This window comes from Aptenodytes patagonicus, chromosome 3 (genome assembly GCF_965638725.1).
Source record: "Aptenodytes patagonicus chromosome 3, bAptPat1.pri.cur, whole genome shotgun sequence".
Lineage (NCBI taxonomy): Eukaryota > Metazoa > Chordata > Aves > Sphenisciformes > Spheniscidae > Aptenodytes > Aptenodytes patagonicus.
Genome location: NC_134951.1, coordinates 83,419,295 through 83,996,010, shown reverse-complemented (window position 1 = coordinate 83,996,010; position 576,716 = coordinate 83,419,295). Strand labels below are relative to the sequence as shown.

General features: G+C 41.9%; 6 protein-coding genes across 12 annotated transcripts; 4 read left to right on the top strand and 2 right to left on the bottom strand.

The window, feature by feature from the left end:
• Nucleotides 1-229,273: 229,273 nt before the first annotated feature.
• ERMARD (ER membrane associated RNA degradation) lies at nucleotides 229,274-247,816 on the bottom strand. 2 transcript variants are annotated; one of them, XM_076334036.1, is made up of 18 exons: nucleotides 247,794-247,816; nucleotides 246,320-246,488; nucleotides 245,075-245,214; nucleotides 244,448-244,549; nucleotides 242,560-242,649; nucleotides 241,368-241,465; nucleotides 240,639-240,775; nucleotides 240,187-240,301; nucleotides 239,497-239,599; nucleotides 239,022-239,051; nucleotides 237,890-237,958; nucleotides 236,901-237,071; nucleotides 235,911-235,994; nucleotides 234,999-235,078; nucleotides 234,069-234,197; nucleotides 232,372-232,581; nucleotides 231,315-231,428; nucleotides 229,274-230,644 (listed from the first exon to the last, which is right to left on the bottom strand). In XM_076334036.1, exons 2-18 carry the CDS (start codon nucleotides 246,486-246,488, stop codon nucleotides 230,485-230,487), a joined length of 2,001 nt encoding a protein of 666 aa, XP_076190151.1. In that variant the 5' UTR covers nucleotides 247,794-247,816; the 3' UTR covers nucleotides 229,274-230,484. The 2 variants fall into 2 exon arrangements, with proteins under 2 accessions (XP_076190151.1, XP_076190150.1); XM_076334035.1 differs by lacking the exon at nucleotides 247,794-247,816 and adding an exon at nucleotides 247,422-247,587.
• Nucleotides 247,817-247,943: 127 nt separating this feature from the next.
• On the top strand, nucleotides 247,944-253,667 carry DYNLT2 (dynein light chain Tctex-type 2). The gene is made up of 4 exons (XM_076334044.1): nucleotides 247,944-248,107; nucleotides 250,821-251,027; nucleotides 251,873-252,031; nucleotides 253,381-253,667. The coding sequence occupies exons 1-4, from the start codon at nucleotides 248,021-248,023 to the stop codon at nucleotides 253,489-253,491; spliced, it is 564 nt and encodes a 187-aa protein (XP_076190159.1). The 5' UTR covers nucleotides 247,944-248,020; the 3' UTR covers nucleotides 253,492-253,667.
• A 1,191-nt stretch (nucleotides 253,668-254,858) lies between these two features.
• Nucleotides 254,859-273,525, top strand: PHF10 (PHD finger protein 10). Of its 5 annotated transcripts, none has more exons than XM_076334041.1 (12): nucleotides 255,360-255,464; nucleotides 258,277-258,383; nucleotides 258,954-259,084; nucleotides 259,898-259,975; nucleotides 260,546-260,679; nucleotides 260,794-260,943; nucleotides 262,151-262,260; nucleotides 263,802-263,955; nucleotides 266,400-266,555; nucleotides 271,352-271,460; nucleotides 271,743-271,931; nucleotides 273,440-273,525. In XM_076334041.1, the coding sequence occupies exons 1-12, from the start codon at nucleotides 255,396-255,398 to the stop codon at nucleotides 273,523-273,525; spliced, it is 1,473 nt and encodes a 490-aa protein (XP_076190156.1). In that variant the 5' UTR covers nucleotides 255,360-255,395. The 5 variants fall into 5 exon arrangements, with proteins under 5 accessions (XP_076190152.1, XP_076190156.1, XP_076190155.1 ...); XM_076334040.1 differs by having other exon boundaries at nucleotides 259,892-259,975; XM_076334037.1 differs by lacking the exon at nucleotides 266,400-266,555 and having other exon boundaries at nucleotides 254,859-255,464; nucleotides 259,892-259,975.
• On the bottom strand, nucleotides 272,107-277,279 carry C3H6orf120 (chromosome 3 C6orf120 homolog). Of its 2 annotated transcripts, none has more exons than XM_076334042.1 (2): nucleotides 277,181-277,279; nucleotides 272,107-275,444 (listed from the first exon to the last, which is right to left on the bottom strand). In XM_076334042.1, exon 2 carries the CDS (start codon nucleotides 275,398-275,400, stop codon nucleotides 274,843-274,845), a length of 558 nt encoding a protein of 185 aa, XP_076190157.1. In that variant the 5' UTR covers nucleotides 275,401-275,444; nucleotides 277,181-277,279; the 3' UTR covers nucleotides 272,107-274,842. The 2 variants fall into 2 exon arrangements, with proteins under 2 accessions (XP_076190157.1, XP_076190158.1); XM_076334043.1 differs by lacking the exon at nucleotides 277,181-277,279 and adding an exon at nucleotides 276,891-276,992.
• A 5,225-nt stretch (nucleotides 277,280-282,504) lies between these two features.
• On the top strand, nucleotides 282,505-504,086 carry WDR27 (WD repeat domain 27). Its single transcript, XM_076335328.1, has 24 exons — nucleotides 282,505-282,687; nucleotides 283,604-283,745; nucleotides 286,261-286,385; nucleotides 286,859-286,972; nucleotides 288,984-289,035; nucleotides 290,176-290,249; nucleotides 291,144-291,258; nucleotides 292,601-292,733; nucleotides 295,757-295,860; nucleotides 296,298-296,365; nucleotides 297,321-297,454; nucleotides 298,882-298,958; nucleotides 300,585-300,663; nucleotides 301,191-301,262; nucleotides 302,490-302,593; nucleotides 305,497-305,586; nucleotides 311,574-311,695; nucleotides 312,290-312,423; nucleotides 320,535-320,632; nucleotides 320,937-321,058; nucleotides 331,113-331,210; nucleotides 343,379-343,481; nucleotides 357,751-357,849; nucleotides 504,030-504,086. The coding sequence occupies exons 1-24, from the start codon at nucleotides 282,505-282,507 to the stop codon at nucleotides 504,084-504,086; spliced, it is 2,499 nt and encodes an 832-aa protein (XP_076191443.1).
• A 16,094-nt stretch (nucleotides 504,087-520,180) lies between these two features.
• Nucleotides 520,181-555,008, top strand: THBS2 (thrombospondin 2). Its single transcript, XM_076334034.1, has 22 exons — nucleotides 520,181-520,260; nucleotides 521,501-521,575; nucleotides 522,523-523,079; nucleotides 524,636-524,720; nucleotides 529,107-529,303; nucleotides 530,110-530,250; nucleotides 530,486-530,582; nucleotides 531,765-531,935; nucleotides 532,795-532,971; nucleotides 534,322-534,495; nucleotides 534,933-535,060; nucleotides 535,167-535,319; nucleotides 536,385-536,603; nucleotides 540,197-540,304; nucleotides 542,056-542,215; nucleotides 543,687-543,805; nucleotides 544,431-544,665; nucleotides 547,806-548,033; nucleotides 548,554-548,825; nucleotides 549,790-549,887; nucleotides 552,191-552,330; nucleotides 553,037-555,008. Exons 1-22 carry the CDS (start codon nucleotides 520,254-520,256, stop codon nucleotides 553,042-553,044), a joined length of 3,549 nt encoding a protein of 1,182 aa, XP_076190149.1. The 5' UTR covers nucleotides 520,181-520,253; the 3' UTR covers nucleotides 553,045-555,008.
• Nucleotides 555,009-576,716: the final 21,708 nt, after the last annotated feature.

The following is a 576,716-nucleotide window of genomic DNA, read 5'->3' as shown; positions in this document are numbered from 1 at the left end:
CTGTTCTAATTATTCAGAGGAAACACACAAGAAACATGCCCTATCAGTACATCCATGCAGCCAAAGACTTTTATGCTCAGCAGGTAGCTAATGGACTGTAAAGCCCTTTCCCCAGCCCCATTAAGAGTGCTTGTTTATGTCTGGCCTTGTGCAAGAATCAAGTATCGCTTTGCTCTCTGGCCGTACTTTTGTGGTGGAGTACTTGACACTTATTGGAAGGAAATTCCATCACTGTCATTGCTATTTACTGACACCTTTTTAGTGGCTCTCAGTAGAGCAGCTGAGGCCTGAGGAGATAGCAAAGGAGCTGTGTCTGCCTCTTTGGCCATCTCTCCTGAGAAGTGGGAAGTGGAGAGATGTCCCCTCGGTGCCTGCCTTGGTGCCAGAGAGCTTTGCAGCCTGCAGACTTGTCGCTCCATTATCCCTCAAATTGCAAATTCACTCACAAGCGCTCATCAGGCTGTGATATCCTTTTCTGCTGTTGCTCTAGTAATTTGTGACACTTTTGGCTGAGGCAAGCAACACCACAGATGTATGCTGTTTTAATAGCACTTTACAGGACCTATTTATAGCCTATACCTACAGCCTACCTATTCATTACAGCCCGGCATTATGCAGTGGGACACTGCCACACCGCAAAGGCTTGCTTTTTCTTCCCCGAGGGAAATGTGTGTTCCCCACTCCTGCCATTTCCATGTGTTGCAAGAGGCTGGTGTTGCACAGGCACCTTCCTCTTCATTTGACCTCAGCCCAGGTGCGTGGAGGCAGGGGGGTACCCGAAAAGGGAAGGCTTACGTGGCTCTCTAGGGAAGCCGAGCAGCACCAGGAGTACATGAGTGCGGCTGCCAACAGCTGTCGGAAGCCTCAGAAGTGCACTCTATATTGCTTTATTATTTCTTCTTTGCTAATTATTTCCTAAGATGGAGGGGGGGTGGTAAGGAAAGCAAGAAAGTGCGAGGGCAGCAGCTGAGCGTGCTTGCTGGCAAGGCACAGCAAAGGCACTTGAACTGGCTCTAGCACACGCAGAGCAGCAGGAGGTCTGTGAGATGGAGCCGGACTGTTTCTGCTCTGACAAAAGAAGCCAGCATCGGCATAAATGTGTTTTTATTGAGCCTGTTCAAAGTGTTCTGCGAAGCAGCCCGCACAGAAATTGCTGCATGCATGTGCTAGAAAATACACGGGATGAGCACTGTGCAGGTTGTAAAGGAAAAGTACCCACAAGCTGAGAAGAGCCAAAGCAGAGGGGGCCTGTACCGACAAAATTCAGCCCCTGTTGCTTGTGTATCCTGAATGACGTGCATGAATGACGTGCTCATATGTGGGCTTGCTCACTGCCCTGGTACCGCTGACAGGGCTAGCTGGTCCCCCCCCCCCCCCCGTCTTAGGAAGAGGGGCAATGGTCTGTTTGCCAGAGGCATGTGGGGTGGGAGGCAGGAGAGTAGTAAGAAGCAGCTGCTGCTTTTGGTGGGATGTCAGCATGGGGATGTTTGTGCCTGTTCCTAACATCAGTGAAGGGTTTAACTGGAAAAGCTACTTTTTTGCCATCCATTCTTGAAACCAGCCAAGATGATCTCCCTCGATCTCCTGCCCCCTAACCGGAGCTGTGCCCCAGCTGCGGGGGCACATGGAAAGCGGCTGCTAGCTGCTGTGTGAGCCCATGTGGGAGAAGTTATCAGCTGAGGTGCTATGCTCTTTGCCTGCTTTCTTTCTTGTAAGAAGCCTGTGGTAGCCTGACATAATTATTAGTGTTTCTTATTTTTCACTTGCTCTTGGAAAAACTGCTCTAAGGAGCTGTTGACTATCTGTAATTGATTGCTCACGCTCTGACGGAGGATGGGTTGCAGCATGAATGTCAGCGGTAGCTGGGAGGCAGTCTGGGGAGATGCCACCTTATTACTGTGAGGAATGCTCTCCTAAAGACAACAGGCACACGAAAGCAAAGCAGGAATAAAACAGCTTGGATAAAATCAGAAACAACACCCTTGCATCTGCCCATCCCTAACCCGAGAGCAAAACAAACTTGTATTGAACCCTTTCTGAGGCGTGAAAGAAGGTAATTTTTGTGGCTCTCATGATTGTGTTTCTCGGAAGAAAAGGCTGATGTAGCTGAGTAAACACGTGAAAATTGGCCTGTGAGATTTCTGACCCAACACTGGAGACTAAGGGGTGTGGAAGTCCCTGAGTTGTGTGTGCTTGTCCAAACGGTACTGATCCTCCTTGGCTCCAGCGGTACGGGGACTAGTTTGTGCTTAATGAAGAGTGTTATCCCACCCAACACCAAAGCGGTAGCTATCCCCACCTGAAATAGCCTCCCTTGCCGATAGAGATTTTAGCTTCAGTTCCTCCCTGGAGCACCCCCAGCAGCTCCAGTAGTGTTGCAGTGGAGATCATCCCCACCTTCTTCCCACAACATAGGTTGACTGTTCACCTTACCTGCTCCTCTTACTCCTCCATAAAAACTGCTTCAGAATCAACATCCCCAGATTTGCTTATTCATTTTTACCTCATTTTCAGTGGAGCACAAGCAAAAGGGTATTGAAAGTGTTGAGAAGGAACTTCCCCATCTGGAAACTCTCACTGTCCTCAGACCTCAAAATGGTAACTGGACCCTTGAAACCATCTCTTGAATGGTGATTCACCAGGTTTCAGATGTGTGTGGCTCTTTCCTGCACACAAAAACTGCCCTTAAAATCCCAGTGGTGGAAATAAGTAGGGAGTCAAACCTTTGAGAGATCTTTACTTCAGTAGAGTCCTTTTGGAATCAGTGGCTATTTGTTTACTAGGGAGATTTAAATTTCCTGGCATGGAGTACTTCCAAATATTTCTGGAGACTACTGCATTTAAGAAAGAGAGTGTAGCACTAATTGATTCAAGGCAGCAGCAAGGGCAATGGCAAAGGCTTGTTCCTAAAATGACTTCAGGACTCCTCAAAGATGTGTCCCTCCTTGCTGAAGCTCCACCCACGGGGTTGACTGCAAAGCCTAAACAGTTTGCAATTCAAACACACACAACCAGAGTTTCTCCGGTCTATCTAACAGAAAATACATGGTGTGTGTTGTGAATAACACACCTTTCTCTAGGGTTTCTTTCCCCCCTTCTCTTCTTATATAAGCTGGGACCAACCTCCAGGGTAAGAGGCAAGGAAAACACTGGGTGCTCTATTAAGGTGCTACACAATCTTGGCAGTCTTTTTATGAACTCATAGTCCTTCAGGTGTATGAAGGCTGGGAGAGCATGTTTAGACTGGTAGCTCTCAAGTGCAGGAAAAGCCTAGCAGAAACACGAGGGAGAGCCTCACTGTTTTCTTTTTTTTTTTTTTTTAATTTTTTTCGTTATTATTATTCACTTATTTTACCTCAAAAGGAATGACAGGCAGGAATTTCTGTGAAGAGCTGTGCTGCTTATTTCGCCTTGCTGTCATGTTTGTATATGTTTGTGTCTGTATTTGTGTGAGCCTCGTGCAGTCTAAATTGTCTGACTCTTCTCCATATATATCAAGATCCTGTTTATGAGGAGGGTACCGGTATTTGAGCCTTTTCATCTCAAGGAAGCAGTTTGCTGTCTGGTACTAAAATAACCGCTGCAGGAATCAGTCTGTATTTTTAGGTTACAGGATGAATCAAGGACTGGCCTTACGCATTCCTATGGCTTCTAAGCTTCCTATTGCACCACAAAGCCTTGCTAAGGTGCTGGGACAAAACACATTTAAAGCTAAACACCACACGAAGTGCTGCAAGGAGGCTGAGTGTCTGCTCCATCCGAACAGCCTTTTGTTTCCTTGTAGAGCAGTAGCCGTCACCAAGAATTAACGCAGTATTTGGCAGAGCTCACCGGCTGGCTGTGCATACGCTATGGCAATCTATCAAGTCTTTGCAAAGACCGCCTTGCTCCGGGGGCCAGGTAGAGGAGCCTGTCCTGGTCAGCTCTTAGTCACAGGAATACTCTTCTGTGTCCTGCTGACATCATACTGACATCAGCTTGCTGATGTAAAAGCCCTGCAGCCTGCCCCGGGTGAAGGAGAAGAAGGAAAAAGATGCCACACATACCATAATGTTCAAGCTCAAGCAAACTGGGTTTCAGAGTGGCATTCAGAAACAAAGTCGAGTTCGGCCCAGGTGCTTTTCAGTACCGCCAGGACCTGCTGAATGGGACTAGGCTAGCTGTGGGGCTGAAGCCAGCCCCGTTCATGAGGCTTCCCACGCCGGCTGGACTGGGGCTGAGCAAGACCATCTGGTCTCGTGGTCCTTGGGCTCTTTCATTTCCAGAACTGGCTGCGGTGAGAAAAGCAGAAGGAGATAAGAGTGAAAGCAGAGGGAAAGGAAACCCGGCAAAAGAGCTCGCTGTCCACAGTTTCTAGAAGCCTGGCTCTTCTTCCAAATAAGGGCTAAATGCTCAAGCTTAGATATGTGTTCAAGCAGCTGAGAAGATCTTGCTGGTTGAAAGCAGGTATGGAACAGCGTCTGGCTTGACCAACAGAACATGCCTACTCAGAAAAGCATTACAGCACTGGTTTAGTGCCTAAATTGTTGTTGAAATCCACAGAGGTTAAGGACATGCTGCTTTGCTGAACTGAGCCTAGAGGTAGGGAGGAAGAGAAATAAACTAATAAGCAATAGCAGGAGCAGAACCCAGGTATCCTGAACCAGCATCAGCACCTTGCTCCACCAGGAGCTCCTCAGGGCAACTACCTGTTACAGATTAGAAAAGTGCTTATTGTGGTGGGGCCCTGGACTCTATGCTGTCTCCCAATGTGGGTCATACATTGAAACAAGTAGATGAAGCTGCTGTCATGGCTGTCTGTTCCTGGACCATCACTTCTTGACACAATTTTTTTACAGAAGGGTTCAGAAGCCTGTTTAGCCTGTCAGTCCGCTGCTGTGTCAACAAGAGAAAGTTAAGCAATTTCTCTTTTGAGTGATTTAGCATTCATTTCCCAGCAAGAAAGGGAAAGGCTGAAATTCCTATATGCTAATGATGTGAAGTGTTGGGTTGGATGGGCAGGTTTCTCATATTCAACTGTTTCTAAGGTGTCAAGGACATTTGTTAACCTAATTGTCTCACTAGGTATGTAAGTCATACATCAAAGACAGGTGCTTCTGCTGTACACGTGGTACTGCTAATGTCTCTCTAACAGTAGGACACTTTCGGAAAAAATCTACTTAGTAATTAGATGAGGACACAATTACCTTCCCCTGCTTTCCACGTACTACTTCTTGCAAACGTTTTCTAGGAAAACATGAAAGGAAGAACATACCTTTCTAGAGCACCACTTAATAAGGCTTTTAATTGAACATCATCCAGACAACAGTGAAGCACAGGAGTTCAGTGAAGACATTTTATTTGTAAAGGGTTCACACGTGGTAGCATCAAATGTCCTAGTTATTTAGTCACAGCAAGTTTTAAATGTGGTGCCACGGAGTTCCAGGGACTGCATGGGACTGGGTGGACTTGTAAGAACAATACTTTGTCCTGGTTACATCCCTTTAGTAAAATACAAATAAGTAAAATGACTTTGACCAGGTATTCTTCAGTATTGAGCACTCTCGAGCGTGAAGCCTTTTTCAAAACACTACGATGGTTTGAAAAGCAGCTTTGCCAAGGCAGCATTGCAGGCTCCTGCCTTGATTGTCTCTTAATAATTTCCATATAAAGCATGTGCAGTTTACAAGAAAAGAACCCAAGCAGCCTGGTCTTTTTCTATCTGCCAGCCTTGCAAAAGTAACCCCAACTTTCTCCTTTCCCGGTACTGTCACCAGCAATAAAGGCTCTGCAGGCCACATGGCTACTTGATATTAATAAATCAAGCAGTGCCGGGGAACGATGCCAGGCTCTGGCACTCGCATGTCTCCGCTGTTAATTGTTCGAACGGTCCCTGGCATGGCCGAGCCCGGTACCAGCTAACGCTCTCCCAAACAATTCCTGGCACGGCGCTGGAGCCAGCGCCAGCCAGGGCCGGTTCCCAGGAGGTGGGTTGGATGTGGCCCTGCTGTTCTGGAGACGAGGAGAGTTCAATAGCATGGAGGTAGGCTTTTCTGTGCCAGTTGGCCTTGGGGCCACCGCACAGTCCTGGACACATTTAGCTTATTAGTACAGATATAGCCATTATGTCTTCAGGAACACCCCTGCAATTCTGAGGCTCACTTAAAAAAACCAAACAACAAAAAAATACACACAACAAAAACCCACATGTGATTTAACGTCAATAGTATTTTACCCTTGTTAAAACTGACTGCAGTCAGAAAAGCATGTATGCAAACATGGCAACTCTATACAACGCATCTCCCCGTGGGTCTTCTGAGTTACATCTCTTTGCTTTGTTCATTAAAATGAATGTTTATTACACTTTGGTCCCGTTAACAATGCATAGACATTACATCATATCCTAAGTCACTATGAAAGGATTCCACTGTTTAAAGACTTAAAGGGGTACGTACAGGCTCAGTTACACTTGTCAGGGTAAAAAAGAAAGGATATTAATTGTAAAAAAACCTTTACACTTGCATAGGAGGTTTCAACCAAGAATCTTGAAGCATTTCTCAAAGGAAGATAAATATTAGCTATCTTCACAGAGAGGCTGGGAACGGACAAGCAAAACGCCTAAGTGACTTGGCTAAGGAATCGGTAGCACATCAGAAGTCAACAGCAAGGCTCAAGGCCTCCCCTGGCCTCTCTGCTGATGGCCTGACAGCAATGTGACAGCTCTTGCAGAAGCAGCTAAGAATGGATGAACCTGTTGGAATAAAACAAGAACAAAACTTTTGCCTCGGGCTCGAGCAGAACAGAAACTTTTTCGAGACTTAAAAACCATTATTAAACTTTTTTTTTTTGGCTTTTTATAAAATTTTCTCACGCTTCTGCACTTCCTGATTTAGGGTTGGACAGGAACCAGAAAATAAATACTGAAATACCATGAGAAAGGTTATTCTTGTGGTATTTTCACCCAGACTGAAAGTGTGGCACGCTCATGAGAAAGCATGTCCTAGAAAAATTTCCACAGTAGAGGTTCACATCAATTCAAGCAAGTACCAGACGGTCTGTGAACTTCTGACTCCCTGTAGGTTCCTACATGCTTTTATATTTAAGGGAAAAAGAGACAGAGATCTCAATATTGCCAGCACTGAATCTGGGCTAATCTCCTGGGAAGGGGCAATGCCTCTGGGCAGGTGCAATGCAGGAGTAGTGCTCTCGGTCGCGTGGTACAGCTGAAACCCCACCGACCTCCCCTGCCCACTCCCTGTCCATTCCTGTGGGGCAGAGCGTGGGTGTTTGGGGGTGTTTTCAGCCAACCATTCCTCGTGGCGCCTGGAAAGAGCCATGCTCAGAGCATCGCCAAAAGAGCCAGCCGTGGGGGGAGGAGGCTTTGGGAGGACAAAGGGCCCTGGGAATCTGGCATAATTTTTAATATACTTGGTACCAGGCCTTGTAAAATGTTTATATAGCAGAATAATGCAGGTGCAACAGCTATACTTGCCTCTGACTATTACTACCCTCTCATGCTGTGTTTATTGGTTGGAGCTTTTCACAATCTTGTAACATTGATTTGACTCTGCTTGCACCGGAATTACTATCTTGAATTTGTCTAGTGCTGATTCCACTAAAAATGCCACTTCAGATGTTTAAAGATCCCCCTGCACCCCAAAAATAAAAACCTCAAGTGTGACTGGCTGATGTTCTGTGAACACATTTGTCTTTTTTCCTCCAGAAATACTTGGCCAGGGAATTGGAGTGACCGTGTGCACACCCAGGTGTGTCAATGCAGCAGCAGACTGGAGGGCGCAAGCGTAGGGTGGTTCGCCGTGATGCTGCATGTGCATGTCAGCGTTCCCACTCCCATGTAAGCCGGACCTTTCCCTTAGCCTTTCCAGGACAGATGGGTTTCATGCTGCCAAAGGTAATTGTGTTGCAAAATATTAACACCAAGCACCAAAGCTCGCCATCTCCACACCTGGGTTTCTGCTACCTTTGCTGTTAAAAGAGGCTGTTATCATGCTTAGGAGCACGACAGACACCTAAACGCCAGGAAGCCTGACCTCCAGAGTGGAGTTGTGTCCCTGAGATATAAACCAGGGGAAATCAGTGTTTGAGTATGTTCTTCAAATTCCCTCTGCTAGTCCGTGCCACAAATGTGCATGGATGGATGTGTGCACATGATCGAGAGGGTTGGTTTTGGATGGGTCAATCTTTTTTTGGACAAGAGTCGTCTCTACAGAAGCTCTGTAAGGAGACTACCTGGTGGGCTCAGGTTAGATTTCTGTGTCTTGCATAGCTAAAATGTGACCTGAGAGGGACATTTGTGTCCCTCAGATGAGCTTGAGAGGGAATGTGATGGAAGGCAGGGATAAAACTCAGCCTTCTAAGTCCACATCCATCCCCTAAGCCAGAGAAATGGAGCTAGGGAGGAATCTGAACCCTGTGGCAAAGCCAACATCAGCTAAGGACAAAGAAGAGAGAAGTTCATGGGGAAGTAAGACAGTAACAAAGAAGTAAGCCTGCTTGGCAGAGCAAGCATTATTCAGGCTGGGAACTTAAAGCGTCAGAGGTTTTATCAATGTCGGACTAATAAATGCGCCCACTAGTGTCCCTCAGTGACTGGGGTCCTCTTCTGTGCCTCTCTCACCCTGATGCTAGTGTTTATTTAATCCAATTAGGCTGTCCCATGACAAATTCCCTGCCAGCCTGGCAGAGGTGTTTGCGAGGCCAGGAGCCGACCCTCCCTACTCCTGGAGGGCAACGCCTTGATCCCCATGCCCTCCCAGCGCAGGAAATGGAGCTGCTCCTGACATAAGCTACTGCTCAGCAGGGAAACATGGCCTCTTAACATTAATTATCGTGTACCAGACTGTTCTTAAATAAAACATCCGCTGGCAGGAGCAGCCCTTTTAAATCAACGGAAAGGGTTTCTGAAGGCAAGATTTGTAGCTCAGCCTGAATATCCAAGCAAAGGAGAAATGTGGGGCAAGAGTCTTTCTTGCTCTTCTGACTGATCTTCAGTTCAGTTGTGTGGGTGAAACTGGTCTCTCTTCCCATGCAAAGCAGGAGAGGGAATGGGCAATGAAGGGCATAATGCTGGCAGAGCTTAGTTGGAGTACAGGCAGGAATACCCTCACCTCTGACTGGAATAGCTCAGCTATGGATATTAGTCAGCAAGGCACTCTATGTAAAGTAAGTGTCCATCTTGGGGGAAGAGTCTCAGAAGAGGCAGTAGAAGTCAGCAGCATGTTAAAATGCCCCCAGGGCTGGTATGGATTGGAGAACTAATGTACCTGCACCCTGCAGATCCCAAATGTCATCCTCTGCAGCCTGAGCAAAGTACACAGCCCTCAAAGATTCATTCCTGACATTTATCCCCTTCTCCCCTGCCTCTTTGAGTCACAGCCTCCCACCACAGCTCCATGGAGAGGGCCAGGTCCTTGGCCAGCTTGAACTGGTGTCGATCGATCTGTCACACTGATTTAGACCCCGATCAGAGCTGCATCAGTGTGCGCACAGTATGCTCAGGCAGGCACACAGCTCCAAGGTGTGGCAGCTCTGCCATCTGTCTCCCTTCTCCCTGGAAAAAAAGAAATAAATCACAGCTCTTCTTCGCTCCCTTGTTTCACGGCCGGATCTCATCAGTGGTTCTCTGGGGGCAATGAAAGAGTCGGCAGAAGAGACGCTTCAATTTCCTGAAAGGTCAGATAACTGGGGACCCCCTTCTTCTCTAATGGACTGCAAGCCATGCGGTAGGAGCAGCAGGCTTTAAACTCTCCATAACTTTGCAGCTCAAGGGATTAGAAATTATGTCTATTTACTTTCAAGTCATGAAAAGCAGCTCCTTTAAAAGAACCCCTGAGGTCCTGGGAACCTGGAAAGGAGTTTCCAGGCGCGTGGTAACTCTCCCTGCAGAGCCCGGCAAGGCCAGCACAGCCCAGGGCTGGACGGGGTTGATGAAATGGGATGGGGGAGAGCTTGCAACAGAAGAGGGAGGAGGGGAAGAGAAAACTGGCATTTCAGATCACTGAGACCTGGCCTGTTATTAAAACTGTTCTTGCCCTGGGATGACAATTTCCATGACTGTTTTGTCCCAGAGCTCAAAGGAAACCTCATGCTGCTCCCCCTTGCTGATGGAAAACAGGAATGAATATTTAACTGGCAATGATGACAAATGAAGATTTCGCATTAGAGAGGGGTCCCTGGGAGAATCACGTCCTCATGGAAGTGACTTGCCTCCTCGCCCTGCTGTGTTACTCTCTCGGTGCATCGCCATCAGAGGAGGGCATACGACAAAGTCTGAGCAACCTTATGTGCCTGAAAAGGCAGCATTTTTTCACTCTGGAGCAAGCACATGAATGCAATGGCACCTGGTTGTTTGCATGCCTGAATGTAGGATAGCTGACCAGCAAGGATCTTCATCTCCTCTTCACTGCGCTATAAATTCTGGCGCCACCGTGGTAGGCAGGGAGGGGTGTATGGGAAAAGGTTGGGCTGGCAGAGGAAAAATTAGGGAGTGGGAGCAGGGTTGCCTCTGCTTTCACTTTAGATATCTTAATTGAGGAAATACCAGACTCAATTCACTGACATGTCCTCAAGAGGGAGGGCGTCAGTGAGTGGAAAATATTTGAGAAAATGCAGTTTGACTTCCTGGAGGATAAAAAAGAAAGCAAGTTTGATCATTTGATCAATTGATCAATTTATCTATCTATGTCTCTGTCTATCTGTCTGTCTGTCTATCTATCCTGAAATAACAGCTTACAACTTACTGTTTTGAAATACAAAACGATACCAAAGAAGTTATGGCACTTGCACAAAGGGGTTTATATTTTGAAATAGATGCATGCCACATCTACTTCTGCTTTCAATTACATTTATACAGAACTAGCAATTTTAATAGCTGTGTATTAGTAAACTGAAGCAGAGCTGGACTTGTTTCTCTACACCTCACACACATATCCAGACAACCCATAGGTATACAAACACTACACATTATATATGTGAAAGCAATATTGATAAGATAAATTGCATTTACGATGCACCTTTGACCACCTCAGCTGCACTCTGCCTGCTAATCCATTCCTAATGGGTCTGCTTCTAGCAATCAAAAAGTCTGATCATTTTCAAACAGCCACCATTATTTTTTGCAAATCAACCTGTCAGAATAGATGCTTCTGTCCTTCTTTCCACATATAGCAGTTTTTCATTCTGAATTGTAGGATGCATGAAAATCATTCCTGGATTAGCCATAGGATTAAGGTCTGAAACCACTGAGACCTTTAAGTAATAGGGCCATTCCTATATCAATGTTTTAGGTCAAGGGAATTTTTAAACCACATTTTCAGGTGTTCTGCACGTGCTACAAAATTAACAGAAAAATAATCATGTGAGAACGCCTTGGAAAGTTTGCTTTTATTTGAAATCAACATATTGTAGTCATTTTTTATTTCCTCCTGTTTATGAAGTTAGACAACTTAGATACCACAAATGCAATTTTCTAGAGCTCAGGAAGAGCCATTAAAACCTTTTAAAATGATACAAAGTTAACTTTGTGAATAAAATATGGTCTGAAAAGTTGTTTTCTCAAAACCATCTCATGCTTCTTTGTCTGTATACAGCTACCATCAAGGGTCTGCGAATGAACTAAATTCTCATTTTGTCTATGTTCATCATTAGAAAATCACCCCAGCTAAGCAACTGCTTTTTTTATCCTTCCCATATGTGGTCATTTCATTCTGTCTCTGAGTACTTGAGAAATGAAAACCTGTGGCCTTCATTAAAATTTAAGGAATGTCCTCCACAGATTTAGAGGAAACTGGTTTGGGAAAAGTTCAAACGTGGTTGTTTGGAGTGCAGATTTCAGCGCGGGTCAGAGGTGAGTTTTGATTAGCCACCATAGCACTAAACTGTGGTTGGCTCCATCATTTTCCTTGGTGTCATGTCCTGGGAGCCCCCTTTAGGACAGCAGCTGCTTTCTGGGTTGTCCTCACCATTGGCTGGTGTTGGCTCATTCGCCAGGAGGAACTACCAGAGCGCTTAAGGTTCAAAAATGGCACTTTGCAGTGAGCTGTAAGAGCACCGTATCCAAAACGCATTTCCTCTACTTTCAGCTGAGCATCTTGCACACAAATTAGAAGGCGGATTAATTTATCAGCAGTTGTGATTAATGATGCCAGCGATATGAGCCCTAAGTATTCATAAATCATGGCTCAACTTCCCTCCCTCCCACCCCGGCTAGTGCAGCTGCCTTAAAAATCATAATGTGCAATAACAAAACATTAAAGCATTGGGATTCCTCTTACTTGCTTCTGGTTCTTGAGCCTTACTGGCTGTACTTGATTGGCTGGTATAGCTATTTCACTGAGGTACATGGAGAGTTTGAGCTCTGTCCTCCACCACAAAGGCTAAATGCCTCTTTCTTCCCTGCCTGAATTCAGATAATATTCCTTAATCACATCGATCCAGGTGCTCTGGATTCCAGAAAAGCACCAAATATTGCTGGCATTGTGTGTGTGTGTGTGGGGAAGAAGAACGGGCAACTTTGCAGCTCCCAAATTAAGAGAAAGCAAGAGAAGAAACTGAATACAGTAGGAAAAAACAGGAGGAAATAAGCGGAAAAATGTTGCACTGAATAACTTTTTCCCTTTTAGTTTAAATGGGATTTTCTTTTTAGCCTCTTCTAAGGACTTCTTCTGGGTATAATTCTCTCCAATAGCCCTACTAGTGATGTTGTGTTTTTACCGTAATTTGTTAGTCAAGCATGAACCAGGATCTCTGTGGGTTCCCATTCCCAGCCTTTTTGAAGGCTAAATAGTTCCATTCTCTGCCCTCATCTGCTGCCACAGGAGAAGAAAAGAAAAAATGTAGGAAATTTGGATCCGTCTAAGCCTGGCTTGGAAATCTTGCCTTGGGTGATGAAGCCGGACTGTGTCATTCCAGCTGACATTTGCATTTAGCAGAGTTAGAGTTAAATGCCAATACCTGGCATTTGTACACTGCAATTAGCAGTATCATTTGTTCTCAGTCTGAGGGTTGTTTTGTTTTGTTTTTGTGAATGACATGTTGGGATGGATTTCTACTGCAAATTTTATAGAAAAAAATCTATTTTTATAATGAAAATGCTTTTTTTGGTTGTTGTTGTTCTGATAGCTATAAGCCATAGTGCATAAAAGGCGGATGCTTCTACCAATGCTGTGAAGTTCCCTAAGGGCAACTCTGCTTGCCTATTTTTCCAAAATGCTTGCAATGTAAGTTAGTAACTTCAGGTCTCACTTAGGCACTTGTAAATAAGAGCCAAAGTCTTGGTCTTGCTCTGAGCACAGTGCAGGCAGCCTTGGGAAGTCAGGAGAGCTCTGAGTAGATGCTGTCTGCCTGCCTGGAGCTCACTGCAGGATCCAGTCTAAATTTGTCTCAGTCGCCAGCCTTGTTCTTGCTTTTGTTGTTCAGCTACTCAGAGCTAGAACTAGGGCAGAAATAAAGCACTGGGCACCATGTTGCTTTGACCCCGCTTTGAAGCCTCTGCTGTCGAGCCCCACGCAAAAGCCAAGTGCTGAAAAATCACCAAACGGCAGGCAGAAAATGATTCCTGAGGTTGTTTCAGCTCAGCAGGCTGGCGCAGTTTCAGAAAGTCTGCTCTGAATGGTTTTTCTGCTTTTTGCATTTTGGGGCCTTGGGCATTGTACCTGTCCTGAGAGCTTTGTATTTGTGAAATGTTTTGAGTCCTCTGGAGGGTGGATGCAGGCTAAGGTGCAATGGGTATTTTTGGAGGTGCAGAACATACCCCGGGTGGCTTGTAGACAGACCTGCCTCTGAAGACACTGGGAGCATTTGCACACAAAAACCGACAGCAGCCAGGACCAACATGAAATAGCCACGGGAGGACTTTGAAAAAGCTTTAAGTGGGAGACATGGAGGGCTGTTAACACTCAGGGCCAGCTCCTGACCCTCCCACTGGGCAGGCGTGCCACCCAGCCAGAGCTGTGTCGCCTGGCGGGGCTCCATACCAAGGAACAATGATCGCGTCCAAGGATGGCTGGCCTGCCTGGGTGGCGGCGCGGGCATCCCGGGCTCTGCAGACAGCGCACAGCAGAGAGGTCACCAAGGTTTCGAGGCTGTTGGCTGTGGGGCGGGCACAGGCTGATGCATGGCTTCAAAGGAGATATGGGGGTGTCTGGTGGGGCACACGGAGGCAGAAGGATCCTGCCTGCCCGGGCTGCGGCTCGGGTGGGTTTGGGACACAAGCGCCGAACATGGGGCAGCCCGGTGCTGAGCTGGCCTGGGGCCGTACAGGGAGCGGATCCATCCCTGGTACATCCCGACAGCCCTGGCGGTAGGGACTGGTCATCCATGCATCCCTCTCCTGACCTTCAAGAGGAGCAGGGGAGGCTTGGCCCATCCTAGGGGATCTGAACCCCCCGGACCCTGCCCGTACAACCCGCAGCCCCCCGTGAGCATGCCCGATGGGACAGAACCCCAGGAGAATGTTACAGCCCAGACTGCTGTGTTCACCACTGGCTACTTCTCTAATCACCCGGCCCTTGCTGAAACACACGGCCCCTTCCCCTCGCTCCCTTCTTCCCTCTGCTCATGCACCTCGGGCAGGGGAGCCATGGCCGGGACCCCCTGACGTACCTCCCCAACAAGGGTTTCTCTTCCTCCCCTCCGCTCATGCCCACCCCAGCTTCTCACACACACACTCCCTTGCGTAAGAAACACAAACCTAAAATGCAATACATGAATTAAGGTAATTATCCAATTAATTGTAGCTACAACACATCTGCTATTGTTTCATGGGCTCTTCTCAAAATTTAAAACACATTTCAGGAAAAAAAAGGCAAAAACAAAATACAAAAAAAGATCTCTTTGCCAGGCAAATCCTCAGCATGCTATGAACAAATAAGACATCTGTTTAAAGTAAATTGGGGCTGGGGAGGATGGACTGAAGACAATAACAAGAGCAAGAAAGAATAATGACAAGGCGAAACCCCAAAGAATTACACTCCCACTTTGAGCCAGGGGCAGCTCTCTTGTTGCTGTGCAGGGCTCTTTAATAGAAGCTGTGAGCAAGTTAGCTGATCTCCTGAAAGTTAAATTATAGTAAAAACATCAGAAAAGCCATCAAGCCCTGTCTCTTCGTGGTGTTTGTGATCAGAGGTGGTCGGGATGTAGGGGGGTGGAGTGAGAGGAATTAAATCTATGACTAAACATTTTTCACGGCAACAAAAGGACGGCGATTAAGAGATAAATTAATGCTCTGGCAACGCTTCCTGTTTTGAAGGATGCAGCAGTGGGTAATGAATGGCTGTGTTTGGAGCGAGCCTGAAGAGCCTCTTGCAGAGCTCTCCGCTCAGGCCAAACTGCAATAAACTGGCCCTCCTCGTCTCCAGCTCCTGCAGGAAATAGACTTAAAAAATCTTTGGCAACCTCTGCGCCCCCTTTTTCCCCAGGGTTGTCGTTGATCGTTTGATCTCTCCCTCTCTCCCTCTCTCCCCCGCTCCTAACCTTTTCCCATTCCCCCTCCCTTGGAGTCTGAAGTCTATTTTCAGTGCTCTGCTGTTGAAAGGCTTTGAAAGTTTTGTTTTCAGCAAAATATTTCCTTGAGAGCTCCCGCCCTGTTCCCTGCTCCACGCTGCAGGCTTGCAGGTTACATTTAACCCCCCTGGAGTGAGGCTCCTCAGCAGCCCGGTCCAGACCACAAGTGACAATAAATGCCCCAGCTGATTTCCAGGAGAAACTCTGAGAGGTGGCTGCGCCTTCAGGCTTGCACAGGACAGCAGTGATGTCTCTGGGTTAGTACCAGGAGCGTGGCCAAGCCACCTCCGTGCAGGAGCAAGGACAGGGTGGCGGGGGAAGAAGGGATGGGAGCCGGCACGTCCGACTGGGGCGGAGGAGTGGTTTGTACAAAGGGTAGAGCCGGCTTCCCTCTGGGCAGGTCCCCCTTTTTCCTCCTGGCTTCCGTGTGTGCAGCAGTGCCACTGGGAGACGCTTGGAGAGGAGAAGGGCTGGCCGGGACACTGCTTTGGTTACCCCTCATGCTGAAACTCGGTCAGGGCGAGCAGCACCGCTTGCCACTGCGGAGCCCAAGGGGGCTGCTTGTCCTGGGGGGAGGTTGCCCACCACAGTGTGAGCAACCAGGCACGAGAGCCCGGGACCCACGTGGCTGTGGCTGTGTTGGTGCACTGCTGCAGGAGCAGGAGTCTGCAGCAGCGGGAAAGGGCCATCCGGCTGGTACCACCGCCCCCCCCAACAGCTCAGGAACACAAAACAATTTCCTTGGGATCAGTGCCCGTTTCCTCCCCGAATAAGCTGTGAACAAGGGCTTCCTTGCTGCCACAGCGTCCCACCCATATCCTCCCAAGCCCACCCTTCCAACCTTACTCACAGCACAAACTCCTCGGGGAAATGCTGAACCAGAAGTTCAGCTGGGGAGGCTCAGCAGGGCTGGCTTGGCCATGGCCGGAGCAGAGGGGGAATGGTAACCTCCCCGCAAAACAAAGCAGACCTTCAGATGGGCAAGAAGACAGAGCTCACTTTGACATCACTGTTTCTTGAATGCCAAAGTTTACCATGCTGCCGGGGAGGGTCCTGGGTGTCTGGTACTGACATGGTGTGCATGGACTGAGGGGGTCCTTAGCTTAGTGAAAGAGCTGCTTAAGCTTTAATTCTGTCTGGTGGAGCTTGGCTTCCCAGTGCAATGATCTCTGTGTTTTTTTGCACCAAAACTAGCTCGTAATTGAGGGTGCTTTTTTGTTTGAAGCCCGCAGAGGAAGCGGGTGTTGTTCTTGCACATTGGGTGTAATGGGTTGTGTCACACAACAGAGTTTGCTGTCGCTCCCTATTGCTGCTGCAGCTCAGAGCTTCTGTAGGGTTTCATCAGACACAGATGAGGGCTGAGCCCCGATCCCTGGCCTGTGGCCTCAATTCTGCTCTGCAGTACGGCGTAGCTGATCAGCAAGCCGATTTAACCTGCTGCTTGAGGATTTGTCCAGGTACAGAAAAGGCATCCCTGGGTAGCAGATTCCCCAGTGAAACAGGTATCGGCCATTCTTCGCTGCTGGATGCAGCCTAGATGTGCGCTGACGCTGTTCTGCTCTGTGCCTTAGGAGAGGGATTAAAAGCAAGGTGCTGACAGCCCCACACAGGGCTGCTCGCACTCACACCCGCACCCACACAGCCTGTGGAGCTGTGCTGCACCCCAGCTGTCTCACGGGGACCAACCAATCCAGTGGCAACAAAGAGATGTGCAGATGTCCCTCACTCCAGGCTGTGGAGAGCAGGGAAGAAGAGGCAGGGGAATTTGGGAAAACACAGGCTGATGTTGTCCTCAGGCTGCAGAGCTTGGAGGCAGGGCTGCCGGCCTGCCAGCTCCTTTCTGAAGCCACCCGGATGCCTGGCTGAGCTTAGGTATCTCCTACCAAAGCAGTTTTCATGAGCAAGGACTGTAAAAACGGGCCCAAACCCAGAGCCCTGAATTCCCCTAGTGAACTGAGTCCCAGCAGGGGGGAGCTGAATTACTCCTTCCCTCCCACCCTCTGACGGGGCACCCTTTGGTCGCAGCTGGCAAGTGCAGTGAAACCGAGGAACTCGGAGGAAATGGCTTATTTTTTTCTCCCTCCTTTCTTTGTTTTTTCAGCTGTGGTAAGCTGGGCACCCCTTTCCTCTTCTGAAAGGTGTCGCAGAAGCTATATTAAACCTTCAAAACCATCCCCCATGAGCACCACCTTCCTGACGACAGGGTGTGGTGGGGGCTTGTTTGCATGGCCCCGCAGGAAGGGGTGCAGGGGTACCCCACCGATATCCCTGCGCCAGCATGCCAGCCAGGAATGGGCCAGCTCCCACGGGGTCGGGCTGTGCCCAGGGCAACTTGCTTGGCATTAAGAGAGAAGAAATGCTGCCCCCCCTACCTGGCTGCAGAATTGGGACATAAGGCAAAAAATACATTCACCCCTTCAGAGACCAGAGACGTTTCAAGAGCTTTGTGTTTTCAGTTCAAAGCGCAGATAAAGGGAGGTGGATATTTTAGGAAGCAAATGGCAATGATTAGAGTTTTAAGTCTTAGGTAGTCATTTTGTTATAAAAGACTGAATTTGTATGCTTCAGAAAAATAGTCTTTTCCTCTCAGTTGATGATAGGTTTCCTTCAATTGCCATAATTGTTCATCTTTTTATGAATGCATAACAGACAATGACATGTGATTAAATCTCCGCCCAGGGCTTCCTTTCTGAAGATAATAGAGATACATAGAAATCACTGTCTCCTCTCTGAAAGGTTGTTAACTCCTGTCCAAGGCTACTGTATATACACATCATTCAGCATATGCATGTATGCAGAATTCCATGACCTATAGGTGGTTATATACATGGCTATGAAAGTAATCAATTTTGATTCAGTCCCACTGATGCTGCAGCCTGTTATCTCAGAGAATATCATGTGCTATGCCACAAGTTACAGTCGAAGACTAACAGCTTTGGAGAAACTTTGTGATTGTCAAAAAAAAAGAAATTTAATGTTCTTATAAAGGAGCTGGGAAGAACTAATTTAATCATTTAGCTTGAAAATTATGGTTAGGAATTTGGGTAAAGTTGTTTGGTTTTCCTTGACAGGTAACAAAGCAAGAAATATACTGGGGGCAGGCAGATTTAATTTGAGGAATATTGTCTTGAGAGGATATAAAGGACACCTTTTATATGCTCTCAGCACAATGTTCCTCTCATTAATGGCTTAAAGTTCCTATGAACTGCTACTGCAACTTATTTTTTTAACTGTTACTGTAAGGCTATTACAGCTGACAGTGTTGCAGTGATGAATCGTTTTGTTGTCTCAAAAGAAGCGAAGAGTGAAAGAAGGAGAGAGACGTCTTCTCAGCAGAATGCTGAAATGAAAGAAAATTAAAAATTAATTTCAAATTGATGAAGCTGTACTGCACTTGGCATGGAGCTTTGCGTTATATACAGCAGCTCTGTTTTTCCCCTTTGATAGACACCCGGAGCTCTTCTCCCCACTAATGGCAGATTCATAGATGGACAAGGGAGGCAGGGAAGGAAAAAATATCCCACTTAATTGCTTTCCCCACCTCTAAGTCACAGTATTACATCCACAGAGTCCCACATCCATGTAGGTGATGCTCTTCACCATGACAGCTTTGCCAGCACTTTCCTGGGAATTTTGTATTTGTTTTATTTAGCAAATGGGGCACAACATCTAATGACAGTTGCCTCCATGTATTCTCTCTGGGGAGAAACCTGAAGCTTTCCTGCAAGGAGGCAGACTTTCAGCTGGTGTCAAACATAATAGCTTGCTTGACTTCATGGGCGTGGGGGGAAGTTACCCCAGGTGAGTGCTAGCTCTTAAGCCCTCAGCCAGTTCAAGCTAAAAGCTTTCTGGTTTGACATTAAAAAATAAAAGTGAAGTTTACCTCAGGGCTCAAGTCTGGTTTTTTTCCCCTCCTGTACTCATCACAGTATTTTAACACACATGTAAGAGAAAATCTATTGTTAACTATTTTTTGGTTTTTGTAATAGCACAGGAATAAATTCTATTCCTCACTCAGCATGGCACCAGAGAGTGGAACGTGCTGCAAGGAAGAACATTATGGGTCACTTTTAACTATTGTTTCTTTCCGCTGAGGTTTCTGTCTCAGCCCAAGCTCAGGATGAAGCTGCTGCGTGCAGTTGCTCTGAGTTGTGTCAGCTGGACACGCTCCTCACTGGGCTGGAAACTGGTTAGAGCCATAGCTTGAATACAGCCACATCTTGTCACACATTTTTGTAGGTGAGGAAAGCTAGTACAGAATCCATGACACCAGCACAGCATGAAATGCTGGAGGAAATTTTAACTGGAGGCTTTCCTGCCCGTACATGCTGCAGAGGCCAGCAGACACGGCTTTCCTGAGCTGCACAGTGCAGCAATGGGGCGCCTCGGCAGTGGTGCTTGGCTGGGGAGAGCATGTAGCTGGGACACACTGCAGGCTGCTGGAGAGACATGTAATTTTTGCTATGTTATAATAAAATAATAAATAAGGCCAGTCCTTTTTTATTATTATGGACCAGTTTAGGTCCATACTGAGGTACAAATACCCCGGTCTTCTGGTTCTGCAGGTCTCCTAGTTCTGCAGCTGGCATGAAGAGGTTTCCCTCAGTCAGCCCTGGGGTAGAAAGTGAATAGAGGACAAAAGCGGGTAGAGCAAAAGGGTATCTCATAGGTCCCTGCCAGTCTGTGCTTTTATTGCACCTCAGAGGAGCATGGATGCATTTCAATCATCTGAGGAGATGCTACTGAACCAGTAGCCGTTTGTGAAGACCTTGTGCACAGTCAAATGACGGCAGACACCGCTCCACCACACTGCTGGCAGTTTTTGGGAAGCCAGAAAGCAGCCCAGGCCTAGCAGGGCCAGTGGTGGGTCCATAATTCTGCCCCTCCCCAAGCATAACAATTGTCAATATGTGATCATTCGACATCAACAGGCTCCCTTCTCTCTGCCCTTCATCTTCCCCAGTATTGTAGAGCAAGTACCAGAATGTACAACTCCAGTTTGAGATTAAATGCCACCCTCATTGCAGATGAGAAAGATTAAATTTTTCATTGGAAATATCCAGAGAAAAGTACACTTGCTTGTTTTCTGTGCTTGCAAATGTTTTAGCAACCAATCCTTATTTCTGCTTTTTATTCATTATGAATTGTCCAACAAAAGCATAAAGGTTAGTGTATATGTCCTCCATCCTATTCATATATTCAGGTCTTTAGACCTGAAAAGACCAGAAAGATACAAGTTTGCCTTGTGCGTATCAGAGCGTTGCTAACAAGCTCTGCTGAAAGTCAAGGGCATGTTAGCTTTGCATAAGTTATTTCTTATCTGAGATATACCACCTGCGATCGGCTCAGAGTGTGGATAGGAAAAGACCCTTTCCTAAGGGTGTCTGCTTATCCCTGTTCTATGGAAGAGCTAAATAGGGGTCACCGTCTTCTTATAAAATACAAAGAATACTTCAGCCCTGCACAGTTGCTTTTCATACTACGGCCAGGCCGTTAGGTCTCTTGTTTAGGTGAAAGAACTGGATTCAATGCATTTCTAACTATTGGAGGGTTTAAAGTCACTAGTACAATTTGGTGGAAGTCAGAGGGAACTTCTCAGCATGAGTTTCTGAGTGAATGTAGCCATGACCTACTTGAGATCAATGTTTTGTGATGAATTTAATGCTATTTGAGAAAACTACTTGTCCTGAGAGCCTTTCCCCCTCGACCCTAGCTGAGATTCCCAAGCAAGTTGGTGGTGGTCTACCTGGAATCTGGCCCCCAGCTGGGCTTGGACGGAAACAAGCCCAGAGACCATTCAGATGGGGTGGCTTTGCTGTGTGTGAACAGAAAACTGCTGTGAGGACTGTGCGCAAGGAAATGTCATGTCAAACCAAGGAGTGCCTCGAGAGCTGGGTGTCAGATTAAGAGGATGGCTTTGGAGTCTAGCTTTGGAGGTCAGCATCTTAAGTCTGCCCAAGGCTTGTCTTAGGTACCAACATCTTCCATGTGATCTATCCTTGGAGCCTGAATATGTTTGGGCATTTGACCCTTAGAGCTCCTCAGTGACAACAATATGGTATTTTTAGCCTGTGACTGGCCAGCCAATCCATATGGCAACATTTCTGCTTCCTGGATGGAAGCCAAAGCTTGGTACATGTAGAAATGATGACTAAACCAGGACAGTGTCTCTGGGGCATGGCATAAGTCAAACAGCCCAGGGCCAAAACAGGAGAAAACTGGTAAGGCAAGATAGAGATATGACGAGGGATTGACAGAAAATGTGAGGTAATAGCTCAGAAAACTAAGGGATGGGAGCGAGAAGGGGAATTAGAAATGGCTAAGAAGAAAAAAACTTGTTCCCAAACCTTTGTTTACTTCCAGAACTGAATGTAACAAAGAAGTTTTTAAAGCTCTGAAAATGTCGGTGTGAGTAGTTGGTTTTCTTTGTTCCTGTTTTTTGCCAAGAGGAAACTCAGCGAGTCTAATCCACTCCTCCTTGGCATGCCCTTGAGTCATTATTTAAGAACAACCCTAATGAAATAATTGGGATCATACTAGTGAAAAATCGACTTGAGATAAGACTCAGACTCTTTGCCTTTTAATAGCCTGAGCAAACACACTGGCCTTCACGAACCGCAGAAGGGCTGGGAAGCCCGTCCTTGTGAGATTTCCAGGTTAGTTCTGGAGAGATCTGGACCTTTCCAGGATGCTTATTTGTATCAGACATGGACCTCCATCAAATCCTTAGTATGGAACCATGTGTGTTTGACTTTAAAGTCAATCAGCTGAAGTGCTGGTGTCAGTCTATGTCTAGAAGCATGCACAGTTGTGAATGCCAACATTTGACAGCTAGTGATGGAGACAGTTGGAGGGATCATCCGATCCCTATGTTGTAGCTCCATGAAAATCCATATGCAAGGGGGGAGAATTCTGGAGGGACAGACTGGAACAATTGTAAATATTTTGCTTTTAAAAAATGAAGATTGTCTTTTCCAAATGGAGACAGCTGGTGGGTACATGAGAGTTGTGCAGTGACAGCAGCATTTTCTTGGAGCATTCTCAATTGAATTACACAAGTCCCTCTGTTCACTCCAGGAGCATCACTACTGCAACTGTGTCCCAGAGCTCGCTGGGACCCACAGGGAAAGGTTCTTTGAAATCCTTGCAGTTTCATCTCATGGTAACTATAATGAGCCACTGGGTGCTGCTGGGTAATTTGCACATCAGTATGCAAAATCCCCGAAGGTTTCTGAACAAGCACTCACTGGTGGCTTGTCAGAATTGCTTTGTTAGCCAGATGTGACTTCATTGCACAATTTGCAGAGTTTTCAAATATTTTACTATTTAATTAACTAGATGCTCACTTAATTAAGTAGATGTAAAAATATCTGTGATCAATTACCTATCTATCTGTCCAACCTGCTATCAGCACTCTTCTACAAGATAAATCTCCATCGCAAATGCCACTCGGCTAAATATTTATGCAGAGATCAGGAGAGAGAGAGTCCAAATGATTTCCTGTGGGGCTCCACTCTTGCCTTCCCTTGTTGTTCCTGCCCTCATAGAACTCAATTATATTCCCCTCATTCAAAAAGGTAAATTATGATTTTAAATGGTTTTTAATGTTTCTGATAACATTTTTTGTTGTTGTTGTTTGAGGAATGGGAAGGGAGGGGGAAGGCTGGAACAGGAGCATGGAGGGAAGGGCTGGAGCTCTGCATGATTTATAAAAAGGAATCTGTTTGCCCGAGGAAGGACAAGGGATAGGAGCTGACGGACAGCCAAGGAGACTTTTGGAGGACATCTGTGTTACTGTGAGCCTGCAGTTCATTCAGTGCCTTTCAATATAAGTTCTTTGCACTCCTCAACAGCAAACTAGTGAAGCCAGTGTGGATGCACATAGCGTTAGTTGCAAAAGTTCAGTCTGCATATGCTTGCTCATCTGAGCTGAGAATCTGGACCCTGAAGCATAAATCCTATAATTTGCATTTATAAATGTGAACATGGCAGCTAAAAGATGTGCTCAACAGCAGTGATCAAGTCAGTGGCAAAGTGATGTAAGACCATGAACCTCTTGTCTATCGGAGTCAGATGCTTTTCTCTAGGCCGTGTTATCTCTCGTAATGCAAGCAGGCTGGATTAATTAGGGCTACGTTTTCTCTGTTGTGACTTCAGTGAGGTTGTAAAAAGGATGAATTTGTCCCTGAGGACAAGCCCAATTCGTAAATGTCCTTGCCTGTTTCATTGTGTCATGACTTTAGAGCTGGCTCAAGGTTTCTCAGCAGTGCAGGCAAAACTGAATTCTGCTGCTTCAAAAATGAGGGCAAACTGGCCCGAAAATTATGCATTTAGTTTGTGACTACAGCAAAGAATATTTCCAAGGAGGTGAGAGGGAGGAGAGCTAGGGTACAACAGTGAAGATTTTTGGCTACTTGGGTATGTTTTGGAGCCTTGGTTTGGGAAAAGCAAAGAGATGGGGAAATGAAATGGCTGGGAGGAGCCATGAGATGCTCAGGACAGCTGGAGGAGGAGGAGGAGAGCTGAGGGGGGTCAGTGAAAGATCTGGAGGAGGTGGTCAGGGGAGGCATTCAGCAGCTGTTGGCATTCAGCTCCCCTTCCCCTAGCCTGCCACCCTACTGACTCCTCCCTTCTCCTCAGTTCTACCTCTGCCTGTGCCTAAGGAGGGCTGCAAATGCCCCGGCTGGAGGTTATGGACGTGTTGTTCTGTGAGCAGCAGAGCTAATGAAGCCGATGGTTTCCTAGGGCACTAGCAGGGGCTTGCATTGGATTCTCTGGTGTCTATTAAGACGTAAGTGCTGATCTGTTTTTCCCTCTGTGGACATTCATAATATCTCTTTCCCAGGAGGATGTCCACTGTCTAATAAGGGTCACATTCACATTGCAGCCTTCACCTCCATGGGGGCAGTAATTGGGTCTTTCTCCTCTAACCAGCTGCCAATTTTCATAAAACGTGTTGGAATTTAATACCTTGGAGACCTCTTGTTGTCTGTCAAATTTCTTTGAAATTGGTCAACAGGTTCAAAAGTTACTGGTGAGGGAGGAGGACAGCTGAGTGCAGATACGCAGACAGGTGAACAGACACACACACACACACGCAGAGTGATACTGCACATACTACCTCCTTGGAAAACTAAACTAAAACAAATTGATAGGCTCTCTGGCCAATGCTGGTGTTCTCTGCTGTGTGACAATTGCAACCGTAATACACCAAAACATCAGCAGTATCAGTCTACATCCTTTTGCCATGCTGAGAAGTGCAATCTTTTCCTTGCAGCAAAACCAAAGAGCATTGTGCCCTGCCCGTCTGACTTAATGCCCTTTCAGCTTCAGATTTTGTGGGTGCCATCCTTCTCTGTGCAAAATTACTGATGCTGGTATACGATGACGTGTCCTGAGCAAAAGGATGGTCTTCAGGGTCCAACCAATCCTACTTGTGCCTTGCAAGGTGAGGATGTGAGACATTACACCCACACGCTTTCCCCAGTCCCTCTTGGCACCTGATGGACTGTAGTCCCAGCACAGGTTACTTCTCCTGGGTTTCCTCATGAGTATGAGGTACCCCACAAGCTGGGATGAGGTGGGATCACGTACCAGTCACTCTCCTCACCAGCAGGATTCGTGCGGCTGTGGGAGTAAATACGCAATTACTCAGCGGGGGATGTAATAGCAGGCATGCTCCTGCAAGCTGAGATGTTTATGAAGTTTTCTCAGTATCCCTGCCCCTTCCTGCATAGTGGCGACACCAAAGAGTAGGGCTGGGCAAGTAATTGGACTTTCTGTTTGTCTTCCCACATGTGCTCTCTGCAATGAGGACACCCCATCTGATAGAGAATAGCTGGAGGTGACTTTCCCACATGGAGCAGTCCCACTCTGCACAGCACATCCAAATGCTCCCCAGCAATGATACAAACAAGAAAGCCTTCCAGCTCAGAAGCGATGACGTACCTAGAGAGGAATATTTACATCCTAGTCCTGGACAGGTATTCAGAGCAAACAAGCAGAGTCAGCAGGGGGCTGAGAACACCTTTCCCCTTGAACCTGCTACAGCCTGGCAGTGCGTGCACTCTCCTAGCAGGGAAAAGATGTGGATTTGGAGTCTTTAAGGTGATGGAAGGATCCACACTGGTGTTACCCGTATTTGATCGAGTACTCAAACCTCACTGGGTAAAAAGGCATAATACCTACCTCTTCCTTTTTTTTTTTTTCTTTTCCTGAGTCTTCTCTGCCCTGTCTTCATCTTCTTCCTCTTCAGTTTTGGTCAATTCACTACTGAGCAACAACAGCAACAACAAAGTTTCTCCCTTAAAGCACTGGCTCTTCAGCTGGGGCAGGCTAGTCCCATAATTGGTCGGAGCTGTGCTTATATTGCAGTGGGTTATTTGGCTGTTCCTAATCTTGTCCCAAGAACCAGCTGCTTCCGTATGGGCCTGTCTTCAAGGATGTGTCAGTCAATGGGATTTCAGGATGGGTTTCCAATGAAACATGCACTTCAGTGGGTGCAGCTCTGACATCCTCAAGAAACATTTTTCAGGGATTCTTTTCACAGAGATTTCTGGGCTGCAGCCCGGTGTTATAATTATGACACAATCCTTATACATTTTTATCCCAGCTAGTGGCACTGGGGATATTTTAATGAATCATATAAATGTTTAATCCTTGTTAGAATCCTGCTAAGCTCTTTGCCTTAATAATTATCTTGTGGGTTAGCTCAGTCAGTACAAAACTATAAGACAAGAAAATCATCCCTGAGTCTATGCTGGAGTCAAATAACTCAGCAGTGCATTTGAATGCAATGGGAAGTGGAAGTTTAGGATCAGCCAGTTCAGATTAGCAGGCCAATGAACCCTCCCCAGTGGCCAGCGGGCTATGCAATTCGTGATGCTGCTCTACTCATGCTTTTGGTGGAGGTTATGAATCAGAAGCATTTTTGACAGCACAGTACAGTTTCTGTGTGCACAGGCCAGAAAGCCAAAGTGAGCGAGGTGGCAGCACAAAAATGAGTTTGTTTTCCAAAACCCTCCAGCTTCACTCAAAGCTTCTGAGTCACTCTTGAAATCTCACTGGAAAGAAATGAGACGCACACAAAACTCATCTGCAGGATGACTGGGAATGTTGATCTTAAAAATGTATCCTGTGTTTATTAGACAGGAACCTCAGGACTTGGCTCCTTGAGGGCAATGTTTATACTTTATTCAGAGTGAGACCAGTGTGCTGCTGTTACTGATTTTGGTAAGAGATGTGCAAACATCTCTTACGAGAGGCCTTTGGATTCAAAAGACCAACTGGAATGCAAGCTGGGCTGTTGAATGATTCAGAGGGAGTCGAGTACACTGAGAGATGAACTGTCCTTCCCAGCCTGCCCTCAGCAGTCTGAGCTTCCTTTCAGGGGTCAAAGCCAGTTGTTTGGTGGGGACAATCTTCCACATTTGCACACAGGTGGGCTGTTGCTCTCACTGCAGTGGAAAATACAAGTATTTCCAAAGTCATGAAAGGCTTTCAGTGCACGAGTGAATGGTACTGGGATTTTACTTCTACTGTTGAACCCAGCAGGAGTGCTTGCTTGGCCCCACTGCTGCTCTTGTTTACGGTCTGTGGGATGACTTCAGATGATAATGGGGTAGGGGTAGGGGGTCTCACCCTTAGGGTCTGATCCTGCTTTACTGCAGGCAGGGTCAGCTGAGATGGCACAGGAGTTACACTGAACTTTGCAGCACAGGCCCATGTTTGGTACCTGTTCAGAATCTGAAGCCCTGATGCATCACAGCCTTATGGATACCGCAGGCTGGTAGTTGGAGGGCTGGACTTCATATGAAATTCAGACAAACTGATGTCCCAGCTTCATTTATTCAAAAATTTCCCTTCTTGTTTTCTGTGTATCAGTGGTCCCTGGTGCCAGTGAGAGACTGTGGTATTTCTATCATATGAAACATGCAGGAAAAGCCTACTCGTGAATAGGTAGATCTAAGCCAATTTTTTTCAAGCCCTAGGCTGGGACTCTGGTGAGCAGTACACAGCTCTGTCAATATTCCATCCTAAGCAAGGCTGTTCTCTCTGCTCTGTGCAGTTTATCTGCCTATAAAATGGTGACGCTGCTGATCTCCTGCATAAAACCATTTTGAGAGCTACCAGTGAAAGACGCAATAGAAAAGCTGCCAAGAATTGCCCCCCGACAACTGGAGAAAGCACAGTGCTGCTGTTGGCATGGGTTTCATATGATTAAAAGCTAGTTTGTAAGAGTCTGTGCAATAAGCATCCCCCATGTTAGCGAACTTGTGAGGTTTTGCTTTCTGGGGGTACCTTAGCAAAGTAGGGCCTCCAGGGAGCACCAAGAGATGCACTACCACCTCTGCTTAATTTAAAAATACCACGGGCATGGAGCTTAGTTCTATTCTTCAGCCAGGCTTCCATTTCACAACTGTAGGCAGATGACTCGATCCACAGAAACTGTATGTTGGAGCATTATTTATGTTCTATGGGACACAAAGTAAGGGATAAATGTTCCTCACTGGGGTTAGGGGCAGGAATGAGACTCTGCAGTGATCTAAATAGCTACAAAACTGGCTTTATTTGAAGGGTCTCCATGGTTAGAAGAGAAAATTACAACAAATGCAACTTGCAACTTGGAGATTCACATCTGGACTAGCGACTGGTTACAATTTAAAGATTTGCTTCTGAAACATCTCAGCATATTACAAGGTGTTACATTCAATATCAGCCTATTACGGTCTGTGAGGTTAAGCAAATCCACTTGCAAAAGAAAATAGGATCCAGTCCAAAAGTTGATTTATGCAGGCTTGGACTTCATCCTATAGATTTTGCACTTGGGAAAGTCATACTATAGTCAGGGTGTTTCTTCACTGAAGAGACCTGCAAGATTGGACACTTGCATTGCTAAGATATGCCAAAGCCATGGATCTAAGCTTACTTGCATATGGTGTCATCGCTCACATCAGCAGAGGACGGAGTTTGCGCTCTATCCAGTGACTCTTCAGGTTTTTAATTTTCTCACTTCCTTGTGGGAAGGGCTTAGCATCAAAGACGACGTTAAATGTAGTTTTATCAGTAATAGCTCAGGCTGTTGCTGTAAGGTGGGCACTTTAAAAACTTATCTCCAAACATAGCAAGGGGAAACCCATAGTTAAGGGATTTCGCAAAACATCCTGCAGGTCTAGACTTCCAAGGGAAGTGACTTCCAGAGGAACAGACCCTCTGGCGAGGGTGTCCTGCCTCTGGACAGGCAACACCAAATTCTTTGCTAATGAGCTGTGCTCATTTATACCAGCTGCAAACCTAGCATGCCAGTGCAAATTTCCTGTTTTGGTGAAAATATTGCTTGTGAGCCTTGTTGCATTTACAGCACCCATATCCCTTCATCTAGAGCTTGATCTTGATTAGGCCTTGGGGACTTTGGATTTCCCTCCAGCCTCCAGAGCAACTCCGTTGAATTCGAGTACTTCCACTGAAAACTTCACTTCATTGCAATATAAAACCTGCCAGAGAGTAAAGTCACATCCCTGGAGAGTAATGAGAATATGGTGCCTGACACGGCTGTATTTTTCCAGCAATTTGTGGCTCAGCAGCAGTAGGCTGAATCTTCTCTTGAGGTACATCCATGTGGCTTCACAGAAGGACATTTTTTTCTCCAGCCATTTTTGATATAAGCTGTGTACTGACGGGCGGTAGAGGGGTGTCTGATGCCTGCACGTACAATGCGATGTGGAAGACCCCGCAGCTGAGCGGCTGCGAGAGGGAGCCTCCTGTTATCTATTGTGCGTGGAGCCTACCCTGTAGGTCCGTGTCGGCAGACACATATGGAGGGAGCCCTTTTCATCTGCTCCTTGCTGACTGCCGAGGGCTGCTCCCGCACGGCCGTGGAGAGCCGGGGGGCCCACGCTGTACAGTTGTGGTTGCAAATTCCTGGGTGGGGAGGGGAGCTGCAGGGCTGCATGGGGGAGGCTTGGCTGGGGCCGGGGCGGGATCTTTTCAATGGCAGCACAGAGGAGCTGGGGATCGGTTAATTAAAATGCTTGCAGATGGTTTAGGTTATGGGACACATGTGTGTGCCTGGCCGCATGACGCTCATCCGAGCCAATTAGCGGCCCAGGAGAGGGACGCCAACCTCGCGCGGGAGTGGGGTGCTGGTCGGGCTGCTTGTGGGGGACAGCAAGGTGAGGAGGGTCCTGGGGCTTCATGGTGGGCACTGGGGTTGCCCAGGACCCTGCAAGGTGGGCACCAGCTGGGGGTCTGTCTGCCGTCCCTGCTGCAGAAAGGGGACAACCTGCGGTTGCAGACTGAGCCTCGAGTGCTGCTGAAGAGCGGTACCCGCAGGGTCCAGCCCTGCTGGGTGAAGGCTGCCTGGGAAAAGGAGCAAGCACATTACCTTTGTGCCCTCTCTCCGGCGCTGGCTCACTCCACGGTGCCACCGTGCACCCAAGGGCCACGGGGAGCCGTAGGAGTGCTGCTGGGTGCACGGTATCCCGGGCGCTTTGCCTGCACCACGTGGTGAGGAGCGGTGCACGGCCACTGGTTTCGTTTGTGCTCTGCTCTCATTTTGCATTGGGAAACTGGGGAGAAGCACTGACTTTAGGTGATACAAGCACAGTCCAGCAATGAGTTTCTTAAAATAGCTTTTTTTTTTTTTTAAACTACAAAGAGATATTTTAAGAAATTTAGAACAATACAGCATGCAATTTATCCTGTCATTGAGCTCTGTGCAAACCACACAAATATCTTTGAAATATTAATAATTTAGTGAAATTATGTCATTGGCTCTAAGATTAACTGAGAAACAGAAGTATGACAGTAACAACTATTTAAAAACCAAATGACTGAAGACAGGAAAAAGAAAACCTGACCGGCTCCACCCTGTCAGATTAACAAATGAATAGTAAACCTTGATTATTGGCTAACATTTGCTGGGACATGAATTTGCAGATGTGCAGGAGCCTGAGCAGGTTAATGGTCAGGGAGCAGTGGCTTTCGGCTGCTTCGGTGCTGGTCCATGGCGTTACACGGCTCTGGGTTGGAGGCGGCCCAGCTCTCTCCCACCACACTGGTGTGTGTGGCTCATCGCGGCACCTGGCTTGGGTCCCCAAGCACTGCTATGTGTCTGTGCAACTTGCAATTTGCTTGAGCTAATTAACCCTTTCATTTCAAAGAGATTGCCTGTATTGCTAGACATTTGGAAATTTGCTCGGGATGCACAATGCTGTTTGGATTTGATTTGCAAAGCCAAATGCTTTAAATGCTCTAAAGGACTTCACCCACAGTCAAGCTGAAGACCTGTGTCAGAATAGGGAAGCAAACTTGCCTCCCAAATCCAGGGTGCCGGTGTAAATTCTGGGTCAAATATGATCATCTCTCAGCCACCGCTTGTCCAGTAAATGGTGGTTAGAATTGCCTGAGCCTTTACAACTTGGAAAGTGCCTTCTTTCCTCTGGTTGATAAAATTAAATTTTCTGCTGAAATTTGTTTATGGACCCTTTTCATCCTTGGGAATGAAACTATTTCAGTGTCAGAAATATCTAATTCTAAAAAAGTGCCTGGAGTGACAAAGACAAACCAATCAATATCAGTGAAGGGGAAAAAACTCTTTTAAACAAAAATAAAAATCAATACTGGAAAACAGTAATTGGAAACCAAGACTGAACTAGGATAATGAAAGAGAAGCTTCCATCAAAAATTAGAAGTTTGCTAAAACGAAAATGTTTTTGTGAAAAATTAGTCTTTTTGCTAAGAGGCTAAATGTTATTAACAGAAGCTCATATAACAGAGGAAGTGATAGAGATGTGCATCAATTATTTAAATTAACTCTGAAGGACACAGTGCAAACTAATCAGTGTCTCTTTGCCTTGACCTGTAGAGTGAAAACTAAGGGACGGCAAATTCGGTGTAACTGACTACAACGGAGGTAACTGAAGTGTTGAAAGACATTGTGTGCACTTTGCAAACTCTGCGAGACTTTGGAGCCTCGATCACAGCTTTGCAGTGTTGCAGACATCAGGGCTGGCTCTACAGGTGCTAGGCCCTGTGTGACAAGGCTGAGTAGCTGGGGTACAGCACCCTGTAGCAGTGTTTCTGCCGTGCTTTGAAGCCTCGACTGGCAGTGCTGCCCTGGGGATCGCCATGTTGCCCTGCTTTGCAAAGAGCAGCCATGCCCCAAGAGTCTCCACCTTGCAGTGATGTACAGGGTCTGCTGGGCACATCTCCGTGGCATTTTATGGGCTGGTGCCTGCGGCCTGAGTTGTCGGGGTGTGAAACAGCCCTCATCAAACTGGTGTGACTGTGTTAAGGAGCTGCAGAGCCTGCCTTAGACACCTGGGCTGGCTAACCTGGTTTAAGCCCAAGCTAATAAAGGCTTGCAGTTTTTGATCATCCTGACACACCCTGGTGCAAGCTATATGTGCCTACAAAAAGCGATGATGATGACCCTTAAATCCCATTGGAAAACAGGATCTCAGCTCCTGAGGCATTGAGGCACTTGAAGAAATGTCCCCGTTGCTGCTGTCAGCAGCAGTGGCAGTGACACTGGGTGTGTGGCACTGACACTGGGTGTGTGGCACTGCTGTTTCACCGGGTGCTGGTGCCTCTTCCAGCAGTGGGAGAGGAAGGGCCAGAGGAGGGAACTGTGATTATTAATCTGGCACTGACCTGGAGGAAATATCCTCGCTCCTGCTAGCAGCTCTTGTTTCTTCTCCCTTTTTGATTCTAAAAATGTCCGAAGTGAGATCAGTAAGGGGTATTGATCTGAGGAGCCAACAAAACAACAGCAACAAGAACTAAGCCAAAAAACTCCCCACAAAGTCAGCTCACGAGGAAATCATGTGGGTCTGTGAGTTCATTTTGGCTGGAATTCCCAGTCGTGCAGATTTTGCACTGTCACAGGATACTTCTGTTCAGAAGGTACTTCTGTAATTCAGCTATTTTTCTCACCATCTTAGGTTGGGAGTGGGACAGACAGAGGAGAAGTACATGTGTTATTCTGCTCTGCTAAGCCAAAACTAAGCACAGATGTACTGTGGCCAAGACTGTTTAGCTGAATTGACTGTTTGCCATAGCTGCTCTCAGAAAACACATAAAAACTTTGGCCTCCATCACATGAAGCAATTTGCTAGACGGGAGCCCTCTGTCTCGCCAGAGTCAGTGTTGCTTCACATGAGCAGAAGGGTACGGTAGTGCGGCTCCTTGCAGGGCTAGACATTGAGGTGATGTCTACAGCAGGGTGCAAGCTTACTTAATTGATTAGGCATTTGCATTGATTTTAAAATGTATGCAGGATAGTCTCCTGGTCCTATTAAAATATTTATGTTCTGTTTTTTTGCATGCTGAAACACAGAGTGATCCAGTGCCACAATACCTGTCTACCCACGGTGGCCTTGAGAGAAACGTGGGCTTTTGAGAATCTGGCCATTCTGTTTTCACGTAGAGAGCTGACGAGCTTGCTTGCAGGACTGACTGAGCTGACCATGGTCAGGAGATGATATTTGGGATTGATACTGAAAGGCACAGCTCCAGAGGGAAAGGGTACAGTGAAAATCCCATCTCCAGCCTAGAAAAAAGAAAGTTTGTACGTACAACTCCACATCCAGCTCTGCCAGTCTCAGTCAAGGAGGCAAATAAAAAGAAGTCCTTTGTAAAAAGGACCTATTTGTAAAAAATTTATGAAAGAAGTAATCAACCTTGTGTTTTTGGGGACAACTACCTCCAGATTTTAGAGTGGCTGGGCTGGCATCAGCATCCTAGAGCTAGAGCTTGGACCCAATTGTCTTCCCTCCCAGCCAGTGCTTGCACACCAGCTCAGCTCAGCCAGGCATTTTGGCGGGGGCTGGGATGGCAGAACACATCTGCTGTCCTCCTATGGCTCCACAGTTTGAGTTTCATCGTTGACCATGACCACTACCAAAGACTGCCGTCATCTGCCACTGCCCTGTCACGGGGCGGACCCACACGTATATCAGGAGTGGGGCACCTGGGCTGAGGAGGCAGGGACTCTGGATATGACGCTATGATACAGCTTTCATCCCTTCATGTGCCAGGAAGGGTCGTGCACCATGAACAGGCCTGCTGGACACTGGTATGCCTTTGACTTAACTGATGTGGCAAAATAAAGTAGCACTTTCAGTTACTTTTTATTGACATCAGCTGGTTTCAAAAAGGGGGTTGGACAGGTCTCGTAAGAGAAGTCTTCTCAGTCCAAATAAAGATGACAGTCTTTGCATACTCTCTGCCTTTCCACCCTTAAACGAGGAAAACAGATTAGGTTGCCACAGGGGCAAGTTAGGGGGTTTATCATTCTGTGGGTTCCTCCTTGAAAGGTCACTTTTTAGATCAAGAAATCTGAAGAAAACCAAGCCTCTGCAGGACGATGAGAAACTTAGCTTCTGCTAGGGAGGAATTAAGGGAAGTTGGCTGCAATTTACCTCATCAAAGTAGTGTCATGCTGAAATTGTTGAGTACCAGAGAGTTTATTATCACCATAGCCTCTGAAGGAAATGTGCCTGAAGCATCTCACTACCCTGTTCTGGGGATGTCTAGGTGCTTTCTGGAGTTGGCGGGCTGGCAGGAAGCATTAAAACATGCAAATTTTAGCTTTCACACAAAAATAAAGGAAGGGACTTTTGTTGGTTCTTTTTGTTTTCCAGTGATCCTCGGTTTAGTGCAGTCTGGCTCACTTTGCCAAGATGAACATGATGCATTGGCTCTGCTACTGACCACGGTGTTGGCTGAGGGTCAGGGAGTTTGCAGGACGTTTGCAGGAAGAAAACTACCCATCATGAGGCAGTTGGGCAGATGTCAGACACTTAACACCAGGTCAGGAATAGGTTCCACAATGAAACATTTTTACATGGACCAATTAACCAAAAGCATCCCAGGTAAAAAGAAATCCCTTTTATGATGATGCAGGAGGGGTAAAATCCGTTCCACGCTGAACTTAAAAGCAAAGTGTACAGAAATCAGCAAAGCTAGGATTTCACCCTTTATCTTTCTGTTGGATTTTGGAAAAGACTCCGGGTGTTTTTTAGGGACTTTTTTTTTAAATCTCCCTTTATTTTTCCTGTATTATCACCCTGAATTATCATCCAACATTATTGAAAAAAGAGGGGTCTGAGGCAGTGAATTGTTTCCTTGGTGGGTGTATGGGAGGTGGGTGTCTCTGGCCTGATGAGCTGCGTCCCCTGGCACTCACAGTCCCTGGGGACAGGTCTCCTCCCTCTCCCTCAGCAGCATTAGTGGCCCTGTGGTGGGGGCTCAGAAATTGGACTGTCATGAAGGAGAGGGAGAAAGAGAGGGTCCCCAGGCTGATGACACAGGTCATCAGCTGAGGTCCTGGGTTTTGCCTTTGTTTTACCCCTGCCGTGCCTGGGCTCAGCCCAGGTGCTGATGGACAGGGGGCTGCAGTGGAGAAGAGGCCGTGCGAGCTGGGGGCCACGGCAGCCTTGCTGGCAGAAGGCTGGAGCAGAGAGGAGGCTGGTGGTCCCCCCTGCCCGTGGAGCCAGGAGAGGGGCCCAGAGCCAGGGCTGTCCCAGGAGGGAAGGGCTGCAGCGTTCAAGCTGCCCTGCTGGGGCTGGGCATCAGCCCTAGCTTCCCTGGAAGCACACGGTCCTCTGCAAATCTTGGAGCCCTTTCCTCTTGTCTGTGCTCTGAGATGGCTTTAAATCCAGGATTTAATTTGGACTTTTTTTGGACAGACTGCAGAGGGTGGGGGGTTGTTGTCGCACCTTCCCCGGCTATTTATTTTTGCACTGTGCACACTCTCCACCATTGCCCAGAAAAAAATTCAGGAATTATCTGCAGAAAACTGTGCAAATCAGGTGAAGCCATTTGTTTATAGTTCAAAGTGAGGCATTAAAAACAATGGGCTGAGTAAAGCATGAAAGTAGATCAATCCCAACCCCTTTTTAACTTACTCTCCTTCAAGATCACTTTGAACCTACAGTAATTATGATTCTTTCTGCTAGCTTAAATCACCCTTGCCCTCATTAGAGCTGTGCAGAGTGACCATTTTCCATTTCATGAGTTGCCACGTGTAAAAGCTGCTGTGTTTGCAAGTATTCAGGCATACCTGGCTGCACTACACAAGTCATAAGTGATAACAGTCATAATTAATATCCATTATACACCTTCTGTGTACACTGACATCACTGATAACATCAAGTGCAATTTATGTGGTGCTATGAACAGCAAGCTTCAGTCTCTTCTGAGGTGTCCTAGACATGGGCTAGTTGGTCCTGCGGGGAAACAGGTCCCTTTCAGGCCCTCGCCCCGAATATTTTGAGGTGGCACAAATGACCTGAGGTCGTATCAAAAGTATACCATTTCTGTGGGCTTAGGATGACAGCCAAGATTTTCTAAGCAGTTTTAGACTTTAATGATCTTTTTTAAATTAAATGTTAAATTCTTGGGACACACTTATTGCTCCAACATGTTTCTCTGAAAGCTATGACCCTGTTTACAGCTGTCAGTCACTTTTCATACACTGAGAAGCCCCTTTTCACATATTAAGAAGATGATACTCTTTTTCTACAGTGATGTTTTAGAAAAAAAAAATGCTACCTAGATGCATTTGCATTAATATGTCCTTTTTCAGGGTGTGATCTCAAAGGTTTGCTGGTGACCTCTGTCAGGAAAGTAGAGCCTATCTCTTTCTCGTGCCTTTAAAACAGAGGTCTTTGGAGACCTCTAAATGGTATAGCTGATGTTAAGGCAAAAGTCTGCCTTTACAGCAGAGAAAAAGAAAGAAGCGGTATTCTTTAAATATCTTAATTGTCTCTCCTGATATCAGCGGTGTTACATCAGGGGTAATGTGGCCTCGGAATGAGTCCGAGTATCGCCGGGAGATGATAGTAAAAAAACCAGGAGTGCGAATAGCATCACCGAAAGGTCTAAATGGCTGCCCAGCGGCGTAAACTTTTGTACCCCTTTCATGCCCGAGGAGGTTAATCTCTCCACATCCCCCTCCTTTCATATGCATGAAGAAGAGGAGATTTAGGGGTTGGCGGGCGGTGGGGCGGGCACAGGGGGCGAGCGGCGGCGTGCGGCCAGGGGCAGCTGTGGGGCTGCCGGCGGGGAAGGGGCCGGCAGCGTGGCCGGGGACGGGCCCACTGAGCGGAAAGAACAAACTCTCCGGACCCGTCTGACACGCGGGTCAGGGGGTCACCCCGAGCTGGTGGAGGCGGCGCAGCAGATTGGAGGCTCGCGATGCCCCTCCGACATCATTTAGACAAACAAGCAGATGGCAGGTGTCAGCGGTGACAAAGAGCCATCTGTGCAGCGGGGACCATCCCCTCCATTCTCTCACAGGCTACTTCATTAAACCCTCACTTCAGAGTGACTGCGCCGTAGCCTTTAACCAACGGGGCCCCCAGTAGCACGGGGTGGGATCCCCCCCCTGTTTTTTTTTTTTTTATTATTTAAAGGCTGCTCGCATTCTGCTCGCGGCTACCTACGGGCAGCTTGTTTGTGCACCTTATTGCCTCCAAAGGGGCAGGAGGGGAGGAAAATAAAAACAGAAACACCCAACAAAACCCTCCTGCCAAGCTGAAGAAAAACGTGTTTGCGCAGAGCTGAACCTGTGACTGTAAACATGGCGGGGGGAGGTTAAAAATACCTTTGGGGACTGCTGGCTATCTGGTCTGAGGGGACACAGGGAAGCCGTGGGGTAGTCCAGGGGGTTTCATCGGGGGGAGTGGCAGAGAGGGGCTGTGTGGGACAAGCCGGGCGCCGTGCGGGGCGATGGTGTCCTCAGGCCCAGCCCTCCCACCTCTCCTCTCCTCTGGAAGCTGAGGCAGTGCCTCTGCTCCTCCAAAAATCCCGGGGCTCCCCCCAAAATGCCCTGTGGAGTGCAATCTCCCTCACCCCCGAGGATGAACACAACTGCCCGGCCACAGGGCAGGCCCCGGGAGCGGGCCTTGGTGGGGGGATTGGGATGGCTGGCAAAGATAAACAGAGGTGCAAAGCCGCTTACAGCCGGGCCGCCGCAGGTGGCACTGGTGGGGAGGGGTCGCGCCACTCTGCACGCCTCTGGTGGCAGCAGGCCCGAGCAGAAGTGACATCTTTCTCACCGGGCCCCGGGGGAGGAAGGGGCAGGGGGGCGGGTGTGCCCTGTAGTTTATTTATTTGCCTGGTTGGTCTGCGGTGGGGGATCTGGGAACTTTCTAGGCCAGTGCACCTCTGTGGCCAGTCGCGCTACTTTAGCCTCCCCTGCAGATCCCAGCGGAGAACGGCACCGGCGTTGCCTCCGCGGAGGCCCGGTTGTCCCGGGGAGTCTCAGGGGAGCTCTACGAGGGTCGCCTGGGTGACTCCCGGCCCCTTCCTGTGAACAGCAAACTGAGAAAGGAGAAACCCCTCCGTGAGTGGCAGCAGGGTGGGTGGGAAACATGCTGAGACACCTCTTCTCCCCCCTCCCCATCCCCCCCATCTCGGAGCATGTGCAGGCACCAGAAAGCAACGCTCATAAGTAACTCATTAGAGGATGAGTTTTTCTGTGTGATGGATTTCGGGGTTGGTTCAAACAAAGGAAAAGCTATTCCCAAGCTCCTGCCAAGTCCCTGATCAGGCTTGAACTGAACTTTTTAGGAGTGCTGGAACAGTTTATTTTTTGTTTGTTTGCTTGTTTAAATGGGTTTCTGCACTTTCTGGTTTCAGCTAGGGAAGCAGAGATGGGAGCACTGAAAAGCTAAATCAAAAGCTATCCTTGTGTCATCACTGATTTCTGCAGTACCAGATAGGACTGGAAATATCCTAGGAAAGTGCATTGCGCAAGACCTTTCAGACTGAGGATGTTCAGATACATGTAGAGGTGCAACACTTGGTCAGCTGAGCTGGTTGAAGTCATAGCTTTTCCCTTGCCAGGTAGCAACACTCACCTGGGTAGTTACCCCGTGCCTGATAACAATGCAAGGGTCATCATTTCTTCTTACAAGGCCTGCTTATAATCATGGCTTGTGATTTATGTGGACATGCCCTTACTCTTTCCTATGAAACTGTCCCAAATGGCGGTGTAAGGAGCATGGGCCAGGTCCTTCCCCGAACCCTTCTGGATGTCAAGGCTTGAAAAGTGAGAAGGGAGAGAAAAGGCTCCTTTTCCAGCGGCAGCTACATCTGGCTTTCAGACTGGCAGCATCAGATCCTTTATTAGTTTATAAACATTAGAGTCCTCCGGGGAGTTGTCCAGATCCACTTACAGCCTCTGAGTGACAGAGGCGACGCTTGGAATAAGGCAGCATCCGTGAAGGAAGTTTGGCTTCCCTCTTAACAGAAAAAGGCTCCTGGGACTGCAGCAAAAGACTGACCAGTTACACGTAGGAAACCCTTTAGTGCCAATAGTCACTCCCCTCGGCGGAGGGGAAATGGCTGGTTGGCTAAGAAGGGAAAGGGGCTAACATTTTCCATCCTATTAGCATGTTTACTTAGGGTAATTCCCAGTCAAATCATCTCGCTTAGGCTAGCTTGAGAATAAAACCTTGGCGACGTACCATCCACCTTACAGGCCTGGCTGGGCTTCAAGTAGCTTCATCACTAAAGGTCCACTCCCCAGTTAGATAATTCTCTGAAAAATAGCTGTATTTGCCAACAGCTTCCTGTTTCTCCTGATAATAAGGTGAAAATTTCTTATTCCTGACAGCTCATAAAACAACCCAAAAACAAACCTAATGAATTCCCACCCAATAAATGGAAAGGAGCAGCAGATGACCAGTGGGTGTATTTTCAGCCAGCCTCTAGGTGGAATTTGGAGCTGGGAGTGCCAGGTGTGTGTGTGAGCCCACACTCACATGCTTGTGAATGAAATGCAGTTTAATCTCTTAATTGGTAGGTTCCAATGGAAACATTGAGATATTTTTAATACAAACAGGTTTTACCAGTAAGCGGCAATAATTGCCATCTGCTTATCACAAGTCTTGGCTTTTAACTGTTTAATTTCTGCTGGCTGCAGTCTTTCCATCGTTAAAAGACGTGGGATTCCTACAGAACATTATGGTATGGTAATCTGATTTACATGGCTACAGGGATAATCACGAAGCCTCAGCTAAGAAGTCAGTATTTGAATGATGGCATTTCCTTCTGGAGGTGGGATGTTTTCCCCTGATGGTATATTCCCATCCCATGGGTTTCATCAGCTTCACTAAGCTACAGTATGTGAAGAAGAAATTTCATCGGGCAAAGGCTGAGGTAGGGTGCTGCGGTCCAGCTTCCCTGTCCCCTGGAAGAAAGAGTTTCAGGAAGAGGCTTTTAGGCAGCTCAATACCGACCAGGGTATAACGGCCTGAACACATCGTTGGTACAGCTCTGACATATTACTTTTAAGGAGGATCTATCTTGTCTGATCGATGCGAAAAGGGTCAGGGTAGCAGCTCAGTATCCTCCTTGTCTTCTTTGAACAAATTAGTATCCATAGGCACAATCAGGCCCTCAAATATTCACAGCTGTGGTTCAAATGAAGTCTCCTAATGAAATGCAAATTCAATAAGACAGTTACATGATCAGCATCAGCTCATTAAGGCCTGCCGAGCCTGTGTCTGTTCTTTGTTAGACCGGCATAAAGCTCCCCCCAACTTTGGTGGAGTTACCCTGGGCTGAAAGCTGCCGGGTTCCAGGCAAAGTTTGGCCCAGACGGCCAGCTGGGGGGAGGCGATGTGCCACAGTGCCCTGCCACTGGATCAGTGGCGCTGGGCTGATGAATGTCAGCTGAGGGTTGGGCTTGCTGTCTCTGAAGAAGGGGAGAGGGGTTGGGTTTGCTCTCTTCCATCCCGCCATGAAATCGGCAGGAGGCCCACCGAAGCTGCAAGGTGACACCGATGCTGCAAGGTGACACTGAGACAAACATCCCAAACCCCAACCCGAGGCAAGACCAAAATCAGGTTTGCGCTTGGGATTTTCCCTGGAGAGGCTCTCCTCTTGTATTTGCAAGGTTTTTGAAGATGCTGCTCTTTCCTTGGTCACGGGAGGCAGTTGAAAGGGTGTCAGGCAGCTGGCTTGCTACCTTCCTGACCCCGTTTCACAATGTCTGCGCTTCTGTGAAAGGGTTGCCCCAGACAAAGCACAAGGGATGCACAGCCCTCGTATCCAAGTACAGGGTGTTTTTTCTTTCTTTTTTTCTTTTTTTTTTTTTCCTAGCCCCAGCAAATGTGGTGATGTTTGACAGGTCTGACCTGCTCAGCCGTAATGAGCCGTTGGGAGAAAAGGGACAAATGCAGTTACCTCTCGCCACAAGTCTTGCTGCTGGGAGATGAACTTTGCTACTCTGCCTTGGCTTTAACAAATGCCCTTCAGTGTATCTCAGTGCAAATGTGTTTCCTTTTCATTTTCAAATAGGGACGAATCCAGTATGTTGGATTAGAAATTTCCCATCACTGACAAAAGTGGAGGGGAAAAAAAAGCCATGTAAAGTTCAAGAGGAGGGCAGAGGGAAGAATGAAAACAAAACAAATGAGCAAAAGCCAGTTTCTGCTTTTTTTGTAGGTAGAATTTTGCAATAATTTGTATTTTAAGATTTTTTTTTTATTGAGTTTTTCTTTGCAGGGGGGCAAACTCAGCATAAGGAAATCGGGGTTTTGTACAAAGCTTATTTATACATTAGATCTATGCATTCAATGCCAGTTGTCCACAATAAACAGAGGTGCAAAAATGCAAGCATACTTATTAAAAAGGAAAAAGAGCCCTTTTAAAAGCCAGACTTTAGGTGTGTAGGTTCTGCTATTTGACTTCCAGTGGTTTACATCTAAAAATTTATTTGGGTTCATTTATCACGCATAGGAATAACTGAGCAGTTGCTTAGGGGCATAGCAAATCCTGGAAAACAAAATTATAGAATCATAGAATCATTGAGGTTGGAAAAGACCTCTAAGATCATCGAGTCCAACCGTCAACCCAACACCACCATGCCCACTAAACCATGTCCCTAAGCGCCTCATCTACACGTCTTTTAAATACCTCCAGGGATGGGGACTCCACCACTAAAATGCATACAATAAATGCAATTTTATACATACAGTGCATTCAGGGCAGATTTACTGTAGCAGGTTGTAGCCTCTTCTCTCTCCATTAGCACCTTGTGCTGTGGCTGTTGTGATCTGGGTCATGGGAGGAGGGAACTGGTTTTGAAGAAGACAATGAGAAAGAAGATGAAACTGTGCTTTGAAAAAAATACATATCCAAACCGGAGGAAGTCCCTAGGAGAGCAGCAGGACTGATAAGAGGGTAGGCAAATACAACCTGTGAGGGCAGGTTGAAGGAATTGGAATTAGTTTGGAAAAGCCAAGCCTGAAGGGAGATCATGATAGCCGCCCTTAAATATGTAAGGTTAATAGAGAAGAGATATTGATTTATTGTGCATTAAGAGAGATGTAGGTTAGAAAAAGCTTGCTAACCATAGGTATGAGGAGCAATGATTCAGGGCAGTGGTGGGCCCCCACTCACTGGATGTTCAAAGCAGAGGGTGGACTGATGTTTTCTGGGATCGGGCTTGGGCTCTTCACCTGCCCTTGGCAGGGAGAGGAGCCAGTTTGTCTATTGGGGCTCCCTTGCCAAGCTGCGACGAAGACTGCTTGGTGAGGACATACAGAGGCAGTTGGTGGGGACAGGCAAGGTGAGGAGGAACATTTTGCAGTCCGGACTGCACAAGCACACGATGCACAGAAACTCCCAACATGAATGCGAGGACAGAAGATTGATTTCAAATCAGATTCTATGACAATTGCTCAATTTTTCAGGGTCTGCTTGGCTAATTCCTCTTAGCCTCACTGCTTGTTCTTACCCGCCTATCTTTGACCCACGTGCTCCCCCCGGACAGTTGCTAAAGTCATCTAGTCTGGGAACAATACAGTGTGGCTGTGGTAACCAACCTCCCCAGCAATTGCAGCAAACAAACAGTTTGTACATGCTCAGACTATAGTTTCCAGTCACGTATTGACCAGAATGTGCTTGGAGTGGTGACTGAATGACTTGGGTAGCAGACACAATCATAAAAGCCAAAGAATCCTCACCAACGATTTGTGAGTAGGAAAAGAAGTAAAACATGTTGACTATATGGCTTGCTAAAAATATCCATCTTGGCTCTAGCTGTCATCACGTCTCTCCTCTAATCCTGCAAGTAGCGTGTGAAGGGTTACCCTAATGCCCCTGCACTGATTCCTCACTCCGAGTGCACAGAGCTGTGCGCCTGAGGAGCCGCGAGCAGATTTCCAAGCAAAGCCAAATTTGCTCCCCAGGCTTTATGCAATCAGCTGCTGCTCCCGCCGTTTTGTCATCAAGTCAGCCACAGCCTTCCCCGTATTACTGAGGAACATGCTGGAGCAACCCAAAGTGTCACGCTTTCAGTGGAGGCTTTCACTAGTTACCAGCAGTTATGTTATACCACATTAGAGGTGCCCCGGGTGCCAAGCTCCCACTGAAGAAGAACTTAGGAAATCATAAAAATATCACGCCAAAAAGGTATTAGTGAGGCAGTAACATTTGTTATGCTTTGTAATGATGCCAAATTCCTATGCCAGAGCTACGCGGTGTGTGGGTTAGAAACTAAAATCTCATGTTTGCAGCATCTTGTCGAAGGAAGCAACACCAAAAAATGATATATGTACATTTTTCAAGTGCTTTACTGCTAACAGGACGTTCATCTGAGACATGTTGTTGACTACATCTGGGGAGGCAGCATGTGACTTTGGGACCAGGTTTTCCTGAAATACCTGTTTTCCTAGCACCATATTTCTTTTCATTATGAAGTCTTTTCAAAATGAAATATATCTTCTTAATACTATTTATATCTATTTGGCAAATGGATTCAAGGAACTCTTGTATGAATCTGACAGGCAGATCTGACAGCTTTATTGCAAAGATGGTTGGAAAATATTTGTTGTATAGAAAGTCTGTTCTTCCTTCAAGGGCATCAGAAGTAAGCCTGAACAAGACCTTCAGTAAGGTTCACTGGAGCTGCACACCTGCAAGATCTGGAAAATGAAAGAGAGTGGGTGCAGAGTGCTTTTTCTGTAGCTGCAGCAGGTTTTCCATCCAAAGAGATAAAAAGTTGGAAGCCACATCTTTAACAGTGGGATGCAGACAAATGAAAGCACAATTGAAATATAGCTTATTGCAGAACCAGTGCTCTCTCATCCATCCTTCCCTCCATATCTCTATCCCTTCCTCCCTTCTTCCCTTCTTCCTTTCCCCCTGACTCTCCTTCTTCCCTTCGTCCTTTCCCCATGTCTCTCCTTCCTTCCTTCCTTCCTTCCTTCCTTCCTTCCTTCCTTCTTATGTGCCAGAGTGGACACTGAAGTCCTCTTGTTCCTCTGAATAGACCACCTTAGGAAACACGAGTTGCGATGCTGCACCCGCCTCCGCTCAGACTCAGGCGCGGGAGGGAGCCCCACTTGGTCCCCTTGGCAAAGGAGTGGTCGAGGCATCCGTCCTGAATGGTGCTCCTAGTTCCTGGAGTACTCCACTGCCAAGTTATTTCACCCTTAGTGACCACCTACCTATCTGCTTGTACATGCACAGGCCTGCCAATGTCTGTGTCTCCACAGCCAATCTGCACCCCAGCGGTGTTTGCTCTTGTGGCAAATGTTTTCCACATATCTGAGACACTGCTAGCATCAATGACCGCCCACCTTTTGGAAACTGCAACAGACAGCAGAGAAAAAGCTGAAGTAAATGTTCCCTGAATACTGGAGGGACAAAACCCTGCCTTGGCATTTCAACAAAATAGCCTGTATTTCATACCACAAAACTGAGCTTTTAAGGGTCCAGTGGGAAATAAATGGGAAATGAGTATCCAGATGTTCTAGACATCTCCAGAAGGCTTGGCTGATATAGACCTCTTGGGAGCTAATGGGGAGAATCCTATTAAACCTGTTAAAATAAATATTGATTTAATATCTCATGTTAAAAACGTTCAATTTTTGACAGCTTTCCACTGTTTGTTTTTTTTTCCATATTGCTGCTGATGCTACCACTGGTAGTTCAAGGTTATTATAACAAGCTTCACTGCTGACTGGTTGTTTCATTCGTTCATTGTTTCATTCGTTCGAAGGAATGCCACTTTACAGTGATGCTGTATTTGTCACAGAGGTGCACATCCAGCTCCGGAGAGGAAGGCACTGTCAGTGCCAAAATCCTCCTGAACTCAGGCTTGTTCAACTCATTGGGAGTTGTGAAAGGCAACTTGAGAGTTGAACTCTTGGACATAGTCCTGGTAGCTCTGTTGCAGAGATCCGGCTCCCTTGTGGTCTTAGGCAGAGAGAAGCGGAAACACGGCTGCAATTCCCCTACACTGTGGTGGTCCTTTCCCTGCAACCCCCAGTGACTTTCTATACTTCAGTTGTCTGAAGCCATAGCCAGGAAAAATAAGTTTTTCAAGCCATTGTAGCCTCAGGGGTAGCAATCATAGCAACATCAGAGAGTTACAAAATCTATCTATCTGGTGTTTTAGATAAAGGATGAAACCAAAGGTAGGATCCAACCTCGGGTGGGACAGAAAGGAGAAAGAGGGTGGGGAGACAGAGGGAAGGGATTTGAACGTGAAAGGAAAGGAAGGGAGGAAAATGAGGTGCTGGGGAACCAAAGGAAAGGAAGCAGAGGAAATAGGAGATTAAAAGGGAAAGAGAGGCATTATAGAGCAGTTCCACAGAAAGAGAGAAGGAAGGGCACTGGCCCTTACTGAGTAATTAACTTACACATTTTAATGGTACCATTTCCCCTCTAATACTTCTCCTAATACTCTAAGCTCACCGGTCTTGGGATTTAAAGGGCCTTGTCTCGGCACTGACCTGCCAATGCCCTCTCTCCCCCATCCTGCCGCAGAGCTGGCAGCCCATGTGTGCTGAGTGATGACCTGCAGCCCATCTTCCCCATGCAAAGCAAGGGCCTGGGTCCAGCCCCCTGTGCTGTGCCAGAGCTCAGCACGTCTGTCTCTGAATCAAGCCCTGTGCTGCATGCTCCTGTGCCCACCAGCGGGAAGGGATGAGGCACTGCTAGTTAGTGATCGAGGGTGTGCGTAGGCATGGGTAGGGGAGAGGGACTGTGGGAGGTGGGTGCCTCCATCACAGGACTGATGTGGGGAGGGAGGGAGGGAGGATTTAGGGCTTGGCTGTCCTGGTCTCCGGTGCCAACTGCCAGCTCACTTTGTAATGGCACATTGTTTGCAGCTTGCTACCCCTCATCCTGCGTTGCCCTGTCAGTGCAGCCCTATCCCACCCGTTGGGAGGCATTGCACTTGGAGCCCTGTATCAGTGGGTATCACCTGCCACACGATGAGTGGCTCCAAACCAGCTAGTGCAGGGAGAAATGCTCTTCTCAGGGGCCTGGACTGACCTCTCCACCGTGTAGGGACTGGACTCTGGTGCCCGGTGTCCTACTTGAATCAATACCTCCCCTCCTCTGTGCAGGGAGGTGGAGGAGCTCAGGCTGAGATGTGGGCTTGAGGTCTTAAAAAGAAACCTAAAATGAGTTTAGGACCCACAGAAATTGGGCCTGTGTGCAAGGGATGTGTCCAGCAGGGCCATGCAGCCAATCTTTGCTGTCATCTTGTTTCCCAGGACACAGAGATGACAAAGGAGGAGCTGACACCACATTTACTTTTCTGAGTTCTGTCCCATGTTCTTGTTTTTATTGCTCTGCCTTTGTGTGCAGCCTCCGCTAGCACTGGGATCCCCCTCGCTCCCTGCCCTGGGGGAGAGAGGGGCATGTTTTCTTTAAACTTTCCGTCTCCTCTGTGACAGTTTCCATTAGTGGTTTGACACCCCTGTGCTTCTTCCATGAGGGCTCTGCCTTTACCCTGTCTTTAATCATGTTGTCATATGATAATAGGATCAAAAGAAGAACACTGAGTCTTGCCCTTCTGGAGTGCTTTACGCTCACCATAATAAACAGCTTGTGCTTGGGATTGTGCTGCAGCTGGCCTGCCCTCATCCCCATCCTTTCTACGCCATACTCACACTGAACTTTAACCATGGGGCTGTCTGGCCTCAGCAGCCGTCCCCAGCCCAACAGTCCTCTGCTGTAAAGGGCAGTCTGTGCTACAGTGGTGTAAGTTGGGTAAAATCATTACAGAGCAGGCAGCACACTGAAAAACGTGATGGATTTTGCCTGGATTGCCATCTCTAGAAAAATCCAGGTTCAGCAGAACTTGGTGAAATTGTTCAGCGTGTGCATGTGTGTGTATATATCCATGGGGAAAAGGGAGTTTGCACTCACTGCCACTTAGCACGGGACCTCCTGGAAGACCTGGCAAAGTCCTGAAGCACTGGAAATTGTTACCTGGCTGCTTTTGTGCTGTGCAAGACGTGCAGAAAACCAGCTTCCTCAGAAGTCACACTTCCGAGCCTGCACAATGACTGCTGGAACTGCAGGAGTGGGTTTTCCCATCTCTTCTGTGGTGTGAGTGAGTCAATGAATGGAAGGACTGATCAGTGTGTTGCTTCCACTTACATTACAGTAGCCTCGAGAGAGCTCATTCAGCCAAGGACCTCACTGAAGTATTTTCTGCACATAGTCAGAGATGGACCTGCCTAAAAGACCTTGCAGGCCAGTTGGAAAAACAGTCGGTACTCACACTATCACATTAAACAGGAAGAAGTGAGGCACCAACGGTGTTTGTGATTCATTCCCATGTGTAAAGTTCAACCTGTATCTTCTGACCTGCAGTCCAGTGCCTTGCCCACAGTTGTGATCTCTCTCTCAGCCCTTGGAAAAAATGTCCAGGTTTGATTAAAAAATGTCCGATGCAGAAACTCCGCCTCAGTTAGCACTGCTTGCAGTTGCACAGGTTCATACTGAAGCCACTGGATCCAAGATTAGGTCTAAGAGCTGGTTATTATCACTCTGGCTTTTCCTATTGCAAATACCTGTAACTGCTGCTAAAACACTTAAATCAATTGTCACTTCACTTCTGGTAAAATGACTAGTTTAAACAGTTAAATGACTCCTTAGTCCTCTACATTAAAACATGTTTCCCAAATTCCTAACTACTCACAGTTTTTGTGAAGCCTCTTCAGTTTATCTGTCTCTCTGAAATAAGGACATCAGAAGTGGACACAGTGCCAAATTTGTAGCACTTTCACCCTCTTCCTCTTAGATGTCTAAAAGCCTCCTTTGCTGTTCTTTCCCCAGTCCTGCAATGGGAACAGACGTTCAGTTGGTTATGGATCTCACTATTCGTCTTTTATGGAGTTATTTCTTCTCTGGATTGAGGGTCCCGTCTTTTAAACGTGAGTTTTAAGTGTTGTCTTTGTTTCTTCCCGATACCCTCAACTGTGATAGACTTAGTCTGCTTCCTTAATAATTTTCTGCCATTTCTAGCCTTTAACTTATATGTAGCTAGTTTACATACACATCTGTCTTCATCTGTATCTGCTTTCACTTCCCTGCTAAAACATTGTAATTTCTGAAGCAGTAGAGCCTTCTCTGTTGACTGCAGCTTCTGGAGCCAATATCCTCAAGCGGTTCCCGATTATTTTTAACAATTTTCTGTTTCAATTCTTTCTCCAAGCCAGCTGGGCTCATAACCATTTTCAATGTTGAGAAATGTTCCCTTTAAAGTATCAAGTATCTATATTGTTGTTTTGGACTTCATGTTGTTTGCATAAAACAAGGGTAACTAAATCATTGTTGCTTGTGTCTAAACAATCTTTCCAGTTCCCAGTTCTCCTCTATCTGTCAAGAGGAGCTCCAGCAAAGAATTTCCCCCTGTTAAATGAATCACTCTGAGTTAGAAAATTTTCCCTTAAAAATGCAAAGGCTGGTTTAGAATTGCTGTCCTGAGAACTTTGCTCTGTTGCATTCAGATTGTCCCGTATGTTCATGCCTTACAGATAGGTAATTACAAAGCTGATTTTCCTGTCCCCTGTCCAAACTGATGATCTGTCAGTCACCAAATAGCTCCCCTTGTGCTTTATCTCTTATCATTTAAGATCATTGGCTCATTGACGTGGAGAATGACATATTGTCAAATACAGGATACTTCTTTTCCCATTTCCTTTTGTCTATTCTAGCATTTCTAAAGAGGTTATAATACTTGATATTAACATTTCAAACATATGAGTCTTCCCATAAATTTTCAACACAAAACTATCTAGTTTTATGCCTAGAAATGATCAGTTTCAACTTGCCTTCTTACCTCAACTCCTGTCGTTAAAGTGTGGACAATCTCTAAAGCACCCATGTACTTTAAAGCGTGTATTTCGGCAAGGTTTTCATTCCAGTTCTGCACCCTCAGGAGACACTTGTATAGGGGCCAGCATGTCAGAATTCACCCACACATAACCTCCCAGCCTTTGGAGATTCATCCATCACGGCATTTACCATGAACGACACAGCAATGATCTCCTGTACTCACATCAGAACCAGAGATATATATACTGATTTCCAAGCTGCTTTCATGTGGTGAGCCCTTAGTGGCACACAGGGCTTTTGCTCAGCCTGGCTTTATATGTGTAGGCTTTTTGTGGTTCCTCAGATAACATCAAGCTGCCTTTCAATGCTGAAGACAAGGTCGTTTAGAATCATCCAGATAATAGAAATAATGTCTGGTGTGAGCCAGAGTGATTAGAGTTGGCAGCAGCTCACTGGTAAAGAAAGTAAAAGAATACTACAGATAGTCTTTGCTGAAATAAAACCAAGGGGATTAGAGTTAACAGAAAACCTTGCTTTGGTTTGAGACTATGTTATCTGCTAGGAGCATTCATTATCAACATGTTCTAAAATAAATAAATGGTTCTTCACTAACAAGACATTGGGTAGAGATAAAGCATGTGTGGCACTGTATCAAATCCACAGGCAAATAGTCGACTTCCCTGGTCCATTTTTTACTGCTCTTTGTTTGCTCCTTTCACTGCCTGGAAAGACTGTTTCTCCAGGGACACATCCTGCACTTGGGGTCGCTTCAATACAGAAGATGATGGTGCCATTATCTTTCCTATTCCCTTTCCCCTCTCCCTGTGTTGCTTTTCTTTTTTATTTTTTTAATTCGAACATGTAAAAGGAAACTCATCCTCCTAAATCAATGGCTGTCTTGGAAAGAGCTGAAACAGAAGGAATATCATTCAAAGTCCCCTGAGCCCCTGTGAGCTGCAGTCTGGCTGTCAGCATCCTGGCAGATTTATGAGGATGGCCGTGACCGGCTTGAAAGGGCAGAAGGGGGAGAAGAAGAGATCCCAACCCATTAGTAATTCCCTGCAGGAAAGTGACAGAGCTGATGACATGCATGGAGGACACATTGCAGGAGATGGGCTGTGTGAGACATTCCCATGCAAGAGCGATTTCAGGTCACTTCTGGCTCCAAGATTGGTTTCCACTAATGATCTATTTCTAGGCCTCCCATACTTTAGCTTATGATCTGTTTTGTCACAATTTGGGCCAGATCCTGTGCTTTTTTTTCCTCTAGAAGAAAAGAATCCCATGGAGATCAGTAAGTTTTGTGGACATGAGGGCTGCAGGTCACGGATGAATGAAGAGCAGAGCCCAGAATCAAAGAGAGTGCCCAGAGCCTGCAGCAGGATCACGGGTACCACAGTGGATCATCGAACCACCCTGTGATGCCATAGATGTCACCTTCACCACAGCAGCCAGCACAGCCACAGAAAGAAATGCAAGAAGAAGGGTAAGTGACCTGGGACAGAAAAAACAAATGCCAGCGTTTTCAAAGTGTCAAACATTTTGTTGCATTGTTTTCAAAAGAATGATTTGTTCTCTTTAATTTTTTCCCCTCTTTTTTTTTTTTTTGTTCTTAAGAGTCTTGGCTAGAACCAGAGATGAGAAGCATAATGTTTCCAAGCTAGGTTTGTATCTGATGTTTTTTCAGTATTTACTCAGATATCTAATATGATGACAATAATGAGGACTGTTCCCACTGAAAATGCAGATAGAATTGGCTAGAGTTTCCTGAATATATTGTCAGACTGTCAATGTAACACCCGCACTTGGAGCTGTTGTTTACAGGAGTAGTTGCCTTAACTACAAGGAGATGGAGATGTTTGGAAGTAACATGATCGTAAGGAGAAAAAAGAAGAAATAAAAATGGACACAAGCCAGTCAAGATGAGTGCAGGAAGCTGCGAAGGAGGAAAATGACCTCAATATGTTTATTGTATAAATAGCCAAAACTAGAAGAAAAATTATTTTTGTGGGATACTGAGGCCCATTTTCCAGACCTGTGATAATTAGAACAGTTTATGAAATAGAAGCCCCTTATTTCAAATGAGTCTCTGAACAGCTTTTGGTCAACACTGGACCACATTGTTTATTGTACACATATTTTTCTCTTGCTATTAAACTCAGTGCTTCTGCTTTGGTGATGTGACTCATTTCAATGATCCTGATTGAAATGCTTATCTGGCATTATCCATCAAGAGAGAGAAGCAGTAGATTACCCATCATCTCTAACAATCATGGGTTGAAAGTGCATAGATGTAATATTAGTAGACTCAAATGGTAACAAACCCTAGGTAGAAGAGCCTGTAACAAAGCCGGTGACAGGTAGAGAGGTCTTTGGAGGGATTTTCCTTTCTTTCCACCTAGAGAGGATAGAGGTGTTTCAATAGCCATCTAGACCACACTTCTCACTGACTGTGGTGATGTGGTGAGGTGAGGCCCCTGTCACATGCTGCTGTACAAACAGAGAACAAAAAGGACATCCCTGCGGAAATAGTTTTGGTAAAGCAAACAGAGCTCCTCCTGCCCTGAAGCAGTGGGAGAGAGAGGTGCCAGCTTCAAAAATGCTGGTCTATCTCCAAGTGCTCAAGGCAATATGAGCACCTACATAACCTGGGTACCTCTGGGCTGCATAGACACCCCTCCCTGAGCTCTGCATTAGTGCGGTTCGGATAGTTTGGCCTCTTTTAACATGTTCTCAGACATCACTACTTTGTTACGAGGTTTGAAGTTCTGGAGGATCTGCCTTGCGGCGGCAATGAGAAGAGCAAAAAAGGACTTTGGGGCCAAATTCTGTAGCCATTTTAACCAGGGAAAATCAGGGTTATTCAATTGGTTTTAGTGGAATTGCTTGGGGTTTGCACTTAGCGTTTGTAATTAGAGCAGGCCCTTTGTGATCTGGAGAGGACTAGTTATTATAACTATCTGCTTGAGTACGGTTGTCATTAGCACACTCATGGCTCCAAAGGGGAGTGCAGGACTGCATACGAACAGGACACTTGGGTTCACAGATTCTGCTAGTCATGATTTCGCTATGATTTCTTCTTCATAACACAATGGCAGAAGCCCCGAGTGAGTTGCACTAGCGGATGTTGTAATGCCAGATGCTGTGCCTGAGGGCATCGTGGATCCACAGCTAACTTTAAAACAGCAACCTTGCCAGGACAGTTTAGCCACGCCATGGAGATGTAAAACACCCACCAAATCACCATGCATTTCTTGCAAATAAATATGGATAGTGAAAGGAAGCAAGACATTGGCCAAAGGGGTGGCAGGGAGGAGCGAGGAAGCCCTGAAGTCTATTGAGAAGAAACGTGGTGTAGTAACATGATGATACCAAGGCTGGACGGTAGAGAGTTACTATTGTTTTCTCACTGGAGTGCCTACAAAACCCACCACTGCTATGTCTTCTGCCTGTCCTTTTGTCTTGTCCATTTAGTCTGTACATTTTCCAGGCTGAGAGAACTAAGACAATCAGCCTCATGAGCTCTGGGTGAGGGTAGGTGAGAGGGGCCAGCCCTGCCAGGGTGGGACGGCACTGTCTCCACGCAGCGGGAGCCTGCTCTGCCTTGGCTGGGGAAGTGCAGGACTGCTGCTGGCAGCGATGAGGGGTGGTGCTGGTGGGACGAGTCTCTCCTCTGCTCCGAAGGCTGGCAGGAAACTTAAAAAATATGCCAGGCATTTTTCCATCCAATTAATGAATAATGGAACCAGAAATGCCCTGTCAGTCCTGCTCTCCTGCATACCTCCTGGCTGGAAAGAGAAAACCAACCGTGTCCTGCGAGGCCGCAGCTTACCTGTGCGATTAGGATGCAGTTGCCAGGCTGTGAGGTCTGAGAAGTGCTGCATGCTTTTTTTAAGCCTGCAGGCAGTTCTGTTGACTGATGCTGCCTGAATGCTTTTCAGGAATGCTGACATATTTTCATGTTATCACTTTTCATGCAAACTTTTCCCCGAGAGCCTGCTTCTCATTGCTCGGCGTCGCATCAGGGGAGAAGGAAAGAGAGGAGAGCTGTCAAGGCACATCAGTGGTTGTCGTGTTTGTACTGGAAGGTATATGCATAATGAAGGATAATATTTTCTGGTTTCAGAAGGTTGCAATATCCCAGTGTGAGATGCCTGTGAGTGTATCTGGTATGGTCGTGACAAGAGGGGATTTGTCTTGGGATACAGAGCCTTTTTACATCTGGTCCCTTGTGCAAATCAGGACAAGTTTGGCAGGGATTGAAAGTCCATATCATCTGGTGACCCAAATGAATAGTTCCAGATGGACTGGGGCCCTCATCACAGTTGGTGCCCTTATTGACTAGAGAGCCAAAGCTGAATGAAAGGAGAGATTCACCATGGAGAAGGTCGGAGTACCTTGCTTCGCTCATGCCTTGTGGGTGGAGAATTTTAATTCCTCGGCTTTATCGATGTGCCACATTGCACAAACAATGGGCACTTCAACGCTGAAAAGAAAGGCAATAACATTTACCTAAGAGTGAACTTATTCCTGCCCTGGGACCCTTCCTACCTTGGCAGTCTTTGTCCAGCCCTGCTGCTTTGCAAGGCTACCAAAGGGCTGTGAGACCGCTGGGGGCATCTTTTCTCACAGGTAACACCTATGGCCCTTCCCCATGCACCTAACCTGCAAGAAAAGGCCATGCAGTCCTCCCCTGCCTCCCAAGGAAGGCAGAGCCTATGCCTGGAGATCCTGGGCATCCACGGCTCACCTTGGGTCAAGGGCCAGAAGAAAGACATTTTCCCTTTTGAGAGGCTTATCGGGACACCTGAGCTGGAAGTGAAACTTGGAAACGTCTGTCAGTGTATCCAGAATTTCCCTAGGAAGACACAAAGCAGCAGCCCTCCCTGATAGCCTGGCCTGCCTGAGTGGGGAATGTGTTTTTTTCCTCTGTCTCATCAACGGTCTTTGTTAACAGGTAAAAACCTATCCTAAGGACTGGGTCCTTGTTGAAAAATTCAGCTCAATTTAGAAAGAAAGCCTTGGGGAACCCCCAGCCCTTGGCAGTCCCTAACACATGTCCTAAAGGTCTGACCTTTTCCTCTGGGATCCCCCCTCCCCTTTCCTGACCTGAGGAGACGAGCAGCGCTGGGAGAAGAAACAGGGTGGAAAGCGTCTGAAGTCAGACATCCCAAGCACTGCAAAGTACTCTCGCAAGGCCTTGTTATAATCATTACTTGCTTCCCCCATATGTCTGGCCATCCGAAAGGTTTAAGGAGTAACTGATCTGATAGCCTGTATGTGCCATTGATTTGTTAAGCTGAAGGCTTTTTTTTTAAATCCTATTAACAATAGCGTTTGCAGAAGGAATGCAGATTAACCAGGTCTAATTGTATATCATTTGCATGAAGAATGAATTAAAAAGCAGCTTTGCAACACATTGACTCAGGATGTTATTGAGCCATTGAAGTCTTATGGCTGTGAGGGTTGGAGCTATTTAATTAGTGGGGGTGGGGTGTGTGGCTGAAGAGAAAATAGCGGAAAAGAGGTGTTTTAATCAACGAAGCAGAGAAATCACAACTGTTAGAAGATGCGAGATTATTCCTTTCAGGCAAATAACCCAACCAAATAAATCAAGGTCCAACTGTATGAGAACTTTGCTGAATGAAAACCTGGTATTTGAATTGAAGTGAGACAGTCATTTAGGAGAGTTCAATACCGGTGCTTTCCCAGGACCAGAGCTGTGGAGCCCTGCTCGGGGACTACCTTCAACCAGTGGCTCCAGCCGGATTGTTTTTTTTTTTTATATTCTTTCAGTTCATGCAGTCCAGACTGCATCCCAGAAGTAAGAGGGGATGCTGCTGCTGTCTCCCCTGGGACTTCGACAGATCCCGCAGCTGGGGTGAGGGTGCGAGGCCGCCTGCCTGTGGCAGCTCTGAGGCTCAGCAGAGCAAACCTGCCACAGGGTCTGCAGGGCAGGAGCACTGGGGCTCATCATCAGGCTTGTGTGGTTGCTCCCAGCTGCAGCACGGCAAAAATGGTGACAGAAGCATTTGAGTAAACGGGATGGGATCTCCTAACGCTGTCCTTACCCGGCCCCAAGGCTAGCAGGGTGACTAAGGCATGTTATTTTGCCCCTCTGAACTGTTGAAGTTTCAGCTGTAGAAGGACTGTAGGCAGAACAGAGAGGGCCTCTCTGTGTGGCTTCAGGCAGGACTCAAATCTGGAACATTTTCGTCACATAAATAGCTCTGCTTTTCACTCCAGTTCTGCCTGATCATCAGTAAACAGCGCAGGCTCTGGGTGCCCATTGCCTGCCGCACAGGGGGAGATCTGAGGTCAGGTAGCAGTGACGGTGATGGGCTCCTCCACTTCCTCTTCCTCCAAGAGATGCCACAGACACCACCCAAACCCCTCCTGATGTTTGTGGTTCAATTTCTGTACCCGGCATATGTTGGGTAACAGGTGCCTCATCTCAGTACTTTATTTCCCAAGGTAATATATGTTAATAATAATAAATGTAACAACAACAACTGCACATGGTTGAGGCAAAGCATAGGATTTTTTAAGGTCACAAGATCTTAGTTGCAGGGAAAGTAACTGAATTCTAATCCTGGGGGGAAACAGATAGGCCATTAAAAATGATGGATTAGTTATTCCCTTGACATATGCTTAAGATACATGTTAAATTAATTGCGTACCCACATACTAAGTTTCTTGAGTACATTCTTGAACCCAGCATCTCGCTTTGCTTTTTGGAAGGTCAGGTTGTTTTTTTTTTTAAAGCTAGTCCTCAGCTAAAACCTATTTAGAAGGCTGTGCTCTGAGATGCCAAACTGTCTTGTAGTATTTAACTAGAAGGGGGTAATTTGCTGGCAGACACCAAGGTATGTCAGTCCAAGCCCTCAAATATGACATACTGAAACTGAAGCAGACACACAATAACTGGACCACATGCATATTGTGGGTGGGCTGCAAACCTTTATTTGAACATTGGAAATCATACTGAAAGAGCAGGGTTGGACTGAGGGCTGTTCTGCCTCAGGACAATAAGAGACAATTCGTCAAATTCCATGAAAGTGACACTTGTGTAAATACTACTGGCAACTATTGTAGATGAATTGCTTTTTTATTCACTGCAATACTAATTGTGTAAGTTTAAACTACACCATCATCAGCCAATCCGCAATTCAGCTACCATAAAAAATAAAACACAACTTTTAAAGCAATAGGAAAATTGACACAGAATGAAAACTTCCTAGAGAAAACTTGTAGGTCTACAAACATGGACCATGGACTAAACCGTTTTGGCAATTATAAAGTTATGTTGAATAACATTATACTGAAACTTATCTTCAAGAAACAGTTCCTTTCTCTTTGCTTCAGACCGTGAGCTGTGAACCAGACAATGTTTTCTTAACTGGCAATGTCAGTGGAGAGAAGCTGCATGAATGTGGCTGATTTGTAGCATGGTCTTTACTGCTGACAAGGGATGGATTTGAAACCACTTAACCTACAGTATTTCATGTGGGTCTACAGGCGGAAATCAAGCTGAGAGGGAAAAGCTTAGATGGAAAGACAGCCAATATTTTTCCTTTATGAATCCTGCAGCTCTCTTAAATCTTACAGCATTTTATGACAGCAATGTGGTAGTAGCTGATTCTCAGTCTTACCTTTGTTTATACCTTACGTCTAGCTGGTTTGCACTGATGCAGCCACCAGTCTGCGTTTGTCCCTCTTGAAAAGGAGGTTTTGGGTTTGCTATCATGAAGTCAGGGAGCTGTGGGGAAGCAGGACTGGAATGACCCTGAGAAGTTGTGGAGTCCACCTTCCTGCTCTGGGTACGGTCCAAAGGAAAGTTGGTGTTGACAGGTGGTGATCTCTATTGTTTGAAAAAGACGCCAGTGCAGGAGATTAAAAACCCAAGTAGCCTGGTATACACTTATCACTCAAAAGTTTCCCTAAATATTAAGCCTGAGTCTAAGTTGCAAATTGAGCCAGCTTCTTCTTGTCCTGCCTCACTGGAGCAGGAGAACAACAGACCACTGTCTGCTGTAAACAACCTTCTGCCTATCAGAAGATGGTGATTTGGACAAAACAGACCAATTCTTTTGATACTCAGTAGGTTGTATTTGCTAAACTTTTACCTTCCTACCTCACTGTTCCCCTGGATTCCCTCCACTTTGTTTCCACCTTCTGCAAAGCGTTGTTCCTCCAGCTGTGGCCTCCTCTGTGCCAGGTGGTAGGTGATGATGATCATACACTGTGTCGTATACAGGATGCCCCCCCGAGCGAGACCCATCCTTCTTGTGGTACCACCCTTGTCTCAACTCACGCTTGGCATGTGGGCTGCCAGCTGCCCCCAGCCTCTTCCCAGCGCTGCTGCTGGGTGCATTGCGACTCCCTTCCCCTCAGGCGGCACTTGGCTTTGGCTTAGTACATTCAGTTGATGGATCCTTTCCTTTCTTTCCTTTCCTTTCTTTCCTTTCCTTTCCTTTCCTTTCCTTTTCCTTTCCTTTCCTTTCCTTTCCTTTCCTTTCCTTTCCTTTCTTTCCTTCCTTTCCTTTCTCTTTCCTTTCCTTTCCTTTCCTTTCCTTTCCTTTCCTTTCCTTTCCTTTCCTTTTCCTTTCCTTTCCTTTCCTTTCCTTTCCTTTCCTTTCCTTTCTTTCCTTCCTTTCCTTTCCTTTCCTTTCCTTTCTTTCCTTTCCTTTCCTTTCCTTTCCTTTCCTTTCCTTTCCTTTCCTTTCCTTTTCCTTTCCTTTCCTTTCCTTTCCTTTCCTTTCCTTTCCTTTCCTTTCCTTTCCTTTCCTTTCCTTTCCTTTCTTTCCTTTCCTTTCCTTTCCTTTCCTTTCCTTTCCTTTCCTTTCCTTTCCTTTCCTTTCCTTTCCTTTCCTTTCCTTTCCTTTCCTTTCCTTTCCTTTCCTTTCCTTTCCTTTCCTTTCCTTTCCTTTCCTTCCTTTCCTTTCCTTCCCTTTCCTTCCCTTTCCTTCCCTTTCCTTTCCTTCCCTTTCCTTCCCTTTCCTTTCCTTTCCTTCCTTCCCTTCCTTCCCTTCCCTTCCCTTCCCTTCCCTTCCCTTCCCTTCCCTTCCTTCCCTTCCCTTCCTTCCTTCCCTTCCCTTCCCTTCCCTTCCCTTCCCTTCCCTTCCCTTCCCTTCCCTTCCCTTCCCTTCCTTCCCTTCCTTCCCTTCCCTTCCCTTCCCTTCCCTTCCCTTCCCTTCCCTTCCCTTCCCTTCCCTTCCCCTTCCCTTCCCTTCCCCTTCCTTCCCCTTCCCTTCCCCTTCCCTTCCCCTTCCCTTCCCTCTTCTCTTCTCTTCTCTTCTCTTCTCTTCTCTTCTCTTCTCTTCTCTTCTCTTCTCTTCTCTTCTCTTCTCTTCTCTTCTCTTCTCTTCTCTTCTCTTCTCTTCTCTTCTCTTCTCTTCTCTTCTCTTCTCTTCTCTTCTCTTCTCTCTTCTCTTCTCTTCTCTTTCTCTAATTTTAATCCTGCAACATGTTGGAGATCGTCCCAAATCTCTGGTTATTGAAATTTTTAAAGTGTATTCCATATCTCACCGTTGAAGGAATTAACAGCGTCACAGAACAGCTCCTTGAATAGCAGCTTTCTTTTCTCCCTTGGTGTTCCCTTCTAATTTGACAAGGACTGTTGATAATAATTTTTCTGAGCAGTGAAGCACCCGGGGAAGTCAGGCACTCGATTCTGGAGAGCAGCGGTCTTTCCAGCTGCTCACAGTAATGCAAGTATAAACAGCTGGGCAAGCAGGACAGGCAGACATTTATGATAAATACCTGCCTCTCTCCCTCTGCAAACATCGTGGGGCATCCTAGTGACGTGTGCACGCAATCCAAAGTAAAAGGATCCAGTTCCTCTCTTATGGTAAACTAAACATGAAATATTAAATATAAACATTGGAGTCTCACCCTGATCTTTAAAAAAGAGTAAAATCCTTTGACATGTGAACCTAAATTAGAGGCTTACACCTAAATTACATAATATCTTGAAGAAAACCAAATTTAGGGCAGGAATAAATGGTGATTTTTGGCACCAGTCAGTATTTGTTTGCATCCCTAACAAAGAGATTTAAATGCTGATTTGTCTAAAATCTGAATGAAGCTTCGGCTACGCAGTTACTAAGGACACCTCCGTAGAATATTATTAAATGTCCTCCACATTAAATGAACACGCTAACACAGACATGCACACAGCTGTATGTATAAACTTCATCTTTTCTCTTGGGATAATCTGCTAAGAATGCTGTGGAATCTGTTACATCCTCTTTAATATTTGTAGTTGTTTTTGAACCATTTTTTCTGTTTGTTTGCTTATATCCTGCCTTGTAAAAAACATCCGTTATTTCTTAAATTTAGCCTTCCCTGTTAAAGAGGTGTATATTTTGCTAGCAGGCTGTGACTACCCTATCCTTCCTGCTAGCAAAATATACACCTCTCTGTGATGCGAAGCAAACAGAAGAGAATCTAAATTGAGACATGGGCATCTGAAAAGAAACAAACTAAGGAATTTTCAACAGATTTTTCTTTCAAAAGAATACTGAAAATGTATCTCACCTTCAATATTGTAAGAAATTTTTTTAGATGTTAGCTGCTATTAACAAATGCTCCTTTCACTTGGGCACGACACAAATAGAGAAACGAGGCTGAAGCGTGCAGTTAATTAAAGGCCAAGTGAAATGTTGAGAAATGGCTCAAGCAAACCTGAGAGGCTCCTGTGCGAGACAGGCTCTTAATGCTTGGGTCATGCTTTGTACACACCAATTGAGTCTGCATCAGGTATAACAAAAAATCCATACACCTATGTTATTTTTCATTTAGAGCTTATAACAGCAATAACGACCTTGGTACAGGACATTTTCTGGGGATTAATGACAAAGTGGGGTTAATGGTCCTTGACTGCACCTTGAGCCATCAATGCCTCTCAAATGGTTATTAATCCCCAGGGGTAAGACTGCACCTCCATAGTGAATCTTAGATATTATTTTAATCAATACAGGTTTACGCACACTGACAGCTGAACGTATCACTCATAAAATCTGCTATTTCCATGTAAATAATTTTAAATATTAAGTAGCAATGTTCTGATATATATTATGCGTCCACCTAAAGGCCCACTGGTCTCCATTACATTTGATTTCCATTTTTTAAAAACACTTTTCTCTTCCTCTCCCATGTACACAGAAGAAATGGTGTCATGAAACCTTATGTGCAGAGGTTATTCAAAGTCTGGCCACAAACACTGAGCTACAGACCTGCACGGGGTTTGCCATTCTGTCTTTCCTTTCCTGCTATACCCATTTGTTGCAGTGTATTATTTGATTTGATACGTGTAACCTTCTCTTTTTGAGAACTCTGTAATATTCAGGTATTGATACTGTGCATCTCTGAAGGAGAGCTGCGGACAACATGTATTTTTTCTGTAATGTCTTCTGCCTATCACTGCATCCATTTTTTCAATGGCACAAAGACCATCTCAAGATTTTAAACCCGCAATGGTTATTAAAATACTTTTTTGCTTTTTCTGACGTAGGGAAAAATGAAGACTACTGTTTGCTTTCTTTTCTGGAAAAATATGACAAAATCTTTGCAGGTGCTGAACAGAGGTCACTGGAAGCAGAGCAGAGGGAATGAGACCGGGCGCTGAATTTTAGACTCTGTTTTATTGCATGCATGGTAGTGGTGATGGGAAGCCAAGGGTCACTAGATTTGGAGCTGACCTCAGCAAAACACTTCAGCTCTTACTCCCTTACCTGCGTGTGCTTTGGTTTGTTCCGAGCCTGTAAGCATCCTTGGCTCTGGAGAGGTTGTGCTGGATCGCTCGTTACCAACAGGGAGCAGCCAGGCAGCTGGGGCACACCTCCTCCTGCCTTCAAAATTGAAGTGCCACAAAAGTAATCGATGCCACGGAGGAGTCCAGAGCTGTGTTCATATGAAGTAGCTCAGCTTCCTAAAACCCATGAGGGTCCCCAACATGGGCTCCCCTTTCACAAGAATGGGCTACCTCATGACAAGCATGTAAGATACATGCCTCAGATGTGTGAAAACTCTGCACTCACATCTACAGCAACAAGCAGGCAGCAATTTCTCTTCTGTCCAGCTGTTTATAGAGGACCAAATTCTCGCCTGATTTCAGTCAGCAGCTAAAATTTTCGTGAGTGGAAATTTGGTCCACAGCCTCTGATTTTCATGTTATGCAATTTTATGACTTTGAATTCAGTAAAACATGTCTGGCTGCTCCAAACTGCTTGTTGCAATAGCATAAACAGATTAAGAGAAAAAGCATTTCATAGTCCATTTCAGTACAAAAAGTATGGCTAGGATATTGATCAGTAATGTAATGTATAGCTGTCTTTGTGTTGCTTTTGTATTTGTGCAATGATAAATACTTGAGCTTTGTTGACAAATGCCTTCATTTTCCGGACTCAATTACCATCATTCAATTAATCAGTTTTTCTAGTTAGCACATTACATGGAGGATGCAGCCCCTGCATTCAGACACGCAAATGACTGAAAATAACTTCCTGGTTTGAGATCCATGTGTCAGTATCTGTCAAATTGTCAACTAATTTTAAATTTTAATTGGCTGCAATTTTTTTAAAGCTCTCAAGGCTTTCATTCCAGACAGAGCTCAGGCTTTCTCCAGCCTTGGGCTGCAGATTCCTTCTGTACCCTGTTTGCTCCAACACTACCCAGCTCGGTGTAACTGCGGCAGGATCTGAGCCATATGTCTCAGGAAATAGTAAAATGTATGGTGACCCAGGAAAACAGGAGGTGGAATTTTACCAGCAGAAAAACAGGAATCAGGGGAACATGCTGGCAGCACAGTGAGGAGACCTCTAACGGGAGAGTGTCCCATCAGATCCAACTGGGTTTCCCGATTCTGGACCGACAGCAGCCGTGGCTGAGCCATTGGGCATCCCCGTGTGCCTGACCTGGTGCCTGAGCTCCATTCTGCCAGGACAGCTGCCCTGAAGGTGTGCTCACCTCTGAGCGGCTCACCCGGCTGGGGACAACACAAAGCCCCCGTGACCCACCGGCTGGAGACTGAGAGGAGATGGAGATCAGTATAGCCAACGTGGCATCTCTGGGGGAAAACATCTCCAAAATGCTCTGCCACAGGTGTGAAACGTGCACCCATCCAGCGGCAAATTTTCAAGGGGAGACGTGGGTGTGTGTCATTGCCATGGTGTTCACAGACAACATCTTGTAAAGTTAAAATCTTAATCCTGGCTTTACCCCAGCAAAGAGTCTCTGACGTGCATTTTGTGTGTTAGCAAGCTCCCTCGCTATTAATCTGATTGAGTTTTAATAGCACCGGCTTTCATAACAATAGTGAGAGGGAAGTGACAACGGTGACCTTGAGGTAACAATAACCTTGCAAACACATAATGCCATTTATCACTGCATAGCTCCTTTCATTAGGAGATCTGAAGCTGCTTCACAAAGATAGGCGTTTGCAGCACTGACACAGTGAAGCCCTAATCCCTTACTGGGACACTGTGATCGTATCACAATGCAAATGATTACCACCACACACTCCCCATATTGGTACATTTTGATGTCTTTTGTTGAGGAAATTATCTAATTAATATTTTTCATAGTTTTCATCTTTAATCCCCACTATTATCTTTTGCTGATATCTATCCATCTGTTTTCCTAAGCATTTGCATTCTCTCTTTCATTATGTGTATAAAGAGTCCCCTTTCTAAAGAAGTAATGTGTATTGCTTTTTGATATTAATATCAAATTATTTTCTGCAGAAAAGCCAGGCAAAAGGCAGATTCTCATTTGGTGTATAAATAAATGAAGCTGTTTGTTAGATTCTGCCTTCAAGTAGTTTACAAATGAAACCTGCTAGTGGTCAATGCACATGCAACCCTGGGAACTACTGTGTAGTAACTCTGCATCATGGAAAGATTTGCCATGTCCAGATTTACACCAATTCAACTTACAGTGGGCCAAAAATGATTTAATTTATTTCTTTTCCAAATCCCATTGAATGCTTACGAAGGTCCATACAGCCATTCTGGAGACAGCTTTATTGCAAACCTGTGACCTTTAGAAAAGATAACCTATATTTTATTTCCCTTTATTTTACGGATACTAGACTCCCATTATTTTCTTTATTCAGCCCCATCATGCAGATCGCTCACCTGTATCCATCTCTGGCAGCAGCAACCTTGACACTCATGACAGCCAGAGGCCAAGGACTTCCTCAGATTAAATATATGAGTCCTTGTAGTGAACCCAAGGTGAATGTACGTTGTGTGTTGCGTATGTCGGCCGCAGCCCTGGCAGGCACTGCGCGCTGGCAGTGGGAGCAGGGTGGGAGCAGTGGTGCTCTGGCACTGCGAGGGTGCACTCAGTGCCCAATGGGTTGTGGTGCAGGGAGAGCATGTGGTTCAGCGTGCCTGGGAGTGAGGCACTCTCCTGCCGCAGCGGCCGCCCTTGGTTTACTCCGACTGGATCGTGATTAGCACCTCGATTCAGGCAGCATCTGAGTCTCAGGCAGGGGGCTGGGAGTGGGGATTGAAAAACATTTTATCCTTTTTTTCTTTTTCCTAACCGAGTCTGGGATGTTGAACTGTGTTACTGCAGAGCAGGTGAGCAAGCGGGTATGTGGCACGCATGCTCCGATATATCACTTCCAATTATCACTTTTAATTTACAGTTCCTGGCAACATTTATTTATTCTTGCTCAAGAATTTCTGCTAACACCTTGCCAATACAGAAGGCCTCCTTTTCAGAAAGGCAAACCTTTTCAGAGACAACTGAAAGGGATCTAATGGAAACTAGGCGTCCTGGTCCCTTCGGCAGCTTTGCACACCCAGCCTGGACATGCCCCTGGGTGCCCGCCGAAGTGCTCACTCCGCTGGTGCAGGGAGCGCAGAGTGGAGCAGTCATGGTGCAATTTGCATTCATGGGGCAGCGGCTGCCACACAAAACGTGATTCAGATGCTGCTGAAACATGCCACTGTATCTCCCGCATGCCTGATTCAGCCTGGCTCTCCAGCCCTTGCCGCGGGCCGTACCCAAGGCCTCCCAGGCTGGTGATGGATACGCTGCGGGGAGCAAGGGGGGCTGCATCTCCCTCCCCGCCTCTGCCCGCCAGCTGCACTGTGACTCAGCTCCATGAATCGAGGGGTTGTTCCAGCTGTGGAGCCCTCCCAGCTCTTCCCAGGGCTCCTCTCCATCATGGCACGGCATGAGCACTGGAGAGCACCGGCTTGTGTACCTGCACAGCCTCAGAAGACCTGTTTGAAAGGTGGCCTAGGCTGAGCTGCAGGTGCTGGATGCACGGTGCTATCAGAGAGTGGCTGTCCTTGCCCAGCCCTCGTTCCCCAGCAAACTGCCGTCCCATTTGTAATGTAATATCCATTACAATATTACCACTGGGCACACTCACAACAAGACGGAGTTTAATAGCTCCAGTCATTTGTCTTTCACAGCAAGCTGCACATCCGAAACAGGGTGATTAGAGCAGGGCCGAGCGTAACCGAGGGCCGGGGAAGGGTTGCCTTGTTTCAGAGGACGCCCACATAAAAGGGAGCTTTTACAATGCGAGTACAGTAACATTTGCACGGCCATGCTTAATCTGACAGTTATTTATTGCACTGGGTTAGATAAAAACCTCCATGCAGAAAGGAATCGAGGCTTGAACTCAATATGTGCCAAAATCCACAGATGGCCCTTTTCTCTGACATGCAGGCTTGAGAAGCACAAGGGAGACCTTCAGTGCCCGCGGGATTGCAAAGCCCATACCTGCTCCATACCTGCTCACCATGTCTGGCACCTGCAGCCTCACCCCGATGGGTAAATGGGACAGGGAACTGAAATGGTGGCAGAGAGGAGACCGGGATTTGCCCAGTCCACAGCAGCGGGATGAGCCTGGGAGCCCTCGGAGAGAGCCAGGGGGGTGGGATGCAAGAAGTAAATCATGGAGCTGGGGAGCGAACTACAGCAAAACACATGTGTATCTCCACCATGGTAATGCCACCTCCCTTAAACACATTCTCCAGTGTGGATTGCATAACCAAGAGCTGGAGGTGGCAAAAGACTTCAGATGACAGGAAAATAGCCGTGGAGGCAGTTGTGCTGGGAGGTGGGGTCTGGAGCCGTTACTGAACTTGAATTCAATTAATCTGCACATATTTTTTATAGAAGAAATTTTCCTGTGATCTTTTTGAAAGGAGACATTTGCATTTTCAGTTGGAAACAATGCTTTCCTTTAAGAGTTTCCATAACACTCAATGGGCTATCCCCATTGCCCATAGCCTAAAGACAGCTTTGTCTGTTTTCTTTAATTTTCTCAGAAAATGGAAACTTTTAATTTTTGTGCAGCACAAAATAATGATTTTTGAGCTAGTGAACTTGTGTCCCAATTACTTAGATAGCTGTCAAAGCCCAGCTGGGGCTGAGGTACAGTTTTGGAAAATGAGTGTCGGTCCTCATAGGGTTGCGGGAAGAGAGATTAATCCTTCTGCTAGAGGGAAAAAGAGGACAGTGGAACCTAAAATTGGCAGGAGACTTTAAAACACTCAAAGGATTTAATATATCTAATTTCATATACATGCTTCTCATCTACACAGGGGCTTATCGAAAGCCCATATCTGAAAAATAAACAGGGGCACTTCTCTTTGAAGAACAGCGGTGGAGAGAGTTTCCATGTTTTTTGACCAGAAACTGCCATCGCTTGGACTGAGGCATGCTCCAGTCAAGGGCTCTGCTTGCGCTGCAGAGAGAGGCACGGGCAACACCAAAGATAATGCTCACCCTGGAATCAGTGGCCTTGGCCCTCACTTGAGCCAACCAACTCGCCTCTGACTCTGCTGCTCTTCTAGGTGTGTGTGGGGGCCAAGGAAGCTGAAATTTCTGCATCTGGATAGCCAAACTAGTCAGATTAACACCTTTGTTAGCAGGATACGGTGTTTTGAGATGAATCCCTGAAAAACAAAATTTCTGTTCCAAAGAGGTTGGGAATTTAAACTTCTCTAAGAAACCAAGTCACAGGCAAGAGGACCTAAAGCTGCGAAACAGGTAACGAATGTGAAAGACATGACAATGTGAAAGGTAGAGGATAACCAGCAGGTGGAATTAGCCGTGAACATTTGGCTCTCTTCCTTCTCCACGGGCAATTGCATACACACAGTGACATTTGGCAAGCCCAAATGCTGATGCTAAATGACATACCAGATGTTCCTGGTTTGCTTCAGCCCTTACTGCCAACACAACAGGCGGTTCTCCTTGTGCGGTGTCCCAGGCAATGGTACCTAATCGACACGTTGAGAGGTTTCATGGCTTTTCATCCATAAAGACAAAGTTCTTCTCCTCCGATATCCCATGCCCAAAGTGTTATTCACCGATGTGTGTGATCATTCACTTTGCGGATCTCACTCTGCATTGTTCGTAAGTGAATCTCATGTTTAAACACAGACAATAAGCTTACCACATGGACAACTAAGCTTTGAATAAAATGTAGTTATTCTGCCAGTATCTGACATCAGATGAACTCAGTTTGTTTGATCCAGTTTTGTGTGAAAACCATACCAAACAGCCAGCTTTGCATGATATTTGCAAAACCAACATTAACAAGCCCGTGTTTGCCCCAAAGCTTCCGAGGCCTTTGGGATCACACGTACAATGTTTTGAGACAAGGAGTTACGCAATTGCGTAGCATGCAAGAAACTACCAGGAGGGAATGAGGGTCTCCAGGCTGTATTTCCACAACACAATTTCTTATTCATAACAATAACGTCTCCCTGATTCAGCATGTTGTTGCTCAAACACATGGTTTGCTTCTCTTGTTAGATGGAGCAAACCACATACAGTGTCATCTCAAAGCCACAGGAGAATAATATGGTTATCCTAGATTTATCTTAATAATATTGCATATTGCCTGAGTACTAAACGTGCAGGGGAGGACTGTATAACTGTATATTGCAACACATAGCCATACTGTGGACTTTATGTTATTTAATTAAAAAAAAATCTGTGAAACTCCATTTAGCCCAAAAGGGGGAAGAAGAAAAGAAAGAAAAAATGTTCAGTCTATTGTATTTTCAAAGCATTTACCCTTTCAAAACTGAATGTCATGAACAGGGAATGTTTCCAGCGATCAATACTGGGACGGGAGGAAGCTTTCCAGCACTGTTGAGTGGCTTTCATGGCAGCTGTGATCAAGATGGTTTGGAGGGTTTGTTGTTGTGTTTTTTCATTTTATTTCCTTGCTCTGTAATACTCGTTGATTTAAATATTAATATAGACCTGATGTTCGTCTTGTCTTTGTAATATTTTGCACAGAATGAGTTTTTCTCCCAATAAAATGAACAGTGCATGAGAATGCAGAAGGGGATGTCCTGACTGTTACTGGTTTCCTTATAATTAACAAAAAAGGTAAGGACAAGAAAGAGTTCGCCTGGGAACGTCTCTCAGCTCACTCATGCCAAAAGGACCATTTAGCATCCCGCACAATTTGGAAAAGGGGTTCAGATGGCGGATGAATAGAGGGTGCCTCCCAGGCGCCTGGGAAGGCGGCGCTGGGCCCCAAGGTGCCTGCTGCTGCTCAGCAGGGAGGGTCCAGCCCAGGGCTCGCGGGTGGCTGAAGCAGCAGCAGGGTCAGCTCAGGCCAAGCCTGTGAGAACTGCCGGAGGCCGCTGAGGCCCGTGGCATGACCTGGCCACCCCACATGAGGCCCAGCATCCCTTGGTGGTGGCTGGGGACACAGCCACCGCTGTGCTGTGCGCTTGGGCTGGCCTGGAGGTGCAGCCGATGCATTTCCCAACCGAGCTGCAGCGCCTAGGAGGTAGGTACCGTGAGTATAAATGTGCTCATTGGCAAGTCTTCTGGAAAGATACAGAGTGGCTTCCTGCTAGCTCCTCTTGATCTGACCATACTGCTGTTGTTCTGATGAGATTTCCACACTGATGCTTCGTTTATGCTGAATACAAACAGTGGCACACAATGTGTGGTCCAAGGAGATCTGAGCAAGTGAGCACTGAACCAAATCTGGGATGGATTAGTGCCTGTTATGGGATGTACATTGATGTTACATTTGTGTTGCAGTGCTGTAACATTTGAATCATGATGTCGTGATATGCAAGATAAAGGCTGGGGGGCCCCTTTATAGTAAGATCTTTATGGCTCTGGCACTGCACAGTGAAAAGCTGCAGAGATGAGAGGGAGCCGTGAGCGGGAAAGAAAAGCCATTAAATGACAGCCCTTAGACTGGTGTTTAACATGAAAGACTCATCAAATTGTGTCACGTATTTGTAAGGGAATTAGAGATGGGCTTGAACCACAACTCCCAGTTCCAAATACCTTCACTTGGAGCAATATGGAGCCAGATTTATTGCTTAAACACGGTTCTGCTCAGGCTGTTCCCTCCTTTTCCTCTGTTTTGGCCTTGTGGAAAGCCTACACTCTCCGAACAGCAGTGAGGGAATCGGGTCTTAGCACAAAGGGCTGCAAATTCCTTGTTGGGGCTGAGCAGAGGTTTGCTGAGGAGTGGCCTGTGGCCCTGAGGGCAACCAGAGAATGGCTCCCAGTGCTGCAGCGGGGGCAAACGGGAGTGAATTGAGGTTGTTCACTTCTTACTGCCAGACTCACCAGCTGCAGCCTTAGGTTTACACGCTTGCCGATTCCTGCTGTGCCACTGCCTGGACACAAAAGCTAGCACCACCTCGGGTGATCCAGAAGGATGTGGTCTCTACTTGAGCTGTCCTGGTGTGAGCTGACAGCAGATCCCTGTGTGTCACTGGACCCACCTTGGTACAAACTAGGTATAAAAAGCATGCAGCAAATCTGGGCTTAAAAGCCCAAATCCACAAATGTAATCATTTGCCAAAAATCAACAAATTGTGGTTTTCAATTTCTATTTTAGGAAAAACTACGAATGAGAAAGAGATAATTTGGAAAGTTTACTGTCCTGGACTGTAATTATTTTTGCTTTTAATTTCTAACAGCTGTTATTTTCCTTGGGTTTATTCTGCCACTTATTCCCATGGTGGGACTGAAATTGTGTGGGGTTGATGTTTTACGATGACCGTGCTGCAGTGACAGCGGCTGCATTGCAGCGCTGTACATTAGCACAGTAGCAGCAACACTGTAGTTATTGGCAATCCCTGCTTGGCACGCATTTGTTTTAAAGCAAAAGGGCAAAGTCCAGAAGACTTTCATGCATCCCTGAATGAACTGCTGATAACCAATCCAACAACGCTATTATTTGTACTTCAGCTGCATTTAGAGACCAAGTCAGGGGTCAGGTCAGAGTGTACTAATCAGGATACAGATATGGAACAAAGACAGCCCTTCCTCTCAGCAGTTTGCACTCCAGAGGCCACGTCCTGGGTGAGCTGGAATAGCTCCATAGGTCCACGGATTTCAGCAAAGCAGCGCTGATTTGCTGTGGCTGAAGGTCTGGCACCAGACACATCAGGTGGATAAAGCACACAGACACGCACGATGTGGCAGGCATGGGCTGGGAGGATGAGATAGCAGTGCTGAGCAGAATGGCACACCGTCCAGCTTGCTGCTCGCTTGGCCAACACCAAGTGGTGTTAAATGGGTCATTGCTTTTCCTGACTACATGAAATGCCCCTATCTCATGTGCAAGCACATCTGGAGGACTCTCATTCTGGGGAGACTCAGCTTTGGGAACCAGCAGGGATCTTCTAATCCTCCGTTGTGCACCCTCTGGGGTTGTCATCTGTGCCAGCTCAAAGTGTCTAAGTGGGATATACAAAAAATGCTACCAGTCCAAAGTGCTGTTTGAGTTTAGTAATGTTTGCTGCCCCTTTGAACAGGTGTAAATAACTGCGTAATGCACAGGGTAAAGGAGAGCTAGCTTCACATAGGGTGCCTGGACTTCTTTGCTGGATACAGTTCAGTTTCTCTGGCTTCTGATCCCCTTCTTTGACAGTGTCCATCAATGTCTGAAGTGGAATCACTACTTTTGAAAGCATTCAGAAAAAAATACACATCCTTGCTATGGGTAGTGCTCAGCCAACTCCCTACCAAGGAAGCTGCCTGATCCTTCACACCAGCCAACGGGCTGCCCTGCCTGCCTGCTGGCTGCCCTGCTACCCTGGCAAATGCTCATCTAACCAGCCCTGACTCACACTGTATCTGTGTTGAGTGCCTTCACCCTGTGCTTACAAAGACCTCACAGCATTTTATTACTGCTCTCCCACTGTCCTCCGTCACTCCATTGCAGCACCTCAACGCTTCCCACTGCATTTCCATTGCTCTCGGTTATTATCGCTGTGCAGGCTCTTCTGTTCTCTCTCTGGTTTAGTCAGTGTTTCTTTGCACTACTGCTTTTCTCTCTACCTTCCGCTCACTTTTGCCCTGCTTTCCTCCTCCCCCATCTTATATGAAACATTTCCTGATCCATTGCTTCGCGTTCCCTATTGTGCTCCATCCCGTGACTCACTGCACAGGAAAGCTCGGTTGTTTGCTCGGGATGTTCTGGAGGGCAGGGACTGAGGTCTGGGAGGGGTAGGAGAGGTTCCCAGAGGTTTTGAGGGAGACAAGATCCATGTTCACTTTCAAACCTTGCCAGCTGATGCTCCTGAAAGCAGCCTATTGCTCCTGCTAGTTTTCTATTCCTGGTCTTCTCCCAGGAGTGGGACGATCCTGCCCCCCACTCCTCTGGGAAGAGGCATCCAGCATGGCACAACTAACCAAGAAGGCTCAGGTTTAGCTTTCCCTTTTCAACCTCTTGTCTTTCCTCATCTGTAAAATACCTTCAGATGGGAATTTTCTCACCCCTGTAGCTATGCGATACTGTGACTGTAGTGGTGGCAGGGAGGAAGGGGGAGCCTCTCATTTCATTTGCTCATGGTCAGTTATGATGCTGACGGTGATAGTGGGAAGTCCAGGTATAAATCCCTGGTTTTTCCAGTCGGGAGTGGTCTAAGAGAAAAAACTTTGCCCCAGACCCAGCAGCACAGGAATTTAAATGTGGGTTTCCGCAGCTCTGACCAGACCCTTCCCTTTTCCTGCTCCTGCAGACACTTGGGAAAGATATTGCTCTTGTTCCAGGGCAGATGAAAGACAAATGTTTGAAGTTGGCATGAAACAGTTCACTCTAGCCATTAAAGAGCAGGGGCTTGACTGTACCTGGTAAAAGTAGCTTTTATACATGCTGGGAACAGCAGCCCTGCTGTAGAAAGGGCCATGAGCAGTGCCTGGGGGCTCAGTTCTCCGCTCTCTGCATCCTGCAGGAGAGGGGTGACTGACTTTCCTGAATTCAGCCTATTCTGGTGGCTTCAGGGTTGCAGAGTTCCCACACACCTTGCTATTTCTTGCCTGGAGAGGAAGGGGTGCCTTGGAAAGAGCAGGGAGAAAACGAAGGGCTTTAAAAATAAAAAGTTGTGACAACTCTATTCAGAAGCGTGGAGGGAGGGGAAGCGCGTTTCCACACGTTGCCCAACTTCCCGATTCAGGCAGTTCCTTTTGGCGAGCCCCGGGCGGATGGAAATTTGCAGTGCTTTGTGTGTCAGCAGCCCACGGCACCCTCCCCTCAGTGACCTCTTCCTCCTCTGTACCGTACGCTGAGCCACGGGGACAGCAGGAGCTGGAGACCAGACTGCCCTGGGACTTTTCCAATTCATAAAAATGCACTGCTGCTGCCTGGACAAAGGAGGGGAGGGAGGTCCAGGAAGGGAAGGGAATCCCCTAGACTCAGCAAGTTCCTACTCCTGCTCCCGTCATCCGTGGCAGCAGTCCTCTTGTCTTCAGCGGGAGTTAGATTAATTGCCTCATCCACAGCTCTGAGCCGCTCGCTGGGCACCGCAACACCAGACCTGAGATCCTGAATGCTCAGAGCGAAACTCTGTCCTCTTGCCCTGGTAGTGAAACCTCCATTATTTGTGTTGCGTTGCAGACAGCCATCCCGGGTGGCCCTGACCCCATGTTGCCCGATGCTGTGCAAAGAATAGGAGCTCGTTCCTGCCCCAAGGAGTTTATGGTGGAAACATCAGAGGTTACATTTTATGGAGAGGTGGGACTGAAAGGAGCAGAGAGAAAAGTAGTGACCTCCTTGCAGTCACATTTTGAGGTCAATTCCTCAGAAGTTGTCTTAACCTAGGAGGTGCCAGTGAAACAACAGTGTGTGGGAAGGCTGTGGGGTAAAGTCTGGGATACGGCTGTAAGAAGTGGAACTACAAAAGAAACTGACTTTCTTGCTTCAAGTGTGTCAAATGCAACTATCAAGGAAAAAACTGCAGGAGGCACCCCCACCTCCTCTCCCACTCCAAAAAAAAAAAAAAAAAAGGACAAAAAAATGACATTTGCCTGGTACAGGAGGAAAAAGTAACCTCCAGCTGGCACAGCAGGCTGAGTGTGCACCTAGGCTTTCTGCATCTACCAAATACCTCCACAGGTAGCTGCACGGTGTCCTACCAACAGCACCCACCACTGCCTTGAAGGCACTAGTTTTCACAGGTAGTGCTTCCTTGTAGTTTGAAAGGTGAATAATCATCTCTAACTGGAATTCGTGCATGTGCGAGGGTTGGTGGTAAGGCAAGGATGAAAAGCTGGGAAAGGCAAGGAATATTTTTCTGGGAAGAGAGCTGTGCCATATCCCATGGGTAGCCATTGCAAGCTACCATCAGCCTTGGCTAGAGCATGTTGATAGTAGGAGCTCTGATAGGTATATGTGTCTATTTTAAATGGACCATTTAGAAATGGACCATTCAGAGCCAACAACCACCTCAGAAAATGTCCCAGAGCCACCTTGGGACACGGAAGTATAAATACATCTGTTTTTTAGAAGTAGGAAACAGTGGTTTTCAGGGCGAGGTCATCAGTTTACTCTCCTGTGGAGCTGTGCCTTGTTCTGGGGAACATCCGTCTGACCCGTGTTGTGTCTATAGCACAGAGAAACTGGAGCCGGTACCACAGGGTGCAGGGAGTGCTAGAGCTGCATCCATGTGGCATAACCAGCCCTGCTGCTCCTGAACAGGACGCAGCCTCTCCGAAGCATTGCGTTGCACCGCAGTGGGGCACTGTCCCCGGCAGCCACAGAGCCCAACTGGAACATGTAAAATCACAAGGGAGGTCTCTGCAGAAGTGGGAATGAACCCAGTAGCTCTGAGGCAGGATCAAACAGCTAAATTTGCTCTCTTGCTGAGTAAAGAAGCACTGAGAGGAGCTGCACAGCTTTTTCTGCTGGTTGGGTAGTAGGACTGGGAAAGGAACAAAAAGTTTTCCTGGAGAAGTAAAACTGGATTGTCCCAAGCTGCCAATTATACTCTGAAATTTGGTACCATTTGATCCCTGCACTTGACTTAAACATCTACTCTTTGATCATATTCTGAATATTCTTCAGGCAAAGCAATGGTATTCATTTTAGGGTTTTATTTTTTTGTTTTAATCAATCTGTCAGACTCATGCAGATTAAATACAGATGCTTGCATGGTTTTCTGTGTGACTTTTAGAGCAGAAAGACTATTATATTTACAGCACTTTCTTCTTTTGAGAGAGTTGACACTCCCAGTCTATTTGAAATCCAAGGGTATGAGGCTCTTTGTGAGCACGCCTGGTGTTCAGAACAGGAGTGACTGCTAAATCGCCGCAGCCAGGCAGAAGCTGGGCACCGACAGACACTATTTCAGTCTCTCCGATGCACTCTGCCAAGCACTTAGCCTCCCTGCCACAGCAGTTCTGGGTCCGTCCTGAGCCGAGACCCACACTCGTGTCCATAAATACACAGCAATGTGCCTGTGCCTGACAAGTGCCTGCAGGAAGCTGTCGTCGCCAAGTCTCGGTTCCCAGTTCTCAGTAGTCTCAGCAAGCGCAGCCACGTTCTGGAGATGAAAGGCTGGTGCATGCTGTACTGCAAATGATGGGCCCTGCAAGCTGTGCTTTCCCAGCTGAAGCACACAAATGGGAAGGTAATGTGCCTTGGTGGGGAGGATGGGAAATCCATCTTCCAAACTGATCTGCTCTGTGACCCTGCACTCTTCGTGCCTTGGTTCCTACCACCTTAACTCAAGTTACCCCACGTGTCCTGTGATGTGGACTCCTGTGATGCTCTTGCACTGCTCGCCAGTCCGTTGGCCACCCCAGTGAGGGTGTCTGCAGGCAGAATCCCCAGGGATGAGAAGTTTCCTCACTTGGCATATTCTGCCCCAAGCTCTGCTCCATCACCAAGGAGGACCCGAACCTTGCTCTTCCATCACCAGTAAGAGCTGTGTGAGCTGCTTTGGGCTGTACAATGGGGAGTTGCAGCCCTGCTTATTCTGTGGCTGTTGCTACAAGCTGGTTCCCTCTGACTTCCTGCACTGCACCCTGATCCTGCAGGTCTCATGAGGCATTGCTAGTTATCTTGGACCCCTGGCTGACCCACTCTGCTTTGCACTGCAATGTAAATCTCCAGACAAGAAAAAGTTGATGTGTCCAAGGAAAACAGAGACAGCAACTTTTACGTGCTTTGAGCAGCTACAAATGTACTGGGCCATACGGAAGTTATCTTCATGAGAAGACCGACTTGGCTTTCCATCATCGCTTAGAGGTTCCCTCCAGGCCAATGTACCAAGCAGCCCCTGACGAACCACTCCAGTCTCGTGGTCTGTGTGCTGGAAGTGATCTCAACAGGGTACTTGCTGCTGCACAGCAGACCTTTCTCTAGACACTCTGCTGTGGTGTTTAATACCCACAGATTTCAATAGCTAGTTAGCTGGCTACATGGATCTAAGTTTGAGATCTTAATCTCAAACTAAGGGCACAGCCCAATCAGATACAGAAGATAATGGATCTCATAAAATGAGAAACAGCAATCCTGCTACAGTGGTAGGGAATTTTGAGCAGTCCGTCTCCTGTCCACAGATGGACCCCAGGTACTGTTTATGACTACAGGAGAATCCTGCCCACCAGATCTCACTCTTCCCCGGCATCCCCCGATTCCCAGATCTTCTGTGGGGTAACGAGCCACCCCCCTCCTTTTTAATCTCTTCAGCAAGAGTATCATTCATTGTGAAGGTGGTAAAACTGGGCTTAGCATGTACATGAAACCATGAGGGAGTCACCATTTCACAGAAGTTTAATCCCTACTCTATGACTGAGTATAGGGAAAAAAAGGTCTGGGTGGCAGATGCTTTTAAGGAGCAGCATCTGCCTTATAAATCTATAAAAGGCACCCAAATGTCCTTGGAAAATGTTCCCACTGCTCCTTAATCAGAACGTATTCTTTTTGAAGCCATCTGGGACAGGCATGTTGTCCATTTCAGCTCAGCCAAAGCAGAATTGTCATCACTGTGGTTCAGTACGTTCCCTCTTCAGTGGCTTGTTTTGTACGTGGTGATGAAGATGAATTAAAGAGTTGGTAAAAAATTTGGAGCAGTTCTGTCCAAATTCTGCAGAAGGAGATTATGTGGAAGAATAAAAACAAATGTCAAAATATCCTTGACATTTAAGTGATGCTGCTCTATTTATAGGATAGCATGTATTAACACCCTGTTCTACCCTTGCATGAGTTTTATCTTTGTGTCAATGCATTGATTATACTTGAGTTATTTTTTTTTTTACACTATGAGCAGAATTCTTCCACCCTAGATTAATCCACAAGTTTATAATATGCTGAACAATTATAATCAGAAGTAAGAGTAATGATATCTCTGCATAAACATTCAATTCTGTTCATGGAAAAAGTGTGATACTCAGTCACCAGGTCTTTGTGCTTTCTATTGTGTGGGACAGACTGGGCTTTGGCCTTGCTCAATAGTGCTCTCAGGGCTGCTTTAAGCTCTGATTTCTTTCCCTTTTTTTCTTCCAGACCTGGCTAACAGAGTAGCCCCAATGCATCAAGTTTGGGTCACGGCCCCTCCATAGCAACACTTGAACGGGAGAAGAAGTGGCCTATGGCTTCCATAGCAGACCTACACTGGCTGAGGTTGGTCCTTGCACAGGTCCTTGCAGGAGACACGTTATCTCCTTTATGGCCTTTGACCACCTTCAGAGACATGTGAAGAAGACCTAGTGCATTGGGTCCAACGTCATTAGAATAAGGTATTAGAATTGTCCAAACCCAGGAAATTTCTACTTAGTTTCATGCCAGGAACTGCTTGCCTAGTATCGCAGGGCTCTTCCCAAAGACCGAGAGGGGACTTTCCAGTTCACAAGCAGTTTCTTCAGTAATTCTAAAATCAATAAATCTGAGTGACATGTCTGGGTACAGCCTGGATGAACACTTAGGTATGTATCTCCCATGCACGCCCTAGCCTGCCTGGGTGGCCAACAAGCAATCCATGGCAGGGAGGGTCCAGGGAAGGATGTTGTCTCATATGGAATAACCAGAGACCCTCTGTTACAACCCCAGAAGTGGGAAAAAGTCAGCAAGATTTCACAAAATGGGACATTTCTTCAGAAAAGCAAAATCTGAGAAAAGCAAGCACAGTGGGAAGTTCTCATCCAGTTACACCATCAACCAAAGGGGAAAAACAACAGTGGAGTGAGAAAAATGCTGAAAGAGCATCTTCTAGTGCAGTCCTGTCTCCTCACCACAGCCCTGCTGTTCTTTCCATAGCACCCATCCACACCAATGTCTCACTGGGGGCAATCCTTCAAAAACATTTTGAAGCTTTCTTCCAGGATATCCCTGCATCCATCCCAAATTCCCATGAGCAGCCACAATCACCATTGCCCTTCCAAAACCAGGAATCGATTCCTTTTGTCAAACAGAAGTGAGCATAAGTGAACATGGTCTCCCAGGACCACATACTTTCCTTTCAGAGAGACTTCATTCTCATGTATCATTGGATTATTACTGTTGTGGAAGAACATCCAGAGGCAAGGAAGAGTGTGGCAGGTGTCAGGCAGATGTACACAGCGATAAGTTGTCTATCCTGGAGTATTTATAATTGAAGCAGACAAATAACACAAAAAGGGCAGAGGAAAATGTGAAGCAGGCAGTCTTGTACATAGACACATGTAGCTGTAGGATGCCTGGCCCAAAGACACGCTTCTTATGCCATGAGAGATCTCAAGATTTGGTGTTTCCTAACCAAGGTAAATGAAAACATGAAGCTGAACATTTGTGAGCAAGTAAAGATGGGAAAAAATAGCCAACTCCATTTAGGACCAATAGTTTCCTTACAGCATTTGGTAATATTTTATTTTAATCAGCCTTTTTCCTTTCTGTAAATTTACCAGAATCTTAAACTCCAGATCTTTCACTTAAAATATACTAATTTCAAAAAAAATTTCCCCTCAAAATTTTTGTTTTAGGATATTTGCCAGCAACTGTTTTATTCTGTGAACAGCTCTTGACAAACTGTGTTCTGGTAACAAATGTTTTGTCAAAAGACTACTAAGCAGCTCTGTTGTTTCCAAGGCTTTTCTTCTCTGCAAACATTAACTAAATGATGCTGCTTCTGAGAGCTGTAATACACATCCTGCGTAACCATCCCAGGAAGAGATTTGATGGAGCAAAAAGTTCAGTATAGATATCGGAGTCTGGTCCAGTGTGGAGCTTAAAAGAACAAATCTGACCTTTATCAGAAAGGGCAGATTGAAATCCAGTTCCTATTCCACCCCCTGTACCACCTGCCTTTTCTATGTCTTTCCTCCAAAACTGAAGGATGGTTGCCAATACTATGGGATCCTGCTCCACTACTGGGATATATGGGAATACCAGGTACTCCCATACCATGGTAGCAATGAAATGGTGATACTTTCAATATGAAGAGCTTCTTGTTTTGGAGGTAAAGAGCAGCCACCCATTTGAGAATTGGCCATTTCTTCTCCTGCAAGGAAGACCATCTTTTCCATTAATGATTCCAGATCAGCTATATGTGGTCACAGATCTGTCTGAGCTGTCTGTTTATTGCATTTTCAGCAGACTTGTGAGGGAACTTCCATGCCCAAGCTTGCAAAGGCCAGATTCTATATCTTTAGGATGCTGGTACCTTTGTTCTGCTCCAGAAGAGATATTTGGAGCAAATAGATTTTCTAAGCTTCATCAGACCTACTGCCAAGAGAAGTCTCCATATGAATGCTGTGATTTGAAAACTGACTTTTGTCTTTGGTTTGGTGGGATTTTGTCTGCCACACTGGATTCCATTAGCACATAACGACCCTGCATGATACAAGAAATTTTTCTAAGACCGGCTATGTCACGTCAGTCAGAATTCCTCACCTGCATTTACTTTTAGAAGAGTGTAGGTTTACTACTATGGCATTGTGCGATCTGGTCTAAAATTAGTTTATCTCAACCACAGAGAATTTGTCAAACTGCCTGCTACTGGGCAGTGCTGACTCTCTGAGTACAGGTAGTCTTGATTCAGTGAGCTTCTTACAGTCTGGGGTTTCATAGGTGTGATGTCAGGGAAGAAAATGTTTTCTGTGCGTCCACCACAGCCAACCATAGCAAATTAATTGTCAGAATAAGAGTCTAAATTTCCTTCATTAGTTTCCTCACCCTCCTAGCTTTCCATCTCATTTATCTAAAATATTTCTTTGATGTAGAGCTGCAAAAAACTGAGGGATCTTCAGCCAATGGTTTAGATGATGGCTAGTAAAGAAAATATAAAAAGTGTACTGTTACAAAAACTATTGATAGCATAAACTACAAGCTCCTTAGTCATTTTTCTTCAGGCAGTCTGGAATCCAGCCAGAGCTGCTGGTGAGACCTGGATGCCGATAAAATGTGTCTCTGAGGGGTGGCCCTGGGAAGGGGTGGGTGACTGGTCTAAGTGGCAGCTGGAGCAGGGCTTCCCGCCCTTCACCGAGCCCCACAGCCATACCCCACGGATGGGCGCTGCTTCCTGCCGCCTTCCACACTCCCTCCATGCCAGGCTCCAGCTCTGGTGGGTCCCTGGGAGACAGCCTGGAGAAATGCCACTCAAATGGAAATAAATCTACACTGCAAAAAATGCCTGTATTGTAAACTCAAAATAAAAACCATCAGTGTCAAAAAAAAAAAAAAAAGAAAAGAAAGAAAAAAAGACGAGAAACAACCCCCGTCCTACACAAATGCATTGCTGGATGCAAACAGCTGAATGTTAGTCAACCCTTGACTGCACAAAGAGAGACTGGTTGTAAACAAAACGGAGAGAGCTGAGACGGAGCCTTCTAACGAAGGCTATTGAAGTTTGTGCTCCCTGTAACTTGAAAGCCGCAAACGCTGAAAGAGCCATCTGTATTAAACCATGGCTGGGATCATGTTCATTAACTGGTTGGCTGTAAATATAGCCTCCCCCCAACACAAAAGGTAACGCATGTCAGCTCAAACCATCACCAGCAGGTTTGTGTAAATATTTACGGGGCTGTTCAGACTGCTGTAATTTGAGGCTGTTGATGTCTCACAAACAAGTTAGAAAATGAGCTGGCAAGTTCCCGAAAACAGTGTCAAAAGGCAGCTCCAGTACAGTAGAGGGAATGTGAGCTTTGTGCTGTTTTCTCTGAGGGCTGCAGGGCTTCCCAACTGCTCCAGCCTGGCTAGCTTTTGGCCTCCTTACAGTGAAAACTCAGATTTAAAGGTTTATAACCTTTTATGCATTATTTTTTCTTTAGACTCTAGGAGAATGTTTCTTGGGAGTTTTGGATGTTGGGACGAGGATGAGAATTTTGCTTAAGTTAATTAATTTTTTATTTCTTCTTTCATAAAAATACATCAGGGCATAAAGCCACCTGTAAGAGGGCTGCGGGATCACAGGTGGTCCACCCACCTGGGTGAAACTGCCAGCCCTATCCCGTGTGTATCATGGAGGGACATTGGGATAATCTCCATGTAGCTGAACAACCACTGCATTGCTCTTTTGGACTTAGGATGCCCGCACCAGGTATCCAGGTCTATTGGAGAGCTCAGAGTAAACTGCCTGAATATGGCGTGTGATGTCTCTGCTAGTCCCAAGGTTGGGAGAGCAGAAAGCCACAGCCTGTGCCTGCTCCGGCAGGCAGGGGCAGGGCACGGGTCGAAGCTCTGACTCCATGGCTGCCCACGCACTTTCCACCTGTGCAAGCTACCAATCTCCCAGGATGATATCTAACAGAGGCTGTTCCCAGGGGGTAGTTTGGATGTGGCCACCCATCCAAAGTGGGGGGTGGGGGAGCGGCCAGAAATTTCAGCGGTTCAGCCATGGAGATGTGCCTCGGGGCTAGAGAAGAGTCTCTGGTCTGTTTTACACTGTGGAGTGGACGTAGCTACAGCAATCACCTTTCCCCGGTCTCCTGGGGTGGAAGAAATCCCCTATTCACAAAAAAAGCCAAATTCAGCAAAGATCATCCTTCCTCTGCTCTCATGGTGTATGTGATGCCTGGGTGTAATTTTAAAGAGCTGCACAGGGAGAATTGTCTGAGTAGCCATTTTTGGGCACTTCCATTTTTAAAGCATGCTGGTCCCCAGAGTCCTTTTTTTTGTCCTCCCAGCGAAGACAGCAGGGAGAGTTTAGGGACCAGAGGTGGTCTGCGAGTCTAGGGAACAATACACAGAGAAATGCTCCTTAGGACCAAAGGGCTGGAAAAGTTGGTGCATTCAGCATGTGCTCTGTGTCCTTAGCCCTGCTCAGCGCCGGAGGCACTGGCTGGAAAATGCCATGTTTCTCTCTTGCATGGAGAGTGCCATTGCCCAAATGGGCTGCAGGCACGCTGACGAGGAGGGGGTTTTGCTAGCTGGGATCTGTTGTCCTCACTGCTGGAAATCAGCCCTATCAAAATGAACACTTGGCATCCGAATGGCATTTACTGCCTTTAAACTACCTGGTGATGGGAATCCCTGACTGGTGCAAAACTGTTGAGGCAGGTTTTACAGAAACACTGCTGCCCTCCTTGCAGGCACAGGTGTGTGCAGCAATGCAAGGGGGGGGTCTGGTGCATAGCGCACCCCCATCTCCTCCCTGGGACATGGCTGCGTACATGTGGCTACCACAGGGCACCCATGAGAGCTGCCTCCAGCCGGCTGGGCTGCTGCTGCGCATTGCCTTGCCTCCAGGAGCAGAGGAAAAGCATGGCTGGCTGAGAGCTGCTGCACCCCTCCTTCCCCAGCTGTGCCCAGCCCAGCTCAAGGGCCATCAGCACTGTTTCTGGGCATGTAGCAAGAAGCAACCGAGGAACAAAATGACTGCAGCTTCATAGCCAGGTGTATTATTGTTTTATACATCCTCCCCCCTGAACTATTATGTGCTGACTGCTGCAGGGCCATCATCTCAGCTCTTCAGATGGTGCAAGTCAGTGAGATTTCATTTCCATCAGTGGAGCGCCCCTGACTTACACAACCTCATGATTTAGTCTAGGAGACTTCACATGATAGACCTCAGGGTCTGATCCTGTGATCTCAGTGTCTTATAATGTGACTCATGCACTAAAAGCAGCCCTCTGAGAAACCAGCCGTGTAATGCCCAGATTGTGAGTCATTTCATTTGTTTGGTGACAGGGGACAAGTTTTGCAGTCTCCACACATAATTCAGTATTTCAGGTAATTTCCATCTGAGGTAGGGCTCTGTCACTCAGAAATCCCAGCTCTGCCAAACATGTAAACAGAAGGTGCCCACTCCCAGCCTTTGGTGATGGCTTTCCTGTTCAGTGAGGAAGGCACGCAAAATGTAACCCAGACTTTTGGTGCTCACAGTGTGGATTTGGGACGGGAAAACCTTTTTTAAAGTAGCAAACGCAGAGGTCTCAAGGTCCTCCTTATCAAAAATCTTCCTTCTCACAGAGTTAAATGAAGTGGCTAGATCCACCAGTCTCTGCTCTTTTGGCTACTTCAGGAAATGAATAATGCAGATATTATCAGGAGAAGAGACTAGAACTAGAACCCCATCTGCACTACGGCACTGTGTGGGTATGTTTTGCACCAATCTCCATCAGAGAGCATTTACGTAAATGGTAAGAACTAGTTCACCATGACAGGCTATATTGCGGGCACCCCTGGCAGCAAAGTCTGAACTGGCCTGAAGGCACAAGGAAATCCCTTTGCTTAAGGGGCTGTTTCGGATGGGCTGGACAGGAGCATGAATTCTGCTCTCTGGGTCAGCTGTCTCCATGGGTAAATCATAGAATCATAGAATCATGGAATCATTAAGGTTGGAAAAGACCTCTAAGATCATCAAGTCCAACTGTCAACTCAACACCACCATGCCCACTAAACCATGTCCCTAAGTGCCTCATCTACTCGTCTTTTAAATACTTCCAGGGATGGTGACTCAACCACTTCCCTGGGCAGCCTGTTCCAATGTTTCACCACTCTTTCAGTAAAGACATTTTTCCTTACATCCAATCTAAACCTCCCCTGCCGCAACTTGAGGCCATTTCCTCTCGTCCTATCACTTGTTACTTTGGAGAAAAGACCAACACCCACCTCGCTACAACCTCCTTTCAGGTAGTTGTAGAGAGCGATGAGGTCTCCCCTCAGCCTCCTTTTCTCCAGGCTAAACAGTCCCAGTTCCCTCAGCCGCATAAGCCTTGTTCTCCAGACCCCTCACCAGCCTCGTTGCCCTTCTCTGCACATGCTCCAGCACCTCAACGTCCTTCTTGTAGTGAGGGGCCCAAAACTGAACACAGTATTCGAGGTGCGGCCTCACCAGGGCCGAGTACAGGGGCACAATCACTTCTCTACTCCTGCTGGCCACACTATTTCTGATACAGGCCAGGATGCCATTGGCCTTCTTGGCCGCCTGGGCACACTGCCGGCTCATGTTCAGCCAGCTGTCAACCAGCACCCCCAGGTCCTTTTCTGCTGGGCAGCTTTCCAGCCACTCTTCCCCAAGCCTGTAGCGCTGCATGGGGTTGTTGTGGCCCAAGTGCAGGACCCGGCACTTGGCCTTGTTGAACCTCATCCAGTTGGCCTGGGCCCATCGATCCAGCCTGTCCAGGTCCCTCTGCAGAGCCTTCCTACCCTCGAGCAGATCAACACTCCTGCCCAACTTGGTGTCGTCTGCAAACTTACTGAGGGTGCACTCGATCCCCTCATTGATAGAGATATTGAACAAGACCGGCCCCAAAACTGAGCCCTGGGGAACACCGCTCATGACCGGCCGCCAACTGGATGTAACTCCATTCACCACAACTCTCTGGGCCTGGCCGTCCAGCCAGTTTTTGACCCAGCGCAGAGTACACCTGTCTAAGCTGTGAGCCACCAGCTTCTCTAGGAGAATGCTATGGGAGATGGTGTCAAAGGCCTTACTGAAGTCCAGGTAGACCACATCCACAGCCTTTCCCTCATCCACTAGGCGGGTCACCTGGTCATAGAAGGAGATCAGGTTGGTCAAGCAGGACCTGCCTTTCATGAACCCATGCTGGCTGGGCCTGATCCCCTGGTTGTCCCGCTCATGCCTTGTGAGCGCCCTCAAGATGAACCGCTCCATAATCTTCCCCGGCACCGAGGTCAGGCTGACAGGCCTGTAGTTCCCCGGATCCTCCTTCTGGCCCTTCTTGTAGATAGGTGTCACATTGGCAAGCCTCCAGTTGTCTGGGATCTCCCCCGTTAACCAGGACTGCTGATAAATGATGGAGAGTGGCTTCGCGAGCTCCTCCGCCAGCTCCCTCAGCACTCTTGGGTGGATCCCATCTGGCCCCATAGACTTGTGAGCATCCAGGTGGCGTAGCAGGTCGTTAACTGCTTCCTCTTGGATTATGGGGGGTTCATCCTGCTTGCCGTCCCTGTCTTCCAGCTCAGGGGGCTGAATACCCTGAGGATAACTGGTCTGACTATTAAAGACTGAGGCAAAGAAGGCATTAAGTACCTCAGCCTTTTCCTCATCCTCGGTGACAATGTTCCCCCCTGCATCCAATAAAGGATGGAGATTCTCCTTGGCTCTCTTTTTGTCATTAATATATTTGTAAAAACATGCAAAGTGGAGAAGCTTCCTCAGACAGCTCTGCTTTCCAAGACTGGGGAAATACAAATAGAAGTGAAGCAGGGGAGGAGGGGAAAAGAGGTGTCGATTAATTTTTAATAATGAATTCTCCAACTGCCATCACCCCATCACCTGAAATAACAGCTCAGAATAACAGGATGATACCATGTGGCTTATGGAGGCAACATATGGAAAAGATTTCTCTGGAGTGGATCATAATTACAGTCCTTGGATTTTGATGTGAATAGAATGCAAAGTATTCCACAGAAAAACATTATTTCCTCCATCTGGATTACACTGTTACACCCAAACCTGCAGCAAAGCTGTGTAGAGTCACCAGGATACCTATCTATACTGTACCTTAGTTGTCGGAGCAGAAAGCCTCTCCTGGAAAAGGATTCAGCTGTGGGTGCTTCATCCTTACAGAGCCAGAGACTGGAGTCCTCTCACTTGCATGATACAGAGTGATGATGTCTCTTTTCTTTTCTAGACTTTCAGTCTTTCCACAGCCTCTGAAATTTACTTCTGCTCCAGGATGCCAGGCCCAGCATGGTTGATTTGACTGGCATTTGATTTTTCAGTCATCCACCTCTGGCTGTACAGCTGCTTTTACAGGCACGACTTATCTGAAATATTCACTAGCATGCTGGTATCTACAGTCAACCAGCTACCATTCACTTTCATTCCTTAGGCCAAAAGAAAGTCCTGTTGCTTTGTGTTTTTCTTCAGGGGATTGGAGAGGTTGCCTATAGGCCTGATTTTTAGAGATGTTTTCTGTCCCACCCATCTCCAGCTCTTACATTCATCAGTGTGTCCCAAGGACAGAGTGTGAAGACACTGTTCTGTGGTACATGTCACATGGCAAAAAACTGGAACCACAGCATGAATACTGGTCTTTTCTGGCTCCTCCAAAGCAACTGCTGCTCTTTGTCAGCTGTTATGTTCCAGTTCAGAAACAAGAATGAGGAGGTGGATGCACAGGCATCTGGAGGAAAGACAAGTGCAGAGAGTGGCTTTTAAAAATGTTTAAGAAAACATGAAACAAATCAGAGATGGACCAAATGACTCATTTAGTCCATCTTGCTGCTCATGCAGGTTCAGTCCTTGATTGCATCTTCTCCAGTGTTATATTAAAACCATTTTTAAATGATACCAAGTACGGTTCTTCCACCACGCTTGCATTCCCACCTCCACCAGAAAGCAGAGACATGTGCGAGTAGAGCATCTTGGATGCTTCTGGATGCAGCCTCCCTGCTGATGGCTGCGGTTCCCCATCAAGGATCAGAGCAAGAAAATGTAGTGGTAGGTAAGGGCTGAAGGGAGGCAGGTTCATGGGCTCAGCCCATGAGGCAGGTGGTGCAACCGGGCAGCCACAAAGTTGCCAGCAAGCAGTGCAGGGAACAAGGCTCATGGTGCACATGGTGCCTGCTGGGTGGAGGGCCTTCCAAAGATGGAGATGTTTCACTGCTCTTCATGCCTGCTGAGGCCAGGGGTTGGGATTTGAAACTCTGAGCTTGTCTCTCTCCTGTGCTAACCCTCAGCTCCATAGTTTGCAAGGGATACTAGGCAGCAGGTGCCTTATACACAGATGACATGGAAAGCCAGATTTGCTTTGTGCAGGAAAGCATTTGTTTTACTCTTAGAAGGTAGGTTGCCATGTGATAACTCCTAATGTATTGGAAAATAAAACATCTCATGAAGATGTTTTATTTATGGAACAGGTTGCCCAGAGAGGTTGTAGATGACCCATCCCTGGAAACATTAAAGGTCAGGCTGGATGGGGCTCTGAGCAACCTAATCTAGTTGAAGATGTCCCTACTCATTGCAGGAGGTTTGGACTAGATGACCTTTAAAGGTCCCTTCCAACCCAAATCATTCTATGATTCTATGATTAATATCCAGACTAGGATACCATTACAGTGGGTCATAATAAACCACCTGCACTGAGGGCAGTGAAGTTCTGGGTTGATTTGGAGCACGGAGGGGGAAGGCTCCAGCCCCCGGCGAACCGCCGGTCCGGGGGAGGAGGAGGGAGGAGGAACAGTGGCTGTGCCTCCAGCTGGAAGTGGGGCTCAGCTGAAACAAGCCTTCCTCTTCATCCTTATCATAACCACCACCGTATGGGAATAAGGCTGAAGCTACCGAGAGGCTGGCTGGATGCCCCTGATAAGAAGTGACAAGTTCTGCCTTTTTCACTCACAGAGGCGATCAGCTCCGGTGCAGGCGCGTCCTGCAGCGGAGCGGCAGATCGCAGTGTACAGGGGGTTTTCCTGACCTGGGGAACCCACAGGGGAACGCAGAGACCCGCCGGGAGCCGGCAGCTCTCACCAGGGCGGCTGACGAGGCGTGGGCGGGGGCGTTACTGCTGAGTAACGGCTGCCACCCCTCACTCCCACTAAAGGCAGCCCCAGGGAGCGCTGCCACCAGGACGGGCAAACAGGGCGTGGCGCAGCACGTCAGCTAGGGCATGGCGCAGCGGTTTGCGCGGCAGTTCGCGAGGGAGGGTACGCAGGGAGGGTGCCTCTTTGAAGAAGAGGCATTCCACGGGCCGAGTGGGGCACTCGGCGTACACATAACCCAGCAACTGGGCACAGGTCAAGGGCACTCATCCTACCCGACCCTCAAGGCAGAATGGTGGGCACTCGTCTGAGGGTAAAGGCCGCGGCTCCAGCTGGGGGGTCTGCACCATCTACCCCAGCGGCGGCCGATGCCTCCACGCAGACGGAACTGCCGAAGGGAGAGGCTGCAGCGCAGACCTCAGGCTGCAGGGAGTGCCCAGGCCTCTCTGCTGGGGTAAGGACAGGCAGCAGAACTGGCTGCAAAAGGTGTGCCCAGGTGGAGGACCTCCTGCAGCAGGTGGCTGAGCTGCAGGAGGTGGTGAGAAGACCGTGTAACATCAGGGAGGCAGAGAAGGAGCTAGATAGCTGGTTCCAAGTGCAGTCTGCAGCGGACCCACTGCCCATGGCCAAACAGCCAAAAAATCCCCCACCGGCATATGCAGAAGGGAGCAGGGGGGCCAATAATGCAGAAGAATGGACGGTTGCGAAGGCAAGGACCAGCAGGAGGAAGAGACTTCCCCCGAAGCCTGAGGTGCCCTTGCAGAACCGCTTCACCGCTCTGCAGGCCAAAGAGGAAAGTCCTGTCACACCAGGAGAAGCGCTGGAGCTGAGTAATGCAGCCCGACCTGCCCCCCGTATAACAACCAGCGCCACTAAGAAAAGGCAATGGGTGATAGTAGTAGGTGACTCTCTTCTGAGAGGTACGGAGGCACCCATTTGCCGACCGGACGCACTCTCTAGAGAGGTGAGCTGCTTACTGGGGGCTCACATCAAGGATGTCACTGAGAGGCTACCAAGCCTTGTACAGTCCACTGACTATTATCCGCTGCTGCTGTTTCATGTGGGCACCAGTGACACAGCCAGGAGTAGTCTGAGGACTATCAAGAAGGACTACAGAGCCCTGGGAGCAGCGGTAAGGGACTCAAGAGTGCAGGTAGTTTTTTCATCAATCCTGTCGGTCAAAGGGAAGGGGTTTGAAAGGGCCAGTCGAATCTGGCGAGTCAACAAATGGTTATGGGACTGGTGCCACAGCCAGGGGTTCGGCTACTTAGACCATAGGACTCACTTTGAGAAACCTGGTCTACTGGGGGCTGACGGGGTCCATCTGTCAGAGAAGGGGAAGAGCATCTTTGGTCATAGGCTTGCCAAGCTGGTGAAGAGGGCTTTAAACTATAGATGCCGTGGGAGGGGAACCCCAATCCATCCCACTCCTACCAGTTTGATGCCAGGGCCAGCAATAGATGCCCAGAACCTGGAGAAGGAACACAGGTCAGCAGGAGAGCGCCTGAAGAGCAGCACAAAGGAACTCCAGCCAGTAAGACAGCTTCATCAGGGGCCCAACTTAAATGCCTCTGTGCAAACGCACTGTTGTGGTTTAACCTCAGCCGGCAACTAAGCCCCACACAGCCACTTGCTCACTCCCCCCCAGTGGGATGGGGGAGAGAATCGGAAGGGTAAAAGTGAGAAAACTCGTGGGCTGAGATAAAGACAGTTTAATAGGTAAAGCAAAAGCCATGCACGCAAGCAAAGCAAAACAAGGAATTCATTCACTACTTCCCATTGGCAGGCAGGTGTTCAGCCATCTCCAGGAAAGCAGGGCTCCATCACACGTAATGGTTACTTGGGAAGACAAACGCCATCACTTCAAATGTGCCCCCCCCCCTCCCTTCTTCTTCCCCCAGCTTTATATGCTGAGCATGATGTCACATGGTATGGAATATCCCTTTGGCCAGTTTGGGTCAGCTGTCATGGCTGTGCCCCCTCCCAGCTTCTTGTGCACCTCCAGCCTTCTCAGTCGGTAGAGCATGGGAAACTAAAAAGTCCTTGACTAGTGTAAGCATTACCTAGCAACAACTAAAACATCGGTGTGTTATCAACTTTGTTCTCATCCTAAATCCAAAACACAGCACTGTACCAGCTACTAAGAAGGAAATTAACTCTATCCCTGCTGAAACCAGGACACGCATGTAGCATGGGGAATAAACAAGAGGAGTTAGACACGTGCGCATGCCTGCAAGGCTACGACCTTATTGGCATCACAGAGACGTGGTGGGATGGCTCCTATTATTGGAGTGTTGGGATGGAGGGATACAGGCTCTTTAGGAAGGACAGGCAGGGGACACAAGGAGGGGGTGTCGCCCTCTATGTCAATGACCAGCTGGAGTGCATGGAGCTCTGCCTGGGAATGGATGAGGAGCCGACCGAGAGCTTATGGGTCAGAATTAAAGGCAAGGCAGGGACAGGTGACATTACGGTAGGGGTCTGCTACAGGCCACCTGACCAGGAAGACTGAGCAGATGAGGCCCTCTACAGACAGACAGGAGCAGCCTCATGCTTACAAGCCCTGGTCCTCATGGGGGACTTCAACCACCCTGACATCTGTTGGAGGGACAACACGGCAGGGCACAAGCAATCCGGGAGGTTCCTGGAATGTGTTGATGATAACTTCCTTCTCCAAGTGGTAGAGGAGCCAACGAGGAGAGGTGCTATGCTGGACCTTGTTCTCACCAACAAGGAGGGGCTGGTGGGGAATGTGAAGCTCAAGGGCAGCCTGGGCTGCAGTGACCATGAAATGGTGGAGTTCAAGATCCTTAAGGCACCGAGGAGGGTGCACAGCAAGCGCACTACCCTGGACTTCAGGAGAGCAGACTTTGGCCTCTTCAGGGATCTGCTTGGTAGAGTGCCATGGGACAAAGCCCTGGAGGGAAGAGGGGCCCAAGAAAGCTGGGTAATATTCAAGGATCACCTCCTTGAAGCTCAGGAGCGATGCATCCCAACAAAGAGGAAGTCAGGCAAAAATGCCAGGAGGCCTGCATGGATGAACAAGGAGCTCCTGGACAAACTCCAACACAAAAAGGAAGCCTACAGAGGGTGGAAGCAAGGACAGGTAGCCTGGGAAGAATACAGAGACATTGTCTGAGCAGCCAGGGATCAGGTTAAGAAAGCTAAAACCCTGGTAGAATTAAATCTGGCCAGGGATGTCAAGGGCAACAAGGAAAAGATTCTATAGGTACATCAGGGATAAAAGGAAGATGAGGGAAAATGTGGGCCCTCTCCGGAATGAAACGGGAGACCTGGTTACCCGGGACACGGAGAAGGCGGAGGTACTCAATGGCTTTTTTGCCTTGGTCTTCACCGGCAAGTGCTTGAGCTGCAGAAGGCAAAGGCAGGGACTGGGAGAATGAAGAGCCACCCACTGTGGGAAAACATCAGGTTCGAGACCATCTAAGGCACCTGAAGGTGCACAAGTCCATGGGGTCCGATGAGATCCACCTGCGAGTCCTGAAGGAACTGGCGGATGAAGTTGTTAAGCCACTATCCATTGTATTTGAGAAGTCGTGGCAGTCCGGAGAAGTTCCCACTGGCCGGAAAAGGGGAAACATAACCCTCATTTTGAAAAAGGGAAAAAAGGAAGACCCGGGGAACTACAGGCCAGTCAGTCTCACCTCTGGGAAGATCATGGAACAGATCCTCCTGGAAGCTGTGCTAAGGCACATGGAGGACAGGGAGGTGATTCGAGACAGCCAGCATGGCTTCACCAAGGGCAAGTCCTGCCTGACCAACCTAGTGGCCTTCTATGATGGAGTGACTACATCAGTGGACACGGGAAGGGCTACAGATGTCGTCTATCTGGACCTCTGTAAGGCCTTTGACACGGTCCCCCACAACATCCTTCTCTCTAAACTGGAGAGGTATGGATTTGATGGGTGGACTGTCTGGTGGGTGAGGAATTGGTTAGATGGTCGCATCCAGAGGGTGGTGGTCAATGGCTCAATGTCCAGATGGAGATCGGTGACGAGTGGTGCCCCGCAGGAGTCCGTATTGGGACGGGTACTGTTTAATATCTTCATCAATGACATAGACAGTGGGATCGAGTGCACCCTCAGCAAGTTTGCAGATGACACCAAGCTGAGTGGTGCGGTTGACACCAGAGGGAAGGGATGCCATCCAGAGGGACCTGGACAAGCTGGAGAAGTGGGCGCGTGTGAACCTCATGAGGTTCAACAAGGCCAAGCGCAAGGTCCTGCACCGGGGTTGGGGCAAGCCCTGGTATCAATACAGGCTGGGGGATGAAGGGATTGAGAGCAGCCCTGCCAAGAAGGTCTTGGGGGTACTGCTGGATGAAAAGCTGGACATGAGCCAGCAACGTGCGCTCGCAGCCCAGAAGGCCAATTGTATCCTGGGCTGCATCCAAGGAAGCGTGGCCAGCAGGTTGAGGGAGGTGATTCTGCCCCTCTGCTCTGCTCTGGTGAGACCCCACCCGGAGTACTGCGTCCAGCTCTGGAGCCCTCAGCATAAGAAAGACACGGACCTGTTGGAGCGGATCCAGAAGAGGGCCACGAAAATGATCAGGGAGATGGAACACCTCTCCTGTGAAGAAAGGCTGAGAGAGTTGGGGTTGTTCAGCCTAGAGAAGAGAAGGCTTCGGGGAGACCTTATTGCAGCCTATCAGTACTTAAAGGGGGCTTCTAAAAAAGATGGCGGCAGACTTTTGAGCAGGGCCTGTTGCGACAGGACAAGGAGGAATGGCTTTAAACTAAAGGGGGGTAGATTTAGACTAGATAGAAGGAAGACTTTTTTTACGCTGAGGGTGGTGAAGCACAGGAACAGGTTGCCCAGAGAGGTGGTGGATGCCCCATCCCTGGAAACATTCAAGGTCAGGTTGGCCAGGGCCCTGAGCAACGTGATCTAGTTGAAGGTGTCCCTGCCCACGGCATAGGGGTTGGACTAGATGACCTTTAGAGGTCCCTTCCAACCCAAACTATTCCATGATTCTATGATTTTATGATTCTATGATTCTATGATTTACCTAGCAGAGCAGAAATATTACTGCTTCATGCTCAAAAAAGCATTCTCCTCTGAGAAAAGACTCAATTAAAATAATATCCTGAGACTTTCTGGCTTGTGAATCTTACACAAACAGCAACCATGTGCTCTTAGTTTACAAGCTGAAGGAATGTACTTTTCCTTGCACAAGTAGTCCGCATTGTGTGGCTGTAGCTGAGGTAACAGAGATGGTAAAGAGCAGGTTACTAAAAGGATACTTTCTCTGCCCATAATCCCCCACCCCATGATGTGAAGCATAAGCTGGGATGCCTGCCTCCTCCAGAAGCGGGAGCCCTCACTGGCCGTGCTACCCATTCCTGCGTACCACAGCAGAGGCACCAGCAGCTCATGACCTCATGCTGCTGTTTCCAAGGGCATCGGCTGTGCTGCACCGGTGGGAGCACCACACCAGCTGTGGGGCTTCTGTTGTGAGCTGTAGATACAAGCAGAAGTCCTGGCCTGACTCACATGAGGTCTAGGAACTAGAAGAAAATGTAATTTTACTTCTCAGAAACACACAAACAATACACAGAGAACTAATGCAGAAAATACGGAAGGCCATCATGTCATTTTCAGAGTCAACCTTTCCTGACCCACACTTTCCCTGTAGCGGTAATTAACCTCTCTGCAAAGTGAGTGTCAGATGCTACCAAGCCAGAAGAGCGGTGCTCCCAAGTGTAGCTTATTCTCCTATACATTATTATACATGGTGCAGAATGCAAGTGCATCAAGCAGAAAAGATTTCAATTTCAAATAGGTAAACACTTTGCTGTTGTCAAGCTAACAGGAAGGCAAGCTGGAAACTACTAAATCATTTCTCTCACAGTGGTACTGAATAGGCCCCTCATGCTGACAGGGTCGTAAATAAAGTTGCTTTTCCAGCAAATTGGCACCTGGAGGATGCTTTCCCAGATAGCATCTCTGCCCATGTGTTGCGGAAGCAGATTGGGATGGTAGTAAGACACGTATGGTTTAGCCCTTAAATGCCAACGTTATGCTTATTTGCTCTAGATATTTTCTAGCACAGAAGAAGTGAGGAGATAAAAAGCAAGAAAGTATGGGAAAATGAGGGAAGAACAGTGGTAGTCTTTGAAAAATTTGAGTTGTACATCCACATTGCAAACTGATCAGGAAACCAATCCAAATGTAACCAGCACCCAGATGTGAGCTTTCAGTGCCCAGCGCTCTGGGTTGCTTGAGTTGAAAGCACCACTGCACCTAGACCACAGGTCAAAAACCAGAGTTTCATCTGGAGAAGTACCTTGTCCCATTACAGAACCGAAAGCAAAAGCACTGAAATTTCCTGTCAGTGCAAAATTCTAGGGAAAAAATAATGCAAAACAATTCTGATAACAACATTTAGAAAATTTAGAAACAAAACTCCACCTGGAAGCTCTATGAACGCCCTAGCCCCTCAGTCACCGGGGGTTTCCAGATGCCTTTGAACTAAGCAGAATGGACCAGGGGTCCCTGAGCTTAGTCCCTGGAGTATGACGCCAAGGGACTAAGACAGGTTGCTAGGCCTGTCAGGCCAGGCTCAAAAAGCTGTCTGCCTTCTGCAAGATGATTCCTCAAAATCTCCCTGTTCTATAGAGCATTTTGCTTTCAGGGAAGTGACATTTCCTGGCATCAAAGCATCCTCCCAAGAGACTTCCCAGCTAGCTCAAATGTGGACACCCAAGGAACAGGTGCTATCAGCTCCATGGTACAAAGATCAGATTTCAAATAAATTCAGAAATTCTCAGTCCATTTTGCAAGAGACACTCCTAGGAAAGGGAGGGGGCAGTGGGGTGATTATCTGAGCTCAGATCCTGGTGACAGGCAGCTTGTGTAGTTGTAAAAAGCATTGGCAGGCTCACCCTGCATGGGTGGATGACCAAACTCATCTCAGTTTCTGATAGATGTCACTCTACAAAACAAGATGGGGAAGTACTAGCAGGGCTGTTGTACCTCTCTCAGCATCTCCAATGTTTCTCCTGGTTATTACCACATTCAAATCACCCTTTAGCTTCCAGCACAATCTGTTTAACTCTTTTTTTCCCTCTGGTCTGTGCTCACAAAGGAAAATAAAAGCTGCCATGGCCTTTGTAAGCAAATAACTCACCTCTGCGCTGCACTGAATTGGTTGGATGGTCAGGGTGCCTCCAAAGCTGGGACTTTCCCCATTAAGCTTTCCTGGATGCTCGCTTGGCATTGCCACATGGGCACGGGTGCTGCGCTGCTCAGCACATTGGCGGCCGGGGTCATGCTTATGCTCCCAGACACTCTAGTCTCTACTGTGATGTCCAATGGAGCAGCATTGGCAAAGGCAAGGTTCAGAGGGACATATCATCAGATGGCCACCAGGTGTGGGCTTGGGGCTGCGGGGTTACGTGCTTACCTCTCCTGCCAGCTCCTCTGGCCGGCTCCCCTGCAGAGCATCCAAGCAGCAGGAGATGCTTTCCAGGAAGTGCTGAACTGTGCTAAATTCCCTGAGATCAACCCCATGCAGGGCAAACAGCTGGGAATTTCCCTTCCCAGGCTCATGTGGCACTCTGGGATATAACTATCCAGTAGCAGCCTCGCTTGGGAGTTTGTGCACTGGGTAGGTGGTGGTTGGGTGGCTTCCTGGGGTGACCCTGCTGTGCAGTTGGATGGAAGAACATCCCAGCTCCTGGACACTTTGCCAAGCTAATGCAGGCTTCACCTGTGCCCTACCAGCTAACATGCAGGAAGATGAAGGTGGTACATGCTGCTGGTTGGAGGTGGTACATACTACCTGTGTGCTCAAACTCAGCTTGGACATCAATGTGTACAGTTCTGTGGCAGGGTAATATGGTCCCCCCCATGACTGCGTTTCCAGGAAACCTTTTCTTTTTGTACTGGAGAGAGAGAGAGGTAGTTGAGCCACCCCGTTTTGACAGCCAGCTCCCTGGTGGGTGCACAGTGAGACATCTCTCAGCTTCAGTCCATCAGCTTTTGTTGACAGCACCCCTCACCTGGGTCATCCAAAGAGGAAAGATGAGGAGAGCAAAAGTATTGCCTGTCATAGCTGCATGCTGGCAGAGACCTCAGCGAGAAAAAAAACAAATTTCTTTTGTCCAGTTAAAAGCAAAGACTGAATCCAAGAGCTCTATGCCAAAAACATTTTGCACTCTCGGTTCCCCCAGCTCCTCACAACTTGTGCTGGTGGTGTCTCTACGCTACACCATCGTGTGGTGTATTTGACAAGCAGATTTAAACGGAGGCTACTTAACATACCCATTACATACATTCTCCTCTAGCATATAGGACCTGTTGGTCCTATATGTGTTAGCATAGGACCTGTTGGAGCGGGTCCAGAAGAGGGCCACGAAAATGATCAGGGGGATGGAACACCTCTCCTGTGAAGAAAGGCTGAGAGAGTCAGGGTTGTTCAGCCTAGAGAAGAGAAGGCTTCGGGGAGACCTTATTGCAGCCTATCAGTACTTAAAGGGGGCTTCTAAAAAAGATGGCGGCAGACTTTTGAGCAGGGCCTGTTGCGACAGGACAAGGAGGAATGGCTTTAAACTAAAGGAGGGTAGATTTAGACTAGATAGAAGGAAGACTTTTTTTACGCTGAGGGTGGTGAAGCACAGGAACAGGTTGCCCAGAGAGGTGGTGGATGCCCCATCCCTGGAAACATTCAAGGTCAGGTTGGCCAGGGCCCTGAGCAACGTGATCTAGTTGAAGGTGTCCCTGCCCACGGCATAGGGGTTGGACTAGATGACCTTTAGAGGTCCCTTCCAACCCAAACTATTCTATGATTCTATGATTCTATATGGGACATCCCAAAGGCCAAACTGTAGACCGCCAGCCTACAGGACAGGATATCATGCTAGCTACCATGTTATCAGTTATAGTAATAGTGGCAACTGTCAATCATTGTCTTTTATGACAATGGAAGAGGAAGAACGTTACCAGCAGGTCAAGGGAGGTGATCCTTCCCCTCTCCTCAGCACTGGTGATGCCACACCTGGAGTGCTGGGTTCAGGTCTGAGTTCTCCAGTACAAGAGAGACATGGACATACTGGAGTGACACCAGCGAAGTTCCAGTAAGATGGTTATGGATGTGGAGCATCTGACAGATGAGGAAAGGCTGAGAGAGCTGGGACTGTTCAGCTTGGAGAACAGAAGGCTCAGGGGGATCTCATCAATCTATATAAATATCTGAATGGGGTAGTAAAGACGATGGAGCCAGATCTTTCTCAGTGGTGCCCAGTGACAGGACCAGAGGCAATGGGCACAAACTAAATCGCAGGAGGTCCCGTCTGAACATCAGGAAAGATTTTTCTACTGTGAGGGTGACTGAGCACTGGCACAGGTTGCTCAGACAGGTTGTGGAGTCTCCAAGCTTAGAGATATTCAAAACCTGACTGGATACAGTCCTGGGAGACCTGCCCTAGCTGACACTACTTGAGCATGGGCGTTGGACCAGATGATCTCCAGAGGTCCCTTCCCACCTCAACCACTTTCAGGGAAGTGACATTTCCTGGCGTCAGAGCATCAATGCCAGTTTTAACTGAGGTCTCACATGGTTATAAAATCCAATGTTTGTGAGAAATTTTTTCCCATATATAGGAGAACAGGTGTCAGACTTACCAGAAAAAATAAGACATTTTTAATAGGCTCAGTATGATTGTCGTGCATAGTTAAACATCATTGTACTGAAGGAAGTGTCTGAAGTTTACCTCTTTGGTGGGGTTTATAGAGGTGTTACTGGGACACAGTTTTTCACCATGATGCATAAAAGACTTTGAGATAAGACTGACATCTTTTACCTCCATATGAAAATTTTTCATGCAGAAAATTTTATTGTTACACATTTTGATCTGAAATTAGCAAATATCAAGAAAGTTTATCGAAGATAACAGCTGTCATGTCCATAGTCAGTCTTGCATAACTTTAATTATAGCTGTATGTCTGTCTTGTTCTGCAGTACAGGAGAAATATGGAAGATCTTGTCCTTTGCTGCCAGCTGCTCTGAAACCACAGTATTGTGTATCCTCTTACTGGGAGAGCACACTGGAAAGCCTGGCTGTTAAAAAGTGAGTCGAGGTCTCTCAAGCCTGTTCTTGAATGAACACTAGAGTCACAGAGAAAAGAGGTTGTTCCGATGGATTTAAATACACATGCATATTTTTTTAATTGTCTAGAGTATCTTTTTGGTCAAATATTTAGGCAAACCTGCAAGAAAATGGCTTATGAGGAACAGAAGAGAAATAAAGGTAGGATCTTACAATTCATTGTGTAGAAATGAAAATTATAGCAGATTCCTTTGGAAGACTTGCAAGTGCAGTGATTTTCAGATGGTTCCTGGCTGCAGTAGGGAACTGTTTCCAGACTGTAGGTAGGCTGACGCATGCCAGGGATCACTGACTCCAGGTAGCCCTGGCTGCTGGCTCTTGTCCATCAGCTTCTGATCTGGCAGCATTTAACAGAGCCCTGGAGGGAGAGCTCCCAGCATGGGCCAAGGGGAGAGAGAAGGATTTCTCACTGTTTAGCAGTGGTACGCCCTACGCCCCAGGCAGTCAAGTTCAAGCCCTGAACAACCCAAGAGGAGTTTGGGAGCAGGTAGTAAGTATATCTGGGAAGACAAGGTCTCAGCCCATACTGGGCTGATGGAGAATGAAGCTTTATTTTCCCTTCCGCAGCATTAGTCTCTCACCCAGCCATGGCTCCTTGTCCCAACTAGTCTCTGCACCCTCTCTTTACCATCCTCTATCCATGCTAGTCTCCTCATCCCTTCCTACAGCCCTTGGTCCAATTTATACCCCCAGGTCTAATTTTTATCCTGTTTGACTACAAATTGGTCTTCTCCAGGCAGGCTGGGCCTAGCAGTTGAGTTGTTTGGAGCACAGATGGGAGAGGTTTTCTTCCTTCATTCTTATTTCAAATGCTCAAGCTGCAGCTGGTGCTGAGCTGCAGTGCTGGGAAAGGTCTTGCTTTGCCTCCAGCTGAGCTTCCTTGGCTTGAGCTGGTGCAGGCAGGGTCTTTGGGGAATGTAACTGCCAAGACTGCAGAAATCTCTGCTAGGAATTAAACTGCTGCTTTGCTAAGAGGCAACCAACTTCAGACAGTGCTTTTATGGGGATTACTGATGAACTACTTACCTCTCCATCCCCTGTCTCCAGATCTGAAGTCTCTTCCCCTAAGTAGGGGTAGTTAAGTTTTTCAAATGAAAGATTGTCTTTTTTTTTTCCCCTAACATGAACAAAACAATATTCCTAGGTTCCTCTCAGAAACTGGTGAGTTGGTCTAAAATGTTTTGAACAGAAAAGTAAATATTGTATTCAGGATAAGCTGGACATACAGAACACAAAAAAGTTTTAGCCCAGATTATTAAAGCTAGGTGAAGTTAATATCAGATGGAAGCAAGATTTGGTGTGGGATGTGGAGAGGAACCTTAACAGTAAATTGTGCTGTAAACAGAGAGAGTATGAGAGTAATGCATAGTTAGGCAAGAGTTAGGAATGCTAACTGCATCTTATACTATTAAGAGGTGCTTTTTTTCTGGGTATAAAATAACTAAGAAATGCCATAAACTCATTATTGCTTGTTCTTCAGCAAGTGCTGACACTAAGCTATGGAAACACATCAGATGAGCAGGAGGTCTAAGCCTCCAAAGCCATTGTACTTTCCCAAATACACTAACAGCCCAGCTCAGAGCTCTGCAAACCCAGGCAATGGCACAAGCTTGATATGGTAAGAGAATCTGGAAAGCATTGTAGCAGAAGCAACAGCATGTGCACTCTGTTTGGCAAGACGCTGTCTTTGATCATGGCATGCCGTCCTCAGGCCACAGGCCTGCTGCTGTAGAGACCTGGGCAGAAAATAACGTATTCTCTATGGCTGGAATCTGGTGCACCTTTCAAGTGCACCATGAGCAAGTAGGTCCCAGCCTACGTCCCCAGCCTGAGGATGTTGCTCTTCCACCAGCATGCTGGATATAGCTTGGGATTTAGTTGTAGCTGGAGCCATTCAGCACATTGGCACCACAGTGGGAAGAGTTTAGCAGCTCCATGTGAGGTCAATGGGACTAGCACGTGCTCAGGTCATCCCCAGTATGTATAATGTGTGTGGGATGATGAGAGAAAACAGCTGAAATGACTGTAGATATTGGTCCTATCACCAGCTGGGAAGCTGCAGCCACTGGGCTGTATGAAGGCTGAATGAAGCTCTTCATTCACTGTTTAAGGAAAAGGATCTCATCCACCTGAAATGTATCCAGAACTGCAAGGTAAAGCACTTCAAACCATATGATATTTTATCCTGGCTGCTTATTTACCAGCCAGCACAAAAGTTCACAGAGTGAATTATAAAAAATATTGCCTGCATGGAGTAAGGAAAGATAGGCAAGAAGAGATATGAAATATGCCCCGTGTTTGTTCCTTAATCACCCTAATGTGCAGGCAGTCAAAAAAGTTGGCTATGGTAACATGCTTGAGAGAATTATTTCAAACAAATGCCAACAAGAAAGTATCCCAGGAAACTTTTTTTGGGAAAAAAAAAAAAACAAAAAGAAAGGAAAGAAAGAAAAGATTCTTTCAGTGTTAATCTGTGGATTTACTGTTAATCTGTGGATTTTATACTTTGACAGTGTCTGGCCATCAGTTTCAAGCAAGAACGTAAACAGAATTGTGGATGTATGCAAAAGCCAACTTTTTTTTTCCTAAGCGCATGATTGCTTTTTTCTAGCCACGTGCTTTGTGTTTGTAGATGTGCTGTGGGCGATGGCTGTGCTTGCTAAGGAAGGCAGGGGCCGGAGGAAGTGGGAAGAAAGAAGTCAGAGCAGTCACGGCTGTAGCGAGGGCTATGTGTTGCTGGCAGGTTTGTGGAATGATCTAAGTCCACCAGCCAAAGAGCTGCCTAACTCTTAGCCAGATGACTCAGATGACATCTTGAAAGCCGAAGAGTTTTCCTACTCTTGTCACTCTTATAACTAGTCTGGTCTTATAAGCTCCATGGCCAAGATGTCCAGGACACTAGGCCTTGAGGGCATCATGGGGCATTCTCGGCTCCCATTAAGCACACATTGTCTGTGAGAAAACAGCTTTGCCGTTTTCCCTGCAAACTTGTTTCCCAGGGAGAGCTTACCAGGCTGCAAATAATAGGTGCAATGGGAAAGATGTAACACTTCCTCACGTAACAGCGGGGTACGGGGCAGGAACAAGCAGTGTGCATAGAGAGGAGCCTAAGGACAACAACAGGTAAATGAGATATTGCTAAGACACTGGCAGCAACAGTTAAAAAAATGGGATGAGAGTAGTACACCAGATCTTTTGAAGTAATGAGGAGCAGGCATGGTCTGTGGAGCAAGAGGGACCATAGCACAGAGCAGGCTGTGGAGAAAAGGGCTGGAATGCCTTGGTGTGAGGAAAAGCAGCAGGCACTTCTCCATAGCTGACCATCCCCAGATGCCAGAAATTTTCATTTCAATCCCTTTTATGATTACAGGTGCCCTGGATTTGCTTTTAAAGCTACACTGGGTTTTGACATGTTGAAACATGGTGGAGTTTCCCTTCTGCAAAATTTTTAGAGGGAGAGGTTACTATGGCTCAGTGCCACAATTCATTGGTCTCCCAGTGTGATCCAACATAGCATTGCTCAGCAAGAAAATGTAGCCCTTTCATAAGCACTGGCTGTTGCTGTATTGCTGCTGTGTTGGAATTAGATATTAGACTTTGTCAAAGCACAGTTTAGCATGCAAAGATTGTTCTTAGGGTCTGCTATTGCAGAGCTTGGAGCTTCTCATGGGAATTCAGAGGGATGAGCATTTTGCGTGATTGACCCCGGAGCTCCTAAACAAGTTCATCTGGAGAGCATCAGATATATTGTAGCCTATAGAAAGTAATAGTGCTGCGTTACTTAAAAGTTGCTAGGACTTTTGGCACCAAAGGCACCCATTGGGCAAAACTAACTTACTCTGACAATATTATTTTGTTTGGAAAACATATCAAAGCAATCTGAACATCAGGAGTTATACACGACTCTTCAAACTCCTTTCAAAATCTCCTAGGGCAACTCAGGATTTATTTAGCTAAGTTCAAGTACGGAAGAACAGCATTTGAGGTAAAAAGTACAGGCTGTTTGCATTCTTTTTGCCAGTATGTGACAGTGGGGAGATCCTGTGCAGATAAACTGATTTGTGCAACATAGAATTTGCAAACAGGGTGCAAGTTTGACATTTTAATGCGATTAATGAAAACAAAAGAGCGATGTAATAGGCAGTGCCAAGGAACTCTCTGATCTGGAGCTGATATATGCTCTGTAGCTGATGAGTGATATCCAGGTGGATTGGCAGCTCTGGCTAAAAACACAAACAAGTCTTTCAGGTTCTCCAAAGCCATGTCTGCACTGCCCCATGAGATCATTTCTGAGGGTACATCAGAGGTCCCGGTGAGGGCAGAAGACTCCTGACCGCTCCTGCTCTGAGGTGCCATGGGAAACCTCGGCCATGCCTACACTGGGCAACAAGTACTGCTCCTCCATGCATGACGTACAGCCACTGCTTCTTGCTGCCCAGCAAGGCTTCTAGCCTTTGTCTGCCCTTGAGCTGGCCTATGGTCCCTTGTTGCCACTCCACCTCACGGCTGTGCCTACCCACTACCATCACCACCAACACAGGTACTGGGGAGGGTCGGCAATAGACTGGATGAGGAGCACCGTCTCCTCAGCAGGGTGGATATATATAGGATGACATCTGTAATATCTTGCCTTCTCCTGAGGATGAAAGACACTTCTGGAGACTGGGCCCACCTCTAGAGATGTATGTTTGGAAGAGCCAGACCTATGAGGAATGGGCAATGAAGAAAAAGCATTTTTCTCTCTTTGCCTCTCTAGCAAGGCAGCTGGAGTAACAGGAAGTCTAAGGGCTCCTGAGACAGGAGAGTTTGAGGGGAGACAGTTAATAACAGTGATGCTGAAGATTAGTCTGGTTAAGAACAGGATTGGAAAAGGCCGGTCCTGACCTACTATTTGTCTTTTTATTAGTGATAGAGCTCTTTTCTCTATGTTTTTAATTTGTCCGCCCCTCCAGGTGAATGTCTTGATGAGCTATTTCTGAGGTTGGCTAAGAAGCAATATGAAAGGCAATTCAAGGCAAATAACAAATGACTGTTTTTAATACTGCCTTTCTACCAGGACACTAACCATGCTGCTGTCCTGACCTGGGGTCAGCAACAGGAACAGTCTGGTCCCAAACAAAGGCTTTTAGGCTTTTCTCTGCATGTGGGTCCTTTCGGGCTGCTGGTGGTGCGAGGCCACCACCCAGAGCCCTGTGAGAGCTATATGGTGTAGGATAGTTGAGGAACTGAGCCAAGATGTTCCTGGTGGTGGTGGGAGATCACCAGCGACAATTTCCTTGTCTTCTGAGTCCCTGTTGCTGCATATTCAGACAAAATGCATGTTCCTGTGAGAGTTAACACGTGCTGCAGTCCTGAGACTGCAAATTCTGACAGCTGTAAAGACCCACTGTAGGATGAAGATATGCTGTTGACATGGATGGATTAAAAAGAAGAATAACTGAGAGCTGTTTTGAGAGCTGAATAGTCTTCCTTATTTTTTTCTTTTTTTTTTTTCTTTAAAGGCCTTTCAGTAGCAAAGGCAACCCCCAGCAAAGGCTGGCATCTCATTGTCTCAGGCATCATTGAAATACATATTAAAAGGTTGCTTCGTTCCAAAGAGTTTACAGTCTAAATAGGGCAGACAAAGTGATGCAGGAAAGAAGACTACATCTATACAAGCAAATAAAATAGGAGAGGGCCTATTCTCTGGCCCTTCAGGCCAGTCATGGTGTGGTTTGTGTCCACATGGCTAAACACTCCCCTGCGGTGACTGGGGAAGGGGGAACTCCATCCAAGATGCCCGCTGGGGCAGTCCCTGGTGCATGCTGTCCTCTGAACCGTGCATTGACATTGTCTGGGGGAAATCAAGTCAGCATGGGCCAAAGCCATTTGAGAGAGTGTGTTAACAATTAAACAGTGTAGGCAATTGTGGACCAGTACTTGAGTCCTTGCCCTGGCCTTGTTTTAATTACCATTTGCATGGACCAATTTTTGCTCAAGATTTTGTGGGAAATCCATGACAAAGCCTGAAATCCAACCTATATCTGCTGAGTCTTCCTCTGGTGCCTCATACATCATTCCTTTCCTCTCATTCATTAACTTTTCATATTCTTTCTGTGCTGCATTAGTGTTTAGAAATAAGTCCTGCTGAGAATGTTGGTCTGACATGGTCAGTAGCATGGAAAGCGAAACCCCACTAGAGGTAGGTTATAGGACCAACAGGTTGTTTAATTTGGCAGCCAGTTTTACCATTTTAGGAAAAGGGGAGATATCTTTATGGAGTAAGACAGCGTGTCAAGGGAATGTGTTAATTGACCTCTGATTTCATTCATTCATACACCCTCTCTTTGATCCTCAGCTTGGATATAACTGCTCATCTTGTATTTACAGACCATCTGGAACTACAGTTTAAAAATTCAGTTTGAAATTATTTGTCTGTAAACTGAAAATTTGTCCGCAATCAGTGTAGCTGAGATTGTGTTTTGTTTTAGCGTTGTCTCTCGAATAAGCACAAAAAGCATACCCCTCCCCATCAAGCAAATTATGTCGTCCAGGTATCAACATCAAAGCATATAAGAAAAAAAATGACACAGAAAGGCTGAATTGCTGACTGTCAAAGACTGAAGCAGAAGAAAGACCAGTTACAAAGTCAAGTCATTAGCCTCCAATTTTCATTTTCAGGTATTAAAAACACAAAATCCAAACATCTTTCATCTTAAGAAAAGTGCCATGGGATCTTTCTTGGTGCTGGGCCAGGCTTGAGTGCACAGTTCTTTGCCCACCCTGAGGGCAGGTCACAGTAATTCAGAAGTTCAAGGCAACCTAGTCCAGAAGGCAACAACATCCTCAGCAGGTTTCCTACCATGCAGGGCTCACCTGGAAATGTTGCCTTTGGAGAGAGCCATGTATCCTTCTTGCAGTCTATGAATCTTCAAGGCAAGCTCAGGGGAACTTGGGAAAGTGACTGTGGTGGTTTCGAGGTAATTCATAGAGGGAGCAATATTTTCATTTCCTGCATACATGGACTGTGACTCTTCCTTGTCTTTGGACAGGACATAAAAGGGAGCAGAAAAGGATCATTGCCTCCTTTCCCTGTTACATGTGTGTGCAAGGATCACTGAATGATGACTCTTAACTGTTCCCTGGAACGTCAATAGTGATCTGCCCATTCACAGATGATGAGGCATTATCAGCTATATGACTTTTCAAGCCTTCTGATCCATGAAATCTGCATTCTACTCAAGAAACTGAAATAGAAGCACTGGTTACTACTAAAATAAACTATTTATTACGTTACGTTTAAGATAGTTTCTGCAATATTTATACACGTTCTAAACAGCAGTACAACAGGATGCAGGGGTGAGGAACGAAGCAAATTACAAGACTTGTCTAAGGAGATATGTGAAATCTGTTGTTGAAGCAGGCACTAACGGTTGTCCCACACCCTGTCCAGCATTCACATCCCACAGAGTTGCCTTCTACTGGCTTTCTGTGTCAGCAGAGAAGGCATTTGTAGACAGTGCTAAAAAATATCCAGCAAGATCCACGTGCAAGAATAAGACAACCTGGTGCTAGGGGAGTAAGACAGGACCCAGGAAATTAATTTACTGAAGCAGAAAGGCTCCCCCTTGTGAAATCCAGTGATAAGACCTCTTTGGTCCCCTCAGCAACTAGATATTAAATATTCTCACCTGGCTGCTGGATAAGTGCATAAGGTACCAACGTGCAATGAGTAATTGCTTCCAACTCTGGGAGAAAGCTGCATTTTCTGAACTTGTTAAGATTATTTTTTTCCAAACCCCACCCCATATTATCTTAATTTGTTTCTAGTTTATTAATTATAATCTAGCTTGGTAATTTTTCTCTTTCTGAACTGCAGAACAGCAGCTCCCAGACCACAGTCTCTAGCTAATATCACTGGCTGCTACTCCTGCTGCTGTCGTTTCATCTGCACAGACTTCTCCAAAACATTAATCATTTCATCAGCATTCAAAAAAGACATTAAAGATGTGCGTGTATAATTTTTCCTCCCTTTGTGTAAGAGGCAACAGTGGGGGTTACTCAAGGGAAATTCTTAAAATAAGGTCATTATTCAACTTCCACAGGCTGCTCTTTTCTTTCATCTGCAAGTTAATTTTCTAATGTATTCATCGTTCATAGTAGAAAGTATCAAGCAGACTGAAAATCAGTGGGATTGTTTCTTTAGTAAGTGGTAACATCACACTTGAAATTAATGAGGACATCTAGATAAGTGACTTGGAAATTACTTTTTTCTTTTTGTTTGTAGATGGAAAATAATTTACTCCAGGTGAGAGATTCAATCAGGGTAAGGATGCTCAGAAGGTGTTCCATGAATGGGATCTCATGCTTATGTTTCATGAGTGTATATTCTGAAGATTATTATTCCGGGACCGGGGGAGGTCCCGGAAGACTGGAGGCTTGCCAATGTGACGCCCATCCACAAGAAGGGCCGGAAGGAGGATCCGGGGAACTACAGGCCTGTCAGCCTGACCTCGGTGCCGGGGAAGATTATGGAGCGGCTCATCTTGAGGGCGCTCACAAGGCATGAGCGGGACAACCAGGGGATCCGGCCCAGCCAGCACGGGTTCATGAAAGGCAGGTCCTGCTTGACCAACCTGATCTCCTTCTATGACCAGGTGACCCGCCTAGTGGATGAGGGAAAGGCTGTGGATGTGGTCTACCTGGACTTCAGCAAGGCCTTTGACACTGTCTCCCACAGCATTCTCCTAGAGAAGCTGGCGGCTCACGGCTTAGACAGGTGTACTCTGCGCTGGGTAAAAAACTGGCTGGACGGCCGGGCCCAGAGAGTTGTGGTGAATGGAGTTACATCCAGTTGGCGGCCGGTCACGAGCGGTGTTCCCCAGGGCTCAGTACTGGGGCCGGTCTTGTTTAATATCTTTATTGATGATCTGGATGAGGGGATTGAGTGCACCCTCAGTAAGTTTGCAGACGACACCAAGTTGGGTGGGAGTGTTGATCTGCTCGAGGGTAGGAAGGCTCTGCAGAGGGACCTGGACAGGCTGGATCGATGGGCCCAGGCCAACTGTATGAGGTTCAACAAGGCCAAGTGCCGGGTCCTGCACTTCGGCCACAACAACCCCATGCAGCGCTACAGGCTTGGGGAAGAGTGGCTGGAAAGCTGCCTGGCGGAAAAGGACCTGGGGGTGTTGGTCAACAGCCGGCTGAACATGAGCCGGCAGTGTGCCCAGGCGGCCAAGAAGGCCAATGGCATCCTGGCCTGTATCAGAAATAGTGTGGCCAGTAGGAGTAGGGAAGTGATTGTGCCCCTGTACTCGGCCCTGGTGAGGCCGCACCTCGAATACTGTGTTCAGTTTTGGGCCCCTCACTACAAGAAGGACGTTGAGGTGCTGGAGCGTGTCCAGAGAAGGGCAACGAGGCTGGTGAGGGGTCTGGAGCACAAGTCTTATGAGGAGCGGCTGAGGGAACTGGGACTGTTCAGCCTGGAGAAAAGCTGGCTGAGGGGAGACCTCATCGCTCTCTACAACTACCTGAAAGGAGGTTGTAGCGAGGTGGGTGTTGGTCTTTTCTCCGAAGTAACAAGCGATAGGACGAGAGGAAATGGCCTCAAGTTGCGGCAGGGGAGGTTTAGATTGGATGTAAGGAAAAATTTCTTTACTGAAAGAGTGGTGAAACATTGGAACAGGCTGCCCAGGGAAGTGGTGGAGTCCCCATCCCTGGAGGTATTTAAAAGACGTGTAGATGAGGCGCTTAGGGACATGGTTTAGTGGGCCTGGTGGTGTTGGGTTGACGGTTGGACTCGATGATCTTAGAGGTCTTTTCCAACCTCAATGATTCTATGATTCTATGATTATAGTTGTGTTTAGCTAGTTCGTACCCTGAACCTAAAGGGTTCACACACACAGCATTGTATGACTGTTTTCACTAGCATCAGCCCTGCATTTATATGCGTATCTGCAGGGTATGCACTACAACCACGCTGCCTTTAGAGCAATGTCAAATTTACTGCTGTAGCAATGAGAACACACAAGAGCACGAGTTGTACCCATGGTGCCAAGAGACATGACCAAGCACACATTGGACACAACCTCATGCTGGAAAGACACCTGCCTGGTTAGATGCTGCAGGCTCTGGTTCATGGCATTGTAAGGTGGCTTGGCCAGCCTGGGGCTTTGGGCTCCCACACACAGTCTTTGTATGGCTCTTCACTGGCAGAGGAACTGTTTCCCGAAAGCCCAGGGTGCTCAGCCTCTGGCTGAGACCAACTCCATGCCAGGGAACTGATGGGGGAAAAATCACCCTTTTTCAGGCAAGCTAAAAGCAAGATAATCATGGACACAGTGGTAGATGTGGTGCATCCCTTGGTCCGAGAAGGTCTCACAACATGAAACCAGCACTTCGATGTCTGCCAGGGTTTATATTTAACAGAAAGGATGCTCTGCTGCTTTACTAACCTTAACTATGGGCCTTTCCACAGAGCTGTTTCTACAGGAAAAACATGGAAGGGGACTGGAAAAGGCGTGTAGCATGGCCCTGGGCAGGGTCTCAGTCCATTGCCTGCAACCTCAAGTGAGCCCTCTGCTAGAGAAGATCAACCATACTGAATACTCTTAGGTGCTTCTGCCCTTCAGCTCTCCACAGGAGTTAATAACAGCCCCGTGCCCCTTGCTGCATGTGCTTCAGGGTGAGCTCTCCTCACGATTTCCCCTTCCCCTCTCCTCTTCATGGGAGCACAGAGGCATGCCCACTGCCCTAGGCCACCAATTCACCTGCTTCCAGCTGGGCATCTGCATCCTTCGGGAATGCTATAACAATATCATTTACAAATTGCTTGGGGGTTGTAGGCTGAGGAATTTTAAAATATTCTCTTAAGCATTTCACTCCATTTGTTGTCCCAGTTGTTCTCTTGTGGATTCAAGCAAGTAGCAGTAAGTGATGAGTCTATTTTTCTTCCTCGCTCCTTTTTGTATGTGGAACTAAATTAGATCTCTGTGCTGCGACCGGGCTATAAAAGGGGCTCCAATGCAGGCAGGGCAGGTGATTCAAAACAAAAGGCCTTGATTGAAGTGGCTACAATACACAGAACCACTAATGTTATTCTGGGCCATTCAGGGTGGTTTATAGCATTGTACAACAACAAACAAAGATGAAACTCACTGTGCTTACTGACTCAAGAAATTTTTTCTTCAATTTATTTTCTGTCACTTATTTAAAGAATGTATTTTAAAGGTTTGGAACGTTTCTGTGACTTTTTTTTTTTTTTCCCTGGACCATTTTCCTGTCCCCAAAGCCCCTTTTATCAAAGATATCTTTGTAAATAACCTCTTTTTCTTTCTGTACGCTTGGTTGTCCTGCCAAATTAGCTGTGCTGCCATGGAGACGTGGCATCAGCAATCCTTGTTCTTTTTCTGTAGGATTTCACTAGGCCCTTGTCTCAGGCCTTGACTGAATTAGAAAAAATGAGATATTGAATGTAAATGTTATACTCTTAACTTTGTTGGTAATGGTGTTGTAAGTGTAATATTTCATGATGCAATGTGTCTTAGTTCTTCTCTGAATACATGTATCTGTTGGGTTTTAGTTTGTCCTACAATTCAAGCAGGATATCAATACACTTATTTAGCAAATAAGCTTGTAAGAGAGATAGTAATCTATATATGTCTAAACAATGAACTAGGTGAACCTTTTAGAAATTATGTCTCCTGTTTATTTATTTTTCTTGTTTGGCCTCTATAAAACATGCTACAACATTTAGCAATATAATAATCAAAGCCATTTTTTTAAAAAATGGACAAAACAGTATCTCTGTTCTACCTATGGCTAGAAATGACACTCACATAAGACTTGCTGCACATACGAGATGAGATACACCCTATTGCCCTGTCCATATTTCTTGTATCCTGCAGACTGTCAGTCCTACAGGAGACGGGTTGTTTCAGGAGGATAAGGAAAGGGTTATTTCAGCAGGAAAACTTTAGACTTTGCCATTTCCTGATGGAAAAAGACAACTCAAACCCAACTCTGCCAAAAATTTCCCCGCGAGCTCCGGAAGGGAGCTTCATGCAGAGGAGTCAAGTTTTCAAGCAGATTTATATTGCGTGTCTGGAGCACAGTTTTCTCAAGGTAAGCCTTTAGCTGGGAGGCAGAGCAAGTACTATGGAAGTGATTCCTGTCCACACATTACAGTGAAGGTAGATGAGCTTCCTAGTCCAAAATTACCCAAAGTTCCTTGTTAAATGAAGTACTTTCTCCTCTGAATCCATACGTTGGCGGTAGGACTAGTAAGGAACCATAAACATCATCCTGAGAGCTGACAAGTGGTTAAGCAGCAATGGAGTTAGATAATGAGATTTTTTTTCAGGTTTTTTCACTCCCCTGAGGGAGTCTCAGGGGAATTTTTGAAGGAACGCCTGCACTGCAACCCTCCTGACTGGAGACAAGATTACTTTGTTATGCAAATCTTCATTCTCGTTGCTAACGAGAACAATATAAAGAGTCCAGAAGAGTAAAAGTTAAGAAAGTCCCTCTGAATTTACTTCCTCGAGCGTCCCTTACAACATACTCTACGAGAAAACATGATCTCTAGAGCAACTGTAATTTCTTGATGAAGTTCCCTGTCTGAGTGGCACAGTTTACAGATGGGCCCTCCATGGACTGCTCTAGGGCATTACTTGAAACGGTGCCTAAAATGGTGCCCAAAGTGCCTAAAAGCACATTTGTCTTTGAATGTCTGACAGACTTAAATGTACTGATTGGACACTGGTGTAAGGCTGAGGTATGTTAGCTCCATGTAGACACAGACCGAGCTCTGAGTTACTTTCAGCTTTGGAGGAAGGGGGTGTGTTGGCCTTTCTGCTGCTCAGTAGCAACATCTGCTGGCTATTGAGGACCAGCTGTACTGTGAAGGAAGTCCAGTTAAAGACATCTGGCTGGAGAATAGTTAGGAGAACAGGCTTTTCTACATAGAGATCTTGAGCAACATGTTGTTGAGAGGAAATGAGGTGCTATAAGTAATTATGGACCATGTGTTGGTTGACCTGAGGTAAACCACTTTCTGAGCACAAAGGAACCCAAGACTGCTGCAATGGATGGGGACCCTCCTCTGGCTGAGACCACAAGAGGAATAAAACATTCACCATCATTTGCCCTTCACTGTTACATCCTTTGGTGGAGCCGGAGCTTGCAACTGTGACAAACTGCTGAAAGAAAAGAAGTAGTTTCATTACTTTTAGAGGGAAGGGTTTGTGAGGCAGAGGGGAGGCACAACTCAGGACTGACTCCCTCACATCCCAGCTAGACCACAGCAGGTTATTCCAGGAGAACTGGCATGTTTCGGTGCCATCCTCTTACCTGAACGGCTTTTCTTGTACTCACAACTCAGCACTGGCCCAACACATGTGGCACAACTCTCCAGGCTGTCACAACTATGGTTATGTCCTCCTGGCTTGAGACTCCATGGTTTTAGGAATCCCCTTTATTTTCAAGTGGTTACTGCCTGTGAAATGGCAAGAGAGGGAAGCATACTGTGCAGCCCTCATCTCCTTGCAGAAAAACCTAACCAAATAATCAGACATGGGTGTCTGAGACACTATAAAATTAAACTGAGGGTTCCTGCTGAAAAATTATAGAACATCCGGAGGTGTTCAAGAAAAATTGAATATTAAATGCTTCGTTGCAAGTTTCTCCTACTCTATGATGTTGGGTTAGAAAGCCATGTTACATCATGCTAAGTCAGAAGTTGTTGACTGTGTTACTGTTAATAGGACAGAGTACCTATTCCCATACTACATGGACCAGTGGAAGAAGCAAGGGCTGCCTTAAGAAGATGAAACAGTTGTGAGTACCATCTTTCATACATGAAAATAAGAGACACCATCTTGAAAAACAAAGGCAATGTTTTCAGGAACATTTTAAGAAAAGCTATTCCTCTCAGCATGGCATGCATTTGTCTTTCAAAAGTATGTTTCTACAGCTGTTGAATTTAAAATATTATTTATGTAAGCACAAATTTATTATTTAAAATGGTGATTATCATAAATTTGAAAATGTTAAAAGATATTTTTGGGTTTTAAATCAGTTCATAAAACACTGTCCCCAGCTGAAATTAATTTCAATATGAAACTAAACCTCAGCAATCTCAATATTTTGCAGTTTATCTTAATGTATTTAAACCTTGTTTACACGAGGAAAATATTCTTTCATTAATGCATTTGAGGTAAGAATAAACACAGTAAATACTACAGGCTTAAAGAAGCTTAGATAATGAGAATTTGAAGATAAAACATTGGATCATTTCATATGATCACATTGGATCATCATATCTCGGTATCTGATGTTTCTTCTGATCCAAATAAACCCCACTACATTCTGCAATTCTCAACTCTCTAATAATATTTAAAATAGTCCAAAAAGTTGGCATTCTTTCAACAAAAAAAGACTGAATCAAGGTAAGACAATTTTGCCTGTTGAAATTGAAAGTTCAAATAAGACTGATTGCTATGGAGCAAAACCCCTTTCCTGTTCTGCTTTGGCATTACATGTTTTTAGGAGGGAGTTACTTTGATGACCACAGGCATTGCCAGCAATGCTTGCTTGTAAGTTATCTTTGGATGAAAGCGTTATCTTATAAACAGCTCTTTGTTCTAATTTAAAGATTTATTTAAGAAATAACTTTTACCATAATGTAGAAGACCCCTACAGATAATTCAGTCATTCTTTTTGATCTTCATGATACATTAACCTTACAGAGCTTAAAATTTCCAACTGGAGAGTCTACTGTAGAAAAATAACTTTTAATAGTTCAACGATATTTTAAGATTCTTTCACTGCATGGATAAGCACCTGAGACTTAAGGGACTCAGAATTTACGTAAATTCAAGACTGATGAAATGAAATGTCCCATACAGTCGTGATTTTTTTCTGGTGGAGGAAGAAAACCAAAATATCAGCTAATGACCATAAAGATCAAGTGATAACTTATCTTTTGCATATTTTGTTGTATTCTTTCAGCTACAAGCTGAGTGATTAGCTGTAAGGAAATATTCACGCTTCTGTTTGTTTGGAAACAAATTTCCACCAATTTGTTTCTATTAACTTGGTGTATACTTTGAAGTCAGCATCAGCTTCTCAGCTGAGGATACTGATGCAAAAATGATGCACTGCCAAAAGTACAACCTGTTTGTTTCATACTTTCGGATATTTCTAAGGCAGCTTATTCCGCTTAGAAAATAATCAAGGAGTCAGTGAATTATTTGCCTTTCAGCTGTGTATAACAAACATCAAATAACCTTAATATGAGACAACAGTAACAACAGAGGAAAAAAATACACTCTTTTAATCAAGTCTGTAATTGTTTTCTCAATGAAAGAGGAACTAATATATTGTTGGTGAGACACAAAGACCTGTTTCTTCCAAGATGTGTCATTTAACTGTGGGTGAATCTTGGAAAGCAACAATATTTAATTTCCTGTCATGATCAAGGATCTGTATGACAGACATGCGTAAACCAGAAGTGTTATACTTCTGCTGGTTTTGCAGCTTCTGCCCAGGTTTTTATTTATTTCCATCTTTCTTAGGACCTAAAAACCTTTTAAGGGTTTTCTTCTTATAAATCATATTAAAGTTATTATTCAGGCCTTATGCTTAATAGTCCACCTCATGTAAATGGCAAATTCTACATAAGCTTCAGCAAATTTTATGGCAAATACTGCTGATTTTCCTGATCCATGCAAAATAAATTTGTTGCTCATCCTAGAGTGGATCCCTTCTTCTTAGAGGCTGGATCTTGTTTTCCTGATGTTAAAATTTTAGTCCTTACAGAGATATGTACCTACCCACTGAAAATATAGAAATAGTATGTAAACACAGACTTTGATCATGATCATCGTCTATCCTGCCCCCCACCTCTAGTTGTCCATAGACACCATTTCAAATATTGCTAGCATTTAGCTTATGATGAACTTAAGAAATAAAAGCACCTTTACACACCAAAACGTTGTTTAAGAATAATCCTAGCCACAGCTCTTTAATGCATACAACTCTTTTCAGATTACAGCTACAGTTACAGACATGGTAGAGCAGGCCTGCCCCTACCGTCAGGGAGCCCATGTCTCTTCCGAACTCTGTCCCACAGATGTGAAACTGTCCTTCTCTTGAAATCCTCCAGACTTCTCAGCACCTCCAACACAGGGACACAGTTTGGCAAAGTTGCCCATGAACCGGAAACCTCCTCTGTGCTCTCCCAACCACTTCAAGGTAGCTTGGTTAAAGCCCGTGTTTGGAAAATGAACAGCCTTACATAAGGGCTGTTTGCTTCAGGATCCTGGTCTGAAGTCACCATTCACTGAACTTCTGCAAGAAAACATATTGCTAATCCTACAGTGGTTGTTACATATCTGTCAACATCTCTTTCCAGAAGTTTACTCTCTTACATCCCCTTTTCTTACATGATGCAGAAGTACAAAAGCAGAGGACCAGGTTAAAACCACGTTTTAACAGGCAAAGTCTCACATACAAACCTACATTCATGGCTTTCATTTCAGATGTGTAATTTAGTGCAGTCTTAGGACATCACAAAAGAAAAAAAATTTTGCTCCCTGCTTTGTGTTAAGTTTTTTGTTACAAGACTGTGACTTTAGGCTAAAATCTACACTGAAAAATGAGGTTTAATCAATGGTTATATTGTTTAATGTCACCCTGCTAAGGCTGGATTGATTGATTCACCCTTCTTGTTACTGGTATAACAAATCCAAGAAACAAAAGCTGGTCCCTTTTAATTGCAGGCAGGTGGGATGCTATGTGCCAGCCCTTTTCTGCCTCCCACAAGCCTGGAGCTCAGCTTCTCTTACCCAGCTCCAGCATGAGCAAGCGAGGAAGGGAAACACCTTGACTTCTCTTCTGTGACTCATCCGGCTGAAATGGGCCAACCCATCACTGAAACAGTCTTATTTCAACAATTCGAAGCAAAACAAAATACCCACAAGAATCAAAACTTTTCAAAATGAATGTCCAAGCACATTTTTCACAGCGCTGTCTGGGACAAATTCCCAATGTAAATTTAACAGCAAAATCCTTTGTTGCCAAATTAAGCCCTCGCGCAAATATGTTTTTACTTTAGGAGAGTTCAAGCAAGGCTGAGAGGGAGGGTGGAGAGAGTTTGAAAGAATCCCAGCCAGGTTGCATACAAAAGGAAGGAGGAGCTGAGTATTGTGAACATAAGTTTGGTGGGGGGGAAGCCCAACACTGTATTTAGTTGAAGAATCAGCAAATTAGAGTTGGAACAAGTTAGAGAGCTGGTTAATGACTGCAGTATGAGTCCTCTGGAGCAGAGAGTCTTGTACGGATCAAGCGAGATCTGTCATCTGGTAGGGATGTACAAAATGCCAGTGTGAAATCTAGCATGCCATTGAAATCCTGAATCCTGCCTTCTGCCACTTTTCTGGTTGCTCTTGGGCATATTTCCTCCTGTTGCAGTCATGCTCAGGAGCTGGTCTGATACTAACCCTTTAAGACTGGATGTCTTCATGAAGACACATGAAGACCACAAGATGTTTATATGTAACTAACATAAGTTCATAGCCGGGTAGATCCTATGGAGCCTCCAGCAGTGTCTTGGAATAAAACTTCTCCTTCCTTCACAGGCACATTATTGACAGATAAACCACCCACCTCTGCAACTCCGCAAGTTCACCCGTCTGTTCTTAAAATGCCTTCACCTGTGTTCCGGGGTTTGGGTTGCTGCTGCAAGCAGTTTCTTTTTTCATTCTTTTGCCGATTACAATGTGTCACACTGCAGCAAGGAAGTGAAGTGATAAAGCCATATTTCTGCCAGTGTGAAGTATGTGGAATTTACTCACTGGTCTTTCTGTTAATTAGAAACTTTTAGGATGAAAATATTTCTGGTAGTCACCTTGGGTTAATGAGCTTCCGTGTTTGGTCATTTGTCTGATGAAAGGCACCAGGCTGCAAATGCTCTTATCTCAGATGTATCAACTACTGCTTTTGCTGTCCTTTGTGGTGGAGGAAGGTTTGGGAAAAGGAAACCAGGCCATGATTTCATTCTCCCAGATAAATGCCAGCAACACTACTAACACTCTGAGCACTGTTCATTTCAGAAGGGCAATGGGAAGAAGAAAGGTGTTTGGGAAGGTGGGTGGGAAAAATGAGATAAGCTGCAGGTTCACAGCTGTTGTAATCCTGTTTTATGGCTGCTTTTCATGTGTACGTTCAATATTAGTTTGCTGGCCATCTCTCAGGCTTGATCCATGAATAATTTGACCAGGTTCCTTCTGCCGGTCTACATTTCGGCTCCAGCGCCTGCTATGCTCCCAGCGATGGAGGCGAGGCTTTGATATGAACCTGCTTCCCCTCCCCTCCTTGGCATGCCTTCCCCAGCTGCCACCGGGGTCTCACATTGCTGCCCGTGGATGTTCCCGCAGCTCCCTCCCAGCCACACCAGCCCTCTTTGAGTGAAGACAACACGTGGAGGACGAGCTCTGCTGTCCACGCGAGCTCAGGCCAGGGACGCCTGGGAAAGGAACGCCTACCTCTGACCCCGGGGCTGCTCCCTCGCTTCCCTCCTTGGAGGATGATGGCTTCCACAGAGGTGACCGCAATTCAGAGCTGTCACGGTGGCCCATTCCTCTTGAAAGTTCGTGAAAGATGCCCTTCATTTTCCAGCAATAACTCGTCCTGCTGGCCACTGTCTGGAGGGTCATAAAATCCTATTCTTTCTGGAGCATCCATCTTCGACTCGATTGCAAGGAGCGAGTTTCTCTCCCAGTCCAGCCTATGGCAGAGAAAAGCATAATGCATATTTAACCATGTAAAGAAACCTGCCTGAGTGTCCTTTCTGTATGAGTATAAGAATGCTTTTTCTGACTCTGAATGTTTTCAGCAAGGCCATGACAAACTTTTTAGCAGTGTCACAGGATCCAATGTTAGGGCATTTTGCCTGATTTTTGTCACAAATACATTATTTCACCCAGTTTTGTAACATCAGTCTTTAATCCTTCCTGTGTCAGTATGGATTATTCCTCTCTCTTTTGAATTTACAACTTGAAGATGGATGTCAGCAGTATCTCATGCACGCTGCACAGGAAGGGATTCTCATCTTCCCCTCTGCCTAACATGGGTCTTCTGCGTACGAAACATCATATAATTTAAGTTTTGTTTGTCATTCTCTTGTGCTGCCAAAACATACTGGGTTTACTATCTGATATTGCTATTAAGTGCTTACTAGGTCCTGCTGATGCTTCTGCTTTTTGTGTCTCTTCTTTTCAATACTTGCTCCTCTAAATGTTCAGTGTGTATTTAACACAATTTGGATTCCTTTTTGTTATGCACTTCACACATTTCAAAGTCTTCCAGTTTACCTTTGGGTTTTTTTCCTCTGCCTTTCCACTGGTGTTTGCGTCACCACAGATTGAATATAACCTGCAGATGTAATATACTGTCTCTCTCATCCAGTCCTGGTGGCACCTTGCTGGACCCACCCCCAGCTCAGGACATCACCGTTTCTGGTTACCAGCTGTTTGCGTCATCCAGCCAATTCCTAGATTTTGGTGGTTTTATCTAGGCTGGAATTAATTTGAATTTCACTTTTGCAGGCTAATTTTATGAGGCAAGGTGTCAAATGGCTTAAGAAAATGCACCCACTGTACCACATTCTTTCCATTGTAATTAGATTTTTAAAACTATCAGCTCTGCCAGGTATAATTGGATTTCTGGAAACTCAGAGAGGAGTGTGATCTGAGATGAGCCTTGAATGAAGTGCCAGTAACATTTACATGCTAATACCTGTTCTTGCAAGTCACTCAACTTCCCTACCTGTCTTTCCCTAAATGTGAAGACAGAGGAATTAAACTGTAAAATGAGAATTACTGTGTTTACATGTTTTTCAAAGGTGCTAAGGATTGATTAACACTCAAGAAATATACAACACTGTTATTTTACTTCCCCAGCTTCTGTTGGAGTCAAGGCCCTTAATCTAGTGAATGCACTCATGCTTAAATTCCAGTCTTTAATAGTGTTGAAGGTTTCAGATCCTGGTCCTTTCAGCATTCTCATCACAAAATCCATAGTGCATTGGTGAGAATTAAAATGAACTTTGAAGATCATCACTGGCCTCACTACTTTACTTTTTCCTTAAAAGCAATCCTAATTCCCATTTCAACTTCTGTTTGTAGTTCAAGATCTCTTTGACTCTGTGTACATATTTACCCAAGGTTCAGTGTAAGTTCATCAGGTTCCCTTAAGCTTCAGAACATTTCATCTTAGCTCACCGATCTGTGTATCTATAATTTTTTTTGATGTTCCTACAACTATTTTTTCTCCACAGTTGCATAGATAATTGCCAACCTCAGAGCTGCTGCGGTGACAACACAACAGTACACAAGAATCCAGGAGTTTTCTGGAGTGCATTGATGACAACTTCCTGACACAGGTGATTGAGGAGCTGACAAGGGGAGATGGACCTCGTACCTACAAACAAGGAAAAACCAGATGGGGATATGAAGGTTTGGGACAGCCTTGATTGCAGTGACCATGGGATGGTGGAGTTCAGAATTCTGAGAGGAGGGAGCAGGACAAAAAGCAGGATCATCACCCTGGGCTTTAGGAGAACAGACTTTGGCCTCTTCAGGGATCTGCTTGGAAGAATCCCATGGGAGACAGCCCTGGAGAGAAGAGAGGTCCAGGAGATCTGGTTGATTTTCAAGGATCATCTCCTCCAGGCTCAGGAATGGTCCTTGCCAACATACAGGAAATCAAGCAAATGTGGCAGGAGGCCTGCATGCATGACCAAGAAGCTCCTGATAAAAGTCAGACACAAAAAGGAACTGTACAAGCCGTAGAAGCAGGATCAGGTGACCCAACAGGAATACAGAGACACTGGGTGTGTAGGGATGGGGTTAGAAAAGCCAAAGACCATCTGGAGTTGAATCTGGTGAGGGACATGAAGCATTAATAGGACAGACTTCTGCAGATACATTGGCCACAAAAGGAAAAGGCCGATGTCATTGTGAGGCCAACCTTAGCTGTCTTTGAACTGTCCTGGTGACTGGGGGAGGTTCCTAAGGATGGGAAGAAAGCAAATATCACTTGAAGAAGGGCAAAGAGGAGAACCCAGAAACTAATGGATGGTCAACCTTACCTCGATCCCTGAGAAGGTGATGAAGTGAATATTCCTGGAAGCCATTTTCAAATATTAAAGACAAGAAGGTGATTGGAAGTGATTAACATAGGTTTGCAACAGGAGAATCATGTTTGACCATCCTAATAGCCTTCTATGATGAAATGACTGGCTCGGTGGATGAGGTGAGAGTGCTAGAAGTTGTTTATCTTGACTTTAGTAAGGCTTTCAACACTGTCTGATATAAAATCTTCATAGAAAAACTGATGAAATATGGATTAGATAAATGGACAGTGAGGTGGATTGGAAACTGGCTGCATTGCTCAGAAAGTTGTGATCAGTGGCATGAAGTACTGCTGGAGGCCAGTCATGAATGGTGTAAATCCAGAGAGTGGTACTGGGGCTGTTCAGCCTGGAGAAGAAAAGGCTCAGGGGGGGATCCTATCAATGTGTATAGATACCTGATGGGCAGGAGTAAAGAAGAAGGAGTGACTTCTCAGTGGTGCCCAGTGATGGCACAAGAGGCAATGGACACAAATTGACATACAGGAAATACCATTTAAATGTAAGCAAAAACTTTTTTACAGTTAGTGCAGTCAAACCCTGGCACAGGTTGCCCAGAGAGGTTATGCAGTCTCCATCCTTGGAGATATTAAAAACATGACTGCATACGGTCCTGGGCAACCTGCTCTAGCTGTCCCTGTTTTGAACAGGGGGTTGGATTAGGCAGTGTCCAGAGTGCCTTCCCACTTTCAGCTATTCTGTGTGATTCTGTGAAATGGATCTGTAGGTTTCATCCACATGAGCTATTGCAAAGTAACAAGGAAAGTCTCTTTATTTAGCAACCACCTCTGTATGTTTTATGGCCACTTGTCTCCTACTCTGAATTTGTCTTGATATCACAGTCTTCCCTGTGCTAAACGTGGATGTCCACAGAGCTTTGATCACCCACAAAGCCTTGGCTCCAGTAGGTCATTCATCCTTGATGGCCTTAAAGGAAAGAGATTTCTTTGGATTTTTAGGGCAAAATCCAAAGGACTTCTACTGCTGACCTACTTCTAGTTTGCTTTTGTCGTCCACAGATTTGCAAAAAACCCAACCCAATTTATGCAATTATTTTGACTGATTTGAATTATGTTCCTTATGTCAGTTTATGTCTTTACCACCCCAAGAAACCCCCCATGGAGTGTGCTGCTGCTGGTGCTCTCTGTCTCCTCTAATGTTTGACATGACTTTGGAAGGTTAGCAAGGAAACACAGGATCCCCTACCTTCAATATACTGTATCCTATACTCAGCTGAACAAACTGAGGTAGTGGAATAAATGACCCAGTTAGTGCCAGTGATGAGGTCGATGCTTCAGCTGCACCACACTTCAGACAAGCTGAAGAACTGATGAAGGCTGATGTTGAAACTCCTGGCTTGGAGGCAATGCAGCTGGCATTTGTGAGAGGTTTGCAGTTAAGGAGGACACTGGCATCTGGGTACAGCAGCTTCTTAGTGGGAGCCTCGCTATGGTAAAGCAGGTTAAATGCCACAAGTCTGCAGCTGTGAGCTTGTGCATAGCAAGCTGAGACCTGCCTTGTCCTCACACATCTCTTCTGGGGCCAGGAAACTTAATAAATCCTTTGTGACCTTCCCCTCGCACTCTGCTTAGGAAGTGAGGTTAGAGACCGTAACTGTGAAGTAACAAGACAGCCAAACCCTGTCACATGCAGCTAGAAAGTTGATGGCCATCAGGGCACGTGTATACCAGGTGGAGGGAAGATAGGTTTTGCTTTTTTGATATTCTCAAAACCACTCAAGGAGTTACCTTACGATCTGAGAGACCTAGAAGGGATTTTCAGGTCTGCCATAAATTGTTTGAGTCAGGCTGGTGCCAGAGCTCCATGGAAAGTTCAGAGTGAACCTGAATGCTGTGAAAATCATGCAGCCCCCACCCCCCCCTCCCCTTGTATACTATGACATGCATTCTCCCCTCTGCGTTTCCTGCTGGAGCTCAGGGTTTCACAAGCATTGGAATACAAGAGAAGGACAGGGGAAAACCACCTCCTGTTGTGTCACTGGCTGCTGCCCATTTCCCTCACTGGCTTTCAGCTGTGTTCTGGTTCTTGTTTGGCATGTGGGACACTTTCCACTCCCTGGTATTGTTTGACTCATGGGCTTAAATTTTGGAAATAACTTTTGAAATGTGCTGATATGTTTTATGAAGCATATCAGTATTTCACATCTAAAATATGCCTGCGAGGGATCTTATGCTGCTTTCCTTTGACAGGGTGGTGAGACAGAGAACAGCCACAGACTCGTTGCAGCACAGTCAGATGTGCTGAAGGGAGCCAAGAGCAGGGCAGGATGTCCCTCCAAGTGGCAAAGAGGAAGTTGCATACCTGCATTACCGAGGGATGATACATCGCTGCTGTAGTCTGAATGAGTAATTGTGACTTTGACAGTGAAAAGCAAATAAACCTCCTGAAGAAATATACATGGTTTGCAGGAACCATCACTTCCTCTTGAGTAAGATGCAGCCCCCAAATTCTGTTGTGACTTGTCAGGATTAGGTAAACTACATAGGTGGGCTTGGCACCGGTTTCATTTAATTCACTCTTCTTTCCACGATATCTCTAAGGGGTAGCACTAAGGCCATGTAGCAGGAAGGCAGCCGCAGGAATGAGGGCTCTGCCCATCCCAGCTGCAGGCAGAGAGGGGAGCAGAGGATGCAAAGACAAATTGTCATGGCTGAAACAAAAATGTGAGGAGTAGCTGGAGCCATGTCTCTACTGGTGCCCTTTTCTCTAGTCTCTGCGTGGCCAGTGGCATAGGCTTTCTCCTCTTCCATCAGTGCCATTTGAGGAAGAAGGCCTGTTCAGTGACTGGAAGGCTAAAAGAAACTGGTGGTGATGAGCAGCAGCAAGATAATCTGGGAAGAGGCTGCTGGTTCTTTGCAGCAGCTAGCAGCTAGCGGGACATTTTAAATTTTCAGGTGCTTTTCAGATGTGTGCATATCTTTGGGCATGTCTCAAAGAGAAGTCTAAATTAGCTTTGACTAAAACAGTGCCATCCATATAGACCGAGGTACAACTGCCTCTGAGAGGTTTTGGTAGCTTCAGCAGCAGGGGAGTTGCGAAGAGAGATGAAGAAAGGGGAGCCAGAAGTAACTGGGTGTCTCTGTGTCTCCAGGCTGCCTGGGGACACATGGACATCAGATTGTACTGCTCCAAAGGTGCAGCAAAGGCTGTTATGTATCCCAAACAGCTCTGGTGCTGGCTGATGATCCCAAATGTGTATTTACTAGAGAAGGTAAGGAGAATGCACCCACCATCACTACCCCTGCATAGAATACATGCTCATTTCCTACCGCACACTAGTGACTGCAGCCTCAGTTCCACACCTCACCCCATCCCATCCCACCCCATCCCATCCATGTTGCTTCTGTGTCCAGCTCTGAAGATGTGGCAGCAAATGGAGGCTAGCCAGTATTCCTTCTTATGGCCATTGCTCAACATACAGGCATGGGTCTTATATGGCTGATTACATCCAAACCTTGGTCTGAATATAGAGAAATTAACTCCCTTCTGGGCACTGCTGTTTATAAACTGTACTACCCAAGCACTTTGCAAATACTGATGACCTTTGCACAACAGCACAGCTGGAGAAAACATAAGAACAACCTTTCTGAAGTATCCACTGGTTTTTGATGCCTGATTCAAGACAGCTAGGGTTCATCTGGCAAAGTGTGCAGAGCTCTGTTGTCTGCAACACAACCAGGCACCTACTTTCTAGCCTGGACACTGCAAGAGCTGCAGTGCAACTCATCTCTTCCTAAAGGAGGTATCTAAAGTACGTTAGATGAGTCACTGTAGAAATGCATGTTTCCCTCCTTTGACTGTAAAAGGAGTGACTACTCTTGGAGGAAGATGAGATGTCTGGAGTGAGGTGACATGAACCCCACTCGCAAGGTCAGAGCACAGCATGGCGCTTTGCAAGCGCAGACTGCAGCTCTCATCCAGCCGCGCTCTCCCTGAACTCCTGCCAAAGAGGTGCTCAGGTCTCCGTCAGAGAACAAGGAGCAGACAGTCAGTGATCCCTGTGGATATTTGGGTGTCAAGGCTGTCAGCAGGGCAGTAATCATCTTTCTTGTTGTGGCAGTTCACTCTTTACCTTACTAGGAGGCCCTAACTCATGCACTTGTCAATGCCCGCCTTCACAATACAAGATGCTGTGAATCCACAGATAAAATCAGAAATGCTTCTGGATTGGCTGTGGACCTAAGCCTTACATATATATAGTGGAAAAGTTTAAGTGTAACAAAATCATAAGTGATCAAAACCTGCATATAACTTGCAGAGGGCAGAATCAGATCCTGTTGCAGTCCTGGATTAGGTTAGGTCAGGCATCCATCCAGTACGTGTTCTCTAATTACCTAAGTGTACCCTCCCCAGCCTGTCCCAGATGCTTTTTGACCCCTCCTGGTGGCTCTGTCGGTTATCTAGTTTTGAGAGGACGCGGCCTTACAGGGAGGCACAGCGGTGTGTTCCCAACCCCTGCCAGGGTGCAGCTTTGCTGCCAAAGCAGCCGTGGCCTCTCAGACCTCTCAGCTGGGGCTGGTGTGAGCCCTGTCTAACCCACATCATTGTGATTATGACTGAAGACTTGGAAACCAGCATTTTGAATGCACTGGGTGGAGGAGTGTTCCCACAAACAGCCTAGCTGAGAGGTCCAAGGCGGGCAGTACCCCTTAACAAGAGAGGGGCAGCAAGTGTCCAGGGAGGGGTTTGCAGCTGGCTCAGCTGGATTGGGAAGAGGCTGTGCACCTGTGGCCTCTAGAGATGCAGCAAAGAGGGGTGGAGGAAGGGCCTTGGCCACCTTTTCTCCTCTTGTCTCTCTCTTCTCAGAAACAGCTGAAATGGAGATGCCTGTTGACTAGTAGGGGAGACTGGCTGTGCTAACTGTGATCGCTGGGTCGGCATGAGGGCGTTTGATGCCAGCTGGAATGTGGGGTCCCACAGAGAAGGTATGAGCTCCTCCATTTGCCCTCTGACTTGTGGGGCACTTGTAACAGGACAAGGACATGCCTGCTGCTGGCTTACTGTAAAGGAAGTCCAGAGTGCTCCTTTTTGCAGCAGCAGCATGTTGCATCTGTGCAATACTCTAGCTAGAATAGGTGTATCTACAGGTAATCTCTGCGCACTCTTTCCCTTGTAGTCAATGCTCCTGCACAAGCCCCTGAGCAGAGCGTGTGGGATTCACCTTCATTTGTGCCCGGTGCACACGCCGCTGAGGATCTTTGGAGAATGTCTGTCTCCAGCAATGGCCTCAGGGATGCACCGGGGAGCTTGGCTTGCAGCAGAGAGAGGGAGCAGGAAGGAGCTGCCATCTGCTAACACTCTGAGGATAAACAGACTGTTTTTCCATTACCGCACTGTTTGTGTTGCGGAAGTACCAGAGGACACATTTCCAGTCTACAGCCCTGTCTGTTTACTAGCTGTGAAGGGGCTTGAAGGGGGAGCAAAGGCAGCATGACCTGGTGATCTAAAATGTTAACTGCTGTCATTAACTTCTACCTTGTCAGCTCCCAGAAGGAGGTGTGAACCCTGGGGGGCTCTAAAAGGGCCCCAGAGCTGCGCAGAGGAATGCCCTGGCTCCCGCACTATTTCCCAACAGGCCAGCTTCTCCGGTAGACCCTTTGCTTAGCACTTAACTCACAGATGAATGCAAATGCCAACATTTATGGCCCATCTTGTCTTGTTGTGTGACTGTTTTCCTCATAAAAGTAGACTACAGAGCCTCTCCGCCTCATTATTCTCTTCCCGTGCTTTTTTCCTCCTCCTTTTGATATCATCGCCCCCCATCTATTCTTTCTGTCCTTTCCTTTTCTTGCTTCTTCTCCGTTAAAAGCAGAAAAGACCTTTGCCAAGAAACGTGCGAGTCCCCCCGCTCCCCCTGCCGTGCATGCACGGGGAGTGTTGCCAGCTGCATGGGCTCCATTATCAGGCACGGCCCCGGACCACACGCGTGCCGAGCGGCACCGCATCCTCGCTCTTCTCCCTGCCGCCGTGAAGTGGCCATGGGGACCCAGGGAGAGGCTGGACCAGGCAGGACATGCTCTCCGTAGGTCCAGATTTTCACAGCTGACAACTGACTTCAGTAAAAAAAAAAAAAAAAGAGTAGAATTTATGTTCTTTAAGATAAATACCGAATCCTAGAACATAATAGAGCTTCCCAGGCCAGTTAGGAAGCTTTTATTACTGTTATTTAATTTGCTGTACTAAATTGTTACTTTTATTACATACCTCTGATGTGGGATGGGGAAAGAAAGTGTTTGCAATAAAAGTAACTAGTGGGGATGTGTAAATAAATGTCACAAAGGCCCAACAGTAAGCAGTCTCTCCCAAATCACAACCTTCCCTTTTATCACAGATGCTTATAAATCAGGGCAGGAATTGCTTAGTTTTTACTTATTATCGAGTTTGTATCCTTAGGTGGGTGACATAGATTTGAGGGATTTAAAGGACATCAGAGAATCAAAATGTGCAGCAATAAATTGTACTTATTTTCCCAATGCGGAAAGTCAAATGACAAAGTGTGCATTAATATTGATTTCCAGTGGTTAAATTGCTAAAGGTTTGAGGTCAATTTGCTTTGGTTTCTTTTGGTCTTTAAATGAGGCATTACTTTGGCTTTGTACAGCTCCTTGATCTTCCAAAAAACCCGACCCTGGGCTGGAAGTCTTGAAGGAGGGAGAGTCTCTGGAAACAATCTTTGTGGTGCTTCCTTCTAGTTTGGAGGAGGCGGTGTAAGGACAACCTTTCCCTCTGCATCCTGAGGCAGTTCTGAGCACTGAAAAGGGGCTCCAGGAGTACAGTATCAAAGGAATGCAAGGTGAAGTTTGGGAAGATACAGATAGTCAGGGAGAAGGAAAAAAAAAAAAAAAGAAAAACCTTCTGGCTGTTGACAGCCACTTGATTTGTTTCTGTCAACAGCCAATAGGTTTTTCTTTTTTTTTTTCTTCCGCTCCCCCAAATCAACTAGGCTAAAATCTGGAAAAGGAAACTCCCACTATTTTTTCTTAACAACAGAGTCTCCACCGAAGTCACGCTCAAGTGCAACTAGTGGTACAAAGGAAGCTGTGCTGTGTCTGGCCCCAGCCAGAGAGGTTTCATGGGACTTTTAAGGATTAGGTGATGCCACAACTTCTCTTCTGCTTAGGAGTCACCGAGCCCTGACCTCCGACCATGAGCGGTGGTTGCATCTCACGCATGACTGAGTCCACAGAGGAGGGAACAGCATCTCTTTTTGCACCATTTGCTCTCTGCGGACACTGAAGTGTCCCCACAGAGGCTTTTTGTCAGGGGAGCAGATGGAGACAGGTTGGTCCAAGGCGATCTCTCAGAAAAGGGAGACCTCTGTTCCCTCCTGCACACTCAACATTGGATCGTTCAATGCTGGCCAGCAGACTCAGGGTAAAACAGCTGCAGTGGAGCGATCTCTTCCTGTTCACAATACCAGAGGAAGAGTACAGCTCTTCGCTGCTGCCAGCATGTGCTTTGGGGGAGTTCACTGACTCTTAGCATGCCTACAATACAAAGGTGTTGCAGCAGAGCAGGAGGAGATCCCTGATCTAGCAGGGTGGGAGACAGTATTTTGACATGGCAGAGTGCAATACCACATAGCATGAGCATCTTGGGTTGCAATGGCAGGATGGGCTGGGTTGTTGCCCTCCCAGCTAAGCATCCCTCCCTCTCACCCACATGGCTTTCCTGCTTTTGGTTCTGGAGCAAACTCACTCAGAACTAGCTCGGGGATCATGACACTCAATTTGGTGGTAAAGATGTACCAGCTTTCCATTCAGCTAGCAGCAAAAATGTATATATTGTTAATGGACCTAATGAAACCTCACACTTGCTTTTTGTCTATGTCAGAATTCTGCTTTTAATCGGTAATTGTTGGTTCTCTGTCACTTGATTATTAATAAAAAGCTGGGTTTATTTACTTGGCAGGCTAAACCAGTCTTATTAAAACAAGGCTTGGATGTAAACAATCATTATAGTCCATCTAAATACCAATTTATCATTAAAAACATATTCATTTTAGATTAATGCTTGTGTGGGACCCAAGCATGCAACTTCTTAGTCATATAGATAAATGAACTCGTACATGTAGTCTCAATTAATTCAATGGGACTACTCATATGAGTAAGGATTGCTCAAATGAGTAAGAGTTGAAGGATCTGGCCCTTAGGGAAATATATTTATGACTTTGTTGTTAATTCTCATGACTTATGTTTTCAATAAGCAAATGGTATTAATTCAGCTCACAATAGCTTCTTAATTAACCTCTGTACATCAGAGGCATATTCAGGAATCTTAATTTAAAGCATTACTATCTAAGCATGTCATCATCCATCCCATTCCTCAGGGTAACAATTGACTCTGTACACATGGCAAATGCTAATAGTGGATTGACACAGTTCAAAGAGCTTCACATAATGAGAGTGGGAAAGACTTGGGGATGGTCTGCATGGAGGTATTGTATCAAACTGGTTACTTTTCTTAAAAATATTCTGTGTCCACACAGAACACTTACTAAAGCAAGTGATTTCACATGACAAATTGCAGTAAGCAATTCTCCCTATGACAGGAATATCTCCAGTTTTAGAGAGTTTGTCAGCTTCAGGATTTGGGTAGTCCCTTTTCTGTTACTCTCCCACCCTCGCCCTCAGTGCCCAGAGACCCTTGGCTTCAGCTGTCTTTGCTGTATGCCATCCCACCCTTTTGACACAGTGAGGGTGTCCCCAGGGCACCCCCAGATCACAACCCCCCCCAGCCTGTCTTAACCTGATTGATGCCCAAGACCACATACAGGCCAGGGAGTCCAAACAGGGAAGATTCATGAAAGCGACAAAAAACTGTATGATCCATACAGGTACCCTGGAAAAGCAATCAATCAGTCTCTTCTGTCAGTTCCTTCTAAAGCTGGCCATAAGAAATTGGCTAAATAATCTGAAAAAAAATAGATGCAGTTCAGTAACACAAAGGCAAGTAATTGTTATTTGAAAGGAATCATCTGCACAAATACAAGCTGAGAGAAAACATCTCTATAGCAAAAGACAGTACGCTGTATACAGCATACTGCAAGCAAAAATGATTCTTTAATGTCATACTTCTGTAAAGAGCAAATTTTTTAACAGGAGTAGATAAAGATGAGTATCACATCTGAGATACATTAAAACATGCTTTCCATCTATCCGGATCCTGACTAATACAGAGTCGAGTCTTGTGGACTTGGACTTCAAGAAAGACGTGAACCATCTAAAAACAGTCTAGAAAAAAACAAGGAGAATCTTGGAGAAAAATGTAGTCTACCAGGAAAGATCAGGTGAAGTGAGGGGTGACTCAGTAACACTTGAGAAGTCACAGATATATAAGAAGCTGCCACGGAGGGAATAATTTGTGTTTTATAGCACAGAGGACAAGAATTAGTGAAGGTAAACTGCAGAAAAGAGATTTCTATTCAAAATTAGGAAAAATTTTTTGACTGTAAGGATAGAGAATCACCTCAAGTTTTTGTAAAGATGGAGAAATATGGCCATTTGAAAATATTGATTTATGACACTCAGAGTGGCTATGCATATTTATGTACGTGCAAGCCACACACAATGCAATTTAATATCCATGGTTTTAGGAGAAGACCAAGAGACAGGATTTTGTTTCCACCAGGACATGAAGTGAAAGGACTTTCTAGCATAATTCCATGTGAGTAATGGGGTCAATTCCATCAAACAAAATTGGTACCAAGGAGAAACAAAATGAAAAGCAGCCATACTGCTTGAAATAATAACCTCACAACCTAGGAATAGCCAAAGATTGTCTCTTCATTTACAAAAGTACTTACAAAAGTTCATTTAAAATATGGAGGAAAAAATAAGAGCCAGAGGTAAATGCTGTATTTGACATTTTTATTGTAAAATGCAATTTGCAAATTGTACTGTGTTGATAATTGTATTAATCATCCCTCAAAGAACACAGTCACTCCCACATGTCTGGAATAACGAACCAGAACCCCCCAGATTCTCAGTCACCCGCTCCCATGCAAAGCCTGCAGTCGCTGTGGCATAGTTTTCCTTTTGTCCCTTTCTGGCTGGCTGTCCCACAGTGCACGAAGTGTCATATAGAGAAAACATACAGAATACTCGTCCTGCTCATATGTGAGTTGTAACTGAGACGGGACTCAGCGAAAGGTGGCCACAGACAATGCCATGAGATCAGAGCTTTCCAGGGAGTCAGGCGGGGCAGAATACTATTATGAGATCCCAGAGGTACTCTTGGGTATTATGTTTGCTTGCTCCATTAAATGTGTGATTTGAGAGGCAGATGGGGAGACAAATGCTTGCCTACCTTGGTGTTACTTACACATGGATGTAATGCAGTTCAGGCGCAGAAACTATGCCATGTGACTTACGTTATTTATCAACCCTATGAATTGCAAATATATTCAAATTGCAATTGACAGCTTGTAAACAATCTGCAAACCAAGAATTAGCCTCTCCAGGGTATCAAATCTCTTTCTGAGTAACATACAAATATGAATATTTTACAATCTGGATGAAACAATTCATGAGCAGTCGAAACAGTAACACGCATAAAAACCATCAAATAATGATGTATTTATTTTTGCTAATTATATGTTTGTCTTTCTTTCCAAGCACTTTTTTCCCTGTCTTTTCTGGTTGTCATCTCTGAAAAGAAAAAGAAAAACAAAAAAGAAAACACAAAAAACTAGTTGGCCTTAAATGCCTCTTCAGGCCAGAGAAGAGAGCTCTGGCTACATGCAACTGACAATGTCAAAAAAGACAAACCTCCTACAAAGATAGAGTAGAAAGTGAGCCTTAATGACAAATAGAAACAATACTTGTAAAAAAAAAAAAAAGAATCCCAGGATCCCATCATACCAAACAATAACTGAGCATTATTATATTTGTTTGCATACAAGCTGTGCCCACTGAGCTAATAGAAATGTTCAGAAAATGCCAGTAAAATCTGGTAGGGGGCAGACCCAGAGCCTTGAGAGTGTTCTCACTCCTATCATCACATAATTAATCGATCTCCTCCTCAGACTAACACACACACACACACACATGCACACACTCACCAGCCTTGTGTGCAAATGAGAGGAGCATAAGGAGATTCAGACTGCTCTCTTTCTCTCCTAGCTGTATTTGCTCAGGGAAGAGGAGAGCTGGCATTGCTGGCTGGGCTATTAGGGCTCATGGTGCCCAAGTGACAATATTGCCAGGTTAGAGGAGGGCTGCAGCTCTGACACTGCCGCTGCTGCGCCTGACGGTTCTCAGCCCGTGCCCCTGCAGCCCAGCGGTGACCCCACTACACTTCACCTCTGCATCGCAGTCGATGCTGGCCATTCTGGCTCAGTAGAGCAAAGCAAAAAGGCAGAAGTGTTGGGAAGTCATAGAATCATAGAATCATTTAGGTTGGAAAAGACCTCTAAGATCATCGAGTCCAACCATCAACTCAACACCACAATGCCCACTAAACCATAGAATCATAGAATCATAGAATCATAGAATCATTGAGGTTGGAAAAGACCTCTAAGATCATCAAGTCCAACCGTCAACCCAACACCACCATGCCCACTAAACCATGTCCCTAAGCGCCTCATCTACACGTCTTTTAAATACCTCCAGGGATGGGGACTCCACCACTTCCCTGGGCAGCCTGTTCCAATGTTTCACCACTCTTTCAGTAAAGAAATTTTTCCTTACATCCAATCTAAACCTCCCCTGCCGCAACTTGAGGCCATTTCCTCTCGTCCTATCACTTGTTACTTGGGAGAAAAGACCAACACCCACCTCGCTACAACCTCCTTTCAGGTAGTTGTAGAGAGCGATGAGGTCTCCCCTCAGCCTCCTTTTCTCCAGGCTAAACAGTCCCAGTTCCCTCAGCCGCTCCTCAGAAGACACGTTCTCCAGACCCCTCACCAGCCTCGTTGCCCTTCTCTGGACACGCTCCAGCACCTCAACGTCCTTCTTGTAGTGAGGGGCCCAAAACTGAACACAGTATTCGAGGTGCGGCCTCACCAGTGCCGAGTACAGGGGCACAATCACTTCCCTACTCCTGCTGGCCACACTATTTCTGATACAGGCCAGGATGCCATTGGCCTTCTTGGCCGCCTGGGCACACTGCCGGCTCATGTTCAGCCGGCTGTCAACCAGCACCCCCAGGTCCTTCTCTGCTGGGCAGCTTTCCAGCCACTCTTCCCCAAGCCTGTAGCGCTGCATGGGGTTGTTGTGGCCCAAGTGCAGGACCCGGCACTTGGCCTTGTTGAACCTCATACAATTGGTCTGGGCCCATCGATCCAGCCTGTCCAGGTCCCTCTGCAGAACCTTCCTACCCTCGAGCAGATCAACACTCCCACCCAGCTTGGTGTCATCTGCAAACTTACTGAGGGTGCACTCGATCCCCTCATCCAGATCATCAATAAAGATATTGAACAAGACCGGCCCCAAAACTGAGGCCTGGGGAACACCGCTCGTGACCGGCCGCCAACTGGATGTAACTCCATTCACCACAACTCTCTGGGCCCGGCCGTCCAGCCAGTTTTTGACCCAGCGCATGTCCCTAAGTGCCTCATCTACACATCTTTTAAATACTTCCAGGGATGGGGACTCCACCACTTCCCTGGGCAGCCTGTTCCAATGTTTCACCACTCTTTCAGTAAAGACATTTTTCCTCATGTCCAATCTAAACCTCCCCTGGCGCAACTTGAGGCCATTTCCTCTTGTTCTATCGCTTGTTACTTGGGAGAAGAGACCGACACCCACCTCGCTACAACCTCCTTCCAGGTAGTTGTAGAGAGCGATGAGGTCTCCCCTCAGCCTCCTTTTCTCCAGGCTAAACAGTCCCAGTTCCCTCAGCCACTCCTCATAAGACTTGTTCTCCAGACCTTTCACCAGCTTTGTTGCCCTTCTCTGGACACGCTCCAGCACCTCGATGTCCTTCTTGTAGTGAGGGGCCCAAAACTGAACACGGTATTCGAGGTGCGGCCTCACCAGTGCCGAGTACAGGGGCACGATCACTTCCCTACTCCTGCTGGCCACACTATTTCTGATACAGGCCAGGATGCCATTGGCCTTCTTGGCCGCCTGGGCACACTGCTGGCTCATGTTCAGCCGGCTGTCGACCAGCACCCCCAGGTCCTTCTCTGCTGGGCAGCTTTCCAGCCACTCTTCCCCAAGCCTCTAGCGCTGCATGGGGTTGTTGTGGCCCAAGTGCAGGACCCGGCACTTGGCCTTGTTGAACCTCATACAATTGGTCTGGGCCCATCGATCCAGCCTGTCCAGGTCCCTCTGCAGAGCCTTCCTACCCTCGAGCAGATCAACAGTCCCGCCCAACTTGGTGTCGTCTGCAAACTTACTGAGGAAGCACTCGATCCCCTCATCCAGATCATTGATAGAGATATTGAACAAGACCGGCCCCAAAACTGAGGCCTGGGGAACACCGCTCGTGACCGGCCACCAACTGGATGTAACTCCATTCACCACAACTCTCTGGGCCCGGCCGTTCAGCCAGTTTTTTACCCAGCGCAGAGTACACCTGTCTAAGCCGTGAGCCGCCAAAAAAAAAGCAAATTTCTGACTGCATAAGGCTACAGCATAAAGAGGATACTGGAAGATGGACCTTCAGAGGAGGTGGTTAGTGGAAGGGGCATTTTTCATGTAATAGATATGAAGGTCCATGAAACAGAGTGGTTACATCAGCTTCTGAGATGCTATTTCTGATGTGTCCTCACCTTACACTCCCGTCAGAGGGCTGTGAGGACACGCTGGCAGCCTGTGAATGCTGGAAAGCTAATGCCCAGCACGGGCATTAGCTTTGGACATTTGCATGGAGAACAGGCCAGAGAGAAATAACCCTCTGCAGTGATCCATGGTGGTAACACAAGCCATGTGGCAACAGCTGCTTCTGAGCAGCCCCTGGTGCCGGGCTGAACTTGGTGCCCTTGAGGCAGGAAAGGGTCCAGCTGAGTCTTCTGTAAAGCACAGGCTCTGCACAGGGACAGAAAATCCCACTGCAGTTTTCCAGTAACACAGGGACTTAATCCAGATTTCTCCAGACAGAAAAATATTCGTGTTCTCCTGTCCTTGTTGTCAGGTATGGCATACTGAGGGTTTGTTGGCCTAGGAGATGCTGCATGTGCCACAGCTGTAAGTGCCTTGCAACAATGAAAGCTGCTTTTTCGTGACAAAAAGCTTGCATATATTTTTCTGTCTCCTCCCTCCCTCCTTCCCTTCCTTTCTTTCCTTCCTTCCTTCCTTCCTTCCTTCCTTCCTTCCTTCCTTCCTTCCTTCCTTCCTTCCTTCCTTCCTTCCTTCCTTCCTTCCTCCCTCCCTCCCTCCCTCTCTTTCTTCCCTCTCTTTCTTCCCTCTCTCCCCTCTCTCCCTCATTGCAATGATATTTTAACCACTGATGCCTCTAAGACAGGACATGTCCTGATTAACATGACTGCCTCCCAGGTGCACTCTTTACTCTTCACCCAGCTGAGACATGAACAGGAGTAGCAGTAGATGGCCTGACCCACTGAGATGGATGGTCTCTCCAGGCATCCCTCATCCCTCCCGCTCCCTCTGGCTGCCTTCAGTTTCCTGGTGGATCCTGGGGTGATTACAGCCACAGCCACACACACAGTTTGGTGCTGCTCTGCTCCATCCTGGGAAACCTGATAGCCCCCTTTGCTCCCAGCCTGGAGCCAGCAGTGGACAGTACATGTGCTGGGCTTTGCTCCCCGTCCATTGGATGCACACTTGCACCTCCAGGTACAGCCCCGGGTTGCAGTTAGTGTCTATGTGGCCGGAAGTCAGGGAGAGGCCAGTTTTGCCTTCACGTATCCGATGAGAACACAGAGTTTGGCAGCAGCAACTTTGGGCGGGGAGCTTAGGAAAGGCGAGGTGCAGCATGCCCTCCTACATCCTCACTGCCGGGTACTGCACCTGGAAATGGAAATCAAGCCTGTTGCAGGAAGCCTTTCCCCTGCCATTTCACATGGCTCAGCAACATGTGAAGGACACTGCTTGTCACTGCAAGAGCTGACGGTGGGGTGGGGAATTACAGGTCAGGCAAAGGAAGGGAGTTGATAGTTATCTGACCTGATCCCAATCTGGAAATAGAATCATCTAATTTATTCCTCTCTGCAATCTGCCCAGATAGGATTGCCTAATGCGAAACACTTGCAGGGTTGTGCGGCTCCCTTAATTTCAGATGCTTAATGAGAAAATGAGCTAAAATAGCCAAAAAATGCAGTATCTTCAGGTATGTATCTGAATTGATATAGATATATCATACACTGTTGTGCCATATGGCAGAAAGCTGCAGGCAGCTGTCACTGTCTTCCTGCAGACTTGGACTTTGACTCAATCTACCATTTAGCTCAGTGCCATAATTTCAGTCTGCTGTGAAGATGTTGCAGACCAGATCTTTTCTACTCTGCAGTGTGTCAATGCAGTCTGGGGCAATGGCTTTACATGAAGAGTTGTATGACGCTATGGATAACCTTATGGACTCTGGAGCATCCAAAAGGGCTTTGAAGCATGGGCCTCACGCACAGAAGAGTTTCATGGGCTCCATTATGACTATGGAGCTTCAAGGTGTTCCTGTAAACAGGGCCTGGGACTTCAAGGTTGCAGCTCTGCTACTACCCTGTGACAGCACATTGGACAGGTTATTCCTCATTCGATCCCATAGATGTTCTTTTCACCCATTGTATGTTTCAAGCATTTTGACTGCAAGTTGGAAGCACTGGCATGATGCATGGTAGCCTAACAGCCACAGTCTCCTCATACTTCTGTGCAAGAAATAGCAATGGCAGCAGGATGCTCTACAGCCCTTTTGCAGTGGCTATGCAAGGAGAAAAAGGCTGCTGTGGCTCTGCCCTGCCTTTCCCTGGCCACAGAGCACCCTGAAGTTGCAGTTCATGTGCTCCCCTGATCATAGGTACTGTGACAACCCACACGGCATCTGCAAGGGGTGGCAGGAGAGAAACCTGAGTGTCAAGTGCAGATTTAATGGGGGATGCCTTTACTATCCCCTTTCTCCATCCAAACTGGCATGTGCTTGGGTGGACGAGACAGAGTCATAAACCTCCATTTAGATGAGGGCTGCGCCAGCCCTGAAACTGTAGAATGTAATTTCTACAAAGGGAAATTTAATTCAGGGATCCGAATCTTGGTCCATTAGGGTAACAGGCAGAAGCCCCCATATCTGGACCAGGCTGGATACTTTTCTTTGTACGATATAAGCACATTCTTTCTGGAGGGCTGGTAACCCAAATGCCAGCCCTTAGAGAGGTTCAGACATGAAGACCCAACCCCAGGCCATCCTGCTGAGCCCCATCCAGAGGCAGGCACCATCAACCAGAACAATTCCCATCCCCACCGCCTGCCCCAGGCCGCCTTTCACTGCGGAGACCGCCCTGTTTACAAAGCTTATTCTTACATATTGGGGTTTGGACTTGGTAACAAAGAGCCTGTGTGTGCATCTTATTATGTTTTCTTACGTATTTATTTTCTGAGATGGGTGTTTGGAGCTCAGGCCAATACTAAAGGTCTGGGCTGACCTCTCCTCCACATCAGGGGCTGTCTTCTTGTGCGATCCCTGCCTGCCGAGGCACAAGGCAGGGCTCCTCACCAGCTGAGAAACAACTCTGTGGGACCATTGTTAGGCTCCAGGACCCCTCCACAGAATTGAGGAAGGGACAACGTTCACAGTGAAGGAGTATACGAGGCAATAAATTTTTTTTGTGTGGAAGATGCCAAATTCAATCTAAGGCATTTGGAAAACCACAAGAATACTCCAAGACCATAAACATTATTCCTGCTATACAACAAGAAAAACAGAAGATTCAACAGACCATAAAATGAAGGGGAAAATCATGTTTTCTTGCCTCAGGAGGGTTTGAAAATTCAGTGCTGCTGCTGCTGCTGCTACCACCACCATTAAGGATTTTTCATTGATGTCAGTTCGGGGGCAAAGCTTAGGTGAACGACGGCTCAAGGGCATTTAACCCACCAAGTGCTTCACAAACATTAATTAATAGAGCTGGGCAAATAATTTGCAGCAGATTATCAAATGAATTCAGCACCTGTCTCTGCTTGCAGAGAGCTAGTTTGTGCCCTGGCTTTGCTCTGCTGAGCAGAAAAGTAAGTCTCCTTTCCTCAGCAGCTCTCCGCCTACATGGTATTTGGGGTTTGGTGAGGAGGGCAGGCCCCTCCACCCAGGCGTTTTCCCTGTACAGGTGAACAAGGCAAGGACAAAGATATTGTTCTGCTCCCCTCTCTTCTAGGGTCAAGCTGGGAGCTGCAGTAAAACGACAGCCTTTCATCGCATGCAGTGCTGCTGGCCTCGGTGGGGACCAGGCTGTGCTCCAAGGGGTGCTCCTTGCCCCGCTCCTCCTCCGGTTGCGCTTCTCGCTGGCTCCTGCCTGTGCCTTCAGGCATCAAACCATCTCTACGCTGCCCTGATGAAATGAGCTCGCCTGGTGACAGGACTACGCCTCTGCAAGTGGGTCTTCTGAGATGTCTTGCCAGCAATCTTCTGCCTGCCAGGGATCGTCCTGTCTCTGAGTGAAAAATAATGAGGCAAACTAAAGCAAATATAATGAACACAAATAGCTAATAAATAAGCACGTGAGAGTGTGCTTAAAACTTGTATAATACTGTTAATAATTTTTAACCTGAAATCCTATGAAAATAAAAAAAAAATCACAATTGTTTTGTGCAGATATTTCTATGCACACATGCATTTGTGAATGTGTTTGTGTGCGTGTACAGATGTGTGCGTGCTCCTTGGTAGTCTGTGAAGCTGCTGCTCTACTGGAACAAAATTTAGCAGACAATAAATTTCATCTACGTTTCAGGAGAATGGTGTACAGCCCAAGGGAGACCCAGTATGTGACTCCCATAAGTGATTTGATGGAGAGAAAAGCCGTAATGTGAGCTCTGCTCTCAGCAGGCTTCAGAGAAGCCATGAGAGTGAGCGGGAGTGGGAGGAAGGCCTTATCCTGGCCCCAAGCACTGGGAAAGCTTTGTTTGCAGCTGATACGTTCCTAGTCACCAGTTTTAAACAACCATGAGAAACAGATCTGTAGGAAAAAATTTTCATGGGGTGAGCGGGCAAGCATGGATGCTGCATGCTCTCCATCTGTGGAGGGTTTCAAAACTCAGCTAGATGAGGCTGAGGGCTTGGTCTAGTCTTCAAGTAAGCCCTGCTTGGCCCAGGGAGTTGGAGTAGAGACCTCCAGAAGTCTCTTCCCACGTAAATCACTCTGTGATCCTGTGAAACTAGGCTTCTTTCGTAACTGTGTCCGTGGAGCTGCATACTCAGCTCAGTGAGGAAAGTATCTAACTAGTGGCTGATGGTGAAAAGTACCAGGCACAGCCACAGTGGAAGGCTAGTATTGCTGCCAAGTGAGGAGAATCATGTAGATGAACTTGTTAGCAGCTGGCAAAATCATCCAGAGCAGCAGTTGTGGGACATTTTAATTAATTAGAAGTTTCTTGGGAAAGGATGTGGAGCAGCCTACAAGCTTTTGGAAGTCATCAGTGGCCATTTCTTACTCAGAAAGTGGAGATAAACAGAATAGGGACCTATTCTAGAGTAGATTAATGAAGATTAATAAGAAGCACATTAACTGTTAAAAGGGAGACCAGGTAAAAGATTCCATAGAAGGAAAATCTACTGGCAAATAGTGGCAAGAAAGCTGGTGCATTAAGGTCTCTTTTATATGGACTAACAAAGAAAAATCAACTTCCAGGTAGTGAATACAACTATAAACTTGAACTGGTGAAGGAATGGATGAGATAATACTTTGGTAAATTAATGCTTTCAAGTTGGCCAAGGCTGCTGCACTTTATTCTAAATTCTTTGAAGTATTGGCTGCAGTAAACTCAGGGCCACTTCTGGTTGTCTGTGAGCACCAGAACAAGACAGGTGAGATATCAAATAACTGGAGAAAGGTTTTCCTGATAATAAAAGCAGGACAAAAAACAGGATTTGGGAATTGTAGGCCAGTCATCTTATCTTCAACTTCTGAAAGAGTATTGGAACAAATAATTAAACAAACTTCTAAAAACTTAGGAGATAAAAAGGTTCATAAAAGTCTACATGGACTTGTCAAGAAAAAGCCTTCTAGAAATTAACTATTTTTTTTTTCTCAGCTAATGACAAGAAAATTCAAAAAAGAGAGACGGACTGGTAAGAAGCCATATCATCCCACCTGGCACAAGCATACCAAGTAACTTTGCATACCGTCACACAGATGGCCAGCACACCCACAGGTCTAGAGTCACTATTGCTTCAAGGCTGACCTAATGCTTTATAACCCCCCAAAATCCTGCTGCCAGACAGGCCCAGGACCCCACATCCTCTTCTGTTTCTGACTTTGGCCCCAGCCTCCAGCAGAGTAAAAGCAAGTCACATTCTGCAGTGTCTGCCCTTCTCCTTGTCTTCCAAATAAAACCAGTGTGTGCCACAGAAGAGGTAATTTCTCCATAGTGCCATGGCACTGTTCCTAAATCCAAGCTGGAATAATCCTGCTCAAGTCCCTAAAAAATGCTCTTTATAACCTCAAAAATTCTACTTGCTTGTCAGTCTCATTATTACTTATCCGGAAATATCCTATATTGATTAAAGAGTCTAATATGTATAAAAAATATACCTTGTCCACTTTTCTTAGTATCATCTAGAATGTGGGATCATATACTCTGTATGTTCAAGTCAGGGAAACCATAGGGCATAGCAAATTGAGAAACTTAGAAAAGGTAGTTGTAGTCATTTCAATAATGAGAAAAAATCTGCAGACTAGGTTAGGACTTTGTTCGGTGGGTCAGCCAGCACTCCCATTCCCAGTGAGCTCAATCAGCGATAGGATGTAAATGCTAAGAAAAGGAAAAACTAGCCGTGGAAAATCAGACCCCTGAAAGGAAAAGCTGAGTTGAACGGTATGTGGATTTAATCATCAAAGGTAACAACAACATTTGTAACATTTACCACGCAAAATAGCCTTCACGCTGAAAAATCAATATCAATGTGGATTAACTAGATGTGCGTTACTGTTGGGAATAATGACTTGATGGTATTTACAGAGGACTGTAGCAATGTCTGTAGTTAGTAGATAGCATCTACCTTGGTTAAAAGAAAAAAAAAAAAAAGATGCTGGCTTGTAAACTTCCGAAATAATGTGCGAAGACCTCTGGGGAATTGAGTACGGCTGCCAAGGGGTCAGAGAAAACTGTAATGCAGAACTGAGAAAGAACAATAAACTCAGCTTTATTACAGACCGTGGGACAAAGCCTCTGTCCTCAAGGACTGTAAATAAGCTGGAAGTAGAGCAGTTTCGGGGCACAGGGTAAGGGGCGTGGGCGGGCGCAGGGCCAGGGGGCCAGGGGCACGGGGCAGGCTGCTGTCCATCGTGACTGGCCCTGTGGCCCGAGATGGGCACTTCTACCCCCGGTGCCTGGCCTCACGGTCTCCCTGTTTCTTCTCCTGCTTTCAATTCAAAAGCTAGTAGAGGCAGAGAAGTAGGTGGGCAGTACCGTGCTTCACTCCTGGTAGGGAAAGAGAAAGCTCTTATGCTTTTCAAAGTCACTCTGTAAACCCGTGGTCAAAAGAGCAAGTCACACCAGGCAAATGTGTGCAGACAGCCTCCTCCTTTAAAAAGGAATTAATAACAACCCCAACATACCCCCAGTTATAATGTTTATCTGCTTCCCAATACCCTATCACAGCTGGGAAAGACTTTTCCTCCTTGCCAACACCTTCTCTCTCTCCCCCTCCCTTCCCATAGTCACACAGAGATGGGCATGTGCCCTGCAGCACCAGTATGTTCAGCACACGCCAGACTGTGAAGCAGCTGAAGGCTTTGCTCCCAAACGGGATGTTGAGGGAGATCAACTCTTTTGAAAAGGCAGGTTAGCCAAAAGGGTAGGGAGAAGGGAGGGAGGGAGGGAGGGAGGGAGGTTAATTCCAAGGGTTTATCTGTATGGCAACGAACCTCTGCCTTGGGCTGCACGCCAGGTAGAACGGGCCACACAGGAATGGGGCTGTTGGGCTCAGGTGTTAGGGCTGGGAGTGCTGATACCCTTCCTGAGTGGGATCTGGCCCCAGAGCAGCTCTGGCTTATGAGATTGGAGCAGCAAGGGACAGGAAAGCATTAGCAATGTTTCATACAGAGTCTTTGGTTTTCCAAAGCCAGTGATACAGGTTATGCAATAGATTTGAATCTACTAAGTCCTTTGATGCCACTGTCTCATGAGGCAGCCCAGCACTTGAAAAATAGTTCAGATAGGCTTTGCACAGACACAGATGTGAGGGACTACATATTGCCAAGTGAGATTAAGGAAAGCATGCATGAATGGTACAATCCCAGTATATCCACCTGTAGGGAGGTATCTGTCAAGAGACTGCGATTGAAGAGATTTTTTTTGAGGGCAAGTTTTGAGGTTTGATCTGGAATACAAAAAAATCAATGAGAGACTTTATCTTGGCTTGAGTGAACTTCAGCTCTTTATGCAAATAATCTATTAATGACACATGGAATTAATTAATGACATGTTAACAAATGCATAGATGATGCCTAGCTGGAAGAGATATAAAAACCTGATGAGAACAGGGAAATTATAAGGATTCAGAAAGCTGAAAACTGTGGGCAGAAATGAACAAAATTATATTATAGATGGGAGACAAACATAAGGTAAATAAATTTAAAAAACATAATTTAAACGTTTAGCAACACTGAAGCATGGAATATAGAGATCTTGGGTTCTGGAGTGAAAATAAACTGCAAATAGTTCACCAAATGCTTTCACCAGTCAGGTTGATTTTTATTGTAATTTTCAGTTCAGACCTCACACTTGGGAGTGGGGAGGTGGGAATTTCTCTCAGCAGAGCCAGGGACTAACATGCAACATACTGCCTAGACGTGGGGGCACCTCTGTGCGTGCACAGACAGACGGCAGGGAGCCCACGCAGCCGCACCAGTGATCAGGGAGACAGCGGTGCTCCAGCATCCTCTCCCCAGCAATTGCCTGCAGAGCCTGTTAACCCAGAAGGGCCCCATCTGACTACAATCAGGTTTGGGTTATATCTATAGGTCTTGACTAGAAACTTCCATACCTGATTTCATAAACATACGTCTGTTCATATTCCTGCACTTTACTTGGGAGTGAAATATTTAATACACTTCTAGAAAACAGCCTTCTTTCTTATCTTGGTCCTCATCACAGGCAGATAATTTTCATAGGCATTTCCCTTTGCCTAAGGAAATGAGGTTGCTTTATTTTTTGCCAGCTGTATTGAGCTTCATATGCTTCTCCAATGAAGAGCAGAATACCGAGGCCATATGAAGTGTCTCTGCTTTCACTGGTGGCACAGTGCTGACAGCTCCCAGTTAGGATCCAGTCCCAGATGCCTTCTGGATTTGGTGGTGCTTTGGAGGTATTTTACCATTTGTAGTGGCTGAAAGTGAGTCAGCTTCTGCAAGCATCTCATAAACCAGCAAGCAATATTTGGAACTGCCTTTCTTCTAACACGGAACAAGGAACTTTATAAAAACAGGATAATCATAAAGCTTTCTCTATTTTATCTCTGAGTTCTTAAGTTGGACTTTCCTGAGATCTCCTTGCCTAGTTCCATGCAATAAATCAGGAAAAAACTGGTGAAAATATTGGAAGGGGTGGAAATAAAATTGAACAATGGAAAACTTAGGTACAAATCCAGAAAGAACGATCATTGTATTTTTACTGTACCAGGCAGTCTTCCCAAGTGATACTTCTATTAACCTCCAGGTGGTTAGACCTAGACTGATCATGGAAATATAACTGTACATCAGTCAAAGGAACAGACTGGATGATAAGCTTTTATTTTTCTAACATCCATGGTATTAGGGTGGTAGCAAGAAATATCCTAAAATCTCAACTGTTACATTAAAGTCTTTGGTTTCACAGGTATCCATAGGGATCCAGGAGTAATGTTTATTATAGGTATTTATATACCCAAGACATTTGAAAAAAGAGACAAAATAAAGAAAGTAAAGTTTTGTGAGGGACTGCTGGAGCGTCAGTTTGAGTCTCAGTGAGGGCAAATTGACTCCCTCACTATTTAGAAGGGCAGAAACAAACAGGAACATCTTACTGTAGCAAACATTACTAAGAGCACTGAGTGAGAATGGGTAGGACTTTCTCTTTTTGCTGCCTTCAGGAACTAGTGAGGACACTTGCGTACGTAGAGTCAAGCACGTGGATTTCCTCACTGATAACATAGGCATCCTGCTGCGTAAGTGCTGCCGGATCAGGGCTCTGGGCGGTTCCTCCCGTGGGCAACTCTCATGATTAATGAGTCATTTCCAGAGAGGCATCTACTGTCAGCAGCTCACACTGATGATGATGATGACGGTGATGATGATGATGATAATAATAATAATAATAATAATAACAACAATAATAATATTGTCATCTTCATCTTATTCCATGGCTTCTGCCTAAACTCAGTGACTACAGGCTTCGTAACAGAGCTGTCACAAGTCAGCGAGTGCAAATGTCAAAGCTGTGAACTGTGGTGATGAACTGTGGTGCGGACCACAACCTCCCTGCTTCAAATGCACTGATGGGCTGAGGACATTGTGCTCGCCCAGGGCTGCTGCAGAGAGGGAGGAAAAGCATTGCTGAGGCAGCTTGCAGAGCTGGACATGTAACCAGGTCACTTCCCTTCTGGCAGCTTATAAAAGTGCCAGAGGAAGTCTGCAGTGTACACTGATGGGAGGTGGAGGGAGAAACAAGGGGTGGGAGAGGACAACTGAAATATGCACACGCGCACACACACACACACACAAAAAGGAAAAAAAGGAAGAACCCTAATAATTAAGTGCATAAGACCTCTTCATATTAAGGAGCGATGAAGTCATTTCGAATTTAGGTCAGAAAGCAAGCACCTGTCAGCAGTGCGGAATTGTGTATTATTTTCTGCAGCTTTGCAGCCGCTGTATCCTCTTGCCTGACCTTGCATCTTAAAGCCTCTGAATACTGAGGATCAAAAGCTCATGAGAGGTGATGGCAACAAATTCACACTGATGTCTGCAGGAAGCTGGGTAGGGCCCCCACGTTGGAAAGGAATTATCTAAAGATTGGACTTCTCCTCAGGGGCTGGGGAAGGTGAAAGGTGTTGGTAAGCGTGGCACGTATGCATGTGAAAGGGGCAAGCATGGCTAGAGGTGACATCTGGCTGCATCTGCTGTTTTAACTCAGTGGAGGGTGTGTAACTCTTGCCATACTGGAGCACGGCCATGTCCACCGCGGCCAGCATCCTGCCGCTGACCGGAGTTGGTGCCGGATGCTTCAGAGGAAGGTGACGCCCTCCCCTCTCACCTCAGATGATGAATGTGGCCAATGATTGCACAATCCTCTGCAGGGCTCAGGGAGGCCAGACAGTGACTTCAGCCCATGATGATCTTCCAGTCTGGAACGTGGAGATTAATGGCTACTGCAGTATCTGTCCCGGTTAGCATAACTGCAAAATGCAAAATGCCTCTGTAAGAATATTTAACTTTTCCCTGGATGCTGTCACACTTTTTATCTGAAGAGGACAAACAGAAGCCAGGCTGTCTTTGCCCCCTGCCTCCACCAGGTCAGGGACTCAGCAAGGATGTAGGGTGTCAGAGAGCCTGGCACTTCATGTTGGCAGGCCAGAGCTGCAGGCAGCTCTAGGCTCTGTGCTCAAGTTTTTAACACTTCTTACTGGGGGCTGAGGGGCAAGCAGGGAGGAGGAAGAGAAGGAGAAACATTGGCATGATTTAAGGAATGAGAGGCAGTGCCTTATGGGCTCTGTCCTACATTGGCATGTAGTTTTCTCCTGTTTCTGGTTCAGCACCTTGTGCTGTTGTTTTAAAAATATATAGAAAATACTGATCTGGGCAACATAGTTTCCAGTGCAATGGTTATCTTCTTGCCTCTTCTAGGAGAGTAAGAAATCAATATGCAGCATCTTTTCTGCTTGCCTGTTTTCAAATGACAGTTATTTGCTTTTCCTCTGAACAGTAACAACGTGAAATATAAATACTTGGCAACCAGGGCTGCACCCAGAACAGTTTATCATTTACTTGCAGCAGGTTACACATTGTAAAATGATGGAACCGAGCCCTGTGTTAACGTTTAACCAGACGTTAACTCCACCCTGGCAGCACTTGGATATCGCTCTGAACAGATCTGCAAGTGCACTGCATTTCTGAACAGCTCTGGTGTTTCCACTGCAGAGCATGTACGTCCAGGAGGAGAAGGGAGATATGTTCCCCTATGCAATGTACAGGATTAACTGCTTAAAAAAATGTAATAATAACACCACTTCCAAAGAGCAGTTCAACACTAAATATTAATGCTAACAGTATACCTGACAGGAAGAATCCCGCTAGTTTTCAAAGAAGTTTCCTATTAATATAGTATGCAATAGAAACTTCTGTTCCAGAAATACTGCCCTGTTCACCAACAGCACCAACCCAGCTGATCAGCACCAACCCCACCTGATAAGGACTTCTGCTTTGGTCCAGTTTACTTTTAGTGTGCAAATGTAAAGTGGCTGTACCCTTTTGGATTACAGCCAGGCACGGAAAGCAAAGAGCTTGTGCGGGAGGCTATTCTCCAGGTATTTTTTAAGTCCCGACCCGAAACAGGATGTGCCGATGATCTTGTAAGAGAGCTTGGACTCATGTGACTTCTGGTGCAATCTCACGGATTTAGAAGATGTTTGAACAATTCAATAAAGTCCTGTTAGGCACACCACACTTGGGTGTTCATCCTCTGAGAATATGAATCTCACTGGAGAAAACTCTGGTCTTTCACAGAAACTCTTCCAGGCTGGATCCCACCCTGATCCCATTCACTCCATGAGTAAGCATTTGCCAGGTCAGTTCCCTATTGCCTTTTGTTTTTTGGTGTGCTGAAAATTTATTCTTTAGCCTTGTTGCTTCCTTCTCTCTCTCTATTTAGATATCTGTATGATTCCCCTAACCCTGAATACCCCCTGTCACTAAACAGGAAAGCAAATAGAGTTATTTCTCTGTTCTTTTTTGCTGGTATCAGGAGGATACCAGATGTGAGGTTGGGTTTTGGCTGAAATTAATGTGCTTTTCATCTGGGGAGAAGTAGAGTAGGATTTTCTTTACATATCGCTAAGTTAAATGGAGGCTGGCAAAGTTAATACGATAACTACAGCACTGGATCAAGGCTATCTGGGACCAGCTGGCATCCAGTTTTCCATTTGCAAAATGCATGCAGCACACTTTGCTGCTGCTTCTTAGGAATTTTGTGGAAAAAAAAAAAAAATTAGCATGCTCAGAGTTGAAAGAAGATATCTATTCTTTTCAGACTGCAGCAGCACAAAAAGTCACAAGATCCAAGTTTGGTGTAGAGAAGAAAATCCACAAAGATGTCATTTTGAAAACTTTGGCTCAGTCTGAGCTGAGTTTTCAGAGTGTGAAAGTCCTCAACCCTTTCCCCTCTATCTGGTTTTGAAGGAAAAGTCCACAGCGCTTTGCCTCGGCTAAACTGTACACAGAAAGCTACATTGAACATTGGGATCCACTTGGGCATGGTGCAAAGATGCTGTGGACAGCCATGCAGGTGAAGAAGAGACAGCTTGTTTTGGGAACCATGCAGAGTGCAGGGGGAAGCCCTGGCAGGGACCAGCGTGGCAGGGTGGACACCTCAGCTTTCCCTTTCCCGGTGATTTCCCAGGAGCAGAGGCTGCCAGGCATAGAAAGCAGAAACAACCCAACCAAGTGTTAAATTGTCACAACAGCATGGGTGAGGGGAGGAGGAACAACTTTCCCACTTCTATGGGACTGTGAGGGGTGCGTGTGTATATATATATATGTATTTCCTACTATGTGGACTACCTGGCTTATGCAATGAGTGGGAGGCAGGGCTGGGGTGGGACGGGGAGGGCTGGGGAGGGGCTCATGGGGCACTGCGGAGGGAAGCGAGGAGGAGGAGGAGAGGTGCGACCATGTGGGAGAGGAAGCAGCAGTGGTGGCGGTGGGGGGAGCTTGCTGGGGGCAGGTTTGAACAGGTGCTTTAGGAACCAGTTGTACTTTTAAGAGCTGGCCCGGCTGGTGGTACCAAACACAGCCCTGAAACCAGCCAGTTTTTATTCCTGAGGTGTGCAAAAAGCTCTGCAGCTTCAGCTCAACAGGATGCAGCGAGCGGGTTTATACCGAATACGTCCAGGAGGTAAATGCTCCATGGAGATGCAGAACTCCTCCCTCACCCCTGCGCAGGGGGCTGGGGGCAGACGGCAGCCCAGCAGAGCGACAGCTCTCTCTCCCAGTGTGATACCTCTTTATTGGTGCCAGCTGAGTCCTGAAATCTCTGCTATGGAGAGATGAAACACATGCTCGTATATTGAGATGGGACAGCTCTAGGGCACAGCCACACTTGGCTCTGTTTATTTCATTATCTTTCATTTATTCTTTGGTGTTCACCCTACTAGAAATATAATAATAATCAGAGAGATAGATTAAACAAACCAGAATCTCTGCCTAAAGATTCAATAAAAATTGAGCTTAACTGTCTAGTAAGATCAAACAAACAAAAAACCTCTTAATTAATTTTCCTTTCTATCTTCCCTTCTATTTAATTGAATTAAAAATTTTCTGGGTCCAGAAGTAGAGCTATCAGAATCCTTTGGGAAAGACATCCATTTCCAGCTTAACCAGAAAGAAGTTTGCATAGAATCTTGTGGGGGGACTCGTGTTTTTGTGGCTTGCAGCCTGTTTTCGCAGTTACAAAGAGATGTCAATACCTCTGCAAGTGCCTATATCAGCAGAATTTCTGAAGCTCCCAAAGTTTGTCTATTACTGTTGGTTTGTTTTTGTTTAAAAATTATAGTGCAAACCCCCAAAGCCCAACAAAATGAAACAATGAAAACAGAAGTGACTGAACGACTCCTCCAAGAGAGAGCCAGGAGCCCCCTGAGCCCTGGCACGTCCCGGCATGCCAAGCTGCTGTTGGACTCTGCACCCACCCATTCTGGCCAAATGAGTTCATTTAGCAAGTCTCCATCCCTGCAGGAGCATATCCTAAAGCCAATTTATTTTGATCGCAGTCACTGCAAAAACAGACCAACCTGCCAACAAATAGCAGCATTGTTCAGTAAAATTCATTTGCTCCCGTGGCTTCCTCAACGCAAAGTCAGAACTCAGTGGTCAGAGGAGAGCTAGAGCGATGGCATGTTTTCTCAGCATCATGTACCTATGCCATCCATGTCATCCGAGCCACCTGGAGATCCCAGCCTTTCCTTTCTGGCAGCACTGCTGTCCTTCAGGAAGGTGGCAGTCGGGGGATGATGTGACAAGACAGGATCGGGGGCAATGCAAGGCCGTCTTGTGCCCATCCTCCACTGCTTAAATCTTATTGTTGTAGCTGTTATAATTAATTCAAATAAAGACCTTAACTGCTCAAAGCTGTATTCACATTTTTCATCACTGGAGCTCTACAGGCCAGTGAAAGGCATTTCTAGGAAAGTGATACCCCGGGATATCTCTAGGCAATAAATTATCCTTTCCCCACTCCCCCTCCCCACTCATTTCATTTAAAAGTGAAGGGTGCTGAGTTTTATTAGGCCCCCTCTTGTCATCACAGCCTGTGATTTGCAGTCCCAGGGCCAGACTTCTCTTCCCTTTTTTCTTCCAAGTGCTGCGAGATCACGTTACGTTAGATGGTGTGGTCTGCCAGGTCACAGCCCCGGTCGCTGTCACCCACTTCCCGTTTTCTGCAAAATCCATACATGGGAACGTTTTCCCTTCATCTTTGTGAAAAACAAACAAACAAACAAAATGGCCCGAGGGTTTGTCTGTGCAAAGGCTGGTAAAGAAAGACACTTGCTGTATTTGTGCGTGCGCATATTGAGGTACACGGCCATACCTATGGGCCAGATGGAAAGAAAACCTGAAAGAGAAAGGAAGGAAAGTGGTTAAATCTGGGTATCTGGAAAACACATTTCCCACTCTTGTACCACTTGTCACCACCTTTCAAGCAAGCCGTCACCCTGACAGCAAGGTACCGCTATTCAGCAGCATCCCCCTCACTGCCTGGGCGCACGGCGAGTTGGTCCAGCTGCCACACCAGGATTTGCCAATTATTAAGCTCAAAGCAAAGTAAAACAAACACTGACACAAGCATCAATGACAGCAAGGGAGCAGAGTACATGCTTTCCTTTTTGGAAAGGATTTATGATGTGAGACCCATGGGGACCCAGGAGGGTGCTCAGAGAGTAATGTTTATGTCCATGTCCTTGCACATATAGGTACGAGGTAATATTGTATTTCATCTGTCAAACGGCACATACACCCAAACCTTTGACTGGTGCATACCAGCATAGCTGGGCAGATAAAGCACCAGAAGTCACGCTGGCCTGCACGCCTGGCCGAGGGGAAGCACCGTGCAGTGCCAGCGGAGGGATGAACCAGGGTCTCCTACCTCCTTCCCTGAGCAAGCACCTATGGCTGCAGGAACGCTGGTGAGTGACAAAAAAGACCTTAGGACTGGCCAGGAGAATCTGGAATCTTAGAAGCTTTTGCTCCCAAGTGACTTACCCAGCAAGTTATGAATTATAGTCACTGCAGGGGGACCATCAAGGGTCTCACTGCAGTCTCAGTACTGGAAAACAAAGATGGTTCCCCTCAGGGGAGTGGGAGAACCAAATAATTTTCTTTCTTCTGTGTCTCTTGCATTAATCCCTTGTGAGCTGCCTGTCTTCTGTGCTAACATAGCCCACAGCCAGAGCTGAAATAGAGGACTGACTTTATCAGACTCTGCAGGTTAGCTCATTCTCCTTTATGGAATCAGTAACAGGAAGGGATTTTCTTTCTTATCTAGGAAGTGAACTTAAAATTGTTTTTCCTCAGGCTTCTGGTTTAGCTGAATCGTATAAGCCATTAAGAAACAGCAATTGTTAGCTGTAGCAGAGGGGGGCCCCTTTCCCTGGGAGGGCAACAGAGATGGCTGTGCTAGCATCTGGAGTGAGGGGATGGGAAGCACAGCAATCTTTCTCTTATGAATTATTAGTAGCACAAAGCAGGTATGCAGTGGAGGTTTAACCACGTGTTTACCCAGCGTCTGATGCAAAACCAAAATGCTGTGGACCTTCAATATGGCAAAGCTGTGGCTTTGAATGTTTACATTTACTTACATTTACAGTGTAAGTCTCACCATATTTGGTGCTTCTCTTAAGGGTTCATCTTCCTTAAAGGTCCCTCTCCTGAAGCAATATTAACAAGTAGGGATGCCAGGTTTCTTTTGGAACGTATGCTTCCAAGCCTCGAGACCAAAAAGAAATTTGAATACATGAATCTTGAAGGCTCTTTAAGTATATTAGGTGTAGAAGAGTGTACTGCACATGAGGACAGCCATGAGAGACCAGCCCTGAGGTATTAAAACAGGACAAGGAATGAGGCAAAGCAAAAGCAAGAAAGTTGGCTGGAGGGGAGCTGTGTGGAGCTCCAAAGAGAAAGGCAAAAGAGACTTGACCTTACCCCAGGGTGCCAGTGAGAGTCTAGGAGATTCACATGGGGAGTGATGTGTCTGAGGAGAAGGAAAGATGGTGCTGGTAGAGACAGTCCGTGTGAAGTCCTTCCAGAGCAGACAGGAGAAAGTGGCAAAGAGCAAAGCAAGAGTTAATCAATGCCTGGGCAAGGGATGTCACAGTAAGCACAGGAAGAAAAACAAATGAAGTGTTGGAAAGGAAGAAAATACTCAACAGTTTCCAGTAACAAGCCAGGGTGATGAAAAGGGAGGAGAGAGAGGAATAAAATCTGACAGTGGAGATGCAAAAGGAGGTGACAGTGACGTTAACGTCAGTGAGAGAGGCAACTGGAGCATTGCAAAGGAAATCATTCAGTGGTTGTCATTCTGGCTCTGCATAGGCAGATGGGAGGGTGAGGGAACAGGCCAAAATGTTGAGTAGAATACAAATGGAGAAACCAAGATAGAGAGGTAAGTTCATCAACACAGGGTTGCTTTTGCAGTACAAGGTGTTACTGAAGTCACCTGGGTTACAGAAGGCAGAGAAATAAAAAGAGGATCAAAAGCCAAGCTGACAATGAACTCAAAAAGCAGAAGCAAAGATGGTGCCTGCCAAGAAGCAGCAAGAGAAAGAGGAGATCCCAGAGAATGTAAAGAGCTGAGGAGGTGAAACCATTGTGTCCTGAAATGAAATACTGAGATGAATGGCCAAAAAGGGGGTTTCTCCCAGCCAAATCTGCTGCACATTGGCAGAGCAGTCTCCCCTCACTACATACATGCTCCAAAACCCAAGGGGTTTGGTTTTAATGGCAGACCATTGGGGTGCTGCTCCAACATTAACTGCAGGCAAAAAAATCAAAATTGATGGAAGTATCCTGGCCTGGGACTCCGGTGAGAAGAAGGACTGCTTGGCATAGCACAAGTTTGCAGAGGGGGGAAAAGGTAGACCTTCTAATGTGGGGTGTGAAAAGGGAGATAAGAGGGTGTCTGACCCCTGCCTGGAAGAACAGGTCTTCTGTCAGCAGGGCAGTCATTTTTGCAAGGAGTCTCAGATATCAAAACACAGCATGGCAGGTAGAAAAACAACGCAGGAAAAAAACTAAGGTGGCCCGAGCAGACACTGAAGAAGCACAATAACATTTCAGATTGTGTGGCACTGTTAAGGAATAGCAGAGCTTTACACAGTTTGTTAGCTTTTAAACCTATCTACTCATGGTGAGTCATCTGCATGTGTCTGACCAAGTCTTGTCAGGAGGCTTAGCCTGGACCCTCTCTGATTAAGAGCCACCAGGTACGGTGTGTTCCTAATTAGGGCAGATGCAGGAGAAGGAGGCAATACTTTGTTTCAACAGACTCACCCTTACTAGCAAGAGGGTTTCCAGCCTACTGTATCATTTGGGCTTCTTTCACCCTTCCCACTTCTCCCTTCTTCTCTGGTGTCTCAGCTCCTTCTCCTCCTGCCTGAACCTGACCCCCAAAGGACTGCTGACGAGCAGCAGCAGAGGCTGGCTGAGAGTGAAAAGAGGCTTGGTCTGGCAGGTCAGGGCAGAGATGCAAACAGTCTCAAAGACCGTATGACAGGTGGGTTACTCTCCCTCCATGGCTACTGCCTTGCTCGTTATGCCCAAACTGGCTAATGCAGTCGGTGGAAGAGCTGTGTAGGCTGCAAAACAAGTGTAAATGTGCGGGGAATTAAGTGGTGTGGAGCTGCCTACTGGTGTGGCTGTACTGCAGTGCTCAACTGGCTTAAAGTTTGCTGGGAAGTGTCTTTGCGAGCTGCCGCCACCATGTAGGTGATGGGCAGACACCCCCAGGGAGCAGCGGTGTCTGTTGCAAGAGGCTTTGCACCCTGGGGCACCGCAGTTGTGACACCAGCACGGGTGGTGGCTTTGCCTTGCTCTTTTTCATGGCACTGAGAAGCCAGCTTGCAGAGAGACTTATGGCTCTCAGCGAGTTTTGCCTGGCTATCTGAGAGAAGGATTTATTCTAGGGTTTTGTTCCCTTTACTGCAGCAGTTTTTCTACTCCAAGTGCATGAAGCATTTGAAGTGAGTCTGATTTCCCTGGCAGTCCCAGGGGGAATGAGGAGAAGCCTCAAGGAGAGGCAGAAAATTGAAGATTTAATGACTTGTAGATGCTCTGCTCAGCCCCCTGCTCTCTTGTAAGATTAAAAGCTTGACCTGCTTCCTATGTATCTCATGGCTGGATTTTTGTTTTGTTTCAACAGAGCAATGCCGGGCCCGTAAAACCTGCTACTCCATTTCTTCTGCCGGGAGATGCACTGTAGGGAGCGAGGGTTCGTGAGTCAGACCTCTCTGTGGGTCAGAAGGTCAATAAACGGGGACAAAATACTTTTAAAAGTAGACTTCAGAGTGACATATAAAACATTAAAATCTGATAGAAAACTGCGTACAGCTGTGAACGTGTCTCCTCTTCTGCATAAGCGAACACCCCTGAGTTTCCAAAAAGTAGGGCATTTGGGGAAAGAGTTCAGGCTGTTAAATTAACATCAGACATATTTCTAAACAAATTGCCCAAGAATCCCTGCCAGGCTGGGGTGCCACGGACATTTTAGGACACCTGTTTTCTTTCTTATAATGAATTTCTTGAGTATTAACTTCCCTTTCATTCTTTCCATTGCCCTGTGAATGGCAAAGATATTGTCTGAAAGAACTAGATTAAAATTTCTGGGTGAGTATTTGGGTTTAGGTTCTCTAGTCTAGAATGCATATAAAACACCAGCACAACTGAAGCTGGTGAAGTTTCTGGCCTGAAAACACACAACTCTCTTACAGAGCACTCCGAAACATACTGTGCATCTTTTGGACTGGTTGTGGACATCCTCCTGTCTCACGCCAAGGCTCTTATTGTGGCTTTAACTTTCATATTGGTAATACAGTCTTTCAACTCACATTCTGTCAAGTAAGTGAGGTCTAAATTCCTCCACATATAATTACCTCTAAAATGAAAGACACATTTATAAAATTATAGCAGAGCAAACTTTATAAAAGTTTGTAAATACACGAGTATTTAAAAGCCTTTCATAAAGGCTTCTAAAAACTCTTTCTTGAAGTTTCTTGCTCCTCCTAAAATTAAATTTGAATTTCTCACAGCAAATTGGGCAAAATTTTGCCACAAGGATGGAGTTTTGCTTGGTGTAGGCTTTCACCCCAGATCAAACTGGGTTCGTAAACTTCTGAAACATGTAATGAACTTGGGACAAGTTCACAGTTTTTATATTGTTACCTGATACTGGCAAAATCAAACCTGTCTTCATCGTGAAAGGTAGCCCAAGGTTTAATTTTTAAGCTGACAAGGCAGCAATAGACAGCAAAGTTGACAGTATTACATAGAAACTGAGCCCCATGCCCGTGCTTCAAAATGTGCTGGGCCATTCATCTCTGAAGCACCAAAGCACTTCTGCTTCTTTGGTACTTAAAGAGCATACAGATAGCACCATGGAGATCACAAACAGGTTTAAAGTTACACACGGTTTTGTCCATTGCTGGATCTAGGTTCAACTAAGCATGCCAGTATATGAAATCCAACCATGGAGGATCTCTATGAACACTTCAGCATCCCCTATCTGTCTACTATGTTGGCATTTGAAATGTTCAGGTATAGATATAAATATAGATGAAAGAATTAGAAATTTTTCCGATTTCCATTTAACATGAATCTAGTGACTGCTTGTGTTTCATCTAGAGAAGCCTACAGAGAAATTTTTCATCTTTTCCTCTCTGAAAACACTGTCCCAGTGCCGGAGATAGACCAGCCCTAGTCTCTCACAAGGTCTCTTGTTTATCTGACCCAACCAGACACAAAATGAATCTTTACCATTTAACTGTCGTGTTAAGTGGTTAACAGGGGACTGATCTGCCCCAGCTCTTTGCTCTTTGTAGTTGAGCATAAGCGACTGGAGTCAGGGTATAAATGACGATGTGATGCTGGGTGACTGGCAGGGCTGTATGTGTTTGTCGCTGTGAGAGGAGGGGAGGGCAGAGCTGTTTACACACATGTACATGCTGTTTAGGCAAAAGTTAAAGAGGAACTATAAAAATTATTCAGCTCCATGCAGGCTTTTAAGGTGAGAGATCATTCAGGCATGCCAAGCAGCAAGCAGAAAGGTCTTTTGGTGCTAATGTCTGAAGCTGTGAAAATGGGAAGTTTTTCCCATCGGTGCTGCAATAATCCACCATGCAAGGCAGGGTTAAATTTTCTTTCATCACATGCCAGTCACTCCAAGTGTTGCTAATGTCTGAAATAAAATCTGAGCGTCTCTCCAGCTATTGTGATGCTCTGGGCCTCTCTTTTCTCTTTGGGTCCCCATCCCCCTGAACATGTCATCACATTAAATACGTATTATTTAAGTTGGCCTGTGGGAGAAGCAGTGACTGTGTCATGTACCAATGGCCATATTTTTAGGAGGATTACCTCCCAGGGTTGTACCTCCCAGGGCCACCGGCATATCGCCTGAGAGCGTAACCACGATGAGCAGATTTGCACCTGACTCTCTAAAATATTATTACCCATTTGCTATTTTTATTTTCTCTCCTTAATCCCCTCTGCTCTTCCCCCTTGTACTGCAGGATGCTCTGAGGCTCCAGGGAAGCCCGCTGACCTCTGCGTTAATGACTCCTGTGTGTGCATGTACATACAAAGTGGGACCAGTCTCCCCACTACAAAAAAGGCTGGGAAATAACAACGTCTTGGTTTCCCCCTCCAGGACACAGGCCTTAAAAAGGCCTGGATACGCCTCAGTGGCATTTTTACATTAACCCAGAAGCAGAATCCACGCTTGGATAAAGAGATCTTTTTCTCCTTCGGGACTGTTATCAGGGGGTATTTGTGCCATAAGAGCCTAGTGAGGACACAGATAAATGTTTGCTGAAGAGGAACCCCAAGCAGACAGAGGGAGGGGTAGACTGGGCAGGCACCAAGTGGTCTGAAGTGTCCCCGCAGTGGTGGGAACACAGGTCCCAGGGAGTTCCACCCTATGGTTTTGGAATAGGGCATGTCCTATTTTGTTTCATTATAGTAACGCTTCCTTCTGCTGTGCTCCATGGACATAGTCCAACCAGAGGAAGACACAGATTCAGCTTCTTTTTTCCTCACAAGACTTGGAGGGTCTCACCCCATTTGTCTGATGCCTGCTACTTTTGCCAGAGCACTGGAGGGGAAACTTGTATCTCCTAGAACAAGAAGACAGAATTTCTTAGGCTTTGGCTAAGATTTGACTAGATGTGTGTTATATACAAACTGGTGCAGTTTACAGAATTACCTATGAGCTTCAAAAGGACCAACTAATGAACACAAATGACAATATATCACCCAAAAGATGTCTGACTGATGACCCATTGGGAACTAATTTTACTGCTAGTCCTGCGAAAGAACAGTACATTGCCACTGTGAACTCACATCACCTTGCCATGATGTTTCTTCAAAGCAAATGACTTCTCAAGCTTGCACCACAACATTCTCAAATTTCTCTCAAGGTCCTAGCTTCAATTCCTAGTTCTTCCAAACCTTTCTTTGACCAGCTCTCACATAGCTGTGAAAATGTGTGATATTGGAAGGGTTTGCTCTAAATAAGGAGTGGAAGAAGCTGAAGTGGCAGAGTCTACATCCTGGGTTTGTCAGCTCAAGCATGGCCATAGCTGGCTGTCAGTGTGTCAGTGGCCCCAGAGCCTGCTGGCCTTCTGGTGAGGATAAGGGCATGAGGACGGGGAGAGATGAAAGTGTGTGTAGGTCCAGGGCAGAGCGACACATGCAAAGGGTAAGAAGGTGCTTAGGCATCATCATCATCTCACCATGCCAGGGGTGTGAAGAAGGCCACGTGGAGCCAGGGCACTTACCTCCGTTCACTCTCTTGGGTGTTGAGGATCAGCTCATGGCCATCTTAACTCCAAGCAGTACTTCACCTTCTGAGTCCCACCAGCTGCCGCAGTGTTTCTAATGGGTACTCTCCTGCACAAGAGTAGCACAGCCCAGCTCAGCTTAGATTTTGGAGCCTCTTGGAAGTCAGCAGAAATGGAATGAGTAACCTCAATTGAAAGTTTGGCCTTCTGTCCTTAATAAACTATAACCAATGAGTTCAGCAAAAGTTCCCCTGTGTTGCCTTCCTCTATCATTAATTTCTCTTACAAGCCAACATTCAACTCAAGGCAACAAAAGGCTGGAAACAATGGTCAGGTAAGAAGGCGGCAGATATTTTCGTAGGAGGCAGGCCTCTGGGTAGGGAAATGGGGGCCAGTGGAAAGAGAAAGGATTTTTGCAGAAAAAAACTTGGATAAACAGAAGTCTGTGCCATGAAGAGGTGTTTTAAATTTCTAAATGTAGCAGCCAAAGTAAATAAAAAGCCAAACCTTTTCAAAATTGTACAGTTACATCTAATAAAGTCTCTTACTTAATTCTTAATCCAGTTTCAAGGACTTGCCATCACTTGAAATCTTCTATTGAAATGCCTCTGATTTTTGTTGCATTCTCTGAAATTTGAGAAGAAGCCACTTGAAAGACAACCTAAAAACTCTGCTATAAATTAAGGAATTTTTTACATTTTTGCCTGTGTAACTGGAGAAGATAGGCTAAGACCAGTGCTCATAGAACTCAATGCAGGGCATTCACAGTGAATCTAAATCAGTAAATAAATACGGGTCATTTCCACGAGTTCCCATTATCATGATAGAATAATCCAAAATATAAAAGCAGATTGAAGAAGCTGAAGCCGGAGTATTTCAACAAGCAAAGGGCAGGTCCATTCTGATCTTACTCATTAAAAATTAGTAAAAAGGAAGAAAGAATTAGGGAAAGATACTGACAGGAAGGAAGTTAAGTAGCCAAGAGCAAAGAGCTAGGACATCGCACCCTCATATTATTTATAGAGGGGAAGACTTAAGAATCACAAAGAAGGACTGCAGTAGGCCATTTACAGACAAAATTAAACAAAGGTCATTTCTTTCCCAGAGAACTGCCAGTCCAATGCCAACTACTGAAAATGATGAAAACGAAAATGATTAATGGGACAAGAAAGATGGACATTTCCTGTCCCTTTGGTGTACAGCCTTACAAAATCAAAGAAAGGCTAAACTGTATCCTCCAAAGCATATCCAGAGTGTTCAATGGTTTTATCTGGATAAAACAGGCACAGAACAAAAGGGGAAAAGCAATCTTAAACATAACCTCATCACCACACCTCTTAATCAGTAACCACCTACCAAAACATTTTGACTACTTTTCTGGTCTTCTTCCTTTTCTGATTTCAAACGGGATAGAGCAGGATCACTGGAGGAGTCTGGGGGTCTGAATCCTTGACTGGTCATTGCCTATGCCTACTTCCAACTTTCTCTGACCTTGAGGAATTGATATGTCCTCTTTGATGCCGGTTAGTATATATGGAGAGAGAAATAACATTTATTTACTCCAGATAGGTGTCAGGACCTGTAAGAACTCTAGTGAGATGTGGGTGCTTCTGAACAGACAGTGTGGATATAATGAAATACAGTAGAAAATACCAACAATTAGGGCAACATTGTCCAACGTTGGTGCTGATGCTTAGCATTTCAAGACATTAGTTAATAAGAAATTTATTTAGACATTGAAGTCAATGGGCAATTGAAGTGCTCATCACATTAGTATAAGAGACCATTTACTTACATGCCTCACCAGAGATAAGGACTTAAGTCTCTGTGTTTCAAAATGCTGGCCTTGGTTATGAGCCAAAGTGTGTTATACCTCCTTTTTTAGCACAGGAAGATTCTGTGGTTAGCTCTGACTGCAAGAGCAAGCAATTATCGATGACTGTTACTCTGTAACTTGGTGTCCTTACAAAAAATTAGTTTTATAAGAGAGCTGAAGAAATCAGCTATTTTTGCTTGGCAAAACAATGGCTGAGAGGGCATGTGACTGCTAAGTGTAAATACATCAAGGAGCAGTAAACCTGAAGGAGGTGAAAAGAGCTATTTAAGCTAAAAAGTAACCTTGGCACATGAACAAACAAATGCTAACTGGCCATGAATAAAATTAGGAAAAGTAGAAGCAGGTTGCCAATGATCCAAACAATGAGGGAAGGAAGGACCTTTCCAATAGAAGAAATGCAAGCACAATACTGAAATACTTTTAAGAAGGAGTTTAACTAGTTCCTGAAAGGGAATAAGAGGATTCAGCCTGTTGCTGTGGCTAAGCAGAGAGGTCAGGATCACTTCCATGTCAGGTTGATATTTGGGTGAATAACCTCTTTCTCCTGCCTCCTTGCATCCTGTTTTACATCAACAAAGAGTGCAAGGCCAGTAGTAGAAGGCAAAGCAAGAAGGATGGTGGCACAGCATGCCTCAGTCGTGTCTCTCTCTCGGAAATTCAGGGAACCAAAATTTAGTCAATGCTACAGAGTGAACCCTCACCTAGGTCCCCCTTGTGATACCTGAGGTCTGGAGTAACGTACTCAGAAAGTCACCTTTTATGTTTCTATCAGTTAATACTCCCCTATTTTCTATATTTAGAAGATATTTAAAGAAAAATACCCTCCATTTCATATACATAAAAAGGCAAGACTTCCCAAGCACACTTTGTTATCACAAAGCCAGACACACTGAGAAAGAGACGATCATTCCAACAGCTAAATAACTAATCTTTAGTTAATTAAACTACTGCTGATTATTAAACTGAACACCTGACTGCAATCCTTACAAGGGTCTGTAGGACCACAGGAGAGCTCTGATCTTTTGACTGGCACACTGATATGACTTTTCTTCTTTGAGGAGTACTTCCTTTTACAGATGCCACATCATTGCTGAAGTGTTTGTTCTATTTCCCAACTTGATTTTTACCCTGTCACTGTAAAAGCTCCTTATCACATATACTGGTTCGTTATATATAAAGAACATAGCAACAACTTCTACTGTGTCAAGTGAAATCACACCAGGTAAAAATGAAAGGTCTTCTAAAAAGTAGAGTTTGACTATTGATATTTAATGTGACACATCCCTTATACAGCTGCAGGCAATGTCACTCCATTCTTTCCAAAATGATGGACCTGCCTGCTTGATAAAATAATTAGATCGAAAGTGTGATGATCAAACTGAATTTACAAAGCTATTTTCTAGCTTTTTCCAAAACTGCCAGACATACTACTAAGCCTCAAATATCTCATACACCACCATTTACTTTACCATCAAACTTCTAGCTGGAAAGTTCATTCGTTTTCTCACCAAGAGGTCCCACAAACCACATTCACCACCACTTGAAGTTTCTACCATGAGAATGTTCTCTGCAACTTTTATGTGATGTTGTCACTTTGCCTTGTTTCTGTCCCTTGGCTGACTGACAAGCCAGTTTTGTATTGAACAATACAAGGCCCAAGTCCTTATTTCTTGGAGGAGCAACTCTCCCACCAACTTCAGAAAAAGTCTTGTGGAGACAGTCACCCACCCCATTGCTTGGGTATTGGTGCCTAGCCACTTGCCTCAGGAAACAAGCAGCAAAGACCCCAGTCTCACCATCATCATGAGGAGGATCTCCGCACTGTCCTTGTGAGCAGGTGTTGATTAACCTCATTTCCTGGGTGCAGAGTGTGCAGACAGCCTTTGTGTCCTGGGAAGTGATCCATGCAAAACTCCCTCACTTCTCAGGACCATTATCATCAACTCTTCCTCTTTGCTGATCCTTTGGAAAGGGGGTGATTTTTTCCCAGGCTGTTCATTACTGTGAACAAGAGGAGGAGGGGCAGGAACAGCAACCACAGTTTGACAAATGACCTTTAGTAACAGATTAAACAAATGGTTAAAATTAGCTGTGCTACAAACTCCCTTAAGTCTCCCTTCACTTCTGCACAAGTGCCTTCCTTCCCACCTGCATCCATGTAATAGGCTGAAAGATATCTTCTCAGGGTCCTTAATTAGCAGGAACACATTAATGGAGAGGAAGGATGACCAAAGCACACACAATTAGTCACTGAATATAATTGTAATTCAGGACAGATTCAGTGACTAATTGATTCTCAAGTCCAGCATTGCTCAGGCACCAATAGGAATGCCCGGCATGGGAGCACTCTGCCTCCAGTAATCACTTTCACACCAAAAACTGTGTCACAATGACTTATATCAACAAAAACAACCAGTGTGTTTGCAGCTGAGTCAATTGTTAACTTACCCCACTCAATGGACCCTCACACTCCCTGGAAAAGAGAAGGTACAGAGTTGGTGCAGACCTTCTAGCTCCCATTTGGAGCTGAGGCGGTAGCTAGGGTTTCAGCATGATCAGCCAGTTTAGGAGCACAGGACTGGCCAAATTCATCCTAAATCTGTCAGACATTTTTGAAAGATCCCCTCTTGTAGGAATATTTTCACATCTGGGAGCTTGAACACAAAAATAGTGGCTCTGCATCTGGAAATCTCTGAGGTGTAGATTAGTAGAGGCTGAGAAAATAGACCTCTGGCCTTATCCGGTATGGTCATTCTTATGATCTGCTACTGGAGGCTGCGCAGACATCCTTGCCCTCCTGCTCAGCCTGCCCCATCATGTCTCTTCATACAAGCAGCGAGCTGGTAGTGAAACCTAGCACTGGGGCATAACTCATATGCTTTGCATGACCATGCTGACTTCTCATCTTTTTCTAAGCTTCATCTGAGAAGGGCCATTTTATCTCCTGCTGTTGCTTTATGTTTGTCTTCTAGTGCATTTAATGATAGTATTTGCATGGAAGTAGTCAATCAGGTCAAGCTGACTTTTTTTGTCGTTTCATTTTTGATCAAGGTGGCCAAGTTCTGCCCTGTTGTTAAGCAGGTGCATCTTTTAACCTCACTAGAGACTAATCTGTTTCTTTCAGCAAGTCCCTCGTTTGAGGGCAAATTTCTTGAATGAAAACTCTCCTCCCAGCTCTGCAAGGGAGATCTTGACTCTGATGTGTCATTTTTCCAATGTGCAGGGGTCTTCTCCTGGGGCAATCAGAGATCTTGCCATGGGGTGTGATCCAAAATGTGGCCCAGTGAGGAGTGCTTGATCTATGGAAGACTTCAGACTATACCCGCGTCTCATTTCTGAATGATCATGACAGAGACCACCTAACCACGCTTTAACCTGTCTCTCATTGATGTCGTAAATCCCAACCACTTCTCCCACATCACTAAGCATATCAAACATGGAAAAGCTGAAGCTGCAGAGTTGCTCTCCTTACTATACCTCTGTGCCTGTTATTTTTTTGCCAACAAAAGGATACTGCATCAGCAGATTAAAGTAGCTGATTTTTCTAAATGAAATAACTGTCTGTCTTTATTTCCTAATTTTCCATCACAGTAAAGGAGATTAGTCCGAATCACTCTCACGACTTCACAGGAACACTTTCATTTTAAATCATCTGCATGAAGTACAGATTTGGAGAATGAAGGTGGAAGAGTTTATCTTGTGGTCAGCCAGGCACACAGAAGAGAATTCAAAGTTGAAGAAGACAATAGGGAGCTTCAGTAGTGTCCATTTTTTTGTGTTTGGTGTTTGCTGAACTGTTACATTTTCAGTGAAATGTTTGAAAGATTCTTTTGGACCAATGCTGTGTCACTGCCTCTGAGTGTAATCTCCTTTTGCCATATCATTACTGATATGAACCTTTCGGTGCGTAATAAACACTGATACCTGGTCAGTGTGTTGTGAATGCGATAAGTCTGGAATTTTTATTCCTAAAACTTTGAACTGCATCAGGTTACACATTTCAGTCTCTGTCTATAAAACTACATCTGAAATGCCTGGATGCTGAATATTGAATCTTTGCCTGGAAAGTCCTTCTTTTCCAATTTTACTTTCATCTAGAAGTGACATGTCAAAAAAATAGCCATTCTTACTCATATTGGGGCAGAAATCTGCAGAAGGCCAGATTGCCTCATGAAATCAGATGATATCAATAGTTTCAGCATGTGAATATCTTCAATCATAGCCCATAAAGAAGCAGGGCATTTGTGCAGGTGAATATACACACAAGCACACCCATGTACGCAGGCGCGCGCACACACACACACGCTCTGTCAGAAACAAGGAGTACTTGTGGAATTTAAAAAAAATCTTCTGCATTTTGCCTTAAAAATCCCTAAGTGTGGATACCCAAGAGAAGGTTTATCCTATGTACCCCTAATGTTGCTTTTCTCAGCACGGAGTCCTGATGGTAGCCAGAGAGGCCTGAGGAGTCTGGGGTGCAAAGGAAGGACCAGGACAATGTCTGACCTCCCATCACAGGCCGCCCCTGACATCAGCACACCTCTTACAAATGGGACCAGCCTGAGGCACACCGTCCTGGGAGCCACTTGCCCTCCATCCTTCACTGCCAAGTCAAGGAAGGAGGAAAGTCTACAGATCTCAGCAAGATTTCCTTTCGGTCATGGAAAAAGAGCCATAGAGAGCGCACGCAATCTTCTTGTAAATAACTACTCTACCTATTGCGAGTAACACCTCATTTGGAAGCTGAAATGACTGGGTCTTTTAAGAGTGATGCAGGCTTGACTCCTGACAAAAGCACAAGGGGAACATTTTGGGGTGAAGAGTGAAAATCTGCCAACTCACTTCAAGTGAAGTCCCTGAAAGATGGACTTGGACTAAGTGTCTGTGTAGCCCAGCTCACTTATTTATTTTTATATCCAAAGTCATAAAGTAGGATTTCAATAGATCACCTACCTCCTTATCCTCCTGGATAAGGGCTTGATTTCTCATTTAAGATCCAGCAAATAGTTCATTTCAATGAGAACCTGTTCAAGAAACGTTGCTGCTTACACAGGGCTCTATTTTTGTACAGACAGATGATTAAATCATCATTTTTGTTTGCCATTAGTGATGCAAATAACAGTGTGTGGCTGAGTCACCACTAGCCCAACACTGTTTCACGAAAACTGTAGTTAAGCCTGTCGTGAGTGCTTACCTCCATGTGATGTTAGTGTACACCCCTATTGCCGCAGACATTCAGCCCCACCAGAGGCTGTTGGGCTCATCACAGTGACCATGGTCAGAGCATTTTAGACTACATAACCTGCCGCAGTCCAGAGGAGACTGCCTTTCTCAGGCATGCCCTTTTGCCCACTTACATCAAGAGTATAATGCTAATTTGGCATAATGGGCCAACTGCTCAGCTGTGTATATCACTTTAGCTCCCTTTGAGTCATTGGCTGTACCAATTAACTCCGAAGAGAAGTCTGGTCCAAAGTACCAGAGAGTTTGCTTTTGTCTTTTTGTTGAGATTATGAGAACAATACCACTTTCTGGTTCTTATACCAAACTGTGACCCCCTCTCCAACTCAGGCTGTGATACACTCTTTGAAACCAGTTGTATTATCTACTCTTTTCAATACACCTTATTGAATTTCACAGTAATTTCCTATTCTCATTAGGGACCCTATAGGATGATGGCATTACAAGGCTCATGTGGGATGCTCAACAGGAGTACAGAAGTGACTCTAAAGTGCTGCGTTCAGGCTCTGGGTCCTGTGAGCCCCTAAGTCGGGCAGCGTTCATGTCCACACTTGGTTGATGTAACTGTTGTGTGCAAGGCAAGTACTTTTATTGTGAAGCCTGGGGCTGTCACACAGGTTGCAGATAGACAAGTAAGTTTGCTATAGCTGTGGTCTGGGATTTCTGCTGCTCTTCTGTGGTCAGATCCACCCTTAGTAAAGTGCTCCAGGGAAAGGAATTGCCTCGAAAAGGGCCAAGTTTTCTTACTAAAGAAGTAAGAAACTGAGAACTGTGTCATTGCCCGTTGCAAAGCCAGGTAACATCACTTCCAAGTTTTATCAGGAGAAACACATAGAATCATAGAATCATTTAGGTTGGAAAAGACCCTTAAGATCATCCAGTCACACGCCACCTTCTTTTTTTCCTCTGAAGGATTAAGCTGACACAAACACATTTATTTCATTGAATTAGCATAAATTACAATCTTCTCTAATTGTGCAAGTCAGGAATCTCACAAGAATGTTTCCCAGTAAGATTTCCAAAACATCGCTCTTAGGTTTGAAATTTTGTGAGAATAACCTTTTTTCCTGGCATTTTGGTGCTCTTTCTTCAAGTCAAAAGCAGAAGCACAGAGGGCTCAAAATAAGAGGGAGAATTCCAGCAAAATGGGAGTCAGATGGTAACTTTCTAAAAGGCTCAGTTTGGTTTGAGTTTGGTGATGAAATGGGCAGAACTAGCTTGTTCTTCACAGACCCCTGTCCTAACAGGGTCTGTGTCCGTGATGCTCCATATCCCATCAGCACGGATGGTGTATAGGGTTCAGTCCTGCCTGTTTGCAGAGGTCCTGCAAAGGCAGCCTCCTTCTGCATGGAGAGAGCAGTCAAGATCTGAGCTTCCGAGAGTTAACTCACAGCTCACCTCTGAATTTGACCCCGTGAACTAACACAGCAGCATCCTTCAAACCCTTCTAGTATCTCTTTGATGAAAATGTTTTAAAACAAGATATCAGAACAAAAGTATGGTAAAAACTAAGTGGTTTGCAGAGAGTTTTGTCTACCCCTGCAAAGCAAGAAACTCTAAGCAAATATTTACAGTCTGCCTATTAGGAGTTTAGATACAAACCTACTAGACTTATTTACAGTCTGCTCATTAGGAGTTTAGATACACACTAATATCAGCACTGGAGAATTAGTCACTCTTCCTTTTCCCATTATGCAATGGATTCAAGAGAAGAGGTTTCTTCTCTGATGTTTGCTGTGGAAAAGGTATATTTAACCATGGAGGGCAACTTGGTCAGAGATGCAGAGGTCCCACCAAGGCGGTCCCACCTCACTAGCATCCTAGGCAGTGTTATGTGAACAGTTGAATCCTTCAAAGTAAGTGTCTGGCTGTGGCAGGACATCCACAAACCCCAGCAAGATGCCTTGGTTCCCTTTTTATGGGGTTCCTTCTTGAAGGTGGTTGAATTGAGAGTGGCTTGACAGCAGAAGAAACCAGTCAGAGGCCTTCCACATGGACACCAGCTCTGTCCAAGGCTCTGCTTTCCATGTCACATGCGCATGCCCCAAATGCTCGCAGCTGCCCACTCTCCAGGCTGCTCAATACCTGCAAAGAAACCAAGCAAGCAAACCAGAAGCCACAGGCAGGCTCTGTCTGCCTCTGTCCCAGAAACCAGTACCATATATCACAGCTTGTACTTCAGTCCTGCACATGTGCTCACCACTTCACATTAACCACTGCAGATTTTGCATGTGTTCACCACACGCACGTTGGGAAAAAGCCTTTGGGAAACACAGCTCTATAATAGAAAAGATTCTGAAATATGGCTATGAAAATAGTTGCCTTTTTTGTTCTCCTTGCAGCGTTATTTATATTCATTTTTAACAAGGCAAAAAGCTTCTACAGGAATCACTCCATTACAGGAAAAGGACGAAGAAGAGTGAGCTTGAAATGCAGCCCGAGCAGGTGCACGTTGCCCTCCCGAATGCTGTTTCCCTTCTTCCCCAGCTCCCTTTTCCTCCGACGTAGCTGGCAGGTCATTTTCTTAGCATAGCTGGAAAGCGAGGGTGCTGTGGTCTGAAGCAGGATAATTTTGGGCAGCCATGAGTTAAGAATTAGTTAATATTAGTTAAAGTAAACAGCGCTATTAGTTTTACCTTTCCAAAATGTGATAATAAAACAATAATGTAAGTCACCAATTCCTGGCCTTTCTCCAGTATTCTGAAGTTTTGTTATGATTTACTGGACACAACAATGTCAGGCAAATCTATTATCTTTCAGATGGCTGTTTATCTCAAGCCTGGTCTCCAGACCTGGCTTTTTTTTCAAGGCATGCAGCTTTATCTTGAATTCACAGAGATTGACCTGTCTGACTCCTGGTAGAATATGCTATGGTTACTTTCCAAACTATACACAAATATATACATAAAAAGCAAAATAGAAGCATATAGTGATGCCAGAATCTTAGTTACATTTTGTGTTGGGGCAAGTTTTGATTTTATTTTATCTTTAATGCCTCTGGTGGAACGAAACCGGTGGTATACAATAGCATGCCTCCATCAAAACATTGGCACATATATTGAGTGATAACATTTTAATCTCTGATTCCACTGACATAAACTCCAGCATGGATCTCCTTCTCCTCTTGTTACTCATTACAAGTTCCACTTTTGCTTTTTGTTTTGTTGTCTTTTTTTTTAATCTGGGATTTGAACCTATTGCATTCAATGAAATGAGACATCAGTAAGATTAGCTTCTGGCCCAAATATGTTAAAGGTGGGGTAACTGCAGTGTGCAATTACTTTACACAAGATGGGTAATTACAGTGTGTGGATCCAGGCCCAGTTTAGATCTGTGTTCTGATGTCTAACTGAAGAGGACTCATAGCTAGGTCTGAAAATATTTATTGGAAGCTATCTGGCTCCCAGTCTTTCTATTAGATCTTACTACTCAGCTAGCGTGCTTTCTTCTTCCCACTGCAGTGGCCCAGTAAACCCTTTCTGTCCATCACACGCTGTTATTTCATCGAGCAGTTTATCACAGGGTTGGCTGTTCAGTAAAAAAACCCCACCCTACAAGCTATAGCATGGGAGCACACCATTTTGGAAGAGCATTGTGTAGAGAAAGTATGTTTTGCATTCTGTGGTATAATTGCTTAGATATAAGTATTTCCAATAGTTAAACAAAAAGCTGATATTAAATAGGAGAGCACTTAAAATACTGGGTTCATGTCATTCTTGGATGCCCAGCATAAGGAGAGGATTTTTCGCTACTTGTTAAGTATTGATTTTCTCTACCAAAGGGCTGCTACTGCTTCCTGGAGCTCAGAGGAACCTTTTCTGCTTCCAGAACCAGAGCATCAAATGGGCACCAGAGGGCAATAACCCACCTGATTTCTTCCTGCTTCTTTGCAGCGCCTCAGCAAACTACTTCTCTTCTCAGCCTAAAGCTGTGGCCCTACCTTTTCATTTCCTTTGATGCACCCCAGTAGCATACATATGCAAAAAATAAGCTATTGCAAAATGGCAATTATATTTTCATTTCATGACAACACACTGGGAACTGAGGAAGTGTCTTTGGCCATGACAACCTAACTGTCTCATTCTTGACAGTGTAAATGTGGAGCAGGACACTGAAAGGACATCTACTTTGGGCTTGTATTTACAACACTACAACTGAGAGAGGAATAGTCCCTGAGAAGATCTTGTGCTGTCTCAGTGTTACACTCACACGCAGAAGAACCATGCCGAGCACGAACACTGAATGTGTGTGACGATTTCTTCTTCTTAGGCTCACAGCTAATTTGACCTCAGAGAGCTGAAGTAAACACAATGTTGACAAGTTTTTAACTTGCTCCTCTAAGAGAGATGTCAAACCATGCTCATTAGTTTGGAGGGAGCAGAGGGTTAGCAGGGTGGATAGTTCCCACAAGAGTGGGAGGCATAGCCCAGGAGCCAACTGTAGGTACATCTGTTGCTGGTGTTGCTCTTCTCAAGAACATCTGTCCTTCCCCAGCTCCTTCAGTGGGGCTTCTCCTGAGCTCTGACCTGGCCAGTGAATGAGGAAAGACACAGCCTGCAGCCACATTACCCAGTCATTTGTCCAACCATCTGTATTAAGCAGGACATGTGATGGAAAATGACAATGCCATCGCCTATTTTGCTCATCAGGCTCGTCTGGCTTGAAAGATGCAAGTCATTAGACGCCCCAGGCTGAGGCTGAAGGCAGGATGTGAAACCTTTACATGTTCTTAACTACTTTGTCTGAGGCAAAGTTAAAACCATTGTTTCTTTGATAGAGTGAGGAAGCCATGCCTAGGCTATATATACACTCATGTCTGTATTTATTCCTGATCGCTGAAGAGTTTAACCACAGAGCTTGTGGCTAGTGTCCTAGGTACTGAGAGAGGTCAGGGCCATGCACACGCTGTAGTCTCTCCTGGCTTTTTTATGCAAACCCTACATTTTCTTTTGGTAAAAGTGTACTTGATAGCATATTTTATTTCTTCTTTTAAGACAACATCTTTTCAATAGCAGCAGCTGCAGAGGTTTTATTTGTGATCCGAGTGAAATCCCAGTAGCCTCACACTTTCGGTCTGTTTCTAAAACTCAGGGAACAGGAATCTTTATGGAGGGCAGCGGCTGATAGCATTTTTGTACTCAGCGTTTTACTATTAGCAAAAACTAGCAACAAGGCTACCCCTCCCGTGTGTATGAACTGCTGTGATGAGCTGTAGCTGCTCTCCTCCAGCAGCAGAGACCAGTGAAAAGGCTGGTGACCAAACCTGTCCCAGAGAACAAGCTTTGTCAGGTGTAGGCATTTTCCAACCAGATGTAGCAAGGCATATACTGACTAAAAGGTTTGGGGTGCCTGGGAAGCAGCTTGTACCATAGCTGCTGAGGAACAACAGCCCTGCTTCGCAGCTCTTGTATAGGACTCATGGTTTGATCCTGGTTCTGGAGCTATTGAAAGGAGCTGGACAGGGCTTTGGCAGAGGACCTTTTCCCTGAGGTACTGGGGGAAGCCTGAATATATTGCACTAAAAGCAGCAGTAGATTCAAGTCAAAGTATTATAATGATGGTGAGAAGGAATCATAAGGAGATTGTGTTAATATTTCCGTTGAGGCAGTCTTCCTTCAGTTCCTGAGCCCTGATGCTAGGGCTAGTAGTCAGCCTGTCACACTTGTGTTGGGAGGTTTCTGGAGACCGACACCAAGTATTGCCTCTAGAAATGGAAAGGAAAAAGAAATGGTGTTTTTACACACCTTACTCTAAAATACTATTAGTGGATTCTAAATGTAAACCAGGAAAATGCAAATACTTGCCAGGCAATTAGGCTGGAGTTAAAAGTTCCCCTCCATTGTCATTACAAAGATATTTTTCTCTAGCTTTCAATGAAGTCTCTGCTACCAACCTAGCAGTTTTCTGGCTTGCCTGTTAGATGCAAATGGCTGCCCTTGAACTCCTGTCTCACTACCCAGGGCTGGATATCATGCTGCCATGTGCCTTTGCGAGGCAGTTGCCCCAGATTAGCCATCATGTCTAGGTTTCAATGCTGCGCTCCTGATCACAAGGTTCGGGGGGGCGTTCCTACTTCTGCTCCTCAAAGGACATTAAAATCTGACCAGTTTACCCACAGAAAAATATCCCTGGCTGAACTGCATTTGGTGTGTCTTATTCTATTTATTTTTTTTTAAACTATGATTCTCTAAACCAGTCAACATCATCTGGGAACGGCTGCAAACACCAACATTTTTTAATTATATGCACACATAATAGTGAACAAAGATTTGTCAGTGATCCTCCCGTTGGCACATCTCTGCTCAAAAGAAACGTCTGTCTTTTAACCATACCCCTCTAAGCCTTTCTTTTATGAGGCATCCTGTTATGCAAGACCTTGGCTGCGATCCAAACCATATTGGGCCCCTTTTAAGCATCCCTTTTACAACCTATCCTTTACAGTAACACACCAGTCCCTTGTTTCCCAACAACAACTTTCTGTACAGAAAGCTTTCAGCCCCAAAGAAGCCTTTAGACCCAGCAGTTGTGCGATTTTCACCATAAATAACGGCTCTTATTAATCAGCAGCATTAATCTATAAAGGCATTATTCCGAAAACTAGCAGCTTTTCAGAATTTGCTGAGAAAGTTACAAGAACAGTAACACCTAGAAAATCCCTTGGATTTAATTAGTGTTGCATTTCTTTTGGGTTGTAATGTTCAGTGCTGTTAGGATACTCTCTCTCAGTCGTCACTTTGGTTGACCTAGAGGACACAGTGTATGTATTAGCCATCTACTGATCTCCAGAGAAATTATCCTGAACTAATCACTGAGCCCGTTATGGGCTTATTTCACAAAGACTTAAGAACTGAGAATGTGGAGATCTCGATATCCTGTTACACACGCTCCTCGCGCTGCCATCTGGTTAACAAGCCACTACCCGGGAAAGTAATTCGTCTTTCTGTAGGTCTCCATGAAGAAGGCAAAGAGAATGAATTTCTGAATGAAATTCAGACTTAGATCATTACTTAGGATATGGAAGAAATCAGAAAAGAGAAGGCACCATCCAAGACTCAAATCTCTTGCTGTAGATGGAAATGTAAAATTTAGCAGCCTAGTTAAGAAAAATTTCTGTCCTGTAGACAGAATACCACCTGTTCATTACAGAGTGACCCACCTCTAAATAGCGTGAATGAGTTTTAAACTGTTAATATTTTGATTTTTCAAGTCTTTAGTTTAATTTTGCAAGCATAATGCAGTAATAGGTACATACAGATGCTTTCCTAGGAAGATTACAGTTGCGGTCTTGCAAATTATGACTCAAACACAGGCCTGGAGGAGAGGGTATTTTGGCAGGAGGGTAAAATATCACTGGAAGTTTTCATTATCATTAAGTATAAAGGTCAAATGAGCAGATTTTATGCCTGGGCTGGTAAATTTTCAGGCCAATTTGAAAGCTGAATTACAGTACCTAGTACAGAAATTGCTTTTTGTACCATACTAGCCACAGTCCCTAGTGGGAATTTGGAGGAGACTGTATTTGAAAGACTGGGAAATAAACCATAATGGATTATTAGCAGCAAATGTGTTACAGTGACAAGCAGAATGGCAATCTGCTACCACATTCTTGATCCTGTGACAGAAAAAAAAGATCCTTTGGTCTGACTTCTATTAGAGTTGTGCTGGTGTAATTTAGACATGATGGCTTGGATGGGAAGGGAGAATCAGAATCCAAACCTGACATTCCTGCCACATACATGGACACCTATAGAAGCAGTTTATGAATCACATTGATGTATGTACGCCTTTGCTGTATCTTCAGTGTTGTCCAGACCAGAATGTCTCTTAGGTTTGCTTGTCCTCACTGACCCTAAAGCCTGGTCTCTCCACACACTGGGCCAAGGGCAGCTGGTGAAGAGGAACCTCCACTATCTTTAAAATGCACATCTGGCTGCTGAGTCCGGTTGGGGTCATTGATTCTGCTTTTGGGATAGCCTCAGAAGAATGAGATCCACAGCTCTGTGTAACGACAAAAATTAGGTACTGCTTGTACCTGCATTGTGCAACTTCAGGACCTCTTGCGGTCCTCTCTAGACTCTCCCTCGAGCCTCGCCAACAATGTGAAGTTTCATTAATTTGTGGGGCTAGCCTGGTCTGGCTAATGTATTTGGGAACAGTTTTCAAGTTAGATTATTAAATATATTTTTGGAAGAGAGTGGGAATAGAAACAGTGAAAGGGCATTTTTCCTATTAGTTCTTCACCTGAGGCTATCATTGTACAAACATGATTGGAAAAAACCCAAGAATAAGTGAATACATGACTTCAGCAGGGCTTTAATTCCTTTGCTGTCAGGTATTAATTTAAGCCGCAACTAAAACAATGGGCTGTTGGGCGCCATTGGTTCAGCTGAAAGCCTGGTGCACATGACTTTTCCACTGGAATGCTTTCAAGGTCTTTTTCCTCTTCCTATCCTAGCTGCGAAACCTTTATGCAAACGGTCTTAGTCACAATTAGATTACATCAAAGAATGTTTGTCTTGGTTTCAAGCCTGCTTGGGCTAAAACCAAGATAAATTGCAAATTGGCTAAAACCACCAACAAACACCCACTTTTTCTGGTCATTACAGATGAGGAATGTACAGTGCCTTTAGGTCTTATATTTCCACCGCCCTATCCTGTCCTTAGTCAGCAATTTGTTAGGTAATTGGAAAACAAAGTTCAATAGACTGTCTCAGAGTGGGTGGGGATTTTTTCTTTCCCCTTTTGGCTTTTGTGCGTCACAGAGTACTTACAAAGGAATCAACTCGCAACCGGACCCGTGTAAAAGCAGCCACATGTGAAGCACAAAGAGAGGAGGCAACCCTCAGTTCATAATCCTCGAAGACAAGTAAAACTTAATATGACAAATGACAAGGGAAGGCAACTCTTTTCTGCCTCCGCCTCTCCCTCCACAGTCACAACCGAGGAAAATAAATAGGTGCCAAATGGGCTTGTCCTTCTCCCTTGCTAATGTAAAGCTGCTGCCCTTAAAATGGTCTATAGGCTAGAAAATGTAGGCAGGGATCATTTCAGCAGCGATTAAAATAGAGATGCCTCTGGAGGGACACACCACGACATGGCACAGCAAAGCTTCAGGTGGGAGCCCCTGAAGGCTCGTGAGAGGGGCATGCAACCGGCCAAGCAGGGATGTGAAGAATATCTTTACATTAACACTATTTTTCGCAGACCTTGGCGTGAGACAGGTAGTGAAGTCGGGAGCTAGGAGTGACTTTGCACCCTGTAGACTGGAAATGAAAAGTCACTGTTGGTGTAAATGAAGTTTTTGTTTCTGGAGGCTGAAGGGGGCCATGCAATCTCACGGTGTTAGGGCTGTGCTGTTCAGCTCTCCCAGGACCACGCCAATTTTGCTACGTAAGTTTTAAATCTGTGTAGCTCAGTAGACACTCATGAAGTTATTCTGGACTTATACCATTACTTTTTAATGGAGGTGGCCAGAAAAAAATAAATATGATCCATGAAAAAATATTGAAAGCACAAAATTACTCTTGGCTAGATATTCACCATGAGGAATATTTACTCCTTGACATTTACATTGGCCAGTCAGCCCAAAATAGACTGTTTTCCCAGAAAACAATTCCATGAAGGTACATATTTGGAGACTTTTTTTTCAGACTCTTTCCCTTAAGTATTCCTGCCAGAGCTCAAGGTGGCTGCTATGGCTGCTAGCGCCGTGCTGAAATCTCTGTCATTTAATCACGGGATGGCATAAAGGCTGTGCAGAAAATTTTAACAGCTGGAAGTTCAGATGTCAGACAGTAGTTTCAGCTGTGCGCTGCCGCATGCAGCAGATTAATATACTCCTCTGGAATGCAGAACAACCTGGCTGATAGCCAGCTTCCCAGGTACCTGCAACTGTCTGCCTCCTCACCTCCCCTTTCCAAGCATTCTTCACCTCAGGTCTATGTCCTTAACACCAGAGGTTCCCCTGGGTTTTGATTTTTCACCCACTGCCATCCTTTCAATAACAGCAAGATTATTCTAAAGAATAATGCAATCCTTTGCAGTCAGAACAGAGACATGAAAACTGGGCCCTGAGCTAGGATGCAAATTAGTTTTAAACGTGAAATAAAGAGATCCAGCTTTTAGCGGATAAATGTGCTACTACATTTTCATCTTGTGTGAATGGTACCTGGTAAGCTAAAGGCCACTTCAGACATTTCATGGTGGATTTTTTTTAAGAGGTTCTGGTTTACATGGTGAAGTGGTGCTGAGTTCAGTGAGGTAGAAAATGACTCACACTGCTCCCAGGAATAACTCTTCCAGTAACGGTGCTGATATTGGTACATGACATGGCCGGGTCTGGAACAGTAACAAGAACTGCAAATTGATGTTTTCATCTTCATAGTCACGGAAGCTGTCACCAGAGACCAACCAAAAATGCAATATGTCAAAAAATCCCCCAAAACACTTTTTGAACAAATCCATGAAATATAATTCCATCAGATTGACTAAACATATGAGTAGTTTACAATAAGCGTGGAATTAATCTGTATTGTCCCATTTAGACCCACTGTTCAACACGCAGCACAATGTGCCCTGGTGTCTTGGCCACCTCTAGCTGTGAAAACACAGATGTAGTCTAGGGTATAAGGGATACATCTATTTGATGTGATATAAAAGTTAGGTATAAGCTGATAGGTAACCAATCCCAGTGCATTATTTTCTGATGGAAGAAAAGCTTTTCAAATTAATTCAGTGCCTTCCACAGACTTTGAAGGCCCTTGTGATTTACTAACCACACAGGCATTTTCTCCAAAACCTTGAATTCCTAGAAAAAGCAAAGTATCACTCTAAAAAATACAACTGACATTAAAGAAAACAATTGTTGCTATTATGAAGTGTTCTGTTTCTAAGGAGGCTGGCAAATGCTTCTTCCCTGATGCTTCGATAATGAAGTAGAAATTAAGATTTTCAGAAAGTATGGGTGGTTGGGGGTGAGTTATGTCTGTGTGTCAAATTGGTGTCTGATTTCACGCCTGATTTTCAGAAATGCTGAGAAATGCCTTTCTGAAAAACAAGCCATCTAACGCTGTTGCAAATCTCCGTCAGAGTTCAGATCCAAACATAGTTACGAATTTCAGGAGTGATTAGGTCAGTGGTCTGTTTTTTATCCTTTACAATTATCGTGATGACTTATGAGGCTGGGATCTGCTTCCAGATTTCCCGAAACTGTGTGACAGTTTTGATCTGGCATGTCTTAAGGCCATGTGCCCATTTAAATTACTTACTTCACTGAAAAGCGTGCATTAAAATAACATACTAGCTTTTAAAGAAAAAGGCATCGGCAAGCTACTGCAGCCTATGTACATATACAATTGCCAACCAGCAAAATGTTTTCAGACTCACAGACAAGGCAATCTGAAGGGTTTGTTACAATCATTTAGTATGAAATTTTACAGAGCTCTCCAAAGTGAAAAGTTTTCACATAAATTTCTGCATCGGACCCATAGCTTCTGTTGCACAAATGTTTTCTGATGGCAATGTGTCATCAAGTGATTTGGGGCCAGAACAGGGACCCTGTAGACAAGGGTTTTATGGCTCTCTCTTGTGCCCTGCCTACACTTACACTTATATGCGCCATATAGCAGGGTATGCCTTCCCGTCCCGTGTTTGCAGCACACGGCAGTCTCGTTCTGCGATCCAATGCTTATTTAGGGTGAAAGACAAACAAATGTATGCCTGGTATTAACTAACGTTATCAGATGCTAATGGATTGTGCCGTTGATCTCATCTGATAGAACAGCTCGAGTCAGGTCACATACAGCATTCCCCCATTTTGTAACCATTCAGCTAACCTGGTTAAGGCTGGTGGGTCATAGGAAGGTTGGTGGTGGTTGGGTCTCCTGCACGTAGCAAGGCCAGCTGGTCAGCCCTCCATTTCCTCCCTGTGACAGAGCCTGGGAGTTTCTGGATGTTACTCTTGCCTGGAAATGCCTTGATGGGGATGAAATAAACTCTCCCTGTCCTCTTTTTAGGGCATAATCCAAAGCTCAGTGCAGTGGCAAGGTTTATTCTGAGCTTTACATCAGTTGAGGGTTAAACTACATATATAAACCACAAGCTGTCTGGAGTCTTTTTGTGATAGTCTACTAACTCTGGGATGTCCCTGCCTGCAGAAACCAAGCCAGCCTCAGTAAGAGATGGATATGCTCAGTAAGACAAAGAAAACAAAACAGATCTAGTGAACATAGGACACATCATATCAGAGACTAAAGCATAAGCCAGAAAATTATTCTGTTCAAAAGTTGAACCAAAAAATTTCAGAAACATCATACTTTTAGTGTACCTGATTTCTCCCTCCCCATGAAACAGACCAATGAACCAATGAACCAAACAGATCTTCCAAGGAAGAAATGTTGTTGTGGATTAAGTTTTGAGGGAAGGATTTTTGATAGAGTTGAAAATTTAGGTTCAGAGTACACAACTATGTCCAAATTTAAGCATGGAGCACAGTCAGTGAGCTACCGGGATGGTCCAGAACAATAAGCAGCGATTCAGCGCTGTGTTTGAGGACATTGTGGAAGAACACTGCATTATTTGTTTTTGTAAAGAAACATTAGTCTTTCTTACATCCAGCCAATAGAATTTGTTGTTGGAATGGAGTGAACTCTAGCTGGGAGTGTTTGCAGGACTCCCAGGTCCTCTGTATCCTGCAAGTGTGACCTGCATGCTGTTTAACACAAGTGCAACCCAGGAAGGAGCAGAGAATGATCCAAGCAACTTTCCCTCCCACCTCTGTGTTACATCCAGCAGGGCTGTAACAGCAGCAAAAGAGGCAGCTGCTGTGAATACTACACTGAATGGTCCGATCAGAAAAGGAGAGGCGATGGGGAAATGCCAGTCAGCGGTGGCTGTAGGAAGGCATCCAAGACCGAATTCCTGGCAGACTTGGGGTGTTTTTATAATTTTCTTGCAGGTTGCCAGGGGTTTTGTTTTTTCTTCTTTTTTTTTTTTTTTTTAGGCAGCACGCACATTCCTCAGAGTGATTTTTTGCTCCTCTCCCTCACTTCCCTGCACACTCATATGTCACTGCACAATTCTTCTGCCTTGCTTGGTGGTGTGATGGGGAAGGAAGGTGCGGGGGCAGATGAGTCGCCGCTCGTGACCTGACAGTGTGGCAGCTGTTGCGGCTAGTGGGAAGCAGAGGGAAGGTTCTCAACGGAGCCATTGCCGAAGCCGTTTTTAATCAATTTAATTGTTAATGTGCGGGGGACAGAGGGAGGAAGCAGACCACAGACTAACACGGTGGGGTTAATGGAAAGAGAAGTGATAAAATATAACCTTACAGCCTGCTGTGCAGCAAGTCTCTGAGAGATTAAAAAATTATCAAGCGAGAGAACAATTAAACTGATTTGTAATTAACTCTGCAGAGAGTAAAACCAGCAGAGTTAATGGAAGGCAAAATACTGCTTGCTGGGTTTGTCCCTAAAAACTGTTTCAGTCCCTAACTTTCTTCCTCTGTGCCCCTTAGTGATCCCAAAGAGCTGGAAAGGGGGTCTGGGGTGAGCTTGCCCTGTGTGGGTGGGTGCTGCTGCTGCTGGGCTTGCTGCAAGCCCACGGCAGTCCTCGCCCCCCAGCCGCTGCCTGGCGCTGAAGAGGAACCGCGGGAAAGGGAGGCAATTATCCCTGATGGTTTAGGCAGCTGCACAAACACTCGCCATCGGCCCGGCAGGCGTGCAGTCACGGCCCGTGGGCGAGGGCAGGGAGGAGGCGGCGAGCCCCTGCCCCATGCCGGTGTGTGGGGGCAGAGCCGGTCGGGTATCCTTGCTTTTAGCAGCCGCCGTGCAGAAGTGGGCTGATAAACGGCAAAGCCCTGTTAATGACCCGGCAGGGGCTGTGTGGACATGAGTAGTGTAACGCGGATGGATGGCCAGCAGCTGCTGAGGATGGCTGCCCTTGCTCCGGCCCTGGAAAGGCTCCTTGCTGCTCCCATGTCTTCACGGTCACGTTCCCCCAGGCCTCACGCTCGTGTCTGAGTTTGTCGGAGCAGCAACGTCCTGCTTGCTTGTGAAAACATTTGTTTCTCTGGCTTAATATAGATGTGAGAATAACCCCACTCAGAGAGCAATGCCTTCTCTTGGAGGAGATCTGCGTTTCAGGGCAAACCCTGGCTTACTTTAACCCAGCTCCCATCTGCGCCAAAAATCGCCTAACTCAAGGCTACCAGTGCATTTAACTAAGCCAGTCATCCTGTCTTTGGTTATAAACTAAAACATCACTCACAGCCTGTTTACTTTGTAGTGTGGATATAACCTAAATCCCCTAAATGCTACCAGTGTGTTCCTGCCTTGCCATAATTAGCAGGGTGAAGTCACTGCAACCACACGGCGGCTCTGCGGCGTGACTCTTCTCCCCGGGGCACGCACCACGTGTGTGGCGCTAACCACCACAACCGTCTGTGGGGAAGATGTGCCATTAATTTCAAGCTTCCCATTTATCTCTGTGCTCGTGGTGATGTGCAGCTGGCTCACACGGCTACTTGGGCCACGGAGCTGGAGGAAAGTCCCCAGGCGGGGGGACAGGCGGGAGAGATGGTCTCACCTCCACGGATTCAGGTGGATGAGAGAGAAACCCGCCTAACCGAGAATGTTGCCCAGCAGCCCTCTATTTCTGCAGGTTGCATGCCTGTGCTTTGCTGCCTTTTGGGGCACGATGTGTTTTTTAGTCACAGTTTATTGCTCTAAAGCTGCAAGTAGGCTAAGAAAATACAGGGTGAAGCTTTTTTCCTTTTTGCAAAAATAATGTAACATGGAAGGAAGCAAGGGAAGAAACAAAGGAGAAGAGAGAGAAGTAAGGGTACAGTTAAAATAAATACAGAGGGGAAGGGGGAAGTTAATGAACTTGCTCCATCCAACAAACAGTTTCCTTCTCTCCCCTCTGTAAACGCTGCTGTTTCACCAGCCTGCACCAGTGGTATTTTCCCAGTGCTCCCTGCCCAGGCCACCGGGGAGTGAAGTCCATCCACCATGTACCACTCGAGCGATGGAGTCAGGGCTTTCCCCCTGTCTCCGCAATGCCGGAGGCAGAGGGGCTACCTTGAGAAGGGAACGGGGAAGCCAGTCTCCGTGGCCCAGACAAACCCCGGTCTCTTTTCTCAGCGTGCCAACAGGGATGGCAATTAATGCCAAGGGGGGTGGTGGCTTTAATGATGCGGACACCTGTTCCCCGAGAAATGGTCTCAGCTCTATTTGGCACGAGTCGCTGCCGAGGCTCCTCAGCCACAAATTGCTTTTCCATAAAGGCAAAGCAGCTTTGTTTATAAACTGCTGTAGATAGGCTGGAGTTTTCATGATGAGAGCACAGAAGCAACAGTCATTACAGCCGTATAAATGAGTTTATTTATTCAGCGAGAGCACATCTGCCAGGCTGTCGTGAGGTAATCTGCTGCCGCTACAGCCCACAATTAATGGCTGCTGGGGGACAACCGAGACAAGAGAGCGACTTGCCTGCAGGGAAGGGAGAGCTCCACTGGCTTTACAGGGGACCCTGTGCCACCTGCCCCAGCACTGGTGCCCCTGCGGTGACGAGGGTCTCCCTGGGGACTGCCCGAGGAGCCGGGGCAGCAGACCTGGCCCAGACCTGAGTTCAGGCACGCAGGGCAGGAGCTTGCTTGAAAGGGGAAGGGGCTGGGAATGCAGCTGTAGCGGCTCCACCCCAAAATGAGCAGCCTGGAGGGTAGGGCTGTCCCTGTTTATTCTGCTGGATGCTAAAACAAGAAGTAAGAATAAATCTGGGCTGGAAACAGAGGGTGGATTCAAGACTCAGATTTCAGATCCAGACTGTAAAAATTGTGTCCTTCAGGGGCTGTTTGGATCCAGAGCTTTGACTTGATTCACCAGAAAATTTGGAAATGTTTCTTGACTCTGTATCAGGTTCTTGGCTCCGATTTTGGGGTGGGGGAGAGTGCAAAAGAGGTGTTAATCCAAGGGTTTGGTTTGGACTCTTGCTTAGCTGGAAATGAATACCTTGCCTGTGGCACAGCTCCTGGGGGCAAGTTGCATATTAGTCAGCTGTCATATATTTGACCCAATGAGGCCTGAAGAATTTGCTTGCAATGCCACTAAACTGGTCAAATGCTGAAACATGAAGGACAGATGGAAATAACTGTAAAATGCTGTAATCTGACATGTCACCAACACTTCACAGCTTTCATACCAACTGCCAGCAGTAGCAGAAAAAGGCATTAACAGGAAAAGTGAAAACCTAGAAGAAGACCTCAGTTATAGGAGGCAATGCTGAGAGAGGTTGTGTGTTGTTCTGCGCAGCCGGGTCTGTAATCTTTCGAATGGCTGGAGAAACATGGCAAAATAAGAGGATGTCACATGCAAAGACAAGACGAAATCTCCCTGTCCTTTCCCTTCCACCTCCAGGGTGAGGTAGACGTGACTGGCAGGCCCAGCTGATATTGCTGCTGCTTGTCTGGTCCCATCCAATGGTCCTGACAGATGTTTTAATCTACTGTTTGAAGAATGACTTCTGCACAGCTCTGCTGTTCAAACATCTGTTTCTGTTTAGATAGACAGAGGCATTTCAAACTGCACTGGCCATGCCACACACTGGGAATTGTTTAAACGGCAACCCAAGTTGCTTACATTACTCAGTTACAGCATGAGGAGGATTTACTGCAGCAAACCTTGACGTATTTTTAAGCCCTGCAAAATAGATCATTCATGAAAAGGGAACAGTTTTGCTTCCTAAATACATCCCTTTAAAAAAGGGAGTATTTACAGTTATAAACCCATAAAGGCATCTCTGAAAAGCCAGGGCTTTTCTACTTCCATCCCTGTTCCCATGTCAAGGGAAGAAATGCTTGTTTAATCATGATTTCACTGTCCCTAGCTTTCCTGGCGTTTGTAGTTGAGTGTGTGTGTGTTTTTGCTGTACCACCTCTTGCCCTGCTGTTGTCAACACCCTATGATTACTCCTATTCCAAACAGCCCATGACACATTGCATGTCAGAAGATTTCTGTGCTGAGCTTCCCCATTTCTCAGTGGAGAGGAACAAGCAGCAGCTAAATTTCAGGTGACGATGGAGAGAGGTCAGTATCACTAAGCCAGTAAAATTTAAAAGACTTTCTTCAGTCTACCATCCTACCCTTGAAATTAAAGAAGATGCTCTCCTTTTCCTCTAACTTGCTTAGTCGTTCAAGCCTTAAACTACAAAGCACATGCCAAGATTGGATTTTCAGCTGGTCAATAAGCGCTGTATATCACATGTAAGGAATATCCTGATTGCTGGCCATCAAGTGGGAGCTGCCATCATCCAGCCCTTTGCCTGCATTCTTGTAACAGGTGGAGTGCTTCGTTAATGCATTTGGCTGATTTTCAATGGTGAAATATTCCCCTGGGGTTCTGGTTTTAAAAATAGCAGAAATCGGAGCTTTGTCTACAAAGTGATAGAAGGAGCACACTGTGAGCTTTTGCCTCTTTTGTCCTACTGGGAATTTCTGGGATAAAACCACATGCTGAAGGATCATGCTGCTTGTTTTCTTTAGCATCCTTCTCTGTGACTTTTCAGGTTTGTGAGCCGAGGAGCGGAGGTAGAAGTCTCCCTGGTTAGCTTTTCTTTTCCAGTTGCCATCTCCCTTAACAAGCACCTCTCAAAATCAAACATATGACAATACTTCTGTCCTTATACACTGTTTCTATTCTCTATGAACAAAAGAATAGGTTAAAAGGAAACCCTTACATAAACATGAACACGCTAGTTCATGGCTGGCTGTGTTTCTGTGCACGAATGGTATTTCTGTGCTATGCAATACTCAAGGGATTCATTTTCCTTCATGGGTTTGGTTATATGGCTCAACTTCATCAAAGTCCTTAACTACTTGTGTAACTCTAAGCCTGTAAATAATCCCAAGTTGGACGAACAGCTCACCTTCTTTAAATTAGACGTGTTTGAATATGCTCCTCGTTTGGGTCCTGCAGTAATTAGCCTGGAAACAACGAATAACCAGTTGCATTAAGCTGAACTTTTCTTTCAAAGAAGTGCCAAAAACAATCGAAAAAGACTAATGATATTTCCTGAGATCCACCTGTTGCTCAGTTTCCCTTCAATTAAGCAACAAAGGGGAGGTGCGGGAACCGTGTCTTGTTATAAACACAAATTAGTATTCGGACAAATGAAGCTGGGAAGAGAAATGCGAAGGCAAGGCAAAACAATGAGAGAAAAGCCGCCTCTGCTTTATCATGGGCTGGCCAGGCACCGGGGGCGCTCAGGAAGAGGCGCATTCCGATACGGCACGAAGGCTGGAAGAACAATGCAGTCCTTCCTCAATAAGGCATTTGAACAGGCTAAATGATCCCTCTGGAGATTATATGGAAGTGAAATACATCAAAATAGGAAAGGAGGAAGAAACACATTTCTGCCTTGATGAGGCACAGCCCACGTTTTGCTGAGACATGACAATGGACTTGGTATAAAAACACCAAGCAGCAGATGAAGGTTTTTCGGGGGGTAATTGCCAGCCTGTGCTCTGCCGCTGTGTGAATGTGCCTTGGGGGCACCAAGCTTTTGGCCAGCTGTCTCTGCTCGTGCTGCACCCCAGGCTGCCCCCTTTTCCTCCATCCTGCAGTTCCTTGACAGTGCTCCCTTCTCCATGCTTTATTCTAGGTGTCTTCGACATCTATGATCAAAACATGGGTTTAAGGAGCTGCAGCTCCACTGCAGCACTATCATTTTAATGCCTGTAGGCACAAGGCAGAAGAGGAGATGACTTATTCACTAGTCTTCAGGAATTACCTAGCACCCGGGAGCACCTGCACAGTGTCCTGGCCTCAAAGTAGCCCCTTTTATGGAGTCACTGCTCCATTAAGCAGTGGCCATGCTTCTTCTCACCATATGTTCGTCTCCATTGCATGAGTACCGCGGTGTCTGTCAGGCAATTATGCCCACCTGATAGGGCAACTGAGGAACCGGGTATTTACTGATGGTTGCCAGTGGGGGTTAAAAGCTCTGTTTCAGCAAGGATGTGCCCCAGGGCTACCCTACCAACTCTCTCTGTCCTGCCTGCGACCAAGGATGATGGTTATGGAGATGCTCCTCAGCTGTCCCTCTTGTGAGTCAGGATGAGTCTCCTCTGGTTCATCGCCCCTTGCTTTGCCTTGGGTAAGGTGTACAGCTCTCGTCTTAAACCCTGTAGAGAAAGGGACCCTTTGTTGTCTTCCCTGTCGCCACATGGGATGTCCCAAGGCCCCTCCGAGCATGACCCAGGAGTCAGGAGGGATTTTGCAGGTAACCAGGATGTTGGGGAAGAAGCAGAAATCCTTAAACAGGCCATCCTGTACCTCCTCCATTGCTGAACAGCACCTGGACTTTGCAGAAGGCTTGGTGCTGTAGTTTTGACACACTGATGACTCTTTTCCTCAATATCTTCTTGATAACACTTTCACAATGCTGCAAGCAGCCTCACTGAGGAGCATTGCGAATGCATCCTGAACTGCAGGAGACCTGTGTCTGCAGAGTGGTGCAGGTTGCTCTACAGTACCCCCAAGGGTGCCACATGCAGCACTCTCTCATCCCTGCCCCTGCATGTCCTCATCTACTCTGGAAGGAAACCCAGGTGTACGCTCCCTCCTGCCTGACCACTGAGGGACCACTCCTGTGCTGTGGTCCAAAAAGCACATTAGTCCCACTCTGTCAGCACAGCTGGGATAAGCCATCCTGACACTTGTCCAAAGGTGTTACTTAGGGCATTTTTTCATACCCCATGGTCATACAACTTCCAGACCCAGGCAACATATAGGCGCTGTTATGGAAAATCACCAGAGGCTGGTGGAAAGACCACTTATGACCTTTGTCTGGGAACCCATGACAGCACTTCTTAGTGGTCTCCTCGAGGAGCTCATCTACTCCTGAATGTTTTGTAACTTCAGGTAATCCATGTATGGTTCAAAATATTCCTTCATTCACTCTAGAGATCTCGTTGTCCTGGCACTGGGAGACACCACAGCCAGGTACTTTCCCAACAGATCAGGTAAGAGCAAGTAAATGACTCTTCAGGAGGAGGCTATTCTGCTTTCAATTAAGTTAATTTGTGATGAGATTACACTGGCATCTATACTTGTGAAGCATTCAGCATTATTTAGCAGATGCCTTTCCTGGTGATGTCCATTTAGGCAACTTTATCCTTGCTTTGACATGAAACAGGTTGCTGTCTAGGTAAACATTCAGTCCGAAGGAAAAGAAAAAACCCAATCCTGTCTTGAAAAGCACTAAGGGGCATGCAGGCCAGTGTAGTTTGGGTATATCAATACAGGGCTCAGGTGGGGTGGGTATGGAGGTGACAGGGACCTGGTGGAGAGGGGCCACTGGGGTTACTGTGAGCTGGGGTAAAGTCACATGGAACAAAATCTGCTAACGACCACAGCTCTGGCATCACGCTGCCCAGGGAGTAAGTTTTCCTTATGTGTAATGTTGGTGTATTTACATCCATTTGCATCTTCAGACTGCACAAAAACTGTTCATACCACTCTCGGAGCCTGCTGGCATCATGTTTTCACATGTCTGCACAGAATGGGCCAACTTCTACTCTGACCTTGGAGCAATTTGTGAAGTTCTTTCTTCAGAGGCAAAGCTTCATTTAAAAACTGTGGTTCCTTGATGAAATGCTCTTCAGGGCAATTCCCTATTTTACATGAAGGTAGAAGACCACAGAACTATTGCTACAGAAAAAAGATACAGCTTCAGACTGGATGACATTCATAAGTGTATGAAAAAATGCCTACATTTATAGAGAATATAAATACCTTTGGCAAATGCCCTTTGCTTCAAGTCTCATGTTTGGGGTTTTTTTGTGTACACATGTACTAATAGTGTTTTGCTCAGGGAGAAAAAGCATCTGAGATAGATAGTTCTTTCTGCCAATCATTCCCTAAATGGTTTATATAATATTAGCATGTGATTAGGAACTAACTGCCTTCAAAGTCACACCTTCACATTTTTTTTAATGCTGTATAGTGCATGGCAGTGAATTGTGAGCACTGGGTTGGGTTTGTCTGAGGCCTGGTACGTGTTGTCCAGAATAAGGATCTTCACGTAGAGGTAACCTGTGTTTTCAGCAAGATAACCTGCTGACCTTTGCTTGGGAAGCAATGCGCATCTTTTGCCTAGATACATATGTACGTGTTTATTCCATGGTGTTATGGAAGATGTTTATTCCAGCAACTGATTGCTGGAGGTAGGGGAGAGGAACTATCTGCTATGGGAGACTCCATTAGGTCTGTGAGACACACAGTCCTTCGTGGGGCCGGAGCAGGAAGCGCTTAGCTGTGCCTCACACAGTCTTAAACCCCATATCTATTTGCAAAAGCCAAAAAGGTGTGTATGTCTAGGACTGGGGAAGTGGGAACCTTCCAACCTTCCCGTCTTACCTTGGCTCAGTTTGACATTATTTCTACCCAAGTAAAAGCAACAGCTGATTATATATAATAAAGATAAATGCTACATTGCGGTACTGTGTTTATTAAATCACTGCATTTGTAGGGGAGTTCCTTGGCATTGTTTGTCTGTGATATAAATATTTTAAGTCTCTGTCGGTAAGTGAGGCTGGTGTGTGTATATTACATAGTGTACTTTCTTATCCGGTTAAGAAAAGCAACAGATGCAAATTGTCCAAACAAACATTTTGTTTCTCCCCACAGCTGGCCTGATTGTCATCATTCCTTCTAGCCTCACGCTCCTTCTCTGCTCTGGGTCGAACATGTTACTTTTACAGGTGTGGACTGCACTGGGGAGGGACAATCAGAGCCGTGGATTTCCCCCTTTCCCCGCTGCTCAGATTGTCTCCCGCAAATTCAGCCCACCGCTCCACCAGAAAGCCAAGGCTGCATCCATCTGCAGTCCTCCACTACAGCCCATTTTTCTTGTCCTGTCCACAGTCAATATAGAGAAGAGTTTATTTCCTTCCTCTTTGCAGCAACCACTTACATAACTGCATTTATGTTATTGCATCTCCTCTTAGTCCTGTCTTTATTCTAAACAACCTCAGTTCTTTCAGCCTTCCCTCATAGGTTTTGTTTTTGAGCTCTCTCATCACTATTCCCTGGGCTGTTTCCAGTTGGTCCACATCCCTCTTGGAGTGTGGTGCCCCAGCCTGGACACAGAACTCCAGCTGAGACCTTCAAGCACAGAGGAGTTACTTTGCTTGCCTTATTATTTTCAGCAATCCCATTGTACTTCATATTTCACATTGCAAGAACACGGCAAAATTATCCACTACCAATGGGAAAGCAGGCTTTCTCTGTGTCAGAAATGACTGTTTCCTTACAGAAAGCCAAAAGAAGATCACACCAGTTGCATCTGAACTAAATTGTAGTGCTCTACTATGGCTTACTTTAGGGTCCTGAGCACTTCACAACTCTTAACAAGCCACTTTCTGATGAAACCAGGATGTGAGATTGGCAGTTGGGTCTTATCCTGCTCTATAGTGACCTGGCAGCATTTCTGAGTCCCTCCCCAGTTTAGACAGAGGCTCCAATGGTAAAGCTGAGAAGAAAAATCAAGGCTACCAAAATGACTGGCAAGCTCAGCAGAGAGGAGGGAGATGGTTGTGGGCAGTGAATGGTGGGGTCATAGCAGCTACCAGCAAAGGACATCCTATTCCTGAAATGGACCAGAAAGAAATGGACTTGAGGTAAAGTAAATTTCACTCAGCATCAAAAAAAATGCCTAAAAAAGTTGTTTCTGATCTTGGCCACCATTGCACATAAATGATCACAGGAAATAAACATGGTAGAGTTAGAACCCCCCCTACCAGAGTCTGACATAGAGTCCAGCAGCACTGATGGATCCCTGTGCTTCCACATCCCAGTTGTGTCCAAGTCCATAGAACAGATTTCACATTATCAACAGAGATAAAGATTGCTAGGTCTGGATGAATTTAAGGGTCTGAATGAAATGCACGCAGGGACAGCCAACAAAAGTGGGACGGAACCACATTTTTAATGGATCAGTAAAGGTGAGTGAAAATAGCTGATTGGCATGTGATACTGAAAAAAATATTAGAGTGAGGATGCTCTGTGTGAAAGACAAAGCTAACACGGGGGCTGTAGGACCAGGAGTGTCCCTGGTGGATAGCAGCTGGGGGCTCAGGGTCTGGGGTGCAGGTGCCCACAAGCGGGTCAGTTCATCTCAGAATCAGCTCCTGCAGCATCCCCAGCACTGCTGGATCCCCAGAGCATATGGTGTTGCTTCATTTTAACAGTGCTATTTGTTTAACAAACTAAAAGGCACCTGAAGTACTTTGGTGCAAAGATGAGGAAGTGAACATTATTTAAACCGCAAAAGGTAGCTGCTTCTCTAGCTGTTGAAGACATATTTTCTCCTTCATGATCCAAGCAATCGAGAATCATAGAAACATAGAATGGTTTGGGTTGGAAGGGACCTCTAAAGGTCGTCTAGTCCAACCCCCCTGCCGTGGGCAGGGACATCTTCAACTAGATCGGGTTGCTCAGAGCCCCGGCCAACCTGACCTTGAATGTTTCCAGGGATGGGGCATCCACCACCTCTCTGGGCAACCTGTTCCAGTGCTTCACCACCCTCAGCGTAAAAAATTCCTTCCTTCTATCTAGGCTGAATCTACCCCCCTTTAGTTTAAAGCCATTCCCCTTGTCCTGTCGCAACAGGCCCTGCTCAAAGGTCTGCCGCCATCTTTTTTAGAAGCCCCCTTTAAGTACTGATAGGCTGCAATAAGGTCTCCCCAAAGCCTTCTCTTCTCTAGGCTGAACAACCCCAACTCTCTCAGCCTTTCTTCATAGGAGAGGTGTTCCATCCCCCTGATCATTTTCATGGCCCACTTCTGGACCTGCTCCAACAGGTCCGTGTCTTTCTTATGCTGAGGGCTCCAGAGCTGGACGCAGTACTCCAGGTGGGGTCTCACCAGAGCAGAGCAGAGGGGCAGAATCACCTCCCTCGACCTGCTGGCCACGCTTCTTTGGATGCAGCCCAGGATATGATTGGCCTTCTGGGCTGCGAGTGCACATTGCTGGCTCGTGTCCAGCTTTTCAACCACCAGTACTCCCAAGTCCTTCTTGGCAGGGCTGCTCTCAGTCCCTTCATCCCCCAGCCTGTATTGATATGGGGGGTTGCCCCGTCTCAGGTGCAGGACCTTGCACTTGGCCTTGTTAAACCTCATGAGGTTCACAGGGGCCCACTTCTCGAGCTTGTCCAGGTCCTTCTGGATGTCATCCTGTCCCTCAGGCATTTGAGAATGCCCCTTATCAAAATTTAGAACTTTAATTGCATCATTTTTCACCATATTATGTTATTAGAAAGCAAATTATTTTGGTAAAAAGCCAGTTGTCATGCTTATGCAAAGTTATAAACCAGAACTACTTTCTGTTGCAAGAGTGATTAAGAAAAATATTCGTCAGTGGCTACTACAGTTAGAAGCCCAGATGAATTCAAGAGTTGTCAAAGGAATGGCTCAGGATCACTTTACTTCATTCATTCTGATTTTTATAAAATAAATCTTGACGCACAGGAGACACTCTGATGTATTGGGAAAAATCTTCATGCTGCTGCCATATTAAAAATCTAAATTGGATAACCCAGTGCGAGATAATGGAATGGTTCATATAAGATGCAAGCAAGAGCTGAAACTTCATTACTGTCATTAACACAATCAACATGGGCTGCTGGGAGACAGGTTTTACCTAACTAGACAACTTTTAGACATCGAAGTTTAGGTAGCCAACTAGATATCTTTTAAGCAACCATTCAGGTTTAACCAACAAGGGTGAAAGTGTTGATAAAATTAGTAATTAATTTCCCTCATTTTATTATGTCATTTTGACTAAAGAAATCACTATGGCACATACTGAGCTGTTTAAGTCTGTTTCCTTTTTCATGTTGCCAACTCATCATATTCTGAGGAGAAGGTTTACAACCAGCAGGAGACACAGCTTTGTTTCTTTGGCTAGGTGACAGTCTGCAAAACCTAGCTGGGGTATAGATGCTCGAACTTTTCTTCCTACCTCATGAGGATATTATAGCTGTATTTGGAACATGCCTCTAAAGTTTTCTGACTAACAGTCTCCAAAGTGCACATATACCAACTGGCATCTCCAACCAGTCTCAAATCCTTGAAGGCAGCAGTGTGGAGGGGTGGTGACGGGTACCCTGTGCGTACAATAGTGCCTGCTAAACTCCTGGGGCCAGTATTCTAGAAACAAAGAATTAAAAAACCAAAACAAACCGTAAAACTCCAGCAAAATCAGGATGCTGCACTGGTCACCCGTTCCCAGAGTATTTTCCAGCAGGTGCACTGTTCAGTAGATTAAAGAAAGTAAGGCTAAAAATCAACTTGAAAAGAAGTATTTCTTTGGAAGGGGTAAATAAGCTAATCCATCACCTTACACTTCCTTTTGAGAGTGACAAAAACACCAGTGATTATTATCCCAGCACAAGATCACATGACAGCATCTCTACAGGAGGACTTACCTTATGTATAATAACATGTTGTCATTTGTCAGCCCCTGAGGTAACATGATGGCTTTTGTTACTCATGCTTTTGGCAGTGACTGTGCTTCCTCTGAATTTTTGCCATTAAAAAAGAGAGAAAAAAATCAGAATGTGACATTAAAAATATAGAGGTATGTTAGAAATGGATATTATGATGTTTTAATCATGCTCATCATCCCAACTATTAAAAGCACTTTGGATATAGCCGCTGCATTCAGCATTTGCTCGACGGTGGCTTGCCATGCAGAACTTTTTAAAACCTTCCTGCAGGAGGCAACATGACTGCACTGGGGAGAAGTGAGTGACAGCTTTGGGGAAAACCTCTATGAAATGTGTTCCTGTGTGTTATCACTTTTTGCAGATCGCGCCAGACCTGAACAATGCACAACACTAATGCACAAGCTTGATACACCACGAGCCACAACAGCTGCACTATATTAGCAATCTAAACGGTGCTAGGGCCCATTCCCTGGCGGTGAGGCCAGCTAACGCAATGTAGCAAAGTCCATGCAGCTAAAATCTCTAATTGCCAAAAGCTGCCGGTTGCATCTGAGCTGCCTGTCTGTGTCCCCGCCAAGCCTTGGGCTGTGCCCGGGAACTGTCTGTCACTCCCGGCTGGACTGGGCCAACACCTTGCCAGGAGACACACTAAATATCAGTATAGATGGTTGTGTTCCAGTGGACCTGCACCCCGAGTTGTTTAATTTATTGGTATAGATGCAGCCAACAATTCCCAAACCCTATTTTAGTTACCGTTGTGACTCGGCAGCGTTGGGCGTACGCGGGGATGGACAGCCCGGGAGGGAACGCAGCACTGGTCCTCAGGAATGGGCTGGCGTGAGGCATCGCCCTGCCAGCCCTTCCCTGTGGGAACGGCCATGGGAGCAGATGCTAAGTTAGATGAAACGCTAGCAAGGGAGAAAGAAAAATGGGGGGGACTAGAAAGAGAGGGGGGAAAGGGTGGGCAGAGTGGGCAGTCTGGGGGAATGAGGATGAGAGGGGAGAGCAGAGAGGTCATCAGGACAAATCATCCCGTGATGCTGGAGAGTGGTAGGAAAGTGGAACAACAAAGCCAAAGAGGACAAGTAACAAATACACAGCAAAAGGCCAGGAGACTTCAGGGTGTTAGTACCTGCTCCTTTAATTTCAATGGCCTTCTGCAAAGGTCCTACTCACTTTGACTTTTAGCGTGATCCAGTCAGAAGTATGTTACTAGATCCATTTTAACAGGCTGCAGCTACTTTTTCATATCGTTTTCAGGCCAGGCTGCCATCGTACCAAGTCCCGTGGAGAGATATGAGCTGAGGCTGAAGGAGGGAAGGGTTGTAAGGTGGTGCTGGGAGGTCAGCCCCATGTGTGGGAATATAGCTGCAGTCCTCTTGTTTAGTAAATAATTATCCTACGACAAGTCAGTTTAGTCTTAGGATGACTGAGTTCTCTTGTGTTGTTTCTCAGTCCATGACACATTTCCTACTGATATTGCTGGTAAAACTGTCCTTTACTTGATAGAAAATATAATGTTTAACAAACACTCTGCATTTTGTATATTCATTCCTGTTCTTCAGCTGATTTTATCCCCAACCTATGTCAAGTTAAAAGAGATAGCTGAGTCTAGGCCCACAGGTGACATTTGGATGTCCAGAGTGAATTCCCATATGCTGTTCTTGGCTGCCGGCACGACCCATGTGGAGAGTGCTGGAAGCGGGAGCACAGCCCGTGCCCATGGCACAGAGATGGAAGGTTTGCTTTCAGCCTCTCCTCAAGCAGGATTTGGTGTGGTGTAACACTGTGGGCATTTGCCAGAAGGCCAGAAGAGAGGCGTCCCATGTGCAGCTTGGCGGGGATGAGAGGGCAGTTCACCTCAGCTCTCAGCCCTTCAATGTTTTACTTAAGCTCTTTAGGGCAGGGACGGTCTCGCTGCATTGGTGCTGCACAGGAAAGCTCCACTCTTGAACAAGAACTCTAGCAGACAATATAATTAATCTCTTTTTTAGTTTGCACTGGATATAATTTTTGCATACATTATGGTATTTCCTGGCACAGCTTTAAATGTGTGCAAATGCTGGTTGTGGAAGATTTACAGTTTTTCACTTTGTCAGCTATATCAAGCCAGTCATGGTTTCTGCACTCATTTGAATACCTCCTTTACCTGTGTCATGTGGGATTCTTCAAGCTTTTAGCTGAAAAAGAAAGACAGAGCAGAGATATGATATGATCAGGCCTCCGCACAAAGCTGCAATAGTTGGAAGTGTAAATAATCTGCTTCTAGTCTCATCCTCTGAGCAGTATCGGTATCACTCAAGCAGGTTGTGTATGCTGGAAATGTCTTAGAGATAGTTTTATTCCGATTCGGGTCTCGCTGAGCTGTCTGCCTTGGGAAAGTTAAATACCATGCAGAATTGCACGGTGCCTCCTTGAAGGGAAGGGAGTGCTATGTGCAACCACCTCTTTTCCTGTTCCTGGAAAAGTTTAGCATTAGAGGTATCCAGTGCAGCAAGCAATGCACATCTCACCGGGCATTTTCCAGGAACGAATGTTGTTCTCAGAGGATGGCTTATTCACAAGCAGAGAGCAGCCCGACAAATTTTGCATTCACATAAATCGACATAGGATTGTAACAGATGGGGTCTGTTTAGGTTTGGCTTTTTTTAACAGCATGAGGAAGGGTTCTCAACTAAACTGCATTAGATGATCCATCAGCAAGAGGGTTCAGTCAAAAGGACTGAAAGGGGAAAAAAAAAAAAATCCCATTCATTTACAGCTACAGCCATCCAAGTTAAAGCCTCTCTCTCCTGACAGCAGCAAGTGGCAAACTTAGGGAAGCAATGGGTCATGGGAAAGGTCCCATTAGATCAGTGGGAGCACACACTAAACAAATACAGCCACATGGATGCACACATTTAAATACTGCCCAAGGGAATATGTGGACATATGTTCAGTGTGGCTGAGAGAGGCAGGCTCTAGGCCTCGAGAAAGCTATGTTTTTTAAAAAAAAGAATTCCATCAATCAGTCCCTGGGCCCTGTGAAGTATGAAGATGAAAACTGCAAAGGAAACATGTGCTCGGCTCTCTCCACCAGCTGCCCCATTAAGCAGCACTGCGCTGCAGTACTGCCCTGGAGACCTCACGACTTCAATTCCAGCCTCCCTTTAAGCCTGGACGAGAGAGAGAGAGAGAGGGAGGAGAAAAAGAAAGAATTAAAAAAGTAGACTAACATCGTTTAGCTTTTTCTGTGACCTGCTTTTTTGCCAGTGATAATGAAATTTACTTTTTATGTTGGTCTCTGGCCTTTTGAGGGAGCTGACTGAGGCTTATATGGTAATAGAAATGCTATTAGCACAGCAAAGCAGGGGAAAAAAGAAAAGACAGACACAAACTCGAACATGATAATCTGACTGTGCCAACTCAGCTGGTGCCAGCCGGGGCTTTGTGATGCCATCTGCAGTGATGCTGTCACTGGGGCATTTCCCTGCTTAGGAAAATAAGATCAAATCAAAGTAAAAGAAATGGGTCTTCATCCCATAGCACTGTGCCACTTGCAGATGTTAATTTAACAGTCGAGTGTGCTCCCTTGCTTCACATCGCTCAGGCACATTGCCCCAGTGTGTGCACAAAGCCTCCTCTGGGTGGGGTGGCCATGTCCAGGGGGAGGAGGGAGGTGGTGGCTGTGCCCATGGGGTAGGTAGGGCAGGGTGGCTGTGCCCGGGGGCGGAGGGATGGGGTGGCAGTGTCCATAGGTAGGTGCTGTGTGGTGCGGACCTTGCTCATTCCCATGACGAGGTGTCAGGGTGGCTTGGTTGAGAATAGCCCTAAACAACTGGACCATCCAGTTCTGTATCCTCCATGCTGCCTTTAGAAAAGCCATAGAAAGGACCTGGGATATATCAGCATGAGCTTTTAGCAGTAGTTTCAAGGGAGCTGCCTTGCAGCCAGGAGACCTTGTTCTTACCTAGCCTTGCTACCCAAACTGGGCACAGGATTTGGTTTCTTAGCTTATGCCAGGCAGGAGTATGACCACTGAAGCAGAATTTGCAGGATGATGTCTGAGGATGCAGGATGCTTCAGCCACCAGGCAGCCCCCAGAGAGCAAAGGGACACTTTGAAGGCTGTCCTCTTGCTTAAGGGAGCACCCACTCCTATGTGCCTGGGGGCATCTTGCCTAGGAAAAGGAGCACCCTGCCCTCTCTTTCCAGACCAGCCTTTCTGGTGGCTGTGCAGTAATTTGTTTCAAGAGTCATTCTCCACATCAGAGCGGCATCTGGGTACAGGCAAAGCTGGTTCCTGGGACAATGCAGTGTTAGGAGCAGCAAAGTAATCACGGACCTGCTGCCTCATTTGTCCCTGCCAGAGCCTGCTGGCCCTGAGGGCACTGGGAAGAAGCAGGATACCTGCTGGGGCAGTGCTGCAGGGAGATTTCCTTTTTATGGCATGTAGGAAGAGAAAAACCTAACCTTATGTGGATATCCTGCAATCCTTCAGCCCCCTCAGAAAGTTGTGGGGGGGCTGTGTCGTAGAGATTTTCCAACAGGCTCAGCCCACAGTGTGCAATGCTGCCATGGGCGCTGACAAAATTACACTTAGCCTCCACAGGACATTTTCTTGCTGAGAGAATGTGCTCTGTACTGTGGGATCATCAGGTACAAAGGCCAGATTTCTAGCTTTACTATATAGGAGCTTGTAAGGGACATGGGAGGTGGGAAGGCATTTCCGATGACAGCAAAAAACTAGACCGTGGTGAGCTCAGAGCCCTTCATGCACATCAGATGCAGAGTTTCCCCCTCCATGTGGCTCAGTGCTCCCTGCCAAAGAGACCTCCACAAGTTCCCTCCTGGGAACGGTGGCTGGGAGCTGGTTAGAGGGTGGGGAAGAGAGGTGTGTGGTAAGCGATATTTGGGCAGGTCAAAATTTATCACTCAGCTTTATATTGATGTTCCAAAAGATTTCCTCCCCTCCTCCCCCCTCCCCCAGCCCCAGCTACTCAGACGCAAGGAACCTCCAGAAATGGGGCCACCCCAGGGGCCTCGTGCTGGAGGGACACAGAGAGAGACAGCCCCAGTCCCTGCTACAGCACCGGGTACCCATCTGCTCACTTCGGGAGGAGCTAAACCCCCAGCCTAAGATTTCCCACTACTTGACATTTTCCCTCTGAAAGACAAGACCTTATATATTGAGAAGAAGAAATACACAGGCATCCACTAGACTGTAAGCTGGAATACACAGCTCACCTCCACTACAGACTTACCAAAAATTTAAAATAAATAAATTAATTAAAATATATCTATCTATCTCAATATATGCTTAGAAAACTGCTCACAGGTAATTATCACTCCCATTACACACACAAGAGCACTCCCCCCCTCCCTCTCTCCCCATGCTCAGAGCCCTTCACGCACAACAAAGAGGGAGGCAGAAGCCTGCATTTTATGTCCCTTTTGACCTACAACATGGATCTGTTCCAATCTAGCAGGTAATTAAGTGATGAGGCATCTTTTTAATCCACATTTTATGTTCACAATCAGGTCTTTGGGGTATTGATATAATTAAATCATGTGATCCCCTATGATGAAATCCTTAATTAGGGAAAATATAATTATCTGGGTTTCTTAAAAACTGGATGTCACAGTGCTTAAGTGTGTTTTTCTTTTAAACATGCACAGCATTTTCTTTTAAACATGCACAGCAATCAGGCTAAATCTCCTGCTGATGCTTTGCTCAATTTTCTGTTTAAAACGGCACTATCTATATTTATAAGTTTAAACAGAACAAAAGGATTTGAAACTCATTTTTAAATATAGCTTTTAAAATTAGTTCTTAATGCAAGATTATCAGATTCCAGATATTTTACTTTGCAGAACAGGAAAAAACCTACCCAAGCTGAGACCCGTGTTTGGCAAATCTCATGCTTATAATGTTTAAGCTTTCAATCATGAAATACTGAAAATGAGACATATTTTTGGCTTCTTTGTTTGCTTTTTAGCATTAAACCATTTCTTTATGAAAGTTGCCATGCAGAGAGCTGCTGGAGATGCCGAGGAGCTATTCCTTTCCTGGTCCCTAACCTCACGCTGTAACATTATTCAGCAAGCTTTTTGGGTGGAGGCAGAGGCGGGGGCAGCAGCGGAAGGGTCTTGGCCCACCTTTGGTCTGCCTACCCCTGTAAGCTGCTACTTGTTAGAGTTTCAGGTTTTTTGGGGGAGAGATGGCCTTTTTGTCCTCTATTGGTACAGCCCATGGCACAGCACCGCCCTGCTTTGTACTTAGGCTTTGTGATTTCTCAGGTTGTGGGACCAGTGACATCCAGACAGTATTGAGGGGTATCAGTCCCTGCCACAGGCCAGGTTTTTCGGTGGGTGCACACCTGATGCACACCAGATGTGTACTAGCAGGTGGGCGTTGCGGAGACCTGAGGACGAGGTTTCCAGGGTAAGCTTGTCAGTACCCTGACATGAGAGTGTAGAGACATGCCTTCTTGCTACCTGGCACATGCATCTACTGTGCTTTCCTGAGAGGACAGTGGGAAGGGGTCCTGTTTTTTCCATTTATGCTAATACATGGCAGATTGGTGACAAAAAAGCTTTGAGTATTCAAGATTCGCTAAAAGGATAAGGACCCTAAGTTGACAAGCATTAGCATCTCCTACCTGCTCAGGACTGCAGGATTTGCTCTGGGGCCGCTGATGCCAAGGAGGGGTTTGGTACCACCTAAGCAACGGGCAAACAAAAAGCCTGGCTGTGCTCTTCTCATCCTACCCTGGATGACATCTGGCCTTTGCTGCCAGTCCCTCCCGCGGGGGGTCCGGGCTGGTGGTGACACCACGGCTCCTGTTGAGTCGAGCAATACGTCATATGCTGGTTTAGGCAGGAATGAAGAAGGAATGGAGGAATGGAGAAGGCAGCGTGTCTGAAACTGGTGGAAAACAGTGTTTGAAATAAGAAATATAATTTTGTGTATGGTTGTGCAGAAAGCAAAGAATGTTTTCTCTGTTTCTATTGCAGCAAAATCAGCAGTAGCACCTTTGGTAATGAACGATATAAAAAAATCTATTCTGTTTTAGTTAGATAGCCAGTGAAATGCACTCTCTTTTAAAATAATTTGTTTATAACTGCAAATGCTTTTCTACTTTAAGGCAGTGTTTGCCTGGTTGTTTGGGTGCAAGTCAATCTGTTGAGAAGATAAACACCACATCTTAGATTTGCCATTGACATTCCCCAAGGAACTGAGTTTGTTAGAAGCTCTTCATCACTGATAGGTTTTCAGGGCCCACATTAATCCTGACTCCTGAAGACAAGCATATAAAATATTTGCATTATTTCTGGAAATAAATAACTCCTTAAGAGAGCACAAGCTTCTGACCAGTCTCCTGAAGGAAGCAGGTGAATCCCAAACTGGTGGTTAATGTTGACACTCTAAGCAACATTTGTATTTTAGGATTAATTTTGCAGGAAAACATTAACAGTTCTGAAAAACAACAGACTTCACAAGACACATGATTTTACCTGTAATCACTTTCTGACTGAAACTGGCAGTGAGATTGGCATTTCATCTATGGCTCATCCATGTTGCTCTTCTCCCACAGATGGGACACCTGGTTTTCCACTGACCTTGTCCAAAACTCCTGTAATCCCCGCTACCTGCTGTGTGGCTGGTCACTGCCAGTGTTTCTTAAAGTGTATTTCTAATGGGTGGTGTTGAAGCACACTCCTAACACCTAATAATCTTTGCAAGGTAGCTGTAATGAGTCAGGTTTCCCAGCCATCTTTCTGAGCTTCAGCTTCTCCTTGACAAAGCAAATACATAACAGTACCAATCTAAGGTGCTTTCACATTCGTGTTTCAGTTCAGATGTGTAGTGCAATTCTGAAGTGAATTTTGTGGTAGTCCCTGCTTACCGCACTTCAGTTTGCACCAGAGAGCAGTCCCAGAGGTCCCGAATTGGATTTCTTTTGTGCAAAACTAAGCCAGAAGACATGTTGCAAAAGCACAACCTAATTTGCTCTGGCCATTAGTGGACATTCAGTGCATGGGATTGGATGAGGGCTAGAGTCAAGAGAAACTCTAAAACATGTATGTAGTAGAGGTTGGGTCCTCAGCACCAGCTAGCCTTTTCTGTCTGTGCACTTGAGGAGGTGCCTCTGGGACTCCTGAGTAGGCTGAAACTGCAGCCAGTGCTTCCTCCCAGCCCTGAAACACCGTGGGGTGTTTCACTGCAGCAGGACTGCCTGGGTGGGACAGGGCTGCCGCTGAAATTCCAGCAGTAATCACAGACGTGGCACAAGGATGCCCAGGAATGGGGAGCGAGCCACACTTATGGGAGCTTGGCAAAATGTGCCTAGAAAGCTTGAGTGAGAAGGCAGGAGTGCAAGCCCAGCATCACGGCGTAATTTCCTGCCTGGCAACTGCAGTACTTGCAGCAAAACCACTGGCAGCTGTGGTTTAGTCTCTGGACCACAGGAAAAAAAAAAATCTGTTGTGGTTATATCTGCCTTTTACCACATTGCACCATGTCTGTGGTGCAGTATGAGAGAGAAAAGCGGCTTCTCTGCACTCAGAGATGCAGCTACCAGCGTGGAAACAGGCCGGTGATGCCAGCCTTACCTTAGCACTGGCTTTGAACGGAGGCAAGCAGCACACTGCAAGACGATGAGGAGAAAGCCAAGCGTTACAGGAGCAGCCCAGCCGAGTGCCTGCTGTGTACACAGCCTTCAGTCTCCAGGACATGAGCTCAGGTCAGGGAGGAGCAGGGGGACTGACACCCCGCTCCAGTGCTACAGGGCAGCCGAGGCTTTCCGCATCTTACTGCTTCTGCGGTACTGAATGTCAGCAAGAGCTGGAAACCATGGCCACAGGCCAGGCACGCAGCCCTTCCTGTGTGGCAGCCCTGATTTCCCAGTAACACCAGAGCCCCGGTGGGTCATTGCTACTGGTGTCATTGTAAATCAGGATGCAAAATGCAGAGAGTAAGAGGAGGTAAGAGCCAGCCTGCTTCGACTCATACGATCAAAAAGTGGGTCCCTCCCATAATGGTCTTGTCATGTTGCCTGTTGGAAACAGAAAAGAAAAAAATTCAAGTGCACAGACCAGGTAAACAGCAACATTCCTGAAAATATGTGGTAGTTACAGTGCACCTCAAACTGAGCAAGCAGTGCAATGTCTCTTTTCAGAATTTTTTCTCAGAAAGTGAAAAACCACGTCCTCGACTGGTCAACACACTCGTCCTATGACAGCCACTGAAAATACTTATTTCAAATGCTTCTGAGGTCTCAGCTGGGGTAGCGAGCCTGGCTTTGGGCTCTGAAGGCAGGCCAAAAATATGAAGTTGAGAAACTGTGAAAGGCTGCAGGGAGAGGCTGGCAGAAATGGGTCTGCCTTGCCAGGGAGGAGGGAGAGTAAAACAGGCTACAAGGAGAATATCCCGGTATATAAAGGGATGTTGTTTTAATGAGTATGACCAGCTATTCCTCATCTTCTCTAGCTGTGTGACAAGATTAACTGCGTTACAAAGTAACAAAGGAGATATAAGTAATGCAGAGGGAAAACATAATAATTAAAAAGGTATAATTAGATGGTTGCATCCAGAGGGTAGTGATCAACGGCTCAATGTCTAGATGGAGATTGGTGATGAGTGGCGTCCCGCAGGGGTCCGTATTGGGACCCGTGCTGTTTAATATCTTCATCAATGACATAGACAGTGGGATCAAGCACACCCTCAGCAAGTTTGCACACAACACCAAGCTGAGTGGTGCGGTTGACACCAGAGGGATGGGATGCCATCCAGAGGGACCGGATGCCATCCAGAGGGACCTGGACAAGCTCGAGAAGTGGGCCTGTGTGAACCTCATGAGGTTCAACAAGGCCAAGTGCAAGGTCCTGCACCTGGGTTGGGGCAACCCCCCATATCAATACAGGCTGGGGGATGAAGGGATTGAGAGCAGCCCTGCCGAGAAGGACTTGGGAGTACTGGTGGTTGAAAAGCTGGACACGAGCCAGCAATGTGCACTTGCAGCCCAGAAGGCCAATCGTATCCTGGGCTGCATCCAAAGAAGTGTGGCCAGCAGGTTGAGGGAGGTGATTCTGCCCCTCTACTCTGCTCTGGTGAGACCCCACCTGGAGTACTGCGTCCAGCTCTGGAGCCCTCAGCATAAGAAAGACACGGACCTGTTGGAGCGGGTCCAGAAGAGGGCCACGAAAATGATCAGGGGGATGGAACACCTCTCCTGTGAAGAAAGGCTGAAAGAGTTGGGGTTGTTCAGCCTAGAGAAGAGAAGGCTTCGGGGAGACCTTATTGCAGCCTTTCAGTATTTAAAGGGGGCTTCTAAAAAAGATGGCGGCAGACTTTTGAGCAGGGCCTGTTGCGACAGGACAAGGGGGAATGGCTTTAAACTAAAGGAGGGTAGATTTAGACTAGATAGAAGGAAGACTTTTTTTACGCTGAGGGTGGTGAAGCACTGGAACAGGTTGCCCAGAGAGGTGGTGGATGCCCCATCCCTGGAAACATTCAAGGTCAGGTTGGCCGGGGCTCTGAGCAACCTGATGTAGTTGAAGGTGTCCCTGCCCATGGCAGGGGGGTTGGACTAGACGACCTTTAGAGGTCCCTTCCAACCCAAACTATTCTATGATTCTATAACAGACTCACTCTTTGGTTTGGTACAGTCATTGGTTACCTCATTGGAGCAGGGTAGCTTGTGAGCCTGAAACCCTCCTCACTAGTGTCTAAGCACAGGGTCAGGCAAACCCACAGTCTCAGAGGAGCAGAAGCGGTCCCCTGCCAGGAGCCATGCTACTGGGGGTCCAGGGGGTCCTTCCAGCCACCCATTCCTGTGGGTCTCTGTGAGAGAGACCTGGAAAGAAATAGGAAGTCTGTTAGGGTTTTTAACATAAGATTCTTATTTTCCTGCTGATTAAGAAAGCAGCGGTCAGGAATGATGGCAGTTATTAACAAATTTAATGAAAACTAACCCAAAGTTCACATATTTGGGTTATTGTTATTTTTCATCAGTACTGTATTTTAGTAAACAACAGAATTTACAATTTTTTGTTGTCACAGAAAATGGTGTTGAGACAGCCATCTTTGATAAATTATATATTCCATCATGTATTAAATTAAACTACTTTCATGCATACACTATTATTTGTCTATCTTACTGTAATTGTTTGTGTTTAGCAAGAGGCAACTTGAAGGCTGTTTATCTTCAGCTCCGATTTGCAGCCTGAAAAGAAACAAAAAGGAAGCCTTCCCATGGCTTTATATCAGCTTAGACAATCGAGTATAAAAGATAGTAAGTTAACTAAATGATTCAGCATGTTTCTCTGCTCCAAAAAGAACATTTTTAGCTGATGCAACCAGAAAGAAATTGTTCCAATGCTTCTCTTTGCATTCTACTTTCCTCAGAAAACAAGTTTACCTCAACATTAGGGAAACATATTTTCACACAGAAACACTGTTGCCTGGTTTTGCTAAGGTGCTCCACCTGCAGATGAACGCAGTGGCTGCTATTATTTTTTTTTTTTAAATCTCTATTAACAAATGATTTTTTTGCTGTTGACTGCTTTATGATTTCTCTAATTTCTGAGGAGGATTTTAAGCTTCATCACTTTTCAGATGTTTTATATAATTCTCCCAAAGTAAGAAAATCAACTTTATTGTCCTCATTGTTGCGTACATGTTGTGCTGATTTCAGCTTAATCAAACACCATGTCAGAGCAACGCTTGGAATGCATGCAAGTGTTTCACAACAACAGCATCCTCCAAACAAAGATCAAAATAGAGCCTCTTGTTGTTTGCACATTTGAAGATCGTAGAGAAATGAGCAATCTTTCTTTTTTTTTTGCCAGTCAACATTGTCTGTCTTTAGTACCATGAGATGAAAAGTGCATGAAACACCCAACAAGCTCAAATGAGCATGACTCCTCACGTTAGCTTTTATGAGACTGAATTGCTGCTGATGCACACAGTTTTCCCAGAGAGCATATACCCCCCCAGATTGCTGTTTAACAGCAGGCCCCAAACTAATGCTTCCATGGAATCAACTCTTCTGACATTTGAGCACAGTTTCTACACTTAAATTTTGTGCAAAAACCTTAACTGCTAAAGCGCTCCCAATGCCAAGCTTCCCATTGCACCCTCAAGCTTCTTCAGCAACTAGAGAATAATGGAAACTTTGCAAACTGTCAGCTGTTTGTTTGATAACTGTCATATGCTTCAGGAAGATGTATTGTCAATAGTTGTCATCTCGGGAGAAATGTTTAACGAGAATGTGTGTTTGTTTAGTAAAACTAACAAAGGCTTGAAAATTGAACCCCCTCATAATACACAGCACGCACACAGTCCCACAGGACCTCACCCACCAGATTTGCTTCTCTATACGTATATCCCAAGCACAGCACTCTCAAGTTTTATGAAGTTTTTTCTCAGGCCTTAATTTGATGCAACTAGCAGATATTTGTTTTTTACTATCCAGAAATTGCTTGCTTTACCATTTGCTTCACTGCTACAATGTTTGTGGCTTGAAATCATAATATCCATACTGTTCCTTTTCTTCAAACATTTGCTTCCAGCTCTTTACACTCTGCGTGACGCTCTTTAGTGGCTTCTCCACACGTTCCATTCTCACAATCCAGCTTCGCATTTAATTAAATGTACATCTTTTTTGCATCTAAACATCAGACTTTTATTGACAAGTTTGTTTTGGCAGGGAGGGAACATGGTGGAGGAAAGCTAATTACAAATTGCTTCTTAAGCCAAAAAAAGAAAAACCAAAACACCACAGTCCACCAGTGAGACTTCTAGCAAGGAAGAACGGATTGGAAGGGGATTGTTTCAGTGCAAAGCACAGAAAAGCTTTATACTGGATAGTGTTTATACTTGTCTCTCTCCTGGAGCATCCATAGTAACAGACAGTGTTACAGTACACTCACTCATCTTTTCTTGCCAATAGCTTTCTCCTCTAAGCATTGAGGAAACTTCAAGGAATACATAGCTAAACGGAGGATATTACAGGGGCTCACCTTCTCTGGCTACGGCAAAGAGACAACACATTATTTGAAAGCTTCAGGGAATATGTCCCTTTGTTCTCTCTTCTCCCATTTTCTGAGCACACCCTCTTTTCCACCATGTTTCTTTTATCTTATGCACTTTTCCATTCCAGGGAAGAAACACCAGTTAATATGGTGGGCTCAGAGCTATCCCTGTCAAGAAAGCTGCTGCTGCACATCCCCAAAGCACCTTCCAACACCCAAACAGCTCTACCTTTAAGCCTCACATTTTTTTCCAAGAGCCCTGAAAATAACTCATTTCTATTCCTCGGCAAGCTTGCAAGCTCTGGTCCCACATCCTCTGCCCTCCCACCTTATCTCCCAAAACCTTCATTACCCAATACACTCCTCCAGCATGCAGACCTCTTTCCTTATTACTAGAGCCAACAACCTTGTGTTCTGCTGATTACGTGAAGATAACGTCACAGATAAAAACAAATAAATCTTTCTTTCAGCCACCACATTACCCTTCCCAGCACAGAATCCTTTTTACTCCCCAGGACTGGGGAGCCATCCTGTCCCCTATTTATCTGCACCTGTCCAATTAGCACCTCATTAAGAAACACACCTGCAGTGGCTTTACTTCCACTCACTGCACTGTAACCATTAACTCTCGATAGTAAGTTACATGAATAGCATCCTCCACTTCAAAGCCACTGAGACTTTTTCTTGCTGGTTTTTTTAGCTGTTAATTGAGAATTAACCTAGTCTGAGACTCCCACTGTAATAAATACATTGTAACTCAAATTCACACCTGAGTAACACTGGAAATTCATGCTGGTGTCGGTGAGGTGTCAGTCTGGCACCGTGGGCTGTTTTGTGAGTGGTGTATATCTAGGACACAACCCGTCCTAGTGCCATGTTGCTGGAAAGGGGGGAGTTACACTGTGTGGAGGACAAAGATGCAGGCACCTTTAGGTAGAGCAATGTGAAATTTCTTTTCCTTTGAATTATTTTCTATGAGACAGCACTATTTTAAATTCACAGGCAATTGGAAAGGACAACAGTCCTTTATGATTAATCTCACAGGCAAAAAATAGTGAAGATATTCTCTCTGTACTGCTAAGGACATGTAAGTAGAGTCGTCTCTGATCTTTATTTTGTTTTATGTTTTTGCTGGTATAGCCTCTGAGAGGCAACAGCCAAGGGAATTCGTAACAGTAAAACCTGTGCCAGATCACATCACAGCTGACATCGTACCTCCAGCAGCGGCCTCCCGCTAGATGCTCCAGGCAAAGACAACAACAGAAAGCTCCAACCCAAACCTTGCTCCCGGTGGGCAGTCCCTCATCCTTTAGATGCAAAAATACCAGGATCACAAAGAAATCAAGGGCACCACTACATAAAACTGTATGAGGACTCAGCTGATTGAAATTCTTAATAAAACTCCTGGTGTCTATCATGAAGCAGGCTTAGGCTAAGCTCCCTGAAGCAAACTGAAGTGGGCTTCTCCTGCCTCTCAAGGCATTCATGGAGCACATATCACTCTTTCTAAGCTACCGGCGGGAGAAATCTCTTCTTAAACCTTCTAGCAATTGATCTGTGCCCTAAAGTTCAGCTTATTGTGCAGATGAACACAGGTTCTCCTGTTCTTCTTTTATTAGGATCTGTTCCCAAAAAATTAGCTATTTGATTATTTTGCCCCCAATGTAGAGGATTTTGCAGACTGACCATCACTGTATGAACAAGCCTCTTATTTTGGGCCTAAATTTTCTCCCCATTTATTTAATATGATGTTATAATTGCCCAAAAAATGTCTCCAAAAGGAATGAACTACCCCTCCCTCCATATTTCTTAACTATCCCACAAATATTTTTTGATAAATGAAACTGAAATACGCTCAAGATTTTCATGGGTTTGTCTTCTCTTAAAATTGTTTTGTGATTAAATGTATTCATAGGTTATAAAGCCTACGAATATAAAGCACCACTGTGATCATCCTGCCTGATCTTCCCTGTAACACAGCATGTAAAAGTCCTCTGAGTCAAGTAAAGCATCTTTTTTTTTTTTTTTTTGGGGGGGGGGGAAGCGATGAGGAAATTCTGATGTGATTTAAAAGGCTCCAATGATAGAGAATCCATCGCAACCCTCAGTAATTTCAGTGCTTCATTATCCTCTGTTGCGAATCTACTCTTTAGCTTGCATCTGCCTAATTTCCACCTCTTGCTCTAGATTTTGTTACACTTTGGCAGACTGAGGACTGCTGCGTTGCCAGATTTCCTTTCCCAGGGTAGGTCCTTGGGCAGGGCGGGGAGCCCTTTCTGTTACACTGGAGATCGACATGTTTCCCCGTTTTTTACTCAAGCTTGTAGGTCTGCCCAGCTTCCTTCCCTAAAGCCTGCTCTTCCTTACTTACCTCCCTTGCAAACTTTGCTCTCTGCCAATCTTTGTACGTAACATGGCTTTTATTTTTCTTCCAGATCACTGATAAAAGTGTTAAAGAACTTGGTTCAAGAACACATCCTTTGAGAGCCACTAGAAACATATTTTTTGTTTTCTATTAACTTTGGAGATGTATCAGCTGGTTCCTGTCCAATCCATTTAGTGTATTTTATATCCTTCTGGTCTCTTCATTGACAAATCTTGCAAAATCAAGGCTTCCTTACACAGCCCAAGTGCCTTAGTCACCCAAATACACAAATTCACTAAAAAAAAAAAAAAAAAGAGAAATCACATTGCTTGGATAAAATCTGTTTTCCTTACTTCCTAATTTACTGGTGCAAACTATACAACTCCCTTCTAATTCCCCATTAAGTAAAGCTCACATTAGCTATTGATTCCATATTATTTGTTTGTTGTCACAAGAAAACAACCTGAAAAAATTTAAAGGTCAAATGTAGGTAGGAGGCTGTGTGGAAGAAGAACTTCTGTTCTCATTAAAAGCATCAGTTTATTGCATAGCATCGATTGCTGGTACCAGGACAATACAGCAGCACTTCAGAGCGTAACCACCCAACACTCCAACGTTTTAGCATCAGCACAGGCCTTTTAAACAGCTGTGAGCAAAATGAAAGTGCTCGTGCTTCTCCCTGCCTGTGTGAATAACCTTTCCCAGCAATGCACCTAACATGGAAAGCAAGGGTTGCTTCTCTCTGGGAAATGGGAGGAAAAATAAGCCCTGTCCAAAAAATACCCAGCACAGCCTTTTTCTCTTCTTCTTCTTTTTTTTTTTTTCTTTTAAGGGGAGGGGGGAGCCGGGAGGAGGATCAGGCAGAGACAAAAGACAAGATTTGTCTTCAAATAGCAGCACTTAAATGCTAAGCCCCGACCACGGCAGGTGTTTCAATCCCTGATGAGCAGGTGCAGCAAACTGGCTATTGGGCCTTGCAATGCCCTCCAGCCAGATTAGACCATTCATTCAGGGAGAGAAAAGGAATGTGCAAAGCCATCGGGGATCTGGCCAAACGCCGGGTGACTCTCAAGACCGCCACCGCTCCTAAAGAGCCCAAGGCCAAAATAATGGGAGTCTCCACTCTTGGTGCCTGCCTTGCATCTGTTGCCCCATCTCCCCAAAAGAGAGCTGGGGTGAGCCCTGCCAGCCTCCCCGAGCCTGCACCACGCGTGGCCTCATCCTGCACGCCGTCACTTACCAGCGCCACTGTTTCCTCCTGCCCCGGGGAGGCGAGCCTGGGCAGGAGGGCAGTGAAGGGGGCATCGCTGGGATGCCCCCTTCCCAGGGATGAGGGGGCATCACTGGGGTGCACTCCCTTCCCCCTTTGGGGATGAGGGAGAGGAGCTGGGGGGCCCGGGGAGCGCCCCGCATCCTCTGCCCTGTGGACAGGGCGTGCAAGCAGGGAGAGGAGCTGCACCACTGGCACAAGGGGCACGGGGGAGTGCAGGACTGCACCCGCAGCACAGGCTCAGCCACCGCAACCTGCGCATCTGGGTTCACCTGAATTTTGCTGAGAGTTTCTCTCGGTTTGCTTCAAGCCTACAGTTTGTGCTGGAAAAGCGTCTTGCCGGTGAGCGGGGCCCCAAAAGCACCCCTCTGATGCACGGGCAGCCCAGCCAGGGTGAGCACGGGGAGAGGGGCTTCCCAGCATCACCCCCTCATCTGGCAGCTGGGACCCACACCCTGCACGGTTGTGCCTGTGTGGGATGGCGGTGATGGGGAGACATATGTTTCTCCTAAAACACTCTGCAAAATGCAAAGCAGCTGAGAGCTGCCTGCACAGGGTAGCCGTGCCGCCGGCAGCCAGCCATACCTCACGCAGCCCCATGGCTGCCAGTGATGGGCAGCATGCCGCATGTGTCCCCGGGGGGGCACAGTGCCCCCACTCAGGCTGGGGGGCTGCCAGGTGAGCATCGCTCCATGTGGGGCAGGTCGCTCTTGGCCATGTCCATTGGTGGCACCTTTCACCCCTTCACCTCCTCCTCGGCCGCTGGCCCCCACACAGCCTCCTGTTTCCCTGTACCCTGCCAAAATGAGGTGACAGCAGATGTGCCTGAGGCAGACCTCACAATCGTGCTGCTTGTCATTTGTGGACAGGATATGTGGTTGCCCAAAAGCCAGCAAAGAAATCAAATCCATTGGCAAAGGGCAGGATCCTTCCACCTTCTGCTTATTAACTCGACGGCTGCCATTAAAACAGACACCTCATTAACAGCTTGTAATGAATGCCAATAAAGCATGTGCTGGTAAATAATAAATATATGTGGTTATCCGATACAGCAATTACAAGCATAGCTGATGTTGTTGGATGACTCCGTTCTGGAATATTATGGTTGAGCACGATTGTACTAATCACAGCATGGTAATGAGGAGCTGGTAGTTTCACCAGGCCTTCCTCACCCTCGGAGTGTGCTGCGTGCTTTCCTTCCATCCTCACAGGCGACATGAGCTGGGCTCAGTGGGTGCGATAAACAGCACGTTCTCTGCTGTGCATTTGCACAGAAAATATCTTACTGCCTGTAATCCCAACCGTGCCAACATATATCAGTACCTACAAATCATTACTGCAAAAAGTCAAGCTATATGGCTGGGGTCTGGGAAAGCTCTTGGCAGCACGCTGAACTTCAAGCAACAGTTGCATTATTGCAACAGGTGTAGAGCGAGGTACAGACTAAGTGTTTGCAGGATGGGGGCTGAGGGTCCAGAAATGCTTCCCAAAGTGCAAATTAAGGTCCTGAGCCCATAGGTATGTAGGAACGGTGCTACTCATTGTTTGGAAAAAGAAACCCAAACCTGAGGAACTCAAAACCCAGAAGACATCATCGCAGGTTATCTCAGCAGGGCTGAGTGTGGCAATGGGTGATGGGCAGGGGGTGGGTAGCAGCATGGCGTCTCCCTGTGCATGGGAGCCAGCCAGCTGAGGTTGTCTACTCCCTGCTTCTGGCTCATCCTGATGGTGTAGCTCCCGAAGGATTTTAAAAATTCAACCCGAACTCCTACAGTGGAAAGCACAAAGGGTTGTTCTGACAGTGACTACACAGGGAACTGAAACCCGAAAAGCCAAGTCTGTTATTCTGGTCGAGGCACTCTCATGAGCCGCTTGTAAAGCAGTCACCAGCTGGGTGCCTGCCCCGATGTTGCACGTTTCAGGTCCATTAGCTTTATTGGGGACCAGAGCATCCTGCCAGGCCTGCGCAACCGTAGAAGTGCTGAGCACACCCAGGGCAAGGCAGGCTCAGAGGCGGCTCTGGACAGACACTTTTCCCCAGGTTTTGGGTAACAGCAGAGGGAGCCTGGGAGGACTGGTAAAAACCCACATCTGGACCTAGCAGGACAGGCTTCCTACAGGCACCTCCATGAAGGAGCATCTTGCTCAGACCCCACTGCCTCTGAGCATCCATGTGCTGTGAAGGCTGCCGTGGACGAGGCTCTGCTTGGCGTGGAAGAGACACCCTGTATGCAGCCCTCAATTTACCAAGCTTTTGCCACCTTCTGATTAAATGGCACCCATTCTGCCACCCACGAGCTTACCAGCCTAGAAAAGAGAGCTGAATTTGTCCCAGCTGGCCAAAATACTATGAAAAAGGCTATTTCCATAATCTGCTCAACAAGTCGGTGCTAGAAAGCCCTTAAAGGAGCCTGAACAACTGCAGTTTTGTGAAGCTGGCTCATCAAAGGGAAAGGTTTTAAAAAATGAATCACGGGCAAAGTAACCTGCCTTATTCCCTCACGTGCAGGGGCAGGAGAAAAAGAAAACTGGTTATCCTCACAGCTGCTCTCCCAAACTGACCCCTGAGGCTGGACAGCCACCCCTGGAAGGGTGGGAAGGCATGGGACAGGGACAGTTCAGATCTGCACGCGTGGGACAGCAGTAATTTTGCTCTGCAATCATAATAAGCATTCGTGGAGAGTGGAAAGGGAAGATCAACAAGCTTTCACAGGGCAAACACGCATCCCAGTCTGGCAGCAATGCATCACAGTCATCCTCTCTCAGGCTCTTTGGGTGGGCATGTTTACAGCAGAGAGCACAGAGCACTAGCAGGGGCATGAGGAAAACATCACAGCTGCAGCAAAGAAAAGTTTGGTTAGACCTCCTGAGTTTATCAGAGCATTCCTGATTTTGGGAGTCAGATGACACCTATCTACAGCAGGCGAGCCCTTGAACACACAGGGTTTGGCAGAGTGTGGTCCTCCCCGAGTCCTGTGCACACCAGCATCACCGAGCATGCGGCCCTGACCCGCTGGCTCTTCATCTGCCTTGGTACATGGTCTAATGCACATCTCAAAACACTTTTCAAATGAGCTGCCTTGTGTACCCTGAACTTCTGATGCAGTAATGGATGAAAGGTGCAAACCACTTTGCATGTTTCCCTTTGGGTTCTTGTGTTCTGTAGATATTTCATGGTTTACATTTTGGAAGCATCTTTTACATGTTTCTCACCCCTTTCATCTGCACAGCCTTTCATCTCTGAGAAATCATTGTTCAAAACTTCGAGAGTTTGGGTAGCTCTCCTCATCCAGCCAAGCTGTGCTGGGAGCAGGACAGGGCTGGGGAGGGAAGGGAAGAGGGCAAACCCCTGTTGTGTCAAGTCACTGTACCCCACCCAGGACCATGGGGCAGAGGAGGGCTGTCTTGCGTGTCTACAACATGCTGGGAGGCTGCAGGTCCAAGCGCACGTTGCTACGGGTCATATCGCACAATCAAAAAGTGGCTGACGAGGGTGAGCTCAGATTCCTACTGGGACGGCTTGCATACTTCCAGGCTGCTTCCTTGTAAGCGTTTTTTTTACCTCCAAAGCAGTGTGTCTAGAAAGTGAGACCAAAGAAACCTAGGGCTTGAAAAAGCCTGACACACTATCATTTTCACTGCCGGTGCTGCAACGCCTCCTTTGATACGTTCCAGACGGATGCATTATTCGTGCTGTAATTTGGCATGGATTTTGCTCCCCTATTTGTACAGTGTGCCAGGTGTCTTGCTGTTCATGAACCCAACCCCACTGCTACTAAGGAGCCAGGAAACCAAACAAGCAGTGGTGACATGCCAGTGGTACAAAACGCTCTCATCTCCGAAGGCCAGCAGAGAGGGCAGGGGCGTATGGCATGAGCTAATACCCGAACGGCAGCCAAGAGGTTGAATGAGCCTTCTCATTTCCTCTGCTTCAGGAGGTTAATGGTGGGCCTTTCATGTTCCTTAAGTGTAGCTTTGGTTTTGATGACTCAAAGTAATCATACATGGTTGGACACCCGTATTTATAGTGGATTGCATCTCCTGGTAGCTCTCTCGCCACCGCAGAGCTCTCTACCCTTTTAAGGAGGAGCCAGGAGTTATCAGCTAGTTGATAATCATTTTGAATTGTACACTCATTTCAAAAGCTTCGTCCTTTTTTCTCCACGGCTGTTTGCTGCCGAGAGCCCGTGACCGCTTGTTTCCTTATCTTGCGTGCCCCCCTCACTCGCACGCTGTCCCCAGCATTTTTGGCAGCGAGCTCTGCAGACGCAGGACTTGTCCAAGTCCTCCTCCCAGCTCTCCCAGTAACCTTTGCAGAAAGAAGTGTCCCATTAAATGTGAGGTGTTAACTGCTCTCCTGCCTACATATTCCAAGATGTTTCCTGCTCATATTTCAGGAGCGGTCTGCAATGTTGCAACCCCCACTGGGGCCGTTCTGTCAGTCCAAGCATTTAATTAGCTAATTACAACCTGCTGACATGAATACACAGAATATGGTGTTCGAAGACCAATTTTTTTTTCAATTCATTTATTATTAACCCCCAGTAAACATCTGATATGCTCTTCCCCGAGGGGACAGAGTGGTAATTGGTCCCTTGAACACTGAGTTCCCTTTCTAATCTGCCTGAGCTGGAGCCGAGTGTCACCATCTGTCAGTGTTTGCACATACAGCCCACCGCGTGTTTCACGTGGTGAAAGGGGAGAAAGAGAAAAAGGAAGCAGGAAAATCTCAGGGAAGGATTTTGAATGTAGTCAGGTCCCAGCTCCTCTGCCTGTCACTCACCGCTCGCACATCTGCACCCGGCCCGGCGGGCGGTATGGAGGGCCCAGCTGAAATGCCCTGCCCAGGGTGCTGCGCTAATTGGGCTGGCCCCCATTAGCCTTGCTTTCTTCCGTGCTTCATCAGGCATCTGTGTAACGTCTGAGGTAGGGGTGGAAATGACCCTCCCCTCCAGTGCTCTGACCGAAGTGCTACAAAGCAGCAATAGCTGGGTTATGTTTTTGCAGGGGGCAAGGATGCCTTATGAATGTAAAATGTTATGGGCATCTGATCCCATAGCTGAGTGAAGCACCATAGCTGGAGACTCTCTGCTGAGCACAAGATCTACCAAACGGGGCTTGGTTGGTCCATTCGGTGCTTCTGACAGGAAAGAGACTGATGTTTGCGTTAAAACAGCTCCTACAGGCCCCCTTGGTGCTGTTATGCTTGGAGATGTTGGCAGTGAGGGTCTTGCATGGAGAGAGACAATCCCTGCCCCAAAGAGCCGGGAAGGGCACGGGTGGCAGCAGGCGAGCAGGAAGGGAGAGCAGGGAGCCGGGGGGTCCCAGCAGGGCAGGGTGGCTGCTGCAGCACACCCAGCACACACAGCCCAGCTTTCTCCTCTGGTTCAGCCGCCTTGCTCCCACCATGCGAGGCTGTCTCCCCAGCGGTGTTAGAAAGACTTAAACCGAACTCCTAAGTATTGACATGAAAAAACCTCAAAAAACTGCCAGAAGACTTGTTTATGGTATTTTAAAGCACCTGGACTTCGACTATGTCCATGCTGCTCCGGTACCTGCTTTCTATGAATGCAGCACTGATTACCAAAAACACAGTAAATGCTGGGAAATATTGAGAAAAAGCAAAATTTTAGGCTTTGACTGTGCCAGTAGAGACATCTCTGCTTAATGTGATGCAGAGTCTCTCCAATGGGTACTTTGTCTTCAACATTTTCACAACGGTACCTATCAGGGTCCCACAGTCAGACAGCAAAGGCAAGGTGGAGACATGGAAAGAGGCAGGTGAATCTGGGAAGCCACAGGAGTAAGGGAGTTATAAGTAGCAAAACCTAGCTTATAGTCTCATCAAATGTTTTCAAGATTTCAACAACAACAATACACATCTGTCTTTGGGCTTATAAAAATGTGATTTGCCCACATCTGCCTTGGAGGAAAAAGCAGCAGAATCCAGAGGAAAGAGAAAAATAAATAAATGAGAAAAGTAAATAAAAAATTGTGTCAAAGGGGGAATGCGGGAAGACTGAGTACCTTGAGCTAGTTGGTTGAAAGGCAGATGTCTGACTGTAGACAGCTTGTCTTGATGCCACCCTGTGCAGATGGGGGAAGCTGGTGGTTATCCAGAACTTGTCCTGTACAGGGCGAATCAAGCATGGGCAGGTGCAGGTATCATCACTGAGCCTGACTAGCACCCGCGTGTTCAACCCGGGGAGCAGAAAAAAATTACAGTGCAGTGGCTAGGTGGTTTAGACAGAGACTATCTTCTGGCTAGACTTCTTTGGCTCCAAACGTTGACTGTGTCAGTGGTCTGACTCTGACCCCAGCATGGCTTTTTTTGTGGCAGTCTATGAACATGTAGCACAGAATCTATCACAAAGTCAGTTAACAGCATTTTCTACTGTAATGTATTAATAATGTATTAATTTCTAATTATTTCTAATGTAAAGCATGTTAAAAAGTTTCTACTTTAGGAGACCTTGTTCTTTAGAAAGCCTTGGGCTGCAATTCAGGTACTAGTGACATTTTGGCATCCTGAAAGATCATTCAAAGCTGCTGAGGGAAAACCCTGTGCTATGCGCAGTTCTCAGGAGGAAAACCTAAGATCTAAAGCAGAAGGCCAGAAATGTTGTTTTTACCCCGTGTAAGAGCAGAGGCCACTTCAGCCTTTAGATCTGGGAACGAAGTGTGAACTTCATCTTACTTCAGAGACATTTGGGGGTTGGATCTGGTCCATCTCCTCCTGCAAAAGAAAGGTTCAGTTCTGATACAATTTTTTGCATGTGGTCCAGTGCAGCAAAAGTGCATGCACAACTCCCTTTGGGAAATGCTTTCTCTTCAGGTCCCTGTGGATGGATGGCATGAGCCTCAGCGAGCAGGCTGGCAGCAGCACCTCCTGAGAGGAACCCTGTAAAATGTCTCTTTTTGGTGTCGGGGCATCCCCTTGCACGTGACCGCAGGTGTCCCGTTTTGCCCTCCAGTGGAGCCTGATGGACACCATTCATTGGGAAGGGGGCAAGCCGCCGTGTTTCTGCCCTGGGGGAGGTGGCACGGCCGCGGCAGTGGGCGAGGGCAGAGAGCCAATGGTGGCACACGGGAAAGAGACTGCTCTTGGCGATTCAACTAAAGCTGCCCGGGGTGTTAAGGCATCCCTGACACGGCTCCACGGTCCCAATGCTGCTCTTTTCTGTGTGCAGCCGCCCTGGTGCTAAAGCAAAGGGACCTCTGCCGCCCCTCAGAGCAAGGCTCGGGCAGGCACCAGGCACTCCCAGCTCACGGTTTTAAGCCTTCCTTCCATGTATTGGGGATTTCCATGCACGACCCTGGTCTTTCTGGATGAGCAGAGGACAGGGTCCTTGTTGTGGGCCTTGGCGCATTTGTGTTAAGCCGGTTTTGGGTAGGTGCCATGCACAGATGGATACAAAACATTTCAGCTGTTCCCTTGTTGTTTGCTGCAACAAAGGGACACAATAATTTCACTGAACCCTGCTGATAGTGTAGAAAATGTTTCTCTTCTCTTTTAGCTGCCCTGGCCTTTTTTCTTTTTTTTTTTTTTTAATGCAGCATTATTCAAAGAGGTTGGCTACTGTCAACTGAGATCATGATGGCAAAGACAGTTTAAAAAAATATCATGAATTAATTATTTTCTCCCATGCCCGGCTGTATCACTTATCAGGCCTTCAATGGGAGCACTGGCCTAGCTCTCTTACCATGTGCGCGCTAATGGCTTGCTCCTCTATTATCCCTTTTGATAAGACACAGGTGGACAACAAGGCCTCCTCCTTGTCTGTTGAAAAAGGTGCACACTGTTGTCAGGGTGATTATATCTAATTACATCCTGGTTAATTATCAGACATGAATAATTATAGCAGAGCAACTCTTTTCCAGAGATAGGTGCATCTTCCAGATGTCACACCGTGGTCTCCACAGGTCAATTTCCCGAGACCTTTTGTCGGGATGTGCCGGCTGCAGGAAGGGGCTGCGGGGGAACTGCTGAGACCCATCGGGGACCAAACAGTTCAGCGGTCTTCACTTGCCCTCCCTGACCTTACAGCTAACTGGGCCGGGTCGCTTTCTGTTATTTATACTGGTAATAGAGTCACGCACCCCTACGGCTGCGTTCAGTGCCTGTGTGGAGGCAGACGCATGAAGGAAAATGCCCCCCCTGCTGCCACACAAATGCTGGCACGCTGTCGGGCTTGCTACTGCCTAGTGGCTTGGGCACAGCCACATCCCACCTCTGTCCCCTGTCCCCACAGCACTACCCAGCTGAGCCCAGCACAGGAGGCCCCAGGCCCTCTTCAGTAAGCAGAAACCTTTTGTTTCCTGGCAGAGTCCTAACATGGGTCTAAACCTCCCCCAAAAGACTTCTTGTCACCTGAATTATTGTGCTGGCTTGGCTATCAGAGCTGAGACACTTCTTGTCTCTCCCGGTCCCATTTACTGTTTGGTAGCTGATAGTTGGTAGATAGTTTCAGGGTATTATTTAGGCAAAACCTAAAGAAGCAACAAACAGATACCATTTACATTAATAATAGCAATGCCTACCTCCAGTCAAATAAGTCTAAGGTTGGGAGAGCTGTCATTGCACAAGCTCATGAGGTTAACTGAAATGCAACCAGTTGTCCTCAAAACACGAACCTGTCTTCAAATGTGTTAGAGAGCCACCTATGGTGCAGATACCGAGGTGCCCATTGTGCTGTGGGTATTCGGTACACGGCATTGCTCCCACTCCAGTGATATGTGCAAAAGCAATCCTAATGTGCGTGTCTTGATGGACTAGATCAGGTAGCAGCAATTATCTCAAACCCCATGTGTTCATATAGGCCACTCTACTGTCCTGCTCCTCACCCTGCAGCTCGTCCTGTAAGGTCTCCAGCCTGGCTTTAGTTGTTCTGCGAAATATGTGAATATCTCTGACAACCTGAATACAGCAAAATAATTTAAAAAAAAAAAATCATCTATTGGATTCGGTGTAACATATGACTGCTTTCACTTCAAAGACTACTCTGGAGTCTGCACTGTGGACAAGACCAATAAAGAAACAGCAGCACAAGAAACACCATAGAAATTTATCTAAATAAATGCATGTTAAGCATGCACAAGTTTATCAAATAGTTTGTATTAAACGCACTTGAATATTTCATTTCGTGCCATAATTGACTGGCTATGAAGAGACATCAGAGACTTCTGTCATAAGTGTCCTCCTTGGTCCTTAACCCAAAATGTTACATCCCCACTGTCACTTAATGAAAAGAAAAAAAAAAGCATAAAAATAAAATAAAGTAAAATAAAATAGCTATCAGCTTCCAAGTTTCTTTAGACAATTCTGACATTCTTTTTACAGTATAAATGTCAAGCCTTCCTTTGAGTCTTAGTATGTTCTTGGGCTCAAAAGATACATCTACATTAACATCTGAGTTTGGATCCGAGGTGTGCTTTTGAATGGTTTCTCCCTGTGGTCCCCATGTACCACACTTTGGCTCACAGTGTGGAGTGTTCTTTTCTATCTATCATCTAATGCATTTCCATTGGATGAAAATCAACCACAGTACGCACTCGAGGAGCGTGACTGACGAGTTGCTGCTGCTGAATGTTTGGTCTGTGGGATCAGAGTAGGTCTAGTCCAGTGCAAAAGCCCCAAAGGCACATAGCACGGGTGGCGGGTCCCCAGCACCAGCCGTTCACTCCACAAGCCCGCTCCTATCATGACAAACCACTTGCTGTACAGGCTTAGCAACTGATGTCTGGAGGCAATGTCTCGAGGCCCATGATATGTGTGCAAAACATTTTCTGTTCTTAATCAGCTCTGGAATTGCTACTTTTTCCATTCACTCACTCCTCTCTTGCTCCTGAATTATAACACAAGCCAAACAGGCTTTCCATTTGCTAGCTGTATATCACAACCTATCTTTATGATATACCAATCACCTCTTTTGCACCTTTTTTTAAAGGTAAACTGTCCAGCCTTTTCAGTCTCTTCTCATGTGGGAAATTTCACATGTCCTTTTCCATTCCTGTCACCTTTCTCTGAACTCTGTCTTGCTTTGGTGCAGGCTTCTTGTGAAACTTGGGAGTATTGGGTGACCAGTCCTGCATATGTTATTCCAAATGTGAATGCGTCATCGACTTACTTACATTATTAATTGCTTGTATTTTACACATTCTTCTCTTTGCTGTTCCTTTTGCAGTCTAACATCTTGCCTGACCAATAAATTAGAGCTGTGCTCTGCATCCAAACGATCACTGAGTGTCCACAGTGACACTCAGCTGCCTTTCCCAAGCCACTGCAGGTAATTGAGAGCCCTGTAAGGCATATGAGCACATCCATTTTTTTCTCCCCTTCAGTGTGCAACACTTTGTCTGAACAGAGCTGAACTTTGTCTGACACCGTGTCACCCATTCATCTAGTTGGATTAGGTGCCTCTGAAGTTTCTCACAGCCTTTTCAGAATTTGACTAATTCTGTATTCTTTGCAGATTTGGTGGATTCACAGCCACCTTTTTCCAGCTCCTTCCTGAATATCCTGAGCAACCCAGGAGGCAGTATGGAACCTTAAATAACCTGAAACTCAAATGTTTGCCACAATGAAACATAGATATTTAAACCCACTTTTTGTTTCCTACCTCAGAGTTAAAACTCTTCTACAAGCAAACGTTATATGGGACTTTTCCCCCCCCCCCTTTTTTTTTCCCTCCTCTCTCAGGACCCAGGGCTGTCCCACCCATATAGGTGTAAGCAGAGAAAACAAGAGTCCATTAAGGTCAGCAAGAGGAGGAATCTTTCCCCGAGACCACTCCAAAACACTAAGGGTAGCTGTGGTTCCCAGTGGTACCCACTAACAGCCCTATACCTCCTAGGGGTAATTTCTCTCTATTCTATAGTAATTAAACCATCACCATTTTCCTTTATTCCTCTGTCAGCCCATATTTCCCTGAGGTTTCAGGAGCACTGTGTGTCTGTCCCTATTTTTACTTCTGTGTTATTTTGAGGAATGAACAGTGCACGATACGGCATTGCCCAAGAGTGGCAGACTCAAACATATCAAAGAGGAGAGGGACAGGAAAGGTGCCAAGCATGAATTAAGTCTGCATTCTGCCAGAACAATGCCGCATCGTACAGACGTGTCCTGGAGCACACAGCACCCTAGTGATAATTTCACAGAACTAATTTTCCCAAAATGAAAAAAAAAAAGGCAACAGCACAGAAAGGATGAGGCAAATTACCAACACTAATCAGTCTCCCTCTCTCTCTTCCCTTTCCCCTTGTATGATAATTATGATAATTAACAAGCTAACAAGCTTCTAGTAAAAACAGTTCCAGAATTTCAATGTATAATTAATATTTACATCCATAACAAGTTGTCATTTATGGTGCGCGTTGATTTTCTTTTTTCAAAAGAAACTTCGCTTTATACTCAGAAAAGAAAAATCCTTCGAGAACATGCACTAAAAAGGCATCTAAATTCAGAAACCTTGTTCTTATTTGCTGTTTATTTATGCAGGGATATGCAAGTGTTTTAACATCTGGGTTTCTTGCAAATTATGAGTGCACATGTGTAAACAGATGCAGTTTCCTTCTTTTTCTTCACAGAAGAGAAGGCCACAAATCCACCACCATACTCAAAGTCAGAAAACAGATGCATCCACAATGCACTTGTGTTTCAGGTGGGTCCTCACACATAAACCTTGTATCATTATTCAGTGACCTGTAAAGCCAAGTTCAGGTGACCAGTCATTTGCAGAAATTACGGACCCTTAGTATGCAAAACTCTGCTGTTTGTTGTTGCATGTTTTCTCCAAGAAAGCTGGGTCTGTAGGTTTTCACCTGCTGGGGAATACAGAGCAGGAGGCAAATACTTCACTTAGATGGGCTCAGATTTCTCGGTGCTCATGCAGGGTGGTAGCCATGCTCAGATATCACAGTGATGATGGACAAGAGTTGCATAGAGAAATAACGGTCAACAGCCACTTTGTGTATAAAAGCATCACCCGTGGGCAGCTGGATAAACTGGCTGCAACAAACACCTTAAAGCTGCAGCTTTTGCTTTACAGCTGAAAGATTTTATGACCTGAGAAATAAGAATGGTACTCTCTCAAAGGCAGGTGCCAACCGAGTTCCTCTTAACCCATCCGTATGCGATGGCTCTCATCTCACCCTATGGCAAATGGTTGTCCTCAGACTCCCACAACAGGATGGCACTTCAAAGAAGTAACTGAAGGAGACAGGACAATGCTTTACATGGCATCAAAAAATAGGTTAAATGATGAAGCAAATGTCTACGGAGGTACAGAGAAGAGAAGCAATGGGAGATACAGCCGAGAAAAATTCTGGGAAGACTTACTGTCCTTATTCATTAATATTTGACCCAACAATGTATGTTCTTTGGCCAGCTGTTTTTCGGGTTTTGTCTTCCCCACAAGTGCAATAACCAAATTTTCAAAGGAAGCATGGGCGGTGGGGTGAAGGGCTTGTTCCACCAGCCCAGCCCCAGGGGAGGGACGATGCTGCTGCGGGGTGGAAGACAGCTCATCCTCTAGCTCCCTCCGGTGGAGACCACAGCCCATGCTCCCGGGGTATCTGCTTGGCAGAAGGGTTGGGAGCGGGGAACGAGAGGAAGAAAAAGGGAGGGAATACACACCTGGAAAACTAGGGTGGCTTTGAGTGTCTCTAAGACACAGGTATTCAAGAAAAGGAAAGGCACTGTAAACAGCCACAGCCTGGAGAGAAACTCCTAGAAGTAGCCAACTTCAGAAGGGAGTCAACACTTGGTATTTAAATTGGAACCGAAGGTAGATTTCTATGAAAGTGAAGTTGGACCTGAATTCTGGCATTACTACTTTGCTAGATGAGATGAAACATGTGGTCTAGATCTACAGTCAAGTCCACAGAACCTGAACTAATTAAAACAATTCATTAAATCAGTTGCTCACATCCCAGCTGTGGAGGTGTGCATAACCATCCATCTACACCAAGTCATTGTTTTCTACAATATTTCATGGAAAAAAAAGAAAAAGTCATGAACTTTTGCTTCTTCCAAACTACTACACAGACAGATCCCTGCCAAGTGTTGATAGTGGAGTCATCTTGCGGCTGTTTCCCAAGTGGCTGGCAAACTTGGAATGAATTCGTTACAAATGGATTACACCCACCTTGGTTGGATAGTTGCACAAAATTGATTAAACATGCACAAAAAGTCAGAACAGAGATAGATCTTGTGTACAAACTTAGAAGACTCCTTCTAAGCTCTGACTCCTGTAGTTATTTCAAGCCTGAAGGAGGGCACTTTGCCATAATGAAACGTAGAAAAAGTATTGTACAAAGGATGCTCAACAACTGTTGGACCACACATTTGATTAATAAGGGCAAAATAATGACACCGGAGACTTAGATTTCTTCCACAAAGCATTTCACGTGTTACCATATGGCATTTTAATTAAGAAACCACGACACTACAAGATAAAAGCTCTTAGATTAAATTTATTAAAAATTAACTGATAATTCTCAAGGTGCAATCTGAAATGGGAAACCTTTATCATGGGCGTCAATCTCCAGTAAGTGGGTGTGACTTTTATACGTATAAAGTATATTTATATCTACTTTTATCAGTGGGGAAAAGTGATTTTTAACATTGCAGGTGGCACAAGATAATACCCTTCTGTTTATCTATTTGCAATTTAAGAATTATGGTAGAAGTTAGGCAGTTCAGATGTCCCTGTTAAGCTATAAAATATTGTGATGTACTGGAATCCCTCTTTTACTGTGGAAACTGAAGCATTTCTCTGCTGGAGACTCAGTCACTTACTAACTGTGCACTGATCCAACAGTGGGAATATGTAGAGGTTGCTTAGGCAAGGAAATAGTTCGACAGGGTACAGCTATAGAGAGGCAAATTGGTAGCAGTAAAGCAAAGCCGCCTGCTGTTGGTAAGGAGAAGGATGCAAAACTGCTTTAACAGTGACTAAATGAGCTTCAGACGAAAAACAGAAAATACAGGCACAGTTTCTCGCAGGAATTTCAGCTGAATCAGGGAACCCTCTAAGGACAGAGAGAACAAGTCTACCTAGACATGATTCTGAAGGAAAACTACCAACTGGAAAAAGAAGTTGAATAATTTAGAGAGCTTCACCCTTTTCCAACTTTTCAGAAGGATGAGAAATAGAAATAAAACAAAGGTATATAAATGTGTTTATTATTTCTTCAGATCTTTCTCTCTGGTGTTCTGCTAAGTAGTTTGTTACACTATGTTAGAGTCAGGTACAAAGCCCGTCTATGCCTCTGTATGCTCGTACTTGGTCTGTCTGCGCCCCCAGATTACCGGTAAGGATGCAGCTTTGGAAAGGACTGGGTGTGCGGTAGTGGACAGTCTGCAGCTCACAGTGCAAAGGCAAGACCCCTTCCTTGAGATCCCAGAGCCACTGGGCTGTGAGATCCCATTGTGAGAAAATTCTGGTTAGAGGGAATTTTGGCTCACTTTGGACTGACACTAAATCTCAAACACACAAAAATTTCTCACAGGTGGGAAACTTTGCTTCATAGTCAGTGGTGAAGTAAAAATTTGGCAGTCTATAATATCCTTGGAGGATGCCCCAACAAAGCTTCACTTACAGGACATGCAAGCTTTATTCTTAGCACAGGCAACTCAATTTTACCAGGAGAAAGGAGACCACTGACTGCTTTACTCATCCTGTACAGTTAAGATCTTTTTGGTAGCCTGGGTTCAGGCCAGGGGGACTCGGGAAACAGTGACTCAGATCTTAAAATCAAAGGCCATCACGCTGCTGCACATCCAGATTTTCAAAGGGTCCCTGCTTGATTGAATGTGTTTTAAATTAGAGTAGAGAAGGAAACAAATCTGTTCACATAATAAACAAATCTTCCACTTCGGGTGCACAATGCAAGACTTGGAGAACCAAGAAGCTGGTTTGGACGTGGCTACAATATGGAAATAGCCCAGAGTGGCTGCTCTGTATTACCTTCCAGCTCGGACACACGCATTTTCTACTGAGTGCTGCCTACATTTAGCCAGTTCTGGAGGTAGGTTAAGTGGAGCAACCAAAAGGTGTTCTTTATGAGGAATAAAAGCATCCATTTAAGGAGCTGATTCAGAGCATTGTTTTAAATTCACACACACACACACACACACGCTCACTTCTCACTTATTTTGTAATAGCCTCCCCATGAGGACAGGCACTGAGCTTACAGAAATGTAGGTACATTCACTGGGGAAAAACATGCAGCTTTTCACCATGATAGATGCACTGATGTCCTGTATTTTGCTCTTTTACTGATGTCATTTTAACAGATGAGCTCTCAGTAATAGATGTGTTGTTTCCATTACTCCTCAGGACTTCTCTTCCCTTTATGTCATTCTATAAAAACACCCGAACACGAGGTGGTGTGAGGTCCCACGACTGCCAGGGCAGGATGGCTCTGCAGACTGGAAGGAGGTGGGTGCACTCCACTGTACCACCCTTCAGCCCCCAGAGAGGCTACAGCGTGTAACGCAGATATCCCAGCTTATGCCCAGGCAACCCACTGCCTCATGGCCACGCTAGCTGAAGCAGAAGGTGGCTGGAGCAGATCAGAAGCTGCAGTAAGGTTTGCCCAGCCATGCCGAAGGGTGAGTCGGGCAGGTGCTGTTAGCAATGAGGAAGAGTGAATGGGCTTGATCTGCAGTCAATCTCAAATGCTTCTGAAGCAACTGGACACACTCTTGTGCCTGCTCTGGGATGGCAATATCTGTGATGGGCATGGGATGGGAATGCATCATCATGCAACTCCCCCTCCAGCCATAATAATACAGTCTCCTCTTTGGACAATTCCCAGCACCTAGAGAAAGCTAGGAAGAGCCAGTAACTCTTGATGATCCTGCTCTGGGTGGGATTTCCAAGGCAATGGCTCCCTGGAACCTCCCTTTTGTTCCCAGGAGATGAAGCCATCTGCCACTCCCCTGACTCAGCCCAGGACTAACAGCAATCCTTTATTCTCTGCCAATGCTACCCCAAACAGAGCTTTTAAGTTAAAAGCCCCTCACTGCTAACACATGTATATCTAAAAAGATTCCTTAAGAATCAGTGTAAGTTTTTCATGTGAGTATGGGGTCTGCACACAGCAAAAGAGGGAGAGAGAAGGAGAAGAGAAGAGAAGAAGAAAGGAAGGAAAGCAAGCAAGTCCATACCCAACACCAGGGACTTTGACTCCACCCATCACAAAACATAAGGACAGGTATAATTCTCCTCACTTTAGTCCTATGAGAAAGTGAAGCGCTGTCTCACTCACATGCTCTTTCTTTCTCTTCTTTTAATGCTCTCAGAAACTTCTCTCTTTAGTCAGTCATCCTTGCTGCAAGTTTCTTTAAATCACAATTGAATAATCTTTCAGATTCTGGGGTGCCCTTTGTCAGGAATTCCTGGACGTGCAGCCCGTTTGGTGAAGTTAAGAGTTGCTAAATTAACAAAGGACAGACTAAAGATACGATTCTTTGTTCATAGTAGAAATCCTGTTTTAGCAGCAACTACTTTTAAGGAACCCTATAATAATATATGTATGCTTGTGCATTCATGTTACTGAATTTTATTTTATGTCAAATAAGACTCTGAATTTATGAATACCATGACCTGTGCACGTACCTCATTGGGAATTTGGACCTTAGGCTGCATGCTTGCCACCTTCAACCTTGGAGATCCCAAATGTGTAAGCACCATTTGAATTAATCTCCCCAAATCCATTCCATTTCTTCGCTCTGAGTGTGCATGTGGCTCTTAGTCACACGCAAAAAGCCCCACACATAACAAGCGAGCTCTCACTAGAAAGGGAGCACAGGCATGTGCCAGGGACACAGCCGCAGCCCCCAGACCCCTGGCCATGTTTCCCTGAATGCAGGTGTGGGCCTGCCGCCTGCCTTTCCCTCCACAGCAGGTTGTGCCTTCTGGCCTTCTGCACATGCATGGAAGGAAAATACCCATTGCCTTGTCTTCTTACAGGCCATTCACAAAAGGGAAATTCAGGAGCTTTGCCTTAGTCGGGATGTGCCAGCATTTGAGTCAATGGCAAACCTGATTTATTTTTTTTCCCAGTAGGTAAGAATGTGCTTCTGTGCAGAGTAACAGAAGATATCCTCCACCACCCCCTCCTCACTGCCTATTTGTTTTCTCCCAGTTAAGTCTGTAAGGAAATCCTCTTGGTAAAGCCAGTTAATAAGATTAGATAAATGACTTTGAAACCAAAATGCTGATATAAAAATCAGAACAACAGAGCACCAGCTGGCTTTTCTTTTGCTTATTCAAATGCAGCTGGAACGCCGCAGCCAGTAACGTGCAAACTGGGAGTGATAATCAATAAGCAGTGAAACAAGAGCAAGATGCCTCTGGAGGAATTTTCCCTTGGTGAGAAAGATGGATTAACTCTAATTCTCAAGGCAACTGAACAAAAACATTTGCCTAAATTCAGACATAATTTAAATACTGCTCCAGAGAAACGTGACAGCCTGAAATAGCAGTGAAACAAGATCCTCCAGTCACAGCCAATGACGTTATTTAATGTTGGCACTGGCCTTTTTTTAATGCAAGGTAGCTGCTGCACTGTACAATAAGGAACATATATTAACAATATATAATGATTAAAGGCTGTTTAGTTAAGGACACCAGGTGAGAGAATGATATTGCTGACTATTATAGCTCTGTGCATACAGAGGCACACAGTTCTGGGCAGCTTATCCAGCAGGGTGCTGTGTACACAGCAGGCTAAAGACAGAAACATTAACTAAATCACAAGATTCGGATCATTTATCTTATCGTCGCATGGGGGAAGAGTTTATCTTTCAAGCAGGCACACCTGCTCTCCTTGTAAAACTTTACTCACGCCATTAGCAAGCGTGTTATTGTTTCTTGTTCAAACATGCCGGTGCAGGAGAGGGATGGAGCCGAGGGTGGGTGTCCGTCCCTCTTTGAGCGAGCACCCGGCCCTGCACATCCTCACTCGCATGGGAACACCTACCCCGGCTCGGGGCACTGGCGCATGGCAGCAGCAGACAAGCTCCGTTACCCATTCACCTTACGCACGAGAAGGGTGCTGGGCTAAAATCGAAAATGCTTTAGAAGCTTTTACAGACTCAATGCAAACTTCTCGCTTGTGCTTCTGCCCTATGGGATAAAGTGATGGGAATTAAATTTGGGAATTTAATTAAATTTGAGAATTTAATGGGATGCGTTAGTGTTTTCAACTGGGTTGAAAATCTTATTGACCTGGATTTTGAAAGAAACCTGGAATGTCTTCAAGACAAAACTTACGTGAAATGTCAAACCTCTAGCCAAAGGAAGAACTCTGCAAGGGTGGCATCAAACCCATGTGGATGAATGATCACCTCAAAAAGTTTATTGGATCAATCAAAGATCACATAAATGCTGGAAGTTGGGATTGGCCTCTGAAGAAGTTACATTAGGGATGAGAAAGTGTGCCCCCAAAGTTGAAATTATTCCAGTTGAGCTGACCTCAATCTTACCCAAAAAACAAAAGTAAAAAAATAATAATCAGGCATTAAATATAATTAAAACCATGGAAAATGAGGCTCTTCTGAAGTTAAAGACATCACAAATGTTCTAGCATGACCTGAAATGTAGATGAAGGCTTCACCACCAGGCCTTGTGAGGGAGGGTGATGTAAAAGGTGGAAGCAAAGGCAGGATGGCTAATGGGAAGGAGGCTGTGGAGATGGAAGCCACTGCATCCTAAGAAGCTGCGAACTAAAAAAGGGACTGAGTAGGCCCCATCTCAGGAGCCTGAAAAAAATGCATCATGTGAAGCTGTAAGATCAGTGGCGATATTTGTAACAAATATTTCAAGTGAGGAAGGGGCAAGGGAGATCTGAGTAAGTGCATGGCATTGTTCCAGAGCAAAAAACCAAACCCTGCATGCTGACTTAAGGAAGATCAAGAGGGAAAAGATGTTTATTTATTAGATGATTATAGAATGACCAGGACCCATCAACAGGAGATGTTGCAAAGGCAGATGTGGTCCTAGTGTGTAGCATGTGAAGTAAAGCCAGTGCAGGCAAGGCAGGCAGATATTTCTGCCGTTATGCTAGATGGTGGTGCAACCTCATCTGCAAGACTGGGAGGGTTGCGCAAGACTGGTCATGGATGAGGAACTGAAACCAGAACAGGTGCAGGGAAAGGCTACTGGGTATATCCAGGAAATAACAAACCTATTTTATGAGGTTGAGCTTGTTTAGCCTAGCAATATGAAGACTGAGAAACGATATGGTATTAGATAGAGAGAAGAGCTACCCAATAAGGGCACAGTACTGGCAGAAGAACAAATGAATATGAATGGGCCGTGAAAAAAACTGGATACTAGAAGAGGGTTTCTAAGCAACCTGAGCAAGGTTCTGATACAGCAGTACAGCAAACAGAAGAGTAGGAGAGACAAATTATTTCTCGTATTTGATACAGCTGAAAAAGATAGTGTGCAATCTCATTGTCTGTAACAGCAGCATACAGCACCTAGGAGGCCCCTTCTAGTCCCATCCTTGACATTTCTAAATGCTTTTTACTAATTGGAGGGGAAACTACATATACAAAGGTCAAACTCAGGATCTTTGGAAACTTTGGATAAAAACACCTAAATAAATAGAACTTATATTAGGCCAGTCTGTAAAAGTCAAAAGGAAACTATAGCTTCCTCTTGATTGCTAACAGCTGCAATTCCTGCCATCCAGCAAGGGTGTTGGCAAGTGAATCCCTACCGTCACAGACCCACCGACATAAACTCACGCTCACACCCTGTTTCCTATGAGCCAGCAGAAGCCACAGCTCTAGATCGTCGTGCTGCAGATGCAGGGTTGCAGGACTCCTTCCATCATGCGTCCTGTCTTTCCCACAGACAGGACTGCACCTTGCTTGAATGTCAATGAAAATAAACTATCAGAATATCCATAGCATAGCTTTGACACAGTCCGTGTTAAATTAATCTTCATGAATCAAGAACATGTGTTTGCAGAGATGGTTGCTCACTCCTGATCTGTACATAGCATCACACAATGAAACTGAGAAATCCAGTTCAGTTCAGACGATTTATAATCTCGCTTAGGACATCCAGTCACAGCCACAGTGCAAATAATAAACAAAATGCAGTTGTAATGCTCAGGTCCCTCTCCTGAGATTGGTCATGTCTCTCTTGCTTCAGTACATTAACCTGGTTTAAAGTAAGGGATGCTAAGAATCTCTATTGGGCTCTATCTCATATTACCTGGTACAGATAGTCAACCAAAAAAAAAACCAAACCAGCAATAAACCCCCCTAGCTTTGTACATCTGCAAATCACATGGGAGACGTCAGGGAAAAAAAAAAAAAGAAGGAAGGAAGATTACAAATCAGGTTAAATGGGCCAGTATTTCTAGCATGAATAATAGACTGTAAATAAACAAACAACAATGGTGTGCGGTAAAGCTTTAAAGCTCACAATGTGATTCCTCATGTCGAGCAACTACTGATTAATCTGAATAGAAATTAACAGCAAACTGGAAGATAACTGTGTAGCAGCTCTGTCTATCCTAGACCCAGAGCGCAGGTGCTGGGCCACATCTGCCCCTCAGGATAGCACAGAGACCATTATTCTTAACCAGAAAACACCCTGTCCCACTTTTACAGCAGAAGACTCAGGAGGACAGAGAAATGCTATCAATTTGATGGCCATCAGTTCTGTAACCATCCCACAGCCATCTCCCCAGAGATGTATTTACTATCAGATGCATTTTTCAACCAAATAAATATTCCAGACTTCAGTGTTAATACACCATTAAAATGACACCATCATGCTACATGGAATACTATAAATTAGACCTCAAATATAACAGGCCAGACAGAAATAGCTATTACTATCTCCCCTGCCCCACTTTCCCCATCTCCCGAAGAAAAATATTTGTAAAGGAAGCAGAAAAATTGCTTCCTTGTAACAATGCCTGTGACTTTGAGGTAGACACTCTTTCTCTGCTGATGCAGGTCCCTAAATATCAAGAAATAAGCGCTGAGAGGGTCAGCTGCAGAACATTTTCAGTTCAGAGTGTGGCATTGAAAAGGTGAGTTGGGTTTGCTTTATCTTCCCTCCTGCCTCTTTTCCCCCTCCTTCTTCCCTCACCTCAACTCTCCTTACTCCCTCCCTTTGGCGCTATATAAACCAGAGGGCAGGGCATCCAGCTGCTTCCACAGCAGAACAATGTTTGGGCAGAGTCCATGTTGACACAAGTGCATTATATCCTGAAGGGTCAACGGCAGCTTTGTTTTTTTTTTTTGGTTACTTTTTCTTTACCAACTGCATAAAATTAACCTTCCACTTCTACACAGATGCCATTGGTCCAAAGCTCATGAGCTCATCTAATTGACATCTCCTATCATTGTACTATCCTGCCGGTTTAGGAGTATTATTATTTTCCCATTAAAACGATTAGAAAACCTCCCCTTCCTTAACATTTAATAGAAGTTACACGTAGAAGAAGCCCGTAGGACTGGTTAGACAACCAAGACCCCCTTCTCCCATCTTGGGCTTTTCTGAGCAAGGATTATCTCAGGCAAAGGTCAAACACAAACCCACAGTATACCACCCCATGGTCCAAACGCTGGCTAACTCGTCACCTCAGTATCTACCCCCTTGTGCAGTGGAGAGCTGTCCAAGGGCTTGGTATGCTGTACATAACACCTCTCCACAGCACACCTATGCTACTCGGTCCTATGTTCCTCAGGAATGGTAAACTTTACATGGGAGGGCCTACAGTGTACAGTCTGTTTGAGAAGTACCTTGGTAAATGCACCATCCTACAGCTCTGAAGGGGCAAAACAGCTTCAGTCACCTAGAGGCAACAGCCCAGCCAAAACACTCCATTTGACTGCTGCTTCTGGGAAGCAGAAACCTTCCTCACCTTTTCAGAAAACGTCCCACTCCACAAAATGCACTTAAGGTGGAATTTAGCTAGTGGAGTAGCTTGCAGAGAGGTGTATCAGACACAATTCCACCTATTACACAAGGAAGTAGCATTACTAGTAAAGCTCCTCCCAAATTTGAGACTGACGTTCTCAGGACAAGAGGCCCATGATTCTTCTAGCTATTCTAGGCACCATAAGATTTTTTTCTGGTGGCAATATACTCCACAGTCTATTAAAAATGGACTATCTGATGGTGCTTGAATTTTCCTTCTCTAATGGGATCTCTACTAAAATCAGCATAAGGAACTTCAGAAACACACCCCCACCCACCCCACTTCTAAATATTGACTGCACATCAATAGTTCAGTGTCCAGGCATTTCAGATACAAAACAATCAAACAAATTAAAGGAAATTTTTTTTTTTAAAGAAACTTCCACCATTCGTTTTTCCAGGCAAAGTCTTAGTGTGTTTGCTCTTCCAAAACACAACGCTGTGGTATCTCAGTTTCTGAAGTGGCACTGTACTCTTATGTTTCATTGAGTGCTCGTTCAAAACAGCTGTATGTTCTATATAAAACATGTTTACATAGTAAATGTACTTCCTGTAGACACAAAGAAATGTTAATGAATAACCATTCCTGCATTTCAAATTTTGCAGGGCTGTGGGAAGGATCAGTGCATGACAAAATAGTTAATGTTCACCCACTTTCTGGCACATGAAATCTGTTACTACAACTAATCCCTTACAGAGAAAAGAAAACACGGAAAACAAACTGGCGCTGGCTGGTTCTACTATGCTTTTTTTTTTTTTTGTAGAGAAACTGTGAGATGCATATACATGGGAGAGGAACAGAGGAGGTATTCAGTGGAGAATGCCAGAAGGCATGGACTCCTTTTGGTAGGCAAAGCTGTTGGCTTTAATTGTATATATTGTCTTGGATTCTCACCTTCAGAAAAAATTCCAGTTTGATCTCACACAGTATTCACTACCCATATTTACATCCTATTGCCTGGGGCCCAGGGAAGGCAGTCAACAGGCATTTTCCTTTCAGTCAAATTCTATCTGAAAATCTACATGACTTAAAAGACTTCTTAAATAACAGATCTGCATTTATCCCTGAAAATTTTTAAAAAGCAAAAATCAGGTGATCTAACCTATAGCATTGCCCCTGAAAAAGCCTCAAAAAGAAAACTGATTTCTACTCTAGGTGAAGTTCTGATACACAAAAATATTAAAAAATTAAGAATTTGGTATCTAGCTGTGAAGTCCCACACATGATCCCCACTTCCCCGCGAAGTAAGCCACCAAATTAATTAGGCTTTGCTATGCAGCAATTTTATCTGAAATACATAGCTCTTCCTTCCAGTCCCCTGAAAATACGCAAGCCTGAAAAAGAAGCACAGATAGGAACCAATCCACTTCAAGGGAAACCCAAACAGCATGGGGCAGATCCTTAGTGGAGTAGAGGATCTGCACTGAAGTAAATGGGACAGGAATGGTTTATGCCAGCCAGGAATCTGCTCCGCATCTGCAGACCAATTTATGAAAAAAAGGTGATACGCCATACATGGACCAGATGCACTAATGTAGTATAAGGCAAAAACAAGCTCTGCTGGGAATGTTCCAACATTTCTACACAAGATTTCACAGCGTATAAAAATTACTTCATGTGAATGAAAATCTTTTTTAACTGCAACCTCTCTACATGGTTTGAAAGTGCTACTGTGGACAAGGTTTTCAAAGGCCACCCAACAAGCAATGCTCAACTATATCTTCTTCACAGGGTGGCATATGAATAGCACATTTCAGTTTTAACAGACTGAAAAATCATTACCACAGCAATAAGGCTGAGACCTCAGAGCAATTTTCTCAATAAACACATTCCTTGACAATTATTATTTTTGTTCAGAAGATATATTTTGCTTTTGAGATAAGATTTTTTTGTGGTATCACAGCAATTAACAAAGGACAATCTGGAATTTTTTCTTTTAGGAATGTCAATACCTTCTTATGTTTTGTAATAAACAATAATTTATTAAAATAAACTATTTATTAAATTCAAAGAACTCATTCTCTTAAACTACCTGAGGAGAGGGGGAGTTGATAAACTTCTGGCAAATTTGAAAAGTCCTCAGCAAGTAACGTGGTGAATGTGATGAACCTCTATCTAATTAATAACATGCTGTTTGCAAAACATTTTTTCAGAGGTGCTCAATTTCTCCAAAAGTGATCTGAAACAAATGAGGAGAGAAAAAAGTTTCACCAGAAGCAACGGTCACAATTAAATACACATATAACAAAGCTGATAAAATCAGAAGAAAACTTGATTTCTTTATACACATTTTAAGAAAAGAGATAAGAAAGTAAATGTCAGGATGCAATGCTATTTTGAATTACCAGACACTGCCACCATGTGTTCACCTCAAAGACTATCAGGCTGCTTGAAAACAGCAAGATAAGTATTAAAAGATTAAGTAAATAAAATTTGTTGCTCTGTCTCTTCATGTAAAATGTTTCTGTATAATGCAATAGTAACGACAACCTCAAAAAGCTTTCAAGTATTTTTAGCCACTTGCGTTACATTTGTATAAGAACACATGGTTCTGTTTCTAACCCCTTTTACCATCATTGTGGAGGGTACTAACTAGAGAATGACGGAGAGAAAATAATGGACAAGCTTTGTTTCCACACGCAGATGCCTACCATAATTGATGTTCCATTGTGTTTGTGCAGTGCCCACCTCAGTAAACTTCTAGTTCATCTTGATGGGCCCTAGAAGATAACAAAACCCACAAATTTTCACACAACTACAACATAATTATTTCAGAGATTGGCTTCTCCTCAAACATTTATACGTATGAACAAAAACATTCATATAATGATGGAGACAACTGATTCAGAGGACTTCCTACAACATTAATTTTCACTAGTTCTAAAGCAAGCAGCAAAGGATCTCTACTCTTACTTGAAAACTATATCCATTCCAATTTGAATTAAGAGCATTGAATTTCTTATTATTTAATACAATCTCTCACCTGAAGACTCCCCTTGAGGTGGAAGACAGGCAGAGGAACTGCATCTCACTACTGAAAAGCTAAAATGATTAGAGATGCTCCTCTTCTCATTTAGATGGGATATTCAAGAAGATGCAAATAAATTCCAATGACTTAGCCAAGAAGATGGATACTTGATTTTCTTGTTTTCAAAACTTCTGTCATTCTTTGAGTTGGGATGCCTAACATTATCTTGTAAGATCAGGAAGTATTAGAAACAAATTCTCAGCTATTTTTAATTAATACACACACACATATAAATTGATTAATTGAACTCAAAAGAACTGACTGAAGAATCATCACTCCCTCATCAGCATTACCCAAGTAAACAAAATATTTCAACCGCCTTCCTCAGAGGATGCTGCAGATTCCACGTCTATGCCTGTATAGAGTCACTGAGTGGATACTAGCTCCATGAAAATGCAGGCCTCAAGGAGCAAGGCCAACAATTAAAACAGATGCAAGTCATACTTGGATGAAATACCACACTCGCAAGAAAACATTCTTTGGTACAATTGTAGATATTTGAAATTTCAAGAATGAAAGAATTTTGAAAAAAGACTGAACAACTACTTGAATGCCTAATGGGTGACTACGCAGTTTTGGACAGCTCAGTTCGAGAATTAATTCCCTTTAGGACAACAAAAATCAGAACACTTGCATTTAGACGTGACGTGCTTTGTCAGCATTACTCATGTGTGTACCCACTGGATGATTTTGGTCATTCCAATCTTCTTTTGCTCTCAGGAATACTGAGTGTTCAGAGTCAAGATTCTTTCTAATATCTTAAAACTCAAAATGACTCCAAACAGATGGCAAAGATAAATAACTGAAATGGAGAAGTCATTTCAAGTAACTGATAAAGGACAAACCCCATGATCTTTACCATGTCTCTTGCCATTTGTTCTTCAATGCGCATTGTAGAATACACACATTCTGCAGCTCTATTCTGCATATCTTTTAACAGCAGGAAGAAACCATAAGGCCCGCATGCAGCTCTACGGGCAAATGACAGCATTAAGTCAGAATAAATTGGATTGTCCCAGTCTGTTCCAGATTTGTCTGACAATAGATGGTAGCAGCGTTCCCACGAGAGAGTTGCAGAGGTAGGAAAAACAAACTGGGAAAGCACCTTTGACAAAATTGCCAGAAGTCTACCATGTTTCTTACTGCAGACGTAAAGCAGCAAATCACATCTATGGCACTAATTAGTAAAGGAGAAACTGTCAATGTGCTCCATCTTAGGTAAAAGCGTATGAAGAGAATAGCATGCAAGATCATTTTAGCAAAGTTTAAATATAGGAATAAAAGGAGAACTTACGTTGTTGAAAATAGACATCTATGGTCTCTAAGGTGCTTTTCAGTACATGAACATACTTTCAAAAGGAGAAAGTGTGTCAGCTGTTTATGTACTTTTAAACCATGACTCTGTGTTTTAATTTCTTGATCTCTTTCCTACAATAAATATGTAAAGCTTAAATAATTTTTTTGCCTTACAATATTTATCACCATCAAAGCAAGTGTCATCATAAATGTCACTACCAAGCTACACTTAGCAGAAGTTAACACGTCTGAGCAAAGTCAATGGGTACAAAATAAGCCTTCAAAAATATAATTAGAATTTGCCAACTCAGGTGTTAAAAAAAGCTGAAATTTCAGACTGTGGCTCATACGCTGCATTTGATTAATTATTCTCTATTCCTAGTTTTAATCTTTTTTATCTAGTTCACACTTCTTCACATCGTTTAGTTCCATAGTAACAAAAAAACTTGGAAAGTGACATAGTTAAACTTCAAACACACACAATATATTGCAGAAGTAGCATAAAGGAAGCAATATGATCTTAGTTTATATCCATTCCCCACACTGAATAAACCGAACTAGTAATTCTCTCACTGTCATTTCCAGTCAAGAAACATTGCAAAGCATCTTATTAAAATGTAACTTGAATCTCTAATCCTTTGTAGAGCCAAACATTCTCTAGACATTACCCTCTGGTTTTACTCTCAATAGGAGAAAGCAAATGGATAGAGATTGGTGGTCTTCTGTGAATCCGTTCTTCAACTGATGCATTCCTTTGAAATTCTACTCTTTGGGGATGAGAAATGGGGAGAATTTATTTTGAAAAAATAAATTATTCAAATGAATGTTGTGTGCAACAGGAGGATAACTTCTTGAACCACAATAAATACGTGTCTGTGAGCATGTACATGTGAGTTTTCATATTTAATCTTCATCAAATTAATTCACTAACTAACTAGGTATGTATTGGGAATGAGCAGATGAAATTAAACAAACGAAACACATATTGTGCAAAAGTTATTCCACCCTGCTTCCTTTAAATCTTGGTATATAAACAACTGGTTACTGTGTTATCAGCTCTACCTCAGTGCAAGATCTGACTCTGTTTTGAACTAATAACAACAACGACAGCTGCCAATGAGCACTACTTTATGCTAAATGTTCATCGTTTCTTAACCTGTTGATCACAGTGTCTGACATTATTTCCGTTATATTTCAAAGTAAAAAATTACTTTTTGGATTTAAAATTTTCCAGAGCTTTTATTCACACTCTTTTCTTAGATATTTTCTGTATAATAGAAAACTACCAAAAAAAAAAAAAACCAAGCTACAAAACACATAATACACTTAAAGTAGATCTTGCATCATCCTGATTTAGCTCACAGGAAATCTTTTTCATTGGATTTGGCAAACAGTTCATTCTTCGGAAGCTTGATCATTCAACTCCAGTCTCAACAGCTACCTTCTAATAAAAAGACTAAATTTTGCATCCAAAATTTGACAATGACTGATGAAGTTTGTCTTTGAATTAGGTTTGTAAAATTTGAGGACTCTAGAACTCTTAAGATATAACAATGTCCAAATAATCTTAAATCCATTTAATTTATGTAGCTAGCTGCATTAACATTAGCTTTCTGTCACTGATTTTCCTTATTTTTATCAAAGCCTTGTTTGTAAGCTCCATGGTTTCATCCCATTTGTTTTTCTCAGGGCTTGTGTATGTCACCAAGTTCTCAGTATACTGCAAGACTGACTTCAAAAACCTACAAGAAATAAAACCAAAGAAGAAAAACTTATTAAAGGATTTAAAAAGAAAAAAAAAGAAAAATATCTCAATGCCTGATTTAAAGCTGCTAATGTCTCCAAATTTTCAAATCTCCCTCAGCATGATCAATACACTAAGGTTTCTTCTACTTCTGGAGGAGAACCACTCCCTCATTCTCACAGTAAGAAGTGATGATTTTCAGAACTGCAATTAAACAGTGCCATAGAAAGAATGTGGTGATAAAATGTGTGATAGAATCTTCCCCAAATGGCTTCCTTTTCTTTCTCAGTCAAATGTTTCACAATGCCTATGATATCCAACCAGCTGTTAATTGACACACAAGGAGTAAAATTACCAACATATTAAATACAGCTTTTATGTATTAATATTTTTTGAGTGTGTGATCGTTCTCTATCTATAATAAGGAAGAGTCTAATAAAAATTAAAAATGTGAATAACTGGACCATGTATTTTCAGCCAAGTTATTTTAGTTCTTGAGTGAACACTGTCTGAGATACAATGATGACTATAATGATAGAAAGAAGGACGACAATCTACTAAAAGTCATGCTGTTCCTTTTTATTTTTTTCTCTACAGTCTTTATATTACAGATCAAAAAGGAATGTGTACAACTTCCTATTTTCATAAAGTAAATCTTATATACTCACTTTAGATACTGCTGATAATCAAAAGGATTCTTCCTACAAACCAAGTGAACGTTGACTAGTTCCAGAGTAATCAACACTAAGATGAACCGCAACACCGGAGACAAAAATTTAATGCTAGAAATAAGCAAAAATATTTTAAAACAAACAAACTAAAACCAAATTAAATAGAAATCATTAATATAAAAAATTCTTCAGACTTTTGCATCCCTCCTAAATAGCTGGATATTATTGCATGGGGCAAGGGGAAGACTATGAAACGTCCTTCAGCAAAGAGCAGAGCAAATATCAAAACTATAAACAAAGACTATAAATTATGAATCCTCAAAAAGAGGAAAAAAAGAGAAACACATATAGTTAAGATTCCAAAGAAAACCTCACCAGCACCCATCACCCCATAGATTATAAAGTGGAGTTCGACTGAATTGCAAATATTATCATCAGTGGTCAGTTTAAGCTATGTTTCTTAAATAATACGGTTAACATTTTTAGGAACATAACCTGGCCAAGAATACAATATTTACAGTTTTCCCAGTTTTTAAAGTAGATTCCTAAATCCCTGGAAAACACTTCTGAATAGAAACAAAATTAATGGAATACTAAACAATCTCTCTTCTATCTATAAAGATGCTGACCCAGGTATAATGATAAAAAGCAGCAGAACTAAAGTAGGTAGAGTCTTCAAATTAGTTTAACCTATTGCATTCAGATAAAACTTGAATGGCATTTATACGCTTAAATAGGAAAAGCTAGCAACTAAAAAATACAATCTAACATTTAAATGATACTTTTATTTGAAAGCTTATAATTTACAGTGAAGTAATCTAGCAATGCTAAAAATACCCATTAAATTATTCTCCAATTTGAGATTTTCTTGTTATTTCAATATTACTACATAACAGAGATCTGGGTTGACACTTGACTCTGAAATGGTTAACAAGAACACACGAACACTGTTGTCTTTAAACTTCTAAGACAAACCACTGAAAGCTAGCAAGAGCAGCATGCAGCCACTCTCTCATAAATCTAACCACAAACTAAAGAAAAACCATCAGCCAACCTGTTTAACATTCGTAGATAGTTATGCCTCTGGCGAGAACGTAGAGTCTTGTTCATCCACTGTTTGTATCTCAACTCGGTGCTGGCAATAACCTGTTCAGACACTTGATGGCACTGTGTGCTTATTTTACAGAGTACCACCAATATTTCCAGAACAGGTCGCGGAGAATAAAGTGTGCAAATACACGTATCACAAAGTTCAATCAACAGCCTTCAAAACAGGAAGGAATTGTTAATTTCAATCTTTTGATGGCTGGATTTAACATGAGATACATTTCATATTTGGTGTGGTTTGATTCATAATGTTTTAACTCAGAAAACCTGGAAGTGGATTAGTCTTACTTCATGACTGAAAAAAAGCAAGGATCTATGTAGTAGGGGTAGTGATTGTGTTCGCTATCACTTTACTGATTAGAAATGCAAAACTGCTGGTGATGAATATGTTTCCCATTTGAGATCAAAGAAATACAACCACAATAAACAAAACTGCCTGTCTGAAATGATACACTGAACACATCAAATCACAGCAGGGTTGTGGTTGAAGCCTCCCACCATAGTTCAATTCACAATGAATTAACATCCACCATAATAAAACTCACTCAAACAAATTGTATTAATTAGTACTCCCATTAGTGTGTGGTCTTTCTTCTGGGCAGAACAAGAAGCAGACTTAACATTTTGTAAAATGCAGGTGGTGAGGCCATTGTTTTAATCAACAGATTAAAGATTATGCTTTGTTAAAGCACCCAAATATCTTTCTGCTGTCATATTCTAATCTGCTAACCTAATGTGTCACACATCACTTTAAACACTCTGTTCTTATAGAAATGTATCTTAATCTCCCTCATGCTCAAATTATCTCTGAGACAGCAAAACATTAATGACTAAAAGTGATAAAGGCAGAAAACTCTAAAAATGGTTTAACACTTAGTAATTAGGCATCTTTTTCATAAATGAGAGAAGTGCAGATTGAGGGGTAGGAAACAGAAGGCACACATGCTACGTAAGTAAAGCAACAGGTAAAATCCTCTTTGCACTGTTCTGCCCACGCCTAATGGGTTTGATTAGGAGAGTTTTGTTCCAACATATTCATTCAGTCACGGGACTCTTAAGACTGCTATAAGAGTGCTAATTAAAAGTCAGACTGTTTTGATCATTATTCCAAGTCAGATATAATTGGAACTAACATACCTCCAAGTCTGACAACAAGTATAGCAAGATATCTTCTATTTTGGAATCTTGATACTAAAGCATGTAAAAATAATTATGTAGTGGCATATTACTATTTTAAATGCCACGCACAGCTGTGACACCAAACACATTGAAATGAATTTCTGATGCAGTTTTAGCACACAAAACAGATTAAAACCAACTTAATCTAGTCAGTACATAAATATTTAAAACATTTTGTTTCCCCAGTGTGAAAGAAAAATGGTTATTTTTTTCACGCTAATTTCCAAGTAAAATCTCTACCATAATAATGTCCCAAATCTACAGTGTCTCATCTCCATTTAAAGATGATGTTCAGCTGCATTCTTAAGATATTTTAGATTAAATCAGCAGCAACATTAGAAAAGTGCATGCAACATTTCAAGAAGTGTTCTAAAACCAGGGAAATGAGTAACTTAGGTTTGAGAGTTCTTGTGTTGGGCTGCATGTAGAAGCTGACAGCGGGAACCAGGAGGACATCAAACTCACCTCTCTGTTAGGACACTATTGATTGGATCATCTGAACTACAGCAATTCTGGGGCATATATTGCTGCAACTGAGATATAATTTCGGATATCATCAAAATTAAAGTACTAGCTTCAGCATTTCCTTCCAACCTCAAAAACAAAAGAAAAAAATTAAGATTTGAGATGATAAAAAACTGTGTAGTACTTATTATTTCTCAAATGGCATAGATCAAGAAGCAGTTTTTTTGGATAGCAGTGTATGCAATGTCCACCCTCACTCTATTATAGTTCTTTTCCCTCCACCTTACAAGTATGACTTTCTTTCTCCAACTAAAACCAACCTTTTCTCAGTCTCAGCAGTCTTCTGAACCCCCTCTTAATCCACCATTCATCAAAATCCTGCAGCATATTGAGTATGTGCCAGATGCACTGAATTTTCACCTCTCAGCTCTAAACAAGTACAATTTCCTCCAGTGACATTATTAATGACTTCCTCCTTTTCAAATAACGAAAGAATGTTACATTCTTTTTCTAAGTAATATCTCATGTAAAGTCTTCCACTGATTTGGTTACCAAGTCCTTTTCAGAATAAGCAATTATTTTCTGTTTTACACCTGGTGAGCCATCTTTTTGTTTTTATTGTGATGGACTCGAGCTCTAGTTTAACTTCCTAACAGCCCCTTCAGCATCTCTTCAGAAATAGAATATGGAGTCACTAACACCTCTGTATGTTTCAAATGTCTTCTCATTCCCTTCAAGTTAGCACACTATTTATAGTATCTGTACTGATGTGTACACAGATTAAGCTAAAAAGAACAAAGGGATCTTCTCACAACCTCTCTGGTGTCTATCATCTTCCTAGTAAAGTATTTGAAGTGACATTTCACCATCTCAAATCCCATTCTTCATAGCCTTTTTGAGAACTATCTTCTTTTAATAGCATATACATACCCCTTAATCGTTTGAATGTGTTCCTCAGGCACTGTTGGCAATTCAGGCCATAAGTGAATGCTCTTCATACATTCCAACACCTCAAAAATGTATCATGAAAAATGTTACGTAAAGTGTAGCCTTTGACAGACAGGACAACATATTTTACTTTTCTTAGTGGCTATTTTAGAAAAAACTGCAACAGGTAGTTACTTGTTCAGCAGTCATAATTGTGTAAGCTGACATCAATTGTTAAGGTTCACGTTAGGGCAGAAAGTCTTGATGTACACTTTCATGCTAAAACATCATCTGAATAAACTAATTTACTATTCTTTCCTCCATTTTTTTTTAATATAAAAAATTAACTAACACAACTTTTGTAACTTACGGTTTGAATGCTGTCGAAAATGAAAAGTACTAAGTACGTCTACTGCAATCTCAAATCAATAGAGGAACATCTTATGAACAGTAGTTCATAAACTGATCGGCAGAGAACTACCACGACACTTGAAAGCAGATTTTGCTACAATGACAGAATCTTAATCAGCTGGCTTTCATACAATAAAAACCTTAGTTATAGCCTAATCCAAGATTCCTAGATACTTGACCAAACAGAGTGTTCCTGGCATAAGAAAGCACAAGAAGATCAAGAAAACTACAGAACAGCAAACATTCAGGTAAGGATAAAGCTATTCAGTGACCTAGAGCACAAACACAACACCAATTGCATCAACAGGAGTGTGCTTAATTACATCCCATTTTAGCAACTGTAAATTCCTGTAAATTCTGAAAGATAAAACTAAAAAGCTCATTAAAAAAATATGTAAGATTTTAACTTTTTAGGACAACCAAAGCATGAAGACAACAATTAGACCAATTTTAAGGATTCACAATTTTAAGGACTGAAATGCTTTCACAGTTGGAAGTACCTACCTGTTTCTTGAGTCGGGAAATTGGATGAAATCGAGAACGGTAGCAACTGGCACAGTTCATCAGTGGTTTTATGACCATGTGTTCCTGATTTACAAAATCATAGACAATACACAACAGTTTCTTTAAACTGTCCTAATCGTATGCAGACCTAGACTTATACTTAATTTTATGCAAGCCACCTACAGTACTGAAGTCAATAAAGACTTCCAAATGTCTGAGGGCTGAAAGCAGTTATCAGCACAATGAGTGTTTAAAGCTTAATTTCTTTGACGCATTTTAACAATGAAACCCGACAGCAGCTGACAAAAAAGTAACCAAGTACTCTCTTAATGCAGCAACATGCAATATATCTTGAGAAACTAAAAAGAGCTGCAACTAATAAATGGAAGACTTATCTCACAGGTTGCTGTATGATATAGAAAGAAGTAATCCCAAATATTAACAGGAAATTGCGGGGAGCAAATATAATAATTGCTAACGTTGAGAAACATGTATTGCTGGACAAAAAGTGTTCACAAATTCACAGTATGGAGCGTGGATACAAATCACACCTCCATTAGTGAGCTGCCATTATTTATAGTGTCTCAGAGAAAGAAAATCTCAAGTACTACACACCCCAGTGGCTAAGCTACAGCTGTTCTACATACCTTTCGGATAATTCAGCAGATAAACAGGCTAGGTATCGATACAATTTGACAGATAAAATCAAGTGGAATCACTATAATTTATGGATCAACCATGTGAATAAGGAGTGGTTAAGCAGACAAATTAAAGTACAGTAAGAAAGAGTAATCTTTTGGAAAACTTTCTGTACTTATTTCACTACAAAACTAGAAAAAACGTACTTTCACAATTTTTTACTTGGAGGAATACTTCATTTCCACAAAAAGCTGCTGTCAAGAAGGATTCAGTCATAAGACTCTCTAAAATCAGATTTGGCATCCAAAACAACTGAAAAAAATCTTCTGAGAGTGTAACACTGATCCCTACCTTAAAAGCAAACATGTCCTCATCTGAGAATCTGCAGAGAAGAGTAATTGCAAATGCAACTATCTGATTAGCTACTTCTCTGGGAAATGCTTCTAGATTGATCTCTCCATGGCTTAAACGATCTCTTATACGTGGACCCTGCTGGTGGTTCAAGAAATCCCAGAGAAATTCCTGTGGAAACATACACCAAGTGTATAGAATTCTATTCTATGTGTATGCACACAATAGAATATATTCAGTGTATGGAATACCTCTGAAAGATAAGTATGTGATCATGTCTATAGGAAAGGGGCATTTAGAGGGTCAGAAAAAGCAATGCAAACTATGCTTGTAGCAAAAAAAAAAAAAAAAGGCAACTCGTCCATTTTGGTAGCTTCTGAGGAAATTCAAAACTAACATACATGCTATTTTGTGAGAGGTAATAACAGATTTCCTTCAGCTTTCCGTCCCAAGTCCTCCACAGCCCCACTGCCTCTGACAACAGGACAATAAACTCAGATCTCTCCTACAGTCTCAAAAGGCCTCTAAATTCAACACCCCTAGTTTTCATGTTTACTATCTGTTTGGGTGGCAAGATGCAGAATGTGCTCTGGTAGGTTTGCAGCTATGTTTTTGTGCCATCTGCCCAGGTAGTGTAAGATGTGTGTCAGAAACAATCAGAAATAAGTTTTAATTTTCCCTGTATGAGGCATCAGTTTTTCCTCTGCTCCATTCAGCTGATCTTCACAAGTCTAAAGAGAAGTATCTCCGAGACTTCTGTATTTCAGAAAGAAAGATAGTCTTATATCCTAGCCCAATATAGCTTGTCAGGTACTACTTTGTATCCTTCACAATGAAAAAGGGTAACAAGCTTCTGGTTCTAAGCTGCTAGAGATAAGCTATGTGAAATAAATGAGTACTAGGCATGATCATAAATATATTACTAAATTTAAAAACAAACAAAACAACAAACAGAAAAAAAAACCACAAAAAACTTTCAAAACACTTGCCATGGCAGGTTCCTCAAGAACTGCAGGAAGCTGGTTGACTACTTCATTGTCCAAATGCTTTGCTAGCATCTAGAAAAAAGTAATTTGAATAGAAACTTATTATTGAAAGCCAAACAATCAAAGAAAAAACCCTAAGGTAATTAGTTTCCCTAATTTTAAGCAATTACTTCCACCGCTCAAGAATCAAGGTGCCTAATTATTCCTGACAGACAATTTGAGATAATTCAAGAGAGTTGTAAAATTCATGATTTCTGCTTGCAATGTTTATTTGTATTTATTTTGAATAACTGAGTCTAGGAAAAATGACAGAATGTTTGTTTCTGTGAGATGAAGAATTTCAAGATAAAACCATTTAGAAGAAATTAAAGTCTGTTCATTAAAATTTGTATTAATTTTGATATTTTCTGGGGGATTCCAAATTTAAAATGTTTACTGTCCATCAGTTTCTATTTGGAAAAAAATTAGAAATAATGTCTTATCCAACACAAGAAAGTGCTTTCTGGTTGTCCTGGTTTCGGCAGGGATAGAGTAAATTTTCTTCCTAGTAGCTGGTACAGTGCTGTGGTTTGGATTTAGGATGAGAACAATGTTGATAACACACCGATGGTTTAGTTATTGCGAAGTAGTGCTTACACTAGTCAAGGACTTTTCAGCTTCTCATGCCCTGCCAGGGAGAAGCTGGGAGGGGGCACAGCCAGGACAGCTGACCCAAACCGGCCACAGGGACATTCCATACCATGTGACGTCATGCTCAGTATATGAACTGGGGAAAGCTGGCCGGGGGGGCCGCTGCTCGGGGACTGGCTGGGCATTGGTCAGCGGGTGGTGAGCAACTGCATTGTGCATCATTTGCTTTGTATACTATTATTATCATTATTACATTATTATTGTTATCATTCTTTTATTTCAATTATTAAACTGTTTTTATCTCAACCCACGAGTTTTTCTCACTTCTACTCTTCCAATTCTCTCCCTCATCCCACTGGGGGTGGTGGTGGGGAGTGAGCGAGCAGCTGTGTGGTGCTCAGTTGCCGACTGAGGTTAAACCACGACGCTGGTCTTTAGTAATGGGGAACATGCATGTGCTTAAATTCTGACATTAATATATATTAAAAAAAAAAATCACAAGTACCTCATCGAAAGTGGTGTAGAGAGCAGAAGGCTAGAACAAAAGACAATATTACTTGTTTTTCAAATTAAAACAATTAACTAGACATGTATACCAAACTTATATTTATTCATTTTCATGAGATACCAGAGGTGCATGAATGGCAAAAAACCCCCTTACAAATGAAAAAAGGGACTGTTAGATTTTGTGCCAAGTTTTTCAAAATAAATATAACATGATCTACTTTCCACTCTAAACTACTGTTTCTGAACACTAACCTTCAAGTACTTTTTCAGACCTCTTTCACTGGCAGACATCTTTACAAAAAAAGTAAGAGGCATTCATGAAACTCTACTGGAAATTTGTAAATAATATTCCATAACTGACTGAAAATTTTTTTGGGAAAATCTGTAAATGTTTAGACACTATGCTTCTAGAATAATTATTTTGCAAATAGTGTTAGCACTAAATCATAACTGACTTTAGACAGAAATTTTACCTCAGCTGTTAGCAATCGATTTGGACATTGATTAGTTGTAGTGAAGAGCAATCTAAGTCCAACTTCCAGCTGAGGAAGTAAGAGAATCACACAGTCGGCATACCTGAAAAAAATAACAGAGATACCCACAGGGGTTTTCCCCCCTTATAAATATAATCCAAATGGAAATTAGAGCCATCTCAGAGTTACACTCTCAGGCCAAACAACCCAGCCCAAAACTCCTTTGCAATGCACTTTGTAAACAAACAATAAATGACTACCTGTGCCCAACAGAAGCTGACCACGGAATTCAAACCAGCTCAGAGATGAGAATAACTTACAAAAAGGTGGGGCATGGGAGAGGAAAACAAAACAATGCACTTTCTTTTTTTTTTTTTTAATTCAACATGTTAGTATCTGAAGATTTGTTTCCACTTGCTTTGTAAAGCTCTCCTTTTTGGCTACATCTGCAATAGTTCTTTTTAGGTTTCAAAATATAGTTTATAATCCTAGCTGGCACAAAATAAAGTACTAAGTCCACAAACTTTCTGAGAGAGCACCATTACAGTGCACAACTATATGTTATTAAGCAACAGATTTAGCAAAAAGCTTTGGAATCCTCAAATGCTGCTATTATTCTATAAATATAGAATATATCCTTTTTATATTCTATTAAAAAATAAGAATTAAAAAAATAAAATCTACTGTTACCTGCTTTGCTTGAAAGCTGTTAAAGCAGCCATCCAAAATGGTAACATTGTTTTTAATACAAAACTGGACAGTTTTACTATCTCTTCAGCTATGGAAAGTGTTTCATGATTAAGATCTGCAAGTTAGCAAAACAACATCGATAAACTACATACAATCTATGGTTTACTAATTCATTCTTAATATTCCATTGAAAATCTAAGATTATTTCAGCATTTGTAAAGGGAGACTTAAAAGTTATCCAATTTATTTTAACTATGCAAGTACAATGGTAGTCATATTTAAGATCAGAAATTGAGTTTGTAAGATTGCATTTTTAGTGATAATATAAAATTATCTTAGTTAAGATTAAATCTTAGAACTGTGGAAAATGCATTATTTTCAACTGCACTTTTGGACAATGAAACAATAACAAATATAGCATAATAAACACTTGCTAATGGTTAAATACTTGCCTGGAAATACATCAAGCTCCTCTAAGCTAACAAAGATCACATAAGGTCGATGTACTAAAATGCATTTAGTTTGCAGAAGATACGTCTGTAACAACTGACCCAATCCTGCAGTTAAAAAAAGCAGCATAGCACAATATCTAGGGAGAATACCATAATATATTAGAAAAGCTTATACAACTAAATCTTTTGCAAAGAATCAACATTTGTGGATTGGGGACAAAAGTTTTTTTTTGCTCTTTCAAAGAACATCCAAAACCTACGCTCCCCATCTCTTTTGAGTATGGGCACTTAATAATTAATTGCATTCACAAGCATGAAAAAACAATGTAGCATTAGGAAAAACACATCACTGTATTCTATATTAGCGGCTGTTGCACCTCCTCCTACCCCATTCCTCTGCCTTTTGTTCTGAGTTACTCCTGACTGCCCTGACAGACAAGGAACCGGGTTTCAAAAAAAGACTTTAAGCTTTCTTGCTTTTCCTGCTAGTAAAAAAACACCGGTCCTAAAACTGACCAGCTTTATAATGGCTGAAGTATTCTATGGAAATGCCTTTCCAAAAGAAGTGGCAGCAGCAGGGGAAAACTGTCAGGATACTGCCAGAGGCCTTTGGACATTTTTAGGGTTTTTTTTAATTTTTTTCAATAAGAGCATTAAGTTTTACTAACAGCTTTTCAAGCACTCTCAGGTCTGACTGGTAAGAAAACAAGATTCTTTTTGGTAACTTACTTCACAGGAATTTCTTGTGGGGATGCAAACCCGTGCCACAAAACATTACGAAGATTCAGACCATACGGAGATCCAATGAATACCCTCAGTACATTCATCTAATTAATAAACAAAGTGATTACTGCATGAAGCAACCTATTATTTATTACCTTATATCTTTCCCTGACAGAACATTTCAGAAGTTATTGAGAGACTACAATGTCTACTGTCAAGATGACTGGCCACAGCTTGTCACAGTAACAGCAACTCACTATTTGCAATTCCCAGTATTCTCTGAAAGGAAATCTTTCAGCTTACTTGTACATGCTATAGAATATAATATGGGAAGAACAAAATTAGTTATTACGCATTCCAAACAGTTATGACAGGCAAACAAATGAGATCAAGTTTAGCTCTTACTTCTCGTAGTATAAATCCACAATAATTTAATACAAATTAACATAAAATACAGAATTTGCATTCAAAGCTGTATTCTCAGATCACTATCAAACAAAAAGGGAAACTTTATTTTTTAACTATAAGAATTTAACTATTCCACATGCTATCAAAATTCAAGAAGTAATCCTTATAACACTACTAATCTGGCTAACAATACAAGCTTCTACACTTCACATCCAATATTTTGTCCTAAAAAAGAATTTACGTTTGTAAAACTGTACAAGAAAGACCACCTACTCTGTTTACACAAGAGTGTAAATGTCATCAGAATTTTGTTTTTATTATTTTTTTGCACATGGGGAAGAACAAATGAGTTTCCTCTATTTTGAAAAATTCTAGTGTGGTAAATGTTATAAAGCATCTTACTACAGTGGTGGTGAAAGGGAACACAGCTTATCAGAAACAGCCAATGCAGGACGTGTATTTTCAAGTAGTGCAACTCAGAAAGAGGCAGACAACTCTGCAGCTTGCTCACCCCCTTGACAGATATGTGAAATTTCATGTGTGTAGGTTTTTCATGTAGAAAAGCAAGTAAGAACTTACGAGCTTGCCTTAAAAAATATTTCCAATATTCACTATTTTTGCCATATATACCCCAGACTGTAACATGTATAAAATTAAATTCTTTTCCAATATATTACAGAATTTGCAAACTCTTTTTCAGTGCAAGCAAAGGCTATGCTTGGAAACCTGCCATTTGGCAATAAGAAAACCAGCTCAGTATTTATTACTTATTTCAAAACTATGCACTTACTACAGCTTGTCCAAAGACAATTGCAAGCTGCTCAGAAGCAAGCAAGTCTCTTAGAAGGAAAGGGCAATCTTTACCAATCAGTAAATATACCTATTAAAAAAAGCAAAACAGGTAACACCAGTAATTCAGTATACTTCTTTGTATTTCAAACATACAATTTGACTATTTCACCCAGTAACCATTTTCATTATTGTAAAAACACTAATCAAACAAAACCCACCAAATCCTTAAAAAGGCCTTAAATTCTGTGATTTCATGACAAATTAAAATTTACAGAACATATCAGGAAAGAGTGCATATCATATGCTACTCAACGTTCCCATAGTTAGGCTTTTCACAGTGTCTGTACACTTACTGCTCTTCCAAAAAAAAAAAAAAAAAAAAAAAAAAAAAGTAAAGCACAACAAGAACATGTAATTAAGGGAATAAACTCTACCCAGGACACCATACTTCATTCTTACCCTAGAAATCTATAGGGTCTGTCATTGTTAATGGAAGGAGATTTGTGGTTTGTCTTCTGATTCTGGCTGTTCCTTAAACTAGATTTTATCCTAGTTGGGCAATCTTAGCATCTCTAGTCTCAACTGCTATGAAGCTTTCCATTCTATGTATTCTCCCTGACGTTTTTTTTCCAATCTTTGGTAATTTTTCATTGCTTCAAAATTTACCACCCCCCATACTTGGGCAAATTGGTTTGTCTAGGTGTGAATAAGCCCACTGTTCTTTCTCTGGCATTTCCTTCTCCAGAGCTCCTCACACAGATTTAACAACTAGCTATTCTATCTTATCTGTGGGCAATATACCCCAGCAGCAAAGCCTCTTAAAACAGCTGCTGCTCCCTTCTCCCTAACCTGCATGCCCATAAGTAGTGGTAGCATCTGTTCGTGTGGCCACGCAGTGAAGCAGATCAAGGAACTGATCCAGCTGAAAAACAAAAATGGGGGTAGGGGAAAAAGGTGGAAAGGTACCTGGACCAATTCATCAATCTAGCTTGCTACTAGGCCTTCAAATATTTGCACTCACATAACATATAGAATACCAGCAAACAAGGCAGATGGCTGTGTTGATTAAACAAACTTAAGCAGTGCTACCACCGAATGTTGAACCACAGCCTAATTCACGTTCCATCAAAAAGGATTCACAATACAAGTTTCTTAATACCAATCAGAATTGCTAAGTCTAAGTCATATCACGTATGCACTCCTTGCCTCATGCTGGTCACGGAACTCCTGCAGTATTGCTCTTTGAACTTAACGAGAGTGCATACCTTTACTAACTACTACAGGGTAAAGGAAAGAGGGAATGTGTAACAAGACAAACGTTCAGGACTACAAGATGGATCCCAGCTCTATCCAGCTGATCAGTTAGGTCTAGAATTCAAGTTGTTAGCTGACTTCTAGATGTTTTTGCAGCACAAGACTCATGTCGAAGCATTTAAACAGATGTACACTCTGCAAACAGAGCTTTGACGAACGAAGTTATCTAGCAGCCCATTTCCAGCTGCATGCTCCTGCCTCTCCTCACTGAAGTTACTACATCATCAGATCTTCTGTGGAAGGTATGTTGCTCCCTGTCTCAGTTAAATAAATCAGAGTAACAAAGACCTACGATATGTACACTGATTAAGCAAACTTTCCTCTTTTTTAATGAAATTGGTTAGTAACAGCATTCACACAAGCAACTCTACCAGCACAGGTGAAGGAGCCCCAGAAGATGTTTCCATTAGCACAACTGGACCCAGAGAAGAACATCTCTCCAACTCAAAATGCAGCTGAGCTATTTGTGTACTACTACAGTATAGTACTTTTTCAGCGTGCAATTAAATTCAAGAGCTCGTTCCCATCTTAGAAAACCAAATCTGCAATAGACTCCTCATGCCGGCACTTACGTCACCCAAGGCTCGCTCCAAGCATGATGTTAGTTTCATTAAGCCAAGAGCAACTTCTGTAGTTTGTGTATATTGTAGAACATCAAATACTTCAAGAAATAACTGTATAATCGGGGAGAGGAAGAATGTTGTGTTAAATATTCAGAAGGAAAAAACAAATTGTCAAAAGCACACAGAAACCTAAATATTCCTCTGTGATAGTCGCTATGCAAATGTAGAAAGAAAACCATGCCAAGGAGATAAAACTGTAGATGCCTGGAAAGAAACTGCCCTAGAGCACCTCTTGTATTTTCAGTTGCAATGCATCTAGTGCCTTAGATCTATAAAAATTACCAAAAATAACTTCACACAGTAAAACTTGATACTAAGCACAGATTATTAGAAAAACAAAATCCTTCTATCTTAGGTTAGAACAGGTCCAAAGCACCTCATCTTCTCTTTGTGATAACTTATACAAAATCTAATTACAAAGTCAGGAAAATTAGAAGGAACTACGTATCAGAGAAGGACAATTAGTTACAAATTCTAAGCATTTTGGTTCATTGGTATCTCTTGTGTGTTCTTACATTAAACTTCCACAAAGGGTTCATGTGCCAAAATACAAATTGTCAACAGACATTTCCATACCTCTGTGTAGTTTGTCCAGCGGAACCATAATGCATACTGAATTACAAATTGCTCCTTGGTCAGAGATTTGAAGTGCAAATTAACAGATTCACATACAGGTCCTAATGATCGTATGCTTTTGATATAATCCACACTTTGATCTTAAATTGAAAAACAGAAGGTGATTAGAGTACCAAACTTCCCGAAGGTCCAATATTTTAAAACTCACATGGAGTAAAACCTGCTACAGCTTGTGTACATATTTGGCACTGAGAATTTTATCCAGACTATTTTAGCATGACTAATACGCTACAATTTACTGTCCAAAAGACCACGCAGATAAGATACAGAAAAGTAAAAGTACAGTGTGAAACCAGGTAAGATCGAGTACCTTCTCCAAACGAAAAAAAAAACCTTAATGCAAGAAAATATGAAGTAAAGAGGATTATTATGTTCTGGTTTTGCTGAAATGGGAAGAATCTACTAGAGTACATAAATTCCACATAACCAAGCTGGAAGCTAGTGCAGGCTCAGAGGGCTCAGTCAAGCTGTACCACTTACACCCTTTAAGGAACACAGAGGGATGTGGTACCTTACAGAGTGGTATCACTGCTCCTCTTTGGTGGGACACTTTTATAGGAAAAGAAATTCTTCTGATTTACTGAAAGATATTACTTGAGGCAGAAACACGTATCATTTTTACCATCTCTGGAAATTATTAACAGAGCTTGCATGATGCAATTTGGCAAATTAAAATGCAATGAGTTCATCAGGGCATAAATACTTCTTTTTTCGTTAAAAAACAATTATAAACTGTTCTACATACAGAAGGGAAACCAAACAGTACTTCTGTACCAGCTAAAGTTGGAGAAACAAAAACAGAAGCAACAGTAGGAATACTGATGGCCCCAGAGTGTTTTAAATTTACTGCAAAAGGAATATAAAGAACACAGAAGAAAGCAATTATGAGGTAGGAGAGAAGCAGTACAGGCACATGAAGTTGGGAACCAAGACGAATGAGGAAGCAAAGGAGCAGCTACTTGTGTAGCACGGATTACGTGAACCTTAGGAGCCAGCAATAACCAAATACCAAACGCGGATGAAAAATTTAAAGCTCCTTGTAGATATGAACTGTACGTACTCTAATCTGCAGCATAGCTAATGTACTGTAATAAAATGCTGTAACTAAGCTAAGATTGCTATGAACTGTACTGAGATTCTGCATCAGTCTTAAATGTATCACTACTACAGCAGGTAAACACCAACCTGATTCGAGGTAACACACATGCTCTGTAACAGCTTGCCAACATACTTCACCATTTTCAGACAAAATATTATTAATATCATAGGTGTCTTTTTTCTCAAATCCAAGTTTGCAAATCACATAATGCACAGGTGGAGAAAGACAAGTAGTGACTGAGTCTGACAATGCCATCTAGAACACACACACACAAAAAAAGAGTCCTTGCATTAAGAAAGTACATGAGAACAAAGAAAATTATTATTAAAGCATACCCATAAGCACAGATATACAGATAGTAATACAGCATCTGTAAACAAGTTGTTAAGTTTCGCAATGCAACTTTCATCTATGCATACGATGAAAGGAACTCTCTGAGCAGAACCACCTTGTGGAAAACTGAGGGGAAGGAGGAGGGTAAGAATTGCTCTATTTGCATAATGCCAGGATACTGTATTTCTGAATGGTTATAGCTACTAAACTGATGCCAAGACAGATTGAAGCAAAAGATCTCAGTTTATATGTATGTTCTGCCTAATCTCCGAGCTTGCAGGGAAACTGATGCTGCTTCGGGTAAACCCAAGAGCTTTAGTCCTTATGACCAGCAGTATCATTGGCGGGGGCAGGGGGAACGTGAATTCTGCACGAACTGGTGGTAACGGTAGAACAACCTAAGCATAAATGTTGTTTGCATTAGTCTGGACAGAAAGATGGACTGATTCAGAAGCACGCATTTAAATTAAAGAATTTGCAAAGATAAAACTGCTCATGCTAACAAGGAGGAATATACTTCGGATTTATTAAAAAAAGTCATGTTTCCTCATTAATCAAACCAAAAAGACAGACAAGTAAATGTCTGAAAATGAAGGATCACAACAAATATAAAAATAATCCATTAAATTATATATAAAAAAAATCCTCTTTAATTAGGTGGTGGAATTGACCCTCACAGTACATAATTTCTGAATTCATGGCTTCAAGGAGAGACTACATATTTATACGGTAACAGCACAGAGCAAGGATGACAGTTTCCAAAATGAGCTAGTGTTAGGTGCCATCAGGAGTATCCTATCTGCTATTAAAAAAATAATCTCAAACGTTCATAACACACGTAATTCAGTCCTTCACCTTATTTCGAGGCAGCCCACGTTTCACTGTCAGAGACAGGAGGCCAGAGCAAAACTTGAACTACCACAGCCACCCTTTATTGCCCAAAACAGAGCAGACAAGGAGCAGGTAGCTGACTTTTTCAGGGAGAGTACGTGACCCAGTCCCGGGTTTCCGCTGGTGCCGGCGCCGCGCCGCAGGGGCGAGGCATGGCTGCCCCCGCCCCGCCGCCCTCCGGCCGCGGCACCAGCGTTTCCCCAGGGCCGGCAGGGGCCGCAGGACGCCGCGCAGGCCCGCGGGGGCGAGGGGGGCAGCAACCCCCGGCCCGAAGCCCCCTCTCGCCCGCGGAAGCCGCCGCCGCCCCACCCCGCCGCAGCGACCTGCTGACGCTACCTCCGTTACTGCTGGGCCCGCCCGCTCCTACGTCACGACGCTGTGCTAGCGCGCAGCGTCACGCCTGGCTCGCGCGGGAAGAGCCCCGCCCTGGCGCGGGGCCGCTCCACGCCGCGGAGCGCGAAGGCGGCGCCTCCCCGCGGCCCGTCGCCGGGAGCGGGAGGAGAGGGGGCTGCGCCCGCCTGCCTGCCTCTCCTCGGGGAAAGCGGCGCTGCGTGCCGCAAGCCATGGAGAAGCGCTCCAAGGCGCCGAAGCTCGCCGCCGCCGCCCCGGAGGCAGGAAAGCGGCGCCAGGGCCTGATGGATAACGACAGCGTGAGCGGCCGCCTGGGCGGGGGCGGGACGGCAGCTCCGGGGGGGGTTTAGCTGCTGGAGGCCGGTGCTGGCGGCGTCCCCCCCCCCGCCCCGGCCGGACACGCCAGCTGTGTGGGAAGGGAACGGGTGCGAGGGCGGCGGTAACGGCCACAACGGCCGCGCCGCGCGCCCGTCGTGTGGCCCTAGCGCGGGCTGGTGGGGCGGTGGCGCCGGCCTCCCGCTCCGCCGTGGCCCTCGCCTGAGGCGCTTCCTCTGGCGGGGGAAGGAGGGAGGGATGGGGCTTGGGTCCTTAGGAAGGACGGTGCAGCGTGTGGGAGACCGTGAGGCTCGGTGGGTGATTAAAAGGTGAGTGTGATCTTGTGAAAACTTGTTCCAGAAATGCTGTTCCCACCTGTTTTACATCCGGTTTGGGATAGCTCGTCCCCTTTCTGCTTGGTCGGATGTCATGTTCACATCCACCTTGCAGCTGGTGTGCTGCCTTCGGCATTGGGAGGCAAAGTTGTTACAGCCTCGTGAAGGTAAAAAGAAGGCAAGGGTGGTCCTCTCTTCGGTGGTGCAGCCTTTCCAACTTGGGGTGCTACTGTAAGTTCTCCAAGTTTGCAGAAGGTGTGCCCTCTTTTGAAGAAATAAAGAACTGTTTCTTTAACTTCAGAGCAACTATTGGTTGTTAGACTTATTAACAAACAGCACTTCTTTTAAATAGCAAAAGCTTTCTTCTCTCAGCATACTTACTTCCATATGTCCAAGGTTAAGCCAATGTAGTAGAGTCCAGTAGCATAAGAACAGGCTTTTTTATAATCAAATGCAAAGTCGGTTCTTGAATTTTTGAGAGATCCTTCCAAGAAGGATGTAAATATTACACAGAAATGTAATTGCAACATTGTGCTAAAACTTGCAATCGCAGTATTTGTATTGTGAAATACAAAAGTAGGTTTATTTATTAATGGTTTGTGTAGAGATACCAGTAAGGTTTTTGGTTGCCTCATTAGTAAATGGCTTCTTGCACATGAGGAAATGATTATGAAAATTTTGTCACTAGTAATAGCAGTTAAACTTGTATGTAACAGCATTGTTAGAAGTCATGTGCTATGGACATGAATTTTCTTCCATCTGTAGTGGTACAGGCTGAAGATGTTGTCACTCATGCTGAACCATGTTAGCAAAGAATTGCTGTTTGGATTGTGACCTTTTTCGCAGGTTCATTTCCACTGACGTGGATTGGGATGCTCGTTTGAGCAGCTCAGATGGCAGACTTGAGGTGGCTTTTATTCTGTTAGGGGACCTATGATGAGCAGGTAGGGGCTATAGTCTACAGATCTGAGTTTACGTTAGAAGATAATGAGAGTCCACAGCCTAGGTGCAAATGGGTTTGCTCCTTGCATTTTTAGTGTAGTGTAAGTACTATTCAGAGTTTGCATGGTTGGCATGGCATCAGCAAACACCTGCAGCCAATTTGCACTAGGGCTGCCAACATCACTGGTTTTTAACAGAGTTATTTAACAGTGAGGAACCAGAGGAGAGATGTAGGTAACGTCCACAGTGTTGACAGGGCTAATGCGTAAGTGATTTCATAAAGAAGAAACTGCATTGCTTCCCTTATTCTCAAACTCCTCTGTCTGAATGATTTGTGAGCCCCTGAGTAGTGCATTATAGACTTTTATATTATTCATAAGTGTATGTTTTTTTCTATACTTCTTAGTGTAAGCCTTGCACTGTGGTGTTATATCACCTTCGTGCTCTTTTCTGCTCTTCTGAGAAGGAACTGATGATTTTCTCTCACCTAAGTTCTAGCAAGGGGAGCACCCCTGGAGCAAGGGGCTGAAGAGTCAGCAATACTTGAAAGTGGTTAGTTAGGTGGTAGCTGGTATGGAATACCACTGTCTGTAGCATTTGTTATGATCTCATTGGTTCCATGTGCTTTTCTGTCTCTGTCTTGTTTTGTTAGCATTTTACAGTTCTGTTTTAAGCCAGCCGTGGAGGACAACAGGTGACATATTTTGTGTGTATCATCAGACTTGCTGCTTGCAGTGAGAGCGCCAAATTTTGTTGTGTGTGTTGAAGAGAATGATAGTACACAAGCTGGACGGGGAGAAAACTTGGATCTTCAGAGTTCTGATGACGAATAAAAAGAAGTACTACTCTGTTTTTAAGTTCCAAGCAAAATTACAAAGCTTGCAAATTGGAGCATATTTTTCCTTTTTTTTATTAACAAGCAAATTAAGTCATTAATACGTAAGGCATTTGCTTAGTAGCTTCACAAGGAATGAGGACAAGTAAAATTACTTAGTAAATGAACCGAGCATGTATTTTGGGTTTTGTGTAGGCTGTTTGAATGAAAAGCTTGAAGTTGTGGTTAACAGTCTTGGACACATATGTTAATGTCTGTGTGTTTTTACTTGGAAAATGGAGTGGATTCAGAGTGCCAGTACGGTGTGGCTGATTGACTGAGTTTAAATGCAAACTTCATTTGGATTTCAGTGGAAAAGAAGTTAAAATTGAGTAGAAGTTAACCACTGTTCTCTTTTTTTCAGTCGAAGTGGTAGTGTCAAAACAGCCAGAAGAAGATACCCATTTTCTAGCTTTTCTGCTTTTTTTGTAACATATTCCTGGACTGGTTTTTTTCCTCTTAACTGTACACCATAAAGTATTATTTAGAGACTGTTAAATGCTAAAATACTGACATGTGATTGGACTTTTTTATTATTTTGCACAGACGAAAGGAAAAAGGACACAGTCAAATTACGAAGCTTTAGGTATGGCTCCAATGGAAGAAGAGTATTTTAGTGATTCAATGAAAGCTAAGCTATTGGCATTCAAAGCTAATAGGGCAAAGATAAGATATGCTAATACATACAGACTGGAGTCACATAATAAATTCCGGGATTATTTAGTAAGAGACAAAGCTCAAGCAATACTAACGGTATGGTATTTTTTTTTAAATGAATTGTCTAATTTTATTGCAAAAGTAGCTTGTCTTGCAAAGATTATATTAATGGAATAGTGTAATTTGCATAAACTTAAGCATATGCATAAATCTTTGCAGACTTCGAGTTTTGGCACACAAATGTAATGTGAATGTGCTCCGTCTTGCAAAGTGCAGAAGGCCCTCTGCAAGGTCGCCTCTGAGCATGTGCTCTTAAGATGGACCTGAAGCTTCTTAAACTCTTACCCATTTCTAAATCAAATTGAGCTATAGCACAGTTCAAAGTACCCTAATCTGCAAAATATCCAGTTACCCGAAGATCCTGACCTTGAATTTGTGGAATTCTACTCCTTCAATTGGTTCTACTAGTATCACATGACCTGCATAAAATATACTTGGAGTCCTTGACAGTCTGACTGCCACATAAAAAATTAAGCAAAAATGAAGGAGAACAATCTGTTGAGACAATACGTAGCTGTTAGTGATACCTTGAACAGTTATAAACAACTCTTGTAATTCTGCTGTCTGGAAGACATGCCTTGGATATTTGGAACAGGTATTTGTAGCACTATTTTCCAGTGAACTAAGCCCAAATGATGGAGAAGAATATGCACATGTTTGTTAAACGGAGATTGGCTGGACGTGTTTGTCACTTTCAAAAAAATAGGTAAAATATTTTAGAGTAAAAATAGCACAGCCTTTGCTGTTTGAGAGCATCATCTATATTGACTATTCTACTCATTAGTTCTTCTAATGTCCTTGTAATGGAAATGACTGTAAAAGTTTTTTTGCAAAAGACTACCAGGATGAAAACTAAGATCTTTCAAAATTGTTTTTGGTAGAATAAACTTCAACAAGCCAAATACGATGGAGTTTCTAGTCCCTCCTTGTGTGCTTCAATCTCAGAAGAAATATTACAGGCTGTGAAGGAATTGGACTTTGACCGTTATAAGTATGTGGTATCAGTACTAATTGTGGAAAAGGCAGGTCAGGCAATAAATGTGAGCAAACATTGTTGATGATATCTTTTGCAAATTGAAAATAATCTTTAGAACTCTGTGTTATCTCCTAGGTGTTCATCCGCATTCAGCAGCTTAACTAGTTTGAGGTGCTCTTGAAGCCTTGGGTTCTTTATGGGGCGTAGTATGCCAGGTGACGATTTGAGGTAGTGCTGTGATTCTGCCTAACCCTCTGAAGGTTGTCCTGTTTGAGTTCAGTAACAGTGGTAAGCAGCCCATGCTGCTCTTCCCTGTCAACCAGTTATTTCCGCTGTGTGCTGTACCAGTACAACTGCATGACTGCAGTGAATTTTCTTTTTTCAGTGTACTTTGATCTCCAGTTGGGTCGTTGCATTCAGTGCAAAATGCTGTGCAGTTGTAGTGTGAGGTGATGTGGAAAAGAATGGGTGGCAAGGAAAGGAGTTGAAACCTGTTTCAACTGTAGCTGCCACCAAACGTGCTCCCAGCACTACAAATTCACATTAGTGATCTGAACCTGGCACACCCAAAAGAAAAGTATTCTAGACTTTCCTGTGCTGTATGTAAATTTACATGTATTGCAAGCTCCCGTTGGCATTCAGAACACTTTGAGGTATCTTGTCGCGTGTCAGAGAGCACTTCTATTTAGGAGCGTTCATCATCAGCTCTTAAAGCCTGATGAAACCATACCTGGCTTTAGTGGGTTACATGAAACAATGTTTGAAGGGTTGTCAGCCTCGGTAATGAAGCCAGCCTGTGAGGGGCCTGCATCTACCTACTTTTCTGGTGCTGTCTCGCAGTACGCTGCCTCTGAGGTTGTACTTTGACGGAGGAGCTGTAGGTTGAAACGGATTACTGAAATGGTCCAAGTTAACTTTTTTCTCCTGAGGAATATGCTTATTCCAGCAGTCAATTCACACGTTTTAGCTTTGAAAACGGTTTTATCAAAAGCAGCGGAGAGCCCAGTAAATGGTCACAAGTAGACTGGAGTAAGCTGGAGGTGGAGGAGTGGGGGACGTGACTTCTTAGTTGTATATGTTCCCAAAACCAATGTCTATTCACGTTGCTTTTGAAGGGGTGCTGTTACAGCACGCTAAAGTGCTAACAAGTGAACATGAGAGACAATTGAGGTTTTGGTGTAGAGGTTTTCGGATCTATCGGGGTGGCAGCTTTACTGTGAAGCAAGAGCATGTATTTTAACATCGAATAGGACTTGCTAGTTTTCATTGTAATTTTGCAGTAGTTGTTACTACTTGTAACTCTCAGAATGCAATTATATCAGTATTTATATAGTGCTGTGTGTTCTTTTAAAAAAATAAACAAACTGTGCTGTTTATAGATTCACAAACAGCTTTTTCTTTTCTTTCTTTTAGGTTGCCAGCAGATGGGTCTGGGATGTTCAGAGAGACACTTGGGTTTCCGCTGAATGTGAAACTGAAACGTTTATTGCGCTGGCTTTGATAACAGCTTGTTATTACGAGTAATACCCTAAAAGCCGCACCTGGTTTTGTGCATCACAGTACCTGGTATATTTGAAAATTTTCAGAATGTCATTATTTTAGTACTAATTTTTGTCCTAATGCTGTTGGCACATTGAAATTGACATATAGTTGAGAAAATTTTGCTCATTTTTCTCTGTTTAAAAAAAAAACACCCAAACCCAAAAAAATGCTTATGAAATGTGTATGGTTGAGTACATATGGGCTTCATCTGTCGTAACGCTCTGCTGTGGAAGTTGAAGCAGCTGGTGTAAGGCCAAACTTTGCAAAATTTTGAACGTTGCTTGTCTGTTGCGTGCCTAGAGTTGTTAACAAATGTTTACAATAAGTTGCAGGTATTGGTATTCTTAAAAGCCTGCTCTTTGTAAGAAAAGGCAGCGTTCAGTTTTTTCTAGTTGTATCTTTGATAAAACGCCAGTCTGCGTAGAAACCTGGCTGGGAGGGTTTGACTTCTGAGCGTGTTTTGCACGCTTGGAAATCTGTGCAGATTTCCAGTCGTTTGCCTTGAATGAAGTGTGAGTTCAGTCATTAGCTTCCCTGGGCCTTGAACTCGCGTTAAATATCAGCTGCGTTCAGGCTGGTGGCCAAGTACTGAATTGGGCGAGTTTGATCATTTCAGTCGAGTGGCTTCTGACGGCAGCGGCGGGAGGGCGATGGGGTCAGGAACGAGGCTGTTGATAAGCGGTCCGTAATTGGCAAGGACAGCAATGATTATATTTTGAAAAAAATAAGCCTCTGGCAGATCTGTGAAGCGCGTAGGCTTCTGCTTTTGGAACGGCCGTGTGTGGAAAGCGAGCGCTGATGCCTTTTCCATGTCAGTTGTATTGTTAAGAGCTGAAAACAAACGCGTGTGAACACAGACGCGGGTGGTGCTGCTTCTGGACGCCCCTTGGCCTCCTCGGGTCGGGGGTCGGAGCGCGTTTGGAGCCGCGTACGGGCGAAGCCCGAGGGGCGGGGAGCGGTCCAGGGGGCGGGTGGGTGCATCGCCGCAGCGAGGCGAGCCCCTGGGGGCGGCGGCCGGGGCTCCCGCCGGGGAGCGGCTTTGCGCTTTGTTCGCCGGAGCGGGGGCCGTGCGCGGCCACGGAGCCCGGCCGCGCGCGTGCGAGCGGGCGCGCGCGCCGCCGGCGGGACGAGGGTCTTTTCTGCCGGGGAGGGCCGCGCTCCGCCTTCGCCCGGCCGCCACGGCGGGAGCGGGACGCGGTCCCGCGGCGCCGCCCGGCGCGCAGCTGGCTCGGCGCTTCCGCGCAGCGGCGGGGCCGGCTTCAAGCGCCCTCCTCGCAGGGGCGAGCGCGCTCGTGCCGGCTCCTCCGAGTGCGCCCCCCGCCCCCCGTACACCCCTCCTGCGGGGGCTGATGGTTCACAAACGTAGCTCGTCCCCGGCTGACGTTCCCGGAGACGGGAGCCTGGCGGCGGAGCAGCCCAGCCCTGCTGGGTGCCAGCTCCCGCGCCGGTCAGCGGCGGCGGCGCTCGGCGCGAACCACCGCGGGGGGATGCTGCCCCTCCGCCCCGCGCTGCTGCCCAAGCGCTACCGCGGCGGCTCGGCTCCGCGCTCGCGGCCGGGCCGCGCGGCCGCCCGAGCGGCGGCGGCGGCGGCAGCAGGAGGAGGAGGAGGAGGGCGCGGCGGCGGGGCCCCGGCGTTGGGCCCGCGCGGCGGCGGGGCGGGCCGGGTGCCGGTCCGGCGGCGCGGGCCGGGGTCGCCGCGGGCTGCCCGGAGGGGGGCGGAGCAGGAGCTGCGCGAGCCGCCGCGCTCGTGCGCGAGCTGGCCGGTAGGGGCCGTTGCCACCCCCCGCAGGGGGAGGGGGGGCGGAGCCGGGCGCGGCGCGAGGCCGGGTCGCGCGGCGGCGGCGCTTCTCCTCGCCCAGCCGGCGGCGGCGGCCCCCGCGGCGGTCATGGCGGCCGTCCTGTCCCCGCGCCTCTGCGACAGCGACCCGGCCACGCCCGGCGCCCAGTCCTTGAAGGTGAGAGCGGGCGGCGGCCGCGGGCCCAGCGCGGCGGCCCGGGGCTGCGGCGCAACAGCCGCCTCGGCGGGAGGCCTCGCCCGGCCCCTCCCGCGTGGGCGCCGTGTCCCCCCCCGCCCCGGCCCGGCCTCGCCTCGCCTCACGCCTCCCGGGGAGCCGGGCGGCGGCGGCGGGCGGCCTCTTGGCCGGGGGTTGGCGCCCTGCCCCGCCCCGGGCCGAACTTCGGGTGCGGGTCCGGGACTGGGGGGGCGAGGCCCCGCTGGGTGCCCGGGGGCCGTCCTCCTTCCTAAAAGTCCTTACGCGCCTTCCCGGGTGCGGCGCGGCAGCTCATTCCGTACCGCGGCAGCGCCCCAGCGTCGCAGCCGGCAAAGTTTGGGTCTAGTCGCAGGCTCTTCTGCCTAGGCCTGCTAAATTGTACCCGCTCTTCCCAGGCACCGCTTGGGCTGTGGCACCAGGTACTTGCTGCCGTTTCTGCACCTGCGCTGGGGTGTAGATGGGCAGTTACTTTTTGAAAGACATCTTGGTAGTTCAGGCTTTCCAGTTACATAATAAAAGATCGTTACATAGATCTTATAATTGATAGACGTACCAGGAATTTGTAATGTAACCTTGTTTCGTAAGGACTAACAGGTATTTTACAGAAACATGCATTTTCAAGGGAAGAAGGGGCTTTTTTTGGCAATGTTTGACTTTCCGTGTACAGAAAGCCACAAGACTGTCCCTGATTATTATTTTCGGTACAGTAACAGTGGTTGAACTACAGTGTGTCTTAGATTGCAATGCAAACGTCGTCACTTTTTCTGCAAAGTCCTCTGCAACAAACTGTTTCATTTCCTGGAGTGTTTTAGTCTGTGAGCCTGTGTGACTGAATTTGCTGAAGTTTTCAGCAAATAAGAAAGCAAAGATAGAAATAGAGGATGTTCATCTCTCCTGAGGTGTGGGTACTTGTATTTTTTAACAATACCAGATTTAATAAAATAAAATTTCAAAGCAAAAGGAGAAACTGATGCAAGGCACTTCCTCTTAACTGTCAGGTTGAGATCTATCTTTTAAAAATGTTTTGAAGTCTCGTGGTAGCTTTGGTATAGCAAAGCATGGCTTTGGCCCTGTTCATGTTTTTGTCTAGTAGTTGAAAATGTTTGGAGTGCATTAATGGTCTGTGTGGGAAGTAGGGATGCACTGCTGATGAGACAGCCGTGTCACAAAATACTCTAGTGTGATACTGTTTTGATTGGGGACTGCTACTTGGTTTGTCTAACTAAGTATGTACAGGGTATTCTCAGCAATAGTAGGAAATAGTACTATTAATAGTAGTAGTGGAGATGCTCCTTACCTGATTCTTTAAGTATAGCTGCGTTAAGAAAGCACAGTTTAATTAAATTTTGCTTTTAAGTTTTTGTTCTTATTGTATGAAAGATACTCTTACTACTCCACAAGAAAGAGAAAAAATGTAAAGAATTGTGAAAAACGAGAAATAAACCAAAAATACAGGAGGCAAATGGTTTTTCCCTGTGGCCTGTCTTGATTATAGTACTGTGAAATGTTACATAACAAAAGTAATGTATTCTCATTTGCTGGAATCTTTTTTTAATGATATTTCAAGTGATGTGATACGTAAAACGTACTAGAATGAGAGACATTAGCTAAGGTAGACCTAATAATTGTTCTTGTAATTATTTAATACGCAAGTATAATTGTGGGCTTGATCCATTTATTTCTGACAGCTTAATTCTTCTTTCTTAAACTTTTCACAAAAGTTATGAAATGTGATTCTTTCATACTACTCCACTTTAGAGTTTCAGTTACTTGAAGAGCTATCTTGTTCTTGCCTCTACTACTGGTGGCAATAGGTAATTCACTTGAACGCTTCTACCTTTCTTTTCTCAATTGTAATCGTGCAAGGGTGATCACTAAACGCTTTGAGAGTTGTGGATGATGAGTAGTGGGTAAGAGTTAGTGTTATTAGACAGCAAAGCAGTGAAAAGCACAAGAAGACCGATGGAATCATTGGTCTGCTAGATTTTACGGAACTCTTTTTTTTTTTTTTTCTTCACCGTTTATTCCTTTTCTTTATATAGATCTCATGAAATCTGAATAGTGACACCTGTAAGTTAACTTCTGAATGTTCCCTTGTAATAGCTTGTTCTGAAGATGAAATTTGTCTTCTGTATCTGTTGCAATACAGCTTCAGTTTTTCTCTTTTTTTTTTTTTCCCCACAAAAGACAAGTCTTTGCTACTTGCTGTAATCTTATCTTTTTGTAAACTGTATACCATTTCTTTTATTTTAACTGTATGCCCATAAACTCCTGTATTGCTTTTGGTAATATTTCCCTTGATTTTATAAGCATCAGCTCTCAGCAAGGGCTTGGTGCTTTTGCTCTGCCCTTGCTGTCGCTTTTGAGAGCTAGCCTGATTAAGTGAATTAGTCTTGTCCCTGACTGTCACTGCTGAGGGAAGTTTGCTGGGTCTACAGCTGTCTGGCCGTGCTGATCCCATTGGTAGTTTACATCAAGAACGATGAACTTGGTGGTCAGAGCCACAGCTCTGTCTATTCAGTGCTCCACCTACGCAACAGGTGAGAAACTACCCAATTCTCCTTCTGTGCCACTATGTGTCACGCAGCTAGTTGATAGCAAAGAATAATTTGCTACATAAACTGTCCTATGAGTTGTTTGTAAAGAGTGTTATTAAATAGCTCAGTAGTTCAGGTGTATTAAACTGTGGATTGCCTTGCAATATTTTTTGATTTTTTACATTATCTGCTGAATACTCTTAATTTTTTTTTAATATTTATCTTCTTTTTCGTTTCAGGATGACACAGAAGAAAATTCCAATGATGGCAGCCAGCCATCCAAAAGACGACGTATGGGCTCAGGGGACAGTTCTCGGAGCTGTGAAACTTCTAGTCAGGACCTTGGGTAATATTATTTTTTACAGTTCCCACTTTTTTATTGCTAGTCTTATTGCATTGTTCGATATGCTTAAGTATGAGCCCTTCTTTCTTTGCTTGTATATTCTTCATATATCTTTCTGAATGGAGGCAATGTCCTATGAGTAGCTAGCTGTCTTTTTTTCTCCCAGCATATTTTAAGACATTTTATTTTAAAATGACACAAAATGTGCTGCATCTAATTTACAATCCAGAAGCACAGCTTACATGTTTTTAAAATATTACGTATTTTTTTGAGTGAATTTTGACACTCGTAGTACCTGCTTTTCCCGGTGTCCTATCTGCTATCATGGATATCCCTTTCTTCATGTTCTGTCCCTCAGCGTATTGATGAGTGCTGGTTTGGAGAAATGTATGTGAAGTGGGGTGTAACAAGGTGACTTTGAAATGGGTTAACAGAATGCAGTGTTCTAAAGGGCTTGTCCAACTTCATAGATGTTGTTCATTGACATATAAATAGGAATTACTGAATTTCTAAAAATGTAAGTATCCCTCTTAAGGATTATTTTATTTGTTCTAACATTGTTCTTATGCTTAGATACAGCTATTTTCCTGCTGAAAACTTGATAGAATACAAGTGGCCACCAGATGAAACAGGAGAATACTATATGCTTCAGGAGCAAGTCAGTGAATATTTGGGTGTGACTTCCTTTAAAAGAAAATATCCAGGTATTTATTTTTAAAGTTTTTCTTCTAAAAATCTTGGTCTTCCTACAGTCTGGATGTAATCTGTGTCTCTCTGACTGTAGCATGAGCCAACTGGTTAAAAAAAGACCCTGGCAAAAGCAGATCTGAATTATGTATGTTGTGATTTTTTTTTTTTTTTTGTTACTGGCATATTGAACATGTATCCTATGGTTTTCAAAGTAATTTAAGACTTTTTGGTATTGCCATTGAAAATATGTAAACAAGTCTGATTTGGGGGTTAGATCAGCAAGTACTTTTTGAAAACTGCCCTCAATTTTATTTTTAGGTATTTTATTGGTGATTTCTTACTATATAGCTATATCTCTATATTTTGTTTCCTGAATTGTGACAACATTTCCACACTGTGGAATAATTTTTAAAAATGAATTGGGGAAGTTCTAGGATTTGAGCCTTCATTATTCAGAATTGTCAAATCTGGTTCTTCTGTCATGGAATTTATTTTTAAAAGGCATATTAAAAGAAAGAAAAAAAAAAAAGTACCTTCAGTGCTTGATAGTTGTTTTCTGCATCCAAGCTCATGTGTCAGGTTTCTTCAGTATTTCTGTAAATCAGAACTACAGGCAGGGTACTCGGAAAAAATGACCATGTCCCTACAGTGTGTATTAAATTTAAAATTAATTTATAAAATTATCATGTTTGTAGGAATAGTAGTATAATACAGACTCTCATTGCCTGGAAATAAAATTGTCAAAATACTTTGACACTGTTTATGGGGGAGTTTGAGTAACTGCGCACGTTTTTATTGCTGTTTTTTGTTTTCTTTTGGAGATTTAGAAAGACGAGATCTATCTCACAAGGAGAAACTCTACCTCAGAGAACTAAATGTTATCACAGAGACTCAGTGCACACTAGGTAAGAAAACAAATTGTTAGATTCCTTTTTACAGCATTAAAAATACGACACACTGAAAATGTGATTCAGTTTGGTAGAGAAGAATTGAATCACTCAACTGAAAATGTAAATTCTGAAGTGAAAACTGGTTTATTTGTGTAAATTGGCCATGAGGTATCAGCATTCCAGATTTATTATAAAAAAATAAATTTTGGCTCTAGTCTCATTACTTAGCAAAATCCACTCTATGTTGTAAATTAACTTTTAGAACCTTTTTCTCCTTCTAGAAAAAAGAACACCATAATTTTTCAAATTAAAAAGTACATCAGTCAATGATGAGTCAATGTGAAGGGGTCTGTAGCTGTAAGTAAAAAAAGAAATGAGCCTTGCCTCCTTGGGTAGAAGCAAACTCCTAATCAGCCTTGAAAGCTAAACAGCACAAGTTCATTCCTACTTGAGAGAGAGAGAAGCATTGTGCACAGCAGATTGATGTCTTTAGCTGCTCAAAAACTTGAGTTGATCTTTGTGGGATATAAATAACCTACAGTTAGTTTTGCCAGATAGCATCATTATTGCTTTTATCTATTTTAGGTCTAACAGCTTTGCGTAGTGATGAAGTAATTGATCTTATGATTAAAGAATACCCTGCCAAACATGCTGAGTATTCTGTTATACTGCAAGAGAAAGAACGTCAGCGAATAACAGATCATTATAAGGAGTACTCTGTAAGTAACTAGCATATAAGTGAACCAGATCTGTAACGCGCGTAGTGTAAGAAAAGGCTGTTCTCAAACTGACAGTGAAATGTATGTGAATTAATAAAATTGTTTTTATTCCAGCAAATGCAGCAGCAGAACACACAGAAAGTAGAAGCCAGTAAAGTTCCAGAATATATTAAAAAAGCTGCCAAGAAAGCTGCAGAATTCAACAGCAACTTAAACCGAGAGCGGATGGAAGAAAGAAGAGCCTATTTTGATTTACAGACACATGTAGGCAGATTTAAATTTCTTATCAATGTCAATAGGTAGCTCCTTGCTTGTTTTAGTAAAGTTGGTTTTGGTGCCATTTTAACTATTTTATTACCAAGGGTTTTGATTAGTCTTGTTTTAGTCATGTAGGGACTTAAACAGTTTTGCTATTAAATGGGTAATACTGCTAAAAATAATAATCTCAAATATTTTAATGTGAAAACTTTTTTTTTTTAACTTGAAAATATTTGTCTCAGGAAGCTTTAAAAAAATTCAGTGTTACTTTGTTGTCGTGTCTTTAATCTGCTGGTAGTAGGATAAAACTGAGAGACACGTTTAGGTTACTAAGAAGCTTCTGTTGCTATTGTATCTATTCGTATAAATGGCTAATTCTTTTTTGGAACACCTCCAAAACTTTGCCTGAACAATACCTGGAGTAAAAAAGTAAACTATTCATCCTTTAAGAGTGCTGCCTGTCAGTGTTATGCCCTTGTTTTTGTTAGGTGTCATATTATTTTTGTATTAGATGTACTTTGTGCTTCTGTGCCTGATTTAAAAAAAAAAAAAAAAATTAAAAAATAGCTGGCATTTTGAAGCAGGACTGTTCTGGTTGTGTAAAGACAGTAAAGCAAAAATTTTCTCTATGCAAATTATTACATGGCGGTCTATTATGGAAAGTTTACATTTTTGTGGTATTGACCCATGTTAGAGACAAGACAGTGGATAATTAGTTTTATTTCTTTCTAAGGGAAAGAAGGCTTCTGTGTAAGCTTCTCCTTTCCATATATTCATATCATTAATAGGATTTTTTATAGTACAGTCTGGTTTCAGGATTAGATGGACGTGTTCTTGCTACTGTCTACCAATATGGACCAACAATGATAATTCATGCTAAAGATGCCAGTCACAAAAGTTAATGTTTACTGTTTCAATTGTTAGATTTTAATTTTTAAATTATTTTACATAATATACTGTTAGAGGTAGTCTTACCTAGTGTTCGTTCAGTTCACTAGATACTTAGTGATTGGACTTAATCCGTAATACTATTTTGTGAGTGGGATCTCTTACCTTTTTAATGAATTGGATTTCCCATGGCAGAACTCAGGTAGCTGTTCCAACTCAATAAAAATGGCTGGTTAAAAAATATTTGGGGGGGGTAGATGGCGAGGAAGGCTCAAAAGTTTGTATGTGAAACAAAAACATCATTGTTTTGTATTAAACAATACAGATTATCCAGGTGCCTCAAGGAAAATACAAAATCTTGCCTACAGAGAGAACAAAGGTTAGTCCTTATCCAGTGGCTCTCATACCCGGCCAGTTCCAGGAGTACTACAAAAGGTATTTTAAAAGCATCCTAACTGCCAATTCTGTTGCACTGATGTATTTGCTGTACGTCTAGCAGATGGAAAACATTTCAGTGTATTTACTGTAAGGTTTTGCATTAATTTTGTGCTTGAGACACTTGCTAGTCTAATAGATGCATAGTGTGACGGTCAGCTTTTGTCAACAAAACACTACTGGCTGCAAGAGTACTGTCTCTGCTGATATATGGCCGTGCCTGAGATTTGGCCTGCTCAGATATTTGCTATGGTAAACGGAGACATTGATTTCACTCCTGCCACCCTCATGTGTTTACTTATCATCTGCCTCTGCACGCGTGCTAAGATTAATGTTGCTGTATCAAAATGTTATAATGCTGGCTTGTGATCACCTGTTTTCCGTGTGACAGTCTTACTGTCCCTTTTTAAGTTTTTTAGAAAGTTTTTAATTAAAAAAAAATTTTTTGATTGGTCTCGTGGGCTAAGTTTAATGCTGGATGTGTAAGTGAGAGAGAAAGGTATTGCTAGTTGGATCTTTATATTTCATGAAAAATTTGTACTTGACTGTCTACACAAATTTAAGACTTTACCAGTGCCGTGCTCCCATTTGACAAATACATACCGATTTGAAAATTGTTGCCTAAGTCTTACCATCTGTACAACAGAGATGGTACTCATCTTACACGCGCGCCATTTTCTTTAGAGAAGCTCTTTCTCTGCAGATGCCTTACCTTGCTCATTCCAGCATGTGTGCCTACAGTCAACCCCAAATCTGCATGTTACAGGACATTCTTGAAGGACTTTAATTTTATTAAATTAATTGAATTAAAAATACTAGATGTCTTGTTTATTTTGCACTTATAAGCCGCAAGTGAAACTGCTTATCCTTCTTAATGAAGGACACAACCTTTTAAAATATGCATGAAAATAATATCCTACTCCTTACAATGCTTGTCCTTAATAGTAAGAGGACTTTAACTTTTCTCTTAGTATTTAAGGTTAAAAAAAAAAAGTGGATTACACATGTTAAGCTGTATCTGGCTATAAGCAATGTGATTAGATCTTCACATTCTTCTGAAATTATATTTTGTATGTATTTTTGTTCTCCTTCAATAATCAAGGAACTCGGGTATATAGCTATATTCTTGACTTTGCTTTGGACCCTAGCTGTTTGTGCGCCCCGGGTTAGAATTGTTGTGCATGCGTGCGTTTATAAACAAAGTGTATAGTCTGTTGGGCATAGTAATGTACATTGGCTAAAAATTTCTAGGGGTTCCATGGCCTCTTATGATTCTGTAGGTTTGGAATATTGCAAACGTGCATTCCTGTGTTCCACGAATATCTGCTATACAAAGAAGACAAGTACTAGATGGTATCACATTTGGGAGGAGAAATTAGCGTGTTTCCTATGTTTTCAGAACTGCATGTTTTTATGTGCCTTTCTGAAAAAAGGGAGCTTTTCTTACTCTTTCTCATTGAAGTCCTTGTATGCTGTGTGACTTAATATTTATGCATAAAGTACATATGAATTAGTTTTATTTATTTATTTATTAACTTTAGATACTCTCCAGATGAACTTCGTTACTTGCCGTTAAACACAGCTCTTTATGAACCTCCTTTGGATCCAGAGCTGCCTGCGTTAGACAGCGATGGGGATTCAGACGATGCAGAGGAAGGGCGAGGTGATGAAAAACGGAAACCCAAAGGCAATTCGGTGAGACAAATTGAAAGTATTCAACAAAAAAATCCTTTCCTTTCACTTTTGTTAGTTTCAGGAGTTTCTTAGTAGAATCTTTAACATTTGCAAAATGGAGGAGAATCATAAACTAAAAGTGTACTCCCTTTTTTAGTACTTCTCTTTATTTTATAACATTGCTCTCCAGCTTTCTGTTTTGATCCATTTTTAAAGTAAATCAAACAAATATTTGAAATTCCAGGCCCTTTCTTCCTTCTTTTTAAAGAAATCTTGAAGAATCTTCCCAACCGCAGCTCTTCATTATGCCCCCTTCCCCCAAGGGGAAGTTGCTAGCGTTTCTGAGGGGAATGAACACTGTAGTTCAGGTCACAGCATATTTTGCTGTTTAAGTCCCACAGAATCTGTCACTAAAGCAAAAGTATTGATAGCCTGAGAACCTTTCCTTCTTATGACATAGAAACAGGAAGTATTCAATACGGAAACAGTTACATTATTCCAACTTAAAGAGAAGGTAAAAAGCACTGGTTTTTTGCTTTACAATACATCTTTAAAAAGATGTTTATGTTCTCTCTATTTACACAAATGCAAAATTAACCGTTACTAGAAGTTAAGGGAAACTTTCACATGCCTACCTTGATAGTGTTGTAAGTGTTCAAGAGCAGCTGAGCTTCAGATGAGCTGCCTGAGTACAACTGAGCCATTGGTATATTGGTGTAGGTAGAGCGTTGGTGACAACCACTTTCCAGAAGTTTAACCCTAATTTTAGGAGAAACAGAATGTAAAATCACAGGTGCATTTAACAGTTTCTAGTTCAATTGACGAACATGTTACATGGTGGGTATATATAATGCTAAATTTTGCCATATAAACATTTATTTTGTTTGAATATTCATAAACTACTCATAACTGAAGAAGAAAGGAATGGGTCAGCTTGTAGGATAACAAGGAAGAGATGGCTGTTAATACACCCTTTCTGCTTGCATTTTTTGGAGAAAAAGAAATCCTATAAACTTAGCGTGCTAAATATCAACTCAAAATTTTGGTTTAATCACACTCAAGCTTTTTTACAGTTGGTCTTTAACCATTTCTTCCCAGTTCCCTTTTCCACTGACTTCCATTCCCCTTAACGGTAAAGAAAAGTAACTGGACCGAGCAGACTATCCTTTCACAGAAGTTCAGAAGTCTTTTTGGTGACAGAATGCAGAAGGGAAAATGTCCTTGTGTTGGAAAAGTGTAGGGAAAACTTAAAATGAGATTCCTGTGAAGTGGGTTTGGCTATGGGAGCAGGGGTTCTTTGCTAGTCATTGGGGCATATTGTTCGGAAAAAGCTATCTGTTGAGCGCTAAGGTGGGCAGCTGTCAGGCCTCTTCCTGAGTTTTGGGCTACCTACTATTCGTCAGATCTCCCTGGTGAGTCCTACGATAATGCTTTATGCTTTTTCCTTTTTCACCCTCCCCGTTGTTGGAGTCAGGTAGTAATTTTCCTGTTCTGTAGTGTTTTAATGGGCCTGTCCTAAATAACCCTTCCCCTAAAATAACAGTGACACATACCATTTTTTGTTGCCACGTGGTTTGCTTTGCTTTTGTGTTATACTCCTCCCTTTGCACTGTGTCTGTTTTGTCTGTTTTGATTGTAGGCTCTGGGGCATAGGCTGATTACTATTATGTTTGTACAGAGTGCCTTTTACTGTAGGGCACCGCTGTTATTTGGCCTTTTGGTTTTTATTGTAATAAATGTGATTAATTGTATTGCTTTCTTCTAGAGCTTTTTGGAGGCCTATATTAACACTTTTCTGAGAAAAATCTTGTGCTGCTGCTCTTAATTGTGCTTACACTGACCTCTCACCCTCTTTGAATCTCTTCCCCTCTTTCTTGCCTCCTCATTCCTCAAAAAAAAAATGCTTTAACTGCAGCATAAATTCTGTTGTTTGGTTCTGTGTTAAATATTGAAATGTGTTTTGCCTTTGATGGCATTCTTCTGCTGCAATCCAAATGAAATATTTAGATTGCTCCTGGTGAAAATAGTAGATGAGGGTGGCAGAAAAAACCTTCACATGTTTAATTCAAGGCAGTGCTATTTGGTAGTACACTTTAAATGCATGGCAAGGGCACCTTTAATTTTTTGCTGGCCCTTTACTTTGTAAACAACATCTTGCATATAGTGGATTTCTTGCTGACTTTTAAAGGAAAACGGTTCAAAGAATTACACTGTTGTGCTCCCCGTTCTGGTATCAAAACCAACCTGGAAAACATGACTGCTATTGCTGATGCCAGTCTCGTAGCATGAGAAATAATAGGTAATGAAGGTTATGAGCAAAGGTGGTCTAGATTGTGATGCACCCCATGCTTTTGCAGAAGGAAAGATGTATCCTTCTCTTACCTTAGCTGGCTCTAAGGGGCGTAGGAAAGACTTGTCTGTCTATCCAAAAAATAAAAAATATAGCTATGGTATTTTTATTATAGGACAATTCGTCTGGCAATGTATCTGAAGGTGATTGCGCCACAGACAACCAGGAGGATTCTTTTCAGGGAAGACAAAAAACAAGAGACAAAAGTGCTACTCCAAGAAAAGATGGTTCCAAACGTTCTGTATTATCCAAATCAGTTCCTGGGTACAAGGTAGAAGAAAAAAGCCCCTGACTGAACTTCTTTACTGACCAGCCTCTCCCTGAAATATTTGTTTTTTCAATAATATGGAACTTCTGCTCGCTGTACTTCACTAGCTGCTCTCCTGTTGTGTGCTCCATCTGTTTGCTTCCTTACTTCCTTTTTGCTTTTATTTCATGTGGGGCTTTCCTTTACCCTAGCTATACAGTGGCCTCTGTTTCTGTTAACTTCTCAGATTCCCAGGCAGCAACATCAGAAAAATCCATTGTGGATTTATCATTGGAACTCTACATCTTTCTGTCTGCCTTAACAGAGCAGTCAGAATTACTTGCCAGTTCAAAACTAGCATTCAGTATCCATTTTTTTTTTTTCTACTATTTAGTATGGCAGCATACCAAGAGATCAGTGCTGTAAAGTGCAGCTATGTGGCTGAACATATTGTTACGACGTTCATTTTAAATACAGTCTTTCATCCTGAGATGTTACGATGTATAGGATGGAAGGCAAGAAGCTTACTACAGTTGTATAGGCAACACTATGTAACCACTTTAACAGTATACGGGAAACAGCTTTTTATGTAGTTTATACTATGTAGAAACGTTTGCGGACAATATGCTTTTATCCAACCTGAAAACTTGGTGAGGATGTTAAGACATTTCAGCTGGCAAGCAGTGATTGCCAAACCTAAGACCCAAATCATCAGTATTACTCTATAGTAATTTCAAAAATTAAGATAAAAATAAGATAAAAATGCTTTCCAGAAGAAATGGGGTTTGACATGCATTATTTATGTGGTGTTGTTATTCTGCATACTAAGAGAGGGTCTGAATATAATGTAACACTTTTAAAGCACATTATTGCCTAGTCCTGTTCCACTGAAAGGAATGAGAATTTTCCACTGACTTACATGGGAGCAGGAATAGACCCATAAAGAGGGAGAACACTACGTTAAGGTAGGGTTTAGTATTTAGCAACGGGGAATGCTTGTTAAGAGAGGTTATGGAAGAAGGAACATTGTTGTCAGTGACAAGATCGTACATATTGAGAAACTGTCTCAGCAAAAGTGAGCTGTTGATGGCTTGCATTTTATATTCATAAATTTTTACTATCTGTATTTACCAAGTTAACAGTAAATAAACTTTAACTTACGTTAAGAAGCTAATTTCCAGCAAGAATTGAACAGCTTTGATAAATTTTCTCTACATACAGTATCTGTACAAGTTTGTAACAGATAGCAAGCTCCAGCTGCGTTTTCTCTTTTCAGGAACTTACTAAGAAATATGCAAACTATGGAGATTTAGACTGTGGTACCATATGTATATTTTTTTATATGTAACATTGCAAATTGTTGTAGACACAGAATGCATACCAGTATTCCCATAAACACGAAATCCAAAGATGGAGCTTGAAATTTTTTTTTTAGCTTTGTTTAACTTGACGTTAGAGATTGTGTGCCACTGGTTTACAGAAATTTCACTTAGCTGTGAGATGCCGGAGTGATTGATTAGTCCAGTCTATTTAACGGTCTTACGAATGCAGAGAGAGGGCTGATGGAGCAGAACTTCTTGCGAAGTTCGGAACTTCTAACTGTAGAAGAATAATGGTAGTCTACAGCAATTGCACTCTGAAAATGGATTCCCGTAGCAATTACTGGTTCAAAATCACTGACTGCGTTAGTAACAAGGTATTACTGTAAACGTACAGTGCCACATCTTTGCAATGTTAGCGTACCCTGCCTGCATCAGCCATCAGGCTGTTGACAAGTCAAAAGTGGTGATGTTGTGTTGGGAGGGTGAGAGGATTGGCTTTCTTGTTTGTGGGAACGTTTAAACGCTTTCAGTAAACCCAATTACATGAGCTGTTTTAACTGGTAAGACAGACAGATTCTCGTTTGTTAGTCTATAAAAACACCAGATAATGATACACCATATGTGCCTAAATGTTAAGGCACTTTGAGCTGAAGGCTTAACTGATTTAAAATGTTGTCCCTGTGAATTCTAAATCTTTGTGATACTTTTGTTCTGTATTGTTCTCTAATATTTGACTATTTTTGTAGGACAGTAATCTTTTGGTTACATGCAGTTAAAATTGAAGGATAATTGCTATTGCATCAACATGCAAATGTATAGTTATAGCCACATGATGAGTATTACAGGATTCACACATTTCCGCTGAGTTATTCTTGAGTAAAAGAAATAATGTATTTTATATGGAGCCATTTTTATTGTCAGTTCTTTAACAAAGAACGGTTAGCGTGTGTTTTACATTGTCATGTTACAAGTAGCGAGTCTTTGTTGCTGCAGGACTGGCTACTACAATTGCACACACAGGGTACTGTTAAAAGTACAGGAGATTTTTTGCACATAAAACTGAAATGTATTGAGAAACTATATTTTACAACACTTCTGTTTCGGGTCACTATATATGAAAATGGAACGCTTTGCATTCAGAATAGGACCTTATAAAAATGGTGTAGTTGGAATGCCTACTTCGAGAGCTGCCGCACAGCAGCGTGGAAATGAAAACTTACAGAGCAGGCAGTCATCATATTGACCCTGCATTCATTTTCTCTCCCTTCCTCATCCCAATAAGATGAGGACGTAGAAAGCAAAATTTAATCTAATCAGATGGGATATTGAGACTTCCCATTTGGATTTGATAGACTTTTTTCATAGTGTTTCTAAAAGGCATTTGTGGTGGTAGAACTTGAACCGATTTGAAATGTGAATAGTCTTGCTTTTTTTTTTTTCCATTTTTGTAAAAATACTTCCATACTGTTGGAACTTTATTATTAATAGGCTGTGATTCTCACCCCCCCAAACATGCACAATTTCTAATAAACACAATTTAGTGAAGTAAGAATAGATGGAAGCATTGTTAATAAATGCATCTATATCAGTGTCTAACTTTAGAATTATGTGTATCAGAGTGTTAACTGCACATACCCTAACACAGGTACAGTGACCGAAAAGCAGCTCACTTTAGTTTCGCTGGAGTACAAGGGAGTATGCTGCTGTACGTTAAAGGCAGTAAAACACAAATCCATAACGAACTAGAAGTCTGATTAGAAAAGTGCACTTGCTATTCTAGAAAGGCTTGGTTTACGTAGAAATAGACAAAGACACAATAAAAAAAAATTAGAATGTAGCCTAAACAACGGAAGGGTAAATGCTGCAACACTGACGAGGTTTAAGCATGTGCCACTTTTGTTGGGAGGAGCAGGGTATAAAGGTATACATGTAGGACACATAGAATAGTTGACAGTAAAAGAGTTTATGTGTGGTTTTGCTCCCATTATATTTATTATTTTGTAGAGACGTTTGTGAATGTTAGACTTCTTTTATTGTTTTATTATATTTATGTATAAAACAGGTTGACTCTGCTTTTTTTAAAATAAATAAGCAAAAAAAAGTCTGTATGAATGCCTCTGTCATCTTTTGAAGGAAGTTGCCTATAAACATCTGGTATGGTGTTTTGTTTTCTTAAATAAAACTCTCTAGACCAGACAATTTGAAGCAGACTGTAGCCATGTTTTAACTTAAAAAGCAGATTGAAAACTTCAGAAAACTTAAAGCAATGCGTCCTGACTACTTAAAAACAAGTCAAGATATTAATTACCTTGCTAGGTGCTAGAAAAAAACGGCTGGGGAAATAGACACACTTAAAGACAAGTTGTACTGCAAGAAATCTCGGGGGGGGGGTTTATATATATATATATGTATCTGTAGTTCTGTTTTCACTTTTATTTATTTTAAAATTAAACTTCATTCTTCTCCCCACGTGGTTGGTAGTTGACTGGGACGCTTCTTGCTTACTGACAAGCCGTTCAGTTCCTTAGAAAACAGGATATGCCTTGAACTCCCTCTACTAGCTGCATCTTTGCAGCACCATTTTTTTTTTTTAAACTCTGGCACTAGTCGATTTAACATCAGTGAGTACTATGTTGATTTTAAACCGCGTTTCTCACTCATTTCATTACGCAGAGGTCAAAGCTCATCAGTGTAACTACTGAAATGTTTCTGAGATCCGTAATGCCTTACTTCTTCCTTGGTTCTCATCGGGATAAAGCTCCGTTGGTGTACCTCTTGGGTTGGGGCACAGAATACGCACACAAATGTTACCCGTTGTAACAGCCTGCTGTTTCTCTCTTGCCTTTTAAATGGATCTCATGGACCCAAATGCACTCCAGGTGATCACTTAGAAAGGTGATGAACGTAAGACTGCAGTTAAATGCGAGGGTGTGTATTTCTTACAGCGATTATGACTGGATACAAGAAAGAATGGTAGAACAGATAGCCGTGTACAGCATAGCTAACCAGGCGTTTTGAAACTAAAGATACAAAAATCAGGTTCATTGCTTATGTAATTAATTTTCTGTATTTAGGAACCAATGTCATGCTCATAGAAAATTGTATTTCATTTCTTCCATAAACAGGAAATCTGCATGGCAATTCATAAAGAAATATTCTACATTGGAAAAAAATACTGAAATTTTTAATGCCGTGTCGCATTTAATTTAACATTGAGGGGAATGTTAGCTGAGGAATTCACAGGAAGAAGCGAGTACATGCTTTTGCTCCAATTTGATTTACATATAACTCACCATGTCTGCCAAATGCAAAATTTTACGTAGTTAATCTACGATTTTTTTCAATGCCGCTGCTTGTCAGTTACTGTCATGTGTTTTAAGGTTCACACATCATAACAGGTAGCTCATTAATTTTAAGAGTTAAGGAGATACGTGACATTTCCTTTTAAACCTGTAAATTCTTCTGGAATGAATTTATAGCCCTCTTCTACCCTTCCAGCCAAAGGTCATTCCAAATGCTATATGTGGAATTTGTCTGAAGGGTAAGGAGTCCAACAAGAAAGGAAAAGCTGAAGCTCTTATACATTGCTCCCAGTGTGACAACAGTGGTGAGTATCTGCATACACTAAGCGGATTCCTGAGGGAGTGTGTTTGACAGATCTTTTTGTGGAGATACCTCGTGTACTACGCTTGCGTACCAACGGTTGAGTTGCCTTTTCTGTCCTTCGTTAAGACTCCATCTCTGCTTAATGTTAGGGGTACTAGCACATTCAGTGCACTGTGGGATCTCAGCAGGAGGTGAGCTAAGCTTCAGCTTCTGTAAAAGCAAACAGTCTAACTAATTTTAAATTTCATTTCAGACATGAGTAATGATATTGGTTTTAATCTAGGCCACCCTTCTTGCCTTGATATGACCCCGGAGCTTGTTGCTATGATTAAGACTTATCCTTGGCAATGTATGGAGTGTAAAACATGCATTATATGCGGGCAGCCTCACCATGAAGAAGAAATGATGTTCTGTGACGTATGTGACCGTGGTTATCACACTTTTTGTGTGGGGCTTGATGCTATCCCTTCAGGTAATAAAGTAAGAGTTAATTGTTCCCTTCTCCCCTCCTCTGAGTCCTGGGCTTTCTCTGTCAGAATCAATATATGCATTGCTTTTGAAATAATAGTTGAAAGCAAGTGTGACGGGTAGGAGTAAGCAATACTGTAGGAAAGCATTGAGACTGTAGCACCCAATTTTTTTAATAAGCTTTATTTCTGTATATTTGGTTGTGCACAGTTTAACCTGGCAATTCCTGTATAGGAAATATAATTGGCTTTTACAATAGAATCTGAACAGACTCGCTCAGAACTAGGTGGTTGGTTGGTTGGTTGGGGTTTTTTTCCATATCCACAGAATACTGAGAATAATTACCTCTTTTCATGAAAGAAACCGGTAAAGAGGCTGTATTGCTGCATATTGCTGGAGTATAGCTTTCACATTAATAAAGTGTTTGTGCTATTATTTCAGTTTCTATATTAAAAAGTACGCTCAATTTAATATTTGTAAACGCCTTTTTAAACTCCTTCCTCCCCATTTTTTTCTTAAACATCAAAGCTGGAAGTGAAGTACCTAGATGTCAGGCAGCCTGTACCTTTAAATTACCTGGTCACTCATATCACCTGGCCAGCGCAAGGCAGTGTAAAGCAACCTCCAGACATACAAATAACTGGTAGCACTGTTGCTTTTCATGCAGCACTAAATCCATGGTAAGTTAGTTCATGAGTAAGGATTCAGCGGCTGCAAGTTCTGCAGTGACAGTATTCCCTGTAACTACAGTACTTCAAATATACTGTACACTGCCATTTTGGGAAGCACTGGCACTAGCTGTCACTTCAGTACAGGTTCTGTGGCTGATTTAAGTTTCAGGCTGACCTAAGGACAGAATCTAAACAAAATAGATTATATGTCTCAAAACTATAAAATTACCAAAGCAGCCTTTACGATTCCAGCTGTTGTAGTATAAACAGTTAAACGCTTCTGCTTTATAAAACCCTTTATTGTTCCCTCAGTAAATGAGTTTTAGTACAAGGTCTGGTGACGAACCCCTGCCAGCAGTTTAATCTGCTGCTGTCTGACTGCACTGGAGTAACTAACACTGGTCTGGGGAATGGGACCCCGTACCTGTGGCAGAAGAGCAACATTCCCCAACTGCCACTCATTTCTGCTCCGAGTAACTGCCCGTAACCTTAAACTGTGGTCGTTCACATGAAAATGTAACTCGCAAACTCAAACATAGTTCGTCAAGTTCTTTCCTAACAACCACCTCCTTAGCACTGCTGGCGCTTCTCGAGGTCCGTGAAGATTAGCGTAGCCAGCTGTTACGTGTCATGAGACCGCAATGGAGGGTGAATTGCGTATGCTGCTTTCGATACCTTTTAGAAAAGACGCTTACATTTTAAAGAAAAGGATTGGTTGTTTATATTAAAGGAAGTACCGCAAATAGATGAGCACCTATTAGAATGGTGCTTTAAAGGTGTGTAACTAGATGAGTGAGTAACAACAGTAGTTTCCCAATAATTGATAACTTTCTTTTCTTAGGTCGCTGGATTTGTGATTGTTGTCAGAAAGACCCTCCCGTACCCAGAAGAGGAGGAAGAAGGGGAAAAAACAGCAAGGAGGGCTAAAAAACCCCAAAAACTTGCTGTCCAAAACTTAACTGCACAAATTAAAGTGACACTTTGGTGCTATTTAACCAACCACTCTTAAGAGGAACAATACCACTTTTTTTTTTCTTTTTACCAAATAAACTTTAAATTTTGGCTATATAATGATTTTTTTTGTGATACAAGTGACTAATCACGTCCTGTCAGATGTCTAGATAGACAAGCCAAATTCCCACTTAAAAATTTGAGAAGGCTTTCGGTAATGGAATTTAAATTGTACATGCACCATTTGTATAAAATTATAGTAACGTACTTGTTTATTTCAGCGCACTCATCGGTAAGCTCTGTGAAAAGAAAGTTACAGAGCAATTTAAATATACACTATTTGCATAGCAACTGGTTATTTTGAAAGACTCAACCAAAGCAAAAAATACTCCTGGAAAAACTAACTTTCAAGGAAGAGCGGGCATGACCTGACCTTCTTACAATGTACCGCAAATTCTTTTCAGCAAAAATTTTCTTCGCAAGCTAATGACTTATTCATAAAGGTGTACTAAAAAAAAAAAATCAATCACAAAAAGCTATAAAGGGAGGTGTAAAAACGCCTCTCAAGTTCATGATACTATACGCTGCGCTGCTTTTAACGAGGAATGAAAATGTCGTATTGACAAGTAACAACAGCTGAAGGCTTACTCTCCCTGCAGTAACATGCACTCGATTCAGGTCATGGATGTGCAGAGGTGATGAGTGACTAGACAGACCTTTGCTTGACAGATGGCTGTCTTGATGTAGAGCACAAGCAGTCAAAATATAGATCATCTCTCCCCTTAGGTGATTGACTGGTTTTTCCTTCCTTCACCCTCGGCTCCTCAACTTGAATACACTCGAAAGCCGTTGCTGATTAGTTTTACTGGAGATACTTGCTCAGAAAAGGAGTAGATTTTCTTTTTAAATATGCTCTTAAATTGAGAGGGGGCACTGAAGTGCAGCAGTTTGTTATTTTACTTTTCTTTATAAAACACCGATAGAAAATATTGAATTGATTTTCCTAAGCACCTGTTTAAAGTGAATTTAACAAGATCCCAACTGTACATCCGTTTTTAAACCCTGATCTCTGAAGAACACTGCAAATACTGTGCTTGCTGCTCATTTTACATAGGGGGAGGATTGACAATATAAAATTAAATATGGCTTTTTCCCCCCCACTTCCTTTCTGGTTTAAGAAAAGTAACCTGAATACCTCTTCAGGAAACATAACAAAGAGTATTAAATATTACAGCAAGTCGTTCGTGTTCAATTTCACAGGCTGAAGTGTGATTTAGTCCAGTGTGTATCAATTTAAAAAAGAATTTCAAGTATTAATTTCAAGATTCCAATAAGTATAGTCCAGAAAACGGATTCCTCATCCTGAGATTCATCTTCTGTGGACTGTGAGTATTTCTGGTTTGCCTCCATCTCCTCGGGGTTGTAAGAAGCCTCGCCAAACGGATACTGTACAACTGTTCGATCGTAGTACACTTTCATTTCAAACTCGCTCTCCAGGTGAGAGGGATGACCGTAAATCCCTATTCCCACCGGGCGGCGGAAGTGTGCGGGTACGTGGACAACATCTTGGCCACAAGTTACAGACTGTAACTCATACTCGTCAAAGCTGGGGTGAAGTGTCATGTCAGATACGTACAAGTCCGCATCACCTTTTAAACTCCGCATCTGAAGTACTATCTTTCCCTCGTGATTCAGTCTCAAGTAGCTGTAGTTTCCTGCTCCAATCTGACCTTGAACAACATGAAGAAGAATCCATTCTTTGGGTACATCCTCTTCCTCAAAGGTATTTACCACAAATAGTACTTGAGCTGCCACAAATATTATCAGGATTCTTCTCCAGCGTGCTGCCATGGTCTTAAGTTATGTTCAGACTCTTCCTGCGTCCTGTGCACTACCTTGTGAATACAAAACATAATTCAGATTTTAGCATATTCCATTCCTAGAAGGAACTGCTTTTTTTTTAATTTGAAAATTTTTAGAAGTCTGCTCTAGTCCGTACAAAGTTAAGCAACTTCAATTAAGTATGTTCATTAACTTCTTTTTCAATAGTAATGAAAACCACTGCTAAGATTCAGAGCTCTGTATCATTAAAATGGCAAATTTCTTAAAGAAGTTAAACAGAAATTAATCAAGCGGGTGTTCTTTCATCCAGAACTTACACAGAGACTTTAGTTTCATTCTACCTGCATACATGCCAAATTTGACAGATAGCCAGAAGAGATGAAACCCAGTAATGATTTTAGCCTCAGTTTAAAAAAACAGTTAAAAGAAGGTGGCTTTTGCATGCTTGAAGAAGCTTAACTTTGTATCGGGTATTTAGGGCATCCTATTTGTTCTTCCATCCTCTCAGCTTAACTTCAGAAGACAGTAAAGGTGCAAATCTGGATGTACGCATGAAGCGGTATGCATTCTGACTTGCACTGGGAACGGAGTTAGAAATAAAAAGAAGTTACCTAGTGAGATAATACATTAATTTATGATTCTGCTGTGTAGATTGTTTCTAGGACTAAACTTGGCATGCTTTCCCTGGAAAAAAAAAGCATTTACTTTCCTAAAGATTTACTTACCATACAAATGCTCAGCTCTTTACAGCACTTCTTACAAAACAGAAGGCTGAAGTTACCGGGGCAAGGGGAAGATGGAAAGGACTGCTACAAGATTAAGGCTCTTATACCCTTTCCCTCCTTGTCGCGCGCTCCCAGCCAGGCGGCCCGAGTGTGCCTGCAGCACTCCAGTCCTTTGAGCAGTTGCACTAAGTTTGTGTGTGTGCAAAGAAGCAAGCTCTGAACCTTGCTGAAGGCTTCCAAAGCATACAGCTGACTGGATTTGACATGCAAATCGCAGTCAAGTATAGGAGCCACAAGGATACACGCTTGCATGTTTCAGATGATTTTCATCCTCTCATTCCTTCCATAAGGACACTACAATTATCTTAGACATGAAAGCTACCACTAAGTTGTTTTGTACCCTGCTAGCATCAAAACAAACTGCATTACCTCCACTGAGACGTCACTTAAACCTTATAGATTTTACAGTTAAACAGGTCCAGGGAAAAAAACGTACAAATATTTCTGTAGTTCCAAGTTTTCTGCCCCAGAGGCCTCTATACTGTGCAAGGCCACGATTCTGCAAAGACAGCACAAAAGAAGGAAGCACAGCATTTGCAGAACCTGCCAGACTGACAAAACCCCCTCAACAGCAACAGCAACAAAAAATGGTCTTCTGCCTTTTGTCTCCCTGTATCGGGGAACTGACTCTACCACTTTTAAATCGAAGCGGTGATGAAATTTCCGAGCGGAGTAACAGGAAAACACCCACATCTGAGCAGAAAATTAAGTTACCTAGGGACAAACGAAAGCGTTCTGGCGCGGGAACAGCACTCGGACGGAGAGGCCACTTCGGGAGACCTTGGACAGAGCCACGAGCGCCTCTGCCCGCCCCCGCTAACTCCCGCCCGCCCCGCGGGCGCGACAGACCCTGGAAGCAACGGCCGGCTCCGAGGGACGCGGAGCGACTCCGCCGCCCGCTTCCGCCGGCCCCGGGCCCCGCCGGCGGCACAGCAGGCGGCCCCGACGGGCGCGGCAGCGGTTCCGGCGTCACCCCGCCGACCGAGGGCCGGGACACGGCTCACCTCCGACCTGCCACGGGGCTCCGGCAACGGCGAGGCCACGGCCGAGGCGAGGCAGAGCAGCAGGCTTCGCGGACGTGCGGCAGCGCAGCGCGGCCGGGGCGCCGCGGGCAAGCCCCTCCCCAGGGCGGGCTGAGGCGGGCCCGGGCGGGCCCCGGGGCAGCGCGGCGGCCGAGGGGAGGCGGGCGGGCGCGAAGGCCGCCCCTGAGGAGCCGGCCGGCCGGCAGGGCAGAGCACCGCGCCGCCCCTCCCGCCTCGCCGCTCCGCCTGCACGCCCCGGGAGCCGCACCGGCGGCGCCCCGCCAAGCCCGGCCCAGCAGCTGACGGCGGGCGGCTGCCAGGAGCGGCGGCGGCGGGGGGTGGGGGTGTGAAGGGGGGAGGCCTCCGCGCCGCCCCCCTCGCAGCCGAGAGCGGCGCGCGCCACTCACCACCGCTACGGCCGAGCTGCCCCCCCGCCGCCGCCCCGCCCCTGCCCGTCCCTCATCCCCGGGGCGTGGCGGCGCGCGGGCCGCCAGCCGCGCCCCCTGCTATCGCGAGAGCGGGCGGCGGGGGCGGGGCCGTCGTCACGGCAACGCGGCACACTCCACACACACACCCCGCCCCGCGGCGGGCGCTGCGGCGGCCGGGCCGCGCCTCCCCGCCGGGGCTCCGGCTGCCCGCGGCAGCGCCCGGCGGGGCTCCGGGCCTGGGACCTGCGCGTCCCCCGCCTGGGGGCGTTTCTGGGGAGCCCTGGGCACCGGGAGGGCCGGGCCACCCGCCCCGCCCGCCGCGATGGGGGCGTTTGCCGTGCTGTCGGAGGGGACCCGCTCCGCAGGACAGGCCGTCCCCCGGCCCGGCGGATGGCTGCGGCTGTGCCCCCCCCGCCCCCCGGCCCGGCGGGCTGTGGCGGAGTTCGGGGGGTATGCTATTAATGGCCAAAAGCGGGGGGACCTTGCACTGCGTGAGCAGGCGCCTCTGCTCGGTCTGGGTGTGCTGGGAGGGCGGCGATTGCGGCCGTTGCATGCGGTGGCCCTGCCCCCGGGCAGTTAGGAGTGGCGGGGTTCATGCTCTTGCTTCAGGGCACGCCAGGGGCGGGGTCCCCACGGGAAGGGGGACTGCTTGTGAGGGTCAGAGTGTTGCAGCCTGGGGTCTGCTGCGGTGGGTGGGTGGGAGCTTTGCCTGGGAGCAGGCCAGGCCTGCGCTGGTTGCCGTGTCCTGTCGGGGCAGTGGTCACCCTGGCCTTCAGGAGCTACCTGGACTATGGCCGGGGAAGGGGAAGGCTTTGCTGTGTTGTCAGAGGGGATGTGCTTGGGGGTGTGGGGGGAGCACGGCTTCAGGGCACCAGACGCTTGTAAGTCCAGTAAAGAAAGATTTGCTTAGTTGTAAATTCCAAGTAAAGGACGACACATTCCAGGAGGATGGTGAGACACTGAGTGGCTGAATATGTAGATTTTTCTACAACATGCTAAGCATTTTTCACAATGAAATCCTAAAATTAGAGAAATCTAATTTAACTGCACTGAAATTGGATGTAATACACTTACTGGAGGATAGGTTGCCCTTCAACAATTAGTGACAGTTTATGTGGCTATCAGCAGAAACTTCACCTAAGGTCACAGAACAGAACAGAAAAACACTGTGAAGAGAGAAAAAAATCATCGCTTTTGAATACCCATTGATTTCAACACAGTTAACTTGACTGAGCTCTTTAAAATTGTAAGCAAGACTGAAGGATTGAAATTGAAAAAAATTCTGCATGGAGTGTTATTGTGTACTGAGAGATTCAAGAGACTCTGTGTAGGTACCGCGAGGGTCCTGTATCAACAGAATGAGCCAATGTTCTGTCTTCAAACCATAGCTCTCTAATTTCATAAAACCCATGTAACTTGCTCTGTTCATTCCTACCTCAAACAAACAGGCTGCATAAACCCGCCAAATGGGGATTCTGTTAAATTTGAGCTTTATTAAAATTAATTTCAATCTTATAAACAGGCTTATCAGCTGCTTAAAACACATTCAAATATTTAAGCTGATAAATCTCATCATTTAAAATTGTTCTTACAATGATTGAATATTGCGACCAATAGTAATATACTACTGGACACAAAAGCATGACATGATAAAGAACTGCTGTTTCCCTAAAATGCCCTAAAATTTTAACGGTCTTTTTTTTTTTCGCGAGGCTGTCAGTTCCATTTGAAATGGGTGGACACCCAAGCTGTGGGAAAGGTCTTTTAGCATTGTGTTGCACAGAAACAGGACATCACCAGGAGGTATGTTTCATGGGTGCATGGTGTGGTATAAATACCTCACTGCACACTTACATGTCACCAGTGTTCCCATGCAACTGCCACCTCGTCCCAACAGGGCAGAAATCTGCTTCTTGTCATGTTACTGGATGAATGGCGTCTCAGCCGCTGAGGAGCAGCAACACCCATTGGAAGGGCAAAAAGGAGGGTGGTCCACACCTGTCTGAACTGGTCTCCATCAGATTGACTTTACTGGCTCAGGGTCCAGCTGCAGGAAAGGAGTTGGTGTTCTAACTCCTGTTTGATCAGTCAAGAAATCGGTCCGAGATCTCTGATACTTCCCTGGATTTCTACTAGTTCGCTAGTTGTTACGGACAGTAGGTTGTTGAAAGTATTGTAGCTACAAACACTGAAAGATGAAAATAAACTACAGTGGAAAGAATTAGAAAAAAGCATACTAAATTGCCTGGAAACACAGACAAAGACACAACATGTTTCAGAACAAGTTCTTTACTCCTGGGGGTTGTTTGCCTGTCTGAACACCACCTTTTTTCTGTATCAGCATTTATCTTTCTTTAGTGATGACTAAACTGTCATAACACATTCATGACTGTATCACTCATGAAAATTGTCATTGGCATATTACAATAAATTTTTCTCTAGTATTCTCAGCCACGAGTCACGGTTCAGAAAAGAAAGGCTGTCATGTGCAATGCATTGAGTTACCTCTATGCAGCTGGTGCTCAGTACAGTGGCTTTATCCAAATTCACAAGGACACGTGAAAGAGAATTTGGACTGGTACTTTCTCCAGGCAAAACTAGCATAAGGAGATTGTGTTGTCATCCATAATATGTATTAGATGCTCATATAGGGCAAAAATGCTTGTAGTGTTAATTACAGACAGGCACAAGGAAGACATTCCTGTAGAAAGTATCTGTTTGAAATGCAGTTGAGGTGGATATTGAGTCCACAGACTGATGTCCATCAAAAAGGATTAAATTGGTGCAGATCGAAAACTTGATCACAGAATGGTAACTCGGGTTGAAAGGGACCTCCAGACTCCTCCAGTCCAACTTCCTGTTCAAAACAGGTCTAATTAAATCACGTTGCTCAGAGCCATGTCCAGCTGACTCTTGGACAACTCCAGGGATAGAGATCCACAACCTCTCTTCAGAAACTTGTTCTAGTATTCAACCACCCTCATGGTGTTTTTTAAAAAAAATAAATTAAAATCCTGACATCTGACTAGATTTTCCCAGGTTCCAGCTTGTCTTATCACTGTGCGCCTCTGAGAAGAGTCTAGCTCCATCTTCCCTGTATCCTCCAATTAGGTAGCTGTAGGCAATGATAAGGTCTCAGCTGTCTCTTCTCCAGGCTGAAGAGACCCAGTTCTCTCGGCCTCTCCCTGTACATCACCTTCTCCAGCTCCCTGACCATCTTGGTTGCCCTCTACTGGATTTGCTCTAGCACGTCAATATCCTTCTCGTACCAACAACCCCAAAACTGAACACAGTACTGCAGATGTAATCCTAGAAGTGCCAAACAGAGGGGAAGGATCACTCCCGGGACCTGCTGGCTGGTATTACTAATACAGCCCAGGATGCAGTTGGCTGCCTTTGCTGCAAGGGTGCAGTGGTGGCTCATATTCAGCTTGTCCAGCAGGATCTCCAGATCCTTTTCTATGGAGCTGCTTCCCAGACAGCCATCCTCCAGCCTGTCCTCTTGCATGGGGGTTACTCTGTGCCAGATGAGGGACTCTGCACTTACTCTTGTTGGGCTCCATGAGGTTCTCATCAGCTTGTTTCTCCTGCCTGATGAGTCCCTCTGACTGCCAGCCCTGCCCGCCACTGTGGTGACTGCTCCCCCCAATTTGGTGTCGTCCACAAACTTGGTGAGAGCAAGAGGTTTGTTTTTCTTCTCAGTGATGCTGCTCCACGCACATGTCCGTGCTGTCCCTGCTGTATCACAGAACCACAGAATGGTTTGGGTTGGAAGGGACCTTTAAAGGTCATCTAGTCCAACCCCCCTGCCGTGGGCAGGGACATCTTCAATAGATCAGGTTGCTCAAAGCCCCGTCCAACCTGACCTTGAACGTTTTCAGGTATGGGGCATCTACCACCTCTCTGGGCAACCTGTTCCAGTGTCTCACCACCTTCACTGTAAAAAATTTCTTCCTTATGTCCAATCTAAATCAACCCTCTTTCCATTTAACACCATTGCCCCTTGTCCTGCCACTACAGGCCTTGGTAAGAGGTCTCTCTCCATCTTCCTTATAAGCCCCCTTTATATATATAGAAGGGCTGCAGTAAGGTCTCCCCGGAGCCTTCTCTTCTCCAGGCTGAACAACCCCACCTCTCTCAGCCTTTCTTCATAGGAGAGATGTTCGTGGCCCTCCCCTGGACCCACTCCAACAAGTCCTATATCTGTCTCGTGCTGGTGTCCCCAGAGCTGGACGCAGTGCTCCAGGTGGGGTCCCACGAGAGCGGAGCTGAGGGGGACAATCGCCTCCCTCGACCTGCCGGCCGCGCTGCTTTCTACGCAGCCCAGGGTACGGTTGTGGAGCGCGAACGCCCCGCCGCGACGCCGCCATGTTTCGGAGAAAAAGCCCCCAGCGGCTGCTGCCGATCGCTGGGGCCTGCGCTGCCCTGGGCGCCCGCAGAGGGCGCGGCGGAGCCGTTAGGCTCGCGCTCGGCCGTTGCCCAGGCGAGGGGACGCCCGCTGCTTGCGGGCGGGAGGGCGGCCGGGCCGCGCGGGGCCCTGAGGGAGGCGGCCGCTCCGAGCTCGCCGCGCTCCGCGGGCGAGGGAGGGTTGTCTCGCTCGGCGACCCGTCGGCGGCGCCGCTGCCCTGGTTGCGGGCCGGCCGTTGGGCGGCGGGGCCGGGGCCGGGCTGTGGGGCCGGGTAGGGCGGGGGCCGCGTTGTCTCGCCCTGGGGACGCGGAGCCGGGCGGGCCCCTCCGCCTCCCCGCGCAAGGGTGCCCCCGCGGCAGGCTGTGTGGCCCGGGGACCCCCGCGCTGTCAGGCAGTAAGGACGCAGCCGGAAAGGCGAAGCCGGCCCCCTGTGGTGCTCCGCCGCGGAGCCCGTTTCAGCCGTTTTTCACATGGAAAGTGACGGGGAGCGTCGTTCTTCTGGAGGAAGCTGCAAGCCTGACCTTGTCTGCGAAAAACAGTTGTTTAAATCCAAACTGTCAGAGTCCCTTGTTCAGCTGGCGTGTAGTCACCATCAGTGTGCTTTCCCTTTGAATCAAAATGAGCTATGCATCTGGAATACAGTGACTGCTCAGGTAAAACCAGAATATATCCCTTCATAGGCTGCTATTTCAGAAGACGACTTAAAAGGAAGATATAAAAAAAAGTATTTGAGGGTCGTGTAGGAGTGTCAGGTTTCACTTTAATGCTGGGAAGATACTAGCATTTGTTATGAGCTTTGTTATTGTGATGAAAATAATATAAACTGTTGTGGTGGGTTGACCCTGGCTGGCAGCTAAACCACCACCTAGTCTCCTGCTCACTCCTTCCCAGAGAGGTGGGGGAGAGAATCGGGCGGGCAACAGTGAGAAGAAGTCACGGATCGAGATAAAGATAGTTTAACGAGTGAAGGAAAGAGGAAAAAAGAAACGATACAAAGGCGATCGCCCACCACCTCCTACAAGCAGACCAATCCCCATACAGGGTTCGAGTGACAATCACCTTAGAAGACAACCCCCCAGTTCCCCAACACCTTCTTCATCCAATACCCCAGTTTTACTGCTGAGCGCAATATCATATGGTGTGGGATATCCCTTTGGTCAGTTGGGGTCAGCTGTCCCGGCTGTGTTCCCTCCCAGTCTTTTGTGCACCCCCAGCCTGCTCGCTGGTGGGGTGGGGAGGGTGGCGGGACGGAGTGGGAAAAAGAGAAAAGCTTGATGCTGTGCAAGCAGTGTTTGGCAACAGCCGAAACATTGGTGTGTTATCAACACTGTTTTCGTCATAAAATCCAAGGCACTACACACCATGCAAGCTGCTATGCAGAAAGTTAACTCCATCCTAGCCAAACCCAGTACAGCTACATTGTAGCCGATTAAGTGATTTTGAAACAATAAAGAAAAAATCAGTTATTGTTTTGTTAATTGCATGTACGTTATCCATTTGCAATTTTGTGTTTCTCATAATCTTAGTTTGAAGCGACTCATTTAACTCTTCTTTATCTACATTTGTCAGCCATTACATTTGTCAGGACACCATTACTCAATTTCTGCGCTATCATTTGGAAATAAAATCAATCCACTTCTTGTCTGCTCTGCTTCTCGTGAACGTGTGGTGGTGTGGAATCTTGATGAATGCACACAGAAGGTGCAAGAAGGTAGAGTATTATCTATATAATATATACATTCTATATATATATAAAAGAAGTGATGCAAAGGCAATCACTCACCACCTCCTGCAGGCAGACCCATGCCCAGCCAGTCTCCGAGCAACGGCCACCTTAGAAGACACCCCCCCAACACCTCCTTTTCTTCCGCTACTACTTCTGTAAAAAGGTTGTTATTTCTGAGTAGCATGCGTTAGCCACTCAGACTCAGCAGCCCTAACGGTGATAAATAGGGCTTTATTTCTGTTGCTCTTCTTGGGCAATGCCAAGCTGAATCAGGCCAGTAGTCTGGACTACTTCTTCTGGACATACCTTCTCAGAAGACCCCGCATTAACCACCGCCGCGCTCCCGAGCGCCCACCGGACGGCACGCCCCAGGCGGGAGCAGCCTCCGCGGCAGATGCTGTGCTGGGCCCGGGGTGCCGGGGGCGGGCGGGTGGGTGGCGGCGGCCCCGCCGGGGCGGCCCCGGGAGCTGGCCAAGGTGCTGCGCGGGAATAGGCGGGTGCTGGCAACCTCAGGGGAAACGCAAGAAGCACTGCAAAGGCAGTTAAGTTCTACCACTGTGGAATGAAAGGGACTGCAAAATTTTTAATCATAGCAGCACTGCATAACTAAGCATGCAAGGCCAATATAACTAAATGCTACCTTTTCTGGAATATCTGTAGAACTAGCATTTTACATCCTGCTTTGTCGGGTCCTTCCTCTCCTGCCTCTGTCTGAACACTGTTGTCATGTGTGTGCGGGAGCAATGCAAGTCTCTGATTTGGGAGGAGAGTGCATGAGTGAAAGAGAGTTCTGATGACATAACACAAAGAAAGCAGAGAAGTTCTAGTATCCTGACCACCATCTTGTGTTGCAGCCTCAATCAATGGAGTTAGATTCTAGGGAGCAGTGCTAAACTCCTCTTCAAGCTTAAATCAGCTGGAAAGTAGAGGAATAATGCAAGAGAAAGAAAGGGAGCAAGACCCCCAGAGTCATGACTCACTGGTGTCTCAATGACACTCTGTCCAAAATATATTGTTATGGCATGATAACTGAGAGGTATTGCAGTCACCCTTTGGTGTCACTATTGAGAATCGCATGGCATTGTCCAACCTATTAAAAGTTTCCTCTTTGTTACCTGTAGTTAGAGATTTGCCTATGATTTGATGTGTGGGAGTTGCCTCTTGTGTTCTACTTCATGCTGAATTTGCAAATCTACATATTATAAAAATTAATGTTGTAAAGGGAAGTGAACATTTTAAGTGCTTTTATAATAAATGTCATTATTACATTTTAATCCATGTAAGAGTAACAGAGAATCAAAGAATGCTTCAGGGAGTGGGCATAAAATGGGGCTATGAATTTGGAGGGAACAAAAAAAGGAAGTTAGGAATAGACAGTAGCAGACAGATAAAGAGTATGTGTAGTTTGAATACAAAGACATCTGAGAGACAGGTTCCCTGCTGCTGGATTTTCTTCTTTCTCTTTTTGTCTCTATCCACAGGCTCTTCAGCAGATGCTGTGTAGTGTTTCTCTGCACGGTCTTGGCATGTTTTCTCTGACCATATGCTTATCAACTATATCAAGGTAGTTAAAGAGTTCTTTGTGTGATCCATCTCTCCATCCTGGTAGATCTTGACAGGTTAATCGATTGTAGAAACACTCCACAGCATCTAGGATAAAACCTAGAAAAGGACATCTATAGTTGTTGTGCCTGTGTCCTAGTTAATTTATTGCCTGTGAAATCCTAAAATTTAATGAGATGTCCAAAATCTCCTCATATAGTTAAAGGTAGCATCGTAAAATAGGGATCTGCAGAAACCAGCCTGCTTGAACCAGTGAGATGACCAGAATGAAGTCATGAAGAGAGGGATGAAACAGGAGCCTGTTCTCAAAGCTAGTCTTGTCATCTGACTCTGTAATGATATTCAGTGGTGTACTTCCTCTTTCAGCCCTTTCCCCCAGAAGAAGTGGGCATGGTGGTGTTGGGTCGATGGTTAGACTCGATGATCTTAGGGTCTTTTCCAACCTCAATGATTCTATGATTCTAAGTAAAACCAAGAGAGGGGAAGTCCCCCTTGCTTGATGGCTGAGTGGCTGGGATATTCTCCTGGAAGAAGCATTTTTCAAACCCCTGTTTTGCTGGGCTTCAGTCAGGATTTCTTGCCTCCAAAATGAACGTGGCACTACTGGGTTCCTTCGGCACATCACCCTACTCCAAAAATCCTGTCCCTGGCAGTCTTCGATGGAAGCACGATTTGATGGGCACACTTATTAGTACCTCAAAGAGTTCCAGATCATGTCTAGGCAACAAGGCAGATGGAGGAATCCTGCTGGTGCATAGTTCTGTGCTTTTCTTTCCAATAGCCTGGAACAATTAAACTGTGGGTTGTTCTGTACCTCTTCCTGACAGAAACTGGGGTAGCTCTGTGGTTAGATAACTGCTGTGCAAAGTTTCTAAGAATCTCACTGCACCAGAGTTTTGTATTTCATTGAGTCTCAATAACAATAAAATTGCTGCAGGGTTAACACCTCGAGGAATTGTTATAGGAACTCTTTTGGGAATGGTGCTTCATGTAAGATTTAGTCCGGATGATCAACAAGTGGCAGTATGTGCTGGAAATCGGATCTACATGTTAAGTGCAAAGGTGAGATACCATTCTTTCTAGCCATGGTGCTGGTATTCTTTAACTTATTCACTTTCAAACAAAATCATGATACAGAAATGTCAGAATAATTAAGCAAAAGCATTAATTTTTATCACATAGATGAAAATAAGTATGAGGTAATGCTTGATAATGCATCATACACCAGATAGAAGACTAGATTAAAAAAGTTGAAGTGAAACAATATCTCAATAACTTAGAAGAAGAAAACACGCTGAGGACATCTGAAAACTTACTCCTATATCATTCATTCTGAAGAAGCAAATGTAATGTGTAGTGGTTTTGCCAGCAGGATGATATACAGGGCTGCAGTTTCAATAAGAAAAATCTTATTTAATTATTTAATCCAAATCTGACAATTTTTAGCAACAGTTATTAATTATTAAAACATTTAACTAATTGTAATTTTTAGTTTGAAATTTAATCTGTTTTTATTTTGACTTGACTAATCACAGAATGAAGCTATACTAGCTGAATTGGATGGCCACCTAGCTCCAGTGACTGCTGCTGAATTTTGCACATGGGAGAAAAGTATGCTTATATCAGTGTCAGAAGACAGAACTTTTAAGGCAAGGAAATTGTAGACCTGCACTTTTAAAAAATATAATTTAGTGAATATGTGAAGTAGTCTTTCTTTCCCTTTAAATATTTTCTGAAGATCAAGCAAAAAACATCTTTGACTTTATAGAGATCAGGACATTGTTCTTAGAGTTGCTTGGGAAATTATTGTAAAAATTAATTACTCTTTTTAAAAGAACAATGCAGGCTTTGTATATCCAAAACTTTCTGCAGTGAAGTGTTAACTTTGGTAATTATTATAATCTGGCAAATGGAAATAAAATATTTTGATCAGTTTGGCTCTAACTGAAGTGTTTCAGTATGCTGAACTGAACGAAAGCATTTCACTCTGAGTCTGCTGACATTGACTGGAATTTTCCCTTTCGGGAATATTGTTTTGGGTTATTGCATGCAATGGCTGGGCTATTGCATGCTGGCAGGATTTTTTGCCAGACAACATTTTATATGATGATACCATGGATTGCTGCTGCTGTACATGATGACAATTGAAGACAACTTAGACAGTAAGGGGAAACAAAGAGCCTGAGTGAACCCAGGTGTATCTTCCAGGAGATACTGGGGTGGGTACCTTGATTAGATACAGTTTAGTCTACTACTGATTATCCTCTATATAATTCTAAACATAGCCCAGCATTTGCTTCTACAAGCTAAAGTAAAGTTAAAGGTTGCTATATCAAATGTTTTGGGGTTTTTTTTTTTTTTTTCCTAAATTTAGTCTTTATGTAACTAACTGTTCTGGAGAAAATGTGATTTTGATTTTTGTCCTGGTCTTGGACAAAAAAAGGCAAAGATTGAATTGGAATTTTAGGAAATAATAATAATTCTGACTTTCTGATTGATTGTTTCTTATTTTGTTTATGTTGATCTAAGAAACTAAATCAAGGTAAAAATGACTGAAGGAAAAGATCTATATGCTTCTTCATATTAATTTAATGAAGACTTGATAAATTATACAAAATCCTAATGAAAAGTTTTTGGGTTTTTTTTAACCTTGATAAATGTTGGGAGTAAAATGACAATCAAATGAAAATATTTTGCAAGTCTCTCAAATAATTTAGTAAGTCTTCAAGTTTTATTTTCTCTGCCTGATTCTGCAGATCAGGGGTAATTCTCTGAGGGCAGCCATGCTGGAGTCTATGATAGTTGGCTCCTGTGATTGCAGGACTTGCAGTGTCCAAAACCTTATGCTCCCCTAGCCCTTTTACTTGGCTAAAGAAGTGGTGAAACAGGTGAGAACCTCTTCAGATAAATTTGTGAAACAAGATCTTTGGAAACAGCTTTTCAGAAGAATGATGTTTATATTCAGAGAGAAATGAAACCTGAACAAAGAGAAAAGCTTGGGAGCTAAACAAAGGCTCACAGCCATGTTTAGAAAGCAGGGACTGTCTGGTTGTGATTTTTTCAATCCCAGCTGTGATAGCTATGATAAATGTAGTGGAAGTATTTGTGGAGAGGAAGGCTCATAGAAGTAACAACATGAGAGGAAAAATTTGGTTTTGTTTAACTTTCTTAATCAACTATTAAGCGTAGAATACATAATTTAGAAACAGTCATGTTAATAATGAAATTTGACTTGTATGTGGGTCTATACATCATAATAAGTATCATTATTATTAATAATGGCCTCTTATCCCAGAGCCCAATATGAAAATTGTGAAATTATGCAAGCTCCCTGTGTGAAATCTAGAACCAGTTCAAGTATGTCTTTTCATTACTTTAGCTTAAGTTACTAAGAGATCAACCTAAGCAAAGATGATAATAAGTGTTTCTAAGTACTTTGTGTATCCATACCAGGTGAGTTTCACCTTTTTCACTATGGATACTTATCAATTAAACAAAGCCCTACGTAGTTAGGAAAAAATGCTGAAAAAAATCCTCACCATATTGCATCACTTTCAATGGCTGCATTTCTCTGTTTTAACCACATGATGGCCGTTGCAGTTTGTGTTTTCCTTAAAGGTCTAAGTAGGTGCGTATCTTTATTTTTTTTTTTTCCTAAAGGTGTGGGACTATTCTACCAGCCAGTTAATGTATCAGTCAGGAGTATTAACGGGTAAGTTTTCTTTTTTATATATACTTTTTCAGAGAAAAAAAATCCTCTCTCTAAACAGTAATATAGAATTATTATAGAAGTATTTAGTTGATTTAGTGAAAATAGTTCTAGTAGACTAGGTAGTAGTAAACATATTATCCTTTAAAGCTGGTAGTAAATATATTTCCCTTTAAAGTGTACTTCTGGGTAGATAGTTTTAGTGTACTTTCATAAACAGCTCTTTTTGTACAGGATGTGCATGTAACTTGCCATTTACTGAGATATGCAGATGAAGCTCTCTTGTTTTGTAGATACAGTTCCACTGTCTGAGTACTATGTGCTTCTTTTCTTTCAAGTTTTGTATATGACATGGAAGGAAATACTTTAAGTATACCGTATGTAGATTTATTAGCAGTGTCTGTAGCTGATGACATATATTGACTTTAAGGATGAAAGCTACTTTTGTGGAAAGACGAGAGCAAAAGGAGAGAAGAGGAAGAGGGCAAGTGTTGTCTCCAATGCAGCAGGGACCCCTTCTCCAATAGCAGTTTTCCTACAGTAACCATATAATTTTCAACAGGACCTGCTCAAACTCCCTGTTGGTTGCTCCTGCTTGTGGCGCTGTTAGTGGTGATTGGAGCATGCTTTGGGGGCACGAGCTGCACGGAGATTGGTTGTTAAGTTTCATGTATACATATTATTGAATGACTTCATGTGAACTAGAAGCTAAGACCACATGGTAGGAAAGGAGAGGAAGAAGGGGTGATTCCTCCCTGGCTGCCTGTGGCAATTGCTTCCCTTGAAAACCTGCCTTAAGAGCAATATCAGGGTTTGCAAGGCCATGAGAATAACAGCATGGGAACAACAAGGGAAAACTACTGCCACAGAGGCTCTGGAAACCATGCCACAGCAGGTTGGGTGAAAGGCTGCAGAAAACCACTGCCACGGCAGTGTGGGTGAAAGGTAGGCCACGGACCTGCAAATGGAAAGCCCTTAGCAACACAAAGGCTAAGGCACACAAAGCATTGTGCAACTGTGAGAATTGCAATAAGGGTTTTTTTCACTCGTCTTTATGAATAGGAGGATTCAATTTTGAATCATGTATTTTAATTAAATATCTGATTTGTGTCTACTCTAGAAATAATTTTATCTTTTTTGAAGCAGCATTTCCTCTGCTAAGTCTGCTAATTGATGAAGAAAATAAACAGATTATCACTGGAAGTGCTGAAGGACAGGTAAGAATTACCCATTAAACTTAGTCTCTGTGTCAAAACAGTCAACTATTATTAATGTATCCATCTATAAAAAAGTTTCATAATCTGCATACATGTTTTGAACTGTTACAACAGTTGTTTTAGTAAGCATAATTCAATGCTTTGAGCGTAAACCATATATGGTATATAAGACCTCTATTCCAAAATGGAAACTTTTTCCTGAAAACCAGGGAAGTTTTTAAGTGCACAATCAGTGATTATATAAGAGGAATACACTGAGATGCTATAAATATATCTGTTTTAAAAGAAAAAAGGTGAAAAATAGGTTTCTCCTATTTTGGCCAAGGAATGAAACACATGACAATAAATGGCAGAGACTATGATTTCAGCATGTTGGAATTCTAATCAAAATGTGATAAATGTGAATATGCATTTCACCTCCTCTTTAATTTAATGTTAAGAATATATTTACATGAGATTTTCCAGCTGTTTTCCTTCAATGTTACCGTTCAGTGAATTGTGAAGAAAATTAAAAATTTAACTATAGTGGTGCCTAAAAAGAGAAAGGTATAAATGAAATTCATGTACGTGACACAGTGAGCAATTACATGCAGGTTACCTGTGATTTTTAGATGTGGGAAATAGTCTATGAGGAGGTTTTTTCAAAGACATAAACATGTGGGAGTTAGATTTGCAGTTCAAATTGATAATGGCTGCTTTTGCTAATATTGAATATATCCTTTGATAATCTTAGAAATGCATATAATTGAATTTCTGGTCCAAGGTGAGATTCCAGATACAAAAATTCATTAGTTACATCAACAGTTTTAAATATTGGACCTTTAGTTTGTATTCATGTAAGCTTTATGTTTAGTGTCAAAAGGTTATTGCAATTGCCTTTTCTTTTTCTTGCAGCTTTGGATCTTCAGTTTAATCAGTGATCATAATTACCGTTGCGTGGCACATATCAACTTAAAGAAAGAGCAAGAGAAATTCTGTAATAAAGTGTGGAAATCTGGAAAAGAAATAGGTATCACAGTGCTTCTAGAATGCTGTTTATGGTATATTCTAGTTGTTATTGGCTACTGAGTGTGTGCTTTTTATACCATGATAATTTATTATAAGTGATACAGTTATGAGTCTCAGACTGTGGCATGGAATTCTTACTGAAGCTGATATGAAGTTGGGTATTTGCATATCTGGAAAGAATTATTTGACATATCTGGAAAGAATTATGCATGTATGTCTGTAATAAACTCTTGGCCAATGTATCTGCTTATAAAACATTGCATGATGTGAACTATTAAGTATTTGGTTTTTATTGAATTCATTGCTCAAGGCTTCAGTGAGAACAGAATCAGTGCCTAAAAATTCATCCATTGTCTAAGTGGAGTACCATTTCTCAGTTACCTTTGAAGCTTCTAGGAATCTTTTTTTTTTTTTTTTTTTTTTTAATTTTAATCCATACCAGTGCCTCCATGATATGATATTTCTCTGGCTGTGGTATTTCTAGTGGTATAACACAGACTACTTATAAGTCTTTAAAGACTGCACTGGTAACCTCAGCAAGGTGATTCCATGTTCCCAAATGAGGCATTCAGACTACCTGCACACTAGCTGAAATGAGTTGAGGTCCTCCTAAAGGCAAGCAAGAGGGAGCTTTCTTTAGGGAAAGGGAGATCTGGTTTCCCTTGCTTGCTCTTTTTCTGGCTTTAATGACTGTTGTATTCTTAACTGCCTAGTGGTCCAGCTTCAATAATCCTAAGGTCCTAACCTAATGAGAAAGACTGCTACATTTCTTGTTATTATTTAAAATATATGGATGTCACTTTCATCTTTGGATGTTTGAAAAAGAGTGATGTAGTGTCTGTGCCTAATGCTGAATTCGGTGCTAGTAGCTCCTAGGTGTGAACTGCACATTCATAACGGATTGGAGACTCCTTGGGAAGATGAAACTGAGGTGGCTTTCCACCTTGTTTTCGGATTATGTTGTAACTTTAGTGTCAAGGGAATTTTCAGGCTAAGTGGAAAGGTACCCAGCATATTTAAGGGTTGTTGGAATATGGCTTTCAGTGTCACTTTTTGAGATGAACACACCTAAATTGTGCCAAATCCTTTTCAGTCCTTAAGTAGGCTCTTTGGATTTTATCTCTAGGTATTTGAAATAAGACGGTACTAAAAATAACATAATAATGAGGAAAGATATTTCAAGAGGGCTGGATCTTAGGATATATTAATCTTTTAAAATAGAAACTTCTTGAGTGTTGTCTTAATTCATGTTACTTTACTACTTCTAAATCCCTCTTAAATCCTGTCTGTTTCCCTTATTTCATTGTTTTTTGATAGCTAGTATTGTTGATTGTCTTTCTTAGGTAAAGGGCAAAATACTTCCAAACTTTGCAAAACAAACAACATAAGACCAGAAGGATCAGTGGAAACATCATTGCCTATCCTCTTAATTGAACACTGTGACTTTTTAGTATGTTTCCATAATGAAGAAAACATGTAAGTCCTTTAAAATACCACCAAGGGTTTGGCTGGGAATCTATTACTAGGAGTTCCTATTGGTGCTTGGATTATTTTCACTGCAGCTTACTATTTTCTTAAAAATGCAATAGGAAAATCAGAGAACATATTTAGCGATCTGCAAGTTTTGGTGGCTTACTCTTAGGCAGATAATATACACAAAGTGATACAAAGTTAAAACTGATTTCTAGTCTGAAAAATAATTTTGTAAAAATGGCATTGGGAATATCCATTTGAGTGCCTATTGATACCAGTTGATCAGGGAAGATCAGTTAAAAAAATAATTCAGAAGCCAATTACAATTAAAAAGAGGAATTTATTTTTAGTTTGCTTTCCTAAGGAAATAAGTCTGATGCAGTCACTGTGTGCCTGTGTCAGTTTACCTTCCAAATTTAAATAACTTTTGAACTACATAACCTGTTCTAGCCCAACTTCTCTCAGAGAGACAGACATTTCAAAGCATGATGTTTTTATCCTTCCCATGGAATTGGTTGGCCAGGTAGAGGAGAGAGACCTAAAATAATCCTTATATTGCATTTCTTTCCTGAAAAGAAATTAACCATATTATCAGGCACCTGGGGATCTGTTCAGGATACTGCCACAAGAACTGTCTTACAGAACAAATTGTTTTTGTTGTTATTTATAATTGTCATTTGGATAAATTTCTCAGCCACATCATGTTTTAGGAAACACTTGTTCCACCCTTTGCCCTGTGGTGGGTTGTACAGGTAAAACTGATTAATCCTCCGGTTAGATATATAAACAATTTTTTATAAACAGAGAAGAAAAATACTGAGCAGTCCTGGATCACCTTGTTTGTCTTTGTGTCAAACTGAAGTAATTATTAACAAACAGTTATTTTCATGATGCCTACATTTTCAGAAGGACTAGCACTGAGAGGAAGGAAGTGGTGATTTTTGAGATGTACATCTCAGACATACTTTAATGGAATGTTAGAACTCTAAGGCCAGAAGTTGAATTATTACAGTCAGTTAGTCTTATTGCTTGTATAATGCCATTTTCAAATCATCAAAACTTTGTCTTCATCAAAACTATAGGTTTGATTTGAACTACAGCACATCTTTAAAGATGCCTAGTTTTCCAGTGATGAAGAATTCACGATGTCCCTAGTTAAGTTGTTCCAGCAACTGACTCATTCCATTTTACTTCTAATCTGAATTACCCTCTTTTCATGTAGTTATTGGCTCTTAGTATGTTTTTTATTCTGATAGTCTAGAGCCAGCTACTATCAAGTTCCCTCTACGCTTCTGGATAAAATAGTTTGCACCTTGTATAAGGCATGTATTCTGTAACATTTTTAACATTTGCTTTTGAGCTTTTTCTGAAATTCAATCTCATTTCTTTTTCAATGCCCTTTTTGGACATGGCTGCCTGAAATGGATCCACAGTAATAGGTTAGTTGAAATTATTTTCTGAATTGAGATAACATCACTTTCCAATACCCACCTGATACTGCCTGGCATTGTACATATAAGGACTATTTACCCTTTCAGCTATCGCATCACAGTTGGAGGTTTTGTTCTGCTTATAAACAACCATGACCATTAAATTCTTGCTATTAATCCAGTTCCATTATCTTTTGGTTTTAGAGTTTTGTATTTATAAATATTTTTCTGTTTATTTTTAAATTACTGTGTTGGCTTTAGCAGGTCATTCGGATTTGTCTGAACAACTGACCAGTCCCTGATTTACCACTTTTCCTGCCTGCAATGAAATGCAAAAATGAAACTTTTTTGCAACACTGATGTGCAAAAAATGATGGGTCTCATCCTGCCCTAAGCTTTTTGAAGTTGAGTAATTTCATCACAGTGGATGGCATTTTATTATTGTAAAGTGGGCATGAGATCAACTTCCTGTATATATCACTTGATATCATTGTTTATAATAACTTGATAGTGCCACTTCTTTATAAATAATTCAAAGAATTCACAAATTAAATCAGTCTGTTACTGCTGTACATGAAAGTAGTGCAAACCACAAATAAAACTATACAGAGCTCATAAAAGTATCACAAACCAGAATTGAAACTGTCTTTCCCAGTCTGCTTTTTAAAGTATTTGACTGTTTCTGGTTTGTTTGGGTTTTTTTATTAAAAAAGTATTAAACCACTGTGGTGACTCTTTTCATGCCAAGTTTCAGCTTTATATTTTTCCATACCCTTACTTCAACACTTGTGGTCTGACTTTACAAATCAAACCGGTAAGTCTACTCACTCTTATTTGGAAAATTTATTAAAATGTTGATGTCAATTTTTATTTACTGTGGCATCAAAACATTTTTAGTTTTTGAGAATGACAACTGTTATTTTGTTATAATCATCTTATGCTTGATAACATTTTTCTTCTGTGAGAGTGTTGACTGAAATTGTAACCAGTTGGTCTGCTCTGTGGTGTTCACGAAGGCTGGATTTCATTACCCAACTGCAGTACTACTGCCACTAAGAACAGACTGAGACAGATATTCCAGGCCTGCCTGTTTTTTTTTCCCCCCTTAGTTTGTGCTGGTTTTTCTCTTGTACTTTAACTATGTACAAACACACCTTAGAATTTCACTGCTTTTTGTGTGTTCATATTACAGGTGGTAAAAGTAAGAACTTATGTGGATTTGCCTCTTTCTTTGAATTTACTCTTTGTGGATACAGTGCTTTTACAGCGTCTCCCAACTATTACAAACCACAGTAATTTTTGAAAAGTACTTCCTATGCTGTTTTAGACTTGCCATGAGCACTTACATAAAATCAAGGATTGTGTTCTGTTCCTAGTTTTCAAAACTTCACCAATTTTGATTGAAACTTTTTACTTTGAGCTACAGATCTAAAAAAATCCTGTAAATTTAAAATATTTTTTTTGGTGTGGTTTATTATGTTGTTGTACTGGAATTCCGTAACAAGTATTAAAAAACCCCAATTGCACTGTCTTGTATAGTAGTAAGAATAGCTTCTTTATCATACTCAGACAATTTTTTCTCCTTTTTTTTAATAGATCTTCTGCCCTGAATACTAGCTATTTTTGGATAGGAAGCTCTACTGGCTTGTTAATAATTAATCTGGCAAACTTTGAATTAGAAGCTTCTTTAGCTTACAAAGGTATAGTTATAAAATATCTGACTACATCATAATGTGATTGCTTTCTTTTGTTATCTGATATAAATAGTATAAGAATTAGTTTGTGAAATAGCAGACTACAGTAGAAAGTGTTTTTTTAAAAAACGGTTTTTCTAATTATTTTTTTATGTTTTTCTGGCATTGCTGCCTTGTCTCAGAAGATGTGTCAGCACTAGATTTCTCTAGTGCCTAGCAATGAATTTTTATCCGATTTTGCAGTTTATGAGTGTCAAATACAAGGAATGTTATTCTACTCCTACTTTACAATGTGGGGGTAAGCTAGAAGGATATACACTGAAGACAGTGGATTATGGTGGTGTCAAATTAGTATGAGTAATTGTTTTTCTCCTGTCTTGTTGATAGTTTTTTCTTTTGAAATGCAAGTACAATTTCATAGCACTCTGTTCTTTTTGGTAAAGATTATAGTGACCTCAGCATTCGGTTTGCCGGATCGTGTGCATTAACCAGGAAGGCAGTTAATGGAAAGGTGGGTATACAGTAAGCACTGATTTAACAAATGTTTACATTTCCAGTTATTTTCAAGAAATATTAATTATTAATTTTATTTGCAGATTAAGGTACACATTTGTTTTGCTTGATATGAATTACACAGTAGTTTCTCTGGAGAGGGTTGATTCTTCTTTATGGAATCTACTAGTTTAAATAGCTGGGTAGTTTTAAAGCTCTCACAGTTTGTATACTGTCCAAAGTGATTAATAAGCAAAGAGGTGAATTGTTTTTTGTAATGTTCAGTGCGTACCTTGAATGTCAAGAACAACCATTAGGGGAGCAGAGGCAATCTTTTTGGGGGAAAAAGGATATAAGCATTGTTACACCTTGTTTCTCAAACAAATGGTAGGATGAACTGCTTCTAAATCCTTCCAAGAAATCTGTGAAAACTATTTGAGTTGTGAGAAAATTTCTGTGGAAAGTCACTAAAAGTGCTTTTAAGGAAATGAAAGGCATTCTTGTTTGCATACTCCATTTTTGATGTTACAGTTTTCCTACAGAACTGAGCCGAATCTAGGCCTTTCTACATACTTAATATAGCAGTGTTTTGTTTTAAAGAAGGATTTTGTTTTAAATTCAGTTCTTAGCGTGTTCTCAGCATGTCTCTGAAACCAATCTTTCTTCCATGTGTGCTTCTTTTCTCACAACTCTTACTGCAGAAATATCTCTATTGTAGAAGGTATTGGAATTTCTGTGACTGTTAGGTATGCAAGTCTGTTAAGACACATATTTAAGCAACATAAGCATATTTCTGAAGGACAGCATTAGCTACTTTTTACTGTTTAATGCTCTGCAAGACTAAACCCATAGATATTTTTGACTAATTTTCATAAACGACACAAAGTGATTTCATTTTCCATTATACATGCTTCAGTGTTGGAGCTTAAATTATGAAGTAAATGGAGTGTTATTTTATGGTATAATTGCTGCAGGTTTTATGCTTGATCACCTCAATGTTTGAAGATATGACTGCTGTATTGGAAGTTAACCTTGCTGCATTGGTGAGAACTCAGCAGAGTTATTTTCTCCTCTGTGGAAATGAGAACAGTCTATCAGTTATTGCCAGGTACAGAGTAACTTTAAATGTTTTTTTCCCCTGAGTTGGATTATACATTTGTTTTCCTGACACTGAAGTGCATCAGATGGTTTTGTACAGTGCTATTTGTTGACGTGGTTTTATTTTTCTTGTTTTCCTGTCATGCTTTAGTTGTACTGAGTGGGAGAAATCACAGAATCACAGAATGGTTGAGGTTGTAAGGCACCTTTGGAACTCACTTTGTCCAACTCCCCTGCTCAAGCAGGGGCACCTAGACCCAGTTGCCCAGCACCATGTCCAAATGGCTTTTGAATATCTCCAAAGAGGGAGACACCACAACCTCTCTGGGCAACATGTGCCAGTGCTCAGTCACCCTCACAGTAAAAAAGTGTTTTCTGGTGTTCAGACGGAGCATCCCGTATTTCAGTTTTTGCCTGAAAAAAAACTTTCACTGGGAACCGGGCACAGAGCCTGGCTCTGTCTTCTTTACAGCCATATACTGGTGCATAGGGTTGTTCCTCCCCAGGTGCAGGACTTTGCACTTCCCTTTGTTGAACTTCATGAGGTTGCTGTCAGCCCATTTCTCCAGCCTGTGGATGTCTGGATGGCAGCACAACCTTCTGGTATGTCAGACACTCCTCTCAGTTTTGTGTCATCACCAAACATGGTGAGGGTATGCTCTGCTCCTTCATCCAGGTTATTAATGCAGATGTTGAATGGAATTTGACCCAGTATTGATGCCTGGGGTACTCCACTAGTTACTGGCCTCCAACTAGTCTTTGTGCCACTGATCATCATTGTCTGGGCCTAGCTGTTCAGCTGGTTTTCAGTGCACCTCACTGTGTGCTCATCCAGCCCATACTTCATCAGCTTCTCTGTGAGGATCTTACGGGAGACAGAGTGGAAAGCCTTACTGAATTCAAAGTAGACAATATCCACTGCTCTCCCCTCATCTACCAAGCCAGTCATTTTATCATAGAAGTTTATCAAGTGGATCAAGCATGACTTCCCCTTGGTGAATCCGTGCTGACTACTATTTTCTTGTCCTTCATGTGCCTGTAAAAGATTTCCAGGAAAACACTGACATCTTGAAGACAATAAAAAACCCCTACAATATACACTGAAGTGAAGTGAAGATTTCAATGCTTATAATAAAATCATCAGTTAATATTCACAGAAATGGGATTTATCATGTAAATGCAATGATCTGTGAATCTAATCAGGGCCAAGGCTTGTCTGTGCTGCTAGGTATCTGAGCTGATAACTAATCCACTATGCCTGATTTGTAATCAGGCATAATGTAATAATGTAATTTTTTGATGAAAATCTCACTGGTATCACACGTATACATACAGCCATGCAGACAAATAGCTAAAAAGAAGTTTTGACACCTTTTCCTAATCTGATGCTTTTTTCCATTGCATTGATTGATTTTTGTGCTTGGTTTTATAACTTAGGTGTTCTTTATTGACAAATTCTCCATTGTGTAAAGGTTTAAAGAAAAACATGAAAGAACCTTTTAGTAGAACACTTGGTGAGTATAAACCAACCTTGAAATGAATTAATAAAGTTATATTTTTAATAACAGTAACTGACTCACAACTGGCTGGTACCTAATACAATCAATATATTGATTTCTGTTTTAAGTATATATTGCATGATATTTTTATTTTAGTAGGAAGAATTTTATACTTTTAGTAGTATTTCATATCCTACGTATGTATTTGTAGTGAAAATGATGGTAATATGTTATTTTTCTTCTTTTAAAAACAATCCTCTGAGAACTTTTTGTGGATTTTAAAAGAATTAAAGAGTGTAGAATGTTTACTTTTTTCATAGGTCTTTCTTTTTCCATAGCATGCAATATATTTTTTCTGTATAATTTGTCATTTCTTTCTCAACTTTGGTTACCTGTTTCGTTAATTTTATTGTCCTGAATAGCGTTTTGTCAATAGCTGCAAATTTAGGAAGTTAATTTTTGCCTCAATGCCCTACTGTTTAAAAAAAAAAAGGTCTGACTTCCAGTTGCTGTTGAAGCACTTGTAGCTTCTTTGTTTAGCAACAGTAAAGCAAAGTCCAAAAAATGCCTACAAAATAATTTTTTCATCATCACTTTTTCTTTAGGAAAGATATAAAAATACTGGTAGCTGTAGACATGTAGAAATAATCTATTTTTACTGTATTGATTGTCCTTGTTGGACCTGTTAGAACATCAAATATATATATCTCTTTATATCTTTAGTGTTGTATGATATTCCAAGAATGCATCTACAGTTTTTTAGCTAGAATTCCAGGGTCCTTCGGAAACCCAGCACTGATGCCTGTACTACCCTTGTTGACACCTCACACTCAGCTAGATTAGGTGCTGTAAGGAAATCCTATAGTGTCTTATGGCAAGTGGTACTGGGAGCTTCCCAGGAAGGACCTGTTTCTGCCTCATTGCTACATAAAGAGAAAGGGTAGCTGGTGAGAGTAGAAGGAGCTTCTATCCTCAGCGTAGGTAAATGTGCCCACGAGATCACTCCCAGTGCACGTGAAGTTTTTTCCTGGGAATATCAACAAGATTTCCTCCTTTACACCATTTATTTAATTAGGTTGTTTCTGCTGATATGAAATGCTCATATTTAGTTTTGGGCTGGAGGCTGCCCTTCAGGCTTCTTAGTACAGCAGTGTGAATGCAGACATTATTAACGACTTAAGCCACGTAAACCCCCAAACATTTATGTGTAGCCACCAGCCAGTTTATTAATGATCTTTAGATACATTCCACATTCCGAATATAAGGTGTGAATGTATTATAGCTAATAGATATGAAGTCTAAGCATAAAATAGGCAACTACAAAACACATTTGTGAATGAATAATGAAAAAAGTTCCTCAGAACAATATTCTTGTTAATTCAAAGTTTAAAGAAGTTTCTACTAATTGATATTATTGGAAGAGGGTTGTTATGCAGCGTAACGGTTCAGATTTCTTTCCTTTTCTCAATAATCATTATTTTAGAGTGGTTGGTCATAAATGTGTCTTGTAACATAAGGCAACATCAAATATCAAATCAAATAAGGCAACAAATATTCTACTGTGCTAACTTAACTATCTCCCTTAACTGTAAAAATATATCAAAAAAACATTTTAATGAGAATTAAATTATTTTGCTATAGGAGTGAAAAGCACAGTGAAAGATCAGCCATTGGTTTTCCATAATAAAATTAAGTCATCAGGTTATACAGCAGCACCACAGTGAGTACATTACTATTTTGTCTGTTTTATTGATGTGTGTTATTTTGTCACATAATAGAGCCATGTAGTCTCATGACTGTGAAATTAATCACCTGTGAAAAACAGATATGATGTTATAAAAAAAAAATTAAAAATATGTTGTAAAACTAAATTTTCACAGCTTCTGGTCAGTGTTCAACTTCCTTTCAAAATCTGTATTAGGCATCTTGTCTCTTTCATATGATTAAACTCTTCTTGTTTCTTCAGCTTGCAGAAGGAAATGTCTGAGAACTTTATATGAATGGATTTTGACCTTCAGAATGCATTATCCAACAAATAACTCACAGAACACAAAACTTAGTTGCAAACTCAAGCGTTAGATCATTAGAATGTTATCTTGTCATCAATGTGTACATTATCTTACCTACTGACATTACTAGTAGATATGAGTAATAAGAAGGAAGTAGGATTGTTTTTCGTTTGAAATAAATGATTTATCTCATGCAACATTTAATGTTTCATATAGGAGTCTGTGTTCTTTCTTGTAGAATGACCATGTTTTCTCCAAATAATAACCTGAAGAAAAATGAGGTATCAAAGTGGAAGACCAGTTGTAAACGGTAGGTAATCTAGAAACTCCATTAGAGGAGGAACAAATTAAAATGAGGATAAATACAGTTCTGTTGGAAATATGGTTTGTAGCCGCTTCTCTCATTGGAACTTTTTAGTTAGGAGTATCACTGGAACTAAAAGGCTTTGTAAATTTGCTATAAAATGACTGCAGCAAGTGATTCAGATTACCAGACTATCAATTAAATTTGAGTAAGTCTTACATACAAAAGAAAATATACACATCTGTTTTCTTAGATTTTTGTTGCTAGAAAGCAGAACAGGTGCTAAATATAGTTGGAGGCATAGTCGCAACATGTTCTTAAGCTGCAATTCTAGTCAGAAAAATAACTGAATGTGGCACAGTGAGACAGTGATTTCAGATCATGTGCCTCATTCACCCCTAAAATCATGTTATCTTAAGCTAATGCAAGCTTACTCTAATGGATTTAAACAGAGTATACATAATTGTACAATTTGACCAGTGGATTCATCATCACTGTGGACACAAAGAATGAATTTTTTTTTAGAGCTGGCACTTTCATGTTAATTGGTGTGGTATGTTAAATGGGGATATTACACACATCTTTTCTCTTTAGCATTATATAGAATCTTTGTTCTATGTAGTACAAACATAAAAGTAAAGAATGATTAATGCCATCATTTTTCTCTTTTTAAAAAACTGTTTCTTAAACACTTAATAGCTCAAGACTAAGTTTTTGTAATCCTTGCACACACAGGCGAGCCTTTAGATGAGCACTTCAGATAATTTCAAAACTGGTTTGCGCTGTTTTATGATAGGTTAAGCTGCTTAGCACTTCAGATTTTGTGTGGGATTTTTTTAGTATCTTGTTAAATAGATGATCAATGTAATTCTTATTTTTACATATGGAGATATTTTTCATATTTTTTATTGTCACAACAAGGTAGAGTTTGCATTCTTTAGATACTTTTATTAGATAGGTATGCAACTTAAGAAGTTTGATTTTATGCACAAGTCCATGTTAATTCTTGATCTCATGAATTCATAACAGTTGGTGATAGGAGTAATTTAAGTATGACAATTTAAAATTCATTCTGCCTCTTATCTTGGATTTAACATAAGTTTTCCAGGATATATTTATATAATGACATTTAGAATAGCTCCCAAAGTACATTTATTTCATAACTGACATCAAAATGTAGTGGGTTTAGATATCTTAATATTTTTCCTCTTTCTCTTTTTTCCTTCTTTGAAGTAAAAGTAAAGAATATCCTTTGGAAAGTTCTCCTCCAATCAAACATGAGAAAGAAATATCTGTTACTTGTAAACCAACCCAAATATGTTGCATTCAGTATTCCGGTATGTACAGGTTTTATAAAATGTACAATTGTGGCAGTGTGCAGAAATAAAAACAAAATTTGTGTGACATGGTGTATTAAGGCCATGGATTTACTAGGTAAATTCCCAGAAAACTTTCTGGCAATACCATATACTGTTAAATCATAATTTTTTAACTTGCAAAACCATGCTGCTAACGTGTATGCAAAAGGATTCTAATTTTTCTCTGATTTTACGTCGTTTCCTTTTGTACTTATTCTATGACTTTCCCACTACAACTTGAAAATCAGTAGTCTAACAAGTTCTTTCACTAAGGAATTTATTTTCTGAGACATTTACTTAGTGTCATTAGGGTGTATTAAAAGCTGAAGTTCTGTTTCAAAAGAATCAGAATACTCCTATTATGTAAGATTATTCAGTTTTTATATATTAAAATATAAAAAAAGCATTCTTGCATATAATCCAGAGAAGGGTATTTTTCTTAACTGCTTTGGAGAAATGAGTCTTGTAATAGGTTTAGTCATTTCCAATCCATATAAATATTATTATACAGAAACCACTTCTTAGATTAGCAATCAAGTGTATTACCAAGTATATAATTATTTCAATGTACACTCTGCAAACCACAATATTTTCAAAGTATTTAAAAATGTTTATCTTTATAAATATTTTGGGGACAAGAGCAACTTTCATCTTCAATAAATAAAAACAATTAGATGCAATCAGTAACTTTTCTAAAACATATTCCAGCCATAAGTGTTCCCTAGAGAATGGGAAAAAAATATTTTTATGGCTCCCGAAAGAAATCGGTTGCAGAGGGCTTATTTCTGGGAATGTTATGTGAGCTTAAAAGTAAAGGTTCTTTTTTAGCAAAGATAAGCATCGCTACAGTTTCAATAATACATTTTAAATATAAATCCTCTTTTACTTACTCTGAGGAAGGAACATCTTTCTCTGTTTCTGTCTTTGTCTCTGTCTCTCGCACACACATGTGTGTGGCTTAAACAACCACAGTTTAGCAAAACAAGGTTTAGCGAAAATTGCAGAGATTTTTTTTCTTGGAGTGAAAAAATCATATTATTGTAAGCTTGTAAAGAGGTGTTCTGTTGTTGTTGTAGTCTGTGTTGACCAGATGGTTCCTAGCTTTCCAAAATATTTTCTGTTGCAATTTTGCAACTTGGAATTGCAGCTTGGAACAATCTTTCAAGTGGTCTCTGTAAAGTATGAATCACAATAATTAATAGTTATGTGCATCTTTTAACATAGTAGAAAGGAAATTAAATAGAAAAGTAAAACTTAAGAGGTTGTACAGTTGCATTAATGCAAACCTTCTTAGATGTATTAAACATCCTTTTGTAGTATTGGAGGTGTTACAAGTCATGACTTCTTGCTCTGTTAGAAAACAGTTTTCTTCAGGATTTGAGATGACGTTCCATTAAACAAGCCTCCAAAATTCTATGCAAAATTATTTTTTCTCATTCTATGTGCACAAGAAGGTTTATATATTGTTAATTATGTGTGTGTGACTTACTTTACATCACTCACCTGATATACTTACCAATCATCTCTCCTGCTGAAAATACATACTATCAAAACTTTAGGAAAAAGGGGGGAAACCTGCAAAAGAGAACTACCCTTTAGCTCAAAGACTTCAATACCTTTGAGTTTGTGGGGCATGTGTTTTTTGGAATATTTTGTCCAGGACTACTTATCTTATTTTTGTGATGAAAATATTTAACAGCATTATTTAGTATGTGCAATTACTAGTATTTGGAGGAAAAAGTCAGCTGAAATATTGCTTGTCAGATAAAATTAAAAATGTTTTTATAAAGTAGTTCTTTGCCAGTTTAGTATAGTTGTGCGTTTAATAACTGATAACAGAAAAAAAGATTCTGGAATGCCTCTTCTTAACATATACGTCTACCCCATTGTGTGTCCCATTTAAAATTAACTTTTAGTAGATGACTCTCAGAGATCAGCAATATGGATCTCTTATCTGTTTATATTGCCATGATTAATTTGGGGAAAAAATGTGTTGTGGAATACAGTATTCTGAACGTGCAATGTGGGTAGTACTTGGACAGTGCATAGCAGTGGGTAATGTTGGTGAAGTCAAGCATGACTTATATTCCCTCTCCCTTTGTAAAGGTGCTCAGGAGATTTATGAAGGGTGTGTTCAGGTGGTAATTCTTTTAAAAATACTTTTCACAGTGAACCTAGTAACATTGATTTGAATTCTGCACTTCACTTCCTTACTTTCTCTCACTGCTATCTTCTCTTGCTCTACCCTCTCTTATTTTTTCCCATTGGTTCATTTATCTGCTCTTTATTGTTTCAGTTTTTTCAGGAAAAGTTTTTGAGTGAACAGTTACATTTCACAAATCACTACCATTACATAGACATTAAGGGAGTCTATCCTGCCATTGTGCGCCCCCGCTGATTACCAATATAAATGAAGAATCTGACTGCACTTGGATAGTTTTTAGGATTACTTTATGAAGGAAATTTTTCATCTTTAAGAAGTGATCCAGAATGACTAATATGTGCTTTTTATTCTAATATATAAGAAAATATATAATAAGAGGATACAAAAAAATCAGTGTAAGGAGGTAGATTTGAATGATTTCTAAACATTTCTGCTCTTAAATTTTGTAGCACTTTTTTTGGTGAAATGTGAATTTCTGCCTTGTGATGAATAACTGTTTTGAGAATGTATCAGGACAAGAAATGAATTGCGCACAAATTCCTACCAAATTCTGCAATATGAGTTTGTGAGTTCATACAAAATATGTGTTAAACATATGAAATTAATGTCTGGTGTGCGTTTTATTGTAGTGACATATATGATTTTTATGATTAAAGGAAACAGCATATTAGGTCCTTGTTGCTTTCAAATACAAATCATTAGACACTCTTCTTTATAGGAGATGGAGAGATGCTGGCTTGCGGTCTGGCTGACAAGACTGTACTGATATTCAATTCCAATCTCACTGATACATACAAAGTTTTTTCAGGTAAATTTATGAATTACATTATTAAAGAAATAGTATATAATTGAGCTTAACCTAAAATGGCAGAGTAAGTAAAAGATTCCACTTTCATCACTTTGAGAAGAATGGGGGAGAGGGGATACTGCTGATTCAAGATGTAGAAGTTACTTCTCTGATTGGTTCATTTTGTTCTAGAATTAAACTGCCTACCAGTTTTCCCATTTCTCAATTTTCTGGGAGGTAAATAGTAATGTATCACGATATATATTGTAGTCTGCATTGTGTATGTTTATTACAATAATTAAATAGAAATAATAAAGCCAATATATTGTAATGATAATGCATGTGTATATTGCAGTAATGTATTGTAATAGATTATTAACTAAAAAATTGACCGCGATGACTTGGCAAAAAATGTGTTTGGTTTGCAGCTCCAGACTCCTAAAGAACAACTCTTTGAAAAAGAAAGGGACTATTCCTATGGGGAAATCCATATCTGCAAAAGTGTATGCATGTGCAAACACATGTGCATTACTTAACATTGTAAATGAACCTGAAAAAAAAAGAATTCTAAATTTCTACAAGAAATATCTGTTAAAGTTTTAATTAACAGTAAATGTTATGACTTAAAATTCATATAGCAGGACTGATTTACTGTGGAAGTTCATAATGGAAGATGACTGTCATTTACTAGCAGGCCTTAACCGGTATCAAAGTAGGCTGGTTTAAGTTATTTTAGAAAATTATTTCTAAGTAAAAACTCTGATAACTGATTTCTGAAAACTGGGGTTCTTTTGAGTAATTTTCATTGTATTTTGTGGAAGAAGCTGTGGCATTGTGGCCACTAATGGAGGTAACATTACTGATATTTTCCTCTCTGTGTGATGAAATTGATGAAAATATGCCTTATGGGCAGGGTAGTTAGGTCTTTCTTTTCCACAATAGAAAGTTCATAAACTTTAAAAAATGTTTTTCTTCATGTATCACCTACTAATTTGAGCAAATTCATAGTGCAAGTCATATAAACTGCAGGCAGGAATAGCGTTTTGAGGTTTTATTGACATAATTTTGTTATTTAGGTAGTAATGGAATAAAAGCAGTAATTTAGTCCAAAGGGACCCCATATATCTGAAATATATATAACATTGTTTTAGAAGATCAGCATTTCTAAAAAATGCAATTAACCAAAAGACATCAAAATTCTGTATTTCCTTCCCTTACTTGTTACAGGCATCTATAAAAATAATGATACAGTACTGCTACAGTATTTGGTACATAGCAGCTTAAAAAAGTTGTGCTCAGAGAATTCAGTGTTTCTTCAGATTATTAACACATCTTTCTTCAGTAATCTGAAGCAGCTAAGATGTAAATGATTTTCAAGAACTTTAAAGTCTTTTTTTTTTTGGTAGCAGGGCTACTCTGAACATGAAGTAGAACATAAATGTTGCAAAATTATTCCATGAGGCTAGAAATTCTCATTGTACAGTATGTGTTCTGTAGCTGTTCTTTGCAGTTTGTCTTTTGCATCGCAGATCCAGCTTCTTTTTGTGTGAGCCACTATCAAGAAGTTAGACAGGCAGGTTTTACTTGAATGTATATAGAGATTATGTGCTGCAGAAAGTGACATTTCAATTCTGTGAAATACTCTTCTTTGGATGTTTTTTTCACTGGAGTTTGTTTTTATGTAGGCTTCATTGATTTTGGACTGGTAATAAGTGGGTTTTATCTTTGTTTCATCTCAAGGGAAGATACTAATTTAATTGACTTTGTTGCATCTATACCTCCATATACTTGCTACGTAATAATATCTAAGGAATGGCTTGATACTGGCAATAACAGAAAACATAGACTTTAATAAGAAAAAATATTAATCTAAGTAGACATATTTGAAAGCAGAAAAAAAGGGTTAGAATTTAGAGACTTCTAAATTTGAAAGAAAACCTTAGTTCATGTTACTGTGTAAATCATGAAGGAAACTACTTAGGTTTTGATACATTATTAATGAAAGGCTTTATTTTTCTATGAAGTAAAACTAAATATTATGATTTTATAAGATATTTCAACATTCAGAGCTCCCTAAAATACTGCAGTACTCTGCAAATGCAGGCTAATTTATTGTGATGAGAAGAGTAAAGTAACCTGCACCAAACTTCATGCTACTACAGAGAAGCTTTTTCTGGTGCCAGTCGTTAAGGTGTCAAATACTAGTTCTCTGTCTTGCTTTAAAAAAAAATTGATTTATTACTAAATTGTTCTTTTAACAATTGACTTTCTTCTACTAGTTTTCCTAGGTTTTGAACTACTAGCTAATTTGTTTTGTTGATACCTTTCTTCCTTTATTCTATGTCTTTTTTTATGATGCATAGTCTGAACAGAAGTGTAAACCACATTCTACTTCAGGCTTTTTAGGTAGCATAAGAATGCAACCTGTGCATGTAATTCTTTTCAAAAGCAACATAAATGTGAAACTGTCAGATACTGCACTGTAGGGGAGTAGGAGCTGCAAACCATCAGTTACGTGCTTATTTCATTCATGTAGTTCTTCTGTACAGTTCAGATTATCATGAAATCACATATTTATTTTCTACTTTAGATGCCTTCGGTGTTGAAGTGTCATAATAAATGTATTTTCTTTTCATTAAAAGCCATGATGCATTGCTCTTATTTAGAGCTGCAATCAATGGTAATGTAAAACTTTCCTTTTTCAAGAAATGGCCATAATATCTATTCTGTTGAAAAAATTAATTTTCAAGGCAGCATTAACATCTGAATGCAGCTGATTATTGAAAATCATGTTTTAACAATGCACCATCAGAGAGGAGTGGTATAACAACAGCAATTTTACTATAAGCCTAATTTATTCAGTTTTGTTCCCTGAAGTGCTCAGTTACAGTTTTAAGTAGTTCTGCATTCCTCTTCAATGTTGGCTCTTCAGATATCTGTGTCCTATAATGAAGTGCAGGTAATATTGGCCAGCTTTAATAGAGTTACAGCCAGCACGGCCTTTTTCAAGAAGTCTTTTTCAAAACCAGCTGCTGCCCTTCTCAATGTGCTTCAGGACTGGGGATCCCTGAGTAATGCCTGTTTTGAAGCTTACTGGCCTCTTGCAAGCCAGCTGGCATCTCCTTCACTGGGCTTTGGGATTGGGGAACCTGGAGTGCAGAGATTCTTAAGCTTTTTGCATGGGTCTTCCAATTTTCCAAACCTCAGATTGTTCTAAAGTTTCTTATGTACCTTACCACTTTGGAAAACTGTTTTGTATATTCTGGTAAGGGTTTTTTTGGGGTTTTTTTTTGGTTTTTTTTTGTTAAAGCAGATAATTCAAGGCTTCCAAATGGTTTTACCAAACCCAAGCCCCAAAATAAATCTTTATGTTGAGAATAAAATAAGTATAGTGCTTACATACGTACTTATCCAGTACTTATGCAGTTTTCTGGTGAAAATTCTACAGGTCTTTGGTAACTTATCTTGTTTATAAGTCTTTTTATAGATATATGTTATCATAGAAGATCTTAATTGCTGAGATAAATTGATTAGCCTTCCTGTAATTTAAAGCAATCAAATTTTTTTATATAAAACTTCAGTTGACTAAAGAGAAAATGTGCACAAGAGGGCAGCATAAGAACTTCAAATGTTTTAAGGCTAGGTGAAATTCATCAGACTTCATCTGGAAAAATTAGAATAATATGGGCCAAAGTTTGTTCATTTTGTTTGAGATATTTTCTTCTTTTTTCACCTTTTTGATCAGCTTCAATACAATTTTAGATCAAATTAATAATTTTATCTTCTGGATGGTGTTTCTGGCTTTTGAAGTTCTTTCTTTGTGAGTTTCTAATCTTGTTTTTAACTGTGACATCAAAATCAAAGTCTATTTCTTGTAGAAGCTTTTTGCTATTAACTGGACATTATAATACTTTAAACTATGATTTTTAAACAGGCGGTTACATTTTTTTAATCTAATGAGACAGTCCTGCAGAAGCTGTTGTAGTGGTATGTTCATTGTGTTTTTACAAAAACAGCTAGCTCAGTAATAAAAACCTAATGAATAAAATAAAGTATTGCAACTATTTGCAAGGTCTTAAGTGGTTTCCAGATCATGTTTAATATAAAATTTCATTATAATATAATACGCAGATTCTCTTTTCAAGTAATACTGTATCTTTTGTTAAATAGAATTTCAAGGATGTTTCTTGAAAACGCTCTTCCAATAACTTTCAAAAATTAGAGTCAGAATTATCATTATCTATAGGTAAATCAGATTGGTGATTCTTTTGTAACTGCTTACATTTTGTGTTTTAAAACACTGAACTTTGACAGTCAAAGTCGGGTGTTCTGTTGCTGAGACTTCTACAATAAGTATTTATTTGCCATAGCTCCATAGCTGTGGTGAGTTCCTTTACTGCTTTATGTGATAAAATCCTTCTGGATCTCAGTAGCCTTGCCTTCCTTTTAAAGCATCATCCCATCGACTGTCTTATTCTGGAATATATGGTACTTTACAGCTCTGTAAAATCAGTTTCTAAGCACTTGAAGTTAAGCATTCAAAATGCAGTTCATATGAAGCCTGATTTGGATCTTGAAGGCCTTCATAGAATCATAGAATCATAGAATCATTGAGGTTGGAAAAGACCTCTAAGATCATCGAGTCCAACCGTCAAATGCTAGAGTCAATGCTAGAGTAACCATCCTGGGATTCAGGATTTTTCTTTGGGCTGAACCTTTCTGCACCAGTACATTTCATGCAGGCCCATGACAAAAAATAAACCGGTCTTTACAAGCTCCAGTGTGGTAACTTCAATTTTGCTGGACTTCCAACCCTCTGTTATTAGGGATGGGCAGAGACGAAGCAATCTAGGATGAAACACTCAGGACAGCTTATTAGTCAGAGCGAAATAACTCATGATCATCAACACTGTGGGCTAGATGCCCAAAGGTTTTGGGCCTTTCCATGAGCCAAATACTGGCTAACAAGCAGACACAGAGCTCTGTGGTCTTGCATGACAACCATACAATTTTGCCATTTGGGTACAGTAGCAAGTCATAGGGCTCTGGACCTTAACCATCCCAGTTGCACTTTGAAATATTTGGTAGCCATGTTGTCAGTGATGGTTGTTTTCATCACTCTGTTACCAACGAAAGGATGAAAGTCAGGTGAAATTATTCCCTCTTTGGGTAGTCTTTTTCAGACTGATGTTTGGACCTCTGTGCATCAGAAGACAGCTTTTCCAAACCTTAGAAGCTTGATTAGAAGCATTAGGAGTTGATGGTCAAACTTCTATTTTCTGTGGAATTTTTTGCTACAGTTTGGAATAATTTTAATCCAATTCAGCACTTCACTCTGAGACAGTCAGTATTTAATGAAAAGATCAGAAACACAACTGTTAGCAGCAAGACTCACTGTTAATGACAACCACCTTATAACCGCTTCTGTGCTTCTAATTCAGTTTGGTGTGGAGATAGAATTTGTTAATATTACTGTGACAGTAAAGATCTGTGAATGTGTTTTTGTTGTTAACTTGAAGTTTGTTTGTTTGTTTGTTATATATTTGTTTAGAACTATTTTATATTTCTATCTGTCAAATCTGAATTGCAGAAAGCTAAAGAAAATTTAGATACTAGTTTTTATTCTTTTAGAATATGAATGTCTATAAAAGATAAATGTGTCTTTTATATTTGTTATAACATTTTCATACAAACTCCCATATAGCAAGGGAGACAATGTCATACAAATGCGTATGAGATTTCAGGTAGAATAACTTGGTATTTCTCTGAACTTATTTAATTTCGTGAATCTTGATTATTAATGAGAGACATTTTTCCATGGTTTTTGGTGGAAGAAAAAATCAATAACTGATTTACTGTTACCAGTTTTAATCCAACCGTTTGAAGCCTGTATTTAAAATGTATTTTAATATTGTGTATAATTATATTAAAACAATATGATTAACTCTGGAGAAATGTATAAATGCAAGAAATGAGCTTTATGATATTTCCATTATTATTTTTATTAGGTCCTGATGGTGCAGTTAACTCTGTTGGCTGGAGTCATGACAAGAAGTGGTTAGTTTCTGCATCAGAAGACAGAACTTTAAGGGTCTGGTCAGTCTGCAATAACGAACCTGCCCTAATTTTGGTAATTAGAAACTCCTGTCAGTTTGGTTCACAGAGGACACTGTTTTGCACTTTCATCTACTTCCATTTTAACAGCTCTCTGGAAAGAACATACAGCCTGATTTTCAGAGCTACTGAGTGGTGGTGATTCAAACTGATACTATGATCTGGGTGGTCTCCATTGACTTCAAATTAGGCTTTTATCATGACAATTTATGAAAAGAAGAAAACCAATCTTGGTAGAGAAAACTAGTGGGCATGTCTAGAAGTTTTGGTCTTATTTTCTGCTCTCTATATTCTATTCTCATTGGCTCAGTTCTGCTTGACTTTATAGTCTACTCCCTAATTCAAATGGAAGTTTAGAGTATGAAGCTAGATTGTATTAGATTCAATTGACTATGATACTATTAACTTTACTGCAAACTAATTTAAGTAGAACGAAAACTTTATTTTGAGATTAATAGATGTCAAAAATAGGAAGGGCAACTACATAGTAGGTTAACCTCCTGGCATATGGTCAGGATAACAGGGAGACTATGCCTTAACACCAGGAATCTCAGACAAAAAATATTCAGCATCTTAGAATCCATTCTTAATAATTTACTTTGCATTTCAGGGCAAAGAGAAGTTCCATAAGACTGTACGCTTTGCACAGTTTTATTTTATAGATGCATTTATATTGCTGTGTTGTGGAGCTGAATTTCATCTATTAAGTTTCCATCTAGACACAACCAAGGATGACCTCAAACGGTGAGTAAAATTTCTCATTAACAGACCACTGAAAGTATTTGTACTGTTTGATCTGGGATTTTTTGGGTCATGAGGTGGTGCGGGGTGGAGGGCAAGAGGAAAACAATTGAACAAACAGTAAAAGCTAATTGTAAAAATATCTTTGTTCTGGCAGGATAGAAAAAAAATTGAAATGTCAAATAATTTTTTATAGTGCATACCTTACCTGGTGCAAATACAGTTTTACTATTACTGTTACTATTTGGGGCCTTCTGAGCTTTACTTTCTGCCTGTTTACATCTTAGTGTGCATTAATGTCTTAAGTTACATTTGAGAAGCTATTGCAAATCTTTCTCTTCTGGGAATATTTCTATATACTTTTTCTTTCAGAGACTCCAACATAGAATCATAGAATCAGAATCATTTGGGTTGGAAGGGATCTTTAAAGGTCATCTAGTCCAATCGCCCTGCTGTGGGCAGGGACATCTTCAACTAGATCAGGTTGCTCAGAGCCCCGGCCAACCTGACCTTGAATGTTTCCAGGGATGGGGCATCCACCACCTCTCTGGGCAACCTGTGCCAGTGTCTCACCACCCTCAGCGTAAAAAATGTCTTCCTTCTATCTAGTCTAAATCTGCCCCCCTTTAGTTTAAAGCCATTCCCCCTTGTCCTGTCGCAACAGGCCCTGCTAAAAAGTTTGCTGCCATCTTTTTTGGAAGCCCCCTTTAAGTACTGATAGGCTGCAATAAAGTCTGTTTTCTTCCTTCTCTGTCAAATGGAAGCAGATCACTTTCATAATCTTCACTGATCTTCCAACTGTTATACTGTACCTAATTACTTTTCTTATTAGCTTATTTTGTCCCTGTGTTTCTTCATTGTTAGGCATCCTTCTTTCTGACTTGGAATAAATTCTTTTATTAAATGTCTGATATACCTTTTCTGTTCTTTTAGTTTATAATTGGAGCTAAAACTATCCTTATATCCTTTTGCTAAGTTTCTCTGCTCTTCATTTGCTTTTACTGGTTTTCAGCAGTATTTGTGTATGTAAGACTTTATTACATTACATATATATATATGCATGTATATATGTATATGTTTAGACATAATAGCATTTAAAAAAACCTTGAAGAGATATTTTTCTTTGTCTGATGTTATGACTTTATATTTTGAGTGGAATGACAAACAGAATTAAGGTTACAACACTGAAGTCTGTTAGTTGATATTGTGAATGGTGTGTCCTGTCTGTTCATGGTATTAAATAGTATTGGGGTGCATCCTTAGATGGGAGAAACTGGCCTATTTCCCTGGTAGTTTTGCCACTAGCTTTCCTGGACTGGGGCATGAACCTGGTAGGTGCAACTTCACTGAAACTTCAAACAGTTATACAGGAAACAAAAAGAGAAAAAATGCCAAATTATATCACTCTTTCAAAATACACTTTTTTAAGAACAGAAATTCCTTCTTATTTGGAAAAGTAGCTAATGGATTATGATCTAAGTTCTGTTCAGAAATTCTTCAAAATGGTTAATAAATTGTGGTTTTCAGTCACCTGCTTGGTTTTACAGTTAATCCACTGTTACTTGTGATTTTTTACCTTCCATTTCTGGTCAAAATCCTTAATGGCGGGTGTTGCTGTGGCTCTTACTCATATTATTTTAGTCATATACTCTATGTGGAATGGGAATATAGCAAATAGATTTTTTTCCCCCTTGACTTTCTTTTCTGATAACTGGTTCTACAGAGATCTCTTGTTCTGAAGTGCTTACCCTGTAGCAAAGTGCAGTAGTACAGAAGGAACCTGGAAGGCAGGAAAAGTGATTCCTGCTCCCAGTTTTGCTTGAAATCTATTCATAGCGTAAACAAGTAATATTTGGAAACTGAGGCAGGCAACTGCTTCTCTCATACCATTCTTAACTCTTCAAATTTATACAGGCAATCATGGAGGAACTTGAAAAAGAAGATGGAGAACAATATTCTGATCTTTTAGATCCTTCCCTCTTCTGATTGCTTTCAGCTTTAAGATATAGTTAAAAATATTTTTTTCCTTCTATTCATGGGGGCTTAGGCTTTAGTAAGGAACTTTTATTGTAGTATATGATGTGCTGGCTCTAGATAGCTTCTTTTTTTTTTTTTAACAAATACCCATGCCTCCTAGAGGAAAGCATCCAGTAACCTGAAGAAAATCCATACTGCAGTTACTGTTGTGGAAGACGGGTCTGAACTACTTTCAAGCTAGTTAGTTCAGAAACTAAAGGTACTATGGAACTTGATGTAATTGTAGAACCCACTCAAACAGCTTTGCAAGGACTTTGGCACTGAACTTCGCCTGTGTTCTGTGTTGCTCCAATTGCTTTGTTAGAAGCATACAATATCCTGATTTAAAGCTGTTAAAGTATGTATGTAGGGTTGTGCTTATAGCAGATTTTTGTTATTACCATGCTGTCAGTATTTCTTGATGCATTAACACTAAGTCAAAAATATGCAATTAGACTCTCTGGGATATTAGTGTAATGCCAAAAGACCAAACACACTATTGTAGACATTACAACAAATCCACAAACCAGTCTGAGACCTGGTTATATATAGCTATAAGAAAAGGTCTTAAGGGTTAATTTGCCTTGACTTTTTCTTGTGAATTCCCGCCAGTTCATTGCCCAGCTTTTCTTTCTTTTATGGAACACTGCATCATTCCTTTTGTTTCTCACAACTCTCTCATTCTGCCTTCTGAGTCAAATTTGGAAGAATGCTTGAAGGTGCTAGATCTAAGCATGCTTTATACCCTTAATTAGAAAGGCATGGCAATGCAGTCTGGCTAACCAATAGATTGCTACTGTATTTCAGAGGTGTGGACAGTAGAATGACAAATCATATCACTGTTTCTCTGTGCAGAGTTTTCAGAGAACTCCCCATAAGTATTAATTAACTAAGCATCACAACAACTTAATTAAATGGTTAAACATTGGTTCAGTTTTAAAGGTGAAACTGAGAAGTGGAAATAAGAAAAAGAATGTTATATTCCTTATTGGCTTATTTAAACATATCCTTATTTACAAATGCCATAAAGGAGGTTTATTGCAGTTCTGGGAATAGAATACAGATCTCCTGACTTCTGCTTCTATGATTAATCTCAAAATGATTCACAACCTAAACAAATTTCTTTGCCTTCTCCAAAATTGCTAACTATTGAATTTCCACTCTCATCAGCAGTTGTGCATGCTGATATGAAGTGTAACTATTTGCTTCTTAGTTTATTTTTTTTTTAATTCTCAATTACTTTTAAGTCACATAAGAATTTGAGCAGAACAAAACATCTATGGGTTGTTATCTCATTTTTATAGTTTTATGTGTTGTTTTAAAGATCAGCATGAGCAATTTGAAAGGAGTTTAAAAAGGAGAAAATTGTGTTCCAGTAACAGAAACAATGCCTTTTGAAGCCATTATATTTAGCAACTGTTTGTAGTATTCATACATACAGTAAGGGAAGTAATGATAAAATATCTACTCTGATGAAATGGGAAACTATACCAGCAGATATTATAGATGGAGAAAGCAAAAGCCATGGTAAGTGGGTTTAAAATTTAGCATGCTAATGATACATAGGAGAGTGTTCATTTCAGGTATGTCTGGAAAATTAATGTTTAACAGCATAATTATTTTCACACAAACCACTTTAAGCCAGTTTAAACTTCTTAAGTAAATGGGCTGCACAGACCTGATTCAGCAGTATGATAATAAGAATATTCTAAGCTTGGTTCCTTTGAGCTTTAGCCATTAGATCAAAGAACTTAAACACTCTTCGTTTTTTGTCAGAAACAGAATGGAAACTAGATGAGAAGTACATAAGTCATAAGATGAATTCTAAGAACATTCTAACAGCAACCATCTCTAAATGCTTTACATTTTCCCGTGCTTGTCTTTTCTTATGTCTAAGATTCATTACATAGGGTCAGTGAATGACATCCACCCTCCTCTGTAGTGTAAGAGAGAATATTTTTCAGTTATGATGAATTCTAAGCATTCCAGAAGATGAAGTGATTCTTTTCCTTTTCATGTTACTGATTTTCTTATTTTACTGAACTCAAGGCTGTGTCTGGAAATGTATAATGAGACTACTGTTTGAAGATTAATTTTTACAGTGCATATATAAAATATTTTTAATAGCCTGAAACCTTGTGGTCTGTTATACTGATGATGTTTGTGGTCTGTCACTTAGTTTTGACTTTGTCATGTGCAGCCATTTTCCTTAAAATTTTAAATGTCAGATCTGCATCAAGCTGTTTTTTTGGGAGGTTGTTTTTAGGTGCCTATTTGTCTTCTGGTTTTAACATAGTAACATACTTCCATACATTGAAGTTTTTTGTCTATCATCAAAATGATTCTACTTTATCTGCGTTTCCTGAAAAATGCTTTCAGGAAAGGACTTCAAAATCTGCTGGAAAGTAGACACATCAGTCTCTTCAATCACTGCAGGAATCGTTTGTATCTTAGAATCTGGTTTTATATTTTATTTCTGAAGATATACCAGTCTCCTGAAAATAACTATATACTGTAAATGTATTCCCCAAAAATTATTACATCCCCAAAGTATGCAGGATAGAAGAGATTACAAAGATTAGTCATTTACACTGTTGTCAGAATTCTAATGATTGAAAGCATTAAAGGAGGACAGAATTGTAGTTTTGAGTATATCAACACAAATGTGATTTTATTTGGATACCTGATCTATAGGATTGTCAGCTGAGATTATGCCCTGTGCACGGAATTGGAGACCTGGAAAAAATGTAATAAGAAGATATTGTTCATCCATTTTTTTGCCTCCATCACAAGCTTTTCTGTGGCTTGAGGAGGTGTTGGTCTAATCTAGACAATTTTTAGGGCGTGTTTATGCTACAATAGCCTCCCCAGTTGACTTGTGAGATGGAATTTTGCCTATATTGACTTCACACTCCTGGCCTTCATCTGTGCAGCATTTTCTAGGGCTTGTAGTGTTTCGTAATAGCTGAAAACAACTTCACAACTGTCTGTGACAGTGCGTTCATATTGGAAACCCTGCAACAAAGGAATTAGCTTTGCTAATGGCAGACTGTCAAATTTATCTATGGAAAGTGGCCAGATCTGAGATGGAATTCTTAATCTAGTTGTATATAATTTTATTTTGAGAACTCATTTCTGATGGGAAAATAAAAATATTTTTTCTTTCCTTTTGAAGATTTCTTATTTGTTATTATCTTCTTTTTTTTACTTACAAAGTAACCCTTGTTATATTCACAGAAATCTGTTGATTTTCTGCAGACAGAAGCACAGTTATTTTGTTAAATGTGCCTTCTTACTGATAAGTCGTAATATCTTTCAACAATCTAAAAAGCTTTTCCTTTGTGTGCTCTTCACACCTTTGTCTTGGTAAACATTACAACACCTTCTGACCTTTACTGGATTAATTCTTCTGACTAATTCCTCAACAAGCCCTTTGTAAGATATATAACAATCTTTTCTATAGCAAAAAAGAAATTATTTTAACTTAAAATGTAGATTGTGCACTTTTGCTTACATTTCAACATATATTTTTATTCTCAAATTCTGTTCTTATAAATTACAAGTGAGTGGCATTTAAGCTTTTGTCTTGTGTCTGTTTGAATTATGTAGTACCCGTCTTCCACAATCTGATTACCTACCTTCTGTGTTGCCTGTTAATTCTTAGTTTATGGAGGTATTGTTAAAGCAATAAAAAGGTAACCCAAATGGTTATATAAACTTTAGTCTGTAAGAGGCAAGAACTAATGCACAGCGTCCAGCTCAGTGTGTCCACAATGCCTGGCTGAATTTTAATTGACTTGTGCTTTGAACTGAATGTGTATAGGACATGTGGCAAATGCATTGTGTCCAAAAAATATAAGGTCTTAAATATACTAAAATTCCTCTTTTTTTGCTAATGGGTACTCTTGTTCTATTTTTTTTCCTCCTTTACTTTGGTTCAGTTTTGTCCTAACTTGTATTTCATGAATCTCAGTTTACTGTGTTGGTTGAAGATTTGCTTTCTAGGTGAAATTCTATCTGGGAAACACCCTGTGAGGTGTTTATCTATGTAGCAGACTGCACTGTAGAAGAGAGATACTTCAGCTAACTCAAAACTATTGTTCTTGCATTTGGGAGCAATTTGTTTCAGTAAGCCTCTTTCAGCAGGGTAAATTAGACCAGAGGAAGCTTAATGCTGCCTTCATCATATTGTTCCTATTGTCTCAGTCAGCTTATTTAAAGTTAGCTTGGATATCTTTACCCAAAAATGGAGATAAATCAGCTGTTCTTGAAGTCTAGAGCAGTTTATTTTTGTAGTTTACTTGAATAAAATACTTCTGGAAACCACAAAATGTTCTTGGATTAAATTGCAAAACACTGTATTTTACCTTCTGCTTCACCATCGCTGCAGAAGTAGCTCTAATGTGTACCTGGAAAAGCTCAGCAGATCATTGTTTGAGAGTAACAAAGAAAGGAAAAGCAACTCATTAACCATTTTTCTTTTGAACTGATCCAGCTTATAAACATATTGCTTTTGTCAAATATTCTCAGATTTGCAAACTTTTAGCATTGTTGGAAAGAAACAGTAAATTATTCCTACAAGTGTGTCATGCATGGACTTTTGTATTGTCATTAGACAGACATGCTAAAATGGAAGTATAATACTTACAGTTACATTGGAATTATTTTACTGCATAGAAGTGTCTTAATTTAGAATATAATGTAGAAATTTTGAGTTATTGCAGTGTGTTGACCTTCACTGGCAGCTAAGCCCCCACCCAGTTGCTCACTCACTCTCCCCCAGTGGGATCCCTCAGTGGGATGGGGGTGAGAATTGGAAGGGCAAAGGTGAGAAAAACTCATGGGATGAGATAAAGACTGTTTAATAAATGAAGAAAAAAGAAAAAAAAAACAAGTGATGCAAAAGTAATCGCTCAGTAGCTCCCACCAGCAGACCGATGCCCAGCTGGTCTCTGAGCAATGGCTACTTTCAAAAAACTCCCCTCCCCACAGTTTTGTTTCTGAGCTTGGCATTAGACGTTACAGAATATCTCTTTGTATAATTCAGGTTAGGGGTCGTGGCTATGTCCACATCTGACCTCTTGCACTCCCCCCGCCTACTCACTCTGGGGGCACAGTGAGAAACACAGAATAGCTTAATGCTGTGCAGACACTGTTCAGCGATAGCTAAAAACCTTGTGTGTTATCAACACTGTTTTGGTCACAGATGTAAAACAGCATCATACAAGCTATTATGAAGAAAATTAGCTTCACCCTAACCAGACCCAGTACGGTTAGTAACCACTCTCTTTATATTCCTTAGGTGACTTCTATGGAAATCACACTCTTCTTGCCCAACATATCCATATCCATATCCATATCCATATCCATATCCATATCCATATCCATATCCATATCCATATCTGTATCCATGGAGGAATGTTTTCTGTTGACTTTGGTGGATTTAAGATCAGATCCATGATGTCTGTGCTGACATATTTCAGTAAACAGAAAGATCTAATCAGACTGAATCACAACACAGTTCTGCATTGTGTGATATAAATAAGTCTGAAGCCATTTTAGAGGGTTTGGCATGTCTGCAACATCTGCATGGAGCTGGAAGATATCCCACAGGACAGTTTATGTTGGGAAGCCAAATTTCTTTGATAGTGTGTGATCAGCCCCTTGTCCTGTTCCCATCTAAGTGGAAATTATTCTTTCCTCACTATTTTCTCCTCGTTTTCTTTCTTATTGCCCCTATAATCAGCACATGAAATGCTATACTGAAACTAGTGGTATATCTGGTTTTTGATCATAGCTACTTGACAATTTTTTTTCTCTTCAACATTTTCAATATACATGCAGGATTATTTTAGTGTTTCATGTTGATAGAAGATCTATCTTGGGCATACGAATATCATGTTTCTTTTCATCCAAATGAGTTTTATTACCAAGTTTTTTAATAGAGTTCAGCAATGAGTCAAAAGGTCTGTGGCTTTAAATTTTAATAATAAAAGAAAGCATTTTGGTTTGCTTTGTGATTCCAATGGAAGTTTACTGGTGGCCACAAATCATAACTTATTTCATTACCACTAACATTCATTTGATATTTTTTGCAGATACAAACAGAGAAGTGTTTGCAAATTGGTACAGAAATTTCCCATGGCTTCAACAATGGAGATTACCAGCCTTTCAGCAGTAAATGATTTCTACTCTTGTATCCTTTGTATTTCTTATTTTCTTTATAGTTCTTTGGACTTAATGACATGGAAATAACTTCAGTTAAAGTAATTAGCATTTGATTCTTTACTACTCTTTTTCTATTAGAGTAAAAATGCTGTATTTTTTTGTGATACTGAACTTCAGCCTTGGACAAATTTTTTAGGACTGTAAGACTTTTGGTGCTGCTGATAGAGTGCTAAATACAACAGAGTCTTGAGATCTATTTATCTGTCTTTTTTTCTGTCTATATGCTTTTGTTCCTTTAGATCAGTTTAACTTTAACACAGACAACTGTACAGATATTGTACTTACAGCTGGCAGCAACCGAGCATTGGAAGTTTTTGACCTTAATGCAGGCTGCAGCACAGCAGTGATACCAGAAGTTCACACTAGATCAGTCCATCAGATCTGCCAAAATAAGGTATATACTTTGCTGAATTGTATTTGCAGTACCACTACAACTCCATCAACAAAGAAATTGAAGGCTAATAATACAATTGATAGTAATCGATAGAGTTTTTTATATGTTGGGGAGGATGGGCAAGGTCATAAGTCTGTGTGATAAAGTCACCCAGATCTCATTTGTTCTGTAGTGGAAAGCAGGGAGCAGTGAGAACGACTGAACAAGTTTGCTATTAGAGAAGTGTATATTACCCTTTGCCTTACTTGTGCCAGACTGTAATACTGCAGTTCAGCAGGAACTTTTCCTTATGTAACTGTTCTCCTCTAAAGTCGAATCTGAAGTTGTCTGATTTATTCTGAAACTTCAGAAACAGCAACCAAAAAAAAAAAAAAAATTGCTCAGTACTGCAATAGAATAGTTGACTTAAAAACCCTCATCCTTGCTCTTTTTTTCACTTGAAGATTGACTTGAATGTTTGGAGGTCTTATGATACCGTATATGCTGGAATGCCTACTGCGTTAGGTTTGGTTGAGTATGGTTCTTCATTCTCAGTTGGAAAGTCCTTGCTTCTGTGGGTTTAAAACAGTTCCTTATTACTACTTTTGCATAACTTTTTGTGGGTTTTCCTGAGAGATGTGATCTGGTAAAACACTTAAAATCGTGCTAACTATTTCAGTACTATTTGTAACACACATAGACTTGAAGTTCTGGCTTTTCTTTTTGCTTGGTCAGCTTAGTGGCTTCAGGTTATTTAATCAAGGAAAACTTTAAAGCTGTGGGCAAGTATTCACTTGGGAAAAAACCTAGAGGTATGTGGTATAGCAAAGAAAATTGACCATTTTGGGGGAAAATGGTAGATCAAGGTTCTCTATTTTTTCAGTTATATAATATTAATACTTTAGATAAGTCAATAGGAAAATTACACATCAACTATGCAGTTGTATAGTTTAAAGCTGTTAGAGTAAATATAACTCAGTACATTTACATTAAGATAATATGCTAAAACTTTCATAGACTTATAAAAATATGCAGAATGCTGTGTGTAAATTACATCCTGTTTAAAGTGGGAAACACATTGGAATCTAAGGTTAGGTAGTGATGAGGGGTGGAGCAAAATCTGTGGAGTGAAACAGTTGATGCTAAAGATCCAGTGCCTACACAACAAAACTTATGAAGGCTTTCCTTTGGACTAGCCCTAGTCTTGTCTTGTGGACTGAATGCTCATTAGTGATTGCAATATGTATATTCTTGAAGTGCATTTTCTGGTTTAGATTCATTCAAATCAGTTCCCATGTTCCAAGACTGCTTTGCGATGCTACCTGGACAGTAGTAAGTGGGGATGATCAGATTTGTTCTTTAAATAAATAAAAAAAAATCTATTTAGAAGGTCTTGTAAAACAATAAGGAAAATATGTTCCAATTAAGTGTGGGAGAAACCTGTTAGCAAATTATTAAATACATAGGATATTCTAGAAACATAGGCGAACATCATGTCATTCTGTTATTTCTGGTTTTGGACAGCAGCAGCTGTAAGCAAGTATATATAATTTGTAATGTAATGACTTTGATTTTAAATTGTTCTTTTGGTCTGTTCTAGAGATTGTTTGCAAGAGTTGGCAATGTGTGAAATTCATCTCAACCTGCAGTGTACTTGATTAAGCTTATTATATCATTTGGAATATGTTCTCTTCACAGCAGACATTGTCTGATGTATAACAGAACATTTATTCAGTATTCTGAATCTTCCTCCAGAAGAGTTTAACAGGAAATATTGCAAATATATATATATAGATGTATATTCATATAAAAGAGTTGTCTGCTCTGACTATTATAAAGTATATCTCTTAGAAGATGATGGGGTGGGACACCCATTTTAATGGGTGTCTGTAATTCCTGTTTCCTTTTAGAATTTTAGTACTCTAAAAGTGAAAATATATTTAGAAGATAATAAGCATTGCTATGTCTGTGTGACGTATTAATCAAGAAGCACAGACTGGGAGTGAAAATTAAACTTGTCATATTACTTGTATGTGCATATAAGCTGCTGCTAAATCTGTTTCTGTAAAGATACTCAGATTATCTGCATGACGCTACAGAAATTTAGAATGCGCTATAGGGAAATGTTCAGAGGAACATTCAAACATTTAAATAGCAGCTGAATCTAACAGCTGGTTGCCTTACTCTCTTGTCTAATTTTGAAAATCTCTCTCAGTGGCCTATTAAATAAAATTAATGTAAACGTCTTCTGTCTCTCAAGAATCAAAACCCCCTTGTTTTGCTTACCAAAATCTGCAGTAATTTCAATGAAGCCAGAGTAGAATTCTTTATAGTTGCTCCTCTTGAAATCTGCCCAAAATATACTGGCTAAAATAATTGAATTCCCCCTCCTCCCTGCCCCCACCCCAATTCTTTAATGACTGTAGGTGGTCAGAACCATCACTTTACATTTAGTAGAGTATAGCACATCCCTTGTTGCAGTGGCAGTTATCAGTGTGATGAAGCCTTGATCCAGTAATGGCATGCTGAAGATGATAAACCACCCTACTGAATCATTACTTGCCACAGCTTATCTTTCTTTAGTAGCTATGTTTTGAATCTTCCTGACTGTTATTAGGTTGTAAAATCAGACTGTATCCTTGCCCGAGATCTGCAGTCTCTGTACAGATGTAAGTACAGTTGTTGAAAACTTGTCCCTTATCTGAAGCTTGAATTATGCAAGGTAATCTCTGTTCTTGTTAACACTTTGTGAAACATTACAGATGAATGTCGAGCACCTACTCATACAGTGTACATATATGGAATAAGTACATGGAGTGTTTGCTATTGTAGGCTAGCAAATTGCTGCAGTGATCCTTCTTTTCAGGTGAGGTGTGAATCTGGTGTTGGTTCTGCCCATTCTTACTGACTCTTCTCCCTCTTCCCTGGAGACAAGAACAGTGGCAGCAATCAGATGGGGCTTCCAGCTCCTCTTCTATCTTGTCACTCTTCTCCCTTTCTCACTGGCAACCTCTGTGATGACTGTACTGCCTCAAGCTTCCTGACAGTTTGCTGGAGCTCCAGAATAACCAACCTATGGCTGAAGCCTGCTCCTCTGATCCTGTGCCGCTTGGCCAGTTTACATCTCCAAACCTATTTCACTAGTTGAAGCTAGGCTGTATCTCTCTATATCATTACAGGTGCTCTGCCTCTGCAGCTATGAGTCTTCACTTCTCCACCCCCTACAACCTCTTTCCTTTCTTCTCCTCTCGTACCTAATTCCGTCACTCTAGTAGAATCCTGCCCCCCTGCCCCATACTGTTCCAGCCATCCACAGCCATGTAGAGTACTGTTGTTCCCAGAGCTCCTTTGCCCCGATTATGTCTTTCCTTCTCACCTCCTTGAACCTCAGTGTCTTGCAAGGGTCCAGAGGAGACAGATGCAAGGACTGGAAGAAACTAGGTTTGGGGAGGTAATGGCCATGAGGGAGGAGAAGGATGCAGGGAAGTGAAGAGAGCGGCATCAGTATAGCTCACTCCCAGAAGGTTGGGACTTCTGCTTTAGTATGAAGAATAATTCCAAACGTCTTTAAATTAAATGCAGTAGCACAGTTAGAAAGTCTTCCCATTTTAAACTCAGCTTTTAATGCAAAGGATTACTTCAGAAATGAAAAATTCAATAGTATAATGATGAAGAAAAATTATAGGAATTGCAAGGAAGCTGGGGAAAAAATAGTTGTTACTGTGACGCAGAGCAGAGAGAAATGTAAGAAAAAAATCTAGGCTGGTGAATCTTTAAAGACAGTAGTTTCCATATTTGCACAAGGTAAGAAGCTGCCCTATGTTGTTACATGTTTAGAGTGACATGAAGAATAATGAATACAGTGAAAATACATCTGCACACTAGCATCGCATCATCTTGGAAAGTATATATTGCTGTACTTAATCTTTCCTTCTTTATCTTTGTTAACTGTAAGAATAGCCAAATACCTTAACACTACCCTGTTTGATTTGAAAACCTTAAATTGCAAGTGGTTGAAAGTACCGTATGTCTATATATACACTGTACATATATGTATGCAAATAGATATATAAATATTTTCACAATATACCTTTCCATCTATAGTATTTCAGTGACTTGATTGTGTTTTCTTCAGGTCTTTCCTTGTATTCTACAGAACAGTATTTTGTGTTGTGAATTTTTGTTATTTTGTCAACATCAGGGAAGGGAAATCAGAGCAAGAATGTAGCAAGCATCTCTCAGATGGGAGATAGATATTCTGAAACTTATAAGAAGGCCATTTTAGAGATAGACTTATGAGGCTGTGACAAATTTAAAGTATTGGATGAAGAAAAACAGTGGAAGGAAAAGAGGAAACTGGGCAAAATCATGACAGAAAAAAACTCGCCTAGGGAAGAAGTTGTTCTGAATAGGGTGCTTACTACCAGATTCTTGTTTATATATTTGTATTACTTGTGGCACAGTACTTCCCATTTGTCATCTACTTTAGATTAGTACAGTTATTTAGGATTTGATATATAAAGAACCCTTAGTCCTGGATCCAAAATAGTGCAACTTAGCTTACCGAAGTCCAGGAGAGGAAACCACAAAAGACATGCCTAGCTCTTGAAGCTCCATATATGATTAAAGCTTACACAATTAAATTGCTTGCAGAACTTTAGGCCTTATACTGCTTGCTTAGAATCTCTATAATCTTGATTTAATTGAGCATATTAATGTTTATTATTCCAAACCTCAGTGTATTTTTGTTTCCTTAAAAAGCATTTTGGCACCAAATTCCCCTGAAGTGCTCGGGGCATACGATGTAATGACGATACAAAGATTGTTTTTCTTTGTATACAGGTTCTTACAGCAGTAACAAAACTAATTAAGCATCCTTTCTAAAGGATTTTAAGCCTGTGTCCTTTAATATCACCTTCCAAACCCACCACAGTAACTCCAATTTGACTATTGTGTTCTTTATAACCTTTGCCTCCCCACCACATGCACTTTTGGTTTTGTTCCCTATGTTCGCTAAACACTCCTCCCCTATCACAACCTTATCATCTTGTCATGTCTTTATTACTAGTTGACTGAGAGGTGTGCCATACTGCATGCCTGTTCCAAATTACTCTTGTGTTGGCCGGTTAATGGCTTGTCAAACAAAATCACTTTCCTTAATGGCTGTGCTGGTTTGAATTTGCATCTGCTAATTAGTCATTTACATGTATCTTGTGGAAACGTAATTATCGTAAGACCTTTATCTCTCTGTCAGATTGGATTTAAATAGTGAAGCAGGTTAAAAAAATTCTTGATGGGAATCAGCAGACAGTACAGTTGCATAAGCATAATTTCATCAGGAAACTGAGCTAAATACATGGTCCTGTGAAGATGATGTGGTGATGCTGCTGCAGGTTCATGTAATAGCTTAATTTTCCGTGTTTGCTTAGGAGCTGAGGGAAAGAGGTTCATTGTTCTCCTCAGCCTGAGGAAACTGGTGGAAATCTCCCACTTTTCAGTGATAGGCTGGTGTTGAGGGACCCTTCACTCTTTTCCCTGAACCTGTGTCTGGTTTCCAGACCCTGCTCTCAGAACTGCTTATGATATTTTAGCACAGGGTGTTACTAGACCCAAGTGATGTCATTAAGCTCCTTCTGAGGCAATGAGCAAATGTCGCTCTTCTGGCTGTAGTAACTTCACCTCACTCTGATAAGTAGTCCTTAGCCATCTTATACCAAGCCTGACAAGGCGAATATCCTAAGCTGCCAATAATGGATTTACACTGGCAGTAAGTTGTTTTATCAATCAGTGATTTCCAACTTGACGATTTTGGTTTGATACATAAGATCACCTAATGAAAACTGCTTATTAATGATTATCAAAGTATTATGTGACTTTTCACGGTCCATTGCTTTGCATACTAACTTTTAAGAAACGTAGTAAAATGAATTGACTGAAATATCAAAATTGTGTTCCTGTCTTAAAGTTTAGGAACCTCTGAGATACAGAAATAGATGGCAATTTGAGATCAGACCACAAAGATTCAGAGCTTTAGAGTTAGCAATACGTTTGTAGTGCTGCAAAACATATTCTTTGAACAGGAATCTATTAGTATCAACCACAAATATTTGGATGATATTATGTTCTGCTAGCAAACACAGTTATAGATTACATTAATTTTCAGAGAAATATCACAGTTTCTAGTTCTCTGCCCAGGCCCTTTTGTTTCAAAATTTGTTGGTCCATTAATTAGGAAATGTACATGATGTGAAGGCTGAAAAATGTAATAGGAAACTCAGAAGTTTCAGTCAGTTAACTTTTTCCTAGCCATAGTGACAAACCTGTCTGAAGGTATGTGCTTGCCTGGAAGATGTGGAGAGTTTTCCGAGACATCTATTGATTGATGCCTTTAGCAAAAGTCAGCTGCACTGTTTGGATGATATCAGTGATGTTCATAGGAATTAGTGAATGAGATAGGGATTCTGTTGAACCATGTCCTTCTTGGGGCCAAATTTTATGTGGAAGTTGCACTGTAGTTAGTCTAGAGAGAAGCTGAGAAGGGATTACAGTAGTGGATGAGGAAGATGATGGGGCATAGGCAAGTGATTTGTCTGTCAGAATGAAAGAATATAGTTTGAAGAGTATGTTGGAATATGCTACTTTTTGCATTAGATTCTCATAAATTATAGATTATCATAAATTAATGGACTATAAAAACACAAAGGGATAAATAAAATTCAGCTTGCATATTGTCCCAGCTAGCATATGTTTTCTTGTCTTCTACAGCAATATTCAGTAGCAAATGTAGTTTGAAGATACAAATATAGCTTTATATTAGTAAAGAGCTTTATATTAGTAAAGTATATTACTGACAAAATGTCAGGGCAGGGGAGGAACAAAGGGATTACACTTCTTCTTACCTGTATTACTGTTAGTGTATTCTAAAGTAAAGGAGTAGTGCATGAAGTAAATGTGTGTGTGTCTGTAGAACTTTTTATATTGGACTTTATGATCATTACTGACTGAAGAAAGGGGGGATGGTGAGTAAAAGTTTCAAAAACAGAAAAAGAAAAGGTGCTCTGTAACTTTTAATGAATACTATCCTTTGGACAACTACTGTCTTTCTCTTTTACAATTACTCTTTTTTTATAGTTAATAAAAACCACAGCTAATGCGAGAATGTGTAGACTTTGATGGGAAATTTGTTGCACAATGCATTTTAGTTCATCTGGTAGAGCAGACTCTGGTAATCCTTAGTTTAGGAAGGAAACCTGCTTAAAGCAAAAAAAGAAAGCTCCTACAGTCTTTTTAATGCCAGGTGCCCCACTTCGTCTTGCCGTTTGGGGAATTCCATTGACTAAATACTAGAGCATTTTCCAGCTATACGCCGGTTTTCATAACAAATAGAAGATTCCTGGCAGTCAAGCACTGACTGCAGGAAATGGCCTTGAGGTTTCTGTGATGTATTCAGCCAAATCAAGAATGTGAATGGTGGGGAAAGCAAAGAAGGAGTTTTAACTGTTTATATTTAGTTCTCTGGAGAAAGAAGTTTGTAGCCAGCAAAAAGGCCAGGATTTGCCAATGTGGATGTTAAAAAATCAGAGGTTTAAAGATAGACTGGATTTAATTATTTAAAAATGCAAAGCCAAAATCAGTCCTGCTATGAATGAATGTGGTTGCTACTGAAGTCAATAGAAAGTGTGCCCACTTATGCCAGGGCTAAACATGGCTTATAATTAAATGTTGGATTACTCTGGTTGTCTGTATTATGTTGTTTGACTTTGTCAAGATAGTTAATTCCATAAGGTTTTATATTTGTACTTTTCTTGTTTCTCATGTAGATGAAAATTATATTGAACAATCTGAAAAAAGTAACTTTAAACTAGAAATTGCTAGAATGTTCCCAGCTTGCATTTTATATATATATATTCTGCTTTAATGTGCACATGTTTTTAACTGAATAGTCATTCTCTGAATGATAGTCTTCTAATTAGCTGGTGGAATTTATGATTTGCTAATGAATGGCCATAAACCATTTCACATTTGGATAATTGATCAATATTTTGGGTACATCTATGAAAAAGTATAAAATATTTAGTTTGTCTTGACAACATGAAACTTCCTCGACGTGAAGCTAAGCAATATTAGTGCCTGGTATGGTTTGCTGCCCCCCAGTAATAAGAAAGTCTTGAACGAAGATAGAAAATGTAATGTGAACCTTCCTTTAAGGATCTGGGAAAGTATTGAGGTCTTACTGCTTTTAAAGGGTTTTGATGATGGTAACCTCAACCTTTCTTTGAAGACCTTGTAATGACTGCAAACAGATGTGAGCTTAAGGTAGGGCACATTATAGGGAGAGGCTTTTGGAATGATAGTTTTTGAAGGGCCACCTTCTGAAGAAATGATTAATAATAACCATATAGGATAGGTCCAGGAAGTTTGTGTGAACTGAATCTTGTTGGCAACACAAAGCCAAATAATACTTCTGAAGTTCTGATAAAATATTGTTAGGAGTAGCTGAATCCAGTAACCCAAAGGAGTTGAGGCTGCTATGGGTCCAACCAGTAGTGAGGCTGAGCTTGGATACCCAGTTGGCACATATATACATATACACGCAGCTGGCCATACAGATCAACAGAGACAGAAACACTCAGCACTCACACAAACACAGACATCACCAACAGCCTCATCCTCTTCCCCTCTTTGGCTGATTGGGATGAAGGTCCATTAGTGGGAAATGTATACATAAATACAATGTGTATCGCTCCAGAAGCTGGGCTTAGACACAAACAATGCAGTAATTGGCCTTGGATCTCTGCAATCCCCAGCTGCTGGCACCTGGGCATGTGAACCCATGTGTCTCTGGCAGCTGGCCTGGACCCTGGCTCCTCTGGTAGCCGGCTCCTCCAGATGCTTCATTCCCCAAGACACACACACATACCTGGCTCCCAAGCCACTTCACCTACTTGCTGACTCATCCAGCTTGAAGTTTGCTAATGATCACATACTGGCTAATGCACCCTCACTTGCCCCTCACTTGCTCCAGTTGTTTGGACCACAGACACTTCGTCCAACTTTAGTTGCTGGCATTTAATTTCACTCACTCCATTCTCTCCAGTTTTTGGCACTCAGAGCAACAGGCTGTCTGATCTATGGTCCTGCTCCAGTTGGTGGCATCCAGACCCTCAGTCACTCCAGGACACACAGGCCTCTCGTGGTCCCCTATCCAGTTGCTGACTCTTAGACCTTCATATATATGTATGCTGATAGAGTAGAGAGTCCCTTCACCCAGGAAAATAGTTAGAAATGGAGTTTAACAGGAAGACAAGAAAGACTGTGCTGATCAGTTGCAGGGCACGGCCAAATGCACTGGCCAGCAGTCTGTTTACACACAACCGGCTCCTTTTATTCCCTTTCCCCTCTATTTTCCCCCACTTGTTCTTCCACAAACCACTTTGATCCTTCCCTTTCCCCACCCTTATTTCCTCCGCTAAACATCCCATAATGTCTTGTGCAATGACAAAATGATCTTCCCCTGCATCCCATAATGGATCCCATACCCTGATAAGTAGTAATCCCCATCAATCTGTGAGATGACCCAGAGAGCCTCTCCTGTTGACTCATCATGGTGGATGTCACCCCTGGACCAAATGGCTCACGGCTGTCCTGGGACAACACTGAGAGGAGCTGAAGCAGTGCTCCATTTCTCTGACTGTGTTATGGGGGTTCCTCCACACGCCAACTTTCCTCTGTGCTCCTTTGTGTGCGTGCAGACAAGCTTTTTATCACATAACCTAACAAACATTTATTGTTTATTTTTTGAATGGACTAAATTCTTCACCGAGAGGGTGGTCAGTCACTGGAACAGACTCCCCAGGGAAGTGGTCACAGCACCAAGCCTGTCAGAATTCAAGGAGCATCTGAACAACGCTCTTAGTCATATGGTTTAGTTTTAGGTAGTCCTGCGAGGAGTAGGGAGTTGGACTCAATGATCCCTATGGGTCCCTTCCAACTTGAGATATTCTATGATTCTATGATTCTATAAATATTTAGCACCATGAGAACAGTTACCTGAAACTGATTTCATATTTTACAGGGGTCATCATTCAGCACTCAGCAACCTGAAGCTTACAATCTTTTCATGACCACAGCTGCAGGTGATGGCATCAAACTGTGGGATTTAAGAACACTAAGGTAAGGCTGAATTAGGTACCTCGGAATAAAAAGCCATGCTTTATCTTTATTCAAAATTGTCATACTTGCTGTGATATACCAGTAGAAATTTGGATGTGGAATCAGAACTACAGTCAGGCCTTTAAAAAAGAAAATTAAAGGCTAATTGGAATTTACTAATTTTAAGAGACCAAACAAAATGCTGGTTCCTCAGTTGTAGTTAGTTATGTGGAAGCCATTAAATGGTCAAGATTTATCACCCATGTCTTACCTACCTTTGTAGATCTAATTGTGTATATAAAATAGTATATTGAACTGAATGCTAATGGTATTTCCAAACCAGCATGTCATTACTGCTAAAGGAGGTAAAATTTATGATCCAACTTTTAAAATACAAATGTAATTGTAACAACATTATTACAAATCATGTATGTAGTGCTATAAATTTGCATAATATGTTATCATAAACTCAGAATAAAATGCTACATTTTTTCAGTGTACAACCTTTCAGTGTTGTACTTGGGAAAGCTGTGGGACAAAGGGAGAGAGTGGCGGGGAGGGAACATTGCTCATGAAAAGAAATACTTGGGGCAATCTCTGTTGTGCAGGCTAAAAGAATTATGTTTAAAAGAAAAGGGATTTGGACAGGGAGGATGTTTAAGTTTTAAAGAATAATTTCGTATTTACTTTCTGTGTATGTAAACATATATTTATTGAAAGATGTAATATTATTTTTCTAGTACTGAATTTTCTATTTAGGAAATGCTTAATGATCCTTTCATTTATTTCCATCTTTCTGTGGTAAGAATACATTAAACCTATAGGGGGCATATATGTTCTTGCCAAAAGCACTGCTGTGTTACCTGCACTGAATGTCAGAAAGTAATGAAACTAGAGACTGCTGGGGTTGGAATCTGTTACCTTCTTATGTTTTTCTAATAAGCGGCTCAAACTGTGTTGCTGAAGAGTAATGAAAAAGTAGAAAGCTTTTCACAGATCACTTATCTGTCTCTTTGTTTCTAAATACTAATATAAGTAGAGCAGGTGAATGGTAAAATAGTTAAAATGTAAAATCTGGGCAATCAATTAAATGAATATGTCCTGGGAAGAGGGGAATAATTTATGTATGTTCTTGCTCTATATTTAATTTGGCAAAGTCGTCATATTCTAGTGTCCACTGAGTTCTATTAGCCAAACTTCAAAAAAGTAATTCAAGTCCTTAATGACACATATTTTAAGGGTGCTTATTAGGTATTATGTATATGTGTGTGTTTGTTGCACATTACACAGTGATCAATGGTCGTAACTGTTGTGGAGAAGAAATAGAGAAAATAAATCATTATTTTTCACTTGCTAGTAACTTTCAGGGACCCCCCCCCCCATTTTTAAAAATGAAATTTTCTCTCATTGCTCAGACCAGAGATTGAGTCTTCTGTATTTTAAAATCTATTCTTGGGTTCTCATAAGGAAGAAAACTGTTCACTTTTTCCTAATGTGTTCACCAGGTGTTTTTCACATAAATAAATTTGAAATGGCTGAGTTTGGAAAGCTCTATCTGAACTTGGAACAAGTCTCCACTGAAGCCTTAGGTCTACTATACAGTTACACAGACTGAAAACTTCAGGTTTTTTTTGTTCATAGGTCTTGTCCAATCAAATCCAGTCCATCCCTTGCACTGCTGGGTGCTTACAGGAGAGATTAATTCCTAAACAATCTTATGGTGGGCCAGTACCTTTAATCTCTTAAAGTTGCTGATTTGTAAAGTTGGTGCATCAGCCATTACTGTGTTTTGAATGGTCCCTCTGGAATGGCCTCTCTTTATTTCTGCTTTGGGTTTGCCAGAATAGGGTTTGTTTAGTGAAATCTTTGTCCAGTGTTCTTGAAATATAGCAAAGGTAAGTCCACCTTCTCATTTATACTGTTTGCAGTGTTGTGGGTAGTAACAATAACTGCAAGATCTCAACTTTATTGTTTTTTGATTTTGTTCTAAATATTTGCCCTAGACATCCACAGTGAAAACTGTTTTGCTTTTGTTTAATCTGCTTGTTGCCCTTAATGAGTTCTATCCATTGTTACTTTATTTAATAATAATGTAAATACAAAATTCTGATTAAACAGGAAAAAACCCCTCCAGCATGGTGCTCTTGAAAGCTGCAGTTTTAATAATAATTTTCAGAGTAACTCTGCACAATTTCCTTGGGACTCTTAGTTGTTTCTTTTATTCAATTTCTTTGATGATGGTTCCTTTTTTAAATTCTTCTGACATGCATTCCTTTTCTCATAATTGACTAAGGAATCATAGCAGAATGCTCAGGTTCTTTTTGATCTTTGCTTAGAGTAAATCCTCAGACATGTTATCCTGGCCTGCAGCTTTATAGGTTTTGAATATATTGATTTTTTTGCTCTGAATTTTTCCATTCAGTCTGTATTATCAAACTACATTTTTTTTTCCAGTGAAAATTCATTTAACTTATCTTTTCTTTTGTTCTTGAAGTTGATGAGAGTATTTTGCAACTTCCATTTTCATCATCCTTACTGGATAAAACTGTGAATCTGTCTGTCTCTTTCACTATTGATGGTCTGGAGGCATTCCAAGATTGCTTCAGAGAGTGCCAGAAAGTCTCATGGGTTCCTCTGAAGGTGGTACAAGAAAAGGCATTTTAACTTTCTGATGTTGTCAGCCAACCTCACACAGCCAGGCCATCTTGCCAATAAATGAAGGAATCTTGGACACTGCTAGTGACTTTTGGGTTTACTCAGACTCTTGCTTCATTTGCTTTGAAATGCATGGGTTTGTAAAGTTTCATCTGAAGATTTTGAATATTTTTATACTTCTCCTGCATTCTCCTAATTTATAACTGTAGCTAAGAAAAGCTCCAGACAATCTACAAAACAGACTTATGTATAAAGAACCAAGGAGAATAGATCTTTTTGGAAGAAGAACCAACTCTGGCTACTCTTCTTCCAGGTTAGGATGATGAACTATGAGGCTTTATGAATACATGCATTAGGGTAAGATAATGACCTTTGACCAACTTCCAAGACATTGTGAAGAGCAATTTAAGTCTATCTTGTCTAAAAGAATGGCTACGTGGAGAACAAGTAAAAATACTTTCTCTTGGGTCCAAGGTGGAAGCAGTAAACACAGGAGTTAGACTTAGGTGCAATGGGAATCTGAATGAGAAGAACATTACAGTTACCAGCCTCAGGATTATCAAGAAAGAGTCAGACAAACATTTAACTATCAGGAGGTACAAAAGGTTGATGCATGCTTATAGTTTTTGAAGGAGTTTAAGTGTTCTTTATGATGAAATTTTGTAGACTCTTAATTGTCTGTAAGACACAAGAAACTACCATTCTACCTGCTGCTGCTGTCTCTCTGCTGAATGCATTTTAGAGACATCACAACTCCTTCTGAAATCAGGAATCTAGCAATGATCCATAGGGATCTGTACCTATTGTCTCCACCACTTAATCTTTCGAGAAAGTCTGGATTGGAATGACAGAAGTTGGTGAGTCCTATACATTGCCCAGATTAGATATATCAGAAAATTCCAATACACTAAACCTCCTTATCTGCCAGTCCTGACTGTGTTTAGTGACTATGTTCATGAACATACAGGGCAGTGAGAGACAGATATATGTCGGCATCCCAGTGCTGTAAAACCAATGCATAGAAAGAGCGTAGAAGCTTAGGAATTAAGGAAAATTCCATTTCCTTACACAGTAAACCCATAAGAACCCAAAATGGCAGACTAGACTAAATACCAGCTGCTTTAATATGTTCATATGTCACTTAAGTTTCACATGACAGTTTTAAATTCTGTTTTACCAGTCTGGATCCCTTACATTTCTCATTTCTTCCCACTTGTAGATTACATAATTCTGTGCATTAAAACATCCAGAAGAAAGGAAGTTTTTTTCATTCATTATGTTAGGAGGAAACTATCAATTCAAATGTTGTCCTCCTCACTTCGTTAAATGCATTTAGAATATTGACTAAACACTTAGTTGTAGCACCAGCTCACATTCACTGACAAAGTTACGTGAATTACCCTCATCTTCATGACTGGCTGGTATTGAGAAAAATCAGCTGTCCAGGTTTCTGCAGCAGTAGTTTGCTGTTTCCCTTGCATGATTCATTCCAAAGAGTCATTTTCCTAAGAGAGGTTCTAGAATGTGTAAGCTTTTCTTCCCCAAGGCGGATTTCAGATCTTCTGCAAAGCTTTTAGGCATTGATGTGGACCTTCCTTGCTCATCAGTAAAATGTGGCTAAAGTCATGGTGCAGTAAAGCTTCATCTTTCTTTGTGACACTAATTGTATGGCCTGGCTTGGTCTCAGATTTTCAGATGTATCTTTACTCAAGTTACAGACTGCACTGTGAGGGCCCTGAGTGCACCACTGGGCCTTAATTGCTCTGACCAGCCTTGGACCCCCACCCATGCAACTCTCTGCTCCTTGCTACAGGCACTCCATTTAAGCTCAGGCCTGGATATTTAGTCCTTGCCTGAACTATGTTGTCGGTGTACCTGTCTCAAGTCCTGCCTCTGGCCTTGTTTTCTGCATGGATCTTGACCTACCTTCTAGGTAGTTTGCCTTGAGTTCTGTCTCCAGCGGACCCATGTTGTAGTCTTGCCTCCAGCCCTGTATCTGACTCCATCTCCTGCTGTTCCTAACTGGACTCCTGGAATGGACCCTGGACCTGGTTCATCACCTCACTTTTTCTGGGACTGTCAGTGGACCTTGTTACCAGCACACTACTCTACCCATCCTATTCAGATATGGTGGGACGGTGCCCTTGTCGGTGAGGACACTGTGCCATGATCACCATTGGCTTCTCACTCATTTTCCCTTTTGTAGCAGCCCTGCTCTTACTGCACTCTGACATGCATATTCACCATTATATTTATTTCTCACATAAGGTACATAGGTCTGCAAAATGCACATAAGGAATGCCTTGTGATGTTTTTATTTTTGCTTCTGCCACAAAAAAAAGTGCTGATAAATTGGTCCTGGTAATTATCAAGCATGTGATCCATGTAGTTAATTGGAACCCAAAAGCTGATTAATGTTCTAAGCAATACTCCTAACTTGAAAGTAATTCCTTCCACTTCTGAAAGGGATGGTAACATAGGTAGTATATACCCAGCTCTGTAATGTATTATATAAACAGATTAAGATAATACAAGGTCAATACCTCTGGGTATGGCAGGGAAGCCATGCACTGAGGAATTGGCTAGATTGTGAGCACAGTCAGCATATGAATATGCTGATCATTCAAGTTAGGTGAATAATTGAATAAAGATTTACTGATTTTGCAGAGGTTATCCCATAGAAACATTTTTGGTTGAGTGAAGAGCTGCTCAGGTCTTTTCATGTTCTATGACATGAAAAAATACTGTCTCTGCTCTTATCAGCCATTGCCTTCCCTTTGAAAGAACACCACCTGCATCAACAGCAGACTTAGAATCATAGAATCATAGAATCATAGAGACAGTGTTTGGCAGAATATGAGATGAAACAAGGCACAAGTTGTCTTTGTGGTGTTTTTTATATGTTGCCGTACAATACCTATTCAGTAATTGTTCCTATCTCTAGCTGACCAAGAAGATAGTTTCTCTAAATTTCTGAGGAAAAGGCCCTTCAGAAAGGGCAAGAAGGAGGACCTAGGGAACTACAGGCTGATCAGCCTCACTTCAATCCCTGGGAAGGTGATGGAGCAGTTAATCCTGGAAACTATTTCCAGGCACAAAAATGACAAGGAATTAATCGGGAGTAGTCAGCATGGGTTCACCAAGGGGAAGTCATGCTTGACCAATTTGATAAACATCTATGATAAAATGACTGGCTTGGTAGATGAGGGGAGAGCAGTGGATATTGTCTACTGTGAATTCAGTAAGGCTTTTGTCACTGTCTCCCATAACATCCTGATAGAGAAGCTGATGAAGTATGGGCTGGATGAGCAGACAGTGAGGAGAGTTGAAAACTGTCTGAATGGGAACCTCAGAGGGTGGTGACCAGTGGCATGAAGTCTAACTGGAGACCAGTAACTAGCAGTGTACCCCGGGGATCAGTACTGGTTCCAATCCTGTTCAACATGTTCATTAACTGGATGATGAGGCAGAGTGTAGCAAGTTTGCTGGTGACACAAAACTGGGAGGAGTGTCTGATACACTGGCAGGTTGTGCTGCTATCCAGAAGGACTTCAACAGTCTGGAGAAATGAGCTGACAGGAGCCTCAGGAAGTTCAACAAGGGAAGTGCAAAGTCCCCTTGGCACCAAGTGCAACCCCCAGGCACTAATATATGCTGGGGGTGTGACTAGCTGGAAAGCAGCTTTGCAGAAATGTCCCGGTGGACACCAAGTCAAATATGAGCCAGAAATGTGCCCCTGCAGCGAAGAAGATAATGATGTCCTGGGCTGCATCAGGAGGAGTGTTGCCAGCAGGTTGAGGGAGGTGATGCTTCCCTTCTGTTTAGCATTGGTGAAGCCACACTGGCTCTATGTGAGCAGGGAGGTTGGATAAGACAACCCCCAGAGCTGCCTTCCAACCTCAACCATGATGTGACTCTGTGATTCTATGAAATTAGCATTTGCTCTTCTCTACTTGCCACAAATGTAGAGATGGGAAACTTGCTGGGAGAACTGATGTAATGTTGAATAAGAGAGAAGGATGGACAATAATAGCTGAAATCGGGAATCAATTTAGAAGGAAGGAATGGGACAGTTGTGCTATGCTGTCAGATGTGCTCGATATCTATCCAGAGGTGGGGAGAGCAGGGAAAAGTTATTACTGCCCAATTTAGAGGTCTGGGCTGCTACTATAGTAGGTGTGGGGAGGTAGATGTGACAGCTGCTAGATTACTGTTGCAGGTAATGAGATTGGCAGGGGCAAGGTGTTGGGAGAAGCTCCCAACCACCACCACACTAACACATTTGATGGCAGGAGCAGCCTGCTTCTGACTCACACTCTGAACAGTTGAGGAATAGAAGTTCAGCTGCTCTAATGCTGTTTTCTGCTGAAATAGCTATTCCTCATCTCTTTCTGGAAAAAAGGCAGTGGGTGCTTATTGGACCACAGTGAAGATATTTGAAGAATATTGGACTGCTTGGACATACTGAATTTCTTCTGCAGAACACTCAGATGCATGATAATGCTTTGACGCATGATCCCAGGGAAAATCAGTTTCACCCTCTTTCAGCCTCTGAAAAGATTTGCCAATTGTATAAAGATAGTTTTAGACATTAAGGTAAAATCTCCAACTAGTATTATGATCCTGTGCAACTAGATCATAAGCTCCCCTGGCAACATATTTTAGTAGAATTCCTGCAGCCACATGGAACTCATCTCATACATTTTCTAACAATTACACTTTGAGAGCCTTAGGGTCAGACATGCAGTTTGGATGAATGGCCCTTCCATTTTCAGATACTTTTCAGTTTGCATCTCCACTGTGAACTAACTGCTTGACATCATCCTGAGCAAGATGCACACATATACATACTCAGAATTTGATTACTTCTTGGTCTCTTCTGAATGTGAGGATCCCATGATTTGCCATCTTTTTTTTTCCTGGAGCTTTGAGTCTTGTTATCTGGATTCTGAGGGAAAAAGGGATAAAGCAGTGGTTGGAATTCCTCCAAGTTTGGGACTGGGGAAGCATGAAAGTATACAGGATGGGGAACATGTGCTCCCTGCTGGATGCCGTTGGTGAAAACATGCTGAGCTCCTATGTGAAGGGTTTGGTGTGTGTTTAAAATGAAACCCACGTGTACAGAACATCTAAGGTAGCTACTACTACTGTCAAGTTATACTCGGATTTTGTAGAGCCTCAGTGGATCTGCTGGTACTGAAGGGTCTCTGAACAAATACCAGAGCACTGGGACAAAGTAATAGAATACAAGGAAAAGTGGTTAAAAAAAAGAAAACTTTGGTTTGCAGTCAAGATATTTTTTTTAATGCAGCAAGTAGAATGAAATAGACTTATTTATGAGAGTATTCCCTGATTTATAAAGACATACACCATTCTGGTATCTTTCTCTTACAAAGACAGAAAACATGTTACATTTTTTCCTAATATTCTGCAAGTTGTTTGTGACATAAAAAGATACATATTTTGGAATGTAGACTAAAAGCTGTACAATGGAGAACATAGGGAAAACTTGGCTGTTTGCTGTCCCATGCAATTACCAGATGTTTGTCATGGTAACCCCTGAAAAGCTCTGACCAGAAAAGCATTCTTAGGAGGCTGGACAGCATGCCAGCTGGCCACGTAAAGCTTGCAATATCCAAAATAAGTTTGATCACCACCTGTTGCTACTTAAAAAAGAACAGGGGAAAAAAAAAGCCTGAAATAAGAGAACTCCTAGAATAAGCTAAAATTATACACATTATATCTATCTATTTATTCTAGGATTTTTTATCCACTTTTTTCCATTTCTGTGATACCTGGAGATATCTGGAGTTAATAGATTGCATAACAAAGTTTCTACTGGATTCTGTGGAAAGTTTAATTGGAATCAGTTTTTTTAAATGTCTTTTTAAAACAGGATTTTGAGGGGGTGGGGAAGTAGCTATACTTGTAGTAGAACATACAGCCTGATTATAATGGAAAAGTTGAACAGGAAAACAATTAAGAAAATAGAATCCAGGATGTTAGTTATTACTGTGGCCATACTAGCACAAGGAAAAGTGGCACTGTCCTATGACTCAGACATTGCTTTATATTGCTGTGGTATAGCAGAGAGAAGATCAGTGAAAGCCTTGGAATCATGTTAGTTCTTATGCATCCATTTATAGGTGGAGTAATTGAGTTATTGGTCACAGATGCAGAGGAGTCAAATTCTTTTGAAAGGAAGTTATTTGCAGTGATTTATTAGGAGACTCTTCTGTGAAAAAGAAACACCTCATTGAGGAAGTTAGCTTTTACAGGCCCTGAGAACGAGGTCTTAAACACTGAGAACTACTCCTGATGGCCAGTGCTCTACTTAAGGAATAATGGTGGTCCTGAAGGCATATTCAGGAAGGACAGAGGATATATGAATTTTGTTTATTTTTCTTATGAGGAAATTTCTTTCACGGGATGCCGTTGTATCTTACAAGTATATGATTAAAAAGAAACTTTTTCTTCAAACATTTCTACAAACATTGTCCCTATGTGAAAATGAGAAAAGGCACTGAGAGAGACTGTATTTTTGGGGGAACTCTGAAATTCACAAACAATGCAACTGGGACTCTGGCAGAGACATGATTGAGGCTGAGTTGTGGGAGACATCTACTCTACACAATGAATAAAGTTTGGTAGGAGCTTAACTGAGGGCAAAATCTTGCAATGCCACATCTGACCATGAAGGGGAACAGTAGACAGATGAAACACATCATGCTTCATTTTTATTTCTGGCTGTCTAAGATATTTGAAGGAAAAACTTGCCCAAAGTTACAATAATGTCTTTGCTGCTTAACCACAGAATCACATAATGATTGCAGTTGGAAGGTACCTTTGGAGGTCACTTTGTCCAACTCCCTTGCTCAAGCAGGGTCACCTACAGCTGGTTGTCCAGGACCATGTCTAGATGGCTTTTGAATATCTTCAAGAAGGGAGATTCTACAACATCTCTGGGCAACCTGTGCCAATGCTCAGTCACCCTCACAGTAAAAAAGTGTTTCCTGATGTTCAGACAGAGCCTCCTGTATTTCAGTTTTTGCCCATTGCCTCTTGTCCTGTCACTGAGCACCACGGAAAAGAGCCTAGCTCTGTCTTCTTTAAAGCCTGCCTTCAGCTCATTGATGGCTGATGTCATTGTGAGGCTGCTCTCAATTATCTTCGAAAGATCATGGTGATCAGGAGAGGTGTCTGAGGACTGAAGGAAAGAAAATGTCACTCCTATCTTCAAAAAGGGCAAGAAGGAAATCCCAGGGAACTACAGACTGGTCAGCCTCTCCTTGATCCCTGGGAAGGTGATGGAACAACTAAATCTGGAAACCATTTCCAGTGACTGAGCACTGGCACAGGTTGCCCAGTGAGATTGTGGAGTTTCACACCTTGGAGATACTCAAAAGCCATCCGGACACAGTCCTTGGCAACTGACTTCTAGGTGAGCAGGGAAGTTGGACAAGATGACCTCCAGAGGTGCCTTCCAACCTCAATCATATGATTCTGTGAAAGCTGTGGTATGGGAAGAATGTGCTACGCTTTAAGTTTTCTTTTAAGTTACCTTCCAAAAAGTAAAGTTCTTTGAAAGTATAAATAAAATATGTATTCTGTGACTTGTCCTCCATTACCTAACCTTTGGAGTTATATATATTAGAATGCTGCATTTGAGCGGAGACTGAGGTAGCTAGTATTATCCTTTACTGTCAATAGGGAGCTTGATAGAGGCAGGTTATTCAATGGCCCAAATGTGGCCATTGGCATTGAAAGTCTCTGAATATTCATGCAAGAGCTATGTTCAGACTGAAGTTGAAGAATATTTTTACATCTTAGTCACAGCAATTGACTGTCTTTATAAGTTACTTCTCTTTGAACTGTAGTGTTCTCTTAAATTGGGTTATTTACAACAGTTTTAGGGTAGAACTAGCCTGAGGTGAAAGGTCTGGTTACTGTATACTCAAAATGTCTATTGATATCAGTAGTTTTGTTATACAGAAATTCAGCCAAATATATACTCTCTACGAAAGTTCAGAGTTAGGCTCTGTAAAAAGATGTATTTTCATGCATTCAAAAGTGTATTTTTATGCCTTACTAAATGATAGCTATTTGATCAGTCACAAAGCAATGTTTTTATTTAAGTATGCCTGTTTCACCTGGGTGAGCGAAATCAACTTGGCATTCAGTGCATTCTTACTCATACATGCCTGTCTAAAACAGAACAACGTGGTATAAAAATTTAGAGATTTCTGCACATGGGTCCAGTCAATCGAATTAACACAGCGTCTGTGATTTCACTGGCCAGGAAAAAGTGTATATCACAGGTGTTGGCAGGAGATGTTACTCTTTCAAATTTGTTCCTGGACCTAGCATACATAAAAAAAAAAGAATGTGTGACAGCTGTATTATGGTGAAGTATATTAATTTGTTTTGTAAGGAGAAGGACAGGTTGATAGCATTCATTATAAAGGCAAAACAAGAATACAGATTATTATAAGTCTGTTTTGAAATGATACCTCGTGGCTATAAAAATAAAGCTCTGAAATGAGGTATACATATGTAAATGATAATTCTGACTGGGGTTGAAACTTACATTAAATTGTCTTTTAACATTGAAGCAACTCTAAATACTACTTTTTTCCTTAGTTTTGTAGTGACTATGAAGCTATCACAGTTCTTTACAACCATGGATTTTTTTTAGATGGATATTAATCTTCATGTCATTAAAAACATTATTATTTTTAAATGGGCCAAGTGTGCTCAGCTATCAAAAACATACTCCACAATGCTACCTAACAATATTAATGTGAAAAGTAGGAAATTAATTCCTTGCATTAAATTTAAATGCATTCCTTCCTTTAGACTGTATTAACACAGATAGGTAAGAAGTTCTCTACAATTGTAGGGTAGATAGCTAGATTTATGAGTTTGGAATGCCATTTGGGTATTGCCTTTCTTGAATTTACAAGATACAATAAATTAGTGCATGGAGTGGGAATGTAAATAGAGCAACACAGATTAAATATCCAGATTTGGGTATAAGAAAAGCAAACAATAATTATTTATATTATGATTCCACATACTGGATCTTCATTTGATATAAATGAATTGAGAGACATTTCTAGAGTTTCACAGAGCAGACTGGCTTTCACAACACCCTCCCCTTGAAGCAGGGGAGTTTGGCTTTCCCTTCTGAGATGGCTAACTAGGGGTAGCTTAATGGTAGGCATCACAGCTCCTCATTTCTAAATGCTAATGATGTTTCTATCTTTGTAAACTAAACAAGGCCAAAGCATGGTTTTGGGCATTGTCCTGGGGTAGTTTTGTGTGTTCATTCTATTTTTAGTCGTTAGTATTCTTTAATGTCTTTCAGTTTTGTCAAAATCCTGCTGCAGAGATATTTAAAACTTAATTTGTGGATTTGCCTTAGTAAATTTGTAGACTAAGAAAAATGGATGAGACTTCAGCAGGATTTCATGAAAATAGCAGTAAAAGAGCTAGTTTTTAGTTGGTGTTAATAAGACTGAAATTTCTCTGAAGGTGTGAACGTCGTTTTGAAGGGCACAGTAGCCGCTGCTATCCATGTGGAATTGCAGTATCTCCTTGTGGACGGTTTATAGCCAGTGGATCAGAGGACAAATGTGTAAGTAATGTTTTTGCTTATTTTCTTCCTAAACTATAGGAGCTACTCATATTGTACACAGAGTAGTCTTTTTATGCATGTTTCTAGGATTCAGCTTAATGTGCAAAACTGAGGTCTATTATACTTTCATATACTTCATTTATATGTAGCAGTTTTACATATGATTCCTGATCTATATGTTCTTTATTTTGCCTGAAAAGTCCCTGACCAACCAAATCTTACTGATCAAAGTAATTGTTAAAAGCTTGTTTCTAAAAGTTTTCATAGTGCTTGACTCTGAATTGTCACATGCCATCGAAGACGAGAAGAATGGTATCCCCTGTAGCACAGCTTTACGTAGTGTGTACTTATCTGACCACTAGGAACTATGTAGCAACTACACATTTATTTACTTAAGCTCCCAGATGCAGGGTGATGAATCTTTCATTACTGGTTTCTTATGAATCGGTCAGCTGAATACAAAATGAAAAGTCATTCAACTGTAATTAGAACTTTTCATAATTCATGGTGTAACTTTGATTGTGTGTGTTTCTTCCCCAGACAGGTTTTCTTCTCATTCAATGTCAACTGTATTTAAATTATTACACTTAGCAAAGAGTCCTGAGTAAAAGTGTATTACTACCTTTTTGAGTATGCACCTAATTTTAATTCAGTAAGTCCTGCATTGTTGGCACCATGTTTCTCTTGGTGTTTGCTATGAGATAGATGATTGCTAGCTTGTAGTATAGGCCTTTGAAACTGGGCTGGGGATTGGGTTCATTGTAAACACATCCTTTCAAACAGCTGGGTAGGAAAGCTGTTTAGCTTTCTTCTAGGTCCTTCTAGGTGACTCATCAGGAATACGACACAGGGTTTCTGGTCAACTTCAAATTCAGAACAAGAGGAATTTACTGTTGTGGCTAGTTTTGAAATACTGGCTCCAATCGTGTAAAGGTTAGAGATTTTATTGGTAGATTGCTGGAGGTTTGGCAATAGCTAATGTGTTCTTGACATTTCCACGATAAAATATATTTTTCAAGTTTCTGGTAATTTGCATTTCAAAATGTGGTTTGCAATACAAAAGAAAGGCTTTTTCCTTTGTCTGTGAAACAAAAGGCATCTAATATTGATCTCAGCTCATGACGTATATGAAATAAATATATTTAGTCGAGATTACTAATTAAGGTTGATTTTGAATAGTATAAAAAGAGGTACAGTGACAAGACCTTTTGTCTTCTCTTTTGCATTAAGGCTATTGTTTGGAATTACTGCTGATACAAGAAAAGAAAGTCATAGAGCATGATTTTGCCCTTACTCCAAATTCTTGGCACATGGCTGCTCGTCATAGGAAGCTGAATAGCTGGACTGCATCCTGCTCCAGTTGGCACGTGGGCCCTGGTGGGCACAGTGACAATCAATACTTTTTAGTGTGGCTCCTGTGTTGGAATTTTGCATAATTTGCATTGTATATCTGTAGACAACTCTCATTGTTCTTGTTGTTGTCCCCTCAGGAAAACTGAGTCAAGTGTTGGACTCTTGCTACAACTGTACTGTTAGGACAAAATACAGTTTTGGGGCATTTTTAGGAGGCTTCTCTTTGAAATGTTGAGGCTGGATATACTTTTGTGTTTCCTTTTGAAAAAGAAAATTGAACATGGCACTGAATAGTCCATTCATATTCTTAAACTAATCACATCCTGACAGATGGACTGATGTGCAACTGGAGCAGTTTTAAGAGTATCACGAAGCCACATATTTTTGCAGATTGTATTCTATGAGTGATGTCCACTGGAATTCAAAAAGCTGCATAAAAATTCAGCAGTGTGGATACAAAGTGTTAGCTTGAAATAATGCATTCTGGAAATAAGTTATGTAACTTTCACTGACCAGCAACTGCATCTTCAAATATCTTAGAGTTTAACTTATCAAGTGCAATGCTTGCGCCCTGTGGTTAACAAATATGATTGATTTTAAAGCTAAAAGAGGCAGAATTGGAATATAGTTGAGAGACATTAATCTTAAACTGCCTTTTATATTTCACAATATCTGAAGTGTTTGACAGAGAGGAATATGTGGGCTGCATTGATTAATAGCAAAATCAAACCCCTATTCCGACAGGGCATAGAATCAGAAAACCAAAATATGTAATTGTAAACAAAGAGATGCAAATTCTGTCTGCTTTTTTCTCTGCTTACGAAGTATATGACCTATTTTATACGAGAACAGCTTGGTATAGCTTCTGTGTGGCTGAAGTAGCCACTTGTTTTTATTTGAACTGCTTTTGTGTGTGTTAGTATGAGATTTGAACATACTGTAAGTCATGGGTTGAAAGTGATCCTCTAACTGATTACTCCAACTTCTTTAAGAGAACCTTTGTCAAGACCTGTGTAGGACCTGACAGTCTACTGTCTACTGTAGGTACCCACAGTATCCTGGTTTTGAACTGTGATTATCCTTACCATAATTCATTGTGATTAGAAAATGTAGAAAGTTAACATTTCTAATATCAGATCTTCTCTTCATCTTAAGTAGCCTCAAGTTACAAGTGACATGGGTTGACTTTTCCTTAACTGAATACACATAATATTTTAATTTCTAACCATTTTACAAGTGGGCAGTTTGAGGTTTCTGACTATCCGACAATAGTATTAAGGATGTTGGCCAAATACTCTAATTTGGTTTAGATTTCCATTTTCCCGGGCTCTGTACAAAAATGTTTATCTAAACATTTGTTGACCAGAGAAAACTTAGTCTAAAAGGACAAAAATATCTGGAGAATGTGAAATGCAACTTTTTAAAATAGAAATAGCTAATCTTCTCCTGTGCTCCATGTAGTTCTAGTTAGCTGTTTTACTTCATGTCTAATTAGGCTCTTCATTTTTGTCTTTGAAGACCTTAGGGCTCTCTGAATAAATTCCAAGTTTCCAGAAATGGAGTAGGGAATGCAGAAATAAAGATTTGGCTCTTTAATTGTTTTCACATTCATTCTTTCTAGCTGTCTTTGAACTGTAGACTTTAAGGGGCACATTTTGACCCTAATTCTGAAATGGAATTTGCTAACATAAAACTCTGTGTCCACGTCAAATCTCAAAGCCTGGGCTCACAGTTCACGCTAACTGACCCATGTTGCAAACCCAGAAGTTTTTCAGCATAACAGATTGCTACATCAATAACAAAAATACATGGGTAATGTATGAAGTTGTCTTCCATTTTATTTATGCTTTTCATCAATGTATAGGATTTTGCCTACATCATTGTCTTTGAAACACATTCTAAATCCAGGATTAAATTTATGCCTTCCAACTGTGAAGGCACCAAAGCTAGAGAGGGTAGGAAGATTGTTTCTTCTTCTCCAGAGGGCATCAACACTGAAAGGAGTAACAGGAGACAGGATAAGTCAATTTGATGCTTATACATAACACCAGTGTACTAACCACTTGTTAATCCCTGAATGTTAACGTTTGTGCAAAACTGGTTTTAGAGTAAATTCCCATTATGCAAGTGATGCTGGAAACATACTGGTCAGGGGGCATATCCAAAGAATTCTGCAAACCTGTGAGTGGTGGCTGGATGTAAACCTGGACCTGATAGTGCTTGCAGGCAGTTGTTTTCAGATACAAGATTCTGCCTCTGGCATAACACAAACTGTAGAATTTGTTTATAGTTGGCATCGTAGTTTTAAATAGTTACAGAGGTTGATATTCCAAATAGAATGTCAGTCCTACTGAGCAATGTACTTTAATGTTTTGCTACCACATATTTATTTAGTTGTAAAATTCACTGTCTCAAATCACATAATATCTTTATGACTTTCCCTATTGGATTAGACTAATAACTTTGATAAGGACAAGAAAAATATGTATTATATAACAGAACTCTTAGTTTTATTTTTATCTATTCTTACATCAAGATGGATAACTTTAAAAATATTATTTCTTGTCTTGTCACTCGACTGTTAAACTTGTCATCTACTTTACTTGGCCACATATATTTTGGCTTTGAGAAGCCATACTGAAAGGAGCTCTATAATTTGAAGTAGTTTAAATTTTTAAAGTTTTTCCCCTTATTTTCTCTAGTGTATGAATTGCAGTGCACTGGCACAGAATGAGCATCTGCTTTTTAGTTTAGATAAGGAGTATGCACACCCCTTCTTGAAGCACGTCTCCCAGTCCTCCCCATTTACTGTGCTTTGATTTGTATCACAGAGTGGTCTTGGATCATGCAGATCAATTCCTTTCAGGTGAGGCTGAAGTGGGAGGGCAACTCCTTGAGCAAATTGAATGCTCTCTATATGCTAATGATGTTCAGTCCACAGAATCAGAGATAAGATAGATCAAAGTAAAGCACCAAATACATTTGGAGGTTGGGTTGCCAGCTCTGTTTTGTTCTGTACATCTGCTCCTCTTGGTGGCCAAGAAGGCCAATGGCATCCTGGCCTGTATCAGAAATAGTGTGGCCAGCAGGAGGAGGGAAGTGATCGTGCCCCTGTACTCGGCACTGGTGAGGCTGCACCTCGAATACTGTGTTCAGTTTTGGGCCCCTCACTACAAGAAGGACATTGAGGTGCTGGAGCGTGTCCAGAGAAGGGCAACGAGGCTGGTGAAGGGTCTGGAGAACAAGTCTTATGAGGAGCGGCTGAGGGAACTGGGGTTGTTTAGCCTAGAGAAAAGGAGGCTGAGGGGAGACCTCATCGCTCTCTACAACTACCTGAAAGGAGGTTGTAGCGAGGTGGGTGTCGGTCTCTTTTCCCAAGTAACAAGCGATAGGACGAGAGGAAATGGCCTCAAGTTGGACATGAGGAAAAATGTCTTTACTGAAAGAGTGGTTAAACATTGGAACAGGCTGCCCAGGGAAGTGGTTGAGTCCCCATCCCTGGAAGTATTTAGAAGACGTGTAGATGAGGCACTTAGGGACATGGTTTAGTGGGCATGGTGGTGTTGGGTCGATGGTTGGACTCAATGATCTTAGAGGTCTTTTCCAACCTTAATGATTCTATGATTCTATGATTCTCTTGTGCTGCACTACTTCCCAATGTAATCATTGCCATAGGAGTTTATGATCTATTTCTTGACTACCATAAATACATTATTAGTCATATTAGTCTTTCTGTGGCTCAATTCTAATTTATAAAGTGGAGATTAGCAATGGTAACTTTCTTCTGTCCTTTTCTCTTTAAAAGAAGAATTTAGATGAGGCCTATCTCAATTTGTTATCACTGCAGTCAGTTACTCTGATCTTATTTATATGAAATGCTTCCACCCTTGTGTGTCTGTGGTGTGATAAGCTTAAAAATTACATCTGATTAGGTACAAAATTGCATAAAATGGTCTAGACAGCAAAGAGAAAACCACCCCAAGAACACCAAAATGTGAATGATAAAATTATGTGGTTGTCTGTTCTCCCTTTGAGACCATAATTTCACTAAAATTTTTTAGGTACTAATGAATGGAAGATAAAAGACTACAGATGAGGGAAGAGGCAGGGGGATGAGAAAGATATTCTGGTATGGATGTATGTAAATGGAGGAGATGGGACATGCTAATAGTTCAGAATGTTTAGTTCATTATCTCTTGGGAGTGTATCTTGGAGGTATCACTGATGTTTAAATTAGGTATCTTTGATACAATAGAATATGCTGTAGTGTTGACTTTAATACTGGCTTTGGAAAAATAGGACGATATTTTCTTTACTGGAATATTACTTTTAGAAATGTCTGATAGTGGTGTTGTCTAGTATTTATCGTCTTGGTCTACACTTCGTACCAGAGGGCTTGCAGAACAGAATGTATTATATGAAGCAGTGGTAGGGATTATCTGGGGTATTTTGGTTTTCAGTGTCATTGGTATCCCAATTATACGTTGCTCAGGTTTTATTTTATATGTCCATACTGTTTAACTAAGATAGGCTTTAAGAGAAAACATCTGGAGAAAATAACATTAGTAATGTTTACTGTGGAAAAAACAGCACTGACATTGCTTGGCAGGAGGAAATCCATGGCAGAGAATGAATGACAGGGACTGCGACTACCAGGGACTGCCAGCTACTGCTGGAGAAAGTCTATCCCTTTCCAAAGAAGAACACAACTTTGTGTTACTCTTGAACCTCAGTTTCTTGGATTCTTTGGTAGTGTGGTTGACTTTTAGGCCTATTATCCTAGGAGGGAAGAGATAAATATTGCTTTCTTGTTAATACAGACATGACCTTACAGTCTGCTGTTACTTTGCTGTCTTTTTGGGTATATCTTTGAAGATGATTGAAAATCTTAGCCTTGGTAGATTGTTTTAAGAACCGTGGAATTGTGTGAGCATGAGCACATTAGCTGCTCTTGTTTGCTTCTTGGTCAGTTCAGGCTATTGCTTTATCTATGCCTGCACACCTCAGACCTGACCACTGTAAAACCAGACTGGTAGTTGAGACTAGTGGAGGATTTTCTGCTGGCTATAGACATGTGCTTACTTAACTACTACAGAACATCTCTTTTCTAGTGGCCTGTCAAACTGAACTTTATGAGGCTGCAGTGTGTTACTGTGTTAACCTTTAAGTTTGGTAATACTTCTGAGAGCTGGGTGGAAGTATGAGAAATTAGCCTTTTTGCTAAAGAAAAATAATTTTAGAGAAAATACCCCAGATTCAAATGTAGGCAAAGGAGGAAATCAAAGTAGATATGAATACCCAAGGTTCATTTTTGTATGCATGCAGCAGCGAGGTGCTAAAAGTGGATATGTATAGATTCATATCCACAGGGCTTGTGTTTTCTATATGTATACCTCTTAGTCTACACAACTCTGAAAAGCAGTTGAATTTTGTGTATCATTGGTACATATGCCTATAATCCTACTAGTTGATTGCATTGTGCTTGCAAATTTAAGACGGGGTAATCCTTTGTAAAGCTAATGAAATTCCCTGTTATGCCTAAACATCTGAATGAAGATCCTCTGCATCATCTGAATCTTGCAGTATTTCTGTCAAACAGCCAACACCAGTACACAAACAGGGAATGCAATTATTGGTACAGCTGATACAGGAGAGTCTTAGCAGCAGTCAGAAAAGAGCGACTTCCAGAGTGGGTGTGATCCAACCATGCTGCTTCATAATGAGAGGTGAGCTAAATTTTCTTAGAACAAAATCTTCAAGTAATAATTCTGCACTCTGCCAAACCTAAGTATGTTATAAAAGTAAAAGCAACCTAAATACAGCAGTGTTTGGTGCTACATATATTCCACAGGCAGACAAAAAAACCCAGTCACATACGCGAGGCTTTGAAATTGGCTAAAGAAATAGAAACTAAAATCAGGAAAAATATAAATTGGAAGCTTCTAAGAAGGGTGGCTTACAGAGGCAAATCTGAGATATGGTTTAGATCTGTTTATATAATCCTTTTAGTGAGGAAAATTCAAAGTGTGTTAGCTATAACTGTCAGCATTTGAATATTTGAAAAGTATCCCCTGCATCTTGAAAGATGACTGATCTTGATAATATTCACTATTTTAATAATAAAGAGCATTATGAATTTTCACTGTTACTCCTTTGGTAGTTATGTCGAAGGAACTCAGATGGAAACTGGGATCTTACTGTATGGGCAATTTCCTGTGACTACCAGAAAGACAGCCTCCATAGGTGGCATTAGAAGGGGAAGGGACTCTGAGAAGGCATATTGTACTCAATGTTTTGGTGACAGGCTTGAATAGACTTTCCATGCTACCATGTGGCAAGTGTATAAGATATCTCAGGACTGAAGAGCGTTAATCAGTGCTTAGGATACTTGTGAAATCTGTTTTATTATGTGTGGATTTGGCACTGATGCCTATAGTTAAGGTAGTCTAACACTTTCCACTATAATTCTGTTTTCAGTTGCTTATAATTGAGAACATTTTGGGCTGAAACTTTCCATGCTGGGTGTCTGCTTCAGGCTGATTGTTATTTTTCATTTTAGTATAAGTAGTTCAGGTGCTTTTTCAGCTTGAGATTGAGGAAAAATGCATGGTTTAGTGGGAGATGTGCCCCAGTGTAAACAGGGGCTGGTGGAGTGCAAGCCAAACAATTATATCATGTAGTGTGGCGGTGTGCATCAGGTTTGATGGCACTTATGGAGGCAAATGGAGACTAATGCCTTATCAATAAATCCAGATGTCTTTCATAAAAGTGTAAGTAAGATTATTTATTTTTCTATCAAGAGGCTTTAACACTTCCATCTTCTGTAGCTCATTTGAAATGTTAGCAAAAATAATTGCAGGAAAGGGATGACTTTGGCCAATCCATGCAAAACTTCTGAAGAAAAAGTCTCTACTTGTGTAAGGTCAAATAAGGTATCTTAGATACCAGTGTCTTTTTTTTTTCTTTCTTTTTTTTTTTTTTTTCTGTGATCTGTTTGTAAAATATGTGCTCCAGTTTAAAGCCACAGCAGCTACAAAGGGTTTTTCTTGAAACTGGCGTTGCTTTTCTGGTCCTTGTGCAAGACCTGATAACAAGGAGAATTTTTCTGTTGCGCTTTCAGTGTTTCTCTTTCTGATTTGCTTCTCCCTCTTTCCCTTCCCAGAAGGGGTAGGAATGTAAGTAGTTTGACTCAAATGCATATGGCCATGGATTGGACTAAGGGGCAGTGGGAACAGATGGGGACAAACTTGCTTTGAAGACAGAATATAAGAAAACAGAGGAAAGAATTTACAGTGAAATTGCAGATAAAGAGTCAATTTATTTAGCACACTCTCTCTACCAGTGCAGTAGAATTAAGTAGTTTTCCATTTGGATACAAATTCTTCCCCTCAAGGAGGGACCATCACCCTTCTTCCCCGTCTCTTGCTACAAATTTAAAGAAGAAAGCACAAGTTTGTATAGACATATAAAGCGCTAAATACACTCTCACACTGTGGGTTAATGAAAACTGACGACTCCAAATTTTCTTCAGACTTCAAGTGAAAGGAAACACAAGTAAGTATGTGGTTATGGGTGCAGGAAACTTGTTTGGAAGCTGTTGGTACAGGTAAATGATTTTTACTTTTGGCTGACCCTTGGACAGAAATGGAAAGGAAATACCAATATCTACTGAATCAGTATTTTTATTACAAGAAATTGGTCTTAATATAAAAAAAAGGGATTGACTTTGGCTAAAGTCTATAACAGATTATATGCACATATGCATTTTGGGTATTGCTGAGTACTTCCTAGACTGTTTTGCTTTCTTTTTTATAACATTTGGTTTGCTGAAAATCTGTTCTTCCTCTTACTTGATTCACTTACTGTTCTTTTTTTTCTGTAGAGAAGAATATGCTAAAAAAAATCTAGTAAGTATAGAATAGAAAAACAATTTGAATGACATCAGAAATATAGTAAAACTAGAATGATGGCAGACTATAGTAAGAGAATGTTTATACTGGAGTTATTCCACTTCTTATGAATACCTGAGTGTAATTTCTGTTAAAATACAATTTTCTTTGTTTTTTTGGGGGGTTGGTTGTTTTTTTTTTTTTCACTATTGAAGTTAAAAATAAATTTACTGAAAAGTTTATTTTCAATCTTGCACCAAGTTAACTTTTTTCCTCAGAATTTAGACTATCACTGGCTAGCTTAAATATCTGTGACTAGAATTACTTAAACGGAAGCTGTTTTTATACACTTTTTTCATGGTGATGTTTTTCTTTTAATCACATTTTATTGTGTTACATGTCAAAATTACTCTGATTTAAAATATTTGTTATTACTTTTCTTAAAAGCACAGTTATTGGAAGAGAAGATGATAGCTACCACAACATAATGAACTATTCTGGGATGTAGTTGGGGACTCTGCCACTTTTTCTGTTGAAGCTGAACCACCACACCTATATATTTAAGATTTATAGGGCTAGAAATACATTATCAGAAAGAAGCTTAATAGTAGTTCTGTTAGGATAGAATTGTAGGAATGAAGCAGAGTGGGAAAGTTGTGTTCCCAGCCATGTTCTGTATGTTTTGTCTAGCAGATGTTCAATACAAAAGTAGTCTCTGTAGTAAAGATAAGAGTAAAGGTCTTTCCCATGCTGATGAATGCTTCAGTGGTTAGCTACAGGTGGGGTTCTATCTGTATTTGCTTGTCATTACTTTTCTCTGACCCAGTGAATCTTGTTACACAATGTGACGATTCAGAAGAGCACTGCATCCCAGCCTAACCTCTAGCTCAGGGCTTAGAAGCATTTCTTGAAAGGTGAGAGGTAAGAGTTTGAATGCTTTTTAGGTTGAGAAGTGTGATTAACTAACATCTCTTTTTAGACAACCGAATACGCACTTGCTAGATTCTACTGAAGTTGCACAACTGCTTCATAGCTTTTTTTGAAAGAAAGGTATGAGCCAAATGGTTGATTTAGGAACTGTGTGGAAGAGCATAAATTACTAGAATAACTGGGTTTCACAAACATTGGATTTGTCTTAAAAAAAACAGTGGAATATTATCACACCTATTTTACAGAGAGGAATTGGGACATAGAGATTAAGCCAAAAATGAATGTTCTCCTCCCCAAATTAAACTGAGAACCTGGAATGGAAACTAATTTTTATTGGATAAGTTTGGCAAAGTTCTGTAAACCACTAGATTATGATGGAAAATTTTCAGCTTCACTAACCATCTCTCTCTGTGATATGTTCTCTTGGTTAAAACATGGAGCCATGTTTCTTCTTGGCTCAGAAATTATTGGAAGGCATTGTAAATCTGTGATTCAGAGCATTTTGTGGTCTTGACTCTTGCTGTCCTTGACTTTGCCTCTTCTTTGTGCCTACTTCCATGAAAGGGAGGGAGGAGAGTAGGCTTGAGGAGGAAAAGTGACAGTAAGGCAATTTGAGGTCAGAAAGAGAAAAGATGGTGAGTGATAGAAAACATAGTCCTGTCTGCTGCCTGTACCTCTCTGCCAAAGACTGGTCTTAGTATATGCAGAAGAGCTGATGCAGGCATCCAAAAACTTGCAATTGCAGACTAATTAGCTTGTGAAGGGAAATAATTGCTTGCAATAGGAGTTTCGTAAATCTATTTTACTAGCTCCCCATGTGTCAGTTGTGTGGAGTCCAGAGGACCTATGCTATATACCAAACACCTGAATTTTAGAGTTGATTTTATTCTCTCCAGTATTTTCCTCATTCAGTTCTATTTTGTTTAAGTTCTTGTATCTAACAAAGTTCTGTAGTGTGTTAAGAAACATGACGTATTTGTCCTGTTTTGGTCATTCCCACAGTTCCAAAGGGGATGGACTTGTGTACAATAGCTGTGAGGAATACGATTTGAATCTTTCATGATACAAACATCTAAAAAGTGTCATGGCATTACTGAGTATTGTGATACTATTGAACCATTTTGACAAGAGGTCCACAGGATTTTGGGGGGCTGTTTGGTAAGAATGATTTCTCTGTTTTCACGAATACTCTCTTCAGTCAGTTAGATGCAGAGGAGCATCCTGTTCTGGAGACTGCAGCGCAGCTTGTAATGCTTCTTGCTCTCCTCTCACTCAGCATATTCCTTTCCTTTCTGGAGTCCCCCTGGAATATGGACTTCTACAGCATCTCATCTCTCATTTCCTTGAGGCTTGCAGATTCCCATTAATTATGTGAGCATGACTGCTGTAGTCTGCCCTGGCGCTGTGGTGGTGGTAGTGGTGATGTACAACCTGACTGCAGTCTTTACACCTCATCCTTGCTGGAGTAAAAAGGTCATTGCTAGCACACACTGCTCTCAGAAGGAAGTCCTGTGGGAAGTCTGGACAGTAGGGCCAGGTAATATACAGTGTGACAAAGCTTGGCTATGAAGAAGAGAGCACAATGTTAGAGGTACTGAGGTAACACACAGGTGTCAGCATCTGATAATTTTAATACCATTTGAGTCATGGTACAGTATCATCAGAGTGAAGAATGGAGAGCTAGTATGGAAGGAGGAGAACGGATGGATGTAGCCCTATAAAATAAGGGAAATTTTGAAGGGTACTATTACGTTAGAACTCTGAAACCTTCTCTGTTTAAGCCTAATTACTCGGCAAAACTGTAATCTGTTTAGGTGTGAAGTAAATAACAAACACTACCTTTTAATATTTTATGTCAATAAAGAGGAATCTTATGACTAACTGGAGGTATTTACAAATAGCAATTGTGGCGTTTCTGTATGGAAACAACAAGAACATGAATAGTCCTGTGCACAGACTGAATTTACTAATTATGGTCTTGTACTTTCCACCAGAGAAAATAATTTCACATCTACAGATACATCAGAATGCATTCTTTTGTGTCATTATATCACTTTCATCTTGTTTGGGTTCCCCTGACCTATCTGTTCCCTTGTGAACTGATCATGTCCTAAGTAGTATAAGTCACAGTAGCTGTGGTACGGCCATATGTTTTAAGACAAAAAAAAATTACTGCTTTTATATTACTAGCAATCAAATACTCATTATTATGACTAGCTTCCTGAGATGTTTAAAAAGTAGGGAGGAGGGGTCTTACTTTTTAAGGCAGAATTTCCAATTAACAAGTGTTTGCTTGTAAGAAGGATGCAGTGACTTTAACACATTACTGGGGATTCTGCTACTTTCCCAGTTAGTATGGCAATATCTGTGTGTAATGCAACAAAAGATCCAGAGGTTAAAAACGAATACCTATGTTTCTGTCTGGTTTTAGGCACTTCATTTATGCCAGTAGATGGTTTTAATTCCATATCCTGGACTGAATCCAGAATATGTGAGGTATATAAACTGGATGCAATTAAGTAGATTTACAGTTGGCCTCTTGGTTTGCCTCTCAGTGAGTATGGTCATGAATGGAATATTTGACACTGAGGACTATCCAGTGTTTCTTCAGTGCTAGTTTGGACTAGAGAATCTTTGGAGTTGGTCAGTAAGATTTGTTTTCTGAGTGAGGCATTAAGTGTTTTTCAGGACCTACATTGGTCCATGAATCTTTTCATAAATTGGGAAGACTGTCAATTCAGTCCACAAGTTTTTGGGACATATATCTTGTAGCAGTTTGCTGTCTGCTGTCAGCTGCCTTGGGTCTGAATGATTAAACTCATTTTAGGGTACTATCAACAAAAAACTTAAGACAGGTCACAGAGTAATACATTGTTGTAATAGTGCCTATGCACAGTTTGGTTTGGTTTATGTTAGGCTGTGCTCTGAATTCTGTGTTCATAGTCTTAGCTGCAGAGATTTAGTAAAGGCAATGAAACATTTTAAATTTTTACTGAAACTGTAAAGTTTGGATTAGCATCTTTGACTATCTTTTGCATGCTTTACAATTTATTCTTTCAAGATACACATTTTATTTATAATGTACCAAATAAGTCTGCATATTTTCTACATGTTATGTGTCTTTTCTGATATGCCTTGTGTATGAATACTGTCTGACTGTATCCTGCAAATAATTGTTATTTTTACTATAGTAAGTAAAGTAAAGTAAAAGGCATAGTCTAAAAGCACATAGTCTAAAACAATCCTATGGGCCTGCATGTCACACTCACAAGTGTTTCTTATGTGGAGGACCTATACTAAAGGATGTATTTTAAAACATTTTCTGTTTTGTTTATGTAAGATAATGCTAATTTAATATCACAATCCAACCGTTTTCATAGTATCAGTATGTCTATGACTTTCACTGAATTTTGGATTGGTTTCTTAATGCAGTTTTGCATTGGCACTTTTTCATTATTTGAGGCTGTACCAATAAGAATATAATTATTTTGCTACTAAATTTAATTCACTCCTTGGAAAGCACTTTTCCCTTTTTCCTTTGAGAAGCAAAGGCAGGCAGTATGCTTTTTCTCATTGATGATACCCGCATCACTCATAATATTATTGATTTGTTATTTAATTCTGTGCTGTTCAGTTAAAAATTGCAAAGACCTATGTAGAAACTGAAAAAAATTATTTAGTATAGCAACAAACATAAGAGTTTTCAAATTTAGAAACCAAGGTTTTAGGTTCTACATATTTCTACTTAAAAGAAAGAGTTTAAATTCTGAAGAATACACTTAAAAATATATTTTTAGAGGGTCATTTTTTACCTGCCTACTTGAAATATACCTAATGTTTAGTTATTTAAGGGGAAAAGATTGCATTACTCTTTCTAATTTTTTTTTTCATTTGAGTTAATATAAGCATTTGCTAAATTGTCCTGAATTATAGAAATCAATTCTAAGATGTGGATGACTTTTATATCTGTTTAGCTATTATGAAAATTTTCTAACTTCTTTGTAGGCTGAATCTTTAGTCCTCCTATACTATAACTTAGTACTGCTGGAAAGTGATATATTTCTTTAAAGTGAAAATATAATCTCATTGTTTTTTAGGCTTACATATATGAAATGTGTTCAAGCACTTTTTCACACAAACTGGGGGGACACACAGAACCTGTCATCAGTGTGACTTTTAGTCCCTCATCTCCACAGGTAAGTCATTGCTTTTTTTCCTCTTTGTAATTAAAATATGTAAAATCTTCACTGTAAGCTTGCTTTTTACTACTCTTCTATTTACCTGCCAATATGCTGTGCAGCCGTAAGGCTGTTCATCTACTTCCAACTATAGTGTGGTTATTGTGTCAATTATAAACTCATGCAAAATGTTGCATGCTACAGAGACAAACGCTCTGACTAACTGCCTACAAAGAAGAGTTCTGGCATGGGAACTATTGCAAACCTGTACTTGCTGAATGTTGGGAAAATGTACATCCACCTCAAATAACCTGAGTAGACTACTCCTAATCCAGAGAATTTAAGAGAGGAATAAGTAGGGGCAGGGAAACTGGAAGGGGCTCAGGCCTGCCGTGATTACTCAAAGGCCTGAAAGATTTAAAAAGCAATGTTATTTTAAATGTGCTGTGTCAGAATAAATAGTGAAATAGCTTTATCACAATGTTTTGAAAAACTATTACTGTTGTGTTTTGAGCCTTTCAGATATTTATAGGTAAAAAGTACTCTGAAGAATTTAGGCATTAGGCAATGACAGTTCCTATTTTTTTACTGATCATTAATACTATGCTGTGTTAACAGCATTATATTTCAATGTAATGGTTTGATTATAGTGCAGCAATATATACACAAGAGTCTGTTGTCTAAGTTTTATCTTGAAACCAGAACTTCCCTACAGCTAGTTTATCATGTGAATTCTTTGTACGCTGTTTCGAATCCTATAGGCTTACCTTCTTTGTTTTCATGTATTGAAACTGCAAAGAAGCTTTCTACTTTCTGTAGAAAGTAGACCATTGACAACAATGGTCACCATATATATAAAAAAGTGCACAGTAGCTCCTCTTTACTTCACTACCTCCTCAACACTGGCTGTACTTGCTACTACGAAAAAATATTTATGGAGTAAGTATAATTTCTTTACATGTGGGAGTATTGCCATATTTACATATCTCCTTCCCTTTGTAAATAAAGATGCTATCATTTCTGTGATTTTAGAATTTCTGGAAGTTTTATTCCTTGTGTATATGTTGTCTGAACTGAGAAATTGTTAATTGCTATCTTGTGGTGAGCATTATGTATTTCTGCTTTTTGGATTCAGCAATGCTATATTCAACCAAATTGGTATAGTTTATTAAATTTTGCACCTGTATGAAGACTAGTTTCAGCTTTAGCACTGAACACAGTTCTGCAAAAAAGATGTTATATACTGAAGAATAGAGCTGACTGTAGTCTTGCAGCATCCTGATCTGTGGTCCAGCTGTTGGAATGCATTTTGGTGGAAAATGTCTTATTAGAGTTTAACTGTTAGAAGTTTAGAGGCTCAGTTGCAATAATACTATGAATCAAGACTTCGAAGTAACTAAGTTCAGGCAAATCAGTTGTTGATCAGAGGGGCAGAATCTATAAGCGGTGTGAAATAAACTTTGGCTGTGGATCCAAGCCAGACTGGTCTAACTCTGAAAGTGTGCCTTGGGGCACAAAGCCTTTAATACTGAACTTTATGAAACATCACACAGTCAATTTAGTATTATGGTTAAGAGCCAAATCTGATGTTCAAGGACCAGAAACACTTTTCTTGAAGAGCTCTTTCCTGAGAAGCAAGAGCTGTGGATTTGAACCAGCTTACAAATTTTCCCATAGATATGGTTCCGGGGGAAGATTTTGAAGCTGTTGTTATCAGGAACACTTTACTAAAAAGCAAGGAATGTGCAGAAACTGCTTCTTTGAAGGATTACAGCTGAAATGTAAATTCTGTTAACCAAGTCGTTCTGTATAATAAGCACTCTGAAATGCTTTCTAAGTAAGTATTTTTGGGGGAGTTGCAGAACCAAAAGAAAATAATCACCTGGGCTTTCCAACATAGGATTTAGCATGAAGTTACATTCAAAGGCACTAGGAGAAGGCACTAGGAGAAGCAGCTAAAAAATGCAATGGTAAGCTTGTAGAGTGGAAAAGAAGAAAACCACAAATGAATCAGAAAAGAGTAATCCCATGCTTTGAAAGAAAGACTTTGTATTAGGCAGACAGAGTTTCCAGCACTGGAAGATTTTTATACCTACAGCTACCACTAGTTAGGGATTTAAAATTGACGCTACTCTTGTTTCATCCAAAGTCTGAATGAATACAGTTAAGAATTGTATTGGGTTCTGAATAACCTCTGCACAAAGCCCCATTGCATTCAAAGGGAAACACTGGCAGGGGAAGGAGTAAGGGGTGAAAAAAGGGAAGTGGCTGATGAAATTCGAACATTATGGCTAAGCTTTCTGCTGTGGAAAGATCCAGCCAAGAGTGAGGTGTACTGACAGCACTCCAGTTCAGTGGTTGCTTGCCCAGCACCTGTCCATGAGGTAGTTTGTTCCAACTGTTATTATAACTCTCACTTGCATAAATGTTCTTCCAGAAAAGAGGGAAAAACCCTGGATGGGTATAATAGTAATGATTTTACTGATGGGGGGCATTGTTGCTTTCATGATATGGTACTCTTGAATGATTTATAAAATAGTTGCTATGAAAGCTGGAGAAGAGGAATAAGATAGAAGCTTTGCATTTATCTTAGGTTTAGTTTCAAGATGATTTCTCTGGTTTAGCTTCTCATTGTCACTTCCTTGATTTTCACTCATTGTTCAAAACTTATGTAAGGAAGTGTTTATCTTATCAAAAATATTAATTGAATTTCAATCTATTTTAGGGAATATACATTAAGGGATATTATAGTGTTTAACTGTAATAACTATAACTATTAACTGTAACACATTTGAGTCAATCTAAGTTAAAATAGTGTGGGAATCTTATCTTCCAAATATGGGAACAATAAATCATGTCTCTCTGAAATGTTTTTGAAGCAGGATAAAAGCAAATGGGGACACTATTGTCATCTGCTGGTTTTTGGTGGCTTTTGTGTAGTTGAGTGTTGGTTTTGTCTATGTACAAGCTGGGTGAACAGTGTGTGGCAAAACCATCTGAGTACACTCTAGCATATTATTGTCCTCATCGGTAGCTGCTTTAAAAAAAAAAAAATGCAGAGAAGAAGAAAAGAAGCTCCAAGCTCTGAGCCAATATACTGTGCTGGAAGTTAGTTTTTCATGACAGAATCATGACTTTGAAATCAGTATGCATTGCTACCACCCTACTGATATACTGAGAGGTAGCTTCGAGAGAGAGAAAGCCCACCCACCCCAAACTACACTTTAATAGAACAAGCCCTGAGCAACCTGATCTGAGTTCAGCATTGACCTTATTTTGTGTAGAAGGTTGGATGAGATGATTTCCTGACGTCCTCAGAAGGCTACCTGTCTGAAATACACAGATATTTAAACACATGCTCAATAAGTCAATGAAGGGCATTTGATGAAAAATTATCAAAAATAGAATTTGCATTGGATGAAATATGGCAAATCTGTTCTATTCTCTTTGGCTATAGGTTTAAAAGAAGTAAATATATGACAGTTTGATGTGACCACCTGACTGATACACTGAGAGATAGCTTCAAGAGAAAAAAACCAAACCAAAACTAGACTATAATGGAAAAAGTCCTCAGCAACCTGGTCTGAGTTCAGTGTTGACTTTAGAGTCGGTTCGATGATAAGATTTCCTGCAGTCCCAACAAAATGAATTATTCTCTTATTTTGTGATAGTGCATATTCTCCAGAAATCTCTTGTCACTGAAGGCATAGTAATTTAAAATTGCCATGTAGAAAACATTAATATCTTTTGATTACCACATAAGTTCAACTTGTGGCCTGTTTATCAGTAAAATATCTAATTTACAAGTGTGGAAGGTATTAATTGAAATTGTTACTCAATAGAATGTTTTTGCATTAATTTATGTCTGATTTTATATTTAGAAGTACAGCTATATTTCAAATAACATTAGTTTCAGGTATTATTATATTGTGGCACGCTTAGGTTAGATAATAACTGACAGTAAGTGCATTACTTGGCAGCTGGAGAAAGTTAAATGAATAGTAGAGATCTGGAAATCTCTTTCACAGCTAGATTTTCATGGGAGCCACTGAAAATTTCATATTGATTTTCTGCTGACCAGCTTGAAGGGAGACATATTTAATGTTCCCAGTAAGGATATTTGCTTGTGGGTCTCTCAGATAGTAATACAATTTAGCACTAAAGCCACCACTTTAGTCAGAATTGGCTACAGGTGGTTTTGGATGTGTCTGGAAATATGAGTTATCATCTTTTACTAGCTACTAACACAGTATGCTTTTCCTGGTGGTCACATCTGGAGATTTCACTTTAAAACAACTTGTATGAAAACTCCATTCCTTTGTGATTTTTGTTCACCATTAATGGTTCACTTAATCATAAAATTTTCCACAATGGAGGTAGCTTTTGTAGTGATATGGAAAGCTCTTTTTCAGACTTTAATTTGCCAAGTTTTGGCTTTAGTATTGAATCAGTCTTGTCTCATCCCTATGTAGGGCACGTTTTTTCCAGTACGATATTCTTCCTTAGGACTCAGGACTATCTTGTTGCAGACTAAATCATGTGGATTTAAAACCTGTGACCAGCTTGACGTCTAATATGATCTCACTGAAGTCAGGAAAGTTCTTTCACATGGTTCTTTTGACCCTGCTGCTTGCCCCAGTCAATCCCAATTACTCCCTTTCATAATCCACAAATACATCAAAACAAGAGGTAAATGGAATTTGGTAATTTTTATTTTTCTTTCTTCTGTAATTTTGTCTCTGAGAGGCATAAGCAGCCAGCTGTCAGCTTTTCTGATCTTCCATTCCAGGAGATCAAATTCAAAGGCTAGAAAATGCCATCAAATTCTAAAAACTCTAGTTTTTCTTTTGCTTTTCTGAACTGGATTTTAAAGTTTTGAATTCTGCTGGAAGACTAGAGTAACTTTCAAAAATTAGGTTTTAAAAAGTTTTCTATAGACTTTTTTTGAAAAATTATTTGGTAGAATCCTTTGTCTTATTTATGGCCCGTGGATGGAACAACCTTTATACTCATGAAAGAAGTAGAAGCAGAAGATGGAAAGTAAGCTAGCTTGGACATCTAAGGGGAAGCTGTAGTCATGTCAGGAAAACTTCAGAGGGAGTGTGTCTGGGAGTGTGAGTGCTCTCATAATGAACAAGAAAGCAGCGAGGAAGCAGCAATGAAAAGGCTTGAGATGGAGGTCTGAGGAAAGAGATCAGGACATCTATTTTCAGGGCAGATCGCTCACTTACTTAAGTTAGAATCTGGCAACTCAGGACAGAGATCCTCTTGTACTATTGGAGATAATAAAAACATCCAAATCTATAAAGGGTAGAAATGGTTTACTGAAGCCTCAGAAAGCTAGACACTGAGACTAGGGATGTAAGCACATTTGTGGAAAAGGACACCTGGTAAAAATCTGAAGACTGATTATTTTCTTTTGGATTTTAATTAGCTTTGGAAGGAATAGGCTTTTGCAAATAGGTTACTATTCATCTCAGAAGAGGCATTTTCCTGGAATTTTAGGAAATTCACAGATCGTCCTGAGCTGAACTGAATATGTCTCTACTATGCATGTTAAACAATTACATTTAATTTGCTTATAAAACGGAATTCTCTAAATGCAGTAGTGTCCCACTTAGGAATTATTGGTAAATGAGAAGAAAAGAGATGCTTTTTTTGATCAGAAATGGGCTACTGAATTGTTAATTGTTCTTAAATACAAGAATTCCCAAACTCACTTGTTCTATTGTAGAGGTCCTTTTTATCGTAGGCCTTTCTACTGTAGAGACCTTCAAGCATCTGCTGTGCTGTGCTGCTATCTTAAAGTTTGTACTCATATGCCATTGTAGATGTTAAACACTGTTAAACATATGCCATTGCAGTGTTTGCAGCTGCAGCAGTTTAAGCTAGCATATTTTACTTCATTCTTTTGATGAGCTGGGGCTATATATGCAGTCAGTCAACTGGCTTGGCTAAGAACCTATCGATGCAGAGAGTGATTAAAATTGGGTGACAAATCAGAGAAGACTGTGAAAGAGAGAGACTATTTAATGTTTTTCCAGCATGTCCTCGTGTGTCTTAATATCAAGTCTTCAACTCTTCACTCATTTCACAAGCCTGTTCTCTTTCTACATACTACTATAAGCTGCTGAGGAAGAAATTTCATCAGCCTGTTTTCTTTATGAGCAGTAGTGTGCAGTAATGCAGGCTTTGTATGAAGACTGTCTTTGCCAAAGACTGTACTGCAGTTTGTGTCTGGTGAGAAGTTGTTTCCCTTACCCTCGTCCAGCCAAAGAAGACAGCTGCATTAAAGAGAAAAAAAAGCCTGCTGCTGACCTCATATACATGCTTTCTGAAGTTGAATGTATTTCTCTCCTTGTCTTCTCATTGTACTGTTAGCCAAATCTGTGTACTCTCATTTGTGCAATCTCAGTGAATTGAACGAGGATTTGGAGTGGATATCTCTTAAATTTAATGAACATATCAGTTTAATTTTTCTATCCAATTTACTGAAATAGCAGTCTGACTAAATTTTATTAACATTTTATTTTCATCCACCATCGTGTTCAGTATTCCTCTTCTTTTATCCTCAAATGTACAAATTTATTACCATGGTAATAATTGTAAAAAAAAATGGGATGGCAGTTAATACAACTTATCTTAACTGTCATAGGCTAAAGGCTGTTCCAGTATGATCAACTTGTAAATGGTACCAAGACATTTGTGCAAAGTAGCCAAAGGCAACTGCATGTGCCCTTTCTTATTCTTATAAGACTCTAAGACTTATGAGAGGGAGAGGTTGGATTCACTGGGCCAAACACTGGGGTAAAAGTTCTCTGCAAAAGGTAACAGCACCTTGAGAGCTGTTGAGCAAATGAATCATTGTGACAGCGAGTGAGACCTTTGGGTTTTTTTTTTTGTGTAAGACAGTGCTTTTTTAAAAAATTGTTAGCAGTCATTGACTGATGCAGCCGTGTAGTTTACAAGCCCATAACTTGTTAATAATCTATGAGATACTCCTCAAATTTAGAGAATTGCAAAACCATTCAACTTTCAACAGTTAAATGGATTCAGAAACTCAGCAAAAGCACAGAAGTACAGCTTGTCTTTTATCCTAAATTTAGTCCTAGTCTAAGTGGCTTAGGGGAAAAGAGGGGCTTCAGCTGTACCCACCTTTGGGAGATTCTCAAAGTGGACTTGATTTCTTACAGTACCTAGTTTGGCTGTTGCCTTTAAGTCACTGGTTATATTTGCAAATCTTGGCTCTTGCCTTTTTAAAAACTATTTTGATGGAAAAGAATGTAGAGCCTTGGGTTGTACCACACTCCTGCTATGAGGGTGGTTGAGCCTGTGGAGAACCTATTAGCGTGACACAGCAGATAGTCCTACTGCGTTTATTCCAGTCCCTGAGAATTCAGAATCAGAGTTCCTCACTGCACATGTATGTCTCTGCTTATAGCAGGAAGACCATTTCTTTTGCAGTTTCTAACAAAACCCAGTAACGCTGTGTGCCCATTAGTATAGGAGTTGATGTTGTTTAGCAGAGAAATTTGTTTATACCAAAGAAATTCTTGTAAGTGCATATGACAACTATAAAGCAGGATGGCAGATTTTAAAAAAGAAAGAAAAAGCCTTCTGTAAGCTAGAAAGGACAATATAATTCAGTTTAATCATGGGATTCTCCAGCCATTCTAAGTGTGTTGCCAGCAAAAAACAGCTGTACACCACATGATTTTAGATAAATATGCTTGCAGTGGCAAGCTTCTCAATTCATAGCACATTTGTCATAAAACCTTTACTGTACTTCTTACAAGTGTAGATATTTCACTGAATGGCACTACTAGGTTGAAAGGGGTGGTACTAAACAATTGGTTACTCAGCTGTTCAATGTGAATTGTGTTTACCAGGAATCTAGACGGGAGGGTGGGGGTCAGTTGTGGACTGGTAAGAGATAGGATTGGCTGGGAGTAGGAAGGAAAGGCACTAACTGTAGTCATAGGGATAATCTGGAGAACAGGCAGCTTCTTGGAAACCATCAGATAGAAAATGAGAGTGAAGAGGGAATGGTGGAGACTAACTGTAAGCACTGGAGGGAAAGAACGTATGTGTGGAGAGAAGCGATGATGTTGGAGAGATGAAGAGAGTGCCTGGAGGGAATGAAAACCCTGCAAAGAGAAGTAAGAGAAGATAACTGCAAGGTTAAGAATGCTAGTTTCTGCACTTTTAGTTAAGCCTTTTTTCTGAAAAAGATAGCAAAAGTGAGATGCCTATGGCCTGTTTTTCAGAGTTGCTGAGAACCAGATTGCTCTTGATGTAACAGTTCTGAAAATCACTGTGCTCAATGCCTCAGAAAAAAAATGCTTTTCAAAGGACATGAAGAGAAGCTGCCAGATAAAATAAACCTCTCTTGCTCCCTTCACATACTACACAACTGTCTTCCAGGAGCCAATAATATAATATTGAAAGGGATAAGCAAGTGAACATCTACTTTTTCTGCTCCATGAAGGGGCATGTAGAAAAATATTTTGTGAAGTGTACTTTGTACTTTGAATACAGTCTCCTCCTCTGTCCTGAGAAACTGAAGTGAGGAAGCTTTGCCAAACAGGAAGAACTAAAGGACTAATCATTAGGAGTTTGTTCAGCTATGTTTCTTATTTAATTTATTTACCTAATTTAATTTTCTTACATAGCCCTCTAGGAAGCTGTCCTTCAGGTATCTCATTCCTTTTTCTTGCCATCTTGAAAAGAGTGTCGCTATCATGCATTTCTCTTGCTCAACAAATTATATTCATAAAATGCAGTTGAACACTTGCTGATATTAGAAACCATTCTGCGGGAGGTTTCAGTTCTAAAATTCCTGGGCTTTCATGTAGGACAGATACTAAGCTTCTTCCCCCACTTCAATTAAAATTCAAGCATTTACATTGCAAGAAGATTCTCCCTTCTTACATGGTCTTTAAGAAACTTAGGGCCAAATCGATTGGCAATTATGAGATAAATGTACAGAGGTTGTATAACAAAGCAGAGTTCAGCCATTAAAAATACAATTAGATGAAATACAAAGAAAATGAAGTATGGAGTAAACCACTCTAAATAAGCTTTTGGAAAAGGGAAAGCTAAGTCTTAGCTAACAGATTAAATATGAAAAGAAAAACAGACACAACTTCTGTCTCAAATTAAAATAGCAACATAAAATGATTCCAGCTGTCCGATGGAGTATGATATAGCCACACCAAACATTTTGGCCCAGCTCCTGGCTGTATCTGAACTATGTACATCGTAGTGTGGGATAGGTGGGAAGCAGAAATTCTTTAAAGCTGCCTTTTGTGCCTCTTTTCTTCCAGTCCACTGCATAAAGTACAGCAGACTCAGAAGTGCTAGATTCTGCACTCCCTAACAAGTTTTCCCTGTGAGCTGATTTGGCAGCTGGGGGGGCTTCTGTTTTGCCTTCTTTCTTTCAGGCCTGCAGTGTGTGCTGGAGTAGGCAGGGAAGAGTAGATGCTGATAAGGGGATCCTGTGACCCTTTTTCTTATGCCATAGAAATACTCAACAGCTGGAATCACCATTGTTCCTAGCCACTGTGTTTCTGAAAAGTAGTATTTGAGATGTTTAACAATTATGGTAATTCATGCATTAAAATGCTGGCATTGTAATCATTGTTTGAGCTATGCTTTTTCATAATTCAGTCACAATGTATCTACTTTGGAGTATCATAGTAGCTGAGACACCCTGTGACATGTTTTTTTACAGAACTGTAGCTGTATTCTATCCAGCTAGTTGCTTACTCATTTAAGAACCTTTCTTGAAACAAATAGATCATTTTCCCAGTGACATACCATACCATACTACAAACGCACATCCGGGACTTATTCCAACATTTATGACCTTCATTTCAGCTCCTCTGCTAAGAATGTCTGGAGACAGTCACACTGACACTTGCCACTGCCTTTTTTGTCTCTGACCAGGTAGCGAGTGACCTATACTGTGCATTGAAGAGAGAAGTTAGGTCTGGAGAAAGACAAAGGATAAAGCTGCAGTTTGTCTTTTAAAATGTCACCTCAGTATGTGTGTCATTCTTTCACCTGAATGCAAATGAACCACTTTTTAACTCAGATAAGGACTCTGAAGAAGGATCAGCAGGATGGCAGTAGCATGAAATTCTAGTCCAACTGATATCAGTGGCTTTAGTAATTTTACTTCTGGCTTCCCAGAGAAGCTAAACAGAACACTGGTTCATTGCCTGTTATTACTGGAAGCAGGGAGAGAGTGGAAGAAACAGAAATGTGATATAACTTCCAATTATAAGGGAATTACTTGAGACAAAATATACATTTAGCGTTCTTCTAAGGCAGACTGATATTAGATTAGATAATGTTTTAGTTAATTTTATTAAGATCTCAGGAAGTGTCCATCATTTATCTTATTATAAGGTTCTCATTTTATCCTGCCATATACCATACTAAAATATGAAACTTTTCTGCTTAGTTGACACCTGCCATGCAATAATCTAAGATGTGAACTTAAAGTAAAAAATGTGTTGTAAAAGAAACTGGGGCTCAGTTGTTCAAGAGCTGCTCCTTACAGCTGATTAGTGTTCTCTTGCCATTTCCTAGAGTTCCTACTCCTTGTTTATTAATTGCCCTCTGTCATATTACAGAACATTTAGTTAACAGAAGGAGAAAATCATTAACAATATAGTCTGTGTTTTAAAAAGTATAGGATGTAAAGTTGGATATTTTATATCCTTACATGTTTATCCTTACACTGTTGATGCAAAGGTAGGGAAAACAGATCCAGGTAAATCTTTCTATGACTGTGACAAAAAAGTGTGTCTATTAGGTGAAAGCCAATACATATGGAGAATGCTGAGGAGGTGGTCTGGCAGGCCTTTTGCTCTGCTACACTGCCACTTTCCTGTATAAAATTTCACAAGGATCGTGTACTCAAGAGAGAAGGTGCAATTCTAATTTATATTTACTCACACACAAAATGGGGTTGAAGTTAATGTAAATCAAAACAGAATAACAGTGTGTTGAGTACCTGAAGTCTTCCTGTGTTTTCCAACACTGACTTGAGGTCTTCACACTCAGAGAGGAATCTGGCTCTTCACTTTTAATTTATGTTAATACTAGCTTTCTGTATGACATCTGGTTTTATTTATATTGTTATGTGTAGTTATTTACATGAATGGTGTCACTGAGATCAGTGAAGTTACTGTTGTGAGCAACAGGGCCATGAGTGAAGAAATTAGACTTCATTACGCCTAAGAACTGTATCAATTAAACTTTCTGTTTCCTCAATAGTAGCAAGTTTTCTCTATGTAGAAGCTGCTAACAGGGTGAAATTCACCAGTAATGAATGATGCTTTCAGCAACAGCAAGATTGTCAATGTAAGAGTGTAATAACTTCCTTTCTAAATTTCTATTTTTCATCCTTGTATATCTGTCTCTTACCCACTTAGCTGGTAGCGTGGTTTTCACTTTTTGGTTATATACCTTTGGAGGGGAGCTACCTTCCATGTGTTCCAGATGATCTCTCAAAGATATCAGAAAATATTTTCTCTAGATGTTCAACCTGAAACCTGTAGTCATATTATAACTTAGTAACTGTACGTGTGTCATAAATTTGAACTTTTTTTCTAATTCCAGTAGTTCCTATGTTAAGAGTGGCCAGGTACAATAGCAAAACTCACACATGAACACTTCGTGCGATGTTTGCAGTTTAAAAGACTGTGGAAGTGATCACAAGCCTTTTACCACTGGTTATGATGTATGCATTATTTTAATAGATCTTCATAGAAGACTATTTTTATATGTTTTTTAATTAAAACCTAACCTCAGTTCCTGGAAAAAATATGGAGAAGATCATACTGGGTACTATTGAAAGGTATTTAAAGAACAATGCAATCATCAGGCACAGTCAGCGCAGGTTCACAAAGGGGAAGTCCTGTTTAACTAATTCGATATCCTTCTATGATAAAGCCATCTGCCTAGTGGGTTAAGGGAAGGTGGTGGATGTCGCTTTTTGGATTTCAGTAAGGCTCTTGATACTGTCCCTCACAGTATCCTTCTGGACAAGTTGTCCAACTGTGAGATGAGCGGGTACGCAGTGTGCTGAAGAACTTGCTGAACAGCAGGGCTCAAAGGGTTATAGTGAGTGGAGCTACATCTGGCTGGCGACTAGTCACCAGTGGTGTTCCTCAGGGCTCAATCCTAGGGCCAGTGCTGTTCAATATTTTTATTAATGGTCTGGATGCAGGAGTTGAATGCACAATTAGCAAGTTTGTTGACGATACCAAACTGGGAGGTGCTGTTGACTCTCTTGAGGGATGGGATACCTTGCAGAGGGATCTAGATAGGTTGGACCATTGGGCAATCATTAATGGCATGAAATTTAACAAGTCCAAATGCTGGATTCTGCGCCTGGGATGGAGTAACGCCAGGCACAAGTGTAATTTGGGAGACGTGTGGCTGGAGAGCAGCCCTGAAGAAAGGGACCTGGGGGTGCTGGTCGACAGTAGGCTCAATGTGAGTCAGCAGTGTGCCCTGGCAGCCAAGAGGGCAAACAGCATCCTTGGGGTGCATCAAACAGCATAACCAACTGGTCAAAGGAGGTGATTATCCTGCTGTATTTAGCACTGGTGTGGCCTCACCTTGAATACTGTGTGCAGTTCTGGGCCCCACAATTTAAAAAGGATGTTAAGGTCCTTGAATGCGTCCAGAGGAGGGCAACAAAGCTGGTGAAAAGGCTGGAAGGAATGTCCTATGAAGAGTGGCTAAGGACTTTGGGCGTGTCTAGTTTGGAGAAAAGGAGGCTGCTCACTGCTCTCTACAGCTTCCTGAGGAGGGGAAGTGGAGAGGGAGGTGCTGATCTCTTCTCCCTGGTACCCAGTAATAGGACGCGTGGGAATGGTTCAAAGCTGTGTCTGTCAGGGAGGTTTGGACTTGACATGAGGAAACATTTCTTTACAGAGAGGGTGGTGAAACACTGGAACAGTCTTCCTGGAGAGGTGGTCAATGCCCCATGCCTGTCAGTGTTTAAGAGGCATTTGGAAAATGCCCTTAATATCATGCTTTAATTTTTGGTCAGCCCTAAAATGGTCAGGCAGTTGGACTAGATGATCGTTGTTGGTCCCTTTGAGCTGAATTCTATTCTGTTCTGTTCTGTTCTATTCTATTCTAGTCTTCTTCCTACTTCTTCTTTTCCCTAGCAGTACATGCTGAGGAAATCTCTGATGACATTTCTTCCCAGCCCTGCACTAACAGAAGGGACTGAATGGGTAATCATGTTCCAGCCTAGGCATTGGCTCTGTCACTTTGTGGGAAGGAGGCACATACCTTCTGATGGGGGTAAGAGCTGTGGATTGTCTCGAGATAATTTGACCATCTGAACAAATTTGCTTCTGAACAAACCACATGTGTGGAGTGCACTTTTTTTAAGGCCTTCTGTGTTCATCCAGTTTAGCTGGGTTTCCACAGGATGGCAAAACCCCACATCTCTGACACTAGTGAGGCTCAAAGATCAAGCCCTCAGTCTAAAGCAGGAAGTGCTCCTGAACTAAATGTTTGCAAATCTTACTGAGGTGAGCAATACCTGTTCATTTCCCTGTGGATTTTTTTTTTCTCCTTGTACTTACTTTTAGAAATGCCTGAGCTGGTTCCCTTGAAAAAACATGCTAAAACAAAACAGCCTGAGAACAGCAGTACTCCATCAGAGCGAAGGTCCATCTAGCCCAATACTACTCTGTCTCCGAAGTGGCCAACCATAAATGTCTAAAGGAGAGTATATGAGCAGTGCAAGTCTACTTCTGTCAGGGTCCTGGGGGTCAATGGCTGGAACCGGCCTCCCCTGGGACCCCCACCAGCACCGTCTCCTGCCAAGGGCCCAGGGGACGTGTCTCAGCTCAGCCTGGGGCCTTCAGTGCCTGCCTGAGCGATGTTGTAGGTGTGCCCGTCTCTGCCCCTCTCTCCTGGATGGGCCTGGGACCTGCACTGCAGAGAGCTGCTCTCCTGGATGGAGCCCTCAGGCCTAGGTCATACCTTGTTGTGCATAAGTCTAGGCATAACATAGCATAACTATTCTATTCTATTCTATTCTATTCTATTCTATTCTATTCTATTCTATTCCCTGTGCTCACCATGAATTGAATAATGATGAGACTGTTAATTGCCTGAAATGCCAGGGGTTTTTCAGCTCCAAAAACACTTTCAAGGACACATATCACAAAGGTTACAAGTGGAAACAGGATTTTGTTTTATTTTATTTTATTATTTTATTTTATTTTTTCTGAATCTGTTTCAGAGCCGATGCTCACAAACATTAACACAATGCACATGTGTAGCCAGGAGCAGGCTCATGCATTCTTCAGTTTAGCTTGAAAAAACATCCCCTGCAGTCTGGCAGAGGCAAGTCACAGAGCTACAGAAAGTAGCAGCAGGAATACGGGCCAAGCAGTCCCTGTTTCCAGAAGAGTGAGAACTTGAAAAATGAGGATCAGGACTGACCACACACAAAAGAAGAGGAGGTGTGTGGTACCGTGGGGTATTTTCAAAAGTATGACATATATCGATGACAAGTATACTTTTTGCCTTCAAAAACTTGCTCCGCTGTGCTTCTTGGCCAGTGATGCATGAAAAGCACTCTTGTGCCTGCCCTGCACTTGTATTGTGTGCAGTGAGAGATGGAAAGTGGCGACTCCTGATGGTGCAGCAAGCCTGGAGCCCTTCCAAGCACAGGCTGTTTTGCGCAAGCAACAATACCTGGGAAAATGGAGCCAAGGGAAGAGCAGAGCTCGCTCCCACTACACACTTGCAAGGGGAAAGAGAGCCAGAGAGAGCCAGGGCACGAGTGGTGCCTTTGTGTGCAAGAGCAGCAGGCAAGAACCTAGCCAAAATGGCCCAGAGGAGCCCTGACAAGGGGCTGTGCTCAATGCTACAGAAGAAAAGAAGCAACCCCTGCAGGCCACCCTTGTAGGCCACCCTGGGAGTCTAGAAAACTTCCTCCGGATGCGGGGTGTGAGGGCTACCTTCGTGGAGCATGAGCAGCAGGCACATAGCCAAAATGGCCCAAAGGAGCTCTGGCAAGTGGCCGTGCTCAATACTGTAGAGAAAGGCAAAAAACCCCCATGGACCTTTGCCAGACCACCCTGGGGGAAAAAAAGCCTTCCTCCCCCCAGCTGCAGGGCACGAGAGGCCATCTTCGTGGTGCATGAGCAGCAGGCAGTAACCTAGCCAAAATGGACCATAGGCCTGACAAGTGGTCATGCTCAATGCTGCAAAGGAAGGCAAAAAACCCCCGGGGACCAATGCCAATCTGCCCCGGGGGAAAAGTCCTTCCTGACCCCAGAGCTGGTGATCGGCTATTCCCTGAGCATGTGAGCAAGACCTGCCTCCTCGTCCCACAGGCTGGTCATGCCTCTCAGAAGATGCCCAACTCCTATTGTCCCTCAACCTGGAGCCATCTCAGGGGCTTCTGAGAGTAGCCAGAAGCCCCTGGCCTGTTAGACCCTGGGGGAAAGAATCCTTCCCATGCCTGGCAGGACACCAGTGGGTGCTCCAAAGCACTGGGACACCTTGCAATATCTCTGCATTCCATTTCTTACGGCTACTGCCCTGGGCTCCACAGGGGATGAGGACGGCAAGTTCCGCAGTCTCCTCAAGAAGGCATTCCCTTGGTCTTGCCACTGCGATCCAGCTGAAAAGGATTTCCATGCATCAGATGAGCTTTGAAAGTGGCCCTCCTGGAGCTGGCCTTACAGCAGAGAACCTCCAACAGCCTCATCCAGCCTCCAGTCTTTCTCCCTCAGCCCCCTCCAAGTAATTACACTGGTTCCTCAAGGACTTCCTCTCTGATGTCTTCGGGCTGCCCCTGGACCAGCTCTGTCCCAAGGGCAAAGCCAGGCAGGCTGGCAGTGGGACGTGGGAGGATGCCCCCTTTATCCTGCCCCAGGGCATTGTGACTGCTGCGTTGCCATGTGGTGGCACTGTGACATGGGGGTGACGGAGTCCCCTTGGAGGAAGGCCTTTGGGGTGCTGGCCCCGAGGTAGTCCCTGTGCCCAAGAGGGCCAGGGGGCTGTCCCTGCCCTTGGTGGCCATGCACTGGGCACAGCTGCTGGACGTCCCTGACTTGTCCTCTGCCACTTGGCTCCCAAGGACAAACTAGTGCTGTTAGTGTTCTCTCAAGCTATGACAGAAACCAGGACGCGTGGGAATGGCGCAAAGCTGTGTCAGGGGAGGTTCAGGCTTGACATTAGGAAACATTTCTCTACAGAGAGAGTGGTCAAACACTGGAACAGGATTCCCAGAAAGGTGGTCGATGCCTCATGCCTGTCAGTGTTTAAAAGGCATTTGGACAATGACCTTAATATGCTTTAACTTTTGGTCAGCCCTGAAGTGGTCAAGCAGTTAGACTAGATGATCGTTGCATGTCCCTTCCAACTGAAAATATTCTATTCTATTCTATTCTATTCTATTCTATTCTATTCTATTCTATTCTATTCTATTCTAAAAAAACATTAAAAATCATTGATTAAGTATTTCATCAATGCTTCATTTATTTCAGAGGTTGGTGCAATTATATTTTGGAGACAAGTACTCAGCAAGTTGTTTGGAAAACACCACCATGATCATGGAAGAACACTAAAAGGAATGTTTCCAGATAATGCTTCAGTAAAGATAAATAAAAGCAAAGAGATATGTTAGGTGGTATTGTCAGGAAACACTGATTGATTGATTGATTGATTCATTCATTCATTCATTCATTCCAGGAGAACTAAGAGAGATTTAAAGAATCAAAGGGAAAAGAATTGTTTTATATTAAAAGAAATGTTATCACTTGAAAAATTACTACCATTTAAAAAAACCTAATTGTCAAAGATTTGTGTGTGAATATTTTAAATAATTTAGAACAAATATTTAGCCTAAAGCAATGGAAATAAATATCAGAGCATGTTCTCTATTTTATTTCTGATATTAAAATGTGTAGAATGTAGAACATAGAAAAGGCCCTGTGAGCATAAAACAAATCCTTTGGCAATTTTTTGTTTCTCCACCTAGATCAATGCCTTGATCCAATTCACCTCGCAGCCAAGTCTTTATGATGACATGAGACATGTGGATAAAAGGAAACATTTAAGGTGAGGGGAGGAAGATGATGATAGTTATCATTGGATATCAGCACTACAGATATGTCTGGGGACATATTACAGCCTCAAATAATTAGTCAAGTTCTGAAATATACACCATTCAAATTATTTGTTTAAAATTAGTATAAATCTTCCACCTACAAGTAGCTGGGACAGATAATAAGATAGTAAATATTCTGAATAAGAACAGATGCAACAGACATTTCACAATTCTTACTAGGCAGTAAGTATTACTAGAGTCTGGGGCAAAAAAATGAACATTGCTTTTACATTCTATTTTAGAAAAGTGATACACATGGTGAGGAAAAAACTTCCCAATTTTATAAACTGATGGGCTTAGAGCCAGCCACTACTGATCTAGAACAAGATCTTGGGGTTCAATAGATGCATGTAAGCATCAGTTTAATGTTTAGTAGCAGTGAGTAAAACAAAAAGTGTTAGGAATTATTAAGAATTAAATGGAAAGCAGAACAGAGACATCATCATGTTATTGTATAAATACATGATAGTCTGTGTGCAAAGTCTGATTTATCAATCTCAAAAAACATTTGGAAAAGTTTCAGAAAAGACTCACCAAGTTGATCAAAGACATGGAATAGCTTCGACAAAGGAATGACTAACTAGAGTAAAGACTCTTCAGCCCAGAAAAGAAACAACTCTGAGGTGTTATATGAGATGTCTAAAAAAAAAAGAATAAATTTTGTAGCCTGCAGAGGATGAACAAGGAATGGTTGTTCATCTTCCAATAGAGAATTAATAGATATCACATGAAGATAACCTGTCATAGGTTAAAAACAAATGAAAGAAGATGATTTTCCATAACACGTAATTAAGCTTTGGAATACCTTACCATGGGATGCTGTGAATGCTGAAATTCTTTATTGTTTTAAGGGAAGACTAGACAGATTCATGGCTGAGAAATCTGTTAAAGGTAAATTAAAATATGTAGAGGTCCCCTTTTCTGCAAAATGTACCTGGATTTCAAGTTCTACAAGCAGAATGTTAGGGATGATACACTTAGTCTATTCTTATATCTTCGTATTCTTAAAAGTTCATTCTTTCCTACATTCTCATTTCCTGGACAGCCACTTTGGGTCAGAGGCAGGACAGTGGGCTAGTCTGACCCAGTATAGTCATTTGTATAATCGATATGCAGTGAAAAACTCTGTGATATTTCTGATGTTTAGAAATTATATGAGATGTAGAAGTTCTATAAACTGACAAGACTGGATGAAGGACTTCACATATGTTCCCCAGCCCAAAGGCAGAGTCACCTCTATACTAATTTAATAGCTTAGTTTTTATTTTACAGTTACACATTAAATAAATATTTTGCTGATGATCTGAATAAAGTTATATCAGAGCTTTGACTATGTCATAAAGAAAACAACTGGAACCTCATATATGTGGTTATGATGTCATTGAAAAATGTCCGTATCATATGTTTAGCCAACACATATAGCCGACAATTTCATTATTCTAGTTACTGTAATGCCTGAGCTCTTTATACAAAATTGCCAGACTCCCTCTTTTTTCTGCTTTCCCCATTTCGTCCTTCCTCCCTAGCCTGTGAATTCCTTCCTTCCTCCTCTAGCAGAATTAGGCTCTGCTCCACTTTTGCAAAAATGTTGACTCTTTATTGTTTTCCACAATGAATATTCTCCACCATCTATTGGAGCAAAGGTAAAGTACTCTGTTATGATGCTGGTAAGAAACAGGTCCATTTAATTTCAAAGTTCGCCTTATTTATTTTACAGCAATTAATTTTCCCCTGTTTTTTTCTAAACCTGAACACATGGGTCATAACAATGGGTAATATGGACAGCACCTAACCAGCAGCGTCACCTTTGTGGTACAGTAATGTTAATTCCGCACCTCAGGCTTTTTTCTTTTTCTTTTTTTTTTTTTTTTTTTTGAGTGCTCAGGTTGATTCAGATGTTATCCTATTATTTCTGTCACAGGAGAAATGCTCTCAGTAAACAGCAATATTGGAAAATTTAGGGAATAAAGAACTCTACATTACTATTTGTGCCACTCTGTTTCACAACCTTAGTGCTAGAACTAGCTGTCCTACTTGTAGCAACAAGAACTACAGACCTCTGCAATATTATCACCACTTTAGAAGATTTTACAGTTTTTAAGGCAAAATCTGGAGAAAAAACAACTGAAGTCCAGTAGTTCTTGTGATCTTAAAGTATGATTTGAAACTTATCTGTGCATAGCGTGCAAGTACAAGTATCTGTGCCTAATGTGGAATTTTGAATCATTGCTCCGTTCTCATTTTTGGAAACAGAAATCTTGGAGTCTTTTCTTGTCTTGTTATGAGTGTACAGTATGTTTTAAATGACTCAGAAACTCTCCTTTGATAACATTTTAGTCTGCATTTTATCACAGTGACACAAAAAACCTCCCTGTGGGTTTCATACAAAATTTTTGGAGAAAAATCACTAGGTTTCATTATTTTTCAAGTAGGCTGTCATCACCACAACCAGATGATCTATACCATGTATCTTAAGGATCTACTAAACCTTATAATAATTAGATATTTACATTAAAAAAATCTTTGGGAAAGTTTCATATTTTTGCTTACTTAATCCTAGAACTATACACAGAGGACCCTGAGTTCATGATGCCTTTAATAAATACTAAAAAAAGAGCAAGAAAATAATTCTGCTATTTCAATGTACTTCGCACAAATACTTCTGTCATATTCTGAAAAAAAAAGTCTTTAATTTCATTAACTGTTCACTGAAGCCCAAGCTGCCTACTAGGCTAGGTGCCTTCTAGGTGTCCACCCAATGAACCTAATAGCTAAAAGGAGAGAGTTTTCCATATTTTCTTATGCATGTTTCTATTGCTTAGATTCCTTAAATAGCCTCATAATCTTCAGATTGCTCCATTATTCTTATGGCTATTGCAGACACATCAAACCTTTATATTTTAGATGTCTTTTTTGAATCCCAATAATGTACTAAAATCTATTTCTTCCTTTTAGTACAAATTTATTTAAGATAAAAATTATTTTACAAGCTGAAAGAGCCATTTTTTCTGTTGGCATGACTCCATAGACCTTGCTCTCATGAAGCCTGTATCTTGTGTCTTACTGAAGTGGAGGAATTATTTTTGCATGAAAAATGGTTAAAGACAAAAGCACTTTTTTTTAAAAATCTAGACTCTTTGGGACAAAGTGAAGGTTTTTGCTTATTCTTAACAAAATTGAAACTCAAGCTTCCATTTTGAAAATTACTTAACTTACTCAAGGGAAGTAGAATTGCTGTGAAGCAGAGACTTTGCGAAATGGCTAGGATAGCTAAATCCTGAAGGAATATCTAGAATTGTTCTGTATCCATATTTGTCTGAATGGGTGTATACATTTATCGTCTATGTGCACCATATCCATTATAACTAGACACATCAATAATGCATTTAAAACTAATGAAAGAAGCACTTTTCTGTTAAACTATGAAAGCTGTGAAATTCTACACTGCATTAAATTGTTAGTGCCAGAAAAACTTAAAAAAAAAAAATTACTTGGCTTTTTTACTTTAATGAAATTCAACCTTGATTAGACAGAACAGTTTTATTCAGATGCTTAAAATATGTTATGTTATTTACTTTCAAATTTATTAATCTAATAAAATACAAATTCTTGAAACAAAGGAGAAATATAATTACTTTGTTGTGCATCTTTTAATAACACAGCTCTTAAAAACTGGCTAGTGAAATATGAATCTTGTTTCTCACTATTCTGTTGAGATAAATTTCAGGCAAAGGCTTTTTATTCGTGTATCCAAAAAGAGATAAACTAATCATAGTTTTAAATCTCAAATTATAAATGTATATATTCAGCAGAAATAGATTTATTTTTTCCTTGCTTATAGTCAAGAAAGAGTCATCCGTGGTCTCACAGTATGTACCCAGAACTCATGACAATAAATTCAACAGTATTTGTTAGGAATAGACCTTGTATTGTAATTACATGATATGAAGTTTCCTGAGTTGCGGCACAAGTCTGTAAAGTATGACATTTGCAGGCATAAACTATATGGATGATCTAAGGATTTAAGGAAGCTCCTTCTTATCTATCTTCTATCATGCAGCTCTGTTTTCGCTCACCTTTGAGTTTTCTGTTGGTTTGTGTTTTGGTTTTTCTCTCCTTTTAAGCATTTGAAAAAAACTAAGCGGGACCTTTCAGAACATTGAAATTTGCTGGAGATATTTTAGCATTCAGAAACTTCTTGGGGAAGGTGAAAATTAGTAGGTCTACTATCAATATGAAAACGTCCTTCACGAGTAAAAATGTTAAAAGCAAAATTATTCATATGCTGATAGCATATTACCCAGGATGAATGATGGACTCCACAGAGAGAATTGTTACTGTGTACCTTCTGCAGTTCAAAAGTTTTGAAAGCCAGCCTTTCCACGCTGTTTTTTTCCCCTAGTTCTGTAAGGTCTGGCATACTGCAGGCAATGCAAAATTATATATAATATGGACACTTTTATTACAGGCAAGGGATTCTGGTACAGATACTGATCATATGTAGGCAGCTTGAGTCCATTAGCCTTTACTAGCTCTGTCTCAGCAGTAGTCCTGCAAAGTCTGCGTAAAACTCCGTATTGCTCCATGTTAGCTTATTAGCTTATTATTTGCATAGAGATAACTCATGTCTTGCGCTTCACTGAAACTAATGAGTTCTCCAAAACCACAGTCTCTGAGAAATGCAGTGCAAAGACGGCCGAATGACCCTGCAGAGAGCTAGCTCTTGTCCCTCAGAGCTTATTAGTGCAAGCCTTGTGCATTTACCTCCTCTCTCCTTACCTGTTTCATGAAGCCTCCTCACCTACCTGCTGGCCAAACAAAATACTTAGCCTACTGCATTTTGTGCAGTCTATTCTGAAGCTTTCCAGGTGCCAGTTAAAATTTCTCCTTTGCCTGTTTCCATCCTAAAGCCACCGGTTGGTCTTCACTGGTTTAAAATAGCTCACATTAAAATGTAACATGTGCCATTGCAGAATGAGATTAAGTTTTTTACAATTAACATTCTAGGTTTGAGATGTGATGATGAGTGTAGTGTAGGAGCCTTTGTAGGACAGGATAATTGGAATTTAATTGCCCAATTTGAATTTGGACAGAACACTGGGGGTGAGAAGCCTGCAGTAGTGAAAAGCAACATCTGATTCCAATTATCAGATTTTAGCTAACTTTCCTAAGTCAAAGGTTTTTTTTATAAATGTATAATGCCAAATATAAGAAATAATATAATAATAAAAAGGAAAACAGAAATCATAGAGCTATCAATCTAAGAAAAGGCATAAAGTAGGATTACAGCTCATACAGATTTATGGAGAGTATGACATAAAGGTTGCTCTTTCAAGTGTACTTATTTGTGTTAGAATTTCTTAAGAGTAGTAGATATAGAACCAGCAGATGAATCTTGAGAACTTCCAAGAAATTGTACTGTAAACCAAATGTGACATTATGTCTGGCAGCATTTTATTGTATCTGGAGCACATAACATTTTCTCCTGTGATTCTAACTGAAGTTGCATTCCTTCCATTTTATCTTCAGGGCTGTTTTAATATGAAGTCTGACACAAAATTAAGAAATACATTATTTGGTTTTGCTTAAGAAGCAGTCCAAAAGTCTAGAGGAATGCATTAGAATGCCTGTAAATGTCTGTCATTTGTAGTTTACTTACTGTCAAGTAATAATGAACACAAAATAGTGCTGTTTGGGAAAAATAACTTTTTTCATTGGGCTGTTTTAGTTAAATATCTATTAGGACTCATCTTAAGGTTAAAAAAAAATACCTAATGAGGGACACCCAAGCTGTGATTTGTTACAAAATTCATAAGGATTTCCAAAATTCCTTCTCTGCCTTGCAAAATACTGTATTTTTAGTGTGAAGTATGAACATGGACTACTGTTTTGTTTTTCTTGTAAACTATACTTGATCTAAAAGTTTTGAATAGATTTCAGCTAGCATCTGAAATGTTGGTATCTGCTCCGAAATGAAACATTTGAGGTTCTCCCATCAATAATGTATGTACGCAGTTATATTATGATGCTTATTGAGTGTTTTCCACTTCTAAGTGCATTCTCTTTCCAAATTTCAGATTTACTCTATATTTGACGGTTGGAATAAATTCTGTCTATGAATGACTCAACTTCAAAACGTTTTGTTTGCACTGCAGAATATGATACGCTCTCCATTGGGAAGCTGCTAGTCTGGCAGGTTTAGCTGGTTTCCCCACTGACTTACCAAGTGTTTTGCAAGCATTGCTATCCCATGACTTGAACAGCTCCTGTTACTTTTACTTTAGGTACAGAAACACAGAGTTTTAAAACATCTTGTAAATAATAAGGTCCTTCATGAAAGTTAAGTGCATCATTTCAAGATTCCTATAAGTGATACAAAGGTCTGTATGGAATAAATATGATTTCACTTTCTTTAAGTGTAAGTTATATGCCTTGATTATTTTTAAACAGAATATCCTTTTCTCTTGAAAATCTTTAAATATGCAGTATGTCATTTAAGACCATGGTTTGGCTTTTGAATTTGCTATGATCCGCAAAATATTTTCCTGAGGAAAAGGTGGATTACCCAACATTAAAATGAACTTTCTTTCTGTGGGTGAATAGATATGGGGAGGAATAATTCAGAAACAAAATATATTTTGAGTCCCAGGCTATATCATCCAGGCACATATATATGCACATTACAAATCTCTCAGCCACAGAGGATGAGTACCATCCAGAGGAAAAAAAGCCTTTAAAAAAAGGAAGCAATACTGAATTAATAAAACCAGTTGTTATCTAAGTCATTCAGATGGAGTGATGAGGTTGCGTATTAAGGAACTGCGGGGTGTGTTAGAATGGCAGAAATACTTCTTTCAGATAGGTTATTTTAAAAGGCAAATCACTATTAACTTTCACGAAAATATTTTTGCTATATAACCAATAAAAATTGACCAATGTGAGGGAGTTTTATACAGTGAAATGAGCCATACTATCTCCTGTTTGCATGCAAGGAGAGCTAATAAAATGCCCTGGACTAGAGCTAGCATTTCTGGCCTCTTCAAGAAAGAAATGCAAACCAAAGAGACCATGAGGGAGTCTGGAGGAAAAGAGGCTGCTCTTTGGTTCTCCAGGAGCAAGTTAAAGAAAATAAACATTAATATATTTGTTCAATTGCATAATTAAACTTGCACTAGAAAAGAGAGAGGCTTTTCTTTAACCTGTTGCACTACATGGGAAATTGTAAAGAAGCAAGAGATTTTTATTTATTTCATTAAATAATTTTGTAAATAAACTATATGGTATCAGGTCTGGAACCCATTTGACTGACATCACTACAGCTGGCCAGCCTGTCACAGTGCTTATGGCTGAAGTGAAAAACAGTCATAGTTTTTAAGCTCCCACTTCTGTAAACATTTCCTGTTCCATTGAGTTATTTTCAGAGTTTTAATGTGCAGTGGTTCCAAAGAAGTGGTGCCAACCAGTAGAGTATAAAAAGCAGTATTGAAAATCACTTACTTTAATTTAGTAGAATATTATATATTATATGGCAGACTGCCTTTCAACTTAGCTATATATTCCTTTTTTCTGACATTATTTGATTTATTAAATATTTGCTCTTTTGTGCCTGATGGACACAAAGTATGGCCTCACAGTTCAAAAGGAGAACAAATGAGAGGGTCCATCAGAGTTATATTCAAGACCTAGAATGAAGGGCTTCCTAAGAGATAAACTTAAGTTACAGGTCATTAATGGACAATATTCAAACCATATCCACTGTGCATCCTCTTGTTTCATTTTCATTTCCACTATGCTTCTAAGTTACAAATTTCTAGACATTAAAAATTGGAACGATTTAAAAGTAAAAATAAATACTGCTACACTTAAAACTAAGAGGACATCAAAGTGACTGAGATTTATACAGTAGATGGTAGGGACAATATTCTGTAGGAAACTGAATTTTGGAGTGTAGATAAAGAGTAGGTCATATGGCAATGTTCATGACAGAGATGTTCACAAGACAATAGTGGCACTTTATTAATAGTAATATTGGAGTCTGGAAATATAAGTAGATTGCAAGAACATGCAGCCCATATTAATGTATCAGAGGTTTTTGTACTTTTCCAGGGTTTCATGCATAAGAGTGTAAGGCATCTGCTACAGATGTTGGCTTATGGACTAAATAGCAGGATATAAAAACACTCAGGGGATTTAGGCTTCTGAGAGCTTGCAGGTCATTTTTGAAAATGGGATTGGAACCTACTCTTAAGTCAGTTATTTAGTTATCATTTATTCATTTGTTAGATCTTCTATTCAGTGTTTGAGCTGTTAGTCCTTTAGCTCAACTCATGGAGGCTTTTACTGTTTTTGTTGAATGGCCTGAGTCGCATTCCTCAAGCAAACCCACAATGGGTGGTCATAATACGTTGGCAGTCTGGGAGAGTCCATCAATAACAAATAGCTCTTAAATAGCATGTATCATGGGTGGTCCAAGAATTTCCTGGGAGGGACAGTTTCAGGAAGACACTGTGGCTAGATTGGGAGCAGTGCTCTCTGTTTATAGATGTATTCTCCATTTAATTCTGCTAAGCGTGGCTAACCTTGTGACAGCCACTCCACTGGGAAGGAGAGGGACATTATAGAAAAGGAAGATTCTACAAACATAACAACTCCATATGACATGGTCTCATAGTTCACAGTCTCATTTTAAGGCATACTTTGGTTAACTGGCTTTTTATTTTTCAGTGAAGAAAATCAGAGTTTACAACTCTAAATTTGTAACTATGGAGGCAGATATAGTTACTGGATTGTGGTAAGGTAGTGAAAGATCAGAATATCTGATTACACAACTTGTAATATCCTTAAAAATAGATAAACTCTTTCCATTAATTAGTGCAGTCACATTCTTCCAAAAGAATACAGTTTTGCTTCGTAGTACTGTATACAGTTGCACCCTTGTGCTGCTCTCTTGCCAAACCACAGAATTTTTCAGACCTTGAAGTTGAAGGGAATTTGTGTGCCAAACTGCTGTAGGGAAACATTGATTTGAATTATATTTGCTTAGTATGGGAGTGAATCACTTTGATTATCTTGTTATTAGAGCAGAGTTTCTTTTTGTTGACGGTTTCTTAAGAATGACACTACCTCCAATAGTATAGCTCCTTTTGTTTAAAATATCAGTGGTGCTATTGCTAATGGTTTCAATGCCTTCCATGTATTCCCCATATGTCAGTGCATTTATCCATTCTTAGTGGTTTATATTAACATACTTATGTCAGAGATGGTAAACTGTGAAATTTAGCCATGACAAATGAGCAAAGTAGCCATTTTTTTCCTTTCCAGTAGTCTGGGGAATATATGTTTATTCTGCATTAAATGTCATCTTATGTCTGTCTTTATGTAAAATGCCAATCCTGCAATAGCAAAAACAATTATGTTAAGTGAAACAAAATGAAGAAAAAACAGAAAAAGCATGTTGCTATAAACAGCTATTAGGGTTGAATCATACTAGAGTTTTGTGAATGTTTTCATTTTAGCATGTCAGTTGTTTATTAATTTCTGACTTTTTTTGCTCTTTGGACAAATTATTAACACGTTTTTCTTCTCAGCTCTCAAGAAAAAAATGTTTCAATATTTTTAAAGTAAAAAGTGAGCAAAAAGACTTATTATTTGCACTTTTTGTGTGATTGTTCTTGTCTGTCCTCAAAAATATGAATACTTCAGCAGCATGAAATAGATGCTAAAATCATAGCAAGGATCTGGTATTTTCATGAAGTATCTTTCATTGGTTTATGAGAAGAGACAGTTGTAGTTCTGCTGCATCATGTTGCATATGTACAACAAACCTGACATGAGTCTTTATGCTGTCATAACTGTCATAAACTACACTGCATTAGTATTAGTTAATTCTAGCACACAAAGTGACCTTAAGGTCAGTTAGGAATGAGCTATTGGTAATTTTATGGTTGGTTATGCAAGCATATAAGCCAGTCTATTTAGTTATTGAAATCTGTAACATGTCTCCATTTGTTCTTATCCCCCTACTTCTCTGATAATATGAGAATAGAAACAGACTAGTGAAGTCTTTCTTTTAACTGTAATTAGGGTTGTTTCCTTTTGTCATTTGCTGTTTAGAAATCCATAGCTAATTAGGCTACAAAAATGAAAGGTTGTTCCAAGATCCACACTGATCATTGATTTTGCAAGTGCAAATTTGACAATATGTTTGAATTTACTGCAAGTTTACCTGATGAAGAATTCAGAAAAGTTAGCTCTTGTTTTCTTTTCTTTCCGAAATTCCTAATGTGAATCTGAAACCAACTGTTGCCTCACAACAGGTTGATTTCACAGTTGATTTCTTGGATGGTGTGGTCACTGCTCTGTATGTTAGTGTTTATGAAAGAGTAAACTATCCCTTTTTGATTTTTGAATTTACATCACTGTTGTTTGCTACATAAGTAAGACTTTCTGTATGTACACACGCTTGTAGAGATAATTGGAAAATCTAGAATTTACCATTTTATTCTGAAGAAAGCTTCAGGTCTGACTAATATTGCCAACCTACAGATGTTCAGACATGTTCAGAGTTCTTACATGGCATTTGAATGTTTGTTCAGCAAAAATACACGTCTCTGAAGATGGTGAAGGGGGGGTGGGAATGCAGTCTTGTAAACTAACGTTCTTTGTAGGAGGCATATTACTAGTATAGAGGAAACAAAGCTGTTATATGGCTTATTAATGGTCCGGTTCCATCCCAGATCCTGAAAATGTTGGCCTGATCTATGGTGAAACTAGCATCATAGATTTAAGCACGTTAGGAAAGTTGTTGTTTACCATGTGTACTTGTGTACCTTTAACCATTTGTGGCTGCCATTACAGCCTGCTTATAACTGCGATGCTATAAATATTGTCACTTGTCATTGAAGACTTTATTCCTTCATGCTATTTAAGAAATGCAGGTATTTTTTAAAAGTTAATTAATTCTTTGGGCAAAATGAAAGTCTTTTTTCTGATGGGTAATGGCAAAGAAACCTTTCATGGGATTGCAGAAAGTGAAAGTAAATTAATGATCTATTTGTGCTTTTACATGTATTTGAACATTTCTAAATGGGAAGTTAATTTAGGCAGCAATCTTTTCCTGTCAGTACAGCTGAAAAAATATTTTTACACAGCTAGATCCCATATATGATCTGATACCATGCTGAGGTAGACGGGCCGGGGATAATTAAATCTTTTAGAACTGTTGGCAGCACTTTTTGATTTCCATGCATCCTTATCCTAGCTGCTCCATCGTCATTTCAAATAGTCTCTGATTGGTTGGTGGACTGGGCTGTTGGCTCTGCTGGACAATGCATAACCTTGGCTTGAACACTACTTTGCTCTGGAAATTCAGCACTGATGATATGCCATTTTTGGCTTACTTCTGTAAGTCATTGCAAATGCTGTCAAATACAGTTTGAAAATAAAGTATATATTGGCTTAGTTACCAATACAGCTCCTGATCATAACTGTCCCTATTGAAAATCAGCTTAATATTAATCTTGCCTGTGATACTGAGGTGCAACATTCTAAGTGTTTCAGGGACTGTTCATGAAATCTCTTACCAGTTCGCTAGTGGATTTTTAAAAGATACTATGCTAAGAAATTTTTCAGAAAGTGAAGTACCTGCAGAATGGCTCATGTATCTCTATCTCGTATTAACGGACCATGGATGCTGAGGATGAAGAATGAATGGTAGCCTGATGTTATCAACAGTCTGTACTTTTATTCTTTGCCTTATATCAAGTGGCAGAACAAGATCAATCACAAAAGTATTTGCAACAAAACCAAACTGTTACCTCCATCTTTGCTGGTTTGTTTTTAATTACTCTCTATGTAAAAATTATAATAATGGAAAACTGATAAGCTACCATGTTATCAAGAAATTGTTATATGTCAAGAGTTGTATGCTTGTCAAAAGCTTTGACAGGGCAGTGAGATTACCAGAAATACACTCACCATCTAGGCTTCTGCGTAGCATTTGATCTGCAAGAAAACTATGCCCTTTGGAAACTGCATGGGTGCTGAGTCAGCAGTGGAGCTGGAAGGAAGTGGGAAGAAAGTAAGTCAATGAGAGTGAATTATATGTAGGTAAGGAAGGAGTAGCAAGGGAAAGAAAACAAAGGGAGCCAACAAGAAAAAAGTGGACAGAATTACCCATTTTGACTGAATTCCAGATATTTATTAAGGACGTATTTCTTTGGGACCAGCACTAGGGAATTTTCTAAACCTCCAACAGATGAGCCAGAGAGTTTGCAACAAGGTAAAAACATATATATTTTTAAAGAAATTACTTCATGAGCGTCCGTTGTGTGTATGCTTGATTCAGACAATTTCTTGCCACAGCATGTAGTTAAAGAAAATTCGGAGATTGCTTACCCTGCCTTGTTATGGATTGTCTTTGTGCTATAGAAGGATTCTATGGTCAATATGTGGGCAGCTCTGAGTATTGGAATTTCACATCAGACCTGCATTCAGCATGCCCAAAGCTAAATATTCCAAGTTCCAAAGAAACTTAATCTGTGTTTGACATTAGCAACTTGTGTTGAATGCCCATTTTAGGCTATTTTTTGGAGACATGCAAGGCATATTATTATAGCTGATGTAATACAGTCTTTTTTTTTTTTTAACTGAAAGGTTATATCAAGAATAATAATATAGCTATAGATCAAATATTTTAAAACTAGTAAATCTTTTCAATTTAAAGAATTGTGATATTAAAGAATAATAGCTGTCTGTCTCTTTGCATTTTTAAATCACAGTCATTTTTTTCCACTTGCCTGTGCATCCTCATGATGCTGCTCAGAGTAAACATATAAGAATTTCTCCAGACCTGTCTGTCTGTAAGTCTGTATGGAGTCTTTGGTCATTCTGTGAAAGAACTTTATCCAACGTTGACATTTTCTATTAATAACCTGCAAGAATTAATACTCTGGAAGACTAACAGTATATCTTACATGCATGTTTTCTCTTACTTTATATTACTATAACAGTAAACCTCAAAGATTATTACAATTATGTTTATAATCTTTTCAGGGGTAATTTTCTTTGGCATTCAAGCATCATCTTTTTGGTGTTCCCATTTTAGCTTTCAATTCAGTTTTGAATCAATTAGATTAATTTCTATCCGTGAATGTCAAATTAGATCAGTGTAGCACTAATAAACACTTTGCAGCATTCCACAATAACTGTTTTGTTCTTTTAAATAGAAGGGCAGGCTAATGAATTATTCATTGCAAAGATGCCTGACACAGATGAGTTGTGCTCCTGTGTAAGCAAGATGCTCAAAGCTTGATGCAGAGACAAACTTTTCAAATTTGGTAGTGAAAACAACTAGCTTAGGTCTGATGCAGTGAAAAAAAGAAGGGAAGGTGGTGGCATGGTCAAAGTGATGGAATTCTGATTTTTGTTTTGAATCAAGGGGTGACAATAGCGGAGGAAGGGAAGGATGAAAGCAATTAGCAAGCCGAGGAAAAAGGATATTGTTGCAATGAGACCTCGACTTAGATAAATGAATGTGGAAGACCATATCCTCAAGATCTTAAGCAGAAAGAATTTGTAGGACTAACACATAACCTCGAGGTGATGATATAGAAGGAAATTGAAGTTGCAGATGATCTCCAATTTATCTGTCCCAGTGACAAGTTGCTGTCTACAATGATGGAGAAGGTTTGAGCAAAAATTGCAGTGAAAGAGAAATGAGGATCCTTGTTCTAATCTTGTTGGACTTGAAATAATGGTGAATCATTAGACAAGTGTGGAGATAGGTCTGGAATAGAGGTTTGACTGTGAGTCATGCTTAGAGAAATAGTAGTTTGACATTATCTGAAGTTAAGATGTAAAGGGGGGCGGGAAGAGAAAAGTAAGGGCAGACTTCTGTGAGATGCAGGGAATTGACTGGGAAATGAGAATGCTCTTCTGAAGGACTGATTTATGTAGCAGAAAGATGATCAGGACAGAGAAGAATCAAGGAAGCCAAGGGAGATCTAGACTCCAGGAAAAGCATTGTCAGCTGTATTGAAGGCAGCTTGATAGATGGAAGCAAATAAAGATGACACATTTATTCTCAGTTATGGCTAGGAACAGATCATTAGAAGGATTGTCAGGAATCATTTCAATGAAATTCAAGGGCAAAAGGTACATCAGAGAAAAGGACTGGAAAAAAATCCCACCAAACCTGACTGCAAACAGCACATTCTTTGTCATTAAGTAAATGAGAGATGATCTGTAACTGGAGAAACAAGTGTGGACAACAGCAGGCCTTTTAAGGACACAGAAACTAAGGAATGTTTACATTGGAAAGAGGAAGAGCCAGATGACATTGATATGTTAATGAGTAATGGAGACAATAAAGGAAATAAGTTAATGTGTGAGACTGGGTCTCTGAGGCAAGGGAAGGAGAACAGAAGAGAAATTTCTCAACTGACAAGGAAGCAAGCATTGCAGTAGGGGGAAAGAAAAAGAAGACAAAAGTTGGAAAATACTGTGGAGAAATGAAGATGGTTAGGAAAGAAGCAATGGGGATTACAGACATGAAATTTCATGCTAGAAAAGTAGCATCATTTAGCCAAGGTAGTAACCACACCAAAAGCAGAGAAAGAAAATTCTCAGAGTCTTAATTGAAGGACTTGTTTACAGTTCCTACAGTTAAGGCTGTTCTGCTCATCTGCTCAACTGAAGCAGCACAGTTAGCAGGGTCTGAATTAGATTGACACTCTTGGATCCATATAGATACTAAACAAACTTTATCTGTCATTAGGGCAGGGGTTTGTTGGGTTTTTCTATTGCAATTCCTGGTAAAACGTATTTTATCTTCAGTAGAATTTGTCTTTGAGATCTGTCCTCATAAAGATAGAAGAGATAACCCTTCATGGAATATGCCAAGATCTTTACAAATGTTTTTTGTTTAATCTTTTTTGGTATTATGTATCATTACGCAAAGTGGTGTGAAACTTATGCTTTTGGGGAAGAGGATGGAGTAGAGTCGTCGTCTTTAAAAGTCTCTAGAATGCTTTCCTCTCAATTTTAACATAGATCAGTTTGAGACTCTTGAAAAACTTTCTCTATTAGCTATGCAGGGCAATATAATATTCCTTATGGATTAAACTTTATAGGAATGATGGCAACTCTAGGATATGCTGTTCCAAAGTGATTCATCAGTCTTACAACTTACTTAAGTTTTGACTTTGTCAAATGAAATAAGAACCAAAGGAAAGGATTTGCTTTATGGATATAATTCTTACTAGTGTTAGCTTATGCTGTTAATAAATGTTTGGATAATTACATGTCAAAATAGTTATACTTTATGTTCTCCCATATGCAATACTAGATTCCCAGAAGACTAATTGCACCATCCTACTCTACACTTATATATGGAAGATATTATTAATCTGTTTGATTGTGTTTATTCAAAAGGTACCTTTGAAAGGTGAGGCATTAGCACTGTGCATACCTTTCAGACCTTGACAGTTTAATGTTCTTGACTTTGTACTGGCACTTTAGAAAAAAAAAAAAGAAGAAAAGTTTATTTGCTTCCATTTGCAAAATCTTTTGTTCCTGAAGGAAATAAATCTACTAGGTAAATATGTAATAAGACTTTTCCCTGTTTCTGGTCTGTGACCAAAACGAGAAATCTTAGTCAGACAAAACTACAGAGAAAAATGTATCTATCTAGATCACAGGTTTGTTCTTTGGAATATATTGGGATATATTTGACAGTGATTTGACTTAAAATTATTCTTCAAAAGAAGTATTAACAATTTAGCACATCAGAGTACTAAAACATTATGTAAAATAATTGTATTCAATTAAACTCACTAAATGTAATAAAAAGGAAGTAGAACAGAATCTGGAAGGAAAGAAAGAAACAAAGAACAATTGTATTCACACACAATTTTAGTGCAAAGCTTTAAAGTGCAGGAAAGGGTAGAACTGATATTTATTTTTATAAGGTGAAAAGGTCTTAAAACATTGAAAAAATACTAAAAAAAGAACAGTAAATATGAGGTGAATAAAAAAGAGATATGCCTTGTATTTGCAAGACAATGACATTAGAAATGAAATACATTTCACCAAGAACAGTAATAATTAAACACAAATTGAATTTTGCTCTAGTAGCCATATGGGAGAAAGCTTGTGTTATGGAACAGTAGATTCTCATGTTATTGTTTACATGTAAAATGCAAAGGATTATCTGGATTACTGTGCATAAGGACAGACCAATAGTAGTAGTAGTGTCAAACATACTTCTGTGAGTAGATCCAATTTTCCAGACTTCTGATTTGAAAATTATAGGTTTAAATCCCAGAGTTCTGGGAAGGAAATTGTTTTAGTAAGTATTCTAATTTAAAAAGAAATAGCATATTATTAATTTACACCAGAGTCATTTTCTAATACATGTTAAATTTTACAGAAAAACTGGAAAAGAGCTCGATTAATTATACAAGGAATTTCAGTCCTTTAGAATACAAAATATACTCGCAGGATTGAAAACTCTGGGTTTGACAAATTTTCATCAAATGTTTATGACAGATCCACAGTGCTATTTTATTTGGCTGTGGAGTCTGCTTTTCAGGCCAAGAGCTTGGGGTTTGATTGGCCTAAATAGGACATTATACAATATGTATGGTGAAAAATCTTGATATTTGGAGACAGGATCTCTTTCTAAATACGGATCTTTGTTTAAAGGTTAATCATTGTAGTTGTACTTAATTTTACAGTGATTTCAAAATATAAGCAAGGGTGCTTTCATGTTTTGTGTGCTCAAAGTACAGGATTGAAACTATGGACCTTGCTCTGATTGACATCAGTGGAAACAACTGTCTGTTTCATTTGGAGCAATATTGTGTCCAGAGGCTGTCATGAAATTATAATAAATAGTAGCAAAGCCTACTAGAGCAGTACCTAGAGCCACAGTCATGATGTTATATAACATAAGAAATGGGGAACCCAAATACACAAAATAACACTGTTCTTTGTGAAAAGGTGCACATACGATTGGTTTTTTCAGAACTTATTCAAGAAAATGTTAAAATCTTGAAAGTGTGAAGAAAGATTCTTGTAATTATTTTCTGTGTGAGTATTCCACACAGGTGTGGTGGGACTGATTTCCATAAGTTTTCATGCACATCTAGGTATCTGCTAATTAACTTGACAGAATTAGATGTGTAAGGATAAAATTAAAACCTGACCTGCAAACCTTGGCAGCAAACAAGACCCCAGACTTTTATAGCCTCTGGAGTACCACAGGACATGTTCCTAATCTTCCACTGTATGCTGTTTGAAACTCTTAGAGCATATACCTCCTCTCTTCTTAACTATCCAGTGGAGGTAAAGCTCTTCTGCTGCAGTGCTTTGCATATTCATCTTCTACGTTAGTTACTGGTTTTTGGTTTATGTTGCCTGTGTTGACATTTTAGTGTTAATTTTGTCATTTTCTTTCATTGTTGGCCTCTCCATCGTCTCCTAGATGAACTGATTTAGATTCACCTGTGCCTCCGTTTTGGGGGCTCAGTTCCACTCTTTGTTTTTAAAGGAAGAACACATACAGCTAAGTGTTTGGGTATCCAAACCCTGAATTAGGCAGAAGTATCAGGAGAAACTGACATTCTCTCTACCGTTTGTCTCATCAGGAACACATGGGTGTTCACTTTTGGATTCTTATTTAGTTACTGAGAAAAATTTGGGTGTATTCAGTAGAGAATTTGGTTCTAGATTTCAAGGATTTTTGTTGGTCCAGGCTTTGTAAAGAAGGGCATTCTCATCTACTGCATGGCTGGTGTTCTACAGAAGGAACTCAGGAAGCTCATAATAACTTGGATCAAAAACTGGTGCTTCTGTATGTTACGTGTGAACCATTCAGGTGAGTATAGAGGAAAGAAAAAGTACAGAGTTCTGCTTCTCCTGAAACAGTCAGTGTCTGCAATGGCCTCAGGCTGTGCTATTGGCTTGATGCCAGGAGCTTCTGCTGCCAGCCAGGGCTTGGCCCCATAACCAACCTTTTCCCAGTTTCCCTCTATTGCTAGCTCTTCTGCCAGTAGGACCACCTATAGGAAGGTGCCAGCTTTTCTGCTCCAGGACCAGTCTAGAGATCCCTGTTGGATCTATCTTTTGTCTTTATATGAGGCTCTAATACGTGTCCTTTTGTTTCTGCTTTTTCAAACTGTTTTCCTCTAGCACTGTAAATACAGAGGAAAGCAAAGCAGCGTGTTTCCAAGAAAATTACTTCACACGCATGGTAGCGATAACTTGATTTCAGGACCTACTCCGCTTCCCACTGCATTCTTTAACTTTGGTGACAGATTTGTCTAATGGCTTGGAATGAAGCTTCCACACAAACTTTATAAATCTGCTCCAGACTACAGGAATATTGTATGACTCTGAGGGTTAAAGCAAGTTTATTTGGCACATAATTAATAATGGAAGGGAACCTGCAAATATGTAGTGAAGTGGACTGGCATTCTAATGTTGAATGTAATCAGATCCCTTTCAATCCCGGAAGACCCATTTCTTCCCCCTTTAGCATGAGGAATTCTGTGAACTATGTGAAGATGCACTTAGCATCAGTCTCTGCTCAGTACTTCTGTGGAAGAGTAATTTTTTCATATGCTGACATCCTTAACTTCTTTGAGCAATTGACATTTTCTCCCTCTAGAGACCATATCACAGAAAGGAATATCAACTTGTAGTGAACCTTTATGTCTGTAGCCTAGTATCTTCATCTTTTAATGGAAATGACCTTTTGGTAACCATTGCCTTCCGTGGAAAAATACATAGATTCAGGCTTTTTTAAAAGAACTACTGCATATTATTTTGTTTTCCTTATACTCATAAGGCTTTCATTAAGTTCCTCTCCAAAGTCGTGCCAGCTTTGTGCATATCTGCGGTGAAGGTCTTGGAGAGAATTTTCAGCAGCAAGATGTCAGCTCAAGCCAAAGGGACTCCCAAGAAAATTTGGGAAATGTTTCTAAGCTAGTGATGTGTATACTTGCCACCTGAAGATTGACCCATGCTTTTATTACAAATTATGCCACTGCTAAAGTGAATATGTCCTTCTAGTACCTCTGAGTTTGTCTAATCAGTCAGGCTAGGAATGGTACTGCTTGGGATCACCGGGAGCATGAGTATGCAGGGATAATCACCTGGAGGAAAAGACTGTTTCCTTAAAAACTGGGGGACATTCTTAGGAAAGTATTGTGCATATTCACAGCTGCATTCCTTCCCTTTGGTTTGAAGTCCTTTTTCAAAGGGAGAGGTTGGGTTTGTAACCAAAATGGTGGGGCACTGTCTGCATCTTTTATCTCATGTTCAGACAGCAGGACAGGGAACAGGGGAGTGCAAACCTTACAGATATACCTAGTCTAAGATGCTTGACTGCACATGCGTACACAGACTGAATATCTGTGTAGACTACTCCACTTGAGAGTTGTTGATAATTGGCCTCCCTTTATCAGTAAAGACTGAAGTCCTGATAGCAGTAAGGACATATTTATGTAGGTGTGTATGAAGACTCCAGCCTTGCTTTGTTCACACCAGACTTAAACTCATCAATGGAGTACTGGCAAGCCAGTTTGTGGCCTGGGACTGTTTAACTGTTTTATTCCAGCACAGTAGATGAGCTGATAGCTCTTGCCAGCCTTACTAACTCACTGGAAGGTGGTACCAACCTAACAGGGCTACATTGCCTGTGAACTCACCCAAGTAAGACTGCATAGTGCTGTACTAAACCATGTGAACATATCGCCCTGATTCTCTGTTGACTCCAGGATAACAGCACCATGGTCCATTTCACAGTATAGGCATGCCCTAAATTTCATGCCTTGAAGTTCTTTGTTTTTGTTTCTATTATAATATAAACAGCAGACTTCTCCTTATAAGACTTACAGTTGTTTTAAAACTTGGGTGTAAATTTAATGTGTACATTCTAACCGCCCACCTGAGTTACTTAATGCAAATGTTTTTATACGTATATTTGAGGTACAGCACACTGAATGAGCTTGTTACTTGACATGCTACGTTTAAACTTCTCATTTGGCTGTACAAACCGTGCACTTAGGAAAAACACATTTTAAGAAAGCTATTAATCTAATTTCTCTTCTGTTTTTCTTTTGTGAGGTAAGAAATTCCAGGAAACTAACTCTGGTTAGTCTTCTGTTAGTGTTCTGAGTATTTTGTGAGTGTATATTATTTTAGTAATTTTTTTGTTCCAAATTGCAATGTGACATTGCATTTTTTCCGGCAGAATTTTTCTCCATATTTACAATTTTGAAAAGTTAACAGAAATTGGTAAATATTCAGTGCTCTGAAAATTAAAATATTATTAATATTGTGTGTTCACCGTGTCACTTGCTAGCTATAGAGGATGTTTACCATGGTGCATATTTAGGGGCTTTCATATTTTATAGGATTATAGTCAAAAGCATATGTAGGAATCTACATACTTTCCAATGAAATGATAGATAAAATAAAGCAAAATATGATTTTTTAAATTTTATTTTGCATTTTTACACAAAGATATTTTACATGTTGTTCACATAAATAATATTGTATTTTCCTCATTACTATAGGGTAAACAATTTGTTATTAATAGAAATTGCATTAAAGTAGAAAAGAAAAATATAATGCTGTGAGTCTGTAACTTCTTAGTTTGAAAAGAACAGAAAACTGTAGAAAATCACAAAGAATTAATAATGTGTATAGAGAACCAAACTGATCATTTATATAACTTTTTTTTACTTCAGAGGGATTATGTATGTTAAAATTTCAGCTTCCTGTATTAAATAATGGATTTTCCCAACTATAGTATACCAGCAAAATTTTCTCTTAGAAATGAAATATACCCTACAAAAAGTATTTGATTTTTCTTGTAAAATAACAAATTTGATATATGAGTCTTTGTCTTAGTGATACTTCTGTAAATGCTTGTATTTGAAGTCCCTGGGCTTTGGCCATGGAAGTTCAAGATTATTCTTCATGGCCAAGTTCAGATTATTCTTTATGATTGTTGATCTAGTATCTGGCTAGTGAAAGCTATTTGTTCCTAATAGTCTGGCAAGTGACTCAGTTCTTCACGGGGATCTCCAGCAGTGAGTGCACTGAAGTCACATCTGAGGAATGTGTCAACTGAGTAGCAATCTTCTGTTCTAAGAATTTTATTTCTGGGCAGTTTATATACTCAGTACATAGTATGCCTTCTCATCATGCCCCTCTTCCCTTTTCCCCATACACATAATCCCTTTTCAAAGTGCATGACTTCAGATACATTCATTGCAATTTTCCAGTGTGATATATTTATATTATATATGTCCAAAAGGTATGAGGTTAATGAGGAACTGACAAACAGTAAAGTGTATCCTTTGTAGGAACTTAAAATATAGTCCTTATTTCCCAAACAGCAGCAAACAACATTAAATAATTTGTTTATAAATAATTTTCATATTATGAAATAAGTAATTCCACATGTAGAGCCTACTGTTTCATAGGCAAATTACTATGGTGAGGAATCTGGAAATTGCACCTTTGATGGGTTCATTTCAGCTACCAGAAACATTAAACTTCCTAATTTAACAAGGTTAAAATATAAAGTGAAAAGCAAAATCAGTTAATGCTTTCCTTCTATTCCTGCTTTCTGTTGTGGGAGAAGAAGTGAAGAGTGTTCCAGATGTGATGATCTACTCTTAGTAACAGTGCAAGTTTACAAAGAAAAAAATATGTACAACTTCATCTCATAGTTTGCACAGGAATAGGAGACTATTGAAGGGACATGTATATTTAATATCACTAAGATTTACAGTATGGATTTAAAAGATTTAAAAGTGAATCTGCACAAGATTGCAGTCATTTAAAATTTTCTTTTTAAAATTAAATTTCATCAAAACACAGGACTAAAGTTTTTTTTCATATTCTATATTATATTATGTAACTGGGAATATACTTATAAGTTCAAGAAAACAATACTTTAAAAAATATCTTGACCTGTATAACACATGTAAATTCTCCCTCTTTCTTGCTTGTGGTATATTGAGTGTTATACCAGTTTTTTCACTCTACTGGCCTTCACAGCAGCCTTAGGTGGTAGGAAAGTCTTCTTATCCCTGTTTTCAAATTGGATAACAAAGGCACTAAGAGGCTGGTTTTTGCACTTGGTCATGAAAGTTTGGTTTTCCTGATGAAAACCAAAAGCAGCCTGAGTACACACAGTGGTATTAAAATAGAGATTTAGACCTATTTCCTAATCTAACTAGTTTAGCTCAGGCTGGAAGATACTCATGAGCTGGTGGCAGACAGGGTTCCATGCGGGTGTTTCTGGAGAATGGAACTGCTTTTTGTTGCTGTTCAGGAAAAGAGCTGTGTGTGGTCCCAGAAAATGCATTAGCTGGGACAGTTGTTTCACCAGAGCAATACAAGAGAGAAGATGTGCCTACTACATGGCCGACCAAGTCCCATTGGCAATTCAGTGCACAGGCTGGTAAGCTATCTTGTCCTCTTAGCATACCCATGATTGCTAGGGAGGCATCATGACCTGTGCTTTTACAGGATAACAGACATGTAGAAAATGCCTGTGAGCAAGATGAATCAGCGCACCCTGGTGTGCATAATTTTCAAATTACTTCTGAATCATTAGTTTGAGCTTTCATCTAATAGTCTAGAGTTTTCCAGCTGAATGAGTACTTTGCACTCAATCAGAAAAGCCAGAGGCAGCCTTTGTTGACTTCAGATAAATGGCAGTTGTACTCTTTGAGAAATGCCACTTAACAAGAACAATCTACATTTATGTGTCCACAGTTTTTCTTTTCATTTGATATGTGATGCTCTATTTTGCCATTAAAACTTTGCATCTCAGAATGCTTCTTGTAATTACTCATGTCAACAATTATCATCTCAAAAAATAAGTCTATTTGGAAAATTTTAGAGTAATCATCTGTGGAACGGCAAAAGTGCAATGAATGTTCCCTCTCCTCAAGATGGTTATACATACTGTAGCGATCATGAATGGAAAATTCATGCCGTACGGCTGATCCTGCCCATAGAGTCTTGTAGCTGCCTGCACTATAAAAAAATCACCTTCCCTTCTTTGACAAGTGGGCTTGCCCATTTTAAAGGCGGGACAGCACTCAGATTTAGGGCTCATCCATGCTTTTTAGTGTGTTAGATTCCAAGTGACGATAGCCCATGACTGAGAATATAGTCTGTGGAAACTATAAAGGCACATTCACATTGCTATTAATGAGCTACCTGGGCTCTTTCATGTACAAACTGTTGCAATGTGTCACTGAGTAGTGGGAAGATACTTTTTTCATGTGGTGAAGTCTCATTATGTTTTATGGGTTTTGACTGCCAACAACTGTACCTCATTATACATGGAAAACACATTTGGCTTCTCCTTTTCTTCAAGGTTCATCTTAAGAATCACATTCAGTAGTTGCTTCCAGAAGTATTTTTGACACAGTGGACTCTCCCTGGGCCTTCTGTTTCTTTCTTCGGGAAAGTGATAATATAATACTAGTGCAATGATTTTTTATGAAATTATATTTCCATGACTTCGATCAGGAAGGTACAGTTCTGCAGTTCATGTATAAAGTTACGTTTTAATCTCAGGTTAAACTTTGTCGCATATATATGTTTATGGAAGATGCAAATATACATTTCCTTCTTTTCTACCATTTTAGGCCAGAGGAATAGACATCTGGAAATTTTCTATTTAATCACTGTACTTTCACATTAATAAATTTTGGAATACGTGTCTATTCATTAGTCTGCCTAAAAGTCATTAGTAAATATTAAGATGCTTTAGTAAGTTTAACTTACAAAAAAAGATCATACTATATTTTGTAGGGGCAGGGCAGAACAGGTTGTTTAGCATTTCCATTAGTTCAATGTTCTTCAAAATTACATTGGTGTTATTTTTAGTATAAAATATGTATTTAAATAGACTTACTACATCTCAGCAAATTTTTTGGTATAAGCATATAAGAAGATTACTAACTAATCACTGCTTATTTTCTTTATTTAAATTGTTAACCCAGAAGTAAACTAAAACCCGACAAAATTTAGGATGCCTCCTGTCACTGTGCTAACTGCTGAATGTTTTAGTGATATGTCTGCTTTTATACCCCTTTCTTTCAGACAACTAATCTGAGAGAATGTTGATTTTCTATGAATAAGAGGTCTTTGTATCTTTAAAATCTAAACTATGGTGACAATTTGAACTATATATGTAGGTACTCTGAAGAAATACATCCACTTGCAGTTACTTTCAGTTGGGTCTAGATCTGCCAGGCACAAATGACTTCATTATGCTGCTTTGTGCCTATGTGATCAGTAGTTATCACCTACTTTTTTAAAACATGTTGCTCTTTCTCGCAGCTTTTGTAACACATGAACTTTATGCCAGTTGGAGAAATTTTGTAAATACCATATAGGAATAGAAACAACACTGCCCAAGATGAATCATATTGAAAATTTCCATTTACTCTTGCATTTTGTTTTGAAAATGTTGAATGTAAGAAGTCATAGAAGTTCCTTCATACAGAAGGTTTACTCTTTTGATAGTTGTCTTTCTCTTGTGATACATTATTTCACGATGAAGTGACTATTTTAAATGCAGAAGTTGTATAAGAATGTCAGGGTTTTGAGAAAAAAAAAAGAAAAAAACAATATACTCTAAGTAAACATGTTCAGTCACTTGAATGTGGAATAATAACAGGAGAAATGTGAGCCTGTTAAGTTCTGATACATCCTTCAGTATTAGGAAGAAAAATCCATTCCTCTGGAGTATCAAGGATAAGTAGGGGTATAAACCAACTACTTTGAAGGGGACTGCCTGACTACGCTTGTGTGGCTAGGTTTGCATGAAAGAATTTTGTTTTTTTAGTGTATTTTGCTGTGAGCTAATGTCCAGATTTTGAAGTGGAATTTGAAATTATACACCTGAGTAGGACACTAATAAAAACTCTTTTTCATGTTTCCCTCAGTTTTTCTCGTTACTGAGTGAAGAGACAGGATTGTAAGGACAATGATGTCATGCAAACATTAGCAGCCTCAGAGATTAAGGCAGTCTTTTGAAGAATGTCTGAGATTACATTTAAGTTGTTTCAAACCCATCATTAAAGAAAATGATCTGGAAACCATTCCTGATCATTTGTCCAGCCATGTGAATTCTAAGTGTATTTTGCAGACTTTCAAAAATCGTTATTGTAAGAATATAGTAAAAGTGTTTTCTGCATTAAAAAATGGTTTATTAGACATTTTCATACCGCTAATTATATATTTTCATTCTTTTGAATTTAACTGAATTTTGCTTTAATGTACCCAAGAGTTTGACTAACCTTGGCATCCTTCTTTCTCATATAATAACGATTGAGGCCAATAATGTACTCTACTTCATTGCACTCTTTGTTTTTGTTCATCGTGCAGTATCCTCAGATCCCTGCTTCACTATTCTGATATCACAGAATCACAGAATGGTTGAGGTTGGAAGAGACATCTGGAGGTCATCTAGTCCAACCCCCCTGCTCAAGCAGGGCCACCTACAGCAGGTTGCTCAGGAACATGTCCAGTCAGCTTTTGAGTGTCTCCAAAGATGAAGACTCCACAGTCTCTCTGGGCAACCTGACAGCAATCTGACTGCTTCAAGATTGCCTTCAATATACTGTAATTATGACAAACCCTTTATTACAGTACCCCACATCTGCGGTGGAACAGATAAGAGATACGTGTGGATATGTGGCTGAAAAAATTAGCAACCAGATTAGCAGCTGTTCTCCGATTTGTGTAAATTTGTGTCTGCTGCAAAGAACTCGAGCTAGGGAACTACAAGGAAAGGAGAATTGTAGGGAATTGTGACATATTGTGGAATGTGGAATGTGTGGAATTCTTCGTAGAATTCTTAGTCCAGCCATGAAACTTTCAAAAAGGATTCCTTAGAAACAGCAATCATGGAAAAACTTAAACACTCTTTCCTAGTTTTCTGCCCAATAATCAAATGAGTGGGGACCTGGAAGAGACTTCTAATTAGAGGTGTAGGGACAGAAAACCTTTTAGTTACAGAATGGATCTTGATAATATATGAAACAGATCAACATTTCTTGATCTAGAATATTCTTTTTATTCCATGTCTCATACCCCCTTTGTGGGGAAACGTCAGTGCAGGTAATTATTTGGTTCATCTGGAAATGAATGACACCGAAACAACTGCTGTGCACATAACTGCAGCCACATGCCATAACATGTATTGGAGGTTCTCTTCCTAACATCAGTTTCTTTTATGCAGTATCAGTTCTTTGGTAGTACCCAGAAGCATAGTAGTCCTTGTCTAGAAGAGCTTGCTGTTTGAATTATATATATATATGAAGTGAATATTGAATAAAACATTCAGAAGCTAAAAAAAAAATCCCTCATTGATTACAGTAGTCAGCCAACAGTTACAGCAATGCAGCCATAAACAAATATTTTCAGGAAAGTGTTCTAGACCATGAATCCTGAGTGAAGTGAGCTTCCCACTGCCTAGTCCATGGTAACACACTGAACCCTGGGAAAGGACAGAAGTTAAGGCATATCCTTGATTTCATCATTTCTCTGTTGGCTCTGTTGGCAAACAGCTCCCTACTCAGCATGCTGCTCTTACGGATTCCATTCTGAGATGCATACCTTTTCTTATGCCATTTTATGGAGAGCTGAGGCGACGATCTTGAGAATTAATTGCATGGTCAAATTTTGTGGTAGAAGGATCATTTGCAGCTGAGATGTAACTGACTGTGATATCAGTCAAAACAATGGAAATTTGGAGTTACAATATGGAAACCAGTAGAATTATCCAGTTTAAATCTGGTCAGAAATGAGAATCTGTTCCAAAGTCTCTCATTGTTCTTACAATTGAAAATATTCTTGTGGCATTCCTGTTCTATATTTCAATCTTCTCGAGATTTTTAAGCAAAGATAATGCTTTGTGAGTCTCTTTTTGTGGCTACAAAACAGATGTAGCAGCTAATATGAATACCTGAAGCAGAAGTGGAAATCTTTGTTGGTGGTATAAACCATGAAGCCCTAGAGATTAATTCCAGCTTTTTGTAGTTGTAGGTGACTTTCCTTTCGATTCCAGTGGGAGCAGGGCTTCATCCAGGAATATGGCCATTCTTCAGCTTTTTATCAGAAAGCAAAGCAGCACTGGCTCTGAGTATGAACTCTCAAAGGAAATCTCAGATACAAATGCTCACAGGCTGTTTAGATACTGTAAATTCTGAACAAACAGTATAGGTTTAGGTGGTGTTATTCTAACAATGAAAAGATGTAATCATTCTACTGCTTTTATGTACATGAACCAACAAAGTAAGACATTTTTAATTCCCTCAGCATAATATCCTGAGGCAAACCAGCTGTGTTTTACATTGTGTTGTGTGTTTCTATATGTTAATTGATGTGTATTTATAAAGACATGGTAATACTAGCATAGCGCTCTTGTTTAAATGCAGGTTTCTGAACCTTTGTGGGTTCAGTAAGAAAGGCTCCAAGGTGTTCTTTATCTGAAACACAACCAGCAGATAACCAACTTCTGAAGTTTGAAGAAAGTAAAAAAACCCTTTATATATGTATATAATATATATATTTATGGATATGGACTCATGCATAGATGCCCATACAAACATGCATTGTTAATGTATGGCATGATTTTACCAATGGGGGGTTAAAGCAAGGTTATAGTAGAAGAGCAAAAGTTCACAGTATGTTGCCTTTTTTTCCAATGGGAGCGCATACATACATTCGCAAAGCGGGTGGGTGTTCCATTAGCGCTTGAAGGCAGAGACTTTGTAACCCAGGTTGTATCAAGAAAGGGCACATATATCCCACCTCTCGGGACAGGAATATGGTTTATATGTCTGCTATGTATTGTTTTTTACGCTTAGGAGTTTTTGCCAGTTCATTTGTGTGCTTACAGAGAAACAAATATTTTCTTGTTTTACTTCATTTTTTTTTTTCTTCCTGTGCATTGTGACTACTGCATTTTGTCTTGTTTCTCAGTACAAAATGGTTCTGAACTATGGCTTCTAGTACCATTCTTTCCTGCATTTCTTGGCTCTCTTTTTCTTTTTTCTCTTAGCATTTTTGTTTCTAAACTGTGTGCACAGTGGTTACTCTCTTGAGAGACGATTCTCTCCTTTTTGCTTTCTTCTCGAAGTCCATTCTCTTGGGAACATTGTATCATACTGAGCAAGGTGGCACTGCCAAAGCTTTTGGTGTTAAAGATTTACTTTTCCTCTTCTGTCTTTATATTGGCTGGTGATGGGCACATGCACTGCTTTGATTATCTTAGAGACTCCCATAACTAAGATCAATGAAACATCATGTCCAAAAAAGCAGGAGTAACAACCTAATGTTTTTTTAACTCTATACCATGAGCTTCATTTCATGTCTGGGGAGGCAGGCTGATAGTGCAAGAAGACCAAAACTGCTCACTATGTCACTCATGACTGATGGCAACACCTGCTGTTCACAAGTCAACCACAAAATGGAGTAATAAGCCAGAGGTAAAATTGCCTAAGGAAATCTGTTCAGAACAAGATCCGTTATCCTTCTTTAGGACTTCTTAGTTTAGAGAGGACCCTTTGAAAGCTTACTCAGTTTGTGCAACCTGTCTTTATGAGAAGCTTAGCTAGCTGCTGTTATTATTATTATTAGCTGCCTTTTTGACCAGCAAAGATCTTTGATGACCTCCTCCCCCTAAGGCAAACCAATGGTTCCTGTCTTTCCTGAATGAACAATATCTGTTGGCACATACTTATCTATAAGACATTAGCAACATATAGAGGATTTAAGTGACAAACATGACAAGTCAAGGTAAATTAGATCTTGAAAAAAGTCCCAATATTGCAAAATAAAATTATATTTAGCTATAAATATGAAAAGAAGCAAGAAAATGTGTGAGCTGTCATGTTGTGAGGATAACAACAAGATCAAGACTATGAGATTATGTAGTGTGACCAAAAAGTCTAAAATAATTCTGTTCTTCATTTCTCATTGATGTTGACACAGTGGAAAGAAAATGGGAGCCAAAGAAGAATTAGTAGTGATAATGAGGTGTAGAAATAGAAATGATTTTATCTGTGGTGGAAATAAAATTGAAATAGTTTAAAGTGATTATCATGATACCCCCAATTAAGGCAAATTAGAAAACCTCTTCTTAGAATATGGGCATAATTGTCACATGAAGTCATACCTCCAGTTGCCAGGTTTTGTACTAAGTGTATCAAATGAGGGATGGCATCATATTAATGTGAGACATCAAACAATTTTTACAGTTTGTCCAACCTACATAAGTACTACTAAATCATCACATGGGGCCAGTTTTGGGCATTGCATTTCAAGAAATACTTTACGGGTCTCAAGAAATGGTGTCTCTTATTTGACTCCAATAGACTTGATGCAAACACAAGCTAGCCTTTGCCAAAGAGGGCTAAACTTCTATGTATAAGGAGGCCAAGAACCACATTTGGCAATTTGAGAAACAATATGTGTAGAATAATATGTCACAAAGCGCATCACTGATGAGAGTAAAACCACAAAATCACTCCTGTCGATTCTCACACGATGAGGGAAACAATGTTCCTTCTGTTTATGCTATCTGCAGCCACTGTGTCTCGAGCATCGGTAGTACTATGCCGCTTTTTCTGTGCCCCTCCAGAAGCCCTTGCTCTAGGCTAAGTTTGCCAGTGGGTCCCTCCTGCATGAATTACCTGCACCGTGTGTGGGTTCACAGGCCAGGAAGGATTGCTGTGTTGCTGTGCTACAGTTAGACACGTGGACAGAAACCAGGTGGCACATTTATCCTCTGCTATAAGAATCAGTGTGGACTATCATGTAATTTGGGGCTGGGCACACCGTAAGATGGGGTATCCCGCCATCTCAGCTAGGGAGGGCAAGATCCCCAGGGATGCAGAGGCTGTATGGAATGCTGGCCAAGCTGGATTGAAACCTTGCAGTCTGCAGAAATTAGAAATGTCCTTGCTGTAAGATTTTGTTGTCTGAGATGTATTTCCCCTATTTCTGAAGCTACTTCAGCTCTGTTTTTCAAAAAACTCAAAATACTTCAAACTCTTAATTTGATAGGAAACTTGCTAATTAGTCTAGTGGAAGTATATTTATATAATTAAGTCCTCTGAAGTTACTGTTGGCTTTCTTTACATCTGTAGTCTTGCAAAGGAAGTCAGAACAACTGATGAAGTGGCTTACATACATGTACTGTAAGTTAAAGATCTTAATTACAGTCCTGGCCCCCAGGAAGTCAGCTGGAGTTTTGTCTTTATTATACTAAGGGATAAAATCCCTGCTTTAGACATGGGGGCCTGTTTAGAAATTTAAATAAGGCTGAATGCATTGGAAAGCAGTAATGGTTTGCCTGAACCTCAGATGTAAGCATGGATTAGACATAAATGGCTCACTCTTGTTTTGAAATTTCTTCTCTTTTTTTAGCTTGAATACTTTCATCAATATTTATTATGTTTTATTCTTCTTCTCTGTTCCTTAACCAGGAAAAGATTGAATAAGTTCTTCCACTTTTCTGGGTTTTGTTCCTTCCATTTCTTCCTTATTGAACTTTTATGTCTGTAGTTTCTTAATTTGAGACCTGAGATATGCAGTAAGACATTTACCATGATTGCCTTTTGAACAAATGTTCAGCAGGCAACTAAAGCTATTATTTTTTTCTTGGACTCTTCATTATGTTTATATAAGATCCATTTCAAATTATATTCACAAAACTGGAAATACTGATTTTTTTTTTTTCTTTTTTGTCTTCCATCAATCCCTATCTACTCTAGATTCCCCCCTATTATTTTCTTCTGGATCTAAATAAGTTGAAGAAGATTTACCAGAAAAGTATTTTTTCTTTCTTATAGATAAACTGAGTGATACATCAATGTATGATTTCAATTAAAAGTGAAAAAGCTGAGATATGCATTTGAAAGGACTGTATAATTCTGATGGAAGGCTACTTTGAGAATTTACATGTAGTGCACTTACCTACTTCCATTGCTGTTGCCTTGTAATTATACCAATGAAAAATCAAAAATTTATATTTTATACTGAAAATTGTTTAACAATGATATCTGTGATTCCAAAGCAAGGGACTAAGCTACACGTCTAAAATGATAATATTTAAAACTTAAACACCTCTGTGGTATGGGAGGTGGAGTGTGGTGTTCTCTTGTTACAAGAGATGTGGTCTGTAGAGAACTTTCCCTTTTAATCACAAAACATACAGAGTAATGAATTGCACTTTCCTTTATTGTTGTGCTTCAATACCTTGACCCTGTCCTGGGTGTATCATTTCTGGAAGAGAAAAGTTTAGTTCATCCTCTAATCTCACACCAAGTTCCTCAGCATTGCCATTTGTGATTTTTCTTTACACAGTACAAACACATTCCCATTAGCAGAGTGAGCCCCCGCCGCCATTTCGAAGTGAGTAGTCTACTGTGTCAGATACATACTAACCTGAAATGGAATTAGCTGCTTCAAAGTGTCAGGCTCCATGCATTCTTCGAGCAGTCCCCTGAGGTGTTAGACCACCAGGATGGAGTGTCTGTTGGGACAGAACTTTATGATGGAACCAAATTTAATAAATAAAAGATGTATGAAAAAACAATTGTACTTAATGAGTCCTTTCCTAAGTTCACTTTTTTATTGCTAAGATGTTTATAGGTTTTAAAGTAACTATTCTTTTACACTTCAGCTTTCTGCTTGCTGTGAAATCAATAACAAAAATAATAATAGTTTTTGACATAAAAACAGGTATGATGTCATAAAGCCCAAGCCAATATAATGGTTTCATTAAAAAATAAAAAGTTTGGAGAAAGAGAACATCTGTAGTGAGCAAAGCTCACACTAAAGAAAGGAAAATATAATTTATTTAGGTTCATGATACAAATTTTTTATGAGACACTGTCCCAGTAGTTCTCCTGTCAAACAAGAGTTCATATATGAGAGTGCTTAAAACATGAACGCTATGTTTATTTAACCATTCTCCAATGTCACCACTGCTCACCCCATCCTTTTATTGTCTGACTTATTTTTATTTTCAGTTATTTTTTAAGTTGTCTCCTTTCATTTGTATTCTGGCAGCTGGGATGTGATGTACTGATATGTATTTAGTTGGGTAAGGAACATTTACTACTGCTTTGTCCTAGAGCTCTGCACACATGAGTGTCTACTGCCAAAATGGCATGCTTTCTGGAATGGAAATATTTAATATGGCCTATTAAAAGAAAAACAGCATTTGGGGGCCTATGTAAGTTGTCATTAATAGTATAGTAGCAAGCAGTGAAACCAGATTTTTTGATCGCTGTGAGTTGTAGAGTAACTCTAAATTAGTGTGTTGTACCAGTTATTGGCTTTTTTACATTAAGATCTGATTCAACGCCCCTTGAATTTAGAGGAAACTCTCTTGCCGGACTTAACAAGCATTGCCTTATATCTCAAAGCTGGAAAATGTGCAGAGCTTTCCATAAAATCCTATTCTGCATCATACCTATCCTCAGAGCATTTGCATTGCTGCGGTGTTGACCTATCTTCCAGTATAAGCATTATAACTACCTTCTGTCATGTATTTGTTTCTTCATTAGCTCTAGAGGCAGAAAAATATGAAGTGAATTATATTCTTTTAGATGAGGATATTTAATTTGTTTTTTATTATCTTGCTGATTGAGGATTTTTATACACTTAGACAGATTCTTATCTATGTTTGAGAAGGCAAAGTCAAACAAATTAGATCCATTACAGGAGTTTGTAGTTATTTGGGGTAGTTTATTCCTTCAGGTTTCCTTCATCAATATCAGATTTAAATGAAAAAGGTTTCTGAATGTTAGTGTAGAAGCAAGAAGATAGATTTAAGATTGCTTCACATATTATATTTTGGTCAAGTAAATTTCACACATCAAAAGACATATTAGGAATTACTGGTTTTACTTGCCTATAAAAATGTCATATTAAATATAGATGAGAATTTTGCTTTTTTTGAGCACATAAATAATACTTACTGAAAGCTGACAGCAAAGAGATGCAGGTGCTGAAATGGGTAATACATTTAAAAATATGATACCTTAGGGAAACTGCCCAGGAGGTTCCAGGCACATCTGTCCAGAACAGATGAACTTAATCTGAGTCATAAGGGAACCAAGGTTTTAAAACTTAAGGTTGGGTTTGGGGTGACACTTCTATGAAAGATCAAGATGCAGAAATTCTGCATTCTCACAGATATGGCAGAGGGTAGAAATAGTCAGGTAGAAAACAGAAGTTAGGTTGCCAAGAATGGAACTAGTGGAACATTTGCACAAATAGTAAGAAATAAGATGGGAAAATGGAATGGTTAATGCTGGGTGAAGGCAGCCCTGGGTGATCTGTTAGGCTTATCATAAATTTGGTGGAAGAAGCGTAATCAATGAGACACCCCAGTACAAGGTTACAAAATGTACGGGGAACATAGCCTAAACTTTGCTGGCAGTGGAGGTATGTTTTATGTTAAAGACAGTGTAGAAGAGAGACAAATTAATAAACCTCAAGAAGTAATAAGGAGTCCTGTATAGGCTGAAATTCCAGGCCTGTATAGGAAGAATAGAGTATTGGACTTATACCCTAATAACAAGACCAGGATGGCAACACTGTCTGTGTTACGATAGATCACTGAGGGCAGGAAGGTCCATTACCCTGCCATATCAGGATGTATGCAGAGATCAAACTGTTTCATGGTGAGGGAGACCACCAAAGTCAACCCTTGACTACATTACCAAATACGTAGAAATTTTATGTGGCTCAGGAAGTCATAGAATCATAGAATCATTTAGGTTGGAAAAGACCCTTAAGATCATTGAGTCCAACCGTTAACCTAACAGTAGGTTAGGTCCTAGTGATAGTTTCCCTAACGTTGAATGTAGGTGCACCTACATTCAAGCTACAAGAGTATCTCACTCTTTCCTAGGTATTTGTTTATAGCACTCTTGGAGAAGACTCCAAGATGGAGTCTAGCTAAGTGGATCTTTGCTCCAGTATATCTATTCTTCTGCTCCAAACAAAAGCACTTGAATAAACACACTGAGAAGTCTGGACAGAAATTTCAAATAAATATGTTCGCATGGTTTGGCTTTGCCAAAGCATCTATTTGTTGTAACAATTTTAAAAACCTTAAGTGACAAGAGGCCCAGGTGAGGCCATAAAATTAAGAGCTGTTGCTTTCAGGTCTGTGTTTCTTGAATATTTTATTTGGAGAGAAAATTACAAATAAAAATACGAGGTTTTAAAAATAAGGTTTTGCTATGAAGATTCAGTCGGAAGCTGAGTTAGATGACCTCTCTAGGTTGCATTCAGTTATCTTTTTCTTTAAATGTATCTGGTTGATTTTCTTGTGTAACTAGTGAAAATACTGTGTACGGTGGATCTGTTACATTATTCATAAGTTTTCTGATGGGGTTCCGCACATATAGGTGGTCTGGAAAAATGTCTTTAATATTTGGCCTCTCTATAGCTCCAGCTTGCCAACTCTGAGGCATTGTTTGCCTGTTATAAATTCAATCTGTTGAATAATTTGGCTTTCTTTACAATTATCCTTCCTAGCAATTCTAGAAAAGACTTTCTCCTTTTTAAGGCCCAAGCCCTACCTAGAACACCTCTATATATACATCATCAGTGACTCCTTTAGCAACTGTTTTAATGTCTTATTCATGGCGGCCTCTGAACTTGGGTCCCTCTAGATATGCAAGCCATCTCTGATATGCAAGACATACCAAATGTAAATATTAGAGACACTAAAAGTTAGGTGAGATGAAGTCCACCTAAAGTGTCAACCGTTCTGATCTAAGGCACATGGAATTTTTTTTAGACATGCTTGGATTCACCTTTTGATAGTCTTCTGTTCTTCGGTGATTTCTGTCTGGAAATCAGAGATGTGGATTCTGTGTTTGAGGGAAACAGAAATAGAGCAATGTACTCAATCTACCCTACCCATGCACTGAGCATAATGGGAGGAAAAGTATGAGCATATCATCTGTGGGTACTATGAAGACAGAAAAGTCCTCAGCTCTTGAATGACATTACATGTATTTACCCCCTATATGATTATGTGTGTGTATGCAACACCTCAAGGAATTATGGCTAAAAGCTGCTAACTTGTTTTTTCTATTTTCCCCTCAGTTCTCATTTCTGCAATAGGAGAGCTATCTTAACAATACAAACTTCTATTCTGTCTTCTGTCTGCGAAAAAACATGTGGCTTTAATCTAACTGATTGAACGCTTAGAGTGTAGCTGTCAAATTAAGCAATCATCTTTCAAGAAAACAAATCTTTTCAAAGTGCTACTTACATGTCTTCTGTGCTTGGGTTAAACGACAAAACCAGAGTTGGTAAAGCCTTCATGTACTGTAGATCTTCAGGGGTAAAGGCGGTAAATTCTACATTGCTTTAGACACCACTTTCTGAACAGGAAAAATATAATAAAAGTCAGTTCCATAATGTCTCCTTTTCCTGTTGCTCTTGATTGTTGCTAGCTGTCAAACCAATGCAAAATTCAAGAGCAACAGTAAGTACTACAGTATTGGTGGTTTTATTTTCATTGATAAGCACTAATGTTTAGTGGTATTCCTCTCAATTTCATTTCAGCCACATCATTTGCTTTCTGACAGTTTTGTATTGCAGCTGTGAATGTGCCACTAGTAAATTCAGAGATGACATCTATCCATTCAAAGGTGATAACAACAAAAATGTGTTGTAATAGACATTGTCTATACCTATTGAAGAGGCATCTGAGTTGTTTCCTAAAATGTGTATCAGTCTAGGTATGACCAGTATTGATTAAGAATCTGGAGTTTTATAATATTGTATAAGGATTTATAGGTATGTCATATAAAAATAAATGCAAATATATACTTAATTAATGTTAAAAATCATTACAATTACAATTTTTTTTTCTGATATAAGTTTAGTTCTGAGTTAATTCAGATTTGTAAGTTTTTAAAGAGTCTTGGCATATAAAGATTTCCATTGGCATTTAAAGTTTACAGTTTTAAAAATAAAAACAGTGGTCAAACTCCTGTAGGATTTACAGCACTGATTTGGAATGTGGCTTGTTGCCAATGGCCTGAAATTGAGATTTATTGTATCAGTGTGTAATGTTTGTCTACTGCAATATGTGGAATAAAAAGTGGTGTTTGTTCTTGTGTAACCACACTTCAAACCCATTGAGCAGTGCCTTTCCCCCCCCCCGCCCAATTCTCATAATTAGCTGAAAACCATGATGCTAAAGATATTGCTTCATATGGATGAGGGGATTGAGTGCACCCTCAGTAAGTTTGCAGACAACACCAAGTTGGGCGGGAGTGTTGATCTGCTCGAGGGTAGGAAGGTTCTGCAGAGGGATCTGGACAGGCTGGATCGATGGGCTCAGACCAACTGTATGAGGTTCAACTAGGCCAAGTGCCGGGTCCTGCACTTGGGCCACAACAACCCCATGCAGCGCTACAGGCTTGGGGAGGAGTGGCTGGAAAGCTGCCCAGCAGAAAAGGACCTGGGGGTGCTGGTTGACAGCCGGCTGAACATGAGCCGGCAGTGTGCCCAGGCAGCCAAGAAGGCCAATGGCATCCTGGCCTGTATCAGAACTAGCGTGGCCAGCAGGAGTAGGGAAGTGATTGTGCCCCTGTACTCGGCACTGGTGAGGCCGCACCTCAAATACTGTGTTCAGTTTTGGGCCCCTCACTACAAGAAGGACGTCGAGGTGCTGGAGTGTGTCCAGAGAAGGGCAACGAGGCTGGTGAGGGGTCTGGAGAACAAGTCTTCTGAGGAGCGGCTGAGGGAACTGGGGTTGTTTAGCCTGGAGAAAAGGAGGCTGAGGGGAGACCTCATCGCTCTCTACAACTACCTGAAAGGAGGTTGTAGCGAGGTGGGTGTTGGTCTTTTCTCCCAAGTAACAAGCAATAGGACGAGAGGAAATGGCCTCAAGTTGCGCCAGGGGAGGTTTAGATTGGATGTAAGGAAAAACTTCTTTACTGAAAGAGTGGTGAAACATTGGACCAGGCTGCCCAGGGAAGTGGTGGAGTCCCCATCCCTGGAGGTATTTAAAAGATGTGTAGATGAGGCATTTAGGGACATGGTTTAGTGGGCATGGTGGTGTTGGGTCGACGGTTGGACTCGATGATCTTAGAGGTCTTTTCCAACCTCAATGATTCTATGATTCTATGGCAATAGAGAGATACGAGTTCTACCTATATTTTACCTGTGTGACTAATTTCAAGTTCATTTTCAAAATCAATACTTGCTAAGATGATATTTGGTTGTCCTGACTTCTGTGTAGGTTACACGTGAAGCCACATTGAGAGGTTATCTTATATTTGGTTATCCTGAATGTAAAAGGCGTGGATAAGAGAAGTCTGTGACACTCTGAATAGCGTAGAGAACGTTGAAGTCTTTCGCTTAATCTCTGCTTTCTGAGATTATGTGAAAAAAATGAAGAGAGAATGAATTAAATTTGCTTAAAGAGTCTCAAAAGCAACTCCAAAACTTACTATAGCCATGTGACTCCAAGTTGATTACGCATATAAATGAACCAGGTATTTTTTAGGTTTGAAATTCATGAAAAACAGCTTTCGCTTTTACCATTAGTTCTTTAGAGCTGTCTCTGCTGCTCTGACTGATGATACTCATCCATCCCCAGCCCGTACATGAGGAACTCCCTGCCACTTCCTCCTGCAGGTGCTGCTGGCAGTGCCAGCAGTACCACTTGCCGGTGCAACTTCTGTGCCCAGTGCTGCCAACCATGGTACAGGAGGACCAGCTGTGCCAGTCTGTGGGGTGGGTGGGACACTGTGCTGCAGGATGGTATCCCACCTTCCAACTGCAGACTCAGTGTTTCTGTGAGGTCAACTGAAAAGTTGCAATTGCAGATCAATTTCACGAGCGTTTTTTTTTAATCTTTCTTTTAGAAGGACAGAAATGGTTAGCTTGTAATCAGAACAATTCAGTATGTGATGGGCTCTGGCAGAGCACTTCTTGGTTCCATGAAAAATCAATGATTCTGGTTTTGAGTAGCTTTTATAGCTATTGATCTTGGTACGTAAGTTATTTATACAAAATCACTTGTGGGAAAAAAATACTTTTTTTTTTAATCGACCATTGTTTACTCTTTATTACTGCATAGCACAATAACGGTGATGGTTGGGAAGCAGTTCCATATGATCAGTTTCAAAACATGCTAATTTAATAGACCAGAAGGCTATGGAAGATTACTTTAAACCCTGAACTTACTGCGTATGCTGTTAGATAGCTGTGTCATGGATTAACATTTCCTTTGAAAAGCATATATTTTTTGTTAAGTTATGTTTTGGTGTATTGAAGCACAGGCAATGGCAAGCCTCTGTAACAAGTGGAATAGCAGTCCAGACAATGTTAAAAAGATGTTCTTGAACTAAAGTCTATAATGTAAAGATGCCACTAGGACATTCAAAAGCAGATGTAAAAAAGTGTAAGTTAAATTAGAAAATATGTGTATTCATCTAACTTGGTATGTTTATTTCACCTCTCAAGTACACGGTGGAATGCAAAAAGGCTCTAAACATCCTTAGTGGTCAGTCAGCAGTTGCAGGCTCTTGTGCAAAAGTTGGAGTTGCAACTGGTGCTTCAACAACCTTTAGGTTATTTATGTGTAAATATTTCTTCAGTCTTGTATGCAAGTATTACTAAACAACAACTCAGTATATTACACTTTCATTTCTGCTCTGATCACTTTTTTCTATCATAGCAATATATGCCACATAAGAAAATGAAGGGAACAATAAGATTAACTGACTAGCCAAACCATAAACAGATGCTTCCCTGAACAGTGAATTGCTACTTTGAAAATAAAATTTGTGGCAACTATTCCTATAAATTGTATATAAGGGCTTGACCTGAAGAATTCTTTATCTTTTCAAAGCTCGAGGGATGACTTCACAGAAACATGTTGGTCCACATTGTCCACTTCTGGCAGTTTTGGTTCTACATGTGCCTTCTTATTTTCAAAGAATAGTTTGAATAATGAAAACTAAAAATAGTAAACTCCTAAAAACTATATTCTCATCTGGTCTGCTAAGATACTGGATTTTTGGCAAGATGATATTTTTTGCTGTGCAGCTAGTGGACCTTTTCAAGATTTTTATCTCTATTTGCATATTATGCATATTTATGTATTTATACTAATTAAAATAAAGCAAAATCATATTATGTGCCTGTAATGTGAAACTAGCTGGAATTGCTTTGATTCCTGTTATTTCCTGAAGTACAGTATGTCTTGAAGCTTACACTGTATACCCATAAGTGTGTTGTGTGAAATATTAAAACAAAATATTTGTTATATGCATTTCTATACAAAGCCAACTGTTTCTGTTTGTGGCTTAAAAAACTACAGGTCTCTAACTTATAGCACATTTTTTTATGTGGCATCACTATAGAAGCACATTTCCCACCCTCAAAAGATAATTCTAAAAAAATACATATACTTTGTTATTATAAAAGGAAATTCAGAAGGCAATGTCTTGAAATTCATTCTGTTAGTTAACTGACAGCCTTCCAACACTGCATGTCACTGTTTTAACTTTATTGCAGCAAGCTTTTATATCTTCTGCAGCCCATCAAGTAGAGGAGGACTCTGTTCAAGGCCTTGTTCTCCCCCCGTTCTGGCACGAGATGTCCTAGGTGCTTTCTAAACCTTGAAGCTTCTGTAAAAAACTCTAAAATGCACAAAACCTACACCTTCTTCTCTGCCCTATTTGAAGGTCTTTTCTTCACTACTCATATATTCATCGATATGAAAAATAGCCCATGCTCTCATACGCCCTCTAATATTCCATAATGTTCTAGTGTTTGTCCCATAGGAAACTTTTACATAGGTTTCAAATTATTCACAGAACTGATGCCAAAATTTGCATATGTAATAGTAAGACTTTTTTTTTTTTTTAATTTTAAGTGGTATATTGACTTAACTACTATAGAGATTTCTAATATAATTTGAAACAATTTTGGAGTAGCATGTTTGGGAGCTGAGGAGTTTGAATGAAGTTACATGCTTGCACTTTTTGGAAATGTAATATTGGCATAAGTTAAACATTATTTTTTTCTTTAAAATCTTATTCAAATTTCTATAGATTCTAAATATAGTTGAGCACATTCTTTATTCATCAATTTTGATTGCTCTTAAGTGTAATAATTCAGGAATTTCAAGGGTCCTACAGGTTAGATTTTCAGTAGCTCTTTTGATCTATGTTGATACAGGTTGTCATTAACTTTGTACTGTTATTGTATTACTATTGTACTATTAACTAAAATTTCTATATAGTCTAAAATTCAACACACTGTAAAACTTTGTTCTGCATTTATCTTCAGTCAATTCTGAAACAAGTATGCCACTTTAACAAGTGGAAATGCTTTTTTAGCAATCAGGCATAGAAATTTATTCTAAAATCTGAAGGCTAAACTGGACTCCCTGTGCGTGTGTATTAGCAATTTAGTTTGGATCAGAAATGTGCTTTTGAAGTGAATGTCCCAGCTGTCCCTACTTAGCCGACTTTGCTTCTTATTGCTGTACACTCACTGAGGATGTGAATTGGATTTGTCCCTGATCAAGTCAAACCAAAAGATGAACTCCAGGGATGCACTCAGTGTGCTAACCGAATTTCAATCCATGGGACCAGAGTAGAGCTAGTCTACATTAACCCATATAATGTCTAAAAATAACCCAAGGGAACCACAGTCTGAGGAGGAAAAAAATCCCCGCCATCGACATTGTACTCCTCCCAAGGAAGAACTCAGGATGCTAGTGACTCACTGACCCCATCAAAAACTCTATTTTTGATGAAACTTTTCTGTAATAATTAGGCAATTTTGGGATTACAAGTGTCATTTTAACGGTCTAATAATTGTATTATTTTGATTAGGCTTTTAAAACATTGCTTGGACCAAAAAAAAAAAAAAAAAATTGCTGTCTCTGTATATAGGGTATATTCCTTTTGTCCATGTCAAGATACTGAGTGTAACACTTCTGAGGAGAATGATGCAATCGAAAGGCAGCCTCTTTTACCTATTGCCAAGGAAAGCAGGTTGAAAAAGCAGGAGAAAGGAAAGGGAAGGAGGAGGACTTGTGAGACAACCAGTGATTTAGAGCACATGACCAACAAGGAGAGATCTGAAAGGCAGAAGGTGGGCATTTTTAGTTCAGCCAACATTTCAATGATTCTGTGGTTTGGAGTTGTCAAAAGTGTGGAAAGTGGTTATATGGAGTAGAAAGATCATTTTTAATGGATAATAAAAACAGAAGGACTCTGGAAGAACAATGTAATAGTAGTGTAGAGAATACATTTACATGTAGCAGGTGGAAGCCAAGCAGTGTTCCAGTACTGTCAGAGGATATGGCAAGAGGGGCTGACCGCACGTTGCAGTTTTTGAAGTTCAGGTTGGACATTAGGAAAAAAAAAAAGGCACTAGGAGGGCCGTGCAACACTGGAACAAGTTGTGACATTTCCTTGTAGTTTTTCAAGATTTAGCCAGACAAAGCCATAGCTAAGCTCTTCTAATGTTTTCAGTGGTTGCACCTAGAGCAGGAAGATGGACCAGATGACCTCCTCAGGTCTTGTAAAAATTCAGTTTGTTTACAATTACTTTATTTTCAATTGGAAACTAAACAAAGTTCCTATATTATCTCCCCGAATAATGAATCTTCAGTTAGAATAGAATCTATCTACGATTTCTCAGGTTAAGTCAGTTCTTTTATGATAGGATGAAATAATAATAAAAGCATTTTTTTTCCCCACAAGATAAATGGGTACAGAAACAGAAAGGATACATTACTTACATACTTTATAGATATATCATCTTTCCAATAATAAGTTACAGAGGTAGATAAGGAGCTAATAAAAGTCTTTAGAAAGAAGTGATAGTCTTGGATAGCTGTAAAAAAATACAGTTGGAGGAATTAGATTGGACAGTTCTGGGTAGTCTATAATTTAAGATTACGTAAGTGAGAGTGAGAAAGAAGAACATAAGAGAACAAAAGTCACTGTCTTAGGAGATAACAGTGTGAGAGATTAAAAGAATTTGTCACTGAAGATGTTGAAGGAGGGAATACAAGGCCAAGAATATAATTTATTGACCACAGAGCCACTTTATCCAAAGGAAGAAAACAAACGAGTAAACATGTCAAGCAAAGAACAGATCAAGAAAAATGAGGATGAGAAAAGTTAACCAGATGAACTGGTTAGAGCACGAGATACGCTTTTGGTTCCAGCTCTTCAGATTTTTGTCACTGGTATGAATAACTGTAAATCCTAATATGCAAGGAGTAAACAGCTTGAATAAAAGGTGCCCTTTGTAGATCATCAATTTCTGAGCTACAGCAGGTTTTCAAGTGCTTGTTTGTAGAAGTCATTGCACAAAATAGTATTTGCTCTTATTTTGTAATCAAGATGTTGTGAGACTGGTAAAGGAAAGCTAATGAAGTTGAAGGCTCTTTATGCATGTCTTCCAGGCTTGCCTCTTCATAATTGTTTGTGGCCTTTTTCAACATACTTTCTTACAAAGGAAATTCTTATACTACATTTAACACCAATAAAAATCAGAAAACTGATTTAATTCATAGTATTTTCCATCTTCATTTATTCTCACTCTTTCTTATTTCTTCCACGCTCCCTTCTTGAGTCATACACAGTGAAGTCTGTTTGACTTTCTATGTGGTTTAAACATATGCTTCAGTTTTACAGACTGTTGATGTGTTAGCAGATGTTGACACAAAAATAGTTGGAAAAGAAAAATCTAAGTAAAATGGAATTTTCAGATTAGCTTGGTTGAGAAGAGTCTATAGGTTAAGTTGTTCCTTTTTTGAAATGAATCCTGGACCTCTTAACATAGAAGTAATTTAAATATCTTCTTAATGATCTTCATTCAGTTCGTTGCTGTAAAGCAAACTTCACTCACAGGAAAGATCTTTATTAGAGCCATGTGTTCTTTTCTTTTGAACTGCAGCTCACCACAGCCACCTTGGATGGCAAACTCCAGTTGTTTCTACCCTGATATTTGCCAGCCTGTGGAGCTTTGGCCCTGATGCTCTGAGAATAACGACTTGCTGAGAGAAAGGAGACTGGTGACTGGCCATAGGCAAGCAGCATAATATTCCCTTTTAAACTACAGTTTTCTTCTGACTTTATTTTCTGCAAGTTCCTCAAGCTGTTCTCAAAGTTCTTCTGTTGTACAATCTGTTACCTTTATTGCAAAAATAAGGGCAAAAGATCAAGAAAAGAAAGAGACTACTCATTCTGACTTCCTTCTAGCAAATCGCCACAGAAGTGGCTTTCAGAGAACTTCTTGGGTGCTTATAGTTAGGTGTATTCTGTAGTGCTTTGCTAGACTGGGACCTCTGTACTCTATATTGAAAATGCAGTTAAAATAACAACTGTTCCATTTTTAAAGCTAGATCTGCCTGTGACCAAATATTTAAATTAATCTGAAAGAGAAAAGAATTGTATGTCTTTCTGAAATGCCATGAGAGTCCTCTGTTATACTCCTTTGGGGTTACTGGAATCATCATGGATGTTGTTTGGAGGCAGAATTTTACTGGTTTACCCTTTACACTACATTCTGTAAATTTCTTAGGAAATATGTGAGAAAGATCTTCTCTTTAAAATATTACCTTGTTGCTACAGTCTGATATTATTAAAACAGCTTTAAATGTAAAGAAACTATTTCTGTCTTTTAGTAACTGTTTAAATATTTTCAAAAAAATTTAAGTAATATGAAAATAAAGTTATCGGAAAAAATGTTCATTTTTTGTATTCTTCCTAGTTAACTTGTCTTAATCTTAGAAAAGATTTGTTTGACAACTGTTTTTTTAAAACTAGGCATTCTATGTGTTCATTGACTCTAGATAAGAGTAGAGAGCATGTATATGACTGGTAGAAGGAGACAGATTTTTTCTTTTCCTTGCAAAATTGTGCTGCCATTTCAGTTCAATTTGCCAGAACAGAACCACTAAACTTTATTAATCAGATTACTTTAAAAAAAATGGAAAAAATGGAATTCCCACCACCACTTTAATATCAACCAGTATCGCCAGATCACTTTCAGTACTGTAAAGAATGTTGCATTTAATAGGCATTCCCAAATTATACATATATTTAGTATATATATAGTTAATCAAGACATTTCTATAAGTTGTTTAATTTCCATAACATGTTCTTTTGAAAAGGCTTTAGCTGTTTTTTGCTAAGCAAAATCATATACTGTCACTATGTATCATATTCAGGTATTCTCCACAGCACAACGGTCTCAGCAATACTTAGAGGAGTGTAGTGCAGCTAGATCATACTCAGCAGGAGTCTGAGTATCAGAATTGGGCCTGGTATGATCAAAGCAAATGTGGAATAACCCACCCAAATACTTTTTCAGTTCAAAATCAGATTAACCTAGAGATCACCTTCTATGCTGTGACTGCATGCTGGTACACTAAACTCATGAATTATCAGCAAGATTGGAATTTTTATCTCCACCGCAGGGATCCTCAGGATGGTCGTCTTCAAACTTTGTTTAGCTAACTTTCTCATCTGCATGCTCTGGACTCCACACCAAGAGTCACTATTCAAATACAGAAAAATAGCATGGCCCATAGCTGTATTTGCAAGGAAAGCATTCCCGAGACCTGGGTTGCAACTTGCTTAGTAGTGACCGACTCTTCGGAGAGTTTGAAACATCTGCTTGAGGAGGTGTGAACTGTAATTATGACTTTTTTTTTTTTTTAAAGCGCCACATTTTTTAAACAGAAGAGTAACATTATCAAGGCCCAAGGCAGAGGACACACTCAGAAAAACTGAATCCTTGCTGCAAGCATGGAGGTTGTCACAATCCCCATGGGACTGAAATAAAAGGGAAAGTCTTCCTTTTTCTAGATCTACCACCTAGGACTAACTGTTGCCAGTCCCCAGTCAGCCAGTGTGTACCCCAAAACCCCCTCTTAGTCTTGGGCTAGTTTGATCTCTGCAGGAGGAGCTCTTCTTCCAAATCTAATGTATTATCTCTTTCCTTCAAGTGAGACCCAGCTGTGTGGTGCTTTCTGGTTACTTTCATCAAGGACTTTTGCTGGACAGAAAAGCCCTTTGGGGCATTTTGGCCATGACCACAGCATCATCAATCCATGCTGAATACAGACGTCATCTGTTCAGCACTTGCAGATGTGCAGCTCTTCGGTAGCCCAGGAATTTATTAACCCCTTTTTCCCTCAGGGGGTGAGAGAGGATCTGCCCTACCACACAGGCATTAGAACTTTTCAAATGGAAATTCACTACAATTTTTTCATATGTTCGAAAAAAAGAAAAGATTTTTTTCCCCCCAGGCTCCTCAGAAATGCTTGAATGCTTGTGGTTTTGAGAATGGAAAACTTTAGCTGACACACTTCAAGTTTGGCAAAATTAAATGCTTGAAAGCAGGTTTTGTAATGGCAAATAGGAAGAAAAAACAGTGTGGATGGTGCCACCATCTTATTATATTTGAAATTTTCATAATCACTAGGTTTTCCTTCTGAGATATGTTTGATAGAAGGACACAGGAGACTATACTTAATTAATAAATAGTTACAATCATAAAAAATTACTCTTCAACATAATGCTGTATCCACAGAAGCACTATACCTTTGGTTTTAAACAGGCAAACCTGACAGTTTATATTTTCAGTTTCTGGCACAAAGATAAGACTATTTGAAATGAGACAGTACTAAAAGCAGATAGGAGATGTTCCTGGTTAGCTAAGGTGTATAGTGTATCTCAGCTATAAAAAATTGACACAGACATTTGGAAGTTTAAATGTTTAATAGGTCATTGTGAGGAATTTTGAGTGTGCTTTCACACTGATTTTGGAAAAAAGTGACTGTAGTATATATCCCAAATATCTTACGAAAATTAGAAGTCTGGCTTTGAAGGAATGTGTGGCAATGTGTGAGGAAAACAGTTGGCAGAAGAATAGTCTAGTTTCATTAAATATTTGCTGTGTCATTATGTAGCATCTGTCCTTGAATGTCCTATATGTTGGGGAGAGGAGTGGTGTTTCTGTGACTTTCTGTGTGCTGTTATGTGGGGGACTTTCCCAGCTGAACATCTTCTACCAAATGTCGCAGAATTCTTAAAATGGATTTACACAGCAGTTTGATCTGGTGCTCTAAAGGTCAGAAAGCACAGGGGGGCAGCCAGCACCGTTCTGAAGTGGATCCTGTTAAAAACTGTTTGGGATTAAGTGGTTTGCAAAATACCAGGTACTACCCATTTTTCTGTGTAGAATGAAAGGAGACATGGAGACGTTTGGGTTGCACTGTCAGGAGGAGGGGAAGAACAAGTCCACAAATGAACTCTGCTGCCCCTTGGCCTTTTCCATTTCCTTAATTCACCATGAAAGAAGTGCTCTTTGGATGTATTCTTCAAGACTATATTGCTTTCCATTATACATGATAACTGCATTTAAATGCACAGTTAAATATTCCTGGAATATCTGGAAGTAGTCAGTGGCGCTTATTCTTTTCTTCCTTCCATTATTCCTTCATTTAATCATACCCAATTAACTTTTCAAAACTGCATTGTGAATCGTATTTTCTCTTTTAAACAATGAATAGATCTGTTTGTCTTATAGTATTTTATTGCAGGAAGAAAAAATATCAATAAAAAATGGATAAAACAATTTCAAAAAAATGTTGGGGTGTGCCAGATAAATAAAAATGAAGTGATGTGGTATGAAATTGCTATTAATATAATTTAGGATGCCTTGCTTCAATGCATGAGCGACAGTTCTAAAATACATACCAATAGAAATGGAAGATTAACACAGTACCTTACTTGAAATCCTTGCAGGTTTAAAAGAGTAATCTTATTTAAGGATAGTAAGATGTTGGTCTGGGAGATATTACTTTTTATCTTATTGTCTAAATTGGACTTCTACCCAGCACTATTCCCATGATCACTTAAGCCAAATTCTGCCCTTCAGAATTCTGCCCTTCAGTAAAGCAAGAGTAATTCTGCTTACTTTTGTGAACATGGTGCTGCTGGGAGTGGACTCTGTCTCAGGCATTTTAATAACTTTCAAGGGAGAACTTCAAGGGAAGTATACGTCTATTAATAACAAATTTTTGGTGACCGAACAGTGTAAGCTCTGAAAGCTGGATATACCTGAGGAGGCCTACAGAAGTTCCTGATGGCAAGCAAGTTCTGTGTTAACTGTTTTATGTTAAATCTTTGTATGTTTGATGTGAATACGGTACCTTTACCTGAAAAAAAATCTTAATGCAAAAGGCAGTGTTTAGCTGAAGGCCTTTCTTGTGTATATTTTCATGAAAGCCAAATGTTGCTAAAAGGAAGGTATTGGACCAAACATAGAGTAAATGATGCGGCATGAATGCACAGAATTATAGCTATGATGAATTTGATTTGACATAAACTGATATACATTCCATTCCCAGATTAAGAGCTTCCAGATTAATCTTTTGTTGTGGCCAAAGTTAAACAAACCACAATGAAACATTTGCACTGTCTTAGTTAATGTAAACAAATGAACTCATGCCTTCCCTTCCGTTCAAACAAGAGAGAGATTGTGATTTGTTGGGTTTTGTTTTGCTTTGTTTGTTACTGGACAAAAATCTGTTCTGAGCAGAAAAGTATTGTAAGATAATGTGGCAATTAGGTTGATCCTGTCATCCAGTCACAGCAGAAAGATGAACCCTTGAGAAGTCACCTCCAAAGACCAGCCCACTAGCCCAAAGCAGCTACTTCTAAATCATTCTTGACAGATGTTTGTCTAAACTGTTCCTCAAAACCTCTGGTGACAGAGATTCCACAGCCTCCCGAGGTGGGAAATCCCCTGGGTGCAATTTAAACCCATTACTCTCTGTCTTAATCCATTAGGCACAGGGGATAATTCATTACCTTCTCTTTGTAGCAACCTTCTACATACTTGGCAATTGTTATCATGTCTCCCCTCAGACTTCTATTTTCTAGTCTAAACAAAGCCAGGTCTTTCAATCTGTCTTCACAGGTCATGTTTTCTAGACCTCTGTTAATTTTTGTGGTTTTCTGTACTTTCTCCAGTCCCATGTTCCTCTTTCTGCAAGTGCAGTGCTCCCAGAAGGTTACACCACTACAAGCTATGTCAGTGCTGTGCAGGCTGAAGGCATGGCTTGGTGCGTCTTAAATATGGCACTCATAACTCAACGCTCCACTGTGGGCTTGAGTTTGTCTACAGCTATGTGGCATTACTGACTCATGTTCACCCCCTAGGTTTGCTGGATCCTGCATAATTTCAGCTCATTTTTCCAATTGGCCAGCGTTACAGTGAATTCTGATCCTGCGCTCCCAAGTGCCTCCAGCCCCTCCTAATTTATTATTGTCTGTAAATTGAATAAGTAATGATTCGGGACGGTGGAGGAAGTCAATTGCCTGCTGACTTGCCTTTTAGGTTATATATTCACTGCCAAGGAAGGTGTTCTTTTTATTTCACTTACTCTAGATGGGGGCAGGGGGAGAAGATGTTCGGTGAGATAATTAGCTGAAATTACTGCCTTATTCTAGCATTCCAGTGAAGGCAGGGCACTTCAGCTTTTACTGATGTTGTTGAGGTCAACAATATGTGAGTGTCATCACTACTTTACTATGTCACAGCACAAATTTCTTGTTGCTTCACTCATCAGGACTTTGTGTAGACACATTAGTCCCCTGCTGTAAAAAACAATCAATCGTGCACATACTTATATGCACGCATTTTAGTTTTATCTGAAGGCATGGGCTTTGAAACAATTTTTTGGCCTGACTCTCCTGTTAGGTTCAAGGAGGTTCCTACCACGAGAAAGGCAACTGGCCCTTGGACCAGGCACGTTCGCCACAATGACTTTGTGTTTGTTTTACACCTAATCTCTGCATTTGTTTTCAAAGAGCTGTTCCTCATTTGCACTGACAGAATTAAGGTGAGTTAAATCTCTGACTTTCTTTCCCTCCAAAGGCCTTGTATTAAAGTAGCACCAAATGCTGCAGTTTGGCTGTATTGATTCAGACTCAGGGAATTCGCATCTTTTGGAAAGGGACAGGAAAAAAAAGGGTTACTACTCTGTTCTTCAAGATAGCATTTTCTGATTTTTTATCCAGCTGTCACGTAAAGGCTACAGTGTCCCACTGCAGGACTGGCCATTCTAGGAGACCTACTGGAGGCTCCCGGCTGCTGTTTCTCTCATTAGCTGTGTCAAGTACAGGGAGCTTGGATATTATTGCACAATATTTCTCTGAGCAGTCGAATTAACAGAAGAAAAGAATTATACAATTTTCTTAAGGCCAGAGGAAAAATGCAGACTATCTGAAGTAATAATTTTCTCCATTGTTTCAGGCTCTTCATGTGGCAATTAATAGCAATAAAAGCAAAGGATAAAAGTTAACCTGATTTTGCTGCGCCTTGTTTTAATTTTAAAACAAGACAGGATTTCAAAGTTCTGAGCCTTATTAGTCTTAAAGCCCTGTTAATCCAAAATTTTTTTAGTCTCTACATGAAAGAAAACTTCTAATCTTCTACAAGCATCACCCAGCGTCTTTCTGCTTGGGGACTGCGATGTGGACAGTCGGGCTGCGCTCTACTCCTGCAGGGAGTAAGCTTACGCACTGCCAAATCTTCGCGGCACATTCCATTATTTTAAGCCACAGTGAGGCAGCTATAGCTTAAATACAGGCCCAAATCCAGGGTTGACTGGAATACTGGTTGAGTACTTCCCATTTGTTTGTGGAGTCTGTAATGGCAAACTCATCCTAGAGCCGACTTGCAACGTGATCTGTGAAAACTAACAGCACATAGTAATGTAGCTGTGGTTCTGCTTCCATGCTATTACTCAGAGATCTGCCAAAATGCCTGGATTAAGCACTTTTTGCTTTCCCAAGGCAGCACCTGCCCCTAAACTAGCCATTTAAGCTCTCATTTTGGAAAGGAGAAATGTCTGTATATAGTTTACTCTCCCACAATGCCCAGAGGTATCTTGTTTTACCAATTTGTAGACAGGACTCACAGGCAGCTACCAATCCCTGGGCAGAAAGCGTAGCCTCACGTCTGTGCACGCTGACTAGCCAAACTGAAAGCCATGCCTCGGGGGAGGATGCTGGTTTCAGGTGGTAACGATCCCAGAAAGAAGGAGACCAGAGGCTGAAAGTGTTCCTGGCCCAACTCCACACGCTTGGCTAGGGTTACACCAGGGGCGAGCTTGGCCTAATGAATATAAAACATACTCTCCACAATTGTAGACGAAAAGACATCTTGAGGAAAGGAAATAGAAGCTGAAAAAATGAATGACATGCCTTCCACCATGTGTGATCCCGGGCTATGAAAAATACAGTTGGAAGGAGCTTTTTTCCCTCCTCTAGTTGAAACCACTGTGATCAGTGGTCTGACATGGTGGTATGTTTCCTTTTACCCATTCTTCCTCTTTGCTCCCACCCATGAAGTCGTAACAGAGAATACATTCAAGTGAAGCATGATGTGGAGTCGTGGGATCCAGTAAATGCAAATTACCTTTTTCTGTCTTAACAGATCAGTATGATTTTTTTTTCATTCACTCATCTGAAGTTTTTTTCATCCACTGCAGCTTTTTGATTTCATGATAGTAAGCTATACTGAAATTGCTTAAGAAAACAAAGTTGTGTAATAAGATAGTTGTAAAGATATGATTTCAGGTTTCATTCAAGAGACACACCAATGTGCTTTTATTATTCTTCTTTAGAAATATTTTATGCTTTTGCACTTTCCAGATTGCCAGTCGGTACCTTAATACAAATAATCTTTTTTATTATCTCACTTTTAAGCACCTTGTAAAATGATCTTGCATGCTGAGAACAGTCAGAATAATCTACTATACAGTGATTAAAATAAAGACTATAAGGATGATGTAAAAACAAATATAGTTTGGGTGGAGGAGACTGGAGATTTAAGACATTTTTCTTCAAAGTGTGGACATTCACTAAGGGTAATGAAGTTGCACACCCTTTATATATGTCATAGTATACACACACCATCATCATCCTACATAGTCCTTTGGCAGATAGACTGGAAAAACATTTTAAAGTTAATAAATGACAACTGGAACTAACACCCAGCAACATCCCTATGCATTTCATGTTTACTGTATGTAGTTAATACATTACTTAAGAAGACACCTATAAAAAATGTAATTAGGAAGTGAAAGCTTTCTCCCAGAGGGAAACCTGTAAGAAGGGTGAGGTTTCCTCTTGTAGTGCTTTTTCCAAATTCCTTTCCAGTAGGTTGCCAAATTATGTGAAAGATACAAGAGCTTCAAGTCCCGACCTTCTCTAAGATTCACTAGGAACATATACTCCCTGTATTTTCTCTAAGTGGAGCAGAGGAAACAATATCCAGAAAATCAGCCTGGTTAAGTGGCTAATTTTAGGATTTGTTTTGGTCTAATTGGTGTTACCAAGGCCATATATGATAGCAAAAGCTATAGCCAAATCAGAAAGGATTTTTTTGCTAAAGATACTGACTCTAGGCTCATGGGTCCCTAACATCAGGTAGCCCACTGAAGGGTCTTCCCCATAAAACTGGCCTTCTGTATGATAGAAAAGAGATGTTTCTATAAAAAGGATAAATAAAATGAAATTAGTTGCTACAGCCACTTCCTCTCCAATCCTAACCCCTTCACTAATATTCAGCTGGAAAAACTTCCTAACATAAAAGTCTGGCTTCAAAAGTAGTGTCAGAAAAAGACATTCTGAGCTTTCCTTGGTCTCTTAACCCTTCCTCTAGATGCTTGTCGTCCTCTGCTTTTGCAATTTGCCATTCGCTGCAAAAAGGACTCTTCTAGCCTTTATGTTGAGCAAAAAAAGGCTCAAATGAAATGCCTGAGACTCCAGAACTCATCCTTGGCATTTCTTTCCTTAAGGAATAGAGCTCTGCAGAAATTCAAAGTTGCAGTCATTTAGCTCTTCTTCCCTCGCCCTTCCTTTGTGTGCACACTTCAGAGAGAGAGGGAACGTGTGTCTGGCTCCCATCTGAAATGAAATTAACAAATAGCCCCATCCGTGGTGCTGGCAAAATGAGAATTTCTTCCTGGGAAATGTTGCTGTATTGTAAAAAAGGCTTTATTCTGAACAAGGACAAAATGTCAAAGGGCAGACTTTGGGGTTTATTTCCCAACCTGGGGGGATTTCCAGGAAATTCTACTTCATGAGACAAAAACTGAAATGTTCTGCTCCCCTTGCTGCTTCTGCCTAGTTTGTAGGCAGGCAGGCTGCTTGCCTCCACATTGTCTTGCTTTTCAAGATAGGCGGGCTTATGGGAAGATGGTTAGCTGACAAGTCCGATACCTGGAAAGGGGACCCCCTAAGTCCCAGATGAGCTCTAGGAGCCAGTGAACAGCTACTTTTGTTCCCAAGCAGTGCAGGGAGCCTGGGAGTCTGATAAACCAAATTGCTGGATCGGCAGGGAGCTCGCCATGGAGTCCAACTGCTTGACTGCTGGGCTGGCCCATAGGGTAAGGGATAAAAGCTTGGGAAACTGGTGAGCTGCTTACTCAGCTTGGAGTAGCCTCTGATATCTGGAAAACCAAAGGCCTCCAGATCCCTGGCATCCTCTTGGAGAGCCTGAGCAAAAGTAGAGAGGTGAAGACCTCAAACAGCTAGCCCATCAAGTCGTGTATAGAGAAACCAGGAGTCCAACGCATAGATGGGCTGAATTGACAAATAAGCAGCCAGTCCTCTGCCAGAAACGTGCCAAGTTTCTTTCTGAAGTTGCCACAGTATCAGCCTTTTCCCACGGAAAATTGTCTCCATGGAAAAACTTCCACCAGATCTCGTTACCTGTCCTGTATCAGCAAACTCTAGAAATGTACAGGATTTCAAGAGTGCCCATTTGCTCTGACAGGCTGTGTCTGCAAATCCAGCCTAGAAAAAAGTCCTGCTACTCTGCCCTTTCAGAGAAAAAAACCTGCTGATCCACATGCTATTTTAATAAGTTAATTGCCTTCCTTTCCACTAGCGTTCTCTTAGATGGCCTGAAATCCTAAATTTCCAGGCCGGGAATAGCCTACACTCATCAGCCCATTCTCACTTCCATGTTGTATTTTGCAGGAGAACAAAAGATTGCATTTTTCACATTTCTGTCCCATAAATCACTGTCTGTTAAACCATTTTTCATTTTAATGAAGGTTTCAATCAGAAGATGAGGTTACGACTAGACTAACTGGCAAAATCCCAGTGAAAGTAGTAGATTCAGATTGCGTCCTAATGCACAGGCAACCACACGGGATCTCCAGGCACATTCAGGCTACGAGAAGTACATTTGCTCGGTGCAACCCCCTGGACAGCTGCCAGACCTGGTAGATCGCTTTGCATTCAAGTGGCCTAAATTTAATAGCAGAACCACAGCTTCAAATTGTATTGACTTTGTTTTGCTGAACAAAGCAGGAAGTGGGAGAGGTTTTCCTTGAGTCCAACTGCAGTTTTAAAGTCAATTGCTCGCCATCAAGTCCTGTCACTTATGTTATTCCAGGATCTGCTCATAAAGGGCTCCCGTGTTTCTACCAGGAGATCGCAGCCCACAAGGGATTTACAGAGCTTGCTCAGCCCATTGCCACACTTCATGCACCAGAGAGCCAGTGTGTTGGGAAACGTCAGCCATAGCACTGACACGTTGCCCTGATGGTCTGTGTGAGCACAGTGTCTCTGCCTGCAATGTTAGTCGGGATAAGGCTATGACAGGTCTGTGGGATGTCTGCTAGATGTCCCAAGTCCTCCGATTCTACCCAGACGTAGTTTCCAGGCAATACGGTAGGAGACCTAGCCCTGTGGACATCCTTCCAGATCCAGCTCAGAAATCTCTCCTACGCAAAAACAAAAGCTCTTCCTCTGGGCTGGAAAACAAAATTCAGGCATTAGGGTCTGAAATTTGTCCTGCTTTACAGATGAGAGGGCAGTTGGAATGCATGGAGCTCTGCCTTGGGATGAGTCAGGAGCCAGTCAAGAGCTTATGGGTCAAGATCTTGGGAAACCTGCTTTAGGGGATCCTGCTTGAGCAGGGGCGTTGGACTAGATGATCTCCAGAGGTCCCTTCCAACCTCAAGCATACTGTGATTCTGTGATGAGCTAGGTAGGCATGAAATACCACTGCATTGCCATGATAAACTAGTCACAGGGAGGTTGGAAAATGCTTTTAATGTTAAGCTAAGAGGACTAAACAGCCTTTTGGAAGGATGAAAGCATTTCAGACTCCAGCTTGACTTAGTTGCCCTGGCCTAAATGCTACCTAAGGGTTTTGTCAGCTAAGTTGAAGGGCTACATTCAAAGTTACTCATATTAGTCAAGTTTGACAAACTCTGCCACCTAAGGAGTAGAGTTGTGGCAGTACTGACGCACTTGCAGTACACAGAAAAGCAGATCATGTTTCCTGAAAGTGCAATAAAGAAATTCCAGTGCCATTTCTTCTTCTGGGTAACTCAGTGGGTGGCTGAGAGGAATTTGTTTTTATCTCATTTTAGAAATGAGAAATAAGTTAGGTTTGAATATTAATTCTTTGGGTTTCATTGCTTTTGTGGCGCGTGTGTGCTTCTTGGATAAAAGGCCAATTTTGTTAGTAACTAACAATCAAATCCAGGAGTGATTTATTCATAGCCTTGTCCATGTCTTTAAATAGGAAGGAAAAAACATATTTCAAGTCCTTCTAGCCTACAGCCTTATACCACTTTCATTTGGACTCTTTCTAACACTGGAGGACCTTTGAAAATCCAAATTAAGAGGTAAAACATTCAATACTACCTTGTTAGGAAGATAAAAGCAGTAGGTCTCTACTGACATGACTTTCAAATGCAATCTGAAATATGAAATAAAATTCTTCTTGATAGCATTTTAAGTTTCCTACCGCACAGATTTTCTATTCCCAATCTTATCTATAGGACAAGTACGTATATGTGAGGTTTGGGGTTCTCAATCATTTTCAAGTGAGGGACATTCATAGCACAGAGATACTCACGTGATACGAATTTCTATACTGGTACAAATGCAGAAATGAAAAGAGTTAAAGTTCTTGGGTCTGTTGAACTCCCTGGCATCAAGGCAACCGGAGTGTTAACTAGAGACTAGTACTTGCCGGTACTGTATGTATCGTATGTGTTGAACTCGGCATGCAGTGGTATTGATTACTCTCAGGTTCTATTTTAAATCTTTTGAAATTTCTCTCCTAGAAAGTTTTAACTGCTGTAAATTCCTTTTGTCCAGACTGAATAGATTTTTGATGGGCTGAGGGAACTTGCAGAAACGGATCTGTGTGCCAGGAAGCTTCAGGATTGCCCAGCCACCTCACTTCACTGAGGTTGCCTTAAGTCAGAAGCCACTGAGACTCACCTCTGTGTCTCGCAGAGGAGAAATGTGTTTAAGTGAATGACCCAGAAGCATGTGTGTCTTACTGAGGAATCAAACAGTATTAGCGGGCACCAGCTTTTCCTCCAAGCCCAGTCAGCTCTTCTGCATTCACTTTGACTGTTCTATACAGCAGAACCAGGCTTGTAGGTGTTTCTGCCAGGCACCTTGCATGCTTTGGGATAGTCCCAGTGAAAAAAATAGTCATGTTCATAACTATCCTACATGAAATTCAGCATAGGTGGACCCAGTTGATGCAAGATTCAGGACTGCTGTGGTATAAACCACAGCAAAAGACCAGAAGGGAACAAAGTATATACATGGATTAGGATAATACTGGGACATCCTGGCTCTCATTCTTTCTCCCACCATCTGCCGTTCCCCTCCCTCTCGTCCTCCACTGTGTCTGAGCTCCAGACAGCAAAATGATTCAAACATTTTGCCTGAACTTTGGTACTTACTGAAAACCAGTCTAACACTGAGTAGTCAGGCTAGCTGGGTACACTATGTCTGAACTCAAAGGCATCATGCTGCACAGCACAGTGGGAGCTGATACGTCACGTAAGATTTGCCCCAAACTACAGACAAAGCTCAACGGATCAGTGTTGCCATCTGGATATTCTTGTGTTGTTCCTTACCGGAATAGTGGGGCTCTGCTCTCTCTGCTTGGGAGAATATCCCATTTCTTGAGACTCTGTCCTCAAAGGCTGATGAGAAGAGACCCTCCTAAATTTTTTTGCTATGACATTCTTTTTGAAGATTTAAATACGAAATGCCAAAAAAGCAATGCATGCAAAAAAAGAATGTCACCTCCAGTTCCAAATATGAAGGGTGATAATGAAGTTCACATAACATATGGGAAACGGTACTGCTTTGTTTAGCCACTTGGCTTGAAATGTAGACTCTATGGTGCTTGCTATGCAAACAATGCTCAGTTGATCCATCAAAACAAAATCATGGCCTTATATAATAGTAACGATTAAATGCTTATTCTCCATGATCACATAACATATGGCTTTGTGCTAGAACGTACACAATCCCAAAGGACATTATGTGAATATAAAAGATTGTTGGCTCATGATTCCCCGATTGTGTTCTCTGGCAACGTCTCTTCAAGAACAGAGAGACACATACACAAATATGAGGACCCTAATGGGATTTTTTTTTCCTTCAGCTTAATGCATTACTGACAGCAGTGTTTAGGATCTTTATTAGAAAAAATATACATAAATCTATTGGTAACATTGAACTCCAAGTTGCATCCATGATCTAAGAAGCTGGATTGAAGCACAGGTTCTTTACATATTGAAGAAACTTTGAAAATGTTTTCTTTTTTTCATTCTGTTTTGCATGATGCTTGTCTTCTCATTGTTATTCCTTTATGAGACAATAAATAAAGGATGGGGCAAGAATAGCTTGCTTTGGTTTATACAAATCCTTAGAAATACTGTTGGTGTTAGCCACAGACTTTTCAAGCCTGTATCCTCTTACCGTTTTGGCTGCTTTTTGAGCAGTTTCTTTACTCTCCTTTCCTTGGACCCATCTCTTTTCTTGCCAACTTCCTTGCATCTTGTGCCTCTTTTCCCTATAATTCCTGTTAGCCCTGCTTGGCAACTAGTAAACCTTTTATTTGCTCAGCTAGGGACAGATGGTGGCAGGGGTACCCAACAGTTTTCTTTGCCTGCTTTCTCTGCCTAGGCAGCTCTTTATGGGTCTGGACCAGGAGGAGCGTGGTCTCTGCTGCTTTCCACCAGAGTGGAGATGCTCAGAGGCAGGAGTGGCATGACTGGTACAGGGGTCCAGGCAGGTCCTCTGAGGTGCTTGGGGACAGGCAGGGGGCAGAGGGTAGAGAAGGAGGGAATCTCTCTCCTGGATGGGAGCGATGGCAGCCAGGGTCTGACAAACATGTTATTAGTAAGTGCACAAAGCAACTGAAATCTCCTACCAGGAGGGAGCAGTGTGTCAAACTTCCTTCTCTGAGGTGGGAGTAACCGCCTGGATGGCTACACAAGAGTCCTGGCTGCTGGGCACTGCTCTCCACGTGCCTGTGCCCACAACCCAGACTCACCTTTCTCCTTTCCACAGCAGACTGCCGTCTCCCCAGGTGTATCTAACACCCGAAGCACAGTGTGGAAGCATCGCTGCATGTTTTCAAATGAAAGTTGGGTTAGCAGGATTTACACAATAATTTGTACACAAGCTCTTGTCCTTGCTTTGTTAATTAATTCCTTCTGAAGTGTCTCTATCTAAATATAGGCATTGTAAAGACTTTTTTTTTTGCATTACTTGTGTGAATACACAAACAGTATGTTTGAGTATGTGGATGGCACATGTGACTGATAAACTGAGTCACCTGCAGCTATTTCAGTCCTTTGATTGGATGAAAAATTAAATTTCTGTGAATTTTATATCTTCCAGTACAAATAGTGAATACTTGTTCTGACTTAGAAGTCTCCCTGTCTGATTCACATATGGGTTTTAGCAGGAATAAATAAGTACTAGATGAAGACCTGCGTCTGTGGTAGTCTGTTGCTGACCGACCAGGAAGAAACATGGGTGTGACAACATAAAAATCCTGAAGTTTACAAAAATATTTTTGTAATACGCAATAGTTTCTGATTATGGTATTATCACTCGCAAATCACGTTCTTATTCTCTAATTATGTTCCTATTATTCTGCCTGCTCTGATGCTTTCAGTTACATGCCTTCAAAATGCTCTGGAGAATCAATAAAGTCCTTTGCTTGCCCTCACTGTGGCAGTTCAGTTCCTTCACAGAGGTGTAAACGGAGGCACAGAGCTATTTCATTTACACAGCAAATCTGTAGCAGAGGCTGGGGGAGAAGCTCAGATTCCTTATTCTCCCTCCAGCCGATTCACAAGCTGCCTTACTTCAGTGGTATCTCGGTTGCAGGGCTGTGAATTGGCCATGTCACTGGGAAAACAACCATGATAGTTTATCCAGGAATTAAAAATCCCATGCTCCACAGCTGTTGATATTTTGCTTCCTGAGCCAGATTTAGGCAATGTATCAGTAGTTTATAAAGCAAATCTTTTATCTTTCCTGCCTTCATTCAGCTAAAACTGTAAACAGGACACGTTGTGTAATTTTTCTAAGCTGAGCTGGGCTGAGCGTGGCTGCAGCTGTTAATCAAACCGAGTAACTGTAAACATTTGATTGTCTAAAAGTACTGAAAGGGCTGCTTCGCTCTCGGTTGCAATCAGCAATGCTGACCCACAGGAGCGTTGCAGTGTGTCTTCTGGGGTCTGGTCTGAATTAAGAGCTATCAGATGGACAGAAACCCAGCTCAGGTTTTGGCTCAGACAGTAAAATCAAGGCTGCAGGTGAGGCAGCGGATCAATTTGCCCAGAACTTTCCAGTTCACTGGGTAAAGTCTGGAGGTCCCCATTCCAGTGTAAAATGTTCAACTGCTAAGACATAAAGCCATGTATGAAGTGCAGACATCTAATTGGCAGGCTGCAGTAACATGCCGGCCAGGTCAGAGATTTATACTAGCCTGCACCATGATTAAGTCACTGGCAACCTGTGGAAACAAAGCAGGTTGTACTACAAAGTAAAGGACTTGCTTTCCAGGTCCTGAGGAGAGGGCTGAAGTTTGCCAAAACATTCAGAAATCTCAGAAACAGCCAAGTGGAGACTGACATAAGCTCTTTATCTGAGACGTTTTATCTTGTCTGCCAAGTCCTCAGCTCCTGAACAAAGAAACTCTGTCTTTGTTCATGCAGAGCATGGCATCTACAGCCAAAAGCTAAAGGTGACTTTGCCCTGTCAAGCTGCTCAGGTCTGTGTGGCTGCCAGGTCCTTCCCAGGGCCACACTCCTGGCGCAGGCCCAGAGCCAGGGCGAGCCTCAGCGAAAGGAACGGGCCGCAGGCATCCAGTGGTTCCAGAAGTGATGGAGGGGGTGAAGGTGTTATCCACACCAGCCTCCAGGTGCTGATTTCTTAGAGAAAAGGACAATTCTGCTTGAGGGGTGGAAGATCAGGAGTGGGAATTGAGAGCATGAATCCAAGGGGACCCAAAGATGGACAAAAGTGTCAAGGAAGGCAGAGAAATGTTGGTGTTTTGCAAAGGATAGAGCAGGCAGCCATGCATGGAGAAGGGCCTGTGAGGCCCTATGACTTACAAGAGAGCTAAATAGGAGTTGTGAAGCCACATTTTGGAAGCATGCCAGGCTTATGTTTCGCCAATATATTAAACTAAGCAGACCTGCACTGACTGGTTACTTAATATAGAGGCCGACTGTTTTGCAAGCCGTTGGTCAAGCCCATGTTACCTGTAAAGACATGCATATGCATTGAGGACAACTAGTTTTGGGGCTAGAAGAAGATGGCATCAGTTTTCTTCATGGCTGAGTGGGGCCATTCCAGGGTCAAATGGAGCCGCTCAAGGGAAAGGGCTTAAGGGACCGCTTTGGTACGACATATCTCTTTTACTGTGGCATTCGCCACCCTCACCATTCTGCTTTGCAAAGGGTGTTCTGAAACATAGCAGTTTACAGTGTGAATAATTTTTTGTCCATTATTTGTCACTTTTTCATCGTGATTATCATTTTGCCCTTGTTGGTTTCCTTCCCACATTTTTTGAAGCACTTCTAGACAACTTTGAAGCTCAGCACCCTCAGCATACATGCTGTTGTATTCCCTTGGAGCAGCTAGCTGTTTCCTTACACAGTTGGTGTTGGTTAGTGGATTTCTTTATAATGCACGTTTGAGATGATTCCCTTCTCTTTGCAATTTTTCCTTCCATTCTGAGGCATCTTTGCTGAGTTTCTCCCTATGTTGACAGTCAGTTGAAAATGCGTGTTTGCCTTCAAAAGAAGGTTGGTTTTTATTGTTTTCTTTTTGTGATTGAAGGCACATGCTGATCTCACAAGCTAAGTTCTGTATGGAGTGGCATCTTTCAAGGAGACAAAATAATACTGGTAAAAATTGTGGAATTAGAACTCTGAATCATGAATCAAGTTCTATTTAATGGATGCTCTTGGATGAGCCATACTATATAAAACAATAGTGGGATAAGCCCAAGAGCCAGACAAATATTATTTAAAATCTTATGTTACATTTAAAAATAATAAAGGAAAACATAAATAAAATAAATTGACTGGGGCCCTGATCCTCAGAGCCATTGTTTCCTAACAACATTAGACTATCTAAGAATTTCAGAGCTGGAAAGAACTGATCCTCCTTTCTATAAAGTCCTCAACAAAAACAGTTCAACCAGGCAAATACAAGAGCTGCAGTGGGTGCATGACTCATTTGATAAATAAATATCAGCTGGGCAATGATGAAGACTTGCACTAATACTTATGTACAAAAAGCTTCAATGTTAACAGAGCAAGAAGTAAAAATGAAACTTTTCCATCTTAAAGCCCTTAACTTTGAATAGGCAAATGTACCCTTAACACCACGAAAAGAATGGCACATGCTCTCTGAGGTCATTGCGTCCTATACACAGCTCCCCCATGGGATGAACTGAGTGTTGCTGAGCAGGAGGGTGGGTTTAGAAGTGAGATGCTTGTAGTCCCTAAAAAGGTTTGAGATGACTACAAGGCTTACTTCTGCCATCAGGATAAAAGGATGTCTCTGGCCTGAAACCATGGTACAGTGGCAAACTCACGGCACCAATTAAAAAGAAAAATTATAATAAGCAGCAACTGTAAAAGGAGAAAATAGACAGAAGTCAATATATTTTTATTATGTTCTTAAACCATCAGGCGCAGATAACATCTGTCCAGAAATCCTGAAGCTGAGAATATCTTTGGCCTCCTGAAACTAATTTTAAGTAAATCTTTGAAAACTGAGAACATTTCAGAAAATTTAAGTGTGTTAATATTCTGCCAATATTTAAGAAAAGTACTACACCATGTTCAGTTGAAAAATACTTGATCTGAATTAGGACTTGGATAAAATAACAGACAAATTGGTACAGATATCAAATGATGGTTAAAAAATGGGGCTATAAATTATGACAGCATAATGCATGAAAAGTTATTGTTAAACAAAAGTTGTGTAAATCTTTGATGAAGTTTCTAATGACTAATGCAAAAGAGCTGCATAATGGAGTGTATTTAGACTTTGTAAAGCAATTTGCTTACTATAGCATGATATTTGAAATTAGCACTGCATAGTAGCAGCACATTTTAACTGGATTAAGGATTGCGTGTGAGATGATTCTCACAAAACACAATGAAAAAAGTAATTGTGACTAAAGAATCATTATCAAATGAATTATTTCAAAGGGCGCTCTCCATTGAGCCATTGTAGAGCTGGCAATCTTCAATGTAACTGTAACATGAAGGAGGAAAAAGAAAATTACAATAGATAAAATTAGCCACTGGAGCAAAACTGGCAGTCATATACAAAAATGAGAACATGGCAGCTGGAAAAGGGCTCATAGTGGACTTATGGCTGATGATTAACTTGCAACACGAAACTGGGACACAGCTGAGGAGACCTAGAAGAGTAGCAGAGTGATTTTGCTTTGAACATGTCAGACATTAAAGATTCAATGCTGCTGTCAACGAGACGTCAAGAAAAATGAAAAAAATTAGAGAGGGAACACAGAAACAATTGAAGAGATGGAGAAATGGTTCACATTGAGGTATTTAAACTGCTTCAACTAGATTATCAAAAAGAAGATGGGGCTTGGTTGCTCTATTTGAATACCTTCATGTCTGGGGGAAAGAAAGTACTAAATTTTTCTTTAATCCATGCAAGAAAAGATAACAAGAATCTGTGGCCATATGTTTTTAACAGTGCACAAGGAAAGCTATCAAGGGAAATAGTGGGTTCTTCATCTCATGAAGTCACCAACCTGGAGTACCTCTGTCAGAACTGGGGGTGAATCAAGTGACAGGAGTTGGGGAAAAGGACCTCCTCCACAACAGTGCCATGGGACCTGAATTACTCACCTTCCAGACTGCCTTTAAATCCAACCTAGCCCTGAGGCTCTGGGGAAGCTGCTTGGCTGCATTGCTTCACTCGGAGGCAGTTAGTGAACTCTGGAAAAACCTTAAACAATGATCTCTGACTTGTTCTTCATTCTTCTGTAAATATAGTAAAAGTGGCAGATTAGGAACAAGGTTTCAAGCAAGAAGCCTTATGTCTGCTCCCATGTTCTTGGCTCCCCAGCTGTTGGTTTTCATTAACAGCATGCAGTTATATTTGAGAAGACAAGGGTCTGGATGCCGGTGACGTTTGTCATCAACACTAAACTCCACATCTGGGGAAGTATCCAGCACAGTGGATAAGACAGACAATGGAGTTGTGAGCCACCTGCATCCATTTTAATCTTTTTGTCATTCAGGAGAAGTTACAAGGCCACTGGCATCTTCTGCAACTCTGCAGAAGACCAGCAAAAACCCCAGAGGTCCTCCCCTGCTCCCATGACCATTTCTGTCTAGACTGGTGGGTCTGGAAAGGCTGATTTAGGTACAGAGGTGGTAATTTCTTAAAGTGACAGAGCTGTGGGAGTCAGTCAGAAGCTCAGAGACATCCAAAAGTTTGCTTGAATAAACTAGAGGCCTAGCTAGTGTTTCAAACTCAGGAGATGCCCTTGGGATGGGTATTTTGCAGCTGACAGTCAATTGCCTCATAAGTCATGAGTAGACCCAATTTGTTATTAAAGGTAAATCAAGCAGTAGAGAATTTATTGAGTGTTGGGTAATTCCTGAATCAATGCTATGCAGTTTCTTTTAAACAGAGAATCAGATGCCAAAGTTGTGCCTGACAGCTAGTTTAGACTCATGGGGAAATTGTAGGTCTGGGCTTTCCACCTGGACAAGCAATGTTAATTGGATTTGGGAGGTGCTACTGAAAGAAACAATCCTAATAGGAGTCCATTCTCATCCTTGTGGTTGTGGTTACGTGGAGGGGTGAAATCAGAAGAAAGGGATACAGAACCTCAGGGGAAGGTTAGGAAAGATACATGTTTGGGACGGCCAGTGTTTCAAGCCCTTCAGAGGAGGTGGTGGATAGATTTGAAGGTGAGCATGCTGAGAGCCTGGGAGGCTGCAGACTTGCTGTGGAACCTTGGGCCTGGGTCAGTTTTGTATTAGTGCAAAGCATCTTTGAATATTCAAGTGTGTGTTTTGGAGTTGCTGAGAAACATGTTACTCTTCAATTTCCAAACTGGGTATTGCAGTCCATGATGTTATGGGTACAGTTTATGCTGATATCATATCTACTTCGGGGTCCTCTGTTGAGCGGTGCCCTTCATAGGAGGATGGTAAGTTTTTAATAGCCCATGTACTGGGATTTAATTGGGTTACTGTGGGATACCAGACCTGTGCTCATGGTGTCTGCTCTATTTTTCTAGCACAGGTGAGACACTAGTGCCATTTGCTTTATTCTTTTCTTATGTCGGGTATTTGAAAAGTAATTTTAATTTTTACAGCTTTCTTGACAACAGAAATTATCAGAGTTCTTAAAGCCACTTACAATCTATTTTCATGAAGTGTTGTTATTTTAAAAGGTTTGCTTAGTGTTAGCTGGCACTTTTTGTGCAGTTGTAACCATTTTACAGGCACTTCATGGGTTTTGGTCTCTGTGCAGCATGCCCACAGGGACATTTTTGTTCAGAACTGGGAATAAACACTAAGAACCAGACTGTATTTGTGACCTCCTAATGATAGAGTTATTTTAAGGAATTGTTAAATAGTAGGTACATGCTGCTGGTTTTAGTTGTTTCTGTGAAACATGAAACTTACCCTTGAGGAATTTGTTCTGTTACTCAGAATTACGCTAGTGAAGACATGATTTACCCTTTTTTTGGCTGAGAATCTAGTCATTCTCCACAAAATGATCTCTGTCTGAGAAGTGGATCAATAACTTCAGATATCAGCAGGGCTTTACTTCTGTCCCGTGGATGTCATAGAGCAGAGAGCATGCGGGTGGTCTGCCAGAGCCCATGTGCCAAAGTCAGGGAGTGCTGCACATCGTACATTTTCCCATGCAAAAATAAATAGGCTTATTTTGAAACACGGTTCATTTTACCGTCAATAAGTATGCGTGCACCTTTGTAATGCAGTATGCTGTACCTGCAATTCAGAGGGTCATTCCTGAAGAAGGGAACAGTTCAAGACTAGCCCTCCATTCCTCACTGTCTGTCAAAAAATAATAATAAACAACTACTGCACTCTGCAACAAGTTTTGGGGTCAATACTGAACGCTCTTCTCCATGTCCACCTGAATTTCTGCTCTCCTTTCAACCTGGTGAGAAAATTGTCCAGGAGCACTGTGTTAGGTAATGTTGGTTTCAGACAGGATAAAAAATGAGGGATCATTGTGCTATCAGGAGGGAGCAAAGCCCATACAGAAAAGGAAGAGTTAATTTCTCTCCAGAGCAAAGGCACTGAAATTAAAGTTTGCAAATTCTTTTGCTTACTATAATTTCATAACAAAAAATGAAGCCAAAGGTAATGCCATTTTGCCAGTGATTCTCACTGAACTATGGCTCATTAGTTATTTTATGTTGCTTAGCAGGGTCTGTTTACATCTACAGAAATTCAGCTAATTCAATGAGTCCCTTCTCTCTGCACAGACATCCCAGTATTCTTGCCCATCTGCCCATGCCCTGTGGGTTTGCCATCCATGTGCTGTATACAGAGCTGAGCACATATGCTTATTTTGATGAGGAAAACCCAAACTGTCCAGATCCATTCCAGCTACATTGGCACTCATCTGGGCTATTTCAGACCAGACCAGAAAATATTTCACTATGATTCACCCTACCTTTTCTATGTTTTTATGAGCCCAGAGATCACAACCATATAACTCAGGTTCAGGCCTCTTAGAAATGCCACATTTGAAGAATACAGTTGAAATCTCTTTTCGTCCAAGCCGTGGCTCTTCCAAGCACTCTATTTTGACACAGATTAAAATGACCTTTCTAAAAGTTCTTCTTACATGTGTCATTCCTGAGGTACTTTGCTGCTCCCACTGATACTGAGCATGTATTGTGTCCTTGTGTAAGACAACAACCAATGGAGCACTCCGGGAGAGTGCTTCATTGATGTGGAGCCTTGGGATCAACTTGCTGGATGCTTTGAAGAGGCAGCAGAAGACCACAGGGTAGCTGATGAGCAGACTGGAGTTGTTCAGGAGCAGATTGGTACTTCCAATCTGACGTGGGCCAGGAGTGCTCTGGGATTACACCCATTTCTTTGCTCTTCTGTGTAATGATCTGGTGAGGCCCCAGTGACCCTTCCTTAGCTAATTCACATGCTAATTACTGGCACAGATAAATCTGTGTGTTACGTGTTTGCTTGCTTTTTTCCTAACTTCAAGTCTTTATTAATGCCGATGGTAGGAACTAGCCATGGTATTTCATAACACATCCTGTGTATCTGCAGCTAAGTGCAGATATAATAATAGCAATATAAGTAGGCAGATAAGTAGAAACATCCAAGCTGATGTTTTCCGAGTACTTTATGGCTCGCAGGAAACTTTTGAGTTTGATTTAAGGAGACTTGTACTCCCCAAATGGTTTTGTAGCGTGGTTGCTTTCAGACGCGATAACTTTCTTTTTAATAGAAGAATGAACCATTGAGACAAAAGCCATCCCAGAATTTAGTCTTACCCAAAGCAGTGGTTCATATTGTTTCCATTACAGAGTTCAAAGTACACAAATCACCAGCTTAAAACTATAGCTTAAAAAACCATTCCAGGCACACTAAATATTCTGTTCACTTTATTCAAGACATATTGCCTCAGCAGCACAGGAATATAGTCTTGACTCGGTCTCCCATTTCCATCAAACTCTTTGTTTAAATCCTTCCACAGTGAATTTTGTAAGCAAGCAGCCAAGTAAGTAAGTGAATGAATTGTTGGCAAATTTTTGAGTGCACTGAATGGTAAATGACTTTAAGATCTCAACTTCATACCCATTTTCAGATCTTTACATGATTTTTATGTAAACTGGAAGGATACTTAAGAACGCCTCCTCCTCCCCCATCCTCTGTGCGCGCACACACACACACATTTCCAGGATTTCAAGTCAATATTTCAGCCAATGAAAGTTCAGAGAGGCCCAGCTCATCACCTTGAAAAAATACCATGATGTGCCACTGGACTAACATTTAATACGTGCAAATTCTTATCACAAACCCACAGTTTTCTTTCACCTGAAACATCAAGGATCCCCATACATGATGTCCTCAGATTTCAAGGATGCTGAAAACGCAGCTGTTTTTAAGACAAACTAGACTCTGCTCAGCAAAAGGGCTTGCTTTCTTGGCACCAGAACACCCATCTCTCTCCCACCTTGCAGGTATTTGAATCACTGCAGATTGGCCTTCTCATCTAGACTAAAATAACAAATTGGAAACCAAGCTGGAACAATACATTTTTTTCCTCTTTCCCCCCTGCTAAGTTCCTGCGCATACCGGAATGGATCAAAGGGAGGAAGCACAAATAAGCAATTGGGAATTGCATTAATTGACATCCTGAGGTAAATAACAAAGCTTTAAAAATAAATCAAACCACCCCATTGAACAGAAATTAATAACATGATTTAACTCAACTAACACCCCAACAATAACAGCAGCATCTTTCATAGATTCTAGGCAAGCAAAGTTCAAGCCAGCAAAATAGTTTCCAGTTTATAAAAGTTTTAAAAACTGCCAGGGGATATGTCCTGGCCTTCCCAGCAATGGAGCAAGAGTGAGCTCCAGCAGATCCAATGGAAAAAGCATAAGGGGAGCAGATTTTCCAGGCAGTAATTCAGTGCAAAAGGGGGTCTTCCTTCCAATATTACAGAGCACTGATGTGTTAGTGGTCTCCTTTCTCACATCACTGAGCCTTGTTGGATGGATTGCAGGGGGTCTCTTTCCAAATACCATTAAGTCCAAAGAAAAGGAAAGTTCTCTCTTCTCTAGTATCAATCAATTGAGTATTAACGAATGGATATATAGAAAGTCACAGGTTTTGCTGGAGATTTTTCACTGCAGGAGAACATGGGAATATTTTCTATAAGCACTTCTGCACGTAGCCCTTATGGAAAAAATATGATAGATTTTAATGGAGTGATAGTCTTCCTACAGAATTTAAAAATCAATTTATAGAATTGTATAGGAGGGATACAAATGTTGGATAAAGTAATTTCTATTGGACCATTTGGGGTTCGCTCTTATTACATTCCAAAGGATTTTTCCGTAAGTGAATAAAGCTGAAGATAGTGTACTGGATGCTTCTGCAGTTTACCTACTGAAATAACTCTGAATGAGCTTTTCAAATATAGAGAGAGTCTTTAAAAGGTTGCAGTTACTACAATGTGCCTTCACTTTTATACATTTCCATGAGATTGATGTGTATGTGCTGGTACAGTTTTCTTGTGCATTTTTGTGATCTTTTTATTCATTTGAAAAAGCCAAACAAATCAGCAAATCAAAGAAAAAACCAATATCTATGCTGCTTCTGTTTTGCCTCCTCCTTTCTTTTTCCTCTGACTTTGTCCAACTCCTTTTTATTTTGTCTCATTTTACATTTGGGGAAGATTTGTGCAGCGTACCTCCTGGTAAGAAAACTTACCCATTATTGAGAGCTTTTATCCAATACTGTGAGAGCCATTCCCTCCCCTGTACACATGAAAATGAGTTGGAAATCCCCAGTGAAATGATTTATTATTCAGACCTCTGCTTATTGACAACAGCCTAGTAATTTTCTTAGTTTGCAAACTAACAAACAGAACAATTTCACCCATTTATGATATTGTGAGATACTAGCAAAATCCACTGGGCAGTCTTTGGAAGAGTCCTCAATCTTTCACCTTGGCCCTTTGGTGCCTTTGACCATAACGTCATTAGTTCCCTGCACCTGTGTTCTGTCCTTACCGATTGATCGGAGCATATTTAGAGATCGGGGCATATGTTGACTTGCTTTGACTGCCTGTGTTTACATTTCCAAAAAAACTTTTTACAGAATTTATATAAAACTAACAGGCTCCCAAGATTCAGCAACTAGCAGTTTATCTTCCCCCCCCCCCCCCCTTCCTGCCTTAATGGGAGAAGGAATCCCTTATCCCTGTTATATCTGCTCTGTTGTTGGTAAGGCAGGTCTCTGAAGTTACTCTAACTTTCCCACCAGCCTCTTCTAATCTGGTATCACTCATATGTGTATTGTATTGGAAGAGAGTGGTGGTTAGTGCTTTTAGCTCTCTTTTGGGGACAACACGGGCAACATGATTAGTTTGTGTGGAATGCCACAAGATTACTTCATAAAAGAAATGCTATTTATGCTTACAGAAAAACCTCTGCAAACACTCATATACAGCCCTGATGGTCTGTCATAGTTGTTTTCTTAGACTTCATGCTCACTCTACAGCAAGCCTTCTGCTATTTCCCTCCATATTCCCCATGGCCTAGGGAATATTTAACATTCCCATGCCCTCAAATAGATGTTGAGCACCTGATTATACTGATGGATCTCAAAATCATCTTGTGAGATTTTTGGACAGAGATAGATGGCTAAGACCAGTGAAATGAACTATTCTGGGAAGATGTCTAGCACTCTCCATTGTCTGTGGAAGACGTAAAGGTAACTAACTTAGATAGGATGTCTATGTTTTTGAGACCCAAAGCTAGGTGTGCTGAACCAAACCCTAAGTGGAGACAGATGTACTGGACATTGCCACCAATTCTGGAGGATTCCCCAGAAGGAACTGTCTATAGAAAAGTATTTTTCTCGGCATCTAAGAAAGTATTCTTCTCAAAACATTGTGCTGCTAAATCTGAGCACTCTTTCATTCACTTTGGATGTGCTCTATAGCAAGGAATAACCCAAATGTCTAGTTCAAACTTTCCTATCTGACTTAGCAGAGCAAATAACTGAGTTAAAATTTTCATTCTCTCCTATTGTTCTTGTATTTTCTTCTTGACCTTTTGGCTACTCAGACATCTATAACAAACCCTTCCGTTTACCACTGTGTTCTAGATAACACTTTTTAAACCGTAGGCTTCCAGCTGTCCAGCTCTAATCCAACAACCGGCTGCTGAGCTCTACTGTGGTCAAATGCATTTATTTTCCAGCCCATGAAGAAGCTAGAATATATTTCACAGTTCAGAACCTGTGGATGCTTACATCTTAACCTTTGTTGGGTCACAGAGCCCTCCCTACATCTGTTTTCTTTGATTTTGTAAGAGCTGGAAGAACAAAAGGCAAATTTCAACCTCAGTTCTGGTAGGGTTGGGGGACAGACCCTCCTTCTCCCCAACCTGAAATCTCCTATTTGCAGACCAGAATGAAATCTGTCAATACAATGTCAAAAGAGAGAATTTCTTGTTGTCTGTGACCTGTGGCTAAGGAGAAGTCAGGAAGGAGCTATCTTTCCCTTTGCATTCAAAATATAATTGTCTTCTTTTTTCTTTTTTTTTTTTCATGTTTGTGAAATATCCAAACTTTGGCTTATTTCTCTAGATACCTCTGTCTCCCTGACAAATCATGTGCACCAGGAATGTCCAGCTGCAACTTCTGCAAGGAGAATCCTAGAGGGGCATGTTTGTGATGTTCCTTGAAGAGTGAGGCAATATCGCTAGTGCTGTTGGCTGATCCTTCAGAGCATACAACCACAGGTTCTGGGATGAAAGGCATTCTGGACATCTGCCACACACTCAAAATCAAAAAGATTTCATAAGAGTAGCAAGACACAAAGCAGATGAGGCTAAAGAAATTCAGGCAGAAGTCATGGATTGTTTTCAGTTCAATGTGGGATGCAATTTCTTTTGTTTGTTCATCTTTGGTAAAAGTGCAAATAGAAGTTTGCATTTTCCAGGAAAATAGCAAAGCTGGAAGTTTCTGCTTCTTGAAACTCTTCTACCTTGGGCGATGTGAAAGCATCTGGTGCAGACAGCTACTCGGGAATGTGCCAAAGACTCTGAGATCTGGAAGAGGTTCTTTCTGTGCTACATATTGCTGAACAGGTTGGGGCAGTCCGAAGAGGACTGTGTTGTTCGTATTTGCCTTCTTAGTTAATTTGGGATAAATGCTTTTAAGCCATATTCGGAGACTGTTCTGCAACTAAAGAAAGTATTTGAAGACCTAGAAGCTGCACAAAAGTTTAGTGTCTTCTGTCAACTGTGGTGATATAGTGGTCCCTTTTAGCTAATCATCCAAATGCTCCATATTAAAAAACATTACATTTTTTAATCTTTATTGTTTTGCATTTCCAAAATGGGCACAGTACACATTTCTTTTGTACTGCCCAATTCCATCCTAATAACATATTTGAAATCAGAGTTTACTGGAAAATGAATTAAAAATATTTTCTTCTTTATAAATAGGAGAAATATTTTCTGAAATAAAAAGCTGAAAAGAGTTCAAACCAGTTGTAAATCCTTCAAGAAAGTTTGTGCAAAATGGTCAATTTTTATTTGCGTATTGCTTGGAGTGAAAAGTTACTATTGTTTCCCATTGAAACCTGATTTTTACAGCTCCACCTGCAAATACCTCCATTGTAGTGTGTTGTAATTAGATGTGATCATAGAATTAGCAATTCTGGATGATAGTGTGGCGGTGCAAGACTCCACGATTTGGAAGGTACAAAGTTCAATCTCAGCTGACCTTTATTTGAACCATCCAAACTACTACAGTTTGCACAAATGGGTCGGAAGTCTTGTGAGAAGACCATTTCAGGAGAGATTTATGATGTTTCTTTTTTCCAGTCAGTATGGGGGGAAACCTATCTGAAGGTTAGTCAGAACTCCAGGTGGGTGGATCTTGATCAACCCCAAATAATGAACCATGTGGTACACTGTTTCTCCTTTGCAGCAACTTGAAGTCCCAGGTTTGTATCTGTTTTTATTTCATGCAGGAAAAAAATATTGCCTGCCAAGTAGAATAGACCTTGGGGGACTGCTTCTGCAGTTTTGAAACCACATCAAGTGTCAGTGCTGACCTCTGTTCTCATTGCATGCATGTGTGTGATGAAGGTTTCTACTTTTCTTTTTGCTGTGGAGACAGCAAGAAAAATGGAAACCGATCATTCAGCTTGCATGTCTGTCCCTGAGACTCTTGCTAGAAAGCAAGAGTTATTTCTAGTCCAGATTTTGCTGCTTAGGGTCTGTTGCTGTAAGAACTACAACCATGTGCCATCCCTATTCTCTCCTCTCCTCAGAAGAGGGATGCCTGACAGATCAGTGGCTCTGCATAAGCTGTAATAAAAATAAATCTAATGGGTCTGGGGTGATGTCGTGGTTTAATCTCAGTCGGGAACTGAGTACCACACAGCTGCTTGCTCACTCCCCTCCCCCCCGGTGGGATGGGGGAGAGAATCGGAAGAGTAAAAGTAAGAAAACTCGTGGGTTGAGATAAAAACAGTTTAATAATTGAAATAAAATGATAATAATAATAATAATAGCAAGAAGAAGAAGAATATACAAAGCAAGTGATGCACAATGCAATTGCTCACCACCCGCCGACCGATGCCCAGCCAGTCCCCACGCAGCAGCCCCCCCGGCCAGCTTTCCCCCAGTTCATATACTGAGCATGACGTCACATGGTATGGAATGTCCCTGTGGCCAGTTTGGGTCAGCTGTCCTGGCTGTGCCCCCTCCCAGCTCCTTGTGCACCTCCAGCCTTCTCAGTCGGTAGGGCACGGGAAGCTGAAAAGTCCTTGGCTAGTGTAAGCACCGCTTAGCAACAACTAAAACATCGGTGTGTTATCAACATTGTTCTCACCCTAAATCCAAAACCCAGCACTGTACCAGCTACTAGGAAGGAAATTAACTCTATCCCAGCCGAAACCAGGAGAGGTGATAACTTTCCTCTACCAGGAAATGCTCTGTGGAACTGGAAATAGAGCTGAACTTGGGGAACAAAGATCTCTGCAGTCAGGAGTTGCATCTGAATTCGGGAATTATTTATATGGGGCAGATGGATGTGTGCGTCATTGTGGTGTGATTTCTGCCCCTGCAGATTTTTTTTTTAAGATTCACAGTAGGAAGTGAAAGAGTATGTTGTAAGTGCAGCAGATGCTGCTGCTGCAGCTCAAGGAGAGTTGATACAAACTAAGTAGTGTAAGGAAACCTTTAGGACACTGAACAGTGCTGTTAGCTGTTGACAGGCTGCATTACTTGCTGTATAGAAATGCAGTGAACAACCTCCACTCTCAACACGGGCTTAAGGAATTATTCCACTGAATCACAAGAGCCTCAGCCATGCAATGCCCACAATGAAGGTGTGAAACGGATGCAATTGCCCTCGCAGTTCCAACCTCATGACATGAAGGAGCACTAATCCTAAAAGTGGGAGGTGGCATCTATTTTAGATTGGGGGATATAGTCAAGAGTGTCACCTCCTTCCTTAACTAGGCACTGGGGCTGCGAACGAATGGAGTTGTATTCCCAAGGCTGGACTGAGAGCTGAGTCTTGTCCTGGTTGGCTTTGCAACAGAGTGCCTGGGAAATACGTATTTTGTTTCCTGCAGGAAACCCACTGCCCAGGTGTGAGTTCCAGCATGTGAGAAGGTGGAAAGAAAAGGAGACCCTCGCCGTGAGCCTTGCAGGAGGCAGGGGCACAGCCAGGTCTGCTGTTGATGGCAGCATTTGCACAAAATGAGGCTGGCTGTGCTTTTTGGAGAGGGGATAACCAGGGAAGCATTTTGTTGGCCTCATACAGTGTAAGCACCGTAATGAGACTACATGCTGCTTATTTTTTCAGAGCAGAAATGGAGAAAGCAGCTCTATTGGCTTCTTTTTAGCCTCTTCCAACATTGAAGGCACATCAGGCAAAGAGTTCAGATCAAGCTTGGTCAGTGGCTAAGACCAGTGAGAAAAGTTTCAATAGGCAAAGTTTTTAATCAGGAAAGACAGACTCACAAAAATTGCTATGAGATCTTTTTAGCCACTCTAACCTCATATTGTACATTTCCAATTAAAAAAAAAGGCTGATCACTAAGCAAATAACTCATGTACATGTGCATTTTGTAGCATGAAGTAATTTACAGCCTAAGAACTGGTGTCAGATCTAGTTAAAAACATGTACAGAGTATGTTCTCAACTGCTTATCTCTCTGCTTGTCTGTCAGCCTTTGTTTTTTCACCTATACATGCACGCATACACATGTACCCCAATGACATGTTTCCAGCATACCCTTTCGTACCTGAACTTTGAACTGCAGGCAGATTGCAATGTGAATGTTTTGTCTCTTTATTATTAAAAGCCACAAGTATAGCTATTATAGAAAATGAATATTATTTAGGCATTTAATAAATAATGGTATTTCTAGTTTCTCTCGGTAAGACCTAGAAGTTGGAAGTAAGGAGAGGTTCAGCAAATCTTTGTGATCAAATAATTTTCAGCAAGTTTGTGGTGAAGGCATAGTGATCCATGAGCTACAGTTTGGGAACTAGGTGCTCTCTGTCCAAGCAGCCATAAGGCTCTGACACGTGCAAAGCTTAACTCCAAGGATGACAGACTTTCAGTACCCAGCCTTGCCTTTCCTGGTACCCTCTGGGGAGCCTAATCAGTCAGCTAAAAGATGAGGAAAGGAGGCATTTGCAAATTTCACACTATCTTGAAGAAGACTTTTTTTAATATATATAAAATTATATATTTTTTAAAAGAATCTGCAGAAAAAATAAAGCAAATAATTTATTTTTATTTCTGTGTCTGAGGCCTCTCATTTCTATTTACCAAATATCTGGCTCAATGCAACGAGTGATTTAGGGGAAAAAAAAGTCATATAAAAAGAAACAGAACGCAGCAGAACAGCCATGCTGAGATAATGAACTTGACAGAAGGGAGGCAGCAATGAGGATTATGGGACACTGGTGCGCACCCTGTGAATCAGATCCAATTCCTGTTATTTTGTACCACTTAAGAACTTGTACGGGAATTGTTTATGGTCAATGGAATGAAGCAGAAGGGAAGACAGAGAGCGATCTCCTTTGGCTGGCCTTTTCCAGGGAGCCTGATACACTTATGACTCAGAGAAACAAGCACATTGAAATCCTCAGCCCAGTCCCTTTTTTTAAGGTTGTGTAACCAACCAGCCACTCTGGTCAATTGGACACGTTTGCTTTATTTGCTTATATTTCAGTTAATATCTGAATGATTCTGTGCTGTATTTTGGCATTTGTTTGGACCCCTTTGTTTTTCTTTCTTACATATATATTTTTAGTCTTAGAAGTTCTGAAAATCAGTTGAACCGAGGAAGTTCCTGCGAGGTATTACCTGGCACTGTGGAAGGCTTAAAGGAGGAATCAAGGTGCCAAGTCTATAAAGCCCAGCGTGGAAAGTAAATAAGAAAGAAGGCACAGCGGGCAGCTTTTGTTGTATAGGCTCAGGGGCAGATTTCTTATTTCAGGACATGCAGGAAGAAATGTCTGTTTGGGATGGGGAAAATAGACCCACCATAGAAATCCTGTTAGAGCTCAACATTCAATAGCTCTCTTCCTGCACGTGGCCATGCTGTTCCCGGGCCCTTGGGGTGAATAAAACAAATCCTGCCTCAGAAGAATGGGAAACAGAGTCTCAGACAGTCCACTCTGCCGCTAAAAGGTAGAAATGAGTTTTCTTTGCTTCTCCTGATGTCTGTAATGTTTTGCAGCTTGCTTGAGAGATCCCGCTCCTTCAAATGAGGTGTGGCCAGAAATGAAGGAGACATTACTCGCTGATGTCCAACAGTTTTATTTTCATTTTCCCTTCATGCTCACTGCAGAGACAGATCTGGAATTGTCTCTAACAAGTAAATGAGGGAGAGGTCCTCCGGGGAGGACAATGAGGCTTATAGGTGGAGTAGGAGGCTCCATCCTTTTTCCCTTCTTTTGGTTCTGAGAGGTACCAGCCTGGGTGGAAGCAGCTCCTGCTCCTCTCTTGGGGACATCTACCCCTTTGAAGCAGCCTGTGGGACACATGAGCACTGTCTGCGAGCTCCTGGGCTGAGCTGGGGCTCCTGCTCAGACCCCACCACGCTGTCTGAGCCCCATGGGAGCAGTCACTCTGAGGGTTTGCGTGTCTCCCCTGCAGGAGCTCAGTGCCTGGCTGAGCTGGGAAGGCTCCTGAGGGCACGGACTATCTCTCAGCATGAAGCTCAGCAGAGATTCCAGCGAGGTAATGTGGTGAGACAAACAATAAAATGACTCATAATAAATAGCCATAACTTCAATTTGTAAAATGAGTTTACCATCCCCCCCCCCCCCCGCCTTCTCTGCTAATGTAATGAATGCACTCGTTGTCACTGACTTTTGGGGTTTTTCAGTGTGTTCTGGCAGCAAAGCACTCTGAGTCATAAGCAGAAACACATTAATATTAATAGCAAATGTCTACGATTAAGCTATGAATGTTACCCATCTCTAACAGATAGACTCTCAAGATGTGCACAAGTTGGAATTAATCCATAATTGCTACTGATACTCTGGATTTACCCTGACTCCTCTCTCCTTCCAGGAGCACAATAAAACTATAGTGTTCCCATTATAAACTTGATCTATAGATGGTTTTAAATACTTTCACACTCTGGGAAGAAGGAAAGGAAAGCAACCCTGAATCTCACAGCAAAAGTTATTTGGCTTAAAGCTTATTTTTTACTTAAGTGATGAACCATCACTGGGTACACTTAATTAGAAGATATTAATAATACCCCGTATACTATAACTCTAAAGGGGCAATCGGATGCTGCATAACATTGCAAAAGTTTTGTTTAAAACTCTTATGTACTCACACAATAAGCACAATTTTTAAAATATTTAAATGTAATATAAAATGTAGTGAACCTGAGAGGGGAGAAAAAAGCCAATGAATGACATTTATGAAAGCATTTTCCATAAGGATAAAATCCTGCCAGAGCCAGTGGTGTGGCAAGGCAAGGCATGCTTTGCCAGAAATGGCTTTTGATGGAAGATGCACATAAAGAGGACATTTCTGAAGCCAGTGGATGGATCCTGTGCTCACAGCGTGGTAGAGAAGACCAGGATATCCCAGGTGTTGTTACATGTTAAATTTTCCTCTGGTATGAAGACAAGATAAGATGATCCCTTGGCTCTGTCCCATCACAGGAGGTTCATTCCTGCTGTTCTGCAACAGCTCGCCATCCCTTCAGGTGTGCTGCTCGAGCTATCTGTGGGATGTCCTTCTGGCTGTGACCACTGACATGCCCCCACCCAAACGGAAACTGTTTCGGGACGAGATGGGAAGGGACGAGGCCTGAGGGTTGGTGAGCTGCAGCCTGGGGACAGGTATGAGTGGTGGATGAGGGAGTGGGGAATGGGAACGCAAGCCATTTTTGCCATTGCAGGAAACCTTCCTCAACTGTCAGCGGTTGCCAGTACTCGATGCTGCAGAGGAAGCAAACGAAGACATGCTGAACAAAACAGGGCAACGGCATGCTGTGACACCACAGCCCCATGTCACCATGGAAATCGTTTCTGCCCTGAGTATCAGCCAGTTTGCACCCCGAGCCAACACAGCTGGTTGTCCTTTCAGATGGTCCAAGCCCTTCCCCGCCCTCCTCGAGCAATTGCTCATGGTGTCCAGGAAACTGAGATTTGTTTCTCCCACACTGTTCTTTCCCCCTTGCCTTGCCCTCCTTGTCCCCATGTCCTTCTAGGCTCTCAGGTGGCAGGGGAGCCCTAAACGCCTGCAAGGAGCCAGCCTGCTGAGCCATCAGCACACTCCCCCTCTCATGTTCATGGCCAGAGGAGACTGAGCTCTGACCGGGGACTGCTGATGTTTTACACAGAGCAAGAGAATAGTCCCAAATGTGGGATCCTTCTACCTCAGTCAGAAGCTTTGGCTGCTCAGCTGATTTAATTTTGTGGCCGAAAATATTATTAGCAGTAATAAATTTGTCCGCCCTTTTGGAAATCCAGCCAGTGAACCTTTACTCTCCTTTGTAATGAGACGCAAAAGGATGGGGAAGGGCTACAATCCTAAAAAAGAATACTGCACTGGAGAGCTGCAGAAATTACAATGCACCAGTCATGTGAGAAGAATGTTTGCAGCCATCCCTTGCGGGTGTAGCTAGAAACGCCTGTTGAAAGGATTCAAACAGAAATAAACACACACATACACACAAAGGCTATATTGGGTCAGATTCTGATCTCACCAAAAATTAATACCAGGCAACCTGCAGTGGCTCCTTTATGCACCACATCTCTGCACAAGTGAGATCAGACGTGGTCCTTACCAGGGAAAGTCGGAGGAGCTGTGTGGGTCTAAACCTCGGGCAGACTTGCGCAGCATAGTGTGTTGTAAGGAGGTAAGTAGCAAACAGCTCATATCCTTCCACAGGCTGTCTTGTGATGTTCCCTTTCCAAGTGACATTTGCAAAGCACCCACTGAAGTGTGTTTTTTTGGCGTGTAACAGTGCAGGACTAAGTATGAGGGACTTGGAGCTGCTGGAAGTGTCTCTGTTCATTCGCTAGACTTTGTGCTTTGCTAGAGGAAGATGAGGACAGATGCAAAGTGTTCTGGCTTTGCTTTTCTTCTCCGTGCTGTTTGTTAGCTTACAAGTCATTCTAACACATTTGCAGTTTTGCCTAGGATCCCTTGTGACAAGCGATCACACTTGTGAGGAGGAGAAAAGTGAAGAAGATCCTCCAGAATGATAGTTTTAACATGGTAATAGGAAAATATTTAAATACATAGCTAGTATAGAAATTGTAATCATGTCATGCAACTTTACAAGCCGGGAATAAACCTGCACTTAAGAAGCAGACCCTGTCTTCATAGCCATGGTAGGATCTGTAAAACAGGAGGCGGTTGCTCCTCTGCATGGCAGAAGGACACTGGCTTTCCTGCACCTCCCTGGGCATACAAGACCATGGGCTACTTGTGGGAGCTTCCTGCAGGCCCATTGAGTCTGCTGGGCTCCAGTGCTGTCAGACAAACCTCTCTGCCTTGTCAACAAAGGAGCAGCCTCCTCCTATTCTGCACATCTCCTCAGCTCTTCTTCTTGGGAGAGGTGCTGGGCCTAGGTCATGCACCAGCGGCTGGGAAGGAAGAAGAACACTGATGAGCCTTGCAGGTGAGCTGTCAAAGCAGTCACAGCAGCACGTGCTCATGCCTCACTTGGAAGAGAGTGATCTTCTCAATTATGCACATTGCTGCTGCTTTTAGCCATATTTTTGTTGTTGGATCTGGAATTCTGTTTTTGCTTTTTTTCCTAAAAGGAGAAAAGAAAGAGAAGTGTGAATTTGCAAGATATGTGACAGACCCAGCATTTGGAGGGTGAAGGTTTGTTTCTAATGAAAGGCCTTTTGTTAGGCAAACTGCAGATCATCTTACTGTGCCATTGGTCTGATGCCAACTCTATCTTTCCAGCTTGTTGAGATGCTTTCCACAGACATGGAATTGTCTTAAAACAAGAGGCCAAAGAAACTAAATGCATTGTTCTGACAGAAGTGGTAAAAAAAAAAAAAAAAAAAAAAAAGTGCCTTCCAGGTAAAACATGCTTGGACAGTTATGCCCAGATCTGTTGAAAAGAAACATTTTCTTCCTAAGAGGTATTATCTATTTCTCATAACTGCAAGAGATACTTTTTGGTAGACTAGAGCATTTTTTATTTTGCTGATGGTCAAACCTTTGCATTGCACAAAGATGGGACAGATTAAAGCTGAAGATCTGCTGTTGTCAGTGGCTGCCTTTGCATCCGGGGCCCTGATGACCAGAGCACCAGCTACTCTCATAGGCAGAGTCTGAGAGCAAAGGTACTCTCTGGGGAACAGTTCTCAGTGCCTCTGGTTATCAGATAACTTGGTGTCCTGATGTTTCTTCTTTTAATAGCAGGGGGAGTCCAGGTGCAAAGCACCAATGTTGAGATGCTCTGCTTTCAAAACTGAGGAGTGTTAAAAATGGGTCTAAGAAAACGGGGATTGCAGTAGTTCTTTCAGGGGGCAGTCTCCCCTCTTTGATTAACAAATTTCTGCACAGCTGAAGGAACTACTGGTATTTCTAAATGAAACATGGAAGTCACTGAATTGAACTACATCCCAAATCCATGTGACCCCATGTATAGTTTCAGTTCGTGGCCAGCACCAGATGCTCCAGAGAAAGGCGCAAATAGCCTTGTAGAAGGCAGGTGGAGGTTAGTCATCCACAGCAGTTCAAGGGTGGATGACTAAGACCTAAAGCATTTATGTTTTAACTTTTACCTTTTTTTGTGCTGGTAATTTTAATTAATCCTTGTAACTAATTTGAATGTCTGATTGGAGATCAGACAAAAGCTGAACTCTGGTAAATTTTTCTGTTACCAGAAAACATAGAGGTTCTTGGACAGGAATATAGCTTTCCTGCTCCCAAAGATGGGAGAATCGCCCCTTACTTCCCTGAGAGTAGGATTAGCTACTACAGGAAATTCTGGATGCTCACAGCTAGAACAGTCCTGAAAATGTAAATTCACATGAAAACTTTTACATGTTTCTTCCACAAAAAGGCATGTTCTAAAAAATTATACAAGAGCAGGTCTGGCTGTGTGATAGACAGCAGATCTGTGATTACCTCTGCAGCACCAAGCCTGTTAATCCTTCTTCTGCGGCTTTGTTCCAACAGTCCAGCTTGAGACAACCAATATCTTTAAAGAGTGAAAGAATCCCTTCTCTCTTAATATTTCTTTCCTTCTGGTGGATGTGAAAAGTCCTCCACAAATTACGTTAAAGGCAAAATTAAGTTAAAGGCAAACCTGCTGCATTTCAGAGAGCTGCTCTAGGCAATGCAATTGCTGGTGCATCTCTGAAGAAAGTTACAAGGATCTGTGTAATGGAAGCTGTTCAGTCAAGGATTCATTCCCTATGCATAGAAATCAGCCTTTAATAGGCTATGCTGTAGTGATACAACACCATATATGAAACCTGTCAAATGATTATGGACAAGTGACACTATTGTTCCAGGCTGCCGTTGCTCTCTTCTTACCATCTGAATGTCTTCTCTGCCACTTTTCTCAATTGCCTTGTTCATTTGGATATCTAACATGGACTCGGGTCACTAGCAACATCTGGCTTTTGCCCTAACAAGAAAGCCATTAATAACTGCCATAAAACCCAATGTGAGGCCTCAACAGGTTGAAAGTTTTACTTTAAAACAAGTTTATTGCATTGAGGATTCATTCACATCAGGAAGTAAAGTGAACATACTGTTGTGCTGACCAAACTCTGAAGCATGTGTGCTACAATCAATTCTACTAAGTCCTTCTTCTCTGAGGTACAAAGTGCTCCCTTCCAGGCCTAACAAAGCAAATGATGGCTCTTTCTTATGTTAGGAGACAAGAAAGCTATTGTCATATCTAAAGCTGGAATAATAACAATTACTTGTTGCAGTAGGAATGTCAAAGAGCTTGCCTGGTTATGTCCACTTGGCATAAAACACCTTTGTTTATGCCAGGCTCAGAGAAATGACTGAACTCATGTCTTTTGATTGAACATTTTGCACACCAGAGTTTTCCTAGAACAACATAAATCATCCAGAAGATAGTAACATGATGCTAAGAGACAACTCGTAACTTAATAAAACTACTGTCTGTCTGAAATTTTTTTCTTTTCAATGTAGCCGATTAAATTCCAGCACTGATAGTGCTTTTGTTTGCTAACCTTGTCTTTCTCAGACTCTCAGGCTTTCTCAGGCATTTGACTCCTTGTGTGATAGGTGATCTTACCAAAAAGCTTTTTACTGACATGAGAGTCACTTGCTAAACTCACACTCTGCAATCAGCTTCTTTGTTTTATTCGAAAATCTACATTTTAGAATATGACGAGATGCATGATGAGGTTTTGCAACAGGCTTGTCTCTCTTCTTTCCCTCTCTGCTGGTACAGCACACTTTCCACCGCAAAACAAGCCCTTACAGGTGTTCTCCCATTGCAAAAATGCTACTTTTCTTAGTGTCAAACAATGTTTTCGGGAATCCATGGGGATTCTTGCCCTTGCCTCATCAGGAACGCGTCTCTGCAATGTTCCAAGGATGTTTTCACTGGTGGTACGTCAGGTCCAGCTTTCTCTCTGACAATTTTCCCCATAGCTTGTTTCAGAGTGGACATTTTCATCTATATGCTTGTGAAGTTGGGGCATATGCTTGGCCCGTGAGAACTAGACTTGTGCTCCTGCTGGAGTTAGTAACTATTAGTCTAGCGCTATTGCCCACTTGGAAGAAAATCTTTAAAAATCTCCGTGGTGTTAAATGACTGATTTTGGAGTGCTCCAAAAGAGAGTACAGCACCTGTTAAGGATTATTGGGTATTTATAGACCGATACCATGCAGTTTAAGCTGTGTGACTGGTTACTGCTCCCCCTCTTTTTAACAGCTTCACACTTTTGTAAATCCTCACGTCATCGTTTCTGTTTGGGGTTAGTCAACCCTGAGGACCATAGCCTGTTCCTGGTAGTAGACAATTAAGTTGCTCTTCAGCTGTAGGTTTTGACACTTGATGGTTTCTAACCTTGTTTGTGGGCAGTTTGTGGTGGAGAAATGTTTCGACTGCCACCCTCTTGCAGTCCCGCTGGTCTCTGAACATAACTTTGACCCTCTTGGAGGCTAAATCAGTGGTCAGCTCACATTTCTTCCTGGTAAACAGGCAAAGCCTTCAAGAAAGACATTACCTGGGCATATTACTAGGTGACCTTGCCTCAGAGATATTTTTGAGTGCTGGCACCATGAACATGAAACCCCAAAACTTGTCCTGACCAGGGTAAACACTCTTACATTGGTTACACACTTTGCCAGTAGTTCTGTAGTAGCTGCCGGCTCCTGTGATAGTCAGGGCTACAGGAAATCTCTTTGCAAGGATGAAACCAGAAAATGTGGGCTTTGGGGTAGGAGGAATGGGGTAAGATTTAAAGAAAATGCAAGGAAAGTATCCTTTCCTCTGCTGTCATTTTCTCCTAAGTAGAAACAGATGTGTGGGTAAAGATTGTCTATTTTAAATTTTGCAAACATGAATTTTACTCTGAACTTCCCACGAAAAAGCAGAGGGACACTGATGTTTTCTATACCAAGGAAAAAATGCTTTTTGGTTTCAGAGTTGCAAAGCCATAACACGTTAATATCTGTGAAGCACTGTTATTCCAGAGCCTCACAGGGAAAGGAGACCTGCCACTTTCGCACAGAAGGAAAGAGATCTAATACCCCCTCCAGCTTCCTTCCCGCATTACTCCTCCAAACCAAGCGGCATCTCCTTACAGGCCCCCCTGTGCTGCCCATTGCCTTCCCCTGCTTCCTACCTGTCTTCTCCCACTGTAATGATGCTTTTGTTTCTCGTGACTTGGCTCTGATCACTGTTTCCCTTTCTCTCAGGTTTATGATTACATAAAAAGGGACTTTCTCATAAGAAGTTTGGATATGAAACACGTTGACCTAGATTCCTCAGATATGCTGAGGGTGGTTTGGGGACCAGACCCTTTATAGACAGGCTGAGATCCTCAGGCAGGAGATGTAGCTAGGGCACTCCAACACTCCTTGTGCTGTCATGAAGAGTCAGTCTGAACCAGACATAGCATAAAAGGAAGCTCTTGCAAGCTGGGACTCCTCTCCACTTCTGAAAATGGACATTAGACAGCTGGGGTTTTTTAAATTATTATTCTTTTATTTGTAAAAGGGCTCAGTCTGGCAGCTGCAAAGAAGTAGCAGCTTGGTGACCCAGTCCAACCTGACCTCTGACTTTCTGGTAAAACTAGCACACATAACAACTCTGTTTTTGGCTAGTTGTGAGTAACAGATTACTGGTAGTTTTTGAATAGAAGCCCTCGGCATATTTCCCAGAAAAAAATACAGACATTGCATGGGCAAATATGGTAAATGAATGCCTCTTTTCATAGGTTTAAATGGTGGGAAGAAACCTTTTACAGGACAAATCAGTGGCGTATTTGGGAACTGCTAAAGATACTGACTTGGACTGTCATTACGGGAAGTAGGGAGAGAGGAACATGCAGGAAGCACTGAATCTCCACTGTCGTGTAAACCTAGCTGTCACACTTGACCTTGTATGTTGGTGGTGAATTATGTCTTGGAGCTGAGGAGTTAAATGTTATATTGCAATAGCAAAGTCTACTGTCCATGGGTTTCACGCTATGCTTCAGGCCGTTGGATGCCACGTCAGCTGTAAAGACTTTGCAAGCCCTAGGGATCTCACTGACAGGTCTTTATTGCTCCATGGGAAGGGTTTCTTGGGAAAATCAGAGGGAAGCCTGGTGAGCTCATGCATTACAAACGATCAGTTGTCTTGAGCCTTGTATGGTGTAGGCAGGAAAGGGCAGCTATGTCGACCATGACTCTTTTAGTGACAACCACAGCCTACCGAAGCAAGCCTCTTGGCCATTTAAGACTGATGACTTCATTTCTCCTTTCTGAGTTTTGCTCATTTCCTCAGGCCTCAACTCTTTGTAGCCAGATCTCTGGAGTGTTTTACACTATGCTAGAATACTTTTCAAATGTCTCTATTCCCCCAAACCAAAATCGTCCAATTATCCCAGGAAGAAAGCCTTTGTAAACATGCCCATCAAGCTGAATCTATCATACAGAAGAACGTGTCTCAAGTATGATGGATATACATACCCTTGGGTAGAATAGACTTCTATATTATTAGCTTGTGTTTCAAATGATGGGGTTAGCATTCATGCCTAGCCACTAAATAATTTGGTTTCCGGAAGCTTCTCTGGAATAGGACACAGTAATTCTAGTAGCTGTATATTATGTAATGTAAATACTGAAAAGCCAGCCCCGCAGGATGGAAAATACCCCATGAGTTTATTGTGGCTTTTCTCCCTTTCATATTTTTTTCCCTTTTGCTACTTAGAAGTACACTAAGTTCCTACCCTTACTGAACTGAAAACAGGGAATGATTGTGGTATTCTTTCAGGTGCTTGGAGATATAGTTAAGGGCTGTAAGAGGCTGCTTTCTTCTTCCTCAGTGCAGCCACCACTTCACATTTCTGTCCAAGCAAAATGGAAAACACAACATAGACTATTCCGAAATCTGACAAAGATTTTTTCCCCCCAATAACTGCAGTTTTATTAAAAGATCAGTTTACATGCTGTTACATTTATTAGTACTTTGACTCCCAGCCCCATAAAACTACATGAAAAATCATAGCAGATCAGACCACAGGGACATCTACCTTCTGAAAAAGTAGAGTTGTGCTTGGGCATGTGGAAATTGGTTGGCAACACATGAGAAAGCCAGAAACTGCCATTGTGCAATCTGATGGTTTTCTTGGCGTATATGTGCCCTCCAGTCAGGCTGGTTTTATGGTATCGTCTTGAGCAGTGATTCAGTGTGGGAATTCTTCATGACGTTATTTATGGCTTTATGTCTCTGCCTTTCTGCAAACCACATTCACAGATCTCCAGTCTGGCACCCCCAAAGCAAAGAGAGCACACATTGAGCACCACCTGAGAAAAGTCTGGCTTAAAAGTCTAGAAGTGTCCCTTGGGCACACTGTGGGAAGGGAAGAGAGAGAGTCCGGCTCTGTGGCATCGTTCAGCTGCCTTAGTCATGAGCTCATCCTCTCCCACAATCTCCTGCCTACAAAAAGGCAGGCACAGTCCCCTACAGACAAGTCTCTTACTGCACCCTCTTGACTTCTCTCTAGGGAGAACATCTATTCATTTAAAGGCATGTGGTGAATTAGGAAGTATAGGCAACCCTATCCAACAGTTACTAATTTTGGAGAGCTCAGAGCTGGAGCTTTAATCCTGCAGTGTAAGATAGGATTTATAATATATATTAATTTATATTATATATATTACAAATGTAATGTAAGGTTTGTGCATGCATGCACTTCGCATGTATACATTCAATTTTTTAAGTCTAAATAATCAAACTGAAAACCAGAATATTGACACATGTGCATAGTCATCATTTGGCACTTACCTTTGACAATTGCCACAGGCCCCATCCTCAGCAAATCCCCATGAACACCTCTCCCAGCCCGATCCTAGCTTGCTCCCAGCTTCTCAGTGCTGCTGCTCAGGCCAGGCCATTCCCATTTTCTGTCACAACTTCCCCGGCGAGCCACAGTGGATTTATGTGTCTCCACTGCTTTTGTCTCCCATTGCCTCACTATATTGTCTATCCCTATTGTTTCCAGTCTTACTCTCCTTCATTCGGCTCTTCTGCTAATTTCATTCCTCCTTCTTCATGCTGCCTCCCTGAGCCGGCACCCATAACATGGTCCTCGCACTTTGCTTCGCTGTGTCTCCATGTCTTCTGCCACACCTCCAGCCCTCTTGCTCCTCAGCTCCATCCTCTTTGCAACCTCAGGTTTCCCTTTCCTAACTGATCCCTTGGTCTCTTCCCACCTCCCTGCCCAAGTCCCTTACCTAGCTGGTCATTCTCTTCATCCACCCGATGTCTGTCTCCTTCCCACCTGCACACCATCCCCAGCATGAAAACTGCATTCACACATATCCTAATGCCACATTTCCAGGTTTTATTGAAGGGCAGGAGATACCACCTACACTCATCTAATCTGTTGCAGACTGCGAAGCTGCCATCCACTTTCAGCGGTGTTACTCTTGGTAACACCTGGTAAACCACTCTGGATTAGACTTTGGCCTCATATTAGGAGGAAAGAGCTGGTCTGGCTGGACTCTGAACATCAAAAGACACGGGAGGGGATTTATATGAGAAGGAAAGAGAAGCCTTAGTGAAAAAAAAAAAAAAAGCGTTGTAGGAATCATTGATGTGCCCAGACTCAGTGAGCAGCTCTGTAAAAATGTGTCTGTCTCACTAGATGGCACTGCAGAACAATTTGGCAGCGGTTTGCTAGTGCTTTGACAGGGAGAAAGATCAAGGGAGGCTTTGTGCGTGATGGGGCAGCATCCCGTTTTATCCACGAAAGGGGCTGGGTGAAGTCTGAGCAGCTTAAACATTTTCTTTGCACAGATGGAGATGTGTCTGGGAGCAGGGAGTGGGTTTCTATCATCCCTAACTGAAATTTGAAAGAGAAATTTCCAAAAGGTTTTCCAACTTTGGGATCGGACAATCCTGAAAGAGGACAAACTGAAGCATCAGAGGGTGTTTGGGGCCAAGAAAGAAAGGTGCTGAGCATCCTGATAATAATCTCTGCATTCTGGCTACAGGAAATACTGCAGTATGGGCTCTTACAAGCCCTTATTAGATGCCTTGTAATTCCCAATTCTCTACTCCTTGTGAGTGGCCAGGGGGCCAAGGACTTCTCCCAGATTTTCATTGTGGAGCTGAAGAGGAATTTGCCTTTGAAGGGTGAGAGCTAGAGAGATTATATATGTGTAGACTGAAATGGAGCCATCAAATAGGAAAGATCTGTCCCCGGGACTAAAAGGAAGCACAAAGTACTTCCCCCTCCAAACACACAGCCAAGGGGGCTGGGTTTGCAGCATCTGTTTGGGTCCTGAATAGGTGAGAAAACCTTTGAGGCTCTGCAGGATCCAAGCAGGGGAACAAGTGAAGAGAGCTCGATTTTTTTTTTCCTATTGAACCTTGTTGCAGACCAAGGAATGAGCATCAGCTCCCTCCTTGGTGGCCTGATCACCTTGCGCATCTGTCAGCGTGCTGCAGAGCTGCTACACAAAACTGCATTTCAAGACTACCTCCTGCTCCCATGGGCAGGGTCATATTTTGGCTCCGTGGCTGTGAACTTGCTACTGTTCTCAGTCACAAACACACACAGCACTACATAAAGCAACCCATATTTAATGGTGATCTGGAGGAGCTTATATCGTGGCCTAACAACACATGAAGTGACCTGCATCAACATGGCCTGTGAGCCTGGCTGGTCTCAGGCAGAGGAGATGGTTTCACCAGCAATAGGAACCAGGTGAGTGTTGCCCTGGAATAAAGCACTTGCTGTGTCCTGTTTTTTTTCTGCTGGTTGGGATTCCTCACACAGCAGCTCTGCTTAGGGACCCTCTCAGATGTGCTTTCTAGCAGACAGTGCCCTGGAGGAAGGAAGACAGTGAATTAACTTTGCCTATTGCTACAGTAAAGCTAACAGCAGCTTTTTTTCAGAAAGGAAAGGACAGATGATTTGCCATGTGGTAAATAAGATTGTTTCCCTTCAATTCTAGTCTCACTAAAGCACCAGGAACGAGAGACTTCATATGGCCTTTAGGCTTAATAATGCTGTGAACAAACACATTGCACTAGTCAAGACTTTCCCCACGTACTGTGTGCCGCATTACTGGGAAGCTTACCCGGCTTGGTGAGTGTGTGCTGGTTCCCCAAGCCTTGTTCCCATATGTGTGGACATTGCCTACCTTCAGGGGAAGATGACAGTGGGAACCAGTTCCTTCTTGTGCCTCTGTCTCTGCTCTAGCAGCTGAAGTGCTGTTTGTTGGCCCCTGACAAGCACTGTCTGGGCTGTGTGTGGTCGGTGTGCTGCCGTGGGAGCCCTGGGGCAGAAAGGAGCAGTACCACGCGTGTGCTGCTCTGCTGTAGACCGTTGCTTTATGACCTCCAATCCCAAACATGCAAATGTCCTCCCTTTCTCTGGGTTAAGTTAAGCTTCCCAAAAATGATGTGACTGTCCTAAAAACTTTGAGCTTCAAATAAACCCATTTGGGTTTGCTTTATTGCCTTTTCGTCTTTTGGAATTTAAGTTTTAACTACGTCAAATTCTTCAGCTTTTCTCTGCAGCTATAAGAGTGAGAAGCTTTGTGGGAAAAATAAATTCATACCACCCTTGTCTGTAAGGCTTGAAAAAAACACCAACATTTGTGAAATGCCAGAAAAGTTCCTTGACTCAGAATAAAAGGCTAAGAGTTGGTAAAGTTGCCTGCTTCTCAGAGCAAGAACAGCATGTGGCTCCTTTCCCGCAGGAGCAATGAAGTTGCCCTCTGCTTCCTGGTGCCCACCAAGCTCAGAGTCAGCAGGTCCATACCCAAAGCTGTGTAAATTGTCTGATGCTAAGACACGGCTCTATGCTATAGCTACATCAGCTGGTTTGTTGTGGGAGCCAAAACATTGCTGACCCAGTCTGCTGTGGCCAGAGAGTAGGTGCCTGAGGCAAGGAGCAATTGAAAGAGAGTCTGAGTGATGCAGATAGGGTTGCTCTGGAGTTGTTTCTTTTTGTTGTTGTTGAAACTCATTAACATAATCCAAAATATAGGTTAACTTGTCAGTTTTACTTTTTATTTCCCCATGGGTCATAAATTTTCTAACATTATTTGATGTAATGTTGCCCCTACAAAATAATAGCACATATTGGAGGGATTGCAGCTTGATTTCCCCTTGAGGGCTAAACCAGTCTAGCAGCACTTTTATTTTAACTGATATAACTAGTATTATTCGTATTGTGTTCTTCTATTCTTGAAGACAGGCAATCAAACAGCAAATAGGTAAACCTCCCAGCTAGAACATAACCTGATTCCCAAAGCATAGCTCTGAATTTGCCTGATTTCCAAAGCATAGCTCTGTCTTGTTGAAAATATTGCTCCTTCAGATATATGCATATGGTCACTGGAAGAATAAATTATATTGCAAAACTATCAATGCAGTATTTCCTCAAATACTGAAGAGCAGCTGAGTGCTAAGAACGTATAAGCATGTGCAGCAACATCATAGGTAACATCATCAGAATAGTAGGTAATATCTTCTTTAAAATTTAGTTACATGTGACTGGATTTTTGTCTGACAACTTTACTTGTGGTACCTTTATCCTTGACACATCTCATTGAGATCAAAGAGTAAGGGACTATTTCATATAAGCACATGCTTGGAGTTCAAGAATTTAGCATGTTCCTTAACCTAAACTTTAAATCACACTGTGCTATCTTTACTCACACATAGTACTATAAGTTTAAATGGCACTCTTAGGTTGTAAGATAAAATTAGATGGCACAACTGAACCCTGATGGTTGCTGCCTCCAAAACATTGAAGAAAATCACTGCCACGATGATTTAGGGTTGTATTCAACTCATGCATAGTCAAATAGGGAATGAAAAGAGGAAATAGGCTAAGAGGACAAAGCTGAGGTGACCAGCTCAGACGTGACTGGGCAAATCTCCCTAGCTTCACTTGCTCAGGTATAAACTAGAGGTGATGACTACCAGCATAAAGACCTGCAGAGGAATTAATTAGTTAATGTTTCTGAAGAAATTCAAAGGGTCAAGGGGTTTTATTAAAAGCACAGATTTTGCACTCGCTCTCTCTCTAGTGAAGACAGTGATAGTTTCAAATGTTTACAAAGGCATTTCCTTTCTCTGGCTTTCATATTCTAACAAGGTGGAAGCTACTTTTTAACACACCAAATATAGTAGTGGAAGGATGAAGGCAAGATTTGATTTTCATCATGGAGGGAGCAAGTGAGGAATGCTGGCATATGGTTGTATGGTTGTGTTAGTTACAGAAGCTGCTGAAAGAAAATTCAATGAACATATCCTCGGAGGTCCTGTGAAGCCTTTGTGTATTTGAAATGAATCCTTCTTCAGTGTTTGCAGCTGATTTCATGGGGTAAGTAATTTGTAACCCAGGCAGAGCCTTCATGGAAGACAGTGGACTTGTAGTTACCATGCAGAACCAACTGAGGACCAGTGAAGACACATCAGCCAGCAGATGGAGAAATCTTTTCTTTTTTTTTTCCTGCAAAATAAGTAAAGATGGCTGCTACGATGCTCTATCTGCAAGTGTACTGCTAAGGTGGACTATGCTTTCTATAGCAACCTGTGTAGAATACCAGGTGTTCACAGCTTCTGAAGGAACGTTCTTATTTCCTTCTTTCACAGTGCCAAAATTGTGCTGGGCATATACCATACTGCTTCAAGATTAATGAGGTTCATACCAGATGTGCCTTAGCACAGTAAGCTCCAGTTATTTCTCAGGAATGAAATGGATACTTTAACTGTTGGAATAAAAGTCTATTGAAAGGCTAATTCAATACTGAGCAATTCAGGTGTCCAGGGCAAAATAAAGGTGAGTAACTCTGCAAGAAGAAAGCCCTGGGTCAGCTGACCATCATCCATTGTTGGGAGTTTTCATGGTTTCATGCCAAAAAGTCACACAGGACTTGGGACAGGTGTTAGCATTAAAAGCGTGTCAGATGATCTGAACTCCACATAACTGGCAGATGCACACTGGGCTTGTTAACAGAGATTCAAGTGTAACTGCTTCTGATAGTGATGGAATAACGGATTAGCTAGGGCTCTTATTCGTTTTATTATTGTAGTAATGCTATATATAGAGTGTGACCCAGGGTGTGGGCTCTCTTCTGTTCCCCTTTCTCACTGGTCAAGTTGCTTCTTTCTTTAAAGTGAATAAGGGTGTCACAATCCAGGCTGACACTAGTCCGTTCAATTAAGTAGCTACAGGGATCACGTGCAGCTCAAGACTTGCATGTCTACAGGCTGGGAGCGCAGCCCTGTACAGCAGTGGTTCCTGGTTCTTCAGCAGATGTGCTACCGAAGTTTTCTGGTCTAAGTAGAGTCCCTGTCTGCCAATGCAATGTAGTGTAAGCCTGCGAACAGCCATGCATTTCTTAATTACTTTTCAGGTACCCATTGCAAATGGTCTGCAGACATCATCAAAAATCAGACCAAAACCTCATGGTTTCAACTGGTGCAGTGGGATGTACTAGTTATCCTGTATGCCATATACCCATACTGGGTATGCTTCTGACAACAGCCAGCTCTGAACAGCTACATGTTTAGCAGATGCTTACAAACAAGAAGAAGTAAACATGGTGTGTCATGGGTTAGAAACAAAGGGCAGCAGCTCCTGTAGGGTGACTGGCTGATGCTTCCACAGCTGTGCATCTTTCTTTTTCTGCTGCCTCTTTCATTTCACTGAAAGAGGCGCTGGCCCTCCTGCCTGTAAGGGAAAGACTCAAGCTGAAGCTGGTCCCCACCTGATTTTCCTCACCAGCTAAGCCAGCTAGATCCATCCAGAGCTAGGCTAGGATGCAAGCCAACACATAGCATGCACAGTTTGACTTAGCAGGGAGTTCGGATTTCAGTGTAAGCACAAGTCCTGTCTAAGGTGGTGGGGCAGAGCACACAGGGTTCTCTCCCAAGTGTGTTGAATATCAAGATGTTTCTGTTCATACTGCTTACACTGCACATGTGCCTTTTACAGTCAGCCTTGGTTATGTATACCGACACAGATCTAGTGATGGATTTGCTTCTTAGTGAGTAACACAGATTTTCTCTGTATAAAGGCAGTCATTTGCTGCCTGATTTTTTTTGAATGTACTCAAGGATGCCTTCGCGTCTAGTTTGTCAGCCTATGGGGACATACTTGACTCATTCACTGTAATCAGAAAGCATGGCTGGGAGGGATAGGCTCACAGGTGACAGTTGGCAATAGCCCCAACTGTACTGGAGTTTGCAGGCTGCAGATAGCAGGAAACAGACCCTTTTACTCTAGGGCAGCAGGAGAAAGCAGGCAGACAGTCTCAGAATCCATGTGTCAAGTATCGCATTCAATTTGTTATGTTGAGGTCAGGGGGTGATTTCTTTTTGCATATGAGATCATTATGTCAACAGGACGAGGAGGCAATGAAATGCAAAACAAAATTCCCCGTCCTGGGAATCTTATCGCTTAGCTCACAAGCCAGACAGCACAGAGACCCCAGAAGGGGAAGCAGTTATACTGGCAGAAAAGCGCCTGTGTTCTTACATACCATTTTTATTTTCAAACATAAATAGGCTGCAGAAGAATGAAAGCAAATCAGCTCCACTGCTGTGACCAGCTTCTACGCATGAACTCTCACCCATGCTGTCTGCCTCCAGCAGCCGTCATTCAGCTGCAGCGCTTTACAGCAGGACTAGCAGAAATCACCCTTTGTACCCAGGGACCCCAAGCCAAGGCTCCTCCTCCAGAGCTCTCCTCTGTGAGAAGCTGAAAGCTCTGCTCTCCGCAGTGGCAGGGAAGCCTGCTCTGAAATGCAGCAATTTGCTTTGGTAGCACTTACCTACCGCACAAAAGCAGAGTCCCAGATAGCAATTTTAGTTTTCCCAGGTAGCAAATGCTCTGGAGCCATTTTCTTGGAAAGGAGTCTCTGCTTTTCACCCAGCCTGTGTCACCATTATGGAGTCTGTATTCTTCACTAAACGCCAGTGGGGCTGAGTCCTCACCCCCAGCACTGGGGCATGCTAGTGACTCCACTGATCTAAATAGAGATGTGCTGGTAAGATGAGTCCAATTCTCCTTTTTTTCCTCCAAAACAAGATATCAAAAAATATTTACAGTGTAATTAACCTCAATTTACACCTGTGTCAGTGCGAGCAGAATTGGGTCCAATAGCTGTCAGAGCATCGGGATGAGTTTAACCGAGCTAGTGCTTGACTTTGTGCCTTTCTAAGAAGCAGAGAGCTGCAACTCCACACTGGGAACACTCCTGTTTCCCCATCATTTCACTCCGCTTTGTCCCTCATCTCTCCTCCCAGCCAGGCAGGGGAGGGGATCTGGCATGAGGCTCAGTGCAGATGACAGCTGGAGGGACACCACAGCCCTTGTGCTGATGGGAATACCTCCCAATCACACAGGTTGCACCGGCAGGGTGGAGGAGCAGGGTGAGAGGAAATTCCTTGTGCTGCTTCCAGCACTCACTAATATGCACCTCTGCAGGAATGGGGCAGAGTCTGACCCTCAGTAAATAGGTTCCTTGGGGATGAAAGGTGCTGTAAAAGCGAGACGGCAAGCACTCAAAATTTGTTGCTCTTTTTTTCCCCTTCCCTTGATCCTTTGTGGATTTGGCTAGTTGGATCTGTGCTGTTACTGTGTCAGGATTCAGAGAGCAAGCAGCAATGAATTTCTCACTGCTACTGCTCCAGCCCTAATAGCAAACAGCTGAGTGAAGAATGATGTCCCAGCTGAAAAACAAACAGAGCTTTCCCTCCCCTTGCCTTGGCTGTTGCTGGAGCAGCAGCAGCTCCAGTGTTATTGTAAGCCCCTGGTGTTAGATGCCAGTTCTGGGACTGTAAGTGTGGTTATATTTAGCCTGCTGCCACTCTATTGTTGGGGAATGGCCCAGACTATACTGCCTTTTTCTGGATAGGTAGAGCCCAAATTTCAAGCCAAGAATAGTCAAATTCATTTTAAAGGTAGTTTCCCACATCTCATTTTACTGAGCAGAAAAATCACGTGGCACAAGGAAAACAAAGCAGAGTTTGATTGAAAGCGTATTTGCATTATTTTTGACTGTTTTTTATAACTGGTAGCTTTCTGAAGAGGTGAAGGCAACTTTATTTTATTTTTCTAAAGCAGTCAAACGTTTTAGCATGACTTACCTTATTTGAACACAGTGAAGGTTGGCAGATTTGCTTCTGAATCTCGGCCTCATCAACTTCTTTGGCTGCTCTACAGTAGTTGAAGTTATGCCAGCCTTTCCATTATAACATTCCCCTCTCTTCTCATTTTCAGGGGTTTCAAACTTGGATGTAAAAATTTGCTCCAGGATAAAATCTTGGCATCCAAAGCCCCAGCCCAGGTGTGACTTCTTAAAATCACCATGGGCCAAACCCTGAAATTAGTTTCTACTTAGTCTTTAGTCACTGGCATACAGCTGTATGTTCACTTCAGGAGAGCTGGACATGGGAAATTATAGGGTACAGATTAAAGATTGCTTTTCCTTAAGGGAAAACTAACTAGAATAAATATACAAATATTTGTGAGATATACGTCTGTTGAACTGAGGTTGTACCATCACCCAGGTTTTCTAAAGGGCTCATGGAGATGCCGTTTGCCTACTTCCCACAGACCTCACAGCCATGTTGTGTAGCTCTGCACAAAGTGAATGGCCTGTCTTGTGCTTTCCACAACTCTTGGCAAAATGCAGGAAGGAAAGCTGGCCAGGGGCTGGGTTTCTGCAGTCCTCCATGCTGTTTCCCCAAGGCCAATCTGGGCTACAACCTGTATTTCACAGCCCACCTGGTGGTGCATGCCTGCCCAGAGGCTCGCACAGAGCAGCGTGTCCCTGGTCTCCTTACATTATCTCCTGGGACTGAAGCAGGGGCCCCTCTTTCAGAGAGAGGTCACAAGCCTGCAGTGATCCCGGTTGAACTCAGATGCACCCAGGGGCATAATGCCAGCCCATTTCAAGGCTTTTGTGGATGTCTGTGGAGAGGGACCATAGCAGAATTCCTTAAGGGCTAAGTCCCTAAGGGGAATTAATCATAGAATCATAGAATCATTAAGGTTGGAAAAGACCTCCAAGATCATCGAGTCCAACCGTCAACCCAACACCACCATGCCCACTAAACCATGTCCCTGAGTGCTTCATCTACATGTCTTTCAAATACCTCCAGGGATGGGGACTCCACCACTTCCCTGGGCAGCCTGGTCCAATGTTTCACCACTCTTTCAGTAAAGACATTTTTCCTCATGTCCAATCTAAACCTCCCCTGGCGCAACTTGAGGCCATTTCCTCTCGTCCTATCGCTTGTTACTTGGGAGAAGAGACCGACACCCACCTCGCTACAACCTCCTTTCAGGTAGTTGTAGAGAGCGATAAGGTCTCCCCTCAGCCTCCTTTTCTCCAGGCTAAACAACCCCAGTTCCCTCAGCCGCATAAGACTTGTTCTCCAGACCCTTCACCAGCTTCGTTGCCCTTCTCTGGACACGCTCCAGCACCTCGATGTCCTTCTTGTAGTGAGGGGCCCAAAACTGAACACAGTATTCGAGGTGCGGCCTCACCAGTGCCGAGTACAGGGGCACGATCACTTCCCTACTCCTGCTGGCCACACTATTTCTGATACAGGCCAGGATGCCATTGGCCTTCTTGGCTGCCTGGGCACACTGCCGGCTCATGTTCAGCCAGCTGTCAACCAGCACCCCCAAGTCCTTTTCTGCTGGGCAGCTTTCCAGCCACTCTTCCCCAAGCCTGTAGCGCTGCATGGGGTTGTTGTGGCCGAAGTGCAGGACCTGGCACTTGTCCTTGTTGAACCTCATACAGTTGGCCTGGGCCCATCGATCCAGCCTGTCCAGGTCCCTCTGCAGAACCTTCCTACCCTCGAGCAGATCAACACTCCCGCCCAACTTGGTGTCATCTGCAAACTTACTGAGGAAGCACTCGATCCCCTCATCCAGATCATTGGTAAAGATATTGAACAAGACCGGCCCCAAAACTGAGCCCTGGGGAACACCGCTCATGACTGGCCACCAACTGGATTTAACTCCATTCACCACAAGTCTCTGGGCCCGGCTGCCCAGCCAGTTTTTTACTCAGTGATCAGATCATATAGGACATATAACAGCCTACAATGCACAACTCCAGTCCCAGCAGGAGTCAGAGTTTTACTGTTGTTCAAGACAGAGAAAGAGTAATTTGCTTTCTCTGCCTACACATGAAAAGAACAGGTCCTCATATTCAACCCAGAGAGTAGCACTCCCGTGTCTGTGGTGCCTTGTAAAACATCCAGGAGTCATACTGAAGGGAACCTGTTTTGATCCACTTGCAATGCTTTGAAACTAGATGCTCTGAGACTGGGAGTTAGACCTAGGCTGCCTGCACACTTGGGCAAAGACTCAGCAAAAGACAAGAAACATCAAGAAAACGCATGCTAACACTTCCACAGAAGCTCTCTAAATTTCCTATGCCTCCATGCTTGTAACATTTGGCTCTAATTAGCATGAAAATGCCACAGCCTAGTCTGTCCTGCAAGGCTGCCTTGCAAAAGAAGACTGAGGTCTGCCTGCCAATGCACACGGAGAAGTGGCAAGGAGAGAATAACACAGGCAGCCTATCCCTCCAAAGGCAAAGAAAGAGAGAGAGAGAGAGAGTATCCACCAGCTCTCTCATCCCAAACTTACTTCCTTCTTTAAGAGACATTTCAAAATTTAAGGTCTTAGACCTTGTTGGGACAGCTGTCCCAGTGGCCCATTCCTATGTTGGTCTACAAAGACCTTTCTAGGTCCTGTGTCTATGTTAAATGATGTAAGATCATAAAGATGTATGTACTGGGTCGAAGCAAAGGCTCATCAGTATCCTGACTCTGACAGTAGCTGAAAGCAGATGTACAGTGAAGAGTATAAAAAATAAATGTAGCCATACTTCCTCTAAATGCCCTTCTAGCCCCCAATAGCTTGTGGCTTACAAACTTCCTCAGTTGTAGATGGAGTCTTTGTATTCGATGACCCTTGATAGGTTTTTCTTTCATTAATTTGGTCAACTTTGAACTCATGTAAACTTTGCAACAACCAACAGTTCCACAGTATAATTACTCACTGTGTGAAAAAAACCCTTTTCTTTAGTTTTACCGGACCTGTCACTTAGAGTTTCTTGTAGTGGGAGAAAGAGTGAGCAGTTGCTCCCTGCTCACCACTCCGTGCCATGGCTTTGCTGACCGCCGTGGCATGTGTCCCTACAGTTGGCTGGGGTGTAGCTGCGCAACTGCACAAGTACTGTAAAGTCTCAGCCTGAATCGCTGGGGCTGTGTACTTGAGTATGTGGACACAGGAACTGATGAGTAGGTGTTTGGAAGGCACGTCGCCTGTTTCCGCTTAGATTGGTAAACTTCCTTCCATTTATGATTTTCAGGGAGCTTCTGAAGGAACATTCTATAGGATTAACTAACTCAGGGAAAGCTTGTGTTGTGGTACAGTGCTCAAAAATACTTCAAAATAACTAAGTGGCACTTCCAAAAATACTCCTGCTTTGAGAAGAGAAATGAAAAAGCCAGAGGTATAATTACAAGGGAGTGATGGTCAGCTAGGCCCTTGCTGCTTTTATTCTCCTATTCCGCATGGTGGCTTTGGAATATGTCAGAGGGGCAAGTGTTGGTTGTTGTAGCCCAAAAAAATGTTTGCCAAGCATCCTCCCCTGGGGATTATCATTTCAAAGAAAATAGATTCTTTTGCTCTGCTAATCACTGTTGCGGTTATCAAACCTTTGTACTTTAAAGATGTGACAACTGCAATCGTTCAGAGGCAATTTGGATCTATGTTCTCTAACCTATGTAAACCATAGAAATGTTTTATATCACCTGCTAACACTTTTCCATAACCTCATACTTTCCATAGTTGCGTCTTTCTTGTGAGGGAAAAGAAATCTCTTCCTCCACCCACACTACTACCACATATACCAACCGACATCAGACAGCAGCTGTTTCTAGTTTCAGTGAAAAATATAATAAAAAACAAAATGTCTAATGTGGTATGCCAAAAAAAAAGTGTTGTTCCAAATTACCCAGAGGTATGAATATTGTTAGAAGGAAAACGTCCCTTTCCAATCAGCTTTCTGCGAAACATTCATACTCCATCACTTTCTATTTATGACCTGGTGCTAGTCACTTCTCTGGTTGAGTAGGGGAAAAAGCTGCAACAGAGGAAAGTGAAAGGATATGTGCCTGCTATTTGTCTATATGGCACCTAGAAATCTTAGGGAGCGCATGAAAATATAAAGCTAACAGGCATATGCTCAACCTGACAGACTACACTGTAGGCACAGAGAATTAAAAAAAATGTTATGAATAATTTTAAGTGGATGAAAATCCAAGCTCCTAGTATTCACTTCAAAATTTCTTTTATTCTTTTTCTTTCTAGCTAAACTTTTAGATTTGCAATTTTTTTCTCTAGTGCAGACAATTTTGAAAAAGTTGCTCTGCTGACACCTTCTTTTCATACTTGTGCATTTCCCTTCCTCTTTGAGATTTGCAGTTTCTTTGTGGAAAAATAAAGTCAGGAATTAATTATTTTTAATGCTCAGCTGGTAGCTTCAGAGAATGACTCTCGTAATTCCTTTTTTTGTTGTTGCATAGAAAAGGGTATTTGTGGAGGTCAGTGGATTCCAGTTCCTTCACTTTGTTCACATCCCCTTTTACAAGGAGCCAGGATCTCTTCCTCTGGATGACTCTAAATCAAACCAGCTACAATGACTTACTAATTGGCTGGAGGATGCCATCTTTGCCATGATATTTATGAGCCTGATCTTTGGTACTCATGACATACCAAGCGCCCCTCAAACACACCTTAATTGCCCAAACCCCTTTTGTTCATTTAAGTACAAAATTAAATATATTTAAAATTAAAGGAAAAATATATACGGTTGCTTAATTTTCAAAGTAGGAAAAGCACAAGAAGAAGAAAGATCTATGTGGCTAGAGCCAGTTTTGCAGCCCAACCTTGGGTTTTAGCTACATCTAATGTAAACTGAGAATCAAGGGATTGACTAATAATGGGACTTGTGTGTGAGCCAGATGAGGGTGGAGTATACCGTGTGCTAATCTTTACTGTACACACAGATGAAAATTGAGTTTGTGTTCTTTTTTGGTACTTTGTTTTGTATAAAGAAACATTGAAACTTCTGTTTAAATATTCATGTGAAATATTTTTAATTACTTATTTAGATGTTTATGTGGAGGGATGGAACAGTGTAGGTCTCATGACTGGGTTTCTCCAGAGTAATGGTAATGGCTTATATCTAAATATAAGGAGAATATAGTTTCTAGTGACTTAATTTTACATTTTTTTGAGACAGACTGAACAAAAAGTTACAGTTTTCTAACTCTGTTTTATCCCATGAATGAAGAATCCTTTGCTCTGGGGAAATAACTTTAGGATTTTCCTGTGCATATTAGACATAAGAAACCTGTATCTGCCTTCTTATAATGAATAGATGAAATGTAACAGGAAATTCAAAGAATTCAAGATAACCTCAGCCAGAAACTAATAAATATGGTGCACATTCAAACATGTAGAACATTCATTAAATGCTAATGATAATAATAATGTTTGAAAAACAACTTGAAAAGGAACAGAAAATCTCTTGTGAAAGACAGTTCTTCCAGTAAAGGAAACATTCCTTTGGTGGTCACATCAATCTGGTCCTTTGCAAATGCACGTAATACATCATGGTTGGCTGTCTCCTCAAGAACAGGTTCAGAGGGGTGTTGTAGAGGTCAGGAGAGAGGTGTTAGGGCTCTGCTGCATGCAGAGAAACTTTGCAGGACTCTTGCCAGATTTAGGGTACTTCTGTCTAAAATTGGCAGTTTCATCATATCAGGAACACCTCTAAATCCCTACTGTAAAAATAAGTGAAAACTCCCCCCCCTCCCCCCCATTAGGTAAAGAGTTTCACTAGCAGTGTTTGAAGTCAGAAAGGAATAGCTCACCAGTCCAACCAGCCCTGAGATCTGCGGAAGACAATATTCAAGATGCTGAATCACTTTCTCCCTTTTTTAAAAAATGTAAGCGGCTCTGTAAACCAATGTTACCAGTGATTGTGAACATTTTCATACTTTAACCCTGAGTTTCAAGAGAAAAAAGGTTTATTCTATGCAGCTAAACAGAAAGGGAAGGGAATCTGAGTACTACAGCTCTGAAATTCCCTGGTTGAGGTTTCTATTACCTGTGGAATTGCCTTTTATTGCAATGTCTAGCCTGGGAAAATTCTGGAGCATCTTATATTATGCTTTTTACAGTTCTTTGAACAGTAGCACCTGGATCAAGCATTATGATTGAAGCTTCAAGCTTCAAAACATTTTCTCTCCCTTACTCATGTTTTTGGAAATTGGCTATCATTGGCAAGAGTATGCCAATTATTTCCTCTCTGGGATGAGGCTCAGGGTAGGAGACTGTGTGTACTAACAATAAAGAACCCCCAAAATTCAAACTCAATTAGCATCTTGCTGGGGGCAGGTCTGTGGCACCTGGCTGTAACTACATCAGCAACAAGAATTGTTCCTGGCTCTGGAGCCTCGTGCCCAGCATAGCTCTCAGTGGCCACAGTGTGGAGAAAAATGTCTCCAGTGTATTAACAGCTGTAGGTCAGTAGGGAGTTAGCACATCTTGTTATCATGCAATTGGCATTACAGTGCATGAAACTTTTAAGCAACCAAAAGTTACATCAATTCCACTGCTTTCCCCAAAGGCACATGTCCCTGGCTACTCTCACCTGCCTGCACCTCCAGCTTTAACCTTTCCTATTTCCATACACCTGCCTTAACGTGTTCATAATGACGATGGTGGTAGGGTAGGATGAGGGAGTTGAAAGTTGGTAAAGGGGGTTATTAACAATCAAGAACACTATTAAGATACTACTGTGCGAGGAGTTGCAATAAATTTCACACCGCTGGTCTCCCATCTCTCTCAGTATACTAGTACAGAGTAGCAACAATCACTTTGATTTTGGACTGTAGCATGGGGGTGGTGGTGGTGGTGTGTGAAACGGGACGAACCAAAATGCTGACATATTAGCTTCTCCCTCCCCTCCTCCCCTCCTCTATCCCCCTGGGGAATATTTCACTGGTGTGATGTGGAAAGTCTATTTCCAAGTGGTCTCAAAGTTGATCCTCACCCTAGACATGTTGCAGTCACTGGGTTTCTGATCCTCATTGTCATACTCCGTCTCAGCTGAGGTCAAATATGATTGCAACTTTGTCTTCATCCATTGTCACTCCATATTCTTTGAGTTTGTTTAATCAGGTGTTACTTGCATTTCTGTAATCCATACAAAGTCCACTTAGGGTTAAAGCAGTGTGCATAAACAGCAATGGATGACTGCCCTTAAATCCAGTAAACAGCTTTTTACCAGTATGAGTCAGTTGTGAAGGAAATCTCCAGATAATGTTAATAGTTGAATAGAAAGCTAAAATCTAAATATCTGCCTGTGGGTACATAGCATGTACAGCACTTCATTGGCTACCTGGCCCGTTTTTAAGTTTGATCCTGTGCTCAGGAAAGTTAATGGGAATCTTTCCACTGTTTTTAATTCAATGTTTGACTACCTCTTTAGAGGGCATATTTGTATTTGAAAAATACTTTAAGGTCAGAACGATCTCTCTCCTGCTCAGAATAGATCTATGCTATATATAAAACTTATCGTTTCTACTGTATTTTGCACTGTTTTACATATGCATTTCCTCATAGAATGCTGCATAGGACAAGAAGTGAGGAAATCTTTTCCAGCAGAAGCTGTGAGGGTAAAGGCGAAGACTGTGTTTACTCACACTGGGAATTTGGCAAGATAATTGGAATAATGTCAGATACAACACAGATAAAAGTTCTATTTATAAAATTCCAGTCTTAAGGATAGCTCATCCCAGGAGAGCAGGGTGTGCAGTAGGAGTTGTTCTAGCACCAGAAAGGATTACCAGCAATATTGTCTATGGCATCTGGCTTCCTTTGGAGGCATTCAATCTAAATGCTATCCATTCCTTATGTTACGTTTGAGAGCCACAGAATTTAATGGAAGCTGAGCAATTAAGTATAAGATCACGGTATATCAAATTTCATTGTATCACTTTCTGCTGGCCTTGAACTGAGTCTCATAACTTCTGTTTGGTGAAAGCAGTTTTTAGAAAGATGGAAAGTTTGAAGCTGGAAGCATGAAGAGTTGACAATTCCTTGATGTTTTATTCCAGTTGCTAAAACCAGAGCAGCTGCGACTTCTTTCTCAATTGCACTTGGCTGACCTCAGTCATCAGACATTGTTTTTCTGTCATTGCTTTCTCTCCTATGTTATATTCTTGTACTTCATATTTTCTCCTCATACAGACTTTACACCTACTACAAACAAGGCACCTGTCAAGTTTCATTTTGCAAGACAAATTTGTTAAATGTTTCTCATCTCTCACAATAAATCACTTTTTCTATCCCTTAACCTTTTTTGCAACTTTTCTCTGAACTGCCTCTTCTCAGTACTGACTAGAGTATTGATTCAATTCCTGTCCTTTAGCTCCTTTTGGATTGTACTGCCACGAAGTCTTCTGGAAACTCGGGGTACCAGCTTTCTGCACCTATGAGCTGCATTTTAAGATGGATTTTATTAGGAAGAAAACAACTTTTTTAAAACTGCTCACCTGGGTTCCTAGCCCTAGACTTGAGAAAAATGCCAGTAGAAACCCAGATCTTTGCGCACACTTTTGATGTATCCAGCCTTGTGCATGAAAGTTGGTACTAACTGTCTAAGTAGCCTTGTTGCTAATGTTCATCTTGCCTCAAGGCAGGGGAATAGACCACCTGAGGTCCTTTTCAGATGTGTTTTATAAGCTTCTTCCTTTTTTTGTGTCTAAGATTGTTGTCACACTAGCTGACCATTTTTCTTGCCCCTCTGCAAATACTGGCACAGCGTTAGCACTCTTGCAGTCTGCTAGATTTTCCAAGGAATACGAGACTGGCCACAAGCAGTGAGTGGAGGGAAAGGAAGGGAGAAGGAGGGATATAAATTTTCAAATTGAGATTTTTCTGACTAAATAAAATACAAGCAAAATTCTTCCCAAATCAGAACAATTACTGCAGTGGAATTATCTGTCCTTTCATTATTTATCTAGATTTCAGCATTTTCCTGACTATAACCAGTTAAAATTAACATTTGGATCGATATATCTTCTGGAGGCATTTTAATTAGATTTTTTTAAACATAACTTTATTAAAATTGCAGAAACTGATAAAATCTGCTGCTCTCAGTTACTTATTCAGATTTTCTGATAATACAGAGGGCTGCTTACAAGACAATTGCAGAAGCTAAGAGCCTTGTACTAGAAACTAAAAACTGGGACTAACTGCTCTTTACTTTGGCATGATTTATCTTTTTTTTTTTTTGCTGCTGCCAGGCAGTACAGCCATGTTCTAACCCTTTGCCATGACTTCGGTAGATGAAGCCTTATAATCGAACCTGGCCAGCTTTGCATGTGCCATAGCCCAAACAGAAATGACAAGCTGATGCAGAGACTGCTGGCTGCCACTCTACCTACACTTTGCCACCTAAATACCCACTTCAGCAATTGACTATACTGGTGTAAAGAGGGAGTAACTTCATTACAGCAAACAGAAATTCTCCTGATTTACATCAATGCAACTGAGATCATCATTCAGCTCATCATCAATTTGCCTTTAAGTGTTGCCTCTTACAGATTTTTACATGTGACAAGTGTTCCGAATTATTCTTCTATAAATGAAGACTGCATTTATACTGCCAGCAAGCTATTTTCTTTCTGCCACTTCTAGTTTGCCAAAGGAACAGTGGGAGAGAGACATTCTCATGACAGCAAATATTTTTGAAATTTAGTGTCTCCATAATGGTGTAGTCTACAGGGAAAAAAAAAAGAAAATGTCCATAACCATACTTCAAGTACTGTGTCAGCAGTCTCCATCAGTGCCTAACAGATTAGGGATATGCCATTTTGGTATCACAGGATTGTTAAAAAGATTACTAGCTCAAATTTGCTGCTTTAACAGCAACGCTTAATTTTTTTGTATCCAGCTTTTCTTCTGTTTTGCTTTTAGACTCAAGATGTTTTTAGGAAAATTTTCCTTCTGAGAAATTGCAGGTGGATGCATAATATGTACTTGACAAATCTGCATGTGTTGACACAATATGTAATGATGTGTACTGTGTGTAAGTGAGGGAAATAAAAGCTGTATAGAGGTTGTGAAGCTAGCACAGCATGTACAATTAGCAGAAACTCATTTTGCTGGGACACAGATGGAGAAATATGCAGTCACTTGCTTATATGTACATTAGCAATTGCACATGTTTGCAAAGCAGATGTTTATAGACACGAAAGTGCACAGTTCTGTCTATACCTGGCTGTGCATTAATACATCTAGATCAAGTCTGCACACAATTATTTTTGCATGTGGTGCAATTTAGTTTTTTTCAAGTCTCATAATACGAATAAAAAGAAAACATTAAATCAAGGAAGTTTTTTATCCTGGTCTCTTATTTTGTTAGTCACCATAAAATGAAATTCTTTTAGATGTTATGGAAGTCTGATGTTTAAAAATGCCAAATAGTCCCTGATACACATCCGTTTAATGTAAAGCAGTTGTATGATTAGAAATATATAGCCTGCTTTTCTTAGTAACTTTTACTTTAACGCTCTAAGGAATGCCAATGACTGTACCTCCATATAACTTTCTTTATAAAAGGAATGTAAGGCAAAAAAAAAAGTGCTAGCTAAAAATAAATTGGATTTGCAATGCAGTCCAACACTGAAAGCTGTTGATGCATTTCATGAAGCCACTGAAAGGAGAGTCCCTCAGAAGCTGAAGGCTTTCTGGAAGTAGCCAGAGATCGCTTCTGTTAGGCATTAAGTGGAAAGTGCCTCAGTTTCCTGCCAAACTTCCTTGCATTTCTGCCTGAAGTGTTGGGCTGTGAGGGTGCTGCTACCTTTGTTCTCATCTTACACTTCTTCAGGAAGCATCCATTTTGTGCAACATGATAAAGCTCCTTTTCATGTTTTCTGCTTTTGTAGTTGAGCAGACCCAAAAATTCTGTGTATTCACTACCCACCCCCCAATCAGTATGACTCTTTGGACTGTGTTTTTATAAGCTCTAGGATTTTATTTTAATTTTTCCATGCTTTTTGACATTTTCCTACAGAAAGGCAGTACAGGGTGCATTTTGTCCCCAAAAATGTCTGTTGAACTAGCAGTTCATGTGAGTGACTAAGAAGATATGCCACCTCTGGAAAAACTAAATCAGCAGCCTTAGCTTACTGGAGAGAAAAATGTTTGGAGGGAAACTGCCTTTCTGAGAAGAAATTAAAGACAGTGTTGAGGCAGCCAAATTGGAATAGTACCGAGACCCTGATCCTAGTAACAAGAAGTCCTGCGTACTGAGAACTTTTGGTACTCGAACCAGGTCCTCTGTTGAACTTTGGATTCAAGCAGAATTCTTCTTGCTGGCCCATTACTTCCAAGGGACTCTTTAATCCCCGGTGATAACAGCTCTTACCTGCTCCTGCACTAGTCTCTCATTCATTATCTGCTTCACTAGGCTCTTCCGTTTTAAACAAGTTTAGGTAGTTAGACCTGGGAACACTCATCCTTCATAATAAGGCTGGGTGACTATGACCCATGCATCATAAACAGAAGCCATTGGCTTTGAAGACTTATAGCATAGCCCTCTTTGGCCCTCAGGTAAACCCTTCTCTAGTTGTTCAGTCTTTTTCAGTCTGAGATGCTCAAAGCTGTGGTGAAACATTTGTTTCTTATGTACTGTACTGCATTATAGTTATATGTTAACTAGTCTTTTATTAATACTGTGTTAAAATTAATTACACTAATTGTGCATGGTCCTGGATATGTGTATGGGTAGTCCGAGAGGATCTTTTATACCACATGCCTCTGCCATAGTTCCTATACACACTCATAATTTCATGCCTACAAATAGCACATTCACTAAAGCAAAGGCATCATCTTTTCATTTGATGAGGAAAACATTCAACACTTTCAGCTTCTATAAAGAAAAAGAGCTTCCAACAAACTTCTAGTTAATTTTTAGTCAATTGCCTTACTAGCTGTATGACGTCTCATTCACTTCTGTGCCCAATTCAAGTAGTTGATGTTGGCTTATAAAACCTACTCTTTGCTGAATGTGCACCTCTTTCTTCCTGTGTTACTACGTCTGGGTCTTCTCAAGGAAAAGCAGAGGGACCTGAGTAGTCTCAAAGAAAGATCCTCAGCTGTGGAACTTTTTTACCCGTTGTTTTGACAGACCATGAATCAGGGAACCTTAAAGGAAAGATCTGTCATTTGTTGCAGCCTTCTCTGAATGGGAGAGTGGGTGGAACAGCATTTTTGGAAAACCACAGTCTGTATCATTTATTACGTTTTGAAAAGTGTACATCTGTTCAAGGTCCACACATCAAACACATTTTATTAATAAAGAAATGTCTCCTCAAGTAAAAAAGTTCTTGAAAGAGTACAGTACACTGTGTGGCTTTTTCTTCTGCCTTGACTTCCATGTGTTTCTATGACTCTGTATTTCTAGTTCAACTATCAATGCCACAAAATTCACATTCTATTTGGAGATAAATTTATTGAGGTTCGAAAAATTGCTAGCATAATTTACTTACTTCACATAAATTCAAACACACCAAAATGCAATATGAAGACTGTTTCTTATCTTCACCTGGGGATTTAGGAAGGGCTCCTCTGTTACTGCTTTCAGTCACTTTGTTTGTTGGTTTTCTCCACCATTTATGCAAATGAAGCAACAGATTCTACTTCAGTGTAGTAATACTGTAAAGGAAAAATGATTAATTGCCCTGTCAGAGGTAATATATGTCCAAGACCCAGAGGATATATTTAACTTGTGACATTTATTGATCACAGCTCTCTTAGAAATTCATGAGCACTTTTAAATTCAACCTACAGGAAACACTTTGATTCTCCAGGGGTTTTTTCCCACACAATTTAGCTAAGTGTCATTAAAAGCCTCTTTTTAAAAAAGAAGAAGAAAAAGGAGAATAAGAAAAATGAGAATAAGAAAAAGGAGAACATCAGGAAAGACTTTTTTGCTATGAGGGTGACTGAGTGCTGGCAGAGGTTGTCCAGAGAGGTTGTAGAATCTCCCTCCTTGGAGATATTCAAAAGTCATCTGGACATGATCCTGGGCAACCGGGTCTAGGTGACCCTACTTGAGCAGGGAGGGTTGGACAAGATGACCTCCAGAGGTCCCTTCTAACCGTCTTTTTATGACTGTATTTGAATCTGCATAGATTTTACCTACTTTCTTTTGAAAAGCTTCTAAATTGCAAGGTGAATTAATTAACTCATGCAGCAACTTCACTGTCATTCCACCAGAGTAAAAGCACATCTTGTGAGACAATTAGGTCAACTAGCTGTACCTATCAGCAGTTTCAACCAACAGTCAAAAAATGCTAGTGGAGGCCACACAAAGGTTTATATTTGTGTTTTGTTTTGGTATTTAAGCACTAACATATCCCAGACAGCCCAGAAAACACCATATGGAATGCATGGGGAGGAGGGAGTAGCCAGTCTTCTGAGATGAATCTTCATGAAATTATGTTTCTTGGAAGAATACCAGGAAATGCTGCAAATAAAGCACGGCATATGTATAAAGATACCGTTGTCTAGACCACTAAGGATTAGGTGTTCCTTCTTATTTTTTCAAAGCAATGCTGTTTTCTCTGCAAGATGAATCTCAGTCCCCAACATGTAGTTAGTGGCTGTAAAGAAAACAACTTCCCATGGCATTTATTAGTTGGGCTTTGTTTTTAAAAACAAAATCTGACTGAGCATGCTAGATCTTAATATTATGAAAGCTTATGCTCATTTCTGTGTGTTTGACTTCTCCTAGGCCTCATGTGCATATAACCTGACACCATGGATTTGCAGCACATGTACACTCTTCATTCTGTTAGCTTGCTAAAGGAATGTTTTTCATAATGTTCAGTAATTAACTGAAACCCAGGTCAGACTAAAAATAATTCTAGAGGAAGTTGTTTTTCTTTGGAGTGATGTAGAAAACTTGTGTAGAATTCACAACTCTTTAGCTGACTCACGCACAGATCCAGCCAATCTAGTCACTGAGGCTCAGAGAGGAGGATCCAGGTATCATTCTCAAAAGCATAGCCCATACATAATACAGACTGGATGGGTTTTTTTTTTCAGATCTCAGCTGCTTAATAGTTCTTGCCCTGCACCTAGCTTTGAATCTTTTGACTCTGACCCCCTCCTTTTTTTTTTTTTTTCCCCTGGAAGAGAGTAGGTCTTTATTTTCTTTTTCCTTGCACAAATCTAAAAGTACTGCCTCCCAAGAAGGTGACTAGAGTACAATTGCCTTGAATGGATGTGCCTCAGGTGAGTCACTATGGCCTTCTTCTGACATTTTCCTGATTTTCTCTAGGTGGCACTACTCCAACTCACCAATGTTTATCAGCTGTACCACAAGAATTTAAGTAACTATTCACAAAAAGTCTCCAAAACAAAACAAAAGCCAGAAAAAACATCATGGAGTCTATAGCCATTTAATGAAGGCACCATCTGAAAACTGGCATCCCAAAGGGTTCACAAATGAGAAATAACCAATTTCTAAGCAAGGCTTGCAATTCTACATAAAGAATTGTGAATAATTAACACAGCAAAGGAAACACACTGCCAGCATTCCTTCCCAGAGCCTCCAGCTTGGTGTTTTTAGTAAAATTTGTTAATTCCTCTTTTTTCCTACTGTTAACACAGAACCTCGGACCTTTGAATTCTGCCACTGTTCTGTTAAAGCAGCAGTTTGTTGAAGAAGTCATTATGGCAAACACCAAGTGGCTTTATAGCAGAAAATTAATAGTGAATTAAGTAATCCTTTAATAAATGCCCAGAGTGGGGGTTGCAAGATATGCTCTGTTTGGGTGGTAAAGCTTCTAAAAGCATTCCAGATAAAAAATACTGTTGTCCAAAGACTGTCTGACAGACTCAGCTTGTGTGCGCAATGTGAGCAAAATGATTGTTAAGAGCTGGAACAAGCTATACTTAATGAGGCAAGACTGAGATCAAATTCAGAGCTACTCACTAATATCCCACTAGGCATACACATATAACTGACTGGACACCCAATGATATAAGATTCAGCATTTTAAGCAACTGAATAATGAAGAAAAGATTCTTGTAGAACAGATTTTGCAGGTATAGAGAGCTGTGGTTGTAAAACAGACGATTCAGTCTGTAGCATTGCACTAAAAATATTTGAATGGGGAATTTTCCTTTGTGCACAGGTTACGATAGATGCTGATTATTTAGGAGTTGAGACCTAGATAAATTATCACATCATAAATCTACATGACATGTTATTATTAACTGTAAATTTTTGTGAAGTAAGTGGAAGCAAGCTGGTTGAAACTTTTAGTAGCTGAACGACATTTTCAGTTTACATGGATACTTAACAACCCGATCTCTATGGGACTTGGAACATGAAGGTGGAATTATTAATTTTGTTTTATAGTACTTGAAAGTTACTTACTCAATTAACTTGTAGACTTAACATTTTAAAAATGGAAAATACTCAGCTCATTCTCAGAGAATGCAGCACAGCAAACTGGCCAGATGCTTGAAGACCCTGGCTTCTATAATTTTCCTATGCCATATTTTTCCCTACCTCATGCTAGACCTATCACATCATTACACAATTTTTTTCACAGCATCCTTTCAAAGTGCATGTACATCTTTGGCAGTGGGTTCACACTGAACATGGTGGAAATAAAATTTCTGAAGAAGAGATTGCTGTGGATTTTTCAGTAGTTGTATACTGCCTTCAATTTATCCCCAACTAAGTAGGTGTTCCTAGTTGAAGATTTTTGTTGGGATTTTTTTCACCTGATACTTTCTTTCAAAAAATTGTGTGACTAGGCTCCTCCTAGAAATCAACAGGGAGGCACAGAGGGCAATTCAGCACATGTGACAAGAGATCTCTCAACGATGTAGGATAAATCACTTCCTGAGGTGCTAATCTCAGGTGCCTGACTACAGGGTAAAGCTTGAGAACTACCTCTGACAAGTCACCACATTTTTGGGCAGACACTACTGTTTAGACCAATCCCACATGTTAGGTATCAGGTCAGAACCTGCACCTTGGATCAGGAACAGATGGACTCTGACAGACCTGAACTTCCTTCTCAGAAATATGGTCTTGGGGTTATGACAGATATTCCAATGGAAACATCAAATCAGCACTCTGTAGTAGTAGAAACAAAGAGAGAAGCACATCAGATATTGTGAGTACTCAGGAGTGGAAAAGAGAACAAAGTAGAGAATGTCATCATGCTGCTCTGTAAACTTACAGTTCATTTGCATGCTGAACATGGTGTGAGGTTCTGGTGCTGTCATCAAAGTGGATATGTTAGAATGGGGAAGGTTGCACAGAGAAGCTGCAGAAACTCCACTGTTGGAGATACTCAAATGTCAACTGAATGGAGCATTGAAGGTGGCCCTGCTTTGAACAGGAGGTTGGACCCTAAGCATCTAAAGGTCCCCTGCAACTTTAATTATTCTTTGATGAAAGGTAAGGAATAGCATCCATATGAGTACCAACGAGGTAAGATTAGTCTCTTCAACTTATAAAAGAGACAACTTTGGAAGGTACTATAAAAGTCTAAAAATCACGAATACCTTATAGAGGATGGATGGAGGGTCAACTGTTTCATTGTCTTTTCCACTCTAACAGGGAGGGATCTTAGATGAAGTGCATGCTGCCATCTTTAAAATGAACAGGAGGAGACTTCTTCATGGAGCAGATAACAGACCTGTAGAACTCTTTGCTAAATTATGCTGTGAATGTTAAAAATTTACCTCAGCTTAGCGAGAGACAGAACACATATTTGACAGATATATCCACTGACAGTTACTAAACATGCATAATTACATTTGGTTAAAGAAGTCAATGATCTGACCCTCAGTGGAGACATGGAAAGTATTAGGGGAACTGTCATATATGCTTGCCTTGCTCTTACTCTTGCTTGCTTGCTGATGGCCACTGTTGGAGACAGGAGGGCAAAGCTGTTATTCTTACATTATTTTAGACCAAGAATAAGAAGTCCCTGATTTTTAGCCCTTCCTGGCAAAATGACATTTTTATAATGACTGGCACCAGCACTGAAATATTTGTTAGTCTTTGGATTAACTATCCCTTGGCTAATTCAAAATGTAAACCCATTGTAAACTTTTATATTTAGGGGTATATATACCCCAAAAAATCTGTAGTATATAATACATATTTAACTCAAAATAACTCTATCACTTAGCTTTTAACCTTGGCTTTAGAACCTGTCATTCAGTATCACTCTTAATGAGTACAAACTGTATAAATTTTTGCTAGATTCCTTCTAAAGTAATAGCAGTCTCAGAATAGGTTGTTCACCTATAAATTCACAATTCAGTATAAGAAACAACTGTGGCTTTCTTAAGTTTTAAGTTATCTGGGAGCATTCCTCATACTTATCTGCAGTTTCAGTTTGGCTGGACATAAAAGATACATGAATGCCTTTGAATATTCAATGCATGGATTAGAGGGTTTCCCTGAGGTGCCATTTTTGGCTTTTTTTTTTTTTTCCTATGTGAGAAATGTGGCAGCAGTGAGTCTGAGCATTGTAAAGCATATTATGTTGGTTGTCCTGGCACAAGTTTGTCTCAGGCTTAGGCTAATTCAGGCGGTCAAAATTTCTTCCTCATGGGCAACATCTGGGGCTAGGATGGAGCTTCAAGATTGTAGCTATCTGGCACCCTGAAGCAGCTTTGGGGAAAATAATCCATTTTTACCCCCAAGCACACCAGTACGAAGGCTGACAAATAAGTCAGTCTATTAGATTTTATCTCAATATCTTATTGAAGAAATACTACTGAAAGAGGAAAGAAAAAATGTGCAATGTTTTGCTTGCATTGATTTAGGAAGTGAGGCAAAATACTGGAATTGATCTCAAAAGACTTTGGAAGAGTTTGGAGATTCAAGTTTATAATTAGGCTTAACACATGTTCTGAAATGTCCTGTAGCACAAGACAGTTTAAGGTTTAAGTATAGCATTTTATGTTCATGACCCAAACACTGGCAATGTGCAATAAGCACATAAGGTTCAAAAACACCTGTACAGAAATGCAGGTGAGATCAGGCACAAAAGAATTCTCCTGCAGGCCATGTCTGGAGAAGGTGACTCCATGAAACAAAATGATAAGAACATTGAAGAACACATGACATTTTCACCAGTGTTACGGAAAACACCTTTTTGGAACATTGTGGGGTTTCTGGACATGATTAGTAGACATCTATCAGAACATTTTGTTCAAATTACTTCTCTTTGGATAGTAATTGTATTTAACAACACAACAGGAGATTAATGGGTTTGGAATGATCAGACTATAAAACAAAATAATGTAATATTTTATTTTGACTAATATTGCCATAAAATATCCTCTTGCCATTCATTATTTTAGTAGAAAAGTATTTCCAGGACAATATATTTTCTAACTTCCATTAAACACATACCTGTGAGCTTTCAGAAAGCAGAAATAGAACCATTTAACTGGAATGCTTCATATAAAAGCTATATCTTTCTTCCTGTCTCCCAAACATCAGATTTTAATCTAGTAAACTCTACCTAGTTCTTCTAATAGGAGAATGGACGGAGTGACAGAATAAAACTGTTGCAAGACCACGGAGTCAGTCATGCACTCTAACCTCTCCCTCTTCCTCTTCTGTAGCCTGTGGACAGCACCACGACTCTGCTGGTTACCGGGATATGCAGCCAGCACATTGTCTTTATTCAGACCACTTATTGGTTCCTTGTACCCGGATTACATCTAAGCCTTGCAATTTCTTTCTGCTTGTCTTTTCTAAGATATGGCTCTTCTGTAAGTTCCCCTCCCCTCAAATTAAAACTTCATTTCCCACCTAAATTAATACAATATCCTTTTTTTCCAACCTAGACAAATGGAATTTTTCCTTATAAATACTTCTCCAGGACAACTATTGCAAATCCCCTTTTTCTTAGACCACTGTAAGTTATCTCTCTCTTTGCATCCCTTTATTGGCTTCTGTTTCCGTATACTATCAGATGTAGCCTACGTAACTTCCCTTTTCAGGCCCTTCATGGCCAATCTTCATTCCCATTGTCTTTTTTTCTTCATTGCTGGAAAGTCCTACTGCTGCTTCTAATGAGCCCTGGCCTCATCACCTGTTAGGTTTATTTCAAACAGGGTGTTAATTCTTCCTTTTTTTCATGCTAGTGCTTTTCCTTGGGAGGACCTCCCTAAAAGCCAAATCATTGCTTTCCTTTAAGTGTCTCCTTGGGATTCTCCTTTGTGATAATACCTGCAGAAAACTTGACACCTCCTCAGCCAACAGGGTGATTAATCATCCTGTTCTTCTTTTAAGCTTCCTACATCTGTCTTCTCTTTCATTGCAATATTAAATATCACATATCTTTCTTTGGCATAGGATCTGTCTTGTTCTGTTTCTGGTTAAATGGCTACGATCAAGTGTCTTTATCATTTCAAAAATAGACAGACATATGCAAGGAAAGTATAAAACAAAATGAATGAAATACTGAAACACGCACATTCTCTTTTCCACATAGGAATTTATCAGTATTTCTCCAAGCTTTGGTTTGGTTTCGAACGGGGCCTAAGAAATTTCAATGCTGAGAATGTACCCAGAAATATCAGCTTTGCAAACTTGAAATGGAAGGTTTGTGAGACTATGATTTAAATTATTTTCATTTGCACATAAAGACTTTGCCAGATCTTATAGGATGGAAGCAGGAGAAATACAAAGAATTAATAATCAAAACAGAATAATAGTTCTATACAGATATGAGTAAGCCTTCATTTTAACCATACGGTTTTCTCTTCCTATCACTTATCACTAAAGAACCAGATAAGTCACCATTATTTTTATTTAGTGCTGGCACTTCAGTCATGCCTCATAACCATTCCCCCAAAGAGCATTTGTATGTGTAGGCAGATCAAATACTAAGCCAATGCACTCGAGTGCTGTAACATTCAACTTCATAAGCATAATATAGTCCAAGTTCCACCATGATGTAATTGACAGCATCATTAGAGAGCCAAAGAAAATAGATGATATATCAGCTGATACTCTTAGGCCAAAATATATTCAGGAAAAATTCTTCGAAGCCAGACCAGTAATGCAAAATGCATTCATTATTTGTCACATGTCAACCAAGTATTTGTTCTGCGTCACTGCACATGTTAAATGTAGATCCTCACACTATCAGCTTCCTCCCAGTTTTCACTGGCAATCATGTGATGTTACTTTATGACTACATAAATTTTACTTATTTGTGTTCTTCCTCTTTGAAAATGATCGTCTGGGCTAAGTGCAGTGGAAAAAAAAAAAAAAGAATCTTAGACACACCAGTAAAAATCTGTCTTTACAACAATCAAGCTAAAGGTAGAATTTTGTCTGTCCTCCCTGCCTTTCCTTTCAAAACTCACAAACACATATTTCCACCCCAGCCTCCCCATCCCAGCTGGGTACTCTGGCCATGCTAGGCTTTGGGGTAGGGTTCCCTTCTGAATGCTCTCCTTCTGGTCCCATAACTCTCGTGCTCACAGGTTTCAACAGCAGCTCTGAGGTGCGTCCCCTCAAACATCAAAAGGACTGTGTGCCCAGCTAGTTACAGCACTCCCCTTCGCAGTGGGAGATGTCAATCTGAATCCCTGGGGAGGCAACCTGGGCCTCCCCATACCTTGGGAAGTATGCTAACCATAAGAATATTCATCCTCTCCTCTTCCAGCCATGTTTTATAGTCAAAATGTCCATGGCTACACTGCCATCCCCCATGTGTTTCTCTGGATTTGGTTCTGTCATCGTGCACTGGATGAGGAAGCTCCGGGGACTTAGGTGGTAGGACACTTTGCCAGTGTACCGTAGTCCCTACAGTGGGTGAGTTGCCTTGATGCTCAGCCCAGGCAAAGAGGGCAGCCCTTCTGCACAGGGAAAGCAGCACCACTTGAGGTACTTAAGGAAGGTCTGTGAAAAAAAATGTAGACATCTGTGGCCTTTAGGCACCTCAGGAAGCTAGAGAGGGTGTTTGTTTCTTTATCTTGGAGTTAAGAACATCAACGATAATTTGTGTGCTTACAGCCTTTTTTTTGGATCTTATCCTTGAACACATTACAAAGGCCCAAGATTTGTTTAATCATCTTTTATTTTCTCGTTTCATAATATTTCCAAACAATTTTCTGTTCCTCTGTTCTAAGAAGCTCATCCCAAAAATATTTATCTTGGCTGACAGCAAAATTAAGCAGTGTAGCTGACATCTGTCATGGATTAGTGGATTGAAAAGTTGCAAGAAACAAATTTGGTTATCTGTGACTGGTACCATTTGAAATGCCTTTTCACTTCTTTGTGACACCAGCTGGCTTGTGCCTCTAGCTTTCAATGTATGTAGCTATTACCAAGAGCCTTCATATGTCTGTGATGTTTTCCAAAATGATAACCACCACAAGTCAAATATGCAAATCAAATCTATCAACCAGTTATTGTGGAGGGAAATTTCTTTCCCTTCTAACCAAAAAATATTTGTGAAAGATACATTCATTATCTCATCACATGGCAATCCTTGAAAAGATCAGAGAAACTTGTGCTGGGCATTAATAAAAACACAGAACAAAAGCATCCACGCCACAGTATGTGTTAAATGCAGGAACATGAGTAGTTTTATTGACCTCAAGGAGGGTATGTAGGTTCTTAAAGACATGCATACTTGCACTGAGGTCCAGATAAGACAAAACATATGAACAACATTGAAGAACCCTTGTTTGCTCCTTTTCCTGTGCTGTTCCTGAGAGAAAAATTGCATTTCAGATTGCTACTTTACAGCTCTTTATTCCTCTTTGGCTTCTATTCATTTCTGCTTCATAGTTTCTGGGGGAAAAGAAGTTAAAAGAACTCCTTTCATACTATCTTTTATAGCAACCCCATGGATTACTACTGGAAAATTGGTTCACTACACTTACAGACCTATAAAACCTTTAAGTAATCTTTCCCAGAGTGGTAAAACATGTATTTTTCAGTAAAGTAAGTAAATATAATTTGGGACACACATAGGGATCAGAGCTGTTGAGTAAGAAGCTACTGCACTGACTTGAATTATCATTTAAGATCCTTGAAGAAAGGAAAAGCTCAAGGTGGGGTAGAATATTCAACTATGATTCAACTATGATTCAACAGGAGAGGACAGCACAGAGTATAGAACATACCAAATGAATGGACTCAGAGAGGGCAGAGGAAGTCAAGAGAGAAAAAGTTTCAAGGGAAAAAAAAATCAGAACAGCATTGAAAACTTGAGGTGACCTTTGACTGAAATTGTTTTGAAATCAACAAAGACCTCTCCTGACTTGTGTTCTTTGACTTTGGTTCATTGTGGAAGTCATGGTAGAGATAGCATAAAAAGAGGGGTGACTGGAAGTGCTTAAATTATTTTGAGAAGTATTTCACTTTAGTTTTGAGAAAAAAAAGGTTTTTCTGTGCTAGATATATTGGAAAATTATACGGATACTGTTTTTACAGACTTACTGGTATGACCCTAATCTGGTGCCAAATACAATTGATAGACATTCTGGATGAGATTAGTTGAATATAACTTTAGCCATTTAAAAATTAAACATCTGGCCCAAACTACTTGTATAGGCTCTCCATACTGTCAGTGCAACAGACAAATATATCCAGAGGATGATTCAACCTGTCCTGAGTTTGATGTCTAAGATAAGTGAGATCACTTATCCTTTGGAGGTGTCACTATCTCCTGCATATAGGCAGGGTCTAAGCATTCACTTTTAGATAGTTAAGTCAGGAGACAAATTCCACTCTCTCAGTCTACATTAACAGACCTTATAACACTCATCTTTCCTTAAGTGAAAGATTTGTGCGGTTGTCAGTATCTGTTAGATTTGTTACAATCACAGAGAAAATACAATGTTTTTAACTTTTCTTTTGTGGATAGTTCAGTAACAGCAATAAAAAGCGATGTTGGGAAATTACTCAGCAAGCCACAAACTTAATTAGAAAGAGTTTGCACAATAACTTCAGACAAGTTGAACAAGTAGGCTAAGAATTCAGTTTTATAATTTTCTCATTCATATACATTCTCTGCAAGAGTCTTGTTCTAAGGAAACCATTACCCCTTTTTTCTTGAAGTCTAAAATACAACTCTGTTAGGTGCTGCATGACATTACACCTGTCATGTTGGCATGCTCTGTGAGAAAGCACATAAGGTTCCCTTGCTTGTTTCTCTCTGCTTTCTGCTATTTCATTTTATTTTGGAATGTTTTTTATTATTATTTTTATTTTTCCCACTAGAAAAGAACAGTACCACTCAAGTTGAATATATAAGCTGTGGTAAGAGCATTGACGTCAGCCTTATTGTTCCATTTATCACTTATAATTGCTCCATTAACGCTAGTTGTTCACTCTGTGGATTTTTAATAGTTTGGGCAATGAAAATAGATGAAACAGTCTCACTTTTATCTCTCATAGATCTGTCACCATTTCATTACTCGATATCATCCCAAGAACAAGTCAGTGTGGTATCCTCTCAGCGTCTACTGTGCCAATGCTACTCTACTGGTAGATGGGTTGAGGTCCTGGGCATTTGTTACATTTATGGAAGCTTTGATATTCTTTCACCACTGTTGCATATTTTAAGGAGCCTCTAGGTATGTGTGATGTGTGGTTTAGCAAACTGACAGAGTTGAGCCCTTAAACTTTTTAAACAAAGAAACACCTGTTATTTTCATTCTGATCACAGTGATCCAGGCACTGAGGTACCCTGACACTCTTCCACTCTTCCTCAGGGACGTCTGAGATACCTAGGGAGTTTTAGAGTCAGCTTCTGTAGTTTGCCTGCCTACAAGATTGGGTAGCAGCTGGAGCAGAGGTTTTCAGGATCACAGTTTTGGAGTTATGTCCCATTTTAGGCCCACAAATTCCCTGAACAACAGTGGAACTCAGAATAAGTGTGGATACTGCTGGCATTTAATGAGACCTGTGACACCAGTTCTGCTTTCTTAAATCTTTCTTCCCTACTGTTACAGGATTTCAAGACAGTTGATCTGAATCTGTAGCTGCCTTTTTATCTAACAATAAATTATAAACACAAGCATTGCCTGGAATGTTTCAGAAGAATCATGGGAGGACCACAAGTTGCTCAAAAGCCTGCAATTCAAGTAATCTGAGGACGCTGAAAAAAGTTTCCAGAGATGTGTGGTTAATATTCATCATTATGTGCATTTTTTCCAACATGACTAAAAAGCTTTTAGGCCAGTCTTGCATTCCTGCTCACCTAATCCAAATGATGACACTGTGCAATCAGTCACAGCGAACGAAGTGTGCTTTGTAAGCAATCAACACTTCTCGTCTTCTGAGCCCCATCCAGGTCCACTCGTCATTTATCTGCTGAGAAACATGGCATTCCCCTTCCTGATTTCTGCGTGCTGTCTCTGCTTTGTAAATCACATCTTGAAAGTACTCTCTGATAAGTACAGTTATCTCTGTCACTGCCAAGTATTTTGCTTGTGATCATTTTTGTTTTTGTGTTTCTTTCCCTAAAGATAACTCTATATAAAGATGAATATATAATGCTATTGTTTCCTTTGGAAGAGTGGGGCAAGTATGTGCTATTTAAGACCGCCTGGCAGAATTATAGCGGATACCAGTGAAAAATGGTCTGAAATGGCCAGTAAGGGACTAGGCAACAGCCAGAGCCAAAGCAGAAGCACAGCTGAGTGAGAGAGGACGGTCAGGGCCCTGCCGGGCCCCGGGGCTCCCCGGGGGCAACAGGAGCTCCCCGTGGGGGTCTGTCGGGGCAGGGCCCGGCAGCCAGGGCCCATCCCACCCCCCAGCCGGGAGAAGGGCAGCTGGGGGCACCGGGGCAGCCCCAGCCCAAGGCATCAGGCACCTCCCTGGGGAAGGGGCCCGGCCGAGGCCGGGCTGGGACGTGGGCCTGTGGGTGAGGGCCAAGATTTGGGCCTGGTAAGGGGAACCAGGATCAGATGTGGCTGCAGGAAGACCCAGTAAGGCTGAGGGTGGGAGCCTCAGCTGAAGCAGCTCCCAAAGGAAGGGGGTCCAGCCCTGGCTGGGGCATTTTCCAGCTCTTCCCTTGTAGCAGCTCCTGCCGCAGGTGAGCCCACCCTACCTGCCGCCGTCTGAGCTCCTGGTAGGGGTGTGCTCAGGACAAGTCCCAACAAGGACTCCTTGAACAGCAAATAGCAATGTTTCTATCAACAGGAACATATATAGTATTACTGCTTCTACAATGCCTTAGGTATGTGAGGCATTTTACTGGCGAAGAGTGAGATAAATTTAGGTATGATGTGCAAGGCAGGCGGTTTCTTATAGTTGAGCACTATGGGCAGGGCTCCTCAAGCAGTGGTCTGTGGCCAAGCTCCATCTGCAAGGCACAGCCAAGTAGCACCATGCCACAGTAGCCACCAAATGAGCATGGAAAGGAAAAGACCACTGGCCACATAAGGTCAACACTCAGGAAGTTCCTGTGCTATTGGCTCATCTGAATCTGATACCGATTTGCTGACTTCCTCTGTCTTCCTACTCTTAAGATACTAGCTGGAGAGCCAGGGTATGTGGGCATGCAGGAAAACCTGGGAACATCTTATTCTGATGGGCAGACGAGGCTGGAGGTAACATGCCCCATGTGCCTTTCAATTTTTTCCCTAAGTGCTGCCCAAGGCTTCTGGCCCCTGTCCACTGCAGGACCTCATTGCTGCTTGGTCCTTAGCTTCCTACTCCAGCCATTGCTAACTGCCTTGCAGCATCGGTGACCCATTTGGACAAGGTTTCAGGTATTAAGGGGAAGATGACAACATAGATAAAGTAGGAACAAGAGGGACACCTCACCAATGAAATCATCTGCGTACAAAGCAAAACCCACTGCCTTGCTTGAGCATTGTGGTTCCACTGATGGTATTGTTGCATCCAGTGTATAACATGAGAAAGGAAAAAAGTGAAGCTATGCTTCCGAGCTCACCAGGAACTGGGCTCAGAATTCACAGCTCCTGCTCTGGTCTAATGTCTGTGAAACTGGGACATCCTACCACACAAAAAGACAAAATCTGAGCTCCCCATTGGCACCTACTAGTAGATTACAGGAGTCTTTGATTTGGTCAGAAATCAGAAACAGCAATCCAGCTGCTAGGGAAAAGACATTCATGCCATGGGTAGCAGTGACTACCAGTTTCTGCTACATTCATACCCAAAGGCAGCTGTCATGTAAGACCTCTTGCCTATAATCAAAATTTACTTTGCAACTGAGAAGAGCAGCAGTTGATGACTGAAAAACACTCTTCTACCTGAAATCAGAGGAGCTACTGCAATCCAAGTGTCATTGTCATTTTCACATTATCTGAGTGAAAGCAAAACATCTCTTCTTTCCACTAATCAACAAAAACCACATTTGGGAAACATAAGAAAGTTCATAACTTTAACATTCTGTATTCTTGAATTAATTACAGTAGATTGATTCAACTGTATGTTTGGAAATTTAACATTTTGGTCCACATGGAATTATTTACTGCATAAAATAGACTAAAGTAGTAAATATTTTTTAGTCATAGGAAAATACTGTGCATTAGTAACCAGATACACATGTATGAAGAGAAATGGCTTCTGAGCAACTATTTTGGAGCTCTGGCTTGGGAACTATCTTGCACCTTTTTGAGAAGCAGCTGCTTTCAGAGCATCCCTTCCCCTTTCTTCTCTTCTCCTGATAAATGTGTATATTTAAGATATTTACTTACCACCATGTAGCTTGTTAGTTTTCTAAGTTCTGCAGAACTTCTTAATCCAAAGTATTTGAGGATCTAGAGCAAATTTTTTCCCTAGTGTAAACACACATATCTCTTAACAACAATGTAGAAACCAATTCTTTTTGTGATATTTCACTATGATACTTAGAATTCATGTTATTATATCCTTGATGTTCTTTGCCCAACATCATAACGTATCATTTAAAAGATAATTAAATAGGAACACAAATGGTAGTTCAATGTTGGAGTCTGTGTTGTAATATTCATCCTAAACTACAGTGGAAATGAGCGAGAGCTCATTTCTTATGAGTTTCCAAAAAGCCTTGCTGAGTTCTACCTCCTAGGAGGTAAGCAACCAGTGCTCCAAAGCTCAGCTGTTTCACTCCTTGTTCCCTTTAGAATTCATGAGCTTTCTGGCCAGTGATAAGCTGCCTCTAGGGTTTCTAATTAATAAATGCTGAGACCACAGGATGCAAAGTAATAACCTGGTATGGGTTCATTTTCCTGATTCAAATGAATCAAAAAACTTTCAGTCTGTTAACTTTGTCCTTCCAAGTTTAACGTTGAATCAACCGTTGCCTGTCTAAATCTTTCAAGTTTTATGCCAAAACAAATATAATCTGTCTCCCACAGCTGGCACACTGTTGGCTTAAAAGCATAAAGCTGGCATGCAATCTATATCCTGTGTCCTGAGTACTTGGGCTGAAATACAATTGATTGTGTGCCCAGGATTGATTTTTCATTGAATATATATGTCTCAGTGATCTGGCAGTACACAGATCTGATGTGAGTGACTTGAAAGCCACAGATACTTCTGATCTTTGCCTAGTTGCTCTTTTTTTTTTCTTTTTTTTTCCTTCAGAAAACTGTCACTTTAGGTTTGAAAGATAAGCTGTAGTTTAATTTATGGAGTTGGATTAACTATATAGGAAGTTTCACATTGACTTCATGGGTTCACTTTCTCCTACACAAACAAACCCAGTGATTAGTGATAGTCTGTGATTCTGCTTGAACTCTTAGAAACATCTGGCCTTTTACAGTTTCCTGATAGAAGGCAGGCATTTTTGCCTTGGTGCATGGTAACATAACGTGTTATTGTAATGACTTAATTACCCACAAAGCAAAGTGATGATCTGACACCATAGCCATAAAACATTTGAAGTCTGGTTGGGAAAAATACATCTGGGGAAAAGATTAAACAAGAGTTTGTTTTCCCTTTCTTTCTTTTCTTGAAAATGCTGATGGTAAATAAGACTCAGGCGACCTTACAGTTTGAGAAATCTTAATCTGCTATTTCAATTACTAAGTATATAAAGAGACTATGGGTTGAGAGAATTATGTCACCGACTGAAACAGAAGAATATAGCAGAACTTTTTTTGCAATCTGTACATAAAAGCACAACGGAAATGTGTGATGACATCATTGCTATCAGCTTGCAGAATATGAGAACTAAAGTTCAGATAGTATAAATGTAATACACAGTACAGCGTAAATGAACACACTTGAGGCTTGATAAAGCATATGCATTAATGAAAGCAAACAACAACAAAGTTCAGTCAGATGCCTTTAATCTTCTTTTTGGTTTTAGCAATTCTCTTTTTTAACACTATTGCTTAAAAGCAGTGAAGAACCCATGATGTAGCTTAAGCCTTTTAACTTGTGACAGTAGAACAGCACTATCAATTTTGGAAATTATTTTGCATTCATATTATAAACATTACTTGCATTCCTAGCTGTACTAAAATGCATGGCAGTTTGGCAGTTCTCTTATTAACTTTAGCTGGGCCAGTTTCTCCCTTCTTTTGTATTTATTTGATACATATAAGGAAACTTGAGCACCAACACACTGAGTAGTGTCACAAAGAAAAAGACACATACAACAAGGGATTTTCTTAGAACTTTAACTTTTAAGTAAACAGTAGTGACCTACGGGGGTGTGTGCTCCTGTACCTGGTATCTGTCACTATACGTTTTCAGTATTTTTCATCAATCTGCATTTTTTGTAGACCTTTCCTTGGTCTCAATATCAGTTGGCATTGGGGTGCTGTATCTGACTCGGCAGGTGCACGTCTGATGGGACAACATATCTTGATACTACAAAGCAGTGGACAAAGGTGGATGCATGAATGTGCTGAGCTGGCAGGTCTCTGCCTACCTTGTACAGCAGCAATTTGAGAGGTTGGAGGTGAGGAAATACTTAAAAGAATTTTCTCCAATCAAACCCAGTTTTTTGTTGGTGGGCAAACATTTTGTTTGAAATCTGTTTAGAAATTACACAGATATTTGTCCTTTCCCCTAGAAAATGCTAACCCTCAAGTTAAAGAATCACAGTTAAAAAGACACACTTCTAAGTGAAACACAGGGTTTTGACAGTAATTATGATTTTGCCATTAAAGCTGCTTTAGCTAAGTGCTTGGGCATATGTTAAATTTCATGCACATATGTAGCCCTGTTGAAAACAATAAATCTAGTCAGGTTGTTATTTATTGGCTTATGTGCTTTCCTGAAGTGGAATATAAGGTGGGAGTAAAAAAAAAGGAAAAAAAAAAAGTGAGATCTAGTGTAATTAAAATAACAGAAATTCATCACTCAAAGTTACTGTACTCTATCATGTCACTTAGATACGAACTTCATAGCCAAGAGTATGAAATATTGTTCATATTGGGGCATCTGCACTCCATGTATTGCTAGCATGTAACTCTGGGGTGGAGCATGACTGTCATATTAAAGAAGAGCAGCTGAGGAATTGAAGAGGAAAAAAAATGGTCCATTACAAAGCTGAAGGAGGATGGAGAGAGTTGTGCTCCAGAGCTCTGCTCTTGCTTTGAATAATGAAATTGTGTGTACGCAAGGGCACGCAGTACAGCAGAGTGAAAAACAGCTGGTGTTTCTCCTTTCTGTAATTAGATACCACAAAATAAAAATTACTGGAGAAATTTATGGGCAGATCTTCATAAACAGCAAGAAAGTAAAGAGCAAACTCTACTTCCTGGGCTCTGTGTTTGTTGCTATATCTTCCTCTCTGGAAGACAGATGCACTGGAAAGGTGTGGGATGTCAGGCTTGTCTGTAGGGTATGGGGGACGAGAAAACCTGTGACGTTCAAGCACCATAGCTATTCTGGAATAGTTCAACAAAAAAGCACCTTTAGCCTGGATGCAGACAGATTTTATAGACAGCATAGAGCTATAGGAATAACAAAATTCATCAAGCTCTCCTCTGGTCTTATAGGCAGCAGAAATATGCCATTGGTGATGGCAGCATGCTCCCATTTTACAGTTTATTTAAAAGCAGGGCTGGGAGAGGACTGCTGTGGATGCAGGCTGCATCTGAAGTTTCAATGCTTTGAGAGAGGAACGGGCAGTTTTCAGTCACCGCTCTGAGATGCTTCTCTGTTTTGTACCTTTGCCTTTCTCACCTGTCACCGTGCTTGGTTTAGATGGGAAGAGAGGCTGCCACGTGGCAGTGCGAGATTTTATCACAGCACTGCTCACCCCACTGGCCTCACCATTGCTGCTCCACTTCCAGTGGTGCGTCCCTTCTGCAAACTCACAGCGAGGGGGTGAGGAGGTTCCTCAATGCAACTTACAGTAGAGTAAAAAAACCCAACCAACTCAAACACAAAAACCAACTTGGATTTTAAAGCAATTCCACTACTTAGACGCACGCGATTTAGGAAATCGGTTTGCCCTCTGGAGATTCTCAGAGATCAGGTTTCTCTTCCAAACCCGGTGCTGACTGCAGGGCAGTTTGCAGAGAAGACACATTCCTTCTCTAGGAAAACTCAGTAGCTTTAATATGCAGCCAGAGCCGGACAAAGCAAAAGCAGGTGCTCTGTGCTGGAGGAACGAGGTGGGGGGAGATGATGATTTATGTTTAGAAAGGTTAAATGTTTTTTTTTTCCCCAGACTTAGGAATGTTCTTTTTTTTATTTTTAGTAAAAGGTTTCTGAGGGGAAAAAACCTGTGGTTTCAAGAGAACTTTTTCCCCAAGACATATTACCATTGTGCAAGAAATCTTTATTTTGTCTTTCCAAAATTTAGTTCTCAAAACTGGAAATACTTGCTTTTTATTTCTTCACTTTACTCACTTTATGACACCATTCATGTTCCCCCTATTTCTTGGTAGACACATGAGGGAAGCCACAGGCACTGTACTGCTGACTTGACCATTCTAGCAATGTGTAGTGACCCTGGTCTATATAGGTATTTGATCTGTGTGGCTATTGCTGTGAAAAGCTGCATTTCATTACTTTTTTCCCTCAAGCATAAGGACTTTCTTTTTATTTTTTTTTTTAAATAACAAATTCCACTAGTAGGCCTCAATTCATTTATATTTATTTTATCTTTTGTTATATATACAGGCATACATACACAAAACCTCTCTCTCTCCCACTCTGCCTCATTTTCAGGCTAGGCTAACATTTTTAAGAAAAATATTTTATAAAAGACTAGCCCCTTTATAAAGACATGCACTTACCCTCTGCATGACTGCCACAGTATAATCTAGCATAGTTGTGGGGGAGAGTCCTGCATCCCTTTTAAGCATGTTTATTTATTGTATTGAGTTGTTTCATTTATTGATTCATATAAAACACAGAAATGTTCTCAGAACTACTGCCCCCTGCTTCCCACTGAAGTAGCTATTTCCTATTTCTTCATGAACTGTTGAAGAAGAGAAACGGTAGGAAAAGAAGAAATAAGAATCTCTGTCCTCTCTTCCCCAAAGGCCCAGGAACTGGATGTCTTAATACAGCAGGGAAAAAACAAACTAGTAAGTTACATACATCTGTGGGGAAATTTAAGTTGGTGTATAATGACCATTTCTTTTGCTTGAAAGACTCTTTTGGTTCTAGAGGCATTTCCTATTATGACAGTAAATACTGTGTCTGTCTGTCTGTCACACCTAGAACTGGAGGACCTCTGTAAGTCCACCCTTCTACATCGAAGTGGAAAAATGGATCCATGTTTTTCCTCTGTCCTTTCCACTGAAATTTATAAAAAGAGCTGCTACCATGTAATTACTAAAATACCAGGCTAGGCTCTTTACCTGGTAGAAAATATCTTCTGTAGCATAATAACGTCCCTAGCACTATGCTGAGAAACTCTTCTTTGCTGATAATTCCTCAAATAGGATATGGTTACTTATTTCACTGTATTCCATTGAGTCCTCTTTCTCTATTTCATCACTGTTTGGTGATTGTGGCTTATTTGGATTATATAGTCAACAGTATGGCAAATGGCCCATGAGGAGATTGGCTTCTGTTGACAGTCAGGTCTGTGAAATAACAAGATTTCAGCTGAATGCTTGTCTGACTGAGCCAGTAAGAGACAGGGAGCCTTATTCCATTCAACAAAAATCTGAGTGAAAAGAATGGTTTTTATGACTTCCTTTCCAAGTCTACATAAATGAAGTGTTCACTTCCTCACATGGTATTTCTCAAAATATGGGGTTATAGTACATACCAGGTTGACTCAGGTAGAACATCACCGCCATCCAAAAATGACACTGCTTTTCCAGTAGACCAGAGAAATATGTTTCCTGAGTAATGCATAGCAAAAGAAATCTCTTTATAGCACTTATTAATGTTTTTCTTCCACTTCTAGTGGCTTACTTTTTCTCTCCTCTCTACATTTTTCTTTCTCCAGTTCCTCAAGCTTTCCTTTTCTGCCCATCTTTTTGGATTTCTGGTGTAGATCATCACTTCAGGGAAACATCACGTGCTCTTTGTGCTGAATTCAACCTGCACAGAGTCCCCCGTGTTTTTTGTGCTGCAAATCTTACAATTATATAAAGAGATAAGTTTCTATAACTCACCTTCCCTTTCAGTCACCTTCATCACCATTGAGGAATCCCAGTCCCAGCCTTTCAGGCTGGCTGGGAAGGAAACTCTTAGGTCACAACCAGCTGAATCTCAGGACTGCAGGAGCCAGAACAGCTTCTTCAGGAAAGCAACAGGGAAATTTCTGTTGCTAGTGAAGAATGACATAATTTGTCCTGTTTGTGAAAGCAGTTCCTCTTTTGTCCCTGTACTTTTCTCGCCTATATAGCCTTCTCGTTCCTTTGATCCTTCCTTCTCTCCTGCATATTTCTCTCCCTTTGCAAGCTTCTGAAAACTGTTCCAATTCTCAGAGCGTTTCTTTAAGTCCTCCTCAAATAACAGCCCCAACCCATAATGTTTTCCTTTGTTATGTTTGGAAAAGATAGGATTTGGGTGTAAATCACATGCAGGGCAATGTGGTAACTAGATAGAAGAACCACGAGCCAATGAAGAAAGGAAAATGGAGGAAAGCATTGCAATGGTCTTTTCACTAGTGCATAGGCAGGCGAGGTACTTAAAGAGCTGCTACTTTCCTAATGTACTTTCCACAGCTCTGTATATCCTTTAAAATTATTCTGTGGACAAAACTTGGACAGTGTAAACAGCTGGAAATACAAAGGTAAGTTTATCCAGTATCAGAGAAGGCTACTACTGTTTCTCTAGGGCATGCACCTACAGCATCCTGGTTTATATATCAACAACTGTTGGTTCCTGTTCACGTCCCATAGGGGTCTCAATATTCGCTATGCAACTGCATGCCAGCATCATGGGTTCAATCTCATTTCAGTGTCTGACCCAAAAGGAGAGCAAAATGAGTTTTGGACACATTTACACCTTCAGCCTTTTCAAAAGCCAGGAAACCTTTTGTTAAGTGACCAATGTACCCTTGAATCTAGGCAGGGAATGGAGAAAATCTGCCCTCTGAAGACCATGCTTGTGGGCTAACTCTCAAAATGGGCTCAGAGGGATGTGCTGAGTAAATATTTAGATCATTCTAAGTGGAATATGGAGATGCAATGGTGCCTTAATTGAAAGGCATTGTAGGAAACAAATCTGTACTTTTTTCTGAAATGCACATCGGGTCTATTCCTCAGTTGCATTAAACCAACACAGTCACTAGAGAAAAGCCAAATGAAGTTGTACTGAAGGTTCGAAGCAGAAAGATTCACCTTCTCCTAGCTGTTTGCAAATTTAGTGACTTGAACAAGAAATGCCTGCGTGTATTTACTGTAATTTTACAACCAAATATAGCACTTGAATGTGCAAATGCCCCATTTGACATGTAAGTTGGTGTGGAGAGTTTTAGCTGAGCTCATCGTGAGCACAAATTGTGCTTTTTCTGTACACTCTTCAGGTCATCTAGTAGATGGCAGGCACATATCTTGCATTTGCTGTAGCAGGGAACATTTCTTCATTTGCCAGCTTCAGAGAGCACAGGTATTTTTTTTTAAGTGAACTATTTTGTTTTTTCTTGGAAAGGGTATCCAGGGTTTAGATATAATCAGTCACTCCTTAATTGATTTCAAATGTTGAGATTCAACGTAACATGAATTGAGCCACTGAACTGTACTTCACCCACTACAGATTTTCTTTATAGTCCTATATTTTGTCATCCCTAAGGCTGTGGGATACAGTACTGATGTGATACTGCACTCCCGGCATAGTCGTCTGCACTGACGTGAAACACATTGTGCGGGTCATGTAAAGCGGAAGCTCTTATTTCCTTTGGAGACAGTGACATCTGGAAACCCTGCTTCTCATGTTTCTGCGAGAAGGATCTCATCTGGGGAGAGCTGAGAAGGTGCAAGTGTCATTTCTGCATACCGTCATTTTCCCAGCAGGGGGGTCCTCTCAAAGTCAAACAATTCACTTTACAGACTCTGACATGTTTAATGAGAAGTAAAATAAATGCTATGTTGCAGATGTGCAGGTCCAAAAGCATTATTTTATTTCATGGCAGGCACACCCCTCTCATTCCAAACATTTAATTAGATCCACCACCATGACATGGTGAACTGGGAGAGGAAATGGAATCAGAAAAATATAACAGGTAAGGGAAGAGGGCAAGGAAATAACACACAACCTATGAGGACTCTGTGTTCCTCTGGAAACCACTGAACCAACCTCAGATAATTTCCTTTGCTAGGTTTGAGTAGTAGAGGAGAAGATTTTCTTTTGACAAATCAGGTGCAAAGCAACTTGGCAACTGCAAGTAACAATTCAAGGAGTGAACAAAAGAACAAAGACAGAGTCATTACAGTCATCACTCATGCAGAGAGAGAGGAGAAAGTGAAGGGAGTTTTATTGCCATCATGTACAGTATCAATCACCGCATGTCAGTAAAGACTGTTCTTTGTGCCAAATCCAAAAAGCTAGTCAATGAAAAAAATCTGCTTGCACTATGCACTTTCTGCTTCATCAGCCAAAGATGGCTGCACCTCCAGCAGTAGAACTTTTATATACTCTGCAGAATGCTTCACGTCTTTAATTCCTCCACCAGCCTATTTTTTCATAGATGCATGCTTTTCTTCTGCAAAGTTGTCAAGATTTTGTTCAAGATACCTGACGCAAGCCAACCAACATTTGACTAGCTGAGCCTACTCCCCATTCAACTTATTCTCCACCACTTTCTTGGACTGGGGAAATAGTTCTAATGGAATATGTAAAAAAGTAGTTTCATATTTCTTGTCTAAAATATTCCAGAAGGCTTTTTACAAACCATGACAGAGAAAGGAAATAGCTGATGGAGATATTTTTCACAGTTGGCTAACCACAATATATAAACATACATTTATGATAAATATCAATACCATTTTTTTCCCAATTAAAATATGCATTACATAACACCCAGGGGACTGCTGTATTCTCACTATTTGCAGACTTTTAACTTTCCATTGTTTGTAATTTTTAAACTAGATGGACTTGAAAGAGCCATGGGAGTCTGAATACGAATTTTCTTCAGAGACCGTGTGACTGGTTAAAAACAAACGATACGCTCTCTTGAAATGTCTTAGAATATCAAACTTCCTCCAAGAGACTTCTAAAAAGCCTTACAGCAAGTACAGTGTTAAATTTTCATGGTCTTAACTACGTTTTCATGAAATTTCTCTGAACTTTGTTAATACAGAGCTTAGGAGAACACAAAAGCTACTACTCAGTGTAATACAAACTTCATCTTCTGAAAACAAGGAAATGCAATTAAGCTACCCACCCTCTTCTCTTCTGCCTCTGGAGCACCCTCTTGCACTGTACACCTTCTCTGTCCCTGTCCTGAGCCCCCTGCTCTCTCCTTGTACTGATGTCCCCTATACATTCACCCTGACCCAAGAAAGCATCTGAGAAGCATCTGGAAGCATTATGAAGAGCTCATTCTACAGGATCTGTATGAGGGATCCCTTATCCACACAACCTGGTGACTTGCTGTGCTTTGTTTATACTCAGCTCTGTTGGTCAGGAAGTATGCCAGTATAATCCTAGCTACTACATCAGCGTTAATTTCCTTGGAAAGTATTCCTAAAATAAAGCTGGAATCTGTGTATAGATTCTCAAGCACCTTGAAATAAGCTGGAATCTGTATATAGATTCTCAAGCACCTTGAAATAGTCTTTTGCATCCAAAAATATTGACGTCTGGCGTTATAGCTACACTATGAGATCTTTGTATGCTTCAAGCTTTCAGCTCTGGGTGCACACATAATTCAGCACAGCATCAGGATGAGATCCATGCAAACTCTAGGCCCTTCCTTATGACCTCCTGTATTCTCACTTTCTCATTTCCTTGGAAGAGAAATACAGCTTGCAGGCCAGAAAGTAGGCATAACACATTTCAGACATCGCCCAGTCTGGATGACCCATGGCTCAGGACACTGATGTACACACTTTCTGTGCAGTTGTACATGCCCATGTGAAACTTCCCAAAGCATCCCCCATCAGGCAGGAGGCAGGAATAGCACAGGTTCTCCAGAGACCCCAAACATGAGTTTAGCTTACCGTCACTGGGAGCGGCATGTCTCTTTGAGCCTCCCAGGCACTGAATCAGTGCGTGTGTGGAGCTCCTTTGCTCCTCAACAGACGCTAAGCCTCAACATTCACGTGATGCTTCTTTCGGCTCATTTTCCTGGCTGGCTTTGAGCTTCTAACTTAAACCTTGAGAAATTTTGTATGTGAACCCCTTCCCACTACCTGTTTGCCTAAAAGGCCATGGCTGTTATGTGCTTGAGACATATCCAAAAGGTCTTGGTTCATTTTGGGAAAGGCTGAGCCAAGGTTTGAGCCTTAGCTGTACATATAAAATGAAGGATCAAGTGGCTTTGCGTGCTGCTCCATGGGTATGGGAGGGGGGCACTTTGGAATCGATTGCTTAAATAACCTTGAACCTGGGACACTAACCCTGCCTTGCAGCCTCAGGAGACCAACAATTTTCCAAACAGCCAGGGTTATATGTGAATTTTGGAGTACTTGGAATAGTCATCTTTGAAACAGAAACCACTGTCAATCCCAACTATAACACAGTCCTTATTCTGGCACTGTTCCTGTTTAATTCTGTGACATTTTTGAGTAAAGAATGATTAAAAACCGAGTATGGACATCAGAATTTCTTCCATATACTATAATGCTGAGACACTGCATGCTGCCATGCCAACTGCAGAAATGCATGTTTTCCTGGCAAGACTTGCCAGTTTGATGTATAGTTCAGTGACCTCTTCACACTCCCTTCCAAACGCAGCTGTAATGAGGAGTTACTTATGGCCATCCGTTTAAGTTGTGGAGTTCTTTTCATGCCTGTCTCTAGGATACAGTTTAGCAGTTGTCATCTGAGATTCCTCAAGTTTCATGGGTGAAAGAACTAACAAAAAAATCTGACGTCTGTGGTGCAAGAAGCAGCAGGCATTTCCCCAATAGATTTTACTCTTAGCTGAGCATTGTTACATAAATTGGATACACAGAACTGACATGAAAATGTCAGACATGCAAAATTTTCCTGAAAAATATAAAGGATCAGCTACACTTTGTGAGAAGTTTTTTTTATTATGCATGCCACTTCTCTGGAAGATCTAAGTTTTCCTGCAAGTCTCCTTTCTACTTCCAGAGGTTTATACAACGAGCATCACATTTTATGTTCATGTTGCCTGCTTGAAACATGAACTGTGTATTTACTGAGGTTTTTCTTTCTTGCTTTAAGCTTCAGAAAACTGTACTGATGCCATTTCAGTTTGTATCTGTCCATAAAGTAAGTCCAAATTAATTTTTTAATCAGTACAGAATTAAAAGATTTTTTATTTTGTTCAAGCATACTTAACTTCAACCCTTTGGACTAGTCAGAGATTTAGAGAGAAATTTCTTATTAGAATAATCACTCAACAGATCATGGTCTGAGTAGGAAAAATTCCTTGATCCTCCCTTCCTAAGAACATTCCTACACAGTGAGGGTCAACTTCTATTTCCTACTGACATAAATCTCTTCTGTTTGCTTAATATTTGGTAGTGTAGTTAATCTGATACTTGTGGATTATCCCAAGGCATCCAGTAACAACTGCTATATACATAATAGGAATGTTCAGGCAGTGCAGATAACAACATCTCTATGTTAAGGCTATCTGATTCTCTTTTTATTAGCTTTTAAGTTTTTCCCATGCTAATACTCTAAACTAAAATTTTCTGGTTTTGAGGCTGTCTCAGAGCTCATTTTTTAGGAATTTTCAGAAAAAATAGTTGGGAAGGTCGTTTCTGAGGTTGGAATGAGCCCATCTGACATCTGATATCCCCAACTCATACGTAAAAGTCGTTTAGAGGAAGCTTTGTGTCCTCGTTTTTTGAATAAAATTTCAAAATTCAATTAAAAGAGGAAGCAGCCTGACTTGGAAATGTCAAGAATGCAGTCTGGGAGTTACTTTGAAGAGCAGATCAGGGGAGTCAGGAGTGTGGGAAAGTAGTGTTGGTCAGGAGATAGCAGAAGGACAGCAGATGTGGGGACTAGACAAGAGAGATGAAGGCAGGAAGGACAACTTGTGATTGGTATCACTTATAGGGGACAGATAAGGAAAGAGGGTTAGATACGAGAAAGACAGAGGAGTATAGTAGCAAGAGAAGAAGAAATGATGTCCAGGAGAGAAGCTGGCTTGGTAGAGAATACTTACAGATAGTTTTAGCACCCTCACTGCAGAATTGAACTTCTAAATGTCTGAGTCCATGGCTCCCAAGAGGTATGTGTGAAACCTGTAGGACCATCCCTGTCCAAAGCCTGCGTCATTACTCAGCTACTGCTTTTCCCACTGTCTCTGCAATGTCTGGCAGAAGTCTGTACTGATGATCCAACCTGTGAAGGTTTGACATGAAGGAATTGCTGGGTGTTTTCAATGGGTCTTATATTACTTTGTGAACCTTTAAATAATGAGGTGTGGTACAAGAGCTGGAATAATTTGTTCTTTTTACCCTACCAGCCTGTCTGTCTCACGGGTTTGTCTTCCTGTTATAGAGCTTGGATGGTCAATGAGAAATTAACTCCCTGTCAGAATCTGGTTTTAATAAGTCCAGCATTGACTTAAACTTCCAGATCTATACCTGAATTTAGCACATTCTTGTTTCTGTGTGATGAGCTCAATGTCCTCATTCATTCACTCTGAGTTTTTAAGTACTCATTCTTCTTTGCCTTCACTGTTACTTTTCAGTATCTGCATTTTCCACATTCATTTTTTTGGCTACAGGTTGAATTGTGAGGCCAGGTAACAACTTGCTAGTCAAAGAACAAATTATGAACTCATAGAGACTTTAAGCAGGAAAGGCCAAAGGGACCTTGGAAAGGTTAGATAGATGGTAACACTTAAGGAAAAAAAAATCTGTTCAGGCTTATCAGAACACTGTGTAAACTCTGATGTCTCAGTCATTTACTGTCACTGTAACCTTTAAAGGCATGTTTAGTTCATTTTGGTCTTTGGTAATGTCCTGGTTTCGGCAGGGATAGAGTTAATTTCCTTCCTAGTAGCTGGTACAGTGCTGTGTTTTGGATTTAGGGTGAGAACAATGTTGATAACACACCGATGGTTTAGTTGTTGCTCAGCAGTGCTTACACTAGTCAAGGACTTTTCAGCTTCCCATGCTCTACCGACTGAGAAGGCTGGAGGTGCACAAGAAGCTGGGAGGGGGCACAGCCAGGACAGCTGACCCAAACTGGCCAAAGGGACATTCCATACCATGTGACGTCATGCTCAGTACATGAACTGGGGAAAACTGGCCAGGGGGCTGCTGCTCAGGGACTGGCTGGGCATCGGTCGGCAGGTGGTGAGCAATTGCATTGTGCATCACTTGCTTTGTGTAGTATTATTATTATTACATTATTATTATTGCTGTTATTATTTTATTTCAATTATTAAACTGTTTTTATCTCAACCCATGAGTTTTTCTCACTTCTACTCTTCCAATTCTCTCCCCCAGCCCACTGAGGCGCGGGGGGGGGGAGGAGTGAGCGAGCGGCTGTGTGGTACTCAGTTGCCAACTGAGGTTAAACCACGACAGGTAAGCATCTCTGGATCTTGTTCATTTTAGACTTGCTTTTAGGAGGGGAGGAATCAGCCTCTGGAAGTGCCTGTGTCTCTGTGTTGACCACAGAAAGAGTCAGTCTAAGACTAGCTAAGACTTGTATAGACAGCTTCTCAGTTAAGTGAGAAGAAAATATATTTTTACAGTTAGAGAAGCTCTCGACCCATCACAACTGGAATTTTCCAAAATCTCACTTTCCTACTTGACATTTTTTCTTCCTTAGCAAGCATAATCCCATTAGTTTTAAAATTCTCCTTACGGACCTTCTCCTTTTCTTAATGGAAATAAGAAAAAAAAAACCTTTTTTTTTTTTTTTAATTTACCTGGGAAAGGATGCTCTTTGACATCTTTGTAAGTTGTCATGAAGTTGCAGAATGGACCTAAACAGGGAATGTCCATAAGACGACACCATTCCATGATCCTGTGCCATGACCTGCTTACAACTTTTACAATGCACAGGCGTACACCAAATCTGCTTTCTATCATGAAGGCAGATGACTAAATGCAGTTGTGAAATAGGTTGTCTATAAAGCAATCCAGTAAAGATCAAAGAAGATCTTGGGCTGGCTTTGTGTTATGAAAGCTCTTAAACACATTTCCTTTTGGCTGTGTGTTCAACCTTACACAGACTTCTATGATGCAGAAGGCTGATGATGTTTTAATTATATCTGGGACTGAATTTCTAAGAAAATCAGCATTCTAACCAGGCCAAACCTCCGAAAAGAGCTTTCATTGTCTTTTTTCCAACAATAATCTGAGATCATTTTCTTTTGCGGCACCACAGCCGTTCTTCCATAGATCTGACTTTTGGAGGCCATATGTCTAAGGCAGTTGGAAGCTACTGATTTTCCTGGCAGAACTAATCACTGCAGATTTATATGATAAGGTCAGACTGTGTCCTACCAGGAGCAGAAGTCACTATTGTAGGTTTAAAAGAAAGATGATAGACGCCCTCTTAACTGAGACAGTAGCAATGGTCAATGAACAACTTGTATACCTATGGCTACGCCGCTGACATCATTAGCCAGATGTCTTTCAAGCTTGTTTGAACTACAACCCCTGTAAGCTTAGTTGTTACTATTTCTCTGTGACATGATAAAGCTGTCAATCTGCTGATCATCTCATAGCAGTCTTTTAAGCGATGCACAACACAGAGAGACACATAACTCAAATTTACATCCTGTTCACACTGGGCTGATGCACACCTCTGAGGAGAAAGCAGGGTGAAAAGACAAGCTTACGCTTCAGCATCAAAAAGCAACTCTGAAAGAGCCACTTAGGCCACATGGTGCAAACAACCTCATCCTCTGGCTATGTGCCACTCATCAGCTCCCTTCAGAAGGTGGCTTAAGAGACTGAAAGCAGAATTTGGCTGAACATATCCTACTCCATAGTCCATATATCCCTACAAGGAACCCCAGGTTGGCTAAAGAGATTGCACTATTTCCATTTACAGAGTGAAGTCCACTCTTTTATGGGTGGTGTCTAGCTTTACTTTACAATCCAAGAGGCTGAAATAGTAATTCTAAGCAAAGGTCAGGCAGTTAGGTTTTTATTAATTACTAAAAACTTGATTCCCAACAAACAAAGAAACTCAATCTAATTTTGGCACACAAAATGTATACGCAACTATTCATGCTCCAAATATTCCACTAATTTACACATACTGGAAATGAATCTGAGAAAATCATAACAACCAGAGAGCACTGAGGAATTTAATAAAGACACAAATCAGGACTTAGTTAACTATCTGTGATGGTGCGAAAAATAAACAACTTTTAAATATCTAATAAGCTTTCACTGAATTTGAAAACACAAACTTTGTCTACTATATTGAAAAAGGCTTCTCATTGCACATAAGAATGTGGCCTGAAGGGGACTCACATGGGTATAACTTACTGAAAGTTATAGCTACAGTTCTTAGTCAAAGAGACTGACGCAGGGAATATGCCTACTGCCTACTTTCTGTCTGAAGAGAAATGCATTACAGCTGATCAAGAATGTTTCTTCCAGATTAAACCTGAACAGGGCTATAGCCTATCTACTAACATCTTCTTATCACAGTAATATGCAAGCCATACAGAAAACTGAAATTTTAAAGTAAGTCTAAAAGCCTTTAAAAGGAGCTACTCCAAACAGCCATCTTATTTTTCACCCAGTATCCAAAATTCAGTGGCAGGAATATCACTTTCCCTCCCAAGTTCTATAAAAACATTGAAAAAATAACCCCACATAGAAGCCTATTTCTAACGAATTATAGAATTACATCTCCATAGACTTATTCTCTAGGAACTAGTCACTCGGTGACACACAAGGTGTGTCGAGTTGATCAAAAAACAGAGGCCCAATTACTAGTTGCTTTTGAATGTGGGAGCCAATGACATTTTAGTATGATTTTGGATGCCTGAAAGAATAAATAAAGATATATAGCCAGCTTTATGTAAAAAGGTCTTCAGTTCTGCTGGGACACACAGGGTGGTAGTTGGGTACCTCCCTCTGCCATCCTCAAGTACATGAAACTGCCACAGTAATTCTGGGGCCCAAAGGAAGGAAGAAGCTGAACAACAGCTAATCTAAGAGCGCATTTGTATAATTTAACAGAAGTATTTATCAAAGTTACACTATTTACTTTGGAAGAAAAACATGGCTGACTTTTTCTATCTCAGTACTAAGAGAGCACTTAGTAAGAAATTTAGTAGGAAAGCTAGTATGAAAATATGTTCTCTTCTTATTTTCTATATGGGCATTTCTTATTCAAGCCCACAGCCTTACTTATACAGCAAGTTCCATTTCAGTCAGAGACAAGAATGTCTATGCATACACAGAGGCATCGACACCTCCTCTTGATAAGTGTAACAGGCGTAACTGTACATAATTAAGATGATTTAGATTTTCAGGGCATCTTCCACTTCAAAATATAAAACCACCCTCAGGCATGACTAATGTATGAAATAAATAGTTCCATGAGGGAAGTAAGAAATATTACAGACATGGTAGAAAGGAGTAGATCTTGCCAAACACCAGGAAGACTTTTAACAAAAAAGGGGTTTTTTTTCTAATTTTCTTTCAGATTGTAACATAAAAATTCAGCAATGTTGTATGTTTTAGGATTTTTTCATTAGCTCAAGGACAGAAATGTAATTTTCCTTGAGAGCAGGATCAAGAAAATAATGAAATGTTTTCCTGAGCAAAATTTAAATTCTTCTGCTGTCATGTATATTAAGTATTTGTCAGTTACTTTCCCTAGAATCTTTTCAACGTAGATCAACATGCAAAGCAGTTGTAAATAGAGCATAGTAACTGTGGTAGTTGTTGTAATAGTTGTAAGTGAAAGATCTTCACTGTGGGTGGCTGAAGAGCTAGTAATGCAGAGAAGACCTACGAGGGGCTCTTCTCAATGCAGCTATGTTCAGTAGTTGCATGTATCTGAAACAATACACTAAAACTGCTGAGGTTTTCAGATTACACAAAAATTTGAGGTGGTCTCCCTTAAGAACACATTTTAAATTCACTGAAATGTGAGAACATAGGAAGTAGTGACTAATAAAGACTTGTAAAGGGTCATGATGCAATAATTAATTGAACAACGCATCCAGCACTATGTTAGGATTATGAAAAAGCATGTAAACCTTGGACACACATACATAGGCAAATACCGAGTAGAACAGGGAAGAGATTTTTATCATTCGACTGGAAAGCTATATCCCTTTCTGGTGTTCATATTTCAAAAATATACATTGATTTTGAACACAAGGGGGAAAAAAAAAGAAGAAAATAAAAGAAAAGGAAAAGGAAAAAGGAATAAAGGGTATTGAAAAAGAATGAGAACATCTGAGGTGGAAGAAAAGCCCAGACTCCCAGACTCAGACATGCTCAAAATTTACATCATCAAATAATCTCTGTAACAGGACTCTGAAGGAACTGGCACGGGAGGTTCCAAACCCAGTAGCAAGTAATTTGAGTGAATCTGTCTCATCTGGGACAGTCTCACAGGAAATGGGGAAAATTAATATAAATATTTTTAATAAAGGAGAAGAGAGAGCAAATCAGATCTCAGTAATGCACAAAGAATTTAGAGCAAATACTGAAACAAGGAATAAGTGAAGATAGGGACAAAAACTGTGTAAAAGCAAGATGGATTTACCAAAGGAAGCTCATGGTACCTTTTATGCTAAGATAGACCTTGTAAAGAAGGAAAATGCAAAATATCTAATTCTGTAGTTGTTAGCAAAACATTAAGCCCAGTGGCAATGGAGAATTATTAGTTAAACTGCAGGAAACGAAGAGTGCTACAAGAGCTGGACTTTTGAATGAAGAGCCATCCAAGTTGGCAGACAAGTAGCTAGCAAGCTGCCTTGGACATGACATTGTCTGAAGGTTGTTATTGAGCTGGTTTCTAGATAGTTTCTGGATGGAGTTTGATAAATATGCAAGGGATTAGACCTGTAAGTGGGTATCTAGACTTGAATCCAGATTTTCTACATTTTTTTAGTGACTATTAAATGTCACCTTCATTAAGGATTTGGGGGCAGAAGAATGAGGAATAACAGTAAGCACAATTCAAATTAAGTGAAGAATTGCTTGTTTGCTTTTTTAGGTTTGAGAAAAACGTATTAAATCCCAATGAAAAGACAAATGAAAGTCATTCTGCTGTATTTGAACAAGGACTGTCTGATGACAGGATTACAAAACAAATAGAAGTAAAGCTACACGTTTTCACCCAAGCTGGGTCTGAACTTCAGTGTCTTTAATCTAGCATAACACAGGTAGCTTCCGGGGATACCGTAGTGAGGGACACATCTCTGAACAGTCACACACTTATGCTTACACAAATGCATTAATAGAACACCATGCAAACCTCACCAATGGGTAGGCATCCGCCACCAGTGACATGGACATGGGCTCATCCCCACCTCTGCAAAACCATTCACCCAATTGCAAAAATGCCACAACCATCAATTTTACTTCTTCTCTTTTCCTTAATGTTGTGAAGCATGCAAATTACCATGCAAATTTAAGATGCATTATGTGGTTAGCTGACAGAAAAACGAGACAGTTTCTGCTCAGTAGAGCTTTTCTTGAAGTAGAATCAGCTTTGGTTTTGTGTGGTTTCCTAGAAGTGAATATTTTCAAAACATAAAATAAATAAGTAAATAAATGCAAGACAATAATAAATATTAATGTCCCTCTTCATTTGATGAATATCAGTCCATTCCTGTGCCCCCATTTCCAGCACATCATTGTGAGCATTCATGGAAAGGAAAATGAAGCAATGTTAAGAAAATAATATCACTAGGGAGAAACACAGTTAATTGCTGCAAGGTAAGTAAACAAGCAAGAATATTAGTATCGGTAAACAATGCATAGGTTGAATTATATCACTGTTGATTAGCTTATAATTTTTATTGCCAGAGAACATGGATACAAGTAGGAAGAGTATGTTTTGTAGGAAGGGGAACAAACTGCAGTTTCCTTATAGTCTTTTGACTGACGCGAAGCCAATTGGTTCTTGAATAGAGTGAAACATAGCACTAATTACAAATAAATAAATAAATAATGAAATGAAAAGCTAACAACTTGCAATAACTGGCAAGTCTGCAACAAATGTGTGTGGAGATACATTGTTTTGTTTCTGGTGTATGCCGTAATAGATATTTTTGCCATTGCTCTAGTTTCCCCAGCATTTCATTATATGACTATATCAAATTGAGTAGTCTGTGGTTATCATCAGAGCAGATTTCCCCCTGTTGACTTCTCAAGAGTACCAGAGGCAGCCACAGCGGAACAAGAAACATAACAGCAAAACCAATTTTCTTCACTTTTGAACTATTTCAGAGGGGTTTTTGAAATTATTTCATTCTATGTGGATGATGGCTTTCAGAGCCATTTCAGAGCAAAATAGATGCTTAAAAGCGTGAGTAGTGTAAGAGGCCCCACTTTTAATACATATGCCCAAGTATTTGTTCGGGAAGTGATGGTGTGCTGACTGGGGAGCTGAAATGCTGCCATCTGACTCCTCTGACCATTCACAGCTAAGCAAGATGATTTGGATTTTAAACATTCATCAACAATGCAAGTAACAGCTATATGAGCACACCCAAGTAATTAATGTGCTAGGGGAAGCTGTGGTCTGTGTGTGGATGTTCTTATGAGGGGAAAAAGAGGCAAAACACATATTAGAGTAAAAAAAAAATACGGGAATTATTTGTTCAGCTTTAATAATCATAATCATTATCAGGCCACAGCTGAATGACGCTCTTTCTCCCAGTTAGAGACCCACAGCCAGCTGTAGTAGTTTCATGAATTGCTTTCTTTCATCTCTTCATGTCATCCTGTGGGACCCATGACTCCATCTGTGGGAGTTTTGAACATATGGAGAGATATCAACCCCCCAGACTGTTCTCTGTGGCCTTTCAAATTTTTTGCAATCAATTTCAATTCTTTTGAGCGTGTTTTTTTTCTTGCCCTGTTGGGGCTTTCATCCATTCGGTTTCTCTTCCCAGTTGTGCCTCTTGATCTCTTCAGACTCTGTGAATTCCGTGTTTCAGGGACGCGCTGTACCTGGTGAGACCATACTTTGCTGCTGGCCAGCCACCCTGCCCGTACCTATAGAAAAATGAAGGGCAAGGGGAAGAGTGCAGCTGCCCAGGCCCTTGACAGGAGGAGGGAGAAAGCGCGGCAGAGGCAGCACCCTCGGGCATGGGGCTGCAGGTCTGCCCAGGAGAGGGGATCCCGCCCTGTGTTTGCACCTGAAGTCCCCTCAGGATGGGCCCCCCCAGCAGTCAACGCATGCAGCAGTGGGAATAACCCGCATGTCATGGGGCAGTTGTGCGGGTAAGGCAAGGACCTGGCACGATTCTGGTGAAACACAAACGTGGGTCTCATTGCAATAAAAAATTCTTTTTAAACTGAGATCATTCAAATATTTGCTACAACTTGTTAAGCCCTTAGTAAGCATGTGGTATTTTATTTCACCTAAATAAGTGAAAAGAAGCTAGGCCCAAGCCTTCAAAGGTAGTTTGGCTCTACCTCCTCCCGAAACGAATGGTCTCTGGTCCCCTGAACAACTTTTATAATCCAGCTGGACCACTGAAGTTATCACTTTAGTTGTATTCACTTGCTCCTCAGCTAAAACTACCATCAACTTCAGTATGTTTTACTTCTAAATAAGGATTGAATCCAGACTATCTAAAAGCTTTGAGATTTGGGCTGTCTTTGAACACAGGTAAACACAAGAGAGCAAATTCCGTTTGACATACAGAAAGCACAGCACTGCAAATAAAATAAAAATTGTAATATTACAGCCTGGGTAATAAGAATAGTCTTAGCTGTTCACAAGTCAGTGCTGTAGTGATGTATTCTTTTCCTGTTATAAGTGAAAATATCAATACCTTTGTGATAGAATGTGAAACTATGTAACAAAGTTGTAATAAAAGCGGGTCTTTGGGTAATAAATCTGTTCGGAATTTAGTAAAAGGGTTTTTTGGAACCCAGAGCAACAACGTGGGATTTACTGAGCATTTGCAGTGCTCATTTGCATTGCACTTGGTAGGGGAATGTTCCTTTTTGGAGGCTGAAAATATTTGGCAGCCCAAACATGTTTAGCAGCTCACATGTGGGGCAAGAATACAAAAATTCTGTAAAATGGTTAAGGACACATTTAACTGTTTGTAGATGGATATTTGTTTTGTCATATATACTGTAAGGACAGGGAAAAAAACAGTTTCCAGATTAAAATTTCTGACCGTGAGTTAGAAGTCTAGGGCTCCACTTATGGCTCTTTCCGTAAGTTATTGTGACACCGGTTAAATCATGTAGGAACCAATTTAGCAAAATACTTAAAGGTGTGCTTAGCTTTAAACTCAAAGTCCTCCTGCCGACACCACTGAACAAGCCTTTACGTATAAGCACTTTGCTGAGTAAAGATGAGGTTTGTAAACGGGTGGTAGCAAGATTTCCCTCTTTGACAAGATTATTGTAAAAGTATACTAGCTGGTACTTGTACAGCCCACGGCCATTTGTTCTGACAGAATGCGTTAGCGTTTGTATCTGGATACATTTTATACCTGGAAATTATTTAAGGAAGGTTGGAAATAAAATACTTCTCCCTCTGAATCAAAGAATGGAAAACTACGTACCTGATTATGATGTTGATTTTTTTCTGACTTCTTATGCACCAGAACTTAAACTAAAGCATACATAAAGCTTTGTCAAAAATAACTTTCTCTCTCATCATAAATGCATTCAGTGTCCCTTGTGTAATCTATTCCAGTATTCAGAATCTGTATTTAGCTGGAGTACTTACAACATGTTGTCTGAGGAACCACCCAGGTCTCTCTCCCTATCACTGCAAGCTCATTCAAAAAACTGAACGGCTGAGTCACATGCTAATCTGAAATCATCTGCTTCAGTTTTGGAATCCCGATATAGTGAATTATAAAAATCAAACCTCACCACAGGAAGAAAAAAATGAAAAATTCTTCATGCCTGTGGGACAGCATTTCAGAAAGAATGTTTATCAGCATCAGGTGAACACCCAGGACTGCAGGATAAGACCTGCAGGACTCCTCATCATATTCGTGCAATTAGAGCCATTTCAATTAGTGGGGATGCTTTTAGGAGAAAAGAAAAAAAAAAGTCGAGCAGGATTTCACCCAGCAAAACTCATGGAATTTGCCTTCTGGCATCATGCCACAGTAGCTTCAATTTAATCAGAAAAGCAGTAAAAAAAAATTTCTAGTATGTATAGCATATTCCACTTCTTTAGTGGGATTTCTTCTAATGTAGGAGAGGTCAAGCCTTGCCCCACGCTAAGCTAAGTCAGAATGTCAGTGATAAACTCCTAGGCAAACCCAAGGATTATTTGGTGGAGATCCATCAAGACACAGTTCTTTCTGAGATAGTGCCGTACCAGACTCCTGCCGTTCCCCAGTGATTTCCAGTAATACCTGTTACCTTGCACGATGCTCACATGATCCAACATGGAAGTCCCCTAGGGCTGGTGCAGAAGGGAAAAAAAGCAAAAACCCAAACAGTACACTGAAAAAGGCAAAGGGAGGTGCACAAAGAAATGAGAAGTTAAGGACCTGTGCTCATGCCTGATGTGCCAGGCTGAAGCAAAACACAATGAAAGGTAAAACACTACAGAAAACCATTAGCATGAGAACTACTGTTACCTCACTAGTGTTCCTAAATGTTAGTAAATCTGACTTTATTATCTCCCTAATTACCATTGCTCACTTTCACCTTGTACTAAAAAAGCAGGTAGATTGAGAAACATGAACGTAATTCCAATGTTTGCGTGTGTACGTTGGCTAGCTGGGGAAAGCAGAGTGCGCATTCGTTCCTGTGAGCCTTTCCGTCAGGAATCTTGGAAAGAAGAGGATGTTTACCTCTTCCAAGGTGGCCAGGGGAAAGTCAGCAGCGAGCATTTTCAAAGTCGTGGAAAGAATAGAACCAAATCTGTCTTCTCAAAGGGCACCGTCCTATATGTAAATCACTCGGCTTGAAACAATATGCTATCGATCCTTCATTCCTGCAATACCCACAGAGATGGAAAGAAGAGTTTTGTTATGAGGTAGCTGGTTAAAAGCAATCACGATAAAATTTGTCTCTTTACTTTGCACTGTCCTTTTACTGACTTAAAAATTTCCACTGTAAAAAGTGTTCGTATATGAATGTACCAATAGTAAACTGCACTATCTCAAAGATACCTTCTAGGTCTCCTAAACACTTTGCTGCCCTCTCTTCTCCAACTGTAAACCCAGAGCAGCTTCCTGACGAGAGTTGTGCCAGTGCTGTTCAAAGTCTTGTGGAAAACACACCATACAGCTACATATATAGATATAAAGACTAAGTCTTAATATAGTAGGGGGAATGAGTAAACTCAGTAGAATTTGAGGTTTTGTGAACTTCATTAGCTATTTTTTTAAATTCTTGAGGTTTCGCAAAACTGAAAACCAAATGTCTTAGGAAGACAAAAAAGCCCTCTCCCTCCTGGCTTGGCTCAGTCCCCTGGACCCTGTGAGAAAAGGGAAGGCTCCTTGGCTCCCGCTACCCTGCAAGGCCAAGGCCAGCCAAGTTGGAAGGAGCTTCCATGGCAAAAGGAAAGGCAGCGATGATTGAGTTGGCGTTTTCTGCTCTAGTGACAGATTGAGCCTTTCGAAGTCTTCCGAGTTCTGAAACATCAACACCTTTTCTACTGGAATTTCAAATTGTGATGAGCAAAGTTGATGACTTCCTGCGCTGTTTTTTCTTTATCTTTTTTTTTTTCTTTTTAACATTTGTGGTGTTTATCCACCTATACATTTGACTGGGCTCCATTTCTTGGATTCTGCAGGAAACTCAGCCAAATCCATGCCTCTTCGCATCAGCTGCAGGATCCTTCCACAGATACTCTGCAACCCCAGATCGGGCCTCAGCAGCGGGGATCCTGGTCTTCTTGTTTGACTTCTGAAATGTTTCCGCGTGTCAGGGCAGGTTCTGTGGACCCACCGCAGCGTTCCATTCTTCTGCTCCACATGGAGCATGGTGCCTTCAGCCAGGCTGGCTGCTCCTCAGCAGGGTGACCCACTAGTCCAAGTGCTGGGACTGGAGCCCTTGCTTGTGGAGATATTTTCCAGTCCTCCCAACGAGGCTGGCAGCAGCGTAAGGGTGAGATTTCTTGTGTGCTGCTTTCATCAGCCTGACGCATGGCTCCCTCCATCAGGAGCATGCCTCCCCACCGTGCCTTCTTTGAGATCAAAGGGGATGGTGATGCATCCCATAGAGGGAAGAGGGACCGGGGTGCGGGGGCTCACTTGAGAAGCTGCTCCAATACGCACGTTACAAACGGAGGGGGGAAAGGTGACTGGGGCATGTCTCGTTTAAAAATAAAAAGGATAAAAATGAGAGGATTCGGTCCTCGGGAAGGCAGAGTTTTGCCGCAGTGGCGGCAAGAGCACCGAGCTCTCAGCCGACGAGGTTTCGCGAAGCGCCCGACCCGCTGGGCCGGGCCGGACCGGGCCGGAGGGGCCGGGCCGGGCCGGAGGGGCCGGTGCCGCGCTCCCCGCCCGCGGGGACCGGGCTCGGAAGGCCCCGGCGGCGGGTCCCGGCCACGCACGGAGCCCCGCTGCTGGGGCCTGGCGCCGCCTCCCGGGGGCTCTGCCGCGCCGGGGCGGCCGCGCTCGTCCCCCCGCAAAACTGCGGGCGAGGCAGGGGCACGACGGGCGCTCTCGGCCGCCCCCACCCCTCCGCGCCGCTCCGCTCCCTGGGGGGAGGTCCCGGCCGCCCGGCCCGCCTCCCGCACCGCCCCTGCACCGCCCGCGGAGGGCGGTCGGGCGGTCGCGGGGCGGTGCAGGGGAGGGCCCGGGGCCGGGATGGCCTCGCAGGTAGGCGAGTGCGGGCCGCCCGGTGGGGAGGGGGCGGCGGGGGGGTTATGTCACCGCCGCGGAGGGGCGAGCCGGGGGCGCGCCCCGGCGCCGCTGATTGACAGCGGGGCCCGGCCTGCAGCCCATAAAGGCGGCGGCGCGGGCCGCGGAGGGACTTGCGACGGCGGCAGAGCACCGCACTCCACTCCCCACCGGCATCGCCCCGGCAGAGCCTCAGCGCGCCGTCGGCTCTCCCCATGCCAGGTGAGGCGCAAGGCGGGAAGGCGCCGTGCCCCACCGTGAAGCCCCCTCCGGGGGACGTCTGCCGCCCGGCGGGGCCGGGGGAGGCAGCGAGGGCCGCTCCGGCCGCCCGCCGCCCGGGCGGAGCTCGCCGCGGGCAGCGGGGTGGGCGCCCCGCCCTGCCGTGCCCCGCGGCCCCGCGGGTGCTCGGGGTGGAAGATGAGGGGACTGCCCCGGGGAATGCTCGCCGGAGGCGGTGCGCGGCACCTGCCCGCTGCGCCGGGCGCTGCCAGCAGCCGTGCCCGCGGCCGAGCACGCCGCGCTGGCGGGGGCTGTGGCGGAGCTGTCCGGGCAGGGTCCCACGGGAGGGGCGCTGGGTTTGAGAGGTGAAAGAGGTTTCCCGGAGTTTGCCGGTAATTGGCGTTAGCGGTGATACCTCGGGGTGATGGGTAATAGGGAAAAAAGAAAGTCTTGACAGTAAAAGGTGGCATCCCTGAGTCCTTCCAAAAATGTGTGGAGTTAGCACGGTGTTGAAGTGACGTGGCTGTATCCAGGGAAATAAATGTCTACGCGTTCCAGTGAATGCAGTCTGCTCCATTCATTGTGAGCGCACACACATATGGAGATGCAATTACGTGGCTTATAACTGCATCGTGCTGCAGGGCAAAAATAGCATCACGTTGAAAGTCACTTCATCCAGCTATGGGGTTAGCTCTTGGGTACAGAGGAGTGTAAGAACGGGTAAATGATATATATATGCATACAAGAAAGAGAGAGGACTTTGTATGGTGACACTGAAAAAGGTACTGAGAAGTACCCTTAGTACTCGGAACCAGCATCTACTGAGATCCCATTATCCTACAAGGAATTTCAGCTGAACGTTGTGCTCCAAAGTAAAGATGCAGCAACTAATATGCTGTATCTCGTGTAGTGTCATGTGGTCCCTGTGCCAGCTGCTGAAAAATCGTGGAGACAATAATAGCATGTATTTTCTGTATGTCTTTCCTTTTTATTATTAGGGACATTTGCATAAAAAGGAGCTTTATTGTCAAGAATTCCTATTCCCTTCACTTGATGTCATGTTTTACTTCTGGCATCAAGAATAACCCCAGAATAGGTGTTACAAGAATCAGACAAGATAGAAAATCTGATTTTATATGTATAGTGAGAGTTCTCTTTATAGCATTTCATGAGGTAAAGTAAAATATTTGTAGTTGATAAGTATTATTTCCCTAGTACTTACTACTTTTCAATTTATTCATAGGAGTTATGCTGCAGAGGAGTGGGCTGTTGTGGCTTGCTGTGTTGATAACCCTGTGGGTTTCCTCAAATGCTCAGGGTAAGTTCTGACGCTTCTTAAGTAGGTATAGAGTAACTCCCAAAGCTAAAAGTTGGTGTAAAACATTGGCTTACCTGAGCTACAGCGGGCAAAGTAATCATATACGATTTTTTTAGAAGTGCCTAGAATAGTAGTTGCTGGGGGGTTTTTTTGGTAGATACATCTTCCTACTGTTAAATGAAGATTCCCCAACAAATATCGAAAAATTGTTTTCTTTAGAAATTGTTGATCAAAATGTATATAATCTCAGAAATAATTGCTATTATACTTTCCTCTGCAGTGGAAATGTATGGTGAAAGTAACATAAACAGAATCATTGAGTGGGGTGAACATTTTAAAAAGATAGAGGAAGAGAAGTAGACCTCTACAGACCAAATATAAGTAGGATGTAAACTGGCAGAATGCCAGGCCCTCATTTACATCTGTCTTCTTGGCCTGAATCTTGAAAAAGCAAATCTCTTGCTTCCTGTTGTCATGTGGCCACATGGCTTCTCATAATTTGATTTTTATTAGCTGACAGTCAAAATATAGAAATTGGCTCAACTTCCTTATCCATTCATATGTATAAAAAATATTTAATGATTACATTGTTACATGCATCCATGCGTAGGCATATACATGAACATACAGCATGTATATATATACAAGTGTGTATTATATAGTGCTATAAATATATAGCCATATGTTTAGTTATATAATCAAACTTATTTATACCTACACACAGAGAAAGCGAGAGTTGTCATGTAAATGAAAATGACAGGTGGAAAATACGATTCACTTGCAGGCTAGTAGGAACAGTTCTGTTTGCGGAGGTAGGAAAGTACTGGGTTTACTCTGCTGATCTTCACGTCTGCCATATAATTGCAGTTACTAAGTATAGTGTGCAGAGCTGTGTTTCTTATAATACTTTTTGTAGACATATTGTCACACACTGTTAACTTTTTCAGATGGTGACAAGGAAGAGGAGACTGCCTTTGATTTACTTCAAATCAGTAACATAAACCGAAAGACAGTTGGAGCAAAATTGTTTCGGGGTCCAGACCCCGCTATCCCAGCATATCGTTTCATTCGGTTTGACCATATACCTCCGTGTAAACCAGAGAAATTAAAAAAGATTGTCAAACTCATACGGCAAAATGAGGGCTTTATCCTTTCAGCCACCCTGAGACAGGACAGGCAATCTAGAGGCACTATCCTTGCTTTAGAGGGTCCTGGCATCAGTGAGAGGCAGTTTGAGATCATTTCCAATGGCCGGGCCAACACCCTGGACCTTATCTATTGGGTGGATGGCTTCCAGAATGTGATTTCCCTGGAGGACGTGGACCTTGCCGACTCGCAGTGGAAGAACCTCACCGTGCAAATAACAGGGGAGAACTACAACCTCTATGTTGGCTGTGACCTTATTGACAGCTTCATCCTGGAGGAGCCTTTCTATGAGCAGCTGAAAGCAGAGAACAGCAGAATGTATGTGGCAAAAGGGTCCATTCGGGAGAATCATTTCAGGGTAGGTAACCTGGAGGAGCTCAGGTCACTGGTAAGGTAAGGACATGGCTGCAACTGGTTTGAGAAGATGCAATAGGTGTAGCTTTGTTCTCCCAACACCTCTTGGATTTGGTGGGGTCATAGGTGTTCCCAAGCAGAATTTCTCCAGAGTGTGTTTTTATTCATTGCTGGATCCGTGTTGTGTGAATTTGGGGGTTCCTGAAAACAAAGGACTGGTAAAGCAAAGTCTAAGGCCAGGAAAAGTGCACAAAACCAGTTTACGGTGGATGGTTAAGCAATCATCCACTTTCTTTTCCAGATTTAAGACTTCTGAACATGTTGCGTTTTTGTAGTGATTTGTAGAATTCTTTGGAAATTTCTTGAGACCTATTTTTCTGTTGAAATATATCTGTTCAAGTCATAGGAACCTGTCGATATTTGTTAAATTTTATTTGAAAAAGAAACATGGAGGAAAGAAAGAATTTTTAATGGAGCTGAAGCATGTGATGTTGGCCCATCCCCTAACAGAGTATCTTGGTTTGCCATTCTGAATAAACTTTCGTTTCAATTTAAAAAAAAAAAAAACAAAAAAACAAAAAAAAATTGGAAAAAAAAAATAGAACAAAATGTTTTGATCAGTCCTGTAAATGAGATTTTTTTTTTTTTTCATTTTGTGGAAAACATTTATTGTTTCTCTTTTGTTTTAGAATGAAGCAATTAGAAACTTTCTGGTTTTCCTAGAAAATGAAAATTTCTTCCTATCTCATACAGTGATGTGATCTGGCCCAAGTGCATTGAGGGTGGCTTCTTTTCACTCACAGCTGAAATCAAACTTGAACTCAAGGCTTCAAAAATTTGAAAAGCCCTTTCTTTCTCATTCTGTTGTGCCATCTAGTTGTCAGCCAGAGCGTGACATGCTGGTGTGGTTCCATAGGGTGACCAGTTTTGGCAGGAAAGCCAGAAGCTCTTGCCCACAGCCTCTCCATTCCTGCCTCCCTTCCTAGCCCATCAGTTGTGCTCATAGAACTGGTTTTGGAGCTGTACTGTTAAGTGGGTCACTGAAGTAATCTGTTTTTAAAGTAATTTTTTACTTTTTTGAGATTTTTTTTTAAAGTGAAAAAGATACTGGTCTGGTTTTATAGTGTTGTCTCAGGGTAGTGCCAGCACAAGTGAAGAGACAGTGAAGTGCATGGGAATGATTGGCTAAGGATGGAAGTGTGATGGGGCAGGAACTTCAAAAGTTGGCTTTGACCTCGTGATGAATGTCTCATAGAGCTACAATCTAAAACACGCTCTATGGAAATGGAGATTTGAACCCATTGCTGATTAATAACTGTTGTATTATGACCTATTTGAGAACATACCTGATTTTATTGGTTATAGTATTGAAATTGTATTTAACAAAACTATCAACAGAATTTTTTTTCAGTGTGTGTCAGGTTGAATGCCTTGTAGATTGTTTTTTACGTATTTACTTATGGCTAAATCCAGTCAGTAGCTTGGGTTTGAGACAGACCAGTTATTGGTTAATCCTAAATTGATCTAACTTTTTTAATTTTTGTTTTATTATTATTACAGGGTCTTTTGCAAAATATTCAGTTAATCTTTGATACCTCAATAGAGGATGTTCTGCGTAAAAAAGGATGCCAGAGAAGCCAGTCAAGTAAGGCTTTTTTACCTCATTAATACTGTTCAGTTGACTCTGAAAATGAGAAACGTCAATGGTGACCTATTATCCTAAACCCATGCAACAGATCCCTCTGAAATGGTAGAGGAATCTTATTTGAAAAAGAAAATTCAGTTGCTTTTTGGTGGTAATAAGAATATATTTGTTAGCTATATTGAGAGACTATTTCTACTCTCTAGGCTACTATGTTAGTTCTTATTGCTTAGGTTTATAACTCTGAGCCTCTGTTTTTAAGTTGGGAGAAAAGCTGTCAAGCAAGAAATTATTAGAAACAGAAGGAAAAATGCTTATGTGTGAAAATACCTACATTATTCCATGAGATGTCCATGATTCTTTGAGCACAAGACTGGGAACGTTGCTTCTGAATTCTGCTCCTGACTTTCAATGAGCAAGTCTGCAACTCTTAAAGACACTGAATTTCTTGGCAATAAGTTTGTTGACTGAAAGAGGCTTTGAGTTTGAATCCCAAAGTGTTGTTAATCAAAACAACCTAAGGAAAATAAGAAAAAAACAAGAGGTATGGAAGGCATGTATGTGACAAGCTGCCATGTGTTCTTGTTAGTCCAGTTCATGCTGACCTCACCAGGAGGGGAGCCCTCTGTGTGTGGGAGTATATTGGATTCATCATGAAAGAGTTATGAAAATTTGTCAAGTATGCACTAAGGTTTTGTACTTCAGCTCATGGGAGGTGCTGGCTATTTTACTTTCCAGTGTTTGTAACCGTCAGGAGCTCAGTCAAGAATCAGAGACAGCTGATTCCACGTGGTAGGTACACAAGGCAGGCAGGACTTTGGGGTTTTATTTGAAACTCCTACCATCTGAAATGGAAAACTTTTTTCCTTGTTTATGCAAAAACCTATAAATTAAGCAGTAGCAGGTCTTAACTTCTTCAAAGGGGGCCAGAGTACTGAGATTTTGTAACGAAAACTTTCTATAAGCTATATAAATGTGTGTCTATATATGTATGTATATATCTGTATAGGACTGTGTATGTATGTAAATGCACAAAAAATTTAACTGAGCTTGCTAGCCTGTTTTTAAATCTTGATAAAAGATATTGGTTGGTTATTTTGTACGTTCCACAGGTGTGCCCTGCTGCAGGACCTCAGACACAAGTGTGATGATGTGTTAGAAATGAGTCACGTGGGCTAGAATGGAAGTGGCCTTAGATGACACAGGCAAGAAGATATGCCCTCATTTGTTGGTTGTCATCTACCCCAGCCAAGCTGTTTTCTGTACCCAGAAACTACTCAGAACTACTTATTACTGGTTTTCAGCTTTGTTAGTGGAAGGAAATGCTTGAGGAGCAGAACTGCTGTGGGAAAATAGAATGTGTATTTAGGTCTAATTGTAATCTGAATAAAAGAGAAGGATGGTTTCAGGAAGGATGCAGTTCAGCTATCCTACTTCATTTACCAGTGGAAACAAAATTCCCAGAAGATGAAGTAGAACCTTGAGGGCACATTCAACCATCAGAGGCGGAACAGTCTCCTTCAAGAGGATGAGGTCCCTAGATGTAGATAGATTGAACCAGCAAAACCAACGAAAGAGGGTGTCTTCAAATGTTTTACATTATTACTGGTTGATCACTGCAAAGGGAAATAGGTTGGCCAAATGTTTAGAAATACCGTCAAGTAAAAATGGGAGGTTACTGACTTCTGCTCTGAAAAGGAAGCCAATGGGAGCCTAAAGGGATAATTGAGTTCTGCATGCTGATACATACCTTAGGAGGAATTCTTATACCCTTCAGCTGTTGCAGCTAATAACCAACAGATAATATTTTTTTTAATGTATTTGTTATCACACCTATCAACTACCAGATTTTCAGGTCCGATAAATTGTACAGATTTTTTTTTGTTTTATCCTTCTTGGGATGTATTAGCAAATAGTTCAATTCACAGTATTTTTACTTTTACTTTGCAACACCAATAGAACACTGCAAGATGGAAATTACCTGTGCAACAACAGAAGAGGGCTAATGGCAGACTGTGGCTTGAGGCCATCAAAATGACTTGAGAGGCTTGTTAATGCGTGGCTGATTTTCTGGCATTGCCTATCCAGCTTAATTACTACAGTTGAAAAGCCATGGGCGATATGTTACTGACCACAAGGTACATAAGTATTTTCTCATTTTGATGGCCCACCCATTAAGCTGTGGTACAGACACTAAGATGCCAAATTTACGTGTGAGTGTCCCACATGGCAGATGTTACCAGTGAAGTGCCCTCAGCTCTGAGGACATAAAAAGCCTGCTGCTTTTTCAGAGGCAGGACTGTGTTTTCCTACTGTATCTTTAATCCTAGTATGAGAACGTGAGGTATGGTGAAATGGTAGCTTGGGATTGCTGTTGGGTTGAGGATAGGAAAGTATCTGTAGTGTGGTGGTTGCAAATACTTTAGGCAGAACTTACACACAGTGCTGGGTAGGAGATGACAAAAACATGCCTAAACAGGCACATCAATAAAATCCCTTCTTCAGCTAGATCAACAGAATGACATTTGCATATGTGAAAGGATGCACATTCTGCTCTTCTGGTTTCTCGTTTTAAAGATAATCATGTGGTCCTTAGGAAATTAGCAGGAAGCCAGCAGCGTAGAACTGATTTCCCAGTGATCCCCAGGCATCTTCTTTCAGTCGCTGCCAAGTATCAGTAGGAAGTGTGGATTTAGTTCTTCTAACATAGTTTTGGTTTATGTTTCCTGCTGAGATTGCAGCTTTATTAATGTCCTCAGAATGTTCCGGTCAAGGCACACTCCATGTTGGCTTGAAAAATATGAAATTAATGACCTGAGAAGTGCTACGGGAGAATCTGAGAAACCTAGTCTTTCAATGCGGTAGGAAAATTGCATTCTTTCCAGGGAATCAAAAAGCAGCTGAAGTAAACAGTTATGACACAGAATTCTGACCTGCTATGTGGTATATTGGTTTTCTCCCATCCTGTAGGTGAAGCTGGACAATTACTTCAACTCTGGAATACTGTGAAGAATTTATTGTAGTCCTTGGCTAGCGGCAAATACTTCATAGCTAATTGAAAAGCACATCAAGCCAATCATTTTAAGTATGGTTGAGAAGTAATTATTTAATGTCATCTTATGGGTTGGTTCTTTGTTCTTTTATTTTTAGCCTTCTAAATTAATGAAGAATATTCCTGCTCCCATTTTCATTGCTTGTACATTTAAATATAACACTTTACATTGGATAATCAAGCATCAGATCAAGCCCTCAAAATTTTTAAAGCGTTTCCACCTTCTGTGACTTGTCAACACTGAATGGTATTGGGCTGTTTTGAAGCATATGTCTTATGGCTCACATTCCTGTGCTGATTTCTTCTTTTTATATTGCTATATCCTTTGCTTCTCCTTTCTGTTTGGTAACCTTGAGTTATTACAACATTACTAAGCCTAGTAAGCAAGTCTTTATTGAGAGACAGGGTAGCATGGATTTCTGTATAGTTGATACCAAAGTTGAGTGTACCATAGAGTCCTTAGAGAAAGCTTCCATGGAATCCGTAAGATACTTACCTGGTGGAGATTTAAAAGATTAACAGAACACAGACTGTTTTATTTAATTATCTGTGTTCTTTTTTTATTAATTACTGCTGATGCTTTCTGTTATATTCCTTTTCAGGAATTTGCTATAGACAGGGAGGTCTTTTAAACTGATATTAGAACATGTCCAATTCTCCCTGTATAATGCACGCAAAGTTCTGTTTTAATTACGATCTGCCTGATGGAGGAGTGTTTGGAGTGACAAATCAAATATTCAGCCTGATCTTAGCTCGACCTCCATTTCACTTCAGAATTAAACTATCATTATAACAGCTCCTCTGAGTTTAACACCAGGCAGTGTAACACCGAGCAGCCCAGAGTATGGTGTAAATTGCATAACAGTCCAAATTTGAGCCAAGTAACCATGGAATTTATGGGCAGAACAAGGACAATGACTTTCTGCAAGGAAACTTTCTCCTACCTTTTTTTCTGCATTGAGAAAATGTGATAGGTCATGAAAAAATCTGGAACCTTTCATGACTGAGTGGATAAAATGGGCTTGCTTTTTTGATAGTGTCCTTTTGTTATGCCTTCTTCATAAATTAATGTGTTGCAGTGCCAACAGCGTTTTAAAGTGAGGGCCGAGTGAGACACAGCTTGGCTCTTAATTTTGAAAAGGGAAAGCCTATAATTGGAACCGGCTGACATCTAACCCCTCTCTTTTATTCATGGGTATAATCTAGCATGAAGCTGTGCCAAAATGGATGTGTTTAAACCCTACGCATGGGTGCCAATCTGTGATTTCAGCAGGAATCTGTAATCTGTGGAAGAACTTTGTATATGCAGCTCTTCTTTTTTCCTCTCTTGCTACCAGCTGAAGTGAACACCATCAACGAGAGCACTGAAATCCTTCACTTGAGCCCTGCTGTCACCACCGAGTACGTGGGGGAGAAGCCAGAGAAGAAGGCTGAGTTCTGTGACCGCTCCTGTGAAGAGCTGGGAACGATGTTCACAGAGCTCACTGGCCTGCGCATCGTGGTGAACAACTTAGCTGATAACCTCCAAAAAGTGGTAGGTACCTGTAAGGCTGAAGAACCAAAAGAGGTCTGTTGGGCAGTACTCTTTCCTTCTTTGTTTTATACCACAGGCAGTTAATAGAGGTTTCTGTATGTACATGTGCATACCTGTTGGTATATCTACATAATGTAGAGATGACCTACATTTTTCAGAGTGTCTAGTTAGGTAATTCTTGAGTATAACACTTTAATGAAGGCTTGGTTTTCACAGACTGGGATTAAAAAAACACACACACACGCACTCATACACAGAGGAAATCAATCCTCTTAAAGGTACAGCAGGTTTGGAAATTGAAAGCTAACGAACCCAACCTTGCCAGTATACTGTTGAAGTGTTGTTACCATGCTTATACCATTTATGAATACATCAGCAAGCGGCTGATGTACACAGGGTACCTAAACGGTAAGTAAATGTATGGGATTTTTGTAGTTGAAGTAAGACGGTGACATGTTACTGAAGTCTGCCTCTCTTCTTGTTCTGAATAAGTTAATCCTTTCTGAAGGAAGTTTATTACTATGCCACATGTCTCAGGACTAAAATTTTCCCATCTGAAGATGAGTTGTATTGGAGGAAAGCAAAACTGCTAAGAACAGATTTCCCTTAGTATTGTGTGACTGTGTTTGTACTATTAACTGGAGAATTGCTATGCAGTATTGAAGTACCTGAGATCTTCTGCTTTATGTACATAAATGTATAAAAAATACATGGAAGAATGAAATCTAGTAGTGTCTCAGTTTTGTCTTATTTAAAATGGTTTGCTTACAAAGTACACAATTTTTTTCATTTGCTTCATCTTCAAGTCTGAAGAGAACCAAATTATGTGGGAATTGATTGGGCCTAACAAAACACTGAAGAACCAGTCGGTTTGCTGGCAGGATGGCCGTGTCTTTGCAGATAATGAAAGCTGGATTGTAGATAGCTGCACCAAATGCACCTGCCAGGTAAGGTTTTGGAAACATTCTTCTCTGCAAAAATGGATAGTGGGTTTGCTCCAGGTCAGGTCACACTGACTCAGAGCTTGGCCTAGACTTACTGATATTTATAAAAAGTAGTCCCCATGTCCATGACATTTAGAACAAATCAAAGAATTTCCACATATGAAACTTTCCCCAGATGCCTGCCTTTATTGCCTCTGTATGTGAGCATAAGTCAGTAAGCTGATTTCTTTGCCTGTAGGATTCAAAAATTGTGTGCCATCAAATCACCTGCCCAGCAGTCTCCTGTGCCGATCCATCTTTTATTGAAGGCGAATGCTGTCCAGTCTGCTCTCACTGTGAGTATTTAGCCAAAGGAAGAGGTACTCTTTGGCAATATTTAAAGTCACTTCTGCTGTGCTGGAGAGGTCAAAACAAGTAAGAGGTTGAGGCAGGTAAGATCAAATAAGAAACTTACTTCATATGATCCTTGTATACATATAACTTGGCTGCTTGAAGTTACTTTCTGGAGAAGTTGGTCTCTCTTCAGTTGCTTAGAAGTAAGCTGATAACTTGCCTAGCGAAGTTGGACACTAAAGGGTAGATGCATACTCCTCCCTAGTTGTGTTTTCCAAGGCTGGACATTCTGATTTTTTTTTTGGTTTGCAATAGCGCTGTGCACTATTATTTCTTTTCCATACTGCCCAGTTAAAACAGACTAACGTAGGTTAGGATGTCTTCTTGTCTCCTTGTGGAGGACGTTGAAGTTCCCGATCAAAAATTTCACGAGGTTTGATGCAATATTTATTAAGAGTGCAAGTTATTTTTCCTCTCTGTTCTTGTCATTCTGTTACTCTGATTTCTTCTCTGTCGTATATCCTCTTCTGGTATAATGCTTTACTTAATGTGGAACAGATTGTCAAGGTTCATTTAAGACAGCATTGCAGGCTGTGAACTAGACTTTGGAGTGACAATAGCTTTAGTAGTTTCACTAATTAAGTGACTTCAGTGTGGGTTCAGTACATTTCACTCTGTACTAGACAGGTCTATTGCAGAAGAAAACAGTTACTTAGATGTTCTAAATAAAAATGCATTGGAATATACTCAGAGTTTTTTGCCTATTCAAGCATAGGGCATATTCTTAAAATGTGCCCTTGATCACGTTCACCATTATGTTGTGTTCAGAGGTGGGGGCCACATCTCATCATACTGACCTATGTTCTGAACTCAAAGGCAGTTGGAACTCGAGTTTTTGGCTCAGTCCATTCTAGAGATAAGATGTTCTTCTTCCTCCAACAGTCAGTGCCTCGTGCAAACACGCTGCATGCAAGTTCATGAAGATCCAGGATTCTTATCTGTGCTAACCTCTCATTACATTAAACCATAAGTCCATAACTTGCAGTGGCAGCTTGGGAAAGCAAAATTAGAAAAAGAAAGGACGAAGCGTATGTTCTACACACAAAGAGAAGTGAAAATCTTCTGAGTAGGATAATAGAGCGACTTTCAGTGTTAAGTACTTTTTTGTACCTTTTGCTCTGCAGCTGATGACAGTGAGGAAGGCTGGTCACCGTGGTCAGACTGGACAAAGTGCTCAGTTACCTGTGGCTCTGGGACTCAGATGCGAGGAAGGTCGTGTGATGTCACCAGGAGTGCTTGTACAGGCCCGCACATCCAGACAAGGATGTGCAGCTTTAAGAAGTGTGACCATCGCAGTAAGTAATAAAACTTCTTCCTTTTTTTAAAGCTGCTTTGGACTTCTCTAAGCAAAAACAAGCTTAGTCTGAATTTGCTATGAACGCTCACTAGTCAGAACAGTATGTATTTGAACACTGATATATGCATAATTAAAGTAGCTATCATTAGATTCTTTGTCATCTCCCTCTTTTCAAATATTTCTCCTTCTCCTGACAATTTAATAGGTATGTGCATTCTGGGCTCAGCTCTGTTAAACAAAAAGATAGTGGGTGATCTTTTCTTTAACATTATCAACTGGAGTCTCTTGTTTGAAGTCAGTTTGGAGACAACACTCAGTTGATAATCATGATACATGGGGCCACATTTTGATCTGCAATTCATTTGTGATTATTGGCCCATTCCATTAGCTTAGTAGTTTTTAGGAATACAGTAATCATGGAAGACTTTTGCAAAATATCAAACTGCTTTTATATTTAAGGCACTTAAAAGGATCATACTGTGTCTCCAGAACTGTAGTTAACACTATTGCAGGTAGCTGCTATATCCAGGCTGCTATAGTACTTAAGGCTATTGCTGAAGCTGCTAGATGTCCAAATGTGCATTTTAAACAAGTATTTGTTTCATTGGAACAAGTTTATTTTTAAATAAAATATCTAACGTGCATGTTAGTCACATGTTGGTCACCGAGATTCTTAAGAAATCTGTACTTGAATGTCTGAGCTGACATGCTGGGCTTTGTAAGTGACAGCGGTAGGAAAGAAATGGGACATTCATCAGATGTGGTGAGAGGCTTGTTAGAAGGTCAACTTCACAAGTGAGTTTGTATTACTGCTGCAGGTGGGCTATTTCCTTGAGTTTTGCTCTTTTCTCTGGCAGTACGTCAAGATGGTGGCTGGAGTCACTGGTCTCCCTGGTCTTCCTGTTCAGTTACCTGCGGAACAGGAAATATCACCCGCATCCGCCTCTGCAATTCCCCTATCCCCCAGATGGGTGGGAAAAACTGTGTGGGAAACGGGCGTGAAACAGAGAAGTGTGAGAAGGTTCCATGTCCAGGTACGTCTGTGGTCTTGAATCCCAGGTGACGCAATAATATTCCAGCTGAATTTCTTCTCTTTATTCAGATCTAAATTACAGTGAATTTCTGTGACAGAAAATATAATTTGTAGCTCTGGGGTGAAATAGCACACAAGGGTGCTTTTAAAATGAAGACAACAATACAGTTGGCAGTTTTGTAAACCTCCCAAGTTATGATTTGGCTTTAAACATTAAGAGTTTGAGAAATTTTCATTTTATAACTTAGTGATTTATCTCTGCATATCAAAAATATAAACACTTTCTATCTAAAAGGAGGCTGATACTGTACATGTTAGGAATAGACATACAGTTCCCCACTAGTCAGTAATAATAATTTATTTTTATTATATTTTTATTAGAATAATATTTTTATATAATTATAATAATTGTAATTGTTATTATAATTCTTTTTTCCTCATCTACACTTTTTAACCTTTTTAGAGACCATTCATTCCACTCACTTTCGCTTTCCTTTCATATAATTTTTCCTCATTTTTTTCCCTTTGTATATCTTTCTTCATTCCCTCCTCAGTTTGCTTTCTACTTATGGGATGAGCTTGAAACTGATGTCAAGCTTGTAAACCAACAGTACTTAAATAGGTATACACACTTCATCTATTTTTTGATCTACCTGTGCGTGTGAAGTTAGTGAAAAGGTTATTTATTTAAGGACACACACCATTGCCCTTATGTTTTTGTGCAGTACTAAGAACAAACACAGTTTGGTTCAAAGATGTTTGTATTTCAAGAAAAGTCAGGATTGATGACGACAGGATCAGTAGAGTTGTACCAGTATAAAATGTGCAGAAGAATCATTGAAATAAGTTATTTATACTGAGTCAAGCAATACTATTGAAGATACACTGATGAATGGATTACAAAACAAGAATAATAGCTGCAACCTTACTGAGCAAACTGCTGCCATAAAAAAAGCCATAGAGCTCAGGTTTGGCTCAGCAGAAGTTTGTATCCTGTGGTCACACCCTGCTTTCTGTACAAAATGAAAGCTTAGTGGGAGCTTTGAAGGCACTGTACTTGTTCTGATCAACTTAAATTGATTTATTTCCATACACCATGCCAGTGGGCGCGGCATGTTGTTTTAATTATTGGCCAAAAAATGCCTGTAAAGCAGTTGGGTATTTTTTGTTTGTTTGTTTCTGAAATATTGCTATCTCAGTGCAAGGCTTTGCCAGCATCTTTCTTCCTACGGACGTAGTGAGAAATTGTCTCCAGTCAGGGATCGGAAGAAGGGGTTGCTGTAATTGGCACCAGCTGTTGTCCTCAGTATATTGCCTGTGATGCGCTTCTCCTCTCTTCTGCACATCCTAGTGAACGGTCAGTGGGGTCCTTGGTCTCCATGGTCTGCCTGCACTGTTACCTGTGGAGGAGGAATTCGTGAGAGGTCTCGCCTCTGTAACAGTCCAGAGCCACAATATGGAGGAAAGCCATGTGTGGGAGATACCAAGCAACATGATATGTGCAATAAGAAGGATTGCCCAATTGGTTGGTATTTAGTCATTCTTTATTCAGTCTGAATAATTATTATTGCTGTTATTTCTTTAATGGATAATTAAGAACTGATACTACAGAAATCTACTAGTTATACCTTTGTTTCAGGAAAGCACATTTAACTATTTTGGGTGCTGTTTAGATCAGTGGGATTTTATATATGTTCTTAATACTGACTTCTCCTGAACAAGGATGCATTTCTTAAACAGGTCTTCAGTGTGCTGTAATGTATTCAACTGAATGTAGCAATCTGTAATATTTTCATATTAAATTAACAGTATATTAAATGCATTTAATAACCCTAATTCTAAGGGGTTTTATAAGAGTCTGTTGCATCAGATGTGATTTAAGCTAATACCCATTTCTTAAATGAAGTGTTACATGCCTTTTATATTCCTAACTTAATTTACGCTTTTATGTGTCTTTGCCAGATGGGTGTTTGTCAAATCCTTGCTTTCCTGGAGCAGAATGCAACAGTTACCCAGATGGGTCTTGGTCATGTGGGCCGTGCCCAGCAGGTTACCTTGGCAATGGTACTGTCTGTGAGGATCTTGATGAGGTATTGACTTTGTTTCCATTAACATCAGGAAATCACTGTGAAATTTTCATTATTTGGGCATTACACAGCCATCTAATTGGTTTCTTCTTTCTTTCTTTTCCTGCAGTGTATAGCTGTGTCAGATGTTTGCTTTAAGGTGAATCAGGTCCATCGCTGTGTGAACACAAATCCGGGTTTCCACTGCTTGCCATGTCCTCCACGCTACAAAGGAAGTCAGCCCTATGGGGTAGGGCTGGAAGTTGCCAAGATGGAGAAGCAAGTAAGTTATGTTGAAGAGAATTTGATGGCTTTGAAACTGAGTAATTCTCACCTGAAAATATCTGTAATGAAAGCATGTGATAAACTTGGGTACCAAACTAAGATAACCTGAAATAGATAACTGCTGTTCCTGGGTATTTTTGGTTCGAGTAACAAAACACTGAATTTTGCGGTTGTTTTTTTTAAGGGTTTTATTTTCTCTAGGCATCTGCACAGTTGCACCAAATGAGTGTAAAATGCCAGGAGCAAGTATTCCCCTGCTTTGCACTCCTTTCTCTCAGGTGTATATACCTACTCTGGGGATTGGAAACTGAAGAATCAGGATCATTCTCTCCATAAATATAATGCTATTAATGTGAGTGTCATCAGACATATGTCTGAAGTTCTCACTCCCTAAATTCCATTGGGCCAACACCTATCAGTGGTGAAGGACAGAAGGATGTGGAAGTGATATTGAAGACTACGGTTTGATAGACAAGACAAAAACGTTAAAACGGATGTGATGGGATGCCTTCTCTTTGTTGCTGTTGAATCAATCTGTGCTTAGTTCAACATGTGAAGTCTAAATGTAAAACGTCTGTGCAAGATTCTCAGATACTGTCAATGAAAATAAGCAAAGTGATAAGAAAGAGGTAACAAAAACTTACTTGAGGGGAACATGAGAATTCATTAGGGTCTCTTTGATTTAAGAAAATAAGATAGTCCTTGCATACTGACAGGCAGAATGCTAAAGGAAAGAGGTGAGTACAGTCTACTTTTTGTTGCGGTTAATTTCTAGGGATTAATGACATCTGGAAGAAAGCAGATAGAGTTCTGAAAATGTTAATCACTTTAATTGCTTTTTGAATAATGTCCAATTTTTCCTGTGGTTTGTTTTAATTATTTTCATTGTACACAATGTCTGGAGTTGTGAACTGGCAGAGCAGTATGACTTACTGACCACAATTAAAACAAAATTCCTGTCTTTAGGCATCTAAATAACTGGCCTGATTTTGACAAAGTTGAAGCACACACAGCTGGCTACAAATATCATCAGGTTTCAGTGAGTACACTCTATCTGTTACAGGTCTGTGAACCTGAGAATCCATGCAAGGACAAGACACACAGCTGCCATAAGTCTGCAGAGTGCATCTATCTGGGCCATTTCAGTGATCCTATGTACAAATGTGAATGTAGGACAGGTTATGCTGGCGATGGACGCATCTGTGGTGAGGATTCAGATTTGGATGGCTGGCCTAATAATAACTTGGTCTGTGCTGCTAATGCAACGTACCATTGTGTGAAGGTAAGTAAAAAAGGTTGATAAAAATGCCACTCCATAACCAAATTTTCTCTCTTTTTTCCTAAATAGTTGTGAATAACACTTTTCAGCATCAAGCTGGTGGTTGCTTTCATTAAGCTTTGACTGTTACAGCATGCTCATTTTCTAGATGCTGTGAAATGTGTATTCACTTTACACTAGATCCAGTAAGGGATTCTCAGAATGAAATCCAGAGTCCTCTGCTTTGGATTTCTTCCTGCTCAGTGTACACAGAAGGTTGTGATGCTTGTGAGTAGAGTTAGCACACCAAGCAGGAGCTGCCCAGAGCACGGGTGTGGAGCACACAGCTAGTGAGAACTAAACAAGAATCTCTGGGTGCAGGTGAGTATGAAATCCTACCTGAAAGGCTTGTAACAAGACACCGACAGCCACGTAAGGTCTACAGTTCTAAATCCTTTCTTGAACTACCCCTTCCTTTTAAAGTGTTAAGCAGGTCACACTCCCTGTGAAAACTGGATTCAGAGCCTGACATAATTTTTGGCAATAGGAACCTAAGAGAGGAATGAATGAGTAATTAGACAGAGGAGTTCTCCTAATTGCAAAAGCTGGGACCCCCAGGGTCCCAGCTCTTACCGTCCTGAGGGGAATGCCTGCCTGCCACCATTCATTCTAGACCTGGCAGGGGAACTGTTCTCCACCCTTGCTGCTGCAGCTGTGCCATTGTAGTGAAAAATGAAATGTTACTATGCCAAGGAGAAAATAAGCATCAGGGAGCCTAAAAATGGTGGTATGTAGGTTTAACAGTGGGTGCCCACCATGGTATGTTCCCTGGGACCTGGTTCTGTGTTCGTCTGAAGCATGCTATAAGTCCTCCTTGGCTCCATGGCCTGAGGTTCTTTCCAGTGGAAGTTGCTCAAAAACGGTGAGCACGCCTGGATGTCTCATCCTGATGGAGTTACACTGCTGTGCAAAACCAGGCTGAAAGTTGTTCCATGTCCACAAGTTTAACAATGGCCCAAATAGCTGAGGGGTGAAGGCACCCCCTGACAGGTAATTCCCTGGATCCCAGTTCTGAGTGGTGGCCTCACTGATGGCTGAATGACAAGCACAATACAGAGGGGCATATGCTGTTTGCAGCAGCAAATTAAGCAACTGGGATGAAGTGAGCTTTACCTGAGCAGAAGGCATAACCAAGTGCTCAGTTTTAAACACCTACCCATGGGACCACTGACAATAGTGGATTACCTACTTGCTTTCACTAGGGCATGTGCTCAAGTATTTTGCTGAATCAGTCGTGGCTACAAGGTCAATGCTTTCTCTCCTAAGGTTTTTGGATTTTTTTCCCCCAGACATGAAACACTTCGGTTTCTCCTTCTCCATGTTAAAGTGATCTACCTCTAAACTGTCATGAAGTTCTAGCACAATAACTTCAGATTAAATAGTGAGGAGGGAAATGCAAAAATGACTAAGTTCTAGACCACTACAGTGGTTAAAAAAACAAATATGGATCAAGAGACTAGGAAAGTTTGAAATCAGGCTGTTTGAGAGAATCAGAAGTCACTCAGGTGTAATCCAGTTGAAGTTGTGAATCTGGCCTTTATCAGCAGAAGAATTTCAGACATTGATGGAAATGTGAGCCTCAAAGGTTGAACTTCCTCACTGTAGCTGACGTCTGTTTATTGTGGATCCAGCCAATTCAGCAATTGCAGTTCATATATTCTTTTGCGGCTCCTGTCACCAGAACCTGCAACATGTTGACTCAAGATGTAATGCAAATAATTAGTTTTCATTAAAAACCCAACATGCTGAATCCATTCAGAAAAAAACTGTTTTCAAATGTTGATTCATGGTTTCTATAATACATGTGTTGTTCTAATAGACACAAGTACTTCATTTAAAGGGAAAAACCCCCCAAACCCCCTTAAAAATACCAGGTATTTTCAGGTCTTTATATTCATTACAAAATATCCTAGTTGAGTAATTTGATTTAAAAAAAGCAAACCAAAGCTTCTTTCCTTGAGCTGATAGTGGTTGAAAATTAACTTACTGTCTAAGCAAAGCTATATAAAGAAAGCAAGTAGTTGTAAATAATAATAAAAATAAAATGTTAGAAATATTTTTTAGTGTAAATTACTTTTTCATTCACATGAAAGTAGCATTTTTTGCCATATGAATTATCATATCAATACACAATTTTGTCAATAGGTGAACCAAAGAAGCCTAGCTTCCAGTGGGCTTGTGCCTCAAGGTTGAGTTCCCAGGTGGAAGGTGTGATGTGTAATAAGGCCTCTTTCTAGTATCTAATAAGAGAATTTGAGTGCACTAATAGGATCTCTCTCCTCTACACCAATACCTCTTTTTGCGAAGTTTATAGGAACTTGCTACCCATGAGTTCTCCACCTTACTACTTGACTTGTATGAAATTGGACTCAAATCTATAGAGAAGACAGACAGACAGACAAACATATAGATACAAGCATACAAAGTGATTGAGCAAGCTTCGACTGATTTCTTCCATCGTTTCAAAAAATGTTTTGTATCACTGGTAACGAGTGACATAGTCAAGGCTGTTCACAGGTGTTTGGTAAAAAAGTGCCATAAAAAATTGGGAGTTGCATTGGGGTTTTGATATTTATCACAAATTTTCCAGTTCTCTTTTTCTTAAATTATCTATAATATTAGAACCACTAAGATTGAAAACAGGGCTAGGAATCTTGCTGCAATATTTATTTTCTTAGGGCATGTGTTACAAAAAAGATATTTCTGCACTCTATTGGCAGATTCAGTTTTGGTCTGAGGTAAATATGGAATGCCAGAAAAAGTGAGAATAACAGAATGGGTTTTTATAGATGTATTTATTCTTAGCCAGTGGTAGAATTGCAATCCATTTTTAGCTGATTTTAGTATTTTAAAAAGGAATACATGTTAAAAGTTTGGCAAACTATTTCACTTCTTATTTTTTCAGTGTAACCTAAGACTTGCACATTTAAAATAATCATTCTTTACAAAGCTGTGATACAAAATAAAGAGATATATTTGCCTTTTATTTTCAAGGCCATGGGAGCATGGGAGCGCAAAGGTACTGTTTTGCAGAACAGTATAAAGGCATGTTTTTCGAAACCCTTTCTTACAGTGTTCCCCTTCAGTGCTGTGTACTACTTCATTCCAGTAACTTTCCATATGAACAACTATTTCTGAAGACCATCTCCTGGCTTGTATCTTTATTTTTCTGGCAACCAAACCTGGTCATTTTATATGTAATCTTCAAACATACTTCATGAGTTGTCTATAAAAAGTTGATGTAAGAGTGCATGTGTGTGCATGTGGTGTGTTTGTTCTCTGCTAGATAGCTTCATCTAAAACTTACTGGAAACATCCCTTTAACAGAAGGAGAGCTGGGAAATAGAATGATTTGCAGATGCATTTCACTTACTTTACAATATGAAAGCAGCGAATGAACTACTATCTCTGGCAGCAAACAAACAGGCACTTTAAAAAGTATTTGTGATTGATTGTTCTTGTTTTATAGCCTCTGGTGTACCATATTTACTCTTCTGCCCAGGCAAGTCATTCTGCCATAATCTAAACATAATGTATTGATTATTTCTTTTGTCCAGGATAACTGTCCCCTTCTGCCTAACTCTGGCCAAGAAGACTTTGATAAAGATGGCAAAGGAGATGCCTGTGATGAGGATGATGACAATGATGGTGTCGAAGATGACAAAGTAAGATGCATTTCTGTGTCTTCAGTACATTTGACCTAAACATCTGGTTTTAAGGAAGACTATTAGAATGGATGGGAGCTTTATTGTTCAGAGCTTCAGCTGAGTTATTCTGCACTGCCTTCCCTGAATGATGTCTGTTGCAGAGTAAAGCTGTGGTGGGTCAAAGGAGAGTAGTACTGTGCAGAACAAAGCAGCCTGGGGAACCTGGGGCTGAATTATGTTCTCCATATCAGTTCTGGGTTCAGTTCTGTGCATGAAAACAGTTTAATGGAAGGTGGCATTGGATTTTTTATTTTGCAGTGGAAGAATGATAGGTCCATTGTATTTGAAAAGCTGGTAGATATTATATCTGAGGTATGCTGGAAACAAGTTATGATGAATAATAATAAACACAGCCAGCATCAAGGGGAAATGACGGGAGGACAGTACCTAGCCTGGTTCATACTTTCCTCCTTTAGATCTGCCCACAAGACTGAAATTCATTTACCTGCAGAGCCTAAAAGATAGGCAGTTAGTCTAAACCTGTTCTCCCTGTACGTTCAGCAAAAGGACAGAGGCACCTCCAGAGTGGGATTCACCCTGCCTTTTCTGAACATGTTTAGGATGAGTGAATTGGTTTTAGGAATTTACTGTTCCTCTTTGTTCCCTTCAGAGGGAGCCTAGGTGCTCTAGAGCTTCAGGTGGTTAAAGTCGGGTTAGAACTGTGTTCATGGAGCCTCTACTTAGAATACTTCAAAAACCGAAGAATCATTTGATAAAATAATATGATTTAGTACATATATTTGAAAAACTGTAGCCAGAAGTTCAATTTCATGAGCAGTATAAAATTTTGACTTGCCTCCATATCTTGTCCTTGAGTATATAAAATGTATTTCTGAGGAATTTAAAATATTGGGCTAAAAAAAATTATTTCCTTGTAGGTAGTTTTTGCTTTAGCAGAGAAAAAGTAGTTTAAAGACTTTTTCCAAATGACCTTCCTTCAGATTCCATCATGCTGATGTAGCCCTCACTCCCACTGCTTTGGTTTGGTTTCATTCTTTGCTTTCCACGCTGGGGGATGTGTGAAACATAAGAATTCTTGTTCTGGCAGACTTTCAAATTAGGGACTAAACTGAAATGAAATTTTCAGAATTCCACTAAAAGGAATGGTCTCAGGGAAAAAATATTTTGGGTCAATGACAGTATTTCATTTTAACTTAGCTTTTTGAAACTTTTTACATTTTATTATCATATGCAATATAACACAACCCACAAAAAAGTCAATCCTTGTTTAAATTGAAAAATCAAAATATGTGGTTTAAAAGTGAGAATATTGATACTAGTTTGTTCCAAAAAAGTCAGAGTTACAATTCTAGTTTTTTCCAAAAAATGTAATACGCAGCTGAAGTTGGTCTGATCTTAAAACACATTCTGATTTCTTTTAAAAACAGATGTACCAGTGATACACTTCTGTTGAAATATCTGAGTACAGATCCTATTTAAAATGCCTGTTGCTCTCCTAGTGAGATATGGAACACATTTCACATGCCTTGTATAAAAACACATAAACAGACAGTGAGCCAGGCTGTGCAGATGCCATCCTGTTACCACCAAGATCTTCAGTGTAGGTACAGCTTGTCCACTGAAAAAATAATGGATTAATATTTTGATTTTTCACTTCTGTCCAAGATGAACAGGAAGAGTTACCACTTCATAGTATGCTCTCATGAGTTGTGATTTATATTCTGAAATCTTCTGTTTCTTCTTACTAGGACAATTGCCCTCTTCTGTTCAACCCTCGTCAGTTTGATTATGACAAGGATGAAGTTGGTGACCGCTGTGATAATTGCCCCTATGTGCACAATCCTGCTCAGATTGACACAGATAATAATGGGGAGGGTGACTCATGTGCTGTGGATATTGACGGAGATGGTATGCTTTCTGTTTGGAGAATTAAGTGCTGTTCCACAAGTACACTTTGCTTTATGTCCAGTAAGATGGGCTACCTGCTTTTATACATGGAATAAAATTGGGTCTAGCTGCTCAAAAATGCAGGAGAAAGAGAAGACTGAGGTTCATCTGTCCTGTGTAGTATAGTTGCCCACAAAGTCCCTAAATGACTACAATGGATATTATTGAAGAATAAATCACAGCAAGTCTTTTATCAGTGTAATCTTAAAAAAAACTATTTCCTTTGTCTGTGTTCCAAAGTAATCAGGGTCTAATATAACAGTTCTGTTGACTTTTTTTTCCTTTTTAGGGAGGGGAAAGAACATGAGAACATCCGTGCGGTTAAGACAATATCTGTAGGAAATTAATCTGCTTTTCTGTGAACGTAATGCAAAGCCCACAGCAATCCAAATACACATTTTTTTATGTGTCTTAAAATATTATTAAAGGTGTTTATTTCATCTACCAGTACATGCCTATATGACCCAGATTTGATCAGAATTAAGGAGGGGGAAAAGCACTTGAATGTCTTTCAAAAATCATATCCCTGCAGCATTTCAAATTTATGAGAATCCAGAAGTACTAGAAATTGAAGAAATCTAGTTTTGGATTTCCTTCAGTAACGTTTTAAACTTTTGGATGCTTATCTGACTTGAACTTCTGAATATTTTGAAGTCCTCTTATCCTTCTGATCATCAGGTTCTTAGTAGTACTTGTGGGAGTTTTGCATTTGAAGAAAAATGTAATCATATGTTATTGGCTGAAAGATTATGCAAATATCCAGGGACCATATAATATAGGAGGGGGTACTTGTATCCTTTCCAGACAGCTATGCCAACATATCTTATTTTTGTTTCTTTTCAACATATTATAATTTTGAAGGAGATTGTCAGTTGTATAATAAAGTTTCCCAAGGGAGAACAGTTTCTTTTGAAAATTTGACATGCTGTTCAATAAATGATGCACATGTTCTGGTAAAATGAAATTTAGTGCTGAGGCAGCTGAACATTAATGCAGTTGTTCCTATACAAAACTCTTCAGAAATTCCACCATGTTATAGCTGTGTGTTCTATGCCATTCCTTAAAATATCTGGGAAGAAAATCCAAATCAAATTATTTAAAAAGAAAAATACCCCACCCTTTTATCTGTTATTCTATGAAAAAGGGCTAAATTCTTAAGACATAATCAGCCCTTACTCTAGCAAAATCCCTTAGTAAAATACATGTAGAAGTCTATCGTAGCAAGAAAAGTGGAATTGATACCATATTTTTTTCTAATATTAGTCTTTTCGCTATTTCATGTTGTAGCAATAATGTTGTAGCAATCAGAAAGCCTATGAGCCCCTTCAGAGCCTTGCTTCTTTACGGGTGACTCCTGCAGTCTGTGGCTGTCTCTGCTGGATGCTGAATCATTCTGATTTCTTCAATCTTTTGTTGTTTTTTTTCCTCATAGACATTTTTAATGAACGAGATAATTGTCCTTACGTCTATAACACAGACCAGAGTGATACAGATGGTGATGGAGTTGGTGATCAGTGTGATAATTGCCCATTGATGCATAATCCAGACCAGGTAAATGTTAGAGACAGTTTCCTTAATGGTAATGTCAGAACAAGGGCAGAGAAAAGAACACCGGAATTGCTATCAGTCCCTGTTCGCTGTAGAGCTGAAGAGGTGGATATGTATTGCTCATTTTCACATCTCAGGTTGTCAGATCTCTTTGTATCAGATGAAAGGAAAGTGGAGTGATGATGCCTTTAATCCATCTTCAAGGCTTTGGTGAACTGTTTTCTTCCCCTGTGGCAAGTGAGAACAGCCTCAGGGCTGCATGTGGTATGCCTGAGTTTGTTGGTCCATGCACAGATAAGTAACATCAAGCATACAGAAGCAATCAGAAAATGTGCTTCCCAGACTGCAACTCCCCTGTGATCTCTAGAATGAGAGCAATGAAGATCACGGCCAAAAACCTGCCCTGGAAATGTCTTGGCGACCAGATCTTATGCACTGATGGCAGAATAAGTAGCTATACTAGTTTGAAGTTAACGTTTCTGCTTTAAGCACGGTTGTCATCATGATATCACTTGTCTCCAGAGAAATGTTGAGAAATTAAGTACCAGGCTATCCGTACTTTTGTGTTTGGTAACAATAATAAATTTACTTCTTTTTGATTTTTTTTTTTTTTTTTTTTTTTTGGTAGACTGATGCGGATAATGACCTTGTTGGTGACCAGTGTGACAACAATGAGGACATAGATGAAGATGGCCACCAGAACAACCAAGATAACTGCCCTTACATCCCCAATGCTAACCAGGCTGATCATGATAAAGATGGTAAAGGAGATGCCTGTGATCCTGATGATGACAATGATGGTGTCCCAGACGACAGGGACAATTGTCGCCTCAGATACAACCCTGAGCAGGAGGACACTGATGGTAAGAACAATGTCATCTGAATTTCGTTTAGTTCTTAGTATCCAGTTCTGATCTTGGAGTATCAGTATGTCGTGAAGAGAAAGACTTCAGATCAAACTGAGCTGCTTTTGACATTTGAGACACTGTGGACTTCAATGGAACTGCACTGGCCAGTTTGGTCCAGAGTTAGAGCGTTGGGAAACCCCTTTGACAGGGGCTCAAACACGCACATACTTATTTCTAGAACACCTTTAAGAAATAAATAAAAAAAAAAAAACCACACCAGATTATTTTTTTAATATATATTTCTGATTTTCACTTTGAATTGGGAAATTCAAAGTGAAAAAACTTTGGGAAAATATTTCAAATAGCTTGAATTTCAGGCGTCTTAAAAATGAAAAATGAGCTGCTTTGCTTTCAAAACAAGTTGTCTTCTGAAAATTAAAATGGAAGAAAATATGGTTTAGTGCTGTTTTATTTTTAAAACCAGACTATTTCTCCAGGTTTTTTAAGTCTAAAATTGTTGTTAATTTTTAATTATTTTTGTAAAAAAAAAAGATTTCTGAGTAGCTTTTCTCAAATTTGCTTTATAGGTAGCTTTAAATATGTCTTGATGATGTGCATGTCACAATTTAAAAAATGGATACATAATTGTTCTTTTCTCCAATTCTGTGGTAAAATGTTGCTGATCACTCTCGAACAGTCCTTCTCTGTTTGACAGTAGTATTTCAATAATGAAATAGTGATAGTTTCACAATCATAAATGTAATTTAGTAAAAATATATATGATCCTTTGAAAACCACCGTAATATGTCTCTGAGTAATCGCCCTTGCAATAAATACAGGTGAGCAATTTCTGTTCTGAGTTATACAGCTTGCTGGAGTCATTCCATGGTTATGCTCGTGAAATTGAAAGCAGAATTTAGTGCCTACATAATACAGTTTTATGTACATTTAGAAAGATAAAATCCTGAGCCCTGACTGATTTCCTGGTAAGACAGCTGCTTGCGGTAGGAAGTTTCTGGTTGGTAGTCAGTAGTAGTTCTTAAATTACTTAACCCTTCAGTCCAATGATATAATGGGAATATTTCTGTACTTGCCAATCTCTGGAATAGCCCTTTAATTTCAGAAATATTCCAGAATAAAAGTGGCCCCAAATTGGGTTAGTGTGCTGTAGTCAGCTGTCACCTGGATCTTGCAAGAGAAACTACATTTGTATGTGGAGTAAGTATTCACAAAAAGAGTAAATTTAAACAGTTTAACCAGCTCATCACTGTCATTAGTGGCAGGTCCAACAGAAATCTTGGAAAAGTAATAAATAAAGCCAAAAGATGCTCCTATGCTCTTGAAGATGTGAGCTGTAGCATATAAAGATGAGGCCCTAGAGAGGGCTGTTGGATGTGGCTGGGTAAACAAACGCTTTCTAACTTTCCTTGACAGAGAATCAACGTTGTCAGCAGCAGCTCAGTACCAAATGAACGTCAGCAGGACTTTCAGTGAATAATTAGACTCCCCTGTGACTCAAGAATTACCTCTTTGATATTGGCAAAGGGAATAAAATTGGAAATTCATTCTCTTTTCTCCAATAAGTACTAAGACAAACAGGTGCAGGAGCACACAGCTGGTCAGGATTTGGAGCTCTTCATGGCCAATTGCCAGGGTGGAAAATGGGACCATTTTACCACATATCTGAACTGCAGAAAGTCTTTGAGATATTAGATGCTTCAGCTGTCTCTAACTGCTTTTTTTTTGGCTGTTGCCTAAAACTCATTCTGCTTTCTCTCTGAAAGCTTCATACTTGATAATGCTGTGCTGGTTAGGCACAGTAATGCAGGTTTCCATTTGTCTGCGAAGCATCTAGTAGTAGGTCAATAACGAATGAGCTGGATCATTGCTATTTCCCAGTGTGTTCATTCCCATGTTCTCAGAGCAGTCACAAACACTTAAATTTAAAAAAAGCAGATGCTCAGCTATATGAGGATAGAAACAAATTAGCTGGCAGTTCTGGTTTTACATTAGTACCCAGTGTAATATCCAGTGGTTTCTGTTGTAAAAGTCAGAGCCATTTGCGAATTTGTTTCCATACTTGTCTAGCCAAGTTTTTCTACTTTATTTTCAAGTGTTTGTACTATTGTATGCCACTGAATAACAGTGGCATTGGCAATGAGATTATTTTTTTTTAGATGCCTCCTTTCACCACCTGCTATTCAAGGTAAGTCACATCTACTGGTTTCCACCAATATTATGGGTAAACTAAGAAAGGAAATAGTTTTTGGTTTTTTTTTAAATATTGAGCATAGTAAAAGTGTTGAGCAGCAGCACAACTGTAGCTGAGCTGTATGGATATATTTTTAGGTTCTCTAAAAACCTTCTTGCAATTCATATAACAAAACTTAGTATTTCCATTCTTCCAAGGCTAGTCCTGTTTCATACAGTGCTGCTTTCTTTTTTCTTACATTTTTCTGAAGCACTACATTTTTTATAAGACAAATTGTTCTACCCACAAGTGAAAGAGTGACTGAGCATGTATGCATATTTTACTGCAATACTGTCCCCACTTTCTTTTGACATAGATGTGACATATCTGCAATCTGAAGCACCTTAGGTGGATTGTTGCTGAAGGAATCTTGAGACAGAGATAAGACTCTGGAAAAAAAGTTTGATATCTTCAATTGTATATAAGGATTTAGTAATGTGCAGGAAGATTAAGATTTTAACACTATTGTTTGAATTCATTTACACTGCACATATTAAAATGTGGCATTGTATCCACATCTGGGACAAATCAAACTGAAAATGTAATGCAAGCATTAATGAATTACATCAACATAGCAACCTTCCATGTTTTTGCACCCCAATTCTAAAGCAGCGTATAGACTGGGACCAGATTGATCACTGTCATAAACCACTGACAGGACAGTTTTATTAACAATGATTTTGGCCCTGATCTGAGTTGATGACTTCTTCCAGTCAGTACCAGCAACACTTCAAATGGACTTTCAGAGAACGAAGCTTTCTTTGGAGTCATTTGGAGCATTCTTTGAGAAACAAGAGAATAACATACTCATATGCATCACAAATTTCTTCCATTAGTGGGAGAGCTGTTAGGAAGGCTGGATAAATTGCTAACAATTGCTTTTGTTTATTCACATTACTTATAGGTGATGGCAGAGGTGATATTTGCAAAGACGACTTTGACAATGACAATGTCCCAGATATTTATGACGTATGCCCTGAAAACAATGCCATCAGTGAAACTGATTTCAGAAAATTCCAGATGGTCCCCCTGGACCCCAAGGGAACAGCTCAGATTGATCCCAACTGGGTTATTCGCCACCAAGGCAAGGAACTGGTGCAGACTGCCAACTCTGATCCTGGAATAGCTGTAGGTGAGTATCAGATGTCAGCCATCGTCTTTGGAAAAGTAACCAGTGATCTGGTGATAAGGAGAGGAAAAAAAAAAAAGTAGATAAGTAGTATAATAATAATAGTAGATATAGTAGTATAATAAGAATAGTAGATAAGCACCTTTTTGGTGCTGCAAGGTTTGGACTGACACACGGGGGCAGCGTATATGCCCAAATTAAAAACAGCTCAATGCTGTTTGCCTTTGTTGACCATTCATCTCATCACTGACTGTAACACACATAAAATACCCAGTTGAAGAACTTGATATAAGTATAGTGCCTGCTGTCTTCAACACCCCTTGTAAACAACTTACTTCTCTCCAGAAGCCTCCACGCGATAGGTAGGCAAGTGTAATTACCTCCTCTCCTACGGGTAGGGAAACTGAAAAAGATGATAGTTTACAACTCCTGGCAAAACTCAGGATAGAGCTGGGACTCTTGGGTGTGGGCGGCCGGACCCAGCAGTGTAACTCGATGGTTTGTCTCTTTTGTCCTCTCCCAGGCTACGATGAGTTCAGCTCCGTTGACTTCAGTGGGACGTTCTATGTTAACACAGACCGCGATGATGACTATGCTGGCTTTGTGTTTGGCTACCAGTCCAGCAGTCGGTTTTATGTTCTGATGTGGAAGCAGGTCACTCAGACCTACTGGGAGGACAAACCCACCAGGGCTTACGGCTATTCTGGTGTGTCGCTCAAAGTAGTGAATTCAACAACCGGTGCCGGTGAACACTTGAGAAATGCTCTCTGGCACACAGGGAACACCCCTGGACAGGTGAGAGATTTAAGACTTTAAGACCAGGCCAACGATGCATGACGAATATTTTAAAAAGAAGGGAGGTGTCTCGAAAAGAATTTCCTTTAACACCTCAATTTTTGCAGATGTTTATCAGCTTTTCTTCCATTCCCATATTACTAGTGTCAATAATAACATTTGCATTGTGTTTCAAAGAAAACATTACACGTCTAAAAAATTATGAAGGAAAAAATTACATGTATAAAAAGGAAGATGTGGTGTGGTCCAAAGAAAAAGGAGTGAGAGGTCTCAGTTATCCACAAATCCTTTGTGACCTCTGTATTGGCACTTGCTTCTTCAGCATTCCAGCTTGTTTGAATTATATGTGGTTTAGAGTTCAGTAACCAGTGACAGCCAAAGAGAAAAGAAATGAAAACAAAGAGGGAAAAACTGCTGCTGTTCCAAATAGGGCCCAGCCATGGAAGAAACTTGTGCCTTTTGGAAATGAAGTTAGTGGGGCTTCGCATGTGGATAGGAATTTCGCACTTCGGAGCTCCTTGCAGGAACAAGACCTTGACTGAGTGCGAGAGATTTCAAGGAGCAGGACACAGGCAGTAACATCTGTGCAAGCTGCAGTCCCTCTCCTTCAGTGGAGCCACTCATACAGATAGGAAAAGTAGCATCGACTCTGGCAGCGTGGGGGGGTGTGTGCAAACAGGGGCAGGACTTCCTAAGGGGAGTCGGGTTTGATGCTGTAATGGTCTTCAGTGACTGCAGCTATGAAGCTACAGGTGAGTAACTGATCAATAATTTAAGACAGGAATTTTCATTACTTTCACCCTATAGAAGAGGTCTGCTGATCATACCATCAAATGTTAAACACTATTTTCAGTTTCATGTTCTGCAGCAAATAAGCTTTGGCTGCATGTACAGTTACTATAGTGGATGTACAGTTACTGGAGCACAGTCTGTTTCTAATAAGGCATTTGTATTCCTACTCTAGGTGCGTACTTTGTGGCATGATCCCAAGAACATTGGCTGGAAAGATTATACTGCTTACAGGTGGCATTTGATTCATAGGCCTAAAACGGGATTAATAAAGTAAGAAGTGTTTCTGCACCTCTGTATTTTCTGGTAGCAAAACTTTTGTCTCTGTTGATATAAGAGCTATGTTATCAGTTTCTTTGTTAGTTCTGATAATGATGATACTTGTGTGACAGTTTATTCCAATATTTTGGGGACATTTTGTAATCTTTAGAATAAGTTATTTTCCTTTTCAGATGTATTTAATTTAGTCTGGATGGTTCAATATTTACATCAGCTAAATATTCTTAAAGTAAAGAAAAAAATAAAATTCTTTCTCAATAGCTCTTCTGTAAAGGGACCAAAAATTCCTGAGGAAAACTCAAAGCAAGATTAGAACATGAGATTCCTCCCCAGCCCATGGAATCTGAATGAACGAAATTAATTAGAAACATCAGAATTGCCACAGGGAAGTAGGCCAACGGCCTGTCTGCTTCGGCATCCTGTCTCCCATAGTGGCTTATACGAGATACTGCAGAAGTAGCCATGAGCACATCTGTAATGCACACAACAAGGAGCTATGACATATGACTTTCCTTAGAGCCCAGCTGTTTATCTGATATTCCAAAGAAGGAGCATTAACTGTCCATGTCAATTTTATCTTCCACTAACTACTGTAACTGTAAAGGACATTTTTCATGGGGCAGAGTGTGACCTTACCTCTTAATGTCTTGTTTGTGCTTATGAGCAGGGGAGTTACATTTAGCTGTGAAAGACAAAGGGTAGAAAAATTTGGATAGACTAAGTTATCTGTTTCTTGGAAAGAAAAGAGTTTCTTTATGCATCGAAGTATTGCAGTGCAAAGCATTGACTGATACAGGTCAAAAGGAAACTTGAGTTTTTCATTCATGTTGCTGTTACCTGTATCTTCCTTTGCAGAATCTACTTAGTGTCAGACAAAGCATGTTTCAACTGGTATCCCATTAGGTTAATCTAGCATGACGAATTCTATGGTCCAGGGCATTAAATTTCTTCATTCTTTAGGGTGTTTTTATAGAAAATAAATAAATAAAATCAATTATTTCACTAATATAGTCATTAAATCATTTCACTGGTACAGAAATAGCAATTTGGTATTAACATGATTAGAACTGCGTAATTTTTTTTGGTGAGATGAATAATTTATTAAACTCTTCCCATGTGTTCTGCGTTCTTGAAATTTTGAGAATTCCATTAAATAGGGTTACATGAACATGAAAACCTGTCATTCTTTTTGCTGTTCTTTTTACCATCCATTAAATACTGTTTTCAGGGAGCAGTTTCATACTTGTCTTTGGGCACCTTTCAGAAAACAAAACACTTTCAGGGTGGAGCAAGGGCTGGACATGCCTTTCCACCTAAGTAGAAATCTGTCCCTAACCCTCAAGTTACAGGAAGTTGCTCAAGTGTGTTCATCCTCACGTGAAGCCATCCTGCTTTGTATAACTAACGCATTGTCAGTTGAAGCAGGACCATAATCCCTTCCTCCAGAGACTGCTCTAATTAACAGACTATAGAGTCACTTCTCATTTGGCCCAAAGGCTATTCTAAGAGACTGAGAGCCGAAGAACCTTGGCTATCTCAGGGTCTCCCATGAGAAGCGGAGAATCCAAGTTCAAGGAACTGCAGTCTATCTGATAGAGAAGGAAAATGAAGAGATGTCTTTAGAGGTCTTTTGGCTCCAGCGTGGATGCCTGAAACACTACCAGAAAAAACCCAAAAAAACAAAAAAAAACCCACCAAAAAACCCAAGTTCTCCTTCTTTTCCAATTTATTATTAGTCTAGATGTTTGCATCCAAATCCTTCCAGCTTTCATTAAGCTCTTAAAATGTCTGAAATTGAGATTCAGCGTGTCTCCAATTAATGTTTTGTTTGACTCTAAAGGGATGATTCTTCTAATTTCTGATGTTGGCCCTTGCACCTAAAGATAAATAAATCAGTCGTTCACACAGCTGTAAAGACGACTTTGCTCAGTGATGTGGCGAAGTCTTGTGCTAACCTCTGAGTTCACAGGGACAGGGGCTTATCAATGAATGCTAGTACATGACATAGTTCATTCCAGGAGACATGACTGTTCTAAATAAAGAATTGGGAAATCTTTTGCAGATGGTGTGCATAAAATTACTTATGGAACAGCTCCACTGCTTCTGATTAATGTGTTATGGCTGCCAGCCAGGTGGGCGTGAGATAGAGATGAGAAGCGATTCTTACAATGAAGTTGGGTTGTCTGGTGCCTTGTTAAAATTCATTCTGTTTCAGTTCTTGGGAACCGTTGCCAGCCCTTAGCACTGGACACTGCATTATCCTCCTTGTCTAATTTAAATTATGTTCTTCTTTACAGAGTTTTAGTGTACGAAGGGAAACAAGTCATGGTGGATTCTGGACCGATCTATGATACAACCTTTGCTGGTGGACGATTAGGTCTTTTTGTCTTCTCTCAAGAGATGGTCTATTTCTCTGACCTCAAATACGAATGCAGAGGTTAGTTACAGAAAATGTCTGGAAAATGCTGAAGCCTTTGATAACCTGTGGAGCAAGCATGAAATATGGAAATGAAAAGTATCCTCTAGTTACTGAAAGCAATCTGTAATATCATAGCATGGAGTAAACCTTGATTTGTTGAAATACCATGAATGCCCTTTGCCCCTATAGTAATCTCAATTTGAATAACAAAACCCAGATGTTTAATACTACCCACCTGGAAAAAATGAGATCGAAATGTCTGAGCGAGATACGCGCTTAGAATTCTCTCTGTATATCCACATTCCTTTGTAGGCTATTTCAGTGTGTCCTGCGGGCAGAGAGCTACTTCTGGATCACCCCTCTTTCGAGAGGCATGAAGGAGAGAGCAGATATTTTTAATGAGCATGTCTGTCTATAGTGCATGTAGTCATATAGTATATGTTTTGAAATACAGAAAATGCTTTCCCAGGTTTTCTTATATATGACTTTTTTTATATACATTTAGATACACAGGTGCACATACACGTGTGTGTGTGTGTCTCTATCTATATAGGCAGATACCTATTTTTATATAAATGTCCTCACATTTGTAGGAAAATGCAGATCAGGAAACATTGTGCTGCACCCTTATACTATATCACGATGGATGATTGTTCTTGTGTGACTGACTTCCTAACCGAATAAAACAACCACAATTAATATCTTTTTTCCCCATTTCTTTCAGATGCTTGAGCAATGGTTGCTGCATTACCAGCAAAGTACTGTAAGTGCTATGCAACCTGGACACCTCAGTACATCCTGGTACTCCCAGTTTCTATTTTTGTGTACCTCCTGTCCTCTGTCCTCGTGCTCCACTCACCAGGTACTTCCCTGCTGCCAGGAGTGCCTCAGCCATCCCTCCACCCAAGTGCCTTCTCACAGCCAGGACTAATGAAACCTAAACGTGAGCGTCTGACCCACCACTGAAGCAAAAGCAGATTGATAACATTAGAACACTTTTGTAGAGTGAAAACTTAGCAAAACATGTTTGTTTGTTTATTTGTCTTTTTTAAGGCATGACGTTTACATATAAAAATGTAATTACTTAATGTATTTATATATATATGGAGAAAAAGAGGGGGGTGATGATTATCAGTCATTGTCTTTACGTGAGGAAAAATGTGTTTGAATAACTTTTTAGGTGTATGGTTGACACTTCCTTGCTCTGGTCAGGACTGGACTTCAGTAACACAAAGCCTCTGGGTCTATTTTTAGCAAAGTAACGGAGGGCCACACCGACAGGATCTATAATAACAATGAAAATGCTTTTGGATAATAAAGTAAAGGTCAATTATGAAAATTCCTTGATCCAAAAAGATGTTCTTTAGCTGATGAGAATTCTCTTAATAACACCCATTAAAATTATAGTTGGTAGAAATGTCAAATTTGCAACCTAAAGCATTGTCTAGTAGAGGCTTAATTCAGGCCAAACAGAATTGAACTAGGAACTCCCATGTGAAAGGGAAGAGAGATTCATTTAAACATCCAAAGCTATCACTATTGTCTGACTTTCAAAAAATTATTTCCAGTTGTTCTGTTTCCATCATATTTTGCATTCCCTTGTAATAAAGAGTATACCATGACCATGTGGAGCAAAATGAACCTGAACCACTTTCCCACCTCTGCTGCAAAAAGCACTTTGACATCCTGAATCCTGATGTGGGTTTTTGAAAAGGTGGCAACGCCACTATTACTTAATTTGGTAACGTGTGAATTTAAGGTTCCATTTATAAATATTTTGTTAGTATTTATTATGATTATCACACCGAGCTACCTTCTCCGATAATTTATTTTAAAGCATGTCGTATAATGCATCAGTAATACATTCACAAATAATGATATTTTAAAGCTATTTTTAAAAGCATATCACAATATGTAGATATTGTCAAAGCATGGTATACACTTAAGTATAGTTTCATGGGTTATATTCATGTATGCTTTAAAGTTAAATGAATAATAATAAGGAATTTATAAATGGAACCTTAATATATATCCAGTTACCCTAATTTTAATATTTTGCATTGTTACCTATGTCTGCTGTATATAGAACTTCTTAAATAATGCTGAAGGGATACCAGTGTTTATTCTAAACAGATACGACAGTTACTCAGATATACAATAGTATAAACATGTTTAACATTTTTTGTTTTGTTTAAGTTGTATGAGCTTTGTTCACAAAAAGAACACACGCTGGTGTAATTTTACTCATAGATGGGTTAACTAATGGAATAATACAGTACCTCTGCCTTCTTACAGGGCACAGTGAGCTAAATGTTGAATCAACTTTTTCTCCCTTGAAATAGATTTTGTTGCTATATTCATTAGAAAGGAATCCACAGTTGCTGGCTTTATTGCACATTTTATAGTGTTCATATTATCAAATCCTTTTTTGTTTGTTTTTGGATTTTTTAAAATTGTTTTGTCACCTCTTCATGAGGTTTTTAAATAGTTCAGTTTCTTACTTTCGGTGTTTCAAATTGTATCCCCAAGTCCCAAGCAGAAGGGAGGGTGACTTCATTAAATGTAATGGTTGTAATGGCTGTGTAGGGTTTTTTGTTTTGTCAGAGAGAGACATCAGCGTGGGGATGAAGATGTTAATATTTGGACTGTATCATAATTTTCCTATTCTATGTAAATTATTTATGATGGTTTTTAAATTTCTTTTTCAATTTTTTTCCTTGCAAGTGTGTGTGAGAGAGAGAGTGAGATCAATGAAATTTCATTTTGTTTTGCCAAAGATTGTAAATAATTATTTATTTGTTACATGGACGGAACTTTCTCATTTAACGTCCTGATTCATTTAGTCAGATCCTCATTTATATATATATATATTTTAAGAAATTAATGATAGGAAATAAACTGTAAAAAGGTTTTATAAACAAAATTCTCTTTACCTTTTTTATAGTTAAAATGTTTCTTTAAGGAAAATATTCCATTCCCCAAAGCCCTCAGTTAAATAAGCCTCTTGCTTTGCTGTAAACCAGTTCATTTCAAGCAAACCAGCAAATCTGTTGCTTGGTTACAAATCACTGACTGTCTTCTAAGGTTGTAAACAGCAGGTTTCCTAGTCTCTCTGACAAGACATCATTCCCCGTGAAGTCTTTATCTGGCAAACTATCCCAAGTTTTATTTATGGCATTGCGACTGAGAAATTTTGGTCCGGCTTCTCTTTTTTTGCTGGACTTGTACACACATTCTCTGTATTGTGCTTTGGCCGATGTGTTTGAACACATACACGATCCTATTCTGTAACTGCTTCTACTGTGAGCCCCATCTGAGTCACTGGGATTCGCTGGTGTGAGCGAGGATTGCCTTCCTGCCGGAGAATTTCAGGAACAGTGAATTGTCACTAACCAAACAGAATATAATACAAGAAAAAATTCTTAGCATGAGAGATCTTTGCCATGAGTATGAACTGCTCCCAGGGAGGGGAATTTGAATTGGATTAGGAAGAGTAAGAATACCCAGCATGCCAAAATGCCAATTTTGACGTGTGAACTCAAGTCATATTCTTATAAATATCCCAACTATTAACTTTTCTTGGCCTTACAAATATCCCAACTATTCACTTTCCTTGGCTTTTGGTTCCAGTGCGAGTACTCGGAACATTACACAAGAAAGCTGTACACTCTTCAGCACAATCTTTTGATGAGTCCTTTAAACTAATACAAATGTTCAGTCTTGTGGAGAGGTGGCTTTCTTCTATTTATGCTGCAAGGATGTCAACGATTGACATTGTTCAGGTAATAGGGTGGTCAAGATCTTCTTACCCACGTTCTCAAGAGTCCCATGTAAATCTCTGTTATGGATCTGCAAGAGAGGTTTGAGCATGAACACTTAGGGATGATTTGAAGGGAAAAAAAAAAAAAAAATCCTTTCATGGCAACGAAACAAACCCCTGCAAAACGGACCCAGGGAAATAAAACGACTGGAAACTTGTGAAACCAGAACAGCAGCCCTTCAGTACTAGTACAGGGTCTCTGAGAAAAACAGAGAGGGAAGGACCAGAACAGCAAATACTATGCTGTGAATGAGCAGGTTCACATAAAGCAGTGACATCCTCTGACCTCTGTCCATTGTTCTAACTACAGGGTTTTGAAGATATTCAGGAATATTTGGGTAATTTGGGAAAAATACATATTTAAAAATTTTGCAGCCTCTACACTTCTGGTTCCCGGAGAGAGATGGGTATGGAAGAAGAAGGCCTGAAATCCCTACAGAGAGGCTGTTTTTCTCACAAGGGGAAGCAGAGTAGAACAGGCACTGATTCTGCCACTGACTCCTGCGTGATACTAGGCAGAATTTTTCTCATTTCCCTGAGCATCAGGCTCTCATCTACTAAAAGTCAATGATAAATTTCCTCCCCTTTAAAATCCTTTTGATATTGTTTCTGGGCCAGCCAAAAAACAGGAAATACTGAAATCCTGAAACCCTCCTGAAACTAAGTTCTGATGAGACTTCTTGACCACTTTTAAAACATGTTTTTTTTCAGATAAGCTTTGGATAAGCCTCTGAATTCTGAAAAGTTAAGCTGAACTCAGAGCATTTAAGGATTTGCCCATTATAAGAGTAACATATTTACCATGGTTTCTTCCAGAAAGGAAGGAAAAAAAATCCACCCAAGGATTATACCTGTGATTTCGCACATCAGGCAGCCCAAATACTAGCATCATGAATGCTAACATCTGTGTCTGCTTCTTGCTAGCTACACAACGGGGGCAGAAGCTGAACAGACTGTCACAGTCAATGGGCCAAATCCTCATCTTGGTCAGCTCAGTGGGAGTTTTGCTATGGACTTGAGTGATACCTGGATGAGATTCAGGGTTCAGCTTGTGCTGCAAACCTCCATAGAGGAAGAGCTCTAAGGCTCGCATGGGAACATCTGCTCTCTAAAGCCACATGAAAAATAAATAACTATGTAATAACTTGGCACAGTCTTGTTCCCAATGTAGAGAAGACCACCCTTGTAGATCAGGAAGGGGGACTTTGAAGCAAAAGAAACCTGGGACTGATTAAATCAAAGGTCCTTCTAATTCATTATCCTGCTTCTTGAAAGCTGCCAGTACCAAATACACCAGAGGAAGGTGTAAAATCTTTATCATTAAAAATCATACATTAGCATGCCTAGAAGGGAAACATCATTCCTAGCCCCAGGCAGTTAATGGGTGGTTTCTGCCTTTGTGCCTGCATGGCTTATTTTGCACTAATATAACTGCAAATATTCTTGTTGTTCATAGAAATATCTCAGGTTTTTAATCCCACTTCTCAACCTATTGAGAGTTTTGGAGGTTGATTATACGCAATATACAGTATAAATTTCCTTTTACCAATTTCAGGTCTGTTACTGTTTAATTTTATTGACACGTTTCTCACAGACTTTGGGAAGGAGTGAATAGTATATATTTAATCATAAAACTGCATGTTAGAAAAAAAAATTCTGCTTTGCTTTTACTGCTTGTGGGCATGTATCTGTTATGGGTTCATGCAGTACATCAAAGGTAGAAGAATTTCCTCTGCTTGCTGAAAAGATCAGCTGTCATATTGCAATCCTGTTTGGGTACAGGATGCTACCCATGATTACCGCCTTCTCCAAGTCTCTCTGTCTAGCTCTTGTGTAGGCACGTCATATATGCGTGCGCACACACACTAAAAAATCTACATATTTTGCAAAGGATAAGTGTCATTCTGTGCTTGTCTTGTTCTTAATACTTTCCCTAGCCATCTGCTACTGGCCACAGTTGGAATCAGGCAAATGAGTTGGACAGAATCTTTTACAACCTTTTATCCTGTCAGTGATCATTGATCATTACCCGTTCATCTTGATATTTGTAGAGCTAGACGTGAACATGTTTGGTGTTGTTCCTTTAGAAGCAAGTGAATTTATTTTTCAGACATCTGCTGACATTCCTGGACTCTTTTCAGCACTGCTGAATGCACCAGTCTCTGGATGCCGGAGGCATGCATTGCAAATCACACTTCAAATCTTAGCGACAGCATAATAAGGTAACTTGTAACTTAGAAATTGGTTTTAGTCATTGAGATTACATAGTCATTCAGTAACTTTTAGGAGATACAGTCTTGACACTCCCTTTGTGAGCTGATTTCCTCTCTTTAACTCATACTGACACAAAAGAAAACCAGGGAGACGGTGGAAAGCTGCAGGCACTGTCAGCTGCTGCAATGGATAATTTTTGACCAATGCTTTTTTATATATGTGAAGAAAATGAAACCCAGGATTTTCAGTTTCATGCGAGGCAGATTTCTCTCAGATAGTCTTCTGATTGATCATTCAATCCAGTTTTCTTCCTGGAGTCGCTGCTGCTGCCTTCTTGAAAGTAGCAACAACATCCTATAGAAATTTTAGGGAAGGATCTGCCTATCATACAGAGACAATGATTCAAGATATGGCAAAAACAGTGTCTCAGCTAGCTTTAACAGATATTCAGGAGCAGTGGCTACCAATTGTTAAGACATTCCTTGCTGGTGAGACTCGAGTACTTTAGAGTTGGACCGTGGAGCCCAAGCAAATTAATCTCTCCTGATTTCTGAAGATTCAGCTGCAGTGTCTCTGCTCTAGGATTTTGCAGTCAGAAGTTGCCCTGGTAGACATGACCACCCAACTGGTTGTGGATGTAATCCAGCCAGTTTAACTATACACAGTAGCTCAGCCTTGATGCTGAAGAAGTGGGGACAATGTCTAGAGCTGAAACCAGTGACATGTGGAAGATCACTAGCTTTCTCAAGTGAGATTCAGTTACAAAGGTATTGGCAATCACTGCTTTAGACAACAGCACTTCTCTGTTTAAAGAGAGAAGTTCCAATGTTTTTAAAGGAGATCAGGAGCAGGGAGAAAACCAGAACATTATTAAATGCTCAAGTTAAGATTTGCACAATTTTCAGTCAAATGGAGCATCCGTAGGCAGTAAAATGGCAAGAGACCACATTCTTGTTGTTTTTCTTCTTGGAAATTCTTCTTTTTAATTAAGTGCAGAAAAAAGACAGAAATAAACAGTTACTTTGCATTCAGTTTTTCATTAATATGTCAATAAAAAGCTCCCACTTGTTTGAGAAGGAAGCATCCTCTGTTGTACACAGAGGGAACTGGGAGGATTATTATTTATATAGCACCAAATCCTTCCATAGGATTTAATTCCTTGCTGTCCTGGTTTCGGCAGGGATAGAGTTAATTTCCTTTCTAGTAGCTGGTACAGTGTTTTGGATTTAGGATGAGAACAAAGTTGATAACACACCGGTGTTTTAGTTGTTGCTAGGTAATGCTTACACTAGCCAAGGACTTTTCAGCTTCCCATGCTCTACTGACTGAGGAGGCTGGAGGTGCACAAGAAGCTGGGAGGGGGCACAGCCAAACTGGCCAAAGGGACATTCCATACCATGTGACGTCATGCTCAGTACATAAACTGGGAAAAGCTGGCCGGGGGGGCCGCTGCTCGGGGACTGGCTGGGCATCGGTCAGCGGGTGGTGAGCAATTGTGCTGTGCATCACTTGTTTTGTGTATTATTATTATTATTATCATATTATTATTATCATTTTATTTCAATTATTAAACTGTTTTTATCTCAACCCACGAGTCTTTCTAACTTGTGCTCTTCCAATTCTCTCCCCCATCCCACCGGGTGGGGGGGAGTGAGCGAGCGGCTGTGTGGTGCTTAATTGCTGACTGAGATTAAACCACGACAGTCCTTTTTGGCGCCCAACGTGGGGCACGAAGGGTTTGAGATAATAACAGATTAACCGGAGTGTATTAAGGAACTTATATCTGTTAATAGTTGAGGGTCACAATGTTGGTTTCTCTGTTCTCGATATTGATTTGTATAATCTGCATCGCGCTCTTTTTCCTGCTGTACATGTTAAAGATTGGTGTTGGGTTTTGCAGTTTGCTGTGGTCTGCAGTGAATAGTAATGTCTCGCTTGTGAGGTTTGTTTTTAGAACATTGACCTTGACGTTTCTGTGGTATGTAAACTTCGCAATGAAGCCGTTACTGTACCATGGATACCATATCGTGGAGACAACTAGCAATTGCAGTAACTTTTCTGAGAGTTTTTTTACAGAGGAAATACAGAATGGCAGTGTCACTACCTTCTTCTATGATGTTTCCTCCTTCATTACAGTAATTTTTCAGTATTTTGAGCATCCTTGGGCAGTTAAGATACTTCTATTAATACTTCTTGGGAATATTGTTTCGGTTTTGTCTAAAGTTGGTAAGCAATTTAAGAATATCATCCAGAGATCTGCCCCAAGGGTGAATAATTATGAGTGGCAGGGTGTGTGGGACAAGATGGGCAAGTACCTAGGCCAATGGGCACCCCCAGTGTTTTGGAACTTCACCCCTGAGCAAGTGCAGAATCCTGAAAAGTTAGTAGAATATTTGGAAAAAGTATGCTGTCACCCTGGCAACTCTAGAGAGATGCAACTCATTGCAACGTGCTGGGGCCTGGCCCATGCCTACCGAGCCCTGTTCAACACTACTCAGTGCCCTCAAAGGGAAGAGAAGGTCTCTGGCTCTGACAGTAAAACGACACGCACTGCGGCCACTCAGACCCGGGCAACAGGCCGTGCAGCCACTCAAACCCGGGCAACACGCACTACGGCCACTCCAACCCCGGCGACAGGCTCTGCGGCCACTCAGACCCCGGCGACAGGCCCTGTGGCCACTCCAACCCCGGCGACAGGCCCTGCAGCCACTCCAACCCCGGCGACATGCACTGCGGCCACTCCAACCCCGGCGACAGGCCCTGCGGCCACTCCAACCCCGGCGACATGCACTGCGGCCACTCCAACCCCGGCGACAGGCCCTGCGGCCACTCAGACCCCGGCGACAGGCCCTGCGGCCACTCCAACCCCGGCGACATGCACTGCGGCCACTCCAACCCCAGCAACAGGCCCTGCGGCCACTCAGACTCCGGTGACATGCACTTGCACTGCGGCCACTCCAACCCCAGCAACAGGCCCTGCGGCCACTCAGACTCCGGTGACATGCACTTGCACTGCGGCCACTCCAACCCCGGCGACATGCACTGCGGCCACTCCAACCCCGGCGACATGCACTGCAGCCACTCCAACCCCAGCAACAGGCCCTGCGGCCACTCAGACTCCGGTGACATGCACTTGCACTGCGGCCACTCCAACCCCGGCGACATGCACTGCGGCCACTCCAACCCCAGCGACATGCACTGCGGCCACTCCAACCCCGGCAACAGGCCCTGCGGCCACTCAGACTCCGGTGACATGCACTTGCACTGCGGCCACTCCAACCCCAGCAACACGCCCTGTGGCTGAACCAAAGAACGAGCCTGTGCCAGTATCAGTCGCCCCTGTACACAAGAAGAAATCTTGGAAGCGGAAGTCAGCTCGTTTAGTAAGGGAGGAAGAAGCTTCTTCTAAAAGGGAACCGGAGGAAGAAGTATACGAGACAGATGACCCTAGAGAAGGACCATCACGAGAACGGGAGGAGGAAAGCCGGCCGCTGATCGGGGAGGAGGAAGAGGAAGAACTCATAAACGAGACAGTGACCACCCGATCTCTATCCCTGAGTGAGCTGCGAGATATACGAAAAGATTTCAGCCGCCGTCCAGGTGAGCATATTGTCACCTGGCTGCTCCGATGCTGGGATAATGGGGCCAGTAGCCTGGAATTAGAGGGTAGGGAAGCCAAGCAGCTGGGATCCCTTTCTAGGGAAGGGGGCATTGACAAAGCAATTGGAAAAGGGACACGTATCCTCAGCCTTTGGAGGCGACTCTTGTCAAGCGTGAAGGAAAGGTATCCCTTTAAGGAAGATGTCATATGTCGCCCAAGCAAGTGGGCCACCATGGAGAAGGGTATCCAGTTTCTGAGAGAATTAGCTGTGCTGGAGGTGATTTATGATGACCTGAACAATGAACAACTATCCAAAGATCCAGACGAAGTCAAGTGCACACGACCCATGTGGCGGAAGTTTATAAGGAGCGCACCATCGTCATACGCCAATTCATTGGCAGTGATAACCTGGAAAGATGGAGAGGAACAAACAGTGGATGAATTGGCTAGTCAACTCCGGCAATACGAGGAAAGTCTTTCTTCCTCCATCGTCTCGGCTGTGGAGAAACTGTCCGAAAAACTGTCCCGGGAGATCCAGCAACTCAGAGAGGATAGGTCCTACTCCTCACCTGTACGGACCAGTATCTCGGCTATTAGAAGTAAGCGTTCTTTTGCTCAAGAGAGAGAATATAAAGGATACACACCACGGGGCACCCTATGGTTTTACCTGCGTGACCACGGAGAGGACATGAGGAAGTGGGATGGGAAACCTACTGCAGCCCTAGGGGCACGGGTACGTGAATTACAAGGGAAAACAATCACAGAAAGAGGTTCTTCCAGGAAAATTGCTGCTCCAGTTTCCAGCGGGCAGTTCCCCAGAGAGAGTAGAAGGGCTGATCTTACTCTTGATCTTAATAAAGAAACTTCTGACTCATACGTACAAGAAATGAGAAACGAGTACTGTGATGAGGATTAGAGGGGCCCTGCCTCCAGCCAGGGGGAGGAAAGGGACAACCGGGTTTACTGGACTGTGTGGATTCGGTGGCCTGGCACATCAGACCCACAGAAGTATAAGGCTCTGGTAGACACCGGTGCACAGTGTACCCTAATGCCATCAAGATATATAGGAACAGAACCCATCTATATTTCTGGGGTGACGGGGGGATCCCAACAGCTATCTGTATTGGAAGCCGAAGTGAGTCTAACTGGGAATGGGTGGCAGAAGCACCCCATTGTGACTGGCCCAGATGCTCCGTGCATCCTGGGCATAGACTACCTCAGGAGAGGGTATTTCAAGGACCCAAAAGGGTACAGGTGGGCTTTTGGTATAGCTGCCTTGGAGACGGAGGAGATTAAACAGCTGTCCACCTTGCCTGGTCTCTCGGAGGACCCTTCTGTTGTGGGGTTGCTGAAGGTCGAAGACCAACAAGTGCCAATCGCTACCACCACAGTGCACCGGCGGCAATATCGCACCAACCGAGACTCCCTGATTCCCATTCATGAGCTGATTCGTCGACTGGAGAGCCAAGGAGTGATCAGCAAGACCCACTCACCCTTTAACAGTCCCATATGGCCAGTGCGGAAGTCTAATGGAGAGTGGAGACTAACAGTAGACTATCGTGGCCTAAATGAAGTCACGCCACCGCTGAGTGCTGCTGTGCCAGACATGCTAGAACTTCAATATGAATTGGAATCAAAGGCAGCCAAGTGGTATGCCACAATTGATATTGCCTGTTGGGATCCCCCCGTCACCCCAGAAATATAGAAACTAATGTTATTATAATAAGAATCACCCAGATTAATGAAGAATAACTTCAGTGAAACCAAGCAAAGCACAGTGATGATGGTACCAGAACTGACTTCAACCTGAAACAATCCAACACCACATACCATCTCCATTTTTCCTGCCCTGAAAGATTATTATGACAGATGGAGCCCGAAGTCATGGACTAAATGAACTCACCGAACATTTTAGAGGGATGGCCCACAGATGAAGGGAATGATATCTGTGTATGTGTGTATATATATATATAAAAGGGGGTGGTGATTAATGAAAATGTACTGGAAAATGTGAGACTTGAGCATGATGCAAATGGTATAGAATAAGGGGTGGATATTGTCCTGGTTTCGGCAGGGATAGAGTTAATTTCCTTTCTAGTAGCTGGTACAGTGTTTTGGATTTAGGATGAGAACAAAGTTGATAACACACCGGTGTTTTAGTTGTTGCTAGGTAATGCTTACACTAGCCAAGGACTTTTCAGCTTCCCATGCTCTACTGACTGAGGAGGCTGGAGGTGCACAAGAAGCTGGGAGGGGGCACAGCCAAACTGGCCAAAGGGACATTCCATACCATGTGACGTCATGCTCAGTACATAAACTGGGAAAAGCTGGCCGGGGGGGCCGCTGCTCGGGGACTGGCTGGGCATCGGTCAGCGGGTGGTGAGCAATTGTGCTGTGCATCACTTGTTTTGTGTATTATTATTATTATTATCATATTATTATTATCATTTTATTTCAATTATTAAACTGTTTTTATCTCAACCCACGAGTCTTTCTAACTTGTGCTCTTCCAATTCTCTCCCCCATCCCACCGGGTGGGGGGGAGTGAGCGAGCGGCTGTGTGGTGCTTAATTGCTGACTGAGATTAAACCACGACACTTGCTTTCAGTTGAAGACTTTATAGTTTTCTTGGTTTATTCAACAATATTAAAGAGGTCAAATATAATAAATTACTCTCTTGGATCATCTTACATGATGTCTCCACTGAACACTGGTGTCCAGAGCTTGAAATAGACCTTAAATCAGTATTATTCATTAAATGGAAAGAAATTAAGCCATTTGTGGTTATAGATATGAAGATTGCCCAACCCTGAGTAGGAACCGTATCTTCCATCACTGGATAATCAAGAAACCTATTGTTCTTCATGCCTACCATCAGTCTTCCCTGTGGTGTGAGAAGATAATATCCTCTCCCTCTTAAACATGAGGGAGAGGAAAGCTGTGGCTGAACGAAAATGAAGCACTAGGTCAATGTCTTTATCACAAGACCATCCATTTCAAAACAAACAGGCACAAGTCATTATGACAGCAATATGAAAACATCAGCTCCTGTTATTTCCTGTTCAGACTTTCCTCTAACAATGAATTAACCTCCCTTTAAGAGAAATGGAGACAGACAATCACAAAAATGATCTTATCTGAATGCTTCCATATTCCCTTATTTACATCTGAAAATTCTGATTATTCATCCAACTATGGGGCACTACACTGGAGAGGGAGATCAAAAAACCACTCTTCTGCTAACTTGTTAGATTTGGCAGGTTGAGACCTATACACTGGAAGGCCCAGACTTTCAAACATCTCTCCAGTTTTGAGTAGAGAAAAATGTTTCATAACTAATGGCTATTTTAACAAATGATCCGGGTATTTAATATATCATCTGAGTTTCTTAGTAAGGCAAATAATATTTCTGGAATGTTTTCAAAAGGGGGGGAAAATATTTACTATATTACATTTGAAAATGAGTGGATAATATCCACTTTTCTGCAATGATTGAAGGGTCTTCCATGTAAGATCTTTTCAGCTCTTAAGTTTTTTTTTCTGTTCCGTTTCTATCTTTTGCAACTTTTTGTGAATAGAAATGAGAAGCTGATTTTTGTTATTAGCAATTATTCTTAACTGCATGGAAGACGTGATGCCTCATTAAGTTTTTACTGAAATCATGTGTCTTGGGAAGGAAAGTTCTAGCCAGAACGATTTCTCTCTTCTGCAGAGAGGAAGAACTGTTCTCCTCCGGTGGGCATTGACTGCCTTCTGATGAGAGAAATAGTACAACTGAGTTACTGAAAGCAGGAGCTGGCACCTGTGGCGTGATTCCACTTGACCCATTGCGACAGCCAAAGAAATAGCCAAGGTAAGAAATCCTGCATGCAGCTATCCCCGTGCGCAGTCCCCTGCAGAGGAGAGGGGGGAAATGCGCTAAGCCCACAGGGAGTTACTTCCAACACTGAGGTCTGCAGATCAGCTCCATGGCTGCTGTGTCGCCTGTACTTAAAATACTTTCCCCTATCTTCATGCCAATGCATCTGTCTACAGTCTAGTTCCAGATTTAACACCTGAATGCTGTGCTTAAGATTTTTTTTCTTAATGATGCATCTAGACTAAAAATAAACAGTTTTACTTGCTTATTTCTGGAATATTCATGCTAGTGTTGTTTTTCATAATGCTTCTGTATGTCCCAGAGGATGAAATAATGTTTTGAAAGAGTTCTTCAAAAAAACTCCAGTGCAAAGCATTGTGGTGTTGTAGCACTGTGAAGAATCGTTGCTTGTGCCTCTTCATTCCCGTCCAGGATGAGTTCATAATGTGGTGGCTGCTATTTCTCAAAAAGTGTGCATTGTTTAGCTCCATAATTACATACATACTTTCTTCCCTGTATTGTTTCTTCCAACAGAGCATGAAATATTGTGATTTAACAACGCAGTTGGTAAATCACAACCTATTTCATATCAACTATTACTTCATATCAGCTATTTAGGTCCCGCCCAGTTCCCAAAACAGAGTGGAGCCACTGTAGTTTTTGCAGTACTTTCAGAAACAAAAGATTACTTGGAAAACTACTGCATTAATTTCTATAGGTTCAAAAGAAATTAATGCTCCACTTGCACATATGGCCTTCTTATAAACAGGAAGTTTACTTTTCTGTCCAGTTTTGATTAAATATTAGTATGAATTTTAAAATGTTGACACTTCCAGATGGATATGGAAAAGATTTTATCAATGTACATTTTTGTGCCCTTTCCTGCAATATTCTAGAAAAGTTTTAACACTGAAAAGTGGCTTGGAAAACCTTTGGGTTGTGATGTCTGAATAATTCAAGATGCAGAACTGGTATTTCTCAAGAAGAAAGATTAATTTTTACAAGGAACTGTAAACGTTTCACTGTGAAGTAATTAAGAAGTAAAGTAAGAAATGGCAAGTATCTGAGACATCTTTACCTCTTGTATTGCTCAGTCTTTACTCTGCATAGACGTGTCCATGAGGGATGAACTAATGTTTTCAATTTGCCTTATTAGGACTACCAGTTTTTCATACACATGTTCATAATTTTGGGAGACATACATCATCTTTTAGCAAAAAGCCTGACACTTCTTATGTTGCAAGTGTTTCGCATTAGAAATGTAAAATAAAACTGAAGCCGTGGAAAGAGTTATTAATTCAAAAGGAAATTTTAGAGCATTTTAATGCAATTTTAGAGCAATTTTTAATGCAATTCAGAGCATTTTAATTTCCTGCTATATCCATATTTTTGTATCTCATCATCTGGGACTTTGACACGGGTTTATGCTCTGCACTGTGATGTCACTATCACATGAGAAGTTGTTCCATTTCTCCTGGGGATAACCTATAGGAAAGGTAGAAAATACCCCCTTTTTTACCTGCCACAGCTCTCAGAAGTGCACAGCAGCGCCAAGGTGGTGGGAGGCAGAGTCTCCCAGTGCCACAGACCGGCAGGTGCTGAGAAGGAAACTGGAGAAGGATGAAGACAAAAAGGCTGATAGGAGGAATCTGTACAGCTATTTGCCAGGTCCCTCAACACCAAATAGCAGCTCCTGATGGGGGCTTTTAGGAGTTTCTAAATTTTCTTCAGACTAAATATTAATTTCCTGAAATGTATTAAGCCAAAGGTTTTTTTTTAAACTTGTCTAATAAGAAACTGTGAATGCCAAATGTATTTGTCACCTGATCTATATAAGGTTTGTTTTCTTTCTCCTCCATCAATGACACTTCATTTTGATATTGGTAAAACTTCAGGGAGTACATCGCAAAAAAAAATCCCCCTTATTTTTATACTGAATTAAACACATTTTATATACTATAAAGAGAACTGTTCAATTGTCAAATAGAGTTTTTTTACTTTTTCAGAACAAGGTAGGGAGCTTTGCAAGTGCCAGAGGTGCTGCCGTGGGAGGAAGGGAAAAATTTGACCCTTGTGATGAGACAGAGATATTGTGGGGTGAGGAGGGGGGGGGCATCTGAATTTGTGTGGTTCAACTGTGAGGCGCAAAACCTTGGGAAACTCTATTTGTAAAGTCTATTAATATAGGCTTTCTGTTGGTTACTGGGTCAAGGACATTAATTTTGCCTACCCTGGGTCAGTCACAAAGCATTTGTGCCTATATCCATTTTTAAGTACACCTGCATATAGACAAACCTGTATACAGACGTATACAAAGTAAGTGCTCATATGCACAGGCGTTTGTATGCAAATCACAATGAAAAATGAACCTCTTGCACAATTCCTGTTAACAAAAGCATAGCTGCTGATTCAAAATAGTCATAAGCAAAAATATCAGTACTAAACCTATTGGCTCAGTGGCAGATGGAGACATATTGCGATGATTTGTGCTGCAAAGGGGCCTCCGCTTTTTTAAAGTACCTATGCCAGTATCACTTTACTGAAGCTATTGGAAAGCCAGCAGAAATCTTTCAGATGGAGACATGTAACATACCAGATGTGGCCTAGAGGAATGAGTGCGGGAAAGCAACAGCAATAAAATTGCACAAAATTTTATAGGGACTGACAAACCACACAAAAGAGGTGGGCAGGGGGAGAAAAATACTCTGCTCAAAGTCATAATCAGTACTTGCAGAAATGTAGGATCTAGTCTGCAGAGATCATCAGCCAGTGTCTGAACCACCTAAGATGCCTGGCAGGATCCCCTGGGGAACTGCTGTGCTGTGTGCATCAGAAGCCAGCTGCTAGTCTTTCTTTGTTGCTGTGTGTTTTTTATTAAATGGATTATAAAACCAGAGAGCCAAATTCTTGCTTCACTTCTGCAAAGGCAGCCTGAAGAATTAGACGCATGCATAAAATATAGAAGTTTTGTTCCTCAGAGTGAGCTTACAGAGGTGGCATTTTTCATTTACATACTTTTTGTTTGGGAGATTTTTCTTTTTCCTGTTTTCGTCATCCTTTCAGAACAGAATGAAGGCCACTGATCCATGTTCATACCTAAGAAATACGAGGCTTCTTAAAGATGGAAATAGAAATGATTTGAGATTGTAAATGGTGAGCTGAGGGCAACTGTTAAATCATATTTCCCAAAGGAATACTGGTCATAAAGGACTGGCCATTTGGTCAGTGTATCACAATGTCCCATTTGCAGCTATGGCTGTAAGAAATGCTCTATTTCCAGATGTGTGAGACAGATGATATTCTGGTAAATAAATGGGGAAAAAAACCCAAACCAGAAATGACATTTAACCACCTGAGATGTAGATATCTATACCTGGCCTAACTCTTTATACTTCCTTTTCAGTTAGTGAAGAGAAACAGGCTTTCCTAGAACAAAGCTCTTATTTTAATGTAAGTGTATAAAATAGGACAAATAAATTTTAAAGGCTCAAATCCAAGCCAAAAGAGGTATGCACTTATGAAACTATTCTTTAGGATGCAGAAGGAAAGCATCTCTCCTGTTGTGCTCCACTCACAAGTGACTACAATGCTATAGATACTCTATATTTTTCTGGTATGTTCTTGCAGTGAGAACATTTCTCTTATGCACTCTTAGTGGAGTATAGAAAAATCATTCCATAAAGGTTTTTAAAGATGGACTTATTTTTATTCAGGCAAATAGAGCAAGTTTTTGTTTCTGACTACACTGGTTCAGAAGGATGTGTTCAGAACCTGTGTTCACTCAACTGACTTCATCTAAGTTGACCTTTGCTTTACTCATACCTCCGCACTGAGTCATTTGAATAGAACGAGTCACTAATGACTTATTTCTGAGCTTAAGCAAAAAGACTCTGACCAGACAGAAGGATCCAAATGGCTGTGATTCTGGATCCTAGCAGCTGCATTCACTTGACATTGCTAATTCTAGAGATATTAACAATATTGGAATAGATACAAATCATCTCCTAAAAATTTAGGAACACTGCTGTGATATATGACCTTTGCTGGGATATGAGAAACCTCATCACTAAACCGAAAATCAGTTCCGAGCAACTGGTCCAGCTGGCCCTGCTGGGAGCAGGGGGGTTGGGCTAGACAGTTTCCAGAGGTCCCTTCTCACCTCAACCATTCTGTGACTTTATAAAAGACGATGGAAAATTAAAGGAGCTCTTACATAGCCTGCTAGAAGCAGTGAATTCAGGTGCTTCATCATTAATGGCAGAGCTTCAACAGCAAATTAGACAGCAAGGAAATCTGTAAGTAGGTTGGGATTTCAGTGGTGAACTTAAATCTGACTTTAAAAAAAAGGAACAGTGGTATGCGTGAGGCTGTACAGTTATCTTATATCCAACCTCTATTTAGTGCCACATGCAGGACATCAAATTACATAGATCCTGAGGGAAGACAGGGTCCTGACTACTCTATTAGACAGACGCAGGAAGTCAGTGTAGTCCTATTTAGACCAGCAGATGTCTAGAGCTGGCACTGGGTTTAGCCATTACCAGAACTGCCTGATTGGTCCCAAGAGACTTGCTCTCCGTCAGAAAATCAGATGATTGCAGAGCACTGTGATGATGTTTCTTCTCAAGGGCTTCCACTGCTTTATTCCTCTGACTGAAAAATATTTCCCTTGACTGTAGTCTAAATAAGAAAAATATAAAATATAAAAAAAAAGAAAAAAAAACAGTCAAAAGAAGTAAACCATTAAGGATACAGAACAGGATTTGTACCTACTAGACCAATTTTACAGTGAAAAAATTAACTAGGAACTGAATTAGGCTTTTTACGAGTCCTGGTTTCTCAAAGAAATGAAGCTGGCATGATCATGCTGTCCATCTCTCTATCACCTGCTAATAAATCACTAACAGAACTTTTAAGCTCATTGGCCAGTTTTAATCAACAGAGCTGAATTTGACAGACATTTCAAAGATTATTAAGTACATATGATTTTTGCACAGATAGGATTGATTAAGATTTCTCTTCCATGTGGGTTCTTTTTTTACTAGTAAGTCACAGGAAGACTGAAATCTTTTCTCATAATTAACGGATCTCTAATCTCTTTCTCTTTGATGTCTAATAAGGGTAAAGTTCATGAGGTAACATTCATGTAATTCAGTGAAAAATCAGCTAAGAGGCACAAGTACATTGGAAGCCAGTCACTGCTTCCAATGCCCATGGAGTTACTTGTGTCACTGGCCATATTGGGAGAGCCCTCATATGAGTGGCCTGTTCACAGGAATTTAAAACAAACAAAAAAACCCAAGTTGCTGTTGTCATTTCTTTGCTCTGTATTAATGCTGAAAGCCCTAGCCAAGCTTCAGGGATTACTTGCTAGGCACTGCACAAGCACAGTTTAAGATGCAGTTTGCTGTCCTGGAAAATCTGTTAAATGGACAAGATGACAGACTAAAGATACACGTGTGGAGGTCATGAGTGGAGGGAAGGGCGGGTGGTGAATGCTGTAATAGACAGGTAAGGAGGTTTCCCCAAATTTCCACAGAAGGTCGGTGAGGAACTGAGAACAAAAGACAATTTTCCCAAATGACACTTTTTGTTCTCTCTCATTAGCATCTGATGTGAAGTCTTAGGCAGGATTTGAAAAGGCAAGAGGAATGAGTTTAAGATGTCCACTAGCACATAAGATCTTTTAGACTAATTGTCTTCCTCCATGTTATTGGACACAAACATTGCTGTCTATGGTGATATGGATAGAAGAAACAATTATGCATCCAGGGAAAAAGGTTGGAAAACATATAGGAAAAAAAAAGTCCTACCACTTGGGGATCTACTATTCTTTATATTTCAACAGAAACTGGTTTGAAATAGTTAAACAGTCTGGTAGTTCCCTGGCGGACCTTTATACAGTCTTTCATTCAATTTCTGCTCTTTATAGCCCCTTAGACAACCATGGTATTTTATCTTCCTTCTTGACATCCTGAAGAAAACACACCCTGCAACCAACTGGCCAAAAATGTACTGAATTGCATAATTATTAACTGATTTTTACATATTTCCCAGAACCTTCAGCTGTATTGATCAACTAAACTTTGGTTCATTGGTTGACAACACATTTTAATTCAGAACTAAGGAAACTATCCTGTTTAACTCTGTGTCTGTATCGATTCCAGTATTCAAATACATTTAACCTTAGATAATGTCATTGGATAAGAGACTTTATTAGCCCAGATTAGCACTTACTCTGAATGACTCTGAATTACTCACCTTCTCACTGGTACATGAATTGCTAAAGCACACAATGACTCTTCCCTTTGTTCATCTCATTCTATAAAAGGAAATAAGCACAAAGAAGCTGAACATATTTCCTAGTTTCTCATTTTATATACTTCTGTTAGTACTCCCTTGGCTGGTCTTTTAGTGTAATGATAGTTGGGACTAAAATAATGCTCTAGATTTGAAGACTCTACTATTCAAGGACTGCTCAGATGTACCACTTATGTTTTGTGACTCCTAATATATTGTCTGGGATTTTTCCTCCTATAAGGAAAGGTGATTTGGAGACATGGTTTGTGAAAGCTAGCCACTGACGGGATAATGAAATAAGTTTATTTTGCAGAATAGTTTTAATACTGGAGAAGACAGAAGCGTGGTGGAGGGTTTTGAAGATGAGATCTCAGATATTGAAGAACACACAGAAAGCACAGAAGTCAAGCAGGGAAAAGACTGTGCTGGTGGCAGTGCGGTAAGTGATATGGGTCATATCACTTGGAGAAAAATTGGCTCTGAGCAAGGTGGAGGGTGAGGGGAATTAGACAGAACAGGCTCATACAAGTGAGGACAAAAATCTGGAATTTTAAATTGTGAGAAAGAGAAGATCAAAGAAAGATTGGCTTAAATTGAAATTTAGAATACTAGAATAAAAACCGAAGATGAAACAATGGATAGTAGGGTTTTTTTAACAAAAATTTTTTGTGTAAAGACCTCTCTAAGGCATAGACCTCAGCCCTTTTTATACTACATTAAATCAGTGTCACAGAATAGGAAAGATCCATTGTCCAGATCCATGCTTCCTCCTCAAGGCAGGGCAACCTCTACATAACCCACTCCTGACAGATTATTTTCTTGGTCTGTTCTTCAGGATAGGGATTTCACAACTGCCCTAGATATCCTGCTTAACTACAGTTACAGACAGAAGAATTTCTCTAATTCATAAAGTATTTCTAGCTGTTCTTTGAGCCTGTTACTTCTTGTCCTATCCACAGTGAACACAGAAAACACTTCACTGCCAAACTCTGTGGCAACCTTTTACGTATTTGAAGACCGAATTTTTTTCTAAATCCCTTCCTCCCAGGCAAGCCAATATCAATCTTTTCTCATAAGTAACACATTATAGGGCCCGAAATACTCTTCTTGTTTTCCACTGGACTGTTTTCAAGTGTCCTGTATTTTTTGCATGCACGGGACCCAAATCTCATTATGAGCAGAGCAGAAGGATTGCATCCTGTGTCTTGCAAAACCATGCTCCAGTTTATAAACATCCAGTATGAAATTTTTATTTTTTCAAGAGTTTAGTTCCTGATCACCTCTGATGTACAAGTGCTTTTCTGTACAGTGCTGACCAAATTTGTGCCCCCTGCTTTCTCTTTGGACAGCTGGTTGCTTTTCCACTTGTCTGTATCAGGTTGTCCCCTGTTGCATGTGTACTGGAGGAATGGTCAGTCCATTTGAGAGCAGGAGAGGCTGGCTCTTTCAAAACTTGGATGTCCTTTGCCACTGTGATCTTACTCAGTGCTGTGATTTCCATTCTGGACCAGCATGGACGTAGGTTAATGATGCAAATATATACAGTGTTGATGCCCCTTCTATTACTAAACTCAACAAAGCTGCTGAGCTCTGTAAGCAATGTTAGAAGTTATTCCAGTCTCCACAAGGATAATTAAGTAAGGACGTGGCTAAAGATGCTGACTAGGTCTCTTTCATTTCCTGAAGTCCATGCTTCTGTTTGCAGAGTCCCTTTGGTACAAGATTGAATAAACCAATTAGATTTCTTTAACAAAAGTTGATTAAAGAGATCTGTTTCATCTAGATTGCATGTTCAGTTACTGCTGTCCTAAAAACACACCCTTTGAGAGTGATATTCCCTTCAGGATAAAAACGATGAGGGTGAGCAGATCTTGCTGGACCAGGAGGAGTGAGGATGAATCCCGAGAACATAGAACTCTGGAGGAACTTCTGCTCTCAGCTGTGGGGTTTCAGATGGGGTTAGTTGTACTGAATAGGGAAGGGTGTCGGAAAATAAAAAAAAAAGGAAACCAGCATCTTTAGATACTTCTTGCAGTTTCTGAGGTCCCTCTTTCTAAAGAAGTACTTTTTTTAAGTAAGAAGTAATTCTGTCTTAAAAGATGGGCAGTGTTTCAATCCAGCAATCCCAGTGTGGAACAGCTTATCACAAAGAAGGAAGCTCATTTGCTTTCTGACTACAGACTAAATCTGATTAAAGAACTTTCAGAGAACAGATACCTAATTAGCACTGTTAAGCTAACACTACTGTATATATTGACTATAGTACAAATTATTATACTGGGACAACATGAATGCTGAGAAGAAACTGTGCTATTATACCTGAACTGCCCTTTACACTTTTGACATCACAGCAGGTAAACATGCAAGAAGCAGGAATGTCCCCAGCAGGTACTGCTGGCCAAAGATTTCAAATTTCAACCCCATACTGTGTACGCATACCAGTAGTGGAGTACACATATGGACAAATACTCGAAGTGGAAGTAAATGTTTCAGCAGTCACACTTCATAACAGTAGTGAGAATCAGAACCTCATGTTTGCAACTCTTCATCACTTCTGTGTGGGAATATCTTAATTGTCCATGGGCCTAATCACGAGGTGATGATCACTGCCAACAAAGTGCTGAGAGCTCTCAGCTTCCACTGCAGTCAGAGTGGGGAGATGAGGTTACTCGGTACTTCGCAGCAGCAGCAGCAGCATCGTCCTGCCTCTCGAAACCCATACTGCTTTCTGAAGGTCCTAGCTGAGAACAATAATTGTCACTAAACAAACAATAGCAACTCAGCTGGAGTCTTAGCTGCTCTCGGGCTGACAGCCTCAATTCCCTACTTCGGCTTCAAAGAAATCTCTTTCTGACTCTGGAGGAGAAACAAGGCATTTGATCTGCGACTCATGGAAGACCATTCCTTCCCCCACCCTCCCGTGCCTTTCATGTCTGCTTGAATTGCATCTCCTACCACCAATGTGCAAGGGAAGCCAATTCTGGTGATGTCAACAGGACTCCTCCAAGCGGGCTACGTGTCATCAAAGAGCTGCTCCTCGGAGGAAACCTGGAGCAGCGCCTAGAGTGAGCGCAGGCTGCCAACCCTCAGAGAAGCATTTCTGTTATTGAATGGGGCCAAGGGGCACCGGCGGCCTGTCCTGCTTTTCATCAAATCAATCAGGCACCAAGGAGCAATTCGAGCAAAACAGTCCAAAGTAAACAATGTGATTCTGAGAAGGATAAATGACACAAGAAGCCAAAGGAGTCCTTGAAGAAATGGTGTGATAATATTTCATTAGACCACCTACTGCCATATTTAAACAGCTCCATTATGTACAAGTGTAAGGTGATGAGGTCTTGAAAAGTAGGGGACCCCTGCAGGAAGGATGGGCCATATTCTCCCTTTAAAAGCAAACTAAAAAAGAGCTTCAGAAATCCTGGTCCTGAAGCTTGTAAAACAAATAATGAGGCAAATTTACTGATAAGAATGCTTTAAGGTCATCTTTCTGGATATATGTTGATATTGGCTGTTGTTTTTTTTTTTTTTTAATACACAACAAATCTTTACTAAGGCCAGGACTCTGATAATAGGTTTACTTTCAGTGTCCTAAATCCCATATACAATGCCAGTGTGTGCAGTATAGTATTTTCATTTTTACTGGTAGCTAAGCTGTTGTGCAACTTGATGAAAGGGATGTGTTTTTTAAAGCTACTCTCCTCAAAATCTGTTGAGCTAGATTTATTCAGAAGAGTGAGACTGTTTGAAAGCTAAGTCTCATACCATAAAATTCATGGTTGTCTCGCAGTCCTAATGTTTGTGGTCCAAATCATTGACTTCTCTCTTTCTGACAGTGTGGTGATTTTAACAGGTACTGTAAAGTTAAGCAAACAAGATTTACATGTCACTTAACAGAGACAGCAGTAAAAAGGAACAAATTATTGAACAGGACTGCCTGGTTCTCCCTTCAATCACCAGCAAGCCTAGACATTACCCGCAGTTGCCCGGTGCCTTTTCTTTATTAAACTTGCATTGTTTGTAAGTGTTTTTGTGTGTGGTGAATTGAAGAAGCCTCTGGATTTAGGCAGGAAAAGAACCGCTGAAATTTAGTATGGATTTAGATGGTCAGCCTGCAATCACTTCACGGTCACTGCTATTTATCATCCCCTTACTCCTGCCTGTAATAACATTCTCCAGGCAACACCTACCCATCTCGTACCAGTATCCTTGTACACTGACACAACACTCCCCAGAGAAACCTCCCCATGTGGTTTTCTGAGTACCTCTAGGATTACCCTGGCACTCCAGCCTTTTCCCCGGCACCCCAGGTCCCCCTCAGAGTGCTGCTGCCCCTTTCCCACCTTCCAGCTTTTGCCCGGGGCGGTGTCTTGCCCCATGCTCCCAGAGCTGTGTGGTACAGGGAGCCGTGCAGGGGAGCAGGAGGCTGGGTGCTGTGCTCAGTGCCAGGGCTCACAGATGTGGGGCTTCCTGGGGGCTGGGGGCTGCCCATGGGGGTCTGTTGGGGCAAGGCCCAGCTGCTAGGGCCCATCCCACCCCCAGCCAGGAGCACGCAGCCGAGGGCATCAGGGCAGCCCCAGCCCCGGGCACCTCCCTGGGGATGGGGATGGGCC

Excerpts from the sequence above, each read along its gene's own strand:
- THBS2 (XM_076334034.1), top strand. Across the intron at positions 536,604-540,196 it reads CAACGTACCATTGTGTGAAG|GATAACTGTCCCCTTCTGCC; the intron begins GTAAGTAAAAAA and ends TCTTTTGTCCAG. Across the intron at positions 549,888-552,190 it reads CCTAAAACGGGATTAATAAA|AGTTTTAGTGTACGAAGGGA; the intron begins GTAAGAAGTGTT and ends TCTTCTTTACAG.
- PHF10 (XM_076334037.1), top strand. The coding sequence starts at position 254,859 with ATGGTTCACAAACGTAGCTCGTCCCCGGCTGACGTTCCCGGAGACGGG. Across the intron at positions 255,465-258,276 it reads CCGGCGCCCAGTCCTTGAAG|GATGACACAGAAGAAAATTC; the intron begins GTGAGAGCGGGC and ends TTTTCGTTTCAG. Across the intron at positions 263,956-271,351 it reads GGAAACCCAAAGGCAATTCG|CCAAAGGTCATTCCAAATGC; the intron begins GTGAGACAAATT and ends CTACCCTTCCAG.
- C3H6orf120 (XM_076334042.1), bottom strand. The coding sequence starts at position 275,400 with ATGGCAGCACGCTGGAGAAGAATCCTGATAATATTTGTGGCAGCTCAA.
- DYNLT2 (XM_076334044.1), top strand. The coding sequence starts at position 248,021 with ATGGAGAAGCGCTCCAAGGCGCCGAAGCTCGCCGCCGCCGCCCCGGAG. Across the intron at positions 248,108-250,820 it reads GCCTGATGGATAACGACAGC|ACGAAAGGAAAAAGGACACA; the intron begins GTGAGCGGCCGC and ends TATTTTGCACAG. Across the intron at positions 252,032-253,380 it reads AGGCAGGTCAGGCAATAAAT|GTTGCCAGCAGATGGGTCTG; the intron begins GTGAGCAAACAT and ends TCTTTCTTTTAG.
- WDR27 (XM_076335328.1), top strand. The coding sequence starts at position 282,505 with ATGGAAAGTGACGGGGAGCGTCGTTCTTCTGGAGGAAGCTGCAAGCCT. Across the intron at positions 286,386-286,858 it reads TCTACATGTTAAGTGCAAAG|AATGAAGCTATACTAGCTGA; the intron begins GTGAGATACCAT and ends GACTAATCACAG. Across the intron at positions 295,861-296,297 it reads AGCTTCTTTAGCTTACAAAG|ATTATAGTGACCTCAGCATT; the intron begins GTATAGTTATAA and ends TTTTTGGTAAAG.
- ERMARD (XM_076334036.1), bottom strand. The coding sequence starts at position 246,488 with ATGGCATTGTCAGACTCAGTCACTACTTGTCTTTCTCCACCTGTGCAT. Across the intron at positions 245,215-246,319 it reads TGTGTGTTACCTCGAATCAG|ATCAAAGTGTGGATTATATC; the intron begins GTTGGTGTTTAC and ends TTTCAATTTAAG. Across the intron at positions 244,550-245,074 it reads GCTGGACAAACTACACAGAG|TTATTTCTTGAAGTATTTGA; the intron begins GTATGGAAATGT and ends CCGATTATACAG.